Source organism: Lepus europaeus, chromosome 20 (genome assembly GCF_033115175.1).
Source record: "Lepus europaeus isolate LE1 chromosome 20, mLepTim1.pri, whole genome shotgun sequence".
NCBI lineage: Eukaryota > Metazoa > Chordata > Mammalia > Lagomorpha > Leporidae > Lepus > Lepus europaeus.
The window spans coordinates 31,270,851-31,847,566 of record NC_084846.1 but is presented as its reverse complement, the minus strand read 5'-3'; the positions used below and the strand labels follow the sequence as shown (position 1 = coordinate 31,847,566).

General features: G+C 46.1%; 2 protein-coding genes across 3 annotated transcripts; one reads left to right on the top strand and one right to left on the bottom strand.

The window, feature by feature from the left end:
* Positions 1 to 117,773: 117,773 nt before the first annotated feature.
* On the top strand, positions 117,774 to 449,459 carry JAZF1 (JAZF zinc finger 1). The gene is made up of 5 exons (XM_062179040.1): positions 117,774 to 118,086; positions 305,028 to 305,100; positions 401,794 to 401,990; positions 440,598 to 440,767; positions 447,085 to 449,459. Exons 1-5 carry the CDS (start codon positions 117,972 to 117,974, stop codon positions 447,259 to 447,261), a joined length of 732 nt encoding a protein of 243 aa, XP_062035024.1. The 5' UTR covers positions 117,774 to 117,971; the 3' UTR covers positions 447,262 to 449,459.
* A 752-nt stretch (positions 449,460 to 450,211) lies between these two features.
* Positions 450,212 to 541,634, bottom strand: TAX1BP1 (Tax1 binding protein 1). 2 transcript variants are annotated; one of them, XM_062178466.1, is made up of 18 exons: positions 541,519 to 541,634; positions 534,842 to 535,010; positions 522,794 to 522,896; positions 519,069 to 519,256; positions 515,600 to 515,758; positions 498,826 to 498,974; positions 498,659 to 498,749; positions 496,108 to 496,293; positions 494,044 to 494,268; positions 493,377 to 493,523; positions 492,209 to 492,332; positions 490,910 to 491,010; positions 485,879 to 486,004; positions 481,132 to 481,203; positions 471,832 to 472,015; positions 471,000 to 471,148; positions 451,724 to 451,806; positions 450,212 to 450,814 (listed from the first exon to the last, which is right to left on the bottom strand). In XM_062178466.1, the coding sequence occupies exons 2-18, from the start codon at positions 535,001 to 535,003 to the stop codon at positions 450,613 to 450,615; spliced, it is 2,451 nt and encodes an 816-aa protein (XP_062034450.1). In that variant the 5' UTR covers positions 535,004 to 535,010; positions 541,519 to 541,634; the 3' UTR covers positions 450,212 to 450,612. The 2 variants fall into 2 exon arrangements, with proteins under 2 accessions (XP_062034450.1, XP_062034451.1); XM_062178467.1 differs by lacking the exon at positions 481,132 to 481,203.
* Positions 541,635 to 576,716: the final 35,082 nt, after the last annotated feature.

Here is a 576,716-nt window from a genome sequence, read left to right as displayed (position 1 = left end):
ATTTAATCAATCTCAATTAATTTAAATTTAACCCAAAAGTCCCGCCCCACTGGGCCCCCAGGAATAAAGAATAATGCAGAATAAAGAATAATGCCAGAGCCTACAGGCTTTAAGCCACTTTTTCTATCCACAAGCTCGTAACCACGTCCCACATCTGCCTCTTGCTCCATTGCTTGCATTCGCCAGATCAAAAAGAAGGCAAAGCTAAAAGAATACTCCAGTTCATTTCATATAGAATAACAACACAAAGACTTCCAATGTGAAATCCACACGCTTTGAAAAGCCACAGACTTCCTCACTTTTATAAACAATCCCAATGCAAAGGCACTCACAATGGACGGCAGCGTCAGTGTTTATAAATCCTAGTTCTTTGGAGTCAGCCCGGACTTCCTTACAGACTTCCAATTGTGCCACCCAGTGGCGGTATGCTGGGTTGAATTTCTGACTAACAGGATCCTTTCTGGCCAAGTAAGAATCCCACCTCATAAAGACAATAAGGACAAGCAGAGTGGGTACAGAGGGGGTCATGTAACCTCTCTGTTCACGTTGGGATTTTGTCATGTTTATTTCCATCTTCAGTCAATCCATGCTTTGTAATGTTGCCTTTCTTAGAAGAAATACGAAACAGCAGTGATCATCCTGGAAGGGTAGTAATCATGTTGAAGATTCCAGAAGATTCTCTGAGAATTGCTCCAGCCCAATTGTGTTTACATGGCCAGAAATTTATCTCCCACTCTTCCAACTTTATAGGAAGGTGTTGGGTGGGTCTTTGCCTTTGATTAAGCATTTTTAAAAATAGAACATATAGTGAGCCAAAAGCATTTGGTAACATTATTTTCTGGGGATTTAAAAACATTTCAACATGAAATTGAAGACAGATGTATAATTTGAGAGTTCATGAATCATCAGTTATGTACATTTATAATTACACTAAACTGAAGTATTCCAAAAAGCCACATTAGTCTCTGGCTTTTGTAGCTATAACGCTCTGGTAAAAAATGTGTATGGCATTCTAGTATTGTGTTTTAGCTAGAATACACTGTTATAGTATTGTGTGTAGGATTCATTGATTTTTTTTTTCAATTTGGTATTTCCACTCATGGGGAAAAATGTTCCATATGACATACAGGTAAGCTTCTTATAGATGGAGATTCCAAATAACGTATGTCTAAGGCCAAAAGTTAGCAGTCACTGAAAACACAGCCTTCGTGCTCATTGTGAGAGAAGAGGTCACAGCCCTGGTTCCCATGGCGCGGGTGGCCCAAGTCCACTAAGTTTGGTAAAGGAACTCACTAGGGCTCAAGAGCTCATAGAACGTCACCGCTGGGGACATTTTGAAGTGACACGAGCGTCTTCCCTGGAACAGAGTTAGGGAGAGCAAGCATAGACATCCTAAAGCAACGGGGTTTCTGGTGGGCTTGGTTGGTGGAGTCACCTGCGGCAGTTCTGGGAAAACAATGGACATAGAGGCACGCAGGGCTGGGAGAGCTGCACTTTATGTGCCCAGGTTTGCCCTAGATGAATAACGCAAGCACACTTGTCACCTGCCAGGGACCCGAATCCTCCAGTGTCGTCCTCAGGGCCTGTTTTCAGGACACAGTGCCAGGCCTCCAAGGAAAGTACAAAGCTCTTTGGATCTTGGGGCAACACTGGGACAAGTAGCAGAGGCAGGTTTAGCCAGATGTGGGGCCACAGAGCAATTCTGAGTTTAGCTAAAGAAGTATCCACTGTAGAGAGTCCATCCCCTATATCCAGGGGTTCTGCATCTATGGATTCAACCAACCTGGATCCAAAATGTTACAGATAATTGCATCTCTACTGAACATGGCTGACTTTTTTCCTGGTCATGGTTCCCTAAATGACAAGAAGTGGTCATGAAGTTCACAGGAAAACTTGTGTTATGGTAAAACTATGCATGAAAACTTATCCCCACAAGCTTTTGGAAGTCCTTTTGTCCAGAGTAACAGCTGTTTACATAGCATGTACTTGGATTATGTATTAAATGCATTGCACAGATGGTGTAAAAGTATACATGGAGATGTATGTAAGTCACATGCAAATAGTACACCACTCTGTACAAAGGATTTGACCCCCTACAGATTTTGGTATTGATGGGGGTCCTGGAAATGATCGCCCCTCCCCTCCAGATTCTGAGTGATGACTGTGTTTCAAGAAACAAGTACTAAGGAGGATGCACCCTGAAGGCTTCCCCGGGACCCCCAGGTACCCCCTAGTGGTCACCTTGGGCATAGTTGGGTCAGAGCATTGACAGCCTGGTGATGGCTTATTTACTCATCTGTCTCCAGCAGACAAAAGCCTTATCTCAGTCATGTTCTTATCCCCCCTCTTCTTCTTCTTTTTTTTTTTTAAGATTTTATTTATTTGAGAGGTACAGTTACAGACAATGAGAAGGAGAGACAGAGAGAAAGATCTTCCGTCCGCTGGTTCACTCCAAATGGCGGCAACGGCCGGAGCTGTGCCAATCCGAAGCCAGGAGCCAGGAGCTGCTTCCAGGTCTCCCACACGGGTGCAGGGGACCAAGGACTTGGGCCATCTTCTACTGCTATCTCTGGCCATAGCAGAGAGCTGGATCAGGAAGTGGAGCAGCCGGGACTTGAACCGGCGCCCATATGGGATGCCAGCATTGTAGACGGCGGCTTTACCTACTACCCCACAGCGCCGGCCCCACTTATTCCCTTCTTCTAAGAGTCCCTGGCATATAGAAAGTGATCAATAAATGTTTATGAAATGCATCGATGTGAGATGAGGCCTGTCTTCTGTATTCACAGGTAGCCACACTCACTATCTGGCCTTAGGATAGATCCTTACTCGGAATGTATTACAAGGTAATTTATCTGCAGGGTAAAACACTAAGAATTTGGTGACAAAGTAGGAACATAGCTGGAATTGTCTAAGGATGTTGAAATTGCTGAGTCAGAGAAAAACATTACGGCTACAAAGGAGAATCGTGAAAAAAATTCTATCAGATCTGACACAGAAGGAAAGAAGGAAGAGGAGAAAGGTGGGGGGGGGGGGGGGAGAACAGTCTCACTTATTAACTTGTATTTCTTAAACACCTGAACACAAAATCAGTAAGCAGAATCTAATCATACTGTGAAAGAATGAAGCCGTACCTAAGAGGGGTTAATTTGCGAAATGCAAGGATGACTCGGTGTTGGACAGTCTGTGAGTATTAATTTAACTCACCAGATAGTTGGGCCCAAAGGGAAACTCAATCTTTTCCCTGGGTGCTGAAAAGATATTTAACAAAACTCATTCCCCGTCCTTCTTTCTTACTGTGGGAAAAAGTACACAAGATAAAGTCTACTGCTGTAGGAACAGAGTTCAGTGTCATTAGGTACGTTCCCACTGGGCAGCCATCACCACCACCCACCTCCAGATCCTTCCATCCCCCCACACCGAAACTCCACACCCATTAGACAACAACTCGCCCGTCACCAACTCCTCCCTTCAGTGCCTGAAAACCAGCATTCTGCTTTCTGTCTCTATGAATATGCTCTTTGTAGGTGCCTGCTACGAGTGGAGTCGTATGGTATTTGTCTTTCTTGTGATTGGTGTGTCAGCACATTGTCTTCAAGGCTCATCCATGGTACAGCGCGTGTTAGTTCCCTTCCTTTTAGTACTGAATAATATTGCTTTATATGTCTCTACCATATCGAGTGCATCCATCCATCTGGTGAGAGATGCTTGGGTTGCTCCTACTTTCTGGCTTTTGTGAATAATGTTGCCATGAACATGGGTGTACCAATATCTAATCAACTCCTTGCTTGTAGTTGTTTGGCATATATAGCCAGGCATGGAATTGCTAGATTATATGGTAATTCTCTGCTTATTTTTTTTAAGATTTTATTTATTTATTTGAGAGGCAGAGTCACAGACAGAGGGAGAGAGAGAGAGAGAGAGAAGAGAGGTCTTCCATTAGCTGGTTCACTACCCAAATGGCTACAACAGCAGGAGCTGAGCCAATCTGAAGTCAGAAACTTCTTCCAGTTCTCCCAAGTGGGTGCAGGGGCCCAAGTGCTTAGGCCATCTTCCATTGCCTTCCCAGGCCATTAGCAGAGAGCTGGATCAGAAGAGGAGCAGCTGGGACATGAACTGGAGCCCATACGGGATGCCAGTGCCACAGGTGGAAGCTTAGCCTGCTATGCCAAAGTGCTGGCCCCTCCTTGTGCTTAGTTTTTTAGGAATCAATATCTACCCTTGATTTTATTTTTTAAAATTCTTTTAATTAAAATAGATGGATATTTTTATAATATGACAAAATATTCCATCTCAGCTAGAAACTCAGCGTTATGATTAATGGGGAACGTGAGATGATTTGCGTCAATTCCAGAACCATTATATGTCACTGTCATATAATTCTGTTTGGAGCTATTATTTAACGCAAGAGAAAAGATTAAGGGGACAAGAGAAGGAATAAGAAGACCTGAAATAAGGAGATCAAATTACCATCATTTGCAGATGATACGTCTTGTGTGCCTGAAAAACTCAAGAGAATCAACTAAAGAAATATAAACGAATGTGTAAGTCAGCTGGGCACAGCTATCAATAGCTTTCACACACAAACAGCCATGAGCTGGGAAAATGTAAATGCACAGAAATAAAATGAAAGAAGAGATGAAGCTCAAAAACCTGAAGCCATGTTCAAGCATGGGTGTAACGAGAGACGGAAATGAAGACGCTAGGCAGTCCACCTCCATCAGGTTAGTCTCCACGCCTCTCCCCATTTGTCCGCTATAGGTTTCATGCACACTGTGTGGTGTTTGTGTACCCTCTGTGAGGTTCTGGGGAAAGAGTTTGGGACAGGAAGACAGGAGACCTGGATTTAACTCCGTCTTCTCTTGATCCACCTGCCTCCTGTTCCCCTCAAATCATTGAGATGCAATGTTCCCTTCCCAGATTGGCAAAAATCAAAAAGGCTGATCTAGTAATGTATTGTGGGCAGAAATGGAGAAGCAGGCATGTTCATATGTGGTTGAATCCTGTGAGGAACACCCAGCCCACAGGCCCTATAAGGTCCACAAAATCATTTGATCTGGCTCTGCCAAGGCAACCGCAGGCAGGACTCAAAATTCAATACGTCTATAGCAGGCTGATTTTCATGTGGATAACTTTGCATGAACCACGAATGATGTGATAATAGCCAAATGGCCATTGGCCAAAAAACAGGGGTGTCCCCACTCTTGCTAGAGTGACTTGTCAGTGTTTATCAAAATGTAATATGTATCTACCTTTTGACTCAGTTTTGGTCACTATTAGCCCATTCTAGTAATTATTTCTTTCAATATACCATTATATAACAAAGGTGATGCTTTTGCAAAATAATCCATTGCATACTGTAAAAACAAAAGCAAGAAACACATCCATCAGAGCTAACTGGTTAAATATATGATGATATATCTACAAGATAGAATGTTAGGGGACCTTAAAATGAATGGGGGATTTCTCTTTGTACTGATACCCAAGAATCTCCAAGAAATATTATTATTTAGAAGACACATTCGGAACAGTGTATTGCCATATAGGTTTAAAAACAAAAAGAGGCAACAAATGATATATATGCTTGTGCTCTTGTGTGAATTTATCTCTCTGAGGACCATGGGTGCCAGCAAGGACTGAACATAGTTCCTGAAGGCCAGAAGTGGGAAGGGACCTTTTGCCATGTTCCCTTTGTACTTTTCTGGTTTTTGCAACATCTGAGTATATTTTTAAAACATCATGTGTGTAAAAAAAAAATTTACCGAGATCCTGAGCCCTAAATCACCAGAAGAATTTTTATCCATATTCCATTGCAAAGACTGCAATTTTAGGTTAAATAAGTTCTTTGAGTTGACTTTTTCTGAACTGTTGTCAAGACAACCTTCCCTTTCTCCACAACATTGAGAGAATTAGGTGTCAGCTTGGCATCTAGACACACAGAGCTGCTTAAGTCCGGAGCTGGCCCCAGCATTCTTGTTCTTATAGATTCATGTAACACCTTGTAAATAGCTTCTTGCCCAGCGGGGGCGCAGGGCAATGCTGCTGACTCATCTGTCATGGAGAAGCAATATTAACTCAGAGGGAGGAATCCAAGTCATCTAATCAGAAAATCGATTTCATTTGCCTTGTCACGGAGAAAAGATTCCTGTTAAGTCGAGAGGAATGTAGGGGTAACTGCTTTGTATCGGGGTGCAACGGGGAAGCCAGGAGTTAAAGCAGTGTGAACAGAGCAGATGTAAATCCATTAGCTTTGCCTGACACTTGGTGGTGTTGGGCTCACTTTGCCACATATGGGAGTCACGTTTATGATTTACAGAATATCGTATCACTCTACAATGCTTAGTGTTCAAAGTCGGGCATGATATTGTGGGTTTTTTTTGTTGTTGTTGTCATTTTTTTTGTTTGTTTGACAGGCAGAGTGGACAGTGAGAGAGAGAGACAGAGACAGAGAGAAAGGTCTTCCTTTGCCGTTGGTTCACCCTCCAATGGCCGCTGCGGCCGGCGCACCACGCTGATCCGAAGCCAGGAGCCAGGTGCTTCTCCTGGTCTCCCTTGCGGGTGCAGGACCCAAGGACTTGGGCCATCCTCCACTGCACTCCCGGGCCACAGCAGAGAGCTGGACTGGAAGAGGGGCAACCGGGACAGAATCCGGTGCCCCGACGGGGACTAGAACCCTGTGTGCCGGCGCCATAAGGTGGAGGATTAGCCTGTTGAGCCACGGCGCCGGCCTGTTGTCATTTTTTGAGCAATTTCTGCACCAGTGTTTGGCATTAGGGTTACTAGAACCATACAGTAATTGCAAACTTGCCACCCTCCTCCTGCCCTTTACTTCTTGTGGTGCTAAGATCCTGATTGTTTCTGATGTTAATCTATGACCCCCCCCAACAAATGGACTTTATTGAAGCTGCTGTAATTCCACTGCCAGAAAACATGACAAATAGCCAACGCATCCCTGAAGATTTATGTTTGCTTTTGAAACCCATTATCTTTTAGGAAATATTGCATAGTATGGTTCACTGAGTGGTAGCGGTCTCATATAACCCAAGGTTTTCCTGGATTGATTGCACAGAGTGGTGAGTAAAAATCTCAGTGTGTGTGCTTCGCTGGGCTCACACGATTAAAACCTAAATCCGCTTCCGGGATCATTAGCAAGAAATGAATGCACCCTGCCACACTAGACTCTCCGACTGAGCTGCCTTCCTCGGGCTGGGAACAACGCAGCCTCCAGGGACCCCTCGTCTGTCGAAGGCAAATTCGAGAAGGGAGAGTGTGTGGCTTTGACGGAACAACTGCTAGGCACACTGCTGGGACACAGAAGGCAACAGCTTCAGAGCTACACAACATGGGAGTCGGAAGGGCCTTAGAGATCCACCAGTCGCAGCTTCTCCCTGAGTATGAACTGACGCTGCCGGGGGAGATGGCTGCGGCCCACGTCTTGCTCTTCAGCCACGTCTAGCAGCCCCCTCTTCATACCCCCTGTGGTCGGGGCGTGGTGTACAAGGGACCAGGAGCACAGGTTGAGTAAGGCCGTGGTGCTGTTCATTCTGCTGGGGGGAGTCCTCCAGACGCGGTAGGTAAAAGCATCACACCCTGGGAATAAGGGAACGCTCAGGCCTCTGCCGTTCAGGGTGAGACGGGGAGGGAAGAGGAAGACGGTCCCCCTTAGGGACCCTTTAAATAGATTGCCCTTAGTCCAGGCCCACACTCCACTTCCTGTTCCTTGCCCAGGTGAATCCTCCGAGTTTTGAAATCCAACCTTCACTCTCTGCTCTCGCTCACTAAGAGCTGTCTGGAGCATTAGATGCTGTGGACCAGTCCCTCCTCCTATTTTTTTTTTTTTAGACATTTTATTTATTTATTTGAGAGGTAGAGTTACAGACAGAGGTAGAGAGAGAGAAAGAGAGAGGGAGAGAGAGAGGGAGAGAGATCTTTCATCCGCTGGTTCACTCCCCAGATGGCCGCAATGGCTGGAGCTGCGCCGATTTGAAGCCAGGAGCCAGGTGCTTCCTCCTGGTCTCCCACGCGGGTGCAGGGGCCCAAGCACTTGGGCCATCCTCCACTGCCCTCCTGGGCCACAGCAGAGAGCTGGACTGGAAGAGGAGCAACCGGGACTAAAACCGGTGCCGATATGGGATGCCGGTGCTGCAGACAGAGGATTAACCCACTGCGCCACGGCGCCGGCCCCCAGTCCCTCCTCCTTAAACCCTCTCCCCTCTGTTTCCTTGACCCTCCCACCTGAGGGTTTCCTTCTACCTCCTGGGCAGCCTGTTCTCCATCGGGTTTCCGTCCCCACCCTGACCCCTGCCTTCTTCTCACCTGCTTCCTGCACTCACCAGTACGTACGTGTCTCACACTTCACTTTCCAAACAGGTGCTTACTGTTATTGATTCTCTCCCACTGCCCATGGTACCCTCACCTTACCCCAGATGAGAACCTTATAGGAAACTGGCATCTTTCATATTTTTGTATAGATTTATTGTATTTATTTAAAAGGCAGAGTGAGGTAGCGAGGGAGATGCAGAGAGAGAGAGTGAGAGAGAGAGAGAGAGAGAGATCTTCCATCTGCTTGTTCACTTCCCCAATGGCTGCAACGGCCAGGGCTGGGCCAGACCCAAGCCAGGAGCTTCATCCGGGCCTCCCACATGGGTGGCAGGGACCCAAACCCTTGAGCCATCTTCTGCTGCTTTTCTCAGGCTCTTAGCAGGGAGCTGGAGAAGAAGTGGGGCAGCCGGGACTTGAAACAGTGCACATATGGGACGCCAGTGTTGCAGGTGGTGGCTTAACCCGTTACACCATAACGCTGGCCCCGTGAACTGTCAGCTAAGCCACTAGATGTGTTTGTTTCCTGAACAAATGGGAGGAGGAGCATGGCCGCTGCCTGGCCCCCAGTGGGTGAACGCTTTAACTCACCAGGGAGTCAGCATTGGCCTGCAAGGACGTTATGCAGGGCCAGCTATCTGCTGAAATGTGGCACATATGGAACACAAACAGCCTGGCAGGATTTGGGTCAAGAAATCGCTCCAGTTCATGAGCACACAAGCCCTGCCTGTCTAAGCAAAGGAGTTATGTCTCAGTCCATGACAGATTCTGCCCCAAGAAGCAATAGGTAAGTGGGGTGACTACTGGGCTGGAGAGCAGGAGGGCAAAGCCTCATGGAAGAAACAGTCTCAATGAGAAGTGTGCCTCATGGCTTCCAGTGCTCTGTGATGCCATTGGCCACAAGGGCTGCGCAGGGGCCTTAAGACAGGAGGCATTTTCAGAACAAATTGGTATGAAGACTCTACAGACTGGGGCCAGCATTGTGGCACAGTGGTTTGTGCTGCAGTTTGAGACACCAGCATCCTGGATCAGAGCACTGGTTCAAGCCCCGGCTGCTCCACTTCTGATCCAGTTCCCTGCTAAGGTGCCTGGGAAAGCAGCAGAAGATGGCCCAAGTGTAGGACCCCTGCCACTCACATGGGAAATCCAGATGGAGTTTCAGGCTCCTGGCTTTGGGCTGGCTCAGCCCCAGCCACTGGGGCCATTTGGGGAGTGAACCAGCTAGTGGAATATTTCTTTCCATCTTTCCCTCTCTGTCACACCACCTTTCAAATAAATAAAATAGATCTTTGAAAAAAAAACCAGTGGGCATTTAGAAGAAATGAGGCTGAGTGGGAAGCTAGGGCTCTTGGTTGTGGGTGTTCTTCTTATGAACCATTTGGAGATCTGAATTACAGAACTTATTTTGCATCATTGCTGCTAAACTTTAAATAATGAACCATGCCCTCCATATTTCTAATCTGGGGTTTCTTGACCTCAGCACCATTTCACTGGGGGCTACATCATTCTTTGTTGTGAAGAGCCAGCCTGTGCTTTGTCGGCTATCCATCAGCATCCCTGGCCTCCCTCTGCCTCACAAATGCCAGCAACCCACTTGTGACAACCAAAAATGTCTCCAGACATGGCCTCATGTCCCCTGGTGCTGGGGGTGGGGACCACGGCTGTGGAGGTGGCAACCCTGTCAGAAGGCAGCCCAGTGAAGTGTCTCCTCAGCCAACGGGTTTATGGGGACAACACAAGCAGTGCCCGTAGGGAGTGAAGAAAGCAGGCTGGGCGAAGGGAACATTGAGGAGGCACAGCGGGTCCTTGGAGCAGCTCTGGAGACCTTCCGGGTTGCCCCAGATCCAGGCAGGAGGGCACGCTCCCCCTCCACCTGGGCATGAAGCAGCTCCCTTCCGCCCAGGGCCGTTCCCCAAGAGGAGCTCAGCTATGTGGGTGCTCCTGCCAGCTGGGGGAATGAGCACCCCAGTCCTGAAGCAGGGTGGGCGATCTGGGCCAAGCCCCACAGTGGCCACAGTCAGGAAAGTTTCACCTGCTTCACGGGCACAGCCATAGAGACTGAGTGTCTTTGGAACGAGCTCCTAGAAGGCTGTGATTTCACAACCACAGTTTTCTTTCATAATCCAGCGCCGCGGTGGGCCAAGGCAATCAGCAGAGCCACTTGTGACCCTGTTCATTTTTGAAACATATCTAACTCGAGTGTGGTTTTCATAGATTCCTAAGTTGGTGTTTTTAGGTTAAAGTGCAGATAAAATCTGTGTAAAAGTGCGTAACACCATGCCAAGCTCTTGCCCAGAAAGTGTTTAATGGCCCCCTTGGAAATAGGTCCATGGTTACTGATTATTATTAATCTTGTGAAAGAATATCTGACTCACTGAGATAAAGCAAGTGTTCCATGAGGGGATGACACAGGGTTAGACTCCTGGAAAAATGCCCTGGGGCTGCTGGTGATGGGCTAGAACTTTCTCCTATAGTGCTGTCCGCAGACACCGGGCCACCAGCACTGGGCCTTGCATTATCTCACTGCATTGTGAAGTAGCAGCCCAGTGACCATCAGAAGCACTGTGACCAGTCCCATCTCACAGAAGAGAAAGCTGAGGCTAAGAGAGTTTAGACGATGAACACCTGCCCAGTTAGTGGATCGGTGAGTGGCCGGACTGGGACAAGAACCCCGTTCTGTCTGTGGAGCACCAGCCTTTGTTTCTCTGTATAAAACTTCTGCATCACAGAATTGCTAGTTTCCTTCATGGCCAAATCGCTCGACTCCAGGAGGAGTGCCAGTCCAAGCACTGATTTCGTTCACCTCCCAGGCGTGGATTCTGAGCAGAGACCAGAGAGCTGGGAGCAGCTTTACAAAACGTTGTCCAGTGTGTTTCTCACTCCTTATGCCAATCCTCGAGAGGTAGGGAAAATAGTACGCGGACATCTCAAGTGACCAAAGGCTAGGGAAGCAGGGCCCCGGGGTGTGGCGTAGCAGGTTGGGCATCTGCTTGTGACGCCGGCATCCAAAGGCTGGTTCCAGTCCTGGCTGCTCTGCCTCTGCTGTAGCTCCCTGGTAATGTGCCTGGGAAGACAGCAGATGATGGCCCAAGTGCTTGGGATGCTGCCACCCAGGTGGGAGACCAGGATGATGTCCTTGGCCCCTGGCCACTTAAAGAATGAACAATGAGTGGAAGATCTCCCCCTCCCCCGTCCTCCCTCTCCCCTCCCTCCTCCCTCTTCATCTCCCTCTCCCTGTCTCTCACCTCCTTTCCCCTCCTCCTCCTTTCTTCTTCTCCTTCTATTTCTTTCTTCTCCCCCTTGTCTCTCTCCACCTACCTCTCACCTTTTAAGTGAATTAACCTTTAAAAAGGCAGGGGAGGGACTTGCTCAATCTCCTCTCTAAGTGTCATGTTTCCCTTCCCCACCCCTGTCTCTGGCTCTGTCCCTAGTCTTTCTTCTCCTAGCACCCCCAGCAGAAGTGCCTGGGCTGTGCTCATTTCCAGGGAGCCAGGGGGCATTGCTCCCTTCAGGAAAACGCTGCAAAATGGGTTTCAGTTTGGATGTTGGCTGGCACCCTCTTTACCACTGGCCCTGCGTGGGAGGCATGTTAGCAGGCTGGTCTGTGTGTTTCCATGGCACCAACAGCTAAATAAATACTGCATCAAACTAGCAGGGGGGTGGAAATGTTTACATTTGGCTTTGCCCTCCACTAATAGCATAAATTGTGCAACGGAAAGAAAGTATAGAGAAGGACTTTGTCTAAGGCCACACAGACCAGGTAATGGAGCGAAAAATAGAGCACAGGCCAATCCCTTGGGTGCTGTCCGCCCTCTGCCCTGACTGTTGAGCGTTCCAATGCACACTGCAGGCTAATGAGGGCATATGGCTTTTCCTGGAGAGTGTGCGGCACAGGGGTTAAGATGCTGCCTGGATGCCGGCATCCCATATTGCCTGGGTTCCAGTCCCAGCTCCACTCCTAATTCCAACTTCTTGCTAATGAGCACTCCAGGAGGCAATAGGCGGTGGTCTCGGACATCCGTGTAGGAGACCTGGATTGAGTTCCAGCTCTTGGCTTTGGCCTGGCCCAGCCCTGGCTGTTGTGAGCATTTAAGTCATGATCCAGTAGATGGAAGATCTCTCTGTCTCTTTCTCTCTCTCCATCTATCTGCTTTTCAAATAAATATTTTTTAGAAAGAGAGTACACATTATACAGGTTTACTCATCGCTTCAAATGCTTAGCAGTGAGGTAGAGGATAACTCTCAGCAGAACTTGATGCACACAGACACTGTTCCAATCAATAAAGGGAGAAAAGAGAAGATGGCGTAGCTTCGAACCCTGAAGATGTGAAAGCTACTGCTGCAACCAGGCAATGTAGGGCAGCACAAATACACACACACTGACACACACACACACACTCACGTACATACACACTCATGTGAATGCACACACACATGCTCACATACCATGCTAAGCGTAGTTCAAAGCACTCTAAACCTATTAGCTCATTAATGCTCACCATCCATCGCCAGTGGGTTTGACAATATTATTTTCCTCATGGCAAAGCCCAGAGGGTATAAATAATTTGCCCATGGCTAGCGCATAGCAAAGCAAGGAATTCTCCTGGCTCTCGAATCTATCTGCAGCCTTCCCCACCATTTTATCTGCAGAAAGCACTCTGCTTGCTAGGGAGAGGACCTGTTGCATGGACCCACTTCCTGGCACACGACCAGGTCTGGTGTGAATGACCCTGGCTCAGGAAGTCCTACCCACGGATTCATGTTCTGCCGTCACTGTCTTGCAAGTCTTCCAGTTTGAATGAAGGGACCTCGCATTTCCATTTTGCTCTATGCCCAGAATTTGTGTAGTCTGTCCTGGGTGCTGAGCAGAATCCCGCTGTGAGAACTCTACTTAATTTAAGATGATCTTCCTTTGTTATTTAGCATCTTACATAACTGAGTGCTTCGGCTTTTCTGTAGCACCCTTTGGACGTGCTTAAATTCCCACAAGTATCTTAGCATAACTTAAGTTTCCAAAGATTTGTCTTTCCCCCAAATTTGAATTCTAATGAACTAATTCAGGAGTCAGTCCCCCCAGCCCCAGACACCAGCCTGTATTCAGCCCTAGGCAATGACCCCTAATAGTCCCGAAGACAGGGACCAGACAACCTCTCCAGGTTCAAATTAGAGTATGCAGGAGGACCAAAGAGCAAAGGACTAGAGTGGCCCTCAGAGAACAGCCTGTGCGTGCTGCCAACATTCAGGGATAATTCAGCAGCCAGGAGGGCTTCCGGAAAAGCAGCCACTCGCAAGAAGGCCGAGATAGTAAGTGATGTTGTGCTGCCCAGATGAATTGGGCGTGTTGTGTCTGTGTGTTTGAAGGACTGTGTATGGTGGAGAATAAGCCATGTCGTTAAAGGCGAAAGCTGTTCCCAAAGAAGGCAGAGTGCGGGAAGCGGAGCCCAGTATGCCTCTCAGCCCGTTCCCTAGCCCAATCTCCGCCCCTTCCCTACTCGGGAGCCCAGTTACCTGCCTCTTGTGAATCTGCAGAGGTACTTAGGGCTTGCTGTGTCTTCATTTTAAGAGAGAGAAGAGGAGGAGGCAAGCAAAATAAAGTAAAACTAAATACTTAAAGCAGAAAATCTGAGACATAGTTGATATTATCATACAGAATCTGAGCTATTAGCTAACAGCTAAGGAGATGTAAGACTAAGGAAGGATTGAAGTCAAAAGGTACAAAATGTAGATGTTTTCCTGTGTTTAAAGGGAAAGAAAACGATGAAATAAACCATATTGAAAAGATAGCGGCTGTTAGTTATGTATTTTTCCATTCATCCATATCCCCCCAAAAATATCAGTGGTTGTAATTTCCTATAGAACCAGTCTGAATTACAATATGTTTTAGTGAAAAGAACCTTGGCACATTTATTTTTTTAATTTATACTTATTTTGAATTTTGATTTTTTTTTCTTTATTTCAAAGGCAGAGAGATAAGAGACCAGCAGAGAGAGAGAGAGAGAGAGAGAGAAAGAGAGAGAGAGAGAGAGAGATCCATCTTCCATTCTCTGGTTTACTCCCCAGATGGCTACAATAGCCAGAGCTGGGCCAGGCCAAAGCCAGGAGGCTGGAACTCAATCCAGGTCTCCCAAGTGGGTGGCAGGGACTCAAGTACTTGAGCCACCACCTGCTGCCTCCCAGGGTGCACTTGCAGGAAGCTGGAATCACAAGCGGAAGCATTACTCAAGCCCAGGCGCTCGGATCTGGGGTACAGGCAGTCCAAGTGCCACCTGAACCACTGTTTTAAACACCCACCCAAATGCATTGCTTTTTTTTTTTTTTGACAGGCAGAGTGGACAGTGAGAGAGAGAGACAGAGGAGAGAAAGGTCTTCCTTTACCGTTGTTTCACCCTCCAATGGCCGCTGCGGCCGGCGCACCGCGCTGATCCGAAGCCAGGAGCCAGGTGCTTCTCCTGGTCTCCCATGCAGGTGCAGGACCCAAGGACTTGGGCCATCCTCCATTGCACTCCCGGGCCACACAGCAGAGAGTTGGCCTGGAAGAGGGGCAACCGGGACAGAATCCGGCGCCCCGACAGGGACTAGAACCCGGGGTGCCGGTGCCGCAAGCCCAAGTGCATTTCTTTTAAATAGCACAGACACTTGCTGAGTTTCTACAGTGTTCTGATCCAAGATGCAGAGGAGTAGCCATGACCCCTGTTGAAGACAGACATAGAAGCATAAAATACAGTGTCAGAAATTTCATGGAAAACTTAAATTAAAAGACAATTTTTTGGTAGACAGAAATTTTGAAAGCCATGCATAGTTTCTCCATAATATCCATTTCCTGTGAATGTTTGTATACCTGTCATATTAACTGCCGTGTCACTATTGTGCCTTAGCGCTTTTAACTCCCTTGAAAGCTTCAATGAGGTTAGAAGCCACACAGGTACGAGTACTGGAGGGGGAGTTTGCCAGAGTCTGAAGGTGAAAAACAACTAAACATGGAGCGAGTGGTGTGAGAATACGGAAGAGGGGTTAAGCCATCAGGTGTGGCCTGGGGGAAGCGAATTTTTTTATTAATTTGGTTGGTTGGTTTGAACATGAGGTATCTATAAGGATTTTCTCCTTATTCCCATCCGTTTCCTCATTTCTGCTAAATCAATCCCCTCTTTCTACCCCCCCCCCCCCCGACCAAAAAATCACACCATTCCTGACATTGTGCAGGGAGAAAGAGGTGGAGTTCCGTGGAACAGACTGGCTCTAGATTTGGGTTCTAAACCCCTGTTTGTGGGGCAGGTGTTCAACACAGTGGCTAGCATGCTGCTTGGTCCACCTGCATGCCACATCGGAGTGCCTGGGCTCTGGGTTCCAGTCCTGGCTTTGCTTTTTATTTCAGCTTCCTGATAATGTGAACTCTGGGAAGCAACAGGTGACAACTTGAGAAATTGGGTCCCTGCCCTGACATTTGGGGAGTGAACTATAGACAGATGATCTGTCTCTCTGCCGTTTGAGTACATTTAATTTTTCTTAATTTTAGAAAGCATATTTTATGCTGTTTTTCTTCTTTTTCCAGTTTCATTATAGAACACTGATTAAAAGATGCCCCACCATTATGTTGTCATTGACTCATTCATATGTACATAGGTGTGTGTATTTAACTTGCTCTTTCTGGTGGAAAATAGCATAACATAGTCATCTCTGAAAACTGGAAAGAAATCAATATTGTGGTTGTCCATGACTTGGAAAGGGGTCCATCTGAATCTAATCCAGGAGCCGCGCCAATGGGAAAAGCAGAGAAGCCACCCAGCTCACTTCCGCCAATTTAGAGCAAGAGTCTAAAGGCCTCCAGAGGCCAAAGCAATCGTAACACTCATCTAATTACATCTGTAACATCCCTGTTTTCAAGTAAGATCACATCCTGGGGGAATGAGACTTAGGCTTTGATAGCTCTATTGGGGGGACACAATTCAGCCGATGGCAACTCATAAAAGATCATTTTTAAAAATGTATTTATTTATTTGAGAGGCAGAGCTACAAAGAGAGAGAGAGACAGAGACAAAGGTCCTCCATCCACTGGTTCATTCCCTAAATGGCCGTAACGGCTGGAGCTGGGCCAACCCGAAGCCAAGAATCAGGAGCTTCTTCCTGGTCTCCCATGGAGGTACAGAAGCCCAAGCACCCATGCCATCTTCCACTGCCTTTGAAAGCTAAAGCAGGGAGCTGGGTCAGAAGTGGAACAGCTAGGACACGAACCAGCGGCCACATGGGATGGCGGTGCTGTAGGCAGAAGCTTAGCATACTATGTCACAGTGCAAGCCCCATAAAAGATTTTAATACATTGCAAATACAGGGCACACCCTGGGAGGCAGCAGCTCATGTACCTGAGGTTCTGCCACCCCCACAGGAGACCCAAATGGAGTTCAGGCTCCTGGCTTCAGTCTGGCCCAGCTCTGCCTGTGCAGGCATTTGGGGAGTGAGCCAGCAGATGGAAGATCTTGGTGTGTGGGGAGGTGTGTGTGTGGGTGTGTGTGGGGGGTGTTTTTCAAATAAAATGAATATATATATATACATATATTATATATATTTTTCCATTTGCCTTTGTGTCTTGTTTGTGATGTTGCCCCATATGGATGTTTCTAATTGTTTGAGCCCATTTTTCTTCTATCAGTGAGTTTGTTGAGTGCCTCATGGTTTTTTTTTTGTTTTTTTTTTTTCCTGAGGCTACTTTAGATGCCCTGGGTCCCAGGAGGAGTGAGAGCCGTGCCCCTCACCCCTTGGTGCTCAGAGTGTAAGAGGCAGACATGTAAACCAATAGATACCCAACGTGAGGACTGCAGTCTTGAAGACCTACACTGCATTGCTATAGAGGACGGCAGAAGCGAGGGCAACGCTCAGCAACGTGCGCGGATCACAGACAGGGAGTCTGGGGCCGTGCTCAGGGAGCCCAGGCTTCACCCCTCATGCCTCTCCCAGACGTTTCCTGCCTGGCTGTACTCAGAGTGCAGTGTACGCACCACTCCGTCAGTGTCAGCTGAGAGTGTGCAAGAAATGCAGGTTCCCAGGCCTGCCCCAGCCCTGCAGAGCCAGAACCTGCCATCCCAGGGCATCGCTGGATGACGTGTATGCACGTGAAAATCTGAGAAGGGTTGCTTTCTTCTCTGGAAGTCATTTTTGCAGCCGTGGGTCTCGGCCCCTGCTTCTAGGGCGCGGTGAGAAACCTTGCAGAAGGAGGCAAGCTTGTCAGCTCTTCCTGTGTGTTGTGTCAGGACGCTGATGAGTCCATCAGACGGGCAGCCTTCACCGAATAGCTTCGTGACCCCTGGGAAAAGAGACGCTGCTGGTGAATTTCCGGGTAAGCTCAGTGGAAGCCAAGGGCCCATGTGCTCTCGGGGATGACCCTGGCATGAGCCTGTGATTCAGACTGGAGTTAAGCCTCCAAATCCCAGGCCTGGTCAGCTGTTCAGAGGGGATTTGTCTCCTGTGTTCTAATTGGTCTCCCGCTTGTCTTCTGAGCAGGTGGCTCAGGGGCCAGGGAAATGTTGCTTTATTCGTTTAAGCAGTCGGATAAAGGAAGCGTCTCTTTGGGAAAGGAGAAAGGCAGGACTCTTTGGCCTGATAACTGGGGAGAGGAGAAAGTGATGGGGTGAGAACATGGGCAACTCTCTCAGCAAAGAGTAACAGCTGCTGGCTCACGCACAACACAGTCGTGTGTACTTCAAAGCCAAGTTCAATCCTGCGTGGCGAAAAGGAAAGAGCCCCAGGAACACACTTGATGGGAACGAGGGTGTGTAACTAGGGACAAAGATGTCAGGCACCAAAGGCTCAAGATATAAAAGGTTCCTTAGGAAACAGTGCAACCTGGCTCCTACGGAGTGGGCGCCACCTGCCTGCACAGCCTCTGGCTGCCTTAACTCAGCCGTGGCTTTGGGTGAAACAGACTTCAGTCCATCTGAATGTATGCTGAAAGATATCTCAGGGAATTCAATGCAAGCATCAGTCAGAGCAGGTTTTACTACCTGCCTCATACGCCTCTTGCCCACCAAGAATCTGCCCCTAATTTTAGAGGGAAATTAAGGGAATGCATTTCAACTCAACAAATAAACAGTCAGACTTGCTTGCTAAAGTTTGTTTTGTAGGTCAGGGCTGCCTGGCACAGTTGGACTGATGCTCACTGCTCAACTCCAGGCACCCTGCAGAGCGATGCACAACCCAATCCCTACTGACACGCACAGCTGGCCTGCTGAGTGGGAAAAATATCAACAAAGACGCCTGTGTTCAAAAAGTTTTCATCAAAATTAGTGCCTAATAAAATACGCCTAGAAGAAACTCACATTCCTTATGATCTCTACAAATTGAAACTATAAAATTTCAAATCCACTCATCTCACATCATGTGCATAAAAGTGATTTTTCGGTTTGTGGTTCGTTTTTGAGTATGCTTTTACTGGGGGATTTTTCAAAGTTTTGTCCTCTTTGAGTTGCCTGCTTGTTTCAAATGTATCATGTAGCTCGTTATGATTGTCTTTAGTTTTCTTGCGAAGAAGTGAGATTTTATTGGCTGTGGAGAGACAGAAAGCACAGTTGATAGGCCTAGCAGGGGTGGAATGCTGTGTCATGCAAAATTCCGTGGCAGCAACCATCTGAAAACCCCATCACCGGATCTTTTTATAAGGGGGAAGCTCACTACCCACCCCACCCCGCATCTTTTTCTAATTCAGTCTAATGATCATCAGCCTAAATTTCTAGCCTAAGGACATACAAATTTGGAAGCCACAAATTTTCGGAGTTTGAAAGCTTAGTTCGTTGTCATTATAAACTTAATTTTAAATTCTTTGTTAATTTTATTTTTTTAAATACCATAAGCCTCTACCTCATGCCAAATACAAAAAGTTTGCTCAGCATGGATCAAAGACCTAAATGTTAGTTACAACTGTAAAACTTTCTGAGAATGAAACACAGGAGTCAATTTCCATCACCTTGGATTAGGCAGTGGTTAATTAGATAAGATCTGAAAAGCACAAGTGACAAAAGAAAAAAAAAAAAACCTGGGCTTTATTAAAATTAAGAACTTTTGGGCTTCCAAAGACAACATCAAGAAAATGAAAAGACAGCCCACAGAGTGGGAGAGGAGATTCCAAATCATGCAACTGACAAGGGGGCTCTCACAACTCAACAGGGCAAGGACAAAATGCGCGAGTGGACATCTCCCCGAAGATCCACAAACAGCCACCGAGCACATGAAGAAAGCCCAACCTCGTCTATCACAGGGAAATGCCAGTCAAAACCACACAGAAACTGCACATGCATTAGGATGCTCAGAACAGGGGCTGGTGCCTGTGGAGTAGTGGATCCAGCCCCTGCCTGTGTTGCTGGTATCCCACGTTGGTACCAGTTCGTGTCTTGGTTGCTCTACGTCTGACCCAGTTCCCTAGTTATGCACCTGGGAAAAGCAATGGAATATGGTCCTGGAAGATGCACCCATGTAGGAGACTTGGATGAAGCTCCTGGCTCCTGGCTTCTGCCTGTCTGAGCCCTGGCCATTGCGGCCATCTGGGCAATGAACCAGCAGTTGGAAGATCTCTCTCTCTCTCTCTCTCTCTCTAACTCTGCCTTTCAAATAAATAAAATAAATCTATATATAAAAAAACGCTGCCACACTAAACTTGCACACCAATGTCCACAGCTGGATTACTCATAATAGCCAAGGAGCAGAAACAACCCACCTGTCCACCGATTCATGAATGGATAAGCAAAATGTAATATAGTCATAGAGTGGAATATTATTTGGCTATAAAAATGAATAAAACATTGATAATGGGCTATAATATAGGTGAATCTTCTAAACATATGTAAAGTGCAAGAAGTTAGATATAAAAAATCACATGGTATATGATTCCATTTCTATGAAATGACCAAAATAGGTGATCCGTAGAAACAGAAACAAAGTGAGTGGCAGCCAGGGGCTAGAGAGAGGGGAGGAATGGGAAATTATTGTTAATGGGTACAGGTCTTTCTGGCATGATAAAAATCTTAATTAGGTGGTGGTGACAATTGCATAACATATGAATATACTAGAAACCACTGAATTGTACACTTTAAAAGGGTAAATTGTATTGTGAATATTATCTTAAAGGGGTTATTTTTAAAAAAATGCGCATCCACTCCAGGAGAAGAAACAACAGAATGGAAAAAAAATCACCCCAAATCCCAACAGTGAAAAAACATCCCACAGTGAATATTTTTCTTTCAGAAAAGTGAATGAAAATGAAGAGAATGTGTAATTTATCAGCTTAGAGTTCAAAACAGACTCCACCAGTGAATGCTATCTGGAAGTGACATGGCAGCAAGCAGACCCAGAGAGTCTTCCATGCGGCCTCCGTGCAGACCCTGAAATGGGCTTTACCAAAAAGTCCACTTGCTCACAGAGAGGTTTCGGGGAAAGGAGTCATGACATCTACAAGCTCTTCTCAAGTTCATGAGCAATAACACAGCCGTAAGCATAGGTAGACACACACGGCAGTAATTGCTGCGTTGAGGCGGAGTATATACAGTGGTTCATTACACTTTACATGCAACTTTTTTTCCAAATTTGAGTTTTTTCAAAGAAAACCGTGAAAAACTAGAGTGGATTACACGCAGTGAGCTTCAGTCTGGTAGAGTGGGGGCTAATGCAGCAGCTCCACACTCACCCCATGCATTCACCCGTGACCTGGGTGTTAATGGGGGGGATGGTAGCAAGGTGCAGTGAAAGGCACGTCCCTACCCCAGCTCCTACAGTCCTACTTTCTGATGCGAGTTTCTTGGCACCAGGCGAGCTTTGAAGAAGCCGCATCCTACCTTAGCCAACAGCCGAGCCCTCTCTGTTGGGTAGTGAGTTATCAGTTTGGAACGCTGCTATGTGTGCTTGTATTTGCGGTGTTTTTCTCCTGTTGTTCACTCTAAAAATTATTTTTCAGTAGTTGATCTAAGTTTTTTAAAAATGTACTTCTATACACAAGAAAATACCTGAAGGGACATCCACAAAGCTAGCAGGGAGTAGAGAGAGGTGAAAATGGGATTTTCAGTTTTCACTTTATATATTTATGTACATCTGTATTTATTTTCATATTCATCAAGAACATATATTCCTTTCATAATGAAAGAAAACATTGTTCAAGTGAGGTGAAATTACATAATCCCCATAATGTACTTCCAAATATTTCAGCAAAAAAAAAAATAAAAAGGAAAAAACTAAGTAGTGGCAAAATCTTGATAATTGTGGAATCTGAGAAATGGGTACATGGCAATATGTAGTCTCTACACTTTGGTGCATATTATCAATTTTTAATAATTTTTCATAGAAGACCATTGTTAAAAATATTTTACGAACAGAAGAATCAGAGAGAAGACAAGACTAGAATTCATCCTACAAAACTATATGAGCAATCATTTTTCTTATATTTGAAAAATATTTAAGGGTATTGGAGAAGGCTTACTGTCTACCAAGAGTTGATGAACATGTTCAGTAAAGGCCCAGAGAGTCAATATTTTATCCTTTACATTGCCACCAGCTCTGCTACAACTTCATCCCACCACTGTGGGTGCAAAAGCAGCCATGGGCGATACACAAACAATGCACATGCGGCATTCCAAGGAAGTTTTATTTATGGATACTGCTATTTGAATTTCATGTCATTTTCATGTATACCAAAGTGTTATTTTTGACTTTTCCCATTACCTAAAAATATAAAATTGTGCAGGATGGCGTAGGGGCGTGGCCCCTGGCTGCAGTTGGTCCAGGTTCTTGTCTCCACGTGAGGAAGAACTCAAGGAACAGACGTAGAGGGAGGGGGAGCAGAGAAGCAAGGTTTATTTACAGGCAAAGGGGAAGTGCACACAGGAGGGAGTGTGGGCAGCCTCAAGAGAGAGAGAAAGAAAGCTGCAATCAACAGAGCTCAGCCTGGCCCTCTTACAGGATCTGAGGCACAGGGCATGATGTCTGGGATGGTGCTTCATTGAATAAATAGGGGCGGAGTTTGGGGCAGATCATCTATGCCACCCATTTCCAAGCCCCTTCTGGAAACCTCAGAAGTGTCCTGGCGCCAGTGCATGATGGGAGTGGGTTTCAGTGGGGATAGGGGTGGGGGAGGTGATAGTGTCATGGAGGCAGTGAATGATGAGGGTGGGTGGTGCCAGCCACGGTAATTTTATGTAATGACCTTATAAGGACCTGAAGGTCATTGCAGGAACCCAGCCTGCAGCCGTATTGAATGTTTGGAGCCAGTGAAACCCCAGTGAGCTACCTTCCTGCTAACAGAAACATCTTAGCCCCCAGGCTACACAACGCAAAGGTGCATAACTTCTCTATCAAAAATCTCTAGGAAGAACTAAGTCAATGTGAACAGTCACTACCTCTGGGTGAAAAGATGTCAGGTGACTTTTATTTGTGATATTTTTCAGTATTTTCCAACAGACACAAAGGATCTTCAAAAAGTTCATGGAAAAATGCATATTATGAAAAAACTATGCATGGATTTCAAAATATGTTGCACCGAAATAAACTTTTTAAAATATGATTATTTGAAAGAGTTATAGAGAGGGAGACACACACACACAGAGCAAGTGTGAGAGAGAGAGGGAGGGAGAGAGAGAGAAAAAGAGAGAAAGGGAGATTTTCCTTATGTTCTTCATTCTCAAGATAGCCAAAATGGCCAGGGCTGGGCAAGGCTGAAGCCAGGAGCCAGGAGCTTCAACCCAGTCTCCCATGTGGGTGCAGGGGCCCAAGCACTTGGGCCATCTTCTACTGCTTTCCCAGGGATTGAAAGTGGAGCAGCCGGGACTCGAACCAGTGCCCATATGAGAGGCTGGTGCTGCAGATGGCAGCTTTACCCGCAAAGCCACAGCGCCAGCCCCCAAAATAAACATCTTCTAATTCCATTTTCCAAAGCTTTCTCAAGTACCCTCATATATTGCCGATCAATAACGTTTTTGAGAGAATCTTTTTCAAAGAGCTTAGGCTCCTGCCCATCTGCCCCGAATGTCTGCTGTAGTCCAGATTGGATGAAATCACCACGGAGGATTTCCTTCCTGTTCTGGGAGGCTGCCTCCTCACACAATCAAGTGCCTGTAACCTAATTCCCTGCCATTTGGAAAGCAACCCTCTCTCTTACTTCACTCTGGAAGTCAATTTCCAAAAGCAAGTCCTGGAGGCAGAGGGACCCCCCCACCCCTACCCTCCACTCCCCACCACCTCCCAAATGTGATGTACAATCCAGTCTGGTGTTCACAGCCAGCTCTCTATTCTCAAACCAGCCTCAAAAAGCAAAACAGTATTTAAAAAAAAAAAAAAAAACAGCTCCAGGAAGGCCACAAGGGGGCAGAGAATCTGCAACCCTGAGGAAAAGCTTTGGCCACAATGGACAGAACATACTCTTTTGTAAATTGCCCAATTATCTAAATCCCTTGCAGAAATCAAATTAAGAATATTAGAAAGACTTCATTTCGTTTACATAAAATGGTAATTCACAAAATTGAGCATGCCTTTTTCTTGGAGCCCAGATAACTAGGGTCTTTCAAAAAGCCTCAAGCAAAGCAAATTGTGTTTTGTGGTTTTTTTTTTTTTTTTTTTTTTTTTCCCTCACAGTCCAGGGTAAAAGTTCTGGACAATTTACACATTTTCCTTCTTAAACAGGGAGTTGTTTGTTTGTTTGTTTGTTTTCTAGCTCATAAGCAACCACTGCTTTAAAAATAGTATTTTCTTCATATACATAAAACAAAATACAACCAAATCAAATTTGAGAAGGAAAACCCCTCTTTATTACAGTATACCCCATGGAAGATTCAGGAATTAAGTGAGAAAGTGTTAAGATGTGGACTGGGGACGGCACTGTGGTACAGCAGGGTCAGCACCATTTGTTATGTCCATATCCTATACTGGAGTGCAAGCCTGAGCCCCCAATATTCTGCTTCCAATCCAGCTCCCTGCTAATGTGCTTGGGAAGCTGCAGACGATGGTGTAAGTACTTGAGTCCCTGCCACCCACATGTGAGACCTGGATGGAGCTCCTGGCTCCTGGCTCCCGGCTTCAGCCTGGACCAACACTGATTGTTATGGCCATTTGAGGAGTGAAGCAGTGGATGGAAGATATTTCTTCATCTCCCTTTCTGTGCCTTTCAAATAAATAAATCTTTTAAAAAAAAAAGGAATGTGTTAAAGCAATCACCACGAAACCTGTTAATCATGTAAGTCATTCTAATGAAGTAGCCTAATATGGTTTTCTAAGTAATTGACAAAACTAAAAACAATATAAAAATTAACCTTTGCTTTTTCCAAGTAACAAATAATAAGTACTAATTAATAATAATTATACCTAACATGTTTTCATCTCTAAGTACCAAAGAAAATAACTTCATGTTTTCTTAATAATAGGTATAGCTAATATTATGCCATTTTTAGAAGTGCAACATCTGTATTTCTCACCTGGACATCGTGACTCAGGCCTACAATGTATACACCCTACTCTCCTACAGTCTTCCAACTTAGAGGGCATCTATGCACACTTTCTTATGTTAATAAGCATAAATCTTGATAAATATGAATGACTCAGCAATGTAAGAACAAAACACCCTCTGGATGGGTATGTGGTAGAGTGGGTTAAGCCACCACTGGAAACACCCATATCCCATACCAGAGTGTCTAGATGTCTGGATTCATGTCCACCTAACTCCAGCCCCCTGCTAATGTGCACTCTCAAAAGCTACAGGTGATAGCTCAGGTAAGTGGGTCCCTGCCATCCACATGAGAGACCTAGATTGAGTTCTTTGGTTTCAGGTTTGGCCTGGACCGCCTTGGCTGTCAGAGGCATTTGGGGAGTGAGCCAGCAAATAGGAGATCTCCCCCACTCATTCTCTCTCCCTTCATTTCTCTCTCTCTGCCTCTGCTTTTCAGATAAGTACAATTAATTAATTTTAATAAAATGATCTTGCTTTGACTTCCATTTTTCTTCATTCCTTCATGGAAAAGCCCCCTTGAAATGTTCTATACATTCTGACTCCAATTATGATTCTCCAATTTTTTTAACTTTTTAATTTCTATTGTGACTAATATACATAACATATAATTTGCATCTTAACCATCTGTAAGTATAAGCTTCAGTTGTTTCAGGTACATTCCCATTAGTATGCATCCAATTTCTAGACCATAATGTCCCCAAGTTTCATCTATGTTGTAGCGTATGTCAGAATCGTTCCCTTTTAAGGCTGAATGCTATTTAATTGTAGATATGCACCACGTTCTGCTTATCCATTCACCCACTGGTTGACATTTGGGGTGTTCCCACTGTTTGGCTATTGTGAATAACGCTGTTATGAACATGGGTGTACCCAGTCTCTCTTGAAGCCACGCTGATAAGGTTTTCACCCTCCCTCCCCTGCCATCTCCCTGAGACTACTCTTAGTGTGGTCCCAGACGTCCTTCCTGATGCAAAGTCCACTCCGTGTGCTCTGGTCACCAAACTACTTGGCCTATCACCAGCATTGGACTTCTCTGAATAACTGCCCTACTTGGATTATAGGATGCCACAGTTTTCCTGGTTTTTAATTACTTCATTGGTTGTTTTCTGTTGGTCCTTCTGGTTCTTTCTTTTTTTTTAGATTTTATTTATTTATTTGAGAGGTAGAGTTACAGACAGTGCGAGGGAGAGACAGAGAGAAAGGTTTTCTTTCTGTTGCTTCACTCTCCAGAAGGCTGCAATGGCTGGAGCTGCACCAATCCGAAGCCAGGAGCCAGGAGCTTCTTCCGGGTCTTCCACATGGATGCAGGGGCCCAAGGACTTGGGCCATCTTCTACTGTTTTCCCAGGCCATAGCAGAGAGCTGGATCGGAAGAGGAGCAGCCGGGACTCAAACCGATGCCCATATGGGATGCCAGCACCACAGGCAGAGGACTAATCTACTGCGCTATGGAGCCGGCCCCTTGATTTCTAAATATTAGGGAACTCCTGGATTTAGTCTTTAGACCTCTTCTCACTATATACAATATCTATTTTATTTGCAAGGCAGAGAGACAAAGAGATCTTCCATCCACTGGTTTACCCCCCACAATAGTCAGGACTCCATGTGGGTGGCAGGGACACAACCACTTGGTCCATCTCTGCTTCCTCTCAGGTTGCACAGTAGAAGGAAGCTGGGTGGGAAGTGGACAAGCGTGGACTTGAAGGAGGCACTCTGGTATGAGATGCCGGTGTCCAAGTGATGACTTAACCACTGTGCCCAACACCCATCCCAAGTCTTTTAGATTTTCTTCCTAAATAATCTCATCCAGCTTGATGGCTTTAAATTCTGTTCCTATGCTGATGAAATCTCCCAGATTAACACCTCCACCCCAGGTCTCTGGCAGAACTGAGGCCCACATATTCAACCATGCACTGGCTGTCCTCAACTTCATAACTGATGGTATCAGCTACTGAACTTATCCAAAACTGAGCTCTAGATTTTTCTCTCTCTCTGCTGTCAGCCCCCCTCATCTTAGTTCATGGCGATTTCATCTATATGGTTGTTCAGGTCAAACAATTTGGGGTGTTTCTTAACTCCCCTCTTTCTCTCACAACCCCTGTCTAACCCTAAAAATCCCAGTGATCCTACCTTAAAATCTAGAAGTGTAGACATGGATGAGTTTGATCACTTCTCACCATCCCCAGTGCCACTACCATGGTCCAGGTCAACTCGGTCCAGCCCGTGTTACTGAAGTAGCTTCATGTTGACACTCTGAGTCCAGCTGCGCCTCCCTCTGGCCTCGTCTCAACACAGCCGTCAAAACAACTGTGTCAAGACCTGAGTTAAAGTGTGCTGCCCTTCTGAATCTTCCAGTGACTCCCCAACTCATTGAGCACAAAAGCCCAAGTCCTTGTGGTGCTCCCCAAGGCTCTCCATGACCTGGACCTCAACACCTTTCTGATCTCACCTCCTAACGCTTCCCCACAGATCACCATTGTAACCAAGTTGGCCTTTCCAATTCTCTCGCCCAGGGGTCAAGAGCCCTCTTCAGGGTTTTTTCACTTACTATTTTCTCTGTCTAGATCCTTTTCTGGAGATGTTAACTCAAAATTCATCTCCTAAAGGGAAGCTTCCCTGGCCATCCTACCCAACATTTCAAACAAACAAACAAAAGAAACCCTCACCCAAGAGTTCATACGTCACATCTACTTCCTTGGTGTATTTTTAGAATGTTTTACTATCTAAAGTATATTTGACTTATTTATCCTTTCTTTGTTTTATAGACGCATTGGAGAGGATTTTACCATCAAAAAATGTATTTATATGAAAGGCAGAATGACAGGGAGGAAGAGAAAAAAAAGAGAGGTATTGATTTTCCATCCATTGGCGGACTCCCCAAATGGCCACAAGTGCCTCAGCAGGCCAAGGCTGCAGCCAGAATCCCAGGACTCCAGGGGCCCAAGTATTTGTGCCAGAATTCCCACTGCCTCTGCAGGAGTGGAAGCAGGGAGCTGAACTGGAAGCAGAGCAATGGAGAGTCAAACCAGCAGAGAGACACAGGATACCACGGGCTGTAAGCAGCAGCTTAACTTGCTGCCTTCCAATGCCAAGCCCTTAGCAGAATTTTTTTTACTTCTACATACTCCATGTTTAAACAAAGCCTGGAGAGAATATGCACTCAAAGTCTATTTGTTGAATGGATCAATGATTGACCACATGAAATATGAATTCACAATCAGAGATCAACAAGCACACTAGAAAACAAAGCATCAGGAGTGAGTCCACAGAACTCTCACACACAAAAACGTATTTATTACGCAATCCTCAAAAGACTTTAGATGCTGGAATTATCAAAATATAATTATATAGGCTAGCGCCATGGCTCACTAGGCTAATCCTCCGCCTGTGGCGCCGGCAGCCCAGGTTCTAGTACTGGTCGGGGCACCAGGTACTGTCCTGGTTGCCCCTCTTCCAGTCCAGCTCTCTGCTATGGCCCGGGAGTGCAGTGGAGGATGGCCCAAGTCCTTGGGCCCTGCACCCACATGGGAGACCAGGAGGAAGCACCTGGCTCCTGGCTTCGGATCTGCGCAGCGCCGCTGCACGGCGCCAGCTGTAGCGGCCACTTGGGGGGTGAACCAACGGAAAAACGAAGACCTTTCTCTCTGTCTCTCTCTCTCTCTCACTGTCTAACTCTGCCTGTCAAATATATATATATATATATATATATATATATATATATATATAAATGTTTCTTTAAAAATAGAATTTTTATAAATATGCAAGCAAAAAAATGGCCAGGCTGATTAATAAAATAATCAAATTAAATTGTAATGAACAAAAGTGCAATTGTTGAAATTTTAAAACTCTGTAGCTGGGATAAACAGAAATTGGACATAGCTGAGAAGAGCCTAAAAGACTTAGCTTTATATACAAGAATTAACTCAAAATAAATAAAAAATCTAAACACAAGAGCTAACACTACAAAATTCTTGGGAAAAAATACATGGTGGAAGCACTTTATGACATTAGACTTGGTGATAATTTCTTGCATATAATACCAAAGCACAGGTAATGAAAGAAAAATGAAAAACTGTGCATTGAAGGACACATTCAACAGAATGAAAAGGCAGGGAGAAAGTATTTGCAAATTATGTATCTGATAAGGAGTTACTAACATCCAGGATTTATAAAGGATTACTACAACTCAGCGGCAACAAAACCCAAACAACTTGTTTATTTTTTTTAAATTTTATTTATTTATTTGAGAGGTAGAGTTACAGAGACAGGGAGAGACAGAAAGGTCTTCCATCTGCTGGTTCACTCACCACATAGCCTCAACAGCCAGAGCTGAGCTGATCTGAAGCCAGGAGCCAGGAGCTTCTTCCGGGTCCCCCACGCGATGCATGACACCAGGCACTTAGGCCCTCTTCTGCTGCTTTCCCAGGCCATAGCAGAGAGCTGCATCAGAAGAGGAGCAGCTGGGACTTGAACCAGCACCCACATGGGATACAGGCACCACAGACAGAGGCTTAGCCCACTACACCACTGCTGGCCCCAAATAACTTGATTTTATAATGGATACAGGACTTCAGAGTAGACATTTTTCCAAAGAATATCTACAAGTAACTGATAAGCATGTGAGAAGATGCTCAGTGTCACTAGTCATTAGGCAAATCCAAGTTAAAAGCACTAAGAGATACTGCTGACACCCACCAGGACAGCTATGATCAAAAAGTCAGAGAAGAACAAGTGTGGACAAGGAGGTGGGGAAATTGGAGTCTTTGCCGGTGGGAATGTAAAATGGTGTAACTATATGACAAAGAGTATGGCAACTCCTCAAAAAAATGGAAATAGAACTGCCTTATGATCCAGAAATTCCGCTTCTGGGTACATAACCACAAGAACAAGTCTCAAAGAAGTACTTGTATACCATCTTTATAGAAGAATTATTCACAAGAGCTTAAAGGTGGAAGCTACCCAAGAGTCCATCAATAGACAAATGGATAAACAAAATGTGATGTATGCATAAAATGGATAATTGAGCCTTCAGGCATGCCACAGCATTTATGCTAGGTGAAATAAGCCAGTCACAAAATTATAGGTGCGATATGATTTCACTCATAGGAGGTATGGAGAGCTGTCAAATTCCTAGTCCCAAAGTAGAGTGCTGATTTCCAGGGCCTGGGGGGAGAGGGCATTGGGAAGCTGTTGTTCAATGGATTTCAGTTTTGGAGCAGGTGTTTGGTACAGTGGTTAAGATTTATTGGCTGGTGCCACGGCTCACTTGGCTAATCCTCTGCCTGCGGCGCTGGCACCCCAGGTTCTAGTCCTGATTGGGGCGCCGGATTCTGTCCTGGTTGCTCATCTTCCAGTACAGCTCTCTGTTGTGGCCCGGGAGGGCAGTGGAGTATGGCCCAAGTGCTTAGGCCCTGCACCTGCATGGGAGACCAGGAGGAAGCACCTGGCTCCTGGCTTCGGATTGGCACAGTGCGCCGGCCGTAGCAGCCATTTCGGGGGTGAACCAACAGAAAAGGAAGACCTTTCTCTCTGTCTCTCTCTCACTGTCTAACTCTGCCTGTCAAAAAAAAAAAAAGATGTGTTTGGGGGCCGGCGCCACAGCTCACTTGGCTAATCCTCCGCCTGCGGCACCGGAATCCCATATGGGCACCAGGTTCTAGTCCCAGTTGCTCCTCTTCCAGTCCAGCTCTCTGCTGTGGCCCAGGAAGGCAGTGGAGGATGGCCCAGGAGACTGGGCGCCTGCACCCGCATGGGAGATCAGGAGGAAGCACCTGGCTCCTGGCTTTGGATCGATGCAGCGCTGGCCGTAGCAGCCATTTCGGGGATGAACCAACGGAAGGAACACCTTTCTCTCTGTCTCTCTCTCTCACTGTCTAACTCTACCTGTCAAATAAGTGAAAAAAAAAAAAAAAAAAAAAAGATGCACTTGGGATGCCCGCATCCCATGTGAGAGTGTTTGGGTTTGAGTGCCTGCTCTGCTCCTAATTCCAGCTTCCTGCTAATACATACACTAGGAGGCAGCAAGTGATGGCCCATATACCTAGGTCTCTGCAGTCCACAGCAGGGGCCTGGACTGAGTCCCTGGCTCTTGGTTTCAGCCCGGCCCAGCCTTGGCTGTTGCAGGCACGTGGGGAGTGAACCCACAGGTGGAAGATCTCTATGTGTGTGTGTGTGTGTCTGTCTCTGTCTTTGAAATAAAATGAAAACAAATATTTTCTTTTATAAAAGCCAATTTTGCAGGAAGATGATTCTGGAGATTGGTTGCCCAGCAGTGGGAGTACAGTGAACATAACTGCATAAAATCATTAAGATGCTAAATTCAATGTTATGGCTGTTTTACATTTTTGCAAAAAGCTGAGGGGTTGGGGAACATTGTCTGTTGTGGTTTCTTTCAGTGTCCCTGACCATGTGAAATATTTTTGCAGAGGACTTTTTTTTGTCCTTTAAGGGGAATAAATGAATTTCAACTTGACGATTTCATATAATAAAGTTGCAGTGAGAAACCTACATTAGCTCAGAAAACATTGGTCAGGTCTCCAAATCGCAAGTGCTCGTAGCACATCGGACCTTGTGTGCCTAGTACTTGCCACAGCTGTCATTTTATTTAAATTGATTTAGTTAAATTAAACTGAATTTGTCCTGAGGCTGCCTTTGTATCTTGAGTCCCTCCAGACGGAACAAACGGCAACCTAACTTGGCAAGTAAATAAACCGAAAGCCTAATTGAGGAGCATATTTTGTAACAAATTGCTGGGTGTCAGCCAATCACAGGCTGCCCACCGATCAAACCATGTCCACATAAGGCAAACACTGAGCTCCAACCAATCAGCTGTAGCAGCCTCTCACTTCTGTCTGTTAGTGCCGCCTGCCCATGCTGCCGAGCCCTGTTCTCTGAACCTTGTCAGGGTTTTTGTTTTGTTTTAAAGATTTATTTCTTTATTTGAGAGGCATAGTTACAGACAGAGAGAGGGAGAGACAGAGAGAAAGGTCTTCCATTCGCTGATTCACTCCCCAGATGGCTGCAATGGCCGGAGCCAGGCCAATCCAAAGCCAGGAGCCAGGAGCTTCTTCCGGGTCTTCCACATGGATGCAGGGGCCCAAGGACTTGAGCCATCTTCTACTGCTTTCCAGGCCATAGCAGAGAGCTGGATCGGAAGTGGAGCAGCCAGGACTAGAACCAGTGCACATATGGGATGCCAGCTCCACAGGTGGAGGCTTTACCTGCCACACCACAGCACCAGCTCCCCTCTTTAGGTTTGTGAGTGGTTCCTGGTTTGGGAATCATTCCTTCCCCAATAAATTATTGAATTTAGCTGGCAAGCTTTGTTTCCCTTTTATAAAACATTGGTTCTTGATTTTATTTGAGAGACAGAGGCAGGAATCTCCATCTGCTGATTGATTCCCCAATTGGAGCTGAATAGGGAGCCCAGAACCCAATCCTCCACATAGTTGGCAGGAACCTGATTCCTAGAGCCATCACCCTCTGCCTCCAAAGTTGTGCAGTAGCAAGAAGCTGGAAATGCAGGTGCAACCAGGACTCAAACCCAAGTACTCCCATGTGAAGTTCAAGCATCCTCAGCAGCATCCTATACGCTATACAAAATACCCACCCCAGTCTTTGTGTCTTTTTCCTTGTTGAAAAGCATTTATTTGTTTTGTTTGAAGCAGAGACAAAAAGAGAGAGAGAGAGAGAGATCTTCCTTTCATCACCTAGTTCACTCCCCAAATTCCCACAACAGCCAGGACTGGGCCAGGCTGAAGCTAGGATCCCAGAACTCCTTCGAGGTCTCCCACATAGGTAGCAGGGTTCCGAGGACTCGGTCCATCATCCACTGCCTTCCAGCAGCATTAACAAGAAGCTGGATCTGAAACACACAGCGGCCAGGACTCCAACCAGACACCTTACTATGGGATGCAGGCGTTCCAAGCTGCGGCTTAGCCCTCTGTGCCTCAACGCAGGCCCACTTTTTTGTTTTTAATACTTTATTACTATCAGACTGTGGACTCCATAAGAATGGGAACAAGCCTGGCATTCTAGATACCTAGCTACCTCTCAGTGTTGTTCATTGGCTTTTGAAAACAGAGGAACCCCTGAGTGACCCTAGGAGCAATAGCTACCATCCGTTAGACACCTTCGAAGTGCTTTATGCGTCAGCTGTCCTTTGGGCCTCCCACAACTCTGTAAGATAACCTCTATTATTATCTCCAGGATTTCCATAGCTAAGCAGGAGACTTAATCTGTAGCAAATCTTTTGCCTTCTTTCCCAGACTCTACAAGAGTATTTCACCGAGTTCATGGAAAATGGAATTAAAAGATAAGTTTATTGTGGTACAAAAGATTTCGATATCTCTGCATGGGGTGGGGGGGGGTCTTCAAATCATTCTTCCTTTGCATAGTATGACAAATGTATGCATAGGTTTCCTTTTTTCTGTGTGCCAAAATCAACTTATCTTTTACTTCCATTTTCCTTGAATTTTTTGAAGTACTTCTGTAATTCCATGGTGCTTAACACGGGGTCTCTGGGCCATCAACACCACCTGGGAAGTGGTTAGAACTGCAGATTTGTGTGTGTGAGAAACTCTGGGGTGAGCTTATCTATCTGCCCTTGAACAAGCCCTTGCGTGTGATCTTGGTGTGGCCACAGCTCGAAAATTACTGTTCTAAAGGATCCAACTGTATGTTTTTATTTATTTTTTGGACTCTCCTCCCCTTACCATTCCCCGCCCCACCCCACTCCCCAAATAATCCCATGAGCAGGGCACTGGTAGTAAAAATGTGAGGTTAGCTGTTTGACAGCTCCTTTGTAAGGGGGGGGGTGTGGCTGATTAGGAATTATCCATGCATACGCATTTCTGAGCTCACAGGGAAGGAGAAAGGCTTTGCACGAAGATCTTGCTACAAGACCAACATTTATTTTTGTGCTCATTTTATTGAACAAGTATGCTTTGGATTGCCTCACTGTAAAAGACAGGTTCTTACAGAAAATTTTCTCCATAAAAGTTTATCTTCCTCCAACTTCTCTTCCTTATAAGGGGCCTCCTGCCCAAAATAAAAGTAAATTGTCTTGCATCAACATGAATGCCAACATTAATGGTTTCTCTTGTTCAACATGGAAAGGAAGGGATTGGAGAATTGCTTAAAACTGCAGCACGTGTACCAAAGACCCGCTTTGGTAGACATACTGCCGGCGGCCAGTGCTGTCAGAAAGAGCACAGGGTCTCCATAAAAAGAACCAACTTCACCACCTCAGGGAAAAGGGAGCCCCACAATTTCCTCCAGTGTATCCTAGACCTTTGCAAAAGTGAGTTATGCTGTTGTGGTAACGTCTGCCAAACTCCGCCAAGTTGTGATTTGCTGAAATGTGGACTGTGCGCGCTCCAAGGAGATAGGCTAATTGAAAGAGAAAGTCTTGCCCTTGCAAAATGAATATAGGAAAGAGGAATTAGTTTCCTTTACCTAGAGTTATGTGTGGAGAGCACTATAAGAGAAAAAGGAAAGACTACAAGACGGCTCCACCATGTTGGTGGACCCCAGATACATGTTTCCAGTTTATCCCGATGAAACAAGTCAGAACAGACCAATCAATTGGTCCTAACGCATGTGTGATAGTGTCAGGGGCGAAAGTGAGAAACCTGGTAACGTGGCTTCCTGATCAGGTCAAAACTGAACCCCTGGCCGGCACCGCGGCTCACTAGGCTAATCTTCCCCCTGCGGCACCGGTACCCCGGGTTCTGTCCCGGTTGCTCCTCTTCCAGTCCAGCTCTCTGCTGTGGCCCGGGCGGGCAGTGGAGGATGGCCCAAGTGCTTGGGCCCTGCACCCGCATGAGACCAGGAGAAGCACCTGGCTCCTGGCTTTGGATCGGCACAGCGTGCCGGCAGTGGCGGCTATTTTGGGGGTGAACCAACAGAAGGAAGACCTTTCCCTCTCTCTCTCTCTCTCTCTCTCACTATCTGTAACTCTACCTGTCAAAAAAAAAAAAAAACTGAATCCCCTTCACCATCACTTTGTTTCACAGATGGTATCGCTTTCTTGTCAATTACTCTTTTTTTTTTAAAGATTTATTTGACAGGCAGAGTTACAGAGAGCGAGAGAGGAGGGAGAGAAAGAAAGATCTTCCATCCACTGGTTTACTCTCCAAATGGCCACAAGGGCCAGGGCTGGACTGGGCCAGGCAGAAGCCAGGAGCCAGGAGCTTCCTCTGGGTCTCCCATGTGGCTGCAGGGGTCCAAGCACTCGGACCATCCTTTGCTGCTTTTCCCAGGTGCATTAGCAGGGAGCTGAATCAGAAGTGGGGCAACAGGGACTCAAAAAGGCACCTGCATGGGATGCCAGCATCGCAGGCGGCAGCTTTACCTGCTACACCGCAACTCTGGCCCGTTACTTTGTTCTTTAAATCCAGGTCTCAGATTTACGTTTTGTTTATTGAGTACTAGTAGCTCCTGCTTCTTGGGCCATTGTTCAGGGCCAGGTCCCCCCAGTGCACGTGCGTGCACACACACACACACTAAGGGTTTTCTTTACCTTCCTCCCTTGCACTCCCACAACTCTGACAACACCCTTGTGAAGCAGGAGCTGCTGCGCTCTGCAGAATTGCAAACTGAAGGCTTATCAGGAAACTTGCCCAAGATCTTGCTATGGCAATTGGTGTACCCTCTCCGGGAAGCCAAAATACGATCTGTCTTAGGCAATGTGAATGTTCCTAACCAAATTTAAAGAGTGAAATAAGACCCGAAGCACCAGGGCTCTAGACCAGCCGTGAACCGTCTGGGAAGTAGTGTAGTAAATGGGAAACTTTAATTCAATGACAGGGATCACGATGTTTGTAAAGAACACAGTGGTTCCCAGGAAACCACGGGAGAGCTGTGTTCTCACAGGAGGAGAAAGGACGCAGGGAGTGCGTGGCCTCCGGGTCATCACCAGCATCAGCTTCCCGGTGGGTAGAGCAGCCCGTGGGCAACAGCACGTGTAGCACCTGCAAGTCTGCTGGAAGGGAGCAGCCAAGGGCTCTCCGGGACGGTCGCATCACAGACCTGGGGTGAGGTCAGCAGCACTCCACGCCCTTGTCCGTCCCCCAGATGATGCCCATGTACACTCAAGTTCCTGGCAAACAGGATCAGCGCCCCTCAGTCCTGTGTTTAAATCTCGGTCCTGCTTAGAGCCAACATTAATATTAACAAATTGAGGAGCCGCCACTGTGGTGTAGCAGGTAAAGCCGCTGCCTGCAGTGCCGGCATCCCATACGGTTGGGCGCCGGTTCAAGTTCCGGCTGCTCCCCTTCCCATCCAGCTCTCTGTTGCGGCCTAGCAAAGCAGTGGGAGATGGCCCAAGAGCTTGGGCCCCTGTGCCTGCATGAGAGACCCAGATGAAGCTCCTGGCTCCTGGCCTCGGACCAGCCCAGCTCAGTCCTTGCAGCCATTTGGGGAGTGAACCAGCAGATGGAAGACCTCTCTCTCTGCCTCTCAAATAAATCAATAAATCTTTTTAAAAATTAACAAATTTAAGACTATTAATCCAATTCAGTTAAGTGTTTTACCATCAACACTTAACAATACTTGGATTCCCCAGGCTTAAAGTATCAACAGCAAACACTTCAAAGACTTACTGTCTGCCCAGGGCTGTTGTGTGCACAGTGTTTAGCTCCTTTGGTCCTCATAGCAACCCATGCATGTCTGCTATTTTTACTCTCGTATCCTATATGAAAACTCCGAGGCCCAGAGCAGCAAAGTAATGTGCCCAGGTCACCGAGGAAATAGCAGCTGGGACTTGAATCCAGGGGACAGCTGAGCTTTGCGTTCAGACCACATGGGTCCAGAATCCTGGTTCCTAACTTTGGGACTCGCTTGGGGTCAAAACCATTCTTTTTTTTTTTTTTCAAAACCATTCTTATTGAAATCTATTTTAGGCAGATTTCAAGATGAAAGGCGCAAGAGGGAAGAGAAGCAGGAGAGAACAGTGATACCAGGGGACTTCCTAGAGTTCACGGGGAAATGGAATTAAAAGGTAAAACTAAAAGATAGAAACTTTACTTCTCAGCATGATGTCCATCAAGCTCAAGGCACTGTTCTAAGTGGTGATGCCTGCCTTTAGGGCCCGCCCTCAAGCACTGCGGGCCTGAGAAGTTAATCATGTCAATGCAGCCTTTTTTTGTATTATTAACTGAGTGAAAATGAGTGCCCTTTAAAGATTTTTTTAAAAAAATTTATTTTATTTATTTGAAAAGCAGAGACAGAGGAGAGAGATCTTCCATCTGTTGGTTTACTCCCCCAGTGGCTACAATAGCTGGAGCTGGGCCAAGCTAAAGCCAGGAGTCAGGAGCTTCTCCCAGGTCTCCCACATGGGTGCAGGGGCATAGGCACTTGGGCCATCTTTCACTGCTTTCCCAGGTCCATTAACAGGAAGCTGGATTGAAAGTGGAGCAGCTGGGACTTGAGCCGGCAACCAAATGGGAGGCTGGCACCGCATGCAGAGGCTTAAATTTCTGTTCCACAGTGCTGGCTCCACTTTAGAGATTCTTTTAACATTAGGAAATAAAATAAGTCGGAAAGAGCCCCATAAGGGCTGACAGGTGGATGCCTTATGACTTCCCATCGAAACTCTTGGAAAATTGCCCCTTTGACAAGGAGAACTAGCAGGAATGCTGTCACGAAGGAGGGGGATTCTCTGGAATTATTTTCCCAGCATTTTTCTGCTAAGGATTTTGCTAACAACACTCTCCTGAACTAATTTCTTACCTTTAGAAACAGGAAAGAGAGAAATTAAAGGGACCCACGTAGACACACCCAGGAATAAACCAATCAATCAAACTAATAAGGGAGAAGCATTTGCTTAATCCTCTCTAGTGCTTTTTTTTCTTCGTAGTAAGATTAAAATTTTTAATTATTTATTTGAGAGACAGAGAGAGAGAGAGAGAGAGAGAGAGATCCCATATGCTGGTTCACTCCCTAAAATTCCCACAATGGCCAGGGCTAGGCAGCTCTGAATCTGGGAGCCGGAAACGCAGTCCAGGTCTCCCACATGGGAAGCAGGAACCCAACTGCTGGAGCCATCACAGCTGCCTCCCAGGGTCTGCATCAGCAGGAAGCTGGGGTCAGGAGCTGAGCTGGGACTCAGACCCAGGTGTTCCAACAGGGTTGCAAGTCTCTAAACCAGGGCCTTCATCACAGTAACATCTAATGTTCATGTATTGACTCAATTCTACTAATTCACAGGGCTGAATGTCATGGAGTTTTTGAGGTCACTCTTTTTATGACTTTCCTGTCCCCAACCATTGTGGCAGGCCGACACGGGTGGGAGTGAGAGATGTCAGTGTCCCCATGTGTGACGCTTATTCTCTGTGGCTTTACAAAGAAGACATGGTTGAAAGAGAGCTGGGCTCCAAGCCAACATGGGATTATCTTGGGTTCTCTCCGCATCAGCACTCCAGTCCGTATGGGCTTTATCAGTCCTGTAAAGACTGATATTTTGCTGAATTCAGCAGATAGTCCTTGTAGATACTATGCTGGACATCCAATAACATCCCTCTGTCTCGCCTATGTGTGACCTTGACACTAGTCTCTTTTCAAGTCCAATATATAAGGGTAGAAAACATCACTTTTACATCAAAATGCTAGTTGTAGGACTCTGCAAAGACTGTGTTGACCTCTGCTTGCCACCTGCAAGTGTAATTTCAAGCTTTAAGCCATGCTGCACTTCGAAGAAACTTCCTTGGAAAGTCTGACTGGAGGGACCGGTCTAGCAGTGCTGCATGGAGATGCTGCACAGAGACTTCGGACCAGGTTGAGACCAACAGGCAAGAATACGATCAGCAAGAGGCCCTTAGACAGCAGCATCACGGGCTAACCACAGGGCTGCCTCTCCAGGTGCACAGAGCGGAAGAGCCCTTCCATTTCCAGTGAGTTTCTCTGGTCACGTGCAGGCAGATGCACCCCATAAATCTTGATGACCATCTTCAAAAGATGAAGGAAAAATTAAGGCCCGCCTATTCTGTCAACTGGCATTGCCATAAACAAATACTGAAGGGAAACCTTCCTCCAGAGTCTATACAAAATGAATCTTATTATAAAATAGCTCTCTGGGGGCTTTATTTTTTTTAATGTATCCATTGAGTTAATGGAAATGGAAAGAAAAAGGAAATTGTCCCGGTGGTATTTTCATTGCAATTTTTAAAACAAAGCAAATCTGTTAGATAGTTTTGAGATCCCTATTCTCATCTCAATAATATCACATTTTTATGTTTAGAGTCAAGATTTTTCCCTGCCTTTGGAAATATCCCACTTGACACTTTGCATACTACCAAAGTAATTGGTGAATTGCTTCATTTGAACTGTAGCATATGTCCTGATTAATGTATGCATAGCGCAAAGCATCACATAGCACCTCATAAATATATACAATTATTATTTAACTATTAAAAAATTGAAAAGACAAAACTAAAAAAGAATTTTAATTACATATCCTATGTAATTTGCTATAGAATATTCTAGAATGATATAATTGAAAAATTATTTGCTTGATCTCTTGCCATGTTAAAGGGTTAAGCTGTATTGAATCATAGATGTAAAATAAGAGCTAAGTTTATAAAACATTTAGAAGAAAATCTTTGTGAACTTAAGTAAGATGAGGCATTCTTAGAGAGGACACACAATGCATGATCCTTAGAAGAATAATAGCTAAGATTTATTAAAATTACAAATATTAAAAATAATATGATTAAGAAAGTGAAAAGACAAACCACAGATTAGGACAAAATATTTGCAAACCACTATCTCATATAGGAGTTATATAAAAATATATAATGAACTTTTAAATTCAATGATAATAACACAAACTATCCAATTTTTTTTGAAAAAAACAAATCTTCATCATAAAAAAAGAGCAAATACCAAATAAATGTGTGAATTAATCATTAATTCTAGGGAAATACAGATCACAACCACACATCCATTCAAATGCTTCGTAATACCTATCTTAGCTTTCTGATGGAAATTACCAAAAACTGAAACAACCCAAATATACTTCAGTGAATGAACAAGAGAGCTATTCTACAATCATATAATAGAATGTTATTCAGCAGGCCAGCACCGTGGCTCACTATGCTAATCCTCCGCCTGCGGCACCAGCACCCTGAGTTCTAGTCCCAGTCGGGGCGCTGGATTCTGTCCCAGCTGCTCCTCTTCCAGGCCAGCTCTCTGCTGTGGCCAGGGAGTGCAGTGGAGGATGGCCCAAGTGCTCGGGCCCTGCACCCGCATGGGAGACCAGGAGAAGCACCTGGCTCCTGGCTTCGGATTGGCACAGCCCACTGGCCGTAGTGGCCATTTTGGGGGGTGAACCAATGGAAGGAAGACCTTTCTCTCTGTCTCTCTCTCTCACTGTCTAACTCTGCCTGTCAAAAAAAATAATAATAATAATACTATTCAGCAAATAAAAAAAGAATGAGTGATTTGATTCATATAACATGGATGAGTCTCAAGTGCATTTTACAAAGAAGCAGCCAGACATTCAAAATGTCATATACAGATGGTTCTGACCCCTATAAGGCTTTATGCAAAAGACAAAACTACAGAGGCAAAACAAGAATCAGTGGTTTCCGGGGATTGGGTGTAAGGGAAGAGGTTGATAACAAAAGAGCGATAGACAACTTTTTGGGGTGAAGGAATGACTACATCTTCACAGTTTTGGTCATTACCCCAAAGCACCTGTGAAAACTCATAGTATTGTAAAAGGTGAATTTTACCATAAATAAATTATACCCCGACAAGAAAAATTAAATTGAATCCCTGTTTCATGTCATATTAAAAATGAATTTTAGGCACCTTAAAGATTAAAAGACAAAATCAAACATTTAATAGCCAATACAGGGGAATGTGGGTTGTTTTTTTTTTTTTAAAGATTTGCTTATTTATTTGAGAGCCAGAGTTAGAAAGAGGGATAAACAGAGAGAGAAGAGAGAGAGAGAGAGAGAGAGAGAGAGAGAGAAATTCCATCTGTTGGTTCACTCCCTAGATGGCTGCCATGACCAGGGCTGGGACAGGCTGAAGCCAGGAGCTTCATCCAGGTCTCCCACATGGATTCAGTGGCTCAAACACTTTCTGTTGGTGTTCGTAGGCCATTAGCAGGGACATGGATCAGTAGTGAAGCAGCCAGGACATGAACCGACACCCATTTGGGAAGCTGGCATCATAGATGGTGGCTTTACCCACTAGGCCACAATGCTGGCCATAGGAATGTGTTTTAAGATCATAGAGAAGGGAAGAATTTCTTGTAAGACAGATATACTCCTATTTAATTACTTCTGTTCATCTGTTTATCAAAAGATATCACAAAAAGTGTGAAAATCGAGCCCCAAATAAACGTTTTGCAACACATGTAATTAGCAAACTATTAGAATTCAGAATATATATTCAGGGTGAGCGCTTAGCCTGGTGGTCAAGATGCCAGTTGGGACGCCTGCATGCCGTATCAGCGTGTCTAGATTCAAGTCCTGGGCCACTCCTGATTCCAGCTTCTGGCTAGTGTGCACCTTGAGAGGCAAAACGATGATGACTCGATTACTTGTGAACTCAGTTCACAAGCCCCAGGCATTTAGGGAGTGAGCCCACAGATGGCAACTCCTCGGTCTCCGTCTCCCATTAATTAATTAATTAATTTTTTAAAAGAATATGTGACTAACAACCACAGAAGAATAAAAAGTCAAATAGAAATGTGGGCAAATATCAAGCCCATTGAGTTTAGTTTTAGTGCCCCCATCTGGAAGTTGTGTTGAGTGAGTAATGACATAAAGTCACAGAACACCTCAAGTAGAGTCTCAGGTGTATATGGTTCGAAAACGGACAAAATTAACAATGGTTTTTGCTAGGGAGGGAGGGAGGGAAGGGAGGAAAGAAGGAAGGAAGGAAAGCTCTTTGTTATAGAAGAATGCCATTTAATAAATGTAGAAGAAAAAATAAAATCAGGAAACATCATTTTCCAGTCCCCAGAATGTTGACTTAACACAAAGAGAAAAATGTGTGTTCCTACTACTAATCGAACAATACCCTATACCTTGTGCGGTTGTGTGAGTGCAGCCTGTTGAAATCCTTGCTTAGTATATACTAAGTTGATCTTCAGTATATGAAGGTAATTGAAAATGAAACTCGATAAAGGGCGGGATGGGAGAGGGAGAGGGGAGGGCCACGGGAGGGAGGGAGGTTGGTGGAGGAAGCCACAACAATACAAAAGTTGCACTTTGTAAATTCACATTTATGAAATTAAAAAAAAAAACTTAAAAAAAAAAGAAAATGTGTGTTCCTCATGGAGAGATGTAGCAGTAATGGCCTTAACCGTGTGCTCCAACCTGAGGGTGGCCTTGATGGGGAGACCTGAGTGCTTGTGTGTGAGCCCACCTCCCATTAATAGAGCCTGGGGCTCAGGAACACAAGGCAGCCAGTGACATGGCCTACACATGTAAAACTTGAACTTGAGCTACCAGCTTTCATAAAGTCAACTTTATTCTCTTACCTTGACACTATACCTGTATGCTATGTGTGAATGATATTTAAAATATATACAAAGCTTCAATATGTGTAGTATATATACATGTAAATATACATGTAATATACATGCACAGTTTAATATACAAGTAAAGTATTTACACAAGGTTTTTTAGATGGGTAAAGTCTGCAAAAGTATCAAAGGCAATTGAATTCATTTATTATTCTGCATAGGTGATATTGTGTTGATGTGCTGTGATATTGTAATGAAACAAACATACATAATTCTACCAATTATATATTTGGACAAAATTAATTTTTGTTACCTTTAGTAAAAGCACTAACTAGTTTTGCTGTAACTAATAATTTCACATACATTGTGTCTGGTGGATAATAACCATCCAAAAGCTTTAAAATCTAAGCTGTGGGAGTGGGTGTTTAGCCTGGTGGCTAAGGCGCCTGCACCCCACACCAGAGTGCCTGAGCTCAGTTCCTGCCTTCGGCTCTGACTCCAGCTTCCCACCAGTGCAAACCCAACAACTTAAGTGATGAGGTTCCTGCTACTCACATGATAACCATGGATGGAGTTCCTGTCTGGCGGCTCCAGGCCCAGCCATTCTGGGCATCTGGGGAGTGAGCCAGTGGATGGGAGTTCCTTCTGTCTGTCTGTCTCTCTGGCTTCTCAAAAAAGTTTTTGATAATTAAAAATTTTAATTTGATAATTAAAAATTTCCAAATTGAAAATGCATTTTATAAGTAAATGTAAATATAGAAATTTTATTTTATGCTTTCCAAAAATATTTTTCTTCTAAATATTTAAAAAGATCTATAAAAAGTAAATATATTTTATTATTAACAAGTATCAAAATTTCATATAGGGTTAAATGGAAAATAGTTGAAGAAAGATGCAATTATATTTAATTGTTTCAAAATTCAGTGAAAGCTTATTAAATTTTTATAGAAAGAAATTCTTTCTAGTGTTTAATATTCACCCAGTTTCCTCTATAAATATTCAGTGTCATACTTCATACTTCTAGATGAATTAGTTAATACTGCAAAATGTGCAACTGTTACAAAAATGCACAAATTCATGAAGATTTCCAGAACCTCAATTTCCAAGGGGAAGAAAGGCAAAAAAAGGGATGCTTGGCACTACTGGATGGCAATGCTTTCTCATGCAAGAAATGTTGCAGTCAAGCTGAGAAGAATGACTTGATGAGTTAATTTGCCCTTTCTCCTAAGCACTCCTCCACCCGGCCCCCAGCTTTCTCCAGCCACTTCAAAGCAATGTCCCTTCATCATTGGCCACAGGCACAACCCTAGCCTTGCAGGGCATTTGGTCACATGCACTTTGGCTTCTAAGGACACAGGTGTGGAGAAGCAGTTCCCTAAGGCCTGAACTGTATTAGTGACCCTTGCACCAAGAATGGTAGACTTCCTACAAGGTGGCTGGTTGGTCTTTTCGAAATGTTAACAGCATGGATAAGAACTCCAAAGGGAATAGGTTAAGAAACTAAGGACACATATTGGTCAAACATACCAGGAGAAGCTGATCTGTTCCTGGTTCCAAGAAGTAAAACATTAATAATATTTTAAGGAAAATTAGGGAAATTTGACACGAGATTATTAGATAATATTATGAAGTTGTTAAGGGTCTCAGTCTTTTATTGTTTTTAAATTTTTTAAATTATTTATTTGAGAGTCAAAAAGAGAGACAGAGAATGCTCCCATCCACTGGCAGATAGCTGCAACGTATTTACTGCTACACGTGCAAAACAATTCATATTCATCAGTAAGAAAACGATAAAAACCAATTCTGGTGCTCCCACACAGAGAAGTGGTACACAGGGGAAAATGGGTTTTAGAGTGGTGATATGGCAAGACCTCTAGCATTTAACACTAAGTGGGAGGTTGGGGGGTCCAAGGGGAAGCAAAGTGTGGACCAATATCATAATCTGCTCCATTTGATTAGAAGAGGAGGTGTGTGTATGCATAAACCCTTTTTCACAGGGTGCAGAGGAAGTTAATCTTAAGGGTTGCCTAGGAGGAGGAGTGTTAGGCAGCTGGGGCACTAGGGTAAGAACACTTTCCCCTGACCACTCTTTTATAATTTCTAAACTTTAAACATGGGAATGAAACACTAATTCACAACAATTTAACTAATTCATAACAATTTAAAAGCATCCGCAAGATGAGACAAAGAAATTTGAAACATGAATATCAGACACCGGTTTGGTAAGTGTAACACAGGAAGACTGTCAAGGCCAGTGAGGAAGAGGAGAGAAGGGGTAGAAGTGGTAAGTCCTGGCTGGGGGTGTGGGATGCAGGTCTCACCTTGGGCCATAGAGCTGTCATGTTTCCCTGCATTCTTTTTTTTTTTTGACAGGCGGAGTGGACAGTGAGAGAGAGAGACAGGGAGAAAGGTCTTCCTTCACCGTTGGTTCACCCTCCAATGGCCGCTGCGGCCGGCGCATCTCGCTGATCTAAAGCCAGGAGCCAGGCGCTTCTCCTGGCCTCCCATGCGGGTGCAGGGCCCAAGCACTTGGGCCATCCTCCACTGCACTCCCGGGCCACAGCAGAGAGCTGGACTGGAAGAGGAGCAACCAAGACAGAGTCTGGCGTCCCAACTGCTATTTTGCTACTTGTTTCCTAGTTTGACTGTAGTTTCTTGCTTTCTCCATCTCTTAGAATCTTCCTTTGTGGCTAAGTGGTTTTCTCTAGTAGTATGCTTTGATTCTTTGCTTATTATTTTTTGGGGGATGTCTATTATAAATTTTTGTTTGTGGTTAACTGGGGACTTTCAAAAACACATTGTGTTTATAATAAGCTATTTTTTAAAGATTTATTTATTTATTTACATGAAAGTCAGAGTTACAGAGAGAGAGAGAGAGAGAGAGGTCTTCCATCCGCTGGTTCACTCCCCAAATGGCTGCAACGGCTGAAGCTGCGCCGATCCAAAGCCAGGAGCCAGGAGTTTCTTCCGGGTCTCCCATGCAGGTGCAGGGGCCCAAGGACTTGGGACATCTTCTATTGCTTTCCCAGGCCATAGCAGAGAGCTGGATCGGAAGTAAAGCAGCTAGCTCTCAAACTGGCACCCATATGGGATGCTGGCGCTTCAGGCCAGGGCTTTAACCCACTGAGCCACAGCACTGGCCTTTATAATAAGCTATTTTTAAATGACAGAAACTTGGCATTATTTATAGAAAAGAAACAAAAAAGAAAGAGATAAGATATACAGAAAGAAAAGGAACAAACATAAGCAAAAAATACCAATTAATTTTGCCTTTACAATCCATTCTTTCCTACACTTAAAATTTTTGAAGTTTAATTTTACATCTTTCCATAACACCTGTCACTTATAATAATGTAGTTATTATTTTTAATTGCTTTGCTTTTAGTCTTCATGCTAAAGATGTGAAAGGCTTGTATACACAATATTTCTTAGATTAGAGGATTCTGAATTTGTCTGTATAGTTGCTCTTCCCAGTGAGTTTTCTACCCCGATATTTTCTTCCTACTCATTAGCGTTTCTTTCAGTTTGAAGAACTTCCATTAGCATTTCCTGTAGGACAGGTCTGGTAATATCTTTATCTCTACTTTATATCTGAAGAATAGCTTTTCTGGGCAGAGTATTCTGGCCTAGCAATTCTTTTTCTTCAGTACTATGGAGATATCGTCTTACCCTCCTTATCTGTGGGATTTCTGATGAGAAATCTTCAGTCTGGAGAATTGGGACCCCTATGTGTGTCATTTGTTTCTTTCTACTTGCAGCTTTGAGAATCCCCTCTCTGGAAATCTTCTTGAGAATCATTTCTTTGAAAGCTTGATGACACTATGTGTTGGGGCAGTCTTGGTTGAATTGAATCTGAGTGGTGACCTCTGACCTTCCTGAACCTGGATAGCTCTGTCTTTCTGCAGATTTCAGAAGTTCTCTGTAATTATCTCTTTGGATATACTTTCTATTCTTTTGGCATTGTCAAGTCTATCCTGAACCCCAATTATTCAGACATTGGCTCTTCTTTTTTAAAAGATTCATCTATTTATTTGGAAGGCAGAGAGAGAGAGAGAGAGAGAGAGGCAGAGAGATCCTCCATTATTCCCCAGATGGCTGCAATGACTGGGGCCAGACCAGGCCAAAACCAGGAGCCAAGAACTCCATCTTGGCCTCCCACAAGGATGCACAGGGACCTAAGCACTTGAACTATCCTCTGTTACTTTCCAAGGCAGACTAGCAGGGGGCTGGATCAGAAGCAGAGCAGCTGAGACTCAAACTAGCACCTCTATGGGATGCCAGTGTCAGAGGCAGCAGCCCAAGCCACTGCTCCGTGATGCTGGCCCCAAACTGCCTCTTTTCCTGCTGCTCACTGTTAGAGTATTAAAGTATTAAAGTGTTTATGTTCTGTTGAAGTTCATTGAGTTTCCTTAAAATAGCTATTTAAAAATTCTTCATCTGGGGCAGGCACTTAGCCTAGCACTTAAGATGTCAGTTTGGATGCCCACTTCCTGTTTCAGAGTACCTAGGTTCAATACGTGGCTACAGCTCCTGACTTTAGCTTCCTATGTTTCTGACCCTGACAGGCAGAGGTAATGGCTCAAGTAATTGAAGTCCTACCACTCATGTGGGAAACCTGTATTAAGTTCCATCTTCCAGCTCCAAACTGGCCAAATCCTGACTGTTCTGCGCATTTGAGAAGTAAAAAAGCAAATGGGAGTCCCCCGCCCCAACATATTAAAAAATTTAAAAAAAAAAACTGACTATGAAAAACATTACAAAAAAATCCTTCATCTGACTATTTGACAATATCAGATCCTGGGTGTTGTTTTCTGGCACCTTATTTTGTTCATGAAGTGAAGTCATAGTTCCCCGAGAGTTTTTGATGTTTGCTCACGTATTACATCAACTCTGTATTAAAGGATTGGCCCCCGTTTCCCAGCCTTTGTAATCTGGCTTCCTTCATGGCTGGCCCTCCAGAAACTCTAAGCAGTCTGTTTGTTTCCTCTAAGCCTGTGGACTCTTCCGCCACTTCAGCACTAGGTGGTGTCCTAAGTTGAGGTTTGCTTTAAGTCCACTTCCTGTATACGGTCACTGCCCCAGAGATGCCCCGAGCCCAGATGTGTCACAGTTAGCATGCTGCTCAGAAGGAACTGGGGAGATACCCACACAGCGGTAGCCTGGCCCTACCAGCTTTCCCCTGAGGCCAGGACAGGCCCAGGTGCTCAGGCCCATGGTGGAAAATCCACCCCACAACGTAGATCACACCTGGAGCCCCCAGCCCAAGCAGAGCAGTGCAGGGCAGTGCAGGCATGGGGCCACACTGCTACAACCTGTCTACTGCTGAGATGGACTCACAGCTCAGGCCCACTGCAGCTAGTGGCAGCTGATGCTGGCTGAAATGCAAACTCAATCCATTGGAACCACCTGCTCCAGGGAATTTAGTTAGGATTTGTCTAGTGCTGGAGCTTACTCCCAAGACACAACCCTGTGGTTTCTTGCTGTCGGCCCCTTGGCGATCCAAGCAGACACTAATTTGGGCCATGCCAGGGTCTCCCAGTTGCCATGTCCGACCTCAGGGACACTCCAGATCCATGTGGGGCAGTGGTGACACGTGCTGAAGCAAGTCTGCTCCTCTGGGGCACACATGTCACTGCCAGGGCAACTCTACAGGCTCTGTCTGTCGCAGCTGGTCTGGAGCTGGAGGCCTTGGGTTTTATTAGGTGCTGGGTCTCTAGCAGTGGTCCAGCTCTGGGCGCCAAGGCAAGCCCTAAGTTCTATTCCTTTCCCTGCTCTCCAGAACGAGGAGTCTTGCTTCCCTGTCTGCCAGAGGTTGAAGGTGGGGTGAAGGAGACAACTCCTTGGCCATCATGGGAAGGGTGTCCACAATTTCCATCTTCATGTGAAGGCCTGGGGCAGGGGCCAACAGGCCTGTTGAGCACTGGTTTTACCATGACGGGCCTGGTACTGGATTTCAAGTCCATAGTCTAGACCTAATTCCTTCTCATTCCCTCAAGTGGGAAGCATCTCTCTCCACGTTGGCTGCTGGAAGAGGGGCAATGTGGGCCTTCTGCAATGTGTTTTTTCTTATTGTCCTACTAAAACCAGACACCATGGCCTCTGTCTTGGCTTTAGTGGCATTTGTGAAGGTGACCTGGTGCATGAATAGCCCTTCTAATTGGTGTCTCTATGAGCAGATGATCACTGGAGTGTCTTGCTCTCCCCCTATCTGGCTCCAACTCCACCAAAGTATTTTTTACATTTCTAGTTTGTTTCACAGTTGGTGCGAGATATTTTTGTAATAAGAGAAAAAGTAACAAAGGCTTTTGATTCTGTTTTTTTTTACCCCCTGTAATGATGATCATTCAGGAATCCCAAAAGAAACTCCCAGGATTTAATAGTGGGAACAAAAGACTAAGAACACAACATGAAGGGCAGGTGTTGTTCAGTGAGTGAAGCTGCCACTCGGGACACCTACATCCCATATTGGAGTGCCTGGGATCAAGCCCCACCTCCACTTCTGATCCAGATTCCTGCTAATGCACACCCTGGAAGGCAGCAGGTGATCCCTGCCATCCACACGGGAGATCTGGATAGAGTTCCTGGCTCCTGGCTTTGGGTTGGCCCAGCCCTGGCCATTGTGGGCATTTGGGGAGTGAACCAGCAGATAGAGGATCTGTCTGTCCACATCTCCCTCTCTGTGTCACTCTGCCTTGCATAATATTATTTTAAAAAGTAAACTTAAAGAAAATGGATACAGTATCCTACTTTCCAAGTGGCTTTATTAAGGATGGGGGTGGGGATGAGTACTGACTACAAGTGGGCACTGAGTATATTTTTGGGGTATTAGATATGTCCTAAAACTAGATTCTGATTATTATACGACTCCATAAATTGACCAAAATTCATCAAACTTTAAAGAAACAGATTTTTTTTAGTTTCAATAACTGGTACCATAGATAACTCTCCCAATAAAACACAATAAACTATAAGGAAAACAAAACAAAACAAAAAAAAAACCTCTTATTGAAAAGGTAGAATAATTTAAAAGCAAACCCAAATAAAGCAATGATTTGGGAGTGGTGGGAGGTGCATATTTAACAGAAAAGATTCCTTTCACTGAGCAAGTTGTGGTCACATTCCCATCCTCCCAAAACAGTGACCCAGATATGAGGGGAGTTCAAAACGTTCCTGGACCAAGGAATTTAAAAGATAAGTTTCTTCTGATACAAAAAAAGAATTTTTTATGTCCCTACAGTTTTGCATAATAGGAAAACTTTTGGAAATCCATCAAGCAAGTAAGAGACAGGCTTGGGGGCAAAAGCTTACGGGATGGATTGGGGTTTCCGGAAGCCAGCACAACTTGAGGACAGGTTAAGCAACTGAGAAGCCGAAGTACAACAGCACCCACTTGCTGACCACACCTGCAATAGGCAGACAACTTTCCCTTCCTCCACATCTATGGACTAACTTGTCAACCACAAAAATATATGAATCCTGCAAAAATATAATGAATGAGTTGAGTGATTCTTTGTAGGAATCTGGGATGTAACCAAGTCTACCATGTTTGGTTCAGAGACCAACTCACTTGAACCAAATCGATTTGCAAATTATTTAAACTAGTTTAGAGAATATGAAAAGCCCTGTGCCCCAGTCCAAATATCCTAAATCCACCCCTCTGTCTGGAAGTCATCTGCTTGTCAAACCTCTAGGCTGACATCTAGTTCTTGCAATATGAAAGTTGCCATGACAACTGACGGGAAAGTTTTGGTCAACAGAATCCAATCCAAAAACAATTCTTCCAAAAAAAAAAAAAAATAGCAGCTTCTCTAAGCCAAAGGGGATTCAAATAATGCACACCCAAGAAGGAAAATATCTCATAGGTATAAAATCTGGGGATCAGAGGGCAAGAAAGTGAACAGGAGCAGAGTCTAAAAGAGAACAGGAAACACCACTGGCCTACCCACTTCTCTTTATCCCAAGCACCTTGCACTCAAGATACCCAAGGAGTGTTTGTTGATTTGTTCTCATTGGAAGAGCTCCAAATCCTTATTTCACATCCCAGAGAGGAACAAGCATGTCTCCTTTGAGCTGAGACCCAAGCACACTGAGTGGATGTGGGTTTCCAGCAACCCCTTTCCTGGTGATGAATGAAATTTTATTGCCGTGTTTCCTCAACCACCCTGGAGTTAGTATTTGGTTTGAAATCAGTTCAAGAAAGAACTATTTTTGCAGAAATTAAATTCAGTGAAGGGAAAGTAGAAACTAAAACATTTTGAAGCAGTTGATCTGCAGTGTAGTTCTGGGAAAATGCTTTCTCTGTGTACAGGGGGAATCTTCTTATTTTCCCATGGATCATCTCTTTTCAGTCTGATTTCCACCTCCCATTTTCAGCTCTGAGGTTCAGCTGGTTCTATCTCAAGCTTCAGGAGGAGACTGGGACTAGGTCTGGCCAATCAGATGTTTTGTACTTGGCACACAATGATTGGTTCAGGGTTGTAAACATGCGCCAATCAGAACCTTTGGATTCTGGACCACTCCCTGAAAGAACTGAAAGTGCTTACAATAGCATCATGTCTGTCTCTTGGGTTGCCAGGCACTGTGGCATAGTAAAAGACACTGTAATGACTACTAAAAGGTCTTGCATTTTAAATTTGGCCCTGCTTCCTATTTGCTGTGTGATCTCAGACAAATAACATTCTCTCTGGGTCTCATGCTCCTTGCTTGCAAAATCCCTTGGCTGTTCAGTGAAGCCTTTATAAAAGAGGCATATGTGAAGATACTTTTAACTTCTCAAGCCTAACGGAACCATGAGCTCTTGCCTCTTGCCTTCATAATAGCCTAAACTGGAATCATCATATGGGGAGTTGGGCTCATTCAATATTCTGGAACACACACACACACACACACGCACAACATTACCCAAGAAGAAGAGAATCTGCAGTCACAGAATGCCAGAGCCAAAAAGGACATGGAGGAGATCTGCTCCAACCCCTTAGTTCCCGGATGAGGAAACCTGCTCTGCCTCCCCCCAAAAGGGAGGAAAGAAGATAAGAGCAATTATTGCAACCATTCAGCCATCTCCCAGTATGAAATTAAAGCCATCAGATAATGAACTATGGCCTTTTAAGCCAGAGACCATGTCTGTGTTTGATTAATATAGCTCTCTTCTCTTGGTAAACAGTTCCACCTGCAGATAAATGACAGCTCAAAACAAAACAAAAAATGTATTTACTGGTCAGTTTGTCTCCCCTACCACAGCTCAGAGTTTTAAGATGGAAGGAAAAGAACTTTGCAGTTGGAAAAATTGCTGAGCCATGTGTCTGAAATGCTTAATAAATCACAATAGGATTTCATTTTTTTTTTTTCATTTTCCCTCTTGGTGAGAACCATTCCTGCCAAGAATTCATTCGCCAAATGGTGACTTCATTTATGATGCTGGCAATGTGATGTTTACCAGCTGATATTTGGCTGCATTAAAAAAAATATGTCCCTGAGCTTACATAGGGAAAGAAGTGTTGCAAAAACTTAGGGATACACATGGAATGTCTAAGAATTTTGTAAGGATAATACGTATCAAGAAAATCACATTTTATCAATATCTTAAACATCTTTAATGAAATGCCTAGTGTTCACTATGTACAAAAAAGCAGCTTATGTACATTAGGTAACTAAACCCTCAGGAAACCTCGATGAGGTTGGTGCTGTTTTATCATCCATGGCTTTGAAGGGAGGCTCAGAAAAGTTGAGTAACTTTCCCAGAGTCCCATGGCGAGGGAGCAGCAGAGCTGAGATTTGAACCAGCACAGCTTTGCTCTGTAGTCTGACTGCTTAACCACTCTTCTGACCTTCCTGTACCCATTTTTACATAGAATTACTTACACTGTCTCTAACAAATAGCTTTGGTATGAAGTTCAATTGACTTAAGACACCTACTAGGATGTATCTTTCTAGAATGCTATTTTGATGATGGTAGCAAGAGAAAACAGACTAAGAATGCAAGGATCAGAGCCAGGTGACTTGAACACAATTATTGGCTTTTAGTTGCTCTCACTCTGGGCACATTATGAAACCTGTCTATGCCTCAGTTTCTTCATCTATAAAATGGAGTCAATACTGGTACCTAAATCCTAGAGTGCTTGCTAGGACTAAGTGAGACAGTGTATGGAAGGTACAGAGCCCCGTGACTGACACATAAAGTGCGCTCAACAGATACTGCCTGTTGCTGAGACCTGATATGGTGATCGGTCCTCCAAAGGTTCATGTGCTGAAAGCTTGGTCCTCCATCCAGCAGTGTTGAGGTGGCAGAAACTTTAACAGGTGGAGTCCAGGAAGTGATTAGGTCCTAAGGACTCCACCACCAGAGAATGGGCTACAGGGAGCCTGGCACTCCTGCTGAAACACTTTTATTTTTAAGCTTTTATTTATTCATTTGAGAGGTAGAGTTACAGACAGTGAGAGGGAGAGACAGAGAGAAAGGTCTTCCTTTGGCTGGTTCACTCCCCAAATGGCCATCATGGCCAGAGCTGCGCCAATCCGAAGCCAGGAGCTTCTTAATGGTCTCCCATGCGGGTACAGGGCCCCTAGCACTTGGGCCATCCTCCACTGCCTTCTCAGGCCACAGCAGAGAGCTGGACTGGAAGAGGAGCAGCCGGGACTAGAACCTGGTTCCCATATGGGATGCCGGCGCCACAAGCAGAGGATTAACCTACTGCACCATGGCACCAGCTCCTGAAACACTTTTCTACACAAGCTGCTACCTCCCTTGTGATGCCATCAGCACAAGGCCCCACGCCACACTGTTGAACCTCCAGAACTGTGAGCTAAAGAAACCTCTTTTTTTTTTTTTTTTTTTTTTACAGGCAGAGTTAGACAGTGAGAGAGAGACAGAGAGAAAGGTCTTCCTTTTCCATTGGTTCACCCCTCAAATGGCTGCCATGGCCGGCACGCTACATTGATCCGAAGCCAGAAGCCGGGTGTTTTCTCCTAGTCTCCCTTGCGGGTGCAGGGCCCAAGCACTTGGGCCATCCTCCACTGCACTCCCGGGCCACAGCAGAGAGCTGGACTGAAAGAAGAGCAACTGGGACAGAATCCGGCGCCCCAACCGGGACTAGAACCCAGGGTGCCGGCGCCACAGGCGGAGGATTAGCCTAGTGAGCCGCCGCACCAGCCAAAACCTCTTCTTTTTTATCATTAGTTCATTTTCATTTATTCGAAAGGCAGAGGTACAGAGATAGACAGAGGTCTTCCATCTGCTTGTTCATTCCCCAGATGTCCAGAACAGCCAGGACTGGGCCAGACCAAAGCCAGGAGCCAGGAGCTCTCACATGGGTGGCAGAGACCCCGTTACTTGAGCCAGCACCTACTGCATCCCCAGGTGCCCATTAGCAGGAAATTGGAACAGAAGCAGAGCTGAGATTTGAATTCTGGCACTCCAATAGGGGATGTAGGCATCCCAAGTGGTGTCTCAACAGCAAACACCCTTAGAAACCTCTTTTCTTTCTAGATTGCCCAGCCTGGGTAATTTGCTGTAGCAACACCAACTGGAATAAGACCCTCATCGTGATTGTCCTCAACACCATTATGACGCTGTATGTCAGACACCTCTTCAGCTTGCTTTAGCTCCTCCCGGCTGTGCCTGTTTCTTATTCCAGGCCCCCTCTCCCCGCCTCTCACCCCTGAAACCCACAACTACACAGACTCCAATCTGCTTCTCCCAGCATCCATTCACTGGGGCCTCGCCTCAAACCCCATGGTACTCCTGTCACCTCCCACCCTTGACAGCTCTGTGGACCCAAGGCCTGAGACCCCAGGGGAAACTGCTTGTCATGCAAGCATAGGTCACCCAGAAGGGCTGGGCAGAGCCCTCCCAGAGCCTCAGTGCGGAGTCTTCCTGCTCCTTGATCAAAGGCTGTTTGGGGCTGCCGGGGCCATCACAAGCAAGCACCGTGGGCTGGATGGCTTGAACAGCACATGTTTATTTTGTCACAGTCCTGGAGACTGTGCACCTGAGACCAAGGTGTCAGCAGGATTGATTTCTTCCAAGGCTTGCTCCTCTCTCTCTCTCTCTCTGGCTTGCAGATGGCCACATTCTCAGTGTGTCTTCACGTGGCATTTCCTCTGTGCCCACACAGCCCTGGTGTCTCTGTGTGCCCAAGGACACACGTCAGATTAGATCAGGGCCCACCTTCTCAGGCTCCTTTTCATTCAGTCACCCCTGTGTTCGCCCTGTCTCCAAATGCAGTCACATTCTGACATACCGGGGACCACAGCGTCAATGTACAGGTCTTAAAGGGACCCAGTGACAGAGGGGCCCAAGGTGCATCTCTCTGGGCTCCCCATGAGGTCCTGTGGGATGGGGCACCCAGCTGCCCTTCAAGGCCTGCTCCCTCCTCTCTTCTTTGCGCCTCTGCCCTCCTTGAGATCATTCTCACCGATGATATCTTCAAGTCTTAGCCGTGGTCTTAGGCCTTTCTCTCTGGAGAGCTGGGGCTCAGTCACCTAATGGAAACTGTGTGTGGCCCTACTGCAAGGCCACCCAGCCCTGTCAAATGTGGCCCTCGTCTGTGCTTTCTGCTATCACTGACCAGCATGCCCTGGGTTCAGGTGCATGAGCCACACCGACCTGGTCATTCTCTTTGCCCCAGCATGGAAGCACCCTCACCTGCAAATGACAGGGCTGAGTCCCTTCTGTCCCTTCAAATTCTACGAGATTGTCACATTTTGCCTTCCTATGCATGCCTTTTTTTGAAAAACATTATTTTCACGAAATTCAAAGAGACATATGGAAAGAGATCTCTCATCTTCTGGTTCACTCCCCAGTTACCCACAGCAGCCAGCATTGGGGCAGGCTGAAATCAGCAGCCAGGGACTCAATCCCACGTGGGTGGCAGGGACCCAAGTACTTGAGCCACCGTTTGCTGGCTATCGGGTTGTGCACCAACAGAAAACTGGACTGGAAGTGAAGGAAGCAGCACTTGAACCAGGCACTCACTCTGCTACAGGATGCAGGTGCCCCAAGCAGTCACTCAACCACGGTGCCACACACCAGCCGCCACGTAAGTGACCTTTTAACCCTCTTGGAGTTGAGTTGTGTTCTTCAGAGAATCCTGGGACGACAAAAGTTCTGGGCAAATTGAGAAAGAAACAAATGTTTTGAATTTGTACAAAAAGGAGAGAGAAACCCCAGAGAGGAGTTTAAAAAATTATCTAAATTAGTGTTCCAGCTTTATATAGGGAAAGTTGGATGTATAGCAGTCCAATCCCAGAATTTAATTAAAATCCATCTTTTCTTGGTCAAAACATGTATGGCAGCCAAGTCAAAACTGAATTACCATCCTCATGCTCTCACACACGTACACACAAACACACACTTCTTAGCATTCTGTTATTTTGTACTATGTGAAACCAGCAGGATGTGGCTGCAAATGGATTTTTCATGTATTTCTCTTGGCATTGTGGCCATATCTAATGTAGCATCCAGTAAAGCAGAAATGTTAATTACGTTTATGGCCCGACCATCTGTATTTGTTTGGAATTTCTGTCTCTTCAAAGCAAAAATGTGAACCTGGCTTCAGACCTGGGAATATCTCAGGCAGCAACCAAATGCATTATCAACAGACAGTGAATTGTGGTCTGAAATATAAATAAGATTAAAAGAGGTCGAAAGCCCATTATCACAGGATCACAAAATAACTGGATATTAATTATGTGGCCACTAATTTATTCTGACAAGCTTCAGGGAAGGTAAAGGGGAAAATTTTAGATATTTCCAAGGGCAGACAAATTCTAAGCATTCATAATCAGCCGTAGAATCATTTGAATTGGTTTTACATATTTCTGGGATTTTGATGTTATTTTCCTTTATATCTTCAGTTCTTTGCATTTTACAAATGTATAAAGCCTATGCACAATCCTAATTGCAGAGACTGAATTTTTTAAAAACAGCAAAAATTCACTAATGTATGCCAAACAAGAATAGCTAACATGGCCAGTGTCGATTAGTAAAAAGTATTTGCGCGTACTTGGAAACCTGTGAAGTGTCCGTTAAGTCAATTAAAGGTATAAATAGTTGCCCAGTGGCAAATCTGGATGGAAACCCTGAATCAGCACTGCCCAAACTCCCAGTACAATTCTTACGAAGGCACTAGAGACAAATTTACAATACTGAAAACAAAGACAATCAACCCACCGCCAGGATCCAACAGCGCTTCCCAGATCTCGCCTCCAGAAAAAGACTGTCTACCTAAGTAGGAATGCGTTCATCCTCTCGCCATCATTTTGTTCCCCAAATCCAAGTCCAAATCCACATCGGAGTCCTAAGCCAACCAGAAAAATGGAACTCTGCCCTATTATACAACTGCTGCTTCTTTCTCTCCCACTAAACTCTCCCATTTCCAAACTAGCTTTATTTTCCAAACACGTCCATTATATACACTCATACATTTCTTCTACGATTATTTATTGCCTACCTTGTATGTGCTATGCCTGACACTATGCTGTAATAGGGAACAGTAAAACAGAAGCATAGACCACTCCTGGGGTATTACTTTCATACAGGACACACATCAGCTTTCCATCCATTTAGAGACCAGCACTTTAAGAGAACTTGGCCAGCACCGTGGCCCACTAGGCTAATCCCGGGTTCTAGTCCCGGTTGGGGTGCCAGATTCTGTCCCAGTTGCTCCTCTTTCAGTCCAGCTCTCTGCTGTGGCCCGGGAAGGCAGTGGAGGATGGCCCAAGTCCTTGGGCCCTGCACCCACATGGGAGACCAGGAAGAAGCATCTGGCTCCTGGCTTTGGATCAGCGCAGCGCACCAGCCGTGGCAGGCATCTGGGGGGGTGAACCAACAGAAGGAAGGACTTTCTCTCTCTCTCTCTCTCTCTCTCTCTCTCTGTCTAAATCTGCCTGTGGGGGGTGGGGAGAGAAGAACTTGGTAGGAGGCAGGAATGAGATGGGATAGGACATGGCGCCTTGGGAGTCATTGGCCCTAAAAAAAGTACTGTTGAGGCTGGCATTTGGCTCACTGGTTGAGACATCAGTTGGGATGTTCTTATCCCAGAGAGGAGAGCCTGAGTTTGATGCCCAGCTCTGCTCCTATTCCAGCTGTCGGCTATTGCGTATCCTTGGAGGCAGCAATGATGGCTCAAGTCACTGGTTTTCTGCCAACCACGTGGGAGACCTGGACTGAGTTCCAGGCTGTTGGCTTTAGCCGGATCTAGCCCTAGCCCTTGTGGACATTTGGGGAGTGAACCAGTGGATGGGATCTGTGTGTGTGTGAGCATGCATGCTATGGTAGGAACCTAGAAGTTTCCACTTTTTCATACACAGTGCAGAGAGACAGAGACCAAGAAATGCGTCTCAACAGAGGCCCAGAAAGCACAGCCAGATCAAGCAGGTGAGACAACAGACAAGTAAGCTGGTTCCACATCAGGTGAGCTAAGCGCTGCAGAGAAAACAAAAGTAGAGTGGGAGGGACAGGGAATGCAGTGGTGTGGCTGGAATGGGCACATGGGGTCAGGGAAGGCTGCCTGGAGGAGATGACACATGAGCAGCAACTTGAAGGAAGTGAGGGAGGGAGCACCATTCACACTTGTGTGTGTGCAGAAGTCGCCACCCAGAGGCCCTGCTCCTGGACTAACTCTTGGTTTGGCCTTTTCATCCAGGGAAGGCCCCGCTGTTTTTGCCGATGGCATCTCTACAGTATATCTTCCTCCTCTGTGTTCTAGAATCTTCTTTAACATTGGCCTTTGCACCCCTGAGCAATAGACATCCATAGCGGAAGAGAAAAGAACTGGATGACATAGAGGGAAAATATTTTGGGGGGTTTTACAAAAGTAGCATTCACATGGTACTTATTCTAGAAAAATTGCTATATTTTAAATCAAGAAAAACCCAAGCAAGCAGAGAGGACAAAAACTTGCCTACAGAAGTGTGCCAATCGGGTTTACTTCAGACTTGCCTTCTAGGACAGAAAATTCCAGAAGACAATGAAGGCTGATCCACAGACATTAGGAAAAGCGTCATGACACCCAAATACTTTACATGCACACAGACTCACAAACACACGTGTGTAACCATAAGCCATGCTCAATGTGTGACGTCTTAGAGAGAAGCAGGGGCGGGCAGTTGACCTAATGCTTAAGGCCCCATGCAGGACACACACATCCTGTGTCAGAGGGCCTGGGTTTGAGCCCCATCTCCACTCCCAACTCCAGTTTGCTGCTAATGAGCACCCTGGGAGGCAGCAGGGGATGGCTCAAGTACTTGGGCCCCTGCGACCCAAGTAGAAGACCCGGATTGAGTTCTTGGCTCCCTGGCTCCCTGATTCAACCTGTCCCAGCCCTGGCTGTTGTGGGCTTTTGGGGGAGTGAACCAGTGGATGGAAAATTGATCTCTCTCTCTCTATCTCTTAAAATTTTAAAATGAAATTAAATCATCCCTTTTTCCTACTTGAAGAAATATCTAGAAAATACATATAGATGATCAGAATCTAGATGAAAATTAAGAACTATGGAAAGAGAACATGGTCACTAAAAGGCTAGAGGAGTCCTCATTTCAGGGCGGAGACCTGAAGCTAGGGCTGCAGCCGAGACCTGGGTGAGGGGTGGAGCCCCGCCCTTCCCTCCACCACGGCCTTTGGCCTCTGGGGCTGCTCGCTCCTTTCCCGTGTCAGGAAGTGGACTTGTTGAGCCACATCCTTGAACCCTCAATGCGGAGGAAATCTTCTGCATGTTCAATGGCCACTTAACACACTCATGCAAAGGGTCCTCTTCCAGCACTGCTAGCAGGGGCCACACGGGTCACTCTGTAGGAAAGGAGGCAGGAGAACTGTTTTCCATGGGCGTTTTCCCTGCCCGGAAGCAGAGTGATGCAGTGCCACATGATGGCCCCATCTTCTGCCATGAGACCCAGAGAGGATGGTTTCCTGCACCTTTAAGAGCCACAGTGAGAGTCCTGAGTCACTGAGGTTTAACTGGGAAAGACGGCTGGCCCCTCAAGTAACACACGCGACCTGCCACTCGGCCTCTGCACACTCGCCCTCTTACAGCGGACAAAACTTGAATCCAGAATCATTGCGATTACATTTTCTAAAATCAGGAAGTATAAGGAAATGTACCTAATTAACAGAAGACTTAGTTCCTTTAGGCGGAGTACCCCTAAGTGATGTTTATCTGCCTCACAAAGTTAGAAGACATTTTTCAAATTTGTAAGACACCAGCATATGTAACTGCACGCACACCGTGTAATTGCAACTATGTAACAATGAATATATAGAACCTATCCGTAAGGGAAACTATTGATAATATTTTCTCTGTTTTTTATTCTTAGTTTTAAAATTCTCAATACGAGCATGTATTACATCTGTAATGGAAAGAAATTCTTCTTAAATCAAAATAAGATGGTGAGCGATTTGAGCTGGCTTAAGCAGCCTGCTGTGCGGATGCCAAAAAAGTAATTGCTAATTATAAACAATTCTCATTTTTCATCAAAACTGATCAGGCAGTTTCTACTTATACTTCTAGTGGAGGCCAAGGTTTTTAGCTGCAAGAACTGGATTTCTTTCATAATAGCTTCAAGTTCAAACTGCACATGTGTGTTCTCTGGGGCATTAGTGAAAATCTGCATGGGGTGAGCCCAAATTAAAAAGGATTTTTCTATAGGGGGAAGGTAACAGGCCGTGGACCCAGCGCCAGGTGGATTAGGCAGACAGCTCTTTCTGCAGCCCAGGCTCATGGCGCCAGGGGCTCCGGAGTGCTGGCCTGTTGCGCAGCCCAGCACACACAACCCGGTGCAGTTTTGGACTCCAGCGTCCTCCTGAATCCCCCTGGGAGCGCAGGCCGCTGGAGGCGGGGGCCTTCTCTGCCAAACTCCCCAGCGTGTTGGAGCTCGCAGCTCCACATCTGTGCAACTGAAAATCTCTCAATGTGCCCATCCATCCCCAGGGACCAGAAAGAACAGAAAGGAAACACGCACAAGACCACGTGGAGCCGAGGCCTTGCAGCTGGGTGTGGCCGCCCACCTTGTCGGACAGATAGCCCCTCCCAGGGGCCTGATCTCCCAGCCCGGCTCCCTTTTCCGTCTGGAAGCCGCCAGAGCCTGTCCCAATGAGGGCATCCCAGAGTCCAGGACCCCAGCCCACGGATGCCTGAATGACCTGCCAGTGGACAAGCCTCAGCGTGACCCGCATCCTCTCGCCAACAGTGGGCGTCAGAATCCCAGCCACCCACCAACAGTGGCTTCTGCAAATCACGGAGCACTTGGCCGGGAGCGACACCACGAGGGTGTGGTGCATAGAGCGGGGGCGCTGGGCTTTGGGCACCTCCAGGCCCCTCGTGCTGCCCTTCCCTGCACACAGAGAGCCCTCCTCTCGCTGCTGCGACCCACCTTGGCCCCGGGGTCTCCCGTGTGACTGCTCACTGCTGGGAAGGAAAGCAGATTCGTAGCGGTCTAAATTTATATTAAGAAAAAAAGAACATTTCCTTACAGAAACGCACTGGTGGGATTTCACCTCGCAGTGAAGGTGGCCTGGCATCCGACTTCGCACATCCCCTTAGGGAGCTGCTGGTTGTCTTCAGTCTTTCCACCTCCCAACGGGGTTTTGGTTTTCCTTTGCACTGCCCATGGCTCGTGAGAGAGACTTTCTCAAACCTTGTTCTCAAGGTGGAAATCAAGGCACATCCACTCTGCTTTTCAAAAATGCCGACTCCCTAGGACCTGCCTAAAGTCTCCTGAATCACAATTCTGTAGACATGGACCCAGAATTTGCGTTTATCCACAAGTTCCCTAAGGCAAATATGTGGCTTACATGATGTCTGCAGTCCATACATGATGGACACATGAACATGTAAGTTCATGGGGAAATGGAATTAGAAAATGAGTATATTCCCTTGCAAAAATTTTCCACCCATGCATATTTTTTTATTATATGCATTTTTCATGAACTTATTGAAGACCATTCCTTTAAGGGGAGGAAAAGTTCTGCTGAGTGATTCTGACACAAACTGAGGGACCTACTTTAGAAATACAAAGTAGGCCGGCGCCGTGGCTTAACAGGCTAATCCTCTGCCTTGTGGCGCCGGCACACACACCGGGTTCTAGACCCGGTCGGGGCGCCGGATTCTGTCCCGGTTGCCCTTCTTCCAGGCCAGCTCTCTGCTATGGCCCGGGAAGGCAGTGGAGGATGGCCCAAGTGCTTGGGCCCTGCACCCCATGGGAGACCAGGAGAAGCACCTGGCTCCTGGCTTCGGATCAGCGAGATGCGCCGGCCGCAGCGGCCATTGGAGGGTGAACCAACAGTAAAGGAAGACCTTTCTCTCTGTCTCTCTCTCTCACTATCCACTCTGCCTGTCAAAAAAAAAAAAAGAAATACAAAGTTGTTTTTTCTTTAAATGACTCTGCTCTTCCCACCCTCCATTCCATGTTCTTCATTAGTATCCTGAGTTATTGGGGTTCAGATTCCCCTCCAAAGCCTGTTGTATCCCATTTTACAGATAGGAGAAGAGGTTCAAGAAATGCTTCCAAGCAGAAGCCACAAGCACCTGTGCAAGTTGTCTTCCTGATGGCCTGGCAGCCAGAGCCACATTGCCCGCCACCGCACTCCACTACACGCTACTGTATCCATTGCCTTCCACCGCATACCACTGCACATCACTGCCCACCGCCCCTGTACCTCCCACACGTCATCTGTGCATCAACTCTCACATCCTAACCCAAAGTCCATCAGACCTTACACAATATATGTCACCAAATAGATGCCATGGTCCCCGTGTCATAGTTGAGGAAACTGAGTCTGGTTAAGACCTGGAGCCCAGGTTTGTCCTCTCCTCCAGGCCTGCGCTTTCCCTGCTGCACCACAGTGCCCGTCTCCCACCCCAGCACGGGTTGTTCCTAGTTTTCTCTTCTTTTATGAATTATTTTATATTTGGTCATTTCCCCTGCCCAAATATATTCTCTACGTTCACTAATACCTTCAATGGCCTATTTAGAGAGATCCCTTTAATTGAAAGCTTCATTTTCTGCTAAATTCACCCTGCTGGCTTCTGCTGAAGCTCACATCTTACTATTCTCTGGGTGTTAATACTAGATCAACTCCTGACAGCCTTTGGAGAAGGTGAGGATGGATGCAGAGCGTGGGAGGGAGGCTTCCCACCACCTGGGGAGAAAGGATACCAATGCTAAGGGGCTGTTACCCTCACAGTTGTACCCAGGACCCATCTGCCCTGGAAGCCCACACTGACTGCGTAGGTCCACGGTCACTGACAGTCCTGTTGTACCAGGAGCTGAGTTTTGGGAGAATCACTTTGTATGAAACGGAGGGCGGGTGTGAGCCACCTTGAAAGAGACTAAGAGTACTGGTGGCTTCCATTAAGGTAGGTATCTTTGTTATTCTCACTGCTTCTTCGTTGTCCTCTGCTATAAAAATGAGATGCATCTGGGTTGTGATTCAATCTGGCAAATCCATTTTGTGAGCTTGTCCTTCAAAATTATGCCTGTACCGCAGTCTTCATTGTTCTGGAAGGAAATGACAAAACGCGGTTGATTAACATCTGGAAGGCAACAGAGGTCTGGAAGATCTGGAAGTCTGGGCATCAACTTCTGTCTGTCTTGCTTTCTCTTGGAGTATGGGTTTCATTGTTAGCCCTGCGAGGCCAACTGTGCTAGCCTTGGTGTCTATACCACAACTGGAACAGAGAAGATACTCCATCGGCATCTGTAATGAAAGTTGAACTTGAAGCCTGCAAACGCCAGGTTGGCTATGTTAGAGATTTTGCATTTTCTAGTTCTTACAGAGCCACAGAATTGAATAATGTAACAATGGCTTCTATCTGAGCACATGTGCAAGATTTCAAACATTCCTTTTTGTCACTGAAGATCTGAATAGAAAAAATGAATCAAATAGAAAGTATGTTGGATGAGAACAGTGCAGAAGAATCAAATAAATCCAAATTCAAAATATTGCAACCATGTTTGTTACTATTTTTCTCTTTGCTTTTGTTCTGGAACAATATTAACCTGTTCCAGGAACAATGAATCATTTGTCTTCTGCATTATGCTCTTTTCCAAATGAAACAGCCATGTAGGATGGATTTACAGACAAATGTCTAAAGACTTGTGAGGATAATATGGGAAAGCAGGGATTAGTAGCTGTTCTAGGAATAATGTCTTATTGAAATGTTAAATTCTAAAAGACAATTTCTGATCTTTAGATCGCTACAAATTTGTTCATATATCATAAACATGAAAAATATATTTCTTTAGGCAGAGTTAGTAAAGCAAAATAAATGGGTTTATTTTATTTTCAAAAGTTTAGGCTATCTAGAAGTATTGGATATAGAGTCAAAACGATCTACTTATCGTGGCTTATACTAATTGTATGAGAATCATTGATACTTCTGTATTAGAATAGGAGAATTATGGAATGATAAGGTTAAAAAGGACTCCCAAAAATCACAACGAATGTATGGTTCTTGTTGATACATATATTATAGGCAAAACCATATGTTTAAAGTCTTAAAAATATGTACGCCCTCTGACTCAATAATTCCACTTCAAGAATTTATCAAAGATGTGTAGGAAGATATATAAACAAATCTGTACATCATAGCTCTATTAAATCAACATGAAACTGGAAATAGCCTTGGTGTGCAAGAGTGGAAGAATAGTAAACTACTATATATCCAATCATTTACAACCACCAAAGTCTTGTTGACATGGAAAACATTCACCATTTATTGTTCAGTAAGCTTAAAATGTGTGATTCATATGATGCTGTGTGGTATATTCAAAACTGTTCCTGTGTGCTTCTGTGCACACATGAATGTACTTCAAAAAGTTCATGGAAAATGGAATTAAAAGATAAGTTTATTTTGTTACAAAATATTTTAAAATCCATGAATAGTTTTTCATAATTTACATTTTCCATAAACTTTTGGAAGAACCTCCATATTCATAGGTTTGAAATTTCTGCTCTCATGGGTAGCTACATAGACATAGATGGGTATACATAGACACACACATACACATATAAGCATAGACACAAACACATGTGTACATATATGCATATGCTCATATGTACATACACATGTAACATAGATGCATATACATGTGTACATGCACACAAGTGTGTGCATACATATTCATGCAAGAGAGACATACACACATAGATACATATACACATGTATGCATACACACATACACAGACATACACACATAGATACATACACACATGTATGCATGCACACACATACACAGACATACACACATAGATACATACACATATGCATGTATACACGCATACATAGACATACACACATAGATACATACACATGTGTATGCATACACACATACACAGGCATACACACATAGATACATACACATATGCATGCATACACGCATACACAGGCATACACACATGGATACATACACACGTGTATGCATACACGCATACACAGACATACACACATAGATACATACACACATGTGTGCATACACACATACACAAACATACACACATAGATACATACACATATGCATGTATACACATACATAGACACACATATATGCATATATACAGATGGACATAAAGGCACACATACGTATAGACATACAGACATACAAACACATGCATACATATATACATGCATTCCAGTTATGTATCAATTAACAATGGGGATACATGCTAAGAAGTGTATGGTTGATCTCCTCATTGTGTGCATTTCAAAGAGCTACTTACAGGAACTAAGGTTGCTACAAAGTCACTAGGTTATATAATTTTATGTCACCACCATTGTATATATGAACCATTGTAATATGTATGGTCTATTGTTGATCAAAATGTCATTATGTAGTGCATGACAATCCAGACACAAATGCTTATGCACATGCACATATATGTGTACATAAATGTATACACACATATAAAATCATAACTATGGAAGAAATACACCTAAAGTTTAAAAAAACTCTACATACAGCATAAAGTTCCACTTTCTACAAGAAGACTGTATTATAGATTACTTATCTAATCAGAAAAGAAATATTTAAAATCAATTACATTTTATGGCATATGGATATTTTTAATCACAATAACACATTTTTTAAAATTTGGCTCAATGGGACACACATTTAAACCCAGATATTTATAGCTAAATTCTCCCATCAAGACTGTATTACCATCCACCTGGTGGCTGTCATCAAAATGCAGTCGTCTGAACGCAAGGTGCCTCTGGGACCAGCTCGATCAAGCCAGACTGTTCCAGCGACAGCACTTGTCACAACAGGGAGGCGTACAACCTGTGCTGGAATGAAAGCATGCCTTAGCAATCTCTGGGAGTGCAGGGGTGCTCAGACGGGGCTTCCCTGACAGGAAGTGCCAGCATCTTATATCAGAGTCCTTAGGTTCGAGTCCAAGTTCAGCTTCCAATCCAGCTTCCTGTTAATGCACATTTCAGGAGGCTGCCGGTGATGGCCTAGGTACTTGGGTCCCTGCCACTTATGTGGGAGAGGTTGGCCCAGCCCCTGCTGTTGTGAGCATTTGAGGAGTGAACTAGTAGATGATCTCTCTCTCTCTCTCTCTCTCTCTCTCTCTCTTTCGCTCTCACTCTCTCTCCCTGCTTTTAAAATAAAAAATTTTAAAATATAGTGATGGCTATAGGTTATTTCATTTGCATGGCAAAAAGTTGATACAGCGTAAATAGTCAAGTATATGGAACCAGGATAAGTAGTTCTCAAATGGAATCTGAACATTGTAATTAAGATGATATTGAAATGTGGAAAGGAATATATGTAATGGCATAATATTATTATAATATATTACATTATATTTTTATTATTATTTTTATATATTTTTATATATATTTATTTTTAATAAATATATATTTATTTATATATTTATAATATTTATTAAATATTAATTAAATTAATTAAATATATATTTATAATATATTTTAAATATATATTTATTTTTATATATATTTATTATTACATTATATTATTATTATTACATAATAATATATGTAATGTGCTTGTATTTTACTAAATTTAAATGTTTTACTGCACAGTAATTAAATGTACTGTAATTACACACTATATATACATTATAAGAAATTATATAGACAAAAATTTAAAAGGAGTACACAAAAATTTAAATAGGCTAGTTTGAAGTAGAATGTCATTCAATTTAAAAAAATTTTTTTGACAGGCTGAGTGGGCAGTGAGAGAGAGAGACAGAGAGAAAGGTCTTCCTTTACTGTTGGTTCACCCTCCAATGGCCACCGCGGCTGGCCCACTGCTGCCAGCACACCGCACTGATCCGAAGCCAGGAGCCAGGTGCTTCCTCCTGGTCTCCCATGCAGGTGCAGGGCCCAAGCACTTGGGCCATCCTCCACCACACTCCCGGGCCACAGCAGAGAGCTGGACTGGAAGAGGAGCAACTGGGCAGAACCGGCACCCCGACCGGGACTAGAACCCCATGTGCCAGCGCCGCAGGCTGAGGACTAGCCTAGTGAGCCATGGTGCCGGCCTAATTTTAAAATTTTAAACAATTTGGGGATATGACAGGTAGAAAAATTAAATGATCACTGCTGACACCAAATAATTAGCTGCTTTGAAACTTTAGGTTGAAAATGTTTAATCAATTTTTTAAAGATTTATTTATTCTATTTGAAAGTCAGAGTTACAGACAGGGAGAGGCAGAGGTAGGGATAGAGAGTCTTCCATCCGCTGGTTCACTCCCCAATTGGATGCAACGGCCAGGGGTGGGCCAGGCCAATGCCAGGAACTTCTTCCAGGTCCCCAACGTAGGTGCAGGGACCCAAGGATTTGGGCCATCTTCCGCTGCTTTTCCAGGCACATTAACAGGGAGCTGGATGGGACGTGGAGCAGCTGGGACTTGAACCAGCTCCCGTATGGGATGCCGGCCTCGCAGGCAGCAGCTTTAATTGCTATGCAACAGCACCAATCCCTTGAATTGATTTTAACTTATGCAGATAATAGAGCCCAAAAAGTTCAAACCATGATTTCAGGGCCAGCATTGTAGCATATAGTAGAGCTGCCTCCTGCAGGGGCAGCATCCCGTATGGGTGGTGGTTCGATTCCCAGTTGCTCCAATTCGCATCCAGCTCACTACTATGGCCTGGGAAGCAGTGGAAAATGGCCCAAGTCCTTGGGTCCCTGCACACACATGTGAGACCCAGAGGAAGCTCCAGGCTCCTGGCTTCAGCCTGGCCCAGCCTGGCTGTTGCAGTTATTTGGGGGAGTGAACCAGTGGATGGAAGACCTCTCTCTCTCTCTTTCTCTCTCTGTCTCTCTCTCTGCCTCTGTCTCTCTGTAACTCTGTCTTTCAAACAAATAAATAAATCTTTTTAAAAAGCATAATTTCTTCATCGCTGGATCTAGGAATGATTTCAGAAAATTTCAAGGTAATTTATTGGCTCGTGAAGGACTCTGGACAATTTCATCTACAGTTTTAACAATGTCAGTCTTATTTTGGCTTTAGCTAGACTAAGTTCTTTTCCAAGAGTTCATTTGCTTCTGATGCTTATCCTATACTGTAAGTCATAATTCTATGTTTGTGACAAAATAATCATCTCCATAGCAACCAACTGGGATATCTCAAGGAGAGGATTAAGTCTTCAGAAAAGCAATAAACAACAGAGCAGATGAATAATGAAAATCATCATGCTTCTTATTCATCATAAAGATAGAAAGAATAGCAGAGTGAAAATACACGTAGATCCTTCAGAATTGTTTGTCTGCACGTCTCTGTCTTTTTAAAAAACATTTGTTAGGACCAGCATTGTGGCAAAGCAGGTAAAGCTGCCGCCTACAATGCCAGCATCCCATGTGGGTGTTGGTTCGTGTCCCAGCTGCCCCACTTCCAACCCAGCTCCTGCGAATGGCCTGGGAAAAGAAGCAGAAGATAGCTCAAGTGCTTGTGCCCCTACCACCCATGAGAGAGATCTGGATGAAGCTCCTGGCTCCTGGTTTCAGCCTGACTCAGCCCTGGTGGTTACAGCCACCTGGGGAGGAGACTCTCTCTCTTTCTCACTCTTTCTGTAGCTCTTTCAAATAAATAAATAAATCTTTAAAAAAGTGTTTATTTGAAAGGCAGAAAGAGAGAGAAAAAGAGGAAGGAAGACGGACAGGGGCCGGTGTTGTGGTACAGCAGGTAAAGCTGCTGCCTGCAATGCCAGCGCCCCATTTAGGAACCAGTTCAATTCCCAGCTGCTCCACTTCTGATCTAGCTCCCTACTAATATACCTGGGAAAGCAGCAGATCACCCAACTGTTGTGACTCTGAACCTATGTGGGAGACCTGGAAGAAGCTCCTGGCTTGGACCTGGCCCAGCCCTGGCTATTGCAGACATTTGAAAAGGAAACCAATGGATGAAAGATTCTCTCTCTCTCTCTCTCTCTCTCTCTCTCTCTCTCTCTCTTCCTCTCTGCCTTTAAAATAAATAAATAAATCTTTAACCACAAAAAAAGAGAGACAGAGATCTTAATCCACTGGTTTACTTGCCCAATGCCCACAACAGCCAGGGCTGGGCCACGCTACAGGCTGAAGCCAGGAACTCTATCCAGGTCTTCCATGTGGGTGGCAGAGATCCTGTGCATTAGCAGGAAACTAGAATCAGAAGCAGAGCCAAGTCTCAAACCCAGGTGCTCCAATATGGTAAGTAGGTATCGCAAGCCACAACCGAGGGCTGTGCCAATGCACGCCCCTTCGTTCACTTTTCTAGGAGACTTCAGTTGCTCTAAGAGACAGTCATTCCTATCCTATAGATTGGTGTGTGCATTAAAGGGGCAAGGGGGAATATCGCCAAACCTCCTTAATACTCTGTTTACACCCAAGTGTACAGATGTACACTCCAAATTTGTATTGAAAACATATGTATAATATACTACAGAGGCATAATTGCATGATTTTAGTTGTATTAATATACTTGTTTTTTCTTAACACAAGGAGTTATGAAGAGTAGTTTAGAAAAGAGTAAGCCATTTGAAGAATTGATTTAAATGAAGCAGGAATTAATATGGTCCACACTTTTCCTATTAAAAAACACCCAGGAGAAGTAAAAAAAAAAATCCAAAAGAGTGTTGATGGGTTCTGTGTTGTTTGTAAAGAAAGTATTGCATAATAAAGTGATAAATAACATGGTGGTAAGCAACCCTAATGGAGATAAACAGATATAATATTATGATATTGTGTATTGTAATTATTACATGCAATTTGCATGTACAAATTAAAGCCATGTGCTTGCTGCACAATTCACCACAATGATTCTGCTAGCGACCTCAGACAGCAGGTCAACATGGAGTGAGCCAGGTCTGAGGAAATGTAGCTCCGTGGGAGACCAGAAAATGATTTTTGAACGTTTGCTCATTGTGGCACAATTTACACATGGTAGAATGCACAGATTCGGAATGTGCAGTTCTAGGAGTTTTGCCAAATGTCTCAGTCCCTGTCGTCTACTCACAAATCCAGACAGCGCTTCAGGGCAGGTGTTCAGTGCAGCACGTAAAGCCCTGCTTGGGCACTTGCCACCCATACCAGAGTGCCTGAGCTCCAGTTCTGCTCCCACTTCCAGCTCCCTGCTCACGCGCATCCTGGCAGGCAGCAGGTGAGGGCTCAAGTGCTTGGGTTCCTGCCACCCACGTGGGAGACCTGGAAGGAATTCCAGGCTCCTGGCTTCAACCTGGCCCAGCCCTGGCTGTTGCGCCAACAATGGAAGATTTCCTTGTTTATCTGTGTATCTCTGTCTCTCTTCATTTCAAATAAAAATGAAAATAACTGAAAGAATAAAATGTATTTAAAGGTAGACAGTGTTTCGGTCTCCCCGGATAGTTCCCTCACCCTCTGGCCTCTCTCACCCTCACCGAGGCAGCCCTACTCAAACTTTCCAACTTAGATGAGTTTTGCCTGTTTGAAACATTATATGAATGGACCGTACAATACATAGTCTTTTGTGCCTGACTTCTTTTGCTCAACATGTTTCTGAATCTCACCCATGTCAGTGCATAAGTCAGCAATTCCTGCCTGTTTTCTCGAGAAATAGTTTACCATATAAACAGGCTTTACAGCCATGCCCACTGATGGATCATTTGTGGCAGTCTGTGTAATACAAATGTTCAATCACAAGCCAGTCTGTCTCTGTGACCCACACCCCTTTTCTTGCCACATTATCAATAGTCTGCATTTCTCAGCATTTCAGTGAACCAAAAATCCCAAAAATCGGGCAGGTAGAAAAAGCCAAAGTGAGAGCGTTTTTGCCAACGTGATGGGTTTCACTGCTTTTACATTTGTTTCACAACTTCTGGCTATCCTCAGTGCGAAACAGAGATGTTCTCAGGGTTGCTGTAACGAGTCAGCAGGGGTTGTAATGAGCACATCAGTTATTCAGGGCGACCACAGGGCAGTTTGTGGAGCAGGAAGTTCCTCCTATCTACCTGGCTCTCCTTCTCTGAGCCCTCGCCAGGCCTGCGCTGCTAACTGTTCTCACGTGGCCTTGATGATCACAGCTGGCGCTGCCTGGAGGAAATAGTCCTAATTAGTTAATTGTAGGGATAGAGAATGAGAGCTGTAGGGGTTTCCTTGCCAGAGGAAATTTACATTTTGAGAAGGGACTCTCGGAAGCAGTGCCCAGTGTATGGAAGGGAATCTGTAAATGTCGTCTCCATTCTCTGGAAGCACCCGGGTTAGGAGACTTTCAAAGGAACATCAGACAAAGGGTAAGAAAGATGTTTTCAGAACTGGAAGGACGTGGTAGCGTCCCTTGAACTGATGATGTCGTGGAGGAGCTGCCGGCGTCTGTCCTGCTGTTGAGTAGAAAAGGCCCAAGAGCCACTGAAACACCGGGAGGAGCAGCCTGCAGCATCGTCCCATCACCTGGACCCGGATTCAGACGTCCCCTGGGCTTCCTTTCCTAAAGCTTTGTTACAGCCGTGCATAGTCCCTCGCAACTGGGGAGGAACAGGATTTTGCAAGACTCAGATTAGTCTACGCTTCTTTCTCAGTATTGCAAGCTATCCACCCCGACTCAGGGATCAGAAAGGCTGTGCACACAGTGTGTGTGTGTGTGTGCGCGCGGTCGCGCACTCAGAGTTGCCATGACAGAAATGCAGAGGTAGAAAAATGAGAAATCAGCCTTAGTCCATTCATGCTGCTATAACAAAATACCAGAGACTGAGTAATTTATGCAGAATAGACATTTATTTCTCCCAGTTCTGGAGTCTGCGATGTCCAGCATCAAGGTACCAGGATTCTTTGTCCGGTAACAGTCTCCTTGTGATGCCCTCACGTGACACAGAAGATGGAAAGGAAAAGGGGACCCAATTGGCTCCTCCTGCGCTTTCGTAAAGCACCAATCCATTCACGAGGGGGGATGCCTCGTGCTGTCAGTATTTCCCCAGGGCCCGCCTCTTCATGCTACCACAATGGGGATTCCGTTTCAGTACAGATTTGGGGAGACATTCAGATTGCAGCAGTTTCAAAACAGACTTTTGAAACCAAAGCAAACAGTTTAAGACAAAACATTTTTTCAGTTTCAAAAGCCTGCATTATCAAAACCAAAACTAAGTTTCTTGAAGAGTAGAGGCACAGAGTTTATCATACCAGCCAGAGATTTGGATACTAATGCTTCCCCGAAGGAGCTCCAGACCCTTCGCCCTGAGTGGAGAAGAGAAGGGAAGCTGTTCAGGCACGGCCAAGTCAGGCTGGGGAGAAGCCCCTGCTAAGTTTTCAGTCTGCAAGTAATGGGGAACTGGGGCTCACTCCTCAGTTGGCACTCCCAAACTGGCAAATCCTGCAACCGTCTCCCAAGCTGAAGTGATAGAACTCAGCAGTAGCCAGTGAGGATGGGCTGTATAGCCTGTCTAGGCAAAGACACCATAGGCCACTTCACTCCTGTCACTCTGCAGAATCTTTGAAAGTCTATGGTCTTCCCCCAGTGGCATGAGAGAGATGACCTTGGTGCCACAGTGGGCTTTATAGCTACCAGCGTGCTACCTGGCAAGCCAGCCAGAGGTGCTTGATCAAAAAGGCTCAGAGACCACATCAGATTTTCAAGTCACATGATGTATGAAATCGAAACACATAGCAAGAAGCAGGAAGAATGCGATGGGGTAACGTACTTAGGAAGGGTGCAAAAGATGTGACTTGAAACTTAGATTACTCGGTGCTTGTGGGTACCACCCTTCCTGAGCCACCAGCCTTCTCTGCTGGAGCTGTGGCTACAGGACCAACGATAATCAAAGAGACCCACAGGACAGAAGATGCTTGGGGCAACACAGACACTTATCTTACAGGAGACACACTGGCTTGTGTAGCCCTGGTTACAGTCTGACGAACAGCTGTAGAATGGGTGTCACTGATGAGTGGCCAGTTTCAGGCATTGTCACTCTACAGACGGCATGAAGATGAGATCCCTCTGGTACCCTGTGTATGTTTAGTGCTGCGTGACAATGAACTCTTCCATCTCTCCCTGTATGTTCAGTGTGCGTCAATCCCTCCTCACTTTATCGGTGCTTCATGGGTCTCACGTTTCTAACTTCCTTATCTATATTTAACACATTTAGGAGTGTCACATCTCGTTGGTGTTTTCTACAGCAGAATTAAACAGTCTCAAACAGTAGAGCAAACGCACATTCACATAGCACACCTGCACCCCGCACCTTAGCCTCCCCTCCACAACGAGATGACAGAATGTTTGTGGGATGAGGTCGACCAGTAAATCAGAAGACACAATCACCTGACAGATCCATGACCAGAGAGCAAACAAGGGTTCAGACATCTCAGCAGATGACAGTTGGAGGACTGAGAACCAGAGACCTGGCATAATTTAGATGTGCCCCAGGGATAAAGAGAGGAGCGGAACCTCTGAAGAAACAAAAATCTTTGCTTCCACTGAGTTTGCCCTGCACTGGTTATGTTTCCCAGGGTCTGTCTGTGTCAGCCAGGGGTTACATGGCTTCTCTAATTGACACTGTCGATACTGATCATCTCAATCATCTCAGAAAGTTCTACTGCACAGCACATTGCTCTAGGCATATCTTGAGTCATTGAGTCCTATCCTTGCAATACCAAAGCTTCTAGACTGCCACCGTTACCTGCTATCCATATAAACACCCAACATTTCTGGAGCATCTCCAGCTCTTTTGATCATTACCTTTTGCTTGTTTTTAGCAGAGAGGGATAATCTGATTCAGACCGTTGCTTTCACTTAGTTTTCTCTGTGTTCAGTGGCCTATGTTTTGAAGACAGCTAGCTACAGAAAAGGATTCACCCGGAATGGAGTGAAAACAGCACTGATTAGGGAAAGAGAACCACGGCTTCATCTGCTACCTAAGGCTGAGCCTCAGGGGGAAGTGTAAGGACTTTGGCTCTTTCTCTGGGTGACGTGGGGTCACCAAGGGGTTTAAGCAGGGGCATGCCATGAGCAGATGGATGTTTTAGGAAGCTCATTCTGCTTGCTATGGGAGAAATTAACTGTAAGGGTACAAGGGTAGACATGGACAGAACATTTATTGCAATAACCCATGCTGAAACAATGGCTTCTTGGCCTAGAGTTGTGATAACGAAGATGTTGGTCATCTTCTGAATGTACTTGTTGGCAGAACCATCTGAGCCACTGAGTTGTGAGAGGAAAACAAAGGAAGACAATGTGTACTTGGGCCTATGGCAACTGGAATAAGGACATTTCCATCTGTGGGGCAGGGAAAGCCTGTAAAAGAAGAAGCGTTGGCAGGGGAGTGTTTTGGATCATGCCACATTTGAAATGGTTATTTCATCACTCAAGTGGACACAATAAATAAACAGCTGGCAGAACAAGTCCATAGGGGATGGCTGGAGATAAGAAGTTGGGTCTTACCAGCATATAGATGGCATCATCTAAAGCCATGAGTACATAAGATCATTTGGGGGAGGAGTGAGTTAAGCTAGAGGTGAAAGGAGGTCTTCACCTAAACAGATGTTTTGAGATGGAACCAACACAGAAGGTTGAAAAGTTGCAATCAGGAAAATCTGAAAACCAAGATGATGGGGTCCTGGAAGCCAAATGAAAACAGAGAATTTATAAGTGATCAGATGGGGTAGATAGGTTATAAAAGATGTGCACCAATATTTAACCTTTGAGTCTGGAAACACAAAGGTCACTGGGGCCCCAAAGGGATAGGATTTGGAGAAATGATGGGGCTGCAAGACCGGTCAGAGTGTGTCACAGACTTCCTGGGAAGCCAGGCCACTTTAGTGAAGAACGAGCTCACTGGGGACTTAGCATGTTGAAGCAGACAACAGATGTTGTCGGGTTGGGTGAACCAACTGAAACAAAGCTACTGCAGGATGTGTCTCACACTTGGCACACAGGACAGAGTGACTCGAGCTCAAGCAGGAAAACTGATGAGAAACTAAGAATTTTGAGGTGCAAATGCATACTGGACGCATGTCAGCTGTAGTGGCTTTGGAAACAATATTATTCATGTTATTGTAGATGATGTCTTCCTTACATTAGATTTAATTGTCTGGCATTGCCTCTGATAACTTCTCTGTCTTTGGATTTACTCATAAACTGCAGCTGATGCTTTTAAGGGGTCAGTTAGTAAGGCTAATCATATAATCTGCCTTTCTAGAATCTTGTTAGGTTTCTTTTTAAAGAAACAGTTTTACTTTTGAACTTTTTTTTTTTTTTTAAGTACAGAAGAATATATAATTAGAAGCCCTATCCTGGCCACCTCATTACAAGAAACATCTGACTATTTCTGGGCTTACTTCTTCCTTATATAACAAATTTTAATTTCTTTCCAAACATGATTTGCTGGGACAGGCTTGTGGCTAACACACCCACATTCCACACCAGAATGTGTTCAATCCCCAGCTCTGGCTCCTGATTCCAGCTTCTGGCTAATGCAGACCCTGAGAGGCAGCAGGATGGCTCAAGTAGTTGGGTTCCTGCCACCTCTGCCTCCCAAATAAATACGTGATAATAATTTTTTAAAAGTAATAATTTTTACACTTGATCTTCACCAAAAGGCCGAGAAGCGATAAAAGTAATGATTTTTAAAAGCTCAATTTAAGAGATTATCACTCAACATATTCAAAATATGGTTGCCAAAAGGATGAAGTTTAATTCATCGTCATTGTTCTTTTCTTTCCCTCCTCCAAAAACATTAATGACTATCACTTTAATTCTTTTATAGTTTAGCTCCATAATATACTTCTGATTCCTTTTCATCAGCTTCATCCATTACCTCCTAGCTCCTCACTTCAACAGCTAAGAATATAAGGACCCCTGTAGAAGTGTTTCTCGGTGCATCCCATAACTCCCTACCTGCCTCTCCATCCCCCTTCCATTTCCTTACTGCAGCAAGGCTCTCCACCATTTCTGGCCTGCATTATCCATGCCTTCCTGCAGTCCTGCCTTATTCTTGAACCCAGTGGATCTCAAGGGTGAGTGAGCACCACAGTCGCCTGGTAGGCTTATCCAAATACAGGTCGCCGGGCCCCATCCTCAGCGATTCTGACTCAACAGACACGGAGTGAAGCCCTCGAATCTGCCTCCTTTCTATCAGATGTAGCACAGCAGGTTAGGGTGCCACCTGCTTTGACTGCCAACTGTTCTGCTTCGGATCCAGTTTCCTGCTGATGGGCCTGGGTCCTTGCTACCCACATGGGAGACCCAGATTGAGTTCCAGGCTCCTGACTTTTGGCTGGCCCAAACCCGGCTATTGTGGGCATTTGGGAAATGAGTCAACAGATCAAAGATCTTTCTATATGTATCTATTCCTCTCTCTCTGTGTCACTCTACCTTCAAATAAATAAATGCTTTTTTTTTCAATCTGCATTTCTACCAAGTTCACAAGCGAGGCCAATGCTGCTGTCCAGGGTCACACTGTGAGAACCCCTGTCCTCTCTGTCCTTTCTGCTGACACTGACACTAAACCCTAAGCATTGACTTACAGGACCCTTTGTAATCTGACACATGTGGCATCCTTTTAATTAACCAGCTTTATTGAGATATAATACACACCCATACAAATCACCATTTAAGTGTACAACTCAATCACTTTTTGTATATTCAGAGAAGTGTGTGTCTACCACCACAAGCAATTTTAGAATTGTGAAAGAAACCCACATCCACTAGCCATCATCCTCATTTTAAAAAAAATGATGTCTTGTTCACATTGTGTCTTATTTTTCTTTGTATCTCTAGCATTTAATACAGTGGTTGTCATATACTAGGCATCAGCCACTTTTTATTGAATGACTGCAAAATTACAAGCATCACTTAATGGGCTATAGCTAAGAATCTACCATATAACGGAGAAGCATTGGCTAGATTAGAACAAAGATTCCTAGTCACCTCCTGCTGTCCAGACTTCTCTTCTTAGCAACAGAACTTCAGTCTAAAAGAACACACTTTCTGCTCTTCCCTGTGGCTAGATCAGCCATGTAACTGAATTCTGCCCCATGAGATATAAGTGCAAGTATTAAGTAGGATACCTGGGAAGTCTTCCCAAAGGGAAGGAACTAAACCCCTTCTCCCATTCTACTGCCTAGAACTAGGATGTGACACCTGGAACTCCAGCAGCCATTATCAAACCATGAGAAAAAAGAAACAGAAAGCTGGAAGAAGCCTGTTGACCCTGAAGACCAAGCAATTGCACACTACATTTTACAAGGAAGATAAATATACTCCTAATTCTTAGGCCATTACTTTTGGGATTTTGATGACTTGGAGACTAATCTAATCCTCATTGACCTAATGAAGTCTACACTCTTTCCATCACCTCCCAGGACTCCTAGCATAAAAATGCCTGCGACTGTTATCATTGGATTTAGCACATTGGATTCATTGGCACCTGTTAGGGTTCCCATAGCCATCTATGGAGCCTGGGGTCAATGTCCAGGTTGCTGAGTCTCTTGAAGTAGCCCTGATCCCTGGAAAGAAAACGGATTCTGCAGTCAGCCTTGGAGTCCGTCCTGGCTCTGTCTCCTAATTATTCTTGCTGAGCCTCGTCTTTTTTTCCCATCAAAGCATCATAGCAAAACCCTTCCTGCAGGCTTCTCAGGAAGAAGAAAGGAGATGGGGTGTGGGACACATCCTGAGAGGCGTCTGGCACCTAGCATGTAAATGCTTCTTCCCAATTCTCAGGGGTCTGGCTAGGCAGCTCAGGTCTGAAATGGGTTAACTTGGAATATCTTTGATTATTGCATAGACTCAATGGGAAACACGAAGACCACTCTAAATTAGAAGAATCTGAGCCAGGTTATAAATTCCATGAGTGCAGGAACTCTCTTATTTACTGCTTTATCCCTACTGTCTAGAGGTGGTAAACACTGAAGAATTGTTGACCAAATTAGTGAGTAAAAGCACTGTAAATGCTATGGTCCACTGTCTCAATATCAGTACTCTGTTGAATATCAACTCAGGCTGAGAACCGCTGGTGTTAAGTGGTTGTTGTAAAGTGACCAGTCAGACCTATGTTAGGATCTCCTAAGGCCAGTGCCACACCTGCCTCAGAATAACCCCCTCCCACTGTTTCAGGTTCCTTGAACTTTGAAACCTGAGTGAGGGGACATGGGGCTGAATCATCATTAACAAGCAACAGGCAAAGGGATGCAAGTGACAGTGACAGCATGGCCCGACAGGAGGGATCTGCATAAAACCCTTCTCAACGCCAGGTGCTCAGGGGTCCCAGGTGCTTGTTCCTCTGGCTTGTCTTCCCTTCTTGGGGTAGTGAATGCTCCGTGCACACCTCGCTCTACCGACTCTGCTAAGATGAAGAACTCCTTCTCCCCTCCCGAAGCTCTTGTGAACTAACTACTGAAACCTGCCAGGGGCCCCTTTAGAAAACAGAGTATTCCTACAGAATTCTGGTGGCTGCCCCAGGAGAGAAGTGGCATTTCCCCTCCTGACTATTTTTAAATTGTCAAAGGTTTGACCGAAGAGCCACGCAGTCCCCCTGGAAATTCCCTCCTGGGGCTTCTGAAACAAGCAGGAAGCGAGCGCAGGCCTCTTGGCCCTCGAACGTTCATTTTGAGAAGCAGGTGCAAGCCTTGTGGCCCACACATCAAAGAAAAGCACGAGTGCTGAGCCATGGACAATTTTTGGGAAGCAGATTTTTGTGAAGGAGGCAGATTCAGTACAGACTAGGCAACTTCATGGGGAATGGAATGAAAAGATAACTTATTTTTGTGCAGAAAAAAACCTTTGAAATCCATGCTTCGTTTTTTTGACTATGCATTTTCCATGAACTTTTGAAGACACCATTGTATGCAGGCATTTCAAATTTTTTTTTCACCGCAACTTATCGTTCCATTTTCCATGAACTTTTTAAAATATCCTCTTAAAAACATATTTGGAGTCTAAGTCATAAGAAGACATGTAAAAAAGAAAAGAATATGGCTTCCTCTCATGGGGCATTTTCCTCTCTCTCTCTCTCTCCCTCTCTCTCTCTCTCTCTCTCAAGACTTATTTATTTATTTGACAGGCTGAGTAACAGAGAGACTGAGAGTTTTTTTTTTTTGACAGGCAGAGTGGACAGTGAGAGAGAGAGAGACAGAGAGAAAGGTCTTCCTTTGTCGTTGGTTCACCCTCCAATGGCCACCGAGGCCAGCGCACTGCGGCCGGTGCACCGCGCTGATCCGAAGCCAGGAGCCAGGTGCTTCTCTTGATCTCCTATGCGGGTGCAGGGCCCAAGGACTTGGGCCATCCTCCACTGCCTTCCTGGGCCACAGCAGTGAGCTGGCCTGGAAGAGGGGCAACCGGGACTAGAACCCGGTGTGCCGGCGCCGCAGGCAGAGGATTAGCCTATTGAGCTGCAGCGCCTGCCTAGGCATGGCATTTTCTAGCTGCTTGCACCGAGACCCCAGAAACAGAAAGCCCGGGTTTCCCTGAGTGACAGCTCAGCAGCCTGCCCTTTCTTACCTTCTTGCCTTCCTGTTCTTCCGTTGCTGAGGGAATGAAGTAATGATGCGTGCAGCAATGTGCGTGAACCTTGCAAACGCAGTGCTGAGAAGGAAACCAGGCACAAAAGGCCACTTACTGTATGATTCCATGTTCCACATCCCTGCAGCATCTGTAATTGGCCAATCTAGAGCTGCAGAAATGGATTAGTGGCCACTTAGCAAATGGGTGAAGGGTAGGCGGGATTGGGGATGATGGTGGAGGGGGGTTGGGTCTCTTCTGAAATGATGGTGATGTTCTAAGATGGGCTATGGTGATGCTTATGTAGCATCACCCATGGAGATACCCAAAACCTCCTAAGTGTACATGGCAGATGGGTGGATTCTATGGCCTGGGCATCATAGCTCAGGAAAACTCTCATCAAGAAAAGCTAAGATGAATTTTAAATTACATTATGCTTAATGCAAAAATTTACATAATTCTTATCACAACTCTCATCTAGAAAGGGCATTCCGTGGGTGAGCTGGGCAAGTGAATTTATTTAATCAACCTAATTCAGAGTTTCCTAGTGGGTCCCCAAGAGGACAACAGGGGTCCTAGCTACTAATGGGTATAATAATGATTCTTTGAAAAAAAAAAAAAAAGGAGGGTGGCACAGTCAAGGAAACTTGGGGAAGATAGAGTTAAGCACATTGAAGCAGGCTCTTTACTGTTGGAGAGCTCAGGGTTTAATGGGCTGGCATGCATTGTGAACCTCCGGGAAAGATCATGCATGGTTTACCAAACTGGTCTAATCTTGAGGCCTTTCATCACAGAGCGTCGCGCGGAGGCAGTCTTCCATGCCATGTGCGCTAGAAAATGCTGGTACCCGCCTCCCGCTGCACAGCGACCCCTGGGAGCCACTGTCGCTGTGCCAAAATTCACGGAGGCTTTCCCGCAACTACAATATTTTCACTTACATGTCTGCATCCCATTTTGAAAAGTCCAATCAGCAATGTTGTTTTTGCTTTCTAAATTCCTCTCATTCTGTACCTGGTATTTATAAACACAGAGATGAGTTAGAGTGGAGATTCTCTTTACGAAATAGTAAGTCATTCTCTGGGATAGCCCGGCTTGCTTCAGGGACATGGAATGTGTATTATTTCCCTCCTGAAATAGAAAGGCACTCTAAGAACATATAAAAATCCTCAGCAAACCCGCTGCTCCAGCCAGTAGATCAAATCAAATCTCAGAATTCCACTCTGCATTTCCCAGCAAAGCTGCATTGGCAGAGTAGACTGGAAAGGTTTCAAATGACTCAGACTTTGTTAATTTTACAAATTACACCTTGATGTGTTATAATCGATAACTAAAAGTAAATGGCACGTTTGAAAGGAGTGGGCAAGGGCTTGGGGCAGTCCTCTCTCCATGCTCCCGGTTCCTCTGCACCTGCCGCACTCCCGAGAACACAGCAGCCCTCGCCACGTCTTCCTCCCATTGCTGCCCCGCTGCTTGGCTTCTGTCCCCAGATTTATTTAGAATCAACAATTCAAGAGAGAAGGAAAGGAGGCTGATATTTACCGAGCAAAACATACGATAGACAGAATGTGAAGAAAAAGTACTCTTCGGGGAGGCAGGCTCCAAGTTGAGAAACTTTGGGTACTTGCCTGAGGTGTGACACCTGTCAGTAGCTCTGTCTGGCAACCCATAACAAGTATCATTGCATAGTGCTTTCCCATTCCCATAGCACTGTCATAGACAGTATCTAAACACCCTCCAGGTGGGCATTTGGCGTAGTGGTTGAGACATCACTTGGGACGCCCACATCCCATGTCAGAGTGCCTAGGTTTGAGTTCTGGCTCTACTTTAAAAAAAAAAAAAAGATGTATTTATTTATTTGAAAGGCAGAGTAACACAGAGGGGAAGGAGAGACAGAGAGCAAGAGTGAGAGTGAGATCTTCCATCTACTTGTCCACTTGCCAAATGGCCACAATATTCAGGGCTAGGCCAGGCCGAAGCCAGGAGCCTAGAATTCGTTCCAGTTCTCCCACGTGGGTGGCAGGGGTCCACGCAGGGGCTTGAACCGTAACTCCAATATGGGGTGGCAGTGTTGCAAGTGGTGGCTTAACCCGCTGCATCACAATGCCAGGCCCTACTTTTTTTTAATGTTTATTTATTTTTACTTTTATTTGAAAGGAAGAGCCACAGAAGGAGGGAGGAGGGATGAAGGGAGGGAGAAAGAGAGGGAGGGAGAGAGGCAGAGGGAGAAGGGAGGTTGGATTCCATCTGCTGCATCTATTGATTCATTCCCCTAAATGCTAGGCCAAAGCCACGGGCCAGCAACTCCATCCAAGCCTCCGGTGTGGGGTGGTGGAGACTCAAGTACTCGAGATGTCATCTGTTCCCTCCCAGGTTCATTGGCAGGAAGCTGGAGAAAAAGCGGAGGTAGATGTGGGACCTGATCCCAGGCATTCTGAAATGGCATGTGGGTGTCCTGGGGGTACCTCAGCCCATGATGCCAGAACACCCACCTCCCTCACCTGCACCCCTGCCCCCAGCTCTACTTCTGGTCCTCGTTTCCTGTTAGTGCACACACTGAGAGGAGCAGATCATGGTTCATATACTTGGGGCCCTGATACCCATGTGGGAGACCCAGAGTGAGTTCCAATCTTCTGGCTTGGCCTTGCCCAGCCCTGGATATTGGGGAGTGAACCAGAGGATGGAAAATCTCATCTCTCTCTCTCTCTCTCTCTCTCTCATCCACTCTTACTCTCTCTCTTTCAAATAAATAAGTAAAAACGTATAAACTACCTCTTCAAACAAACATAAGGAGTGGCTCTCCTTTCCCCACTTCATAGATGGAGATGTTGGGGCCCAGAGAAATTCAGAAACAGGCCCAAGATCTCAGATAGAAACTGTAGAACAGCAGGTGGACTGAATCCAAGACAGTATCACCTGCTCCCCATCTCCACACCACCAGGACAAGTTAGAGCAGCGGGTGGAGACAGGCCGTGAAGGTCTTTGAAGGACAAAATGTTTACACTATACTCCACGGGCTGTGTGATTACTTATTATCTTATCTAAAACCACACAGGCACAATATGCCTGGGAACAGAGATTAGCCATTTCAGATTCTCTTAAGAAAACCTCCCAGGGTGTCAAACCCTCAAATGAGTTAAAATAACCACAACATGCACGCAGTGGCACTTGCTGTTTTCACTCAGTCTTAAACATGTTCATGGTGCAATTAGATCAGGATTTTTTTTAAGAGACTCCCAAAAGATACAATTAAACCAATGTCCTAACTCCGAATCTATATTTTCAAGCTTTATGCTAGCACAGGAAGCAATACGAAAGCAAATCCTAAATCCAGCGGTGTGTATTAACATGTTAGCTTATTCAAAGCATGTTAACTGAGTGCCTGCTATGTGTTGGGCTGATGTTGTAGGCACTAGGCATTCGCTCAGTGAAGAAGCCATGTCCCTTCCTTTGTAGGGTTTACAGCTAAACATAGCACAGCATGATAAAGGACGAGAGAGAGACAAAATACAGAGGGGGCCGGCGTTGTGGTGCAGTACCTTAAACCATTGCCTGAAATGCCAGCATCCCATATGGTCGCAGGTTCAAGTCCCAGCTGCTCTATTTCCAATGCAGCTCCCTGATAATGCCCCGGGAAAGCAGTAGCAGATGGCCCAAGCTACCACCCACATGGGAGACCCGAATGGAGTTCCAAGCTCTTGGCTTCAGCTGGGCCCAGCCCCGACATTATGGCCATGTAGGGAGGGAACCAGCAGATGAGATGGAAGATTCTCTCTCTCTCTCTCTCTCTTAATCTGTGTGTCTCTTCCCCTTTCTGCATGACTCTGCTTTTCAAATAAATAAATCTTAAAAGAGAGAGAGAGAGGGAGGGAGAGAGAGAGAGAGAGAGAGAGAGAGAGAGAGAGAGAACAGAGGAGCATGGGATTCATCACCCATGAGTCCTAGGGTTAGGTGATGAGCAGGTACCAGGATGGGTGGGAGTACAATGACATCACTCCTTGAAGCAGGGCTTTCAGTCCTGGCTTTCCCTTAGCTCCCCCTGGAGTGTTCTCATCCAGAAGCCGCCACGGCCATTTCCACACCCATCTGAGAGGCAGCCCCAGCAGGGCAATGTTCTCATAGCTCTCCCGAGTGCCTCTAACGCACAGCCGGCTCCAAGCAGCGCTGGCTTCAATCACCACTAAAAAGCTTTCAGAATGCAAACCATAGGAATGCCCTGGAAACTCAGATTTATGTCTAGTGGATTCGAAGGAAATAATTTCTCAGTGATTTTCTTAGGGTTTGGGACATGAGCTTGATGTTTACGGCTATCAGGACATGAGTTTTCTTTACAAGGTGCATCTGAATAGCCTGAGGATTGCTTATTTTTCCTAACAGCTGGGGGAAATGCTTTTGTAGCTGTTCTCTGTGCTTGCCAGTCCTTGCTGTTCTCCTCTCGGGGGTGGGGGGGGGGGGCGGGCGGAGGATTATTCTCCCCTGCTCCTGGAAACAACGCCTGTGTCTTTGTTTCACCTCTAAGTGGGGAGAACTGATGTGCCTCCCTCCCATGAGGAAATCACTAAGAGGTGGTCTTCTTTGTTTTTTAAGATTTATTTATTCATTTGAGAGTCAGACTTACAGACAGTGAGAGGCAGAGACAGAGAGATCTTTCATCTGGTGGTTCATGCCGCAGATGGCCACACTGGCCAGAGCTGTGCAAGCAGAAACCCAAGGACTTGAGTTATCTTCCACTGTTTTCCCAGGCTATCAGCAGACAGCTGAATTGGAAGTGGAGAGACCAGGACTTGAACCAGTGCCCATATGGGATGCCAGCATTGCAGGTGGTGGCTTAACCCACCAGTCACAGATAGGAGAATTTTAAATGTGCAAAAGAGGAAGGACAGTATTTGAATTGAACTGGAAGTACTGCTTGGACTCGCTTATGTATTTCTCTAGACAAGAAGATTAAAAAAAAGTCAATCTAGATATTTCTATGATCTAGCAACATTCTGTTCACTGAGAGTTCCTGGAAGCAGCAATGGGACAATAGTAGCAAGCATGCTTGGCTTACAGCTATCTGGAAATCATTGCTACCAACAGAAAAGGCCTAGAGGAGATCACTGATCCCAGGGGCAGGGCAGCACCTTCTAGTCTGAAAGGCGATTTGATGCCAGGACATAAAGAACCACTCAATAAATGATGAAGGCCTAGCAAAAGGACCAAGAAGCCAGTTTGAAGGGCTAACCATTGAGCAAATCTGGGACAACTTGAGTGCTAAAATAAATAGTGACAGAAATGGATTATAACCCCCTGAAGAAAATATTGTTGGGTCCATGCAGATTTAAACAAACTCATAAGTAAATGGGGAGAAAAGAAAAAAAATCTTCCTTAGAGTGGATGCCAAGTATTAAATGTAGAAGAAATAATGTAAATAGAAAATCCCCATTTGGCAATGATTATAGGAATAATTAATTCAGGCAAGAAGCATAATGAATGCTAAAATTTGTGGGCAAAAGCTAGAAGATAAATGGGCTATTTACATCGTCTCACAGTACCTCTCCAAAAAAAGGACATTCATTATAATGGGAAAAGAATAACTTGCCAGTGGATTCGCTTGGCAAAAATCACCCTATTCAAGTGTAACACCATGAGCATGAGATCATGCACCATCTGATAAGGACGTAAGAAGAACTTAGCATTGCTTTTCTGATGCTCCTATAAAAATGCGTGCGTAAGCTGACTAATTAAGGAGTATCAGACTACGCTAAATTGAGGAACATTCTACCAAATAACTTGCCTATTATCTAGAAATGATGTGGTCATGAAAGTCAAGGAAGGACTATGAATTTCTGGGACTGAAAGAGGCTGAAGAGGTGTGACAACAAGAGGCAACATACAATACTGTCCTGGGTCATGTGGCCATGATGGACATTACCAGAAAAACTGGCAAAAGTTCAATGGGATCTCTGAGTACAGGAGTTCTTTGAACTTTTATGTAATGGTGAAACTATTTCAAAAATTTGAAATACTGTTGCAATTTACTGTTTAGGATTGTGACTCACATTTACATTATAAATTTTTGTCATCCATCAAATTATTTGCCTTCCATCATGGTTTTAATGGACTTCCTGAAGTTAGGGATCTAAATGCTTTAATGTTTATCCTTATCTGGGGAGGGCATTTGGCATAGCAGCTAAGCCCCTGCGTGGGAGGCTTGCATCTCACATCAGGTCACCTTGGTTTGAGTCCCAGCTCTGCTCCCCATCCCAGCTTCCTGAGCATGCACACCCTGGGACACAGCAGGTGATAGCTCAAGGAGTTGAGTCCCTGCCACCCACAGGTTAGTCTCAGATGGAGTTCAGGGCTGCTGGCTGTTAAGGGCATTTGCAGAGTGAACCAGCAGATGGGAGATCTTTCCTCTCTTTCTGCCTTTCAAATGTAATTAATGAATTAATTTTTAAGAAGCATATCCTTATGTAAGTTTCCCTTCTATATTTAAGTTCACATAATCACTTAGTACTCTCAGAAGAATGATGGGCTCCAGGGTAATATGGATTCTGCAATGAGGTAACTGTAGAATGGGAGTGATTTACTAAGAAGTCATTCACACCTCATTTGAATGGATAACTACAGCATAGTCCAGCAAAATATGACCCAGGAGGTGATTACACTCAAAATAATATGAAAGGAATAAAGACCCCATACATTGAGCTTTTTCCCACATTTAGCACAGGTAAATGCCTCTAGTCAGAAGAACATGAAATGAAAAATTTTGGAAATTATTCTCAAAGAATGCAAAATATTTTTTATCATAAGCGATCTGAAGATAAATAGAAAATTGTTTTAAGCAAATAAAATTTGTTTTTCTGTCTCAATAAACACATGTCAACACTCTGCAAATTGTGCCCAAAAGGACTGTTCTTGGACTTGCTAGGAGACAAGTATCCCATGGATAATCCCAGCATGCACGTCCTCATGCTGCCTTCTGGGCCAAATTCCACTCTCATCTACTGAAAGAGACACAGGGAGGAGTTCAAGATGTTGCCTTAGTAAGTCCAGGGGCTGGTCTCTGAGTGGACTTCAAGGATAGGACATGGGTCCCACAACAGCTTCCTGCCTTCCATTCCACTCTCATGGCCATTCTCACAGGGAATACAGGGAGCAATGGCCAATCTGGACTCCATTTCCCAGGACCAAGAGCACCATCCACAGGGAAGCATGTACTTCTGTCTCATTTAGAATCATACTGAAGTTCTAGTTCTCAATGTACTAATTGTATCAATTAATAGCAAACAATTAATAGCTTTCATAAGAAACAAAAGTGCGGTTCCGAAAGTTTCACAAAAGTTTTTTTCATTTATCCCATAACTGAACTATTTTGTGGACTCCTTAAGAACCATATTAAAATACGGACAGGCAAGTGCATTATCAAGTGGTTCCACTTACCATATTTTCTTTGTCTCAAAGCTTTATGCTATTTAAAATTGGATATTACCAACAATCTCTTGGCCAGCCCTAGCTGTTTGCCAAGGTCATCATAACAGAGTACTCTAGACTGGGTGCTTATTCAACAGAAATGTGTTTTCTCAAGGTTCTGGAGGCTGGGTATCAAGACCTAGATGTTGGCAGGGCTGATTTCTCCTCGGGCCTCGTGGGCAGATGGCTGCTCCATTTCCCCAGCATCTTGCCTCTCTGTGTGTCTGTGTCCTCATTGCTTCTTGTGAGGATAGCAGTCACATTGGATTAGGACTCATCCTAATAACATCTTTTAAGTACATCTTTGAAGACTGTCTCAAAACATAATCACATTCTAAGGTACTAGGGGTTAGGACTCTGGGGCCGGCGCGGTGGCTCACTTGGTTAATCCTCCGCCTGCGGCACCAGCATCCCATTTGGGCGCCGGGTTCTAGTCCTGGTTGCTCCTCTTCCAGTCCAGCTCTCTGCTGTGGCCCAGGAGGGCAGTGGAGGATGGCCCAAGTGCTTGGGCCCCTGCACCTGCATAAGATACCAGGAGGAAGCACGTGGCTCCTGACTTCGGATTGGTGTAGCTCCGGCCATCGCAGCCATTTGGGAGGTGAACCAATGGAAGGAAGACCTTTCTTTCTAACTTTATCATATAAATAAAAAACGGGGTGGAGTTAGGACTTCAACATATGAATTTTGGGGGATGAGGAGTTTATAATGCAGCCTTTAACACTAAAAATTGTTCCTGGGGCCAGTGTTGTCACATGGTGGTTTATGCTGTTACCTGTGATGCTGGCATCCCATATTGGCTCCACTTCAAATCCAGATCCCTGCTAAAAGCCTAGGAAAGCAACAGAAGATGGCCCAAGTGTTTGGACTTCTACCATCCATGTTGGAGACCCGGATGAAGCTCCTGGCTCCTGCCTCCTGGCTTCAGCGTGGACCAGCCCTGGCCATTGCAACCATCTGGGGAGTGAACCAGCAGATGGAAGATCTCTTCGCTTTGTCCCTCTCTATAACTCTGCCTTTCAAATAAATAAATGTTGTTCATGTTGCCTGGATTTCAGCCTTTTTTAATAGTAACATCCACACATTTTTAAAAGAGACAAAGTTCATTTCAGGATGAGACTTCCTAGAAAAATGTCAGAATTATGTGGACAACTTTCACATTGAATAAGTCATCTCCTAGACCCAGAATTCAGAGGCTAGTCAGCTCTCTCTGCACCAGATCCTTGAGAGATGAGCATGGTTATTAAATTCTAATTTAGTCTCTGTTCCCCCATGGGCTTATATATTTTGTAAGTCAGGACGCGATGGCATCTGAGACTGTGACCAAGCCTCAGTTAATGCTGATACGCAGCCAAGGTCCAACTCAGGGAGGTCCCTGCCTCCATCACAGCCTTACAGCTGCAATTTCTAGTCAAGCCAAGACAGCATTTGAGAAGTGCCTTCCCCAAAATAATACTGGAAGGCTACAGGGAAACTCAAATGCTCTTAGAGCATTGCAGGGTAACTTGGCGACAGCTCTCAAAAATAGAAAAGCAAAAAAAAATTATAATACATGTTGACGCAAAAAAATGTACTTCTAAGTGCTTATCACACATAAAAGTATATATGCCTAAATTATGCATATAATGTATAAATGGTAGCTGTAGATTCTTCATTGCAGTATTATTTATAACATCAGAAGATTAAAAAGTGACCTAAATGTCCTTTAGAAGAGAGTGACAAAGTGACACTTGTATATGCATATAATAGAAAAGTATGCAGCTGCTTAAAAAATTATGCTGCTATTTTTGGTCATGACAAGTTAGGTTATGCAGACCAACCCTTCCACTGAAAGCAGTTTAAAGAGCTGATGAAAACATAAAAATACATATCCCTTGAGACAAGAAGATCTGACAAATGAAAAATATACCTGAGTAAAAATAGGAACCCGGAGACTTAAGTGGCTGCAGCAGCCACATCTATCCTGAGATCATTTGTCAGCCCCCGTAATACTCGCACCAACTATTTGCTGGGTGAAAGGAAAGAAACTAAAGCCATGATGGATTCAGAAAATAATAGAAGACCTCCTCAATAAGAAGGTACCCCTAGAAACATGGAACCCGAAACATAAAACCATGGAACCCGAAACATAAAACCAACACTGACTCCAGCCCCAGAGGAATGTGAAGGAAGCTACCTTCATGCTGGGTTAAGCAGGTGGGGAAACCCCACCCTGAGATTTTGTTTTTGTAACCACAAAGTAGTCCTCCAATAGATTTTTACCCCAAATTTGCATCATGTGAGTGACCCAAAAGAACCTTAAGCCATCATAAGTTTAGTTGAATGCAATCCCAGATCAATTGTACAGTTTTTTATGCAGCCACAGCAAAGACTTTCTACAGGGGGCATCTTCATTCTTGGCCTCAAGGAACCCACTACAGATAATTTTTCAAAGGCGATGAGAAGCACACAACCAAAAATAGCCAAATACCCAAGGAAATTAAGCACCATCAGCAAGACCAGCAGAAGCAACAGAAAGTAGAAACAGACTCACAAATAATTGAGGTATTGAGATTATTAGACACAGCTTGACAAGTATACAGCTGTAGAAAATATAAAAAGTGACCTAGCATAGTTGAAAAAGAATGCATTGAATGTCTAGAAGTGAAACCAGTAACTCAAATTTAAGAACTCAGTAGGATTTAGGATCCCAGCTAAAAAGTCATTTTACTCTTCAGAGCTTTTTGCAAGAGTTCCTAGAGCAAATTTGCATTGAACCAGCAGCTGCAGATATTTCTTTTGGCCAAAGTGCATTAGGTTATCTCAAAGTTTGCAGCATTCAGTAAATAATTGCAAGGCAGAGCTGTCACAAATACACACTTGATTTCCATGACAAATACAGATTTGCTGTATTAAGTAGTGGAGCCACTTTCCATGGTGCTGTATGGGCATAGACAGCCACACAATTGGAATAGAAGGGAACATGAACTCTTGTTGGCAGTCACCCCAAAGGAATGGAGAGATCAACAACCATCCCAGCTGGCGTGACACCGAACTGGTTCAAAACCAACTCATAACTGATACCAAGTAAAATGTGTACCCATTAAGATACATTATTGAAGAAATAAATCTTCCAAAAACTTTACATTTAATAGAAATGGTAATTTCAATCTGCTGAAAGAAGATAGATGCCAATGTAGAATTTTACATATTTCTCAGTGACAATAACTTTCAGTAAGGAGGACATTAAGATATTAGTATAGCAAAAACAACAGATATTTGTTACCAGCCAATGCTTTTCAAATAAATTCTAAAGAATTTACTACTGTCAGAATTCAGAATATAAGTGAACTCGCAAGGTCTGAGATGTAAAAAGCAGTTGCACATAAAAAGAGAGAGAAGATAAGAATAGCAAGTAGGGAGAGGGATGATTGGTCAGGGAGGTGAAGGCAGAGATTGGACAAAATGTTTGGGAAAACCCAGCTCCCCCCTACACCTCTTCTTCCCCTGCTCCACACAACTCTGAGCGGGCGTGACGAGTGCCTAAATGTAGAACTAGTCATTGCAAAACTAAAACCGCTTAGAGGCCGGTGCTGTGGCTCACTTGGTTAATCTTCCACCTGCGGCGCCAGTATCCCATATGGGCACTGGGTTCTAGTCCTGGTTGCTCCTCTCCCAGTCCAGCTCTCTGCCCAGGAAGGCAGTGGAGGATGGCCCAAGTCCTTGGGCCCTGCACCTGCCTGGAAGACCAGGAGAAGCACCTGGCTCCTGGCTTCAGATCGCCCAGTTCCAACTGTAGCGGCCATCTGGGGAGTGAACCAATGGAAGCAAGACCTTTCTGTCTCTCTCTCTCTCACTGTCTAACTCTACCTGTCAAATAAAAAAAAACCGCTTAGGACTTAGGAACTGAGATAACGGGGGACAATGATGTCAGTTTGTAGGCTTGTGGGGAGATAGGTATCAAACATCTTGAATGGGTAATAGGACAAAGGGCATAAAAGTAAGTGGCTGTGGACAATTCTACACAAAACTGTTCGTGAATTTGACCACGAATGAGTAGGCAAGTGCAATCCTCATGTGTAAATAAGAGAGACTAGAGGTGAAGATGGCATCTATGAAGGCTGGCTGGCCATACAGCTGGACCTCAAGAGCTGGCATGGCCCTGATGCAGTCACACCTCTCAGGAGCTTGACCTTAATGAGGCCAAGTGAACTCAGAAGTGAACAGAGTGAGAGATTGACTCTGGGCTGCCATTAGCACCAACGATCAGATGCATGCATCCGCCTTGAAGGTCTCTGATGCCAGAATCAAGGTGACATAAGAATGTGTGCACACACATCCATGCATGTGGCTAAAATAACTCTGCAAAGATGACTTCTGTGGGTTTAAAGCTGGCTGGCCAGAGGACAGGAATGGAGGAAGACTTTTCAGTATACACAGGGTTCTTCAAAAAATTCATGGAACACACATGTTACGAAAAACTATGCATGGATTGCAAGGGTTGGTTTTTTATGGCACCAAAATGAACTTATCTGCATGCATTTTCCATGAGCTTTTTGAAGACCACTCACATTTCACAATGCCCTTAAGTCTTAAGAAGTATTTAATGCTTTGTTTCATTCCAAACTGTGTGGTGGCAGTAGTTCATGTGTCTGAAAGATGGCTCTGTCTCTCTCCAACACTAAAAGATCCTGCAGTGGTCTTTATTCTCTGCGGCCCTCTGGGGCACCTCAGTCTGGGAAGTGTGGGCATCGTGGTTAATGTTCAGCTCCAGGGCTCAGCTGTTTGGGTTTGGATCTGCCCCGTCCATTACAGTGCGAGCTTAGGCATGTATTAAAGCCCCTCTGAGCTTGAGCTCCCCTTGCTGTATGGGAATTCTAAGTTAACTAACTCACAAAGTGTGGCAAGAAGGTCATGAGTGTGTAAAGGGAAAAGGGTTGGCATTCAGCCAGCAGAACTGAGTGTAGGTCCCACAGGGGTGGGGATTCAGGTCTCTAGTGCAGCATCTTAGTGCCCAGAACTGTGCCTGGCACTCTTCTTCTATCTGTTTCTTTTTTAAAAATAAACCACAAAAGGACCAGTCCTGAATCACATGTAATCAACAGGGAGTAAATCTCAAAAATAGTACATGTGTACAAGAGGTAAGAAGTAGGGGCAAGACCTGGATCCAGTTCCAGGATGGAAACCTTGTCTTTGTGATGGGAATGAGGGAGGCACAGGCGCCCTGGCACCCGTGCCCCTGGACTTGTATCATAATTTGCAAGCAAGAGCTTTCTCTCTGGGCCTGTGCCTGTGGGTTTTATCAGCGACTCCCTTCTGTGCTATCTTTGTGGCATCAGACTGAGCCCAGACAGTGGCAGGAGGGAGAAAAGGGTGGGTCCTCTAGCAGTGCCACTCCCCGTGGTCACTGGGTGCGGATGCCCTTGTCAGGTGCTAGGGCGTGCCTCTGACCCTCACCACGGTGCTGTGTTAGTGTCATCCCTATCTTCCCATTCCCCAGAAGGCCCTCTCTGATGAAGTTTCTGGTTCTTCTCTCCCAATGATTGGCTCTTTCCTTTTTTTTTTTCCCCTGGAATTCCAACTGCTTTGTGATTTTTCTACTTTATTTTTTAAGTATACATTTGAGTGGCGTTTAGTACATTCAAAAGGTGTGCAACCACCACCACTAACTATGTCCAGAACACTTTCATCATTCCCAAGAGAAACCCTGTGTTCAGTGGCAGTCATTCCCCATGGTCGCCTCCCATAGTCATTGGCAACCAGTAGCCCCCTTTCTGTCTCTATAGATTTGCTCTATCTGGACATGTTGTTGAATGGAAACACACAGTATGTGGTCATTTGTATCTTAGCTTCTTTCACTTAACATAATGTTGCCAAGATTCATCCATGTTGTAGCATACATCAGTGTTGCATTGCTTTATGTCTTTGAATACTGTTCCACTCTGTGGACATATCTCATTGTATTAACCAATTCATAAGTTGATAGACATTATGGTTGTGGCTTTTTTTGGTCTGTTATGAAGAATGCTGCTGTGAACATGTGTAAGTTTTTATGTTCACATGCATTTTCAATTCTCACCTGTATTTCTCATGTTTCAACTCAATAACTAGAAATGGAGCTGCTGGATCATTGTAACTCTGACGAATGGGGGAACTAACAAACTGTTTTCCAAAGTGGCTGCACCACTCTACATTCCCACCAGCAGCATATGTGTATTTCAGTTTCTCTACATCCTTATCAACATTTATTATTGTCAATTCTTTGTTTTTTAGATTATGCCATTCTAGGGACTGTGAAGTGATATTTGATTTGCATTTAAGGTGATTTTTATTTGTGTTTTTCTGATAACTAATTATATTAAATATTCTTTTTTTTTGTCATTTGTGTATCTTCTGTGGAGATGTGTATTCAAATTCTTTGCTCTCCTTAAAATGAAATTGTCTTTCTGTTGTTGAATTGTCAGAGTTCTTTAATATTCCAGATAGAAGTCGATTATAAGGGCCCCAAGCACTTGGGCCATCCTCTGCTGCCTTCCTAGGTGCACATTAGCAGGGAGCTGAACTGGAAGAGGAGCAACCAGGACTCAAATCAGTGGGATGTATGTCTGGACTCCAGTGATCTGTATGTTTTTCCTTCCCTATACCACACTGGCTTGGTTATTGTAATTTTTAACATTAATTCATTTATTTGGAAGCAGAGTTAGAGAAAGAGAGAGGAAGAGAGAGAGAGACATCTTGCATCTGCTGGTTGACTCCCCAAATGACCACAACAGCTGGGGCTGAAGACAGGAGCCAGGGGCTTCATCAGGGTCTTTCAAGTGGATGGCATGGACCCAAGTACTTGGATCATCTTCCACTGCTTTCTCAGTCACGTTAACATGGAACCAGATTGGAAGTGGAGCAGCCAGAACACGAACCCATGCTCTTCTGGGATGCAGGTGGCAGTTTAACACACTGTGCCACAATGCCAGCCCCAATTATTGTAATTTTGTAGTAAATTTTAAAATTGGCAAGTGTGAGTTCCCGAACTTTGTTCTTTTTCAAGGTTGTTTTGATTATTATGGGCCCTTTGAATTTCTATACAAGTTCTTGTCAATTCCTGCTCAAAAAAAATGGCAGGTGTGATTTTGATGAAGATCATGCTGATAGATTTAGGAAGTATTGCCATCTTACCAGTATTAACTCTTTTAATGGAATGTCTTTCCATTTAATTAAGTCTTCTTTACTTTATTGCAATGTTTTATTTAATAGTTTTTTATCTCCAAGCCTTGCACTTCTTTTATTAAATGTATTCCTAAACATCCTGTTCCTTTTGATACTATTATAAATGGAATTTTTTTCTTAATTTCATTTTAAATTATTTGTTACCGGTATATAGAAACACAATTGATCTTGCATACTGAAATACTTTGAAATCTTGCTTAGCTCATTTATTAGTTTTAATAATAAACAAAGGTTAGTCATTAAATCCTAGGGTTTAGGACTTTCTGTATAAAATATCCTGTCATCTGTGAATAAGCAAGTGGCTTTTGAATGTTGGATTTGCCCATCAAAGGGCCTGCCTTCCTGGGAGAGGTGGACGTCTTCCCTGTGGGTAACAAGAAGCCATGTAGGCATCTTCTTACTCAGGAGAAAGGGAGGGTTTGCACCTCAGGGTATTTGTTGAGCTAACTGCCCACCCCTAAGTATTGGTTCTTGAACAGTGGCTTTGCCCCATGGAACAATAGGTAATGTTTGAAAACATTTTTGGTCCTCACAGCTTCAGGTGTGGGGGTGGGGGCAGGGCAGCACAAGCATCTGGTGCTTAGATACCAGGGATGCTGCTCAGTATCCCACAGTATCCCCCCAACTAACGCGCTGGCCCCAAGTATCAAGAGTGCTGAGGCTGAGAAATGCTGAATGAAAGCAGCCGCTGCCAAAAGATGTCCCCTGCTCTCGCTGGCACCTGAGCCTCTCTCATCTGAAACCTGCAGGATTCTGAAGAAGTGCAGAGTGATGAGATTGAAGGAATAATTTCTCAGTCCACAGGGGCTGCCTGAGGAGGGCAGAGACAAAGTCCTGGGCCAGGTCAGTAACTCCTGGAACAACTGGACACAGCTGAGATCAACATTCAGCACAGTACACACGGTCCCTCTGCAGCTGTCTCCAGGGCCAGTGGCCATGCATGATAATTCCAGTGGTACCAACAGAGGGCATCAGGTTTTGTGAAGCATGATGCATATTAATCTGTAGGGACAGCACTTTAAGGAAAAGAAGATAGCATGAGAACACAAGACTCTGGTAGGGACTCATGCAAGGTAGGGTTGCAAATGGAAATGTCCTTACCTGGGGGTGAACCTGCCTCCGAGCTGCCATGGTACAGCATGCGGTGGGCTCCCCTATCAATGGCTTCCCCTTCCCTGCTTTTCTAAGACCACTGTGGCCAAGTTACATTAAGGAAAATATGAGACACCTTCACAAAGCTGGAGGAAAATGTAGATTATAGAAAAACAAAACAAAACTGGATTTCAAAAAAAAAAAAATTTGCACCAAAACAAACTTATGTTTTCATTTCATCAAATTTGTTTTCCTTTAGTGAAGGTAATCTAAAATTCTGCAGTTTGGCTTTTAAGGTCCAAGGTGACAGCTGTAGAGATCAGCAATAGCCCTAGACACTTAAAAGCAGGTGCACAGCGGTTGGTTGTACACTTCCAAATATTGCGTGCTGGACCTACTACTTAAGAAGCAGACTTTGCAGTGCAGAACAGTCCAGTAACTCAGACTGCAATAAATTCAATGAAATATACATTTTTGTAGTGTTAAACATTATTTCATTTTTCTATAGCACTTTGTTGAAATTTAAAAAAAAAAATTATTTATTTATTAGGAGGATAGAATGGCAGAGAGAAATCTCTTCCATTTACTAGTTCACACCCCCCAATGGCTAAAATCGCTGGTGCTAAGCCAGACCAAAGCCAGGAACTTGGAACTCCATCCAGGTCTCCCATGTGGATGGAAGGGGCCCACGTACTTGGGCTTTTCCAGGCACATCAGCAGGGAGCAGGACTGGAAGCAGAGCAGCCAGGACTCAAGCTGGTGTTCTGATATGGGAAGCTGGCATTGTAGACAGCAGTTTAATCCACTGTGCTACAACACCAATCTGAGCTGAATGTTTTCTTTTTTTTTCTTTTTTTTTTTTTTTTTTTTTTTTTAGATTCTTATTTATTTATTTGACAGGTAGAGTTATAGACAGTGAGAGACAGAAAGGTCTTCCTTCCGCTGGTCCACCCCCGAAATGGCTGCCACAGCTGGCGCTGCGCCGATCCAAAGCCAGGAGCCAGGTACTTTTTCCTTGTCTTTCACGCAGGCGCAGGGGCCCAAGCACTTGGGCCATCCTCCGCTGCCTTCCTGGGCCACAGCTGAGAGCTGGACTGGAAGAGGAGCAGTCAAGACTAGAACCCGGTGCCCATATGGGATGCCAGCTCCGCAGGAGGAGGATTAACCAAGTGAGCCACGCGCTGGGCCCCAAGATGAATGTTCTCTAATCTCTATACTTATTATGGATGGTGATCTGATGAAGCCAGTCCTGATAAGCAGTAGCATCATTTCAGAAATGGGGGAAATGGTCAGGCATTTGGCCCAGCAGTGAAGAGGCCTTCATCCACACTGCAGGGTCCGACCTTGAACCCAGCTCTGACTCCTGACTCGAGCTTCCTGAAAGCACAGACCCTGGGAGGCAGCGGTGACAGCTCAAGTAATTGAGTTCCTGCCACCCCCATGCGAGTCCTGGGTTGAGTTCCCGGCTCCTGGCTCCCACCTTGGGCCCAGTCCCAGGCATTGCAGGCATTTGGAGAGGAGTTTTTAAAAATTTTACAAACTGGATAGGGGCCTGCTTTGTTGTGTAGCTGTTTAAGTTGCCACCTGAAACAATGGCATCCGGTACCAGAGTTCTAGTTCAAATCCTGGCTGCTTCACTTCTGATCCCACTGTCTGCTAATGAGCTTGGGAAAGCAGTGGAAGACGGCCCAAGTACGTGGGTCCCTGCCACACACTTGGAAGACCTAGATGGCATTCTAGGCTCCTGGCCAGGCATTTCGGGGAGAGAACTTCCAGTGGATGGAAGGTGTGTGTGTGTGTGTGTGTGTGTCCCCATCACTCTGCTTTTCAAATAAATAAATCTGCCCACAACGTAGAGATGACATTTTTAAAATGGGAAAATAGGAAGAAGCTACCAAAAATGGTCCAAAGGCCAGCCTCAGAGGAGGGAGAGTACTGGAGAACTGGAAAGGAAGCGATGTCTGAAGTGTCTGCAGTTGGGAGTTTCACAGGAACCTGCACGTCCAGGCTGTGCTGAGGGTGACCACGGGTCAGGAGCTGGAGAGGAAGAACCATGACAAGGACATATCATCGCCTCACTTAGCATTCAGCCCGTGGGACGGGGGATGGAGGCGGGGGACTCCATATTCAGCCATATACACAGATGACAAGGAGAAGAGAGTGCGAACTTTCCTCTGTCAACCTCAGAGAGGAAACCCAGGCCCTCTGCTCGCACATTCCCTTCATGCCATTGTCCCACAGGGAGTCCAGGGAGGGCGGCCCGCAGACCTGAGGCTGGACAGCCATGAGGGCCTCTCAGCCGCCTCCCCGACCTGTCAGATGCAAGTGGGGTCCTGCAAAACCCAGACCTCCTCCATGGCCAACGCAGAGCCGACGGAGACATTCAGACCGCTTCTGTGCGGCTGAAATCCCAGCACGACCGCTACTCCTGTTTTAAAAAGAATAAGGGTTAGCGCCCCACACCCACGAACTCCCAGGCACTGACAGGTATGAACTCATTCGGTTCTCACAGCAGACCCATGAGATAGGTGCTTATTTGATAGATGAGGAAACTGAGGCCATGGGAGTTCAGTGACCCATCCAAGGTCACACGGCTAGCAGATTCCAGAATCCGGATTTGAACCCTGGGCAGCCTGGTGGAACAATCGATGCTGTAATCTCTTCTCCATAACGCTTAGTCAAAACCTTCCAAGTGCTTGCTCATTTTATTGTTTGCACATAGCATATCCATGAGCATTTCAGGGCCATTAGAAAAATGGACGACGAACTAGCTAGTCTTTAAACATTTATTTACTTACTTACTTACTTGAAAGGCAGGGTGTCAGAGAGGGAGGAGGGAGAGAGGGAGTGAGTGAGAGAGAGAGGGAAAGAGAGAATCTTCCATCTGCTGTTTCACTCCCAAACAGCCATAACTCTATGCGGGTCAGACTCAAGCACTTGGACCATCTTTTGCCACTTTCTCAGGTGCATTAGCAGGGAATTGGATCAAAAGTGGAGTAGCCCTGACTCCAACAGGCACTTCAACATGGGATGTTGGTGTCACAGCAGTGGTTTAAGCTACTTCACCAGATCCCACTGTGCCGTGATGTCAGCCCGGAACATGCTCTTTTTAAAGATGGGAGAAGAGCATCTATTTTCTTGTTTCTAGCACCACATACTGTTTATGCTTCATTTGTGCTCCTAAATTGCTGTTGGACTTAAATGTATTTGTTATTTTCTCAACTATAGTTCATTGGCACTCCCTGGGGAAGTTCAAGAAACTTCTGCTTTCCTTCATTGATCTTTGACCTACCTGAGTCAGGGGCCTTTAAAAACCCATCTCCTTTTAAAAAAAAAAAGTTTTATTTATTTATTTATTTGAGAGGCAGCATTAAAGAGAGAATCTTCCATCCACTGGTTCACTCCCCAAATGGCCGCAACAGCTGGAGCTGGGCCTATCTGAAGCCAGGAGCCAGGAGCTTCTTCCAGGTCTCCCATGCAGGCAGAGGGGCCCAAGCACTTGAGCCATCTTCCACTGCTTGGCCAGGCCTTAAGCAGAGAGCTGGATTAGAAAAGGAACAGCTGGGATTTGAACTGGCGCCATTATGGGATGCTGATGCCACAGGCGGAGGCTTAGCCTACTATGCCACAGCCCTGGCCCCAAAAACCCATTTTGTATCCCCTACAAGGCCTAACTCAATGCCTTGCACAAATCAGACATTTAAGAAATGTTCACTGAGTTACCGGCTGGTGCCTTACAACAGAAACTGGGTGGCTTATCAACAACAGAAACGGATTCCTGTGGTTTGGGAGGGTGGGACATGCAAGGCCTGGCACCAGCAGGATCAGTGTCTTCAGGGCCCGCTTGCTGGTCTGTGGCTTGTTCCTTCTCACTGTGTCCTCACCAGGCAGCAGGAAGGACAAGGAAGCTCTCTGGGGTCTCTCTTATGAGGTCAGGAATCCCACTTCGGAGGATCCCGCCTCTCATGGAGGCAGACATCCAAGTGCCGTCAGCTAGGGGATTAGGTTTCCACATAGACCCTGGGGAACACACACACACTCAGTCCATAACAAACGAAAGCCAGTCAAACACAGTCCAGGCAGTGGGCGGGTTTGCATTTGCTAGGGGATTGAAAGATTGCTCTGTAGCTACACTCTCCTGCACAATTTTCTGCAATTCTGCACGAACTCATATATCTGCACTACCCAAGAGGGTAGCCACCAATCACACCTGACTACTGGTTACTCGAAATGTGGCTAGTGGGGCCAGCACTGTGGCACAGTGGGTAAAGCCACCGCATACAGCACTGGCATCCCCTGTGTACATCAGTTCAAGTCCCAGCTGCTCCACTTCTGATCCAGCTCCCTGCTAATACATCTGGGAAAGCAGCAGAAGACCGCCCAAGTGTTTGGGCCCCTGCACCCGCATAGGAGACACAGATGAAGCTCTTGGCTCTTGGCTTTGGCCTGTTATTTGCTAGCTGTTGTGGCCATTTGGGATGGAAGATCCATCTCTGTCTTCCTCTCCCTCTGTGTAACAATGCCTTTCAAATAAATAAATAAATCTTTAAAATAAAAGTGGCTAGTATGACCAAAAAGCTAAATACCTAATTTTATTTAGTTTAGATTAATTTAAATAGATGTAGGCTTATGGTATTGGGTTTCTAACACAACGCTAAATTAATAAAACATAAATTTAAGTTCATGTTTCTAAAACCTTTCTCTTAGATGCAAAGTCTTTGTTAACGTCAAGGACCCAGTCCTAGTAATCATGGAAAAGAGGCAAAGAAGAGTAAAATTATGTAAAATTATTACCTCCTAAGTGCTTTTAGGGTGTTGTGCATTCAGAATTTCGCATATAAAATGCGGTCTCTTAATCATCATGACAAAGATCTATCAAGTTTTAAAATGTGTGCACTCTATGGTGTTGCAGTTCATCTTCTAGGCATTTCTTCTACCCTGACATAATCTAAAAGGCATATTTACAAAAATAGTCATAGAAGCCCTGTTTATAGTAATGATAAGTACAACAACCTTAGCAGATGCAGTGTTAGACAGAACAATGCCCCTGCTGCTGAAGAGGCCCACAGCTGATCCCTGAGGCCTGTGCCCAGGTGACCTTGCACAGCAAGTGGGGCTTCCCTGCGTGACTTTGCGAGGGCTGAGGAGATGGGGGGATTATCTCGGGTTACTCGGGCAGGCCCAGTGGAATCCCAAGGCAGTCATGTAAGAGTCAGACACTGACTGTGGTGACGGATACGGAAGGCAGCATGATGCGATGGCTGGCTGGGAGTCCTGAGCCATGGCGAGGGGCAACCTCGAGAAGATGGGAGAGCAGGAAGACGGCTTCTGCCCGAGACCTACAGCAGGACCCCAGCCCTGAGGACACTGCGCTCTGAGCCCAGTGAGGCCGGTTTGGGACATGTGACCTGCAGGACTGTGCTGTGGGAAGCCAGGACATCTGTAGTAACTTGCTACAGCAGCAATAGGCAGCTAACACGGATGCTTTCACACATGATAGAGGGCCACGTACCCATTTACAAGAAGGACAAGCACATAGGAGGGTTTGTATGGAGCGATCCACAAGGTGTATTATTGAATGAAAAAACATCAAGGTTCAGGATAATGAGTATATCGTGGTACCCTAGGGACCCTCTGTCCTCCCCCTTGGGACCCTTTCCTGTGGATTTCTGGAAGGCAAGAGAACAGATAACGATTGTGTTTGAGAAAGGGCTCCCAGGGGAGGTGGTCGTCGTGCTGGGAGGGAGACTGACTTTTTACAATGTACTTTTACCAACCATAATACATTTTGAGAGCTGTCACATGATAGAAAGCCAGTTTCCGCACCAGTTCTTTGGAGGACAAGATAAAGACAGGACAGGATCTGAGCCCTATTGGCATTTTGCAGGTGTGTGGTGCAGGATGTCAGGGGAGAGAAGATAAACAGCTTTCCCTGACACGAGCAATTAGCCACTGGGTGTGCGAGCGGCTCATGCACGCCCGGAGCAGACAGACTTGAAGGTCAGAGGGAGGCTAAGAGCAGAAGCCCCAAGGTCACTGTGGAGAAAACAGACACTGACTCCAGGTCCTGAATCAGACCATTGAGAATGAAAAGGGAGATGTCTGCAGCTTTGGGAGCCAGGAACCTAGAACGGGAAGCCTAAGAGGCGATGAGGCGAGGGGCAGGCAGGAAGTGGGGACTGCCGAAGGGCAGTGTGCACCACTCCTGCACACTGATGCACTTCTCACTCGGGCCCGAGGGCAGCGTCCACTGCCCTGCCCTCTCTTTGCTGAGGCCACCAGCGACCCCCGGGAGGAGCCTGATCAATGGGAGCCTAATCCTAGTGCAATGTTCAGAGTTAGCATTGAGAAAAGGTGAGGCTATGTCTTTTCCATTAAGCTTTGAAGTATGGAGAAGCAACTTGTAAATCAACATCAAATTTGGGACCTAGGAGTGATGACCTATGAGATACAGGGCTTCTCAAAGCAAAGGAGACAAACCCAGGTTTCTCACAAGCATGCCGAAGCACAGTCGCTTAACGTCTGAACCACTTACTCCTTCTAAGCCTCAGTTTATGTATCTGTAAGATGGGGATAAATAACAGAAGTTACCTCTGTGGTGAGGGTGAACAAAGCTTGCCCCAATGCCTGGCAGGCACTGGGGCCCTCACGATCTTACTTAGGGCTGTCGTGGGCTTGGCACTGATTATCTTACTTGCCATGGGCTTCTCTAAGTTCTCTATTGCCCTGAGTGACAGCCCTGCGCAGTAGGTTTGTTATTGTCCCATTTGACAGATGCAGAAACAAAGGTACAGAGCACTCAAGGCAGGCTGCCGTGTTGATGCAGGGAGGCAGCAGCAGAGGCAGGACTTGACCCCAGACCATTTGGCATGGCAGGCCCTGTGTTTAACCACCAAGTCTTATGCCTCTTGAAGTAAATGGGGAAGAGATGGTAGCTGTGCTTGGGGGAGAACTGATTGCGTCCATCAGACGATGCATACAGATGTCAAAGGCCATCTGCCTCAACCACAGCTCCTGCATGGCTGCGGAGGGACCCCTGAGCTTGCCTGAAAAGATGGCAAGTCCAAGGGCAGCCTGGGGTGCCTTGTGCTGTTGGGACTCCTCACCCAGTACTCAGGTTGCAGGAGCCTCCAGGACAGGGCTCAGAGCAGAGTGACACCACCAAAGCACAGAGACCCTACCTGAGTGCCTGATTCTCCAGGTGGGGCTGCGAGGGACACTGGCTGGCAGGAATGGAAGCCGGTATCCGGTCCTCAGCAGTTCCAGTTCCCCGTCTTGTCTGGATCAGAAGGAGGTCACAGAATCAGAGCGTCATCCCTGGGGTCCAGAAAGCCCACGCTGTAGCTCTCACTGAAGTCTTCAGCACACTAAGGCAGCTTGTTGGGTCAAGTTGGGTTTGAAAAGCCGGCTCCAGCTCCTTACGAAACCACAGGAGAGTTCAAAGTTTGTAAGCTACACCATCACTCAAAGATGGTGTTGAGGGATATTAACAACTGGTAGAGCACAGGAAATGTTCTTGTCTGGGAAATGGGCTCATTTATTTGCCCAGCAGATAGTCCAGACCTGCTTAAGTTCGAACTCCTTTCTTCCTTCTGCTTGTTTCTTGGTCTCCCACCCACCGCCCACCTTACTCTTGCGTTGGTTTAGTTTTGTGCATCTATAAAGCGCTTTGGGGAAATTGTGCTTGACAAAGCTGTTTGAGCATGCAGTTGCCCTGTTTTGGCTTCTGTGCTCATTTTCTGTTAGCAAATACTTTACTGCCATTGATCAAGGGAAGGAAAACGGAGTCAGAAGAGAGAAATGGAGTGGGGGACAGAGATGGGGTGGGGATGAGTGCGTTTGTTGCTGCTTTCTCAAGTGCAGAGGTATCTCCACCGGTGAGGGTGTTGGAGTGGGGTACAGCGGGGCTGAGTATAGGATATTGTACACCTGCCCAAAGATGGTGACATTTGAAGTCTGGAGGCTTGATCCATCCCGCAGGGAGGCCCGCCAAGACTCCAGCAGAGAAGGTCTGGAAGTCTCACATCTGTCCAGTATGCATGATGGATCGCTCCCTCCTCCCATGACGGCCAGCTGAGAGCTCTGCCATGGTGCCCTCACTCTCTGATCCTACCCTGTGGACTTCCTGATACCACCCAGGAGTAGAAGGACTGGCCCTGCCACCCAGCTCCCGGGTCATTCAGTTTGGTGGAGCTTTTCAAGCTTAATCTTTCATAATCCAGGTCAGGGAACTTGAATGAGTCAGTGAACACGTCTCTGCTGTTTAGGTTTCTGTTTAAGCACAATTACAAAGTGTTGAACACACCAAATAGAGGATTATACCGAATGAATATTTAGAATACCAGAATTGCATTCAACTATGAGTAATAGAAACCTGAGAGGCAGTGGTTTAAATGAACAGGAACATATTTTTCTCACATAGAGTGTGCAGTCCAAGGGTGATCTGGCAGTTCCAGAACATCATTGGAGAGTATGGCGATAGTCCTCATGTTCATAAAATAGCTACTATGGCTCCAGCTATCACATCATGCTCTTGGAGCCAGAAAGGAAGAAGAGCCAATTAGAAATGGTGCCCAGTGAGGGCCAGCAAGGCAGTATAGTGGGTGAGGCTGCCACTTGCAATGCCAGCATTCTATTTGTGTGCCAGTTCACGTCTTGACTGCTCCACTTCCTATCCAGCACCTTGCTTGCAGTCTGGGAAAGATAACAGAAAATGGTCCGAGTGTTTGGGCCCCTGCCACCCACGTGGGAGACCTGGATGGGGCCCTGGCTCAGCTGTGGCCATTGTGGCCATCTGTGGAGTGAACCAGCAGATGAAGGATCTCTCTCTCTCTCTCCCTCCCCTTAACTCTTTCAAAATAATTAAATTAATTATTAATGATAATATATATTATATAATATATTATATATGATATATAATATAATAATTATAATTAATATTATTAATTAAATTAAATATACTGTTGAATCGGTATATTTTAAAGATATATTTATTTATTTGAAAGTCAGAATTACACAGAGAGAGAAGAGGCAGAGAGAGAGAGAGAGAGAGAGAGGTCTTCCATCCAATGGTTCACTCCCCAATTGGCCGCAACGACTGGAGCTGCGCTGATCTGAAGCCAGGAGCCAGGAACTTCTTCCAAGTCTCCCACGTGGGTACAGGGGTCCAAGGACTTGGGCCATCTTGTACTGCTTTCCCAGGCCATAGCAGAGAGCTGGATCGGAAGTGGAGCAGCCGGGACTCAAACCAGCGCCCATATGGGATGCTGGTGCTTCAGTCCAGGGTGTTAACTCGCTGTGCCACATCGCCGGCCTGAAATCAGTATTTTTTTTTAAGAAGCTCTCCTAGGAGCTCTGTTCAAGAATTTTCACTTACATCCCACTGGCTAGACCTGAGACATTTTGCTACCCTCTCTGCAAGGAAGCCTGGGAAGTATGGGGCTTCCTTTGGACACATTGCTCCTGTGACATAATCTGTCACAAAGGGAGAATAGATATTAGATAGGCCTAGAGGTGTCAGCCATAAGACGTCTGTGAATGGATGACACCATGGGACACTAAGAATGACCAAACGTACGATGGCAGGAAGAAGGCTATAGAAGAAGCCAGAACTCCCTGCAGTCGGTGTCATAGCTCCCAGAGGCTAGCAGCAAACCCTGGCCGACAGCACCGTGAGCTAGCCATGTGACAGATCTGCACAATAGAAGGACATTGCCACTGGGAGCTCAGAAACCAGTTCCTGAGGCTGCCACCCCCTGCTCCGGGAAGAAAGGCTGCACAGGCGTGTAGACGGTGCTGTGCGGAGGAACACGCGTGGCTTTGCTGGTCTGAATATTTCACAACTGGATAAATAACATATTGAAATGAGATCATTATGTCGATTAAATTGATATCAATTCTCTCCTCCACCTTCAGGTCAATCCTTCATGCTCAACCAGTTGGCGCCACTGGTAACTCAGCCCCGTGTAAAGGGATTTTTAAGATAATTGAAAACATTCTTTTAAGCAACAATGAATAGCAAATTAACCAGCAATAGTGGAAAACCATACTAAATCTGAACTGCTTGTTTCCTCACCATATATTGAATAATGGAATAGAATGGAATGCTTTTGACTGGCTGCTCTTTGTCTAGCAAACACCCTTTCTCATCACGCCCCACCCCTCCACTGTCTGCCATGCACCACGCACTCCTCCACCTTTCTGACTTTACCACTGAAGAAGGGAGGGAAATGCGATGGGAATGTCTGCACGGAGAACGGCTGAGTTCCAGCAGGTGCTCAGACGCCTGGATGATGCGTCCCTTTTTAAAGTAACTTCATTAAGGTCACTGAACTTTCCTTCCACAGCATCACCCCAGATGGCTATGCAACGTGAACTCACACACGTGTGACTGTGAGTGTGCATGCATGCGTGTGTGTGTGCATGCGTGTGCTACCTTCTTTGGTATGTCTCATTCTAGCAGCAGCATTTTCAACCACAGTTTGTAAACTGATGTGCTCTGGTAAAACCCAAACCCCTCATTTATTAGCCTGCGGGCAAAGTAAGCTGGGAGCTGTCAAACCCTGGTGGTGAGTATGTAAATTGGTAAACTCATTTTGGAAAATGGTTTGGCAGCGTCTACTGAAGCTGAACACAGGCTTATTCATGGGCCACGCTCACATCCACTAACCCGGAGACTCCCATTCCCATGCTAGGACCTGTCCCGCCTCCCTTCCCTTATTTAGCTCATGCTTTTGGAGGTTCAGGTCCAAGGTCAGATGGCCCCATTGCTTTGGCAGCTGGTGAGGGGCACAGATGCAATGGCAGGACCTTTGTGAGGAAGGATCACACGATGAGCTAGGCTGCAGAGGCAGAGCTGGACCCAACTCCAGCTTTTGTTACAAGTTTGTCTCACAAGAACTACCCGCCAAGGGTATGTCCCCAGGGACCTACGGACCTCTCTCCTGACCCACCAACTAAGACTGCTGCCACTCTCCCAATAGCACTACCACCCCACAGCAGTACCATGGAAGGCGCCAGGCCTTTAGCACATAGGCCTTTGAGGCACAAGCAACATCTGAACTAATATGCAAACCCTGGCAACCAGCATCAGCTGGCCTAGGCACGCCCCTGTATGAGTGAGAACAGAGCAGGCCTCTACCTGGGTAACTGCTGAATGAGCGCTCCGAGCATTCATTGTCACAGAACCACCTAAAGCAAACTAAACCAAAACAACTTCTGTTGTAATTCCCCTTGCTACATCGACATAACAAAAAAAAGGATTTATTAGATGGCTCATCTCAGAAGAGAAAAGGTACACTACTGAGTGATTTCACCGCCTCTTGATGTCTTAGAACTAGCAATGTTGGGGCCGGCACTGTGGCATACCTGCTAAAGCCACTGCCTGCAGTGCCGGCATCCCATATGGGCACCAGTTCGAGTCCCGGCTGCTCCACTTCCAATCCCACTCTCTGCTGGCCTGGGAAAGCAGTAGAAGATTGCCCAAGTCCTTGGGTCCCTGCACTCACTTGGGAGACCCAGAAGAGACTCCTGGCTCCTGGCTTTGGACTGGCACAGCTCCAGCCATTGTGGCCAAATGGGGAGTGAACCAGCGAAGGAAGACCTCTCTGTCTCTGCCTCTCCTTCTCTCTCTGTGTAACTCTGACTTTCAAGTAAATAAATAAATCTTTTAAAAAAAAAAAGAGCTAGCAATGGTTGGTGATTTTAACTGCTAACTTCCCTCCTACAACTTAAAGAAAACTGGGTTAGAAGCGATGATCTATCACAGCATTTGTAGCACTAGATTCAGAGGTAGTAATGTCTCATCTTTTTTAAAGATTAATTTATTTGAAGAGCAGGGTGACAAAGAGAGAGAGAGAGAGAGAGAGAGAGAGAGAGAGAGAGAGGTCTTCAATCTGTTGGTTTGCTCCCTAACTGTCCATGAAAATCATAGCCTGGACAGGCCAAAGCCAGGAGCCCAGAACTCCATTCAGGTCTCCTGCATGACTGTCAGGAACCCAACTACTTGGGCCATCTCCCACCACCTTCTCAGGCATTTAGCAGGGAGCTGGACAGAAGTGTGGAGTACCTGGGACTTGAATGTCGCATGCAGTGGCTTAACCCTCTCTGCTAAAATGCCGGCCCCTAATGTCTCATCTTTGATGAATGCTTTATTTGGTTTCCAGAGAATCTGAGCAGCATCCCACACAGCATCTCAATTCATGCCCTGGATTTGGGTAGGATCTGCACTCTTATATACAGTTTGGAGATAAGGAAATCTGAGAGAGATTGAGTGACTGACCCAATGTCAATAGCATGTATGTGACAGAGCTGGGTCAGGAGCCAGGTCTTTTCATGCTGAACTTGTGTGAAGACTTTTCCTTTGATTCGCCTTTTGGATCGGGGTACAGAATAAGTAAGATAAGGCGAAAATTTGATTGTGGTTCAGAGGGGTGAGAACTGAAGCAGGATTAGGTCTCCTTCATTTCACAGGATGACTCCTCTGGTCCAAGACTTGGGAGTACAGAGGAGGAAAGACAGGCTGATCCTCTCCAGTTCTGTTTTTTCCTTTCCCGATTCCCTTCCTTTTTTAATAACTTTTTCAAATTCTCTTCTCTGATGCTGCTTTCTCAAATGCAACAGCAAACACTTGTCATGCCCAGGTGCCCTTCAGTTTTCAATCCTGAAAAGGTGTGGGAGGAGGGGCAAGGGATAAAGAGGAGGGGGTGGCATAGGAAAAGGTAGGGGTGAGAATGGGATGATGGATGAAAGAGAAAAGACAGAGACATTGGAGTCACACATGGGCTCCGACACCAAAAATTGACAGTCATCTAAAATGTTGCATGACTACATATATTTTTACAAAGAAGTGACATTTCCAGGCGATCTGACTTTGAACTGAAGATCCAAAAGATACTCAAAGACTGGGAAGCCCACTACCCCTCGAAAGGTAGTGTTGATTATTGTAAAGTATACCTGGAGAGTGGCCATGCACTAGAAGACACTCTCTCTTGCAGCATTCACTTTAGATAAATTTGGAGTAGTCATCTACTCAACTTGTTGAAAATTTGTTTTCTTATGACTCTGGCATGCATTGGGGAACATGGAAAGACACTGAGAACCAGCACATGTCAGAGCCTGGAAGACAGTCCTTACTGGTTATGTCATCTCTCTGATACAATCATAATTTGAATAGCACTGACACCATCCTAGGGATCTGTGTAAGGTGCAAAGAACCTATCGTCAATTGTTTTCACCAAGAATTAGATTGCATACAATCTCATGGTGATGAGACATTGAGGCAGAATTAATCTGTATATTCTTGGGCTCTTCTGACAATGTGAGACATCTAATCGGTGCACTCTGGCTTGGAAGGAAAAATAAAGGTGGGGTCATGGTCCACCTGGGGGCCATAGGTGGACTTGTTCAGCTCTCAGTATTTGTTGTTGTTTTTTTATAAGTGAGAATTTCATTTTTAAGAGAAAGAAACATATTTTAAGCATTTATTTTTATTTATTTGAAAGGCAGAGCGAGAGAGAGAAAGAGAGAATGTCTCCCATTTACTGGTTCACTTCCCAGATGCCCACAACAAAAGCCAAAGCCAGGGGCTTACAACGTCACCTGGGTCTTCCGTGCGAGTGGCAGGGACTCAAGTCCTTGAGCCCTCACCTGCTGCCTCCCAGGATGCCCATCAGCAGGAAGCTGGATCAGAAGCAGAGTAGCTAGGACTTGAACCAGGCACTCTGATATGGGATGCTGCTGTCCCACTGTGCCACAATGCCAGCCCCCCTTTTCCCAGTGTTAACAGTCCTCTCCAGTCCACCTCTGGTCCCCACCATTCACGCAACACATACATGCGTGCTTGGGCTTCTCGCTTCCTTTTCCCAGGCTGGCTCCTAAGGCTCCCAAATTTGAGGCCTCTTGGATAAGAAAAGTCATTAAACATATGAGGCAAAACAGAAAATAAAGAACCATTTATCTTGGCAGACACAATGAGATGAAAATTATAGGAAAGCAAATTAAGTTATAAAACCAAGGGGGGAAAAATCTTGCCTGGAGAAACTGCTGGAATCTGAGCCTGTTTCTGAAGGCCAAAGTTGCCTCCCCATGGGTGCAGCTCTGGGGAAGAAGGGCTCTGTGGCACAGCTCAGCGCTCAGGGGTGGCATTCAGTGGACTGCTTGTCCTGCGACTCTGGGAACTAAAACTGCAACAGCAAATACGATGACACCGAACAGATGTCAGTAATTACAGGACAGGGGACGAGGACAAAGAGCATGATCAAAGCAAAAGGGGTTACCTCTCTGCCATTTGGTGATGTCTATCTTTTCCACCCCACCCCAAAATCAATGGTAGGAAGGTACACAGTTGTTAAGTCAAGCACTGACCGAAGAACGAAACGAGAGTAGCTTTTTTAAAGGATCTATTTGTTTAAAAGGCTGAGAGACAGAGAGAGAGGGAGAGACGGGGCGGGGTGGAGGGGTGGAGAGAGGACCTCTTGTTTCTGCTGGCTCTTTGCCCAAATGGCCCCAGAAGTCAGGGCTGGGCCAGGATGAAGCGCAGAGCCAGGAACTCGATGCAGGTCTCCCATGCAGGTGGCAAGGGTCCAAGTACCTAGGCCATCTTCTGCTGCTTTCCCAGGTGCGTTAGCAGGGAGCTAGATCAGAAGTGGAACAGTCAGAACGTGAACTGGCACCCACATGGGATGCTGGCATCACAGTCAGGGGCCTGTGTTGTGGCACGGCACAGGCCCCAAGGGTATCTTTTTAAAATCTTGTTTCTCTATAGAGTTCAATTGTTTTCATAATGTTTATTTTCATTTATTTGAAAGAGAGAAACAGAAAGACAGAGATCTTTTATTTGCTGGTTCACTCTCCCAATTCTCTTATTAGCTGGTGCTGGGACAGGCAGAAGCCAGGAGCCAAGATCTCAGTCTGGGTTTCCCAAGGGGGTAGGACCCAAGTACTGGGGCCATTATCTGCTACCTCCCAGGGTGTGCATTCACAGAGGCTGGATTAGAGAGAAGACCTGGGACTCAAACGCAGGCACTTGCTTTAGAGGATGCTTCTGTATCAAGCAGTGGCATAAATGTGCCAAATGCCTGCCCCTAAAGTTTTTCTTTAAAGTAAGGTATTTAAGAAGATGGCTCAAGGCCCATTTTACCAATGTGAAAAGCAAGATAGAGCTCTAGGCTCCTGGGTTAAACTACCACCTACAATGCAGGCATCCCTTATGAGTGCCAGTTCAAGTCCCGGCTGCTCTACTTCAGATCCAGCTCCCCGCTAATGCTCCTGGGAAAGCAGTAGAAGATGGCCCAAGTTGTTGGGCCCCTGCACCCACGTGGGAGACCCAGAGGAAGCTCCTGGCTCCTGGCTTCCGATCAGCACAGCTCTGGCCATTGTGGCCATCAGCAGATGGAAGACCTCTTTCTCTGTCTCTACCTCTCTCTGTAACTCTTTCAAATAAATAAAATTTAAAAAAGAAAGAAAGAAAACAAGCTTGGGAACAGTGATAAGAAGATCTCTCATAGGGGAAGGGAAAAAAAAACAAGAATCTCCGTGACCGGTGGAGGCCTCGTGACCTCTCCTCACAGATGTCCAATCCTGAGCCTCTCCACTGAAGTACGTCTGGCATTGTAGAATGCTTGGCCCCTCTATCCTAGTGCCGATGACAGGTGTGAGTACCGTCCTGCCTGGGCAAAGAGCCCACCTTCACCTGCAAAGTCAAGGGGAGAGGAGGAAAATGCTCTGTAATCCACAATTTCTAACGTGGATTTTGTGTTAACTGCCAGGACTCGGGAGTCTAATAGATCTGAGCTCACATTGGAGTTCCAGCACTTATTAGCTTTAAGGATATCAACAAGTTACCTTATTTCCTGGGGTCTTATTTTTGTTCCATCCACAGTTTAGGCCTAGGAGCATCTGTCTACCCAAGAGTGTTTAAAAAAAAAACCACTCTATGTTAAGGCATCTAGTGCAACACCCGACACAGTAGGCACTCAATGGATGGTGGTAATGAACTTGAACATCTGTGAAAGGGAAAAGCATCTGAGTCAGTCTGTAGAAGGGGAGCTCATGTCAGATCTCATGTCATGGCTGAATGCCTGCCCGCTTATCTCTGTGCAGTTGAACAGCTTTGTCTGCATCAACAGAGACTAGGAAGTGAGCACCATCAGAACAAACGAGACGAACGTCGTGTAAGTGCCTGTTGGAGACGCAACAGTGACACTATACTAGACCTTCAAAGAGGTCTCGGGCAAGGCTGGGCTGTGACCCTGGGAAGGAATAACTGTTGTAATTTATCCAGGCTAAGTGATGATTGAAGACTGTCTTTCATTGAAGCTACATAAGAGAAGAATAGGAACAAATTGTTAGAAATTGCTTGAGCATTGAAAAGGAAATCTTAGCACATGGCCTTATCACAGAGCTGGGCTCCATATACAGGCAAGGCTTATTGGGCCTGCGCAGACACAGTGGAAGACAGGCTCCTTTCTCAAGGAGACCATCATCAGCTGCAGTAACCTGCCAGGAAGAGTACATTCACCCCAGGGTACTGTGGGCTAGGCGATACTCTGCAGTGTGGGACAAAAATACTAGATCTTCAATTTCTGTGTTTAACCAGTCAACTTTTTTTTCAAACATTTATTTATTTACATGTATTTATTTGGAAGGCAGAGTGACAAAGACAGAGGGAGTGATAGAGACCTCCCATCTGCTCGTTCACTCCCAAAATGCCAGAAACAGCCAGGGCCAGGCCAAAGCCAGGAGCCTGGAACTACATCTAGATTTCTAGCATGGGTGGCAGCAGCGCAATTACTTGGGCCAAGTTCTGCTGCCTTCCCAGGCATGTTAGCAGGCAGCTGGGTTAGAAGTGGAGCAGGGGCCAGCGCTGTGGCTCAGCCGGTTAAAGCCTCAACCTGCAATGCCAGCATCCAATAAAGGTATCGGTTCAAGTCCTGGCTGCTCCACTTCCAATCCAGCTCTCTGCTATGAGCTGGGAAAGCAGTAGAAGATGGCCCAACTCCTTGGGCCTCTGTACCCTCGTGAGAGACCCTGAGGAAGCTCCTGGCCCCTGGCTTCGGATCAGCTCAGCTCTGGCCATTGTGGTCATTTGGGGACCGAACCAGCAGAATGGAAGACCTCTCTCTCTCTCTCTCTCTCTCTGGCTCTACTTCTCTCTGTAACTCTGCCTTTCAAATAAATAAAATAATCTTAAAAAATGAAGTGGAGCAGCCAGGACTCAAACCAGTGCTCATATGGGATGCTGGCATTGCAGATGGCAGCTTAACCCACTGTGCCATAGTGTCAGCTTCCCTGATTTGTATGTGCTATATTTGAAAAGTAATGCCTGTACAAAAAATACTCATGAGATAGAAGTTCAAATTTTTTGTTGTTGAGATTCTTTTTTTTTAAAGATTTATTTATTTATTTGAAAGTCAGAGTGAGAGGTCTTCTACCCACTGGTTCACTCCCCAGTTGGCCGCAATGGCTGGAGCTGTGCCCATCCAAAGCCAGGAGCCTCTTCCGGGTCTTCCATGTGGGTTCATGGGCCCAAGGACTTGGGCCATCTTCTACTACTATCCCAGCCACAGTAGAGAGCGGGATCAGAAGTGGAGCAGCCGGGTCTCAAACCTGTGCCCATATAGGATGCCAGTACTGCAGACGGTGGCTTTACCCTCTACGCCACAGTGCAGGCTGTTTTTGGGCTTCTTAATGGAAAAAGTTTGGGAAGCTGTGGCCTAGAGAAGGAAGAATAGTAAACCAATGGTCTGAATCTACTGCAGAGCAAATCTGGTTGGACTACAGATCTGGTTTAGCAGTGTAGGAAGAGGAGGTAGGAAAATACAGAGAAAGCTTCTTGGAAGAGATGACAGGACAAGTTGCGGGAGTCTGGTGGAGGGAAAGACAAAGAGAAAATAACAATGTACCAGGCTACACAGAATGTGCAAAGACAAGGTGTCCTGGGCAGGAATGGGGCGTGAGTTTTGAAACATGATTTGGTACATCTTGAACTGTCAGTGGGGGCAGGGAACTGCGGGAGGTCTGGCTGGGAGGCTTCTGCAGAGAGCTGATCAGGGAGGTCACTAAAAGGAAATAGTTATTCTGATGGTAGAGGTTACTCTACTGGAGAAGATCAAACAGGAGCAGTGAGATCATGGAGCAGTGGTCCCAACTCAGTGCTCGAGCCCATTCTGCATCTACATTTATCTGAGCCCTAGTGCAGATTGCAACAGTGGGAGCTAGAGAGACCTCAAAAAGGGAGGATTAAAGCCCTCAACATGGTGCATTGCTGGGTGAGCATGCATGCTGCCTATGGAACCATCTTTGGGCTGCGAGACTGTGTGTTTTTCTTTTTAATAATCATTAGTGCCTTAGTACAGTCAGCAGAAACAGGAATTAACCAACTGAGTGAGCTAGAGCTGGAAAGGATGGAAACAGCAGACAGCAGATCAACCAAGAGAACAGTACATGGAGTCCCTCTGAGCCACCTGGCATGCTCCTAGAACTGATTCAGGAAGGCCCCCAGTGCACCTGGTGCTCTGCCCTGTGAGGAGAGCCTATATCTTGCACAGTGTAGCAGCGCTGCAGGGTTGCATAAATCCTGGAGTCACTAAACATGCCTTTGCCTACATGACTAGAGCCTTCAGGAGTTGTGCAATAGGAGCTTTGCAGAACTATTCACACGAGATATGTTAAGGGATCCAGTGACACAGTGGTTGTGTGGCTGCCCTTAAGAACTTTTATTTCAAGTCCCAGTTTGGGCTGGCCTGAGAAGCAGTGGTTCCCATTGGATTTGGGTTTGGAGCTAGCAGCTGGGTGGCAGTGGGGCAGATGGCAGAAGGGAAGTGGACCTGGGACTCTCAACCTTTGCAACACTGGCTGGGGATTTTGCTAAGGTGGTTCTGGAGCTCTGGGTATGTCACTAAGTTAGTTCCAGAATGCCATCACCATATAGACAAGGGTACTCCAAAGAGCTGGTGGAGAATTCGAGCTCAAAGGTAATGCATTTTTCTGTGAACCTTTTGAAGACCCCTTATCCATGGTCAGGAAGGTAAAAGCAGCCAGGGAGAGAGCTAGGGGTAATATCCACAAGGATTGGTCATTGGTGACTGCCAGCAAAGGAACCCCTTCCCTCATTCTAAGGCCAACCCAAGAGTGGGGGACAAAAATGAGAATTAATCACCAAGGGACAGATAAAGCCATTTCCTATCTGAGCTGCAATAAAATCGATAAAGAAACTTGAGAAGTTGGTTGCATAATATTACACAAGAAAATCTGGAATGGACATCATTCTCCCTAGACAAAGGCGGAGCTAAAAGAAGGCAATGGCTGCTACTGGTGAAAGTGGAACCCCACTTTCATGAGGTTCACAATCTGCTTATTCTACAAAGTGTGACGATACATGGAATCTTCCAAGCCACTTAGGGGTCTTTTGATATCTCACAAACCTAAATGAGTGCCTTAATTCAGGGGATCAGGGAAGTGACCCACAAAACTAGAGAAAGCTAGAGCTGAAGGCAGTTTGATGCAAAATAGAACCCGCTGTTCACACAGATCTTCTCGAAGCACTAACAGATGTCCAGTGCAGGGCACAGGAAGCGCACGGTTTTGATTATCAGAGTATCCCAAAATTAACCAAATCCTGTATGCAGAGGCTGGACAGCTGCATGAAGCAAGATCCACTGGTGGCTTGAGTTGGCTCCGTTGAGACTGATGGATTCATTGCTCCTTGGACACCACCCCCACCAGGGCACTGGAGTTGCTGGTGGTGATGATACTCCTGCTACATACAAGGCCATTACACTGTCATGCTTTGTCTGGGCTTACCCACTGGGAGGGACAGCACTGCAGAGAGAGGCAAGTGGTCTCTCAGAAAGGAGAATACTTCTAGGCCACAGCCACTGTCATAGCCTCCAGTGTTCTCACTGTCCCCTTTCCTTGGAAATACTGTTACTCTCCGAATGAGATTTTTTTTTTTTTTGGCAAGTATATTGTTTATCAGTCATCATGTTCTCTTGAATGCAATAAGTTGTATTTTTATAGCCTAGATGTTGACTTTACCTATAGGGACACTTTCGAAACACATATTTTTAAGTGCAAGTACATAAAGGTAAGCACACAAGTGTGAAGCAGTTTATTAAAATCTGCCTGTGGTTACTATATCTTTGTCCTTTTATTATCTATCAATGTCTTACTGAATGCACTATAAGCACACACAGAAAACTGGCTGTGAGAATTTGCTTAAAACTCCTGCCCTCAGTTTACCACATGGAGAAAATTAGTAGGTCTGACAGACAGAATGTCTTCCAGATAAAAAAGATCACGCACATGTATCTCATAGAATGACCAGAAATGCTCACGAGTAAGCAGTTAAGAACATGAGCTGGGGCTAGCTTTGTGGCGTAGCTGCTTAAGCTGCCACTTGCAATGCAGGTAACCATATCAGAGTGCCAGTGCCAGTTCCCAGATACTCCACTTCTGATTCAGCTCTCTGTTTATATGCCTGGGAATGCAGCAGAGGATGGCTCAAGTGCTTGGGCCCCTGCCACCCATGTGAGAGACCCAGGTGGAGTTCCTGACTCCTGGTCTTCACCTGGCCCAGCCCTGGCATTTTGGGAGTGAGCTATCAGATAGAAGATGTCTCTCTCTCTCTCTCTCTCTCTCTCTCTCTCTCTCTCTCTCTCTCCCTCCCTTTTTCTCTCTCTGTGTCTTTCCCTACTCCCTCTGTCACTCTTTTGAGTAATTAAGTAAATAATTAAATAAGTCTTGAAAAAAAAAAAACCTATGAGCAGAGTGTCACAAAAGCAAAGATTTCATTCTATATGGAAAAGTAGTAAGTTAGGGTATTTCAGGCAAAGTAAGCTGATACAAAATAATAACTGTCTAAGATAGAGAAAATAGCTTTAAGTCTTAAGGGTAAAAACCTTGATCCATTTTCCAAGTGATTTAGGCTCATATCATTAAAAGAAAATCCCTTTGTTCAGTTTGGCCCACCAAGGTTTTATTTCAGGAATGGTAAAGCTGGCAGGAGACAGCAGAGAGCAATGCATTACTGGAATCCAGGCTCCTCCCTTCCCTCACCTTTCACCTGCCCATCTCCAGCACTTTCCATGTCTGAGCTCTCTTGCCTCAATCATGCTCTTTCTGGAGCTACTAATTCCATTCAGACAGTTTTTCCTCCGGGGGACAAAGCTGCCACTTCTCCAAAGCTCTGGGTGCTCCTCAGATGACGCCTAGTGGGGGGGCCTAGCACCCATCTCTAGGGGAGGCTGCTTTGGCACCGGTTTTGGCTGATATTTCTGCCTTGCATTTCCACGCCACTCAGTGTGGTGTGTGTCTGCCAGATACTCTGCCTGCTCTCAGCGGAAGGCCTTCCCAGACGGGGCAGCTCAATGTGCTGCACAGCTGCCAAAATTCTAATTCAAGATCAAGAATTCTAACTCCAGCTCTTCAGACCCTTGTCTGGCCTTGGCCCTCATCTCCTGCCAACTGGGCCTCTGGCTCATTATCAGGCCCACCAAGGCCCCACCCCCAGCCTCACTTGGGCCCAGGAAACCGTTCTTGGCACCAAACTGAAGGCCAATGACACACTTGCCCCAGCCCCATCCGACTCTACTGCTATCGTAGAGCCGGTCTGTCACCTTGTGAGCTGGAAGACACATGTGCTGGGCACAGGAGGAAATGCCAGGGGTGAAGAAACAGCCCCCGTGGCTGATGGCCATGGTCAGACTGAGAAACTCTGCAGGGACAGCATTGCCACCCGTGTCTTCATTCAAACACTCACATGAAATGCCTCAACAACCCCTTGATTAGATATAACACTGGAGATATATACATGGTTCGCGAGGGGGATCCTGTTTCCCTGTGCATCTCACCAGAGGGTAAGTGAAATCCATCCTCAAACAAAGTGCTAAATTCAGAGTGCATGTATCAAAAAATGCACCTGTTGGATCATCAGCTGCTGCTGTTGCACCTTGTTTCTTAGGCACCTGGACCAGTGCTACTGGAGAACACACATTTGTCAGGTAAAAAATTCTACTGCAACTGGCAGTGGGGACTAGAAGGTAACAGCTGCTTAGCAAAAGGCTGGTGTCGGGGAAGCTACTAAATTCAGCCGAGGGTTTAAGCAGTCAACATCAGGGTTTCAATGTTCACAAGACTGGCGTCTTGATTGGAGGAGTCTCTTCACCTGTAAGTGAGGAGCAAACATGACCCTTGACCCTGCGTGCACTCCGATGGCTCAATCACGGGACTTGGGGCAGGGTGGTGGGCGCAGTGTGGTGCTGGAGTCGGGGATAATGACATTATTTCAGCTCTTGTTTTCATCCAAAGGGGCAGGCAGCCTTGGTACATAGGTAAAACCCAGTCAAATACACTTGACAACCAAGCACTCTATTTTGAAATTTAAATAAAGCTAAGATTTTCTTCTGGCCTAGAGGGAAGGTTCATTAAAATCAATTAGTCGGTACAAACCTCCAGAGAATACGGACTTTTTTTTTTTTTTTTAAAGAAGGTTTAAAGACTAAGGTGCACACAATTACCTTTCTCGGGGTCCCCTGTGACTGTCAGGGTCGCACCTAGACAGGTGGCCCCAAGCCCAGGTCCCTGAGAGCTAGCTCCCAGCCGGGCACGAGGTGCAATTAACAGCTGGGTGTGTGTGCGTGTGCGTGTGTGTCTCGGGCGCCGGGCTCCCGACAGCCCGAGCCCCGCAGGCCGGCGCGGCACAGTCGGCGGCGGGCGCTGCCAGGTGAGGCCGCGGCCCCGGGCGGAGGTCGGGGCCGCACAGCTGTGGCCGCGCGCCCGGCTCCCTCCTCCCAGCGGCCGCGGCCTCTCCCCTCCCCCCGCCGCTCCCGACGCCGCCGCCGCCGCCGCCGCCGCTCCCCTCCGCCTCCCGGTGGCTCGGCGCTCTCCTGCCATCGCTCTCGCCCCCTCTCCCTCCGTCCCGTCCTCTCCGCTCCCCTCTGCCCGCCTCTCTCCCCCTCCCCCAGCCCCTCCTCTCCTCACCCCACCCGGCCTCCTCCCTCCCTCAGCCCGCCCGCCCGGCGCTCGCAGAGCCGACACCAGGGGGGCTCTCGATGTAGCACCATGACAGGCATCGCCGCCGCCTCCTTCTTCTCCAATACCTGCCGCTTCGGGGGCTGCGGACTCCACTTCCCCACCCTGGCCGACCTCATCGAGCACATCGAGGACAACCACATCGGTAAATGGCTCGGGGGTGCCGGGCGCGCGGAAACTCCTGCCCGGGGCGAGAAGCCCCGGAATGGCCAGGGCTGGCCGGGAGGGGGGAGGCGGCAGCGGCGGCGGCGGCGGCGGCGGGGCGGGGAAGGGGTGTGCGAGCCCCGGGGCGGGGGCGGCGGGATGCGGAGGCGCGGGTGGGGGAGGGGGGCGGGCGCCCTGAGGTGCCGCCGGGCGGGCCGGAGAGCCGGCGGGGCGTGCGCGGCGGCGGGGATGCGGCGGGGCCGGGCGCCGGGGAGGGCGCGCGGGCGGCCGGCGCTGGGCTGGGGCGCCGAGTTAGTTGGCCCGGGGGGCGGGCGCTGCACGCCGCCTGCCGCTTCCGCCCCGGCTCGAGCTGTCAGGGCTCGGCGGCGGCGGCGGCGGCGGCTGCAGCGGCCGGGAGGTGGGAGCGGGGCGGGCGGGGGTGGCTCCACCGCGGCAGCCATTCCGCTTCCTCCTCCCACCGCCGCCGCCACTGCGTCCTGTCAGCGCCGGTTGCTAGGTGTGGTGCTGCGGGCGGGGGGCGGACCGGGCGCTCGTCCTCGCCTCGGGGCGGCCGCCGAGCTGTCCCGGCCGGGTCCCGAGTCGCGGGGCCGCTGGGCGCCCACCCCTGCCCTGGCCTGGCCGCGGACGCCGGGGCGCTGCGGGCTGAGGTTCCGGGTGTGCCCGCGGGCCGCGCCCAGCGCCGCGGGGCCGGGTCGCCGCGGAGGCCCCTGCGGCTGCGTCCGCTGGAGAGCGGGCCCCCCTCCCCGGGGCCGGCCAGCGGGCTTGTCGATGCGCCCCGGCTCTGCGGTCTGCCCTTCCCAGGGCGCTAGGCCCGAGGTGCGCCGGCTGCGCCCGGGGATCGGCGGCGGCCTGCGCGGCGCCCCGGACGCGGGGGACGCGTGGTGGGGGCGCCCCGCGGGGCGGCTGCACGCCCGGGACCCCGGGGCCTTCCAACAAGTCCTCGAACACCTTGACACGTTTCTGTCCCGAGCCGCTGCGAAGGGAGATGGGTTGGGTTGGTGTGGCCCGGGCGTTCCTGCCACCTGCGAAGGTGTGGCCAGCGCCTGGGAGTTGTCCTGCGAGGGCCGGAAGGTGAAGGGGCCGCAGGGTGCCTCGTGGGGCTGTCACATCCCGAGGACCGGTGATGGCCCCCGGACGTCCAAATGAACGCCATAGATTCATCCATGTGGATGCAGCTCACGTTTCTACAAAGTTGAGAGGGTAAATCATGACCACTGTGTATTTATGCACGAATGAAAGGAGGCAGAGTCCCAGGTTCCATAGCTTAGTATAATGCTGTCTGTACACACAGTGGGTGCCTAATAAACGTTGAATGCGATTAGGTGGGCCATCAGCAATAGGAAACATGTCTGTAAAGATGGTTCTTCGAGAGAGAATTCTGATGAGTAATTGTCCAGGCGTTGAAACTTTCAAAGTTTAAGGCAGGGCCCTGCAATAGTTCTTCCATCTCTATAAGGTGTGATGGTGGGGGTAGGCAGGTTCTGGTAGTATAGAGTAACAAATTTGCTGATTCATATCATGATTGAATAGTCATAACTGAAAGTGCTTGTATGGATAAATCGTTTTCACGATGCCTGGTTTAAAATAAAGCCAAAACTCCAGTAAAATGCAGAGTTCCAGTAGAAATTTTTTGAGTTCAAGCCTTCCCCTATATCTAGTAATAAAATAATAAGTCTAAATAAATATATATTAAAATAAATGTACCTGAAAAGTACACAAACATCTCTTAGGTTGGAGAAAGCTGTCATAGCATATCCCATTCATTCTCATTAACAGTTATTTCAGGATAAACTATAGTTTATGTAAGTTGAGTTATAATTTTACCTCATTGACTGCCTGGTTGGACTAGCTGGTTAAAAGAAAATAGAAATTAGATTTATTAACATATTTCAAAAACAGTTATCCTTCTTAAGGGTTTAGTTCATCATCAGTTAGATGATTTAAAACCAAAAAGAGGGTTTCTTTTTTAAGTTTGCAGACATTGTCTTTTTATTGTGCAATTTTTAAGAGGGTTAAGGGTTCCGTAAATTTTCTAAAACTCGGCTTTTAAGTACTAGTATCTCACTCCCAAAGGGCTAGTGTTTTTCTTTTAATAGAGAAAACATTAGGAAACTTAAATTTATAGCGATAGCTGTGGCTTAGGAGAACTGTATGACAGGGCTAACAATGACTACACCTCCAAATAGTTTGAATCAGCAAACTTTATGACGAGTGAATGTTCCGGTGAACAAGCACTTGACGTTCTCAGGATGAAGAGGCTCACCTGAACTGCGCACCCTGGCAGGGAAGCGGCCCCTTGTTGTCCGAGGCAGCCCTGCCAACAGAACACACGGAGGAGCTGCAGGAACTGGGGTCAGGAGCCTGCAGGCCCCAGGCAGGCAGGAAGGCTCAGGAGCAGGGAAGGCTGGTGGCTGGGATGGATGTGCAAGTCATCAGAAGTTTAAAAAATTGAAAAAGTTATTTCTCTGCCAAAGAAAGAAAAGAAAAAAAAGAAATGAGCAGGAAGAGATAAAAACACATCCTGATTAGGAGGTGGTGTTGGGAGTTTGATGAAGAGGTATGAGTGAAAGATAAAGCATTCAGAGAAAGTTTTGTGCATACACAATGGTACTGCAAACATAGAAAAATGGAATTGTATGCATGAGTTTATTTTGGTGCAGAATTTTTTTGAAGTCCATGCATTGTTTTTCTGTAAGGTGCATTTTCCACATAATATGGAAGCAAGTTGTTTTGCACCATAATAAACTCGCACTTTTGATTCCATTTTCCATGAACTTTTGAAGTACCCTCATATTGTTAGATGGCAATATTTCTTGTTATTCAGTCTGTACATTTTTGCAGCTAACTGGACAGTTATTATTATTTTTCCCTTTAAAAGATTTACCTATTTGTTTAAAAGACAGAATTACAGAGAGAGCGAGAGAAGGAGAGACAGAGAGATCCTCTATCTGCTGGTTCACTCCCAAAAGGGCCGTAACACCTGGGGCTAGGCCAGGCCAAAGCCTGGAGCTAAGAACTGTTTCTGGGTCTCCCATGTGGGTACAAGGGCCCAAGGACTTGGGCAATTCTCCAGTCTTTCCCAGGTGCATCAGCAGGGAACTGATTGGAAGTGGAACACCCAGGGAGCTGTATTGGAAGTGGAACACCCAGGACTGGAACTGGCACCCATGCAGGCCACAACCCAACCTGCTGCAACACAATGCCAGCCCTTGGATGGTTAGTTTTAATGATTTACTTACTGATTTCATGCATCGTAGCAAGTGGCTGCATTAAAAATGTTAACTATTTCAAAAAAATGGAGGCTGGCATTATGGCATAGTGGAGTGGATTGAACCACCACCTGTGACACCAGCATCCCACATGGGTGCCACTTCCAGTTCTGGCTGCTCTACCTCCAACCTAGCTCCCTGCTAGTGGCCTGGGAAAGCAGCAGAGGGTGACCCAAGTGCTTGGGCCCCTTCTGCACCTGTGGGAAACCCAGAAGAAGCTCCTGGCTCCTGGCTTCTGGCTCCGGCCCAGTCCCAGTTCTTGTGGCCATCTGGGGAGTAAACCAGTGGGTGGAAGATATTCTCTCTCTCTCTCTCTGGCTCTGCCTTTCAGGTAAATAAATAAAAAAGATTAATGAAAAGTCTATTAAGAGATGTGTGTTATCTTTGCCTTTAATTTATTCAAAGATCATGTTTCTTAGCACCCATGAGAACGTTAGCAGTGTGCTTAGGGCACAGTACTACCATAGGGGCCTTTTGGGGTTATTACCATGCAACCCCTGGTTGACATCCTTAAACAGTGATGAAATGAAGGGTTTGGGGAATGTGCTGTGTTTTTTTCTTGACAGATTTTTCAAGGCCTGTCGTTTTTATTATAGCTATATTGTGTTTAATTCAGATTAATTAAGTGCATCAAGTTGTCTCAGTCTCTTATAATACACACTTAGCTCTTGTTTTTAACCATTTTCCTCTTCCTATAAGGAACAAGGATTTGGGACTTCAGGTTCAAGGGAAGTGTGATTTTCCCCATCCTCTTTTTAGCTCCTTACCCTCCTCTGAGAAGGAAGTGTGCCGTGTTCCTGTTTGCCTCTGTGCATTTCACTGCTGGTTCAGTACTGGCCTCCTGTCTCAGTGGACAAGCCAAGCACCCAGCTGAGGCCCTGCCCTGCTCTCAGCCTAAACTTCATAGAATTCCCCTGCTGCTCTGTGACTTTGCTATCACTTCATTCACAACCCTGGTCCTGGTTCCCGGAAACAGGAAAAGCCGACGTGAGTTTGTTTGCTTCTGATTGTTAGTAGGTACTTGAGTTTGTGGAAGCACTCTTGGCATGGACATCCTCCGTAGGTGAGGTTACACTGGTGACTGTGACTTTTAGAACACCGAGCACACTACATTTAGCGCTGAAGGTCACGCCTTAGACCCATGAAATTCCTGGCCAGTCCTTGCATCCTGGTGCTGGGAAATTGCTGGGCATTTGGTCTCAGAGGGACAGCTGTCGAGTCGTTCATACCTGTCATGATTACTGGGGACTTTCGCAAAAGGACCTCTGCACTTTCAATGTGCTCATGTGTTAGTGCATGCTGAGCACCTGCTGTGTGCCAGGCTCAGTCTCAGGCACTTGATATTTTTTTTGGTGAAGGAAATACAGCACCAAGCATTTGAGGATCTGACATTCTACAGGAAACTGACATAAAGGTGCAGTGTCTTTTGAAAGGGGATTTGAAAGTTAGAGCACAGTCAAGCGGGTTGGGAGGAAGAGGTGCTGGAATGTTAAATAGGTGTTCAGGATGGACTTCACGAGAAGCTGATGTGAGAGCCAAGGCGTCCAGAGGGGTGGGAGAATTAACTGTGGACATTTCTGGGCAGCTGTGAGGGCCAAGCCAGGGGAGCAGACAGGGCAAAGGCCCCAGGGCCCGAGTGTACCTGCTGACCCCGTTCAGTAATTCTTGTGAGGGGACTGAAGCAGCAGGTCATCTAGAGTCTTCCCCAGGTGGTAGAGGCCTCAGCTTTGCTGTCCATGCAGATTTCCTGCAAGGGCCTGGTAGGGGTGTGGAGTCTCATTTTCCAAGAGTGGTTTGCATTCGTTCTGACCCTGAATGCCAGCACTTTTCTTGTGGTTAGTCTTGTTGATTTTCTCATCTCTAAAACCTAGGTAGTAAGTTGATGGCACTTCATTTCATGTGGTGGGTTTATAAACAATCTGGTTACTAAAGGTCAAAGTTTCTGGAAAGATGAATAACAGTAAGGTAAAATTTGGCGCCAATGCTGGTTTAGCAAATCTTTGCATTATCTTCTCAAAGATGCATCACAATGTAGTAAATACACTTACAGTCGTACACCACATAATGACGTTTTGATTAGTGACAGACTGCATACAAGACAGTGGTTTCAGGGTCAGTGTTGTGGCGTTAAGCTGCTGCCTGCAATGCTGGCATCTCTTATGGGCACCAATTTGAGTCTCAGCTGCTCTGCTTCTAATCCAGCTCCCTACTAATGCACCTGAGAAAGCAGTAGAAGATGGCCCAAGTACTTGGGCCCCTGCACCCCCATGGGGGACCCGGATGAAGCTTCTGGCTTCGGCTTGGCCCAGCCCCAGGCCATTGCAGCCACTTGGGGAGTGAATCAGTGGATGGAAGAGCTCTTCTCTGTATTTCCCTCTCTGTGTGTAAATCTGCCTTTCAAATAAATAAAATAAATTTTTTAAAAAAAGAAGACAATGGTCCCTTAAGATTATATTGGCTGATGACATTGTAGCTGTCTTTATGTCCTACAGTGTTCATGCTTCAACAATGAAATCCCTTAATAGTGAAGCGATGCGTGACTATGGATGAGTTGTGCAGTATTTGGTAGGCCCTTATTCTTCCCACTTTAGAGATGAGCACACTGAGGCACAGGAAGTTTATGTAACTTGCCTCAGTGTCTGTGACTGGTGAGTATGGACTGGGGGTTGAATTCCAGAGAGGTATGCAGAGCTGGGCCTGTGCCAGATTGCCAAAGAGGTGAAGAGCTTGACAGTTTCTCCCCTCCTCTGCACTCAGTTGGTCTATGTTTCTTCCTTGGAAACTAACTGAACTGTTGTGGGGGGGGGGGGTGGCAGTCAGCTGAGAAGCCATGTAGTGACCCACCGTGGTTGGGACTGAGCATCCGCTTCTGCTGCTGGTCAGCCATGTGGCCGTGGACAGCTTCTCCACCTCTGTACAGGGAGCATAATAACAGCCATACTCAGGCAGTGGCGAGTGAGGGTTAAGGGAGCTCTGCAAAGCACTCATCTGCAACATGACATCATGCAACTCCCTGACACTGGTGTGTTTACTAAATAAGTATGTTTGTCATCCTGCTGTAACAGTCTGACAGATCATGACCAGCAGCTTCCAGCATGGCCTTACCTCGTGGCCTGAGCTTTTTTGGAAAGACTCAGGATTAGAGAGGTACGATGCCTTGAGCATGTCGGGACATTCCTCCAAGGCCCCTTTCCGTGGGAAGAAGGAGTGGCTGAATGAGTAAATGAATGAATGAAAGGCTTGTCCTGTCTGCCCTGCTCTGCCTGCACCCTGTGTGCCTGTTCCTCCCTCCCATGGTTTCCAAAAAGGCCGCAGGAGCAGAGCCCGGGGAGGTTTAAACGCGTGCCCAGGCACACAGCATAGGCAGCACGGGGGAACCCTCCACCCAAAACCTTGTGGCTTCCTCCAGAATGGTGGCCTCAGTAGTTTCTCCTTTTTCCTACTTTTTGCCTGCAAACAGTCACATCACCCTTTTATAGAACATCTCTGTCAGTTTGCAAAAACCCCTACTTCTTTTTCTTTGGTGTACTCCACCCCACCCCACTCCCCACCCTTTTTTGACATATGACTGAAATGTGCAGACAGACACCCAACTCTGCTTGCAACCAACTGGGTTGACAGATGCCTCTGTATTCTTCAGAAAATGGTTTCTGTTAGAGTTCACATTCTTTGGAGACGACTCCCATCTTGACAGTTCTAGAAATGCAGGCTGACGGCTGTTTTCAGAAAGCCCGATTCTCCCCATTGGTGATGGTGAGGAAGCCTTGAGGCTGGAGCGGGCTAGGGACACTTGGTGAGAGAGGCTTCCCTGGGGCCATTTGGAAGCCAGCGTCCTAGTGTTGTAGCCTGAGGTCTGGGGGCGGGGAGGGGGGGCAACGCTACTGAGTCCCTTACGACTCTTCTCTTTTCTAGTTTTTGCTTCATGCCCCACATCTCCTTGTGTTTCTCTCTCCCCTCCATCCTTGCCCCTGCCTTCAAAACTTGACCTGCCCTGGGTACTGAAGAAATACATTTTGTCTCATGACAGGTAAATAGATTTGTTCTGTGCTGACATGGTGAATGTGTTCAGTTGCAAATATTTATCTAGAATCTGAAAATCAGAAGCTGTGTCAGAAACTGATTATAATATGTGTGTTTTAAAAAATGCCTTTCATTTCATATGCTCCATCAGTTAAAGAAAATTCCGTTTTTCCCATGCAATAAGCACTGGAATGTTGCAGTGGTTTTCACTTACTTTTTTTTTTTTTCATTTTTATTTGAAAGGCAGAGAGAAACAGAATATTCCATCCACTTTTCGCTCCCTAAATGCCTGCAACATCTAAGGCTGGACCAAGCCAAAGCCAGGAGACCAGAATTCCATCCAGGTCTCCTGCATGGGTGGCAAGGACCCAAGTACCTGGGGCATCATTTGCTATCTCCCAGGATGTGCCTCAACAGGAAGCTGAATTAAAAGTGGAGTAGGGACTCTGATATGGGATGCAGGTGCCAAATGTAGGCCACTACTTTTTTGGGGGGGGGAGGGGCTAAGCTGCAAGCAGGGCACAGATGAATGGGCATTCACTTAAAAGATAACTCTCTTTCCTCTTTGGCAGGAGTCAGAGTGCCTTTTCTTGGGTCACTAACTATAGATAGTCTCCTGCTGGTCAGCCCTTGTCTGGCTTACCCATTGGCTGCTAAAGGCAGCCCTGTTCACTGTCTGCCAGGCTGCAGTAGTGACTGTCTCCTGAGGTCTGGCTACCATATTATTAGCATCGAGAAACTCACTGCTGCTCTGGGGGTAAATGAGTATATGCAGCTGACACAAATATGTGTACACACAGAATACATCAATAGAAAATCAAAAACTTGTGCCTGGATTCCCAAGTTTTCCCCACTGAAATAAACTTATTTTTTGATTCTACTTTCCACAAAGTGTTGGCAGTACCTTTATATGTATATACTTTTAAATGACATATATGGTCATTCCCCTGTGTCTATGAAGGATATGTTCCTAGACCCCAAGTTGATACCAGAAACCTCACATAGTATCAATCATATAAATATAAAACTGTATACATATGAAAATGTTTATATATATATATATATATATATATATATATATGTTTTTTCCAGGCAGAGTTAGACAGTGAGAGAGACAGAAAGGAAGGTCTTCCTTCCATTGGTTCACCCCTCAAATGGCCACTACGGCCGGTGCTCTGCGTCGATCCGAAGCCAGGAGCCAGGTGCTTCCCCTCCCCTGCCCGGTCTCCCATGCAGGTGCAGGGGTCCAAGCGCCTGGGCAATCCTCCACTGCCTTCCCGGGCCACAGCAGAGAGCTGGACTGGAAAATGAGCAACCAGGACCAGAACCCGTGCTCATATGCTCATATGGGATGCTGGCACCACAGGCAGAGGATTAACCAAGTGAGCCACAGCACTGGCCCCACATTTTTTTCCATTCACATCTTCAACCTATAAATTTAATGCCTTCTTCACCTTAAGTATTACACTTATTTTACAATGTGGGCACAACTTTAGCAGTTGAGGTGCCACAGCAAAACTAGAATGAATCTTTTTTCTTGTTCACAATGTCATTGCTGGGAGATTTGTTCTCACTGTAGCTCCTTAGCAACCTCAGCATACGTTTCCTCTTAAGGTTGTGGACTTTCATCTTTTCACTTAAAGGAAGTGCTCTGTAGCTACTCTGTGACACGTGCTTTGGGGCCATGGTTGAATAAAATAAGAGTGAGCTGAGTGCCAGCACTGTGATGCTGCAGCAGCCTGTGTGATGACTGGGCAGGTAGCATATAAAGCGTGGCTGTGCCGAAGGGCTAAGTCACATACTTAGAGATGAGACAGCCTCAGATTTCATCTCAGTACTCAGAGCCATGCTCAGTTTGAAACTTCTGAATAGTTTGTTTCTGGAATTGTCCATTTAATAGATTTGAACTACGGTTAGTACACATAACTAAAGCCACAGAGAGTGAAACCATGGATAAGGTGAATGGACTGTGGAGTGTGTGTATACATGTGTTCCTATATCCTTATGTGTATTAGTGTGTATATACATGCATACATTTGTAGACCTGTATTGTACATGTGTTCTCTTGCTAAGATCACCATGGACATTGAAGACTTCTACACACATTTTTGACTATTTCTGGTATGCAGAGTTGAAATTTATTTGGACAAACCAGACACGTACACTGAGATAAATGATGAATCATGATAGAGACCATAGGAGTAAATTTATCCTGGCACTAACCAAACTCAAGCCCTAGGGCCCCTCACCTGTACAACATGGATTTTGCCGGTTTTGAATCTCTCGCTGCCTCTGCCCTCTCCACAGCACCCAGCACTTTCCAAGCAACTCACTCATGGGATAATATAACATCTGAAAAGGTAACCTTTTCCTTTTGCCCTTGTGACTTCCCTTCTGTCCCATTTCTCCTTGGGTTTGATGACATTGGAGCTGAGCTAGAGCTAAGGGGAAGTCTATTTGGGTTTGGTGGGTTGTGCTTCTACGTTCACAGTCTTCTCTGTGCAGTAGAGTTGCCCCTTACCATTGTCGTGTAGGAGCTGCTTCCCAGGCGCCCCTGCTGCCGTGCCAGCTCTGCTACGCTCCTCACACAAAGGAGCAGGGGCAGAGGCAGTATCCTAGCATGTGACATCTGCCGCTGGGAATGTGGTTTGAAATGTGTGGAGCCAGGGGGGCCGGTGCTGTGGCACAACAGGTTAACACCCTGGCTCGAAGCACCTGCATCCCATATGGGCGCCTGTTCAAGACCCCGCTGCTCCACTTCCCATACAGCTCTCTGCTATGGCCTGGGAAAGCAGTAGAAGATGGCCCAAGGCCTTGGGCCCCTGCACCCTCATGGGAGACCCGGAAAAAGCTCCTGGCTCCTGGCTTCGGGTGGGTGCAGCTCCAGCTGTTGTGGCCATCTGGGGAGTGAACCAGCGGATGGAAGGCCTCTCTCTCTGTCTCTACCTCTTTCTGTAACTCTTTCAAATAAATAAAATAAATCTTAAAAAAAAAAAAGAAATGTGTGGCATCAAAGTCTGTGGGAAATCAGTCCACTTGTTACGCGTGTAAAGTGCTAGGAAGAATTGCATTCTCAAATGAATTCTCTTCTGTTAGGAATGTGCTCGAGTGTGCAGACACATCACAGAGGCACCACTTACAATGTGCATTGTGGGTGTAGGATTCATGCTTATTTCACATGACTTTCCACGACAGGAAAAACACTAACAAATTGGTTAATGAATGTCAATGCAAAGAACACTTGTCATTATCAATGCACAAAAATACTTGGAAAATCCTGAATTTTTATGGCTTATGTGTGAAAGAAAATTAGAACTATTTACAAATTTGGCAACAATCTTAAAAATTCATATGACATTGCCAAAAAAGAGCCATGAGACCAAAAATAACTTTCCTGAATTAGCAGCAATTAAAACTAAATTTTAGGAGTGGGCATTTAGCCCAGCAGGTAAGACACCAGGTAAGACCCCTACATCTGGGGCTGGCTTTGTGGTGCAGTGGGTTAGGCTACCCCTTGCGATGCTGGTATCCCATATTGGAGCACTGGTTTGAGTCCTGGCTGCTCTGCTTCTGATCCAGCTCCCTGCTGGTGCACTTAGAAAAGCAACTGGTGATAGCCCAGAAACTCAGGTTCCTGCCACCTTCATGGGAAACCAGATGGAATTCAGGGTTCCTGGTTTGTGGGCATTTGGAGAGTGAACCAGCAACTGGAAGATAACTTTCTATCTCTCTCCATCTCTGTCTCTGTCCCTGTCTGTCTCTCCCTCTCTCTGTCATTCTGCCTTTCAAATAAATAAATCTTTAAAACAAAAAAAAAAAAAAAAAAAGGGAGGGGCAGCACTGTGGTGCAGTGGGTTAAGCTGCTGCTGCTGTCTACAGTGGCTGCTTCCCAAATGGGCGCCTGTTCAAGTCCTAGCTGCTCCACTTCTGATCCAGCACCCAGCTGATGTACCTGGGAAAGCCATGGAAGATGGCCCAAGTACTTGAGTTCCTTCCACCGACATGGGAGACCTGGATGAAGCTCCTGGCTGCCAGCCTGGTCTATCTGGCCATTGGACCATCTGGGGAGTGAACCAGTAGAAGATCTCTCTCTCTCTCCTTTTCTCTCTATGTCTGTCTCTCCCTCTGTCTCTGTAACTCTGCCTTTCAAATAAATTAATCTTTATTTTTAAAAGACACCCACATCTTACATTGGAATGCCCAAGTTTAATTCCTGACTCCTAAGTTCTGACTTCTAGCTTCCAGTTACTGCAGACTGTGGGAGGCAACAGTGATGGCTGAAGTAACTGAGCTCCTACCACCCACCTGAGAGACCTGGATTGAGTTCCTAGCCCCTGGCTTCAGCTCTAGCCTAGCCTAGGCTAGCCTAGCCCAGCCCCAGCCATTGCAGATATTTGGCAAGTGCACCAGTAAGTGGGAGGTCTCTCTCTTTTTCTCTCTGCTTCCCAACTAAATACAAATTTAAATTCAGTCACTCATGCTTAAAGGAAGACTGATTTATCTTTTTACCCTATAGAAACTGATATTAATATGTAACCTTGTCATATGAGAATTCATCAGGGTGTGCAGCCCAAAAGCAGTATTTACAGCAGTGTGTGAGGCACTCTATATTCAGGATTCTTTTCTTGGATTTTAATTTTGTGATGTATCTCCAGCTTATACAATTTTGTGTTATAATTTTTAGCCTGAATAAATAATCACTTTCATGAATACTTTATAACATTGCATTCTTTTTTTCCATAAAGAGGGTCGAGAGCCGCAGGCCTCATCAAACTCGTGTCCCAGTCAGGGAGTCACCACTGTGTGCTGGAGGCGGTGCAAAAACGCTTTCCGTACAGTGTTTAATTTACCTTCGCAGCAAGCTGATGAGGCAGACGCCACCTGCATCACGTGGAGCTAAGCATGCTACCACAGTGGTGAAATACTGTAGCTTGTAAAATGTGAACTGGGGAGAATCTGTTTTGGTAAAATTAGAAAAAAGAAGCATTTCCCTGCAAGACAGCCTCTTCAACCTCCGTCAGCATCAGTGCTGTGCTTGGCCCTTCCCCATAGTCCTGGGACCCTGTACTTGAAGTTCACCATCTGTGTGCTGTGCCCCCCACCCCAGAAACCCAGCTCCTATCTGGAGGACAGGGTCTCCTCCTGTTCCACTTCCTCAAGAAGTGTTTTCAGAGGTGGAGTGAGGGTTAAAATTGAGGAGTGCTTTGGGCTCTGAAAAGAATTGGTTACTGGGGCAGGCGTTGTGACCCAGGGAGCCACTGCTTGGGACATCACATCCCATATCAGAGTGACTGGTTTGAGAGCTGGCTACTCCGCACTTGCCATCCAGCTTCCTGCTCATGCATCCTGGGAGGCAGCAGCTGATGGCTCAAGTCCCTGGGTTCCTGCCACCTGCATTGGAGACCTAGGTGGAGTTCTTGGCTCCTGGTTTCAGTGTGGCCCAGCTCTGGCTTTTGTGAGCTTTGGAGAGTATACCGGTGGATGGAAGCTGGGTCTCTGTCTTCGTGTCTCTCTCCTTCTCTCTGTCACTCTGTCTTTTAAATAATAAATAAATAGATCTTTAAAAAAAGAATAATTACCATAAGGTAACTGTGGGCTGTGAAAAATTTATTCCTGGTTTTTGGAGGTGTGTGTATGTGTGTATGTGAGGGGTGTGTATTGGTGTGTCTCTGTGAGAGTGGTGTGTACAGTACCAGCTGCGCAATTAGTCCAGGGTAGTTTATATTAAGGAAATTTGAGGAAGACCTTTTTTAAAAGGAAATCCATGTATTTTTGTGCTTGGGAATAGAACTTGTTCCTTTTCTAGATTGGGGATATTTTGATGCTTAGTTGGATCATTTCTTGCTTTACCTACAGTGCACGGTTAGAATATTCCAGGTGGCAGGAGGGCTGGGGTGGGAAAAACTTGAACTCTGGAACTAGGCAGAACTGGATTTTGAATCCTGGTCCCACTACCTTTTATTTTTTCAAACACAGACACCTCTGCCAGTTGTGAGCATGGGAACAGTAACTGTGTATAGCACCCGCTAGCTCGTGGCTTTAGTGTGCATTGTACAGTATGAGTCCCATGTGTTCCTGGAGGAAACCAGGACAGAGCCTGAAGTACATAAACAGTGCTGTGTGTAGCCAGGGTTTACACTTAATGGTTGGGGCCTGGCTGGGCTGAAGCTGGAAACTGGGAACTCATTCCAGGTCCCCTATGTGGGTGGCAGAGAGACCCAAGTACTGGAGCCATCACCTGTTGCCTCCCAGGGATTGCATTAGCAGGAAGACTGGAATCCAGAGCAGAGCCAAGACTCTCAAACCCATGCACTTTGATATGGAATCCCAAGCAGCATCTTAACCACTAGGCCACTTGCTGAGCCCAGAGATGGGGTTTTGAAGAATCTTAGTGAACCCAAGCTAAGTATGTAGTTTGGGAAGCCTGCACCCCAGCAATTCCAGGTTAACTTGGTCTAGGCTTCTCCCTTTCCTCCTGGAGCTTGGACTGTGGACCCAGACTCATCTGCAGGACTCTTAGCAAGTGTCACACAGGTATGTCCCAGCCCCCACATAACCTATAGATAACTAGATTTCAGAGATAGGCTCAGTGCATCGTTTCATGGGATCTTTCAACACCAGACATCTGGAGTTTGGCAACCAGCTCAGCTGAGTGGTTGAGACGTGTGATTTAAACTCTTGTGTACCGGTGTTCTCCCTGGGTTAGAAACTCCCTGTTACATGTCTGCCTCCCGTCAGCGCTTCCAGGGGCCCACTGTGACAAACACATCAGACATCAGACAAACACTTTGCTCCAGCGATGCTGAGTTACAAACACACTTTGCTTCAGATGTTAGAATGAAAGAAACTCATTTTGTCAATTCCTAGAAAGATGATGGCTTCTTAGGTGTTACCTGGCATGTGTGGTAAAGGAATATGAGTGGTTCTCATCCTTGGCTTGTGGAAATCAGCTTTGCTGGGTTGTAAGTCACACCCTCTGTGTTATTAGCACTCACACCAGGAGTTTTCTATAGGGCCTGCCGTCAGAATCACTTGGGTGAACCTGGGGAAAGTAAAGGTGCTAGGGCTGCACCCCTAGAGCTTCTGTCTTAGTGACGTGGGGTGCTGCGGTCTGGGCAGCTGTGTTTTAACACTGCACAGGTTGCCAACACTCCCCTAGGTTGCCAAGGCTGGAGCTCATTGCTCATAGTAGCATTAAGATGAGGATAATGGCATTTTTCAAAAAGCCATCAGAAAATGGATACAGCCTTTTTTGGGTTTCAGTTCTGTAGGTTTTAGTTTTAGCGGGAGAACACTAATAGAAGGTTTGGAGATGTGCTGCTGCCCCAGACCTGGGGTGAGAGGAGAAATGCTCAACATGGGAAGACAGCGGCCCCAGAGTCTCAGACTCGCATGCCTCCCGCACACAATGTGTGAGTATGTGGTGAAGTCCATGTCATTGGGAGAGGCCTGGCTTTCCGGAAAAGGTGGCTGGCTGTAGCTCGGCGCCAGCCATGTCACCGGGTAGCAGAGTAGGCCCTTCGCTGACAGACAGTTTTCATCTTCCTTGACGGGGAGAAACTGGGAATGAAGATTTTCGTGTGAGATCTATCTTTATTGGCACCAACTATCAATATGTCTAAACCATTGACCAAAACGAGAACTCCACCCACCTACTGTATTTCATAAGAGATATTAATGGTGGGCCGTGTGTTTTGATGAAACACATGTGAACGGTGGGATGCAGCTTTAACCTTGAGGACCATTGCTTCCAGCAAGGAGGCCTTTGCACTATAAATGTGGTAATGCAGAGTCGTCAGTTATAGATTACTTTTTCTTTTTTAATGTCAGTCCTTTTTGTAAAATGGCTACTAACCATTTTTTAATATGAAAACTTGGTGACTTGAAATTTTTTTTATACTAAATTCTAAAAAGATGAGCATTAATCCTAGAAGTGTTCACATGGCTCCTGACTTGCACTTCACCATAGTTTGACTTTGCGATAGTGCAAAAGCAATATGCACTCCAGAGACTGCCCTTGGGATTTTGAATTTTGGTCTTTTCCTGGGCTGGCGCTGTGGGCTTCAGTCCTCTCTCTGGATGCTGGGCAACAGCAGGGAGTAGGACTTCAGGTCAGCCCCATGGTCATTGTGGCCAACGGCTGACCCTCCACATAGTGCGGCTTTGCCAGGGTGTCCAGCAGGTGAGGTGGATTAAATGGATTTTCCCCCACGAGACGTTCAGCTTACAGTGGGCTTGTCAGGATGTAACTTTTCATGTGTCCGGGAGCACCTGTAGTGAGATCAGTACCAGGCGCATCTCCCTCCCCTGGGAAAAAAGCAGAACCTCCCAGAAACTCTCCCCCTGTGTTCTCATCATGGAAAACAACTTTCATAGATGAATTAAGCTAGTGCAGCTGGCTAATTCTACAGGCGAACAAGCTTCAGGGATATAAAGCTGTGAGCTCAGCGCAGCGATCAGTGGTTTAGTGTGTGGCTCCTGGAGCCAGCCTACCAAACTTGGAGTCCTGGCGTTGCTCCTTCTGTCAAGCTACAGAACCTTTCTGTGCCTCGTTTTCTCCGTCTCTAAAATGGGGTAATAGTACATGATCCATGTGTTTCTGGTGAATTTTCTAGTTGGAGCTCTTGGTCATCTCGTGCAGGAAGCTGTGCTGGTGGCTTGACTGGAAGGTTATGGGTCAATTCCTCCGGGTCACATGGGGATGGGAATAGGACTTATTTCAGAGTGTTGATATAAGGGTTGAATAAAAACATTTGTAATTGGGAAGCCCCTCATGAATGTTAGCACCAGTCTGTGACAACGCTCCCAGGGCCACAAAATCCTCAGATTCTTCTGTCCTCCTCATGTTTCCATAATGTGATGGGAGAAAATAATCAAAACAACCTTATAGGTTTCTGGTTTTTGTTAAGCATTTCGACTTGGAGATATTTGATAAACTCTGATTTCCCTGGTAGAGTTTTGGCTTGTGTTTGTGTAAGTCATTCTGAGTGGTCCTAGGAATCCATGGAATACATTCCACACGCAAATTCTTGCTGTTTCAAAATATACCAGCCTTAATTTAGTGCTGTTTATGTAGATTTAAGTTTTTGAGATGTTAGGTCATGGTGGTTAGAAAAGTGACTCCCACATTTAAAAAATAAAATTTTTTATTTAGGAGAAAATACATTTCAGGAGTCTAGACAGTTTTTTAAAACTATATGAACAGAGGCTGGTGTTGTGCCACAGGCTAAGCTGCCATTTGGGACACTCACATCCCATCTTGGAGTACTGGTTTGAGTTCCAGCTCCTCTGCTTTCAAACTGGCTTCCTGCTGAGGTACCTGGGAAGTACTTCGGCCCCTGCCATCCATGTGGGAGAACTGGGTAGAATTCCTGGCTCCTGACTTTGGACTGGCCCAGCCTGCGACCATTTGGATAGTAAACCATTAGATAGATGGAAGATCTCTCTCTTTGCCTATCTCTCCCTCTCTCTCTCTCCACTCTGCCTTTAAGTAAATTAAAGAAAATGATATAAGCAGAAGACAATTTGTTTTCAGGTTACAACAACTGAATAATGGAAAAACAGGAGATGCATATATATATATATATATATATATATATATATATATATATGGCTGGGTGCTGCTGAAGCTGGAAGCCTGGAATTCCATCTGATCTCCCACATGGGTGGCAGGGACCCCAGTACTTGGGGCTTATTCTGCTGCTTCCCAGGTGCATTAGCAGAGAGCTGGATTGGAAGCAGAGCAGCTGGGACTTGAACCGAAGCTCTGAAATGGGATGCTGGTGTTGCCAACAATAGCTTAGCCTGCTGCACCACAACACCAGCTCCATGTTCGCTTGTTTTTCAATCCTAAAAGCGTTACTGATGCTTTGAACTTTACATTGAAATAAAATTTTTTGACTAACACATTCATTTTGCTGATGTAATTTGGTGTTAGCTATTTTATTGTAAACCAGACCTAAAAAGTAAGGATTATCTATAATCACGACATACTAAAAATAATGTTTATCACAGTTTATAGACTCAGGGAACCTATAGATTTCTTTCAGAAGTTTCTTCAGTAGCTTTGTGAAGTCCTGCCTGGATTTTGGTGGTCGTGAGCATGGGGCAGAAACATGACGGGTGGGAGTGGAGAAGGAGCCAGTGTTCTCCTGAGAGTGTGTGCACCTGTTCTCTGTATTTTCATCTTTGTTCAAGCACCTGAAAAGTGGGGTGTGTGTTTGGGTGATAGGAGGCCCACGCAGTCCTTGAAATTCAAGGGAGAAGAGTGCAAGATCTGCTCAAATATACATTTGTATGGTGATTTGGCCTCTCAATGAACATAAAGTGACAAGGCATTTGTCAGTGACTGCCACAGTGACACAGCATGGGCAGCCACCCCCTGACTCGGTGGCTTCCCACCAAGAGCGCTGGAGGCAACTGAGGTTTGGCTGCTGGAGGGCTGGGTGCAGCTGGGTGGTTCTGCTTTAGGCTGTGGGCTGGGCTCAAGGATGCCACTCCCCTGCCACCCCCCCACCCCCGGGTCATTCTGGAACCTGGGCTAATGCGGCAGCAGCTGCAAGGGGCATGCTCATCGTGTAATAGACCAGCAAGGCTCACTTCAGTCCTCCATTCAGGTCATGCCTGTAGCATTCCTTTGGCCAGAAGGAGTCAGCACAAGCCAGCCCGGAGATGGCAGGCAAGGAAGCAGACAGATTGCGGGAGCCTTTGTGTCCTACGTGGGAAAAGGCTGAAAGGATCTGATATTTAGTGTAGAGACGTAAAAAGTGTCTACAAGCAGGAGGTCGCTGTCCCTATATTACAGCACCCAGAGGGATTGAGAGGCAAACAGTGTGACTCCCCAGGGAGGGCTGAGTCTGTGTTTCAGACAGGGAAATTGCGACTTGACAGAGGGGGAGAAAGTAGTTATATGATTTCTGCTTGGCCACCAAGAACAGGTTAGGGATGACTCCTTTTCCATTCTGAGGTTACTTAAGCATCCCAAGGCTTCAATTTGGGTTGCCCAGTGTTCTGGGCTTGTGTTCTAAATTCCTGAGCTGCTTGGCGGAGCTGAGAAGTAGGGGTGCTGCCTGGGATGCGCTGTCTGGCACCAGGCACATCAGGAGAACCCTGGGCCTGCTTCACTGCTGGGTCCTGTGCCCCTTGTCTTCCCCAGTTCAGAGCCAGTGTCACAGGGAAGGGTAAAGGGTACCCAGCCAGTCGGGAACCTCCTTTCCCCTTCCTCCCACCGTTTCCCCTACCTTTTGGTGGCTGTCGCTGGTGGCAGGTGACCTTGCACAATTTTCTAGTGGATGATTTTCTCATGAGGGAAAGGAGGGATATGAGATCAACCATATAGAGCTGGTGTGAGATTGAGTGAACATGTGACAAACCCTAGCAGTGCCTGGCAGGTATTCAGTATTTAATGAACATGAGCTGACAGTGCCTTTGTTATTATCTGCTGTCACTGACACTGCAGACAGCATTCCATTACTGCTGTTTCAGGATTTTGTGCCTTCTGACTTAGTGCCTCATTGTTGTGTCTCTTCTCGGCATGAGCACCGCATTTATGATGTAGGAACTCAAACCAGTATCCCTTGGATTACACCCAGCTGTGTCTCCTCCACTGTGAAGCCTTCATCTTCAAGGACAAGATTAGATTGCTCCTAAAAACAGTCGGTCTTTTTTTGACGTTCACATTTTGCTTGACGTAAAGACACTTGAAGCGATAGAGACTTCAAGGCTTTGAGTTAGCCTGGGCTTTGCCTTTGAGAAGACGCTTTTACACCCAGGGAGGCCCTGGCTTCCTTGTGCTGTGTCAGAAGGGTTGAAAGAGGGCAGAGGATAATTTTCATAATGGGTGTTAAAGGAATATCTTGTTCTAATACTCTTCCAACTCCTGTCCTTTGAATTTCCTTTCAGGTTGTGGCTGTGGTCTTACCATTTGGCTTGTTTAAAGGTATTGTCAGTGTTCAACGAAGTCACAGTTCCCAGGGAGTGGTCACTCTAGGAGAAAAGATTCAGCTGTTTTAACAACAGAAAGGGCCCAGCTTTGCATGGATGAAAGGTGCAAGGGCGTTATCTGTCTTTCCTGTAAGGATCCAGGGTGGGAAGGAGGCTCCTTGGCACCGTGGAGTCCCCCTGTCTGAGTGCTCTGCTCTGCCGGGCTGTTGGCTTGGCGCTCTCAGGTCCTTTCCCTAGGGTGAACCTCTCTGTTCTTCTCGTGGAAAGGAAAGGAGTGTAGAGAAGTGCACCTACACTGTGCCAGGGCCTAGGCCTTCGCTGGTAGCTTGTCACTGCCACTCTCACTCTGGTGGGGAACTTAATGCCTGGCTCCCTGGGGCTGCAAAGGCGCTGGCACGTGGAGCCCCCAGCAGGTCCCAGGTGCAGTTCTGTTAACTGTGGAGGAAGGGAGGGCCTGCTTTGGGTGCTCAGCTAGCAAGTTCCTGGCCTGGAGCAACACCTGAGAACTTGGCCTTTCTATTGAATAGCTAACATATAGCCCAGTGGTTTAATGGAGAGAGTGGGTGGTTATAATTGGAGTTAATAGCAATTGCTGATTTTGAGATCCAACGATGTGCTCGGGACTGTTCAACTCAATTGAATGAACTGCTGCATGGACACTCTCAGAAGAGCTACACAGGAGGTGTGGCTGTTATCTGCATTTTCTAGACAAGATACTAAGCCTTTAGTAGTGATCTCAATTCAAGATTATCCAGCCAGGCCTGCTGGACTCCAGAACCTTCCCCCAAACTGCCCTGGGAATCAAGGGTAGCCATATACTACCTTTGATTCTGGCTTTTGTAGCCAGTCGGCAGCCCAGGCTGTCAGGAAGAGCAGCGGGCCCTCTGGAACGAGTCAAGCAGAGGTTGCAGAACTGGGGGGCCACCGTGAGCTCCCCAGTTCTCTGGGAAGGTCACATGCACTGCTTTTAGAATGTCATTCGTGACCCTTCATTCCTGTGACAGCAGGGTTCCCCACGAGCACAGACAGGGTACTTCAAAACTGGAATTAAAAGGGAAACTTGTCTTAGTGCAAAAACATATTAAAATCTATGTATGGGTTTTACAGCATTCATTTTCCATGAACTTTTTGGCGACTGTTCCTGCTTTCTTGGTAAGGGGTCGGCACCTGGTATCAGGGCACATGGGGGCCGGTAGTTGAGGCTGGAGCTCTCTCAGTGATGTGAAGGGTTACTTTGGCCTGCAGTCTTTACTCTCTGGGAATATACGTGCACTGGGCCTTGTCACAGGTTTTCCAGAGTGTCTTGGGGCCTCTGGGTTTCTACAGGACTCCCTCATCATTTTCATCCCCGGCAGAACTTTTGAATAAATTTTTCTTGGATTGAAATAATTTCAAGTTTAAAAGGAGTACAAGCCAAGTGACTGATGAAAATGAATAATATTTGTTGTGTCTGCAGCACGCTAGGCATTATCATTTATCTAACTGCTTTGCATAAGTGAAATAACCTCTGGGCTGCACCACTTAGTCCCAGTTTACAGATAAGGGAGCTGAGCCACAGGGTGGTTCATAACTTGCCCAGCATAGCTCACTAAAAGTAACCAGAATTCACACAGGCACCTAAAAGATCCAGAGGTGATCTCTTAGGTTTTCCTAGGTCTAGAAAATTCTGTGCTGCTCTACCTGTTGTGTATAAGCAAGCTCAGCAACTTTTCAGAAACACAAACCCAAGCTGCCACATAATCCACTACCTCCACCTGACAGTCGGCAGTAAGTGCAGTTATAAAGGTTCATTATCCTGCTGATAATTTTAGAAAGCCTGTAATCTTTTCCTTATCACCCGATGCAGCAGTTGGCTCTGTCCCTCTGACGTTTTTGACCACAGAGCTGCTTTGATACATGGATTGAGGTCTTCCTCAAACACAGCTGGTGCTGGGGGTGGGGGTCATGGACAGGGGGCTACTTTCAGAGGAGATGCTTTTGGTATGCCAGGAATGGCCTCCTGGGTAGATCTCAAAGGCTGCTCTGGGGCTAACAGTGTCCCAAGGACATCTTAGAATCATAGAATTTTACAGCACAAGAAGCTTTTGATGATATTTGTTCCAACAGTGTCCTCTCACCCCACAAGCCTCACCTCCCATGTGCCAGGCAGTGCTGCTGGTGCTGGGGTTACAGCAGCAGAGACCCTACCCATGAGTGCTAAGCCCAGTGAGGGACGCCTGCCTGCCACATCTGAGAGCCTGGGTTCCAGTCCCACCTGCACTTCTGATCCAGCTTCCTGCTGATGCATCCTGGGAAGCGGCAGGTGATGGCCCAATCACCTGGGCCTCTGCCACCCATATGGGAGACCTAGGTGCAGTACCTGGTTCCTGGCTTTGGCCTGGCCAATCCCTTGCTGTTGTAGGCATTTGGGGAGTGAACCTCTGCATGGAAGATCACTCTCAAATAAAAAAGTGAATTATTAAAAAAAAAAAAAAAACTGAAAACCCCTGCTGTCATGGAGCCTACATTATAGATGAGGAAAAGGGAATAAATTATAGCAGCAGTTAAAAAACAGAGATCATGGGGCCGGCGCTGTGGCACAGTGGGTTGGTCCTCTGCCTGCAGCGCCAGCATTCCATATGGGCGCTGGTTCTAGTCCCGGCTGCTCCTCTTCCAGTCCAGCTCTCTGGTGTGGCCTGGGAAAGCAGTGGAAGATGGTCCAAGTCCTTGGGCCCCTGCACCTGCATGGGAGTCCCAGAAGAAACTACTGGCTCCTGGCTTCGGATCAGCACAGCTCCAGTTATTATAGCCATTTGGGGAGTGAACCAACAGAAGGAAGACCTTTCTCTCTGTCTCTCCCTCTCACTTTCTGTAACTCTACCTCTCAAGTAAATATATATATATATATATATATATATATATATATATAAAAGAAATCACATTAGGTAGTGGAAAGTGACAGTGGGCTTATATATATATTATGTATATAGTACAACTACATTGCTTTATATACAGGTGTTTATGCACATCACAAACCTTTCTCAATCCATTTTTCATTATGCCTCTTGAACCTCTTGTAGCATTTTTTCCATTCCAAACCCTCCCATGAAATTGTAATGCCATGGAAATACTGTGTACCTGCTTAAGTGCTATATGTGCATATCTGAGTTTCTCTTTTGATTCCATTTCCACAAGTTTTTTGAAGTGCCCACTTTAAAAGAGATTCTCCACCCTAGAACCACTTCTCACAACCTTGGAGGCAAGATTACCTGGTCATTCTGCTAAGTTCTGCTTGTTGCCCCTGGGAGCAAAACTAAATCCATGAAGTAGCTGTTTTTAAAATACCACAATCACCACATTGTGGTACAGCAGGTTAACCCACCTCTTCCAATGCTAGCATCTGATACCTGAGTGCCAGTTCGAGTCCTGGCTACTCCAGTTCTGATCCAGATCCCTGCTAATGCTGATGGGCAAGCAGCAGATAATGGCCCAAGTGTGTAGGCCCTGCCACCCACGTGGGAAACTCTGATGGCTCCTGGCTCCAGCTTGGCCCAGCCTGGATTTTATGGCCATTTGAGGAATGAACCAGCTAATGGAAGATATCTCTGTCACCTTCTCTGTTATTCTCCCTTTGAAATGAATACATCTTTTTTAAAAAATATCACAATCTAACCTCAAATAACTTTTTAATTAAAAATACTTTATTTCTTAATTATGTTTTGATCTGAGTGAAAATTTTTAAAAATTGTTTTAATTATTAGGCACAAAGTCCGAGACTCTAAACTCCCAACTTTAATGCATTGTGCAGTAGGAGAAGACTTTAGCAGGTTAATGGAAAATATGTGGCATGAAAAAACTATGTATGAGCTCCAAAATTTCTTTGCACTAAAGATACATTCATCTTTTAATTTCATTTTTCTGTAAGCTTTCCAAAGTGCCCTCATCCAGGCTGTATGTACACTAAGAAGAATGAAATCCTTTAGGGACAAATCTGACTTCCTGTAAGAGGTGAGGTGGGGGCCAGCGCTGTGGCACAGCAGATTAAAACCCTGGCCTGAAGTGCTGGCATCCCATATGGGCGCCGGCTCTAGTCCCAGCTACTCCACTTCCGATCCAGCTCTCTGCTGTGGCCTGGGATAGCAGTGGAAGATGGGCCCCTGCACCCACATGGGAGACCCGGAAGAAGCTACTGGCTCCTGGCTTCGGATCTGCACAGTTCAGCCATTGCGGCCATTTGGGGAGTGAACCAGCAGATGGAAGACCTCTCTCTCTGTCTCTACCTCTCTCTGTAACTCTTTCAAATAAATAAAAAATAAATCTTTAAAAAAAAAAAAAGAGGTGAGACTGCTGAAGACAGAGACTGTCAAGGCACCACCCATCAATGCTACTACCCTGTAACTGATCTCCTGGCCTCTGCGTCACTTCCTCCACCACCCTAAAATGTGTCTTCCTAGGCAGCAGGTGTTATCCTTCCAAAGTGGCTGTCATGTCCAGCTACTCTCCAAAAGAACTTCCACAGGCCTCACGACTGCTTAGCAGTCTCAGTGCCTCTGAAGGCTGCCGCCTGTCAAACCCCACACCCTGCTCCTGGGCCTGGTGCTGCAGCCGCGCTCACTGTCCTCGTGCCGGGACATGCCAGTCAAGCTTATGTGTCAAGGTCTCTGCTCTTTGTCCTTTTCTGGGATTTTTCTTCTTTATGTTTAGTTTTGTTAAATACATTCTAATTTTATAAACTTTTTTTATTTATTTGAGAGACACACAAAAAAGAGAAGGGAGAGAGAGAGAGAGAGAGAGAGATGACTCACTCCTCAAATGCCCTTCACAGCTGGTGCTGGACCAGCCAAAGCCAAGAGCTGGGAAATCAGTCCAGGTCTCCCACTTGGGTGCAGGAACCCAACAACTTGAACCTCACTGCTTCCTCCCAGGGTCTGTATAGGAAGCTAGAGTCAGAAGCCCAGGTACTCCCATGTGAGATGCAGCTTAACCAGCATTTTATCTGCTAATCTAAATGCCCTCCCCAAAATATTTTAATTTTTAGAATAATTTCAGATTTTCAGAGAGTTCTCATTCCCCCATCACCACCACCCTCAGTTGCTGCGCTGAATTTTCCCATGATGTTTCCTTGTCATTCAGGTCTCTACCTAGAGGCTGTCTCCCTCCTCCTGTGCTGCTGCAGGTACCCGCCTTTCCTGCTCATTCTGTCTCACTGCCTAGCTAGGTCTTTTCCCAGGACTAAACCATTACTGAACTCACCTGACTCATGTGTTCGTTCTTTCAGTGTGCTCCACACCAAGTGGGAGCTCCTTTAGACCGGAGAATTCTCTCCACCTCTGAGCTACGTGCTGTATGGGTACAGGGGTTACTCAGTTGTGCACACAGGGTGGAATCTGGAGCCTCTGGGAGCTGGAAAGACACCTGACACTGTAACTGGGGTGATCGGACTCTGGATTTAGCCTGTTGCTCTTCTTATGCAGTGGCCCAGATGTTTGTGCCAACTGAGGTCTCTGCCATTGTCTGCGTCTTTACTTCATCATCCCAAGCACTCAAGTTCACAGTCCTGCTTTCCTTTTCCAGAATAAAAGGGCAGGAAGGCCTGCCTGACAACTGCTCCTTATGTTCCGCTGGCCATCCCTGTTGGCATGAGAGGCATGTTTACTTCCTCCCAGTCTCTTAGAGGCTCTGGTTTTAGGGCAAGGCCTGTGCGGCAATAGGACATGGCTCTCTGTGTGTGTGTGTGTGTGTGCACCTGCGCATGTTTTTGTGAGCTGCTTGTCTCTCTAAGCCCAGAGTAACTGCTCCCACCCAAGCTTAGGGAGGCAAGAAGTGTTGTTCTGCTGCTGGGCGTGGTGCCCTGAGCTCTGCTGTGAGGGTACGGGGAAGAAGAGACGCTGGGCAACATCTGAGAGCACAGGAACAGTGGGTGTTTCTTCCTATCAGTTCTGCAGCCTGAGCTTAGGAGATCACATGGAGTCTAAGTGAGTTTATGTCAGGAATGTTTTTTAAAAAAGGAACTCTTCCTTTCTTTTTTTTAAAATAGAAAACTTATTTAGTAAATATACATTTCGAAAGTACAACTTTTGGATTATAGCAATTAAGGAACTCTTCTTTTCAATGTTCATTTTCAACAGCCCCTAATATCTCAGACCATCTCCTACCAAAATGTGATTTTGTGTATGCAGGTGCACGGTTGATAGTTAAATGCTAGGCTTCACTAATAGGGACCCCAAGACGCAGTTGCTCAGAGAAGACAGAAGCCCCTTGTTTCTCGCTAACAGAAATCGAGTGTGGTCGGGGGGTGGGGTGCCTCTGCTCTGCAAAGCTCAGCATGGCTTCTCTCTCTCTTGGTGCTTCATCATCCTCTACAGCAAAGGTTGACAAATGATGGCCCATGGTCCATGTTTGGCCTGTCCTTGACTTTTGGGTGGCCCACATACTAAGAGTGGATATTGTGGGGCTAAGTATTTAGCCTAGAGCAGTTAAGATGCCCCAGTCCCACATCGGATAACTGCTGACTCAAGTTTCTCTTAAATGCAGACCTAGGATACAGCCATGATGGCGCAAGTGACCCAGGTGCATGGCGTTTATTGAGTTCTTGCCTCCTGGCCTTGGCCTCAACACGGACCCAACTGGGGTCTCTCCCTCTCCCTACCTGTTTCTTTCTCTGTGTCTCTCAAATAAATAAGTAAATTGATGAGTTAATTAATTTTTAAATGGTTTTTATATTTTCAGAGATTGTGGAAGAGTTTCTGATGTGAAAATACAATGCGACTCAGACTTGATTCCATAAATAAAGTTTTATTGGAGCACAGTCACGCTCCTTTCATCTCCTATTGTCTGCGTCCAACGTTGCACTGCAGTGGCAGAGCTGGACGGTTGCTTCAGAGAGATGAGGCCCACAGAGCCAGAAGCAGTCAATGTCTGGCCCCTTACAGAGGCACTCGCCAGCCCTGCTCCAGGATGTGGTTCTGACGTCAGGCTGGAGGCTGGCCTGCTCTCACCTTGTCTGCTGCTCAGCCTGTGGGAAGAGGGACTTGTCAGGGACACAGCTGCCTGGCACTGGGAGATACAGCCTTCACTGTGCAGCTGTCTGCCTGGCTGAAACTCCAGATGTTCTGTTAGTCAAAACAGAATGGATGTTGGGGTACATTTAGCAGACTTCTGCAGGTATGTGTGTGTGTGCGTGTGTGTACGTTAGTCTTTTTCTGTTTTAAAATCCATTGTAGTGATGGAAGTGTAAAATCCGAGATAAAGAAATATGGGGAATGTGATGACGATGGAGGCAGACTTACTGCCTCTTCATTCATGCATTCATCCAACAAATGTCTAATGAGAATGATCACCCCCTCTTTGCCTGGTGATGTGCTGGGTTCTGGGATTGGAACTTAGTTTGTACCTACCAAGCACTGATTCTCGCAGCATGGGCTTCAGCCCAGCAGCACCAGTGTCTCGTGGCACTGATTAGAGTGCAGATCTCTCCGCAGACCACCCAGCCCTGATTACGGTTGGGAGACTCAGACGTTTGTGTTTTAACACGCTCCCAGGTAATCCTGACACACCCTTGGGAACCACTGCTAAGGAAGATGTAGCGTGGATTTATGATTATAATAATGGTTCCTTCTCTTCATTCAGTGAACATTTTGAGCTTGCAGGGAAATCAGCAAACATTTGATCCTCTTACCTGGATTCCTTATCAGTGGTCTCCTGTGCTCGGGAAATGCACACAAGTCAAAGTGGACTAACTGTAGCTTGGCTCCAGATTATTCCAGCAGACAGTGGTGGCCTCTGCCAGCGCCACAAGATGACTTCCCATGAAATTGCCCAGGCAGCCACCAGCACCACACAGAGGTTCTCAGTCCCTGATGGGCTCGTCTGTGGGAAAACAGGCCTCGACAGCCTTGACTGCACGACTTTCAGATTCTGAGAAAAACACGCACGATGCCTGTCCAAACCAAACAGAGCCAAGAGAACGTCACAGGCGCGGGCTCGGCTGCAGACCTGTGCTCCAGCTGAATGCCTTAGGTGATGCATCGCTGCACCGCTCTTGGAAGCCACAGAGCTCCAGCCAGAGGGGATTTGGATGGAACGAATAGACTATCTGCCAAGGGTGTGTCTGTACAGACCAGAGGCCCGCACCTAGCGAGTCACCTGTCACTGTGTAGCGCCTCGTGGCCACTCAATGAGTTAAGAACTGTTTGAGATCAAAAAGCTGAGGTGTAGTGCAGCTAATTTGCATGAGATCTTGTACCCAGGAAGAGGCAGGGTTGGTTAGTATTTGAAGCCAGTAGTTGGTTTTTATAGTTCCTTATGCTTGCACACACACACACAGCCATCACAGTGAGGTGTGGTTGTTTCTGGGACTCTCTGCCTTGGTCATTTCTCAGTGTGTTAATTCAGCAGTTAGGTGGAAGTTCTACCAGTGTGTGGAACTGGCCACGAGTGACCAGGCCCTCCGTTCTGTGTCCAGCACCTTTGCTGACTAACACTGAAAGGGGAAGAAAGGATTACTGAGTCCAGGCCAGGAAGCTGTAAGAGGTTCCCAAATTACTCATTTCCCGTTTGAGTTTGTCCTCTCGCATCAAAAACTAAAATGCTCTGTAGAGGAAGAATGGAGTCCGTGTCACTCAGTTAACAGACTTCTATCAGCAGAGGGCTGTATCATCCCAGAGCCCCGCTCAGTGAGTTAAACCGAGAGGGCACACTTGGGTTTGACTGATGTGTACGTACAGTAACAGAAGACAGCTTGGTACGTGAGTCTCCTTGTATTCTGCTGAGCTGCCGCAGTCTCTGGAATGGGCCTGAAATGGAGGAAAATGAGTAGGCGCTAAAGTAGTTGAAGCAAGAAGTGAAACATTTTGTTTCATTACACATTCCAGAAAATATACAGTATATTTTGATTACAGTCTCCCTTCCCTGCCCCTCCCAATCATTTTTATTAGTGATTGATGTGATTGCACAGTGGTTTGGTGGGAAAAGCACTTTGCAACCAAATTTAGTAAACCACAGGCCAACTTTATTTTTAGTTTTGGTGAATAAGGGCAGATAGCAGTTGCAAAGAGATCACTGTATCCACTTCTAAACTTTTTATTTATCTTTGAATGCTTTGCCTCTTACTTTCTCTACTGCATTTTGTCTGTTTGGAGTATAAGCACTTCAAGGAGAAATGGCCATTGCTCAGTCATAGGAACGCTGTTTTTTATCAATGTATAGGCTTCACCTTAGTAAAAAAAAATTGCGCCGGTGCCATGGTTTAACAGGCTAATCCTCTGCCTTGCGGCACCAGCACACCGGGTTCTAGTCCCAGTCGGGGCGCCGGATTCTATCCCGGTTGCCCCTCTTCCAGGCCAGCTCTCTGCTATGGCCCGGGAAGGCAGTGGAGGATGGCCCAAGTCCTTGGGCCCTGCACCTGCATGGGAGACCAGGAGAAGCACCTGGCTCCTGGCTTCGGATCAGCGTGATGAGCCAGCCGCAGTGGCCATTGGAGGGTGAACCAATGGCAAAAAGGAAGACCTTTCTCTCTGTCTCTCTCTCTCACTATCCACTCTGCCTGTCAAAAAAAAAATTACATATATGTATAGTCATGTCACAGACATTTTGAAGCTGAGAAATTAAAGTACCACAATTAATCAATGATAGGTAGGAATGAGGAATCAAATGAGGAATCATAAATAACGGTTGAATATTAATGGCTAACAACATATTAAAGTTGCTCCGTGATGCATTATTAAGAAATAAGTAGGATGATGAAGGATGCAGTTTGACAGGTGCTGTGGTTTTACTGTGTCTCCAAAAGCCCATCTGTTGGACACTTAATCCCCAGTGCAACCATCGTGGGAGGTGGGACCTGTATGAGGTGAATTAGGTTGTGAGAAACCTATGAATAGATCCATCTCATTATCAAGGGAGTGGGTTTGTTGTAATAGCAAGTCCAGCCCCTTCTTGCTCTCTGGTGTTCTCTTCCCCTTCTGCCCTCTGCCTTCTGCCATGGGATGCTGCAGTGCAAAGGCCTTTGCGAAATGCAGCCTCTCGGTCTCAGACTTCCAAACCCCCAGACCTCTGTGAAGCAAATCTCTGCTCTTTATAGATCACCCAGTCTCTGGCATACTGTCGTAGATGCACAAAATGGATTAGGACAACAGAGATTGGCAATGGGGTCAGTTTTCCATCTGAATGGTGCAATGGCAGGCTTTCAGAGACACTGAGTAGATGTGGTTTTGCTTCTTCGGTAGAGGATGGTTGGTTGTTGAGTGAGTGAGTCCTGTGCCTACTCCAGGGCACTAGAATATGGGGAGTGAGGTTCAGTTTGCCCAGAGAATCTTGAAGGAGCTGTATAATGATGACACACAAGTGCTAGACGCATCACTGAGACTTCTGTGAGGACCCTGGCAGATGGCTGCCTGCCATACTTGAACACTGTCACAGCAAAGGGCTCGTCCCTCTTGCCAGGTCCATTCTGTTGCTGGAAAGCTCTCAGTGTGGGATGTTTGTGGGATTGTAGCAAACTCTCAGCTGTGCTTTGTAGATAACAGAGCAGTTACCCCAGGCCAGGGTGGGGCCCCAGGGGTTGAGCTGTCATTCTTGCATTCCCTTCAGCTCATGACGTGAACTCAGGGCGATTCCCAGTTTCCATTGTGAAGTTTGGATGAGGACTTCTAGGCTTAGAGTCTCATAATGATGTTTCCGGGGTAAGTGATGGCATGGAGCGAGGCAGGTGGGGGGAAGGAAAGGGTATGTGGTTTGCAGAAGTGCTGGGCTTTCAACTCTTCACATACTCAGCCTGAGCCCACATACTTGCAGGCCTCCTAAAGCTCCCTTAATTGAAGCATGGGGTCCTGGCTGTGGTGAGTGGCAGCCCCACCGTGGTCAGTGCCAAACCACATCAGTTTTCGTTGTCACATTCAGAAACTGAGCGAGTCTGCGTGGGGGGCTGTGAAGAAGTGATGACTCTGGAAGCCTTGAGCGAGGAAGAGATGAGAGACTGGTGGTAGCTAAATTGAGAACTCAGTTGCAGATACAAGAGGCTTGTAGATATAGATTCCTTCAGTGTGGCTGCAGAGGGAGCAGACAGGGTCAGAGGGAAGGGTCTGTTTTCATCTAGAACTGACTAGAACATTCATACACATTCATAGGTATGCGTGTGTTATATATATTGCCTCCTTATAATTCCTTTTTTTAAAAGCCGCAATCTGGATATTAATAATGGAAATTTCTGCAGTAGAAAAGTTAGTCCTTGTTGTAGACTTCTTTTTGTTAGTGAAGTATTGCTTTTCATTGTTTGTGAACACGCACATACTTCCATATAATTAATTTTATGTTGGCAAACATTTCCTGAGAACCCACTTCCTGCTTGACAGTGTTGGGAACTGTGTTGTCCGGGAGAGTCCTGGGGGTGCTGAAGAGTGCAGCTTCGCTCAAAGGGATGCCGCAGACAAAGGTGTGCGAGCTGGAAGCTGGGAAGGGGGTGGGCAAGGCCACTGGGCAGGGTCTGCAAGGAAGGCTGAGTCTGAAGGTAGAGAAGGTGACATTTGCAGCACTGATGATTGTGTGTGCAAAAGCGTGGGCTCAGGGCAAGAGAGGCTGCGTGTGGCTTCCAGGGCCTCCGGGAGAGAGCCCAGCAGGTGAGTGCGTCATGAGAGGGAGAGGAAGCTAAGGCTGGGCCATGGCCCGTTTTTCTTCTTTTCATTGAGGGGCCAGCGCGGGCGGTGCAGTTTGGTTGGAAGATACTGTTCTCTGCCCAGTTTCTCCATCCTTGCATCTGAATCAAAGAGGAAAATTGTAATGAACTGGAAATTGGCTTCTGGAATTTGGAAATTACACACACAGCTCAACAAACCATTTATGTGATTTATAAATTTTTAAAGCCCTTCCTAGAAAATACATAATACTGTTCTGTGCCTGTTCTTGTACAAGTAGATCATGGATTTTTAGAAATGCAATTGCAATAGCTATGAAAAATGTTCTTTATTCAGATGTGCCTCTGTATATCTGTATCTGTTTCTCTTTGTGTCATTTACTGGCTTTTTCATTCTGTCATTGTTCTCACTCCTCCCACCCCTTTAAAAAAAGAGATTTATTATTTATTTGAAAGGCAGAATTACAGAGAAAGAGGGAGAGACAGAGAGAAACATCTTCCATCTACTGGTTTACTCCCCAAATGACTGCAATGGCCATGGCTTGAGCAGGCTGAAGCCAGGAACCTGGAACTCCATCCAGGTCTCCCACTTGGGTGTCAAAGACCCAAATACTTGGGCCACCGTCCTCTGCCTTCCCAGGTGCCTTAGTGTGGAGCTGGATTGGAAATGAAGACAAGATACCAACTGGCACTCCTATGGGATGCTGGTATTGTAGGTGGTGGCTTAACTCACACCACAATGCTGGCCTGTCTCTCCCCTTCTCAAGTCTTTTGCTATCTTCCTTTGCCCTGTATCTGCAACCCTGTCTCCCACTATTCCCTCTCTGTTCTCATTAACGTACCATGCTTACACTCATTCTTCCTACATTTCCTGAGTAGAACTTTTTATTTCTCTTTTACAAAGAAACGGTAAGTAAATCAATATCCATTTGTCACTCATGTGTCCTTTGATCTCTCCGATTCCCCCAGTTAGTGGGAGAAAAAGCTAATACATTGTCTTTTTCTTTTTTAAAAAAAAATATTTTTATTTGAAAGGTAGTTGCAGAGAGAGGGAGAGAGAGAGAGAAAGAGATCTTCTATCCACTGGTTCACTCCACCAAATGGTGTAAAGGCCAGGCTTAGTCCAGGCTGAAGCCAGGAGCCTGAAACTCTATCCAGATCCCCCACGTGAGTACCATAGCCCAAGCACTTGGGTCATCTGCTGCTGCTTTCCTAGGCACACAGGCAGGAGTTGAATTGGAAGCATGCCATCTAGGACTTGAATCAGCACTCTGATATGGGATGCCAATAGCAGCTTACCCCACTGCACCACAAAACCAACCCTTAATGCAATGCCATGCATAGAGGAAACATTTAATGAGGGTTCGAAGAAACCCAGTAAGGTTTGGGAGAGAAAGGGTGTGCTGACAGGTCGTTAGTGTGGTGGGGTAACTGGTGAATGGGATGTAGTGGGTCAGAGGGCCAACTTGGTTAGACTAGGAAGTAGAACCAAGATTTCACAAGCAGTAAATCAAAATGGGTGTTTTGGGGGAGTTCCTACTGTTATCACTTTATTCTACATATTGGATTTTTAGGTGTTCAGATGAGTCTTTGTGAGATTGTTGGAGAGATGCAGTAAAGTATGAGAAAATCCTCTGTAAGAGGTGTAGCAACCCTGTCATGCAACTGTCAAACCCAATTCATTTTCTTCTAAACCTGTGTGTACCATTTGTTGACCTGTAGCTTTTGTTGTTGTTAAGTGTAATGAAACATACAGATATGACTCATCGGCAGCTCTGGCTGTGTTTCACCTCTACGTGATGGAATGATTAAATCAGATTGAGCTCCAACTTCATCATGTCAGAAACTGCTTAAGGATATGAACATGCTGGCTTGTTTTGGAAAATCTAAAAATAACATGATAATGTGATAGATACACTAAAACAGAAAGAAAAATAATTAGGCAGTATACACCAACATGAGCCACAATTACTGTTCTCAGTTCTTTTTACTAGCAAAGAGCATTGTAGATCTTTACTGAAATGTCGCAGTCTCAAAATTTGCTTTAAATTTTTATTTAAGAGGCAGAGATGGTGGAGGGAGAGAGAGAGAGAGGGAGGGAGGGAAGGAGGGAGGGAGGGAGGAAGCTCTCCATTTGCTAATGTACCCCCAAATGCCTGTAATAGCCTATGCTAGGCCGGAGCCAAAGCTGGGAGCCAGGATCAAAATCCAGGTCTCCCATATGAGTGACAGGAACTCAGTTACTTGAGCCATCCCCATTGCTTCTCAGGGTCTGCATTAGCAAGAAGCTGGAGACAGGAGCCAGAGCCAGAAATTGATTACAGGGACTCCCATGCAAGACATGGACATGTTAACTGCTAGGCTAATCATCTGTTCCCAAAATGCATTTTTTTTTAGTTTTTATTTATTTATTTGAGAGGTAGAGTTACAGACAGAGAGAGGGAGAGACAGAAAAGTCTTCCTTCCATTGGTTCACTCCCAAATGGCCACAATGGCTGGAGCAGGGCTGATCTGAAGCCAGGAGCCAGGAGCTTCTTCTAGGTCTCCTACGTGGGTTCAGGGGCCCGAACACTTGGGCCATCTTCTGCTGCTTTCCTAGGCCATAGCAGAGAGCTGGATCAGAAGAGAAGCAACCAGGACATGAATGGGCATCCAAATGGGATGCTGATGCCACAGGTGGAGGCTAAGCCCACTGTACCACAGCACTGGCCCCAGGGCATTTGTTTTTGACCCTAAAACTTCTATAAATAAAAAGATTTTATCCTCTGGTTTTGGAAATAATGTAGAGATACAGAAAAACCTCAGAATAAATTTCAGAAAATTTCGAGGACATAGAAAAACATTCATACTTCTTTCTCCCAAGGGTTATTGTCATTCGCATTTGGCCACATTTTCTTTTATCCTTACATTATTTATACTATTATTGTTTTACATTTTTATTTGTCTACATTTTATTTTAAAGGCAGAGACAGTCAGACAGAGATCTCCCAACTAGTGGCTCACTTCTCAGATGCGGACAGCAGCTGGCTCTGCCAGCCTGAGGCTGGGAGCCCAGAACTCCATCCAGCTCTCCCAGGTGGGAGACAGGGACCCAAGTTCTTGAACCATTGCCTGCTGCCTCCCAGGGTGCACATTAGCAGGAAACTGGAATCTGAAGCAAAGTCAGAACTTGAGCACAGGTACTCCCATAGGGGTCGTGGACATCCCTTAGCCTCTAGGCAGAACTCCTGCTCCAAGATTATTACATACAGTTTATATCACCATTTTTCTTTTAACCTTATAGCTTAAAATATTTTTAACTTCTCCTACAAATTCTTTGTACGTGAAACGTTTAAAGGCTCTCTTATATTGTGTCTGCACACTTTACTTTTAAATGATTTGTGTGTATTCCTCACATTCAGCCTGCAGACCCTAAATGACTAGTGGGTATGGCCCTCAGTGGCTGCTCTTCATCAGGAGTCAGACCGTGGCAAGCTCTGGAGGCCACGGGGCCTGTAGCAGCGGAAGCTGTGGACTTGGCGGCCGCAGCAGCCTCTGTGCAGACCCACCTGAGTGTTTGCTAGTTCCTCTATTGTAAATCCCGGGGGGAGTTGGTCAGAGGCCTTTCCTGGGCTCTGTGGTAGTCATGCCCACACATACCGACCACTGCACCTGCCTTTACCAAGATGAGAAAACTCAGACTCTGTGCCAGTGTTTCTTCAAGTGAGACTGTGCCATCTGTGCCCTTTATTCTGAGATGGTGCCTTTTGATGAGTGTGTATGCTACACTGTTTTCTTTCATCAAATGATGATGATAGTAGATATCTTTTTTTTCCTGGCTTCTTCCTTGGGATATTACTTTCCTTTACTGTCCTGCTTTGTGAAATCCAGAAGTCCAGGTCAGCTATATCAAATTCTTGGCAGCTCCCCAGGTGTCTTTGCTTGCTGTTCTCCATCCCTGGGATACTCCTCCCCACCCACTGACAGGATGACAGGTGCTGTGAAGATTCCTATAGGACACACACACACACACACGTGCACACACACGTTTTCTGGACCTGCTTCCCCACCAGAGGGCGTGATCCTTTTCCCTTTTGGGCAGACCTCATTCCACTGACCCCATTCCCTGACTGCATTCCCCTAAAGAGCCTAGGAAGTTGCTTGAGGACGTGGAGGCCTCTTCAGAGGAGCTTTCCCCAAAGGAGCCCGGGAATGCTTCTCACGGTGCCCCTGGCAACAGCACAGAGAAAGGTAACGCCTTCTCACAGGTCACACGGGTGCTGTGTTTGCTTTTGCGGTCACGGCTGAGGTTGCTGCCAGAAGGGACTTTTCCAATCAATATGGTAAGACTTTCACAAACAGCAGAAGACAGTGGAGTGAGAAAATGGACAGTGAGAGGGAACATATGCACTATCTGGAACCTGTTCAGCTCATCGCAGAGCACGTGCTTCGTCTCCGTTTGGACAGATCTCAGGTTCAGAGGAGGCTGTGCTTGTGTGGAAACTCGTTCCTTTGCTGCTCTAATTCTGTTCTCTTATCAGTTAGGTCCTTCTCCACCTTTCTCCTTTTTAAAAGAAATATTTATTTCAGAGAGAGAGAGAGAAATCTCTCTCTCAGAGAGAATCTCCCATCCACTGGTTCACTCCTCAAATACCTGCAGCAGCTGGGACTGGGCCAGGGCTGAAGTTGGGAGCCAGGAACTCTGCGCCTCCCATTTGGGTGTTGGGAACCCAATCACTTGGGCCATCGCCACTGCCTCCCATGGTTCACATTAGCAGGAGGCTGGGCTGAGGAGCCAGAGTTGGGGATTGAACCCAGGTCCTCCACGTGGGATGCCAGCATCCTGACCGTCGTAACTACCAGGCTAAATGCCAGCATTCCAACTGACCTCCCTTGAGAAATTCACTAATGAGGGAGGCCTGCCAAGACTTGCAGTAGCCTGAAAAGACAAGGCCCCATATAGGACGTACTTCTGAGTTCCTGGAAAATGCAATGAAAAGCTAAGTTATTTTGTTGCAAAAACTTTTTTGAAATCCCTGCATCTGAGAGACTATGGGTTGGGTAGGGCCCTGCGAGTTAACACAGACCCTTCTGCCTGCCTATTCATGTTTTGATCTTCCAATACAACAGAAACAGATGAACTGCTGCCCTGTCTTTCTCCACGACCGTCTTTCTTGATGCCAAACTTCTTCGACACTTTTTCCAGCCTGACAGCTGTAAGGAGAAAACAGAAAGTTTTCATGCATTTGTTGACAGAGCAGCAAGTGTTACAGTGTTCTGGTTCAGGTGCTAAGTGGAAGAACTTGGGCCACTTGAAGAGAGGAGGGTGGTTATTGGGTGCGAGCAGCTCAGGGGTCAGAGTTCCCTCATGTCAAGAGAAAGGTGGCCAGCATGCTTGTTCCTTCCCCAACAATGACAGTGGCAGCACTTAATGCCAGCAAAGAAAAAGTTACCATTTTGCTATACCTCACCCTGGATTAAGAGAAAAGATTTAGGTAATAGCTCTTTTTTTAATGTCAGAGCAGTATAATAGGTAGAAGCAGCCAATATAAATGGGTGGGACACACCTTACCCCCGCCCATCTCTGCATAAGTGACTGCGTTGCTGGCTTAGCAGTGGACTAGTGGGACTCCTTGTTCCTTAGTTGCTATCTTATTGTTTCTAGTACAGCAAGTCTGCTTCCTCATCTACTTTCTGTGCTTGTTAATGACAGGAACCATCTTTTTCATTTGTTTAACAAACATCTCTTACATAAGTAAAAATTTGATAAATGTTTTAAGTGAATGATGGACAGATGAGTGAATGAATGAATGGAACCTGTCCCTAGATTTCACTCTTCTGATGCCGAGGAGTCGCCCTCCTTGGTAAAGAGGTAATGGGTGCCCTGGAACACTGAAATACGCCTTCTGAGTAGATTAAAAGGCAGGACATTGGGCTGTATACATACAGGTACTCTTTGACATCTGTCCAATAGCAAAGACTGGAAATATCCTAGAATAGTGATGAGAGGGGTTGGTTAGATAAGCTGGTTCATTTCCTTGCTCTACTACGAGAGTCTCTTAAAAACTGTTGGTTATGCAGTAGCCTAAAGAACTGCTTGTGAGAAGATGTTGTTATGGAAGTGGCATTCCAAATTGTGTGCTCACAAAGCTTTGGGAAACCCAGTTGTGTGGAATAAAAGGAAAGAAAGACATCTACAAAGTGCCAGTAGTGGTTGTGGGTAGTTATGAGTGATTTCTTCTCTTTTCCCAGTGGCCTGGGAAGCTGGCTAAGTTTCTTTCATAATATAGAACGTTGTTCCTATTAACAGAGAAAAAGTGATCTGAAACAACTATGTCAAATTTGAATGTTGCTAAACTGGAGGATCATTCATTTGGATACTTATTCATTGGATTTTTCTATATGATGAAAACATTTTAAAATTAAAATTTTTTCTAAAATGGAAACTAGTAATAGGTTGAAAGCAAGGATGTGACGAGAATATGAAGAGCAATAGTTAATGTTATAGGAAGAAGGTGAGAGCTTCTATTTTAAAATGACAGGAGGCTCTGCCAGTGCTGTGGTGTAGCGGGTTAAGCCTATGAGCAATGGTTTGAGTCCTGGCCTGGCTGCTCCACTACCCAATCCAGTTTCTTGCTGTGCTCTGGGAAGGAGCCAGTGCTTGGGCCGCTGCACCCATGTGGGAGACTTGAATGGAGTTACAGGCACCTGGCTTTGGCCTGGCCTAGCCATAGCCATTGTGGCCATCTGGGGAGTATATCAGCGGATGGAAGATACCTCTCCCCTCTCTCTCCCTCTGTCTCTCCTTCCCTCCCTGTCACTCTGCCTTTCAAATAAATAAGTATATTTTACAAACGGCAGAGAGATGCTGGTCTGCAAAGCATGGTAGCCCCTGGGACATCTCAGGGCGATCTCAGCCTGGGAGTGAGACTGTTGATAATGATTCTGCATCATCAAGTAAGTGTTTAATTATGTTCAGTAGGCTCAGTTCAATAAGGCATAGAATTAGCACCTTTTTAGTACTAATTAGTACTCACAGCACTTAATAAGATAAATTTAAATTCTCTGGAGATTCACTCATGTGAAATACCTGAAGATCGTGAACCGCCAACTGCTGTGGAGTGGTTTGTGCACCCCTGAGAGTGGACAGGTGATAAACTGTCAGGTGTATCACTGTTTCCTGTTGCAGAAATATTTGCTGATCAGTCAGTCAATGGACAAATGACTAGATTAACTTAGTGTTAAATATTTTACAGTTAAGCTATCTCTTCAAGATACTGGCCTCTCGTATGCTGACAGGTCTTCTTCCTTAGTATGTCTGGTCATTTCCAAGTCTCTAAGTTCTCATTGGCTTGCGTAGCTCAGTCATCCTGACAGTTGGTTTTTGTTTTTGTGTTTGTTTGTTTTAATACCTGGTCAATTAACTACAGCTATGCTGACATTTTCATACAGGACAAAATCAATGAAAGTCAAGAAATAGAATTTAAGATGTTAGCATAGGTCTTGTGTTAGGGCTTCTAGGGGTGATGTGAAATTGGAATACTACTCAACAATGAAAAGGAACAAACTCACCCATGCAGCAATATGTATGACTCTGAAAACTATCATAGTGAGTGAAAACAGCTAGGCATGAAGGTTGTACAACACTTGTTGTTCCCTGCAAAAGTCTGCCTCTCAGGGCCTGGAAGTTGATGGCTGAATAATGTGGTATACACACGCTGAGAACTTAGGGATCCAGATGCAACAGTCAGTTCCTCTTCACACATGGCATGCTGGGAACTCTCTTGCTCCCATGCCCTCAACTCTTATTCCTCTAAAATTTCAGCCTTTTTGGGAATCATCAGTGTCTTACCTCTTATTGCCAGTTAGGGGCTGAGTGTTGGATTTTAAGCTGACTTGTTATGTGACCTTGGTCTTGAGTTCCCTTATATTACGACTGGGAGGCGAGCACTGCCTGCAGCTAAGGGAATTGGTTTTAAAAAGTTGATTAATGGTCATGGAGCAGTTAATAGACATGCTTACCAGTACAGAACCTGCTTCAAGTTCTTTCCCTTCTTTTAATTCCCCCACCCAGCAACCTTACCCCTCATTCCTTCATTCAACAGGTACTTCTTTAGGTACTGGGGATTTAGCAGTGAATGAAATCAACCCTGCCCTCCTGGAGCTCACATTGCAGCAGGAGAGATAATCAAATAACAGGGGTGGGCACTCAGCCTTGTGGTTAAGATGCCTGTGGCCCGCATCCCAGCGCCTGGCACAGATTCCCAGCAGGTCCTACTCCAGCTCCCTGCTGCTGTGAACCCTGCAATGGGGGCAGAGGTGACGGCTCACATACTTAGGTTCTTGTTGTCCACATGGCAGACCTGTGTTGAGTTCTGATCTCCAAGCTTTGGCCTGACCCAGCCATGGCCATTGCAGGCATTTGGAGAGTAAACCAGTAGATGGGAGCTCTCTCTGCTTCTCTCAAATAAATAAAACCTTTTAAAGAATTATAAAATAGTAAACACATTTTTAAAGGTCAGTTTGAGTGCACTGATGGGAACAGATTCCTTCGGTAGATAATGCTGTTTTCCCTTTTGCCTAAAGGTTTTGTGTAGTTTTTTTTGTTTTTTGTTTTGGACAGGCAGAGTTAGACAGTGAGAGAGAGAGACAGAGAGAAAGGTCTTCCTTCCGTTGGTTCATCCCCCAAATGACCACTACGGTCTGCGTGCTGTGCCTATCCGGAACCAGGAGCCAGGTGCCTCTCCTGGTCTCCCATGCGGGTGCAGGGTCCTAGCACTTGGGCCATCTTCCACTGCACTCCTGGACCACAGCAGAGAGCTGGACTGGAAGAGGAGAAACCGGGATAGAATCCGGCGCCCCCAACCAGAACTAGAACCCGGGGGTACCAGCGCTTCAGGTGGAGGATTAGCCTAGTGAGCCGTGGCACTGGCCTTTGTGTAGTACTGAAAATGGCCGTAAATAAAATTCCTCCTCAGCGATCCACAGTGACCCTTCGGCCACCGCTAGAGGGTAGAGACCTCCATTTAGTGATTCCTTCAGTGCACGCCATGCGTGTCATATACATGATGCTGAGTGGCCAGCGGGACATCATTTCCAAAGGTTTGGGTACTCAGCTGTCATCAGGAGGCCACCGCCTACAGCGGCGTGTGACCCTTGCTCCAAGGAGGGTGTGTGTGTGGCCCAGCTGTGCTGCTAGAAGCAGTGAGGGAGTGAGGGAAGGCTAGACCAGAAATAAATCATCTTGAACTGAGGCTTGAAGGACAGGGAGAGTCAGCAAGATGCACAAGTGTCTGCAGGGCCGTGCCGAGCTGGGAACAGCCCCCAAACACCAGAAGTGTAGCAGAGAAATCCTGGTAACTCCTGGAAGCGAAGTGCTGCAGGCTGTCCAGGGCATGGGGAAGGAGAGTGGCATTGTTGAAGATGAGGCTAGACACAGAGGCGTGGACCGAGGGTAGACAGAGCTCTTCATTCTGTCTCTCGAGAGATCATAGGCAAGGCCAGCCCAGTGACTGTGCCTGCAGCTGGCTAGGGACTGAAAGCTCATCTGAGCCACAGCACCATGCTCCTACCCCAGGACAGTGCCTGTGAAATGTATCCCTGGTATACAGAGAAAACCCTAAGCTTAGGTTGATCAGTGTAGTGAACTGGGCTGCAGTGGATCTGGTCCTGTGCGTGGGTGCCTGGAAGTGGCTGGGGTTGCTGGCTGTGCCCCACATCCTATCGCTGAATTGGAATACCCAGCAAAGGAGCATATCCTCTGAGGGCCCCACAGGACTGGGTGAGCCATCAGGGCCCTGGGTGGCCTGCTGAGCTGTGCCCTTGCTCTGCCCACTGACAGACACAGCGAGTGGCTGCAGTTCAACACATGGCCCTCTGTGGCTGGCATCTTACTGCAGTGCCTCTGTGCCAGGAGCTGATATGGATGGAGGAGGACAGGGGCTGACCTTGGAGATGCCCTGAGTGTTTGGGAGGCCCTGGTGTGCAAGCACTTCTTCCTCCTCTGGGAGGTTGCTGCTCCCGATGGCTTCATTTTAAGTGGAGGTCCCTGATCGAGCCTCAGGGAATGTGCTCCTCACCTGCCTCTGGAAACCTGTTTGTGACATTCTGAGCAGGTGGGCATTGCTCTGAACAAAGTGTGGTCCAGCCCCTGTCTGGCAGTGAAGTGGTTCTCAGGTGTGGTCTGCATACCACCTGTGTTGGAATGACTGCAAGCTGTGTGTGTGTGTATGTGTGTGTTGGGGGGGGGTGTGCATATGAAAAATCTTGGGTTTCCAACTTTTTTCTAAACCTGCCACAGTAGCACCTGTGGGGATGAGGCTCAGCAATGTCACCACACTTCCCACATAATGTTTATGACCAGTAACATGTATGAAATTCTCTTCTCATGATTTTTCCCATTGACAACGAAGAGGGAAAAATGTTTGAACATCATTAGGAAGGTAATCCTAATGTTTCAAAGTGAATTTTCTTTCTGTATCTTGAAGATCATTCCTATCACTAGGAGCAGAGCTACCTCATCCTTTTTGATGACAACATAGTATTTCACCCTGCAGTTTACTATAACCTAGAAGACTAGTATTTTTGACTGCATTTTTTCCAACTGTAAACCAAATAATAGGTTGTAAGTCAATTTATAATCAGTATTGATTTTTCAGCATTACTATTATTAAATATTTATGTTGTTTTTGAAAAGCAGAGTTACACAGAGAGAGGGAGAGACAGAGAAAGAGAGACCTTCCATCTGCTGGTTTACTCTCCAAATGGCTACAACATCAAGGACTGGGCCAGGCTGAAGTTGGGAATTATAAATTCTATCTGGATCTCCCACATGAGTGGCAGACGCTGAAGCACTTGGGCCATTTTCCACTGCTTTCTGATCCCAGCAGGGAGCTGGATGTGAAGTGGAGCAGCCAAGACTCAACCTGCTCATATGGGATGCTGGTGTCATAGATGACAGCTTAGCCCACTACACCACAACACCGGCCACTTCAGTATTATTTTTTAAAGGAAATAAATCAGAAAAGAGTATTTTATGAAACTTTCTTTCCAGTTTATATGTGTAGGTATACTGACTTGGGTAGTAAAAATCTTATTTAAAAGATTTATTTATTTATTTATTTGAAAGAGTTATAGAGAAAGAGAGGGAGCGAAAAAGAAAAAGACAGAATTTCATCCACTGATTCACACCCCAAATGGCTGCAACAATTGGGGCAGGGCCAGGCTGAAGCAAGGAGCCAGTAGCTTCTTCCATATCTCCCACGTGGATGCAGGGGCTCAAGCACGTGGGCCATCCTCCACTGCTTTCCTGGGTGCGTTAGCAGGGAGCTGGATTGGAAATGGAGCAACTAGGACTCAAAATGGCACCCAAATGGGATGTCGGCATCTCATGTGGCAGCTTTACCTGCTCTGCCACAACACTGGCTCCAACAATTATTTTTTACTGCAGGCTGTGGTCAAAAATCTGAAAGCCATAGACTGAGAAACTGAATATGTACAGTGTGTGTTGAGCACTTCACACCAGACCCTTGTGCTTACTTCCTGAGAGCAGAGGTGTGGTCACGGGTGACCTTACTTTATATGAGCCTTTGTACCAAAAACCAGGATTTAAAAACAGATTGTCTTTAGGTTGGTCTGTGCTCGATAATAATGAAACCTTCTAGTTCTTAAGGAATGCTTTATTGACAAAGTCTAGTGAGATCTTAGGACTGTAGATAGTGCAGTAATATGAAAGATGAATTGCTAGTCTTGTTGGCGTCAGCTTACCATTGCTGCTCTAAATACAACCTTTTTTTTTTACTGAGGCAGCTGGCTGGTACGAGAAGCGTGGCTTCTTCCCAGCACCTTACTGGAATTTTCTGGCAATCGTCTGTGTACCTGGAGAACCCAGAGCAAGTTCTGGGACTCCACCTCTCCGGCTGAGAGAGCAGAGCCTTTGAGAAGCTCTGTTTTGATACCCGCCCTCTGGGTGTCAGGCTCTCCCTGTAGGAGCTGCTTGTTCATTTGTTTGTTAACTTAAACTTTCCAGAAGTCACATGTCCCTGACTTGTGTCCAGATCAACTCTCTAGTCAACATTTGGCCTGGGATTTTGCTGTAAGAGGATGCAGGCTGCAGCTGCATCTTTGGAGCCTGTGAATTTTTGTTGTCCCCCAAATTAAAAGCTGGGAAAGCCTAACGTAACCGAGAGCTTCCCTAACTACGTGCCGTGAATGGGTTTCACATGTGCCAGCAGATATTGGTGGCTGTGACTTTTTTCCTGCATGAAGACATTTAACATTTCTCGCAGCTGTTCAAAAAACCGCAGCAGTGCAGAATGTTTGGACATCACTTGTGTGGCTCCTTTTGTAGACTTCTTGAATTCAGTGATTTCAAAAGATTGTACTTGGAGTAATTATGAGGATTCCTTGCTGAGTATCTTTCCCAGCTTTTTGTTTTTCTTATAATAATGTAATATAAATAATGAAAAAAATTTTTTGACACCAATCCCCACATGGATACAGCCAATTTACTTCTACTTGAATTTAGCGTGTTGTACACGTTATTATTTACCTTATGTGTCTCCACGAGAAGCACAATGGTAAGCACCAGTGGCTGGATGTTACTATCCCCTGGAGATCATTTTAAAGGCCTGTGTGTTTTCTACTCATGCCAGATCTCCTGAATCACCTTCAGTGGGGTCTGAAGTTCTGGAGTGAGGGTTGGCAGATACGTGTCTTCTGGACCAACTGTAATGAGTCTTTTTGATCCTGTTTGCTTTCCTCACATTCTTGATACAGCCCACACCTTTCTCCTGCCTATTTTCTGGGCAACTTGTGACTTCATCCATAGGAGCGGGAGGCCCTGAAGGGCTCATCTTGCCCGAGTCAGCACTGTGTCTGCAGCCTGTCCAGTCTTCCTCCCCCAGCTCCTTTCCTTCCCAGAAAGAGCCATGTCCTCACCCCCAACCCCTGCCCACCTTCCCTGGCACCACTGCATCATGACTGTCCCGGGGCTGTTGCTGCCTGCTCAACTCCGAGCTCCGAGCTGTGTGCAGGGCCCACTCCTGTAGGGGTGCTCAGTAAGTATGGTTGAATGAAGATTTACCAAGTGCAGGGCAGCAGGAAATGCAAACGCTAGGGTAGTTTCCTGGGGCTGCCATGACAACGTACCGTAAGTGGAGAGGTTTAGAGCAACAGAGATGCATGGATCTGAAGACTGAAGTGTAGGCTTCAAGGACTGGGGGTGGGGCCGTGCTCACCCTGCTGGGGCTAGGGAAGATCCCTTCCAGGTCACTCCCGGATTCTGCCAGTTCTCTGACTTGTGACATTGTAACTGCAGTCCTCATAGGGCATTCTCCTCTCTGTGTGCCCAAATGCCTCCTTTCTGTATGGCCACAAGGTGTATTGGGGTCTACCTAGTGACCTCATCTTAACTAATTGTGCACGCAACAGCTCTGTTTCCAAATACAGTGCATTCTGGGGCAAAGGGGGATTAAGACTTTGGCATATGGATGTCAGCGAGGGACACAGTCCCACTCATGACACTAACTCTCCCCTCCTCTCCAGCTGCTACAGGGGAAGGAGTGGGCCCCCCCTGCAAAGTTTCCTGTGGTCTTTGCCTTAAAAGCCCCAGCCAACTTTGTGGATGGGAGGGGCCGATGGCTCCTCAGGTCCTCCAACATGGACAAGAGCATCTGTCCGTGGCTGAATATAAACCAGGGTCATGCCTGATTCTGTGCACCTGCACTCGGCCTCTGCAGTATCCTGCAGGGCAGCCAGTCTTTGCAGGTGCACACCCAGCATGGCAGTGAGAGCCGGGGCGCTCCAGGAAAGACGGGAGGAAGGTACTCCTCAAGGACCGAGCTCAGAGCAGGAGCCTACTAGGATTGACAACTTGGATTTCCTTTTCCCTTTGTAAAGGGTCTTTAGTCTCATCTGAAAAGCTTGTCATGCCTGTCAAAAGAAGCTAGCGACAGGTGAATGGCACAGCTTTCTGAGAACATGAATAAAGGGTTTTCTGTTATAGAAGGAAGGCACAGCAACTTAATAATTACTGTTGAAATAGTCACAGCAATGGTGACGCGGCTCCATAATTTAATCTAACTTGATACTGACTGCCACCTCCCTAGTGGCAATACATAAATTAATTAATAGTGGGTTGGATTTGAAACTCTGTCTGTATATTTAGACCATCATTAGCATGTTCTCCGCACCTTTCTTCCTGGCTGGGTTTGTTGGTGGAGTTGTGTGGAACTGAGGGTGGTTTCTGGCTCCTGCTTCCATCACGACTTCTGCCCGTGTCAGGATTTTGAGAACATGTGCTGTTTTTTCTGCATTTTACTCTCTTCCTGTACTGAACTCCTGGGTCCCACAGACAGGTTACACCTACTCGCTCTGTAGCAGGTGGTCGGGATGGCTGTGGATCATGGAGCTCTCCTTTTTTGCTTTGTTTTGTTCTGTTTTCCTGAGAGACAGTTTAGCAGAGGATAGTAGTTAAGACTGTGGGCTCTGAGAGGACATGGAATTGAATCCTGGCTCTGCCACATATCTTCTCCTGCATGACCTTGGGAGAGGTGCATGACCTGCCCCTGCCTCAGTCTCTCCATCAGGAAAATGGGTAATTATTGTGTCCACCTTCATGACAATTGAGTGAATTAATACAGGAAAGGTCTTACGGGAGTGTCTGGTGTGTGGGTTAGCATGATAGTAGTGCCCCTTTGGACCTGGATTTGCCCCTCACTCTCAAGGTACTGACATACTATTCTCTTGATTGTCACCAAGCCACTACCACCTGCCAGTTGGTCTCCAAGGACCCAACCTGGCCATCCTGAGTTCCTGGCTGCACAAGCAGACAGCACTTGGGCTGTGACCAGTAAGAAACAGCAGCTGTCGGGGCGGGGAGAGGCACATTCAGGAAGCATGGCCATCTGAATCCCTGGGGTACACCAGTGAGCTGAGCACAGCTCATCCCAGAGCCCCACTGTTCAGGGGGAGAAATGACCCAGTGGGGAAAGGCCTTCCGCTTTGCACCAATAGACTTCACCTTGGCAGCAGGAGAGGGGGTGTCAGCGCAAGAGAGACGCTGCTGCCTTTCAGCAGTCGGAGGGCCTCTGTGCCTCGAGCCCACTGCCCCTGCTTGCTCCTCAGAGGGCTACGGGGGTTCTAGACACACATTGGGTTGCTTCCCTGCCCTACGTAAAACCCTGCAGAAAGTGCTGCTGCTTGCCTTGGGGAATTGGCTGAGCGCATGAGGTCCCACAGCACAGGGGTTCATGGGGCTCTGGAGTGGGATGTCCTGAGCCTCCCTCCATCCCAGCCTGCTAACTGCTCACAGCCTCACGCACCCACTGGCTTTCCACAGTGGCAGTCAGGATGCCAGCTCTGTGGGCCATTGGGCTGTAATGTGCTTTTGCACAGGGCCTGGTGTGGAGTTAGAGACAGATTTCAGAGTCTGATATTTTGGTGCAGGTAAAGCCACCCGCCTATGATGCCAGTATCCCACTGAGCACCTGTTCAAGTCCCAGCTGCCCCACTTCTGATCCAGCTCCCTATTAATGCACCTGGAAAGGCAATACAAGATGGCCCAAGTGCTTAGGCCCCTGAAACCCACCTGGGAGACCTGGATGCAGTACCAGGGTCCTGGCTTTGCCCTGGCCCAGACCTGGCCATTGTGGCCATTTGGGAAGTAAACCTGTGGATGGAAGATCTCTCTCTCTCTCTCCTTCTCTCTCTGTAACTCTGGCTTTCAAATAAATCTTAAAAACAACCAAAACATGGATTTGAATCCCAGGCTTTTCGCTTATTTTGAGCTGTACTACCTTACACAAGTAACTTAAACTCTCTGTTGCAGGCTTTTCATCTGTAAAACAGGGGGACTCCACTTGCTTTATAGAGCCGGTTGCAAGGGTTGTGTGGGTAAGCACAGGAAGCCCAGCACAGTACCTAACACGTGGTGGGCACTCAGCAGCTCGCACTGCAGCCCTCACACTCCCTCTTGCTGTTAGGGTTTTGGCTTCCATAGGAACATTGCAGATTGGCAGCGCCATCACACATTTTTGGAAAAATGACATTTTTTCCTGAGCTGAAACAGAGAGAATGGAAAACGACATTTGTGTAGCTGTAAACCTCAGCGGCTTGCAGATGCTCGAGTACACAGAGTTGCTTACCAGAGCCAGTACATGAGCACAGGACGTTAATACAGGAAGAGGACTGGAGATGCGTCCGCTGATAGCCCCTCCACCTAGACAGGCAGCTACAGACACGAGAATTTTATGTCAATACCACCTGCTTAGCTGGAGCACCATAAGCTGTTTCTAAGTGTTTTGTTCTCGATGTTGCTGTAAATGTCACCACACCTCACCCTGAAATGAGGTTTTAAGAGGCATTTTATAGTTCATGCTCGTTGGGACTGATCGGACTTAAAAAGTAACTGCCTCTTTTGAAGCTCTCTCATGCCCTTGACAACATCCCCTCCACATTCCTGCAAAGCTGTGCCTCAGATGCCGTCCCCAGATGTCCATGTGTGGGGGCCGTCCATCAGATAAGGCTTTGGCAGAGAGTCCTGAGTCAAGTTATTTTGCTATAAATCCAGGCCAGTTCTTATTAAAACAGCCAACGAACATGTGGTTGTGAGCACGTGGCAGAGTGCTGTTTGCTCTTATAGGCAATTAACTGACATAAGAACTATTGTAAAACTTGTAAAAACTGTAACATATAGCAGTTCCCCCCGCCCCCGCCATGAAACAGTATATGTTGGGCTGCTTCAAAAGCTGTGTCTCCTGGCTGCCTTGGAGCTGATAGGCATAGTGGCAACGTGGTTCTGCAGTTGGGTTGGGAGCCTGCTGAGGAGAAAGGGCTCCTCGTTTTGGGTGGTGCAAACATCGAGACTAGAACTTCTCATGTCTAAATTTCCGTGTTTAGTTTTCATTGAAACCTGTGTTTCTATTTGGATATAGCATAACATTGGCAAGTTTGTGTTTCAGACAGTCCGTATTTCTCCCTAGGAATTTAAGATGTTGCTATATAAGGAAAACGCTGCTCCCCGAGTTCTACTCAGTCATCACTTAGGAAAATCGCCACTTGCCAATAGGACAGCTCATGGGCTGGAGTCATTGCAAGTAACAGTGGGTGTCATTCAGGCCCTCAGGATGTTTCTTTAGCAGCTGTGTAACAAAGCACAGTGCTAGGCATTTGGAAGACAGGAGGCATCACGCAAATCCCACCCGCCAAGGAGCTTATAACCCCAAAGAAATAATAAGTTTATTAAAAACCCCAACACCAAAAAGAGAATCATAACTGATGGTATGGAACAAGGTTGGGCTCTATCGTAGGAAGGAAAAACCTACGTGCAGATAGTTTTCTGTCTTCTCATATCCTTGAAAGAAGTCCTCTCCCTTGCTTGCATGGCCACTCCAGGGTCCCATTAGCTCACTAAAATGAGCTCATCTGGGTGTAAAAAAATAAAAATATAACTTCACTGGGCTCTCACTGGTGCTTCAGGAACAAGGATCCTGGTATATTTCTTCAGCAGAAGACAAATGCTGGCAAATTGAAAACAGTGGTAGAGCCCCAACTCTGGCTATTGGAACCATGCATGTTTAGTCGGGACTTTTATTGGCTGGAGCTTAGAAGCTTATATAACAGAGAAGTCACTGAATGAGCCCCCCCCCGCCCCCCACTGTTAGAATTCTCTAACAAGCAGCATTTCTTGAGCGCTGCTTATGCCAGGCACCGTTCAGTGCTCCGGGTTGCCAGCAACCATCAAGAGACTACACCCCTGTTTTCACGAAATTTGAGTGATACACAGGTAGACAGTAAATAAAGGAGCCAGATGATGTTTCTGCTAGGCCTACATGCTACAGAGGACATAAAGTAGATCAGGGCATTGATGGCGGCAGGGGCTTCTGTGTGAGTTTTGGGGTGGCAGGTGGATGAACATAAATGGCATCAGGGAAGCCCCTCTGCAGAGGTGAGATGTGTTCTGAGACCAGATGACATGCTGGCTCTCAGGAAGACACTGTTCTTGGTGGAGGGAGCAGCAAGTAGCCTGTTACACAGGAACGGAGGGCAGGCCCTGGCGCTGGAACAGCGGGAGCAAGGACATGATGAGGCAGGTGGAGGTGCAGCTGGGCCCTCAGAGCTACTACGCAGGATGGCTTCCCAGCCTCCTGCACAAAAGACCATTCATGTCCAGTTGAAACCCAGCTGTAATACCATATGAGAATACCTCAAAAAGTTCATGAAAAAAAAATGTGGAACTAAAAAAATAAGTTTGGGGGCCGGCACTGTGGTATAGCCGGTAAGGCCATTGTCTGTAGTGCTGGCATCCCGTATGGGTGCCAGTTCGAGTCCTGGCTGTTCTACTTCCGATCCAGCTCTCTGCTATGGCCTAGGAAAGCAGTAAAAGATGGTCCAAGTGCTTGGACCCCTGCAGCTGTGTGGGAGACCTGGAAGAAGCTCTTGGCTTTGGATCAGCGTAGCTCCAGCCGTTGTAGCCATCTAGGGAGTGAACCAGCAGATGGAAGATCTCTCTCTTTCTCTCAGCCTCTGCCTCTCTGTAATTCTACCTTTCAAATAAATAAATAAATAAATCTTTTTTTTTAAATAAATAAGTTTGTTTTGGTGCAAAGAATTTGAAACTCATGTATAATTTTTTCATAAAAATGTTCATGGAAAATGTGCATGAGAAAAGAACTAGGCATGAATTTCAAAATGTTTTGCACCACAATGAGCTTATTTTTATTTCTGTTTTACCACTTTTTTGAAGTACCCTCTTAGAAATACTAGGTTCCTTGGGGCCAGCGCCGTGGCTCACTTGGTTAATCCTCCACCTGTGGCGCTGGCATCCCATATGGGCACCAGGTTCTAGTCCCGGTTGCTCCTCCTCCAGTCCAGCTCTCTGCTGTGACCCTGGAAGGCAGTGGAGAATGGTCCAAGTGCTTGGGCCCTGCACCCGCATGGGAGACCAGGAAGAAGCACCTGGCTCCTGGCTTCAGATCGGCTCGGCACAGCACGCCAGCTATGGCGGCCATTTGGGGGATGAACCAACAGAAGGAAGACATTTCTCTCTGTCTCTGTCTCTCTCACTGTCTAACTCTGTCAAATAAATTTTAAAAAAATTATAAAAAAAAGAAATGCTAGGTTCCATTCTGGGTTCTGAAGGCAAGTTGCTATTACATAAAGAAGAGGAACAGAGAAAAATTCTGTTTTCCCTCCTGGGTCCCTCTGTCAGGTTTTAAAGATTAAACCCACTCTGTGCCATTATCTTTCTTTATCTGTACCCCTTCATGCAGGCAGTGCACAGGCTGTGACTCTATGGTTTCCTTTCTCTATCGTGGAAGCCCTTCTCTGCCATATCCCTGTAGCATTCCATTTTCCGAATGTAATTTTTACCTCTCTTCCTTCTGTTTTTAATCACTCTCGATCAAAACTCTTGTTTCTTCAGGCAGCCAAGTGTGGCTGGTGGTAGCAGAGTAACTGATTCACTCCGTGAATAGCTGGCATGGGCTGGTCCACTTATAAAGTGATTCACATTGTTAAAGTTGTTCAGCCAAATGAATCTTCTGTTTTAATGAAGAAGATGGAGGCAGGGAGGATAGGCTTTTTTTGGGAAAGAGGGAGGCACCCTTGCATGCTTGGGAGTTCGCCTCTATGTTAAGAGCGGGGTCTGCTCTTATGATTCCTTCCCCCCCCAATCCTCCACTCTCACGTTTCTCTCTCCAGCCCCCTATATCACATCAAGGTTCCTCTGCTGCTATAGCTACAGCGTTCCCGAGTCAGGGGAGTGGGCAGGGTCAGGCAGTGTTGAGGCAGGGAGGGTGGGAGACCATGCTGGCTCTCTGGATTCGTCACTTGTTTGTACATTGAATACACACCAATTGAGAGCTGATTAGAGTTGGGCATCTTATTTGGAAAATTTCACCTGCAGCTGGAGAATGAGAAAACTGATTGTGGTTGACCTTTCTTCCGTGCCTATGTTTAATTCCCCTCCCTCTCCCCCTGATGTTTATGCGTGTGGACGCAGGGGACCTCTGAATAGTGGTCGTGATGAAGGGTCATCATCCCACAGAAGATCATTCTGCTCTCCTAATTACAATTATAGCTGGAAATTGCTTCCTTATGCGCAGCTCAAATTGCCTCTGCAGTAATTTCACTTTATAACTTCTAGTTAATCCTCTCCTTACCACCCTTAAGAATCCCTCCCGGTCCTTGAAGTTGACTCCTTTGAAATCTTTACAGGCAGTCCTGGTTTCCCCTAAACTATGGGTGTCCTGAGACTTCGCTCCCACAAGTCTTTAAGCTTCTAAGCAAAACAGTGTTTTGGTCTCTTGTCTCCCACTGCACTTTTTAATGAGTTCTGGTTCTGGAACATGAGTTGATTTCATGTTGTGGTCAATATTATCATGTGGCTGAGCCCTGCCTAATGAATTCATTGCTAGCTGTCTTTTGGGCCAAGACTGCCACATATTGCTTGCCCTAATTAGTATTCTCTAATGGTAATCAAGTGACCAATAACTTGCATGTTTTCAAAATGAGCACTTATTACATTCCATTTCATCAGCTATCGCAAGAAAATTACATATAATGATATTCTCAGTGGGGCTCCAAGTAAGAAATGTTTTAGCCAAGAAACATCTGATCATGGGGGCAGGATGATCAAAGAGCTTCTTTTTTTTAAATCAAGACTTCACATGCTTAGTCTCTGTCCCATGTGTTCCAGGTGACACTGTTTAAGTACAGTAAATTTGAAGAATTATGCAGTGACATTTTCAGTTCCATCAAATTTCAAGAATCACACCTAACAATATGTTGAGAAAAACATCCTGTTGATTTTCCCAGATCAGAGGAAACTTTTGGAAAAGAACACCCAAAGCAAAGTTACAGCCCAGTTTTCCAACTCAGAGGTTAGAAAAATCAGGCAATATTTGATTCTGTAAAAGAAAGTGGTCACAGAACTCTAGGCAAATTGTAGGATCATCCTCTGGGATAAGCCCTGAAGATCTGTGGTTGTGTTGAGAAATGCTTGTTTTAATCCTTGGTTGACTGAATAAGAGAATGTTTCACACAGAACTTTCTCAGCATGTTCAAAGGCAAGGTTGTAGAGGCCAAATGTCTCTCTGTGTTGCTTGCCACTTACAGGAAAGAGGAAAAAGACCTATAGTTTTAAACCTATTTTTAAAGATGCTAATTGAGTAGTACACATTGTGGTTTTACTTATACAAGGAGAGAAGGTGTAGGGAAATAAAAAGTGTTTGGGAAAGGGATTGGGAACCCTTTGTTATTTCACCAACCTTGTTGCTGTGTGGGTTCCAGTGAACTCCTGCAGGTGGGTGTTTTTGCTGACGTGGTATAGAGCACTTCCTTCAAGGGCCTCTGTGTTTCTGAATAGACAGGTCTTGACGTGCAGTTCAGTCCTGTGGTGCTGAGCGCTCCCAGTCTGAAACTAATGAACAGTTTTCATGTCAAGATTAATTTGGCTTAGAAACTACTGTGATAGATTACAGCATCTTAAAATTTCAAAGGTGATTCGGTTAAAAACTTACCCAAAATCCCTGACATGGGGCCTGGAAATCCCTGTTTCCTCAAAATTCCCCTGGTCCTGGTGGTGATAAGCACAATTGAGACCACGCCCATTGCCCCCAGGGAATAGGGCTCTGCCAGGAACTTCCCCAGACTATGTAACTCCTTTTCCCATGGGGACACCAAGGTATTCATGGATCCAATTCAATTGTAAAGCAATTATCAGGCCAAATATTGAAATTCAGTTAATCTCTCTTCTTCAGCCTGACTATCCAGTCTCTTGTTGTGTTTTGGAAAGTGAGAGGTGTGTTATTGTGGTGGACAATAACCTGAGAAATGAGGAGTGGGCTCCATTTCCAGAGAGACAGAACCTTTTAGATCTTGATAACTCTGGAATACTACTTTAGAGAACTTCATGTGTCATCCCACTTGGCTCTCAGAAAACCCTTAGTAATCAGCACAGATAATATTTGTTAGCATCCTTGTTTTCCAGATGAGGAAACAGAAGTAGAGTTAAGTGGCTTGCTTATGTCCACTTGACTTCTGAGGAGTGAAGCTATTGTAGGCTTTCTGATACTGGCCTTATAGAGGGGTGTGAATGTAGGTAGTTTTGTTAGTCATTCCTTTTAACTGTTCATCACTTTAATTAAAATACCCAAGAGGAGCAGATTCTTTGGGCTTACTATTTAGAGGTTCTCAGTCCAAAATCAGGCAGCTGCATTGGTTCAGGCATCTGGTGAAGCCAGTGGGTGGCAGAGGGCCCAGGCCATGGGGAACCTGGAAGCAGAGTGAGACAGGAAACACGCTACTCATCTTCCCCTGTGCACTCTCCTTCCACCCCAGCAACCAAATCCAATTGGATCAAGCCCCGGCCCTTAATCCATTAGCCATTAACATAGGACTGCAGGAGTCTGGGCAAGCCATAGTGGTAGTCAGATCAACTCAGCATTCCTTGTGTCTCGCTTATAAACACACAAGAATTTAGCTCTCAGGCCGTTGGGAACGCATTCTGTGAAATGCACTTATTTTTTTACCACTTCCTGGTTGAATAGAGTTAGTTTATAGACTTTCAGAGCATGTTTAGGAAAAAAAAATGTTTTTAATCTCAGTTTTGTTCCAGTGGAGTCTTTGGGCTCTTTGGATTTAATGAGAAAAACCTTGGCCTAATAGGTTTCATTAGGCTGAATATTTGTGGCATTAATATATTGTGTGTGTGTCTGAAGGCCCAAGTGGCATGCGTGCATTCACTAAAATGAGCTAATGAGCCAGTAAAAGTTACTAATAAACTCTGCATCAACGCTAAATCACTTTAATACAAATAGTAAGATTTTTAGCATAGTTGTACAAATGACACAAGTATTTCTATTTATACATACATGGAATTTTAATTTCTTTGAAAAACTCTTGCCAACAGGGAGTTAATGTTTAGGCATTTTATCATTTTATACCTCAAAGAATGGAGAATCAGCAAGAAGGTGTGCACAGTGTCAGAGGTAGAAAGTGCCTAACTGTAGATACTCTGACTCCTCCATTTACAAAGCATGTGTGTGGAAAGAGGCAGCCACACACACTCTGGAAGAGTGCATATACCAAGTTATCACTGGCTGATAGGATTGTGGGTTTTTTTTAAATTTTATTTTAATTTTTTGCTTTTCTGAGTTTTTAAGTAATGGCTATAACTTTTATAATAAGAAAAAATACTTTTTAAAAAAAGAAAAAAGGATTTGTTTATTTGAAAGGGGGAGTCACAGGAAGAGGGAGCCAGAGAGTATGATTGAATCTGCCCTCTGATATTGAATGCTGTGTCCCAAGCAGTGGCTTAACCCACTGCACCACAGCACTGGCTCCCCAAAAGTTACTTATTAAATGTTACTTTAATGAAAGGCAAGATACGATTTTTTCTCAACAGCTTTAGTAGGTGTCTAGAGAAGAAAGAGCTTAACAGTTCTTTTACTGTGATATTGTTTTATTTCCTTGAGAACAGAAAATCCCGTCTCCTTACCCCTTAGAAACTGGAGAAGTGCTCATATTGGCAATTTAATACAAATCCCTGTGGCACAGTGACAGGGCAGGAGACTATAAAGGTAGATTCTAGGACTACAACCCAATCAAAATGCTTGCTGGTGGGGCCAGAAACCTGCATTGTTATTGGCTGGTGGGCTAGAAGCCTATGTTGGTATTAGCCATCACAAGTGATTCTGATGTGCAGTTGAGTTTGAGAGTCACCCTTTTGGTGGGAGATCTCCCCGTGGGTGGGTATCTTGCAATGGTCACGGCTTCATCTAGATTCTTTTTCTGTTGTCACTGTTTTTATTAACTGAGCATCCACTTAACATCCATTTTATTCCCAGAAACATCAAAGATCAAAGGATTCTCTCTAAAATCTCAGAAGCAGAGAGTGTTCGGCTCAGCAGGTGTTTGGGGAGTGTTCACAGTGACTCCCTCCATGAGTAAGGTCCTCTGTGCCCCAAGGGGAGCTCCTGTTTGAGGGCGGACCCCGATGCTGTTGCCCAGCAGCTCAGGAACAGGTCAGCCTCAGGACAGAACGCTTTGCCCAGAAGGCTGCCCCAAACTTCCATTTCCTAAAGAATAACTCACTTTTCTTTCTTTACTTTCTCTTAGAACAATTGGTTATCATAAGGAATCAGTAAACTAAGCCTCTCGTATTCTGAGTGGGTGCATTCTTTTGAACAAGCCAGTGTGTCAGGGTGTGTTTATGTTGAATGCGTGCCATTGTGTGGAAGGTACAGTGCCGCTATCCTTGGTTTCCTGTTGATGTAAATAATTCTCAGCAAGCTGGTATTAAGTGTAAATCCAGAGACACACCGTATTGCTGGATTGCCCTAGAATTTAATGTGCATCAGAAGAACCTGGAGTGCTTGTTAAAACACAGATTGCTGCACCGCCCCCCAGATTTCTGTTAAAAAATTATTTCTTTGGAAGCCAGAGCAACAGAGAGAGGGTTGACGGAGATATCTTCCACTGATGCACTCCCTAAATGGCCCCAACAGCTGGGAGTGGGCCAGGCTGAAGCCAAGAGCCAGGAACTCCATTCAGGTCTCCCATATGGTGTCATAATGAGGCATCATCTGCTGCCTTACCAGGTGCAATATCAGGAAAGTCGATCAGAAGCAGTGTAGCTGGGAACCCTGCACTTAACCTGCCGCACCACCATGCAAGTCCCCTGTTGCCAGTTGTCTAAATTCATTGAGTGTGGGGCCAGGCCTGTGAAGATGCATTTCTAGTGAGTTCCTGGGCATTGCTGATGCTGTTGTTCCAGGAACCACACTTCAAGAACCAGTGGCCAGGGCCCGTGCTGTGGCGTAGCAGGGAAAGCTGCCATCTGCAGTGTTGGCATCCCACATGGATGCCGGTTCTCTACCTGGCTGCTGAACTTCCGATCCAGCTCTCTGCTATGGCCTGAGGAAGCAGTAGAAGATGGCCCAAGTCCTTGGACCCCTGTACCTGCATGGGAGACCCAGAAGAAGCTTCAGGCTCCTGGCTGTGGATCAGCCCAGCTCCAACTGTTGTGGACAATTGGAGAGTGAACCAGCGGATGGAAGACCTCTCTCTCTCTGCCTCTCCTTCTCTCTGTGTGTAATTCTGACTTTCAAATAAATAAATAAATCTTAAAAAAAAAAAAGAACCAGTGGCCTGTAGGGGCCAGCGTTGTGGCATACCAAGTTAAAGCCGCTGTTTGTATTACCAGCAGCCTGTATTAGAGCAGCTGTTGGAGTTCTGGGTATTCTGCTTCCGTTCTAGCTTCCTGCTAATGTGCCTGAGAAGGCAGCAGAAGATGCCCCAACTGCTTGGTCCCCTGCCACCCATGTGGGAGACCTCAACAGATTTTCTGGCTCCTGCTTTTGGCTCAGCCCAGCACTGGCTGTTGCTATCATTTGGTGTGTGAACCAGCAGATGGGAGATCTCTCTCTGTCTCTGTCTCTCTCTCTTCTCTGAGATTCTGCCTTTCAAATAAATTATGATAATAGTACATCACCACTGGCTTACAGGACACACCTCCTGGACCAGGACTGCAGTCACATATGCAGCCTGTTAGGTTTGTAACTCAAAATTCAATATAATAAAAAAGAGTGAAGTCCTGACATTTGGAAATAGAAACTGTTTTGCTAAGTGAACTGTGCCATACCCAGAAAAACAAATGTCACATGTTTTCTCATTTTTCTGGAAGTTAATGAGGAGAATTAAAACTGTGTGGTTGTCATATCACTTGGCATAGTTATAAATATTACTTCACTGAATTTTACCATGTGTATGACAACATGCCTTTCTTTCTCCTGTGTCATGATCATTGTCATGATTCTCTCATTTTGTGATATTATATCCTTATTTTCAAGAAAAAATAGTATATGTAAAAAAAGTTAAAAAAATTTAACACATAGCCCGCTGGCACACTGATGTTCCTAAGAGGGCTGTCTGCCTTCTCATTGAGTGGTGGGCTGGTTTTCCTTTCTTTTTGGCATTTGCCTTCTCCTTGATGAAGCTAAACTCCTGTACTGTTAAATGGTCTCTAGAGCCCCAGGCTACAGGGAATGACAGTGGTGGTGTTCTCTAAGGCTTAGCATGAATGTGTCATCCAGTCAGGCATTGTAGGGCCCCTTGCAAACCCTGCCATTGTCACTGCCCCCAAACCAGGTCCATTCCAGGCTAGCAGATGGACTGAAAGTCCCATCCTGTCTCTACAGGTTCCCCAGACTAAGCCAGTATCCACACTGCCCCCAGGTTGGGCCACATACAAGGTTAGCAGTGTGTCTGTAAAGCCCTTTGCATTGCATGGTGACTCTTGCTGCCTTCAGAGACTTGCAGAGTGACTTAGGGCACCGCATGACTCACCCCAGGCGAGAGTGAGCTGCTCTGCAGGAAGCACCTGCCCATTTCCCACTTGGCCCAAGACTCAGACCCTTAGTCTGGATCCATGACCTCCCATGCAACTGTCTGTAGACTGTTCCTCAATTCTACTCACAAGCAAGCTTCAGAACCTTCTAGATTCCCTGAGGTGTTGCCCACTGCCTGGAGTGGAGACTGGCTAACCACTACCTGTGCCAGGCTTGCTCCTTTTCACCTAGGTCTGCACAAAGGAGACCCCCAGAGAGGCCTTATCTATTGTGTTCCTCTAGCCCTTTGTCCTCTACAGGCTACATTAAAAAAAAAAAAAAAAAAAAAAAGATTTTCTTAATTTTTTTTTCAAAGAGTTACACAGAGAGAGAGAGAAACAGAGAAAGAGAGAGATTGAGTTCTTACATCCACTGGTTCACTCCCCCAGATGGCAGCAACAGCCAGGGCTGGGCCAGGCTGGAACTCCATCCAGGTTTCCCATGTGGATGACAGGAGTCCAAATACTTGGGCCATCCTCCACAGCTCACCCAGGGGCATTAGCAGGGAGCTGGATCAGAAGCAGGGCAGCCTGGACTTGAATTGGTGCTCATATGGGATGCAGTCATTGCAGGCAGCAGCTTAGCCTACTGGGCCACAAAGTTAGCCCTTCTTAGGCTACATTTCTACTTCCTTGATAGCATCCCTACCTGAAATGGTGTTGTTTATGTGTTTTCTTATTTGTCCCCTAACTAGGGAAGGTAAGAATAGAGACTTTCTTTCTGCTATCTCTGGCTCCTAAATCATCCTTTGCACGTAGAACAGTGCGCTGTGTATTTGCAGCCTGAGGGCAAATGTGGCAAGCACACGGCCTCTGCCTGGAGTGGTGTGCTATTAGGCTGCTTTCCGGGGCTAACAGTGCTTATTAAGGAGCTATACTTCCCACTCCCACCCCTGCAGCCCCTTCTTGGTGCCTCCATTGCCTGTGGAACATGTTATTCTTGAACCAGAGGATACAGCCAAAGCACAGCTGAGGAAGACTGCCTTATTTGGTGGTCTGGAAGGGCCTTGGTCTGTCTGGGCTCCACCCGGAGGCCCGTCTGCACAGACACTGGAGGCCAAACTCGGTGCTGGGCTGGAGAGCCCCCCGCATTATCAGAGTGGACCCCAGGCCGAAGCATCACCCATCTGTCATGGAGCCCTGCACTGTGGCTGCGTTGTCAGCCCTCTCTCCTGCTTGTCCTGGAGAGAGGCAGGTGGGGGGAGGGGTGGGGGCACAGGTAAAGGAAGGTGGCAGCCCTGGCAGCCTGCAGTGACTCTGGGGGAAGATCCTCAACTGGTGCTTTGAACACCAGAATGATGTTAATCAGGGGATTTTTGTATCAGCATTGTCAACATTTACATTCAGGGTACACACTGGATTTGCATCTGAAAAGACCAACTATAATCAACATTTAAGGGATAACACTCAAATTTGCATCTGATTGAGCAGACATGTTAAGTAATTTTAGCCTGGCTGTTGCTAAGAAACCAATTAATAATGCTCCACATTTCATTAAAAACTGGATTCTGTCTTTGCTTTCATTTAATTTCACAATTCAGCTGCTTGTGTTGCACTTTTTCTCTCTTGGTAAATTGTGACAGATAAATTATCATTTTACTAAATTTATTTCTGTGATTACGATTGCTAGTCATATCTTTCAATACAACTTCAAAGCTTTTTTTAATGCTTTTGGAAGAAAAACTGAATTTTAACTGTTAATCATTTTTTTCCTCTATAGCTTATAAGAATTTAAATCATACTTTTGTGAAGGCTTTCTAAATTGTGGTTAATAACAACAACAACAACAACAAAATTAAAGCAGTCTTCCATGTTCCATGATTGCACCTTTTCAGAGCAGTGACTAATAATTAGAATATTAGGCACTATTCAGACAGTGACAGACAGCTCATTATGCATTCAGCTGTTTTGCCTCTCTGCCTTTCCGTGCTGTGTAGGCTAGGCCAGGTTCTGTCCTTTATGCAATGCAATTAAAATCTTTATGACTTTCTTTTACGTGATGGGCTCTGCTGGCTTTGAAGAGAAAATACATTTTAGCTACTACTTTGCCTCTGAGCCAATCAAGTGGGCAGTTGCATTTAAAGAGTAGTGGCATTGTACAGTTTAGCATTTTGTAGTATTGATCTGGTCCCCATGCTCATTCCCAATCATTTCTGTGTTGCAGCCCTTCAGTCCCTTTATTTGAGTGATGGGGACAAACCAATCTGGTTCTTCAACTCAGTTCACCCCGGTGACCTCACCCACTTCCCAAGAGCGAGAAATGCCAAGTGGGCTCTGCTTTCCTCCTCTAGACCGCTTGGGTCTCTTGGTTCTGGAGGCACAGTGGCAGAGGACCTGGCGTTTGGAAGCAGATAGCCCTGGAGTTCAATTCCAGCCCAGCCCCTCTGTGGTGCTGTTCCCTGTTGTCCTTATTGATCAGATAATGAGGGAAGGACACCCTGGGGAGCAGAGACCCCTGAGACTGAAGTCACGTGTCCTTCCTTTTCCCTGGGGACTGCAGGATGCTGTGTTAGCCCATGAGGGCCGTGAGAGCACAGTACCACAGTCTGTTGGCCTAGCGGTCTGGATGCTTTGCCTCACAGGTCGCAAGTCAGAGGCCAAGGTGCTGGCAGGGTTGGTTTCCTCTGAGGCTGTTCTCCCCCGTTTGCAGAGTACCTACCACCCTCTCACTGTGTCTTCTGCATGCCTGTGTGTCACACACACACACATACACAAACACCACGTCTCTATGAGTTAGGATAGTTAAAATAGGTTCTTCTCTTCTCATGAATTGGACTGGGTCAGGCCCACTCTAATGGCCTCACTTATACCTAAGTGCCTCTTTGAAGTCCCTTTCTCCAAATAGAGTCCCATTCAGAGGTTCTGGGGATAGGACTTCAGCCTGTGAATTGTGAGGAATGTCACAGATACCATCGAAAAGCTACACATCACCTGGAGCTGAATCTGTTTCCTTGTCGAAACAGCTGAAACAGTGACTGAAAAAGCAACAGGAAATGGGCTTCTTTGGTTATGACTTTTCTGGTTCTGTTGGGAGTTGATCAGAAACATTCAATACGACCCTCCCCAGCCCTTTTAACATTTGGTAATTACTTCAGCCTTTTTGCATATAGTCTAAGGCCACTTTCCCTGACCTTTGTGGTGTAAGAGGGCCGCCAATCTTAGGGTCTTCAGGTCCTTATTTTTACCCTCTATTATTACATAGACACGGCTACTCCAGATGTAGGCAATAGAGATAAACGTCCATTTCCCTTGTTAGATGAATTGTGGAGAAGTGTTTGACTCTTATGTGGTTGGCAGGGGCCAGTAAACAAATTAGCAATTAGATACAGTGACACAAAACACTGTAGAAAAGGTCGTTCATTCATCTCATGCTTACTGAGTGCCTACTGTGTGCCTTACTGAGTGCCCACTGTGTGCTACTGTGCTAGTTGCTGTGCTTAAAGTGATTCAGAAAAGTAGTCATTGTCCTTGCTCTTACAGAGCTCACAGTTCAGTGAAACAGACTTCAGTCTAATATGGTTCTACCAGCACAGCTCTGATGAGGGCAGGGGAGCAGAGGCATGGGAGGCGATGAGGGTGAGTAATGGCAGGGACCAGGAAGGTGGAGCTGTGGCCTCAAGGAAGTGAGACTTCCTTCCAGGAAAGGGTGAGCAGCTGGGGCTGTGGTGCTAGGGTCAGTCAGAGCTGGAGTATAGGCAGGAGCATTTCACATGAGCAAACTGCACATGCAAAGGTCCTGAGACAGAGAGAAAGCAAACGTGGAAGAAACCGAGAAAAGGGCAGTATTGCTAGGGAAGAGTGTGAAGGCAGCTGCTGAGGGAAGCAGAGCGAGGTCTTCTGGGAAGGCAGGGGAGTTGGAGAAGGCTTCCCAGGGAAGTGGCATCTGTGTCTTTTAGGATGAAGACAGCCAGTTTCATCCAGGAGGGAAGTGGGAGGGGTGTTTCTGCATAGAATCTCAGCAGCTTGGCGTGTTCAGGAATAATGAAAAGCTCAGAGTGGCTGCAGTGTCACATCCCTGAAGGAGCCCATCACTCCAGTTGGTGAGTTCAACCTTGATTGCGTCCCAGCTGAACAGTTTACTAGATTTGCCACATCAAGCTGCATCTGCTTACATCCATGTGGGGACTTTCTAACTAGAGTGTGAATGGATGAACAGATGGGTGCCCTGGTGGTGTTCTGGTTGGTGCCCAGGCCTGACCTGGGCCTAGAAGCCCTGGTGGGTCAGTATCTGCATGTTCAGGTCTGGGGTGCAGGTGCAAGGGCAGGCTGCACTGGCGTCACAGGCCCACGTGGTTCCTGGGCCTCTGTTCCCTCCTCCTCTGCAGATCCTGGAGGTGTGGCAGGGGGGGTTAAATCCTGGTTGCTGGCCCAGGCTCACCAGAAAGGGCTCCAGTCCCATGTTAGGCTGACCCGGGTCACTGTGGCCGAGTTGTGATAAGCCAGGTTCGGATGACCCCATGAGCTAAGCTGCAGAGCATGATTCAGACAGGGTGGCAGCTCAGAGTGGGGGAAGAGGTCCTGTGTGCGTGGGAGGAAGAGAGGAGCAGCTGGAGTCATAAGCAGACACCACGCGAGAGGGGCCTCTGGCAGTTTTGGCCCTCTGATGGGAAGACATGTATGTCATTTGTTCTGGGCGCAGGCACACTGCTTTCTTTCCCCAAGGAAGCTCACCCAAGTTCATCAGACAGAAGATTTAAAACAGAGCTTAGGAGTGTTTTTTCTCCTGCTTTGAACAATTCATTCGATTAGATATTACAACAAGGCCACTTGCTGGCTGCTGCTAGGTAGAAAGTCTCTTTGTTTCAAAGGTTTTCCTAAATGCAAGGAATATTCTTTGATCTTTGAAACTTTTCTTCCCAGGTGAATGTTGCCACTAAACCATCCTCTAGGTCCAAAGGTAGCTTGGGAGAGGGCTTCTGACAGCTCCCAAGGTTGTGAGGTTCAGTGACAAGACACGGGACAGCCATGTGAAACAACACCCAGGGGGCGTCTGTGACCATGTAGGCTTCGCAGGTTGCCCCGTTCAGTACTTCAGTTCTCCCCAGCCCCACAGAGAAACAAACACTAGACCACGAGACGCGTTATCTACCCCAGCCACCTGTGCTTGACCATGCCTCTGTTAAACACAACTTCCTCAGTGCTAACAAAGCATAACTTAGCTTTTCATTCACAGGAGATTCAAGACAGATTATTGAGCACCCCTTGTTATTTCACTGAGTACAAAGGGTGGGGGAAAACTACCCACATGCCTCCCCCCAGGCTGTGTGCATGAATTTCAGGAGAAATAAGCCCATTCTCACGTCCTCTTCCCCCTCCCGGGGTGTCCATCACTCATACTGTCATTCACTTCTTTTTCGCACTTGCTAGCACGTTCCCTCTCTGTGCCTCAAGTTCCTGCAGCAGTAAGATGGGTCTGGAGAACCGGGAGCAGAGGGTTCCTTTGGCTGTAGTGTTCTGTGATTATGGAACTTGAGAGAGTGCAAGGAAGACAACAGGTGCCCAGTCCTCAAAGGTTGTGGGAAACTCACAAAAATTATCAGATAGCCAAACAGGCAAAAACGATAAGTACTTCTATTAAATAAGCATTGTTGCAAGACAAAGAAGGACCGGTAGCCACTGCTGTGGGCTTGGGTACCCACAGGTGTCTTTGTGGAGGTCACAGGCTTTGGAGCGTATATCTCAGAATGGCTGGGAGGAGAGGACGAGGACAGGAGAAGGCACTCAGAGAAGGAGGGACAGGAAGAGGCACAATAGACACAAAAGGCTACGTGTGTCTTGCTAACTGCTAGATCCAGCACATGGGAGAGCTTTGTTAGGCATCACTGAATGTACAAACTACAACAGTGTGTATACATAGATGTGTTGGAGGTCATCTTACAGTTACATGGGGGCCTATGTAGGTGACAGCAGGAAAAATCAGGTTAAGACAAGATTACACCAGAGCTTGTGTTTCCTGAGGTTTCCCCAGTGTCTGGCACATAGCAGATCTTCAATAAATATTTGCCAAATGAATGCAATGATTAATGGCCTAATTTCAGGCAGTCATGTAAGTAATAGGGGAAACCACTGGGTGTTTTTGAGAAAATGCCATTTAGGGAAGGGACCCAACAGCCACGCATAGAATGGATTGGAGATGGAGAGCCAAGAAACAGGAAGGCAGTTAAGAGATTATGAAGGAGGCCCGGGACACTAGCAGGCTCTGATGTAGGAAGAGTGGCATCGGAAACAGCAGGGAAGGCAGGATGAAGGATGTCCCAAAGACAGATCCGGAGCTGTCCTTGGAGGGTGCTAAGGGCAGGTGAGTCAGAGTCAAGTCTGACGCTGAGGAGTCTGGGAGAGTTGGAAGGTGCTAACCCTGTTGGCTGAGGCAGGGGAAGCAGCATCAGGTTCTGTTGGAGGAGCCGTGACGTCCATGGTCAGTTTAAGTGTTTTGGTCTGATGCAGGGTAAATGGGCTCCACCAGGGAGAATCAACTCAGTGCTGGAGAATGGCTTTGTGAGTGGTTGTCAGCAGGTTGCCTCGTGGAGGTGAGAGTAGCCCCAGGAGTCACGTGGCTACTCCCTTGTGGTTCACAGGGCTGGGGACTTCGATCGAACTCTGCCTCTTCTAGAAACCTCAGTGGTCTTAGAAGCTGTGCTTCGTTCACGTCTGGGGAGCCTTTTCTCCCCAGAATTCCCCCTTTTCCCCAGCATTTCCCTTACTCCTGTAGGATCGTTTTTTTTTTTTTTTTTTTCAGTGTTTCTATTTATCTGGTGTTATTGACCTCCTAGACAAAACTTTCTCATCTGAGCCTTTCTATGAGCATCTGCCGTAGAAAAAACTGACCCCTGGCTATTTCTGAAGGAGATGTAGCTCAAGACTCGTGTGTGTGCGTGCACATGTGTGTGTGTGTGTGTGTATTTACCTCTGTTAGAAACTGATCTAGAATGACCAATTCTGCAACTGCAAATGACAGGATAATGTGTATTCTATGAATGAAAGTTGAAAGATACGCAGAATTAACAATTAGTATGGGTGTTAGCGGGCATTTGCTGTAAAATACCATAGGTTTCACATTTTTACCTTAAAATTCCAGTTTATGAGAACATTTTGAATACAAGTAATTTGAAATATGAAATTCTTATTCTAAATATCATTCTTTCTGCTTGCTTTGGCAACACATACACTAAACACAGAATGATTCAGAGGTTAGTTTGCCCCCACTCAGGAATGACACACAAATTCTTAAGTGTTCCATATTTTTATTTATCTTCATGAAAAGTGTCATAAATGAGACATTTTTAGACATACTTTTCTGTTTTCCCCTCCGTTCTTTCTTTGTCCTAATTCTTTTGAACACTGCAGTGGTTATCATATTGAACCTGGATGAACCAGAATTCTGTAACTAGTAAGAGTTTCGCCAAATTTTAATAGTATTGTAGGCCTTGGCATTTTAAACAAATTTATTATGAAAATTATTTTTTTAAAAATTTGCTTTAGGGACTGGTGCTGTGGCATAGTGGGCTAAGCCTCCATCTGTGGCGCAGGCATTCCATATGGGTGCCAATTTGTGTCCCGGCTGCTCCTCTTCCAATCCAGCTCTCTGCTTATGGCCTGAGAAAGCAGTGGAAAATTGTCCAAGTACTTGGGCCTCTACACCTGCGTGGAAGGCCTGGAAGAAGCTTCTAGCTCCTGGCTTTGGATTGGCCCAGCTCCAGCTGTTGTGGCCATTTGGGGAGTAAACCAATGGATGGAAAACCTCTCTCTGTCTGTAACTCCTCCTCTCAAATAAATAAATAAATATTTTTAAAAATTATTTTAGAGGCAAACAAGGAGAGATCAATCTTCTACCTGATTATTCATTCCCTAAATGTCCATGATGGCAGAGCCAGAGCTGGAAGCCAGGAACAGCAACCCTGGTCTTCCATGTGTGTGGTTAGAAACTCAATTACTTGAGCTGTTACTACTGCTTCCCAGAGTGTGCATTAGTAGGAAGTTGGAGTCAGCCACCAGGTGCAGAAATCAAACACAGTTAAGTCTGATTTTGGATGTGGGCTATGTGTTGTTATTATTTAAGTTCTTATTTTTTTAAAAAAAACTTTGAAATGCAGAATGAGGGGGGAAAGGTGTGTGCGTGTGGTGGGGGGACCAAGAACTCCATCTGGGTCTCTCATGTCTGTGGCAGCGACTCAAGTACTTGGGCCATTATCTGATTCTGCCCAGTCACGTTGGCAGGAAGCTGAATAGGAGGCAGAGGTGAAACTTAGCCCCAGGCACTCCTGAGATGCAAGTGTCTCACGTGGTGACTTAACCCACTGTACCACAGTGCCACCCCAGTGTAGGCATCTCAAATACCAGGCTAACTGCCTACCCCCTGACCTCCTAATTGTAAACTTCTGAATGTCAGCTTGTGTCTGTATATCACTTAAGAGTCAAGCATCTGCTTAAAAGATATTCCTGAGGGGTGGGTGTTTGGTCTAGCAGCTAAGGTGCCGCTTAGTATACAGCTGCTTGCCATGTTGAGTGCCTGAGTTTCAGCTCTGCTCCTCTGATTCCATTTTCCTATTAATTTACATTGAGTTTTGGTCAACCGTATGGGAAACCTAAATTGCTGTTTCTGGCTCCTGGCATTAGTCCTGGCCATTGTGAGCATTTGGGGAGTGAACCAACAGAAGGGCATTCTGTGTGTGTGTGTGTGTGTGTCTATCTGCCTCTCAGAAAGAACAAACAAAATCCCCTTAAATATAAAAGTTATTGATGAGGGGCCAGCATTGTGGTACAGCAGGTAAAGCTGTCGCCTGTTATGCCAGCACCCTATATAAGCTGGTTTATATCTCAGCTGCTCCACTTCCAATCCAGCGCCCTATTAATGGCCTGGGAAAAGCAGTGGAAGATGACCCAAATGCTTGGGCCCTTGCTATCCACATGGGAGACCTGGAAGAAGCTCTTGGCTCCTGGCTTCAGCCTGGCCCAGTCCTGGCTATTGCTGCCATTTGGGAGTGAACCAACAGATGGAAGGTTTCCCTCTGCCTCTCCCTCTCTCTCTGTAATTCTGACTTTAAAATAAATAAATACATCTTTAAAAAAGTTATTGATGATAATGTGATGAGTGCAGTTTCACAGAACTTGGCAGCTGAATGACATACATTGTATTTACCTCCATAGTGTTTAGATATTTTGAATGGTGAGTTTCTAAAAATCCAGGTTGTTGGATACACAAATAGAGTAGTATAAAAAATTGTGTTTCCAGTAGGAAAACAATGACATTTTTAGTATACAATATTGGGCCAAGCAGATAGTTAGCCAGAGAAAGATGAAGTTGGTTCCATATCTCAAACCATACAAATGACCTCCAACTTGGCCAGTTAACTTCATGTGATGACCAGTGTGCTAGTCCAAGGCAGAAAAAGGGTGTGGGGATATCAGGAGGATGATTTGGGGAAAAGTGAAAAATGGTACCTGTCAAAGATATTTTATTATTTTCATTGATTTGAAAGGCAGAGACAAAGAAAAAGATCTTGCAGCCTCTGGCTCATTCCCCAAATGCCCACAGTAGCTGAGACTGGAGCAGGTCAAAGCCAAGAGCCAGGAATTCAGTTCAGCTCTTCCACGTGGTGATAGTGATCTAGGTGTGTTAGCTGTTGCCTGCTGCCTCCTAGGGTGGAGCCAGGACTCACATTCAGGCATTCTGATACGGATGTGGCATCCCAAGTGTCATCGTAACTGCCAAACACCTGAAAAATGATATTTTTAATAAGAATTTCAAGTTGTAAGTATATATTTATATCTACTTAGACAGAAACATGGGTGAATTCCTTCATAACGTTAGAGGAAGAAGGTTGTTAATTATAACTCAAAATCGAAAAACCATTTAAAGAGATAAGATTGCTAAATTAGACAAAATTCAGATAAAGCACTTTCACATGACACAAACAACATAAGCAAATAAAGAAGACAAATGACAATGAGGAATTAAACTATTTGCAATGGGCCAAGAGTAAATCTCTCTATTAAAAAGAGTTACAAATTAGTAGGAAAAATACTCAATAGAGCAATGAAAAATAGTTAAAACACACGGACAGATCATTCACAGAATAAGAAATGGCATTTGTGTACTTAAACCCATGACAAGGTCTTCAGCTTCACACATAATGAGAGCAATGCAAATTTAAACGGTGTGCAGGTGCAACCTTTGACTTGAGCTGATTGGCAAAAATCCTTAGGTGTGAGAATTGGACTTTGTTGGCCAGGTGTGGAAAAATCAATGCTGTACTTCTGAGGATACAAAATGGCACCACCCTCAGGAAGGCCAGTGGGGCAGTGTTTACCAAGATTATATGTGCAGTTACCTTCTGGTCAGCAGCCTGACCTGGGCAGGGTTTGCTGCTAATGCATCTGAACACGTATGAAGTGACATGCACAGGGGATTTTCCATTAGACCATTGTATGTAATGGAAAAGGCTGGAAACAACTCAAGTATCCATTAGTACTAGACAGGTTAAACAAACTGAGCCCTCCATGCAAGAGAATGTGTGTGGCATTTTAAAGACAGCATGGAACCTCTTCATACAGAAGTCCCACAAGTGTTAAGTGAAGAAAGCCCAGTGTGGAACAGAATATGTAGCATGCTACCTTTTGTGCAGCAAGGAGACAGAATATGAGTCTACATTCCTATATGTTTGTATCTGCATGAAGAAATGTTGAAAGAATAAACAAAAGGAAGCCGGTAGAAGTGGTTACCTCTGGTGGGTGGAGGGTGGCAGGCGTAGGGCATGGGTGGGAGATACAGGGTGGCAGCAACACTATTCTGTGATGTTTTTGTTTTTGAACCGTGTGAACTATTACCTATCCAAAACAACAACAACAACAAAAATGTTGCCAGGGTTCAAAATTGCAATTCAGTGGCAATTCACATGTCCAGTGACTGGGAATGAACTGTCCAGGGCTTGACCATCTTTTGTTTGCCACCGCCTCCCAAGTGGGTCTTAATCTGGTTTATTTACAGCTGTGCTATCCAGTGTGGGACCCTCTGGCCACATCTGGCTTTCCATCACTTGAAATGTGGCCAGTTCAAATTGAGATGTGCTATAAGCCATGCCTGCTTTAGAAGACTTGGTACTAAGTCTTTATATGTTTGTATAAACCACATCATTCATAATTTTTAAAAGTATTGATTAGATGTTGAATCTAGGTGTTGGATTTGGGGAATTGAGATATATTATTAGGGGCAGGAATTGTGGCATAGCCGGTAAAGCCACTGCCTGTGATGCCGGCATCCCATATGGGCACTGATTCATATGCTGGCTACTCCACTTCAGATCCAGCTCCCTGCTAATGGCCTGGGAAAAGCAGCAGAGGATGGACTTTGTGTCTGGGCCCCTGCACCCACATGGGAGACCCGGGTGAAGCTCCTGGCTACTGCTTCAACCTGGCCCAACCCTGGCCATTTCTGCCATCGAAGGAGTGAACCAGAAAGGTCTGTCTCTTACAATCTCTCCCCCCCCCTCTCTCTAATCCTTTCAAATTAATAAATCTTAAAATATATATAATTAATTTCACTTATTTTTTCTTAAATGTGGCTGTAAGAAAATTTAAAATTACATATGTGGCCTGACTCTCTGGCTCAGATTTTGTTTCTTTTACATAGCACTGGCCTGGACTCCTGCTCACAAGCAGCTGTTTACCAGAATTACTTTACAGGAAAACATAGTAGTTCAACCTGTCACTTCCTTGCTCTCAAACCTCCTTTGACCCCAAGATGCCTCCAGAGCCCCTTTGTAACGTCAGAGACCCTTCCTGTGCCATCCCTTCCTCCTGTCACTGCAGCCACTGCTCCTGGCCCCTCCCGGGACCCACACCCCTTCACAAATGTGAGCGTTGGAACGCTTATTCCTTTCATTCCATCCCATTGCCTGGAGAACTCCTGCTCATCTTCCAAGCCAGTCACTTCCTGTGGCCCTTTCCTTTGATGAAGCTCCCCGTGCCCTCTCCCATGAGCGTCTGCTGCACCCCTGTGTTCTCACACTTCCCACCTGAAACCAGTGTTCCTCTTAGGGGATTGTGATTTCCAGATTCCAGAACTACCAGCAAATCAATTGTAATAAGTCATTAGGAAGAGGAAGTTGATCGAACTTTGTTGAGAATGGACCATGCCCCATTTTCATGACTGTACTTCTGTTTGTCTAGTCGCAACATTGAGGAGAGCAGGTGTGAACCTGTAGGTATTCCTTGGTGAAGAACGGGCCTCTTTGGGTTCTGCTAGCTTTAAAGAGACCAGCCACCCTCCAAGTAGATTACACCACATTCTCAGGCAGTCCTGGTTTTCAGGGCTATGTTCAGACTAGAACAGGAGAGGTATTTGTGTTCAGTGCACGGAGCAGTTCTCCAGGCTGGCCGGCTGCCTGGGTTTCCAGAAGGTAAAGGTGGCAGGTGGTTGCCAGAAGGTGAAGGCGTTGGTGGAGGCTGGCCAGCTACCAGGAGGCCGCAAGCTGGAATAACCAAGTTCTCCCCGGGCTCAGCTGGGGCATCTTCCCTTGGTTCTATCTTTGGGGGAAGTTGTTCCTGCTTGCTGGTGTTCCCATCATCCTTTGCTTCTGATGATGAAGATGTAGCCTTGTGCTCAAAAGAGAAAAAAGGGGACATAGAATATCAGAGATGTGTGGAGCAGAGATTTCTGGAAAGAGAAATTGGAATTTTCCAAGAAACTCGGGACTCTCAGTCACACCCAGATTTTAAGGGTCTCATTGCCTTTGTTCAGGATCTGCTTATTTCTTGTGTAATGATCCAATTCTTTCCACCCCTTAAAGCTTTTTGTGTGGCTCTCAGCTGAATAAGGAACTCTTTTTTATTGTTAAACTCTGGGAGGTAGGTAGTGGTATACTAGAAAGTGCCATGTCCTCACTGGCTAGAAAAATCTGATCTGGGGGCAGGCATTATGGCTCAGTGAGTTATATCATCACTTTGGATGGCTCGTGTTCCCTACCTGAGAGTCTGGGATTGACTCCCACCTCTGTTTCTGATCCAGCTCCCTGTTAATGAGTCTAGGAGGCAGCAGATGATGGCCCAAGTGCTTAGGTCCCTGCCATCCACATGGACTTTGTGGCTCCTGGATTAGCAGGCATTTGGGGAATGAAGATGGATCTCTCTCTCTCTCTCTCTCTCTCTCTCTCTTTTTCTTCTTCTTCTTCTTCTTCTCTTTCTGTCATTCTGCCTTTCAAATGAAGGAACAAATAAATCTCACTAAAGGAAAAAAAACCCACTGTCTGAGCTTAGGACTGCCAGGGACCTGGTGATGTGAGTGTAACCCAGTGACTTCCCCCTGGCAGCCTCATTCTTCAGTAGACTGAGCCGAAGCACATGCCAGGCTGTATGCACTACCAGAGGTAAATGACCTGGGTGCCGAGCGCAGTGCCTGGCCTGAAGGTGGTTTGGACACATGGTGTTGTAGCCCCCTAGGAATGTGGGTTCCTTCTGAGCTGGCTGGCGGTGAATCACGGGACGTGCACACTGAGGACCAAACAGGAACAGGTGCACGATGACAGGGACTGCAGTACTTGTCTGCCCTTCGGCAGCAGCTGCTGGTGACTTTGCTGCAGAGCCTCAGGCCCATCCGAGGCAGGGGAGGGGAACGGAGAGCTGGTGGTGGAAGAGTCAGGACACGCAGGCTTTGCTCGGTTCTGGTTGTAAAAGAAGGTGCTGTTGATCTTTTCCATCTCTGAAATGCTATAGCTCTACCTCCATGAAGCCACAGAAACTGGCCCCAGGGCACTGAGCCAGACCCTGAGAGCCTGAAACTGCGGAAGAAGGCCCCATCACTCGCAAACAGCCCTGAAGCCAGCGCAGGGACCCTGTGGCCCCTCGGGATTATGCCCAGAAGCCAACGTCACCCTTCTGGGCTCCCTTCCCTGTGTTCTGCTCTCACAGTCTCCCAGCATCCACAGGGTTCCGTGTCCCACCAGAGCTGCTCCCTTCTGTCCAGGGGTTGAGGTCTGCTCCTCATCGTTCTTTGGACAAGAGAGAGAATGATCATTTTTAAGAGGGAGATTGTCAGTAGGCCTCTTTTTTTTTTTTTTTTTTTTTTTTTTGAGTTAATATGACTGTTCATGAGCTCATGAGCACCATGCTTTGCCTAAGCCCTTGAGGCCTTTGTGGTCCACCTTCTCTGCCCTGTCCCTCTGATTCTTCCCTGCCTCCTGTCTCATCTCACTGTGGGCCACACGTGCGCCCTTCCTTGACTCGATTCATGGAAACAGACACTGCGCTTGGTAGGCCCTCGGCGCCCAGCTCCTCTGAACTGGCAGTGATCGAGATCTGGGACTAATTATCATTAAACAGTCATTTCATTGCTGCCCATAATTGATCTTGTCTTAAGCCTTGCATAGCATTTCTTCTGTCACATGATTAAAAAAGAACAAAAAAGCAATAAACTTTTGAAAATAGGTTTCCTACACTCACTCATTTTTCAAACCCACTTTGCAAACTTCAAGTGTGCCCTTATTAATGTGGTGATTTGCCTGCCCTATAGTATTGCACGTTCAAAATAAAAGAAAATTGAAACAGCTCATCACTGAAGTAAATATTACAAAAGCAGCATCTGGTTTAAATAATGAGGTTTTTCTGGGTCCAAGTTTTGCTTCGGTGAATGAAGCTCATGAAACTGCCCTCCTTATTGTGTCAGTGACTTCCTCTTGCTAACTTTTGGGTCCCAATTTGGAAGCCACTAAGGATTCTTTCAGAAAGTTCTTTCCCAATAATATTCATTTTAAGTAATTCAGATGACTACCTACCTGCCACCAGCACTGGTGAGGCAAAGCACCGTATGATCATACATGTCCTTCTCCACCAGGCAAGCTCTTGCAACAAGAGCAAGGTTGGGGGCGAGCTCTGGAGTTGGAATAACTGAACATGCAGTGTTGCCGTAGGACCTTGATAGCCACACAATTCAAGGTCAGGTCTCTAGGCAGCTGTCCCAGTTTTATTTCTACTTGAACCTGATGCTGACAGAGGTGAGGCTGGACCTGGGTGACGATGCTGCTACCTGCCGGCCACAGAGCTGTTTCTGCTGCTCTCGCTGATGACGCAAACACACCTGCATGTACCGTTGGGAGGTCTATTGAAGGTAACTACATTTTAAAATGTATTTTATTTTTTATTATTAGATTCCTTGATCCATAGATATCTATACTAATGATCCATAAAAATACCCCCCTAATACTTACAAAGGACCTCCAGATGCAACATTTGATTTGGCTTTCAAAAAGTCACTTCCAGATGGATAGGGTAGATTTTATCATCCTGCTTCTGCTAGCAAGGAACCTTCTCAAGGCAGCACTGTGACTCCAAGACATAGCTGTCACATGGTAGGGGGCAGTGAGATTTTATAAAGGCCTACTTTTATATTTTAGCATAAAAATCAAAGAAAAATCCTGCATTGCATGTTCTGCCTCAATTTAAAAAAAAAAAAACTTGCTCAAAGAATGAATGATTGAACAGATAAAGAAGCAAATGAAATGAAACAAAGCCCTAACAAACAAGACCCTAAAGGGGAGCGTCTGCAGGAAAAATGCAGAGACGTGAAAGCAAACGAGTGTGTTCTGTTTCATACTTCCGTGCCTGAAATCAGATCTGGCAAGGGTGCAGGCAGGCCTGTGGCAGATTTGCAAGAAATATTTATTGAATTGGATTAGCATTATACCACCAAAAAGAAAGCAGAATATAAGTTTATCTCTGTAGACCTCGGTCCATGGAGGGTATCCACAGGAGATGGGCCAAGCTTCACAACAGTGTTCCTTTCCCTCAGCCAGAGCTGGGTGTCGCTGCGCTGGGGTCCTCAGGATGTGTCAACCGCAAAATCGGGGTGCTGTGTTCATCTGGTCCACCAGGAAGCTGTAAGTGATTGAACTCACTGGTTTGTCTAAAAGTCTTGAGGAGGAATCCTCACACCACTCCCCACCCCACCCGTTTGCTGTCTTTGCAAGAATCAGGGGAAAGCCTTTGGATGGAATGGAAATTGCCTCTCGGGAGAGGCTCATAGGTTAAAAGGGTGATTTAATATGAGTGGGGTATCGGGCTGCTGTGTGGCCAGCCGCGTGGGCACAGCCTGCATCATAATCTCTCAGCACCAGGGCAGAAGGCACACCTCGTTAGCTATATTCTGCCATCTTGGTCTGAGAACTCTGGAATTCTTGCTCTCTTGTTTTTTTTAAATTCTGATTATATGTCTTTTCAGTCAACTTTTTCCTCTTGACCATGCTTCTTCTTATGTTCTAACTCAGCAGGAACCAAACGGATGTTTTCTGTTTTATGAGTAATGTGTGCAAGTGCTCTTAAAAAAAAAAAAAACACCTATTGCAGTTTGTGAGTTAATTCTTGCAGCTTCATCTAGGTTCTTTCCTGATGGCGTCTCATTAGATTCTACTCTGAAATTCACATAGGTCCATTTCCAGCCCCAGTCTTCAAAGCCCTGTCCTGCGGGCTTGGCTGTTTCTCTGCCCACTTTGGAGCCCAGTTTGGACTTCAGCAGATCAGAGGAGCACGATTTGGCACTCTCTGTCCTGCCTGTTTCTCACAGCCAATTCCTGCTCGCAGTGCTGATCCCAGTCGAGCCACTCACTCTGTTTTCCAGGACAAGTTAGTTCATTTGTGCAAACCGTGATTTCCTTGTGTGCACAGTGAATTAAATAATGGCTGCTTCACCATGCTGAGGATTGATTGGAGTGGTGTCATTGGCAGTGCTTTGTAGTGCTGAAGGCTGTTTTTACTGCAGATGCTTTTCCGGGGAGGCAGCTGATGCCCACTGAGGGGATCCTGCCATTATCATCAGGTGAAATACATAGGAAAAGTGCCGTTAGGGTTGCCTAATAAAGAAAGAGATTACTCTTTTAAAAATGTATTAAATTTTTTTAATTCTTCCCCAGCTTTACTGAAGTATAATTGATAAATAAAAATTCTTTCTATCATTTACAACATGGTGTTTTGATATGTGCATACATTCTAAAATGATTGCCACAAACCAGCTAATTGAGCTGTCCATCACCTCCTGTAGTTGTGTGTGTGTGGTGAAAGTGTTTAGGATTAGTTCTTTTAGCAGATTTCAAGAGCCAGTACAGTGTTGTTCATTATATTCATCATGTTACACATTAGAATCCCCAGAATTAATTTTATAATTGGGAACTTGTATACTTTTTTTTTTTTCAATTTCATGTTTTTGAAAGGCAGAGAAAGAGAAAGAGAGGGAGAGAGAGAGATCTTCCATCTGTTGATTCACTCCCCACATACCTGCAACACCCAGGGCTGGGCTAGGCAAAATCCGTGAACCTGGAACAGCATCCAGGTCTCCCGCGTGGGTGGCAGGGACCCAAGTACTTGAGCCACCTGCTGCCTTCTAGGATGTGCACTAGCAGGAAGCTAGACCGGAAGCAGAGGCGGGACTCAGCCCAAGCTTCCTCTTATGGGGTTTGGGCATTCCAGGCAGCTTCTTAACCTGCTGCACCACAATACCCACTGCAGAATTTGTACCCTGGGCCAGCAGTTTTCCTTTCCTCCCTGCCAGTCTCAGCCCGTCAGCACCATTCTAATTCTGTTCTCTGTTCCTGTGAGTTTAGCTGTCTTAGATTCCACGTGTCAACGGAATCACGCACTTGTTCGATGTCTGACTTACTACATTTACTGTAATGCTTTCAAGTTCCATCCATGTTGTTGCAAATGGCAGGATTTCCTTCCTTTTATGGCTAAATAGTATCCACTGGGTATGTACTCCACTGTTTCTTTCTCCTCTCATCTGTTGATGGATGCTTGGATTATTTCCACGTCTTGACTATTACAAATAGTGGGGCAGTAAAGGTGAGAGTGAAGATGTCTTTTCAAGATAATGACTTCATTTTCTTTGAATATGCTCATATACCCAGAAGCGTGGTTGCTGGATCATATGGTAGTTTTGCTTTTAATCTTTTGAGGAACTTCCATGCTGTTTTCCAGAGTGGCTGTACTAACTTACATCCCTGCCAACAGTATGCAAGGGTTCTTTTTCCTCCAGAAGAAAACAGGCCATTCCTTTCAAACAAAGATTTATTTATTTAAAGGCAGCACTGGGGGAGGGGGATACTGTGCTGGTCTGAAACCGGTAGCCTGGGACCTCATCTTGGTCTCCCACATGGGTGCAGGGGCCCAAGTACTTGAGCCATCCTTGGCTGCTTTCCAAAGTGCATTAGCAGAGAGCTGGATTGGACCTGGAGCAGCTGGATCTTGAAGCAGTGCTCACATGGGATGCTGGCATCACAGGCTGCAGCTTAATCCAGGGCACCACAACCCTCGCCCCAGGAACAGTCCATTCTTGATGGAGGAGCCTCGTGGGATGATCAGATCAGTGAGTCTTGAGTGAGTGAGTGTTAAAAGGAACCAAGAGAACTGGCAGAGAGGCGTGAAGACTGAGGACCTGAGTTGACTTGATTCTATGGAGAGACGAGCCTGGAAACCAAGGTTGTCAGCGCTCCTGCCAGGAGAGTAAATAAAAAGAGCATCATGAGGATGTTCCTAGTTTGAAATTAGCATGTGGTGACCTTGGGGACAAATGAATTTGGCACCACTGGAGATGTAAATGTGAACAGAATTTGGAAAGCTAATGCAGTCAAGAAATTAACTAGGCCTGGGATGAATGCATCCACTAGGAAAAAAACAATGCTGGGCGCAGTACCTGGCGTGAATAACTGTGCCATAAAGATGGTATAGAAGGGGTGAGCATCTAGCTCAGTGGTTAAGTTGCCCACACAGAGTACCCAGTTCTGATACCCAGCTCTCTTCCTGCTAATGCAGACCCTGGGAGGCAGTGGGGATGGCTCAAGTGAGCAGGTTCCTGCCAGCCACATGGGAGACCTGGACTGAGTTCCTGTCTTCAGTCCTGGTCATCGCAGGCCTTTGGAGAGTGACCCAGGGAATGGAAGCTCTCTCTCTCAGCCTCTCAGGTAGATAATTATTTTTAAATAAAAAGAGAGAACCAGTAGCAGATGGAGGCTGCACCCTCAGGTTGGCCAAAGCCCGTGCTCTTTAGACAGCCGTGACTGCATGCTGCCCACCCGGTGCCTTCACTGGGTGTCCGCTGCCCAGGAAGTTGTTCCGGCCCTTACGAGTATGTTCTTCCCCGGCTCAGGGCAGTGAGACGTGCCACAGCGAGATGCTGTGTGTATTCCCAGGAAGGCCTCCGAGAGTTTAATAAGTCATCCCCATGAAAATGTTTGACGATCTGAAGCTGTAGCGCTGTATATATTCTCTGACAGTAAACTAAGATGTGTGTGTGTCCAGTGATGGAACGATGACTGCTCATTCTTTCCTCTGAACTGCTATAGAAAGGTGTTTCTGATAACCAGCATGTCCTTTATACTGATTTATGTACCTGGGGTCAACTACATGTCACTGAATCTGGTGGTTGGCCTTGTGGTCTGTGGCTTAGATGACTACGGTATAATTTTTGACTTCATAAGCCAACCGAGGGACAAGTGTTTGGCCTAGCAGTTAAGACACCTGTGTCTCACAGCGCAGTGCCTGGGTTCAATATCCACCTCCTGTTCCTGACTCCAGCTTCCTGCCAGTGCAGACCCTGGGAGGCAGTGGTGATGGCTCAAGTGATCGGCTGGTTTCCTGCCACATGCAAGGGAGACCTGGTTCTCAGGCTGTTGAGGCATTTGGGGAGTGAACTGGTGGATGAGATCTTGAACTGCATCTGCATCTTGGTATCTCTCTCCTCCTCTCCCCTCCCCTCCCCACTCCTCCCCTCCCCTCCCTTCCCCTCTCCTCTTCTCCTCTCTCCCCCCTCCCGCCTCTCTCCTTGCTCCCTCCTTTCCTCTCAAATAAATGAGTAAAATTCAGAAGCCAGTTGAGACACCAGCCCCATACTCCTGGCTGCTTTGCATAGGACATGATAAAGCTCATCTTGAGTTTAGGAGTCAGTTCGGTGGAGAAGCACAGTGAGACAGGTTCTCAGAGCATCCCGTCCCTCGGAAGCACATGCCCTGGTCACCAGCACTATTTCTGATCGTGTTCTGCACAGGTGGCTTGGCTTGGCTACTGTGTGGTTTAATATTTGCATAGTATAAGGTTACTTCAAGGAGCTCATGGGAAATTTAGTTGAAATGTATGTTTATTTTGGTATAATTTTTTTAGTTTTTTTTTCCATAACATGCATTTTCCATGAACTTGTTGAATGTGCCTGTCTTATGTGCCTGGTTTCAGAAATAGGCAGAGTGCTTGGAGAGCTCCACACATGCTGAGTGCCTTCAGAGACTTCCAGGAGCTGGAAATGTAACTCCAGCAGAGGTTTGTGCTTGGTTGGTGTTTGAGAGACAAGTTAGAAAGCACACCTGTACGACCAGGAGATGGTGGGGATATTTGCAGCGTGAGTCATTTGGAATTGCTCAGTCTTTAGATGCTTGTGTTGTAGTTACAAATGTGTAGTCACCTTGTTTCCCTCCCCCAGAGATAAAGCCAAGGACGTATAATTTAAATAACTCCACTCAACTGAAAACCTGCCAGGAACTGAGGGGAGCCCTGTAGCAGCTCAGACGCCTTCAGGGCCAGCCTGGTGCTGGCGCAGTGGACCGTGGGGCCTGCATGGAACGTGGTACTCCACATCTCTTGCTCATATATAGCACGGTATTTCCTGCTGGTGCATACGGTGCTCAGAGCTGAAAGGTGTATTTATACACAGCCTGTCAGAGGTATGCGTGGTATGAAAACCAGAAGTGGTCTGCCTCACCGGCTTGTTTAACATTCTCAAGCACACTGCTATAGGAACATAGCTTGCCCTCACTGCATCGCCCAGGGAACAGGGGGAAAGGACCATGTGGTGAATGAAGTAACTGCACTGGGCTCAACCCTGCTGGCCAGAAAGGCGTGTGATGTTTATGCTACAGGGCGATCTTGTGCTCCATCGGCATGGCAGAGGACTACATGTGTAACACAGGATCAGCGCGTGGCATGGCCTCTGTCTCCGCAGACCCAGGTGTTGCCATGAAACCCCTGAGTTCTGCTTACTGACACAATGCCAGGCTGGAATCAGCAGGCCAGGTGCGCATGTGCAAGAGAGGTTGCTGGTCAGAATCAGCCCTTAAGGCATTCGAATCTGGCTGAAGAGCCCATGAGAGTATTTTAGGCATGGAAAGCCAAGACACTCTGGCAAAAAAAAAGGAAGACCTAAATGAAAGATCTCTGCGAGTGAGATCCCAGTAGAAAGAACGGGGCCATCAAAGAAGGAGGTACCTTTCTCTGAAGGGAGGAGAGAACTTCCACTTTGACTATGACCTTGTCTAAATAAGATCGAAGTTGGCAAACTCAAAAGGCTTCCATAGCCTTGGCAACTCATGACAAGAGCCTAAGGAGATTACTGATGCCATAAACAAGAGTGTCAGTTTGTTAAGTCAACAACAGGAGTCACTGTGCACTTACTCCTCATGTAGGATCTCTGTCCTTAATGTGCTGTACGTTGTGATTTAATGCTATAACTAGTACACAAACAGTATTTTACACTTTATGTTCTGTGTGGGTGCAAACTGTTGAAATCTTTACTTAATATATACTAAATTGATCTTCTGTATATAAAGATAATTGAAAATGAACCTTGATGTGAATGGAATGGGAGAGGGAGCGGGTGATGGGAGGGTTGTGGGTGGGAGGGAAGATATGGGGGGAAAAAAGCCATTGTAATCCATAAGCTGTACTTTGGAAATTTATATTTGCTAAATAAAAGTTAAAAAAAAAAAGAACACAGTAAAGATAAGAACCTAAATCAGTCAAATAAAAACAAAATCACTGGGAAAAAAAGAGAGGTTGCTGGAAGAGAGGCTGTTGACCAAGAGCTCCAGATTCCCTGAGCTGTGTGTGATGAACGTGTGAAGCCCAGAGTAGAGGTGAACCCCTTTCCGAAGGGATCGAGACAGACAGATCAACAGGCAAGAGCCATTGCTTTTCAGAGGACCACAAGTCATGTCAGCCATACTCGGGGATTTCTTCATTTGTAACCCCGCTAAGGACTCGCTCATTTTCTCTAGTTCCTCTATCTGGAACAAAGCGTGTCCTGTGCAGAAGTAAACTGGAAGGCAGCGTCCATGGCCAAGACGGCCCTCGGCTCCTCAGAAGACCTCCACGCGTGCCTAGAGTGGGGCCCTTGCCGGCCTCAGTGTCAGCCTTGACTCTGTCTCCCGTTGCACCGAATCCCTCCCGGGAGTGTGCTGTCACTCCTGAGGAGAGGCCCAGTGCAGAGTAACTGCGTGCTCGCTCTGTTTTCAGTGCAGAAGAAAGAAGCCAGGATATATGAGGATGAGGGCCACGCTCGCATGCCGTCACTGACCCCCTGAGAGCTTTTTCTCAGACACTTGTGTCGCCCTTCCCAGTCCTCTCACTTCTTGGGTAGCGCAGGCTCAGTGTAAGGACTTGAGAGGAGTGAAAATCTGATAGGCTGATGAAGCCTTAAACCGGTCAGTTTTCCAACTTTGATGTTTGAGTCTGAGTTGCTTCTTTCTAAGGGAGCAGGAAGGCCATGCTGGACAGCTGCGAGGCGAGCGCAGTACAGCAGCCTCCCCGTGGGCCACGCATCCCTGAACGCGGCAGCCTGGCCGCTGGGCTCAGCTGTCCCAAGACATGGTTGTATCCACTTGAGAACCCTATGTGCTCGTCTTAGTGTGATTGATCAGCTTCCTCACTGGCATGCCCAATGTGCAGCAGTTTCTCTGCTGTAACTAAATGTTCGTTTTGCAAGTAAAAGGTAGCTTGATTGGCCTCTGAAAGGGCTGTGGGTTTTTGAACGCATGAAGAGTTTAACCAGCCATTTCTAATGAAGTTGATATGGGTTAGCAAAGACTTGTCTTCAGGCTGAGTGCCCCATTGGCTGGGCAACCTGTGCATTGAGAAGATAGGTCTCCTTTGACTTCTCACTCCTTGTCCTTCTGGTTGGTGTCTGGGTGTGTCGTGATGTAACGCACTCTCTCTGTGTCTCCTAGAGTTAATCGTGTAATGGTGTTTTTAAAGATTCCTTTATTTATTTGAAAGAGTTACAGAGAGAAGGAGAGACAGAGAGAGGTATCTTCTGTCTGCTGTTCATTCCCCAAATGGCCATAATGCCCATGGCTGGGCCAGGCCAATGCCAGGAGCCAGGAATTTCATCTGGGTCTCCCATGTAGGTACCAGGCCCAAGCACTTGGGCCATCCTCTCTTGCTTTCCCAGGCGCATACGCAGGGAGCTGGATGGGAAGTGAAGCAGTCGGGACTCCACCCTGCACTCGTATGGAATGCTGGTATAGCAGGTGGTGGCTTTACCTGCCACGGCAGAACACCGGCCCCTGATCATGTATTTTATACACTCTTGGATTCCAAAGGGGATCACTGAACCGAACCCACTCTATTGTCTGTTGAGGGTTTGCACAGGAGTCTCCCCTGGATGAGACATGGAGAGCCGAGGTCAGAGTGCTCCCTTGAGTGCTTGAAGGTGAAGCCCAGTAAAGGGAGATGAGGCGCTCTTGCACTCTGACAGTGCTCACGCTTAATCTTTTAATCTCATCTCCCTGTCTCCTTATCCATCCCCGGAAGAAGACAAAAAACCCAACTTGTGATTAAGATATTTCCTGATAGGGTTAGATGCTGACAGTCTATGAACCTGATGCTTTCCAGAATCCCAGTGTCGCAGGAATTCTTTCACCAACCTGTCTCTGAACTAAAGCTAGAGGGAGGTGAGGAATCACAGGTTAAACATCACCAATTCAGGCCACCCGTGGCAGGAGGGACACAAGTCTTCGTTGTAACAATGACGACGGTACCCATGCGTTGTCTAAGTGTCAAATCACTGACTACTTACTTTCACTTTCCTTATTTCGTGTATGCCTTATGACTCTGAGAAAGGCCAGAGCAGGTTAGTAAATCCAATTGATTTATCCAATAAATTATTCATTGCCCACGATCTGCCAGGCTGTGTTCCAGGCACGAGGGATGTAGTTGGGAACAAAACAGTGAAAATTCCTGCTTTTGTGGAGTTCGTGTGTTAGCCAGGAGGAGACACTGCAGATAAAGGGAGTGAGTGCAATGCGAGTTAAGTTGGGAAACAAAACAGCTATGGGGAAAAGTAAGATAAGGAAAGGGGAGAGGTTTGAGGGTTTGGGTAGAAGAGTGACGTGATGGATGGATACTTGAATGGTACAGTGTGGCTGCTATGTTCGAGTAAACCAAAAGGGAGGCAGGTAGAAGCTGGGAGACGGACTCAGAGCTTACTCCGGTATTGAGATGGAGGCTGGTGCTGGGAGTTTGGGGCATATGTTAGGGTCAACATGTTTGGGGTTGGAGGGAGGCCTTGATTATCGTTCACAGTGGTGAGAGTGACCAGAAGAAGCAGGTTTGAGGAGTAGAGATCGGGGTCTCGGCTGTGGTCCTGAGAGGTTTGAGTAGCCTGTTAGACTTGAGGTGGTTCTCTCTAGTGGGCAGTTGTTGATGTTTGAGTCTGGAGTTCAGGGAGAGGTCAGGACTCAAGACAGACATTTGGGGGTAGGTGGTTTGGGTATAGGTGGCAATAAAGGAGTAGACTGGGCAAGATCCGGGAACCAGGAAGGGAGACCCAGGAGGAGGAAGGGCAAAGCAGAAGCCAAAGTCACAGTGTTGCAAAGCAGGAGAGTGGCCCAAGATGTTGCCAACTGGGTCAGAAACATCCTCTCCTAAGGGGAGGCCGTAATAATGTGACTCACTAAACTCCTTGGCTGGGAAAGAGCCAGGCTAGGGCCCAAGGTCACGTCCACTTTCCTTCTGCCAGAGAGCCCTCCTGAGGTCACTGCGCTGTGTCACGTGTTGTCAGGCACTGCTTGAAGCAGAGGTGGTTGCTTCTGTGACTGTTAGCACCAGTTGTACTATTTCAACAGCTTGTTTCAAAATTGTGGTTTCCCTTATGTTTTCTGTAAATGTGGGGTGTATGTTCATTATAGAGAAATTAGAAAAACAGCTAAGGAAAAGAGAAAAATCGAAGCCATTAACAGCTGTCACACCACTCAGAAATGGACATGCTCACAAATTTATATATGTCCTTTCAGAATTTGTTCCAGGCCGGTGCTGCGGCTCAATAGACTAATCCTCTGCCTGTGGCGCTGGCACACCGGGTTCTAGTCCTGGTCGGGGTGCCGGATTCTGTCCCAGTCGATCCTCTTCCAGTCCAGCTCTCTGCTGTGGCCAGGGAGTGCAGTGGAGGATGGCCCAAGTCCTTGAGCCCTGCACCCGCATGGGAGACCAGGAAAAGCACCTGGCTCCTGGCTTCAGATCAGCGCGGTGTGCCGGCCACAGCGCACAGGCCATTGGAGGGTGAACCAACGGAAAAGGAAGACCTTTCTCTCTGTCTCTCTCTCTCACTGTCCACTCTGCCTGTCAAAACAAACAAACAAACAAAAGAATTTGTTCCAGCCATATGTGTGCATGGGTAATTATTTTTCCAGAAAAAGATGATTTTGTACTATTTAGCAATCTTTTCTACCAACAGTATATCATGAATATTTGTCATGGTGTACGTATTACTTTATCTTAAAAAAATAAAAAGAAAAAAAGAAAACGCAGTGCGTGGATACCTGTAATGGAGCTTGCCAAGGACTTGCTGATCGGAAGTAACCCAGTGATCACAACCAGAATTAACCCAGGAATAGGAGAGTGGGAATAATCTGTATCCCTTGAGCCTTGCTCTGTGCTGGACACTGCGCCATGCATTTTGCATGCAGTGTGCCATTGGGTTCTCACCACAGTCCTGTGGACCATTCTTATTACCAGGTCTGTGGCTGAGACCCTCAGAGAAGAAGACACCTGCTGTGGCTAGGAAGCAGCAATGCTGCAGCTGGCCCCCATCAGTCCTGCCACAGGGTGCACAGTGTTCTTTCTCCGTTGTCCATCTCTTATCTCTTAATGCATCTTCATTTTTTTAAAGACTTATTTTATTTATTTTGATAGACTGAGTTACAGAGAGAGAGAGAGAGAGAGAGAGAGAGAGAGAGGTATTGCATTCAATGGTTCACTCCCCAAATGGCTACAATAGCCATGGCTGGGCCAGGCCGAAGCCAGGAGCTTTATCCGGGTCTCCCACATGGGTGGCAGGGACCCAAGCACTTGGGCCATCCTCCACTGCTTTTCCCAGATACACTAGCAGGGAGCTGGATTGGAGGTAGAGCAGCCAGAACTTGAAATGGCATCTATATGGGATGCCGGCATTGAAGGTGGCGGCTTTACCTGCTATGCCACAGTACTGGCAAACAGTGTCTTCATGTTTGACCACAGGCCAAGCTGTCCCACCAGCTGCCTACCTCCACATCACCCTGACAGCAGGTACCGGGCAGGTGGAGTGGTGGCACATGCTGGGAGCTAGGTCATTGGCACTCTGCATCCCACCCCAGATGGGGCCACTTAATGAGGTACCATTTATTTATTCACTGGTGGTTCGTAAAACAGCACCTGGAATATTAGAGTTTTATCCCTCTGGGTTGACTCTGTTAAAAACCTAGAAAGGTCCCAAGTAATATTGATCCCTTTTGAGATTAAAAAAAAAAGGTGACATTCCCTCCAAGCAGTTAAACATATATTTGTTTTCTACAGAGTCCCAAATACACGAAAAGGCAATACTTTAGGTGGCCTTAAACTTCAAGTGTGTGAATATGTTTTGTATCCCTTTTTAGACGTTCTTGTTATATACTCTTTGGGTGGAATAAACATACAACATAATGTATTATAGTATATGTACGTAAGGTGGAATGTGACAGTGTCACTGGTGTCTCTGTTGCTAGGTCTGTGGTATACAGCAGGAGTTCAAGGTGTGAAAAGCCACAATGGTGGTGTTATTTGTAAAATTACTTCGCAGTTTTTGCAAAATTTACCTGGCACAGAGAAGACATGAAGGGACTCCTGTATTTCCAGTGCGCCTGTTGTTTGTTTGTGAAGTTGGAGAACTGTCGGATTCATCCACTAAGCCCCTACACGCGATGCTGCCAGACAGAACTGCAGACATGCGTGCCCCTCGCTGTAGTGCTCCTGTCTTCTCAGATGCTGAGCTCACGAAGCCCGCAGTTAACCACTACCACAGCTTTATCTTCAGCCGAGAGGAGGCACAGCTGCTTCGGGTTTGGGTTTGTGTGTGTCAGCCCCTAATCCGCGCAGGATACGGTGCTCCCATGTGGCTGCCTGGCCCCTGTTTCTCCATGGCCCCATATCACTTTCAAATTCCATTCAGCTGTTGGCCCGATTGTTGTCCCCCACACAGCCCCTTGCTTCCAGAACATTGGCAGTGCACCATGGTGAGGATCTTGTGATTCCATTTGCTTTCTACTCGGTTATGTCTCAGCTGACCAGGGTACAATCGCAGACGGTCTGTGCTGGGTGAAATTAAACTGGCCCCTTTCTTAGAAAACCGATTGTTTTGCTTACAGAGTTTTCCCACGTGAGGACAGTAAGTTCAGTTTGTGGGGTTGTCCGTAGCGTCCTTTCTGAAGTTGTCTGAGACCTAACCGTGCATCTGAAGGTGCCCATTCCTGTCTATCAGTGCAGACCTCCTCATTCAGTAGCATCATATCTCATTAGCTCTGTGCAAATCAGGCCTCTTAGCAGTCAATGGCTTTGGAAAACAAAACCCTTTTTTCAAGTGGATTTGGAGTGGTTTACTTTACAGAGGTTTCCACGAGCTCAGAGATGCTAATCTCCATCCCAAGGTTTCCATAGGGATCATGATTCGTAGAAGTGCTCTTCTGTATTGTTTCAGAAATCCCGGTTTATGGTTTATTTTGAACTCCATTTCTGAGCAGACGTCATGAGAGCAGATGGGTTTCTCCCCTCACTCCCTCTTCAGAACTTGCTTCTTTCTCCCTTTTGCTACGCTGGGAGTGTGGAACACACTGTCCATTGCTCTTCCTTCCAACGTTGGGTCCGGGGCTAATTAACGAAAGGCAGCCAGCAGCCCTCATGAGCCTGACTGGAAGTACTTGGAGATGACCATCGGGCCATTAAAAAGAACGCGATGTTTAGTGCAGCTCCTCTCAAGCACAGGAACTTCTTTGGCTGCTCCTCCTACTGAGACAGCCCAAGCAGAGCTCCGAGCGCTGAGAGCTTGGAGGCTGAAAGGCCGTATCTCTTTGTAGGAAACCGAGGCCCTCCTCTTGTTCTTCAGTCCTGTTTTTGTCACAGAGTAGCTTTTAAAAATATGTTTAAAAGCTGTTCCATGTTGCATACTCCCTCTCCCCCGTTTTGGTGAGGTTCCAAAGGCTGGAAGATTTGAACTTTCTAAACTGGAATTTATTAGCTGTAAAAAATGCTTTTTAGTCTTGCTGGAAGTTGTGAATAGATAGTGAAAATTTCATAGAATTATTTTCAGTCAGCCTGAATACCAGTTAACCCAAAAAACAGGCCCCAAATCCATTAGCACTGAAATTTGGGGCTGGGGGTAGGGTTGTGATTCTAGGGAGAGACAGGTGATTGGGCATCTGGACAAAATGCTTTGAAAAGAAGAGGAACGTTTCCATCCCACGATGCAAATGACTCCCACTTTAATCTAAGTCACGTTGGCCAAGAAGTCAGCAGTAACAGAAAGTTCCCAGACAGAGGGGCTGGCAGCCCTCAAGTGCTGGTCCCTCCCTTTGCCCAGCTGCACAGTGAGAGGAGGGAGAGGAGCTCATGGCTGCCTATTGTGGCCCCAGAGAGAGAGGACATTTAGTGAGGAACATTGTGCTTTGTCTTGTGAGTGATTCTAGAACAGGAATCTGGACGTGGTTTAGCGGACTTTCCTGTCACGCTGGAGAATGGCCATCATTCCAGTCCTCTTCCTGATGATCGGATGACGTGCTTGTGACACGCCTAGCACAGAGTCTGTGAACACGCTGTCAGTGCACAAGTGCTGCCATTATCATCAGCCGTAGGCGCCTGTCACCCTCCCCCATCCCCAGTGCGACCCCTTGCCGAGGCATCTCAGAGGTCAGAGAACTACTGTGAGCAGAGAGCAGCTGCCACATTGCATGATGTTCAAGGACAAGGTTTGCAGTGGTGCCAGCTGGGGGCATTTACCCCGCTCTGTAGAAGAAGGGACGCTGAAGCTGGGGCCCTAGGAGGGAGCAGGAGTGAGGCAGGAGAGTGGAGGAACGTTCCAGCAGTGGGGCGGGCTGAGCGGTAGAACTTCGTGATGGCTGGAGCGTGGGGTCAGGCTTGGGGGAGGGGGACAGGAGGGAAGCAGGCACCTGTGAGCCTTGCTGAGGAGACGGGAAAGGGAACAGATCTAAGCAGGGTAGGGACAAGATGAGCTCTGCATTTTGGCCAGGGCACCTGGCCCTGGAGGAAGGCGCAAGGAGACAGGAAGACCACCAGCAGCGGGGTTTGATAGTCTAGGTGAAAGGCGACGAGCACCTGCACCAGGTCTGTAAGGTTTCTCAGGAGCGCCATGGAGATAGCATCTACCTGCACATAGCACTGTGTGAGCCAGGCATTCCCCCAGTGCCTTGCCTGTATCAACTCGTGTCAGCCTCAAACTGGTTCGAGGGGTAGGTGCTGTTACAATAGGGCATCAAATGCTCATGGAAAACCCATGATATCTTTAAATCCCATTCGTCTGTGAACTTTTGGAGGCCTTCCCCTGTGTATTCCCCTTGGACAAATGTGGACTCCTCGGGCTAGGAAAGTGTCCCCCCATGGGGGTTGAAGTGGGAGAGACAGGTTTTGAGCCCAGGTAAACCAGTTCCCGACCCTACACTTAGTGACCTAACTCAAGACTAAGGAAGAAAGGGTAGGAAGCTGCTGACCTTGACTTGCAAGGGTTGCTGATGAGCCAGGCGATACCTGGTTTCCTGTTTCCTGCTTGGGTGTCCAGGTGGATCCAGGTGGTGGCTGTGACTGAGATGGGGACTCATGTCCGGGAGTAAACTGGGTTTGAAGATGATGAGACATGGCTTGTGGACATGGCTGACTAGTGACAGTTCAGTGGACATGCACAGGACTGGGAAACACACAAGAGAGAGAGCACCAAGTGGGATATAGATAAAGGCAGCGTCACCCCAGTAACAAACTGTAGGAGCAGATGAGGTTGCCCAAAGGGAGAATCCATACTCGGAAGAGAAGGGGGCCCCGGAGAGAGTCACACAAATCCCTGAGAACCAGGCAGACGTGGAGCAGAGGGGCCTAGGAGCAGGGAGCTGGTGACAGAGCAGCAGAGCAGATGCGTGGAAGTCCCCTGCGGGCTGGCGAGGTCAAGGCCTGCACTCTGCCAAGATCGAGGGGAGCCCATCAGATTTAGTGAAAGGGAGGCCATTTGGTGACTTCAGCTGAGCCGTTTCGTTAGACTGGGGAGTGTGAAGTGGAAAGTGCAGTGGGTGCAGGAAAGGCTGGGGGGCTCCAGCATCGGGGCTGGGAAGCGGAGTGAGAGGGAAGGCTGCCGCTTCGTGCGTCTGAAGACAGGCAGGAGGCAGGTTTCAGTTCTGGTGGGAAGAGATGGGCTGGAAGGGCCAGGGAGGCCCTGAGGAGGTGAGGAAAGTGAGAGAGGAAAGGAAGTCGGGAAGGCCGGGCCTGCTGCAGCTGGAGATGCCAGGGAGCAGGGAATGTGACGCCATGGTTGCTGGGAGGCAGCGTCGTCGGCTGACGATGAGGAGGGGGTGGCAGTCAGATATCTGGGCATGGGAGAGCTACCCAGGGAGGGAGAGCCGCCTAGGAGCACGTGCAGGGGTGTGGGCTGACAGAGCCAGCTGCCGCCAGGGTGGACTTGATGGATCTGTCAACCCTTTGAAACTCCAGGATTCTTATCAGCCAACGCGCTACCATTGGGTTTTACTCCCCATACTTGGTATTGCTAAAAGTACAGCAAGCCGAAACATCCAGATTCATTGAAAATGCTGCCGCTTCCCTGGGGATTCTTAAACAGCCTTGTGAGAAAGCTCCCCTATCCATGTGGCTGCAAGTCACAGAGGGCGAGGAAGGTACTACCAGTGTGTAGGGGGTCTGCTCCCCACCTGCAGGAGCGGTCTGTAGGGGTGGGAGCCCCTGCCTTGTGTGGAGGCTGCCATCCCTGCCTCAACCTGTGGCTGCATGCCCAATATGTGGTTAAAAGCCAACCCTGTCTCCCCCATGTACCCATGACTGTGGCTTGGAGCCAGCCCTTCCCCTTGGGTGCTCATCACAGCCCTGTCTCCTCACCTTGGCCTTAGCCTTGGCCTTTGCTCACGAGTGCTACCCCCCAGCTCATCCCAGGTGGCCTCTCATTTATTTGGTCCTGACTCCATCCCCTCCAGGGTAGAAGTCCAAGACACTGTTGGTCTGCCCAGGGCCCCTCTCCAGCCTCAGAGGATTGTCAGCGAAAACAGAGTTAGAAGGGCCAGCACCACATGTGCATCTCCCAAGCCTCACTCCGTCCTTTTTCAGCTTGCTTGCTCATCAAAGCTGGTGTTTCGCTTAAGTGGCAATAAAAAAAAAAAAAAAAAAAAAAAACAGAAGAAGTAGTGGCTCATGGCCTGGTTATCTTAAGCAAAGGCTAAAAATTAAGTCTTTGCATCTCACAAATGAAAATACAGCCCAAATATATATTTTATTTCATTTAGAAAAAAAAAAATACTGGTTGTGACCTGCTAGCTTGGTTTCACGGTAAAAAGGCAGAAAAGTTCCTCCTTCACCCATGTATGTGTGTATGTATGTGTTTGGTTTTTTATTTGAAAGGCAGAGATATAGAGAGAAGCAGAGACAGAAATCCTCCATCCACTGATTCACCCCCAAATGGCCAAAACAACTGGGGCTGGGCCAGGCCAAACCCAGGAGCCAGGAGCTTCCTCCGGTTCTCCCACGTGGGTGCAGGGGACCAAACAGTGGGGCCATCCTCCACCGCTTTCCCAGGCGCATTAGCAGGGAGCTGGATCAGAAGTGGAGCAGCCAGGGCCTAAACCGGCAAGGCATTGTAGGTGGAGGCTTAGCCGACTACAGCACAGCCAGTGCACCTCTAACCGTGTTTGTTAATGCAGTTGTTGGACAATGTCATGGGGCATTTCACCTTTGTGTTTGGTAAAGATGTAAGGGGATTTGGAATAGAAGAAATACAGTAGCCCCCTTCCTGCTCAGATATAAAATCGAGGTTTGTCAGCATTTTGTTGCTCCACGTACCTGATGTTTGTTAACCATCATGCAGTTGCTGCCATGGACACCCCGGCCCCTGCTCAGCCTCACCCCCCCCATAGCCGCACAGTGGGAGGGGAGCCAGGGCAGTCCCAGTTGGGGCCGCATCAGCTGTGCGGCCCTGAGTAGGGGGCCCTACCACTCTGTATCTCACATTCTTGCTGTAAAATGTCGTTCCTTGACTAGATTGTTGATCTCTTTTTAGTTCTCAGACTCTTTAATTTATAAAGGAGCTTAGGGACTTCACATCCAGAATGTCTAGGAACCTGACCCTGCTCAGATTTAGGTGTTTTTCCAAAACCTGAACCTTCCAGTGTGTGCTCTTTCCCACTACTTTTTGTAGTTTAAAATTTAAATTTCACATTGAACTTGCAGAAGGAAGCAGAGGAAAAAGAATGACTGTTTTCTGACAATGCCACTGTATTTTACAGTCAAGTTCTCACCCTTCTTGGTAGGTCCACAAGATGTTTTTGGAAGTTGGGGCAGCACACTGTTGCATTTCACTGATAAGTTATTCTCATGAAAATTAAGAAGGTTGGGGTTATGCCTAACCCTACTTTGTTTTTCTAAATTTTTATTTGTTTGTGAGAAAGAGCACTTTCATCCTCTGGTTCACACCCCAGATGCCTATAACAGCTGAGGTTGGGCCAGGCGAAAGGCAGGAGCCAGGAGCTCCACTCAGGTCTCCCACTATGGTTGACGAAGACCTAACCATTTGAGCCATCACCGGCTGCCTCCTGAGTGTGCATTAGCAGGAAGCTAGAATCAGGGGCAGAGCTGAGACTTGAACCCAGGCACTCTGATATGACATGTAGGTTTCCTAAGGGGCTTCTTAGCTGCCAGGCCAAATGCCCATCCCTTGATGCTGTTATTAATGCAGTCTTTGTAACATGCAGTGGGTGAGATGTGGCCCTGGTAGCAGCCTCCACACTGGTGCTGTCACGTCCCAGCCCCAGGACACCTGTCTATGCAGCTCTGTCTAGGGAAGGCTTCTGCTCTCTACCCCCACTCAGCCCAGCTGCCCGTGGTGTAGGGCTCTCATCAGACTGTCCCTGTGCTTAAAAACCACATACAGATTTTATTTCCCTCAATATGCATGCCACTTCTTGTCTTGCTAACACTTCCCAGGCCACATGCCTCCCCATCTTCAGTGTTGCACCATTATCTCTCTGCCCATCACTGTTATCAGCTGTCTTGCACATGTGTGTTTGTGGACCTCCCCAGACCGACCAGCTCTTTGCAAATCATTACTACAGCGGGGAGCACAACTCAGCACATGTGCACCCGGCAGAGTGGGCCAGTGATTGTCAGAAGTGGCGGCCGTGTGATTGTAACTGTCACCGTGTGAGTTTGTGCGCTAGTCTTTGGTGGTGGTTTGCCCGGTATTTCCATTCTCCTTCCTTCTGGGCACACAGTAGGAACACACTTCCTAGCCCCTATGATCACTGATCCAGGGGGCTGGGTCCGTGTGACTGGCTCTGGCCAGTGGACATTTGCTGCCGTGGGGATCTCTGCGGTCCCCTTGTCCCTATGGCATGGTGACCGACAACAGCGGTGGATGTCAGCCTGGCTCTCTAAGGTGGTGCAGTAAATAAGGCCCTTGGTCCCCAGCAACCCTGGACGGAAGGGTCATGTGTTTGCTTGGCAGAACATAGCCTGTCCTGTCTTCCACTCAGGGCTGGTAACAGGTGTTTTGTTCCATACTCAGCATGGTGGTTCAGAGCCCAGATCCAGACACAGAGAGCCTGGCTCTGCTGCTTCCTGGGTGTGTGGCCTCGGGCAGAGCAGACTTCCTTCACCTCGTCTGTAAGTCCGGGGTTGGCTCAGAGCACCTGTGCTAGGGAATGCTGTTGAGGACTTCAGGAGTTGATTCTTGTAAGGAGGCCCAGGCTGCGGCTCAGTGTTAGCTGAGTGAAATACAGCAACGTTCAAAAGAGCCACGGGTGAACTTCAGGCCTTGCTGTCTGCAGGCAGGACGCTGGCCGGCCAGCACTCGGAGTAGACTTCCTCCCTGCATCTGGACTTCTTCACCAGCCCAGACCGGGAGCCCCAGGCCAAGCACATGTGTGCAGATGCTCACCGTGGTCAGGGCTTGGCCAGGGAAAGTTGCTGCATGGACACTGGGTGTGCTGGGCGTCTCTGTCCCTCTGCTGTGTGCAGATGACCTGCTGGCCTCCAGAGAGGCCTGTGGCTGCCTCCACCTTTCCCTGCATTGGTATTCCTGGAGTCCACCTCCTCCCAGAGGCATCCGTGCCCCCTTATGAGAAAGCTGGTGTCGCCTGGCCTGCCCCTCACCGCCACCCCACGCACAGACGAGACCCAGGTGCACTCACTGCGGTTCAGGTTCACGTTGCTGTGCTGTTTGCTGCACTGTGTCAGCGTGTGTTGCTTCGTCTATTTTGGGAAACAGGCTTGGAGGCAGGGATTTGGCTTCACTCACTTACACAGCACTTGGTACAATGCTGTGTGGAATTAGAGAGACACCTAATAAATACTTTCGGCTTTTGAATGATGCTGTAATCATTTTAATGGAGGCTGATGTTGTGTGTGTTTAAACAAATGGCTTGTTTTCCAGCAACATTCTGGCAAATTAGCAGCTTCTAAATTAAAACAGAAAAGAAAGATGGATTCTGTAAACTGCGGTAACTCACGCACAGCTATTTATTGCTGAGCTGGCTTTAGCAGAGGCTGAGATGCAAGGATGGAAGCCAAGATTTAACTTTTTAATGTATTTGTTTGCTTTCTGAAAAGTTGGTTGGCATGGCAGGGGTTGGGTGGGTGAGTGGGGCCCATTTAAAGGCGTTATTGTGAGTTTAATGCATATTTTTACAGAGTTAGTGGAACCCTCTGTATTGGGTTAGCAGCTGTGACTTGGCACCACCTTTTCCCGCACATGTGCCCTTTTCATTAGGAATGTGTGCCTGATGTGGTGCAGATGGCATCTCAGCCAGTTGGTAATATTTTCCACAACCTGTTTTTAGTAATTAGGCTTGAATTCGCTGGTTCAAAATACTGATGTTTTAGCAACTTTGTCAACTGAAGAACTTGAAGTGTGGTCCTTACACCAGCAGAGGGCAGTGTAAGCCAGCATTTTACTCAGTCTCCTGCAGAAAGAGCCTGCAAAATGTTTTCAGTGCTTTGCAGATGTGATTAAAAAAAAAAAAAAATTTTTAAAAAAGCTTAAAATGGCAGAATTTTAAATATAGTTTTGTCTAGCCGTGTTCTTGTAAGGAGATCACTTTTTCCATAACAGATCTGACTGCAGTTTTATTGCGTGCATTTATTTTTTCTTGACTCCATCGATAGTAATAGGTGTGTTTCTCATGTCAAACATTTCACTAATGCAAAGGATGTAATAGCTAATCTGATGATAGATGCTTTTCCTTAGCTCAGGAGAGAGCAGTCATGTTTTTCCACATAATGTAGGTGAGGGTTTCAATTATTTTTCTGACACGGGAGTAAAGTAAGGGTTGTTTATGAGTAATTTACATTTATTTAAGAGAGAGGGAGAGAGAAGAGAGAGATCATCCATCCACTGGTCCAGGCGAGCATCCGTGAGCCCCTCAGTGTGGCCCCTAGGACGCCTCTTGTGTAGGCCTGTACTGCTGACTGGCTCCTCGTCACACAGCCTGTGAGCCAGCCCAGCCCCAGGGTCCTCCTATCCCCCTTATTCCTGTTGAGGCCCTGCCTTCCCCCTTCTCTCTCAAGAGCTGCCTTGCCTTCCACTCCCCTGTCAGTATGTCACCTCTCTCCCCGTTCTCACTGCTAGGGCTGAGTGTGTGCTCCCAATCCGAATGTGAAGCCCCGGGCCCTGCATGGTGGTGAGTGGAGCCCCTGAGGAAGTGGCACAGGTTAAATGCCGCCAGCAGGGGCGGTGCCCTTATGAGAAAGGGGGAGAGGTGCCCTCACATGCTCTTGAGACCATAACAGCAGGAGAGCCACCTGCAGAAGTGGTGGGGGGGGGGGTAGCAGCTGCACCAGCATCAGTCCCATGGCACCTGGTCTGGGGCTGGCAGCCCACAGAGCTGACACAAGTACGTAGGTCTGGCTGCCATGTTTTGTATGAGAAGCTCGGGCGTCTTGTGGGAATTCAAGGCTCGGAGAAGGAGCTGTGAGTGTGGGGAGAGATGCTGGGCAGTGGCAGGGGTTCTGCTGGGAGGACAGGTCAACTGGGGACTGAGCAGCCAGAGCCTTGCACAGCAGGTCTGGGAGGAGGAACGAATGCATCAGAGAGCTGTGGTGCAGTGGGCGGAGGAGGGAGACATGGACTCGAAGAAAGCTGCAGAAGGGCGAGAATAAGGGGAGTGGTCAGACAAAGCCTGAGTGGTCATGGCCATGGCCATGGTACACTGGAGCTTTTCAGGTCAGCAGTGGCCGAGTGGCTGAATGTTGGGAACACGTGAGGTCAGAGGTCACCCAGAGCTCAGTACATCCCCGGGGGCCCCTGGGTGCCAGTACTCTGGGTGGCTTTTTGCTTGCTTTCCTCTCTGCCATAGCAAGGGGCTGTGGTGGGAAAGGCGCGAGTGGAGGGGAGGGGGCTTTGTCACAGGCCACGCACACAAACACGAAGCAGAGGTGGTGGAGCCAGTGGGGGAAGGAGAGGCTCTGGGTCTGCTTGCCCAAACAAAACTTCCTTCTTCCAGGAGCTTCCAAATGCCGCGCACCTGCTGGGCCACTCTTCCCTAATGGTACCCCTCATGGTACCCCTTCTCAGCGCTAGGTGGCCCGGACATGGAGCTTATTCCCGCTGGTGTTTTGGGGCGGGAGCCTGGGCCAGGGGAGCCAAGCCTGCCTCTCACGCCACACAGTGGGGGCTTTGCAGGTGTCCAGCAGGAGGGGGCAGCCCTGAGGATGGTCGGGGCCTTGAAAGGGGGAGCCCGTGCTTCTGGCTCTGTTCCGCCACTTGCCAGCTGTGGGACCTTGAGGTTAGTACCAGGTGAACAGCTAGGGTCTGTGGGGATAAAAAATGAGTTACAGAGGGAGAGAAAGAGACAGAGAGATCATCCATCTCCCCAGATACCTGCAACATCCAGGGCTGGGCCACGCTGAAGCAGGAACCAGGAACTCCAGCCAGGTCTCCCATGTGGTGGCAGGTCCCAGAAACTTGGGCCATCTGCTACTGCTTTTCCCAGGCCATTATCAGGGAGCTGGGTCAGAAGTGGAGCAGCTGGGGCTATGGGATGCCAGCATGGTAGGCTTCACCTGCTACGCCACAGTGCTGGCCCCCTCGATTTTTTTTTAAATTATTTAACTTATTTGAAAGGCAGATATCCAGACAGAGAAAGAGAGAGACAGTTCTTCCACCTACTGGTTCATTCCCCAGACATCCACAAGGCCAGGCTGACTCCAGGAGCCAGGAACTCCAGGTCTCCCACGTGGGTGCAGAGCCATCACCTGCTGCCTCCCAGGAAGCTGGGATGAAAGCAGAGGCAGGACTTGAACCCAAGCACTCCGAAATGGGAGGCAGGTGTCTCAAACTGCAGCTTAACTCCTGTGCCAATTACCCAGGCCAGAGATTCTTTGTTGATTAGAAAACAAAACAAAACGAGACAAAACAAGAACAAAGGTCGATTGTCACTGAGCAGATAGAACTTTGACTCCTAGTTTAAAAGATGACTTGATGACTTGGGTGTGTGACCACATTCTGACTGTTCATACCTCCTCCTGTTGTTCCTTTGTTTACGTGGTTACTGGTCTGTCTTTTGCTCAGGACCTTGGTCAGTCTTGCGAGTGTCCCTACATGCATGATGTGCTGGCGTCATAAATCTCCATGAATGAATGTGTGGGATACAGAAGGGGCAGGAACATCCTTCCCTCCCTGAAGTCCACTGTACACCCAGCTCCTCTAAAAGACGTCCATGTGGTTGGTGCTCTTGCATGCATTGCCACAGGGGGGCGCTATAGCATTTGGAAAGAGGGGAGACTTAGGGTGGCACCATCTGTACGTAGGCACCTGTCTGATGAGAGAGCTCTGGGCTGCCTGCATTCCCCCCTGAACAGGCTGTTTCCTGCTATCTTAGTAACACATCTGCAAACAACCCAGTGAGCATACTGCCCAGTAAACCCCACTGAATTTTAGCAAGGCAAAATGGTCATTTCCCCAGAAATTTTTAGCAAATTGAAAAGAGGATATTGTAGGTAGTGTCTGATCAAGAATCAAGTTTGTTAAAGAATTAAGTTTAAAATTAATCAAATTCAGTAACTTTCATTTGCAACACCAGATTTGCTGATTTTAATGGTGGGCATTGGGGGAGGTATGTCAGAGTGAGGTATTCGAAGAGCAGAGTAAGATGTGCCCTTTTATGTTCTTTAAATGCTTATGGTAGCTGGGGCTAGGACACCCGCAGCAACCCCTGCAGGGGTGTATTTAATATAGAGACTGAATTATATGCAGCAATGTACTGATTCCTCATCTAGTTCTGGAGAGGGATTTCTAAGAGCAGTCCTGTGCTGGGGTTAAGCAGTCCCCTTTCCTACCTCCGTGGTGACAGTTTTTACATTTTGCAGTTTCTGAAGGGGAAATATAATAGTGGTGTTTTCTAACAACACGGAAGCCAAAATAAGGAGACACCATCCCTGAAAATGAGATAATTTTATTTCCTTCTCATTCTACCTTGTCATAGGTAGACTAGGTCTACCCTCTTTCTGAACTGTGATGTTAGAATGTAGATCATTGCTGCCAGGTTTTTACAGGTTTTTAAGAAATGATCTGAGACTACAGTTGGTGGTTAAAATATTAATTTCTATCCATTGAGTTTCCCCACCGTGTGTGTGTGTGTGTGTATTAGTACAATATTTCCAAATAAACACAAAGTCATCTACAATTCTCCAAGAATGCTCTCAATGGAAAGAAAAAAATATATCTAAAACATTCCCCAGATCTGAACCTCTTCTACCTACAAGCTGGATGTTGGGATTACATGTGGAGTTAAGCTACTGTAGCAAGAAAAAACAATTCTATCACAATAACACACTTGGACCACATGAAATGTTATTGTTATGTTTTTACGCAGTTTTGACCACATGGCATGTCGTGTGTCCTTTAAGATCCATCCAGTGGGATTCAAGGGACTGTTACTTAAAACAAGAATATTTTCCCATGGGGCCATACCCACACTGATGATTCTGACAGAGATGCAGATGTTGAAGTATATTTCTGAATTTTAAAACCCACGAGTAATATATTTCATTGAAGCAGATTTCCCTTCGATCTCATTATATAAATATATTTGAACTTACATTGGTATCTTCATTCAGGATTCTTTTTTACAGATTAGAATTAAGTGGATTTTCAGAGCACGCAAGGAAGTAAAGCACTAGTGTCTTTTCTCTGGAAGTGGATTCAATGGGACTAGTACCTAAACAAAAACACCTAAACTATTTTAAGAATGTTCTTAGTGGTGAAAATTGTTATGGTAGCATATCGGGAGTAAGGGAAAATGCCAGAATGCCTCATAAATACCTCGTTTAACAACGAGGCTTTTAATAATCATGAAAAATTTAATTGCTGTTAGAGTAAGTTTAAATATTCCTGAAGGTATGGAGTTCGATCTGCGACAGGATGAAAAATCCAAGTTCAGGTAAAAATGCATTCAGTGTATGGTGAGTTAGGTGTCCTGGAAGAAGGTGGGCGTTTCATTTATCTGCACCCTGTGCTGCCTGGGCCCTCCCCAAATCACCTTGCACAAATCCTTTGCTAGGCTGCTGACCTGCCCCATGCACACCTCCCTGCTTGTACCAGGTCCCCAGTTCCTGCGCTGCTTGCACACCCTCAGGGCTTCTCAGCACCTGCTCTGTCCACGTCAGTTTGGGCTTCTACAGCGAAATACCACAGAATTCTATTTATTTCTCTCTTCCCAATTCCGGGTGCCAGCGCAGTCAGGTTCCGGTGAGGGCTCTCTCCCTGGTTTGCAAATGGCTGTTTCCGCTGGTCCTCAGGTGGTGGGGGAGGGAGGAAGCCAGCTGCCCGGGTCTCTTAGGAAGGTATGAAGGCTCCCCCCTCACTAGCTAGTCATCTCCTACCCCTCACCGCCAGATACCATCTCACTGAGATAACAGTTTCAATCTCTGTCTTTTTTAATTTTTAAGATTTATTTATTTATTTATTTGAGAATTACAGAGAAAGAGGGATAGACAGAGAGAGTGCTCTTCTACATGCTGGGTCACTCCCCAAACCATGAACCAGGAGCTTCCTCCAGGTCTCCCATGTGGGTGCAGGGACCCAAGTGCTTGAGCCATATCCTGCCGCTTTTCCCAGGCCATCATCAGGGAGCTGCATGGGAAGAGGAGCAGCTGGACATGAACTGGCACCCACATGGGATGCCAGCACCACAGGTGGAGGTTTAGTCTCCTATCACAGGGCCAACCCCGGGGCTGTTCTTTAAAAATCAGAGTAGTTGGGACCAGCGCTATGGCAGGAGAAAAACTGCTGCCTGCAGTGCCAGCATCCCATATGGGCATGAGTTCAAGTCCCGGCTGCTCCACTTCCAATCCAGCTCTCTGCTATGGCCTAGGATAGCAGTAGAAGATGGCCCAAGTGCTTGGGCCCCTGCACCCACATGGGAGACCCGGACGAAGCTCCTGGCTCCGGATCGATGCTGCTCTGGCTTTTGCGGCCAATTAGGGAGTGAACCAGCAGATGGAAAACCTTTCTGTCTGCCTTCCCTCTATCCATATAACTCTGACTTTCAAATAAATATATAAATCTTTTAAAAAAATCAAGTAGCCATTGATCCAGGAACCCAAAGGAGCACGACCGAGACAGCCGATTTCTGCGCCCCTTTCTGTGAGTTATTGGTGCGATGCCAGCGGTGCTGTTCTCTGAAATGGCCCCGCCCCACACCGCACCATACCACCTGGAACTGCTCTTTCTGTCCTGTGACGGTTAACGCTTCCCTCCACAAGAGAAGCAAACAAAAAGGAAAGTCTTCAGACAGCCAAGAAAGAAAATGAGGGTCCGCATCTGGGGCCTGTTCTCCTACAAAAGCGAATCTATTTTGCCCTAGAAATTAGGTGGACTGTTCAGTACCACACACTGCGGCCTTTGCAGCAAGCCGTGCCCGACGCTTACTTCCCAGGGCGGGACTGGCGAGCACGATCTCAACTCAGAGTGCCAGCCTATCTCACTGCCAGCAGGATGCCTTCTCCGGCTCTCACTTGTCCGTGCGAGGGTTCATGCATCAAGTATCCACGTAACTTGTTGGAAAGCCAAAGCCTAGGTGAATCTGTCATTGGTAGCAGAAAGCTGACCGTGTGGAACATTCTCCTATAGATGTGCAAGCAGCATGAAGTCAGAGTGAGCAGTGTGAGTTACAGAGTGAAGAGGAGAAAAACACAGTTGGTTCAATAAAAGGGGCCATGTTTCCTGGATGGGAGGAGACTTCCTAGGGCTACATCCCCCTTAAGATGCCACGGTGAGGGGTGGGTAGGTTACCTCTGCAGCATTCCCCTCCCAAGGGCATTTGTCGTCATCAGAGGTCACCTTTTCTCTTGCTTCTGAGGTGTTAAGTCTTTGCACTTATTAATTCTTTTATGCAGGGTTTGTAGTTTGTAGAAGGAAATTGATTTTCTTGTAATGGGAAAATCATCGCTCTTATAATGACATAAAACTTTAATTTGATGTCTCCTTCCCTGACCCAAACTAATTACAACGAAAACAGGTTAACAAAGTGAGGAAAGTTCTTCCTTTCATGCAGCCACTTTACTACTCAGGGCTGCCTCGGAAAGGATGAAGGTGCAGCTCTGTTACCTCGGCTCTGAGTGTGTGTGTGTGTGTGTAGTGACCACGGGACAGGCAGATACCCATGCTGAAAACTGAAATCCTCAGATCATGGGGTTTTCAGGGGTAGAGAAACATGAAAGGGATTTATCAGCGTGGCCAGAACACACAACAGCTGAAAACATACGCATAGCTTCCTCTTTAATTTGGGCAGATTGGAATGCACCTCCCCAAATCAAACGGAAATAGTAAAATTTAAAAACTTTTATGAGTACTCAGTTCAGCTGCACCTGGCTGGCCTAATTGCCTTCCACCGAGTCGTTACTGGAGAGGCAAGATGCTTAGCCACCAACAGCCCTTATTAATGTCTAATAGGAATTTACTTGTAAAACCGAATCCTTGGGATGGCATGATGTCATTAAAGACGGTGCTGATATTTGAGACCGTTTTATGTGGGGATGTTGAATTATAATTTAGGAGTGGAATTTTTTTTTTTTTTTTTTTTTGTAATTCATCATAAGGATGCCGAGGGCTCCTGACTGCACTGCTCCTGCCCTAGGGCTGCGTGCGGGCGGATGCACATCATTCCCATGAATTATCTATGGAAAGAAAAAGCTCAGCCTGTAGTTAGAAGACGTGCAAACACTGACCGCGGCAGGTGCACAGAGGTATACCATTTCAGCAAGGCCGCCTTCTTACCCTCTGTAAACAGCAGAGAGCCTGACAATTGTTAGAACGCCTGCACACTTTCCTCTTGGTATCAACGATGCGAGAAATGGGACACATTAATTTGGCTGGACTTCAAACCTAGAATCTGTACGTATGGCTGCGTGATGAAAGCGCACAGACTTTCACCTGCCTCATCAGCGTGATGGCCCTTGAGCACCCGGCTCCTCCTGCGGAGCGGTAGTCAGCGCGCTATCAGCACTTCAGTTGTCAGCCCTGTTTGTGAAGGGCTTTATAACTGGATCATAAAAAGTCACTCCGGATGACATTGTGGATTGAGGTCTGAGTCTCAGGGAGCCAGGGCATTTGAAGGAGTAGATGTAAGGGGGTCATTTACCTCTTTTTACGTTTATGAAAACCCATGCTGCATATAAAAAATTCAACTTTTATATACACTAGAGAGTAACGTTTTAAATAATAAATGGGTTTTCTTATCACTCATTTTTTCTGAGGAAGTACGGTGTAGTTCAATGTTAGATCATTTATTTTAAGCCAGAAGGGAACATTTTAAACATGGTTATGGTATACATCAGGAGAAATGTTGAAAATCCTTCAGTTTTAATGTCTTTAGGATTTAATGCCATTTAGCCACATAAAATCACACATTTTGGGTCCTTATCAATAAGGATTCCAGGACAGGGGTGGGTACTGTGATGTAGCAGGTTCAGCCACCACTAGGGATGCCCACATCCCATAGCCAAGTGCTGGCTTGAATGCTGGCTGCGCTGTGTCCAATCCAGCTTCCTGATATCGCATCCTGGAAGAAAGTAGATGATGGCTCAAGTGCTCAGCCCCTGCCACCCATCTGGGAGACCCAGATGAGTTCCAGGCTCCTGACCTTGTCCTGGCTCTTGCAGCCATTTGGGGAATGAACTAATGGATGGGAAATTTCTCTGTCTTGCTCTCCCTTGTGCTTGTGCACTCTCTCACTCCCTCTCTCTCTCTTCCTTTCTCTCTCTTTCCCTCTCTCTCTTTCTTTCCCTCTCTCTCTCCCTCTCTTTCTGCCTTTCAATTGAAAATAAATGTGAAAATAAACAAACATTAAAAGAACAATTGCAGGACAAACTTGTTACATGCAAGCCTTGGAAAGTGTTGTATGAAGTAGGCCACCTTGGAAAAGATGACAAACATCCTTTCTGGATTTGAACATAGATTTCCCATTTTGAATCGAGATTGAGTCGCCTCAGACCTGCTCCAAGGCCAGCCCTTACTCATCTCCTGAGGCATCCCAGTTGCATGATGAGCTTGCCCAACCTGGGGGCGTCATCCTCAGAAGCTTGGGGTTTCTGGATCCTTCCTGACCATGGCGGGGAGGGGCCGTCAGTTGTGCCTGGCAGTGCTCTCCAGGTGTGTGAAAGCACTCAGTGGGGGCCAGGTTGGCTGCCGCAGTTAGTAAGAGGGTGGCAGAGAGGCTGTGGTCACGTGCAGACTTTGGAAGCTTTGTTCAGCTGCCCCCGTTTATGTGGCTTGTTGGAACAACTGAGAGAGCCCCTTTAAGAAGTCATCTTACGAACTTCATGCCGGGCTCCAGTCACCCACTGGCTCACCGAAAGGGCTCCTTTTTCTTGGTGGGGAGGGGTGTGTGTTTCTGTCTCTTGAGGGTCCGTGAAGCCATTGAAGTGGGGCTCTGTTAGTCCCCAGTGGCACTGGGCAACGCTAGGGTGTCCCTCCCGCCTCCCTCCCCCGCGTCTCTGCCGTCTGCCTCCTCCTTCCCCTCCATTTTTGCAGTTGGGAAACTGGCGCACATTTCAGACGGCTTGCAGTGCCTGCAATGTTAGCAAAATGCCCCGTGACCGCTGTCTGCTCTCCTTCAGGAACCCTGGGACGGAGCAAACTCAACAGCTGGACGTGCTGTGGGGAAATGTAGAGCGTGGCTGACAGGTGGCACTAGCGCTGCCCAGGGGCTTGAGCGGATTGCAGGCCCCAGGGCACCGCAGGCCAGCGGCCAGCCCCCAGTGCCTGCTCCCTTCCAGAACTCCCGGGCACCTGTGATGGCCTGGAGGAGAAGGCAGGGCTGAAACAAGCTTGTAGCCCGGGTTGTGACGCAAACCACACAGGCAGTGCTTCGGCCCTTCCCTGGCAGGTGTACTTTCGTTTCCTTGGTGACCCTCTGAAGTAGATGGCCTGTTGAGCTCCTACTGCCGCGGTGGGGAATGTCCAGCCTGTGGGCCTCGAGCTATTTGGTCTGGCCCTGCCAAGGCAGCCGCAGGTGAGAATTGAAATTCAGTGAATCTGTAGTAGGCAATTTTTTTAATAAAAGATTTATTATTTGAAATGTAGAGTTACACACACACACACACACACAGAGAGAGAGAGAGAGAGAGAGAGAGAGATCTTTCATTGCTGGTTCACTCCCACGATGGTCAGGCCTGGGCAAGGCCAAAGCCAGGAGCCAGGAACTCTATCTGGGTCTCCCACATGGGTGCAGGAGCCCAAGTACTTGGACCATCTTCTGCTGCCTTTCCAGGCACATTAGCAGGGAGCTGGATCAGAAGTGGGGCAGCTGGAACACGGAATGCTGGTATTGCAGGCAGTATCTTACCCACTGTGCAACACACTGGCTCCGGCAAGCTAACTTTCCAGCTGATAACTCTGTATGGCTCATGAAGCCTTAGAAAGTCCCCACTGTGTTTTCTAAGCAGCACAGCTGTGAGCTGTCACTGGGGTGAGAACCCAGGTCTGTCTCGACCTAAAACCCCGGTGTCCCCGTAACTCAGAGGCCGAGTTCTCAACAACAGTTCATAGTCATTCACTCATTCATTCATTCAGTGTTCACTGAGTACCCACATGTGGCAAGCCCCGTGCAGATTCTGCAGTTACAACAGAACATGACAGGTGGAAGGAGGCTATAGGCCAGTGGGGCCACAGACTCAGGAGTAACGGAATCACTGGGCAGGAAGACGAAACAGGAAGACGTGAAGAGACAGGCAGCGGATCTGGATTCCTGGGTGCAGGCAGAACTTCGTGGAAGCTGGCAAGTGGGAGGGGATTGACCTCAGGCAGGTGCAGGGGCTGGGGTGGGGTGGACCGTGCGGAAGTCAGGAAGGCTAAAAGGGCCATGGGGACCGAGCTGGAGGAGTTTCCACTTGCCCAGGGCTGTGGGAAGGGTTGGGAGGGTTTTGAGCTGGGATGGAGGTGATTGGCATTTGAGAAGCGGACCCTGGCTGCCCTGTGGAGCGTGCAGTAGTGATGGGGGCACAAGAGGCAAAGGCTGCAGGTGCTGTTGCGAGACTGTGGTCAGGAACGCACCCTGGCCAGGTTCTGCAGAGGCAGTCAGAGGACACAGTGATCTGGGGGTGGGGGGAAGGCAGGCCCGAGGAGCAGCGAGGATGGCCGCTGGGTGGCTGGGTGAATGTGTGCCCCCAGGACAGGACTCAAGGCACGGATCAGGTGCAGGAGACTGAAACATCCTGGATCCCGGGAGCCAGCAGAGTCTGACAGGCAGTTGGACTGTAAAGCCAAGGAAAGGAAAGAAGGGAAGACCCCCAGGCCAAGGACACTCCAAGGTCGGACAGAGCAAAGGGAGCAGACTGCCAGGGCATGGAGGATAAGGGCAAGGCAGGGGAGAGGGCTCAGGGAGGAGCGTGGGCAATCTGGCCCCATTTCCAGAGGAGCCAGATAGGTGATGGACACCAGGGCGCCAAGGTGCGCAGTGGTGAGGGACACCCAGGGCCCCACGGTGTGCGCAGTGGTGAGGGACACCCAGGGCCCACGGTGGGCAGTGGTGAGGGACACCAGGGCCCCACAGTGTGCAGTGGTGAGGACACCCAGGGCCCCACGGTGTGCAGTGGTGAGGACACCCAGGGCCCACGGTGTGCAGTGGTGAGGACACCCAGGCCCCACGGTGTGCAGTGGTGAGGACACCCAGGCCCCACGGTGTGCAGTGGTGAGGGACACCCAGGGCCCACGGTGTGCAGTGGTGAGGGACACCCAGGCCCCACGGTGCGCAGTAGTGAGGACACCCAGGCCCCACGGTGCGCAGTGGTGAGGACACCCAGGGCCCCACGGTGCACAGTGGTGAGGGACACCCAGGGCCCCATGGTGTACAGTGGTGAGGACACCCAGGGCCCCATGGCGTGCAGTGGTGAGGGACACCAGGGCCCCACGGTGTGCAGTGGTGAGGACACCCAGGCCCCACGGCGTGCAGTGGTGAGGGACACCAGGGCCCCACAGTGCGCAGTGGTGAGGGACACCCAGGCCCCACAGTGTGCAGTGGTGAGGACACCCAGGCCTCATGGTGTGCAGTGGGGAGGGACACCCAGGGCCCCACAGTGTGCAGTGGTGAGGGACACCCAGAGTACCACGTGTGCACAGTGGTTACGGACACCCATGCCTCTCCCCACGTGCTTTTTCTGGAAGGAAGTGATCCTATGGTGTGAGTTTTCTGAAAGATTCCACCAAATCTTCATGGTGTCAGAAGGGACCTGTCTAAGGAACACTTCACAGCAGCCAGAGCTCTAAGTCTGCATGCACCTTTTCACAGGGACCAGATACACTGTCCTGAAATAGCCTAGGGATTTGTAAATCATGAGCGTGCTTGCTGTCTCAAAGCACAGCATTTTTAGATTGAAGGTGATTTTTGAAAGCAACTTGTTAAGCCCCTTGATATTGCCTTCAGTCATTGACTTATTCCGCACTCGTTTACAAAGCCCTGTTGTCAGCCAGGTGCCGAGGCCTTTACTGCATCACTGTTGTTAACAGTGTAAGCGTGCACAATCCTACTGTTTTGAGAGTGTCACAGTGTGTCAGCGACTAGATGTGAGCTTTTCTCCTAACTGGGCAGATGGAAAAACAGAGGTTCTGACTTTCCTGAACCCTGTGGCCTTTGCCTCTTTCTGAGTTCCCATTGGCCAGTGTTACCTGGGGTTTGGGCCTGGCCTGGCGTCTGGGCTCCTGGTCAAGGGCAAGGGTAGGTAGAGCAGAGGCCACAGCAAGTGCTCCAGGGCCCCCCGGCTTGTCCAAGGGCGCGGCTGCTGTATCCTGTAGCCGTGGGTGCCTTCTAAGCCCCTGAACCCCTGGCCCAGCAGTGGATGAGCACAGTAATTAGTGGATATGGCAGTGGCTTCCCTTATTGGTGCTGGTACTCACCAAACCTGAAAAGAACGCCTTGTCCCCGGAGGTCCTTGATTCTCCCCTTCGTGCTCATCTTCTGCAGGTGCGGACCCCTCCCACACCTTCCTCCAGACTGGAGCTGGTTCCTCACAGTCAGTGGTACCGCCTTCCTCATACTGTTTACCTGCATGCCTTTTCCCCATCCTAGTATGAGTGTCATAGGGGACGCTGTGCCAGGCATCCCGAGGCATGGACACACAGTCTCATCTGCCCCCAAACCCTCACCCGGCTTTGTGCCATCCCCGCTGTGCGTCAGAGCACAGAGCACCTCTGGCTCTGCCAGCTGCCTCTCCCTGAGCCATTCTCCATGGATTTCCCTCATCTCTCCCCAAACTGACCGACTTACTCAGTTTCTCCTAAGGAACCTGGTACTTTCTTCTCCTTAGCAGATTACCCCTCTGATCCGTGGTGCTGGCTGAGCTGTCAGTGCCACAGTCAGTGAGTTTATTAGCAACACATTGCATTTTGTGCTCAGATTATAAGAATCAACACACTTCAGACAGGGCCTGAGCATAGCAAATGTGTGTTAATTACAGATGTTAGGGGGAAGCCATGTTCTTGAGCTCCTACTCAATCCACCAATGAGCATTTATTGATTGGCTTGTGGTTGTCATCCTCAGTGTTATTTCATTTCCTATCCAACAGGTAAATTCCCAAGTCATTTTTGTTGTTGTTTAGGAGACATATCTCCACGATTTTTTTAAACAAAGTCTTTTAAGTGACAATGTTGATATTTCATTTCACTCTCCCACTTGGTTTTCTAATATTTTTCATTATTTTCTTATCTTGTCTACCAGTGTCTAAGAGAAACAGAAATGAGTGTATGTTCTGAGCCACGAGTTAGGATGTGATAAAAGTGGAGGCAGGCAGCAGATCAGGGTGCTGGTGGGTGCTGGGGATTCTGGGGTTCAAGTTAGACAAAGCTTAACTTATCAGAGCTTAGATTTCTCAGCCATGAAAGAAGGAGGTGGAGCACCGTGGTGTCTCAGGTCCCTGCCAGTATGTTGATCTGGTTCTAAGTACAGATAAATCTGGCTTTGTTCCTACAGTTCATGAGCAAGTTCACTGCTTTTAAAGTGGAGGCAGGGTGAGACTCAGCTGATCTGCTTCTGTTCTCGTCCAGTTCTTTCCATTTTCCAAAATTTTTTAATCATTGTCTAATGGTATAAGAAAACAGACAAAAGTATAGTGTCTCAATTCATTGTTCACTAATTTAGGATTTTTCCCTCTTAAACGTATTTTATGTTCTGTTCCTGAAATTCAGACTCCGGCATAGCATCAAGGAGAAATACAACCCAAGTAGATCCTTTGCATTGTCTACTTCCTGTCACGTAGCCTTCTCCATCTATTAGCCTAGCAATCAAGAGTTGGTTCCACAGTAGCAATAGGAACTCAAAGAGTCACAAAATAATTTTCTTTGCTGTTTGAGTAGCACTGCAGCTTGCTTACCACAAGAGGGCAGCACAGGGGACTGCGTGAAGCAGAGGGCTTCTGTAAGATGACCCTTGACGTTTGTGACACCAGTTTGCAGCTTATAAAGCGTTTTCACACACAAGTGATGGTCTCGGCGGTTCTCTGTAATGGGTAAAGCAGGCATACTTGTCCCCACTTTATACATGGAGAAACTAATGCTAGAAAGGATTAAAGATGACTTGCGTACAGTTGCACAGCTTATAAGTGGCATGCATGTTTGAATCCAGGTCTCTTTCCACTGTTGCACGTGGCACATAAACAGTGCATTATCATCACCTCAGTGGCTCTCTAAAGTGCAGCTGCGAGGCTGCACAAAGCTAGGGAACTGTGTGTGCTAGGGAGGCAGTGGCAGGATGTTTCATTGGACACAGCATCTTGGGAAACCTTTTTCTCCTGTCCTAAGCTGGCAGTTGCTTGTCCTGTGAGCACCACTGTGCACAGCCATCACTGCAGTGCCCGTTGTGCTGAGCTAGATTTCATAGTTAGGAGGGAGCGGGGTAGTGGTGGTAAGAGGGAAACTAGGACCCTCCAGAATTCAAACGGCCACGTCTCCAGCCTCTAAGGTGAATTTGGTAATGCCTTGTGGACGCTCAGAGTGCCAGCCCTTTATTTAAATGGTCTCCTAGGAGGCTGTAAAACAAGGTAGAGTCACCAGCAAGGCAAAATCACAACACGAAACACCCAGGCCGAGCTCTTGCAGCTTCACAAATTCTAAGGCCCAGCACTGGGCAGCCTGCAGGCAGCAGACAAATGGTGACTCTGCTGGCGACTTGCATGCAGAGTTTATTCTAATGAGATCTCTGCTACTCGGCTTGCGTAAGGTGATTCTATTAGGTAATTAATTTTAAGTGCTTTTATTCATTTGTTGCACAAAAGAGGAAAAGTTCAAATAACAGCCCATGGTTATACCAGTTACCTGATTCAGGAATTCAAGTCTAAAACTGGAATAGGAACAATCAATATGTGAAAAATAGGTGCTGCATAATTGCCTTTTTAAATCAGTAAAATAATTAAAACTTGTACAGTCTGGCCAATTAATGCAGTGCACAGCTGCATGGTCGGCTTAAGGAGGAAAATGCTTGGGAAAGATAAAACTACCAGATGAAAAGCGGCTAATAGCTGAAAAATGTCCTGGTGTGTTTGATTAATTGTCCTATTCTTGTGAGAGACTGAGCATGTGGTGCATTCTCGAGGCAGAGTTAGTGTAGTCAGCAGTAGTCAGCATTCCCATTGTAAAGGGCCGGGGTTCGAATTTTTCATTCATCATTTTCTTAGATTCCAGCGTGTGCATCGTTGTTGTGTGTAGCGAACGTAGACAAATATTTATTTTAAACGTTTTCTTTAAACAAATTCTTAGCGGAGGGTGGGGCGCGCTCAGGCACCGCACCTCGGTTGCAGGGGCCTTGGAGCTGGTGGTCAGCCGCATCCTGGCTCCTGGCAGAGCCTCAGCGGTGGCACGAAATCCACCCCCATAGGAGTCTGCAGATACAGATTCAGGCGATGGGCCGGGGTGTTTATTTTGGATCCACTGTGAGCTGCCTGGGAAAATGTCCCCGTTAACACATTTAGTAAAAAGTCTGCTTCTTAGGGAAACGTCTGGGAAAGGACTCCATCGTCAGCGCGTTCATTTCCACAAGGGCATTTTTCAAAGGTGAGAAAGACAGCAATTGTGTAAGCGAAACCAGAGGAAAGGCGTGGGCGTGCCCCATGGAGAACGAATGCGTGGCACCAAGGGACGGCAACGGTGATCCTGGCCAGCATGAGGACCCCCATCCCCACCCCACCCTCGTCCTGATTTGCTCCCACATTCTGTGAGCAGCCCCTGCCGCCGGGCTCTGGCGTTCTCCTCCTTTTCCTTTCTCCTTAGCCTTTCTTGAACCTTCAGCCTTACCTCGAGTGTATGGGTGGTATATGCTTTAAAATTGATATATTAATGTTGAATTTTTATTGTCACAGTTTCTGTTCGTGCTCCTTTCAAACCTTTCCTTTATTTGTTTCTGAACCTCGGATATCTCATAAAAATGTCACCATTGTGGTTGAACATTAAGCACCTTCCCGTTTTGCTCTGGGCCGTTGAAATAAATTTGGACCAGGTGCTCCACTCATAATGGATTCCCTTGAAGTGCTCTGATAATGAGCCGGGAGCGGAAGCTGGCAGCCTTCAGCTGGCATGAAGAATGCAATTAGAGCTGTCGGAATAGAGCAGGGGGACCACATCCAATCAAAGCCATTGCCTTCAACCCCAGCTAGAATCCTACCTCTGGACGGTCAAGAGTGTCGGCCCTGTCCCTGCACCAGGCTCGGGGAGAAGTCATTCCCAGCCACTGGATCCATCCCGAGTCCACAGGGGAAAAACTGCTCTCAGTGTCCATGGAGGCTGGCCATCTCCTCTCTCCTGGTGATGTCATTAGGATCCGAGGTCACGTTGACCAACATCACCAAAGTCATGTTTCAGATCAAAGACTTAGCAAGTTCATTTCTCGAAACCCACCTACAGAAACAGTAGCACAACTTTGTTATTATTATTACTAGCGAAAAATCAGATTCACCTAAATACCTATTAAGATGGAGAGTGCTCGCATGAGGCACATGTCAGGGCCAGTGTACAGCCACAGAAGAGAGGCTGTTGTCTGTTTGGGGTTGTTGGGAACAGCAAGTCATTTCCAGAACAGTTTGCACAACGTGGTGCGTGTTTTGGGGACACCGACGAACCACAACAGAGGTTTGTGGGGACAGAGGAAAGGATTTGGAAGAAATCATACCAAATTATTAATGCTAAAAATAGGAAGTGGGGGTAGGGGGAGGTTCCATTCTCTACCACCTCTATGTGCACTGTGAAATTATTTTCTTACATTTATCTACCCCGTAATTTGTATGTTCCTGGCATGTTGTTGGATCTCTGTGGGTACACGCATGCCCTGCGGTGTGCACCAGGGTGAGCGGGATATGGTGAACTCACTGCAGCTGTGTCTCTCCGCACATGCTGCTGGGCACACACAGGCCTGGGGCCGCGAGGTAATTTGGCAGGTCACAAGTGTGGAGTGCAACGCCGGGATTTGAACCCAGGACAGCTGGGCTCCAAGGCTGCGCCCTCGCTCCCACCCCTGCTTTGCTTCTGAGTGTAGTCCTTTGAATGCAGGTTTCATGTCCGGGGCAGCACTCCCTTTTGTCCTGATTTTCCCTCCGGAATCCCAAGACGGTGGCTGTTGGTGTCCATGGCCGCCAGTTTAGATCCGTGCTGGACCATATGCGGGGAAGCCTTGCTGGTGCCCACAGGGTGCCCAGGGCCTCTCCAGGAGTGGAAGCCACATCCCAGCACCAGGCTTCACGAAACAAGGTCAGCATGGTTTCACCTGCAGTGCAGCTGACAAATGCAGTAGTCAGGTGTGAAATGTGACAAGCAGAATAAAGAGGATGGTTATCAAAGCATTCTTTTATAAACGCTCAAGGCTGAATGGCAGCTTATGTGGCTCGTGAGTTGATCGATTAGCTAATAATTCATGAATCTTTTCATTCCATAAGAAGTAGCTTATCTCACAGAAGTCAGATACTCTCTGTGTATATTGTGTGTGTGTGTTTGTGTACACATATGCATCTGTTTCTTATTTCTTAAAAGTCTGTACAGATTTCATTGTTTGCCAGATCGTCTTTACCTTGGAGTTCTGTTTCCTGTGGGATACTGCCTTCCTGTTATTAAAGTCCCATTTCTATCCCACAGCTCATACCCTGGAAGGTGTTCCTATGAAAGTTACTAAGTGTAGCCCTAAGTGAGCTTCTGGGGTTCCCTGAGCTAGCATCTCCTGGCTCTTCTGATACCGTGACACTGACCTATTGACTCCCCAGACAAAGCAATGAGTTTAAGCCAAATAACTTAGACATCCTTGCCCAGGGGCTTGGAAAAATAGCAACGCACAGGTGAGCACAAGGCACTTTGAACATTCTACACTGGCTCCTGTGTGGTACTGCTGCTCATTTGTAGTTTTAACCAAAGCATAAGAAAGCAATAGAATATGTTGCAGGGGAAGAGCCTGGCTTCTGTTTTTGCTTTTAAAGAAACCAAACTTTCTTTTCAAGCATGTACTCCAACTTAAATGAACTCACTTGGCATTGGGTTCCTTTTTCTTACAGTTTTCCTCCAATTATGATTATTTTGTTATGCTTTGCTTCTTATCCACCTCTTTGGCCTGGTCCTCCTGAGGCTCCCAGAGCCTTCGCTCTCTCAGAAGTCACACAGCCAGAGCCTTCTGTACTTGGGGGTTGGTGTCTCTGAAAGCAGTCAGGGCAGCATGGTTGTCCCCACCCCTCACCTGCAGAGTTGCCAGCCGCCCTCCCTGGGGGGATGAATGATACAGATATGCAGCCATGGACAGAGGCAGGTGTATCCACCGTTCTGGGGTGGAAGGGACCGCCTCACTGGGCTCAGGTGCACCCTGTGCGACTGTCTGAACAGGGAACACTTGAGGCCGAGTCATTACGGGGCTCAGCCTTGCAAACTGCTTTGATTGAAAGTGAAAAATAAAGCAAAATGCAGCGATTGCAGTCCAGAGAGTCAGGTTGGGAGTAGTGAGGTCTTGTACCCCCTCAACACTGCCTGAAGAAGGGGAGGCAGCCTGCAGCCCCCATGGTTTCCACCCCCAAAGGGAAGTGGCAGACAGGAAAGAGCTCACGGAGTTGTGGGCTGGGAGGGGAAGGTCTGATGTTGCTCTTGCGGCCTGGCGGGCACCACGTGGCCCCTTTGCACAGTGGTTGCTGTCTAAACCGTTTGAGAACTTGTGCAGTGTGTTCTGTGTGCAAGAAGAAGTGCAGGCCGCATGTTCACTGCCCGCGACTCACACTGTTCACGGCCTGTGTCTCCCTCCGGAGCCCGTGCCAGGGTTTGTGCTTCTGAGACTGGGCGGAGAGAGGGCACAGTGAGAGTCCTAGTCTTTGTGTTTTCCCAAAAGAGATTTTTCGGGGTCATGCACACAATGCAATCACGGTTTTAACTTTTAAGCATATATACCTAGAGGAAAGTGTGGAAGGTATATAAACGAGTTATTTTAAAAATTAAATTAAATTAAAATACATGCAAACAATAAAAAGCAATGTAAGTAGTACAAATAAAGATAAATTTACTCTCCTCACTCCCCTAACCCCATTCCAACCTTTTGAACCACCTGTTAAGTGCTGTATCTTTTTGTTGAAAGTGTTAGCCATGGAAGATTTTTTTTTTGTCAGGGGTGGGGTTGGGGGTACAAGAGGGCTGAAACATGGGTTATTTATATATAATTTGGTATATTTTCTAATTTTACAGTTTATAGCTTTCATTTTTGTAAGTTTTATATAAGAATTCATGTGTCTGGGTTATTTTTGTCACTGTGGGTTTACATTAAAGGCCTGACCTTGGGAATTGTTTCGTGATCCATAAGCCTGGCATTGCATCCAGGCACATCCACAGTAAATGTGCTGACAGGTACTCTCCGAGAGTGGTATTCTTCCACCTGAACAGATTTAATTCTGTAGCAGGCTCATGCCTCTTTAATTGCATTACTGATGCAGTTCAGCGGGTTGGGGGCGCATTGATTACATCAGTTTGTTTCGAGTCGGTTGTACACCCTGGATTGGTGACGGTCACCAGTCAGACTTCCTCGCTGGAAGGGGGCGGTGCTCGGGGCAGGTGCAGCTGACTCTGCAGCTGTGTTCAAAGCCGGCCCACTGATGGGTTGCGAGACGCGGTCCGTGCAGGCAGCACTCGGGTGCGTTTCCTCTCCCATCTCCTGGGAAGCCCTTCATTCTGGCAGATTTTAGAGTGGAGGATGGTTTAACTCGGGCTTCGTTCTCTCCCAGACTTCAGACGGGAATATTAAACTTGCAGCATCACAAATGTCTGCATTCACATCCCCTTGACTTCTGATGACAAAAGAAGTTGAAATCAACTTCTTTTTACTGTGAGGAGTTTTATTCCGCATTTTGGGACTAAGAAAGGCCTGTTACCCATGTGAGCCCCTGAGAGCTGGGCCACGTGAACGCCTGGCACAGGCTCTCTCTTGCTCGCTCGCTCACTCTCTGGTCCCGGGCAAGAATACAGCAAATCAAAAGCAGCCTCCTCCTCCGCAGATCTGCAGTTTCTCTGGTCACAGATGTGCCCTTCCCTTCTGTGCTGCCTGTTCTTGTAAACCAAGCACATTTCTGCCATGACCCGCAAGCCCTTTAATCAGCTGTAAGGGCCGTCCTGCAGGGAGGCCGGGCCCTGGCGCTGTCTGTGGGTGGCACACAGTGAGGGAGTGCAAGGCGGCCCTGAAATCTTGGCAGGTTAGGAGCCGGGTTAAAAATACTTTGTGGAAAGTATTAACTTGTGTGTATTTGTACATTTATTGAAAACCCCAGCCCTTTCCAACTCGGTTCTATTAGAAAGAAAGGAAAGGGGAATGGAATGGTAAAAGTTTGAGAGGAGGATTAGTTTGGTTTGTTTTGGTTTTTGAGGGTGGTTGATTTTTGGAAGAATTTGAGATTAGCCGTTAAATTGGAGGCTCTTACTGGTATTCTGGTTGACAGAGGTACAGTCACTGGCATCTTATTTATTTATTTATTTGAAAGAGTTACAGAGAGAGCAGGAGAGACACAGAGAGACAGATCTTGCATCCACTGGTCCACTCTCCAGGTGGCCACAACAGCCAAGGCTGGGCCAGGCCAAAGCCAGGAGCCAGGAGCTTCATCTGGGTCTTCCATGTGGGTGCAGGGACCCAAGCACTTGGGCTGTCCTCCGCTGCTTTCTCAGGCTATTAGCAAGGAGCTGGATCTGAAGTGGAGCAGCTGGGACAGGAACCAGTGCCCATGTGGGATGCCAATGTTGCAGGCAGAAGCTTTGCCAGCTACATCACAGCACCAGCCCCTAGTCACTGACCTCTTAGTCCTACTGGCTGAAAATGGAGAACAAATATGCTGTGGTCTACACCCTTTTCATGACACTTTGAGACCTCATCTGCAACTTGTAAACCTCTAAAGCGTCGACTATGGTGCCAGACCCTCATGAGGCACTCCCGGGGAGCCCCCTGAGCCTGGAGCTCTACGCCACACCGCTTGCTGGCATGCACAGTGCTTTGCTGCACACGGCGATGCCGGCTGTCCAGATCCAGCTCTACATTAGGCAGCACACAGCGATGCTGGCTGTCCACACCTGGCTCCACGTTAGGCAGCGGCCTCAGCCCCATGGCAAGTGCTCTGTTTATCCTGCTTTTACCTGGCAGCCAGGGCTAGTGAGAATGCCTGCCATGGTGGCCCAGTTCCCACAAGGGGATCCAGGGCCTTCATTCTAGTCAGTCAGCTGAGTGTGGGTTGCGTGTGCAGGATGCTAGGGCTGGGAGGCAAAGATGAGTGAAAACACAGTCTGCACCCTCAAGGAGCTCACGTTTTCAGAGGGGATTTTGGATGACCCTAATGCTTCAGGATGTACTAAGAAGTAAGCCTTGTATATGAGGAATTTGGGGCTCTGTGGATGGTGACTGGGAGGAGGAGGGAGGGACTTGCTGCCTTCCTGCTGCCTTCCCTCTTTGCCCCATCCTCTGTGCTCTTCAAATGCCAGAACTTCCTATTCGCAGCCATCCTGCTACGGTGTCTACCCTGGGAACATGTTGTGGGGCTCGGGGCAGGGTCACAGGGCTTGCTCTGAAGTCTAAAAGGAGCTGAGTGACTTGAGGCACTGCCATCAGACCAACTGTCCCCCACAGCCTGCCCGGGAGCACTGGGCACGGTCAGTCTGGGGACTGCGGTGACGGCTGGTGGAAACTTTTGCAAAAACATCTGTTCTATTTGGATGGTCCAAGTATTTTCAAAAACATTGGCTTTGCCAAAGCTCATATTTCATAAAACCTTTGCAAAGATCTAGGAGTTTTTCTTCTTCTTTTCCATGTGGACATGGGAGCAAAGGAGAGGAAAATGTGGCCACATGGATGTTTTCAGCTTCTTATTTCCAAGTGTTGGGCTTCGTTAGGCATGAAAAACAATCAGGTCACTTTGGTGAGGTTTGCAGTGGCTCTCGGCTGTTACTGCCTGGGGACAGCTATACAAAGTCCGGCATGGAGAGCTCTCACACTGTGTGTATTTTAATTACTAGAAAAGAAATGAAGACAGAGGTGCAAGGCTGTGGGAGAGTGAGGATCAGTCCGGGGCAGAGCCAGGAGACAGCTCGAGCTCCCTGGGATGGCTTCCAGGACTCAGCCCTCTGCCTCTGAAGAGCCTTTTTACAAAGCACACTTTGCAGTGGGCAGGGAATGGAAGGCATTCAGAAAAGGCTCGGGGGGGTAACCCTAAGTGAGAAGCCTCGCTTCTGGCTTTATTCCAGTGGTAGACCTCAAGGTCCGGTGTATAGCAGCTCCTGGCAAGACAGACTGATACATGGGGACTTAAAAAAATTTTTTTAATTTATTTATTTATTTGAAAGGCAGAGTAGCAGAGAGAGAGAGAATCTTCCATTTGTTGGTTCACTCCCCAAAAATGGCCACAACAGCCAAGGCTGGGCCAGGCTGAAGCCAGGAACCAGGAACTCGATTTGGGTCTCTTACATGGGTGGCAGGAGCCCAAGCACTTGAACCATCTTTTGCTGCTCTCCAGGGTGCATTAGCGGAGACCTAGATCAGAACTGGAACAGCCAGGACTGCAGCCAGGACTGGAAGCAGCATCCATATGGGATGCCTGTATCACAGGCAGCTGCATAACCTGCTGCACCACAATGCTGGCCCCAGTGGGGGCTTTTTTGGCCATTCATAGGAGTTTGTTGAAATGGGAGAGGATGAAATTTTGAGAAACCTGCTCAACACTCAGCATGGTGAGTGCTGTGAACTGAGAATGGCATGCACCAGGAGAAAGAAAGAGACCCAAACCCAATGCCAAGGGCCTCTGCCTGGGATTGTGGACCCTGGAGGGTGGGATGTCAGGGGCAGTGCAAGTCAGTTCATTTCTCCCATATTTGTGCAGAGATGTACAGAAGATAGAAACAACAATTGGTACAAGGCCCCAGGATTTAGATTAGAAGTTAATTGTAGAAGCACTTAGTTTTGGTTCCACCAACTGTTGTGAGTCTAAATGTGATCCAGACACCACACCTTTGACCCCTGCCTGGCAGTGTCATCGAAGACTGTTGGGCCATCTTCCAGGTGAACCACGTTGTTCACAGTCTGTGAATGCAGGGCTGGACTTCCAGAGCCCTGGGAACGTCCTAGAAATGCAGTGAATTCCGTGGGGGTTCCCCAGCAGAGGCCTTGCTCACATGGGGTGTGACATTCATCCTGGGGTACCAGGCCGCACTGTGGACCTGTACTCAGGATGTCTTAGCCAATGGCCCGGGCTACCCGTCTTTACCATCACAGCCAGCTTTTCTGCAATTGTAGGGGAGTTTGGGCAACTGCTAATGCCCCAAAAACTTTGTATCATTTTAAAACAGTGTTGTCAACAGATTGATTATCAGATATGGTTTCCTTTTCTTCTCCTCCTCCTCATCGTTTTTTAAAATACCATGTCCCAGGCCTGTTACTTCTCTATTCTACATCGCGTCTGTGAAGAGCTATGTAGAAGCCTGAAACTTGAACCTCTGCGTTGTCCATACTTATCTTGCTCATGACATTTTCAGGTGACCCTGGTTAAAATTCTAACTTATTGGTAGAGTCAAATCCTATTAGCATTCCAACAACTGGGCACTGGGAACATTGGCAGGTCTACAGAGGACTTGGCCTTTGCACAATTCAGAGATTTTAATTAGATGAGTAGTTTAATTAATATGCTGAGGGGAATGTGTAACTTCCCTCCAGACAGCACTAATGGGACAGGGAAAGGTTTTTGCAAGGATTATATTTATCCTAATTTAATTTTGTTCAAGCCCATGTTTTCCTGCTCCATCTGCTGTGGGCCTAGAAGATGACAAACTCCATTGTTTGCTGGAGAGGACACAGGCTCCAGCATTGTCTTCTCTGGTTTCTACCCAGGAGCTCTGGTAGCCAAGGGTGGATAGCAGCGGCTTGTAGGAGACACTCAGGTTCAAGGGCAAGGCAGGTGCACAGGATTTAATGAGGAGGAGCATCAGTCTGTAGAATAAGGCCAGGCCCTGGGCAAATTATTCCACAGGTGCTTGCAAGTTCTCTTTCGTTCCAGATGAGCAGAGGCCATCTGTAGGTGGATTTCATAGAGTTTCTTGGACAACCTTTCTTTAAAAGTCCAGGCAGCTCTTCCAAAGTCGTAAAACAGAATCACAAACTGAACTTCCCAAGCAGAGACTTAAAACAACCACCAAATCAGCAACAGTAGCCATCCTTTGGAGTTCTGTGTTGTGTTGATAGCTAGTGACGGAGTGCCCCACGCAAGCTCAGGTCCTGTGTTCCCAGCAGAGACCCTGCTATCCTTTGGATGAGCATCAGCATGTGGTTCCATGGCTCCCATCACTTCCCAGCTGCCAGCCCTGAGCTGGCCTATGCCAGAGCCTTCCCACTGTTCCTTTACAAAGCATCCTGCAATGTTTAAAATACCTCTGTGAAATTCTATAGCCCTAGGGGTTTGTTCCCATAATTGTTCGCATTCAGCACGTCTGAGGTGTTAAGGCTTAGGGAATGTGCTAAGCAAAGAGGGAACCTTAGCTGCCTGGGGATGATTTCCTGAGCGCTGCAAACTCTCAGTGTTTGGTGGAAGAACAGCAAAAGCAGAGAAAGAAGGAGCGAGTGCCATGATCACATTAGTGGTCCTCCTGTGAACATTTAACCGTGCTCTTGGCAAGTTGGGCAATCCATCTGGTCCAGTGTTTTTGTCACAAGCAAAAATGTGCCTGATGGAGCTCAGCATTCTTCCCATCACTCTCCCGGCCCTCCCTTTTTTGTCAGACCTAAAAGGATCCTGTTTGGGGAAGAAAGGGAAAGGAAACATAGCCCCGGGCTGTAGAGCCAGCTTGCAAATAAAACCTTCTGTAGCTTTATTTTCTCTGCTCTTTCCCATTTAAAAAGAAGGACAAATATAGGACCTATATAACTTGCCATTTCCCTGGGAAAGACAGACAAAGGCCTGAGATGGTCTGTTGATTTTTCTTTTTCTGTAGCTATCACATTAATCCCTGTGAGTCTATTGTCTAGCTAATAAGATTTTAAGAAGGACGAAAACATTGTAGGTAATTTTTCAAGATAGTTGCAAAGCTTCTGCGCTGACCTACAACATGTGTCAGGGCAGGAGAGTGACATTTACATCTGCTCATTGGCAGGGCAGGGTCTGTGCTCCTTCCATTCCTTCGCCTCACCTTCCGAATGTTCTTTTGAGGTCCTTCCCTCTGTCTCACACCCTCCTGTCTACCCACACCTTCAGGCCTTACTTTAAGCCTCTCTGACCCAGCTCTTGTGGCTGGTCCTGCTCAACACTTCACCCCCAGGTTCTTGTTCCCCTGTGAGCTCACAGAGACCACAACACTGTGAGAGGCAGAGTGAGCCAGCTTGGGGCTGTGGACATAAGGGAGACCCAGTCAGTTTCTTTCAAGAACTTGACCGACATGTAATTCAGATGTGCACATCATTCAGATGTGAGTTTGGACTGCTGACCTGTTAAGTGCTCTTCTGGCCTTCAGATTCTTAGGTACATGGGTAATGCTCACTCCAGTGGAATGAATCTCTAATGGTGGAACTTGAGATCTATTAGGCTGGCCAAGAAATTCTAAAGGCAGAATGATCTTCTGGTGCCTCTAACATTGTGTCCTGTGTATTCTACCTGATCACAAGACCAGTAGCAGAGCAGTTTTTAGAGAAAAAGGGAACTTCTTTGGTCCTCAGTTTCCTAAGCTGGAAAAGGAGACGGGGTTACATAGCGAGCCGCCTTACTGCTTGATTCTATGTGGATGGTGTTTCATCTGGCAGCAACAGGTTTAGCAAAGCTGCTCCCCTGAATGTTGCAGAAAACTTCCTCAGCTGTCATTAGATGGGGCTGAACATTTATGGAGCTTTCTTTACAGTCAGTGCTAGCGTGCATTGCTTAATCTTTTAAGAACTAGTTCTGCGGTGGGTGTTTGGACTGACAGTTAGGATGCCGGCTGGATGCCTGCATCCCATATTGAATCCCAGCTTCGCAGCCAATTCCAGCTTCCTGCTAACACACACCCTGGGAGGCTGCGGGTGACAGACATCTCAGTTTCTTGGGTTCCTGCCTTCCACGTGAAAGGCCTGCACTGAGGTCCCAGCTCCTGGCCCCTGGTTTCAGCCCTGGGCAAGCTCTGGCTGTTGTAGGCATTTGAGAAGTAAACCAGCAGATGGAAAATCCCGTTCTGTCTCTGTCCCTCTGGCTCTGTCTCTCTCTCAAAGAAAACTTAAAAATAAAAAATAAATTAGTTCTTTGCTGAATGTGTGATAAGTAGGACTGCATCTTTTTTTGTTCTTTTCTAGTTAATAATCAATTTCCAGAAATATTGCCTTCTGCTCCCATGGCAGAATAAGAATTGAAAAAGCATTTGCTTATATAAGATTTTTACATAATTTCCTTCTTTTAAATGCTATGTTGGTTTCCTGCTGGCTGATTAAAGTAGAAAGTGCTGAGGTTTGAAATGTATTTCTATTTTTGTAGGAAATTAGTGTACTTAAAATTAAAAGGTAGCAGTAGGTGAATATATGGCCAGTTTTTTTGCTCCTTGAGAGTTGTTACTTACATATCTCTGGTTTGTCTTGATGCATATAAATTTTGCCTACCTCAGTCATTTATATTTTTTTTAAAAAATTATAATTTACAAGATACCCAATTTTTTAAAAACTCTTAGCAGTTACTTATCATCATTAGACTGGTGTGACCTTTACAATAATTTTGAGGAAGAATGAAGAGAATATTTTCTTATGGCCTTGCTGGAGCTTTCTGCTTGAGTGTAATATGCAGCTCATTAAAAATTCCATTGTGATAACTTTCAAACTCTGGCATTTCTTGAAATCTCCCTCACATGTCAAAGACACGCATATAGATTGGAAACTATTTACTCAGAGAATCTCAAGTGTTACTGAAAGTACGGTTGTAAAATGTCAAGTTATTTGCATGCTGGTGAATTGGATGTCCTAAAAAAAATTTGTAATCTGATATTTGCTTATTTCCATTGCAAGGAATATGGGAAAATACTACAAATGAAACTCACTGGATATTCTCCTTTTTTCAGTTTGTATATAGTAACTGCTATGTTATAAGTGATTTTCTTTTAAATATTAATACATTTTTATATTTTAATAAAAAATTCTACATTTAAGAACCTAAGTTCAAATACAGATAATATGAAACTCTTTAACTTTTTTTTAAAGATTTTATTTATTTATTTGACAGATAGTGTTACAGACAGTGAGAAGGAGAGACAGAGAGAGAGGTCTTCCATCTGTTGGTTCACTCCCCAAATGTCCACAACAGCCAGAACTGGGCTGATCTGAGGCCAGAAGCCAGGAGCCTCCTCCAGGTCTCCCATGAGGATGCAGGGCTCAAGCACTTGGGCCATCTTCCACTGCTTTCCCAGGCCATCAGCAGAGAGCTGGGTCAGAAGATGAGCAGCCAGGACCCAAACCAGTGCCCATATGGGGTGCCGGTGCCATAGGTGGAGGATTAACCTACTGTGCCACAGCACTGGCCCCGAAACTCTTTAATATCTATTCTTGAAGATACTTGATCCTTTTTCTTCTCTGAATTTCTAGGTTATACGTTTAGATAATGTTGATCAGTGACTATAAGGATGATGCATTTGAATAATTTTTAAAAATCTTTTTCTGCCAAGTTTCCTTTCTTTCTTTCACCTGTGTTTCAGTCTTACAGCAGTGAGAAGGGAGGGTACCTCATTCAGCTTTCCATGCCACACTTCTTCATCTAGGGGTATTCGAATGCTGGATCCGCAAAGACAGCTAAAGAAACGGGCAAAATCATCCGCAGTGCTACCTGCGCTTTGGTGTCTCAGTGACGAGGTATTGCCCTGCGAGTAACTAGGATCTGCAGATTCCTATACAATACAATAGTTTAGAAATAAGCATGGGGAAATCTTCTATTCATTATTTTGAAATTATGGGCAAAAGACAAGCACTTCTTTATAGAAGGAAGAAAGAAGTAGGTGTAAAAACAGGATGGAAATAATTGACTTGACTTTTAGTTTCCAGATAGGCAATTGTGTTGAGTTTGGAATTCTTTTTATGCTGTAAAAAAAAAAAAAAAAAAAAAAAAAAAGAATAAAACATGCTGGGAAGATACTCTGTGGCATCATTCAGAGTTTTTCAAAGCATATGAGGAATGTGGTCAATGGTAGCGTTTCAGCTGAAATGTACAAAAATAGCAACATTTTTATTTTATTTATTTGAAAGGCAGAGAAGAGGGAGACAGAGAGAGATATCAAGAGAAATTAAGAAAAATTGGGGAGGGGGTTGGAGAGAAAGATCTTCTATCTGCTGGTTCACTCCCCAAATGCCTGCACCAGCTGAGACTGGGCCATGCTAAGCCAGAAGCCTGGATCTCAGCCCATGTCTCCCATGTGAGTGGCAGGAACCCAAGTACTTAGGCTTTCATTTGCTGCTGCTCAGGGTGTGCGGGAGCAGGATGCTGGCCTCAGAAGCAAATCCAGGACTCAAACCCAAGCACTCTGACACAGGATGTGGATGTGCATCTTAAGTGCTATGCCAAACGCCCACCCCAAGACCCCATTTTCTGAGCCAGTAGGGTAAGTGGTATATGATGAAGAGTACATAACTGTACGAATTTGGAAATCAAGAGTTGACTACTGTCTGGGCGGAGAGGAGACAGAAACGAGCAAGGGGCATTGGTGTAGTTAAGATAGGAGAGCAATGGTGAAGATGCCGAGGGTGCTGACTTTAAAGGATGCAGGAGGGCTGAAGAGGAGAACCCAAGGAAGGGTGGACTTGGGAGGGGCCCTCCCCAAGGCTGGTTGCAAATCATTTGAAAAGGCTGTGGGCATGGCTCATGGGGGATACCAGGGAAGATTACCAGGTTGCCTGGGTCACAGCTGCCTGCATCGGCCCACAGGGAGCAACCCCACAGGCAAGCCAAGGCTAGTGAGGAGTTGGGGTACTGCAGTGGGCACAGGGCCTGGAGCACACAGGGTCTATGGGGGAGGCCCATGGACAGGTGGTAACAGGCCCTGGACAAGGCTGTGTGGTCACCGAGGGACTGAGTGCTCTGGATACATGGCTGGAGCACAGCCCAATGGGTGTCCTCAGACACTTGCACCACTAAGGGACCATGATGCAGAAGCAAGAACATGTGACGACAAGGACGCTGCCAGAGTGCATCCTGGGAGTCAGCAGGTAGCAGCTCAAGTACTTGGGTCCCTGCTCTCTACTTGGGAGACCCGGATTGATTTCCTGGCTCCCGACTTTGGGCTTGCCCAACCCTGGATGTTGCAGGCGTTTGAGGAGTGAACCAGCAGATGGAAGATCTCTGTCTGTTCCTATGTCTTTCAAATAGATAAAAATAAAAAGTTTTTGTTAAATGTGGAAACAGTGCAGGCTATGGAACTAGTGTGTTGTCCCTGCAGCGCCCTCTACTGACAAAACCTAACATTGAGCTCACAGTAAAGAAAAATGGAGCCCAGAGCACCGTTAAAGAGTAGGTTTGGAACTGGGCAGTGATGATTGCCCACACCTGGCACAACCCCAAATCCAGGTTTATCCAAAGGTGTGTTGATGGGAACTCATCTCTCTTTCAAGGCTCACTCTCCACCTTATAAGTGAAGAATCCGTTAATACTGGCCGTCTATACTGAGTACTCAATAAAAAAATTGTGTTCATAGTAGTGAGATTGATTTTGATACTTTATTTTTTAAATGTGCAATATTAGTATCAAGAAATACCTAACTTGTATTACTGAAGCTATCTTTGCTTATGCTTTTTTTTTTTTTTAGCTTTTGCAGAAAATGTGATTATGACAAAACTTGGATTTCAAAAAATGTTTGCACCAAAGAAAACTTGTCCACAAACTTTCTGGGGTACCCACATTGTGCGTAGTACGTGCTTTTTTACGTTATTTGTAATTTATTGGCTTTTCATTTCTCTAAATACTTTCACTTTGGACCCAAAAACTCTGTGCTGCTTCTTTGTATGTTTGCATCTTGTGAGGCTTAGTAACAGCACAGGACAGTCACACTGAGCAAACCTCAGGCCTGCTATCCACAGAGATGCCACATATTGGGTTGTTTTGATTCATCTTTTAAATTCCATTGTGCCCCCTCCTGGAGTGGGTAAATGGGAGTGTTCAGTAAAGGGTGACTGTTAGGCATATTTACTCAGTTTGTGCCCTTTCTTAGAGATTTAATAAAAATGAATCGGCAGAAATGTTAAGTAAAATTACATTTGCCAGAGCTTCATTTTATAAGCAGCTGAACCAGGGAGCAATATTAGGAGTAGAAAGTCAGCATTGCTGGTTTCTATAGTGGCACCGCGGTCTAACAGTAATCATAATCACGGGTTTTTCTGGAGCGATGACTATGGCCAGGCATCTTCTAAGTGCTCTACGCGTGTGTTAACTCAGTTCATCTTCACAATAAAGAGTATTGTTTTTTGAGTCCTATTCTCAATACTGAAGCAGAGTTTAAGTAACTTCCCAAGGCTGCCTAGCTAGTGAAGTACCCTGCAGGGATTTGAACCCAGGCCATTGGGTTTCAAAGCTGTCATTCTGAGATCTTGCAGGACCTATGGAAGGCACTTCACTTCAGGGCACTGCCTATCTACTAGACAGGAGGAAAGGCTCAGAGGCTAAATAACAAGTGAAATGCGGAAACCCAGAGAGAGAAGCTGCACACCCAGGACGACTTTGCTTGCTCCTGTTAGGTTTTTACAACCTCCTGAGCCTCAGAAGGCAAAAGACCTGAGCCCACCCAAGTTGGGCTGTGTAATTAGCAAGGCTCCGCCCTCCTGTCCAGGAATTCTTGCCTGTGCGCTGCCTTCTTCTGGTAAGGGGGGAACGTGAGGCTCCTCCAAGGAAAATCTCATCTTAATCCTTGGAGCTGCACAGAGGAGCAGAAAAGTAAATCTCAGAATATGTGTAACCTCGAAGCAGCTCGTGGATTTGCAGCTAGAGTTCACACTAGCTGACTGGTTAGAAAAACATTCCACCGAGAATCTAATTAAGGTTGGCACAGCGCTGGAGCAAATGCAGATTCTCTGTGGGGAGACCCACCTGCCCTTGATCCTAAAGAACTCTCGGACAGAGCTTCTGAACTATATCAAGTCTCATTTAGAAATCTCACAGCACAAGCGAACAAGTAAGCATGAAAGATTTGGGAGAGTCAGCCTGCAAACACGTCACACAGTGAGTTGATCAAACATAATATACAAAATGTGTCTCATACGTTTGAAAAATGGAAGAGATTGGAAATGTCTAAGGAGCAAGACTATTAGAATGACAAAGAAAATTTGAAAAAGAGGCACATATAACAAATAAGGAATACCAAAATTGAAATTAAAACTTGACAGGTAGTTAGTGATATATTATACAGACTTGAGGAAAGAATGAACTGGAAGATAGAATTGGGTAAATTACTCAGAATGCAGTACCATCAGGCCAAAAAGATGGGAAATGTGGAAGGAAGGCTGAGAGACAAGGAGACTAGTGAATCTTCTAGAAAAGATGCAAGGTGACAGTCTACAGATTCAGAATACCCAGTACATCCCAAACAAGATCAAACGTGTAGAAGAGATTCAGGCCTAGATACGGATAGGACAGAGTAACACCACAGAGCATCATGATGATGGGGGCAGCATTTTTTTTTTTTTTTTTTTTAAGATTTATTTATTTGAAAAGCAGAGTTACACAGAGAGAGATATCTTTCATCTACTGTCTCACTCCCCAGATGGTTGTATCCAGGAGCCAGGCACTCTATCAGGGCTTCTCACGTGGGTGACAGGTACTGAGGCACTTGGGCCATCTTCCGCTGCTTTCCCACGCACATTAGCAGGGAACTGGGTTGGAAGCAGAGCAGCTGGGACTGGAACCAGTGCTCATATGGGATGCCAGCTTAACCTGCTGTGCCAGAATTCTGACCCCTGATGGGAGATCGTAAGCAGTCAGGGAGAAAAGGAACAGTTAAACTAACAAGGACTAGTAGAAAATACTGGGAAAATGTCTTCTGTTTGGCGAGAGAAATCAGTCAGCTTATGAGGGTGCATTCAGCTAAATCTGTCTCTCACAAATTAGACTGAGATAAATCAATTTCCAGACCAGAAGGACAATAGATCCTCACAAACGGTATTCCAAAGTATGTACATTAGGAAGAAAGAATGAGATCTGAAAAAAAGCCAGAGTTAAAAAGAAGGAATGAAAATAAAATGGTAATGGCGCCTGGCTCAATAGGCTAATCCTCCGCCTTGCGACGCCGGCACACCGGGTTCTAGTCCCGGTTGGGGCACCAGATTCTGTCCCAGTTGCCCCTCTTCCAGGCCAGCTCTCTGCTGTGGCCAGGGAGTGCAGTGGTGGATGGCCCAAGTCCTTGGGCCCTGCACCCCATGGGAGACCAGGAGAAGCACCTGGCTCCTGGCTTCGGATCAGTGCGGTGCGCCGGCCACAGCGCGCCACCCACAGTGGCCATTGGAGGGTGAACCAACGGCAAAGGAAGACCTTTCTCTCTGTCTCTCTCTCTCACTGTCCACTCTGCCTGTCAAACAAAAAAGGTAAATATGTGGGTAAATCTGAACTGTTATTCAGTCTCTGATGAGCTTAAAAAATCAAAATTATATCAGTCCTAGCATGCCACTGTTAGTCTGGGAGTTTTCAGGGTTTTAAGAAGGTGAGGAAGCTGCCAGTTAAAGCAGAAAAGACTTTTCTTGTGGAGAAGACAGTGTAGAGGCCGCCCAGAGAACCAGAGGGGAGGCTGAAAGGAGTGTTCAGCCCTGAGGGCTGTTTATGGGGAGGGGTCCTGTGGATGTGCAGAAAAGCTCGCTGGCAAAGTCACATATTTACAATGACAGTCTTAGCAGTTTGGAATATCCCAGGTGAGGGGCAGTAAACATTCCACTGCCTTCAGACTTTGTGCATCCAGTTTCATCAGGTTTGGGGTTAACTATCCATGACTCCGTGGTTTAGAAGATCCTAACAATCACATAGGAGGGAATTCAATATAATGTTATTTGGGAGGAAGGTAAAGAAATTTTAAAAAATGTAGACTGATACATTTCATATTTCAATATTTCTAAAATAGTCATCAAGTTAAATTAAATGTAAATGGCCAAATTATTCCAGTTAAGAGGCAAAGATTATTGGACTGGATTTTTTTAATTCTAGCAATGTGCTGCTTATATGAATCATCTCTATACCATAAAGATAGAGAAAAGTTAAAATTAAAAGCATTTAACATTATATATTAGTCAGTTTCCGCCAAAAGAAAGTTGGTATATTTATAATGGAATTTAAGGTTGAAGGTATTGTTACTGATAAAGAATCTATTTGCCAGAAGCATAAAACAAGACCCTTATATACTTACTACACTAATACCATGATTTCAAACCATATAAAATAAAAAGTACTGAAATCACAGGAAGAATAAAATAACTTATTATCATGGAAAGATTTTATACACAGCCATATACACTTCAGAAAATAATGTTGGGTCAGTCAGGCCAAAAAAAAAAAAAATCAGTAACACAGCACATTAATGTTGAGCTTGGTGCAAAAGGTGTATAAAAGATCTTCTGAAGAATACATACTTTGAAAGAACATGTGAAATATTTAAGGAAATTGTACCGTCAGGCAGTTTTCAACAGATTGAAAGCACTGGCATCATACAGACCCAAATTCTTTGCAGTTCAATTGAGTAACAAAAACTAGGGAAAAAACTCCTGTTGGAAATTGTGCAGCGTATATTCAAGTAAATCCCAAAACGAGACATATATTACAGGGATTATAAGATACTTTAAATAATACCGAAAATCCTACATATCAAAACTTATGGGACACAGCCAGCTGGCATTTACAAATGTGTACTCCTAGTGCTTATTTTACAATTGAAGAAAGCCTGGAAAATGCGATGAAAGTATCTGTGCTAGATTGTTCTCTTGTCAGCTTTATTAATCAAACTGGGGACTGTCTTTCCCAGAATCTCCTAGCTTGCATAGTTCTGGGTTAGAGTTGGCCCAAAGAGGAACCGTCAGGCTTTGTGAAGCAAGGGGCTCTTTTGAGAAAAGACTTCGGGGTGAGTTATAGTGATGGACAGAAGCAGAGACAAGTGCTGGCAGGTACAGCCTTGTCTTCATTTTCCTCCAGTCAGCACCAGGCTCCCCCTCTTGGCTGGCCATCCTCATGTTCTTTGCTGTGGAGCCACAGAGGGTGCAGCCCTCCACAGACCTCTCCTTGTAGGTCGGCTGTGGTGCCCTGGGAGCCTGGGGCTTCTGACTTCTCTGTAGGCCTACTCTGTCCTCTGTCGCAGAGCTGAGAAGGAATGACTGCGTCCCCTTCAGGTCCCCACTCATATCATCATAGCAAGTTCTAACTCCTGGGAGTGTGCCTTGTTCCTTCTCTCATTCTCATTCATAGTGGCCCTACCTCCCCAGCCAGCACAGCATCCAATCCAAGTTAGAGAAAGAATCACATAGCAAACTCTCAGAAAATGGGAAGGGGGGATAGAGAAGGATAAGAGATGCAATTAAGGGGTGAAATTAAAAATATTACAGTAGACAGGACCAAGAAAATAAAGTTGGATTAAATAGAGTTGGTAAACCTCTCTTAAGACTGATCCAAGAAAAGAAAAAAAAGAAAAATGAACAGTTAGTAAGACAACAGTAAATTTGCATATCTGCAGTCACAGCAGAAATTTAAGTTTAATAAGAGAATGTTTTGAACAGATTTAAGGCCAATGCATTTAAATCTTAGATGAAATGCACAAATCCTAAATTATTAAAACTGACTCAATCCTGCTGCTCTGTGGTCTTTTAACTTTTTATTTGTTGACCTCTTTCAGTAGAGCCATTAAGCCTTTGACTATAATGTAAATTAAAAGTAGGTTATCTCTATCTCGGGGTCAGTTTGAGTCCTGGCTGCTCCACTTCCAATCCAGCTCTCTGCTGTGGGAAAGCAGTAGAAGATGGCCCAAGTCCTGGGACCACTGCACCAGTGTGGGAGACCTGGAGGAAGCTCTAGGCTCCTGACTTTAGATTGGCCCAGCTCTAGCCATTATGGCCATTTGCGGAGTGAACCAGCAGATGGAAGAACTCTCTCTCTCTCTCTCTCTCTCTCTCTCTGCCTCTGCTTCTCTTTAACTCTTCCTTTCAAATGAATAAATAAATCTTTTTTTTAAAAAAGCATTACTATATAAAATAGGTTATCTCAAAAAATAATTAATATTAAGTTGGAAAAAGAATGAAAGCGACTCACGAAGCTACAAGAGACCTGAGAGGAGTCTAGCGAACAACAGAGCCAAGATCTCTTCGCTGAGAGCACACCAGGCCCAGGGGTTTTTAGCGCACAGGATGGTTGCAGATTGAAGGAGAGCACACGTGTCAGGTGGTGCTTTGCACAGTAGCAAGTGCTTACTCAGCGTTAGCTGTTGTCATCATTATCCTTCCTTGGGCTTCCCACAGCGTCTCTCCTTAGTCTCTATTGAAGTGTAAAGATAAGGTTTAACGTTGAAAACAATCTCTGAAAACCTCTCAGAGGCAGAAACATAGGTTAAGGTCAGGAGAACATTTTTCTTCGCTGTACCTTTACAGTAATCAGGCCAGAATCTTCCTTCTACCACCAGTCCATTTATTTAGCAATTTTTATAACCAAGACAACGCCAAAAGTCCAAAATTCTAGCCCCTATTAGTAGAAAACCCTCGTCAGTGCACTGTAATTATTGGACCTTAAAATCACAAGGTGAGAAGGGTCCTAGCAGGATGGCCTTAGTCTCAGTTTCTGTGGTTGAAAAATTGAGAAAAATACCCAAATTAGTGTCATTTTTCAAGTGTTCCAGAACAAATGCAGTGAATTAACATTTTAGCATGCTCTAGAGTAGCAGCTCCAAGTCTGATTCCCTAAAGGCAAACAACAACCTTTGCTAAGTTTATGCAGCGAGAGAGAGGAAGGGTGTAGGCAGTCCCCACCCTGCAGATGGCCGCATTCGGAACTGCAGGTGAGTTTTTGAGTCTTAGAGGGCAGGGGCTAAGACCTGGGAAGGGATTTTCAGCTCAGGGGACAAGAGTGAGCCCAGGAGTTGTTAAGATAAGGAAGACAGAGAAGGGCAGTGCTCCGCCACCATGGCTGTTGCCACACAGTAACGTGAGCCTCTTGTGATGCTGGAGCGAGAGAGCTTTCCTGATTTCCCAAGTTGCGCTTGCTTTTACAGTAATCCACCAGGTTAGCACTTGGGATATGGTGGACGTGATTCTTACGGAGGAAAATGTTTGGGATCATTTCTTCTGTGGAATTGGAGGCTCACATGCAGAGAATACATTCAGTCCCCACCCCCACTCCCCACCACCAGGCAGTTGGGGAAACTCAGCTGCCTTCAGTGTGGTGTTGCCCTCTGCTTCTGCAGTTCATTTTTGTACGTTAAAGCCTTCTCTCCCAGGAGTCCCACCTGACGCCAGGCCTTCTCCACTGTCCCATTTGTGCGGCGTGAACTGCCACCTTTGACTAATTAACTCGCTTCCTTTTATTAATTAGTGCTTACTTCTGCTTTAGATTATGGCATGATCCAGATTTCCTTTGCAAAGAGATACTCTCTGAGCCCCAAGGTCCTACCCTTTATTTCTGCCCTTTGGAGTCTCACTGGGTGTGCATGGAAGCAGTGAGCAGAGAGCATCCAAGGACACTGTGGTGAGCAGGACGCTCTGTCTGCTCACATAGCGTGCAGAGCAGGAGAGGGTGGCGGCTGTGCACTGCAGTGTCAGGCAGAGCGTAAGCGCCACCCTGGCAGCACGTGTCCTGAGAATGCCAAGGAAGAGAAGGTTGAATCTTGGCTGCCCCAGCTGGGAGGCCTTCGACAGGTTGCTTAACACCTCTGAGCTTCAGTTTCTCTCTCTGACTCTGTGGGTTCTGTTATACCTGGGTACTTCAAAATGTGGAAGAATGAACTAAAAGATACTTTTATTTTGGTGCAAAAATTTTTTTAAATCTGGGCATCTGAAGGGTCTTCAAAAAATTCATGGAAAATACATGTTATGAAAAAAAAACTACGACTGAATTTACAGGTTTACTGGGGCCAACATCGTAGTGTGGTGAGTTCAACCACCACCTGTGATACTGGCATCCCATATGGGTGCCAGGGCAATTCCTGGCTGTTCCACTTCCAATCCAGCTCTCTGCTGGTGTACCTGGGAAGGCAGCAGAAGAGAGCCCAACTGCTTGGACCCCTGCACCCACATGGGAGACCTGGATGAAGTTCCTGACAGCTGCTGGGGTGGATGGGGAGGTATGTGAGGCCACAGAGACCCTGAGCAGGGAATTTATGCACAGTGACACACCACAGGAAGCCAGCAGGGCTTTCTCCTCCGATGTAGCTTGATGAAAGCTAGACCATGGGGAATTTATAGGGATTTTATTGTCTTAGTGATGCCGAAGGGGGTGGCAGGGAGACTGAGAGGCTGGGTCATTTTCAAAGGTTAGGGAAGGAAAACTCCAAAGGGAGCAAATGGGAGCCTTTTCTGTTCTCTGCTAAGTCTGGACCGAGAACTTTTACAGTTTGGTTTTTCCAGGCCTTGCCGACATAAAATATACAAGTTCTCAGTGTATTCAGCTACTCCCACAATTGTAGGTTCCACGCGTAGCCCTGGGTGAGCGCCAATGGGGACACAGAACTTTGGTGGTGCCTGTACTGAGGTTTTTAGCTCAGAGAACACTGGAAGCTGCTTTTACGGTGGCTGGTGCTGGACAAGGACTGGACCAGTCCTGGAGGAAATCCCGCCCAGGGCCCATCTGCCTCCCCTCACTTCCTGAGCACCAGGTGTTACATTAACCAGACAGCAGGAAGAAAGGCAGACTGTGGCAGGAGTCTGTGCCTCTTCCTGTCTTAGCTTTTAAGTGGGATACACCCAGCACCGCTACCCTAATGGCCTCCAGCATGAACGAATCACATTCACGCCACACTCTGGGTTTCCTAAGCGGCTCGGGAAGAATATTTACAAGTAGCTTTAGTGTGGCCCAAACCCACCACAGAGGGGTCCTGGCAGCTGATGCAGTGTTTAGCAGGGTGTCCTTGGGCCTGGGGGGCCACTAGCGAGTGGGGAGGGTGAGCTGAGCATAGTGCCTTCTGCCGTTCTGCTTCTAAAGTAATTGTACCATATTCTCTTTCTACACAGAGAAGGACCACTTTTATTCCATTGCCGATAGTTGTAGTGCCATGCACTAATGAAATATGTGTATCTGGTGTTAGAAAGACTGCAGGGTTTGGTGAATTGAAAAGGGGCTGATTCTTTAAGTTGTTTCTTTTGTCCAACCTCTGTTTTTAAAATTTTCTATTTATCTTCATGTTACATGATATATATCTATAGATATAGCTTATATAAGATATATATATATCATATATATCAGCTATATCTATAGATATATATCTCTATCTATAGATATATATATAAGATATATAGAGAGATATATAGATATATATCTATAACTATAGATATATAAATCTTATATATAGATATATATCACGTATATATATATAGGTATATATCTATATATTATCTATATCTATATCTTCACTGGTTTCTCCCCAAATACCTACAGCAGCTGGCACTGGGCCAGATCAAAACCAGGAGCTGCAAATTCAATCCAGGTCTCCCACCTGGGTAGCAGGGTCACACGAACTTCAGCTGTGGCCTGCTGCTTCCAGGGTGTGCATTAGCAGGAAGCTGAAATCAGAAGCCGAGCTGGAACTTGAACCCATGCCCTCCAATAAGGGACGGGAGCATCCCAAGCAGCATCTTAACCACTGCCACGCATGCCCACCCCTCCTTAACTTCTCTAACTACTGTGGGGTCAGTTTTATGCCAGAGCAAACAGGAAAGGCATTCTAGAAAAAAAAAAAAAAAAAAACAGCATTGATTGAGCAAGACAGAGGACTGAAAGTATCTGGAAAGGATCCATGCTTACAGGGGTCCTGAAAACATTCGTGGGAAATGTGTGTATCGGGATGAAAGGATGCCTGGACTTCAAATGCTTTGCATAAAGTCAGCTTATCTTTTAATTCCATCGTTCCACAGTCCTTTTGTGGTATTACTCTATGTGGCAATACTCATACATACTCTGTGGAAAACAGAATTTAAAGCTTTTGTTCTCCTGAGCTAATTGGTTTGTAGCATGTTTACTTTTGGAAATGAAGTTGGGAAATATGTTTGGAGAGGCATTGATGCGAAGTTACAGAGAAACAAAGAATTACACTGATGTCTACCCTGACTGAAAAAGTTGGATTTCAGTTCAGGGAGGGGCTTATAGAAGACTGGTTTTCCTTTTCCTTTTCCTTTTTATTTTTCTTTATTCAACAGATAGGGGGGAAAGATCAATGGAGAGTGCACAGGTTGTGGGATGGGGAGGGAGAGATGAGGATGAGGAGGTCTCAAACGCCTGGCATCTTCCAAGCATGAAAGGATCCAGCCTGCACACAGAGATCTTCAATGTGCTGGTTCACTCCCTAAACGCCATCACAGCCAGGGCTGGGAAAGGCCAAGTCAAGAGCCTGGAAGTCAGTCTAGGTCTCCGACAGGTGTGGCAGTGAGCCAACTGCTTAAGCCATCCACTGCTGCCTTGCATAGTGCACATTAGCAGGAAGCTAGAATCAGGAGTAGGGCTGGAACTTGAACCTGGAACTCCAGTACGGGATGCAAGCATCCCAAGTGGCATTCCAGCTGCTATGCCAAAGTTTGATTCCTGTGTACATGTATTGAAGTGTTGCCCTGTAGCCTATAGATACATACAGATATTGTTAATTTAAAACAAATTTTAAAAATGTGGTATGATGGAATTTCATGCAACATGGAGAGACCTCTAGGAACATCATGCTAAAAGAAATAAGCCACTCTCAATGGGGCAGATCCCGTGTGACTCCACACGCATAAGCATCTGTAGTAGTCAAGATCCGAGAAACAGGAAATACACAGGTTATTGCCCAGGGCTGGGGGGAGGGGAATTAGTATTTGCTGGGCATGGAGTTTTAGTTTTGCAAGATGGAAAATCCTAAAGCTCTTCTACACAACAGTATAAACATATGTACCCATGCTGAACAGCACTCTTAACTACTAAGAAGGTTAAAAACTGTAATTTTAAAAGAAGGTAAAGATTATAATTTTACAAAGACACTGTTAATCTCCCCACTTGTCACTGTTTCGGGCATGAAGGTGATCTCTCACCCTTGTGAGTCTCCTGTATTCCAAAAGTGGATTTCTTAGCCGAATGATTATGTCGCTGCCCGAGCTGATCCACACGTCCAGCAGTTCCGAGTAACATAAAGATGCTGGAGAGGCTGTTTGCTGCTTGCTTCAGCTTGTGAAATGCTGCCACGTTGCTGTTGTGCCTGATGGCTTCCTTTTTCATCTGTGGCGTGAGAGGCCTCTTGCTGGTGAGAGCTTGAAGTGTAGATTACAAATCTGTGTGCAACATTCACATCTCCTCTGCACCAACATTAAAATCAGAGTCAGTAGGGACCACCTTCTCCCAAGAGGTTTTAGAGTAGATTTTTAATGTCTGAATATCAGTGATCATAGTACAAAAGTGATTCTAGAAGCTGAAATGAAATGCAGGTACCACAAAGACAGAGAGGTGTGTTGCTTCCTTGGTGCTATTCCGCTTAGAAACAAGAGCACCCAGTTCTTAATACGAGCAGTTTACAACCACTCATGGTTAAATGGTTTATAGGATTCTTTGGTAACAAAAGGTGGTCTAATTACCAGGGAGGAGAGAATAATGTAGCCAGGTTATTTACAACGTGTGACTCTCTTAAATTATGGTCTTGTTAACTATACAAAAATGACAGAAAGCAGAAACATCAGAGCAAATTAAACATTTTGGCTTTTCATTAATGATCTTGAATATAGGAGGTGTGCACAAGGTTAATTTTTTTTCCCTTTAAACATCACATGAGGCCTGCCCTCAGAGTGAACCTTCCCTTTCAAAGACCCAGTGCATCGGCTCCTAGACAGAAAAAAAGGACGGTATTTTTCTTTCCCACGAGGCCACACGAGAGTGTTTAGTTTCTGTCCGTAAATCACATGGGCAGGTTTCAAATGCCCGTCTAAATCAATTTTAGGTGTGATTTCTTGCCCTGTGATTTTTGTTTTACTCCAAGTTACTAGTTGATTTTAATTGTTCTTATTTGCAGGCTTTAAACATTGATGGACTGTGTCATTTGCAGCACTCCTTGGTGGCACTCACCTTTCTGGAGGGAGTTTGCATGGCGACCCCAGGACATTTTCTCAGCTGGGGAGGAAGGGAAGGCAAGACTCAGAGAGATACGCTGTTTCTTGGTGAAAGAGATGATGAGTATACAAAGGAGATGGAAAAATTACACCCCAAAGCCAGTTTGCAGGAGAAAATGCAGAGTTTTACTTGATTATAAACATTATTTATAATAAAGATAAAATATTCATTTAAAATATAATGGTAGCTTTAAAAAAATTATCATGGTAGACTTTAATATGTATCTTGCAGAGACTGAAAGGAGAATCAATAGCAAAAGAAAGCATATAGAAAAATATCAGTAACTCGTGATAAGCATGACTTAATAGAATACTAGAACTTGTTATGTTAACCCAGCTGTGAAAAAACACATTTCCTTTTCAACTTGACACATACACAAAAATTGATTATGGACCAGGCCACAAAGAAAAGCTGTGTGCGTTTCAAAAGTCAGAGACACAGGCATTGCTCAGGCTCCCCAAGGAAGCTACACTATAGCTAGATGTTAGCAACAGGTAGGGATAGCTTTCTCTTAGTCTGACTCGGAACTTTTAGAAAACTCTTCTTTTTAACTGCTGTCACAGTTTGAGATCCAATTTGTAAAATACAGAATTCATGTATTTGAAGTGTACAATTCAGTGATTGTTCTGTATATTCAGAGTTATACAACTGTCATCCCCTAAAGAAACTTCTGTACCCATCAGCAGTCACTCCTCAACTACTCTCTCCCTAGCCCTTGGCACTCACTAACCTGCCTTCTGCCTCTGTGTATTTACCTTATGACATATATACACATATACATACACACATATATATGTGCACACATGCACAAATACACACATGCATGCATATACACAGATGCATGTACACACACACACATACACACACGTATACCCCTGGCCCTGGCACCTTTGTAATTTTCTGATAGTAGGGGTGCTAGGTGCAGCTTTGTTCCAGTATTTGGTCTTTGACCCCAATTCTTGACCCAGAGCTCCCAAATCTCTTGGAATTTCCTGGGTGGTAGGAGGGGACTCTTGGTGGACTCCTAGACAGGGGGATGGCCACCAGAAAGACCCAGCTGTGATTAGAAGCTTGGGATTTACAGCCTTACCCCCATTCTCAGGGCAGGGGAGAGGAGTGGGAGACTGAGTTATTCTTGGACCTTGCCTTTTGTGATGAAGCCTCTATAAAAATTACCACAGTGCAGGGCTCAGAGAGCTTCATGGAGGTGCTGGGGGTATGGCAGTCCTGGGGAGGGCATGGGAGTCCACGCCAGCATCCCCAGGCCTTGTCGGTGCGTCTCTTCCCTCTGGCTGTTCCTGGGTTGTAATCTTTATAATGAGTAGGAAAGTGTAAGTGAAGTGCTTGCCTGAGTCCTGTCATTCTAGCAAATCATCAGGAGGTGCCATGAGACCTTCAGCTTAAAGCTGGTCTGTCAAAGCAGCGTCAGCCCCTGAAGTAGGGACAGTCTTGGAGGACCAGGGCCTGCACCTGTGCAAGCTGATGTTGGCTCTGATTGGTGAAACCATGGGGTGGAGTTACAGGACCCCCAGTTAGTATGTGCTGAGAACTGGAGAATTGCTTGGTGTGGGAAGAAAGCCCAGACATTGGGAATCAGGAAGAAAAGACTGAGACAGGGTCACTGTTGCATCATGGCAGGTTAAGCTGCCACTTGCAACACTGGCATTCTATATTGGAGAGCCGGTTCAAGTCCCAGCTGCCTCACTTCCCATCTTGCCCCTAAGTCGTGCACCTGGGAGAACACTTGAGGATGCCCTCAGCCCTTGGGCCCCTGCCACCCATGTGGGAAACCCAGCTGGAGTTCCAGGCTCCTGGCTTCAGCCTGGCCCAACCCTGCTGTTGTGACAATTTGGAAAATGAACCTGAGGATGGAAGTCGATTCTCTCTCTCTCTCTCTCTTTCTCTCTCCGCCTTCCACTCTGTCTTTCAAATAAACAGATCTTTGAAAAAAAAACACTAAAATAACCACAGAGGAAAGTTACTCTTCTATCCTCCTGTCCATCCATCATTCATCCTGAGCAGCCATACAAATCTTTGTAAAAAGTAGCCAGATTTCCTCCTTCCTGAATGACACCAGGCACTGATTTTGTTACTGACAATTTGTATGCCTCCAACACATGGAGAAAAATAGGAACATTCAGGCTTCTACAGACCAACTTAACTCCCTAAACCAGGTAAGAACCTGACCAAGAAAACCTGGCACCATTTCACTTATCACTGTGGGTCCAAATCAAGTTCAGGAAAATATCACAAGAATAATAGGCCATGATATTGTAAGCTTAATCTGGGAAGGCAAAGCTACCCCAACTTAAGCAAATGAGTATGATTCACTAAGTTCATAGCATACACAGGCCAATCCCATGTGTTCATCTCTGCACATGGTAAATGTAAGATGCAATGAATTGGAAGCAGTGAAGCTTCAGTCAGGTTAACTGATCAGTAGAATTTGAGTCCACAAAATTTTTCAATTTGATAGCACTAATTGCATATATGCATGGCCTAAGGAAGTTTATTAAAGATATATATTATGGGGTGGGTATTGTGGTGCAGTGGGTTAAGCCGCCACTTGAAACACCACCACCCATAGTAGAGCACTGATTCCAGTCCCAGCTGCTCAGCTCCAATCCAGCTTCCTGCTGATGCATTTGGGAAGCAATGGATGATGACTCGCATACCTGAGTACCTGTCACCCAAGTGGGCGACCCAGATGGCTCCAGCCTCGCTCAGCCCCCCAGCCATTGGGGTCATTTGGAGAGTAAACTAGTGAATGGAAGATTTCTCTCTCTCTCTCTCTCTCTCTCTCTCTCTCTCTCTGTTGCTCTGCCTTTCAATACATAAACAATCTTTTAAGCATTCTGTGCTATGACAAGACTGTGCATGAATTTCAAAATGTTGTACACCAACATGAACTTGTCTTCTAATCTCTTTTTCCCATGATCTTTTGGAAGTTTGTTCATAATATTATGGGAAAAAGAATCAGTTTGCATAATTGCATCACAAGTATAAAATATACAAGTAAAATTAACCAAAAATGTGTATGAAACATGTGAGGGAACTGGTATGTACTGAAAAGAGATATTGATAGCAGAGATACGTCCCACTCTTGTCTAGACACTCAGTATTATATAGCAATTTCTGCCACATTAATACAACACATGTGTACAATTTTAATAAAATCCTTGTAGAACTTTTTTTTAACTTGAAATATTCTTTATGAAATTCACAGAGAAACAGATAAGCAAAAGTAGTAAAGAAGTATTTTTAAGGACAGAAATAATTAGGGAGGGTTTGCCTTACCAGATATTAAAACATGCTGTAGAGAATCTGTAAATAGATCCATGTGTACATGGGAATTTAATCTGTGATTAAGGTGACTTTCAGATCAGTAGAAAAGATGGGCTCTTTAATATATATTGTTGAGTCAACTGGTAATCTCTTCGGGAAAATATGTACTTATATCTCTAATTCATACCACACACTACATTTCAGATCTATAAAATTCTAGGAGAAAATAAAGCAATATATTTTTATAGTCATAGAGAGGGCCTTTTAAAGCATGACAAGAAGCCCTGAAGTCTTAAAGTGTTCAACAAATTCAGTTTCATGGAGTTATGGTGAAAGAAACTATAAACAAAATTAAAGTATGACGGCCAACTGGGAGAAAATATGTGAAACACATGTAACAGATAAAGGGTTAATATTCAAAATCCATAGAGAGCTCCCACAAATCAGTAAGGGAAAGATGAAGGAATAGGAAAAGGTGGGAAGGATATGAGCCACCGCAGAGAAATACAAAAAGCTAATAAACACATCAGAATGCTTCAACTTCAATTACAGTCAGGGCAAAGAACCATCGAATTCGGCTTTCATCTATTGCCAAAAATGAAAATGATTGATAATGTCTTGTGCTTAGGAACATGTAGCAAGAAGGGCATCCTCACACACTGTTGCTGAAAGTTACATTTGCATATAGGCTGTTTCGGAGGGGAGCATTCCATCCAAATTTAAAACATACTACTGGCAGTTCCGATGCCCATGTCCCACTTCCGAGAGCCTGGCTTCCAGTCCCAGCTCTGGCTCCCGATTCCAGCTTCTTGCTCATGCAGATTCTGGGGGGTAGTGGTGATGGCTAAGGGAACTGGGTTCCTGCCACCACCCCTGTGGAAGACCTGGATTGAGTTTCTGGCTTCCAGCTTTGGTCCAGACCTGGCTATGGGTAGGCATCTGGAGAGCGAGCCGGCAGATGGGAGCCCTCGCTTTCTCTCCATCTATCAAACTACTTTTGACCTAATAGTCCTGCTGTGCTGTGCCAATTCATCATAGTAACATTTATATTAGTAATATGAATAGTAGCATTTATATTAGAGACAAATGGGGACAGCCTAAATGTCCCTCAGTGCAGAAACAGGTAAATAAAATGTGGAGTATTCATTATATGTAATAAATACCATGCAGCCTTAAAAAGGAGCAAGCTGCTTTTCTGTGACGACCGGGCAGATGCCCGTGTGTTAGCATAATGATTAACAGCTAGCATCTGGAGCCAGGCTTGTCCTCTACAAGCTGGATGACCCTGGGGATTTATTTAACTTCTCTAAGCCTCAGTGTGCTCATCTCTCGAAATGGGACTACTTGTAGTACTCACCTCCTAAGGACTGTACAGGAATTAAGTGGAAAAATTCCTGCATAGTGCTAGGATCACCCCAGTAGGACGTACTCAGTAAGGAGATATAAAATGCAGCACATGCAGTCGTGTATTTTCCTGTCCCAGTGCTCGTGGTCATTAACCTTGGGGCCGCAGTGGGGTTTCAGGGGTACTCACCTTTTAACTTCATGCTTCTTTATGATTGTGTTAAGTTGCTGAATGATTTCCCACTTTCTAAAAATTAGTAAATGCTGTTTTGAACATTTTAAAGCTAATAAAATGCTTAAAAAAAAAAAAAACACTTAGTGGGAAATGTTTCTAACAGCATCCTTGTCACCACCATGCTTGCGGCTCCCTCTGCTTAGCAAAGCCGTCTACACCAGAGTTACCCAACTAAGAGCTGTGTCTTGCACTGAATGCATTCAGTGTGCCGCACTGGGCTTTGAATAATGCAGAATACGGGTACAGAGCTTTTCCTGCAACTTCCTGTAGAAGCTTCCCCCATCCTTCGGGGTGGCCTGTGTGAGGCTGGTCCCTATGAGCCAGGGAGGAAGCAGCCCAGGTACTTTGAGCAGAAAGTGTATGAAGGATTTTAGGGGCACGCAGGCAGCATCTCTGAACACACACTCCTGCCGCCTCACCCCACCCCACCCCAGCCCCTCACCTTCTTTGAGGAAGCAAAGCAAAGGAATTTCTTTATGTGTCACTCATTTTCACCTCCCTCCCTCCCACCCTCCCTCCTTCCTTCCTTCCCCTTAGGCTAGGTACTGGTCTCATCTCATTCAGAGCTTGGTGTCAAAATTTCATCTCTTCCAGCATTAAACACCTTCCCCCCTGCTTTTCCAGTTGCCAGAGGCATTAAAGGAAAAGCTGAGGATGAATTCCCAAGAGCATGCTACTGCAGATGGCTTTCAATGGAGCTGGGGCACGCCCACGCTCAGGTGTGTCTCCCCGCCTTGCTCATCCCCACAGTCGGGTGGGGTGGTGGTTATCGCCTCCTTCATGGTGCTGTCACACTGTTAGTGTCACCAGCAAACGACCTCGTTTCTCATTACGAGAGCCGCCTCTAGCCAGAGCTTCAGAAAGGTCAATTTTAATTAAAAACTAAAGAAAAATACATTTTGTGGATCTTTTTTTTTTTTTTTTTTTTTTTTTTTCTTAGAAGAGTAGGTCGTTAGCTTTGTGATTCTCAGTTTCTGGTAGAACTTTCAGAGGAGGAGGTCAGGCCCACACAGTTCTCCGGCTCATCACCTCGGGACCTGGGCCCTGTGAACCCCTGGGAGGAAGGCGAACGCTCATCCCCGGCCCACTCGCTGCCACGGGACGTATTGTCACCCCAGTGCACCATCCAGCGTCTGAGCGAAAACATGCTAAGACGGTCCTCCCAGCGTAGCTCCCATCTGGCACAGCAAGCTCTGAAGCGTTCGCCTGGCTTTGCCTGGGGTCTTGAGAAGGTGGGAACGGAGGGAGGGATGAGGAAGAGGGGAGAGGAGGAGGAGGTGGAGGAGGAGGAAGGAAAGACGTGGGCACTCGCCCTGGCTAAGATGAGGTCTGCTTACCTTGTCTTGAGTGAGGTTAGAATGACAAAGGTGTGTTTTTTAAATTGAAGTAAAATCAAACAATATTCACCATTTTATGCACTTTAACATGTACAGTTCAGTGATTTTTGGCCATCACCACTGTCTAACTCCAGGATATTTCCAACACCCCAAAGGAAACCCAATGGCCAGGAAGAAGTCACTTCCCCACCCCCTCCCCCAGCTCCTGGGGACCACCAATCAGCTTTCTGCCTCTGTGGACCTGCTGCTTTGGGATGCTTCAGCAGGGATGGATGTGTGGGTTCTTTCCCTGTCTGGGCAGTTGTGGACTGTGCTGCTTGCAGTGTCTGTGGCAAGTCTTGGAACAGATATCTTCCATTCTCTTGGGCATCTACAACACAGGCGTGGAATTCTGTCCTGTGGTAATTCTGTGTTTAGCTTTTTGAGCCTCTTCCAAGCTGCTTTCCAAAATGGATCTGTAATATTTTTTTTTGGCATATCATGGGTCACTTTTATTAAAAGCATCATTACTACAGTTGGCAGCAATTTACAGTTTATCTTACATGATAGCAGTTTTCAAAGAAAAAATAAAAGGACATCACAACAAAGAAAAACAATACATTTACAAAGTCATGTCTATAAACTTCAAGGCTAGTTCAGAGCTGAGGTAATGCTGTTTTAGCTTTGTGGCTAAAGTAACAAAGTCCTTTAATTTAAAAAAATAAAGGTACCTGATTCTCTCTTCTCTCACTCTTTTATTTATTCTTCTACTTATTTTTGTTTTACACCAGTTCATAGATCTGTAATATTTTTAAAGCTACATGTAACTCTTAGTGTCTCTTAAAATGAACACCAAGTTTTGGGCCAGGCACTTGGCTAGGCTGGGAGTTGGGCAGGTGCAAGACACAGGGGAGGACAGGTCACACTCAGGCTCTTGCAGGAGGCGGAGGAGGTGAGCCTTGAGCTCACACAAGGAGGCAGTGGGTCACATGGCAAGAGACAGCCTCAACACAGGATTCCTGCATCCAGCGAGCATGCATTCTAGGGCCCAGAGGACTAACGTTCTGTCCTTAACAGGCAAGCATCTTTTGTGTAAAGCCACCTGCTAGCCAGTTTGCTGGTTTCCTGGTTTTACCGTCCATTGCCTTCATTACACACTTGATTTTCCCTGTTCACCCCAGGCAATATTTCAGCAACTTCCCAGCACTCGGTTCTTTCACATCTTCCGCAGCAGCCTGTGTTTCTGCTTTTGTGTATGCTGGCAGGTGCACAAAGCACACACACCCAACAGCAGAGTTTGCTGTAATGCATAGGAAACAACCAAGACACCAGTGCTGAATAAGTGACCCCTCCTACAAAGCAGCAGGTTAAAGGTGCGCATTGTCTTGTTTTTAACGTGAGTGGCATTATCTTTGCGGTCTTGGCGCCTCCCTGGGCTCACTGCATACCTGCGCCATTTCCAGTGCTACTGCTACAAGGCAAATGGGATCACGTTGGAGCCCCACTCCCCGGACCTCCCTCCCAGACTCAGAATTCTTATGGGCTTCTCTTAGATCCTTCTTGGTAACTGCCACACCCCTTAGCAAGAACTCTAAGGCTCTACTAAATGGAGCTGAAAACAACCCCGCCCCCTCCATCATCGCTTGGGCTGCCCATTCTCCAGAGACCACACTCTGCCTTGCCTGCCATGCCACACTGTGGGCTCTTTCTCTGGGATACCATCTCCCTCTCCTAGTCTAACTCCTATTCATCCTTCAAAACCCACATTCTTCCTCTGCATTGTACTTGTTTACCACCTTGCTTCCCCAGGAAGAGGGTCTCTGTCAGTCCCTGGGCCTGCCTGTTGCCATGGTGACCCCACCACCTTGGACTGAACTGGAGGGCAGCACTTTGTAGCATGGCACCCCCGTGGGTCTCCCCAGTTACACAGGCTTTACTTGGCCATTCCTTAAAGGTCAGTCGTTGCAAGGACACGTTCCAGCTTCCCCGGGAGCGTGGTCTCCAGTAGCACTTACAGGTGTGTGGGGTCTGAGCTGTTTCTGGAACACTCCATACACGTTTGAGGCCATGGCTGTGGTCAGGCATCTTCGTCCCCCAGGGGAGTTCTCCTCTGAAGATCTATGAGGCCACCCTTTCCCACATGTTGGCCGAGAAACTCAGACATGAGAGCCCAGGCCCTGGTATGCACCACAGTCATCTAGAAATACAAGTCATCTCAAGTATGGAGGGCCTGTCCATGGTAGAGGCCGCTCTGACACAGAAACAGCCTGGAGTGGAGAGGCACATGCAGTCGTGGGGTTTCAGTGGCTTCTGGAGGGCTGGGTGCAGGGCAGTCGATGTGGTCCTGGGATTATGTGCCACCTCAGAGTCTTGGACTTCCATTGGAGGCCTGGTTTCATTTTTCCCACACCTGGTTATCCCCAGTCCGTCTGAATGCAAGCTCAAAGAAACCTAAATCAAGGAGTGTAGTGATGTGGGGCTGAGTGACTAGGCAAGAAAGCAAACTCTGTCCCTCCACGGTCAGCTGGCATCTGCCATCACGGGCTGGCCCACTTACACACACATCCATCCGTGCACGTGTGTGCACACACACACACAGACGCTTGGACATGCACCAGCCAGTGTTCTTTGGGTTGGGAATCACAAGTAAAAGTTTACTTCCCTCAAACTTCTATGTTGCACGTTATGATTTTTAAAAATAAATTTACGCCACAAACGTGGAGGGCACTCGTCGATTTGCATTCCGTCAACGAATCTGGGTCATTGAGAGCGTGCTGTTAGCTGTACAATAGAAATAATCGGTGTGGTTCCCAGAAGAGTTTTCTTTCCTTAGTAGAGTGTTTTATGATATGCTGAGTGCCCTGAACTGGGGACGTAGTATGTCAAATACAGCCGGATTCGATGAATACCTGGGGCTCGTGGCACGCAGCTAGGAGAGTCACAGGGCCCAGCCGGTGCTGCGGCCACGGCCCTACCCCTGCTCTCTGCACTGCATCCTGAACCCCTCCCCCGCTCTGCTTCCTTATGTCATTGCTGTGATTTGTTGTCTTATTGCACCAGTCTTGAGTGAGCACCTAAAACTCCACATGTCCAAAACACACGTCTCGATCCCCACTCTCACCACCAGGCCCACACCCCCACACTCTCCTGCTGCTGGGCCAGGCTGGCCAGTGGTTCAGGCAATGCCGCCTTCTTGCTCCCCAAACCCTTCCAGCCCCTTCTCCCTCCTTCTCTGGCACCATCCTCTGCGTGAGATGTTTACCCCCAGCTCCTTGTCAGTGACACAGATTCCTCCTGATTGCATCACTCTTGTACTTCCTTCCTTGTCCTCTTCCCTCCTGGCTAGTTTGTTGTCCCACTGGAACTGTAAGCCACACAACCACAGGACCCTGCTTGCTCTGTTCAGAACAGTACCTGCGTGGCATCTAGTTCACACTCAGCAGGTATTTGAATGAGTGAATGAATGAATGAATGAATGAGTGGTGTTTCTTAGGTGGACTTCGAGTAGCCCAAGTATTATATACAGCTGAAGTCTTCCTACCCGCTGAATTCATCTTTAATGAAATTAAGGGGTTTTTTTCTTATGTAAAGAATACCCTTTAATAATACTTTAGATTTGCATTATCTGGACCCTCAGCATTTTTTAATGTGTTGGAGTCTTCAGTTTGAGGACTCTCTGAAAGGCTAACTTTAATAACATCAGACCTGCCATTTCCACAGGGCTTGGAATAGATTCCAAAATGCCAGAGAAAATTAAATGCAAAAAAGCTGCAGCTAATTAATGTTTTAGAATAAATTAACGCTTTAGCTCTGACTAACTGACAAGGATAGTGAGTTTCAGAGTTAGAATTGCCACCCTCTGCCCATGTCGGGATTTTGCACTGTGTTCAGTCCTTCCAGTTGCTTATCTCCTCGGGGTGGGGGTGGGGGTGGGGTGGGAGAGGAGATACACACAGTCTAAATCTTAAAGTGAAATGAAGAACACAGTTATTATTTTTGAGGAACGTATTTTTAGCAATCCTCTCAACTCTTCATTAGGTGAGAATTCCTGAATTTTCAGAGTTACGAGCAGATCCTAAATACCGGCGTCTGTCCCTGGGATTCTGCAGTGCCATCAGAAGTAAGGAAGCTTCCGTTTGCGTGTCTGTGTCCCAGGAACCGTCTTGCCTGACTGTGTGTCGCAGTAAATCGGTGACAGGATATTGGTGTGTGCATTGCAGCAGGAGAGGGGAGGTGCATTTCCATGTCACTGGACTAATTCCTTGGTTATCCTCAGAGCAAAGACTATAGTAGAAAAGAGTCGACAAGAACCGTGATGCTCTTTCTCTTTTCTCGCGTTCTCTGTCACTTTCCGAGGCTAGGTTTCCCACAGTTGTACAAGGAGGGTGCTTACCTCAGAGGACTGCTGCAAGGCCATGATTGTGTGTGTTCCCAGTACACACCCGATACCACACACTTCTGCAAACATTAGAATGTTCTTGCAGGGTTCTCCTTACAATGGAAGGTTCTATGACGTAACGTTCCATGGACTGAACAATCCCAAATCTCTTAAAATTAAGCATGTTCTACACTCGTTTTCTACAACTAACTTGTTACCACAGTACATATCTCAGCCAGGCAGTGGAGTCAGAGAGGAAAGATACTACTTATGGTGGGCTTTGTTCCACAGAAGCGTTTGAGGTTGGGAGGTATAGCCCTCTCCCCTCACCACGAGCATTTTGTGTGTTTTTGTAGTACTTTAACTGCGCCAAGGAAAGGACATTACATGAATATACACTGACCTAACTGTAGGTGTGTTTTGCTTTAAGTAAGTACATGAATTTGTGTGGTTTCCTCCTTTCACGACAGTCATGTGGGAAAGACAAGCTCCAGGTCACCTGGATCCAAGAATTCACTGGACTTATGGGTGTGTGTGTGTGTGGTGTGTGTGTTTCTGTTTTGGATATTTGTTGTAATTCTTGGGAACGAGAGTTTCAAACACAGCATTCTCAAGAAATAACAATATTATAGAAAGCAGATGTTAAGCAGTTTCATTTAAAAAAAAAGATGATCTCCATTATTTATAAATACTTAGAACAACAAATTCTTTAGTAGGATTTTCATATTTTCCCCTCATTCTGTTTTGATATACTCCACTTACGTAAACAAAATTGAATCATTTGCTTAGCACATCCTTGTCTGTATTGCAGTGATAGTGTCACAAGCGTGAAAGCCTGGAAAGGTAGGTGCCGGGATGTTTGGAAGGACAGCTGTAAAAGCCAGATGAGTAAACCAGGGACGCAAACAACCCCAGAGCGGCTCAGCTGAAGGAAGGCATACTACGTGTCAACCTGCTGGGAAACGGCGGCCTTGGACTGAGAGATGGACCATCTCTGCATGGAAAATCCCCACTCTCCCCTGTTGTACTTGTCATGTTGAATTAGCATCGTGAGTTCTGCTTCCACTTCCCTCCCATTGAGCAGTGCCCTTGGTAAGAATTGGCCACCTGCTTGCACGCTGCTTCTCCTGGAAGAAGACAAGCTTTTGATCTTTCCCACTTGAAATCATGAGGTCACAGGTGAACATGTCCAGATGCCTCCACCCGTGCCTAGCAAAGCATTTATCTGCACATGTAACCCGAGGATCTTGAGGTAGAGTCATGGGGAGGCCTGTGGTCAGGAGACACCTGTGAGCGCCCATGCGGGCCAGACAGAAGCTTCTGCCCAGCAGCAGGCTGCACGATGCCGGAGGCAACCTGGATGGTTTGGGATTTGCTTATAAGACTTGAATTAGATGATCTCTCTGGTCCCTTGTAACTCTGGATACAGCATGAGCCTGTGAATTGAAATTTAGAAAGAGGGTTTTATTTTTTTAACATTTATTTATTTGAAAGGCAGAGCAAGAGAGAGAGAGAGGTCTTCCATCCCCTCATTCACTCCCCAAATGGCCGGAAAAAGTCTAGGCCAGGTGGAGGCCAGGAGTCAAGAACTCCATCTGGGTCTTCCATGTGGGTAGCAGAGGGCCCAGCACTTGAACCATCATCATCCAGTGCTTTCTCGGGCCCTTAGCGAGGAGCTGGATGGGAAGCAAAGCAGCTGGGACTCCAGCTGACACTCTGATAGGGGATGCTGGCCTTGCATCACAACACTGGCCCCAGAGGGTTTGTTTTGACCAAGTTGGTTCATGGCTGGGCCCAGTTTTTAGTGAAATTAAGATGAAAGGAAGGGATATGTAAATAAAACTGGAAAATTCCTTCCCCTTCTTCCAGCTGAGGCTGTGAGAAGTGAAGTGATCCGTCCACAGCCACACAGGCAATACTGAATTTGGGGATAAGAACTCTGCCCTCATGACTGCCCCCTGCACTTGGACCTCACTGCGTCCCCTCTCCTTCCCTGGTCGGCTCAGGGGAAGCAGAACTCAGCCCAGGCTCACGTGGGGCCTGCTGAGCTCTTGCGACAACACACAGAGCAGCCACGAGGGGACTGCTTGGGGATTTATTCAAATAGGCTTGGTATTTTAATACTAACATTAAAAATAGGGATAATCGGCCCTGTCTTGAAAAACTGAAAAATAAGCAAAGTATCTGATTTTTCTGACTATGAGATCTTTGGCTGTAGCCTGTACATTCCTCTGCTTCGGCTTCTCTTTGCCATGGGCCAAGCAGGAAAATACTAACGTTTGTTGTGTTTGAGGACATATATCTGCTCTGTTCTTTCCTCTCCTGCTGGCCTAATTGTCTGTTCTCAACCAGAGGTTCACAAAGACTAAAAATCTGCATGTGCCCAAATAAACTCCGAACAGATTGATTCTCTCTGCAGCCTGGTGAGGATTTGTTCACCTGCCTGCCCTTGACTGACAGGTCTAAACTCTTCTCAAGTAACCTGGGCCACCGAAGCGTGCCCACTGGAGAGTTGCAAGGTAGCCATGTGTGTTGTGGACCCCCGTGGTCCCAGTCTAGAGTTTGTCTGTAGGTGCAGAGGCACTCACGCTCCTCTCCCAGATACTTCTCTGCATCCTCCGCCAGCCCCCACATCCATGCCCCAGAGTACCAAGATAGGGTTAGAAAGTTCTAGATGTTTAGGAGAAGGGGTTAAAAGCCTCTCATCCACACTGGGAAGACAGCTGTCCCTCTTCCTGCTGTGCTGCACAAGGCGTCCCCAGAGTAGCCCTAGGGCCTCGCATAGATGATCCCAGCTGACAGCATCCCCTCCCACGGCAGAGCCGTGGCAGGGTGCAGGGTGGGGTCACACTAACCTACCCTTACATTCCTTATCTTCCCAATCTGGTCGTTCCCCTGGAATGAGAGCGGACTATGACACCAGGCTCAGAATGTGGAAGAAAGAGAACTTCACGTTGGCAATCGCCTTGAATGACACAGATGACCCTGTAACAGCGTGCACATGAGAAAAGCCCCCTGGCAGGAGTCAGCTAGGTGGAAGTTTTCTGTGCCGGGGGCTGCCTAATGTGTGTTTCCCAAGCTGAGTGTCACCTGAAGTTCACTGCAGGCAGGGCTGCGTCCCCATGGACTTGACTGTGTAATGGAGTCCTAGTTGTTGGGAAGAGCTGCATGCTCAAAGGACTGGTTTGGGAAAGGTGTTATTTACCTCTGCTCCCCCACAGTTACTTCACGTGAGTGCACCAAGACAGAGAAACAATCACAATTTACGGAGTCGGGTTACATGGTTCCCAGTGGTCGGCCCATACACATTTCCTCAGAAGCAAGGACACCTTCCTGCTGCACTGTCACCAGTGCGCCCTCTCCCAGGGAGGGGCTGTGTGTCTAGCAGTCCAGCGGTACATCTGATCTCTCCCAGGGAAGGGCTGTGTGTCCACCAGTACATCTGATCTCTCCCAGGGAAGGGCTGTGTGTCCACCGGTACATCTGATCTCTCCCAGGGAAGGGCTGTGTGTCCACCAGTACATCTGATCTCTCCCAGGGAAGGGCTGTGTGTCCACCAGTACATCTGATCTCTCCCAGGGAGGGGCTGTGTGTCTAGCAGTCCAGCGGTACATCTGATCTCTCCCAGGGAGGGGCTGTGTGTCCACCGGTACATCTGATCTCTCCCAGGGAAGGGCTGTGTGTCCACCAGTACATCTGATCTCTCCCAGGGAAGGGCTGTGTGTCCACCAGTACATCTGATCTCTCCCAGGGAAGGGCTGTGTGTCCACCAGTACATCTGATCTCTCCCAGAGAAGGGATGTGTGTCCACCGGTACGTCTAATTTCCTCTCTTTGCTTTCCTTTCCTGTGTTTATTACCACACACGTCCATGTTCTACCCTCCAGATTTCCATTACTCTTGCTTTAGAACTGGAACTGGCAATTGTTCAAGACCATCGTTAAAGCTTTGGTGGGTTTTGAAAACCGAGAAGGGAAATTTATCTGGTATGAATTCTCTGATTGACATCTGTCATCCCATGTGCTCACTGGTGGGTACCTGATGACATTGTTACAGCTTTTCTCTCTGGGCCTCATCCTCCAGCTTGTACTACCCACTACTTCCTGCCCCCAGATAAAGCAAGGAACAAAAACCATCTCTCCTGCAAACAGGAGGGGGAAACTCTGCACCTTATTTGTGTGGCACATGTGCTGTTCCTTCAGTCTGTTTCCTCAACAAGTTACCGTGATGGTGCTCTTTTTAATCCCTTAAATATCTCAAGTTTCTCGTGTCTCTCTGCTTTCTCATCTACTTGAGATTCTTGCTTCTCTGATGTTTTGACTCTTCAATGGGCCTGTCTCATCTATGTGTGAGAGAGCTTCCAAAAGTTACCAGGAAAAGGAATTAAAAGTTCAGTTTAGTTTGGTGCAAAAAAAAAATTTTTAATCCACACATAACTTTTTCCTAAAAGACATTTTCCATGAAAATTTTGAAGACTATATATTAAAGTCTGTAGACTACACACACACACACACACACACATGGGGTCTTCAAAATACTGTAGTTTGAGGACAGTAATTGTTCAGCTTCTTGTTGTAAGTTCTCCTACCTTGCCAGCTGAGACGATATTTCACTAATACACAAGCCAGTAAAAAAAAATCACACTCTGTTTGCAAAGGCCCTGGCATGTTTACCTTCTTATTCAATAACAAATTCCTTTCTGAGTGAGTGGGGAAGCGAGGTTTCTCTTCTGATAGTTCATCAGGAGTTCCCTGTTTCTTTTAGGGAGGATGGTGGTGTCATTACTGTGTATTTGAGAAAGATTGTGGCATTTGAATCCAAAGAGCCTGAGATTCTACGTGGCCACACACCTGGGCGAGTGTGTGTGTAGGGAATCACTTGTGCTGGTTGGTCTCCATTTTCTCGTTTGTGAGTTTGTTTGTTGTTGTTGTTGTTTGTAAATCCTTATGGGAGGAGGCAGGATTAGGTGTAACGAGAGCATCTTCCGTACAAGGATGCTGTGACTATTAAATGCTACATTATATAAACTGTGACTCTGTGTGTGTGTGTGCGTGCGTGCGTTATCTGCTTTCAAACTGCATGTTTCAGTGGTAGATGAGCACCCTCCAGGGCTGCCTACTAACACCCAGAAGAGCAAGGGCTAGGATCCGCTGCCTACTAACACCCAGAAGAGCAAGGGCTAGGATCCGCTGCCCCCAGCAAACAGAGCTGGGAGGGATTTCCCCGAGTGTCACCTTTTTCTCTCCCTCTTGTTGGTCATGTGGGCAGGGGGGTCCAGTGGACACTCGTCCAGGTCTTGCAGTAGGGGAGCAAAACCCACCTTAACCTAGCACATTCTCAGCTTCATTGAATCGAGTCACTGCAGTAAGGTTCCTTATACGCACGTGTGTGGCGACAGTAGAACACAAAACCATTTGAAGTTTACGTTTTAATGTTTTATTTCAAGTCAATGTCAAGTAAAAGAGAATCTTTTTTTTGGGGGGGGGGGGTATTGGTATTCTTAATGTGCCAGAACTAGCTGATTGTAAAAAGAATTATAGGGTCTTGTGTGTGTTATAATTGTAGCTGTAAATGGTCGCAGCAGGGCCTGTGAAAGAGAGGGGCGCGTCTGGTAACATTGCCACAGCCGGCAGGCATGTTCTCACGTCCATCCATTGGCTGTGGTGGGGGCCTGTGGTCACATCACATCTCAGTGTCCCCAGCCCTCAGCGCTTGTGGACAGGATGTCCTCTCTCCTCTGGGGGACTTCCCCTGCACACCCAGCTCTAGAGCAGCAGAGGCTCCTGTGTGCACCCCTGGCCTCCCCCAGGCTGCACATCACATGCCCCATGTCTGCCACCCTCCCAGCCCTGTTGGCCCTGCCCCCTGCACCTTGGTTAGTCTCCAGCTGTTATAAACACTGCACTCAGGGCCGCATGTGTCTGGCCTTCCCCCCTCTACTGTTTGGCAGTGCCATCACTTTTGTGACAGATGACCTGTGCCCATCACTGAGCAGTGCCTTTATTCTCATGGAAGTCGGTCCTTGACCACTGGGCACCAGCCCTGTGCCAGGGGTCGGGATGGGAAAGAGAAGTTCGTCACCTTGGTTGCTCAGGGCGTGTCCTCCATGCCTACAGAGGCTGCTCTGTGAAGTGAGTGTGCAGTGTGCTCTGGGAACACCTTTAGAAAAGAAAGATGGGGTCCGGGACCAGGAGGAAATGCTTGGGCGCACACCTGTGCCTGTGCCTGGGGATGCCTTGGTGTCCTTGCGGAAAGCTCTGGGAAAGGAGTGAGGCATGGGGTTGGGAGGTGAGAGACGTACAAGGGGGGACAGCAGAGCAAATGTGTGGGGTGCGGGTGGGTTGGGGTCGATGAACGAGCCCTTTGTGGTCATGTGCATCTTTCCCTGGCCGTGGAGTTTCTGCTCAGCCAGACGTCCCCAAAAGCCTTCCATCTTCCCGCGTGGACTTGCATGAAGTGTAGAGGCAGTGGGTTTGCCCCACACTGCACTCACACTGGGCAGACTCTCCTTCAGGAAGACCACGATTCGCTGATCACAAACAGAAGAGGCTCCCTGAGCTACAGAATGAGGAGTGGGCCTGACTCCTTGGAGCTGTCACTCCTGCTAGCAAAGACCAGAGCAGAGACAGCCTTCAGCAAGGCACAGCAGAGCCTCCGTTTTGCCTTCTTTTCCTTAGTGGCAAAACCGGAAGACATATTGATTTCCCGTACTGCTTATAAAGAATGCCCACTGGTTTATTTTTATTATGAATTTCCAAATCACATCCTACTTATTTAGTTTGTACCTAGTTCTTTCAGAGAATATACACTTCCTCTCTTTGGGTTATATCTCAAAGATGACAACTGTAGTGATTCCTAGAGCCCACTTGCAGGTTCAAGTAGAGGCCAGGAAAGTGAACAAGGCAGGGTGGGTGGGGGTTGTGCTGTAGGTGACACGTGCAAAATGAGTTATGTTGACACATCCAGGAGAAACCTGGGCTAGCATAGGCCATCCTGCTTTCAATTTGTTGTAAAGATTAGAAAAAGAGCCAGCCCTTGGGGGTATAGGAGACTCTCCAAGTGTCCTCTGGCAGGCCGAGCTTCCCGCATCCGGAAAGGAAACCTCCTTGCCTCCCCCTGCAGGCTCTCCCACGACAAAGCTGGGGTGCCTGGCCCCCACCAGCGAGTCCTCAGTGGAGGGAAGCAGCCCATCCTCCAAGTGAGAGACCACACCTGCACCAGCACACAGAGCAGACCGTGCAGGGCTGTGCCTGTGACCGCATCCGGTGTCACTGCGTCCCTGTGTTGGCCCCGCTTTCTGCTTCCTGTCCTTGGAAGCCATCTGGGACTCAGGGGTAGGGAGTAGGGAGCTGGCGCTGGGCCACCAAATGCCTTCTCTGCCTTCTCCCTATCGTCCCCTCAACCTCTGGCCTCCCTGCGTGCCAGTGTTTGCTGTTTGTGGGCCACAGGCAAAAGTGGGGGTCACAAGGGGACTCCCTGGCTTGCTGTTCCCCTCATCAACTAATGGAGAGCCGCCCACCCCCCAGCCTTCTTTTCCAGGTGCTCCTGTGGGCTCCACCTGGGGGGGGGGGGTTTATATTAAGTTGATATAGATAAGACTTCACGTAGGGCAAACGTGCTTTGCCGAGATTCGGTTGTCTGGGTAATTAACGAGGACACATGAACTCCGGCTGCTTTTAATGACAGCTGTACCCCTGTTGGGTGAATTGTAACACAGGAGTGACAAAGAGGACTGTGTTCACCAGACGCGTTCATAAGAAGGTCCATGTCTTCATCATAGGGGCAGTTAGGTTAGGCTTGACAATCTTCTTACTAAATGTTTATGAAATACTTTTGGTCAAGCCCAAAATAGAAATCAAAACTTTTATTATCCTCTCCCCCTAAACTAAGAGACATTATTTAAAGTTTTAAGTTTTAAACCAACATACAAAGATAAATATAAACTATTTTAAAGTCAAGATGATAACTGATGACCTGTACTTTACATTATAAATAGAAGAGTCTCCTTGTAACTCATGCACTTTTTTTTAGGGGTGCTAGTCTCAGTCTGACAAATAGATACAGCAAAGTTTATAAGAGCTTCCCTACCCTCTTCCAAAAGGAACAGAGCCCAGGCTGGGCACGTGAACAGCTCTTCCTTCTACGGCATTACAGGCAAGGGGTCCTGCTCACCTCGGGGCTTCACCTGCACACAGCGCCCTTACTGTTCTGGGGAAGGCACCGTGGGACCTGTGTGGTTCCATGCAGCCCCTCCATAGGAGTAGCCAGCGTGCGAGTTTCCAAATCTACCCTCTTGGCAGCACCCCTGGCTGCAGAAACGCCTCAGCCACACACGTCTCCCACTGTTTATCTCTCGCTCCTGTCCACGTTGATGTGTTTGTATTCCATGCCTGCCTCCCACAAGCCTGTAAAACTCGGCTGCACTGCGGCCAGGCCCCAGGCTGCGCTCTGTATCTGTGCGCTTAAACGGAACACTCCTGTGCAGTTCTTTAACAATCCTTTTCCTTCCCGCGGCTGCCCCTCAAAGGAGCCCCTTGTTGCTGCTTCTGGCCTGCTCCGAGCTGCATCCCGAGGCCCCCACGAGCACAGCCCCGTCCTCACCGCCGAATCTCAACAGCCCACATGCTTTTGCACTCTGGCTTAATGAAGTCAAGCTGTATTATAAACTCTTGCCGTTGTTTTTATATTGCAAGTGACGGTGCTTTAAATCAGGTATACCAGAGGCCAGTGCTTCCTCTAGTGAGTCACCACTCAGCTCAGCCCCCTGATCTCAAGGGGCACGTCCCACTCCTCTCAATCCCGACTTCCCACCCTACCCCTCCGTCTGCTGCACTTTCCGCCTAAAGTGAACACCCGCCAGTGCCTGGGTCCTGGCTCTGTCATTTTCTTCTGGCCAACAAATTTTGTTCTGGCGATTTCAAATGAAAATGACAAACAGAACATTGCCTTTTTTTTTTTTTTTCCCTCTTGAAGCTTTTCATGTTTAGCTCCTAAAATTTAAGAAAAGACCTAAACAAGTTGAAAAAAAAATTTATCTCCGTTACCTCAGCTGTTTAAAATGGTTCTCATTTTCTGGATGACATTATTTGCTCAGCGCTCTGCAGATGTCGCCACTGTAGCCCTGCAATCTTGACTTGGGTCTCACCATGTTCTGCAGCCATTTTTATCAACTCGACATCTGCTTAGGACAATGCAAGTCTGCAGTTGCTTTGTAGTGACTTCCTGTATGATCCCAATGTGCTCTGTGGCCTGTGTTTGATAGCTGATCCTTCCAGAAGGGATCCTGAGCAGACTGACTTTTCATCTGTTAGCGATTCCCTACAACAAATGAGGTGTGATATATCACATATGCAGCCCCTGATTCCATTCTGTCATCCTCACTTTTTCCCTTTCATTCTTCCGATATTTCAAAAGCTTCTGCCCACGTTCTCTTAATAAAATATTGCTGTATTATTTAATGGCCCAATATTAAAGGGAATTGTTACTTTTTTTTTTTAGGAAGTGACTTTGATTTGGCAGAGTGTTGCAGCAGTGAGTCCTGAGCTGGGAACCACCTTCCTCCCTGGGGCCCCATCTGCCAGACAGGATTAGAAGGGGGCGTTTGGCACAGCCGTTCAGATGCCTCTTCGGATGCCCGCATCCCGTGTTGGAGAGCCTAGCTCCCAACTGGGCTCCTCGCTCCAGCTTCCTGCTAATGCACACTCTGGGAGGCAGCAGGTGATAGCTCAGTTGCTTGCATTCCTGCCACCCATGGGACCTGGATTGAGTGTCAGGCTCTTCCTGGCTTTGCCATGGTGGTTTCTGGCCATTGAAGGCATTTCCAAAGTGAACCAGAGGATGTGAGATCTCTGTCTGTGTCACTCTTTCTCTGCTTTTCCAATACATAAAAACAAAACAAAAATAGGAATTCAGCACAGCCTCTTGGAAAGTTAGGTTTGTTGTGTTAGATCTTTTGCAGACTAATTTTTTTTTCTGCTGATATGAAGAAATAAAGAATTTTGAGGGGCCAGTGCTGTGGTGTAGTGGGTAGTCGCCGCTTGCAGTGCCAGCATCCCATATGGGTGCTGGTTCAAGTCCCAGCTGCTCCACTTCTGATCCAGTTCTCTGCTAAGGCCTGGGAAAACAGTAGAAGATGGCCCCGGTCCTTGGGCCTCTGCACCGACATAGGAGACCTGGAAGAAGCTCCTGGTTCCTGGCTTCAGAACAGCCCAGCTCTGGCCATTGTGGCCATCTGGGAAGTGAACCAGCCGATGGATGATGGAAGACTTCTCTCTTCTCTGCCTCTGCCTCTCTGTAACTCTGCCTCTCAAATAAATACATCTTTTTTTTAAAAAAAAAAAGGAATTTTGAGACACTTGCATGGATTTCTACCTACTATAAGAAACATCTAGAAACAAAATTATTCTTTTCAAATTTGAATTTTCCATTTTTATTTTAATCAGTAAGCTTTTACTGTTTATCAGTCTCATCCCAACAGGTGGGAGAGTCCATCAAGGCAAGGTTTTTTCAGTCTGGTTTTAATTCACTGCTGTATCTCTCTTACCCTGAATGCTGGCTGGCATTTCACAGTCACTCAGGACATGTTTGTTGAGTGAATGAACAATTATCTAATGTTATACACCAACACTCATGTAGTTGCCAAGGCAAAGGAGACTTCCCAAGTGAGACGCTGAAGCCTGCCATTGTTCATTACAATCCCATACACTGATGCCTGGGCTCTTTAATCTGTGTTGTATGTATTCACGAGTGGATGCGTTGTTGACACCTGCGGCAGGGGGCGGAGGTGGTGGTGGTGGCTTGCTTTGCATCCAAAAGTTGGAATGAGACAGAATGGAAAGGTGTTAGAGAAGAATTCTGCAACACCTGTAAACGTATTCAGTAAATTCAGTGGATACAGAGACCGGATTTACTACTGAAGTCAAAGGGACGGGTACTTAGCGCAACAGTTAAGACACCCGCCTGCCACATCACAGGATTGGGGTTGGGCTCCCAGCTGTGACTAGTGCAGCCCCTGGGAGGCAGCAGTGACAGCTCGAGTGACTGGGTTCTTGCCACCTGCATGGAAGACCCAGACTGCATTCCTGGCTACTGGCTTCAGCCACTACCCAGACCCATCCATTTCAGGTATTTTGAGAGTGAGCTCACAGATGGAAGCTGGTTTTCTTTCTGTCTGCAAAGTAAATGAAGAAAGTTTTGAAAACCAAAACAGAACACAGCCATGGTGTGGTTTGTGCCATCTTGGGAAGTGGCAACAACATCCACAGATAATCTCCAGGTGCACTCCTGGGTGTTGATATTTTTCAAAATCCTACCCGCCACCCCCCCCCAGTTAAACTCTTTGATCATTTTAGTGAGCAGCTATTGTCGCCTATCCTAACCTTTTGTGGAGCTCTAGCAAGCAATGAAAACCCCAGGGAGGAGGCAGGTGCGCCGGGGACTACCTGGGTCACTTAGATTCTGCTGAATGGTGTTGCTTTGCGGAGGGCAGTGGCAGCTTCATAGTGGATTAGGCCTGTTGCAATGAAGCCTTTGCAATTTCACAGACCAGGTTTTCAAATGAACCATGAGAAAAGAGGGAACACAGAATTCCATTATAGTGCCTCTGTGCTCACCTGGATCTTACGATGTGACAGTCTCGCTTCAGAAAGAGGCCAGGAGCAGGCATTCGGCACAGCACTTAGACGCTGTTTGGGGAACCTGCATCCCATATCTGAGTGCCTGGGTCCTCGTCTCGGCTTCATTTCCAATTCCAGCCTCCTGCTAATGCACACCCTGGGACGTAGCAGGTGATGGCTCAAATACCTGGATCCCTGCCGCTCACCTGGGAGATCCAGATTGAGTTCTGGCTCCTAAAAAAAAATTTTTTTTTAATTTTAAAAGAAGAAAAATGAAAAAAGAAAGGGAAGAAACCAGTGACTTCTTCCCAATGTGATTAACCCGGCAGCTTTGTGTGTGCTACCCCTGCCTGCCCTCCTCACAGCCCAAACCCTCAAGGAAAGCAAACAGGTTTTGCTGAGTGCAGCCTTCCACCAGCTGCCTGCATTAGTTTGGGCCAGTCATCTGCATGGCTGCACCCTTTATTTTTCACTTGTAAAATGGAAACTATAGTACCTACTTTGCAGAGTGGTTACCAAGATAGGCTGAGAGGGTGCAAGCATGGAGCCTGGCGTGGACAGAGTGCTGAGGTCACCCCCATTGCTCCCCCGCCCGCCAAACACACCGAGGTTCGAGAGTAGACTGCCACCCCAACTCGCGCTGCCTACTTCCTGCTTCTCTGTCCTGGCTCTGTGTCTGAGCGTGTCTCCCGCAGGCTTTAGCATTTCAGGGCACACTGCAGTTACGCCAGACAGCTTTCTCGACACTCTGATGCCATCTCTTTTTTTTGCCCACTTAGAAAAAAAAATGGCCACCCAGTGTCAGACTCTACTTGGTAAAAGAAAGGCTGCTTGCATGCATGACCAGGAGAATGTCACCTGTCAATTAGGACCGCCCTTAGCGACACCTCACCTCTAGTCAGAGGTCATGCAAGCCCGGGGACCCCACATGGAGGAGCCAGTCTGTCCTAACACAGGACACAAAGCAATGGGATGTCCTTCTTCCCCCTGGGAGCAAGAATCCCCCTCCCCCTGCGAGTCCCTTCTGGGCAGCCCATGAGGTGGGTCGGGAGCCCGTGCCTGCAGGCTGCTTTTCCGGGACTGGCGAAGGGGGCCTCACCCCTCCCGCCAGGCCGGCTCAGCTGTTACCATTTAGGGGCCTGAGTCTGTGGTGAGCCTCGAGCTTGGAGACTTTCACCAGCCCTAAATGCCCATAAATTAAAGAGTCTGTTTTTAAACATGGGTAATGGAAAAAGACACCCTGGCCAATGGGAGGGAAGGTGTGAGCCCACTCGGGGCAGCAAATCAAACCAGGTCCTGACCTGATGCAGTGGAAAACCGAGGTAAGCCGTGCCCTGAGCGCTGTGGCTTAAGCCACCCTGCAGATGTCCCTCTGGCCTTTTTTTTTTTTTTTTTCTTTTTGGAGAGGCAGAGAAACAGAGATCTCCTCCCATTCCCTGGTGAGCCAGTGCCAAATGCCCACAGTGGCCGCACTGGGCCAGTTAACTGAGTGGTCACTTCTGCTTCCCAGGGTCTGTGTTAGCAGGAAGCTGACGTCACGAACAGGAGCAGGGCCACCAACCTGAGCACTCTAACGTGGGACGTGGGTGTGTTAACTTCCAGGCCAAACGACCATCCTGGCCTGGCGTTTGTAGCAGTCATTGAAAGGCCACTTGGGGTGCCCAGGTCCCATCCCAGACTGCTTGGGTTTGCGTCCCAGCTGCGCTCTTGACTCCAGCTTCCCACTTATGCATACCCTGGGAGCAGCAGGGGATTGTGCAAGTGCTTGGGTCCCGGCTCCCCCCAGGAGAGACCTAGAATGAGTTCCTCGTTCCTGGCTTTAACCAGACTCGGGCTGTACAGGTAGTCTGAAACAAGTCATTCTTACAGAGAGACAGAGTCAGGGGCAGAGAGAGAGGTCTTCCACCCATTGGTTCACTCCCCAGGTGGCCGCAATGGGGAGCTGGGAGCTAGGAGCTTCTTCTGGGTCTCCCATGTGGTTGCAGGGACCCAAGGACTTGGGCCATCTTCCACTGCTTTCCCAGGCCATAGCAGGGAGCTGGATCAGAAGTGGAGCAGCCAGGACCTGAACCAGCGCCCATATGGGATGTTGGCACTGCAGGTTGGGGTTTTGACCTGCTGCGCCACAGCGCTGGACCCCCTATTCCCCCCACCTTCCCTTACTCTTGTACTCCTCTTCAGGGGAAGGTATTTTCTTGGCCCAGGCCTAAATGTAGGACTGAAAATAGGCTGTCTCCCCTACAACCCACCTTGCTCCGAGGATACAGCAGGTGGTAGAGGCTTGCTCTGGCCTTTAGAGAATAATTTTGTGTAGTTTTTCTTCCCTTGGAGGATTTTCCCTTAGATTCATCTTTAGAAGCCACTTGTGGCTGTTAGCAACAAGATAAGGTTGTCAATTCCAGACCCAGCATTTGCTGGAACCCAGGTCTTGAGGATAAGGAGACTCCTGGTGACCACGGTGACCTTGGTTCTGATTTGCCCTGGCTGGTTACCGTTTGTCCTGGTGTAATTTTTCATAGCACCCCTGTCACTCTCAGAGGTGTCCCACCTGTTTGAACAATAAATTACCTAATCACCTTACCTATGATTCAGTGACTGACTCCCCACTTGGATTCCCCAGAACCTTGGCGAAGTTTGGTGCCAGCACTCTGAGTGATAACAGTGTGCATTTAGCACACTCATTGGTCTCTTGATCAATTTCTGCAGCAAACACATTATCTTCCAGCTGGAGAAGGAGAGTGTGTTTCTCGGTGACCTGCTTTTCTTTATGAATAATTGAAGGACAAAGAAGAAAAAGGCTAGATGTGAAGTCAGAATTGGATTCGAAGTTTAGCCGCATGGACTACGCAGTTTACCTCTTCCACTTCCAGTATTTGCCTCTATTTTCCCAGGAAGTGCATGTTTTTTGGTGGTGGTTATTAACGAGGATCTAGACATGATTTTATGTGCAGCCTGCTGGATGCAATGAAAAGTTAAATCTCTCTTCCTTACTCATAGATCTAAAGAAAAGAGTACCAGGTTGACTGGATTAATGTCAAGAATGGGAACAGGGGCAGGCATTTGGCTTAGTGGGAAAGACACCAGTTAAAATGTCCCTGTCCCACATCAGAGTGCCTGGATTCGAGTCCTGGCTCTGGCTCCTGACCCCAAGCTTCCTACTAATGCAGACCCTGGGAGGCAGCAGTGATGGCTCAAGCAGTTGGGTCCCTGACACCCATAGGGAACACCTGCATTGAGTTCCCAGCTCTTGGCTTCAAACCCAACCCAATCCCAGACATTGCAGCATTTGGGGAATGAACCATCCGGTGAGAGTTCTGTCTTTCTGACCATTGGTAGATTCTCTCCCTCTCCCTCTCCCTCTCCCTCTCCCCCTCCCCCTCCCCCTCCCCCTCCCCCTCCCCCTTCCCCTCCCCCTCCCCTCTCCCTCCCCTCAAATAAATAAATAAAACTTTTAGGGGGCTGCATTTGGCACAGTGGTTAAGTTGCTGCTTGGGATGCTTATATTCCATATTGGAGTGCCTGGTTCAGGTCCTCACTACTCTGCTTCCAATCCAGCTTCCTGCTAATGCACACTGTGGGAGGCAGCAGGTGAGGGCTCAAGTGCTTGGGTCCCTGCCACCCATGTGCGAGACCAGAGTTGAATTCCAGGCACCTGATTTTGCTCTGGTCCTGCAACCAGTGGATAGAAGATCTCTCCCTTTGTCTCTCAGCCTTTCAAACAGAAAATGAATATTAAATTAAAAAGAGCAGAAATAGTCTCCTTTTCATAAAGTACCATAGTAAGTGGCCTTTCTTCAGCAATGAGGTAAGAAAGTGACAGACGCCAGGAGGTAGGGAGTGGGGTTAAGCCAGGAAGATCCCTGCACAGCTGCAGCGGGCAGCCCTTGTGGAACCTCAGGGTGGTGGTTATGGAGCCATGATACGGGATGGCCCTGTCTTTTCCTGTGTTTTCCCAGTCCAAGGACATGCTGGGGCCAAGGTCAAGGTGTTCTCTTCCTGGGAGAAGCTGAGCCATGCTCCCGGGGAGGAGCCCCACCCTGTGGTTTGGCAGAACCTGGTGGCTGTCCCTTGGAATTTTTGCTTAGTGCCACAGAAGGCTTCTGGCACCCCAGGGTGCATGCTGCCCGGCAGACCAGAACCGCCCTGGGGGCAGACACTTTCCTAAGCCTTTTGTCTTCCGTAGCTGCAAGCTCGGGGCCTTGTACAGGAGGCAGAAGCCAGGGTGCCCTTTAATCTTTCCAGGAAGCGGGGTAAGGATTTTATTATCCCTTTCCACAGACCCCCTTAACGTCCACTGCAGGCCCCTCCAAAGCACTCTCTACCCGGCACCAACAGTATTCTTCCAAGTGGTCATGTCCCTCTCCTGTTCAGGGGCCTTTGCCTCCTGTGTGTCAGCGGCTTCTATAAGACGGGGTGATCATGGCAGAGCAGGGCAGTGGTGTGGCTGTGTGCATCACAAATCCCCCTTTCCCACTGTCCACCCAGCCTCTCAGAACCTGTCTCTTCCACTCCTTCTCTGGAGCTTGAAGTTCCCCAAACCTGGAGGGTGCACAGTGTCCCCTCTGGGTGCTCACTCCGTACTGGGACTTTGACTTCATCCATGGTGTTCATCAGTTGTCTGTTTACTCCTCAGTCTCTGTCCTTCTCACCTGCCCACCCCGTGGGGCTGGGAACACCACCCCTCTGGCTCAGCCCCTTTTGTGTCCCCAGTGCCTAGCCAGTCCCACGCGCGCCTGCATAGGCGTGAATCAGCAGTGGGAGATGTCCCCAGGACTTAGACCCGGTTATGAGGAGTTCAAAGCTTCAAGACTGGATGAGGAGTAATAAACCCTTGCTTTCAATGTTACCTACCAGGAACCCACGTCTCAGGTTTTTCCCATAAACCAAAACATGCTTGGCAAATTGCTTTGGGTGACTTTTAGGGTCCTTTGGGTCTTCATCCCAAAGATGGCCATCATCAGTGTGCAGGATCATTCATAGAAGTCTCATGCTTCGTGGTTGGGCTCACCATCTCCTTCCTTTGTGAAGCTCCCTCAAGGCCACTGTAGACCTGGTGACCTCCCTTCGACCCTGCAGGCGTCCTTGGACTCTGTCTGTCGATATTGTGGAGCATTGCTTGTTGTTCCTGTGTCTTCCTCATGAAGTTTCAGCCAAGGCAGACGTCTGGCAAGTAGGGACTTCATCCCACAGGGTTTTCAGTTTCTTTTGGCATCAAATGCAGATTTTTTAAAAAGTATTTATTTATTTATTTGTGGAACAGAGAGTGGGGGGGGGGCGGTATTGATCTTCTGTCCACTGGTTCACTCTCCAAATGCCCTCAAAAGCTGGGTCAGGCCAAAGCTAGAAAATGTCAGGAACATGGGCGGCAGGAACCCAGGGACTTGAGCCAGCATCTGCTGACTCCCAAGAGTGCATTGGCAGGAAGCTGGATGGGAAGCAGAGGTGAGACCCGATCCCAGGCACTCAGGATAGAGTGCAGGCACCCCAGGCAGCAGCCCGACCTGCTGTGCCACAACGCCCACCCCAAAGGGAAGCTGTATGGACTAAATGGATGTTCTGGAATTTTTATGACTAGTGAAATATTAAAATCTTTAGGCTATAAAAAGTGAAAAGATAAAGACTAGTTAAAAATATGTGCAAAGAAGACCAGACTATGTTTCGATGGTTGATTACGAGTGACATGTTTTCCAAAACTTTCTAGATTTTGTTATTTTTCCAGTGCTCACCTGGTTTTTTTATTATGAACAAAAAAACATGATTTATTTTTAAAAAGGGGGCGGATATTTCGGAGTGCTGTTCAGTGGCAGAACCCGTGACTGTGCCCCGTTGGCGGGTTGGAGCCGTCTCCTGCAGCACCCTTTGTCCGTCTGTCAGCGTGGTCAGGATGAGGTGGCGCCGACTGCATTCTTTTGGAGGAAATTTAAAAAGACTTTGTCTGGAAAAGAAGTTAAGGGCAGCTCAGCCATGGTGTGCTTTTGGAAGGTACATTTAAGAACTGGGTGCTTATATAATATTGAGAAATTAAGATCATAATCCAGTTTTCTTTATAAATCTCTTGGAACGTATTTTTGCGGGACTACTGTGCAGGTCTTCCTGATTTATCCTAAGCGTATCCTTTGGCCTTTGAGACTGGGTTTATAGCAGCTATTCCCTGGTATCCTCTCTGAAGCTGGCCATTGAGAATGTGAGCAGGTGCCGTCCCCTGTCATTTGTCACTTCACGAGTATCACCTTCTTGAATGTTTTTAGCAACCAGAGAAGCAGGTGTTGGTGTTTATTTGGACTTTACTGAAGAGGACCCCAGTGATTAGCAGAAGTTACTTAATTTGCCCAAAATGACCCAGCACAGTAAGGAGCCAGGCCAAAGGCCTGCTGAGTGCCTTCTGCTGGGCACGTAGGAAGCCACAGTGACGTCCCTGGGGAGAGAGGCTATGCAGAGGTGAAAACCCTAAGTGACCACACAGAGGTCACAGAGGCGTGGGGAGCACCAAGGAAGCCAGCAGCCTGGGGTGCAGCGGCCCCTGCTGTCTGACTCCAGCCCCTGGCCGCCATGTGCCCATTGTCCTCTGCCTTATGACACTGGGGTCCTGCCCACCTCCTGTTGGCCCAGGACCCTCAGGGGTGCACCAGCTCCCCGCAGGCAGCTCTGGGTGGGGTTGTGAAGAGAGGTTTAATTTTGAAATTCCCGGGAGCCAGGTTCTTTTTCTTCACCAGGGGGAGGGTTGGTTGGTATCTGCAAGCTCCAGCTGCCGTTTTCATTTCCCTTATTTCCCTTTACAAGGAGCCAATACCTTTGAGCCACTCTGCTAACCCCAGGCTGGAAAAATGCTCAGCCGGGAGCTGCACCTGCTTGAGAAACGGGACATTTCTCAGAGGCACTAGCACGGATGCGGCTGGAGAATCAGGGCCAGCCTCACGGTGAAGCCCTCGCCGCTGGTCCTCCCCCTGCTTTCATGGCGTGCAAACACTGAACCGGTGATGGAGAAAACCTCCGAAGCTTTCTAAATGCTGCAAAACCGAGGTGTGCGCGTGGGCGCCCATGTGCCACGAGGCTTGCGGCCACCAGGTGGCAGTGCAGCACCAGCCGTGCGAGTCACAGGCCTTCCCGCGCTCGGTGCTGCCGCGCCGCCCGGAGGCTGCCTTTCCCATGGCTTTTGCGCGGGCCGGTTTTTGGGGCCTCGCGCGTCATCCGCGGGCTTTCCTTAGTATTCTGTCTGAATTTGAACACTTTCCTAACCCTGACACAAATTACCTCAGGAATTCCCCGCTTTGGGTGTTAGCTCATCCCTAACAATTCACAAAGGGACCTAAGTTCCAGCCTGGTTCCACCTCTATCTGAGAAGATAGAGTAGCATCTGTGGTAGGAGCAGTACTATGAGAGTCTTTTCTTTTTTTTTCTCTTTGTAAAAGCTTTACCTATGGGGAAGAAAACTCTGGAACCTCCATTAGCTAAGCAACGCAAGCCACAGAGGGAAGATGGCACCAGGAGAAGCCCGGGTCCGTGGGGGCGTTTGTGGGGACACCCAGCCGTTCTCTTACTCCTCAGAGAGGAGGAGGTGTGTATTCCACCCATTTCTCATGAAAAGTGAGTTCTCTTTCCCACAGCCCCTTAGCTGGTGGCTAGTGTCGAGGCACAGAGCCTGGACGTTGGGCGTGGGTCTGTCCCCACAGCCTGGGATCACCCAAAGCCTGGTTAGGGCTACTCGTGCTTGAACATCCTTATCATAAAACAAAGCAATCCCTGCCGGCTATGTGAGAGGCGCCATGTTGTGAATAAGAATTTTTGGAAAAGGCTAAAAGGAGGCTAGGAGGGGGAACGGAGCTGGTAATGTAGCCCCGGCTCCGGGTGTTTCACGCGGAGCCGGTGGCTTCGGCCTGGAGTGGCTGGAGCGCAGGACTCCAGGGCAGGTCACGTTCCAGCCCTTGCCGCCATTCGTCAGACCAGCCCTCAATAAATCTACTAAATGGAAGTAGTGCCAAGGTCACTTGTGTCCCGACATTCTGTGATCGCAAGATGGAATATGAGAAGGGGGCGTAATCCAGGCCAGCAGAGGTTGCCACCCTGATGCCTTTGTAGCCCAGCTGTGGCTAAGATCTTGCTTAATCCTCTCTTTAGGTGGTCTGGCCGGGGTGGGGGGCACAGGTGGAAGCAAGATGGGAGGTGGAGCGCGGTTGTCCGCACCGTTTCCAGTTTCCTGGGCCCCGGCTTAGAGGAGAGCAGGTTGGAAGCTTCTGGAAAGATGTGGTAGGGAAAAGAGGAGAGGCCTCTGGAATAGAACATTAAAAGTCCAGTGTGAAGAACTTGGCGAGGCCAAGCTGGGGGAGCCGCGAGGATGACTGGACCTTTGAGAAAGAAGACCTGAGAGGAGAGGTTAGAGCAACAGCAGTTATGTAACCTGCAGCGCCTCCTGCCAGCACCTTGGCTCGGCCCGCAAGGCCTGGCCCCTTTCTCTCGGTACCAGGGGAGGACAGACTGCGGCGGCTCCAGGAGAACTTTAGATCAGGCTGCAGCAAAGTCCACCCCCTGCCGCAGAATTCTCTGGAATTCTCTGGCTTAAGAAAAACTGCAGTGAACCTGCTTGTGATCCTGATGCTGGGGGACAGGTTTCCTGTCGCACGGCAGGCGAGGTCGCATGTGGACCAGGGGCACGGCTGGTCCAGCCACCAGCAGGTTCATACTCCTCACGCTGACAGGGTCCAGCGAGGGGGACTGTGTCGTTCTTCCCGTGTGCGACATGTTGGAGAGCGGAACAGGGTGCCCCTTCCATGTATGCTGGGGCAGCTGACATAGGAACGACAAGTTCAAGGATGTATGATTTGTGTAGCTTGAAAATTTACAAAATATTTTAACCATAAAGCACTAGAATACCTACTGTATATCTAACATTTTGCTCTGATAAGTGTTTCAGAGCACTGGTGCCTGAACTTTCTACTTTAGAATAGTCCTATAGTAACAGAAGAATTACACAGATGGTACAGTTCTCAGATCCCCGTGTCTGCCTTTCCGGAGTATTAATGTATTAGTATTAGTGTGGTATGTTTGTTATAGTTGGCTAACCAAATTGATACTTTATTAACTGAAGTCCCCACTTTATTCGAATTCCCTTCTCTTTTACCCAGAGTCCTTTCTGTGCTCCTGGATCGCACATCAGATGTAGCTATTACGCCTCCTTTAGTTTCTCCTGGCTATTTCAGTTCAGTTCCCTAATTTTAAAAATGGGATGATACTGTCTTCCACCACGACTGTTGGAACTGCCCAGAAAAGCTGGGCCAAGCTTTGTGGATTCCAGAGCTCTCAAACTTCAGCTGCATCAGGATTTCAAAAATACAACTTGTTAAAATATAGGTTACAATAATTCCCACACACACACTCACACACACATGTACGCATACACTCACACATTCACACTGACACAGTCACATACACACACTTAACACACGTACATACACTCGCATATTCACACACACACTGTTACATTCACATACACACTCACATATACTCACACATTTACTCGCATACTGTCACACAGTCACAACACATTCTCACACTCATACATGCACACACAGTCACACACACATACTCACACTCTGTTACACTCACACATTCACTCATACACCCTTACACACAGCCACACATTCACAGTCAGACTCATGCACACACCCTCACATACAGTCACATTCACCCCCACACAGTTACACACGCTCACATATACTCACACACTCATGCACATAGTCATGCATTCACATACACTCTTGCACACACCCAGTCACACATTCACACCCACACACTCAGCCTCTGCTGTTGATAGGTCTGAGGGTGGGGGGCTGAGCATCTGCCAAGCTCCTGGAATGCCCCCTGCCAGCCCAGGGCCACGCCTTCCTGCGGCTGCTCTGAGCAGATTAGGGTTTTGCATGGTGGAGTGGGTAGGTCGCCATGCCCCTGCCACTCACTCCTAATAACAGAGAACTTTTTCAGAGGCCACGGTTCCCTGTTTACTTCTGCTCCAGAAAGTCCACCAACATTAACTGTATCACCACCCAAAGGTATTCCATCTTCTGACACCCACTTTTATTAGCTCTGTCCCAGCTCCATTTGTGTCGCTGCTTGGTGGCTGGTGTCCCGGGACCAGTCGTGAAAACCCAAGGCACTGGGCTTTGTCCTAACCGCCCCCCTTGCCAGAAAGGGCACTTTGCGGAAGGGGACCGTTCTCCCCCAGGCACTCCTAGCACAGCGTCTCTGGGCGGCTACGAGTAGCTTGGGTTGTTAACCACGGTATTTTCACAGCTGTGGATCGAGCTCTGGAGCTGGTGCAGCAAGCAGCCATGGGTTTGTTTTCTGGCCGAGGGCGGCCACTGCTTGCTTTGGGAAAAAAGGATCTGGCGCCTATTTCTAAGAAAGTGCACTGTAACCTGTGGTGCAAGGTGACAGCAGGCTGCCGTGCCTGCGGCTGCACCCTCACTGGCCCCGCAGTGGACACGCGATGGGTGACTCAGGCTACAAAAGTGCAGGCGTGCCGACCAAACTAGAGTCACGGAGTGAAGGGCAGGTTGCGTCAGCCCTGGTCTCTCTGTGGCTGGCAATCGGGTCGGATTAAAGACCTGTGCTGTCTCAGCCTCCTCGGAGTCACTGCCGCCCCAGCTGTCTAGCGTATGGCATGTGCTGTCTGGTCTGAGCCGACCAGGCCACGGTAGTTCTGGGATCAGCAGCTCCAGCTGGGAACTCGTTAGAGATGCAGAGTCTCGGGCCCTTCCCCAGGGCGGCGGGCTCAGCCGTGCTGAGGGGTGGGCCCCGGGGCCGGGCTGCAGCAGGCACTACAGGTGACTCTGATGCACGCCCATGTTTACCAAGTTCTTCCACGCCCTGCTAGGGCCTGAGCCATGCTGAATCGCCGCCCCTCCCCGTACATACCTTCTTTCCCCAAACACAAGAGAATCTGCTGCTTGTTCAATGGATGCTGGGTACGTGAGGAACCACGGGCTTGTCCTAACCCAGCGCTCGCAGCTTGGCTGCACATTAGGACCACCTGGGGGCAGCGCAGGTGCCTCACTTCTATCTCACTTCCATCCATGCCCTCTCATCCCAGTTAATGCAAAATGGCCCTGGGCTGTGCTGAAGCGTAACTACTTTATAAAGCAGCCCAGGGTGAGGCGCACTGGCCTTGGGAGAGTGAACGCCGGGCAGGAGGCGCAGGCACCCTTGGGAGGCCCACGTTCCCCAGGCTGGGGCTGGGGCTGGCAGAGGGCAGAGGTGATGGAGAGGAAGCCCCCGAAGTGCTTTTCTCAAAGCTCTACTCCAAGGAAGATCAAAGGCAAGTTAAAGTGCAAGTTCTGCGTGGGTCCACAGGGAATTTCCAGAGAAGCGGAGCATCTCGGGACAGGCCGCTTTGTTCTCGTGTGCACATCCTGCACCCTCGGCCTGCGTCCCAGGCCTGGGGCCCCCTCCAAAGGGGCTGCAGGGCTCTGATGACCCCTTGGAAACGCCCTCCTGGCTCTGTCCTGGGCCCCGTGGAGCCCCCTGGGCGCCCCCTTCCTCCCTTGAATCCCCTCTGGGGGAGCTCAGGACACAGCCCCTGCCCCTTGTGGGCCGTCCTGTCAGCCACAGCTTTTCTCCCCCACACGTCAGTGCTTAGCTTCCCCCTGTGCTTCAACTAAGAGGGCTTTGGTTTTGTTTTTTTAAAGAAGAAAAGGGAATGTTTCCATAATAAATAATTCCTTATTCGTGAGTCTGTCCATGTCTGATTCAGAAGGTCAGGTGGGGAGATTTAATGTGAAATATTAGCTGTCTTTGCCAATTGCTGCACCCTGTTACCATGCCATAAGCCAGGAATAGAAGTGACCTGTTTGCAGTGACAGATCAAAATTTAGTGCCGTGCTGATGGTCCAGAATGAAGATTTTTTGACACAGTAAATGAAATACGTACCCGTGCATTTCTGGTTGGGATTTAGCTGACCAAGTAGTTCAGTTATAATTATATTATTTTTACTCCTGGAGATCATTACTCTGGATGAAAAATGCCTCAGCATTCAGACTGTTAAGATGTGGATGGTGAACATTATTTAAAACAAAATTATTTTTTTCTGGACTATGAAATGGCTTTATGGGCATGTAGAAGCTAGAATATGGTTGTTAGCATTTAAAATTAAATTAAAACATGGAAAGTGACTTTTTTTTGTTTAAAAAGTAAGCCCTACCGTCCGTCACTGCAGGCTGCCTCCTGTGATCCATCTCCTGTCCCTTAAGCCCCTTATAATGCAGTGAGGAGCCCCGTCTAGCAGCTACGTCTAGCAGCTACGTAGTGAACGTAAATCTGAGGATCTGAATTTTATAAAAGGGCATTGAGGGAGGGCTGTGGGGTTTCTTTATCATGTTTTTATGAGGCGGCAATGCTTTGGAGGATTGAAACTTTTTTTTTTTTTTAAAGATTCACTTATTTGAAAGGTTAGAGGGAGAGAGAGAGATCTTCATCTGCTGGTTCACTCCCCAGATGGCTGCAGTGGCCAGGGCTGGGCCAGGCTGAAGCCAGGAGCCCAGAGCTGCTTCGGGGTCTCCCACGTGGATGCGGGGGCCCAAGCACTTGAATATCTTCCGCTGCTTTTCCCAGGCCATTATCGGGGAGCTGGATCAGAAATGGAGTAGCAGAGACTCGAACAGGCATCCATATGGGATGCCAGCGCTGTAGGCAGAGGCTTTACCTGCTACGCAACAGTGCCGGCCCCTGAAAGATCTTAAAAGAAGGTATAAGTCTGATCTGACCTCTGGATCACTGCGTGTTTTTTTCTTTCTTTTTTTTTTTTTTTTCAATCTTTTTTTTTTTTTTTTGGTCAACATCTCCCTGGGCTCTGATTACCCAGGTGTTAGAAGGACTTCAAATGTGCTGTCAACCGCGGCTTTGAAAGGCTGTGTGTTAACAAGGCACAGAGGTGCTGCTGCCAGCCGCAACACCCGACCATGTTTGCCTTACGCCAGCTTCCTCCCCGCCCTCTGTACTGTGGCACCTGCGCTGTCTGGTGCTGGGAGAAGACGCCTTTCACAGAGAACACGTGTGAGATTTAAGGTGGTCTCCCTCTGACCACTACCTTTTTTGTGATATGATGTCTTCCTTCTCTACAATGCATTTTAAAACCCAGAAGTTTAAACCTAGACTTCCTGGGGAGTCGTTGTTCTAAATCTGAAAGGTGAGTTTTAAGGAGGCTGTAATCAGAGTTAACCTGTGTTTATGAAAAGGAGAAATCCCTAGGTGATTACCTTTCTTCCAACTCTCCAAAGACCTTTCTTCTAAACTCCGCAGGTCTCTTCTCCGTTGACTTGATTAATGAATATTTTACCCACTAAAATTGGCCATTAATTCTTTCCTTGGGTTGCAGCAATAATTGCATCTTTCAAGTAAGATCTAATTAGCATAATAAGCAGGTGATGCGGGGACAGTCGGGAGCTAGCTGCTTAGCACTACCCAGTTCACTGCCCGGCGAGCAGCAGTGGCCATCTCTCGGTGGATTCCAGCAGCCACATTTGGGGAAAACTGACCAGATCACCCCAGGAAAGGAATTTAGATGAAGTAGCTCTGTTGATATTGTTAGGAAATATTACCTAACAACTTAAAGTTATGGTGTCATTTAATAATTAAGAGTGCTGTTACCTTCCAGCCATTTATAGGTTCTTTGATCATAAAGACTTCCCAGGCCCTATGCCTAGTACTGGGGACAGAAGAGACACGGGATGCTGGCTCTGGAGCAGCTGAGTCTGTCGGGAACATGAATACGTGGCCACATAGCTCATCCTTTTGGTAGACCCGTGTACCGAGGCAGGTTCTACCAGGCAGGCCCCTGGAACGCTCTGCAGAGCAGATGAGCTTTGTAGTGGGCTGAGGATGACTGTGCCGGAGTGGGCGAGGAGGTATCCCAGGGTAGCAGGAACTGCATGTGTAACCAAAGTATGGCAGCCCGGAGCCAAGGAGCAGAAGAGAGGCCAAGAGAGGGGCTGTTCATGGAGGGCTGGGGTGGGGGAGGTTGCAGGGTACAGGATGTTGAGGTACCTATGAGCTAGCCAGAGCCTGGAGAGAGTGGCAGCTCTAGAAGAGGGGTTGCTTTCTAGAGCCATGGCCACTACTTTGCCAAACCCAGCCTGGCTGGGAAGGAGCAGAACAAAGTCCTGACCTTCCACTCCCTCCACCCTCTGCTCCCCTGCTGGTGCTTCCTGGTAGCTGAACCCAAGCAGAAACCAGAAGTGAGCGTCTTGGTGAAAGAGCCTGGCTTTAGAGCAAGACCGAGAAAGGTGAGCAGGATAGAGAGAGGGTGTGTACGCAGGCCAGGTTCGTGTGCAGAGCGCAGGAGGCAGGTAGCACTGCAGGAGGAAGACACATTGGGGAATTTGCTTGATGGAGCCCAGCTGTGAGTGCTCTGCAGTGTGTGTTTGGTTTTTTGTTTTTTCTTTAGAAAGCTTTTATTTAATGAATACAAATTTCATAGGTACAGTTTTAGGAATATAGCGGTCCTCCCACCCCTACTCCCGTCCCCCCTCCTACTCCTTCTCACATCCCATTCTTCAAGATTTGTCATTGTCCTGCAAGTGGAAGGAAGAGTCAAGTGTAGACTTGACTTGCCACTTCTCAAAAGTTGAATTTTTTGGCCGGCGCCGTGGCTCAATAGGATAATCGTCCGCCTTGCGGCACCAGCACACCAGGTTCTAGTCCCGGTCGAGGTGCTGGATTCTGTCCCGGTTGCCCCTCTTCCAGGCCAGCTCTCTCCTATGGCCCGGGAGTGCAGTGGAAGATGGCCCAAGTCCTTGGGCCCTGCACCCCATGGGAGACCAGGAGAAGCACCTGGTTCCTGGCTTCGGATCAGCATGATGAGCCAGCCGCAGCGGCCATTGGAGGGTGAACCAACGGCAAAAGGAAGACCTTTCTCTCTGTCTGTCTCTCTCTCACTGTCCACTCTGCCTGTCAAAAATTTAAAAAAAAAAAAGTTGAATTTTTTTAAATCGTTACTTGGGACTCGGTGGGTCCTAAAATCGATTGAATGGGTGGTCCCAACATTTTTTAAACCTTGAAATGTATTGTCAGTTTCCCTACACCTCAAGTGAAGGAAAGGAACGTTCTGTGAGACTTCGGTGTATTTGTGAATGGGGAGGGAGAAGGTTTACCAGTTGCCGTTTAAAATGTGGGATGCAATGAAAATGTTGAAGAAAAAAACTGAGCTAGATCATCGGATGAAGGCGGCCAGGAGAGCGGGGCAATGACGGCATTGTAGACACTCAGCAACTTTATTTTTTTAAGTATATGTCATCTCTGCGTTCCATTGCAAAGCCAAGCCACAAAGAAGTGGAGTGTAGGTGGTAAACCTCGCTGCGCGTAAGCTGAGAAAAATCCGTCAGCATCTCTTGCCTTCCATTTTCTGAAACTGAAGCGATAGTAACCTCCATCACGTCCCAAAAGTCTCCTGAATCCCCCCGGCGGCACCTGAGGTTATATAGTTGGCCATGTCTGTGTCACTCGGCTATGGTGGAGGGCTTTGCATTCGGTTTGAATGTGTGATAAAAATCACTTGAATGTGGCTTGGCTTATAAATTAAAAAGCTTTCCTTTCATATGTAAAGCAAGCTGTGAACACAGTTTCTAGTGGCACTGAATAAACTCGGCTGAAAGCTGGCCAGAAAGTTTTCTACCAGCGCTGAAAAGCCGTGTGGGGCTCTTTGAGGGAACTTGAGGAGAGCTTGCTGATGGAAGCCCCAACTCTTCCAAGAGAAAAACCATAATCGGGGTCAAGTGCATGGTCTGTCTGAGCTCCAGGGATGGCCAAATGAAAATGCAATCTAAGTTCTTGATGCAGAAGGCTCAGGTCTCCAACATAGAGTTGAAGCCTTCCCTGCTCCGTGCATTTTCTGTTTGCCAGAGAGTCTACCGAGTGCATACACGGCTGTACCGGGCTGTGAGGCCACCTTGTCTTAGCTGGCATTGGGGCCTTGGAGCTGTCACCACAATCTATGTATATGTGAGATTCTCTCCTCGAGCTTGTGAAGGGGGCCTGGTGCGTGTGTCACCTTCATTTCACAGGTAAGCAAGCTGACTTGCAGGAAGCTGTTGTTAGCAGTTGTCAGTGCCAGCACTGGGATCTCTGGTTAAAGTCAGTCACCCAAAGGAGAGGTGGAATGAGAAATGAACGTATGAGGGGACCTCAAGATGGTCACAATGGGGCCAGCACTGTGGTGAAGCGGGTAAAGCCACCATCTGCAACGCCAGCATCCCATATGGGCATTGGTTCATGTTCCAGCTGTTCACCCGGTATTCTAGCTCTGTGCTAGTGGCCTGGGAAAAACAGTGGAAGGTGGTCCAAGTGCTTGAACCCCTGCCACCCATGGGAGACCTAGATGGAGTTCCTGGCTTCAGCTTGACCCAGCCCTGACTGTTGTGACCATCTGGGGAGTGAGGTAGTGGATGGAAGAGATCTCTAACTCTGACTTTCAAATGAATAAATCTTTTTTTCAAAGAAACATTCATGGAAAAATGGAATTAAAAGTTTATTTTGATACCAAAAAGTGTTTGAACTCCACGCATAGTTCTTAATAACATTTTCCCTGAACTTTTTGAAGACCACTCTTAGGCATAAAGTTCAACATCTTTTGTGCCAGAATGAACATCTAACTATTTTCCATGAACTTTCAGAAGTCCCCTTGTGTAGTGACTGTGTCTAATGCTCCGTCATGGGTTTGATTCTCATCACAGCTTGTGTTTCATCCCAAAGCACTGCTGCTGCCCAGGGAGGAGAGAGAGGAACGATGGGTGCCAGGGTGCTTCCCCATCCAGCTTGGATAGCTTCCGGACCCCACGGCAGCGAGGCCAAAACCAAGCACTGAATCCAGACAGGCTGCTCGCCAGCCCCAAGAGCAGCCTCAGGGGCCAGAGATAATCCTATACCTAGAGTATGATGCTGACATTCAGATATTTAAGATATTGTTAGAAAGATCGGGGATCCCGTTCTCACTGCTCCCAAGCCTGGAGGGCTGCTGAAGTCCCCTCTCTGCGGCTGGAGGGCACTTAGGCTGTGTGCAGGGCAGGTGTTGCCTGTAAGGTGCTTAGTGTACTGCTGGAGTGCATGGGGGGAGGCTGGGCCATACAACAGGTGTTTTTTCCCAATGTGTCATTATGATCATGGTAATTTAAATCTTGTTATAAAAATACCCACATCCACTTGTGGACGGGAGAGAATGAAACCACCTTTAGAAGAAGAAACACTGGGAATTCAGTTTGCAAGCGTTGATCCTGCAGCGTGTCATGGGCTGGTCCTGTGAACCATGTAGGTGGCTTCTGCCTGGCGGACAGAGCCGGCACCGTCAGTGCTCTGAAGCTGGCAAACCTGGACATGAGGCCTCGCCCCCAGCTGTGTGATTAAGGCCTGGGGGGGGGGGGGCAGGGGTGGTGCAGGGACTGGGTCTCCAACAGGAGGACTGCCCATGTGCTGACCCAGGCAGTGCTCAGTGGCAGCCACCAAGTCTTGATTGTCAGTCATCCTGGCTACTTGATGGGGGTCCTACAACGTCAGTACTCCCTGCTGCCTGCAGCAGTAATGGCTGCGAATGATCAGGTGTTTACGCTGCACCGGCTGCTGTGCTCTGCGCCCTGTGTGGCTTCTCTCTCCTAAGCCCCTCGGTAACCCCATGCCGTGCCGGGGCTGGGAGCCGCCATCCTCCCTACCAGGGAGCTGAGTCTTGTGCTGGGAACCGCACTCCAGTCACATGATTAGAAGGTAGCAGACAGCGCCAGTCACTGCCCTATTCCATTGCCATTGCCAGAAGGCTTGTTTAGAAACAGGACAACAGACAGCCCAGAGGTCCTTCCCCAGGAGCTGTCTGCCAGGGGCCAAGGACTGTGAACAGCAGGGACTTCCCAAATGCTGCATTCGCGCCATCTGTAGCCCAGTGTCGCCTGACTCCTCAGTGAGTAGGATGAACACACAGGAAAAATAACTCTGCAAGCAGCGCTGGTTTCTGTGGGTTGCACTCCTGCGCACAGGCAGCCGCTGTGATCCCCTGGCTGGCCCTGGGAGGTGCCCTGGAGCAGACCTGGACAAGGAAGCTGTAGCCAGGGTGCACCTAGGTCTTAGCACTGAGGCAGAGCCACTGGGGCAGCCTGCATCCAGGTGTTCAGCTGTGTGTGTGTGTGTTTTCAAAGAGTTGGCTTCGACGTAGGGAAGGAGGTTCCTGTTGCCAAAGCCTTGACAGCACTGGCTTCCAAGTTGCAAAATCAAATAGACTTGGCCATAGCCGGACTTGTTCCTGAGGTGAATAATAACAGCACTGGGAGAACCACAGTGGTGCAGGCCGACCTGGTGTAGAGGAAAACAGCCTCAGAACAGCTCAGGTGATGCAGCCTTACTAGTTTCAGGTGCACTGTGATGCCGGTAAGCGAACGAAGAAACAAATCCTTCTTCATCAGGGGCTTCGTCAGAAGATTGATACCGAGCACGTAGATCCTGCTCCCAATTCCAGGGCGGTTTGTGAATCGCTTTAAAAACACAGGAGCACTAACTTGTCTACTTCATTACTAAGCTTAGCACTTTGTATGGAGAAAGAAAAGGCAGGGAAGGGAGCCCCTAAGCACCCAATGAAATTCTACATTTGCAAGATTTCTCCAGTTAGAATAAATTTATTAAAGTTGAATTTACTTCTGAATCCACTAAATCACATTTAACAATCCACTTCCAATTTCACGATGACCTTTTCCATGCGGTGGGTGTGGGAAAGCCAAGTGCTGGGTTGAACACCTGTCCTAAGCGGTTCTCCAGCCCTCACCCAGTTCCTGAGCCATCCAGGAGTCTGTAGGAGGAGCTGTCAATCCAGGTTGCCTGTTAGGATCTTTCGGGGCTTGTCCCAGGCATTGGAATTTTTCTTCTGAGTTACCCAACTGATACTGACATGCTGTGTCTGGTTGAGACCAGAACTAGAAACTTTGTTTAGAAATGGGTGAACGGGCCAGTGTTGAGGTAAGGTGGATTAAGCCACCAACCAGGATCCCACGTTCCATGTTGGAGTTCCCAGTGAATCTTGGCTACTCCATGCTTCCAAGGGCATCCTGGGAAGCAGTGAATGATGGCCCAAGTGCTTAGGTTTCTACCATCTATGTGGGAGACTCAAGTGGAGTTCCTGGCTCCTGGCTTCAGCCTGGCCCAGCTGTTCTGGACATTTGGGGAGTCAATAAGTGGATAGAAGATATCTCTCTCTCTCCCTCCCTCCCCTTCTCTCTCCCGCCTCCCCTTCTGCCCGCCACTCTGTCACTATGCTTTAACAATAAATAAATCTTGAAAAAAATAAGGAAGTGGCTGGAGCCCAGTGGTGCAGCATTGCTGATGGATCCGTAGGCAGCAGGATTAGGCCTCCAGTACAGGAGTTTCTTCTCCTGGGGAGAGGGATCTGTTCCCACTGGCTGACCAGGACGCGCTCTCCATAGCTATCCCTGCCACTTTGCTAAAGTGCTCCAAGGTTGGGGCTGGCACTGGGGTGCAGCGGGTAAAGCCACCACTTGCAATGCCAACATCTCATGCAGGTGCTGGTCCATGTCCTGGCTGTTACACTTCTGGTCCAGTTCTCTGCCAGTAGCCGGGAGAGTAGTGGAAGATGGCCCCGTACCTATGTGGGAGACACACAAGAAGCTCCTGGCTTTGGCCTGGCCCAGCCCTGGCCATTGAGGCCATTTGGGGAGTGACCTAGCTAATGGAAGACCAATCCCTCTCTCGCTTTCAAATAAATCTTTAAAGTTCTCTTGGGGCCGGTGCCATGGCTTACTTGGCTAATCCTCTGCCTGTGGTGCTGGCACCCCGGGTTCTAGTCCCAGTTGGGGTGCCGGATTCTGTCCCGGTTGCTCCTCTTCCAGTCCAGCTCTCCGCTGTGGCCCGGAAAGGCAGTAGAGGATGGCCCAAGTGCTTGGGCCCTGCACCCACATGGGAGACCAGGAGGAGGTACCTGGCTTCAGATCGGCACAGCATGCTGGCCATAGCAGCCATTTGGGGTGTGAACCAGCGGAAGGAAGACCTTTCTCTCTGTCTCTCTCTGTCTTAACTCTGCCTGTCAAGAAAATAAAAATAAATAGACCTTTAAAGTCCTCTCAGGTGCTTCAGTCCTTATGGCATTGTTAGTACAGACCCATGTAAGCCTGCAGCCTCCGGACCTGCTGAGACCTGGGCCTCTGGTGGGGGCGGGGGGGTCTTCAGGGTTTGGCACCCAGGTCATGACCTACACCTCTGCTGCTCTGTGTGTATGAGTGCCAGTTTTTATTTTCATCTTGATTACTTTGTGACTTCCTTTTTTTATCAACTTCTGCTCCTCTAGAATTCAGGCTTGTCCTAAATTTACATTTCAGTCGGGGGAAAGAAGAGATACCACAGTGTGTGCAGGTTTCTGGTACATTCAATCCGTGGTGTCAGAGCTGCCCTTTACAAATAACTTTTTTTGGCAGGTGGGGATGGGATGGGTTAGAGGAACAAATGGAAACAGATCTGCATTAATAAATATGCAGAGTGAGTCCCACTCCGGTGTCACTGTTTGTAGGTGGTGTTATTACATGTAGTAAGGGGGTGATGGAAGTTGTGCACACTCTCATTTTTCACTTTAATTGCCTGCCTGAAAAGATCGTGACAGCCCCAAAGGTTACTGCTGGTTGCATTGTTCATAGCTCAGAAGTAATATGCATGTGTGATTTGCTTCATTATTGCCCACTAATAACCAATTCTGCAGGAAGTCTTAAAGCAACCCATGGCGCCATAGTCTGATAGGATCATTTTCTCTACCTTCTCCCATTCTGTAATCAAGCTGGTGTAGAGTTCGCCACAGCTGCTGTGGTAGTGCTGGGATGACTGTATTGTGCTTTTCATAAACTCAGAATGATAAATTCTTAAAGAATTTTACTGTTTCAGAAAAATAAGGGAAGATGTAAAATATTCCATGTTTCTGATTAGAGCTTCAACCCAGCCAAACCATCATTCTGGTTATTTTGTGTTTCAGTTAAGATTTGGGTTGATGTTGCGCAACCGAGAAACCCTCCCGTAACCATGGCTTTGTCACCCTCAGGATGTCTGGAGCTGGGCACTCCCACGAGGTGTGGGGCCTGGGAAGGACATGTCCCCAAAGCCTCCGTCCTCCCGGCTAGGACCTAGCCATGTGGATGCACCTGGCTCATGGTGACTGGGGGATGTGGCCTCTGCCAGGCAGCCGTGTTGCCGAGTGATGCAGAGGGACAAGGGGATGGTAACTTAGCAGCCAGCCGTCCCTGCCATGCTCACGTGGCTGAACCGAGTTCTCAGCTCTTCTGTGCATCGTTATGCCACTGACTATAAAATGGAGATAAGCCCTAAAAGTGCAGATTTTAATCTCAAAACACTGTAGGGACACTGAGCTGTAACTGCACCTGACACGTGGCTGATTTCAATCCCCCTTGCAACCCAAGAGGGAAAGTCCTATCATAACCAACATCTTATGCATGAAAGCATGCGTGAAAATAATGACTGGAAGGTGTTGCATTGGCACATGTTGACTGAGGCAGGGGGCGTGTGTAGAGTCGAGTGTACCCCGGCAGCCACAGCAGGGAGCAGGAGCAGGCTCCGACAAGGGGGTGATCACAGTTCCAGATCTACTGAAACACTGTACTCGGGGTGACTTGCAGTCTGTTCTCTCCCCAGCCCACCAGTCTTATACCCCCCCCTCGTGGAATTAACCATTGGCTTTGTTGGTGTGCATGTGGCCCCAGGCTTTCCTGGAACACTGCGGAGGTTCTAGTGGGCCTAGTTCTCGGTGGATGTGTGGCTGAGTTACAGGATAACCAGGGTCTTGCCAAGGGTTTTCCTGTCTGTGGCTGTTCGTGGGCCATGCAGTGGGCCTGTCAGGATGTGTGTTGTGGGGCTGGGGCCTTCAGCTCTGCTCATCCAGTCTGTGCCATGAGTCTGTTATCTCTCCCTTCCCTGGGTCTGCAAAGCATCTTCCCACACATCCAAAGCAGAGCTCATGTTCTGGTCTCTCAATCCCCCTGCACTTTCTCATTACGTCTTTACTTTGGGTCAGGAGACGCTTGCTTGCTTCTCGTTAGAAGCATCTTAGATTTCTATTTCTGCTTTGGCTGAAGCTTAAGTTGTCTGCAGCCCGGTTTTGCCCCCATCTCCTAAACCCAGTGTTGGTTATTTTTTCTGAAGTGGGAGCATGACCAGGGTGAACCTCCTGTGTTTCTGCATTGCCTGCAGAATCCATCCAGCCTAAGTTCCCGGAGCCCCTTCCAAGCCTGCCAGGCAGTGGCCCTGTCGGCACATGCAGCCTCGAGCAGTCTTGCCACACAGGACTTCTTGCCCAGCCCTGCTCTTCCCTACTTTGGCTCAGCTGCTCAACCCCTGTTCTCTTCCCACTCACCTTCTGCTCACTGCAGGATTTATTCAAGCTTCTTGTGAACGTTTCTTTCGTGAAGTTTCCCTGGTTCTTGCCAAGAATCCTGTTTCTAGCAGCAGGTAGTGCTTTCCTCCGTATTGGCCACACGTCATTGCCCTGTGCTGAGTTGTGTTTGTCGCTCATGCTCCCCTGTGAGCCTTCGTGCCCCTGAGCGATGGGCACATGGCAAGTGTTCAGTATGTTGTGTATTTTTTTTTAATGAACTCAATTTCTTTGTTTTCATTAAGAAAGCCAGACTCTTATCTAGGTTCAAACAAACTCTGTGCCACTCTGCTTTTATATATAAATATATGTAGAGTTAGAGAGAGAGAGAGAGAGAGAGAGAGAGAGAGAGAGAAAGGTCTTCCTTCCACTGGTTCACCCCCCAAATGACCACTACGGCCGGCGCTGCGCCGATCCAAAGCCAGGAGCCAGGTGCTTCCTCCTGGTCTCCCATGCGGGTGCAGGGCCCAAGCACTTGGGCCATCCTCCACTGCCTTCCTGGGCCACAGCAGAGAGCTGGACTGGAAGAGGAGCAACTGGGACTAGAACCAAATGCCCATATGGGATGCCAGTGCCACAGGCGGAGGATTAACCAAGTGAACCACAGCACCGGCCCCATTCTGCTTTTGCAACTTCCTGCAGCCAGCCTTTAGAGCATGCGCGTGCGGAGACGAGGTGGGTGGTGGCTCTAAGCAGAGCAGCTCAGCCTCGGTGCGCTGAGACCAGGCGGTCCCAGCAGGGCTGTCCTTTGTGTGCAGGAAGGTGCTCAGCAGCATCTCTCCAGGTTGCTCAGCATCTTGCCTCCAGCTGTTTCCAGGCATTGTCAAATGTCCCTAAGGGCTGGGGACAAAATTGCCCAGGGTCCAGAACCACTCTCCCAAAGCCTCCATCAATATTCCGTAATGAACATTGGCTCTCAGTTGCCTGCCCGCAGAACCCACACGCTTGGGCCCTGTCCTGGCTGCCCCAAACTCACTGCCCTCTGAGGTTTGCTGCACCTGCTACCGATGACTGCCGGTGCCCACTCTCCTCAGAGCGGGCGTGGTTCCTCCATAAAGCCTTCCCAGATCTGTGCTCGCCTCCCACCCTCCCCTGTCCTTCTGAATCCTGTGTCCTTTTGCAGTCCTCTGACCACGTGTGGTTGACCATGTGTTCCTCTCGTGTCAGCATTTACACAGTCTCTCCTAGACAGGGCTCTCTAGCCGGATGCTTCCCTTGGTGACGATGTTGTCGCTGCACGCCCCGGACACTCCTTAGGTCATTCTGTGTCCATCATCAGGGATGCAGTCATTTACAGAGCTCTGGGTTTAGGACTGTGGCTCTGTGATGGGATTGAGGAGCTCCCATGATGGGGACACCCCATCATCTGCGGGGTGATGAGATGGATTCACAAAGGTGCAGTGCGAGGGCGTGGTTGAGGCAACCAAGGCCAGAGCCTCAGGACAGCTGGGTGAGACGGAAGGTCTTCTCACAAACATAGTTCCCTTCGAGCCTGGAGCGGAAACCCAGGGCCTCCTTGCCTTTGCCTGTTTTCTTATTGCTTAGCCTCGCTCACCAGCAGCCATCTTTGCCACCAGACGCCTGCCTGTCACTCTGTCCCTGAGCAGGGGTGACATAGATGCCCCTTGATGACCAGTTGCTGTGTTTCTTGCGGCTTGGACCCATCATGAGGTTCGTTTCCGGGGAAAACAACACATATATTTGTGTGTGTGTGCACATGTGTATGTGTACAGCTATGGGTGCGTTTAAGCAGGCCTATTTAAAGTCAGGTTGAAAGAACCTGATTGATGTTTAGACCCAATATCCCCCCTGCCCCCGTAACCAGGGCTGCTGTATGCACCTGTCCAGGTGATGCCCGCACAAGAACACCTGGCAGCCACGTGGGTCTGTCACGGGCTCTTTTGTCAGAGGTAACAAGGCAGGAACTCGGGAGGACCAGAAGGGACCCCACCACTGAGGATTACCGACTGATGGGGTCATTTCACACACACACAATACTCCAAAACATTTGTGGAAACAGGGAATCAAAGATAAGTTTATTTTGGTTACCAAAAAAAGAATCGGCCATCAATGAACATAGGTGTTTGATGAACTGGTAAATAATTAGAATGTATGCAAGCCAGAAATGTCTCTTTCTGACAACTTTAACCCTTTGGCTTTGCCAGAAATAGGGCTGCAACGTGCTGTGTGTGTCAGTCAGCCCCCTGGAGTGCTGGCTGAACAGTGTTTACTCATTCATTTGTGGCCACAAACGTGAACACCAATGCCTTTTTAAATAGATGGTGTTAGTGTGCCTGCCGCACGGTGCCCCTGACTTCTAGATATTTAACTCATAAAGTTTACGGCGACACTCAGCTGCATCTGGATTTCACATTGAATTTGGGAAAGCAAGAATCTCACTGTAATTTGCACTGACTTCCCTGTAATGGAAATTATGTCTTGGGAAAAGTTTCAAATGACGTGTCTATAAACTCAGGAAAAGTTGATCCATTCAAAGGCTGGTAATGTGCAATTGTATGATTTCTTTCTTTTTTTTTTTTTAAGTCCGTTGCCAACAAGAAATATTTATTTCAGCAGCTGAAGTAAACTAGCCATGAATTAAAAGTTAGTCTTTGTAAACTGTTGGTTCAACAGATGCAGTCTTAAAAGTAGAGTGGAAGTCTTAGCAGAACTGTGCTGGGCTTTCAAGGAAGCTATAAAGATGGTCTGTGTGGAGTTAGCTCAGTGTTACAGCTGCATGCCAGCAATGACCTGACTCGGAGCGTGGGTAGCCTTTGTGCTGATAAGAACCCTGGCCCAGCCGGACTTAAGACAATGGGGCTTCTGGCCCTGGCCCTGCCTGTGTAAAAGCTAACGAGGACCTAAGACCTGAGCTCCCAGCACTTGATTTATTTGCCCCTTTGCTCCTATCTACTTGCCTTCTTCCTCCTGCTCTTCCTCCCTCTCCTCCTCCCTACCTGTCTTTGCTGCCACCATCCCTCATTCGTTTTGGAATCTTTCCATCCTGTTCAGGACCTTTCCCTCCAGTGTCTAGTGCTCATTCCTTGACTGTCCTCAGCTCCTACGTAAGACCCAAGCAGTGGAAAGCTTACAGAAGGCTCTGGATAGAGGCACTCACCTTGAAAGCAGTTGTTCCACGTGTATTTTTAATTCCCTATGTGCCAGGCACTGAGCAAGTGTGGGAGAGAGGAAAGTTTGAGACAAGTTCTTCATCTGGAAAGAGTGCAGGGGAAGAGGCTGCCCCCAGGAGATGGCCCTTCTTAGGCACAGGTGCAGGGTAAGGAGGCAGCCTAGAACGTTGTGCATGGCTATGCTGAAGGAACTCTGAAGTCTTGTGGCTTTGCAAGTTCAACAACTGGGGGCAGGCCGAGAACAGACAGCACCCATTAATTGTGGCTGAGTGATTCTGAAGAAAAGTTTTGAATCCAGCCCAGATCTCCAAATCACTCATCTGCCCAGGTGGGCGTTGTCTCTCCATGGTCTTCCAGTGCTGCAAAGCCTCCCCTGTCTCCCACCACGGCCGTACACACGTGGAGGAACCTGGCATTCTGGGTTACAGGGTTTGAAGAAGGCCTTCTTGAGCTGCCTTAGGTCCTCATTAGCTTGGCTGCAAGGCAGTGTAGCTGGCTTTGGCTTCAAGTTGTGAATAGTTCCAAGTGTAGGCGAGCTCAGGCGTGGTCAGAGCCTGTTAATGAGTCTGAGCTGACTCAGCAGAGAACCCCGAGTTTTCTTGTAGGGCTGAGGATGGCACCACAAAAGGCTGTGTGTCAGAAATGTCTCAAGTGCAGACACCTGGTGGCCATCGGTTCCATTGTTGGAAACAGCAAAACAGGTGAACAGAGGCTTTAGAGACCCAACAGAACGGGATCCGTGGTGTTGGCCTTGCTTGGTTACATCGCACTTGACTTGCTGGTAAGAAACCTGCCCTTGTTCCTGCCTTCTGCCTTGCATTTTTCTTGTCCCTTACATAGCACGGGGAGCTAATGTTGTGACAATCCCTTTGCAGCTTACTTGAGCCCATAAACCCGTGATCATGAGGACACCCGAGCTACCCGTGGCGTCCACTCTGGGCCCATGTGCGGTGCTGCACGAGTCCTGTTATGGAGACGTGTGTTCACAATGTTACCCTGAGGTAGTCACGAAGGAAGAGGCACGTCCCAGTCAGCTTTGAGGATGCTGGGCTTCAGATACGGTGAAGTGCGCTGAGTGTCGAGTACATTTCAGAGCGTGTTAATATTTGACTGTATTTAGCTTTCAGTCACCTGGACCTCTGTGCGAGGGGGAGAGTGTGAAAGCAGAAAACAGGGTCCTAAACTCCGCCATTCCTGTGTGTGGCTCTTCCCAGCCCTGGGGGGGAGAAGCTGAGGTTTGTCTTCCTGTAGTTCCTCCCTGATACAAAAGAGGTAGAGTGTCGGATCAAGAGCCAGTTTCCAGGTTTCCCAATTGCCGGCTTAAGGAGCATTGCATGGCCATAACAACTGTGAGTGTTTCTGTCCCACAGACCACATACTGAAGTGGGTTATACCTCACAGCGGTCGTAGCCATCACTGCACTCCTACGGTTTTAATCAGTGTCGCAGACAGACAAGCTGGGGAGACATCTGGGAGAGCGGATGCTCTGCCCATCACCTCTCATCTTGCGTTCCTGGATGGAGCTGCTCACCACATGTATGCATTCCTGGCTGCGTGGTGCATGGGATGGGCACTTCATTCTGTTGAACTCGGTGTTGGGCAGATAGTGTCGCTGTCTCCAGTCCACTGCTGCCGTCCTCTTGTCTTCATCCTGCTGAGGAGTGCACCACTGTGCAGCACCTGGGGGAACCAGAGAGCCCGCCTGCAAGCCCCTCCTCATTTGTCTCTCTAGCCCTTTCCTGTAGAGAGCTGTCAGCACCAGTCAACTGGGTCGGAGAGGGAGAAACAGTCAAGGCAGCTACTGGGTACCTCACGGTCAAAGTGCAACGGTGTCATGCAATCTGAAAAGTGATGAGTCCTGCTCAGCATGCTGCAGCCGGCAGGAAGCGGTGCCCGGGCTGCTGGTCACTGGTGCCCAGCGCCTGAGGCTGTGCTCCCATGGTGCTTGGCAGATAACTCCTCATGTGTGGACATCGCGTGCCTCATTTTGCTTTAAGAACTCTGAAGTGTTAAGAGGTTTTTTAAAAGAAGCATTTTGTCCAAGGAAACATGTTGTCCAAGGAAACATTTCACCTAAAAAAAAGATTTTTTTTTTCCCAAGGGAAAGATAGCCTTTATTTGCAAAGTTTCATATATTTTTCACGTTAAGTATGTGGAAAAAACAGAAACCAAGGTTATCATCCAAAAAGAACATAAACTCTGATTGGAGACATAAAATATACATATGTAGTAAAATAATGTTAAAATTGCTTATTTTCATGGAATGGGAAGTTGCACAAATATTTATTTTTTATTTAATAAATGTGAATTTACAAAGTGCAACTTTTTTTTTGTTTGTTTCTTTTTTTGTTTAACTTTTATTTAATGAATATAAATTTCCAGTGTACAGCTCATGGATTACAATGGCTTCTCCCTCCCATAGCTTCCTCCCACCCGCAACCCTCCCCTCTCCCGCTCCCTCTCCCCTTCCATTTGCATCAAGATTAATTTTCAATTCTCTTTATATACAGAAGATCAATTAGTATAAAGATTTCAACAGTTTGCACCCACATAGAAACACAAAGTGAAACATACTGTTTGAATACTAGTTATAGCATTAAATCAAAATGTACAGCACATTAAGGACAGAGATCCCACATGAGGAGCAAGTGCACAGTATAGTTGACCAGAAGTCCTGCTGTCTTGGTGGACACAAGAGTGTGCATTCTAGAAAAAGGAAGATCCCACCAAGTTAGGTCCAAATGATTTTTTTGTTGTTGTTGTTATGAGCAAGGGGACATTTGGAAGCCACCAGCAGTCTGTTTACCTCTCAGAATTTGTGGATATGTGAGCGAATGTCCAGCACAGGTTATGAAATGTTGAGGGGCACAGTAAAGAATTTCAAAAGCTTACTTTGTAAAGGGAATGCTGGGCATTTGCCTCTGTGACCCCAGATTACGATACACGGTTGGTGCGAGTGCCATGGGCCAGCACCTTTACTTCAAGCATCGAACACTGTGGGATGTTATCCAAGGTACTTTCTTCCCACAGAGAGACAGCAGAGCTTAATGAAGAAAATAATAGAAATATGTGTGTGTGGGGTGTGTGTATAAATGTGTATACTAATAAAAAGGAAAAAATAAAACTCTGGGTAGTCTGGAGAAGTAACTTATTTTTGTGTGATTTAAAGATTGATTGATTTATTTGAGAGGCATAGTTACGGACAGAGAGACAGAAAGGTCTTCCATCCACTGGTTCACTTCCCAAATTACCACAATGGCCAGGGCTGGGCTGATCCAAAGCCAGGAACCAGAAGTTTCTTCCGGGTCTCCCATGTGGGAGTGGGGCTCAAGCACTTGGGCCATCTTCCACTGCCTTCCCAGGCCATCAGCAGGGAGCTGGATCAGAAGTGGAGCAGCCGGGACTTGAACTGGCATTCATATGGGATGCTGGTGCCTCCAGCAAAGAATTAACCTACTACGCCACAGTGCTGGCCCCTGGAGAAGTAATTTCTCACTATATTTTATAACTTTGATAATTTGAGTATAAAGGAAGCCTGTAGGAGATGGTTTGAGGGAATGACATTAGGTTTCCAGCAGGTTACAGGAATAAAGAAATAGAGACCAAAGTGAAAATACAAGAATGTTCATGGGCCTCTTAACTATTCTCCTTTTTATACAAAGTTTAGACTCAGAAGGGTGCTTTCCCACCCCTCCCCCCAAACATACTTATGTCATCATGCACCAGATGTCTCTTTTAAGGAATGATTTTAAGTGAATCGAGCTCAGGCCCCTCAACGGTCAGTTCCTGAACTAGAGCTGAAACCATTTTGAGTGCTGGAGGGATTTCCCAGTGACCTTTGCAGTGGTCAGTTTGTTCTTCCTTATCTTCCTCCGTCATCCCGTTTTCATGGCTTTTGTCTCCAACATGGTTTCTTAGCTGGTTAAGCTCCCGGCAAGCCCTCGCGGGCCAGGTGTGTCCAGGTCCAGCTGCACCCCAGCCTGCCCAGCATGGCACACGCCAGCCTACCATGCTTTGGACAGAGCACCCGTGGCTTCTGGGCACTGCTCTACCGCCTCCTTACCGTCGCCTCGGCCCCCCGTCTCTACATCAGGACTGTGGCAAATGTGGATGGGTGTGAAGTTGTGTTGGAAAAGGATGCGTCCCCATGGAGAGTGTCTCCTTGCGTTTAGAGATGGCCTTGTTTTGTCTGAGAGCCCCGGCTGCTTGTGCAGGAGGGGAGGAAGTGCTGGGCCATTGCTCTGTTCTCCTTCGCTCTGCCAGCACTGCGAGCCCCGACTCTTTGTCTCTTATTTCAAAATCTGGCTTTCGAGGACCTACAGTGGCAAAGACCCAGGAAGCAGGATTTCTGAATAATGGCTCCCTGGAATTTTTGGTATAAACACAACAAATAAAGGGAACAGGAGGTTCTTTGACATGGAGAATACAACTGGCACTGATGTCCAGTTTGAGTCTGGGATTTGAAAGCATTGCAAACGGGCTTTTATGCTATCGTTTTTTTTTTGCCACCCAGGTTCTCTGCCACCGTGTCGCTCCCCTTGCCCCAACACCTGTTAATGCACTTGGGAGTTAGTGCGTGTACGTTACATCTCCAGCGTGCAGTAAACACTTCCTGTGTGGAGGTGCTTGAAACAACACCTGTCATTACATCAAAGAAGGTGTGACCCGCCAAGCGCAGCTGGGAAGACTTCTAATAAGGAGATGGTTTTAAACAAGGCTGCAATGAAAAGAGATCTGGGTGAAGTGTGTGAACCTTGTTCTGAGAGAACAAAAGGTGCCCTCACACTGCTTCCCTCGGATGATTGTCTAAGCGTTGTTTTTGCACACGCTCATGCGGGTTTTTGCACATTGTCTGTGTGAGAAGCTTGAGGACATGTTTGGAGGCTGTGTGAAAAGGAGATTTTGGTGCCGAGCTGGGGGCGCACCATTCAGGAGCGGGAGCCTTGCTTGGGAGGTGGAGGCTGTCCCTGGGAGGGGGCAGCCCCTCTAGTGAATGTGGGGCTTGTTGACTCCTGACCCATTGTGAGTGTAGGGAAGTTAGAATGAACTCATTATGCATTTAAAAAGGAGAAGAGCTGCCCTCCAGAATATGAATTCAAACACAGAAAAGTGTTCAGTGAACAGGAACAATACTCAGTAGATTTCCAAATTGATGGAGCTTTCCAATGGAAACTAATTTGTTCCAGCATTGAAGTGAGCATAATTAACAGAGACTTTCTTTCTTAGGCCGATTAACCACCGAAAACCATGCCAACATTGTAACTGTAAGCAGTGAGAACCAATATTTATGAGGGGGATTGTGCAGGAGTTTGTGTGACAGATGGGCATTTTATCACTGTTGATGTTTGGAATTCCCTCGAAAAGTAATGCAATATCTTGTTATTTATGAATGAATGAACAAATGATTGTGCTCTGCTGGCCGAGTTTTCTCTAAAAAAGAGGGGCATGAAACTAATCTCTCTTTCTGTTTAGCCTCTGTTACTTTGCATTGGGGAGCCTCGTGTGTTCCGAAGCAAAATCTGAAAAAAAAAAAATCATAATTGTGTTTTCATTACAGATACCGATCCACGTGTTTTAGAGAAACAAGAACTGCAGCAGCCAACCTATGTCGCCCTCAGTTACATCAATAGGTAAGCCATTTTTGGAACTGATAGCAGTCTCATCTGCCGCCACACACTCGTTGAACGGGTCTTTTGAACAGAGTGGGAAACAAGCCGGGTTTTCAGCCTCAAGACGCTTGCATGAGATGATTTCAAAGCAGCCTCTATGTGCAATTTTCTGCTCTCCCCGTTGGGGAGCTGCAAAATCGTGGTTCTCTGTGCATGTGGCTAGAACCTGACTGATTTATAAGCTCGTTCTGGAAGTATTTTGTATGTAAAGTTGGAATATGCTCTTTGGACTCGGTAGGGCAGTTTGGAAAATTAATGGATTTATGTTGCAGTGAACCTTTTAAATCCCGGGGTGAAGAGGTGCTTTATGAACTCAAAACATGGTTGGAATATCAGAATGTAACAAATTGAAATAATTTAATATCAGAAAGTTACTTAGTAGCAACTCATCTCTTAGTAAAAACATTCTCGGCAATGGACTCCATTTGTGTAGCATTAACATGAGTTTTTACTTAAAATGAGCATGTGAGCCCAGCCTTAGAGGGCCGTTTCCAACTTGATAGATCAGGTCTGAAAGAGGACTTAGTGTTTCAGCCAGCTCCACTAATTAAGGAGACAGTAATTTTTGGAGAGAACCCGAAATCGACTTAGGTTAAGAAAACACACGGCCTTGAACGTGAAAAAGACGAAATGAAAGCAAGGCTAGTTTTTAATGAGAATGAAAAACTCTCTGCTCGTAATTCAGGGAGTGTATTTCCCCAACTGTCCCTTTCTCGGCAGGCAGGCGAGGAGTGTCTGAGTCTCAGTACCTGAGGGTGCGTTCACGGTCTGAGGTGGAAAGCTGGGAATGAATTATCTGCACTGTTTCATTTTAGAGCCTTTTGAGAAAACTCATTTAATTCCCGCCCAGATAGAGTTGTGAATGGAGTCGCCTGTGCTCAGTTTCGAGTTCTTACGTGAAACATGTTTTTAAAAGGATTTCATAACATAAACGTCAATTCACATATCTCCTTGGGATTTCCTGCTTATCAGACCTTCCTGAGAAGTGTGAGAATTCTACATTTTCTGTTGCCCATAATTTTTGACTTATATTAAATAGGATGCATTCAGAATCACATCAGATACTAATAAAGCTGTATGGACTTATTTGGGTTTGTCATAGAACTTGAATTGTTTCCAGCAATTAGCCAAGCTTTATGAAAAAATCTTTAGAGTTACATAAATTAATAAAAGTTTAGTCTACTGATATTGGAGAATGGGGTAAATAGGCTTATAGATTAGCTGTGGTATTGAATAGGACTTTTAATAGTGTGGCTATTATGTTTTGGATAAAACATTATCACCTATGTATTCCCCAGTCTGTGGAATACTAAGCCTTGTTCTTGTTGGAGTCTCTGAAGCTTTCAATTGTCACATTGTTGGCCCATGTGAGCGTTTGGCACAGCAGTTAGTACTCTACTTGGGATGCCCGCATCCTGTATTGGAGTGCCTGGGTTCAAGTCCCAGCCCTGGATCAGATCCAGCTTCTTGTTACTGCGCCCCCTGGGAGGCAACAGGGAAAGGCACAGGCACTTACATCCCTGCCAGCCACCCACGTGGAAAACCAGTAGGAGTTCCTGGCATTCGACTTTGACCTAGCCCCCACTGGCTATTGTGGGCATTTGGAGAGTGAACCAGTAGCTGAAAAATTGATATCCCTCTGACTCAATCTTTCTCTCTGCTTTTCAAAATGAATAAAATTTAAAATAGGTTGTCAGCTGTGTTAGACAGCAGGTGCTGGCTAATGACACTCGTTAAGTGACAAATACATTCTGTTAGGCGTGACTCAGTACTGTAAGACAAGCCAGAATAGTGACAGGGGCCACACACAAAATAACCCACCAGAGAACTTGCAACAAGGGCCACAGCTGAGCACAAAGTCTGCAGTAGGATGTGCTGGAACCCCGGAGACTCGGGGCATGAGCTGTGGACATGGAATTTCTTGGATAAGCCTTCTGGGAGAAAGTGAGTCATGTTTAAAGTAAGCGTTTATTATTACAGCTGTATATAGGCATTGTAGAAAATTGGAAAATATCGTCAGACAGAAATGTAAAAAAAAATATTAAAACAACATAGTCCTACCACCCAGATATCACTGCTGGTAACACTTTGACACATATTTTCAGATCATTTTCTAAGAGTACATATATATAATTTTTAACCAAGAACTGGGCATACTGTTTTACAACCTGCCCTTCTTAGACATTGATCTCTAGTTTTCCATTTTAATACATATGGGTTAGTTGATTGGTTTTTTGTTTCTGTTTTTCTTTTAGCTGCATGGTTTCTGTATAAGTGAAGGTAGAGTGCCCCCCTCCCCTTGTAAACTCTGACATGGGATGAGAAGAGCCATGTAAAGTGGCCAGCTCCACGGGGACATGAGAAAGAGGCCCAGGCCCCTGGTTTGTTCTTCGTTTTTGTTTTTTCTTTTTCAAAACAGTGATTTTTGTCACTTTCCTTTTTTTTTTTTTTTTTGGACAGGCAGAGTGGACAGTGAGAGAGACAGAGAGAAAGGTCTTCCTTTTTCTGTTGTTTCACCCCCCAATGGCCGCTGTGGCCGACACGCTGCAGCCGGCGCACCGCGCTGATCTGAAACCAGGAGCCAAGTGCTTTTCCTGGTCTCCCATGCAGGTGCAGGGCCCAAGCACTTGGGCCATCCTCCATTACACTCCCGGGCCACAGCAGAGAGTTGGACTGGAAGAGGAGCAACCGGGACAGAATCCGGCGCTCCGACCGGGACTAGAACCCGGTGTGCCAGTGCCGCAGGCGGAGGATTAGCCTATTGAGCCGCGGCGCCGACCGATTTTTGTCACTTTCAAACAACAGAATAGCATATGTGGGGGAATCAAAAACATTAGGCTCCTCAAAACTCTGCAGTGTCTAGTGCGATAACGTGAAGTGGCACGCACGTCACCTCCATCCAGCGACAGCCCTGCGCTCCAGAGCAGGGCCCTGGGAAGACTTGGTGCTCCAGCGTGGCCTCCTCGCTGCCCTTGGTCTTCCACGATGTCTTCAGCGGACCCTTCCTGGAGGGTGCATCACTCTCCTCGCCCAGCTGCAAGTCGACCCGTGGTTCTGCCAAAGCCTCTAAGTATCCTTCCGTCTCGAAACAGGCCCAGGTGCTTTATACCCATGCCCTGTCAGGCTGCAGGTGCTGGGCGGAGTATCCGTTTTGAGCTGAGACATGGCTGTGACAGTGACAGGGGGCCATTGCATCCAATACCTCCGTCTTACTACAATCCCTGCCTCAGCTGGCCTGGGACATGAATTGGGCCTGGCCCTGTGCCCCAGCTGGAAACCCCTTCACCAGTACCTTTGAATCTTAATCTAACACTCAGATCAGATGCAGACCTCCGCCAGTGCTTTAAACACGTCCTTTGCCTTTGGTTCCTCTAGGCCAGACCTTCGTGCGACACGTAACTGTTTTGTCTTTCAAGTGTCCTTTAGTCTGGCACAGCCTGTTTCACTGATGATGACTTGTTAGAGAGGCCAGTTGTTGCACAGGAAGTGCCCACCCTCTGGATTTTCCCTCGGTTGTCATTTGCTGGGTTCCTCCGGTATTTGCTGTGAACTGGAAGTTGGGTCTGGAGTGGGTGAATCTAGAACCAGACCCCTTGTGTTCAGAGGCCTGAGCAGCCACAGCATTCGCCAGCTGAATGCAAACTGGTAGAAGTGCACGTGGGTAGAGGACCGGTGAGATCACTGATGATCTTTACATGGAAGGTTGCCCGAGTTACGGCACTGCTCACGTGGGACCCCTTTGAAGGGGTGCCACGTGCCTGGTGTCCCTACACACAGAAGACACTGTGTGTTTGTGTCCATAGGTGGCAAACAAAAGCCTAGGAAATGAGCGGGCCGGGCAGTGGACCACCTGCAAGCATGGCCACGGTGGAAGATGTGCTGAAGGGAGTCTTGGGGGACCTTTGGGGGAAAGAAGCACACGGTATCCAAATTGAGATGAAGCCAGTGTGGACCCAAGAAAGGAGCTATGGGGTTAGGGAATGTGAGAAAGCTTGACAGCAGTGTGCTGCACGGAGTAGAAAAGAGTAGCATTTCTAAAAACAGACACGAACAAAAATGTTTTCCTTAAACCTCAGAGGGAAATAAACCTTAATTCTGCTGAGCAGTGGAAACAGGAAAAGAATGACTATTTCTCTGCTCAAGGTCTGTTTATCCAATCCTGACAGACATTGGGGCATCTCCTGATTGAGATGAAACTTTCTTTGTGACAACACCAACTAACCAGTCCACAGAGGGCTTGGGTCCTTGCAGTGGAGCCAACTTTTAGATTATTTTTTTTTAAAGGAGAAAATAAGTAGAAATTGATGCCTTCATTTCACCTATTGTAAACTGCTCTACACTCTTCAAGATAACATGTGCAACGTATTACATGTTTTTAGGTATCAAATTCCTTTTAAAGCAGGTCTGTGTAATGAGTAGCTTCATGGAAGTCAGCTGGATTTTGCATTCGGTCGGCTGCAACTGTGTGTGTTGTGCAGCCTCTGAAGACTCCACTGACCTCTTGGGAGGAAATCAGAGTGGAACGGGCAGGTGTGAGTGTATGGGGAGGAAGAACCCTGGCTTCAAACTCATACCTTGGGACCCAGAATCTAACCACTGTGTAGCCTGACATCTTGTTGAGAACAGGAAGGAAAGAATTTGGAAGACTAATACTGAAAAATAAGATAGGTGAGCTGGGCAGAGGGGACATATGTACAAGAGTAATACAGAATAATTGCTGTGCCACAGTTAATTGGAGGGTAGCAACCTACTAAGATGAACTGGTAGGAGCCAGCAGGAAATAAAAATGCTGAGATGCCCAGCAGTGCCTGTGCTGCTGTGGAACAGGAGTTGAGCGCAAGATGAATTCTGGTGTAGCAGGACTCGGCTGTCCTGGGAAGGACAGCTCGGCACCTCCAGTTCACAGGAGAGAGCAGGCAGACTACAATGAACGCACAGGAAACCAAGCTCCTCACTCGCCTACGAGGCAGAGGCTAGGTGAGCCGCAGAGAGGTCGGGTGCGTCTCTGTGGAAGGGTACTGGGCTGCCTCTGGGAATTCTTGCTTCTCGGATTCTTGTCTGAATAGTTAGGGTAACTGCCTTGAGTTGATACAGTAGCTTATGAATAACTTGTGAGTCCCCAGAAACGGATAACTGAGATGGCGCAAAGATGTGGTGATGGACATGGCACTCTTCATTACACTGTGTTCTCTACGAAGTGTATTTTTATTAAAATGGAGCTTACAAATTATCTTTGTTTTTTTAAGGGTATATACATATATGGCATTTGGGGTAGGATATGAAGAACGATGTACCTATGCATAAGTTTTTACCTTCTTATTCTCAATCCTTCTAATAAAATGTCTTCCTGTAACTAACTACTACAGTTTCTACAATACTTGGTGCAGTAGCTGTAGGTTTGACCTCAAAAACTCCTTTTTTAGCTTAGAATTTGCTCTTAAACAGCAAATTGAATGTGTTTTGTAGAACAGTAGTTCCAAGAGTCATTCACCATGCTCGCTCGCTGTCTCCTCTTTCTCTCTTCACTCACGTTAGGATACTGCAGTCATTAAGTTTGGATAATCATGTGTTAAATAAGGTAGGATCCTTTACTACAGGACATATTGGCCCCTCTCTGATGTGTGTTTTGCGTCTCCAGCAGGGACATGCATATCTCATCTGTATCTGGTCCCAGGAAGCATCCACAAGATTAGTGCTCTAAAAATTCCAGCTGGGAGTTGCTAGAGCAATATCACTTCTGTCCTCCTCCGCTTCCCCAAGGAACCCTCGAGCCCTGTATTGAGAATGGCCTTCCATTCTTTCTCTGATTCTAAATGCAAAACGTTGTCTTTATGCTTTCGAGCAAGTGGTAGAGGAAAAGAAAGCTGTGCCTAACATGCTCACTCGGTCACCTTCTCCTCTTGGGCATTTTTCTGACAGCGATCCCACCACTTCTCAGAACCTGCTCTGACACTGACCCAGCTTACACAAACAGCAAGGCTCTTAATGTTTCTGTTCAGAAATCTCAGACCATTCTGCCGCTCCTGAGTTGTGTGACTGAGTGGGCTAGGCTCTGCCTGTTTCCTTGTCTCTAATACTGCCTGCCTTGTTGTGGGTATTAAGTTAATGAGTGCATACCAGGGTTCCTTTAATAAGCTGGAAGGGAAAAAATAAAAGGTAACATATTTTGTTGTAAACTCTTGGAAATCTGCACATAGATTTTTATAATTCACATTATTTTTCTGTGAACTCTTTGAAGACCCATTGTATAAAGTGCCTATAACAGTGCCTATGACATAGTGTTATGTAAGTGAGAGGGCATCTAATTCTCCATGGATGTTCCATTCTCTGTCTGGTCTTAGAGGAGGTCCAGAGCAGCACTCCACTAGGAAATGAGGGCCACGGTTTTGTGTCTCCACAGTGTCTGGCATGTCACAGATGCTCAGTACTGGTTGAATGGGTGGATGAATTTGCTTAAGAGTCAGTGAGAGAATGAATGGGTGATTCCAGGAACCCCAGGGAAACAAGCAATCAGGAGCCTCTAGTGTCCAAATGCATTGAGATAGCTGTGGACAAATATGGAGTGTTGTGTACTTTCATTCAGCACTCATGTGACTGGCAGCATAAAAATGTACTAAATGGTGGACCAGCCCTGCCATGTGCAACTGGACAAACATGTAGGGTAATAGTTTTCAGCTCTGCAACACATGATACAAGACCTCAATCCATCCCTGAGAGAAAGGAAGCTTAGGCCGTGAGTCCCGTGATCACCTGGCTCTTGGTGTTGGTTGACAATGTCCTTAGTGGAGTGGAGTGAGCTGGACCACAAGCAGAGCACAGCAGGAGAGGAGACCAGACATGAAGGAACGGTGACAGCTTTCCAGAAGTTTGTATGAGGTTCCCCCGTGAGCCCATGGCTGTGAGTGGGCTGCACATGTCCAGGGTGAGGCTGGGAGTCTCATGAAAGAGCAGCTGCTCCATGGTGGGAAAGGAAGAGACAAGGTTGCACTGCAGCCCAGCCAACATGAAACTACTTGTTAACTCAGCCATCCAACCAAGACCCCAGGAAGTCCTCAAGTCACAAACGAGGACTTTGCCACCCCTGCAAACCTCCACAAGATCCCCAGAGGAAAGACAATAGGGAGCTGAGTCCTGACAAGTAAGATGCTCTCAGAAGACATTCTAGGCTTTCCAGAAAGTTACTCCCCTAAAGTATAAATCTAGGCCTACACTGATCTGCCTGAATCAGACAACACAATGTCTAGTACGTAACAAAAAATTACCAGACGTGAAAGAAAAGGGAAAAGCTTTCCTTGGATGAGGGAAACAAAGCAGCCGATGAGGCCTCCCAGAGAGAGCCCAGATTTTGGATTCAGGAAACTAAGATTTGGAAGCAACCATTATAAACATCTTCCAGGACTTAAAGTAGAACTATACGAAATAAGAAGTCATTTCATATGGAAATAAAATCAGTCTGGATGCTTTTTTTTTCTTCTTCTTCTACCAGAATGTGAACTGCTTAATGAAAGCCTTCTTCCTCCTTCCTGCTTCTCACTCCAAAACCTCACCTAATCCACCCAAACCCTCACTCTTGCTATTTCAGTTGGACTCACTTTTGCCAAATTGTAGTCAGTCATAGCCTCATAAAAAATGCTGCAATTAGCTGAGTGTGCACTGGCCTTCTATTTATTTTATACAAATAAGCCTGAAGCATTTGAATTTTTTTTATGAAACCACCTGTTTATGGCCTTCCGAAAGCAGTCATATTTATTACAGAACAAGCCATGCTGTCCCATCCCCTCTGTCTACCTGATCTGAAGTTGTGGGCGCGCCAGCCCCAGACTGAGTATTGTGGCCTGATGAGGTTCTATAAACACAATGCATGTATTTCGGTTTCAAATAGCAGATTTGGTGCTGCCATTATCTTAGTCTATATCTTTATGGATATCGGCAGAAACACTTGACATGGCTGCCTGCCAGGTTTTCCTTGCACTATCTCTAACCTGATTTTGCCTGCTCATGGAGTTCTGCAAAGACCCTACACCCACAAGGGACACTGGGAAGCTGGAATGAGCACCCTTATATGACATTTTTTCTTATTCTAGTGGAATTGGGTTCTGTTGCTGCAGACTCACTGTGAGTGGATCTTGGGAGAGCCAGGGGATTTGATTCACTTGTTAGGTCCTGGGCCTCCGATGGTCTTTGAAGTCTGTGGTTTGTTCCTGGAACCATCAGTGTCCTAAGCAGGTTACTTATGCAACTCAAATCACCTTGCACCTTTTTTTTTCTTTATTAAGTGCATTCATCAGTATTTAGGACTGAGCTTCATTTTCTGCATCTTTGAGCCCAACTCAAAGCTGTACTGAACCAGATTTTTACAGACTCTTTTTTTTTTTTTTAAATTTTTGACAGGCAGAGTGGACAGTGAGAGAGAGACGGAGAGAAAGGTCTTCCTTTTGCCGTTGGTTCACCCTCCAATGGCCGCCGCGGTAGCGCGCTGCGGCCGGTGCACCGCGCTGATCCGATGGCAGGAGCCAGGTGCTTATCCTGGTCTCCCATGGGGTGCAGGGCCCAAGGACTTGGGCCATCCTCCACTGCACTCGCAGGCCACAGCAGAGAGCTGGCCTGGAAGAGGGGCAACCGGGACAGGATCGGTGCCCCGACCGGGACTAGAACCCGGTGTGCCGGCGCCACAAGGCAGAGGATTAGCCTAGTGAGCCGCGGCGCCGGCTAGACTCTTCAAACTTATTGTAGGCCACTAGAGGTTGAGTGATCTTGAAATCATCTAGAGATAGCCTGGGATTTTTTTTTTACCCTCTGCAGAGACCCATTTCCTGGACTTTGTTTTCAGCAAGAGCTGCTATACTTTGCTTAACTCAGATGGTGAAGTTTCCCCATTGACCAGAGCCTACAGAGCTCCCCCTGCCTGTGTCTCCTCCCCGGTGCCACCTTGCCTTGAGATCTCAAAGGCCCCAGTGCCTCCTGCCTTGCCTGGGCTCCCCACTCAGACTGCTGGTGGGTATCAGTTTGCAATTTACCAATCAGATTGATTCCCTTGTCCCCATGACCCTACCTGTTCATCATCCGCCATCCTTAGCCTAAGTCTAAAAGACACCTGTCTTGCAGGCACCTGCTGCGAACTGCTCCCGTAGCGTACAGAGCACTAGAGGCACAACCTTTCCAACTTGGAAAGGCACTCAGTTGAGAGGCACTCAATTCCTGCACTGAGAAAACAGAAGCCATGTCTGCATCGGGTCTTGGCTTCCCTCTTTCACATCGCCAAGTTCACCCGTGTTCTTTACACTCTCTCTTTCCTTTGTTCAAAGCCTGCACACCACAGCCGTCTCTCATCTTTGCAACTTCAAACCCCACTCCCCTGGCTTGCTGAAGTCATGCCCCAGGTGCTGTAGGCTCATCTAGTCCCAGCTCATGTGGTTCTGTTGTCTTGGACACTGCACTTCTGTCCTGCACACCTTGCCCTACTAAGCCTTCCTGCCTTTGCAGCTCTCAGACTTCCTATTTTTGAAGCCCTTTCTCCACTTGCTCTGTCCTGGGTCTCCTACTTCTTTGCTATGTAAACTGTGGATTCTCCCTAAGTTTGGTCCTCTCTCATCTGTGTTGGCTCCATTCCATGACCCTAGCTGTCCTGTTTGTGGAGAGGACTCCTTGACCCCCAGTCCCATGCCACCTCCAGTCCCCTTTCTGACTGTGGGTTCATGAATGCTCAGTACCTATTCAACTGTCCCTATTTTTTTTATTTATTTGTTTGAAAGGCAGAATTAGAGAAGGAGAGACAGGGAGAAAGAGAGATGTTTTCCATCTGTTGTTTGCCTCCTCAGATGGCTGCAACAACCAGGACTGGGCCAGGCTGAAGCCAGGAGCTTCTTCTGGGTCTCCCATGTGGGCACAGGGGCTCAAATATTTTGAGGCATCCTCTGCTGCTTTCCCAGGTGCGTTAGCAGGGAGCTGGATCAGAAGTGGAGCAGCCAGGACTCAAACCAGCGCCCAAACAGGATGCCAGCATTGCAGCCCATGACTTATTTGGCTATGCCATACTGCCCCCTCCCCCACAAAAAAAAAGCTCCTCTTTGATGCCTAATGTTGTTTAGTGGTACCCTCCCATTGGTTAGTCAAGGAGGCTTGGAGTGAGTTATCTTCAATTTTTCTTATCTCCATTTCCAACTGTAATCTGTAATACTAGCATCTTCATAGCCTCTCAAGTGCTTCCCTTCTGGTGTCCTTGCTTGAGGTTCTAATTTCTTGTTCTGGGTCATCCCATCCTGCCTCAGTTCTCTCCACTGCAACCCTGTGTACCAGCTGCTGCCAGGAAGTCTTGGGGGAGACATTCCACACACAGTGCCACGCACAAAACTCCGCACAGTTGGCCCTTGGCTGGCCGTGTCCCTCCTCTTGTCTCTGCCGGGACTCTGCCTCCCTCGGGGTCAACGTGCAACTCTTCCAGTTTTGTGAAGTTTCCTCAGCTTCCTGGAGTGAATTGTTCCAATATTTCAGTTCCTTCCCAGAAAGCACAGCATTTAGCACATTTTGCTACACCATTGAATAATATAAATTTTTTAAAAGATTTATTTATTTAAAAGTCAGAGTTCGGCCGGCACCGTGGCTTAACAGGATAATCCTCCGCCTTGCGGCGCCGGCACACCGGGTTCTAGTCCCTGTTGGGGCCACTGGATTCTATCCCGGTTGCTCCTCTTCCAGGCCAGCTCTCTGCTATGGCCTGGGAAGGCAGTGGAGGATGGCCCAAGTGCTTGGGCCCTGCACCCCATGGGAGACCAGGAGAAGCACCTGGCTCCTGGCTTCAGATCAGCAAGATACGCCAGCCACAGCGGCCATTGGAGGGTAAACCAACGGCAAAAAGGAAGACCTTTCTCTCTATCTCTCTCTCTCTCACTATCCACTCTGCCTGTCAAAAAAAAAAAAAAGTTACACAGAGAGAAGAGAAGCAGAGAGAGAGGTCTTCCATCCAATGGTTCACTCCCCAGTTGGCTGCAGTGGCCAGAGCTGCGCTGATCCAAAGCCAGGAGCTTCTTCTGGGTCTCCCACATGGGTACAGGGGCCCAAGGACTTGGGCCATCTTCTGCTTTCCCAGGCCACAGCAGAGAGCTGGATCGGAAGTGGAGCAGCCGGGTCTCAAACCAGCGCCCATATGGGACGCCGGTGTTCCAGGCCAGGACATTAACCTACTACACCACAGAGCCGGCCCCTAAATTTTTAAATTGCATACAAATGTATATAAGATGCACACAATGTATATAAAAATGTATATATTTTCCTTTCCCCATTCCCTCACCAAGCCTTGTGCCCCAAGTTAACAAATTTTGGCATCGTGCTGGGTGTCTGTCCATGCTCTTCCCGTGGTCAGACATTACATGGGGGTCTGAATGGTTGTGTCACTTGTTTTTATAAAAAGAGCTTGAAATAAACATGACACATATATTAGACACATGTACACACATTTTTTCTTGTTTTTCACTTAACTTCCTTCCAAGTCAATAGAGTGAGAGCTAAATCATTTTTTTTTAGTGGCTACATAAAATTCTGAGCTAAGGCTATTATACTGATTAACGCCACTGTTGATGAGTTGCCATTCTTACTGGATCCAGGTGTGTGTGTGTGTGTGTGTGTGTGTGTGAGAGAGAGAGAGAGAGAGAGAGAGAGAGCGCGCTAGAGAGAGAGAGTGAGCATGAGAGAGAGATGAATCCTGATGTACACAGGCCTCGGTGCCTTGTCTTGAATTATGATTCTGATAGAACGTAAGCCCGAGTGCCTCCTCTCCTACCATTTCTCCAGCCTCGCCCCTTTGTCTTCACCCCTGGAGAGCCACGGCTTATGTGTCCAGAGCACCCAGAGCTCATGCCTGCCCCAAGGCTCTTGTCTTGGGTGGTCCCTCTGGTGAGGTGCTCTCCCTCCAGCCAGAGCCTCACACAGTCCATGTCCTGCTCTCGTTTCTCTCTGATCAGTGGCTCCTCCTGCTTGGCAGGCCTGGTCTGATTTGGGTCCTGTTCTTCCCTCTCTGTGCCCGTCCCTTGCACCATTATTCTGTACAGCACTTACCAATGCCTGAAATCACACAAGCATTTTATTCCAAAGGGTGAGCTCCACGGGTCCAGGGTCTCTGTGACTTTGTCTTGGTCATCACCATTACATAGTAGGTGCTTAGTAAACATGTTTTTGGATGAAAGCATGAAGAACGGTCACAGTTTCATGTGCTTGTGCATGGTGTTGTCTTCCTATTATGTATTTTAGCTGTCTGACTACTACTTGCCTTTTCACACCTGACTGTAGGGCAAGTACTTTTTGCACATGGTATGAAATTAAATCACAAGGTGGCAAATTATAACCTAAGAGATGACCTTGGAGATCTCCCCTCCACCCCCACCACACACATTTACAAAATGACTCAAGGCACTATACCTCTCTTATTTCATTTGGAAATTCAGATCGCTGGCAGTAATCTACTTGATTTATCGTTTTCCCCTTATGTGCAGCACCTCGGAGTTAATTAAGAAGACCATGAATCTTTCCTCTGTAGCCCTCGTGAGTTCCCATTTGCAGAATATTCTCATATTGCTGAGACTGTTGATTTGGGACTCGAGTTGAAACATTACTTAATTTTCTCACATTGAAGTTCATTATGCTGAGCCTAAAGACTAGTCTGCCTTTGAAGGCCCTCTCGCTGGCAAGCTGTAAAATAGCTCCGTGTTCCCAGGTTCTAAATAACTTGTTCTCATTTCCTCCACCACGGCCAAGACCTTGGTCCCTGGCTAACAGCGGTGCAGTGAAGTCGGCCACGCGGCTGCTGAGACTTCCCCATCCTTCCCCCAGAGCCGTGCTGCTGGCCTGCGGCGTAGCCTGTTTCTAGCTGCGGTTGTCTGGGCTTGGAAAGGAAGGACATCATCCATGTCGCCATCGCCACAAAAATGAAGTCAAGTCAGAAGAATGCTTCAAACTAGAATCCTTGAAAGGCAAAAAATTTTATCAAGATGTTCATGTTAAGGAAGAATGAAATGCATAGACGAAAAATGTGCCTCCTTTTCAGCCAAGATTGGTTTCCGTTCATGGAGCACCTGCTGAGTGGTGTGGGGTGGGGGTAGAGTGGCAGAGACCAGGCCAGGCACTTGATTTGTCCTGTTATAAAGTTGCTGCGTGCTTGACAGTGGCTCTGCATCATAGCTCCGTCTGCCTTATCCACCTAAGGAAATGGGTTTTGGGGGAGGCCATGTGCTTTTTGATAATTTAGACTCTTTTGTCGAGCTGAGGAAGCCTGTGGATGACTTCTCAAAACCTAGGTTTTTGAAATCATGAACCCAAATACGTAAGATGATAAAGAAAGCCAGTATATGAAAAGGCAGTTGTCGAGATACCCAAACAACCAACTTGGAATTTAGTGACATTTGCTGCTTTGTGAAAGCCTGGAATCAGAAAGCTGAGGTGCTGGGTTCATGGCTTCCATCATTTCATGTTCGTGATGTGTGTTAAGACCTGCTATAGGGGGCCAGTACCGTGGCTCATTTGGTTAATCCTCCGCCTATGGCACTGGCATCCCATATGGGCGTCGGGTTCTAGTCCCAGTTGCTCCTCTTCCAGGCCAGCTCTCTGCTGTGGCCCAGGAAGGCAGTGGAGGATGTCCCAGGTGCTTGGGCCCCTGCACCCATATGGGAGACTAGGAGGAAGCACCTGGCTCCTGGCTTCAGATCAACGCAGCACCGGCTGTAGCGGCCATTTGGGGAGTGAACCAACAGAAGGAAGACGTATCTTTCTGTCTCTCTCTCACCATCTATAACTCTACCTGTCAAATAAATTTAAAAAAAAAAAAAAAAAAACTGCTACAGTTGTACCGGAATTAGTATCAGAGGACTGTTGACTTGTACAGGTGCGCGTGGATGATTACAAAATTACTGTGTTCATCTCACGTATTCATAATTGGAAGAAATGCGATGTTTGAGTTACAGATTAGGAACACCCAAGTTAGGGGTCTCAGGTTCAAAGTAGTCTGGCTTTTAGAGGTAGGATCTTACCCCAAAGTCATATGAGTCGAAAGCCTTCATTTCTGCTTGGAAGTCACCGTGCCTCCCCTATACAGATGCCTTACCTTCTGTAAGATATCACATATTTTATACATCATCACACCGCCCTGTGAGCATGGACAGCAGAAGCAAAAAAGGCTAAGAAGATGTGCGATCCTCGCTGGTTTCACGGATACTTCTTTGTGTCTGCTCTCCCATGAAATCACATTTTCCCAAGCAAGCCATATCTCTCCTTTGAAAGATGGCTCTTACCCCATTTCTTATGAGAATTGGAGAAATGCAGTGACTTGCCCAAGTTCATGCCACTAGGGAATGCCAGCCTTGGGCTTGGAACCCACACATCTCTTCATTGTGTATTCCCGCCCTTCTCATTGTGGATGGCACAGGAACTCCGATGAGAAGACACCGGGGGTTTCCCTCACTACGACGTGGAATCGAGGTACGGCCAAGGTAAGGCCTGTGCCTCCTAATCTCCAGCTCCATTGTCCTGCCTCTTATGCACTGCCCCTCAAAAGCAGCCGCTCAGAATTTACATGTTCATAGTTTTCCTATGGGCCTGCAGACCATGTGGAATTACCAGCCTTGAATCATTTAAGCGCTGGGTTGTATTTTATGTCATTGCCTCCACTTGCTGATAAAACCAAACGGCGAAAGGAGGGCCTTTCACTCCAGCCTAAGCAGGTGGTAATGTAGTCGCTGGTCATTGCACTCATGTCAGCCTCGTCCCGGGGGCTTTCTCCCCTGGCTTGATTCAAGAGAGTGCATTTCCTTAACGATCAATTCCCTCGACTCCCTCCGTTGCTAAGGCCATAAACGTGACGTTCAACAAGCAGAGAGGCCTTCCCAGCAGCTTCCACCTTCCGTGATCACTGAAATTTCCCTGCAGATCCAGGTGACAACGTGGGCTCGTGTAATTTACAGATGCTGGGCCCAGAAAGCATTCAGTTCCTGCCAATTCCCTCTCGTCCCTAACGAGATGGGGTTCTGCATGCCAAGACCAGAGACTGGATCCGGCTCTCAAGAGCCATCCCTGCCTGGCTGGCAGTATCTGGTGCCTCTTTTCTTGGCTGTGCCAGCCTCAGCCTACTCAATCTTTTATCTCAAGTTACCAGAGCACAGCGACGGTCAACAGTGCTCCTCTCGGGAAGCACAGAATCACTTGGGCGGATTGTGTGCTTTGCCTCTTGATGTCATACTGCCCAAGGCTGCCTTTAGCCCAGACGGAGGGACAAGTGGTGTTGTCAGCCTTACTCCAAGACAAAGAGCTGAGGAATGGCGGGCCATCAACAGACACTCGGTAATGTAGGTGACCAGAAGGCGCAGAGGGCGTTGTTGCTGCAAACTTGGTTGGCTTCCTTCCTGATAACTATTGGGATGGATGCATTTGGTGCAAATTAGCAAGGAAGTTATTTAGACTTGTTCTTCGCTGTGCCTGTGCATACATGCCTGCCTGCTTTTATTGCCCATTTTATCATTGTGTGCTGCACCAACCAGACCCAGTGATGTACAGTCCTCCTGAGCCAAATAAGCATGATGAAAAGCTGGCTTCTACATGGCATTAATCTTTGTTAGACAGCAGACATATTTTTGAAAACTCAAAGCGAGAATGCTTTTAATAATAAAGGCACATTGTACTGTTAGCTCATTTGCCCTTTATTTTGAGAATGCTTTCTGATCTTTGACACAGATTTATCTTAAAGGCTAAGGCGTGAAAGCCTTATTTTTCTAGTCTTAAAGGGGCACGTGCCTAATTGTGTATAATATCAAAGGCAAAGAAATCTTAATTCAAATTATTGAAAAAGCATTGTAAGCCCTGCAGTATCTAATTCCCTAAGCACAACACACCCCTGTAGGTGCTGGAAGCTGCAAATTCCCAAAACACCTAGTTCTGGCTCTGGAATTCCACCTGAACGAAGCTTTTTTCCATCTCACAGTAACAGCCCCTCAGTCACCACAGCCCCCTCTCCCATCCATCTGTTAGTTTATTGGGTGAACTGTGAATTAAATGGTAATACTTCGGTTGCATATAGGATGATAGTACCATTTAATTGTGTCAGATTGCTTTTGCTCAAAGTATTTTTAAGATCCATCCACATTATTACATGTATGAGTACCTGCTCTATTTGTTGTAAAATATCCTGTTATATGAATTACCTCAATTTATGTTGGTCATCTTTGGCTACTGCTGATAAAGTGGCCACGAACGTCCTTGTGCCAGTCATCTTGTGCACGAAGCATTCATTTCTAGTGTAACACTAGAAGTAAAATTGCTGCTGCTGCTTCATAGAGCTGTGTGCTTAATGATTAGAAACAGCCAAGCAGGTCTGCGAAGTGGTTCAATCATATTACACTCCAGCTAGCAAGGCATGGGGCTTCTGTTGTTTTGTGTGCTCATCAATGATTTCTATTGCCAGTCGTTCAATTCTCATCAATCTGGTGGTTCCGTAGTGGCATATAAAGCAATTTCCTTTGATATATCTTACCTCTTTAATTTTTTACGTAAAAATACTAAAACGATAGTAATAGGAATAGAAAATTGTAAGAAAGAGCATTCATAGTTCATCAACAAATGTTTATATTTTCCTTCAAGTGTTTACCCACACATGTGAAAAATTGCAATGAACTTTTTAAAATCTTGCTTCTTCATCTGTGGAAGGAGAAGGAGCGGGCAGGCAGAAAGCTGTGCGCTGCCTCTGTTCTGTGTTCTCCTCCTGTACCCAATCATAGGTCCCCCAGGGGTCCCTGAACCATTCTTGCCCATGGACCCAGGGGAGCGAGCAGGGTACAGGTGGGCCAGCAGCATCTCCTGCACAGCTGTTCAGATGACTCTGTATCTTGGTTTGCTCTTGGCCTCCAGCACTGCCCAAGGCCATCTGGAGGAGGGTGCAGCCCAGTCAGATCGTGTTTTCCAAAAAACAACTTAAAAAATCAAAACAGCTTTATTTATTTTTTTTCTGATGAGAGCAGCGTGCCTGCAGATACATATATGTACCATAACAATGTGAAGAAGTAGACATGTATGTGATGGAGAACTGCTAAAGCCAGGGGTCAGTGGTCCCTGAGGACGGAGGCAGTGGGAGAGGGGTGCAGAAGGGACTTACCTGTGTGGGCAGCACTTTGTTCCTTAAGCTGCTCGTAGGTGTACAAGTTTCTGTTGCAGGATTCTATAAACCATTTTGAAAATCTGAAATATGGCAGAGAATATATTCTCATTATTAACGATTCAAGAATCAGTGAAAGATAAAAGAGAAATGAAGATTACTTGCATTTCCAATCCCATGCATGGGAAATACCACTGTTAACATTTTGATTTCTTATGTATATGTAAACTTTATATATATATATAATATTATACATATAACATTATTATAACATATTTTATACATTTAGAATATATATATTCCACAAATATAGGAAAATATATATAAAATTATTATACATAATTTTATTATATATAGTGGACTATGCTCTGTAGCCCATTTTTAAAATTTTCCCCCTTTTAAAATTTCATTGCAGAAATATTTACGTTTTACCAAATATATATTGTCATTGTAGGTTTACATATATTGTCATATGCAGGTTTACTAAAAATTTTTGAAAACAACCCTTTCTCGGTAAATGTTTAGATAGTTTTCATTTTCTTAGCCAATCAGTGTATCAACAGTATAACACTTGGGGCTGGCACTGTGTCAGTAGTAGGTAAAGCCGCCTCCTGTGCCACCAGCATCCCATATCGGCACCAGTTCAAGGCCTGGCTCCTTGACTTCTGATCCAGCTCCCTGTTACTCAGAAAGCAGAAGATGGCCCAAGTGCTTGGGCCCCTGCACCCATGTGGGAGACCCAGAAGAAACTCCTAGCTTTGGCCTGGTCCAGTGTCAGCCATACCGCCATCTGGAGAGTGAACTAGTGGATAGAAGACCTCTCTTGTTCACTCACTCACTCTAACTCTGACTTTCAAAATAAATAAATATTAAAAGTAACACTCAACAACCATTATTTCCATCTTTTGCACCCTTGGTCTGTCATTCCCTTAGGATGAGTTTCCATTGGGACAATTGCAGCATCTAAAGATGTGCACAAGTGGAAGAAAGTGGAAGGTGTGTGGATGTTGCCGAAGTCTCCCAGAAATAGCCCCGGGTAGGGGAATGAGGGTCTTTCCTGCCTCTCCTCACCCACAATGGGAATTCAAATGCATTCCAACCTTTGCCAATTTGACAAACTCAACAACCAAAATCATATTCCACTGGTATTTTTGTCTGATCCAATATCTTACAGAAATAACTTGTTTCATTACAAAGGCAATATCTCATTATGAAAATCTGGTAAGATAAGAGAATGAAAATACTTGAATCTTTATATCCAGATGGCTGATATTTGATTTTTCTTGTACATATTTTCCCACAAAGTGAGGCTTGGGCCCTACGTAGAATTTTGTTCTTCTGTTTTACTCAACTATGTTATGAGCATTTTTTCTCTCTAAATTTCCTTTGGCAGCACTGATATCTATAATATATTTAGCCATTTCCTGTTACTTCCTCAGATCATTTCCTGTTTCTCATTGTTATAGACGACACCAGGATTCTCTTTAACATGTGTCTAGAACTAGGCTGCAATATGAATATTTACCACTGTTTGGGACAGCTTGCCAACTTATTTCTGTAAAGGATGTGGTCACCCTGATGCTTACCCACAGTGAATAACAAATGTCTCACGTTTCCTTGCCAATATTCAGGATTATCATTTAAACTTTTTTTTTTTTTTTTTGCCAACTTAATATTAACGGAAAGCCTGAGTTCCTAGCATCTGTGAAGAACTGGTGTGCTGGACCACGGATTGTGCCTAGCAGGACCATGGCATGGTCTGAAAGGTCCCCGATCTTTCCAGCCATCTTCTGGAATTCCTTCCCAAGGGAACTGACCATGAGATCTGGTTGAAGCCAAGGTTTATATCCCCTGTTCCCTTAGAACACCGTCAGTCATTCCTTTAAAACCATCGGGGCCCTTGTTTGAATGATTAGATGAATGTTTGCATGATTCTTGAAGAACAGAGATCATGTATGTTCATATTTGTCCTTCCGTTTCACTGTTTTTGATCTGTCTGTGAAAATCACAAAGGCTCTGTAAGAGTAGGGAACCAGATGGAAGAGAGAGAGAGAACACGCGAGCTGTTGCTGTGTCTTTTCAGTGCCCCAGTCCAACGCCGCACTTCCCTCTCCTGATCCCAAAAGGAGCAGAGACCTAAGGTGAGAGAACATAAGAAATGGTAGTTGGGTCTCTTCAGGTGTCTTGGGTTGGAACAGATACAGCCCTTGCGTAGCAGGCAGCTCCTTAGAGCCGTGAAATCCGCAGTGTCTCACCGGTTAACCTGGGTGCCCCGTCAGTCTCCTCTCCTGCTCTGAACTCGAGCAGCGGAAAGGGTATGCGCTACCTAATCTTTATGGCTTGTACTGCTTCACTGCAGGTTACCGGATCAGAATCCCAGATCTCTAAAGGATTAAGAAAGAACTTCCCAGGCAGGGTACCCTGGGAAGGTCAGACAGACAGGATCATCCCTTGAGAGTTTCCTAAGAATGTTGTTTATTCAAAAGCTCCAGCTAATATCGCAGTGTGAAAATAAACCTGCCTTTCCCACCAGAGATCAGGCCCCAGGAGTGATCCCTGAAAACTGTCACTCTGATTCTCTGCATTTATGGAGGCTTAGAAAGGGGAAGTACAGTCCCTGTGCGCCTTCTCGGTGCAGCCTGGCCTTTTACGCCCTCAGCACTCTTCCTTCCAAGAGTACCTGGTGAACTTGCCTGCAGCCAGGGTCAACTTTGAATTGTGCTTTTCTCACTTGCAGCAGGAATAGGGTTTTGCATCTCACTCTCCACCTCCGTCCCTTGCCAAACCACCCCTGTTCCCTCATCACCGCCTCAAGCTGCACAAAGTGAGGTTTCATTACCGTATTTGTAATAAAAATACTATAAATCACGTAGGGCTGGTGTAAGAAAGAGTGGGTGAGGATAAAAGGAAAACAGCCCTCTCTTCCCAAGTCACACTCAAAGCCAGTCCCTGGGCAAGGCGCCTTTCCAGAGACCCTGCTGTGGTGCCGGCTGGAGAGCCGTGCCCTGCGGGTAGAGTTGCTGAATGCCTTGTGTAGCGTTAATGTGTCGGATACTCGTGCTTTTAGGGAATCTTCTAGAACTGAGAAGCGATGCCAACATGCTGCTCACGGAGCATTAACATCTCCTGATTGCATTACCAGGTTTTGCAATCGCCAGGCAAGGAGAATCCAGATACTAACAGTAGCTTTCAGGCTAAACATTCACGACAAAGCACAGAAACATATGTAGCCAAGCGACACGGCACTTGACGGTTAATATTTTGCTGTCCCGTCTTGTCTCATGTGTGTGTCGCTCACGTGTTTTTATTCATGTAGTTGTATCTCGCTACCCTGCTGCCCGACTTGTTCTAGAGATGGAACAAGACAAACCTCAGAAGTTAAATTCAAACAAGATGTGCGGGAATGAATTTCTTTCAGGGATAAGGGAGGAATGCCTTCTAGTCAGGAAGAATTTATGATTATTTTGGCTTTGTATTTCTCTTTCATTTTTTTTCATTAGTTTTTAACTCCAACATGCTCAAGATTTATAAAATGCAAAGATCTTTCATTTCTTGTTGGGAGTAGATGCCAAGCAGGATTAACCAGCACTTTACCAAGTACGCTGAGATGTACACCAGAAAGGGGGCACAGAAATAGAACACTTTTTAAACAGGAGGGCGTTCACCAGCTTGCTTCATGTAGTCAGGTTTGGGGAAATTTCAGAATGTTGGGATCCACAGCTCTTTTCATCGTTAGCAGTGTTGAGGATGTTAGAAGACTCAGGTAACAGACATGTATGTGTTTCAATAGTAGCCATAAGAAAAGCAGGTGTATCTGTGCTTTGGGAGACATCTCCATTTGACTATAAAAATTAACACGTTCAAGTCTTCCTGGAAGACTTGTCACCAGGTCTACTTTATCTTGGACTTTGCTTATAGAATGGATCCATATTTATTAGATGCCTGATTTTTTCTTTTTTTTTTTCTGCTATAAAAAATATCAAGGAACAAAGTTATGTTGGCTGTACAGTGACTTGAAAAATAAATGCAAGATTTCAGAGCTGTCAAGAGTTATGATCTTTGGTGAGATTTCATGCTGAAGAACAATATGTACATATTTTAACCTTTGTGTGTGATGCGTAGTGAAGTGTGCAGCGTCGGTGTCTGTAAATGAAACCCTGTAGCTGTCGCAGCTGTCTTAACTTCTGGAAAATCTACAGCACATTTCCAGCGGTTCTCAGGCTGATAGCGTTAGAAAAAAGAAACACATGCAAACATACACACTCACAGACACAGATACCACGATAAATTCCAGACCACAAGATATCCTGGGAACGCCTGCCTGTCTATCTGTCTCTCTCTCTAATGGCTTTTCTAGAGATTAGCGTGGCCATTTTAGCCAATATTTTAAGAACCTGGGTTCATGCTTTTCTCTAGCCAACCTTTGTTAAGATTCACGACTACCCAAAGTACTTCCATTGGTTCTTTTTTTTTTTTTTTTTCATTTCATTTCATTTCCACACTCACCTTCTGATTGGCTTTCTTTCCTGAACATTCCTAGATTGTGTATTTTTTATAATATTTCCAAATTACCAGGGAGATAGTAAAGTAAGCATTTTGAAAATGTGGCATAAGGGGGATGGTTCACATTTTTCCATTCATACAAGTGGGCTGTGTGTCCCCTTCAAGGTTTTGAATCCCATTCAGACTTTATCAGCGTTGTGAAAGGTTATAACTAGGACATCCCTTTGACTGTTTCAAGGGCATTTTCCATGTTGTTATGTCTTCAAAATTGTTATTTTTACTGGCCACTTAATATTCCGTTAGTGTTCACTGCAGGGCTCTTCATTTTGCCGTGATGGTTGCTTACAGGCGTCCGTTATTACCAATCCCTCTGAAGCAAGCATCTTTCATGGTGCCATGGTGTTTTCTGTTGAGGTTGTTTTCATAGGACCACTTCTCAGAAGTCATTAGAGGGGGAAAAGAATGTGCATGGGTTGATGTTATTTCCGGGGAGCCCTAAACTTCCGCCACAATGTGCACTTGGATGGCAATATTTATTATGCTCTTCCAAGGGAAAGCAGATCTCCACTGAATCCTGGGACATCTGGGGAGGGGGACGTAGGCGAGGTCCTCGAGAAATCCACAGTTGCCGTCCCTCTACCACAGGTGCACAAGTAGTAGGTTCAGGTGTTGGCGTCATTCTCCATTTAGGAAATTATGTGAAAATAAGAGCAAGCACTGCTCAGGTGTAGCGAACCTTCTGTCTACGTCACTTTGTCAAACACTGAGCCATTTCATTGGCCCGTTTCCTGTCATTTGTGCAATTATTTGACACATTACCCCAGTATGCAGGACTTGGAGTGGCAGCTGTCCGCACTGTATCACTTTACCTTGATAGCTGCAGGGAACAGGAACCACAAGGCAGAATTGGGAGTGCAATCAACAGTAGGGTTTTCCCTCCTCCAGGAAGTAGCTGCAGGCCTCTTAACAGGTTACAAGTGGGCCCCAAAGCTACAAGGTTTCCAATGAAGTGTGATGAGGGAGGAGGTGATTGTTACCTGTGGTGCTAAAGGGGTCATTGACACGCATAGAAAATAAGTTTGCAGAATGCTGTGAGCCAGACTGCTCAGTCTGCAGGAGACCGGATCGCCAAAAAACCCTAATCTTATTACCTGTGCTCACCTTGGCTCACAGAAAATCAATCCCAGAACACTCCAGGTGGGAGCAAAATAGACTTTGGAATTTGGAGTTCTTGGCCAGCGCAGCGGCTCAATAGGCTTATCCTCCGACTGTGGCGCCAGCACATCAGGTTCTAGTGCTGGGCTGGGCACCAGATTCTGTCCCGGTTGCTCCTCTTCCAGTCCAGCTCTCTGCTGTGGCCCGGGAAGGCAGTGGAGGATGGCCCAAGTGCTTGGGCCCTGCACCCACATGGGAGACCAGGAGAAGCACCTGGCTCCTGGCTTCAGATCACACAGTGCGCTGGCCGCAGCGGCCACTGGAGGGTGAACCAATGGCAAAAGGAAGACCTTTCTCTCTGTCTGTCTCTCACACTGTCCACTCTGCCTGTCAAAAAAAAAAAAAAAAAAAAAAAAAAAAAAAAAAAAAGACTGGGATTTGGAGTTCTTAATTGTGAAGACTTGCTGAGTTCAGTTTGCTTGGCTTATTCAAGAGGCGAATACGAACCCCGTATGGTGTTAGTGTCATTTTCAAGGGAAGAATCATTCCTGTTCACCTGTGGAGGACTTCAGCCTCCTGAGTTAAAGGGCACAAAACAGATAGGCATAGGAAGGGTTATTCCACAGCAAGGGCCAAAGTTCAAATTCCCTAGACTCTGAATCGGGAAGTGAGCCCATCAGCATGTTACTGTTTCAAAAACAACTGCCTTTCTTGCTGATTAGCAGCGATTTTAACTCCAGCCCAAAATACCAGAATGAAAGCAGCAGATAGGGGAGCGCTTGCCTGTCTACTTGATTTCACCCTAAGCCTGACCATTAAAGGTAATTAATTTATGGCCCAGCAAAGCCCACTGCCTTTCCTCTGTGGGTCTGTCAGTTGTGCATTGAGTAAGGGATTCCAAGTATCACTTGGGTCCACCGTTTAATAAATACAGGGATCTGCTCCCTTTGGCTTCCCGGGTCCCTCAAAGATTCCAGGATTATCACAAAAGCCTTCTGTTTGTAGAAAAGCAAATCTTGCCTCTGGATGGACTGGGGAAGACTGTGAATCATGCAGTGGTTGGAGCCAGTTGGGTAAACTCCTCATATAAGTGATTTATGTGAAAGTGAGGCTGTGCTGTCCTGAGCCTGAAAGCTGTGGACTTGGGACCACTTTTATCCTTCTCTAGGATAAGGTCAACAAGCTAGGCACGTTACAGCCAGAAAATGTTTAAGAAAAGTGATTTAATACATATTCTTTCCTTTTCTGTGCAACGAGTCTCGTGTATGATAAACTCTCAGCAAGTTGATTCTGAATATCCATCTTGGGTGAATTGTATGATTGCATACAATGATGACTGCTGGGAACTCACTGTAGCCAAAAGCCGACCAGAAGCAAGCAGGAGAGTTTTTACTTACTGTCGAAATAACCTGTGATTGGGTCTGGAATGCCACATTCACTTGATAGATGAAGAAACTGAAGCTAAAACAAGTAACTCGCCAGTGTGGAAGCTGGGATTTGAACTTGGGTCTTCTGGATTCCAAAGTACTGGGCCAGAATAATCCCCTGTCTCTCAGTGGTGCCAGCAGTGCCTTGCCATTCATGATGGAATGATTCTGAGAGCTCCCTGAATCTGGATTCTCCTGTGCTGTGACATGGGCTTGGGGTCGCCCCCTCAAACGCAGCACTCCCCTGGTTGGAGCTCCTTGTCTTAGGCAGAAGGTCCGGCTGACGAGCTCAGTGAGCAAACAAATGCAACCTTCCATTCTTCACCCAGAAGTCAATGCTTCTGTAATCTGCCAGAACCAGTCACTTTTTCCTTCCTAGCCCTGCCATTAGCTTTCTTTGGGGGAGAATTTGTTTTTTTCTGAAAAGTCTGCTCTTTAATGTGTTCAGCAGAGTTCCTAGGCATATGCGTGGTGCCAGAAACCAGCCTCTCCCAGGTTTGATGCAGGCTGCTGCAGTGCGTGGGACTGAGTCACCTCCTGGGCTGCTCACCCACATGCTGCAGCCTCAGGTAGCAGGTGTCCTGAGAACCCTGCCCTGGGCAATGATATGTCCTATGTAAGTCGTAGCTTCTATGACACACGGCTCAGGGTCTGTGGGAGATTGTGTAGCTTCATGGCTGTGAACACAGACTCTGGTGTCAGTCTACCATGCTTGGGTTCAAGTCTCTCCCTCCGATTAGCTGTGTGGCGTTGGACAAGTTACTTAACCCCCTTGTGCCTCAGTTTCCCCCATCTGTAAGTTGGGGGTAACAGCTACCCTGTAGATGACTCTAAGTACCAGATAAAGTACTTAGACTGTGAAGCCTTCTGCTCTGAACGGTGCCTGGCACATGGCTAGTGCCGTGTGAGTATAGCTGTTGTTGCCTTCAGGGTTTCTGGAGAAGGAAGCTCAAACAGCGAGTCCTCAATACCATGGTTCCATTTTGGTTTTCTGTTGTTTATTTTGAAAGAGAAAGAGTGAGAGCGCTCCCTTCTGTTTTACTCCCCAAATGGCTGCAAGAGTTGAGGCTGGGACTGGCTGAAGGTGGGAGCTGAGAATTCAATCCAGGTCTCCCATGTGGGTAGCAGGAACCCAATCACTTGAGCCTTCACAGCATTGTCCCAGGATCTGCATAGCAGGAAGCTGGAACTGGGGCTAGAGGCAGGCATCAAACCCAGGTCCTCTGAGGTGGGACGTGGGCATCTTAACTGCAAGGCCAGATGGCACCCCCAGGTTTCTGTTTTGGTGATGAGACTGGCTCACACTGTCGGCTGCTCCGTTGCCTTCTCTCTCCCTTGCTCCCTGTGTGATACCTAGGGTTCAGTCTGTGGTCTTGAATCTGTCCTGCTTCTGTGGGACTCCAATGGTTCTTTGCTGTGTCTTGTCTTCTATTTTACCCACACTCAGAGTCTCCCCTTGGCTGCTGTGCTGCAATTTTTTTTTTTTTTTGGACAGGCAGAGAGGACAGAGAGAGAGAGAGACAGAGAGAAAGGTCTTCCTTTTGCCGTTGGTTCACCCTCCAATGGCTGCCGCGGCCAGCACACTGAGGCTGGCGCACCGCACTGATCCGATGGCAGGAGCCAGGTACTTAATCTGGTCTCCCATGGGGTGCAGAGCCCAAGCACTTGGGCCATCCTCCACTGCACTCCCTGGCCACAGCAGAGAGCTGGCCTGGAAGAGGGGCAACCGGGACTAGAACCCGGGGTGCCGGCACCGCAAGGTGGAGGATTAGCCTAGTTAGCCGCGGCGCCGGCCGCAATTTTTTCTTTTCTGCTTTTTGGGCTTTCCTGTCTGGCCCAAAGCAAAAGGGGCAGTTGGAGTTGGAGAGGCCACCCCGAGCCTCCTGGGTGGCTGAGGAAGCCGAGCCTTCTGCCTGCAGATCTGCCCTCCTGTGGCTCCCCTTTCTACCAGATTTGTCCCATCCTCACTCCATTGGTAGGCCAAGTCCACGGTGGTCAGGGCAGGCCCGGTAGCCTCCGCCCCCGCTGCCACTCAGAATCTGTCCACAGCCAGCCTGCAGTACAGCTCCCACCCCAACAGAGCTGCCTGTGTGGACTGAAGAGTACACCAGCAAGGATGCTCAGGGTCTGGCAGAGCTGATCCGTGTCTGTCCCCTGTTTGCACCACGTCTGTGAAGTCTGCCTGCAAGGTTCGTATAGCACGGCTCAACCCTAAATAAATGTAACCTAAAGAAATGCACTGTCCCCAGGAAGAAAGATACATGGAGTAAAAATTGGCACTGAGAAACCAGACACTTTTCTCCGAAGGAGCAAATTCTCACTGGCTGGCTTCTTTGGGCCCTTTCAGGTTTGTGGTTTAGAGACATGTGAATTGGTTAACTCCATAAGATTTTCCAATGAAAAGCCTGTTCTGTTAAATAAGCACAAGAAATCTAATAAATGAGGAAGAGTTCTTATTTCAAATTTGGCCTTATGTGAGGGCGTAGCTTGCAGACCTTTTCCAAGGGAGACTTTGGGTGATTCAGATGCATTTATTTGCGGAATAAAGGAGGTGTGGGGTTACCGTGTTTCTCCCCAGCCCCTCCGTGGACTCTTCTCTACACCTCGCTACAGTGACTGATGTGAGCTGACCTTGCCACCTGTGAAAGGGCATCATGTGTCATTCATTCATTTATAGCACACCTGCTAGATACTGCACTGCATTCTCTGTCTAGAGAGTGACCACCCTGTACTCACTAATGCCAGGTTGCACTCATAGAAACTCAAAGAACAGTGCAAAGTATGTCAGTGTGTCAGATTAGTAGCTCCAGTGGCCAGTGCCGTGACTTCATAGGAGTTGAAATCAAAAAAGCTTCACGGAGCGGGGAGGAAATGGGTTGGGCTTCACCATAGGAATGCAAGGTTGACTGAGCAGAGGAGAGTGGCATTTTATGGAGATGTGTCCTGAGGCTTGTCCAGAGGGCCCTGAGAATGGCCAAAAGGATCAGGGATACCTGACTTCAGACCTCAGGCCCGCTGTTTGCTGTCTCTGTGGCCTCAGGCAGGCCGTCTAACCACAGGGCTACAGTTTGCTTGTCTGTAAAGTGAAGACAATGAAGAAAAAGTAATAGAATGTTGGCATAGTTCTTAATACTTGGTGTGCATTTTCCACGTGGTTGCTGCCAGTGATAATACTACTGTCGCCATTCCACCACTGCCACCATTGCTAATCTTGTCATTACTGCTGTACTCCTGCCGTGTCTACTGTTGCAACCGCTGTTACCATGACTAGTGCTGCTCTAATTTCCGTTAGCAGGTCACATCCCAGCTCTGACCCTGGCTGTCTCCTTCCTCCCCAGTCCCCCGTGGTTCCACTGCGGTCCATTCTTCTTTCCAAAAATGCTTTGTAAGCAGACCTGACTTGGGCAGGACGGGATGAGTCTGGTGCAATCTTGACTGAAAAATCACATCTGAAAGGCTGCACTCAAAGTGAAAACATTTGACCTTATATACTCCCAAAATACCATGACTAAGAACGACTCACACGGACCTGGAGCCTTGAGTTCATAACAAGAATGAATCAAAGAACCTGAACTGGGCTTTGGAATGTCCATAGAGTCATTTTTTTTTTTTTAAGATTTATTTATTTGAAAGGCAGGGTTAGAGGGAGAGAGAGTGAGAGCGAGAGTGAGAGCTCTTACGTCCACTAGTTCACTCCCCATATGGCCAAAACAGCCAGGGCTGGGCCAGGCCAAAGCCGGGAGCCGGGAGCTTTATGCAGGTCTCCACATGGCTGGCAGGGACCCAAATACTTGGGCCACCTTCCACTGCTTTTCCCAGACTGTTGGCAGAGAGCTGGATCAGAAGGGGAGCAGCGGGGACAGGAACCGTTACCACTATGGGATTCCAGCATTGCAGACAGAGGCTGTACCCACTATACACAGTACCAGCTCCCACAGGGTCATTTTGCATATCTCTGGGGATGCTCCGGGTGATCTGTGAAATCTGGCTTGCCTGTGGAGCAGCAGCCACATGCCCAACACGCAGTAACCAGGTGGGCCCACTGAGTGTGGCTGGCTCCTCTAGCTCCAGTGTACAGATTATGAGCTTTCCCCTCACAAGTAGTGGGCATTTTTTTCAAGTTTGATCTATATACTGTAGAAGGCAACCCTTCCTTATAATATTGAACCTGCTCTTCCATAGAAATTTGCAATAACAACCTTAATGATGCATAGTTTGAGTGTTTTCTTGCAGAACTATGCTGAACATTAAGTGCATCTTTTAAGTTAAAAAAAAAAAAAAGGAAAGATGTAGAAAATGTACAAAACTGTTAAGACCCATGCAATGTTTCTTAAATATGCCTTTATGCCTATAGGAGTAGCGGGAGTAAGACATGTATGAGTAAATTAATAAAGGTGACCCCTACTCCTCACACCTGCTCTCCTTGTGATAAATAATAATTTCCATCTCACTCCTGATGTATTAGACCATTCCCAAGGTTTCTATGGAATGACCTATTCTCTCCTCTCTGATTTTGCTCTCCGAGTTCTCCTCTTGCATAGATATGGTGAGCATGTCTGGTGGACATGTTAGATATGTATTTTATTGCTGTATCTGGAGGTCTGGAATATTTTACATGCTATTCTTAGAATTTTTCAATTAGCAAATTTTAATTAACTAATTGAGGTTTCTTATTAAGAAGCTTTTATGATTTGTCATAGTAGCCTAGCTGTGTGTGCACCCCATTCTATTAAGAAGCCATTAAATCCTTAGAAAGAGCCTGCAAATGCATTAATCTTACAGCATAATTGCCGCAGGCTTGGTGTGGAACAGGGGCATTTGTAAGGTAGGGTCTTAAAATATGAGGATCTTGCAGCTGATAAAATGTAGCAACAGTGGAGCTGGGCAGGAGAGGAAAACACAGCACTCAAATAAGGCAAAGCACCCCAGTTGGGATTATTTTTGAGTTGTTTTCTTTCATCCATTTCTGTTTGCAGCTGTGTCTGGTGTCCTGGAAGTTGACACTACTATAATCCAGCTGCACCCCTTAATCCTGTAGAAACAGCCCCCTACAGTCTCGCCCTTATGTCACCACATCCTAGAAACGCAAAAGCACGAAATAGCCATCTGTGTTCTATAAATAAAAAGAATGAGCCCTGGAAGCAGTTTGTAAGTGCCAGGTACGGCCTGATACCTAGGGCGCACAAGGAGGAATCGCGGGAGTAGATGCGGCTGTCTGATGGAGTAAATGCGGCTGTCTGACGGGCAGGGCCGAGCTGCTGCTGCCAAAGGCCACAGGACACAGAGTGCTTGGTGGAGCTGGAGGTGCCGTGCTCACCCAGGGGAGGCCAGAGAGATTCGTTGTCAGATGCAAAGGGGCCTTTGTCGCAGGGAGTCTCACAGGCTGGAGGCGGAGCAGATCTGAGTCAGCAGCACAAACTTGTCTTCCAGGAACGGCTGCGTGAGCTTCTGCACTCGCTTTTTCAATCCATTTGTGGCCTCACCCTCCCTATGATCGCAGATTCTTTTTTGGGGGGAGCACTCCCAGGCTTTACTCTCCCAGGGCCCAAGAGGTTGAATTTATGGTTTGCTCCCTTTGCTTATTGCACTAGCCCTGCGTGCCAGGCAGGTGTCTGTAGCAGCCAAGTGTGGCTTGAGACAAAGCAGTGGTGCCACCATATATTCACCCTATCCTCCTTTTGGGCCATCGTGTGACTTAGCTGGTGTCCCCTGGCCTTCTACTCTGTAGCCCTTCCACAAAGGCTCTTCTCCCAAAAATTGGCCCATGGCATCAGTAGTTTCTGGAGTCCTGGTTAGGGGCGATTCCTGGGGGGGCAGCAAATGAAGATTCTGAGTAGAGGGCATATTTAGGAATATAATTTGCTGTTGATAAGGGTCAAGGGCATTGATAGGGGCCGGCGCTGTGGCGCAGTGGGTTAATGCCCTGGCCTGAAGTGCCGGCATCCCATATGGGCTCCAGTTCGAGATCTGGCTGCTCTACTTTCTGTCCAGCTCTCTGCCATGGCCTGGGAAAGCAGTAGAAGATGGCCCAAGTTCTTAGGCCCCTGCATCTTCACATTGGAGACCCAGAAGAAGCTCCTGGCTCCTGGCTTCAGATCAGCACAGATCTGACCGCTGCGGCCATCTGGGGGGTGAACCATCGGATGGAAGACCTCTCTCTCTCTCTCTCTCTCTCTCTCTCTCTCTCTCTGCCTCTCATCTCTCTGTGTAATGCTGACTTTCAAATAAATAATTTTTTTTTTAAAAAAAGGGCATTGATGATCACAGCCAAGTACCTTATCCTCCTGGATAGCATTGCTTCCCACTTAAAGTCTGTGCCTGGATCACAACTCCAAAAAGCATGATCCCATTAGGGGTCTCTGGACGCATGGCAGATTCAGTGAGTGAAGCAGTGGAGGCCGTGGACCATAACTTTCATAGGACTAGGGGGAAGCACGAGGGGTAACAGAGAAATCCAAAATCAGAGGTCCCATTTTCTTCTGTGCACCAGGCTCTGCCTGTCCTCCATGGTCAGTTCTCAGCTGAGTGGAGATTCTGGTCCTTGTGAAATACCTTTGTGATCTTCTGCACCCACACCAGGACACAGCAAGGTCACCTGCTCCTTCCTCTGACCTCTTTTTTTTTTTTAACTATTTTTTATTTATTTCTTTTTATTTTTATTTTTTGACAGGCAGAGTGGACAGTGAGAGAGAGAGACAGAGAGAAAGGTCTTCCTTTGCCGTTGGTTCACCCTCCAATGGCCGCGGCAGTAGGCGTGCTGCGGCAGGTGCACCACGCTGATCCGATGGCAGGAGCCAGGTGCTTCTCCTGGTCTCCCATGGGGTGCAGGGCCCAAGGACTTGGGCCATCCTCCACTGCACTCCCTGGCCACAGCAGAGAGCTGGCCTGGAAGAGGGGCAACCGGGACAGGATTGGTGCCCCGACCAGGCCTAGAACCCAGTGTGCCGGCGCCGCAAGGCGGAGGATTAGCCTAGTGAGCCGCGGCGCCGGCCCTCCTCTGACCTCTCTTAACTCAGCAAATGAGGGCCAGCACCCCCTCCCAAAGTGGGCTCCTGAGGACGCGCATTCCCAGGGAAGCAGGGTTCTGGGGTTCAGTAGCTTTGGGAAGTGCTGAGAGTCCTAGGTACCAGTTCATGATGCAGATTAAGGAGAGTGCCAGGGGCCAGCATTGTGGTGCAGCGGGTAAAGCTGCTGCTTGGGGCGCCTGCTTCTATATCAGAGTGCCAATTCAAGTCCCAGCTACTCTGCTTGCAATTCACGTTCCTGCTGATGCTCCTGGGAGGCAGTGATGATGGCCCAAGGTCTTGCGTTCCTGCCCCACCCCATGTGGGAAACCCAAATGGAGTTCCTGATTCCTGGCTTCTGCCTGGCCCTTGAAGGCATCTGGGAAGTGAACCAGAGGATGAAAGATACCTTCCTTCCCCTAGCGCCCTCTCTTCCCCCACCCCCACCTTTCAAATAAAACTTGAAAACATATTGACAATGCAAATCCAATCCTCTGGGAACATATTTTTCCACTAAAGATAATCTCAGTAACATCGGGACTCCTACAAGAGCATCCGAGAGTCACCCAATGTCCTGCAGGTGGTGTGCTACAGTAAGTCAAGGTTGTGTCTGATTGTGGCCTCCTGTGTGGTTCGCACTCCAGCTGACATTCTGGGGTAAAATGCCTTTTAGGGACACCCACACTGTCAGCCACAAAATGAAGAGCACAGTGAGAGCACCAGGTGGACCAAGACAGGCAAGGACAAGTGTCTCCATGATTCCTGGGCCCCTGTCCCTGGCCGGCTTTGTGCCTGACCCCGAGAGCCTATAAGGCAAAAAGACCCAGTGAGCTGCTTGTTTTTAGAAGCCAGGAACCTTGCAGGGCTTCCTGGAGGTGAGGCCGTCAGGGGAAGCTCTCTCGAGAAAGCTAATTAAAAGTGCTTCAGGGAGACGCATCGCTGCAGGCCGGCTGGAGAGGCCTCTGTCCAGAGCAGCCGAGAGCCTTAACTTTGGCACTGGTGTAAATGAAACGATAAGTTACACCTCTTTCTCTAAAAATGCCCTGAGTCCAGGGAGGGCACGCTGGCATCCTGTTGCTGGGGGCTGCAAAGGGTGTATTGCACTCATGAGCTGTTTTTTTCTGTGACTTCACAGGCCTGGCAGACACCTGTATAGCAGGCTAATGTATATATCATGGGAAGTGTCTGGGGGCCAAGCCACAGGAAGGTGTTGGCAGGCGCCTTAATTGTCATTAAGTTAGAAGAAGTCATTCAGGAGGCCTGTTGGCAGTCCTGAGAGCCCAGTGTGATGCTGAGGGAGCTGCAGTGTTCCCAGGGTGCAGCGAGAGGCTGCCTTGTCCCGTACCCCCAGCCCTCAACGCCCATATGTCTGATTGTCCCAGAGTAAACCCATTCACCAACCACATTCCTCCCAGGGCCCTGAGCCACCCTACTTCGAGTTGCTGACATTGCCATGTATAGGTGGGTTCACCAGTCCTGACAGGGAAGAGTTGCTGGGGTATAAGGCTGGACTTCCTCTTAGGGGGTACAGAACAGGATTGATATTGCAAGTGGACAAAGGAAGCCCCACCAAACCTGCCCTCCCAAATTAGCATCCCCAGACTCAGTGGTCACAGTCCAGTCGCTGCCCACCACACCCCATTCCATAACCCGACTCCTTGTACAGGTGGCAGGCAGGCACCCAGCTCCCTGAGGGCCATTAGTCCATGGGCCCTCACTAACCCCAGCCAAGGTAGGCGGAGCTCTTGGGGAGAACATCCCATGACAGGAAGCTGGACAAGGAAGCAGCATGGCCCCCATGCACTGGGGCGTTTACCTGGTGGGCTGTGATGGCTTGGCTCACTGAGGTGGGCCACACAGCGACAAATAGTGTCTGGAGTGGTGTCTCCAGGTAGCAGTGCAAAGCCTCCTCTTTGCTAGTTCCCAGACCATCTGGGAAGAGCTGGCTGTGGGATTAGTGTGTGCGTGTTACCAAGGGAGGGGCCTGGCAGGACACGTTGGGGAGGAGGGCTGCAGGCCCAGTGCCCCACCCCGTGGTATGCATCTGCATTCACCACGCTGGGCCGTGTTCTGATGACCATCACTGCGGTTTCCCCAGGGAGAAGCTGAAGGTGCTTGTGCCCACTTGTGCCCCAGATGTGTGAGCAGCGTTCTTGGCCTTCAGCCTGTGACTTAGAACCCGTGGATGTTTTACAGATCCATGGTTTGATCTGTCAAGAGGCTTAAACTTCGATTTCAGTCTATTTATTTTTCCAGTTGTTCAAGTGAAATTTGTCCCCCCCCCCTTTACAACTCCCCCTGCCCCCAGAGAATGTGAGTATGCATGTGCCACCCATTAGAGCCCTGTTTAGAGTCTCCGAGGACCCAGGCCTCTCTGAGGTCAGGTACCCCAGGTTAGCCAGAGGACTTTGGGGAGCCAGCCTCCCCCTCACTCTCTCAAAGCTGAGCTTGCCGTAAACTGCAGGCACTTTAGCTAAGCGCAGTGTCAAAGGGTCGGATTTGTCATTTGCCGTGGTGACTAAAATGGCACATTTTGGGTTCAGCATTAAGTCTGTAAATCCTTTTTATACACATAAATTTTCATCTCAAATGTTAGCCTTTCAAGTGAACACCAGAATTGGATTTGGGTAACTTTTTTTTTTCCTCTTGGCTATAGTTTCCACAAAAGCCCACACCTTAAAATGTTATTGTTCTAGCTTAAAATTTATCCAGCTACATGTAGGATTAGAGCCGCTTTTGAAAACTTACCCACTGGCCAGGAATATTTTTAGTACCCAGGACCGTAGAGCCTTACTCATCTTAACATTTCAGCCCGTGGTCTGCCAGCTGGAAAAACTTGAGTTTGGTAAAATTTGAGGCATCATCAAATATTTGTTCGATGCTGTTAAAATAAAGTAAGCTTAGGGTTGTGCTAATGCTGATCCCAGTATCTGTGCTACTGCCTTTGGAACACCAGAAGGGAACTGAGCTTTTCTGTCTGTGCTAAGGATGATTTTATTTAATATAACAGAGCTGTTTGTTGATCAGGATGTGCTTCCATTTGGTAACATTTAAGGGATCAAATAGGTAAGACTTTTCATACTGAATATTGATAGCAGGTGCCTTCAAATCCCAACCATGCTTGTCCTCTCCTAAGAATAAAAATATCTTAATGTGTTTTTTCCTGAACATGTTTCAAACATGTTTTAAGTGCATTTCTGTGTCCGTGCTTATAAAAAGAAGAAAACAGACTAAAGCTGATAACATCTGATTTTAATCGAAAAGGAACACGCTTGTTGTCGAGTTCCCCCAGCCTGGAGCTGGTTACACTTTGCTGCAGTCTCTTTTCTCTCAATGATTCATAGCCCAGAGAGACTGCTCCACTCAGCCACTTGGGGAAGGCCTATCGGGGTTTGCTGTCTTTGGGTCAGATCTGTTATTCAGCTGTTGGTGTACTTGTGGAACCTTGGGAAGAATGTCAGACGGAATCGGTGGATTAGGATGCAATTTTGTCCTGCTGGGCTGTGTCTACATTGGCAAAGCTTCTCGTGGAATGTGAGTGAGAAAGGGCCCCCTGGTCGGAGTTGGTGGCACAGGCAAAGAAACCAGTTAATGGTGCCAGGATCAACCCCCTAAACCCTTTTTCAGCTGATAAATGCCCTCAAAACCTACCTCCTCCAAACAAACTTCCCCAACCCTCCCACCTCTTATAGTCAGTTCCTCCCTCCATGCTGTGCACCCATCCACTTTGTGTGAAGTAGCTAGGCTTCCGTGTATATCAGCGAACCTGCCTTCCTGCCGGTCTCTGGGCTCCTTGGAGGCAGGAGCTGTTGCTTTCTCATATTTAAGTCCCCCAAACTAAACACAAACGCATTGCTCTGTTGAATCTAATTGCTGGCAACACGGCTGCTTTGAGTGCCCAGCCTACCTGCCTAGTCACTCACCGGTTTTTCATGTTGTAAATATTTACTCAGCACCTGCTGTATGCAAGGAACATTGTGCGTGGGGTCTGTTCTCCGAAAGTAGTAAGGGAGTGAGCATGGAAGGAGACAGAAGCTGCAGCTCAGCTCGGCAGTTCCATCTGAGGAAGAACAGGAGGGAGCAGGCTTAGAATACCAGCAGCATGGATCACAAACCTTCGATCTTTCCTTTCTTACATCGGGTATCTTTCCTGATGCTGATTCATATTAATTCTAGTGCTTGGCAGTATTTCATTTCTTCCTCCAATAGTGTGTGGCCAGTGCTCCACCCTCCTTCTAAATCGGTTTTCTGCCTTTTGGAAGAAATGCCAGGTGTGGGCAGCAGCATCAGGACTTCCAGACTCTAACAATAAACTTATCAAAGGGTTCAGAATCCTGCACACTTGCTGAATGGACTAAGTCCTTTTGTAAGTGTGGGCGCATACAGACTCTTGCAGCTATACAGAAGATAGGATTGCTCAGGAACGATGGCCAGAGTCAGGAAAGTGAGCATGGGCTAATGTTTTTTTTTTTTTTTTTTTTTTTTTTTTTTTTTTGACAGGCAGAGTGGACAGTGAGAGAGAGACAGAGAGAAAGGTCTTCCTTTTGCCGTTGGTTCACCCTCCAATGGCTGCCGCGGTAGCGCGCTGCGACCAGCGCACCGCGCTGTTCCGATGACAGGAGCCGGGTACTTATCCTGGTCTCCCATGGGGTGCAGAGCCCAAGCACTTGGGCCATCCACCACTGCACTCCCTGGCCACAGCAGAGAGCTGGCCTGGAAGAGGGGCAACCGGGACAGGATCAGTGCCCCGACCAGGACAAGAACCCGGTGTGCCGGCGCCGCAAGGCGGAGGATTAGCCTGTTGAGCCACGGCGCCGGCCAGGCTAATGTTTTAACATCTCTGATGCATGCTCTTGTTTTTTATTTATACAATAAATGTGGACACAAATGCCTTTCCTGTCCCGGTTGCCCCTCTTCCAGGCCAGCTCTCTGCTATGGCCCGGGAGTGCAGTGGAGGATGGCCCAAGTGCTTGGGCCCTGCACCCGCATGGGAGACCAGGAGAAGCACCTGGCTCCTGGCTTCGGATCAGTGTGATGTGCCGGCTGCAGCACGCTGGCCCAGGCGGCCACTGGAGGGTGAACCAACGGAAAAGGAAGACCTTTCTCTCTGTCTCTCTCTCTCACTGTCCACTCTGCCTGTCAAAAAAATAAATAAATAAAATGAAATAAAAAGAGACAATGGGAGACCATTGTGGCCTGAGCCTGAGAGTGAACATGAGGCTCCTGACATCAGTTCTTTGAGGCTGCAGAGCAGTGAGAGGCAGCTGCACACAGCCTGGCCTTAGCAGGGATGTAGAGTTTTAAATGACCACAAAGCCTGTTATGTGGGTCTGGACCCCACAGTGAAAGTGGACATCACGCTGTGAGCGGGCAGCCCTTGCCTACCCGTGGTTTGGGATCTGAAGGCTGCAGTGGGGGCTGGGGTGCTGTAAAGGAAGCACTGTGGCGACAGGTGTGGGGGAGGGGGGGAAGGAGAGGGCCTCTGGGAAGGATCCCGGAGTCTAGTGGAGCCCCAGAAGCAAAGTCAGCCAGGGCGCTCCTGTCAAGAGCTGCTTGGGATCTCAAACCTTCCCCTTCCCCACTCTCCTTTCTCCCTCCCTAGCTCTTTAGGCCTCCTGCAGTCCAAGAATGGTGGACTTTTGTTCTACACAACTTACTTGAACCATTGCTGAATCGGAGAATTCCAGAAAATGCCATCTAGATAGTGATGCCAAGCATGCGACTGTTAAGGGGCATGTGTGTGGCTGCTAAGGGGGCCTGCTGCACTCAGCCTCTCAGCCTTGTAAATCGGCCCTGTGCCAGGCCCTCCTGGGCATTCAGAACATGGTGTCTTCCGAGGGCAGGTGTTTCCCAGCTTTCTAATTGCTGGCCTAGGGGAGGGTAGCACACTGACACAGCGCAGTGTGGGTCCATGTGAGAAAGCTCCAAAACCCAGCCACTACCTTCAAGAACAAGGGTGCGTCAAAAAAAGGTTCTAGAGAAATGGAACTTAGAAAAATAAGTGAATTTTGTTGCAAAACAAAATTGAAATCTTTGCATATAAGGGATCTTCAAAAGTTCATGGAAAATAGACTTTTAATTCCACTTCCCATGAACTTTTTGAAGTACCTTTGTGTGCTATTTTGAACTTAGGAGTCCCCATTCTCTCTTTAATCTCCAAAAGAGTGGGATAAAAATCCATCTGTAAGCCCTTGTAGATTATCAACACACAGAATCTCGCTGTGTTTCTGGTCCTCATACCTCTATGCTAAGTGCACCCCCATGCCTATAGTTCATCTTCAGAAAAGGGGACTGTGGGTGCTGTCACAACGACTTACAAAGGACAGAGTGCGCCAATGCTGAGTCACCACCAGTCAAGGTAATTGGAAACTATTAGTAAGGTTTTGATGTGGTTTCTTTTCCATAGGTAATGTGGTATAGTAGGAAAAGGTAATGATAGAAAAGAAATACCTCCTTTGGACTTTAAGGTCTGTTATATTTATTGCCAGTTTTCCTCATTAGATTACACTCAGGTGGGGTGGGGAAATCACTCTACTGCTCCTCTGTGTCAGTTTTACCCAGTAGCTTTGTGACGTTTGTATTTGAGCCTCTTGGTGGCAGGCAGTGAGCTGAGCAGAGAGGTAAGCACCTCTCGATTATAACTCCTCCAGGGTAGAGCCCCTCAGAGGGTTTCTTTCTGCCCAGCTTCTGGTTGTCGGCTTCTTGGGGTCTTCCAGTGTCTGACTACCCCTGTGAGTGACCTCAGGGTCAGCAGCCACATGGCACCATCATCCACCCTCGTGTGACACAAAAGACACCTGCTGCACACTGTCCCCTTTGCCCCAACAAGCTGACCAAAGACCTCGGTAAGACAGCTAAGAGAAAGGCAGGTGGAGGCCCACCCTGAAAGTCAGAGGCAGAATAGTCCTTAGTGGTCTCTCTCCTGTGGCCTGGGGCCGAATGGCCCAGGGGCTGTGAGCAGCCAAGTGGGAGGTGATGGACAGAGCCTCATACATTTCCATCAGACATCCAAGGCTTTGATCTACACTGAGCAGTGGATGGTGATCGTGTTTTTTTAAACCTTGCATTACTAAGATATAAATAACCAAAGAGAAGGAAAGGGGAGAGAAGGAGAGCCAATTGGCCACATTTAGAACTTCATTGTTGTTTGGTTGGTGTACAGATCATCATGGATCAAAGGGAAAAAGTTAAGGGGTATTGACTAAAACATGTGAAATGTCAAGAAATTAGTGCTGTAGAAAAGCTGAGTTATTTGAAAGGAATTACAGAAACACTCATGGGCCACAAATACCAAAAGTAGAAAATAGAGCAATGGTGGGTAGTAGATCCTTAGTAAACTAATTATTCCTATTTTATTGTCCTTTATGGACAGCTACTATTACAGAGTGGTTATAAATCCATAAGAGAAAGAGCACATCCAGTATCTAAATGAAATTGAACTGTCAACACAGAGCAAAATAACTCAAGAGAGTTATTTTAATCATGGAGGCATTTGAAAGCATTTAAAACTACTTTGCAAGCACGATATTATGAGCATCCTTAGGCAGAATAATTAATCTACTCTGTTAGCAACAAAAACAGATTCTCTGAAGATAATCAAAATGCATAATATTGCCTGCTTATTAGGTAACACAGCAGACGCAGGAGACACACAGTCTTTCATTGTTGCCACAGGGAAGGAAAACAGCTGTGTGTTGACTCCACTTAAATGATGCAGAACTTTAACCAAGTTTGCTTGGAAGCAAGGAGTACAGACCCATCTCTAACTGAAGGCAGTGGGCCCAGCATAGCTACCCCAAACACTTCACATTCTTCTATGTCCTTAGGGCCGTGGCATTTGGTTGGTGGCACGTTGTTTGAATTAAGTGGTATTCTGTCCCCAGGTAATGAATAGACTCACCTATTTTATGAAACTTCTGGGCATGATCTCAAAAGACTGACGCATAGACAACAAACCTCTCTTCGCTTTTGGATTCACAACTCTACTTAGTGTAACCCTCTGTGTGTGTATAAATCTGTATTTGTAGTTGAAATTAAACAGAAAGAACATAGACTCCAACCCCATGTAGAGCCACTCAGTGGCCTAGAGTAATGGCTCCCATTCATGACCCTGCCATAGAATCACCCAGGGAGAAATTAAAGCCATAAATCCCTAACCCAACACCTAGAGATTCTGCTCTGTTGGGGATGACGTGCCGCCCAGGAATCAACTTTAATCTTCCAAGTTGACTTTTGGAAGCCACATACAACCTTGTGAATATGAGGCTATTTTCAAAAAGGTCACAGAAAACAGAACTGAAAGATAAGTTTGTTTTGGTACAAAAAATTTTGAAATCCACACAATTCAAGGAGTCTTCAAAAAGCTTATGGAAAATGTGCATTATGAAAAACCTGTGCATGGAGTTCAAAAAAAAAAAATTTGCACCAAAAAATAAACTATCTTTCAATTCCGTTTTCCATGAACTTAAAAAAAAATCCTGGTATTGATTACTCTGTGACCTCAAAGAGACTTAATTGGTCATCGGGGCATCGTGGGAACTCTTGGGCTCCTTTTCCAGTAGAACCTCTCTCTAGCCCTGTCACCTAGTGCTGAGCCTGAGGCCCTACAGTATCTCAAGGCGCCTTTGGAATAGCACGTTAGGAGGATCGCCTCTTTTTTGTAATGGACACATCCCTCGTCCAGCACAGCAGGGTGTTGGAGTGTGGAGTAGATTAAGGAAGCAGACTTGGATTAAAGGTTTTAATGTGGGGTAACCAGGGGACACTTTGTCTACTGCCAAGGTGGAGGCAGAAGCAGAGGCCCAGATGTCTGGTTGCTCCAAGTATTTATTATCAACAGTGATGTAATCGATTAATCATAAAAAATGTGCAGTTTCGTAGAAACAGGATTTCGTAATGAAGGAGTTTAAACATAGTGAACCAGGGAACAATGGGGAGTTTTGATGTTTATAGGAAGGACTTGTTTGCTTGGAAGCTGTGATTAAGAGAACAACCACAGGAGCTTGAAGGGAACTAATTATTAACAGGGGTGAATGTCCCACTTGTGGCTTTCTGGAGCCCACACTGTTTCCTTCGCTGCTTCAGCAATAAGTTAAGTGACCTTTGCCGTTGACATAACTTCACCGATCACCTTTGCAATCCAGCCATGCGTGCCTTGAGCAGAATTCAGGCCGTGTGCTGGTCTTCGAGATCTGGGCCTTTATTCAGGCCATGTGGTGGTCTCCAGCAGGCATATACTGATTTTATGTGTATATTGTGTTCAGCATGATGTTTTGAAATACATCAGTTGAGCTAATTAACATGTGTATTTTACCTCAATGTTTGTGGCAAGAACAGTTAACTCTCAGTGACTGTTAAGACAGAATCCATTTTTATAACTATAGTCACCATGCTGTACAATAAATACACAGGATTCATTCACACTCACATTTTGTGTCCTCTGACCATGTTGTCCATCCCCCACCTACCCAGCTCCTGGTGACCACCCTTCTACTCTGCTTCTGTGAGTTCCACTTCTTCAGATTTCATGTGTAAGTGAAATCAAAATAGTATCTGTCTTTTTGTGCCTGGCTTGGGTCACATGATGTACTCTGGGTTTACCCACTTTGTCTCCAATGACAGGAATTCCTTCTTTTTTAGGACTGAATAGTATTCCATCAATACCATTGTTAAATAGACTTAAATTCTATCCATTCTGGAACTAGTAACAGCTGGTCTTGATGGTGGCTCACTAAGATGCTGTCTTGGGTCTTCATCAGTTATGCCCCTGTTTATTGCATATGCATCATTTTTCTGGTTGGAGTGTTTGATTCAGTGGTTTTCTTATGCAGGTCTTTGATTTTTCAGTTCCTTCTCCAGTAACTGCAGAGATGGGGAGGATTGGACTGCCATAGTTTTCTCTGGAATTATGTCTCTTTTGAGTGAACGCGGGAAATGTCGAGGATTCTGGGGTTGGGTCACCAGGTCACGTGATGGAGCCTCAGCGTCTGGCATGTCCATTTTATGAACTGCCAGGTTTTGTCTGAAGTGCCTCTTGGTGCAACTCCAGCTCTTTTGTAAGCCCCGTTGTACTTTGAGAGGCAGTTTTGTATTGGGTTTGGGAATGAAAGCTGAAATCAGAGTATGAACAACAGAAGCAGGTGTCAGGTTCTTCCTGAGCGCCTGAGGCATTGGGGGCCCATTCCTGGGCTCCCATGTGTTTCTTCCATGAAACCCAGAAGATCAGCAACAATACCTGTTTGAAATCACTACACCTGATCTCACCAAGGACAGGGAATCTCTCCAAAATCAACGTGAATGCAGAAGCCGCAGCAACAGATTTCATGGCAAACCCAGCTTAAAGGATTTTCCAGCATTTGGGACATCTGGGAGCCCTGCGAGGCTCATATCAGCTCTAGGTTTTAGTTCAAGATGAATTACTCAGTGTGGTCCTTTCAGTAGTAAGAAATTTGTAAGTAATTTACCACCAAGACCACCTCCAGTTACCACAATTCTGTCATCCTCCTTATTGAGCTCTTCTGTAATTTTCATCATTTTGGGGACTGGCATTGTGGCGTCATGGGTTAAGCTGCCACCTGCCATCCTGGCCCTGTGAGATGTTGGAAGGCCATTGTGGTTTTCAGTATTCTAAGGCTGACTCGGATTTCTAGAACACTCATGAATTCTCAGAGATCAGTTACTTTCAAGGAAGGCCACTCACTTACAGACCAGCTCTTAAACTAAAGTGCACACAGACCCCAGAGGTCTGGGTAGAATGCAGAAGCCTGCATTGCTAGCAAGTGCCCATGCGGATGTGATGCCGCCAGTCCCAGAGAACCCTCAGCAAGGGACAGGGCTAGACCATACCCCTCGATGCGTGTGGGTTCCTGGCCCAGGGAGGATTGAATAACCTCAAAAGACTGACAGGTACAGCCGGACCTTGTGGGGAAGGGGAGCATGGTGGTAACCTTTGGAGATACAGAGGAGGAAGAACTGCAAAGATCCCACTTGTAGGTCCCTACGAGGCCTGGGGCTGAGCGGGGAGGTGTAGAGGACCACTGCTGGGAGGCCAGGAGCTGGAAGGTGCAGCGCAGGACCACCAGGGGTGACCAGGGGAGCTTTCACAGTGCAGAAAACAGCACTGGGAAGGCTGGCCGGGGCAGCATCGAGGACTCCATCAGAGTCTGTGTAAATTCGGGCCCCACCCGCCCTCAGTCCTGTTGGGAATCACGTCTTCTGGTTTCACTTTGTTTTCTGATGGTGTGGCCGACAGCTGTATGTTTAGGCTGTGGCCCTGAGACAGGATTTTTAAGCTTTTTCTTTTTCCCAGTTTAGTATCCTGAGAAGCAGCAAGTGGGTTCTCAAACACTTCTGAGATCCCACGTAGAAGGACCAGTTTCCTGTGGGACTTGTGTGAGGTTTAAGAAGATAATGCGCAGTTGGGAGGTGACACAGGCTGTTTTTCTAAATCCAAAATTTATCAAGGGTCGTACCGTGGCTGATGATAGGGCTCCAAAATGGGTGTGGCTTAGAGAAACAGAAATTAAGCAAGGACTTTCCTACAGAGCCAAATGATGTGAATTCTTTTGTCTTTTCTTTTCTTTTCTTTTCTTTTTTTTTTTTTTTTTTTTTGCCCCTCGGAAGGCCAGGGAGGCCCCAAAATAGAAACGAAGCTGGCTGGGGCTGGCTTTCCTCATCCTGCTGCGGAGCTAACTGATGACATGTGTTTTTATGAATCTCGTTGCTAATGGAAACAGCTTCAGGCAAGTGGCAGCACCCAAGATTCTCATGTGACCCCTTGCACCATTTTCAGAAGAACGTGACTTTACCAAAAACACTAAATGAAATCCCGCGTCCATATGTTTCAGTCAAGTTTGAGGAACAATTTTGTTGGCCTGAGACCAGGTCTGTGAAATAACTAGCAGGCGTAATTAATGCCTAAGATGTGGTCAACATTATAAAATGAAAAGAGAGTAGATAATAGCCACTCAAATCTGGCATCCACATACCAAACAAATTATAGTCCACCACCTAAGTCCCAGTTTGTATTTCAGATTACTTGATTTTTCAGTGGAAATGTGTCAACAGCCATATTCTTCAAAATCCAAAGCCAAATGGCAAATGGGTTAGATAACCAGAAAATTAAGGGATCGGTCTGCAAGCCAGCAGAGGCCCATTAAAACCTTATGCACAGTAGACACAGCCTTACAGCTACCCTCTTTGTTGCGCCGGACTCAATGTGTAGAGCAGCTTGGAACACGGGGAACACAAGTATGAGTTGTTCAGCACACAGGGCACATGCGTGGCATTCCTTATTGCTGGAGTGTTTGGGAAGATGTAATCCCCTTTGTAGAGTTCACAGGGAGTTAAATAGTATCAGAGCACTGGGCTCTTCCCAGCGGGGCAATAACTTTCATGGTAAACTTGTCTGGAGAGGTTGTGTTTCCATAGTTCCTGCGAAACCTTATGAGGAATTCAATGGATGTTAAAGGAGGGGAGAAGGTACGCAGTATTTTCCACATCGACAGCACGTTGTACTGCAGGAATCAAAGCAAGCGTGAGACTCAGGAGACTGAAATCCAGGTTCACCTTGACCTTGACACACAGCAAGGTGCTGGGGAGCTTCAGGATGTTGGAACCCCGGGGCCCCTGGATGCCTCTGTGCGGTGCATTAACTCTGCTCATTCGCTGCAGAAAGAGCTTGGCCGCTCACCCCAAGTGAAGAGGAGCAGTCCTCAGTGAGAGGACGCAGGCCGGCCGGGGAGGGGGGCGATGGCTGCCCCGAGTACCCCAGAGGAGGATGGGCCCACACAATGCCTGTGATCCACACCCTCGTGGCACTACCTTAGCATTGTATGGAGGGGGAGGGAGGGAACGGCTTCCTAACTGGAGATCATCTGCAGTGGAAGTAAGGAGGTGCAGCCCAGGTGTCAGGGAAGACGGAAACGATCACATTCCTTTCTCCCCGGATCTGTCGCCCAGAGCCCCACATCTGGGCCTCATTAGCCACCCAGCCACGCTGCCTCCAGCCAGCATAGGCGGCGTCTACACCACTCACCTCTCTGCTGCATCATTTCCCACAACTTGAAATCTTTACCGTGAGTCCTCCTGGGTGTGGCCGCCAGGGACCGGTCATTGCCACCTCACAGAACAAGATGGCTCCTGTGTCCTCTGCGTGGGCCGGGCAGCCCCGATGTAGGGGCTCCCCTCCGGTGTGTGGTGGTGAGGAGGCCGCAGCAGTTCATGCCAGTAACCCTGCTCCACTCGAGCTTCTTGGCAGCGCCCTGGGTATGAGGCAGGATGGTGGCGCTCACGCAGCGACGGAGTTAACCAGCAGTCGGGTTGCAGTGGACAAAGCAAGCCTCTTTGGACTCTGAAAAGCCAGAGGACACTCGTGCCCTGGCATCACTGCTGGCGACCGAGGACACTTGAAGCCATGTCGCCAAAGGACCGGGGCTCGTGCCAGACTTGCTTCCTGCCCAGCTGCTGTGTGCGCTGCCACAGCCAAGAGCCAAAAGGCACCGATAGATGACACAGGAGCCATGTAACTGTCACAGCGAGGTCTGTCCAGACCACTTCCTCCCCTCCTGCCCACTCTCTTACAGGGGAAGTGGCTGCCTTGATGTCCGCTGTCCACTCAGGCCTGGGCTCAGAAACTGACCAGCTGTGGGTACTGGGCCAGTCACATCTCGTCTCCAGCGGGAGGTGGAGAAGAGGGGCCGCTTCACAGGGACTTGGGTTAAACAAGCAAAGCCCTGACCGTGGCGACTGGCACACAGCAAGCGCTCAGTGAGCTGGTGTGGCGTGGCGGGTGATGGCAGCACTGAAGACACCAGCATCTTGTGTGAACCCCAGTTCCAGTCCCAGCTGCTCCACTTCCATTTCACCTCCCTGCTGCTGCACCTAGGGAAGCAGGAGAGGGTGGCCCAGTGCTTGGCCCCTGCCACCCAGTGGGAGACCTGGGTGAAGCTCCTGGCTTTGGCCTTGGACCAGTCCTGGCCTTCTCAGTCATTTGAGGAGTGGACCAGCAGACGGAAGATCTTGCACAAGCTTGCTTGCTCTTTGTAACTCTGCCTTTCAAGTCAATCAGGACCAGCCTTTTGGCTGTTGTCAATGTTGCAAAACGTTGGACTTTAAGAAGAGAGTCAGTTTAAGGCACCTAGACCTACAGAGAGGAGGCTGTGCTGAGCATCCAGCTCGGCTGCTCTCTCGGGGTCAGACTGCAGTGAGAGAGGAAGGCTGAATGGCAGCCACGTGTGCAGGGCCCACACCAGAGCTTGGTACGTGACCCCGTGGCTGCTGCTGTCGTCTGGTGCCTTGATCGCTGGGAAGGGACACGCAGCAGCTGCTCAGCACCCCCGGGGGAGGGCACCGTGCTTGCTGCCGCTCGGTCCCTGCTGGCTCCAGTCCCCGGCGAGGGGGATGGGATCAGCTTCATTTCTCATAGGAAGTGATTTAATCAGAGCCACGCAGGAAGTAAGTGATAGAGCTGGAACTTGAACTCCAATCTGATCCCAGATTCCCTGAAAAATTGTAGGAATCTGCAATTCCTTGCCTCCACTCCCCCAGCCCCCACCCCCCTGTTTTCCAGTAGCTTTCCTCCTGCGGGCCATGCCCAAGCTGGCATAAATTTCAAAGCCAGCTAATTCCTCCTGCTGGACAGGCCATAAGTAAGATGCATCATAATTAGCTGTGTCTGATCGCCCTCCTGTTGTCCTGAGCTGTAGCCCCTAATTGTCTGGTGCGGGGGTGGGTTCTGCTGTGGCTAGTTTTATCATTTTGACAGTTTGCTAATAAAAGGTCAGCACAGGTATAGAAGCGCTCTGATTTACATATGGCAAGTAAAAGGGCATTCTGGGAAGTGGCCATCTAAGGTAGGCCTGTGCAAGTGTTGCTATTGACACCCATGCTGAGAGTCTGTGATTGACAAGAAATGCTATTATTAAGCAGGTCTGTTGAGATAATTAGCACTCAGGGTTGCATTTTTAATCGGACTTGAGTCAGATAATTTATCACAGCAGTAGCAAGCTGTCAGGGTCACAATAAATACTCATTAAGGCTGAATAAAGATTAACTGCAGGCTGAAAGAAAATTAGGCCAAGTAGTAACATTTGATTTCAATATTTACAGTGCTAATTTGGACTGATATTGGCAAAAAGATCAGATCCCCAAATTGAACTCATTTATGAAGGAAAAAGAGGGAACACTCTGCTGGGATATGTGAGTGGGAGTCTTTGTAAAGCTTGCAATCTTATTTCTAATTGATTGCCACAAATATTAATTTTGAAAGGCTCATCTGGCAAGACCGCCCTAGGAACCCCAGGCAGCTCTGCATTAATAAGATGACAACTCCAAACGGAGAAATTGTGCATCTCGAAGGCACGCCTAATTTGTTAACATTAGTCAGATACTGCACTTTTAATTTAATGCAACTCACTTGTCTTTGGTTCATACATGGGCAGTTTATGGCACTTCAAGTTAATTAAAAACACCTACCATTAAGACAGGCAACATCTTTAAAGGAAAGAGGAAGTCATTGCAGGCCACTATATTACCAGGCTAAGACATTTATGTACTTGCTTATAATTTACAGTATACCAAAGATAGGGAACCAAATGAGAACATTAGTATTTATGAATACAGTAAATTTTGTTGACAAAACCAGTGTAAAAGGTCAGATAAAGAATCCACAGTAGATGGGCAGTTTGTTTATAAGAATGAGAGGCTTAGATTTTAATAGAAAATTAATTTCAAGGGCCACTGCATTGGTATAAAACCCAAGGCCCCCACGCACCCAGGGTCCCGCAGTCGGCGGCTCTGCTGGACTGCTCTCAGCACCTCGGTGCTATCGTCAGGGTGGAGGGGTTTCAGCCAAATGGTCACCCTCAGAGAGCTTTTGTTAGCCTGATGGTGGTTGTGTAGGTCAGGCCATGGGGTACACATGTGCCACATGTTGGAAAGGAAGTGAATTACCACGAGGCGAAGGGCTTGGAGGTGGGTCTGGGTCACAGAGGGGTATGTGAAGGCACGGGGGCCAGCTGGGAGTGGTTTAGATGGCAGGGATCAGGAGCCAGGAGGTGGAGTGTGCACCCTGCACCCAACCCCAGCTCAGCCCCATGGAAGGCATGGCCTTTGCCACCAGCCTGTCCAAGGAAAGTATCAGAAAGAGACATGGAGAGCCCTTTGTATTCTAGACTCGCCTTGTATGGCTCAGGGGAACAGGTGGAAGGAGCCAGGTTTCTTCTGCCCAAGAGACAGACCTACTGCTGTGTGGTCCTGGGCCACAGCTGCCGTCCAACCCACTGCCCACCTAAGTGCTTGGACCCCTCCCGCCTGACCACGGAACGGCTTTCAACCACAGCTGGAAAGTGGCAGGCAGGTTGTGTGCAGGTAAGAAAGCAGAGTCCTCATCTCTAATGCATTCGCCCCAATAACGTGTAGACCCCACGATGGGAACCCCAGGATGAAAGGTGAGCTGAATCCTCAGGGGACTTCTCTGGAAGCTGGGAGCGAGAACCATGAGTGAGTAACGTGTAAAGCCCACCTCCCTGCAGCGAGGCCTGTGTGCAGGCCAGCAAGGGACAGCAAGGTGGCACGTGGCCTGTGGTCTCACCCACTGGGCCATTCCACTCACCAGAGGCCATGATTGTGTCTCGCCTAAACCTGCTCAGTGCTGAAGGTGGTTACGGGGGCTGTGGAGGAGGAAACAAGTCCTAGGCCCTGGTTAACTGGCGGGTGGGACAGGGCACAAGGTCACCTCACCCCAGGGGCACCCATCTCCTCCCTGTCCCTGCAGACCTGAGACCTCTGACCCTGGCCAGGTGCTCTCTGAGCACTGGGGACTAAGGACCTATGATCCTGTCCTTGTATTGCGTTTCCTGTCTTCACCCCCTCACCCCTCCCAGTGCAGTTTTTCACCCTAGGGGTCAGGCCTCCCCCTCCGCCCCGACCCCATGCCACACTCATATCCATCTTGACACAGTTCCTTGTCAGCACACCTTTGCCGAGCTGCAAACTAAAGATTTCCTTCCTCTCCGGGAACCTTGGCATGTTAGTGCCTGAGATCCGTAGCTCCCGAGGCCCCAGTCCACAAACCACTCCCTGAAGCATTCTCTGAGTGTGGCTTGGGATGGCAAGGGCTGCTCCGTGGCCCCACCACCACCTTGCGTGGCCAGGTGCCCCTTGGCTGTGCCGTATGAGGCCTGTTTGAGAGACGTGGCCCAAGCCTCTCACTGGTTTCCAGCTAAAGAGCAGTGGCGGTGAAAGAGGCAGAATGCAGTCAGGGAAACGAGTGTGGACCCCTCTCCGCGAGCAAAGCCTGTGTTTTCTCTTTTCTTTGTGTAAGTAAGGTCCTCTGGAGGGATTTCCTAGTATATTGATGATCTTCTAAAATTTTTATATAAAGAGAACAGATTTCATGTACTCAATAGGTATAATTATAAGATAACCATGCTTCCCTCCTTCAATCCTGCTCCATCTCTCTTTTTTTAATTTTTGCAAAAACATAATTTCAGTCTGCTCTATGATCACAGGTTTAATACACCACTAACCATTACATTCAACAAGTAAAAAGTAGAAAGACCACAGTTTCATAGGAGTATAAACAAGGGCTAAAAACAAATCATAAGATGTCTATTTCATTCCAATGCATTTTTTTTATATTCTATATGAACTACCACAGATCAGAGAAAACATAGGATATTTGTCTTTGGGGACTGGCTTATTTCTACTAAGCATAAGAGTTTCCAGTTGCATCTATTTTGTGGCAGAAGACAAGATTTTATTCTGTTTGTGGCTGAATAGTATTCCATTGTGTGTGTATCAATCACATGTTCTTTAGTCATCAGTTGATGAACATCTGGGTTGATTCCATATCTTAACTGTTGCAAATTGAGCTACAATAAATATAGGGGTACAAATAACTTTTTTATATGCTGACTTCATTTCATTTGAGCAATTCCCAGCAGTAGGTTGGCTGGGTTATATGGTAGACCTATTTTCGGATCTCTGAGGAATCTTCTTACTGTCTTCCACAATGGCTGTACTAGTTTACATTCCCACCAGCAGTGGATTAGGGTACCTTTTTCTACACATCCTTACCAGGAATTTATTATTTTTTGAGTTTTGAATGATAGCCTCATTGTGGTTTTTATTTGCATTTCCCTGATGTCAAGTGATCCTGAGCATTTTTTCATGTGTCTGTTGGTATTTAAGTTTGAATGATGCCTCTTTGCGTCCTTTGCCCATTTCTTTCTCTCTTTTTTTTTTTTTAAGATTTATTTATTTATTTGAAAGTCAGAGTTACACATAGAGGAAAGGAGAGGCAGAGAGGTCTTCCATCCGCTGGTTCACTCCCCAGTTGGCTGCAATGGCCAGAGCTGCGCCAATCCAGAGCCAGGAGCTTCTTCCAGGTCTCCCACTCCGGTGCAGGGGCCCAATGATTTGGGCCATCTTCTACTGCTTTCCCAGGCCATTGCAGGGAGCTGGCTAGGAAGTGGAGCAGCCGGGACGCAAACCAGTGCCCATATGGGATGCCAGCACTGCAGGTGGCGGCCTTACCCTCTATACCACAGGGCCGACCCCCTGCCCATTTCTTAACTGGATTGTTTGTTTTGTTGTTGAGTTTCTTGAGCTCTTTATAGATCCTAGATATTAATCCTTTATCAGTTGCATAGTTTGCAAGTATTTTCTTCCATTCTGTTGGATATTCTTTGTTGTGTAGAAACTTCTTAGTTTGGTACAATCCTGTTTGTCTATTTTTGTTTCTATTTCTTAGGCTTCTAGGGTCTTTTCCAAGAAGTCTGCCTATGCCAGAGTCTTGCAGAGCTTCCCCGATGTTTTCTTCCAGTAACCTGATGGTATCAGGTCATAGATTCAGTTCCTTGATCCACTGTGAGTTGATTTTTGTGTAAGGTATAAGATAGGGCTCTAGTTTCATACTTCTGCATGCGTAGGTCCCATTTTCTCAACACTTTGTTGAAGAGACTGTCAGGGATTGATTTTACTGCATTTATCAAAGGTTATTTGGTCACAAGGTAATTTTTTTTAAGATTTATTTATTTGAAAGTCAGAGGGAGAGAAGAGAGAGAGAGAGCACATGCTTCAATCCAGAGAGAGAAAGAGCACACACGGCAGAGCAAGAGCGCTTCAATCTGCTGGTTCATTCCCCAGAAGTCTGAAATGGCCAGGGCTGAGCCAGGCCAAAGCCAGGAATCAGAGCTTTATCTGGGTTTCCCACATGGGTGGCAGGGCCCCAAGTACTTGAGCCACCACCTGCTGCTTTCCCAGGCACATTAACAGGGAGATGAATCAGAAGTGGAACAGCCCAGACTTGAACCGGTACTCAAATGGGACGCTGACATCATAGGCAGACGCTGAACCATTGCACCATGATGCTCACCCCCAAAAAATCCTTATTTTCACGTCTTTATTAAGGAATAGTTAACAGGAACCACGCAAGTGTTCTCAACAGTAGCTACTGTTTATTGAATACTTGCTATTGCCAGACACTGTTTGAAGCACTTTGTGTCATTTTAACTCATGTAATCCTCACCACTACTTTATCCCCGCCTCACAGATGAGACAAGTGAGTCACGGCAAGAATAAGTATCTGCCCAAAGCCGTGGCACCAGTGAGTGCTGCAGCTGAGATTACTGCAGAGCAAAGAACTAGTGCGTGAATGACCAGGCTGGGATCGGGAAGTGGGTTCTCGGAGGATTTTTTTTTTTTTTTTGAGACTTATTTATTCATTTGAAAGGCAGAGCTACAGAGAGGCAGAAGGAGGGAGGGGAGTGAGAGAGACAGACATACAGACAGACACCTGGATTGAGCTGCTACCTCCTGGCTTCAGCCTGGTCCAGTCTCACCTATTGCAGGCATTTGCGGACTGAAGCAGTGGGTGAGAGCTGTCCATATGCCTGTGAGTCTGTCTATTTCTCTGCTTTTCAAATAAATAAGTTTCTTTCAAAAGATATAATGCTAAAATTAAGGAGGAAAAACTATTTAAAAAATTGGAAAAGAAAATGCACAAAAATGCAATCCATAGTTTTCTGTAGTAAATGATGGTGACTGGAATGAAATTGTCAGAACCTTCCTTTTATGTAAGTATTTCTGTCAAGTTTAGATTGTTGGGAACAGATAGGTTACTTTCAAATTCCAAAGCAAAGAGAGACAGAAAATAAGTTTTAATATATGTTCCTATTCAGTGAGGTAGATGGGACTTCCTAATGGGACATCAAGCTTTTTTCATGGCATATGCTGTTGTTACACATCCATAAAAACAGGAAAGAACACTGATCGCTTAATTTTTAGTCTATAAGCAAAAAACCTATTCTACAGATGCTTGGGTGTCTTCAGGTCTGTATGATATTTATCTTCTAGTTGTTGCGTATGTTTTTAGATGGAAGGAATCGTACTTTGTTTGCCCCTGAGCAAACCAGAATGAGAAAATGTCACGGGACAGCATACAGGCGAAAGCGCAGTGGTAACAGCAGCGGGGACCTCTCCTGAGTAACTTCTGTGCCCTTCGTCTGCTCTCCATGACAGCCCGCTGGAGGAGGCGATCAGTTGGTCCCCAGTTTTCAGTTCAGGGCGATAGGCAGAGCAGCGTCAGAAACATGTACAGAGTTATTAAGTTGGAGTGGGTTTCAGACTTTCTCTGGAAGTCACTGGGTGGATTTCTTGTTAACTCCCACGCGTAGCTGCCTCCCTATGGGTATGAGAGCTTTCTCCCTAGTGCCCAAACCTCTCTTAGCTCTCTAAGGGGGCATACCCAGACTGTAAAGTTGGCAAAGCTTGAGCAGCTCTAGCTGACACCTGGCAGGACAAGTCCACAAAGACAACGTAATGCTTAGCAGAGCCTCTCCTGAAGATTCAGGAATGAGGGAAACCAACAAAGCAAAACTGCATGCCAGTGCCATAAAGCCCTAGCCCCTATTTAACTTGCTGTGTAACAAGATACTGAAACTGGAAGTTGCCAAGCATGTCCATGAGGCCAAATATTTGGCTGTGATTAAAGCAGGAAATGGTATGAAAACTGTGGCCTTCATTCTGCAGGGGATAATAAATCAGAACGTGTAAATACAAACGCTGGCCTCACCAACCGTTTTGCACCATCGACCAGCAGGGCCAGTAACCTGGATAGACAAGGGACAGCCTTATGCGTGTCCACCACCACCATCATCGGCCGGCAGAATCTGGGTAGAAGCAAACTCGCAGACAAAGCGAAACTCAATGCTCACGTGCCCTTTCTTTTTTTCTTTTCTTTTTTTTTTTTTTTTTTTTTTTTTTTTTTGACAGGCAGAGTGGACAATGAGAGAGAGAGACAGAGAGAAAGGTCTTCCTTTGCCATTGGTTCACCCTCCAATGGCCGCCGCGGCTGGCGTGCTGCAGCCGGCACACCGTGCTGATCCCAAGCCAGGAGCCAGGTGCTTATCCAGGTCTCCCATGGGGTGCAGGGCCCAAGGACTTGGGCCATCCTCCACTGCACTCCCGGGCCGTAGCAGAGAGCTGGACTGGAAGGGGGGCAACCGGGACAGAATCTGGCGCCCCGACCAGGACTAGAACCCGGTGTGCCAGCGCCACAAGGCAGAGGATTAGCCTGTTGAGCCACGGCACCGGCTTCACGTGCCCCTTCAGGATTACCTTGTCCCAGAGTTTGTGCAGTAGATACGAGCTACGTAACACAGAGAGAATTTGTGCTGAGCTTCCCTCAAGGAGAATGCATGGATGTGTCAATAAAACATAAAGGTTGTTGAGAAGCAGCAAGTCAGCATTTTGACTGTTGCAGTTCTACTGTGTCCACTGTGCTCAGAGAAACTCGCCAGCGGAAGTGAAGCATGTCGCTGGGGACGCACAGGAAGAGAGGGCGGGCAGATCCTGCTGGAACTGGTGACTGGTGGACGCAGTGCCAGAGACCACGCTAGACGCAACGGTCAAAACAAGCAGTGCTGTTGTCGCTGGCCACCACGGGAAACATAGCTTCTTGGCAAGCGTGTAGTTTTTCTCACTTGGTTTTCCTTCCGAGCTCTGCCTAACCTCTCATTCTTTGGGTCATCTCTCTTTTCCCTAAAGTAAAGGGGAAGGAAAAAAAAAAAAACAAACTTTTTCTTTAATGACATTTTTAGGAAAAACAAATGAGGAATCATGGCTGAAACTTGAGCGATCATGTTTGGACTGCAGATGTTCTGAACTCCTGGGGAGGTGATGCGGAAGGAGGGACCAGGCCTGGGACCATAAAGCCAGCAGGATCCTGGGCGTGAGCACCTCCTTCATTGGTGCCCCAGTGGAGCTCGGGCAACCGGCTCCTGTGTGACCTGGCCAAGTAGTAACTGCTCCCACTTCCGCTACCAGACCACGGTGCAAGGCACTTTGCATGGGCTCACTGGCCTTCTGTGTGTCTTCTTCGGAGAAATGGCCATGTAAATGCTTTGCCCTTTGTTCAATTGTTTTTTTTTTTTTTAATGTTGTGTTTTAGGGGTTCTTTATGTGTTTGCTATGTGATGTCTCCATCACTTCATGAAATTGCTTGTAACACAAAGGTTTTACGTTTAATGAAGTCCAATTATCTGTTTGTTTCTTGGGCCTTAGGTGTCGTATCTTGGGCCTTGGGTGTCGTATCTAGAGAACCACTGTGTAACCCAAGCTGAGGAGGATTTATGCCCTTCGTTTTCTTCTTTTTTTTTTTGACAGGCAGAGTGGACAGTGAGAGAGAGAGACAGAGAGAAAGGTCTTCCTTTGCCGTCGGTTCACCCTCCAATGGCCGCCGCGGCCGGCGTGCTGTGACCGGCGCACCACGCTGATCTGAAGCCAGGAGCCAGGTGCTTCTCCTGGTCTCCCATGGGGTGCAGGGCCCAAGCACATGGGCCATCCTCCACTACACTCCCTGGCCACAGCAGAGAGCTGGACTGGAAGGGGGGCAACCGGGACAGAATCCGGCACCCTGACCGGGACTAGAACCCGGTGTGCCGGCGCTGCAAGGCGGAGGATTAGCCTAGTGAGCCGCGGCGCCGGCTCTTCGTTTTCTTCTTCTTTTTTTAAAAATATTTATTTATTAATTGAAATTCAGAGTTACGCAGAGAGAGAAAGAGAGAGATAGGTCTTCCATACGCTGGTTCACTCCCCAGATGGCAGCAATGGCCAGAGCTGCACCAATCTGAAGCCAGGGGCTTCTTCCAGGTCTCCCATGTGGGTGCAGGGGCCCAAAGACTTGGGCCATTTTCTATTGCTTGCCCAGGCCACAACAGAGAGCTGGATCAGAAGTGGAGCAGCCGAGACGCGAACCAGCACCTATATGGGATGCCAACACTGCAGGCGGCAGCTTTGCCAGCTACTCCACAGCACTGGCCCTTTATTTTCTTCTAAGAGAAAACAAAATTGCCACGTTGAGATGACCTTTCCTTGCTACACCATATCCCGTCGAGATCCTTGGACTTCAGCCAGTGACCAGGCAGGGCCTGCAGAGACCCAAGTCAGCAGTGACCCAAGTCAGCAGTGCTGGTCCCTGGGGTCTGCCACCAGGTTGCCGAAGCTCACGTGTGCTCCTCCACCTCGCTGGGGTTGGATACGTGCCCCTCTATCAAATGAGCGCTCCGGTTTCTGAGAACGGTCCGCCCAACTGGCTAGACCTCTATGTGGAATTAATGACAGTTTCAGCTCGTGCTCTTTCAACTCGCATGCACCTAATTAAAAAGTAAAACTTTCAAGTGGTTGACTGCCTAAAGAGAAACGCGTTCTTTATGTTGGTTGTTTGCAAAATGCCACCTGTGTACAGGTTTTACATCTCATTTCCTGGATTATCCTTCCTGTGCCAGCTCACAGTGTGGGGCGTTAGGAGCCAGTATGCCTTTTTTTTTTTAAACCACTTAAAAAATTCCCAGGAAGGTTTTTTTCCACTCCAACTGCCTTCCCATTATGTTCTGCAGTCTGCCAAGCTTGCCAGAACTCAGCAGGTAGTCCACATGGTATGCGTGTCTGTGTGAGAACGCTCCGCTGATGTGGACAAGATGTTGGTTGTAAAGTGAAGCCAACATCTTGTCCACAAGTGTGCAGAAAATACAGTGTATCCATAAGCATCAAGGCCATAAAGAATATTTAGCTAAATATAGCTCACTAACATGACTCTGTTGTTGTAAATGTGATTCAGACATCCAAGCTTCTAAATCCAAGGGAGAAAATCTATAGCCAGATTATGTGTTCTTGTTTGTACTTTTCTCCTAAACACAAAACATCAGAATACCTGTGTGTGTGTGTGTGTGTTTGTGTTATAAACTGGAGAGTCCCAAAAGAGACTCGGGGAATGCTTTTTGCTGCACATTGCCTGCTGCAGAAGCAGATCTGCTTGCTTCCTGGACCTTCCATTTCTGCTGGTTCTCGATGTCTCCGTGCTTGCAGTTTGTTTTGGAAAAATGTCTGCTTAGTGGTGACCAGTCAGCTGATGATTGTCCCTGTTCCCACTCTCTGCACAGAGTTACTGTGGGATGTCGCATGTCTGTGTCAACCGGAAGTGGAGTATTATCTTTATTAAACATCAGCCTTTGGCCTCCTTTTACCAGGAACGTTTTGGGCCCCATGTGAAGACAGATCTTAACAGTGAGAATTCAACTAGTGTGTACTTTAAAAAAACACCAACTTGGACATTTCAAAAACGGAAGTGTTTGAAGGGAGCAGTTAATAGCCTAGCTATATGTATTTATTTATGCCCTGAATGGTATTCAGTTGTGACTGTAAACGCTAGAGGCAAGAGATCTCGGTGTGTTACAGTATCTCACCTGCGATTAGCCTGGAGCCGGCCAGCCGCAAGTAGAGAGTCAGCCTTTGTGGAATTAGGTTGTATTCATAGCTCCTAAAACAGAAGCCAGCGCTGAGAGCATATAGACCAGAAAAGACTGACAGCGCTTCATCTAGTATGCTCAGGAGCCTGCATGCTAACGTTTTGCATTGAATTTGTTCTTCAAACTAAGGGCCTTGTCTGGAATTACCCCCAGATCATCAACAGCCGCCACCAGCCAGTCCAAACGAAGGCGTGACGTGAAAGGAAGGAGGTGGAGTTTGGAGGATGGAGATTGTGGTTTGTTTTTTTTTTTTTTTTTTTGGGTTTTGTTTTTTTAAGGCAATTACTTTGCCTCTGTTCTGCTTCTGTATTCCCACTTTCAGCCAACTTGAAATGAAAGTATGGATTTCTCTTGGCCCATTTACCATGCCTGGGAATGCACTTCCTAGCCCCGAGGCTCACAGCCATGGGCAGAGCTCTTCATTGGCACTTGGGAACTGTGCCAGGGCTGCACTTCTGACTTACCAGTGGCCTTGTGAAAGTCTTTTCATCAACACAAGCACACAATGCTAAACCAGTCCACAGCGCCACCTTCTACATCACACACTTCCAGTTTACAAATGGGCTGGATTCCAAAAGTCTGTTGATAAATCAGTTGGTTGAAAAATAATGTGCTTTGCATGTGTCATGCACGGCGGCAACCAGGGTCCAGGGTAGCCCACAGAAGCTCTTCTAGCCAGAACATAGCTGGAGCTTTGTACAGGCTGATAAACAAATGAGGAAAATGATGCTGTGTAACGAGTGGCATGGTACGGCCGTGTAACATAATAAATAGTTTAGAGTTCATTGAATATTATTGTTGGTCCAAAAACATTTGAATGGGAAAGGGTCAGGAAGTAAGGAGAAATGTTTGTGGAGGTTTGTAAGATAAACTCGAGAGATATTAATGGAGAGGAAGAAGAGGAGAAATTCCAAGTAGTGCAACCTGGGAAACAAGGAGAAGAGTAAGCACGGGCATGAATGTAAACAGGGAGAAAAAGACAGGGGAGTTGTCCCAGCTGCTGCAAGGAGCAAGAGGCAGCACAGGGAAGAGGTTCTGAACCCTGGTGCTAAGTGAATCGGGACATTTTTCTTTCTGTGTATTCAAATACACCTGCAGTGTTGTTTTGTTTTGTTTTTTCCTTTAGTGAGCGTGAGAGTCTTTGGAGGCTTCTGTGTGTGAATAGTACAGTATTCAGAAGAAATAATCGTATTGGAAGACTGGGTGTTGATGGTAGGTGTGTGTCTGATATTCACGTGCTTTGGACTGGATCATCTTTGTAGTTAGAGGCAGTGTGGCTCAGTGGGTTTTCATGTCAGGCCCAGGTTTGACTCTGAGATCCCTGCACAGGACTGGGTCACCGCGGACTCCATCACAGAGCCCACTTTCCTTTGTAATAATCCCCCATCACAGAGTTGTTGATGGAGCCATTCTGGTAACTTTTTTTTTTTTTTTTTTTTTTTGCTAAGTGCCTCCCCACCAGCCTGGTAATGTGCTCAGTGAATGACAGGTGTCATGTCACCAGCTCTTACATAGTTTGATCAGATTTGCAACCCTTGCGTGTTTATATGTAATGTCAAAAACACCAGCTTGGAGATACGTACAAATTTTTAACGTATGGGAATGTATAAACTTCAAGGCTTAAGAAGAGAATCCTTGTTTTTAGTAGCCTACCTGATCACCACACATTAAACAGTTCTTAATCCATTTGGCATATGGGTTTGCAGGAGCGTGAGTTGAGGAATTGTTGTTACATTGTCATGAAGTTCATTTTCACATCTTGAAAGACTTCATTTTTGGCTTTGGTCTCAATTCATTTCTAGCTGTAGTTATTTAAAGAAAGGATGAGTTTTCAGCAAATGGATCCACATTAAAATGGTTTGGTGTAGACCATATGTAACTAAAACCATCATTTAAAGTCTCTGCTTTTCAAAAGTCTATATTTCACGCTGGGAACCGCACGTTTGACTTAGCGTTTCCAGCTGACTAGGAACATAAGCTGTGTCCTCTCTCCCACCTGCACTTGCACTGCACACGGCCGTGTCTGGGATTGCACTTGGCAGTCGTCTCCATAAGGCACTGCATTGTGATGTGGGAACACTTGTCAAACACCAGTGGTTTTCTCAACTGACTGGCTATAAAGCCACGATTGTGCTACTTCAAACAGCATTCTAATTATGCATGGACTGATACCACCCATGCATCGTTTTTGTCCAGGATTGGATTTGAGAACCATTGGGAGAAATGCATCAGGTAACTCAATGCCGTGGTCCCGTCCAGCTGCAGACAGCCCTCCCAAACCTTGGGCTCCTCTTTCTTTTGCTTCCTCACTCTTCATCCACACAACACTCTGCTCCGTTCTTGGCCCCCTCTTCCTTTACCTTACTTCTTCCCTCTTCCTCTCGTTAAAAAACAACAACAAATGACAACAGCCCATGCTAATCGCACATCAGATGAATTTCTCTTCAGGACTCAGCCCACGGTGAACCAGGACAAATGCCTCCAAGTCACATCTGTGAAATCAGCCAAAGCTGCTTTTCACTGTCATGTGCAAACACATAGATTGGCAGGCTACACGGGGCACCCCTGGTCCCCACACGGAGTTTGTTCTTTTAATGTGATAGCCGTGCAGTCATCCTTTTTAGAACAGATTTTGAAGTATGGGTTTTGAATCTGGCAGTTCGGTTCCTCTGTACCAGCGGCTGGCGAGGTGTCCATTGGTGAGCCAAACACAGCCCGGTGTCGGTTCGTGTGGGACAGAGCCACGCCTGCTGTTTACAAATTGTCTACGGCAGAGTGAAATCATCGCAACAGAGACCATTTGGCCCGCAAAGCCAAACGGGGTGGAGCAAAGTGATCGTCCGACCCTTTACAGACACATTTGCCAACCATGCCTGGCGTCCGACCTCATCGTCCAAGCCTTCCAGGGCCCAGGGCCGTGGCACCGCACAGAGTCTCCTTTGCCACAGTCACACGGAAGGAACCCAGACCGGTCATTCGATCTCCATAGATCTGGTTTCACATTCTGCGAACATGGGGTTGTTAACACCTGCTTTGTTTTCCTGGGAGCTCAGAGATGGGAGAACTTCCAGTTACGGTTCCTGTGGTGCTGGAGGGTGTGGAGGAGCTGGTGTTGGGGGTGAGGCCACCGCCCTGGTCAGGGCTGTGTCTGTGTCCAGTGTGTTTTTTCCCTTTTTAATTTTCATTTGCTGTCGATTTATAAGCGAAAATCTGTTGAGATATTTGTGGTAAGATGTAGCTACATTTTCTTTAAAGGATAAATACAGAATGTAGATGGTAAGAATGTTTTCTTGATTCATCTACAATCAAGTTCTTATGCAACAGGCATCTGAAATTGTTTAAACCACTGCTTTTTTCAAAGTTTGATCTTTCCTTTTTGCTTAAATATATCTCAAAACCAGCAGATTATGAGAAAGTTGGACATTGGTTATATTGGCAGTTTTGTGTAGCTATAAATGTGCTTTCTTTGCTGTAACCTCGGTGTGACCATCTGCAGTGTTTTCTTGGGAGAAAAGAGAGACCACGGTGGAATGTTCCACTCATACTGCCTGGAAGGACCAAGTCAGGCTCATAATAACCTTTTCTCAGAGTCCTGTTGTTCATATTTTCATGTAAGATAGATTTTAGTATAACCACTCTGTGCTCATCAAAAAGCAATGCACATTCATCACAGAAAATGCAGGAAATACTGAAATACAGAGGAAAAAAAACAAAAGGAAAACAAATCTATAATCTCACCTCCCAGTGATGACCACTGTTGGTATTTCAGTGTATATGGGCAACTTCAGTAAGTTTGTGGAAAATGGAATTAAAAGATATGAGGGGGTCTTCCAAAAGTTCATGGAAAATGTGTATAATAAAAAGACTGTCACGAATTTCAAAAAGTCTTCCACCAAAATGTAATTCCATTTTTTCCAAGAACTTCTTGAGGTACTACCCTCACATTTTTCCAGATTTTTTTCATATACAGCATATGTACTTTTTTAAACTGCTATTATATTGTCTTAGGAATAATAATACTGCTGCCATTCACTAGTTGATTTGCCACTATACTTTGCTGACAGCTGTGTACCCAGGATCTGATGTAATCTTACAGCCTCCCTCATGTCCAGGCGTTACAAACTCATTTCATCCAAGGCAAGCTGAGACACGAGAGTTTAAATCATTTGCCCTAGGTCATACCAGCGCATGCGTGAACTCACGCTCTTAGGCACTCTCCTACCCAGAATCTGTGCTTATGGTCAAGAAGCTGGAGTGTTATAAACCAGCCAGCTAAGTAACCTCTTTGTGGTTGGAGTACTATTTAGCAGAAGTGGTTCTCCTGCAGGGCACCTTGTACAGTGTTTTCATTAAAGATTCCAGGCTGACCCTGGTTTCTGCTCCCCCACGGTCGCTGGACACACACAGCTTTCAGGATGGCTGCCACTTCCGCTCCCTCCCCCTGCTGGCCACAGCACGCAATGCTGGCCATGCCATAGGCCACTGGGCAGGCCTGGCTGCCCCCTGGAACCGCCTACCCTGAATCACAGGGAAATAATCACAACCACTAAATAAACCCTGAAGTGGGAGGGATGGCGCGGCCCCTGTGCAGGCGCTGGCTCCCCGAAGACTGCTGTCTTTGTAAGCTCTGAAGAGGCGTCCAGAGGGGCCCGCTGCTTAGAGCACGGCCAGTTCTGAGGAAGCCAAGGTGCCAGTTTCAGTCCTGCATGTGGCCCTGTCATGGCCATGCTCAGCCTTGGAGCCTGCAGGATGCTTGGTCCCGCCCGGCCCGCTGCTCCTCCCCGTGTTCCCCCCGGGAATGGCTGTCGCTTAAGAAAGGTAGCTGCACCCGCCTCCTGGAAAGGGCACCTCTGCCGAGAGCAGAGGGAAGAATTAGTGTCCTTTGGAGCATATTGAGTTAGAGCTCCACAAAAGCAGGCCTCCGACAATTCAGTGTTCTTCTTTGTTAGAAAGTAAACCTGAGATTGACTGCAACATCCTAGAGTGAAAGTCATAAAAGACCTTGCCTGCCACTGGCTTTCCATTGGGAAATTAATAAACTTTGTTAATGCAACGCGATTCAAAATTACTACAAAAGTTAAGACTGTTAAAGCTGAGCCTAGACAAAGTGCTATTAAATGTGTTTATATCTGCATTAGGCTTAAGCTATGCTGGCAATGAAAGGTTTTTACTTCTCATTGTTCAACAGTTTCAAATGTACCAGAAAATGCTGGCTGAAGACTGTTGGCCTAACTGAAACCAGACAGGTGCTGACTTCCAAAACCTCTGAGAAGAAAATAAATCCCTCTGTTCAAAATGATCTGAACATTTTAAGTGTAGCAGTCACATGTCATTTGGCATGATGTAGCACAAATCCGTGTTGCTTTTCAGTAAACATATGCTTATATAAATACAAATGAGCTCTTCAGATAATACACAAACATTTGTCTCAACGTTCTATGACCTCACATTGCATATGGGCCTCACAGATTCAATTATTATTTCATTTTATCAAGAACTTGTAACATGAGACATTTTCATAGTGGGATCCCTGAAAATTCATTCAGGGAAAGAAATCGTTACTTCTAGAATTGGTTCTGACCCTCTCATGGAATACCAATTAGCATTTGGAATGATTTAAGTGGTGCTGAGACCCTCTCACCCAAATAATGTTCCCAAACCCACCAGCATGAATCTCTCCTATTTGTAATTTATCTCCATAATTCTTTGTTCAAATAAAGTGAAAAGTTGTTTTTTTTTTTAAAGGCTGAGGGGCAGATGAAGAAAGATGTTCTATCTACTGGTTCATCTCCCAAATGCCCACAGCAGCTGGGGCTGGGCAGGCTGAAGCCTGTGGGCGGTAGGAACCCAGGTACTTGAGTCATGAGGTGCTGACTCCAGGGTACACATTAGCAAGCAGCTGGAAATGGGAGCAGAACCAGGACTTGGACGAAAGACTCTAGTATGGGCTGAGGGCATCTCAAGTAGTGCATTAACCCTGCAGCAAGTGCCCACCCCCTTAATTCTTTTTTAAATACAGATATTCTTGTGTGATGCTATCCAAACAAGCATGGATTGATGGCTTATAGTTATTTTAGAGAGAAAGAGGGCCTGGTGCTGTGGGCCTGGTGAGTTGAGCTGCTGCCTACAGCACTGATATCCTATGTGGGCACCAGTTTGAGTCCCAGCCACTATACTTCCAGTCCAGCTCTCTGCTAATGCACCTGGGAAAGCAGCAGAAGGTGGCCCAAGTGCTTGAGCCTCTAAACCAACATGTGAGACCCAGATGAAGCTCCTGGCTTCCGATCACCCCAACCTTGGCTATTGTTGCCATTTGGGGTGAGAATCAGCGGATGAAAGACTTGCTCTTTCTCGCCCTCTCTCCCTCTGCCTCTCCTCCCTCTTCCTTTATCTCTCCTTCTCTGTGACTCTGCCTTTCAAATAAATAAATACATATTTTTTAAATAAAAGAGAAAAAACAAAAACACTGAAACTTCCCTCCCATGGAAAGCAATGTAGAGAGCTGTAATAATACTGTAGTACAGTTGTTGAGAACTGTGTACCAGACATTGTTGTAAGTACTTTGTTAGTTCAGACCATGCTTAACAACAATCCTATAAGAAAGATAACTTATTTTACAGGTGAAGATTTGGAGGCACAGAGAAAACTTGAGAAATTTGTCCATGGTCACACAGAGTAGAGAGATGTGCAAGGTGGGACCCCAAACACAGCCAAATGCTCCACAGCTCATCCTTGTACACACATCTCTGAAGGCCCTCCCAGAAGTGACAGCGTCTTTGTTCATTTCTGCAGTAAACACTGCAAATAGAAGTTCAGGGGAGGAATTGGGATAGGTACCCCAAAGGGGATTCTCGGCAGAGCAGGAGGGAGCCTTGGCCACTGCTTCTGGGACTCCTGGACACTCTGGAGAAGGGGTCAGGTGGTCTTGTCCTCTTGCGTGTCCTTGGTTACTCACCAGAGACTCGGGCCCCTTGGACTATAGGGGGTGGACTAGTTGTTCCTTTCCCTCTGCCACCTTCAGCTTCTACCTCACGCACAGCACAGGAGGTTGCCCCTGTGACTGGATGCCAGCCACCTCCCTGTTGCCTCCTGCCACTAGCCCTGGACCTCAGGGTGTCTCCACTCCCCAGCGGGGAAGGATTCTGGAACTCCATGTCCCTTTAGTGCCTACGTTCCTCATTGTGCTTATCTGTGAAATGGGTCTTGCAATGCTTTTCCCAATTGCATCCCTGACTTCATTGTGAAGATCCCGAGATTTTCGTCCGTAAGGACCAACTTGGTAGAAAGCGTAATAAAGGTAATGAACAGGAGAGGACAATAAAACATGGGGTGCGGTTTGTGGACTGGTAAGGTGATAGCTCCCAACTTGTCTAGTTTGTGGAGCACTGTGTATTCTTAGCAAAAAGCCTGGTATCATCTCCTTGATAAACAGATTATCCAAGAAGGAGAGGCCCCTCAGTCTGGAAGGTTGGTCTCCTTTCCAGAGCAAGTGGAGGGAACCAGCCATGAGCTGAGCTGTTCTCTTGGCCGTCTTCCCTGCTCAGTGTGGCTGGGCAAGGCAGGCCTGGCCAGTCCCCAGGGTTAGCAGCTATTCAGGTGAGCTTACAGCCTGGCCGTGGCCCACCCTGGGCTAGAGCCCCATGTGGGACCCTGATCACAGCTCTGTCTCCTTATCATCCTCTCAGCCATCATTCCCCCAAAACCCCAGAGCTGCATTCAGGAAGCTGTGTTCATGGACCTTGTAACATATCACACACAGTTTCCAAACCCACCTTCCTCTCCGCTGGGAGCCTGGGTTGCCTGCCTTGGTGGTGGCATCAGTCTCCTTAGATAACTCTTACCACACATCGGAGAGGCTCACTTCCTCCCCATGTGTACCACAAGGGACTGGCCTGGCTGGCCCTGGTGAGGGTGAGGCGTCCGAGGGTTTAGGATACCCTTCCTCCTCACAGGGTTGTGTCCCTCATGCATCTACTCAGGACAATGACCTGCAACCCAGGGGACCTCGGCAGGGGCTCCTAGAGGCTGGGCGGCTGCCATGTGTTTTAGGGTTTCTCTGATGGGCATTGTGCTTACTCTCTGCAAATGACACAGAGCACACAAGCGCCGGAATGTGTACTCCACAAGGGTGTGGTTCTTTCAAGGTGTCTCCTTGGGAAATGTTGACAGCGCACATGCGTGAGTCTGCACCTGCTCCCAACCTGTTTGCAGTGGCTCATTTGGGTTGACCTTCGGAGGCAGTTCCCAGTCCATGTGACAGCATGGGCTCACATGTAGCCTCACCTTATTCGTTTTGGAAGAGTTTTGCTCGCTCTCTCTCTGTGTGTGTGTGCGTGTGTGTGTGTGTGTGGTTCTACGGGCCAAACTGCCCACTTTTTCCTCCCAACCTGGCTACAGATGGCCTTTGGTTCCTTGCTGGCACAGTTACCACCCTTGGTGAACTTCACAGGGTTCCAGGCTTTTCCAAAGTTGTTTTCAAGAGAAAGTCTCTATTTTGGCATCTTTCAGTTCATCTGATGGCCGTATGTAGAGGTCCTGTGTTGATAAAGTGCTGTGCTCGTGGTGTTGGTGTGTGTGCTAAGCGATCCTTGGGTTTGCTTACACATCAGATCAGCATTGTCTTAGCAAAAAGCAAAGCAGGTTTGCCCAGAGAACGCACGCAGCAACTTACAGACTCATAAACATGAGAAGAAACCTGTGATGCCGTCCGTGTTGCTAATACCTTCGCATGTCAGCTAAGTGGGAAAACATGAGCTCCCAGCCTGCCTGCTGCAGATTATAGAGGAAGACACGGTTGTCTAAATCATCATTGGAGAAATCGGCTCCCTGCCCGGCTTCCCCAAGGAAGCAGCTTTAGAACAGATGAAAATACCATCCTCGGGGGGCTATTCCATTCTTTTCTGATCGACTGAACTTTGGTGAGAGATTCTGGAAAGGTCTTTATGTTCCACTTCTGTCCGAAACTGGCTGCAGGCGTGATCGCGCTTCATGGGGACAGAGAATGACCCAGCAGGTCCCCGCTGCCAGCCCAGCCAACAAGAATAAGGTGAAGCGGGCATTGCTGCCGCCCAAGCCCAGGGCCCACTGGTGGTTCGCGGCCGCTGTCAGCGCTCTGTGCCCACACTTGCTCCTAGGGTTCTGTTTCTTCCATTAACCCCGGCCCCGCCCCTTGTGCCAGATGTGCTCCATTTTACATCTCCTGGTGCTCAGGACGTGGTCCAGGGCTTCCCTGGGTTCAGGTTTAGCCACTAAATCACGTCGCTGTGGTGTTCATTTCCTTCCCTGTATGCAAATACACCGGGCCTAATCCCGTCACCTGTCCTCTCTTCGGGACCCAGGCTGCAGCCGGCCTGGGGGGCCTAGGGGGCCTGGGGGGCCGGGGGCGTGGGGTCTGCGGCGGGGAGCCGGTGGCGCCAGGCCCTGCCGCGCTCCGGGTCCTGGGCAGGGCGGTTCCGTCCAGGCAGCCGCAGCCCCCCAGCAGGAGATAAGCCAGCCGCAGGAGGCAAGTCTGGCAGCCGGATTCCAGGCCTGGTGGAAGGGTGTCTGGCACCAAACTCGGCGACAGGCTGGGGGCGGGCTGTGTAGACGGGATTCTGCGGGAGCCCTCGGCTCCTGTTGTAACTTAGGCTGTTGACAGTTCATGCTGAGAACGGTTGTTTCCGAATTCAACAAATCTGGAAGCCCACATTTGAATCTCGAGCCTTGCCTGCCCGAGTAGAGAGGACTGGAAAACCCTCCAACGCCCAGGGGCCGTTTGGGAGAAGTGGCAGGGAGGTGGCCAGTCAGATCGTCCCAGGCCACCACTTCCTCTGAACAAGTCCACTTCGACATGCACAGTCTCAGATCCTGTCCACATCAGATCAATCCCCTAGTGTGTTGTGGGTGCCCTGGGTGTGGGCCGTTGTGACCGAGGAGACAAGGGCACCTGGAGCTGTCAGAAGCTTGCACCCCTGACGGCCCCGGGAGCTTTCTGAGCTACCTGGCACAGATTAAACGCAATCAAAGGGAGTATTTTGGGCAAATGCTTCCTCTCAAATATTCTTGTTATAAGGAAAAAAAAATACCATAATTAAAAATTCATTTTTTTGCTGACTTGAAAATAGTGTGAAAAAATTTCCTGTTCAAAGTTGTTGGTTATTTTGCTGACTTTCAGAATATTTTATGGCCAACATAAAATGTGGCTCAAAGAGTACTGTCTCAATGTACTTGCTCCTTTATCTTTATGTATGGACTTCTTTCAGTAATGATTTATATCCATCTCATCTAAAAAGTTTAAGACAATGTAAAATGCCCTATAAAAAATGTATACATAGTTCCCTACAACACTCGAGAAATTCACTGAATTTTCTTAGGCATCCTTTTTATTCATTAGAACAAAAACTCGGCTGAGAAAATCATGGAGTTTGTGTCAATAACTCATTTCTTCCTACCCATCTCCACTCATCGAAAGCCCAGAAGTGGTAGGAACTGCATGTTCAAGTGCACCGTGCAGGGCTCCGAATTCTGCAGGGGTAATCTGGAGGAGGAAGATGTGGTGCCTGACACACTGTGGTTATTTAGAACTCCTGGGGACCAGCAGAAGAGTTGGTCTCAAGGCCACACGTCCTCCACGAGTTAGGAAAGCTTTTCTTTTGGTAGCAAGTCCTGTGCAAGAATCGGTCAGCCTGCACTTGTGACAGACAGACCTCTTCCCCCTGAAATCTGATGTACACAATTTTGACACAGGATTTCCTCCTGCAACTGCCACTAGAAAAAGAAAAAAAAAAGGCAGGTAAGAGACCCTCCGAGTTCTGGCCTGCAGAGGGCGCTGTAATACCATATTTTCCCAGACATTTGTAAAATCCCAAGAAAAAAGGGGGTGGAGGGTGTATGCTCTGGAGGGGGAAGGGGAAGCCCGGAGGTTTTATAATGCTTCCAGCAGTCAGTCTGGGCTCAGTCTGGTAAACAGACTAGGAATTGTGGGCAAAGTCCTTTTCCTTGAGTTTTGCACCAAGCATGAGATCAGATGACTGTCCGGACTCATTACTTTAATAGCCTAGAGCTAGTTCACATAGCAGCAGGAGTCCACCGAAAAGGCATTTAATTATTGAAACTGAAACTGGTGCTTGCAACCGCTGAGGAGGAGTAGTCCGGTTTTCTGAGTATCGCGAATAATTTATAAAACACCTACATACATAAATAGAAAGCTCCAAATGCTGATATTCCATAAAAAAAGTAAATAAAATATATTTTTGTGCATTAAGGCTTAATTAAGTGGCATGATTTCACGTCACAAATTTAAAACGGGCAGGCGAGACTTGCCAACATGACTACAGCTGTGTTTTACATTAGGAAATTAATTAAAATGGTCGTTTATGCTTTTTTCCACTTAGAGGTATTGGGACCTCTCTGTACAACTCCAGCGTATTTTCCCTTCAGTCGTTACGCCATTACATAATGTTCATCTATCTTAGCATGCAAAATCTTACCCTGTTCCGGGGGGAAATGTTAATCAAGTGAGAACTTTGTCCTGTGCCACCGAGGCAGGGCGTGTGGAGCTGTAGGGGCTTCCTGTTGGCCACAGAAAAGGGAACGTCTGCCCATTTGCTCACATGCTCCCTCCTCTTTTCCCATCTTTGCAGAATTTCATTTTCTATTTCACTAGAACTGTGTGTGTGCGTGTTTGTGTGTGTGTGTGCGTGTGTTTCTGGTGTCAGGAGGGAAAATAGAAAAATATTTGACCCACCGTGTGACACCTCATTGCTTAGACTTAGCTGTTATGTGAGATCCTATTTTTTGAAGCCAATCTGCTTATATAATTCAGTTGTGGAATGCACTAAACCTAAAGCCAATTAAATTACAGCATGCCCAAGCGAGTGGTTGATATGCAGTTTGCGATACAAATAAATAGTGCCCTGATTTTATAGATCAAAGCTCGGCACTGACTCCCTTGAGATATCAAGAGCAAATCGATCACTCTGTACTTATTTACTGTGGTTATTTATGTTAACGATTATAATAAAATGATTACTTGATGAAGTTTTAACGATGTAACTAATTTTGCTCCCCAAGAGGCATCAGTTGTCAAATGAGGCTGAAGTTTTGAAAAAAGCCAGGGTCTCAACATACAGTCTATTATTGGATATGATGTTTAATAACAGGGATTGGTTCTGGGTCAGGGCCAGGGGCCTTTGGTTCCTCTGGCATCCAACATCCTCCCCTTAAGACATTCACATCTTGAGACAGTTCCGTGGAGGATTCCAAGGCGCAGCAGGTACACGCCTTGCACGTGGAGCTGAATGCCACAGTTCTTTTATTAATCACCTACTGAAAACAAGGAGTGCGCTCCCCTCTCCGTTCGTTGTCAGCTGTGGAGTTCAGAGCTCGAGCCTCTCCCCGGCTGGTACTGGGTGATGTGATTAGGTTGCTACTTTAATTACTTAATAAACAGCGTGAGTAACACAGGACAGGAGCAGTCCTGACCCCCTTAGCCCTCCAGAGTGTGTCATCCTCGCAAGCACTTCTGTAATCGCACAGCACAAAACTGAGCCCGCCCCTTCCTTTTGTCACCTTAAGTTGCCCCTCTGCTGAGACTTCAACCTAAGCCTATTGCATGCTTTTCAGTACCTGCAGCATTACCGTTGTTATTATAAAGCTGCTCTTTCCTACTGCCTTTCAAAGAACGCGTCCCGGTGCTTGCTCCGGCCTGCCTAACGTGGATAGTACTCTCGGCAACAAAACGTGCTGCTAAGGTGTCTTAAGGCCTTGTTGACCTGCTTGCGTTTTCCATTTACCTTTGAACTCTGACATGATAGACTTTAACTTTTTATTTATTTATTTGAAAGATAGATCTTCAGTCCACTTGCTCACTCCCCAGAATGCCCACAACAGCCAGAGCTGGGCCAGGCCAGGTGCATGTCCCTGGTGTGTAGCAGGGTCCTCACCTGATACCGCCCGGGGTGTGCACTAGCAGGAAGCTGGATCAGAAGCAGAGCTGGGATTCAAACCCAGGCGCTCAGATGTGAAATGTGGGTGTCCCAAGAAGCATCTTCAGTGTTGCGCCAGATGCCCGCCCCATGCTTTAACTCTTTCTTATCACAGGTTTGGTCATCAGCGACTTCATCTTTAGTGGTTCCTGGCCTTATCTCCCCCCCAGTTGCCCCATTTTTGCACGTCTGAAATATTTCCCTCTCCTGAACATTCAAGTTGGAATTCTGGACAGGCATTTGGCAACAGCTATGGCTCAAATAGTTGGATTAATGCCACCCGTGGCGGGACCTGGATTGAGTTCCTGGTTCACCCTGGGCCAGCTTCAGCTAAAGCCAGCATTTGGGGTCGAGGCAGAGTGAATGGAAGTATATGAAAGGGGTGTGTGTGTACATGTGTGCACACATGCTGTCAATTCTTTTAAACTTAAAGTTGTAATTCTGCAAAATACAATTTATACCCATCCTGACGAGCATATAAAGTTGCCTGGGACTAGCTACCTCAATCACATTGTTCAGAGAGAAATTTGCACCAGTTGGTGGAGCAGCCACATGACTGCTTGAGCTCCCTTGGCCAGAATAGCCCTGTGCGGGCAACACACGCTGAATGACTGGCCATGTGTGCATAATACCTGGAAAAGTTCGCGTGCTAGAAAACACCGAGCATTCCACTCCCGACCTAGAAGCTATCTGTAAGCCGCTGTGTTCCCAGCTTTGCCTAAGACAGTGCAAAGATGCCTGCAGCGTGATCCGCACCCTCCAAACCCCTCTGAGGTGATGCTGATCTACCTGGGCGATTCTAAGATCACCAACTGAGGAGTCTCATGACTTCCTTACAGCTGGAACTGGCATTCACCCAGGGACAAATACTGCCTGGTGTGATGATGAAGATGTGAATTAAGCCAGAGCTAAAAATGCGTTTTAGTGTTTTGCTGATTTGGGAGGAAGAAAGCTCTCCCGTTTGACATTCCACTCAGATGCCTGCAATGGTCAAGGCCAAAGCCAGAAGCCAGGGACTTAATCCAGGTTTCCTGTGTGGAGAGCAGGTACCTGAGCCATCCCCACTGCCTCCCTAGGTCTGCCTTAGCAGGAGGCTCAGTCGGGAGCCATAGCTTGTTGGAGTCACTGGTGTGAAAGAGGCTTTCTCTTGACTCCCATCTTGCAGTCACTGCAGCTGGAGCAAGTGCCCCTGTGAAGCTGCCAAATCACACCACACACCACAGCTAACCTCAAGGGAAACAAGGAACAGTCCTATCGTGTGCCCCGACACTGGACAGCCAGGAATGCTTGGAAAACAGCACCAGTGACCGCCACGCCTGTCAGTGCACCATTTAGAAGAACGCGATGCTTGGTGGACCAGGAAGTAAGGCTCTTGCACAAGTTGATCATAGCTTGAACATCTCCCGGTTAACTTCTAGGGATCTGAAGATAGTTTGGGTAGTTTTCTTGGCTTCAGCTTCCATCTAGAAAGCTAGAAATACTCGTTGTCAGCTGTCTTGGAGCTCCCTACTGTCAAGTACCTCGACCAGCATCTCAGCAGACGTCCCGTGTCTGTAAGGAGCATGGGGAAAGCCCCACTGCTAGTTGTCACCCCAAATTCTCCCCCCTCTTATATGCAGGAAGGGCCATAGTGTGGTCAGAGAGCAAATCCTAGTAGTCTAAACACAGGGCTTCTCAAACCGGCATCATCTGAGAATTGGTTAGAAGTGCACATTCTCAGGTGCTGTTCTAGACCTCCTAAGTCAGAGCTCTGTGTGACCTGATGTTGGCAAGTCATTCTCCATGCCGTGATGGATACAAACATGCGTTTCTAGCATCTGCTGGGGTGCAGGGGGCGAGGAGGCCCTCTGGAAAAGAGCCGCATTATCTTCAGCAAAGATAGTGCCTCCAGGACGAGATGTGATGCTGGAGATGCTGCAGCTGGCTTGTAACTAAGAGGCGAGCATCCAACCTGCTGGGAATAGGAATACCAAACAGTGGGATCTGAGCCTTGGATACTCCTGAACTGTGGAGCTATCCTTTAGCCATCATTTTCTGTATCAATAAGGCTACCTGCAACAAAAAAACATGGCAGCTATGGAACGAAAATTCTGTTGTTCTCCTTGCTTTGCCATGATTCTCGGGGGAGGTGTCATCCTCTTTGGGGGAGTGCAGCCTTCCGAATTGCTGCCCCCTTGCTAGTTCCCTCTCCACTACCCCTTTGGCTGCGCAAGCTGCCCTTTCTCTTACCGCATTGATTCTCTAGCTCTGTATGGTTCATGGATGAAAATCCTTACTTGGAAGTTTCCTCTGCATCACTTCAATGTTGGGGAAAGCGTCAGATTGGACAAAGAATACTTAGCAAGCTCAAGCTTCTTGTCTGGGTTCCACTGTCTCAAATCCAGGCCCTCAAAGGGTGGGGCTTTTCCCACAGCCCCACGTATCCAGGCCCCCTTACAGCAGGATTATGATTTTGTAAGCTAGGTTTTGGTCTTCACTGGGTGGAGTCAACTGTGGATCCTAGAACACCAACATACAGTCCTTAACTCCCAGATCTACCCGTCCATGGATAGATACGTACATGCTTTCAGGGATAAACAAGCCTTGAGGGGCCAGGTACAGCCTTTCCAAACCCAGCCTAGGCTCTGAGTGTATTTTCAAAGAGATGTGTGACAGAGCACTGAATTCCTCAATATCCAACTTAAAATTAATGAAGGGAAACCACTCCCAAAGTGAATTTACTTCTCCCTATCCAAGTAAAGAAAACTTCTCGCAGCCAGTACATCCTAAAAATATCATGTAATTTCATGACTCAACCCCCCCAACACATTCAATTCCCTGTTGCTCAGCTCTCCTATGGGAGGAGCCAGTTTTTATCATGCCTTGCCAAGCAGAATCATCCCGGCACATTTTATGACCTCATTCCCTCCATCTCCGGGTTAAGAATCACTTATCTATCAGTTACTTTTTTCTCTGTGTTCTGATTTTTCTGCCAAATTCTCCAGATTGGATGGGGGCCTATTTGGCGATTCTCAGGGAGCCAGAGTGTCTGGCACACAGTGGGCATCTGAAAAATATTTGGATGAAAAATACTTGTTCAAGTGTTGTACATCTGGGCTAGAGACAGATAATTCAGTGCTTGGGAGTTTCCAGCAAATCACAAATGAGTGGGTGGGTACTGGGAAAATCCAGAGTGAATGTGGGTGCTCATGACCCTTTTGTGGGGAACAGGGGACTCCTGAGCTTTCAGTCCGCTACTGCTGGCTAGGAGTTTGGGCCCAACGATACCAGAACTTGCTGGTTCTCCAAGAGAACCCAGAAGTTGGGTGAACTTGCAGTGTTTCCTTCTTGGGCCAGCACACTGTGGGCCATCAGTGTGTGATCCCTGGCCCTCGTAGAGACTCTAAATAACTTTAATTAACTCTCAGCCTCCATAGACAGAAGAGCTCCACACGACTGGTAAGGTTCTGTCATGAACATCCTTTCCTCGGAGGGAATTGGGCAAGGAGTCTTCTAGGTCACAAACATCACCGTTAACCATGATTACACAAACCCAAGGCAGAACTTAGCACCCCGCCCTGAAAAAATGCAGATGAAGAAGAAAATGTTTGACAAGCCCTTGAAATATCCCTGAAATGCCTGTGACCCGAAGCTTCAGTGACTCTTGCAGTTCTTGTAGAAGGTAGTCATTGTCAGAAATTAGTCTCGGGCTTTCCTATGTGATGGTGTGTGTGTGCTGACCCTTACCAGTGCGTGAAGGGCCTGTGATAGGGCCAAGATTGTCCAAGAGTAGATGACCAGACACAGCAAACCATGGGTGCATGCGCAGTAAGAGCCTGCAGTGTATGGTATAATCGGTCCTCATTATCAGCAGATTAGGTACTTGCAAGCTTGCCTTCCCCCACAAGTTATTTGTAGCCCCGAATTCAATCCTGGGGTGCTCTCAGGGTCTCACTGATGTCCACGCTCAGAGCAGTGCACTGTTCACTTTCCCTTTGTGCGTTCCCAGCTGAAATGGAACAGGGGGGCTCCCTGTTTAGACTGTAAACAAGTGTCCTCTTCCCGGTCTTTTTGAGGCCTTTCTTTTTTTCCCCCATTTTTGTGCCTTTCGTTGGCTGTGTAGAATGGCTCCCAAGCATAGCCCTGAAGTGCTGGTCAGTGTGAGGTTTATTGGACAGGCTTCCTGCAGACGGCGAGTTCCGTGAATCGGCACCCTGCACCAAGGAAGCAGGCTTTAAGCAGAAGCACACGTCAGACAGGTGCTGCAGCAGTCCGCTGACGGAAGTGCGTGACCAGACACTCACGCAGAGCTCTCCTGTGCTCCCCTGGGAGCCACGGCCCAGTGTGCACCAATCCACCATCTGCAGCACCCTCTGTGAATGACACTGGCTCTCATCCTGTTTGAAGGAGAACCAGTTTTCCATTAATCCCCCAAACACTTAATGAGTTCTTTTTCTTCAAGAACTGCCATGCAGATACAGTATTTAATTTATTTATTTTGAGACTTAAGCGTTTTTGGTATTTTATTATGAACTACTGTTGAATGCAATGTAAGCATGATCAAATCAGTACTTACGCTCAGAGAATTCCAGTTCACTAGTGTGCAGAGTGATGTGGCATAAGGCACACTTAAATATCCCCCCACACACACACAGAATGCACACACAATTTAAATGCTCAAAAGGAGTATGCAGGGTACAGGGCTAAGCAATTTAAGGTTGAATTGTTCTAAACACGATCCGAAATTTCAATTGAATTCTAGTTAATTCTTCAGAACCAGTTCTTCTAAGGATGCACTATATTTACTAGGTGATATTTCACTGTTATCTTGAATGAGTCCATAAATCAGGTCCATCATGTTTCAAATTTAATAGCTGCCTTATTAACCAAAATTGAGTATTAATAATAAAGTCAACATATTTACTGCCCTTTTCAGTGGGACGATTTTCATTATTCATTACTCAATTACTTTTGCCGTAAAAAGAAATGAGTTATGATTTGTTTTAGATGAGCATGTTATTAAATTAATGGCTTGTTTCAAATGCTTTAACCTAAATGTTGTAGTCGGAAAGCGTCAGTAAAACTTCACACTTCACCTTACCCCAGCGTCATAAACCTGTTCTAATCAAAACCAGTAAAACTCACTCTGGTTTTAATTACTCTACAACAACCTCATATTGTTCTGTACCTGGGATATGAAATTTTTTGAAACGTGGCCCTAATCAAATTATGCACCTCAATTAATTAGGCAGTAACCCATGGAAGATCTATTGTTACCAGCACTGTAGGCTGGCTCACTGTTTAATGACCCACGCGGAAGTCAGGCTGAGCTAAGCTGAAAGAAGACACTCGTTAACCATGGGAAGGATGAATTTTGCAAATTATAATGACCGTATTAAATGGAATTCGGTGGCTCACTATGGCCCCTTTTGAAACACAGCGTTATAAAGGAACTTCATACCCTTCCCTGTTTATTTTATAATTACTCCATAAAATCCAGACGAAATTAGTTGTTACTCGTAATTAATGACCAGTTTAATAAAAAAAAAAAAAAAAAAAAAAAGCTGGGGGAGGGAGTCTACCAGATGGTGATTATTTTTTTAATAGGGCCTGCTTGAAGGAATCATCCTAATAGTAAACTCGTAACAGTAATTTGTAGCTAAAACAGCTGGTATTTGCCATCTTACTGGTTATTGAGGCCAAGTCTAATCCTGGCCTAAGCACTAGGGCTCATTTCTTCACCAGCTGAAATTCTTTACATAAAGTAAATGGCGTTCTGGTTACTACCACAAATAAAACAGGTTCCATTAGCGCACCAGAGAGGGACCCTAGCAGACAGAGGAGCCTGCTGATGCTCGCCTTGGGAAATGCAAAGGCCCCTTTTCAGGAGGGATGCTGAGCGTGACTGGAAGGCGAGGATGAAGAACTGCACAAGGGCACTTTGAAAAGTTCCTGGAAAAGCGCAATCGCAAGATCCCTTCAGCGTGGGCTTCAGCCTAGTGATCTAGATGCCCACATCCCACATGGGAGAACCTGGGTTCAGCCCTTGGCCCTGGCTCCTGACTCTGGCTTCCTGCTAATGCATTCCCCCGAGTCAGCAGTGATGGCTGAAGTAACTGGGCTCCTGACACCCACGTGGGAGAACTGGATTGAGTTCCTGATGCCCAGCTCCAGCCACTGGGGTCATTTAGGGAGCAGAACAGTGGGTAGCGCTCTTGTACTTTGGCCCACCCGCTCGCTCAATCCCTCTCTTCTCTCTGCTTCTAAAATTAAAAAATAGTTTATTTTGTTGGGGGGAAAAAAAAGTTCATGCAAAACGTGTATTATTTAAAAACTATGTGTAGATTTCAATCATTTCTTGCACCAAAATCATTTTTTGTTAAAGGTCCCCCATGTAAGATGTGATAGCAGCCCGTGCACCCGATTATCACCCTGTCCTGATCCTTGCCGGAGCCTGCACTGGGGTGGCGGGGTAACTGTGGGCACACCCTCTGGGCCTGGGCTGCTGAGCAGGATTTTCTGCTTTCAGTAAGGGATGTGTGAGAAAGTTAAAAATGTAGTCTGATCACGATGCCAAGCAGAAGAATTCACGAGGGCAGAAAGACCCCAGACGCTGAGGCTGTCCATGTGCAGTTGCTCATGTCCCCTGCTGTCGTCTTGTGCGCGGAGCCTGGTGCTGTTCACAACAGTCCTGGTGATCGGCTGCAGCACTGTGTGTGCCCCCAGTGGGATTCCCTGCCCTGCTCACACCCACGTCCCCTCGACCCATGGGCAACAAACCCCTCTCTGGCCTCTTGATGAGCGGGCAGCAGGCCTCCTGCACTCAGTAGCATCCTAGTGGCTGCTGAAAATGTGCAAGGAGCAGTTCCTTCCATGTGTTCAGAATGATCTGATTTTTCTAGAATGTTCAGTCCATGTAGCAAATTGAGTATAATAGAATGACAAGATGTTTATTTTGGTGCAAAAAATTTTGAAAGTCATGGATAGTTTTTCATGACACGCATTTTCCATGACCATTCTGAAGACCCCTCATGTGCATTGAGTTTGCAGATTCCTTTGGTCCAAAATAAACTTTTAATTCCAGTTGTGAGCTCTTTGAAGGCCCCTGTGTAACAGATGGTTCTCACACTTATCAGCCCCTGTGCACTCTCTCCAGCCTTTTGCCACCTATCTGCTCCTGCCACTCTTACTGTTAAAGAACAGTAAAGATATTATACAATAAAGAAATTTTATCACATGTACTGGATCCTGAAAAGCTATCGTATGTTCTTTCAGAGCTGGTGAAAGTAAATCAATCAATGAACCTCCCCACCCCTCATTTTAAAGATAAGAAGACTGAGGCCCAGAGAGAGAAAAATCGACCCCAGGAAGCCACTGACTGGGACCAGTGTTGCAGGTGGTGAGAGCAATTCGCCAAAGCACTGGGACTCGGAGAGGAGTGAGCAGAGGCAGTGGGCACACAGGTTGGGTGTTCGCCGACAACAGTGCAGCATGGGTTATAATATGGAGGTATTTATCTCGGGCAGATTGCCACCTGCAAGGGGGCTTTTCCCATCGTTCATTGCTAAGCATTTTTCACCAGTGATGTCCTTGTTGCTGGGAAGAAGAAGGTCGGTCAGAAAGGAGATGGCCCAGCATCTGCTTGCTTGTTGAATACAACAGAGATGAGGCTCTGGCCAGGCGTCCGCGGTGGGGCTGGATTTCCTTCTTCTGAAATGTTCAGCAGGCAAGTGATGGAGGGAGAGTGGTTGTGTGCCAGGCTGAGACCCAGCCTGAGAGCGTGAGTGCCATCCGTACAGGGCACGCTGAGCACACAGCATGGTGCGGGCCAGCCCACCCAGCTCTATACTCTCCCTGGTCCAAGCCCCATCTGCCTGCAGTAAGCCAGGCCTGCTACAAGTCCTCGCCCTCTGCCTTCCTTGTCCACAAAGAGTGCCTTCCTCTGTGTGGGACGCAAGCCAGATCTGACTTGTCCAAAAAGTGGGGGGTTCTTTCTATCCCCTTCCCTTAATACAGTGTATCGTTAGCATCAATTTGGTTACCGAGAGAGAATCCTGCAAGCTCCTGGGTACTGACCTCCCTTTGGAGCCCCTGGGCATGAGAAGGAGGCAGCTTCTCGAGGCCCCAGGAGGTGAATTAGCTTTTAGAGATGCTGAGGCTCCGCTCCTTGCATTATCCACCCAGGTGTCCTGACGATGGCACGCCTCCTCCCAGATTCCTTGTGTTCTTCCAGGGAGTGATATACATGTATACATTTTGGCCTTGTGCGGCCTTTTCCCAGTTTTAGTAGGCAACGCTGGCACTCTATTTCTTTGCATGCATCTTGCATTTTAAATCTTGGAATTCCTCTTCCCCAAACCCTGCAGTATGTGTTTTAGGATCACATGGGCCGTAAATGGCCACAAAGTCCTGTTGTAAGTTATTTGGGGAAATATTTGGAAAGGTCTTGACTGGCTTTTCCTAACTCTAAATTTCACAGTAACCTGAATCTTGGCACGCACAGCCCGTTCAGCTGCCTGCTAATGCTATTCCGACTACCCTACCCCCTCCTCCCTCTCCCATCACCTGCCTCCATTTGCAGGGTCGGAGGGAATTCCAGACCCCCTCATCCCATAAGGTGTAGACCCTGGAAGTGAATTAGCCCAGGATTGTTCTCGCCCCGTCCAGGGGAACCCAGACTTTGGTGTTGGGTCTGACCAAGGGTTCGTTTCTTAGTGCAAAGGCATGCAGTGAGCAGACTCTCCTGTCCCAGGAAGGCAAAAGCTGAGACTTTCTGAGTTGCTTCGGTGGCACAGTAAGAGAGAGGATGCAAGGGCACAGACCCTGAGACGCTTGAGGGTAGGTGTACTTGGAAGCCTTCATGAAGTACCTTCCCCCAGGGGCCTGGGCCAGAGTTCCAGTTCAGAAAGTTGAAGGAGGTGTGAGGACGGTTTGAAATTGAATGTGAGCTTCTGCTCATTGCATCGAAGCCCCGCCCTCTTGTGTCCTGGATGAACATCTTCTCCCTGTGTGTACCCACTCTGAGCCAGAAGCCATAAAAGGAGGAAAAACGTTAAGTTTAAAAACAACTCAGGGGCTGGCACTCTGGCATAGCACGTAAAGCTGCCACCTGCAGTGCCAGTTCAAGTCCTGCCTGCTGAACTTCCGATCCAGCTCTCTGCTGCAGCCTGGGAAAGCAGCAGAAGATGGCCCAAGTCCTTGGGCCCCTGCACCTGCATGGGAGACCTGGAAGAAGCTCCAGGCTCCTGGCTTCAAACTGGCCCAGCTCTGGCTATTGAAGCCATTTGAGGAGTGAACTAGTGGATGGAAGACCTCTCTCTCTCTCTCTCTCTCTCTCTCTCCATCTGCCTCTCTATAACTCTGCCTTTCAAATATTTTTTTAAAAAAACTAGCTCAAGTCTTCAGAAACTTGGGAGCTCCCCTCTCTCCTTCCCTGCCCCGCCTTCTGAAAGGTGAGTTGCCTCGGCTTCTCCTCTGACCCCTTCTTCTCCTTTGGTGCTTGTTCTTCTTGGTTTCCTCTGAGGGCTGGGGCAGGGGTGACCCCGAATCTCCATTGATTGACAGCCCATTTGTTTACAAACATTTTTGTTTCTCTTCCCTGGAGCTTTTGTGAGCTGTGGATCCTTGGGCAAACTGCCTTATGTCTGGGAAGCTCAGTGCTCCCATCCATAAATGCAACTGACTGTATCCCCTTACAAATCTGTGAGGATTAAATAAGGAACTAGTGAGTGATCCGGTGCCTAGCATCATATACAGTGAAAGGACTTTTTTAAAAATGATTTTATTTATTTGAAAGGCAGAGTTATAAAGAGGGAAAGGGAGAGACAGATCTTCTATCCATTGGTTCACTCCCAAAATGGCCACAACAGCCAGGGCTGGCCCAGACAGAGCCAGGAGCCCCAACCCGTTCTCCCATGTGAGTGCAGGGGCCCAAGTACTTGGGCTATCTTCCGCTGCTTTCCCAGGCACATTAGCAGGAAGTTGGATTGGAAATGGAGCAGCCAGGACTTGAACCAGTGCCCATATGGGATGCTGGAACTGCAGGTGCTGGCCCCTGTGAAAGGACATTTTTAAGATCAGAAATCTTTCCAGTCACTTTCAAATACATGTCCAACGGGAGCTCAAGTTACTTGGGCACTCTAGGGCCAATTTAAGAACTGCTCGGTTTGTGGACTGTAGAAAGAAAACTGGATTAAGGTGCACACTCTGGGCTGTGGTTATCTGAAGAGTCCTAGGTGCTTCTGTGCAGCAGGGGTCCTATAAGGGCGCACACTGCAGGGCCTACCATCGTTCTCCAGTTGCTTGCACTGACTTCAGTTGGGGCAGGGGTCTTGTTTCCCAGGGTGTGGCAGGCAGAAAATCCCCACAGGCTGGCAGCTGTGAAGGGATTGAGAGGCGTCCTCCTCTGAAAATGCCCATTGCATCAGCGGACCTGCAGGGGCTGGGGCAGGCAGCCTGGTGTGAATGCGTGAACCTGGGGGAAGAGACTCCCGGGTCACCAGAAGCGGCATGCGTGCTGGGCACAGAGGTGTCCTGGGCCTGCCACCACTAGCAGGAAGCCCTCTGGCAGTGACCGTTCCTGCACACCCAACAAGCCAGAGATTTTAAGGGGCTTTGCATTGTTTATATCCAGGCTGCAATCCATTAAAGCTTTAATTACACTAATTAGGGATTTGGGGTAATCAGGTTGGCTGGCCTGCAGTGGGGGCCTGTCCTCCCCATGAAGAAAAGCTCTGCTAAATAAAGCAGCAGGACCAGCAGGTTTGTGGGGGCCCAGGCGGATCTGGGAGCCAGCTGATGCCCAGGGTTGCTGTGTGCCTTTGGCATGCAAATGACGCTGCCGCTGTAAATCTGAAGAGCCCGAGGCCTCTCCAAGAAACACTTCATTAGCCGCTCAGTACAGTGACATTCCTGAAAAGTTTAAGCACACATCCTGATTTTTTTTCCCCAAATACCCTGTAAATTGCTGGTTTGTGGGAGCTGTGCATGGAGTGGAGCATTTGGGGGAGAGGTAGCAGGGGGCCTCGTAAAATACAAATTAATTTCAAAGCTTTACTGAATAGGGGTTTTGTGGCATTCCTTTGTGTACCCTAACTCAAAGAACACCAAAAGAGCCACGGTGATGGGCAGAGCAGCCGTTGGACATTGCAGCTTGGGTCACCAGGCCTGGAGGAGTCGGGGGGCCTGGGGTCAGTCAGTAGTGCTCTGTGTGACACTCACGCTTGATGGCACTGTCATGTAGCTCTGTGCTGTCCCCACAGTTGCCCCATTCACCGTCTCACTCTGGTAATTTCCCGGGGACTTTCTTCTCCCTTTGTTCCCTTTGCCCTGCCTGCTTCTCATTTTTGTTGTTGTTGTGTTTTGTTTTATATTTTTTCTCATCTGCTCGAAAGTCAAAGCAACAGAGAGAGAAAAAAATCTTTCATCCTCTGGTTCACTCGTCCAAACGCCTGCAACGTGGGTGTCTCATGGGTGGCAGAGCTGTCACCTGCTGCCTCCCAGGATGCGACTTAGCAGGAAGCCGGGTCACAGTGGGGTGGGAGTCCCTGCTTCAAGACCCCAGGCATGGGTGGGGATGTCCCAGGCGGCAGCGTAACCCACGGCACCACACTCGCAACACTCACCAAGTTTCTTTTTAAATCTATATGTGTTTTCCAAGTGATTACGTTCACACAAGATAAAATATGTAAATTATCAACAATGCTGGCCCAAAAACAGAAGAAGAGGGAAGAAAATTGGCAAAAATGCTGGGAATTCATATGAATTTCTGAGTTTTTCTGAGTTTTTTCAATCATCTGTGATACAGTTTAAATGACGACCATTCTCAATACCCTCGTTCTCTCCATATTCAACATTTACTCACGGTTTACAGTTTACAAGAGGATTTTAGCATTCACAAACTTATTGGGTTGACTGTTAACAGGACAAAGAGGAGATTCAGACTTCTTTGGTTTTTAAGTAATGGGCACACATGGGCCGGCGCTGCGGCTCACTAGGCTAATCCTCTACCTGCAGCGCCAGCACACTGGGTTCTAGTCCCGGTCGGGGCGCCGGATTCTGTCCCACTTGCCCCTCTTCCAGGCCAGCTCTCTGCTATGGCCCGGGAGTGCAGTGGAGGATGGCCCAAGTGCTTGGGCCCTGCACCCGCATGGGAGACCAGGAGAAGCACCTGGCTCCTGGCTTCGGATCAGCGCGGTGCGCCAGCCATTGGAGGGTGGACCAACAGCAAAAAGGAAGACCTTTCTCTCTGTCTCTCTCTCTCACTGTCCACTCTGCCTGTGAAAGAAAGAGAGAGAGAGAGAGATGGGCAGGCTTGTGATGCAGTGAATTAAGCCACTGTTTGGGATTCCTGCATCCCACATCAGAGTGCCTGGGACCTCCACTTCCAGTACAGCTTCCTGTTAATTCACCTGGGAAGCAGCAGACATAGCTTGTTCTCTGTTGCTCTGCCTTTCAGATAAATATGAATATAAACACTTTCTTGAAAATAATTATTAAAGTATATACTTGATTAAATATATGAGCTTATTTATCACATGCTGTCTTTCTTAAAAACAGAGGAAACCAACTCTTATCAAAAATCAGAACAACAGGATCTAGACATTTGGTTCAAGGGTTAAGACCCAGCTTGGGCCGGCGCCATGGCTCACTAGGCTAATCCTCCACCTGCGGCGCTGGCACCCCAAGTTCTAGTCCCCGTTGGGGTGCCGGATTCTGTCCCGGTTGCTCCTCTTCCTGTCCAGCTCTCTGCTGTGGCCCGGGAAGGCACTAGAGGATGGCCCAAGTGCTTGGGCCCTGCACCCGCATGGAAGACCAGGAGGAAGTACCTGGCTCCTGGCTTCGGATCGGCGCAGCGTGCTGGCCGTAGCAGCCATTTGGGGGGGTGAACCAACGGAAGGAAGACCTTTCTCTCTGTCTCTCTCTCTCACTGTCTAACTCTGCCTGTCAAAAAAAAAAAAAAAAAAAAAAAAAAAACCACCAGCTTGGGACTCACATCCCAAACTGAATGTTTGGGTTCAAGTTCCCACTCCACTCCCAATCCAGTTTCCTGCTAATGCATATCCTAGAAGGCAGAAAGTAGTGACTCAAGTACTTATGCCTCTACCACCCACATGGGAGACCAGATGGATTTCCAAGCTCCTGGCTTTGGCTCAGCCCAGCCATGGCTATTGCTTACATTTGGGGAGTAAACCAGGGAGCTCTCTCTCCCTCTGTCTCTCTCCCTGCCCCCTTCAAATAAATAAATACAAATTTGTAAAGCCCTAAAACAAACTTAAAGATCTAGTTGGCTTTCATAGTGGCTCTAGAAGCTGGCAATTTCTCTTTCTGTAGTAGTACAGTGAATGCTTCAATGAGCTGAGCAGAGAGGGTTGGCTGAAGAAAGCTGAAATGGGACAAAAAGTAGAATTGTCATCTCCAAGTCATTTTTTAAATAGGATTAACATGGAAATTCCTTAACTGACTCAGATAAACAGGGTCCCCCCCCCCTTTTTTTCCCAATTTTTATTTATCAGAGAGTCCTTGCATCTGCTGGTTCACTCCCTCAAATGCCTGCAAACAGCTGGGGCTGGGCCAGGTCAAAGCCAGGAGCCAGAAATCTCATTCAGGTTTCCCATGTGAGTGGCAGGGGCCTAAGTACTTGAGCCATTTTCCACTGCTTACCCAGGGTGCTCATTAGCAGGGAGCCAGAATCAGTAGCAGCCGGGACTTGAACCCAGGTACTATGATATGGGATGCAAGTATCTTAACCACTAGGCCAAATGCCTACCCCAAAGGTCCCTTCTGATGGTTGTTGTGAATCTCCTGTTTTTTTGTGACACTGCCCCTTTCAAAGTTTGTTTGATTCCATGACACCTAGCATGCCTGGCTCCATTCTGGTCTGGTCTGGTCTGCTGGAGCCTGCTGCAGGAGCTTAGTCTAAATCATTGACCTCCCGTAAATTTGCATCAACATTCATGAGTCTAGAAACAGTCTTACTGAACTCTTGCATCAAAAGGGGGGAAGATCACTTAAATCAGCCCCAAAGCCCATGAAACTTAAAGGCTATAAACTGGAGATTCCCACTTACATATGCTATTTCAAGGAGAAGTTCTATAGAGAACTGACTTTGCCCCCAAAACAGTTTCACAACCCAAGTGGATAAACCCATTTAGGAAGAAAATGCTGTTAACATTGTATTCCTGAATGAGGCTTATCTGGCAACTGCTATATAAAAATAGACCTAAATAAGATGTTGACCTTATAATTGCATTCTTGGACGTTTGCTGTTAGCAGAATTTAGGCTTAGTATTTACTAACAAGTGACTCCCAATGAACTCTGGGGACAGCTCTTGTCATAATGCATACTCAGGTTTCTGTCTTGAATATTGTATTTCCAGTCTATCATCTTTGTCTCCTGACTCTCTGAGGATGGGTGAAGTGGGTACCAATGGAGGAAGGCCAAGGCTATCTGTGGACGTAACCTGGGTGGAAGGGGAGTTGTGCAAGTTGTGTAAGTCCGAGATGGCACAGACTTCCAGCTTAGGCATCTGTATTGAGAGGAGGAGTCTCAGGATGAATCTAGAAGAATAGGCAAGAGTGCTGTAGTGAGTCAGCAGTGCCTCTGTTGGCACAGTGCATTGTAAGTGATACTAGGACCACTGCACACACAAATCCCAGCTGCGAGAGACCTGGAACACTGAGTCCTCCACCATCTCACTCGCTGCCCCTCCCCTTTCTGAGCCCCGCCTTCTGTTAACTGCATGTATGGTGCTAGGTTCACTGGGAGGCGCTTGCTCTTAGCTTAACGCCAACTGTCACCCATCCCACCTTGTCAGAAGACAAGAGGAGCTCGGCTAAGTGCAAGATTGGGCAATGTCAAAGAAGTACTTGACTTTGGAAGAGGAGACTTTGAGTCCCAGACCTAGATGCCTGGGACACCAAGCTCCCCTCCAGAAGTGACCTCTGCTGTAGGAATTCTCCAGGCAGGTGGCTGTTCCATTCATGAACAGTTTCTCTTAAGTCTTGGGCGAGGGCCAGGAGCACAGGGCCCACACACACCGTGGCCATACCAAGACTCCAGGTGTCCTCCTGGCACGTGTGGAGCATTTGGTGTTTTTCTAAGGAGCTCTCAACAATAATCCCCATGACACAGATGTTGGGGTGACCTCTGTTTTCTATAAGGTGCTCAAGACTAGAAAGGATAAGTCATTGGTCCCCACTACAGCACCGCATCAATTAGACGAGGAGTGTTTCTCCAGAGCCAACGTTCCCCGCCTCCAGGCTGTATTTGCAGCCATAGACTGGAACTGAAACTCCCAGAAACCCTGAATCCAGTTTATTCTCTCTAGTTTTTAAGCTGCTTCCAGTTTGTGGAGAGAATTACGCATCATCTCATTAGCAGTTTACACTGAGGGCTCCGTGAGTCGTTGACTTTGCTTTCAGAGGAGGCAAAACAAGAGCACTCAGAAGCTATTTGCAGTTTTATGCCACAAAACCTCATAAAATGCAGCTTCTTTGTTTTGTTCATTGGTTTTTACACGGATGTCAAATTAGCAATGAAAACCATGTGTAGGAAACAGCCACGGTTACTCACAGCCCAGGGAAGGTAGGAGAGGTCTGGAGAGGACGGCAGAGCGCCGCCAAGCCAGGGTTTGGCTTCCAAGCCAGAGAGCTGCGGTGTACGTTTCAGAAGTGCTTTTTATTCTTGGCATTGACGATGAAAAAGACCATGGTTTACTTTATTCAGTCGAAAATAAATCAAAATTAATTGCTTCACTGATAATTTATGCTGACCCGTGGCTGGAAAGAGTGGTGGCTGGACCCTGAGCCAGGGCTTTCATTAAGGCAGGTTGACTATATTATTCCACCGTTGTAAGGAAAACACTCAATATTTATTTATTTGGAATACACAAAGCAATAGTCAAGTATTCAGGAATGGAACTCTGTTTTTCCAGTTACTCCGCTTGGGCACGTGGATTGCCCCGACTGCTACAGTTCAGGAAATGATGCTTTGGATTTTGTCGTTGTGAGCGTGGCTCCTAAGTCCTGTCTGCAGAGCAGCGGCTGGTCTGTGAACAGTCCTGTGGCTGGTCAGCATCGTGGCTCCTCTGCGTGTGCAGTCCTGGAAGGACTCAGCTCTGGCTTACTGGGTTTGGGTGCCCTTGGATTTGTTGTCTTTCAGTTTGACGTATTTCAAGAAACTCTGCCTATGTGTGAGAATTCCACGTGGTCAGCATTCCTTAAAGCTGAATGTTTAGCAATGACAATGATAGAAAACACAGTTTGATATGTAATTTTTTAAGGTTTATTTATTTGAAAGGCAGAGTTACTGAGAGGCAGAGGCAGTGAGTGAGAGAGAGAGGGCTTCCATCCACTGGTTTATTCCCCAGATGGCCCCAATAGCCAGAGCTGTGCTGATCTGGAGCCAGGAGCTTCTTTTGGGTCTCCCATGTGGGCCCAAGGACTTGGGCCATCTTCTGCTTTCCCAGGCCATAGCAGAGAGCTGGATCAGAAGTGGAGCAGCCAGGACACGAACTGGCGCCCATATGGGATGCCGGCACTGCAAACGGCAGCTTTATCTGCTACGCCACAGCGCTGGCCCTTGTATGTATTTTTAAGTTTAATTATTTATTTAAAAGACAGTGTGACAGAAAAGGAGGGAGATATCTTCCAAACAACTGGTCCACTCCCCAAACGCTTGCAACTGCTGAGGCTGGGCCAGGTTGAAGCCAAGAACCAATATTTCACATCCAGGTATCCCACGTGAGTGTCAGAAACCCAAATACCTGAGCCATCACCTGCTGTCTCCCAGGCTCATTCAATCCATGAAGCTGGATTGAAACAGAGGCAGAACTTGATGATAGTCACTCCAGCATGGGATGTAAGGGTCCCAAGATTGGCATAACCCACTGTGCCACAGCACATGCCCAAAGCTGGATGTTTTTAATACCTTGTAATTAGAAAATAATTATATTATAAAAAATTATTGCATTTATTTTATGCATATGTGTTTATAAAATAACAATAAAATTTAATATCATGGTAAAGCTTCTCTGCATCAAAACTTAATTAAGCCGGCGCCATGGCTCAACAGGCTAATCCTCCGCCTAGCAGCACTGGCACACCGGGTTCTAGTCTCGGTCCGGGTGCCAGATTCTGTCCCAGTTGCCCCTCTTCCAGGCCAGCTCTCTGCTGTGGCCCAAGTGCTTGGGTCCTGCACCCCATGGGAGACCAGGAGAAGCATCTGGCTCCTGCCTTCGGATCAACACGGTGTGCCGGCCACAGCGCACCAGCCGCGGTGGCCACTGGAGGGTGAACCAACGGCAAAAGGAAGACCTTTCTCTCTGTCTCTCTTTCTCTCACTGTCCACTCTGCCTGTCAAAAATTAAAAAATTTTTTTAAAAAACTTAATTAAGAGGCCAGCATTGTGGTACAGCAGGCTAAGCCATCACCTGTGCCACCAGAATCCCATATTGGAGTGCCAATTCGTCCCCGCTGCTCCATTTACGACCTTGCTCCCTGCTGACGTGCCTGAAAAAGCAGCACAAGATGGCTCAGGTACGTGGGCCCCTACCCCAATGTGGGAGTCTGAGATGGAGTTCCAGGCTCCTGGATTCCCAGCTGTTACAGTCATTTGGGGAGTGAACCAGCAGGTGGAAGATCGATCTCTCTCTAACTCTGCCTTTCAAATAAAACACTTTTTTAATTTAATTATTTGCACATCATCATCTTCTGAGACTAAAGAACAAAACAGGATCTTCAAGAAAGGGTTCTTTTTTTTTTTTTTAATTTCATGCCCTTCCTGTGTTTTGTGTTAACTGGATTTTTTTTGCAATGAGAAGCTGGTAATGGTTCATGTGATCATAAAAGTCAACAACCCAGTAGTGTTTGTTATTATTTAAATATTTTAGAAACTTTTCAGAATATTTAAACTATAGAATACCATAGAGAACATAAAATAGCTGTAGCTGCCTTTAAGAATAAAGAGGGGCAGGCGCAGTGGGTCAAGTACTGCTCAGGGCGCCAAACCTGGCTATTGTAGCCATTTGGGGAGTGAACCAGTGGATGGAAGATCCCCCTGGCGCGCGCACACTTGCTCTCTAGCTCTCGCTCTCTCTCGCTCTAGCTCTGCCTTTCAAAGAAATTTTAAAATAAAAAAGTATACAAGTAAACAAATGATAGAAGAAAATAGAAATGAATAAAGAAAATATGATTGCCGAGACAGTGACTCAGTGACCAGTAGATCAGTGAAAGAGCATGTTTCTTGGTCTTTTTTGGCTTTACCTGCTCCTCCCCTCTGCCCTACCTGTTCCTAAATAAATAAAACAGTTCTAAGTACAATAAACTACAGGGCCTGCCATGAAATTGGCTTGCCCCCTTGTTCATTCTTTAATGCAAATTAGATCAGAATTCCCCAAACACCAGGAATAATATTCTTCCATATATATGCGTACTTAAAAAAATTCATCAAAAATGTGTATTTTGAAAAAACTACATGGATTTCAAATTTTTTTTATGTTAAACATCTTTTTTGAGGCTATCTTTCAAGAATGTTTTAAAATACTCTCAGATGTCAGATATAAACTTCCTAAAGAAAAGCAAAAAGAAAGAAAATAACATCTTTCTTGACTCACAGATCTGTCCCCTTTGGTTCCGTGTGCAAGAACAGAATCTGGCTCACAGGCTGAGCACTTCACAGCTTATGCCCACAGCAGGTGCGAATGCCCAGTGCAAATCACAAAGCAGAGTGAACAAACAGAAACCTCTCCCATGTTAAGTGTCAAACTGATCAGTTGGAGTGGAATTTTTTTTTTAAACCTAGTGCTGCTTTTAGTTGTATTATTTCACACTAAAATGTCGATAGCAGTGTGTTTCAAAGGGGGTCTGAGTTTGGGTGATACTGCAAAAACTTTTGCAAACCTTCAAAATCTACATCTCGGGCATGATGTCATGAAGTCAAGAATAGCTCTTGGTTGAGACGTGAACCCCAAGATTATTTGAAACATTGCTAGGAAGTTTTTGAAATTAGTGTCTTGAGCGGGCCCCCATTTTTTTGTCCACAGCAGAGAACAACGTGTGCATGACATTCCCAGACCCCTAGGAAAGGCCACTCTGTTCACAACGTCACTCCACTGGCCACTTCCAAGGTCATGTTGCACTGGCCAATTGCCAAATACCCCTGCAACTTCAGCATGGATTCAACTGCTACTAAAATAAGAAGCCCCGTCCTGGGAAGTTATTAGCGGATGTGTGTTCTGACAGCTGTCAGGACACCGAGACCCAGAGCAGCCAGGTCCTTGGACATGTGGGCCACACATGACCGAGTGCCACTTCCCACGGCCTCAAATAGGATGTCCCTGGGCTATTAGGTTTCTTGCTAGATACATCCATCCTTGACTGGGGTTACCATGGAAAAGAAAACCCCACAAACTCCAGGTAGAACTCTCCACTAGAAGTTTAGGCGCCGGCATCCTGGTTTTCTCACAAATCTCGCTGGCCAGGGAGCTGAATCACTGGAGTTAAGGGTGCTTGGAACCTCCTGGTCGGCCTGCCAGCTCCCTGCAGCTTCTCTCAAAGGCCTTCTGGGCTTCACAAACTCGTTTTCATTGAAAAATGGCATTGCAAGAGCAGAACTACAAATGGTGCATAGTGGCATGTGGTGCTCTCTGCAGAGGGCCTGGGGGCTGCCCGCAATAGAGCCGTGTGCCACTTGGCCAGTGTCCCAGGAGGACAACAGCCTGTGGCCGGCTGAAGGAGATGTCTTTCCGTCACCGATCTGTGAGGAGGGTCGCCTGTGGCCTGCCCTGCTGGGAGAGCCCCCTTCAATTTTGTTCTCCAGAAGTCCAGAGGGGGAGGCAAAGAAGAGAAAGAGATGTTTCAGATGGCCCCCAGCATGCAGTGCCTCTACTTCAAGAGACCTCCTCTTTGTATCCTAACTGCTGTAGCTATCTTTTGGAATTTTCCTAGGATTGTGACAGTAGTTTGTAATGTTCTGTAAAGATCTATCTATTGGGGCCGGTGCTGTGGCGCAGTAGGTTAATCCTCCGCCTGCAGTGCTGACATCCCATATGGGTGCTGGTTCTAGTCCTGGCTGCTCCTCTTCTGATCCAGCTCTCTCCTGTGGCCTGGGAAAGCAATGGAAGATGGCCCAAGTCCTTGAGCCCCTGCAGCCTCATGGGAGACTCGGAAGAATCTCTTAGCTCCTGGCTCCTGGCTTCGGATCAACTCAGCTCTGGCTGTTGCAGCCATTTGGGGATGAACCAGTGGATGGAAGATTTCTCTCTCTCTCTCTGTAACTCTACCTCTCAAATAAATAAGGAAAATATTTTTAAAAATCTATCTATTTATTTGACAGGCAGAGTGAGAGAGTTGAGAGATATTCATCTGCTGGTTCACTCCCTAAATGGCCACAATGGCCATGGCTGGGCCAGGCCAAAGCTAGCAGTCTGGAGCTCCATCTGGATCTCCCACGTGAGTGATGGGGGCCCAAGTTCTTGGACCATTTTCTTCTCCTTTCAAAGGCACATTGGCAAGGAGCTGGATTGGAAATGGAGCAGCTGGGACTTGAACCGGCACTCATGGGATGTTGGCATATCAGGTGGTGGCTTAACCTGCTGTGCCACAGTGCTGGCCCCACAGCTATAGCTTAACAAATGCCTGCTGAGTCAGGAAGGTGGCTCCTGGATTTCAAGGTGTATCCTAGTATTCAATACCTTAGCTCAGAAGTCAGCACGGTGCTGGTGCAGACATCAGGGATCAGTGATACACAAGTTAAGGTTTTCAGTGCAACTGTTCACACCCATTACAAACCAGGAGCCTGCCATTTGTCAAGCACAGAGCGTCAGGCCCTGTGCTGAGTGCCTCGTATGCATTAACTCATTCCATCCTTATGACAGTCCAGAGAGGTGGCCCTGATATCATCACCATTTACAGATGAGGAAACTGAGGCAGAGATTAGGTAATTGGCTCAAGGTCACACAGCTGGAGAGAACAGATCCAGTCTAGACAGACTGCTTCCAGAGACCACCCTCCTAACTGCTCTAATTCGAGGCCAGGGCCTCTAGCCAGGGTAAGAAATGAGGGGCCAGCATTGTGACACAGCAGGTTGAGCCAACTGTGATGCTGGCATCCCATGTTCCATTCCAGTCCTGGCTACTCCGCTCTGATCCAGTTTCCTACTAATGCACCTGGGAAGGCAGCCAGGATATGGCCCAAGTACTTGGGCCCCTGCCACCCACGTGGCAGACCCACATCGAGTTCCTGGCTCCTAGCTTCAGCCTAACCCAGACCCAGCTGCTGTGGCCATTTGGGGAGTGAACCAGTGGATGGATCATCTCCCTTCCCCTCCCCCAGTATACTTTGCTAAAATGATATATAGTAGAAAAATATTAGGATATATCATATAGTCATGAACATTTTCAGGTATTTACATAAAAACTCCATCCCTTGAATCTAGATGTTTCCTGATTCATAATTTTTAATATTTCATAAATACAAATAATATGTATTACATAAAACACCCTGTGGGGTCAAAGCAGCCTCAGGTGAGCAAGCATATTAGTGTTTATCCATGGATACATATGAACATTTATGTTAAATACAATAAAGTAGTGAGTAGCCTTTCAACCATTCAGGTTAGAGTTTGTCTTCCATTGTGTTTTGATACCAAACTTGTAGAAATATTTCCAATATTCAGATCTTTGTAGATTTAAAAAAAAAAAAAAGTCCTTGCATAGTTGTTTCTGTTATGCATCCAGACTTTGTGAAGATCCATGTATGCATGCATTTCAAAACTTTTTGCAGCAAAATAAACTCACCTTTTAATTCCACTTTCCATGAACTTTTGGACATGCTCTCATATTTATACATACATGTTTACTGAGCTGTAGTATGAGATTCCTTCCAGAGAGCTTCCAGAGGCTAGGTTACTCCCCAGATGTTCACAGCACCTGGGGCTGGGCCAGGGCAGGAGCCAGGAGCACAGTCCAGGTCTCCCGTGTGGCTATCAGGAACTGAATTACTTAGGCCATTACCACTGCCTCCCGTGGTCTGTATTAGCAGGAAGGTAGAATGGGAGCCGACCCAGGAGCCAAACCCAGGCACTCTGGTGTTGGACGTAGGCGTCTGAAACACCAGGCTAGAAGGCGCACTTCATAGGATCTGGTTGAGTTGAGATCAAACCAAATGTGGAAAGCACTACATTATAACACTACGTGTTATGCTCGCAATCATTCACTGTTAGATCCGAGGAGGATCCTAGCAGGAGTATATTGCAAATATCCATAAAACCAAAACTTGTTCATGTTAACAAGTAGCAAAACCCAGGCCACAGAGGAGAATGCCGTGACTTCCCGAGGCCACCCGCATCTTTTCTCCATGACACAGGGCTCAGCCCTCCGCCCACACTCCCTCCACAGAAACCACCCGTGCATCTCGGAGCTGACACTCCGTTCCGTGTTCACCGAGAGACACTGAGGTCTCAAGCAGTCCTGTCCACCTCCGTGTCCTCTGGTGCTGGGAAAGCCCAGCAGGACCGGCGACTCGGGGGTGGCAGCCGTCGAGTGAGGCTGCAGCCAGTGCTGTAAATTTCCCGAGTCTGTGGCTGCCCATGGTCTCCCTGGGCCTGCACTCGACATTTCCCACTGCGGTGTTACATTCTCGTTTCCAGGTCGGACATGTCAGCTGGAGTGAACGTTGTGGTCTAAGGCTTTAAAAGATTTACAATGGAGTCTTGAAGATTTACTTAAGGAATATGTACTTCCCCTAGCAATAACAAATATTACTACAAATGACCATATTAAATTAAAATAACTGAGGCATTTCTGATTTGTAGGAAAGTTAAAATTAATCTTACGGCAGTTTCGGTTTCAAAATGAAAACAGTGCTCTGTCTGACCGCAGATTTCCAGGCTGTTAGTCAACAGTGCAGTCACAAGTGACTGGTGGGGCGGTTCACTTTATTTTTTTTTTATTTTCTTCATGAAACATTCAGTTTTCTCCATGTGTAGAAAAATAACAGTAGAAGGAAAAACTCTGAAAAACCAACGAGAGTTGTATTTGGGTAATAATTTCTCTTGAGAAAAAGATGTTTTCATACAGGAAGCTTCAAAAGTTGGCATTTTTTTTTTCCACAAGCTGCTTGGATTACCATTCATTCTTTTAACTATGCTGGTGAAATATACTCATTTGCATATATAGTCTAGCCTACAGTTTAAAAAATGTTTTAAAATGCGGACACATAAAGGCTTCCTCTGTCTTTCAGCGAGATGTGTTAGTGTTGCTCACTTTTAGAAAGCCAAGGGTGCTTTCGTATCCGATCTTCACGCCTTCACTGAGTCGCTCCCCTGGAAAGGCCAGGGGACCCAATCAACGGGCCTTTTCCCCTTCAAAACCAACCAACCACAGGTTCTCTGCGGAAACAGCCTGATCTCTAGCATTCGCGGGTGTCCGTGGTGTAAGTGCTTCAGCTGTGGCCCATTTCGAGCCGTGGCATCACGAAGCCCCGTACTGGCACGCCATGGTACTGGGACCAGATGGTATCATCGAATGTGAATAACCTCAAGAACCAGAGGGGATAGTAAAATAACTAGGAAGTGGTGAGCTTTGAGGTAAATGCCTTTATTTGTACCAAACTTGACTGAATTAGCTGTGGACTCGGTTCTTGGTAATAACACTCACACCTGGCTCACGCAATCTCGGAAACTTTAGCAGTTGGCTCTCCCAAGCCTGTGGGAGCTTGCTGCAGCCCACTGCTGCTGCCAGCCCGTCATCGCCAAGCAGAGAGAGTGGGGCAGGAGGTGCGGGTGCCTCCCCCAGCTCCACCCCCACCCCGCAGCAGGACCTGGCTGAGGCTTTGGGGGGGAGCCCCCACCCCACTCACAGCATGGAGCCCCAGGAGCAGGATGGGCTGCATGGGCTGGTGCAGGCAGGGCTTCTTCCAGCTCTGCAGCCGCTCAGTGGCCGTGGTCCCCAAGGGCTTCAGCAGAGATGGGGAAGGGGTGTGGACCTCCTTGGAGGACAGGATTTCCTAGGCCCGGCACACGGGGGAGCCCTTGCAGCCGTCATGATGGGAACTCCAGGCCAAGGGCTTTCAAAGATGTGTTGGGGGCACCTCTCCTGGAGATGGAAAATGGTTGCACCCAGCATTCTGGTCAGGACCAGCTGGCTCCAGTCTTCAATTCTTGGCATCAAATCCTCTGTAACTCGTCTTCTCCGATGGTCCCTTGCCACTGGGAATCTGCCTGCCTTGTGACAGACAGCTATATTGATGGGGAATTGCATACGGACTTCAGAGTTCAGCACCTCACGAAAAAGAAGTGAAGTCGTGGTTATCAAGGGAAGGGGGAAGAGGAACCACACGGCAGTGCCGGGAGGCGCATTTTAACCAGGACCTTTAGGCGCGTGTCTGTGTGGCATTGCCAGGAAGGAGTGGTGCCTCTGTGTGTCTTGGCCTGCCCAGGTTGCTGTGATGTGCAGGTTGTGTGTCCAAGTTCACAGCCACCAGTCCAAGGGAGGAGGGCTGGTGGCAGTGCTTTATGAGTGTGTCTCAAGTTTAATGCTTTTAACACGGATGCCTCCTCCTTACTTCCCGAACACTCTTAGGAAACACAAGCCAAGAGCAGACTGCTGTCTGTGGCGGGGTGTGCATGAGGGTTGTGTGGCTGATGGTCGTTTTACATCTGAGCTATAGGAGAGTGTTTCTTTCATGGTAAGCAGAGCGCATTATTGATGCTGTTAGCCAGAGAGAAGTGGTCTTTTGGTCAAGTTTCTGACGCTAGATATGTGCCCTCTGGGCCAAGTTCCAGTCGGCCAGTGCCACAAAGAGGGTTTCAGCGCTTCGTGAGGCATGCACAGAGAACCTACAGGCAGCAGCCTACGGGACCTAACCACACTGTAATGCTTTGGATGGGAACACTTTGGCATTCTGAGCCTCTTGGTATATGGCAGGCACGTTAACCCGGTCCTCTCGGCTGTCCTAGTATCATCATCTTAGGTTGTGAACTTTCACACTCACAAGGTAACCAGGGGCCACACAGGGCACTGGGTCCCTTCCTCCAAACATCCTGCAGCAGCCTGTGCGGGTGCAGAGAGGAAGGGGTGGGGCTCTCCTGGCATAAGAGGCCTCATACCCCACCAGAGTCCAAGCTTTTGTAGCACTCTGTGGCAGGGGTCCCTGGTGCCCTGCAAGGGACCTGTCCGGGTACAAGATCATGGCTCTCAGGAGGCCCCCATCAGGATAGCTGGCTCCCTGTCAGGTGTGTTCCCATCATTCCTAGTTCTTTCCAGCCCCTGCAAGTTAGCAGTCAGTGGTCATTCCATGTAACTAGTGTTGCCTAAGATAGTTGCTAAAGGCCATCGGAGATCAAATTCTCATGCAGAAAGGGAGGAGAACGTATGTTAGTTCCTTTCCTTCCATTATTACAGGTGCAGCATCCCTAAACCAGAAATCTGAACTGTTGGAACATTTTGGATTTTCAGATTAGGGATGCCCAATGGGTACAGTTTATAAATATTCCAAAATCTGAAATATTTCTGGTCTCAAGCATTTTGGATGAGGGGTGCTCAACCGGAATCCTCATTTTACAGAGCTGGGGTTTATCAAAATGTCTGAAATCACGTAATGAAAGTAACGCAGCCAGAATTTGAACTCCACATACCATGCTTTTAACTAAAATGCAAGATGTGTTTTTTTTTTTTTTCCTACCCCACAGGATACCTCTGATTATTTTGCTATTTGGAAAACTGGTCTCATTATCTATCACTGGGAACAGTTGGTCTTCCTGGAAGACATCACATGTTTAACCCAAGCTTTTGCCCACTCTAGGGACACTGCATACCTGAGAAGCTCAGTGCCATGCTAGTTAGCAGTTGCACTTGGAGTAATAAAAGAAGGCACTAGCTCCTTGCTTTTCTCCAGAAGTCAGTATTTTCAGTAGAGGTTTATGATGAGGAAAAAAAACTTTAAGAGTGGTGGAACCGATTTTGCCTCTGAAAATAAATGAGTACCTGGGCACCAGGTGCAAACAATTCTCTCTTGCATTCATGGTCCTTTTTTCCTTTTAAATCATCACCATCTTGTAGCACAAAACTTAAGAGCTCAAGGCAAAGCATATAGCTTTATTACAGTTCAGTTCACTTATAAAACCCAGTTTATATATCTGGATTGTATTGCAGGAGCCATTTGAGAAGCGTGCCATCCATGTCCCAAGTATAAAAGTAGAAATTTTAAGACACTGTAACAATATTACCGTTGTTTCATTGGGTGCTTGATCCACTCTAAGCTTACGCCAGACATTATAACTATTTGTTGACTTGCAAAACCTCCTAGTGTAGTTGAAGGAAAATACTAAGGAACCTCAAAGGCAGAATATGAAACAGTTGGGAGAAAGACCATGTTTATGTCTAATGGGATTAGGTTATGATGCATGGTATGGAAATAGGCCAAATACAATAGCTGGGGGAGCGGTCTGGCATGGTTTGGTTTCTTAGTCCAGTCGATGGGCACAGGTGTTGGTTTTATTACTTAAACGCTTTTGTGCATCCCACTCACCAGGCTTTACGTGGCAGTTTCCAGAAATGCAGCTGACGAAGTCTGCCTGCCAGTAATGCAAAAGGCGTGTGCTCATTTGGAGGAGATGCCACTTCTTGGGGTTTGTTCTGAGTCTCATATGACGTGAACTTACAGAATGTTAGATTACACAGCAAACACAGAACAAAGCTGGAATGTTGCTAACACTGAGAGAAGTGTTGCAAGAGTCATTCTGAAGTTTCCAAAGTGAGACTGTTAGGAAAAGTGGCCTTTCTCCCGATGAGTGACCAAATCGAAGCACACACAGCTCCTTAGCTGCTGTCCCCACTGGTGCTTCTTGAATCAGCCAGGGCAGATTGGTGCAGTCATCCCATGATCCTCTGCTGAGCCGGGCTGGGCAGTATTCTCGGTGACAGTAGGCACAAGAGTCCTTGCCAACACCACAGGGAGGCACACCCACCATTAGCCACAAACATCTGTAAAACCCATGCAACAGTGTGATAATCTAGAATGATTCAAAAAAAAAAAAAATCAGACTTTGCGTGCAGCCTTCTCTGAAGCAGTGGCTAACTGCTACAAGCCATACCTGCTACCAACCCACAGATAAAGAAGGAGGACTCCGCCCTTGGACGGGATCCTTAGGATGGGTGGGCAAAAAGGAGAGCGGACCTTGGGCGCAGCATTGTGGTGCAGCTGGGTAGGCCACTGTCTGCAGTGCCGGCATCCCATACGCATGTTGGTTTGAGTCTTGGCTGTTCTGCTTCCAATCCAGCTCCCTGCCTAGAAAAGCAGTGAAAGATGACCCAAATACTTGGGCGCCTGCACCCACGTGAGAGACCTCTTACTACTAAACCTTTAATAATAAATCTTATAGAGACTGGACCTTCCAGGAGGTGAGATCTGGAGCCTGGATACGTGGTCTGCATGCAGATCTATTCTATGCATTTACGCCTAGGGAGATAATGGGTCCGACTTTGGAACCTTAAAAGCCACAAGTCTGAATATCATTCCACGGGCTGGCCAAGGGGGAGCTGTTGTGAGTTTGTGAGGCTGACACTGCCCTGCAACCCAGCTGCTTTCCTGGGCTCCGGCGTCTGCAGGTTGGGGCAAGGGGTAAGCGTCAGGAATCCTCGCAGGCTATAAACGGCCCAGGTCACTTACTTTCCACACTTGTTTCAGATTCATGACAGACGCTGCCCGCCGAGAGCAGGAGTCCCTCAAGAAGAAGATCCAGCCGAAGCTCTCGCTGACCCTGTCCAGCTCAGTGTCCCGAGGGAATGTGTCCACGCCGCCACGCCACAGCAGTGGCAGCCTTACTCCGCCCGTGACCCCGCCCATCACCCCCTCCTCTTCCTTCCGCAGCAGCACTCCGACAGGTGAGTGGCGAGGCCCAGCACTTGAGAGGTGCGTGGGTGCGCGTGTGCATGTGCTCACACGGGTGATGTGGCGGGGGTGGGAGGGAGCTGGGGCGTGGATGACGGACGCCTCTGACCCAGCGCTTCCTGGACCCCTCGCCTGGTCTCTGGAGCTTGCTGATTGGCTCTGTTGATAAGCTAGTGTTAACGTGGTGCTGGTTGCACGGGCGTTTACAAAGTGTCTGCTGTGCGCTGTGTGCGGATGAAGCGAAGGAACAGGTGAACAGGTGCCCGTGCTGGTGCTGCTGAAGCAGAGTAATGGCTACATGGAGGCTCACTGTGCCCTTCCCCTGTTTGTTCTGCTTTGAAATTTCCCATGATATGATGGTCAGGGGAAAAAAATGCATTTAGAATCGTCCCAGGTGCCAGATCCTGAGCCGTACAGGTGAGCCGAGGGAGGCCCCTCTCCATCCTCCACAAGCCCATGCCTGGTGGAAGATGCTGGCATTGTAGGGGGTCCCCAAGCACACCCTTGTCTTTCCCCCTCAAATGTGAAAGTGACTACAAAATAAAACGGGAGTCGGGGGTGGGGATCGGAGTATCATCTCTGCTGCTGGAGGACCACCAGGCTTCCTAACTCTGCTGATGTCCCCAGCACCTTCCAAGCTCGTCCCAGGGTGAGCAGCCAGCCTGCTCAGCGCTTCCTCCCGGAGCCTCCGGTCCACAGGCAGGAGTTAGGATGGTAGGAGAGGTGGGGGAGGTCCCTCTTTGTCGCATCTACGAAGCAGGGAGCAGATTTCCCGTGCCCCAGGCAGGAGGAGGGGAAGGTAACCAGATTAATAGCACCTTGTCTGCACAAGTGCCATCTAGAAGACCTCAGTGATGGGAGAACACCCAGAGAGTGGCTCGACAAAGTCCAGACACGCTTCCCTTGAAAGACAAATAGGAGCCAAGAATGAGGGCACTTAAACTCTGTGCAGAAAATGGAATTAAAAGTTTATTTTAGCGCAAAAATGTTTTGAACTCCATGCATTTTTTTTTTCCAAAATACACATTTTCCATGAGCTTTTTTGCAAACCCTGTGTAATTAAAAAGGGAGGGGAAGAAGTTATGTCCCAAGGGGAGTGGAGTTTTGCAAAGGCTGCGTGTGTCAGAGCAGAGCCCAGTGAGTCCCAGGTAGCCCACGCAGGCAGGTGGCCAGGGTTCAGAGGAGGCAGGGCGCTGTGGCTTGCTGTGAGTTTAGTGGACACTAAGAGGACTTGGAACCACAGCATTATCTCCCTAGCATCCACCTGACTGTGAGTAACTTTATTTTCTCTTACAGTTTGTACTTTCTCTTTTAATGTCTCCCACCGCAAGAGGTGACCACAATAGTCGTGCTCGCAGCGAGTTTGAGAATTGGGGAAAAGGTAGCCCTTCTAAGTGTGGGAGATGAGGAGTTAAAGGTCGGCGGCTGCCTTAACACCAGGCCCTCATAGTGACAGTTACTCTCCAAGTTTCCCCAGCTGAGTCGCGCTGAGTAGGGAACTGCTTAGGCTGTGAGCGTTTCGGGAGACCCCCGGGGTGGCAAACACCCTGTGCGTTCCATCGGGATTGAGCCTCTCTGAGGTTGCAGGAGGCAGGTGGGTCGGCATTCCTGCCTCAACTTCCTTCACCAGTGCTGTGACCAGAGGTGTCACAAACGACAGCTGTGCTGTAGGCCGCGCTGTGAGAGTTCAGTGTGGAGAGCGGGGAAATGCAGCCAGCACTCGGTGGATGCTCACCCTCGGGTCCAGGGTTGACTTTGGGAACGGAGAGGCTGCATTGGTTCGTTTGTGTTGGCATTTGTCCGTCTCCTTAGACTGGCCACCACGCTCCCCACAGTTCATCTCCAAAGCCTGACTTTGTTCTTTGTGTAGCATGTGCTACATAACTCTAAGGAACAAAAGAGATTATGACGTTGGGACTGGGGTAACTCTGCTATCCTCTGACTTTCTGGATATTTTCATACTGTTTTCTCATTTTATACAAATTATGAAAGTAGCACCCAACTTTGGGTGTGTTGTATACCCAAGGTAATACGGACTGACTCATGTCCAACACCAGATAACCATTGCTGCCCCAATTAGTGACGGGTACCTTGAAACTCTCAAAGTAGAGGCAGTTTAAAAGCGAGAGTTTATTATTTTTCATGTATGAATGTTTGGAAGAAATGGAATCATTTCCTTTCCTTCAGACATAAAGAAATATTTCTGACACCCTGCCTATTTTAGCCATTTCCCACTGAGAGGATTAATTTATGTTGTGGTAGAGATGTATCATTTTCAATCTGTCAGGATCATTGGTAAGTTATTTGCTGCTTGAAGAACATTCCATGTAAACACTAAAAATCAGCAGGGGAAATGGTTTCTTAAATCCCCACCCTGTCCTGCTTTGACTATGTACATTTGTCAGTGTTCAGCATGTTATTTTACCTGCAGTTAGAGAGAGCAGATTATTTTGCCTGACTAATGTGGGTTCAGTCACTCTCGTTGCCAAGTTATAAATAATATTCCACCTCTCTACCTCCTAAATCCACTCTTCCCAGCTCCATATTCAAAATGCATTTCTGGTTCAGAAGTTAACAGCCATCTTGCAGGAAACTTCATTTGTAAAGTGTTCTTTAAGTCCTGGTGTTTTGTGGCACAGTGGGGTGACTATGGCTCATGATGATGTAAAAAGTCCTGTATAAAGAACTGGAGAGAGGAGCTGGTAGGCTGCATAAAAGACCAGGAAATGGAAAGGCTGGTGGCCTGGTACCGTCTGTTGAAGCTGTGTGTATGCTTTGTACAGATGGGCAAGTACTACCTGCTAATCTAAAACTTAAATTTTTTTATTTTAAAAGAAACTATTTTATGGAAATATAAAAATACATGTATTAATAAAAAGTTCCCTCCGCCCTCAGAGTCATTAAGATGTACTTTCGTGAGCAGACTGAATTGTAATTCAGCTTAATCCTAGAATTTCAGGTGTTACTTAGATATCCTCAAAATGAACACTGTTGAGCAACTTCTGAATCCTAGGGGAATCTTCAATTTCCATCGTTTTCCTGTCTTATCCTTGTTTGGTTTGTTTTCTTTCAATAGATAGGGGGAAATTTTTTTAGTCACTTAAAAGCTTAGAACAGTTTAAATCGTGGGTTAGCAAACTTCTCTGTGAAGGACCCAGTGGTAAACACCACAGGCTTCGTGGGCCAGCAGATCCCTGTTCAGGTCCTCAGCTCTGCTGGAATAGTGGACAGTACAACAGATAAACCAGGGAGCCTGGTGCATTCCCCCAAAAGTAAAAGTTTGTGTAGGACAGCTCACAGGGCTACACTGCTGCTTGCCACACCGCAATCCCATGTGGGTGCCAGTTCAAGACCCGGCTGCTACACTTCCAGTTCAGCTCCCTGCTAACGCGCCTCAGAAAGTAGTGGAGGGTGGCCCAAGTGCTTCGGCCCCTGCACCCACGTGGGAGACCTGGAGGAAGCTCCAGACTCCTGGCTTCAACCTGGTCATTTTAGAGTTTGGGGACTGAATCAGCAGATAGAAGATAACTCCCTCTCTCTGTCTCACTGTGTGTCACTTAAAAAACAAGTCACAATTTGCCAACCTCTAGCTTAAATCATAGAGACATAGAATTTTAAGACAAATGTGTTTAAGTTCTTCAAAAATAAAATGTTAAGGCCGTGCGCCGCGGCTCACTAGGCTAATCCTCCGCCTTGCGGCGCCGGCACACCGGGTTCTAGTCCCGGTCAGGGCGCCGGATTCTGTCCCGGTTGCCCCTCTTCCAGGCCAGCTCTCTGCTGTGGCCAGGGAGTGCAGTGGAGGATGGCCCAAGTGCTTGGGCCCTGCACCCCATGGGAGACCATCGGATCAGCGCGGTGCGCCGGCCGCAGCACGCCAACCGTGGCGGCCATTGGAGGGTGAACCAACGGCAAAAGGAAGACCTTTCTTTCTGTCTCTCTCTCTCACTGTCCACTCTGCCTGTCAAAAAAATTAAAAAAAAAAATTAAAATAAAATAAAATGTTAAAGCAATTCATACCCAGCTGGTTTAAAAGTAATGATAAGTGTGGGCTTGAAAAAGCCTGTGCAGTAGTGGAATGAAAAGATCACACCTGTGTCTCTGAACACACCTGTGTCTCCACCTGTGCGTGGAGTGTGATTAGCAAGGGAGGAAGGCCACTCACGTTTGCAGAACATTTGCTCTGTGCACTGTGTTCTTCACGTGTGATGCTGTACTTAACCCTAACACCGGCCCCGTGACACAACCTTACTTTCATGTACAGATAAAGAAACAGAAGCTTAAGAAGGCTGACTTGACACATCTCTGTGTGTGCTGGAAGAACAGAGCAACACTTTTCGGCCACATTCCTTTCACATTCACCCCTTTCCAAAAGCTCTTGTTAGAGCTTCAGGCATCTGGGTGCCCAGTTGCTATTCACTTGACACCTGCAAACTTACTGCGACTGAGGTTCCCCGTCCCTCACTGCAGCTCGTGCGTGCGTGCTCTCCACCAGTCCATCCGTCGAACAGCACATCAGAGCTGAAGGCCTTGCCGGTTTAGTATAGCCAAAGTTTACTCTGAAGGTCAGCTGACTTCACAGAGCCAGTTGTTTAAATACTCAGGTTTGCAAGCTAATTGTTGAAACTGTTACTTTGAGGGGACAGTGCTATGGTGCAGTGGGTTAAAGCCCTGGCCTGAAGCGCCGGAATCCCATATGGGTGCCGGTTCTAGTCCCGGCTGCTCCTCTTCCGATCCAGCTCTCTGCTGTGGCCTGGGAAAGCAGTAGAAGATAGTCCAAGTCCTTGGGCCCCTGCACCCTTGTGGGAGACTGGATAGGGCTCCTGGCTTCGGCCACTGGAGAGTGAACCAGCAGATAGAAGATCTCTCTCTCTCTCTCTCTCTCTCTCTCATTCTGACTTTCAAATAAATAAATAAATCTTTAAAGTTAAAAAAAAAGTCACCAATAGTGACCATTATAAAGATTGGTGGTTTTGCAGCAACTCACAACTGTGTAACGCTGTGGAAGTTTTCACAGCAAATTAAGTGAGGAGATCAGATTACAAAACTGTGTGCAGTATAAACTCACTTTTACATTTTTTTAAAAAATGTACATCTTTTTGCAATCTCTTGCTTTTTTAAAGATTTATTTATGTAAAAGGCAGAGTGATAAAGGGGGTGACAAGAAAGACAGATCTTCCACCCGCTGCTTCACTCTCCAAATGGCCATAACGGCTGAAGCTGGGCCAAGCTGGAAACAGAAGCCTCTTCCAGTATCCAACCTGGGTGCAGGGGCCCAAGCACTTGGGCCATCTTCCCGTTTCCCCAGTCCATTAGTAGGGAGCCGCATCAGAAGTGGAGTAGCAAGGACACTAGCTAGTATCCATACGGGAAGCCAGCATTGCAGATAGCAGCTTAGCCACTACACCACAATGCTGGCCCCTCTATTTTTTTTTTTTTACTCCCTAAAAGTTAACCATGCTTACTTTTTAAAAGAGATTTGTTTATCTGTTTATTTATTTGAAAGTCAGATGAATAGAGAGGGAGAGACAGAGAGAGTGAGATCTTCTATCTGCTGGCTCACTCCCCAGATGGCTGCCACAGCCATCTGGGGAGCTGGGCCAGGCTGAAGCCAGGGGTCCCATCTGGGTCTCCCACATGAGTACAGGGACCCTAGCACTTGACCCATCTTTCCCCCTTGCTTTCCCAGGCACATTAGCAGGGAGCGGCATCATATGTGGGGCAGCCAGGACTGGAATCAGCGCCCATATGGGATTCCAGCACTGCAGATGGCAGCTTTACCCACTACGCCACAGCGCTAGCCCCCAACCACAGTTCCCTTAATAGAATACAAAGATGAATGTTATTTATTTTCTTCTTTCTCTTTCTCTACATGTTCTATATTACTTTCAAAATTAATACAATTTAGTGTATATAATCAAAAGATATAGATATATAAATATAACTGTTGACCAAAAAATTTAATGGATTTCGCCATCAAATTAATTGAGCATTTTACAGGGGAAAGCCTAAGATAACATATACATCCATCACTAGCAGGTTATCCTAGTTATCAGTACCTACAGCCTAGTTAAGGAAATAGTTTATCCCAGTCCCCCACTCCCCAGCATTTACCCACTGAGCCTACTAAAAAGTGACTTGCCATCAGGCTGAATGTTGAAATCACCTGGAAAATTTTTGCAGCTATGTGCATGCCTGGGCTCCACCCAGAGCTTTTGATTCAGCCAGTGGATGGGGCTGGGCATTGGGAGTCTTTTTTTTTTTTTTTTTAAAAAGCTCTCTCAGGTTAGTAAATCTGACCTGCAGCCAGAGATGAGAAACCACAGCTGTGGAAATGTGGCCTGTCCGGTGGCACTGTGTTTTCACGCAGGGGGTAACCTGTTCCCACGTTGCTGCGCTCCACATTCCTGGGCTCAGCGAGGAAGTCAGTGGGAGGGAGCAGATGCTCCTGAGCTGGCAATGGGGCCGCCACAGAGGGCGCTGGCCAGGTTTCTGGTTATAACCGCACTGCAGAGTCTCTCCTGGAAAATTTCTGTGTATGTATTTTGGCCCACTTGGGGGAAAAAAGTTCAAATATTAAACCAGAGGAGGGCACCCAAGGAAGTTAAGCCAACTTTTTCAGTTCTCTTTTTCGACCTAACAATGCAGAATGCAAGTTTCTGTGTTGTTTTATTTTACTCCATTTTACTGTGTTTCCTGCTGTCTGACCTTCTAGCACTCTTAACTGTTTCTTTATGGCTTTTGTAATAAAGTATTCAAATTTAAAAGATGTTTACATTTTCAGAAGTCACTAAATACACATCAAATCATTTTAAAAAGGCAAGTGATCATTTCTCTCTCAGAGTGGAAATGATTGTGTGACCCAAACTCGGAGGACTGCCTGGGCTTCCAAACGCCAAGGAGAGTCTCTCTGGAGCTGTTAGGCTCTTCCCCTGCGCCTTTATTTTTAGGTAGCAAGATACGCTGAAGTAGGCTTCACACGGAGATAGACTCGGAGACGCCAAGACAGGGTCTCTGCTAACCTACCTCCTCCCACCCACCCAAGCAAAGGCACTGAGATAGAAGGAAAGCAGGGAGAACTCGTGTCCCGTGTAACACAGCGCGAACGGAGCAAAGTGAAGCGAGATGTTCCCACCTGACGGGATTCTGTGATCTGACAAATTCCTGAGGCCAAGGTGGGATTTTTTTTCTCACAGGTTCTGCCCTCAGGATTTGAATGTCTAGGTGATGCCTAAGAAACCGTCCCCCAGATCTTCTGTGAAGAAAACGGTCTTGATTTCTGTCTTCCTTTTCTTGTAAACGTGCGGTCCCGTAGCTGGAGGCGGCCCCGGCGCTGCTCTGTTACCCGTCTGGGGCTCCATCCGGGTCTGCGACAGACCCCGCGTCCCTCCCTGCTGTGTTTACTTTGCCCTAATCCTTGTCCTCTCATCTACCTTTTTTGATGGAGCAGTAAAGCTTTTTTCCTGCTGCCTGAGTGTCCCAGCGGAGACATGCAGTTAATTCTCTTCCTTTCCATCTCCTATGGCTACTTATAGAAACAAAAAAATCCCCTCTTGCTGTTCAAAATGTGGGTGGAGTGAGGATGGCAGGAAGGAAAGGGCCTGTCATTGATTTTCCCACAACCAAACGTCCCAAACAAAAGATTTTCGTGACTTGAAGACAACCATGCAAAGCAAGGGCGGTTTGTAACAGTACTAGATTATGTCTGTAGTGGACAAAAGCATTCCCGTGCTCCATCTCGTCTGGTCCATGCCAACACTCGAGGACACACTTTGCAAAGAAGCCGAGGTTGGGCTGCTCCTCAGGTGCCACCAAGATCTCTTCCTTTGGCCGAACTGCGCACCTGCTTTGTTGTAAGGCACTGTGGCGGAGTATTGGAGATACAGGAAAAGCATCAGGCATAGACTTGGTGGGGGTGGAACTTTCTTCTTCCAGTCCTCTAAGGGAGACAGCGAACACGTGACACACACACACGTGTGCTAACTCATGAGCCCCCGGGCTGTCAGGAAGACAGGTAGAGAGAGACAGCTGGGGTTACTCTCCGTGTGCTCAGTGCAGTTACCAGAGGATGGCTCAGATGTTTGCAAGGAGATGTAAGTCATGACAAAGCTGGAATAAGGTGAGGCCAGAGGGGGAGTGACCAGGGCCATGACCGCTATGGAATGGCAGCATAGTGACAGACCTGCGAGGCTGTGTGTCTAGAGTGTTCTGGTGCAGGTGGGGGGGGGGGTGTCTTCCAGATCCAGGAGCACAAAGGAAAAGTGCTAAGGAGCCCTGACATCAGGGCAACTGAGTTCAAACCTTGGTTGTGCAGCTTGCAAGGTAGATGGCCCCTTCCAAGCCTCCGTTCCCCCGACTGTGTGATGCAGGGGAAGCCTACTTCCCCATGCAGGCTGATGAGTGAAGGACAGGGTCGGGGACAACGCTGGGTCAACACCCTCTCTGCTCCCACTGCCGGCTGAGAAAGAACAGCAGCCCAGGAAGGGCCCTGCTCTGCCTGCCGACAGCCTGCCCTGGCAAACAAGCCCCCTGCGCCGAGGCACCGCGGAACAAAGAAGACATGTTTTGCCTTTAGCTGAATCCCGTCTTCTTGGGCAGAAGGAGCTTGGGCAGCCTGGGCCAGGGCTGCTCGTGCGTGTTTAATTTTGGTCCGCAGCAGCCTCAGAAGGCAGGTTCCAGGGAGGTGTGTTACAGGGGGTGTCTCTGGACGACCCGCACCGGGCACAGGTTCAAGGGGAAAGGGGCTCTCGTCCCCTCTTCAGTGTGGTTATGAACGCTGTGTCTAAAGGAACCAGAAAAAATACAGATACGCTGGAGTTGGTCAAAACTAAAAAGTTTGTATTTTAAAGGACATTATCAAAAAGACATTGAGAAGGTAGCCAGCAGATGAGTAGAAAATATTTGCAAGTCACAGCTGCTAAGAGTCTCATACCGAGAATATATAAAGAGCTCTTGTTTAAAATGATCTGTTTATTTATTTGAAAGGTAGAGTTATAGAGGGAGAGAGAGAGAGTTTCAATCTGCTGGTTCACTTCCCAAAGGGCCACAATGGCCAGAGCTGGACTAGCCAGAAGCCAGGAGCCAGAAGCTTCTTCCAGGTCTCCCACGCAGGTGCTGGGGCCCAAGCACTTGGGCCATCTTCCGCTTCTTTCCCTGGCATGTTGGCAGGGAGCTGGATCAGAAGTGGAGCAGCCAGGACTGGAACTGGCACCCATATGGGATGCCGGTGCTGCTGATGGGGGCTTAACCCGCTACACCACAGTGCTGGCCCCTATAAAGAACTCTTAAAAGTCAACCAGAAAAAGACAGCTCAATTTAAAAATGGAGGGAAGATGGCGCCAATTATGAATACAAGCATAATCAAAGTAACTTACGTTGGTAGTTTACAGACTTTTGCATCCTGTTTTGTTTCAGTAGAGATACCGTGGTGCTGTTAGCTGTGGAAATTCAGAGCACAGAGATGCGATGCTGGGTGTGTCTGACAGATGCACACACATGCTCAACTAACGAGCTGTGTCCCTGCAGGCTGGAGAGAGAGGCCCCACCACCACCACCACAGGTGCAGCTACAGGTGCCCAGTTACAGGTCAGGTTCCCTGTAAGGTGGGGAAGGACATCTCACTGGTGAGATTTATGTCAAGGTCAGAGGGCCGCACAAAGGGCATCTCAGGTCTTCAGGGCTAAGGGAGTTGTGAGTTCAGCATCTCAAACTCCTTGCCTTCCTGTGAAGAGCAGAGAACGTGCTCAGAGCTGCCCTGAGGGGAGAGGGTAACCAAGGTCATTGTCCCTCTACCTAGCACAGGAGGGCAAGGACGGCAGAGGGCTTGTAGCTTCTTCAGGGCTGCAACTGCGTGATGTTGACCGGGATATTCCACCCTAGGTGTTTACCCAAGAGAAATGTAAATCTGTGTCCGCAAAAGGCAGGTGCAAGGATGTGCCTGCAGAGCAGCTTTATTCATAATAGCCCCAAACCATGAAGTCGTCCATCGCAGGGCTGTTGTGATAACAGAATACTGTGGAGCCGCTATGGGAACAAAGCAGTGACTCACAGAAAACCCCGGATGACTCTCACACATGGTGAGAAAGGAAACCAGACACAGAAGAATGCAAGGAGACTCGAGGCGAGGCACAGTGAGCTGCTGCGGGGTGGGAATCGGACCAGCGGCTCACTCAGGGGAGACACCGGCAAGAGAGCCTTCTGGACTGACGAATGTGTCCTGTGTCTTGACTGAGATGTTGGTTACACACGTGTATGCTTTCATCCAACTGATCCAATCCTACTTCAGACCTGGGCGTTTCACTGTTGTGAATTTTACCTCAGTTAAAAAAGCAACAACAACAACAATGGCCCAAGCAGAAGAAGAGGAACAGGAGCCCAGAGCTCCCACTCCCTGCTTGAACCAGCAAATGCCATTTCCTGTGCGATAAACAATCCACTTAGGAACAAAGGACGCAAACATACGCAGCAGCAGCGTGAGCAGGGAAATCTCTGGCATTTCCTGCGGGGTGGAGAGACAGTAAGCAGGACCCTTTGGTCCCAGCTTCGGGACACTAAGGAAGCAGTGGCATGATGAGATCAGCCAGTCAACCGATTGCAGTGCGTGTTCCATCAGCGGAGAGGGGAGGAGGACAGGAAGGCCGCCGGCCAGACTCAGCCTTGCCACGCAGTTGAGAGCTGACAATGACTGAGTGCGTTTCTGGTAGAAAACTAGAGGACCTGGGCCTTCCAGGAACCAAAAGATGTTGCTTCCCATGTGGGAAAGAGCCCTTCGTTGTGTTGAGCGTTTTACAAGCGAGAAAACCAAGGCCGCCCACTTCCAGCGTTGAATCCGACTCAGTCAAAAGAACAGGTCTCCTGTGCAGAATTCCCACCAGAAATCTGGAAAGCCATGTTTGACCTGATGCTGCAGAGACAGTCAGTGGACTCCCCTGCCCCTGGATCCTAGTTATTTTGCCTTTGTCTCAGCAGGGGTCTCCGTGCTAGCCAAAAAAATATCAAGAAAGATCCCAAGGTGAAGTTGTTTCAAAGGGCACACATTAAGACTGCTGTCTACACCCCCCACCCCAAAAAAGAATGCCATCTTTCTTTTTTTTTCTATTCTTTTTTTTTTAACTTTTATTTAATGAATATAAATTTCCAGTGTACACCTTATGGATTACAATGGCTTCCCCCTCCCATAACTTCCCTCCCACCCGCAAACCTCCCCTCTCCCGCTCCCTCTCCCCTTCCATTTGCATCAAGATTCATTTTCGATTCTCTTTATATACAGAAGATCAATTTAGTATAAAGATTTCAACAGTTTGCACCCACATAGAAACACAAAGTGAAACATACTATTTGAGTACTAGTTATAGCATTAAATCAAAATGGACAGCACATTAAGGACAGAGATCCCACATGAGGAGCAAGTGCACAGTGGCTCCTGTTGTTGACCCAACACATTGACACTCTAGTTTATGTCACCAGTAACCACCCTAGGCTGTCGTCATGAGTTGCCAAGGCTATGGAAGCCTTCCAAGTTTGCCGACTCTGATCATATTTAGACAAGGTCATAAAAGACAGGGTGAGGATAGTAACCAATGATCCTAAGAGTGGTATTTACCAGGTTTGAACAATTATACAGCATTAAGTGGGGAAGAGGACCATCAGTACACACAGGTTGGCAGTAGAGCCATTGGAGGTAGAGTAGAGGTTATGATTACAAAGGAATGAGGCCCAAGTACGCTAGACAGGGTCTAGAACAAAGGACAGAGTCATTATTAGAGGAGCTAAGAAAGGTGCTGTCTAAGCTACAATTAAGTTTTCTGATTGAGAGGCAAATAGAACCTGACAGAAGGGGCTTGATAATAATCTGTTGGGCTTTAGGCCTTGTAAGTTAAGAGGCCCAGACCTATCTATCTCTTCACATGGGGTATATCCTAAGGGAGGTGTGAACCTCCTAGGGGAAGGCACTCTGTTGACTTTCATGACTTAGCTGGCCTGGGAGGAGAGCTGGCCAGGTAAAGGCAGGTGGCATCTCTAACAAGAAATTTACAGTTCTGCCTGCAATGTTGCTGACCCTACTTGGCTGTCCCCTCAGCTGCAGTGGTCACTTTGGAAGTTGGGCTGAGTGAAGGGCTTTTCAGCTTAGAGCCAATAAGATCTGTGGCTCTGACCTGGGCATCCTTCGACTCCAGGGCAGGTCCATTTCCAGTGATCCAACTCTTGGCAGAGCTGCCAGGGCTCTTCACAAGCTGACTTCTGCTGAAGCCCAGGCTTACCACATTGAAAGTCACTGCAGTGGACTGGCCTGTTGGGTCTCCTTGAGGGCAGATCACTGTACAGATCAGCCATTAATAGGCCTGCCACCCATTGCTTCTGATGCCTAGCTTTCTTTTCCTCCTGGTTTGTGTTCAAGCAGACCAGAATATGCAAGTCAAGGGAGTGCCCGTGTCCCATCTCTAATCTTCGGTGGCCTGAACTACAAGTCTATAGTCACAGGCACGTTCTGTAGTAGTTTTTCTAAGGGAGACAATGCCCATGAGGAAAATTATAAGAATGCCATCTTTCAAAGCCAAGGTCCAGAGCCCAGTCACAGGCCAGCATCCATCAGTGCACACTTCCCAGTAGTTTTCCTTTGGAAGTGAGTACCAGAACCGAAACATGACTGCTAAAGACAGTGGCATGCTGGCAACATGGAAAGTGACATGGATTCCGCTGAAAACATGGACAAACAAGCCTGCATTCGATGCCCCCATGTACCTCTAGGGTGACAGTGATGCAGGTCTCACACCTGATGAATTCATGAACCTGCCAAATGTGTGTGCATCCAAAGCTCTCCATTCTGCCTGCTCCCTCGCCCAGTAGCCTCAAGCACAGCATACTAAAATCAAAGACAGCCTTTCATCTTTGCAGGTATCAGGGAAGCAAATGTATTTTAATGTCTTTTCCATATGGCTCTAGTTTGAACAATAAAATAAACCCCAGACACACCCAGCCACACAGCAGTAAAGAAGGAGAAAGCTTTAGCTAAGTTAATTTGGTCCTGCTAAGACGAAGATCAGGGTCCAGGATCTCACAGCTTCTCTACCAGGCCTTTGTTCAGAATTCTTGGGAGTATACTAAAAAGACTGTGGTATCTGACAGGAACGAGGAAGCTTAGGTTCCCGGGACTGCTGCAGTGCCAGGGGGACGAGGGGGCTGTGGGTCGTGCACTATGGGCACCTTACAAACTCAACCCGCTCCATCTTATTGGAAACTGGCTGATGCTGTGAATCAATATCCATCAGTAACAAGGTGGCTTGATCTTATCAAAGATGTATCTCATACTCTGCTGAGCTGAGTAACTTCTCTAAAAAAAAATGATCTTATTTATTGAGAAATAGTTGCAGACAGACGGAGAGACAGAGGAGTTCTTCCATCTGCTGGTTCACTTCCTGGATGGCTACAGCAGCCAGAGCTGGGCCCATCTGAAGCCAGGAGCTTCTTCTGGGTCTCCCACATGGGTGCAGGGGCCCAAGCACTTGAGCCATCTTCCACTGCTTTCCCAGGCCATAGCAGAGAGTTGAATCAAAAGAGGAGCAGCCACGACATGAACTGGTGCCCAAATGGGATGCCAGCACTGCAGGCGGCAGCTTAGCCTACTACTCCACAGCACCGACCCCCTGAATAACTTCTTAAAAATGGAGCCAATGCAGGTTCTATTTGGGATGGAAATACATGCCAAATCTAGCAAGAGAAACTAGAGTTGGTTAGAGGACAACTGCCTATGACACTAACAATTACACATATCATGATGTGCTGTTCACTATCTTGATACCTCAGTGACAGAGTAGTATTTTTACAACACAAAAACAAAAGCAGCCACCATATTCCAAATAGCTCTAAGCCCAAGGACACTTCCCCACTTCCCTTGCGAAGGCGCTGAGTGGCTCTGAACAAAGCAGCTGGCCAGACCCTACCCCTGTCTGCCAGCGAGGAGGTCTCCTTGCAGCCTGAGGCTGGGTGGATTTTTAGTTTTCAAATAGACGCACATTTCAGAATTACCATAAAGCAAGAAAACATGAATGCAAAGCAGATGCCCTTTCTGGCAGATGGTGACCGTTGTCCATGGGAGACGACTCGGGCCATCTAAGACATGGAATTAAGATTCTCGCTGGAATCTTGCGCGTAGAGTGGGCGTGCATCTCTGTTGCCATGCAAGAGCCCATCTTTCAGGGGTCTCTTCCTCCAGGCAGCACTGCTGGGCACCATCCAGCGCTCTAACAGCTCTGGGGGACTGCTCTGCACTGTCCTGTTAGGGTTCTGGGACCTGATCATGACCCCGTGTCTTGAGCAGGGCTCACGCCATCCCTTTAAATGGTTCCTTCCTAATATTCCATCAGGTTCAGAGCATGACTGTGTTGAAAGTCCTCTTAAATTCACCTTATGAAGCTGGTTTTGGCAAAGCACTTAGATGCTCTACACAGCATTTCACTGCCATGAAAAGGAAGCAGTCTTTGGGGGAGAAAATGTTTAATTAAAGCCACTTGGTTTCTGTAATGTCAGTGTATGTAATTTAGGACATGCTATGTTGTGCGTCAAAGAAACGCATTTTCTTAAGACTAGCAAAACTTGAGAAATTGTTAACATTAAAAAGCATAAAGTCACCGTGTCACAGCCTAGCAGTGAGAGCGGCCAGCCAAGGGGCCTTCACCTGCCATTACTTACAAGGGCCAGGTGGCTGCTGCCACCCACCCTGGGCACTGCCCCTCAGCCAGGGGAATTCTCCCCTGGGAGGACGTGGTTATGTTCCTCTTGCAAATGGAAACCACACAGTTAGGACGATGAAGTAACTGCAAATATAGAAATAGAGATTCTTTTACTCAGAGAAAATATGAAACCATTTCTAGAATAGCTCTTAGTATGTGCTACAGACATATAAACACACCACTGGTAACTGAGACGCGGTATTTTCCAAGTAAATGGTAAATTAAAAGTATAGTAGCGCATGTGTAAATACAGTCGGCCCTCTGTGGCTGTGGATCCCGCATCTGTGATCCAACCAACCATGAATCGAATATTCAGGGAGAAAAAAAATCGTGTCTGCTCTGGGCACGTGCAGACATTTTTCTTGTCATAGTCCACTAAAGAATACAGCCATGACCATTTACGTAGCATTTACGTTGTACTGGGTACTATAAGTAAAGGAGAGATATAAACTATACAGGGAGGTGTGCACAGGCTCCGTGCCAATGGGTCATTTTCTGTCGGGGACCTGAGCACAGAGGAGCTTGGTACCCACAGGGCTCCTGGGATGCCCAGGAGTGGCCATAATGTTTCCTGAAATGAGTTGGGAATAAATAGTCCGCGAGGGAGCTTCCGCCCTCCCTGTCCTCCATCTCCACAAAGATCTTTTTCCTGGTGTGGTCAGCAGAGGAGGGGCTGCCGAGACGAGAGACCAAGCTGGCCGTCAGCCGGGAGGGAGGCCCTTCACGAAGGCTGTGAACGCAGCCACAATGAGCAGTGTCATCTGAGTCCTGCCGAGCAAGGAGGGTCCACGGGAGAAGGAATTACGCCGTGTCCACACTTGAAAGGAGCTCTGCCTCTTAGACACCGCACGGTTCTGTTCACTTTGTGTTTTCTGTTCTGTGATGGAATGTTCTGGAAGAACGGCAGGGCTGAGAGGTGAATGGATATTTTCTTGCCACCTTGCCCCTCTTATCTTCCTCCAGGAGATGGCGATTTGCAGCCCCTGTGGAGTGAAATCGGGTTCTTGTCTGGAAAGTGGTCTGATTGGCCTGAATTTATGAACCTCATAAACCATGGTGTTACTTAGATGCCCAATTAATACTTGTCACTGATTCATTTACAGGGAAGGATACAAAGCAGAATCGGTTATATGTACCAGTTCTTGATGGCTGTGCAATACGTCACACTCCCCTCCCTCCGTGCCGTTTGCCCATTGTGCTCCCTGACTTGAAGGCAGCTCACATTAGCGCCATGTTGATAAGTCTGAGGTCACGGGTTTGATTCTCACGTGTGCCGGTTAACGTGGCTCCATGCTGGGGCCGTGAACCAGACCCTGGATGCTGGGGAACCATCCCACAGCAGGTAGCGTGGCCCTTCGAAGTGGCTCTGCAGAGAGATGACACCTGAGACAGGCAAGCGGTGCTCACACTCAGCCCAGCCCCAGCTCTCCAGGGCTTGTTTGGCCCTTGGCTTGGCTTGGCTTAGGGGGTCACAGGGTGAAAGTACAGTGGTTGTGAAGAAACCCAAGCCATGCCTGAATTGCGTATGCTTTGGAAGCAAGAGAGCCGCAGTCTCGGGAGCTCTGAGTGCTCATCTGTAAGGACTCTGAACGGCCTGATTTATTCAGGGCCACAGAGGAGGGCTGGAACCCCTTGCCTAGAAAGGACAGGGATCCCAGCGACCCCAACGGAGGGGCCACTTGTCCTTGCTGCTCAGAGACCAGAGGGGGACTCCCCGAGCATTTGCCACACTGCTAAAGATTCCCCGGAGAAGGCTGGCAAGGCAGAAGGAACCACTCCCCACTGCCCCAAACTCCTCCCAGTTAAAGCAAAGAAGGAAAAACTGTGTGGCCCAAATAGCACTGGTTCTTCACACATTTGGAGTGGTTTTGTTTGTTTTTTACTTGAGAGGCAAAGACTTTGCAGGGTGGGGCAGGGGAGTTCCCCATGCACTGGCTTACTCCCCAGATGTCTGCAAAAACTAGAGCTGGCCAGGCTGAGGATGAAGGCAAAAACCAAGAACTTAATTCAGGTCCCCCACATGGGTGGCAGAAACCCAACTGCTTGGGCCATCACTGATGCCTCCTGGGGTCTGTGGTAGCAGGAAGCTGGAATCAGCAGTGGGAACCAGGGATCTAACCCAGGTGCCCCTGTGTGGTGTGCGGGTATCTTAGCCACTAGCTTAAAATGTCAACTTCCCTGCTGTAGCACAGCAGATGAAGCTGCCGCCTGCAATGCCGGCATCCCATATGGACACTGGTTTGAGGCCCAGCTGCTCCACTTCCGATCCAGCTCTCTGCTATGACCTGGGAAAGCAGAAGATAGCCCAAGTCCTTGGGCCCCTGCACCCAGGTGGGAGACCCGGAAGAAGCTCCTGGCTTCAGATCAGTGCAACTCTGGCCATTGCAGCCAATTGGTGAGTGAACCAATGGATGGAAGACCTCCTTTTTTCTCTGCCTCTCCTCTCTCTGTGTAACTCTGACTTTCAAATAAATAAGTAAATCTTTAAAAAAAAAAAAAAAACACTCCCCACATTTGAATTCAGAACCAGAAATCTATGTGGAGATCATCTTGGCTACTGTTTTCAAACCAATGTCATACATATCTCATCGGTAGCTCAAACAATGGATTTGTAAGTTATGAGCAGCATTTCAGAAAGAAAACCAAGGAAAAAAAGTGCCTCACCCTGAGGATAAGTATTGTTTCTGGGAACTTTGAGGCGTGCATGTGTAGGGGTGTGAGATTTTGCTGGGTTGCAGTTAAAATGTATTTTTCATTGGATCATGGTCACAAAATCTAAAGGCCAGGAGTGGTCAAGGCTCACCCCTTCTTAAAGGACGCTGCCCAGCCTAGGGACACAGGGCTCAGGCGGGGAAGCTGCAGCACCAGAGGCCAGGTTTTTGAGTGTGATGTCCCAGGTCCTTATCCCAAGCCCCCTCCCCATATAGCCATCCAGTTCCTACTGGGCCGGAAGGACCTGGAACTCTCCCAGATTCGTGGATGCAAAGTCTTCCGGTAGGGCTGGACCTCAGAGAGCACACTGCTATTGCTCCTTGCCTCTTGTTGGTAGATCTCCCCCTCTCACTGTTTTGCTGTCTCTCCATCTCTACCACTCCTGAGCAAAAGACCCTCATGAGAGTTTGAGGGGGCAGCACAGGAGGAAGCAGCAGCAGCCCACATCCTAAGAAGCTCAGAGGAGAAACTGGGGCACAGCCAACGGGTGCCAGTGGGGCCACTGGGCGCGGGTGTGTGTGGTCAGGGGCATGTGCATGGCAGGGGTTCCAGGGCTGCTTGGAGGTGTTGAACCCCTGCCAGGGCTCATTTTGCACCTGGAGGAGCGACTGGACAGGGCCAGTCTTGGGCCTGGGGTTAGCTGCCAGGAGCCCAAGGCTGAAGGCTTCCCCAATGGGGGCAGGTGTTTGCTCTGCACTCAGTCTGGCCCAGGGTAGGTGAAAATTATTTTTGCCAGTATGGAAGGAACACCTTCAGTCCCTACCTGTGAAAACAGTCGCGAGTTCCCCGGGTTCACGCCTATTGACCCTCACACGGCTGGAAACGCCGAAGCGCTCTCAGTGGAAAACGCACAGAGGAGAAGCGACTGGGCCCCGCATCTAAGCAGCCGCGCCCTCCCGTGTTCATGTGGGTGGGGGGTGTTCTCCTGCCCGGCCACGCAGTGACGAGAAAGGAAGCATGCAGGGACGTGGCGCCAGGAGCGCCGTCCGTCCACCCGGCCTCCCAGTGCCCAGCTCCCTCTCCCTCTCCTTCTGCATGGCAATTAGCTGGATGGGAATTTCACAGTCGCCTCCCCGAGGAGCCGTTCACCCCTCTCGTCTAGACCGTACAAGCCCATAAAAGCCCTTGCTAGCCAGGGTTTGCAAGCTACAAAGCTGCAGTGGAAACGGCTGCCTCTGGTCTTTAAGGGGGGCAAGTGTAGAGGCCACTGTGGAACCAGCCCCCAAAGGGGACAGCAGCTCTGGCTTCTGCTTGGTTTGCACTAAAACCAAGCAGTCTCACGGTGGACTGCAGTCCCAGCCTCGTTCCCTAGCTGGGATTTTCTTTTTAACTATGAATTTTTGAGAAAGATCCAGCCCTGCCTTTTACTTTCTTGTTTGCCCAGCCCAATCATTAATGAGATAGAAGCGGCTGAGTACTTGCCATTTTAAGAAACTAGTCTGGCAAAAGAAGAGAGAGAGGACTTCTAACCCGGTGCTGTTTCCTTTTTCAAGGACTCGGCCAAGTCCCACCCACTAGCGTGGTGACAATTTTTGCCATGGCACAGGAGGCTGGAAGCTTGTGCCCTCCTGGTGGGGTGGAGAGGGCGATGTGACCCTCAAGGCCCCACTGGATGACCAGAGCTGGGTGGAGTTGACTTTGAGAAAGGATGTGGGAAACCAGACCGCCTGGGGGCCGTGGAAGACAGCTGGGCTTGGGGCTTGTTGGTCAGCCCGGTTCTGGCGGCAGTTTGAAGGGACACCCTTGGCCCCTTCCACCCACATGGGCAAGAGGTATTAGAGTCCCTCCCACCTACTGGAAGTGAAAGAACAACCATGTTGGTGTATATAAGGCACCCCCAGATGCGACCCCATGACCCACATCCCCGGTTCTATAGAGATGGAGACTGGCGGCAAGGACAGGGATGACCAGTCATGGCACAGGGATTGGTACCCGTCTGCGTGCCCCTCTGGAGCCCTCAGTCCCTCCTGGTCACTGAGGAAAATTGGTTTCCAGGTGTATCTAGGAGAGGTTTGCTTGTTCACGCACAGAACAGATGCTTGAGGGCCTCCCGTGTGCCCCGCCCTCCCCCCACAATGTGTGCAGAGATGAAAGACCTAACCCCCAGTAGCCCAGACCTGGGGGTTGAGCATGGGGTGAGGTCTGCCAGAGACAAGCCCGGCGCGTACCTGGGAGGAGGATGCTTTTGAGGACAGTGGTAGCCACGTGGAGCTTTGAGAGCAGCACCTGCTCATCAGATGCAGAGGGGATGTGCGAGGTTTGGGGGAGGAACCCTTCTTCCACGAGTGATGGGAAGCCGTGGGGGACTTTCTCCAGGGAGCGACTGGCTTTGCCTTTGTGAAAGGTGACTCTGACCAGTGACTGCTGGGCAGGGGGAGGAGGAGGACAGCAGACGCAGGCTCAGCGCTACTATCCGGAGGGGAGAAGACAGGAGATGCCAGGCCTCGGTTGAGGGAGTGGAGATTGGGGGTGCACGTGGAGGTGCTGGATGAGGCGGGGGTAGGATGGCCAGGCCTGGGTCTTCTGGGGAAGGGGCAGCTCTTGGGAGTGCAGCTAAATCTGAGTCTTTTGTTTGTATCCATTTATTGAGTTTTGTTCTTAAATCGTTGCCCCTATCTGTCATGATAGTGTTTCAGTAGTGCAGAAACTATGGGAAAACCCAGGCTCCCTGAGGACCCCCAGTTACCTTGAGTCAGATCTTGGGGGAGCTGAGTGGGAGCCTCCACGTCCACCTGCCCCAATAGCCTGGGTGGTGCATGCCTCTGTCCACTGGTTCAGGCTCCCCAGGCCAGTCTTACTGACCTAGGCCAGTGTCCCGCCCACCACCTCTTCCCCTTGCCACTGCCCATCAGCAGCAGTCAAGTTCGCTGGCCTGGCAGGTTTGGGCCAGGCCACACAGATGCTTGCCCTCCAATCAGGCAGGTCCTAAGGAGTGGGGAACCTAGGAGGGGCAATGTCCTTCAGAGCGACAGCACTGTTCCCATGTGGCACTGGTTTGCAAAAGGACCCAAGGCTTGGAGAGCCTCGCCAGCCAGCAGGTTCATCCTGGACATCATGGGAGTCCAGGCCTCCTTGAGAGATTCCGGGAATAGCATGGCTGGGCCCTCGGCACTGCAGGGTTTTGTTCCTGAGCGGGTGGCAAGGGAGGGGAGGTGTGCTCAGCCCATCGCACCGTGAAGGCCAACTGTGCAGACCCATTTTCCAAAGCCTCAGGAGAAGCCTCACGTTCTGCTAAGGGTATCACAGTTCTCGCCTCACCTCACCTCCCTGGGGGTGGAGGGTCTCCCAGCCCCAGCCTCTTCCCCCTGGCGGAGTATGGGAACCGGGCCAGAGCTGGCTGGAGCTCAGGGACACGGCCCAGGGTGGACCCAGCCGCCTCGGATGGCGGCCTTGGACCTCCCACCAGGCAGCCCTGTGCCGAGCCCTAGGCGAGATTTCTCCAAAGCAGTGCTAACGAGTAGCAAATTAATTCCCTCTTGTCCTGACCAAGAAATGAAAAAGAAAAAAAGACAAAGGACGGTGAGGCCACTTAGAACCCCGCCTGGCACGTCTGTCTGAGCAGCTGATAAGTACCTCGGTGGACCTGAACAAGATGGCTTTCAGTGCATGGGATAACTACATCCAGGCACTGGCGGTTACCTTAGCAGAGCTATCAAGAGGCAGAAAATGTCATGCCAGCTGTTAGAAGCGTGACCAGCAAGCAGCTGGCCTGCCTGTCACCAGAAAGCCCCATGCTGAGTGCTGCTGGGCCGCAGAGGAGACCCTAACCCAAGAACCTAAAGGCGGGGCCATCCTGGTCACAGGAAGTGGTCTCGTCCACTGGGGAGGTCACAGCAGTGAGCAGTCCCCTAGGGCACATTACAGAGAGATCTTCCAGGATGAGCACACGGCCTAGTCGAGGGCGAGGTGGGCCTCTTACTTTCCAAGCCACAAAACCTAGCCCTGTAAAAGCACACAGATGGCGTGGGATCCATGGCAGTGCACCTCCTGCGGATTTGTGTATTGGACTCATCAAGCATACGCGTAGACCCAAGAACCTAAATGCCAGGCTGTGGGATTGGCAGTGGGGAACCAGAGTAGAGCAAGGTGACGGGTTGCAGCCACTCAGGGGGAATGTTACAGCGTCGGCCAGCTGCGGATGAGTTGGAGGGACCGGGCCTGGGGTCTCTGTCAGGAGGTAGTTTCACTGGCCGGGCCGAAAGCTTGAAGACCCTGTAGGAGACAGATTTGGTGCTTGGTGGACAGGAAATGACCCGAGGGGGAAGGCTCGTCAGTGCTGTTAGGCCAAACACACAGCTCCCTCCCAGTTGATAGAAACCTGCCCGGTTGCTTAATATAAGTCAACCTTGTAGACATTGGAATGTTTATGTTTGGCCCAAAATGGCTCTGGTTTTTTACGCAGCTGTAAAGTGTATTTAACTCCCAAATATAAAACACTTCTTGACTACTGTTTCATAGCTTCATAAAACAAGGCGCAATTACGTAGCTACTTTTTGTTGTCATCCCCTATCTTTTTACGCAGATCTGTTTCCTGATATTGTTGTTGCAGCAGAGAGGGGAAGAAAAATCCAACCCAACATAAACTACCTTTTTTTTTTCTTTCTCTTTTTTTTTTTTTTTTTTACAAGCAGGCAGGAGAAGAAAGCCCCAAAGACAATTAGGAGCCTCCGCAGTTATATTTTTAACCCAAGATTACAGATCTAACTAGCAGGGAAGCAAAATCGCTTTAATTATGAATGTTTCTCATTGTGGTCGTGAGTGTAAGTCAGTAACAGATGTTCATTTTCCCCCAGCTCAAGTGTTTTTAATTCTTTCTCGAACATGAAGAGAGAGAAATCTTTAAACATTTGCCAAAGTTCAATTAACATCCCCTGGCTGAAGGTGGAAAATGCCCTACTTTGTTTTCTCTCAGCCGTATACCTGCTTGGGCTGCCCGTGCCACAGAGCACAGTGGAGAGATTCCAGCTGGCATGGGTTTTATTACCGCAAAGTTAATTTGCAGCAAAAGCTTGTGGCGGGAGGGGTCTGTTGGGCCTTTTATATATTTATTTATTTTCTTTTTCAGTTATAAATAAAATCGCACTATAAAACATTGCAGCTTAATTGCAGGAAACCCAGTGCATTTTTGGGGTGGTTGTTCTGCAAGTGGTTAATAGCTTGTTTTTTGTTTTTGCCCAGTTGTAGAAACCTCGTGTAAGAATATGTTTACAGCCGAGGCAGTGTGACTCGGTTTATCATGTTTTTCCTGTGCCGCATGGAACAGACGGCTGTTCATTATTGAAAGGCCTTTCTTTGCAGAGGACAAGGTTGTCTTGGGGGGAAGGGTTTACTTAAGAATACAGAACGACTTCCAGAGACCGTGGCCGGCTGCGGCTGTAAACTCCCCCAGCCCCGGGGCAAGGGCGATGGACGGTTCGCACCTCGGAGGTATTTCAGCTGCATTTTCTGGAGGGAATCCTGCCGCACTAAGCATGTGCAGGAGACGGCGCCAGCCAACACTTCCCTCCACCTTCCACAAGCAAGTCTGTGCCACCCGTTCCCATGGGGCACGCGGCCAAGACAGAAGAAATCCCGCACACTTGAGCCACACACTCTGGACACGCTTATTCCAAAAACCCGCCCCCCGAAGATCGGGGTCTGGCTTTCTCAGCCTTCCCTTTGTAGAAAAACACAGTCACACACGACGTTTCTCTTGGGTGCCGGGACTTGGAGGTGATGCCTCTTTGGCGGTCCAAGTGGTCACTCACAGTCGCACGCCACGCGCAGCCTGGGTTTGGACACCAGCCCCCTCCTGGCGCCGCCTGTCTCCGTAAAGATCTGCCGAGTATCTGTTCATCACCCCGCATTTGGCTGGCTGCAAAATACTTCCCTGGGAGTCTGTGACGCAGGGATTTGTCCCACCAGGAAATCCGTGGATGACATTGACATGCAACTTACAGGACTCACAAAAAGTCATCAGCTTAAGATTTAAAAAAAAAAAAAAAAAAAAGCGTTGTCCTTAGAGCACAGAACAAAGCAGGAGGAAGCGGTGGGAGCGGCGCGGACAGTGGGCAGGTGGCCGTGCACTGTGGTATCACTGGGCGGATCTCGTTGGCACGCAGGCTGACCTCCCTCCCTAAGGTCAACCTGCTAAGACTCCGGGCCAGGACTGATGGGAAAAATGAGCCCTCTGGCTTTCCCGCGGGTCCCAGGTCAAACTCGAAGCTGCAGTTGAGGAGGAAGAGGGAACAGTGAGGGGACTGGTGCTGGGAGAACAGAGTGGCCGTTTTCACCTGACTCCCAGGGACCAGCCTCTGCCCCCACGTTACAGCCTCTCACTCTGTGTGCATGCCAGGAGGGGGCACTTAGAAACTCCCTGGGAAGCAGTGCTGACTGCTCTGTTGTTCCCCAAACATCTTGCTGCCGAGCCTCACTCTTGGGAGGAGAGCAAAGGAGCGAGAGGCTCGTGCTGGAGACACAGCGGGGGTGCCCCAGGACCAAGCCCGGAGGGCAGCAAGCTTGGCAGTTAAGCCACTGTACCAGACACCCACCCCCACCGGATGATTTTGGGGTCCTGCTGTCAGCGTGTCACCCCTGCATTTCCTCACAGGGCTTGGGGCAGTGTGGTCCGCCTTCCCTCTTTCTAGTACCACTTGTTTGGGAACCCGTAGATATGGTTTATTAACCACGACTGCACCTGTCTGCATTTTCCGCAGATGTCTAAGGATCAGCACTGAGACTCCTTGTCAAACCGCGGAGCCTCGCCCAGGCCCCGTGTGGCACCATTCCGCTTGGTTGGGTGTTTTGTGAACACACTGAGAAGTTTGCAGCCTGTGAGTGCAGAGACCCTGAAGGTGCATGAAGAGGGGCCAGGTGCTCCTGGAAGGCAGGAAGGAAGTTGCCCAGGGTCCCACGAGCAGTGTTTGAATGTTGGCAGTTTGACTCCTAGGGCCCACGGGGCAAACTTTGACCAGAGTGACTGGGAGACACCACAAGAGCAAGCTTTCCCACTCCAAGAGATGGTTTCCAAATCAAAGCACCAGGACGACTGTCTTCAGCGCTCTGAGGTCACTGACAAGGCCCTAGGAGCTTGGAGGGAGGGGGCGGGTCCAGCAGTCCACCGACTCCCCTGCCCACTGTCCCTCATGGGGCCGCTGGGTACAGGTTCTGCAGGACTTGGGCCGAGTGTCCTGCTCCACAGATGTGAGAAATGGCCATGGTGTGTTTTCATACAAGATTTAGCCTTAGTGTGGCCTTGATACTAGGCCTCAGTAGCATGTAGGATAGAGAGTTGCAAAAACCTCAAAGCAGGTCACTTGGGCAAAGGGTGTACCACTTGTTGTCTTTGTAACCTCCAGCAATTCTGTAACCACCGGATGCAGATGCTCGTTACAAAGTGCTCTCCGCCTCTCAGTTCCTGGAATTGTATCGGCCTTGCTGATAGCAAAGTGTAATTCCCCTCCCGCCCTGTGTGCAAATCCCAGCCTGGGTGGGTGAACCACAAGTGTTGCGCGGGTCCCAGCATTCCTACGAGGGCTGTGGGTTTCATAACAGCGCAGCTCCCGAAAGCTAGCGACATCTTCAGGACAAGCACCACAGTCCAGGCTGGCTTCAGACTCTCGGGTCATCCCGAGATTCTAGGGCCCAAGCACTTGGGCCATCTTCTGGTGCTTTAGCAGGGAGCTGGCTCAGAAGTGGAGCGGCCAGATCTCGAACCAGTGCCCATAGGGGAGGCCAGTGTCACAGGTGGCGGCCTGACATGCTGTACCACAACGCTGGCCCCAACACCCACCTGGAGGTTGCAGCATTTTCCCCCTCCCCTTCCCGACCCTCCTCCTGAGCTTCCCTTGGATAAAAACCACCTCCCTGTTGAAGGCACGTGCTCTATAAATACAGCGAGGTCTGTGCCCTCATGCGAGGCAAAGCTCCAGCCAGTAACACGCTGCGGTGAGTGCCTGGGCACCGCAGAGAGAACACACAGTCCTGCAATCAGCACGAATGAGCTGTGTTTCCAGTTTCCAGCATTCCTGTCATTAAAAGTAGGGCACACCCTCAAGTCAGGGCCACCTCTGGCCTCACCTTCCACTGTGGCCGTGGTGTAGTAACCAGTGTCTGGGTGCCCGGTTCCTGTGTTGCACACCCAGAGGCGAGAGGGACAGCGCGTCCTGCTCCCCTGCAGGTCCCCGGTATTGGGAGGAAACGACACCTCGGTGGTATGATCCCGAATCGGCATCCCTGCTGTTTCTCCAGTAGCAGCAGGAACCAGTACCCTGAGCCTCAGTGTTCAAATGGAAACTGGGGGGCTGGCATCATGGCACAGCCAGTTCAGCTGCCACCTGAGACACCAGCATCCCATATGGGCACCAGTTCAAGTCCTGACTGCTCTGCTTCCATCCAGCTCCCTGCTGTTGTGCCTGGGAGGCAGCAGAAGAGGGCCCAAGTGCTTAGGCCCCTGCCACCCCTATGGGAGACCAAAAAAAGATGGAGTTTCAGGCCCTTGGCTTCAGCCTGGCTCCAGCTGTTGAAGTCATTTGGGGGATGAACCAGGAGATGAAAAAATCAGTCTCCCTGTCTCTCCCCCTCCCCCCCTTTTCCTCATCTCCCTACCCTTCCCCCATCCCCAACTCTACCTTTCAAATAAGGCATGTAGCTTAGCAGGTCAGATACCCACATCCCACATCCGAGTGCCTGGGTTCAATTCCTGGCTCCTGCTCCTGACTCCAGCCTCCTGCTAGCGCACACCCTGGGAGGCAGCAGTATTGGCTCAAGCAATTCTGTCCCAGGCGGCCACCTTTGGCCCTGGCCCAGCCCTCATTCTCTCTGCCTCTCAATTTTTTATAAACGTTCTTAAAAATAGAATATTAGAGGGCTAGCACTGCAGCTATAATGTTGGAATAAAAAAGCCCTCAGAAAGAGAAAAGAGGTCAGGGGAGTTACCAGGAAGACGCTCAGAGCTGCAGGGCCTGGGTTCACAGGTGAACGAGACCCAGCCCAATGGTGCTGATGGCAGGGAGGGAGGGCGCCGAGGAGACAGCGCACGGGCACTACAAGGCCCGGGCCGCACTGGAGCTGCTTTCTAAGGCCTCAGGGGATGGGAGGTCAGCCGTGGTGGCTCCACACTACCTGTGGTGCGGGGCAGGTGCCAGGATGCCAAGTGTTGCCTCCCAGGATCCAAGCATAAGGAAAGCAGAAAGGGGAAGGTGTGGAATCGAATAGGGCTCAGTCCCACGTGGGGAGAGGCAGTGGGGACCCCCGGCCTGGGGGTGAGCAGAGACCCCAGGCTGCCAGCAGTCTGGATGACAGGCTAAAGAGCAGCCGGCTGGTGGGACATGAACTGGCGCCTACATGAGATGTCAGTGTTGCAAGCAATGGCTCTACCTGCTATGCCACAACAGTGGCCCCATACTCTAGTCTTATGGCCGTATTACTACTAATTGATGATTTATGTAACTAGAACCTGAAAAGTAGTGAGAGTTAGAAGTTAATGGCTTTAAAAATAGGGGTATACTAAAATTTATTGCACAATAATTTGCCACTTATTTCTTAAGTTATGATTGCAAGTTATGTATGTCTAGGAGGTTTATGTCAGCTAAAAGGTAGGTACTGTACCTCACTGCTTCAGTCCACTCACCGACTCCTGTTGTAACTCACTTTAACCAGAATCAAAGATAAAAACATTTAAAATCTTGTTTGAGTAAATTCTGTTCTTATAATAAGATCAAACACTCTTAAAGCCTAGTACTAACGTTTATATTTGTTGAGTTCAATAATTGTATGTGGGCTATTACGTAGTATATTTCCTTTGATCTGAGTACTTAGATTGATTAGATGAAGAATAAATACATTGTTTTTTCTCAAAAAAAAAAAAAAAAAAGCAGGTGGTCAGGATGAAGGCAGGAGGGTGGAGGAAGCGGGGAGAGTGTCCCCCAGGGCAGCAGGGGGTGAGAGATGAGGAGGGGTGAGGGGCCCAGGACACCTGGTGCACTCAAACTGTGGTGAGGACTTTGGAGGGAGCTCAGCAGGCCCTGTGTGTAGCCATGCGGAGTGCGGGCTCTGAGCCACGTGGCCAGGCTGGGACTCTGCGGCAGAAGAGCTCTGTGACCTCAGGCAGGTCGCTGTGCCTCCATGACCCTCTGGTTTATGTGGAATGAAGCTGTGTGATTTAAGTGAGCTCTTGGCTGACCGGTGCCGAGAACCGTGCCTGGCTCCCAGCAAGCCGAGCCCCAGCCATGTGTCAGGTGCTCCAGTGAGGCTGTTGATGTGAGGTTGGGGGAGGGGAGGTAGTAAGGTCAGAGGGTTAGCCCAGGAGCTGTGACACGGTGACATTTGAATCCAAAGGGACCAGGACATGGGCTGTGGAAATGGTGTTGACTGACTCCAAGGAAAGTGAAATGCAGGCACGCTAGGTGCCATCATCTTGATGCCAATGATGGAGGATGCAGGAGGTGGGAATTCTTACCTGACCCTGACAGCCACCAGCAGGGACCCAAACCCAGCATCCCAGAGTAGCAGCAGGTGCGTCTCCTAGCCACGGGGAGCTCACGTGCCGGCTGCGGACAGGCACGTGTTGCCGCAGGGAGCAGCACTGCTCTCCTCATTGGAAGCCTCACAGAACTATCTGACTTTTCACTGTGCACAGTTAGAACTGTGATTCAAGAGAGGAACATTTACGGTTAAAAAAAAGGTAGTAAAAGAGAAAAGGAGGCCGCCGAAGGAGGCCAAGATAATCAAAAGATGGAGAAGTGTGACAGAGACGGGTAACCAATTAGTAATTAACTGATGCCATGAAAAATGCATGGGTCTGAAATGGTACCCAAGATGGGGAGGCTAACATAGGGCAAGCCCCACGGTGGTTATGATGTGAGAACAGTGACAGTGTGGCTGCAGGGGCTATGTTGGCATAGGTGGGGCACGGTTATGTGTATAAAACGTAGGCGCTGATTTCTCCAACTCCTTTAGCCAGATAGTCGGGCAACTGTGAGGAAGCCCCCACAGTTCCAGGAAAAGGGGGAACTGGGCCAAGAGGAGGAAGGAAAACCAGCACCCTTGGTCTCAACAGGTGGAACGAGAACCTGAGACCAGGGACGGCTGTGTGCCCCGAGAGCAAGGCTGGCAGTGCTGAGCAGAGCCCAGTCCCTGGGCAAGTGCTGTCTTAGATGACCTTGGTGATCACACTGAGGGTGGTCAGGCAGCAAGAGACACTTGAGCGTCAAAGTTCCCATTAAGGAGCCAGCCCTTCACGGTGCTTTTGGGATCCTCTTCTCCGGCTGTGTCCTGAGCGAGACTCAGCCATTGAGGAACTCTGACTTCCACCTTGCTGCACGAGAGCAGCTCCCCTCTCTCTCAGGTCTCGCCAGATTCTTGTCAAAGCTTGGAATGGAAATAATGAAATAGCGAATCAGATTCCTAGAGCCGACTTGCGTAATGGGTTGGATAGAGGTTTTGTAATCATTGTGATCATTTGCATGACGTGGCTGTTCTGTTGTGAAGTTTTTCATTGTTTTGAGAGGCAGAGAGAGAGCTGCCATCTGCTGCTGTAGTCCTCAAAGGCCCACAACAGCCAGGACTAGAGCGGGCCAAGCCAGGAACCAGAAAGTCAATCCAGTTCTTTCCCGTGTGGCAGGGACTCAACTGTTTGAGCCGTCACTGCTGCCTCCTGCGGTCTGTGTTAGCAGGAAGCTGGGGTCAGGAGGCCGAGCGGGGTATTGAACCCAGGCACTCAGAGAGAACCCCTCACTGCTACACTAGACAGCGGCCCCTAATTTGGCTTTAGGATACTTTGTTTTTAAAATACTTTAAAGCTTAAAGACTTAAATAGCAAATTTGATATAATTTTGTCATAATCTGTAGGATTTGACTAAGTTTTTAATCAATACTTAAATATATAAGAGCATTTAAAGATATTTTGATTTATTAATAGTATCTGAATATTTATAAATATTTGTTAGATTTATGGATTTAAAAATCAAGCATTAAGTCAAGTACAAATAGTTCTTAATTTTGTTGTTTTGTTATTTAAAAAAAAAAAATAGTCCTTCAGGGACAGCCGTCTGGCCTAGCATTTAAGTCGCCAGTGGAGCTGCCCCCGTGCTATATCTGAGTGCCTGGGTTCAATGCCCGGCTCTGGCTCCTGACTCCAGCTTCCTGCTAGCACAGACCGCGGGAGGCAGCGGCGGTGGCTCCAGTGAGGGGGTCCCTGTCACTCGTGGGGGAGACATGGGCTGAGTTCCCAGCTCCCAGCTTTGGTGCAGCCCTGCCCTGGCCATTGCAGGCATTAGTGAGCCAGTGGATAGGAGCTCTCTTCTGTCCTTCAAATACATAAATGTTTAAATTCTTCAGATAGTAAAGCCCCGGGCATCTGCGACACGGAGTCCAGTTGCAGTGCAGTGCTGGGTTGCCCCTTGCTTAGGAAAGCACTGGATGGTTTGAGGCAGGCAAGTGACATTTTTCAGAAGATTGTAGAGAGAGAAGAGTGGAGGCTGTCTAATTTTGGGCCCGCTTTCACCTGTAAAGTCGTGAAATGAATTCGCTCATTCATTCCACAACCACGGATTCGTTGACTCTGTACGTGCAGGCACTCGTGAGATCCTCAGAGATAACTGAGAGCAATCCACTTCCCGCCGGTGAAACGCCAGCTGGACCAGAGATGCCGAGCAAGTGTGAAGTCCCAGGGCGGGCATTCGGCGTAGCACTTGGCCACTGCGTGGGAGACCTGCAGGCCCATGCCAGAGGGCCTGGGTTCAAGTCCCAGCTCAGCTTCCTACTCGTGCATAACCTTGGGTACTGGGGTCCCTGCCAGTACAAGTCACAGCCCCTACTGTGGTGGGCAGTTAGGGAGTGAACTGGCTGATGGAAGACCCCTCTCCCTCTCCCTCCTTCCCGCCATCCCTTTGGGCCCACTGCCATGAGCATCACTGCCACTTCACTCCGGGTCTTGTTCCTTCAGGAGCCGTCGGGCGGATCCGTGCCGGGGAGAGCTGACGTCTAATGATGGGTCTATAAGGCAGAAGGGCAGCTCTTTGCTATTGTACTTGCCAGAACTTGACATTCAGGAGGGTTTTAGTTTGCTGTCACTGCAGTTACCGTGTTTGCACGAATATTAATGATGTACATTACGAGTATGACGGAATATGACATGCTGGAGTTCTGGAAAGGTGATTTATTTATGTCTGTCTGTGTGTCACTACCGTACGCTTATGACTACAAAGAGTGAGAACCCGACAGGTGGGCCCTCTGCAAGGAAGAGGTCAGCAAAGGTGCATGGAGGGAGTGAGGAGGCTGGAGGGAGGAGGAGAGACAGGTTGGACTCCAGGCGAGTGAGCGCCAGCTTGGCAGAAGCAGTCGGGAGCACTCCTGGCTCGGGCCGGTGGGCCCTGTGCTTGTGTGTGGATGTGGGGACAGGGGTTCCACGCCTCCTTGTTCATGGGACTCGTGAGATGAACTCTCATGTTCACCTTCTCTGCACAACCAACAGGACTCCTGTGGCAGTCCTGGGGAAGCAGGGTGTTGTCCCTGTTGCACTGTGGCCAGAGGTATAGTTGTACAAACTTGTTCCGTCATTTCCCAAACTGAAACACTAAAATGAGCTATCAGGATGACCCAAAGGTGCCCCTCTCGGCTCCCTTCTCCTGCCCCCACCTCAGACCCCCACTGAGGATCATGCAGCTGGAGGTGTGAAAAAGAAAAGTTCAAACCAAGAAAGAGGAGCGACAGTGCTGGGGCAAAGCACATTGTCTTGCAGAAACTCTACCACCAGCGAGTATCATTTTAAAACTGATTGTGGTCCAGCAGGTTAAGCCAACACATGGGATGCCCGTATCCCAGTTTGGAGTGCCTGTTACAGTCTCCACTACTCTGTGCCCCCAATCCAGCTTCCTGCTAATGCACTTGGCAGGCAACAGATCATGGCCCAAATACTTGGGCACCTGCCACCCACATGGAGTTCCTGGGCCTACTCCCAGCCGTTGATCCCCTTTGGGGAGTGAACCAGCAGATGAGATATTCTCTCTCCCTCTCTCCCTCCCTCCCTGTCCCTCTTTGTCACTCTGCCTTTCAAATAAAATAAGTCTTTAAAAATATAGACTTAAAAGAGCCTTTAAACAAATCCAAGTAGTTCTTTGAAAGGCTGGACTGCAGCCGCCCTGGGATGGCAAGGCCCCATCAAGTGGCTGGCACGAGACGCAGCCCACTGCCACCCATATTTGCAAAGATAAGCAAATGGAACTACATCAAACTAGAAGGTTTCTGCACAGCAAAGGAGACAATGAAATGAGACAGCAGCCTACAGAGTGGGAAAGCTTGTGAAGAATTCCATACAACTCCACAGCAGAAAAATAAATAACCTGATTGAAAAGTGGATAAAGAACTTGGATAGACATTCATCTACGGAAGACCTAAAACTGACTGGCAGATATGTGACACGTCATTCGTCATCAGGAAAATGCAAATCAAAAGCTACACGAGATGCAACCTCACAAGTGGCGGGCAGGCTGTTAGAAATGCCAAGACAGCAAATGGTGGCGTGGAGAGAAGGGAACCCTAGCAGCCTGTGGGTGGGTATGTGGATGGGTGCAGCCTTAATGGACATCAGCACGAAGGTTCTTAAAGAAACTAACAGTGGAACTGACCCAGCAATCCCTCTTCTGGGTGTACACTCAGAGGAAATCAAATCCCCACTCCTGAAAGACACCCACACTCCATGTTCACCGCAGTAGAAATCATAATACCCAAGACATGGAAACAACACATGTGTCCCTCGGTGGATGAATGAGTAAAGAACTTATTCTCTCTCTCTCTCTCTCTCTCTCTCTCTCTCTCTCTCTCTCTCTCTCTTCCTCTCTCTCTCTCTCTCTCTCTCTCTCTCTCTCTCTCTCTCTCACACACACACACACACACACACACACACAGTCTCAGTGGAGTATTATTCAGCCCTTAAAAGGATAGCTTGCTGTTTGCCACAACATGGAAGAACCTGGAGAACTTTATGCTGAGACAAGCCAGACACAGGAAGAAAAATGCTGCACGATCTCACATGTGGAATTGGGAAAAAATGAATCCCGTGTGCAGAGTAGAGGCAGGAAATGGGGAGGTGGCCGGCAAAGGCTGTCCAACAGCGTAAATGTAGGCAGAGCAAGTCTTAGATCCAAGCTACGACGCGAGGGGCACACCCCACGTACATTTTATTGGCAGGAGAGCTGTACTATATTTAGGATTTCTGTGAAATGGGTAGATTTCTGGCTGCTCTTGCCACACACACACACACACAGACACACACACATGAGTAACTGAGATAACAGGTGTGTTAATTTGCTTCACTAAAGCAACCATTCTACTGTCCAAATATATCCTATAACCTCATGGTGGATAACTTAAATACATACAATAAAATTTATTAATAAAAATTAATTAATTAAATGAAATGCAAGGGGGAACAAGCTTGGTGGTTTGTTCCGCAGTTAGCAAGGCTGGGGGGAGGTATGACCCACAGTTACCACTGGGTGGCGCTTCTTGAACCTACTGAACAGCTGCCTTTGCTCTCAGAGGTCACTTCCATGGGCTTCTGGGTTTGGTAATCGAGTTCCTCAGGCAGTGAGAACACTTCCGGGCCCTTCCAGACCTTAAAGTACAGGATGAGTGGTGGTACAAGGGTATGTAAACACGTTCATGAAAAATTACATTAAAATACCCATTTAGTGCACAAAGCTTCTGAAAAATACGCACACGAGAAGTCTTAGAAAAGCTTTGCATAGGTTTCAGAATTTTTTTTCCCAAACTAAGCATCTCTCCTATTGCATTCTCCCGCAGAAGTTTGGAAGCACAGTTGCACAGGGCAGGCTTGTCTCTCCCTTCCCTCTGTGCTCACTGGCTCACACCCAGGAGAGGGAGGGCTGAAGGGACAGGATGAAGACGGACAGGCCCAGGACACAACAGCATCTCGTCCTGCGGAGAGGCTGCGTTGGGTGATGCCCCGGCGTGGGCTGCTCTGCCCGTGTGATCACGAGCCCCTCACCGATTTCTGAGACACTGAGATGTGTGGGATTCAGGGGTCCATAGGTTCCTTCCAGCTGCAGGCTTGACCACACAGCCCAGGCTCCCCAGCAGAGCTTGCGAAAGGGTGGCCTTGGAGCACACCCGCCGCCGTCCCGAGAGGCCGCTCTGCGCCCCAGAGGGGTGGATTCTTCCCGTGACTCACACGCCTCAGCTACTTGTAACTACCCACAGGGAGGTGGGGTTTTCTCCTTTGGAGAAATTACTTCTTTGAAAGATAGGCAGTGACAGAGAATCTTCCAGCTGCTGGTTCACTCCCCAGTGGCTAGGGCCAGATAAGACCAATGCCAGGACCCTTGGTCTCCCACATGGGTGGCAGGAACCCAAGTACTACAACCAGCATCTGCTGCCTCCCCAGGGGCACGCTAGCAGGAAGTCAAAGTGGAGCGGAGCCAGGACTCAGGACTCTGACGCGAGATATGGCGTCCTAATTGCTGTGCCATCCCTTCGCTCCCCTTCCACACAAGGAAATGCTTTCTATCACTGTGTTCCCCAAAGTTGTGCAGAAATTAGTATCTGTGGGCTCTGGATGTTGAGCAAGGGGTGCAGAACAAGAGTTTCCCCACCCGCCCTCTTTGTCCATCTCCTGGCCTGGAGCCCAGCACGCCCACTGGACTCACAGGGAGGTCTAGACAGGAGCTTCGCAAGCGCCCTCTCTGCTCGTCTTTGCTCCCTGGCGCCCTCTCTCCTCCTGCCCCAGAGGCCACCCTTTCACAAGCTCTGCTGGGGAGCCCGGGCTGTGTGGCCAAGCCTGCCTCCCTGTGGGCTGGGGTGTGCCCCCTGGGCCCCTGCAGCGGGCCTGGAGGGCCTCAGGCTCCGGGCAGGTGTAGGAAGCAGAACCTAAGCCCTTGCCCCCATGCGTGAGAATTATTAACACACACATTAAGTGATGGGTACTTACTTCAGCCTCGCCCTTTTCCTTGTATACATTTGTCTTATAGAGCAAGCTGTCACTGTATACACATATAGCATTTATTATGTTCACACACACATGTTCTCAGGAACATGGCAACTTTATTGGCTGAAGTGCAGGATCAAAAAGTTGGGAGACCTGGGCTGGCATTTTGAAAAACAGTTCTGCCACTGCTTGCGATACCTACATCCCGTCACAGAGTGCCTGGGTTCGAGTCTCGGCTCCTCCATGCTGCATTCCAGCCTCCTGCTAATACGCCCTAGGAGGCAGCAGATGATGGCCTGCGTACTTGGGCCCCTGGCACCCACGCGGGAGATCTAGATGGAGTGTCTGGCTCCTGACTTTGGCCTGGCCCGGCTCTGGCTGTTGCAAACATTTAGGGAGTGAACCAGCAGGTGGGAAAATCTCTCTCTTCCTCTCTCCCCCTTCCCCCCGTGTCTCCCCTCCTCCCCCTCCACTTTTAGAAGACCAGAGGACATGAACGAGGCAGAGAGGGTAGCCCACAAGTTTCTGTCACTCCGGGTGCAGCTGCCTTTCGGGTTAGCTCTTTCAGGCTCCAAGCAGTTTGGCAGGTGTCTCTGTGGCCACAGACGTGTTCCACGGAGCACCAGGGGCAAACGTTGCCGGTGGGGCCATGGAGGGACGCGGGGTCCCAGAGTGAGCCCTAGGAGCCACCGCGGCCTCTGGGCCCGCGCGGGCCCTCTGGCTGCTGGAGGGGAGTCAGCCCCTGAGGACCCTGGCAGCTGTGCCTGATGAAAGGGCAGCCTTTGGGGTGCAGTGGGCAGGCGGTGAGACCTCACCCACACACTCCTGTGGTTTACAAGACCACATGTCCTGCAGAGAGCGCGGGAAGAGGGGGCGGGATGAACAAGCTGCTCATGTGGCATTGCTTTTCTTTTCTTTTTATTTGAAAGGCAGGAAGAGAGAGCTTCTATCTGCTGGCTCAGTCCCAGATGCTGCCACAGCCAGGGCTGGGCCTGGAATTGGATCTGAGTCTCCCACGTGGGTGGCAGGGTGTACCCATCACCTTCTGCCTCCAGGGTGTGGATTAGCGGGAAGCTGGATTGGAAGCGGAGTAGCAGGACTCAAACCACGCATGCCCATGCGGAATGTGTGTGGCTCAGTGGCTGTGCCCAACGTCCGCCCCTCGGTGGCGTTCTGTTTGCTTCTTTACAGAAACTTCTTCAGCACTCACCACATGCACGTGTTCTCAGTTCTGCACAGGGGGCCCGAGTACTCTTCACAGCAGTCTCTAGGGATGGGGGCCAGCGTCAGTCCCAGTCACCGACGAGGCTGAGGCTCAGAGAGGTGGCATCACTCTCCTGGGGTCACTCAGCCTCCCAGTGGGCTCCCAGAGGCACCTGGACTGCTGCCATGCTCTCAGCCTGGTCTCTCTGGTCTCACTGCAGGGGTGGAGGGGGTGTGCTCCGAGCCACCTGCACAGCAGAGCCCGGAGCACACACGGCTGTCGGGCCTCACAGGGCTGGGGTCTCACGGGGGTCTCACAGGGGTCTCACAGGAGGGTCTCACAGGGGTCTTCAAAGGGGGGGGCCTCACGGGGGTCTCACAGGGGGTCTCGGGGGGGGGCCTCACAGGGGGCCTCACGGGGGGTCTCACAGGAGGGTCTCACAGGGGGCCTCACGGGGGGTCTCACAGGGGGTCTCACAGGGGGGGCTCACAGGGTCTTCACAGGGGGTCTCACAGGGGGCCTCACGGCGGGCGGTGGGGGGTGTCTCACAGGGGGTCCCTCCTGCAAGTCAAGCATTTCCCATTCCTTCAGAACTACCTGATTTTTTGTTTGTTTTCCTCTCTCTCATTGTTGTTATCACAATGTTATTATTACTTTTAGTCTTCCCGGCCTTCCAGTTCTCGGGCACTCAGCACAGGCAGCCGGCCTGTGCCAGGCATTCCACACACACGAATTCTAATCTCCAAAGCACTCTGGCCACACGTAGATTCACACCCATTTGATGGAAGAGAAAATGAAAGCCGAGGAGCCAGGCCGTCTCCTAATGAGAACCAAGACGTGGCCCCAGGGCTGTGGCGCCTTCTCGTTGCTAACACAGGAGGGCTGGCCTGAGTGCCGTGCGTGGGAGACGCTGAGTGCCACCTAGGATCTCGGGGTGCACTGTGACAGGGTGGGGGGTGTCTGCCTGGGCTCAGAACGGGGCTGCGTTGTGCCTTTGTCCCCAGGCGTGGATGAGGCTCTGTGGTCCCTGCTGCCTGTCTGGGGCTGGACGCCATGTGGTTTCCAGCGTCGACCCCAGCGCCTGTTCCTTTTGATCCGGGGGTTTTGAAGTTTTATCTTCTGCTGAGCTTCGTTAAGCCCTCAGTCGGCCTGAGGATCCCAGCCCCCTGCGCTGGAAATGCTGTGTGCCTCTTGGCTTTAGGTTAACAAATTGGCCCCATTAGATGGGTAAATGAGCCACTCTAGCTTTCTGGAGCCCTGGTGAAGAGCTTTGCAAAATAGCATTTCTAGTTTTCTAGCAAGCAGTTTGCAGGAGAGCAGCACGTGGCGTCTGTTGCAAAGTGAGCGCCTCAAGCCATGCCCTGCTTAAAAGCAGACTTTGAGATCTCCCCGACGACAGACAGGGCGGGAGACCCACGGCCCAGGGTCCTGCCCCCGAGGCCGGGCTGCACGAGCGTTCCCAGGCTGGCACTGGCTTTCTGGGGGAGCTGTAGCCAAGAACGGTGGGGTGTCCCAACGGCCACGTTCGGATGGTTTTATTCTGCACTGCCCGAGAGCGCCTAGCAAGTGGGCTCCGCATAGCCGGCCGGCGTGGGAAGCAGTGAGGAGACAGCAACTCCCAGGAGAGGGCAGCCAGCACCAGGGGCCGGGCAGCTTGGGACAGGCGGCGTCCCCTGAGGATTGAGGACACACACGTGCTCGAACCCCCCACCGGGGCTGTTTCCTGTGTGTATAAAAGTGACAGTAATCCGCACCTCATAGGGTTACGCCAGGGAGGATTAAATGAGATAATTCGTGTAACGTGCTTGAAACATAATAGGCACTCAATAAACTCACGGGCCCTTCCTTCCTCCCCAGAGCCTTTCAACTCGGCCTCCCGCACAGGCAGCCCTCTCGCCGGCTCAGCTGGCTCTTCAAACAATCTTATTAATGCCCATTAAACTGAAACCCAATAAAAGTGCCAATAGTCGGTGTTGAAATAATTGATGTCGCCGACCGAGCCCGGAGAGCACCCAGGCAGCCCCCCACCCCACCCCCCTCACACCTGGGGGATGAATTTCACAACTGTAATTGCTGCCATATAATTCTTATTAATGTTGTGCTATAATTCCTATTTATTCCACGGGGCTTGTAAATGCATTAGGACTTGTCAACATATTATCGTCCGCCGTTTATGATCTGTGGAATTATGTCCTTTAGGGCCGCATTGTGCAGAAAGCTCGGGATCGATGCTTCGGGCCTCGTTAAGGGAGCGCCGGGAGGGGCTGCTGGCCGCCCCTGCCCCGAACTCAAGTCCACAGTGCAGATTCTCAGTTCAGTTCTCAGCATGGCCCTCCATCTTCCGGAGTAGGAGAGAACACCTTCCCCACCCCCACCACCGGCCCCTACCCCGCTGCACCCTGTAACTGTGAGGGAAGGTGGTGGCTCGGGCCAAGGGCCGAGTGTGTAGCTGTGGCTCGGCCGCCCAGAAGCCAGACCTGCACTCACTTTCTGTGCCTGGCACTTCTGCCCTTTGCTCCCGAGCGTGCCCAGGAACCTCCTTGCAGCTGCAAATGGCTTCCGGGTCTTCCCAGATCCAATTTATTTAAAAAAAAAAAAAATGCATTCCCACTGGAACCACCTACTAAGTGCAAAACGCACTGCCTTCCCGGAGCTGCTGTCACGCGCTAGGACGGTGAGCTGTGGCCTGGGTCTGGAGTCCACCCACCGGCATGGCAGGCAGTGCCTGCGTGGGGAGAGAGGAGGCGCTGCCATGGCCACCACTGCTCACCGGCGTTGCCCGCAGAGCCTGCTGCAAGCCTCTGCCTGGCTGGCCTGCCACAGAATCAAGTTCAGGCCCTTGCTCTGCCACCTCTCAGCCGTGTATGGGGGGGGGGGGGGGCGTTCCCCTCCTCCCTCCCAGGGCTGTCAGGGAGTCCCTGTGCCTGGAGTCCCCCAGGGCAGCCAGAGTGCTGCTGACCGTGTCCGGGTGGCCAGGCCGGCCTGAGCGGAGCTGCCCGCCCCTGATTGCCGCGCGGCTCTTGTGCTCCCGCAGGCAGCGAGTACGACGAGGAGGAGGTAGACTACGAGCAGTCAGACAGCGACGAGTCCTGGACCACAGAGAGCGCCATCAGCTCCGAGGCCATCCTCAGCTCCATGTGCATGAACGGCGGCGAAGAGAAGCCTTTCGCCTGCCCGGTGCCTGGGTGCAAGAAGAGATACAAGGTACACAGGGGGCGCTGGGCACTGGGCACCCCCGCGGGGAGCGGGCGGGCCTTGGGGAGGCAGCGCGGCCCTGCTACAGATGGTGGGGGGTGAGGGCCCTCACGCACTTGCACATGCGTGTGCACCTGCGGCCAAGCAGGAGGTCGGAGAACTGGTGGGGGATGGAGCCCGGGACGTGCCTCGATCCGGCCGTAGGAGCATGGGCCCGAGGGAGGGTCGGGATAGCAAGAGCTGCGACCTCTGTATTTGCCCAACACCTCGCCCCGTGGCTTCTCAGCAGGGGCTCAGGGAAGACCCTGGCCCCCCTGGGAGACCCGGAAGCCTGAGAGGGGATCCCGAGTGAACAGAACGGAGCTTCGAATTTTTTTTCTCCCCGTCACCAAACCGTGCCAGTCAGCTCCAACCTCTGCTGTGCAGGCCTGACCCTGAGGGTCGTGGGCAGCTGGGGGCCCAAGACCCACCCCCCTCCAGTTCAGAAAACTCACGGAGGCGGAACACTGGGAGACACCCCAGCGTGGAGTGGGGCACCCAGGGGTGTCTTATAGAATGGAATCGTGAACTTTGCCAGAAGGCGTTCGCAGCTCTTGCAAATCCAAGTGCGAGGTGGGAATGGGAGGAGCAGGAACGGGGCCGGGGGCTTCACGCCACTGAGGCTCACGCAGAGCACGGCGGCCTGGGAGCCGCAGCCAGCCTGAGCACGTGTGCGGTCGCTCCGGCTTCTCCACGCGTCTCCGAACGCCGGGAGGGGCAGCTTCAGCGCCTTCTCTGCCTGCCCCCATCAGGAAAGCAGGAACGCAGACAGATGGCAAAGGTAAGTGGGCCGGGGCCTCGCCGCTCCGGGGACCGCGGTGTCCTCGACAAGGCCCCGGCGCTCTTCCCTGAGCGAGCCCACAGCGAGAGCCCAGGACGGAGACGTGAGAGTGCCGGCGCGGGGCTGGGGTGCGCTGGAGTCCTGCGTCCCCGCCGCCTGCCCAACGCCTCGGGGACCGGCGGACGAGCTCACGTCCCCACAGGGCAGCTCGGTCCTGCAGGCAGAGACCTGGCCTTCTCAGGTCACGCTGGGAAGTCTGCTCTGGATGCCAGCTCTGCTGCCTCCTGCCTTCTCTTGCAAAAAGGGGGTAACTAGGCCACGCCCCTTGCTGGGTCTGGCAGGGCGAGGCAGTCGCCCCCCCCCCCCCCAGCTTCATTCTTCTCTTGCTCGTCCCTTCTCCTGGCCATTTCTATTTCCCTCCGTTTTCTCGGCCTCCCAGCATTTCCCACGTCTAGGTTGGTGGGACCTTTCTGAATGTTCTCGCTCCACCCGGGAGCCTGCTGGCTTCAGCGTGCCGTTAGCCTGGTGGCGCTGCTCTCCACTCAGTTACTCATTATTTAACATTTGAGACAGGTGGACAGCAAGCTCCCATTCACGGGAGCCTGCCACCGCTGGGGTAGCCCAGGATGAAGCCAGAGCCAGGACCCCAATCCAGGTCTCCCCTGGGAGTGGTAGGGACCTGCGTGCCTGAGCTGTCGCCTGCTGCCTCCGAAGCGACACATGCACAGGCAGCTGGATCAGAAGCAGAGGAGCCAGAACTCCAGCCCGGGCACTCTGCTGCAGGCCGCAGGTTTCCCAAGCAGAATCTGCCTTGCCAGACCCCACCCCTTTCACTCTTGTCTCTCCTTCCTCGCTGCGTGGCTGCTGGAGCAAGGGCGTCAGGAGAGGGACACTGTGGGGCCGGGCGGAACCAGCACTTCGCCCTCTTGTAGATGCCAAGGCAAGGCAGACTTCCCCTGCTCCTGCTGCGGAACACTCCCTCCCCCACAAACTAGCTGGAGGCGCTGCTGCGGAACCCCCAAACCTGGGTCCGCTCACCCAAGCCAATCACTGACATCAGGGTGAGGGAAAAAGCAGGACTTGGCTGCGAGGCGCAGAGCCAGGGGCCGGGCAGCCATCGCTAGTTCCTGGGCTCCCGGGGTCGGGGGTGCAGGTTCTTAGACTGCAGCTGGGGCTGAGGGGCGCGTGCTCAGCTCCTGTCCAGGCCCCTGGTTGGTCGGTGGCACTCGCCATCTGCCTGGGATCGATCCGTGCTGCCGAGCTCCTGTGCTCTCTCGGAAATTTCTGTCGGCCAGGTGGGCTGCAGGTGGCCTGGAGGTTACAGGCAGGTGGTCGTCACCCTCTGCCCCGGACCTGGAATTCCCCTGCACAAGCCCCTCCGGAGGACGCTGGCCAATGGGGTTTTCTCTTCAAGAAACGGTAACTGCTGTGTGCAGTGGGGAGACCCTTGTAGGGCCAGCTGTGCAACTCCCTCTGTTCCCTGCGTTCTCTTTGATAAAGGACAGGCGAGGACGCCTTGGGCTCGGGGAGACAGCAGGGGTCTCTGTCCAGCAGGTCTCCGGGTGGACTCAGAATCAGCTGTGCTCCCCGTCTCACTGGCATTTACCGCGCACCGGGAGAGGACGGGACGGGACAGGGACGTGGCTGTAGAGCTGTCTCCACACGCTCCCCCATGTTAATCCCTTTGCCTCGGAAGCCCTCTCCTCTCTGTAGGGGAAGAGGACTTGGCTCTGTAGCCCTCAGCAGGGCTGAGTTGTAACAAGACGGGTTAAGAAGAGAAAGGTGCGAGTTCACTGCCAAGGGCGTCCTGCAGATAGGCGGGAGAGGCCCTGCACGGAGCTGTCAAGGCCCTGCGCTCAGGCTCGGGCGGCGTCTTCAGCACAGGGCAGCCGGTCTGCAGAAGGTGACCAGTGAAGGCAGCCCCGAGGGCAGCGGGCAGGAAGGCCATGAGCACCAGTGCGGACGCCGGAGGGCCTGAGTCTGAAGTTGCCCCAGCAGTCACCCCGTGTCCTCCCCCGGGGACAGCTTGTGTGCTTGCGCCTCTGTGTCTTGTTTTCAGGAGAAAGGGCGGGCAGAGGGCCCCCTGGCCTGCTGCTTCTCTGGCCATCCGCTCAGCGAGACTCTGGCAAAGCGCCTGTTTGCTCCCCACCTCTCCTCCTCCTCCTCTCCCCCCCCCCCCCCGGCAGTGCCACCTCCTCCCGAAGCCCCCGCAGACTGAGGCTGCTCCGCCCTCCCCAGTGCCACGTGGTGCCGCTGCTGGCGGACACTGGCCACGGGGGCACCAGCTGCCCCAGCACCTCGCAGCACCCGCTCCTCTCCGCGGGTCTGGCACGTGGTGGATGCTCTGACGACACGGGCGGGGCCGCCTACCCCTTCCTTGATTCCTCCCTTGGGATCCGGGAACACCCATCCGCCGCCTCCTGGGAGGCACCTGGCTTTTTCCTCACTTCCGGGCCAGAGAGCGCAGACCCTGCCCCCTTCCTAATCCCTGCTAGGGGCACATGCTGGGAGCTTTTCTCCTTTGATGGTGTCTGTGTCGCAGCAGTGAGAATCAAAGACCTTTGGTATCTTTGAGAAAGATAGAACAGGCAGCCACCCCGGCGCGGCCCCCAGCCATGGCTCTGGGGGGAGCAGCAGCCGGTGCTGTAGACGGGCACAAGGGTCCCAGCAGAAGCCCTTGACTTGGGAGGGGGGCGCCCGGGACACCTGCTTTCAGGATGGCAGGGGGCACAAAACATCCAGGGCTTCCAGAAGTGTTACTGGGCGGGCGTCTGGCCTTGTGGTTCACACGCTGCTTAGGACGCCCACATCAGGGTTCCCCAGTTCGAGACCCGGCTCCAGCTCCCAATGCCTGCTTCTGGCGGATGTGCACCCTGGAGGTAGCAGTGATGGCCCAAGCAGTTGGGTTCCGGCCACCCTTGGGGGACACCTCGACTGAGTTCCTGGCTCCTGGCATCAGGGGAATGACCCGGGCTGGGTGCTCGCTCGCTTGCTCTCTCTCCCATTGACCCTGGTGAACACTTGAAATCAGTGCGACAGAGGAGGAGGAGCCGGCTGGCAGGTTCCCGCGGCCCCCAGCCACACACACAGTGCATACTTCCGAGCCTGGCGCGCCGCCTCCACTCTGGCTCAGCATCCATCTTGCGTGGACTGGCTTCCCGTGGCTGCAGAGAAGTCTGCTTACAAACCTGCCCTCGCTATTCCTTAAAAAACTCAGGCCGCAGGGAGAAGCTGCCCGGCCGCTGCTGGCGTTGCTGTGCCTTTTTGTTTCTTGGTTGGGGCTTCTGTTTCTCGTTTCCTCTGCTTTCCGACAAGGTGTGTGTGGCGCTGGACACAGGTCTCCAGATTTCCAGTGGTGCATCCTTGGACAGGCTCCCTGTCAACACAAGGACGTGAGATGTCCTAGGAACCCTTCTTCCACAGGATAGGGTCCCAGCAGGTGCTCCAGGGCTGTGTGTTGAGCTGTGAAGTGGACCGTTGGTGAGCAGGCTAAAAAATGCACATTTCTAGCATTTGGGAGTCTTTGTGCCGGCCCTCAAAGTCTCATTCTTTCGTTCTCTCTCGCACACATAGATGCGGTGTAGGATGGCCATTATCCACAGTTCTGGGCGCTGCCTGGGGCCTCGCTTCCCATCTGCCACTTGGGAGGTTCAGCTGGGTGGATGTACAGCTGGCCTCTCCACTCGTGGGCCTGGGCGCCAGCTGCGATGGCGGGAGCTGTGTGGGAGGGTGGGGCCTAGCTCTCCATCCCCTCGCAGGTTGTGTCCTGTCCCAACAAGTGCTGTTCCCCTAGCATGGCTTTCACCAAGTGCTGGTTAAGGTTCTCCCTGGCTCTGCATGAGAGGATTGCTAAGAGGGGGCCCAGGGCCCAGGCCAGGCGTTCACAGCAGAGGTCTGTCCTGCTGGAAGACTGAGCACAGCTGGCTGGGGCTATTTGGCATCTCTGTGGCCCACAAGGTCAAGCAGGGGTCTCTGCATACGACTTTCTAAACATCCGAGTGCCCTGCAAATCTGAGAGGAAAACGCGACAGTGCTAACGAACCGAATACTTCTGTTTTTATTGCAACCGTCTCAGCATCTCCCACTGGACGTGGGGTGGGAAACAGTCTTGTAACACATTCATTCACTCAGAGATAGGCACTGAGCTGCTACGTGCCAGGCATTGTGCTATTCAGGGAACAGAGAAACAGCCGGTTTCCTGGAGCTGGTTAAGGGCACCCTATCTTCATAGAGTGGGGAGACTTGGAATCCTGAGGTGTGGGGCTGGCCCCAGCAGGTGATTTTAGGAAACACTCTAACTCGTACTCAACTTCAGCCGCAGGCCCTCTTCTCTGTTCCTGGGCTATGTAGTCTAGCACTAGCTGACTTGGAAGTCAAGCCCTGTGCTCAGGTCCCGCCCCAGCATTCAATTGGGATGAGCAGTATTAACCGTGTAACTTGTAGAGTGTGGATGCAGAAATGGAGTCTTACATAGAATATGCCAGTGACCGCGCAAACCCAACTAACAGAAACCCAGCAAGCATTCTGATAACCTTAGCGTCCTGATTCTCAACATCTGGATGTTAAGAAATGCTCTTAGCCTTTTGTTGCCAAGATGAAGATGACACAAAATAACCTAAATTCTGTTAAGATCTGTGTTTGGACTGCAGTACATCAGTGGCGGCAGGGCTAGACCGTACACAGGGGCTGGTGCACACCATGCTGGGGCGGGGCCAGCAGCTCCAGGTGACCTGAGACACTGCCTTAAGGCACAGAAAATGGGCCTGCGCGACAGCCAGGTGTGGGAGGGAGCTAGGATGTTATCTAGACCAGGAGGCAAACTGAGTTTCCAAATCGGGAATTCATACAAGTCTCTCTGATTTGCCAACACCTGTGGTTTTGTTTTTAATGCTGAGAGAGATCTTCAATCCTCTGGTTCACTCCCCAAATGCCCACAACAGCCAGGGTGAAGTCAGGAGCCAGGAACTCCATCCAGGTCTCTCAGGTGCATGCACGGGCCCAAGCACTTGGGCCATCACTGCTGCCTCCCAGCAGCAGAGCTGGGACTTCCACAGCATGCCGACGGGGACTGGGTGCCCGAGCCGCGGCTTCCCTGGCTGCACCAGCACGCCTGCCCATGGTTTTCTTTGTGGAGAACTCTGTTGGGCATACTGAGGATATTGTCACAGGATGGCTCACTATTAACTCTCTTCAAAGAGGCAGAGGGAACAAACGGCCTTATTTTTCTTCCTCTCTCTGTACTTCAGGTAAAACTCTGTGCTTCAGGTAAACCTTGGAGAAACCAGTACTTTTTCAGAGTGACTGAGGCAATCCCTGTCAGCCGTATAACCCACCTGTCCCATCCACAATTCACACACACGCCTTGAAGGGTCACCACTGGACTCCAGGCTAACGGCTGCTCTCCAAACAGCTGCCATCGGGAGCTAATTGCAATTGGACCTGCGCGTTCCCATGTGACAGCCATTCTGTGACTATCTAATGGGTGCTATTTTTGTCTTCTCCGTAGAATGTGAATGGCATAAAGTACCACGCTAAGAATGGTCACAGAACACAGATTCGTGTCCGCAAACCATTCAAATGTCGATGCGGGAAGAGTTACAAGACAGCTCAGGGCCTGCGGCACCACACAATCAACTTCCACCCCCCCGTGTCGGCCGAGATCATCAGGAAGATGCAGCAATAACCCGCTGGTTGTAACTGTGCCAAGAAATCCTCACCAGCAGTTGCTGATTTTGAAAACAGCCACCTTTTTTCAGGGGAAGCACTCAGCAACCCTTTAAAGAGTTAAATGCATGCTTTAAACCTTTTCTGTAATTTTGGAATGATGTATCTTTGTAGCGTTCATGATTTTGTACATTTGCACATGGAATCATCTACCCACTTTCATTACTTTGATGTAAGGTGCTAAACAAACAAGCTCCAGGTTCTTCAGCACATTTCCCCCAAAACAAAATAAAACGGAGGGCATGTTGCATATTGTTCAGTTGTACTGCAGTGGTGTCGACTGGGGGGAGGAGGGGCTGGCACTTAGATTTTTTTCCCCAAGATTGTAATGTGATTGAAGTTTTTCAACACATCAACTCACGTATGTTCAAAACCAAAACAATACCTTCATTATCAAGCTGGTTACCATGCCTTACATAATGCAGTTAGTATTTGTGAGTAGAAAGACTTTAGGTCATGGAAATATAAAGAAGAATGTTTAACATATGCTAAAAATATTTTCATATTTAAATAACATACATAAAAGGTGTGCTTTGTGTTTTATATTATCTTGCAAATCCTTTTGCCCTTTCAAAGCTGAAAATCTTGCCATCTGACGTACCAATAATTTTAGTGTTATAATATGGCATTTTTCTTTCTTATCAGATAGTCTGTTCAGTTCACTCATTAACACACATTCGAGTGCCTGCTGGGTGCGAGAGATTCAACTGATGCCTATTGTGATCTGCGGACCAAGATACCAGTTTAGTGAAATACTTTTCCCTGAAATCTGTTAGCGTGAACACTTTGAAATACGTAAGTGCAAATTTTGTGTGTGAAATGTAGTGACATCTTCATCTCCAGGTGAAGTTTTAAAGCACTTTGTAGTTCTCGATTGCCAACAGTTTACTGTTTGTGTGTTGCCAATTCATGCAACCCCTGCCCCGAACAAACCTGTGGGTTGCAAATCAGAATTCTAAGCACGTTGCAGAGGCGCGTTTCTGTGACGGCCCTGGCGCCGCCTCCTCACACTCACCGTGTCGAGACTTTCTTTAAGGCACTTTTCCCATCACATTGTTCGTGTCTACATCCTCGTTGGAGATGTCTGTTTAGCTTTATAAAACATTTTGCTGAAATATGAAAATGAGCCTTACTGACAATTAAGTGCTTCTTGCAGCAGGTGGTCAAAGAAAAGAGTGACTAATATGACCTGTTAGAGTAACCTACATCTGGACCATTCCTGAAGTTTTTCTCACCGACAGTACCATCATGCCTTGAGTGTTTTCTCCCAAGTGCTATTCCTTAAGAGAGTTTACCAGTTGCCTACTTATGCAATAAAAATTGCTTGAGACAGCGAACCACCCACAAAACGGCTGAAAAGCAGTCTCGCCTTGCTTACCACTTTCTTCCCATGTTCCCATTGGACGGAAAGTTCTACACATCGCTGGGAAGCAGGGGTCCCTCCTCAGCTTTTCATTTTTGAGATGACATCTCTACTAACCAGATGAGTAAGCTTCTATATTCGTAAGTTTAGAATCCCTCATAATGAGGGATTTTAAAGTATTTATAAAGACACTGCCCTCTAAAAATTTCCTCAAATTTCTAAGAGTGGTCTTGGTCCTGAACATAGTGCTATCCTGTTTGTTTAAAAGGGTGATCCAGACAGAGAAGCAACTAGTTGGTGCATAAGAAGGCCCTACTTGGCTGGTTCATATCTACCTATAATTGACCAAAAAGAAAAGAAAAAAAAGGTTTATAGGCCAGCAATTTTCTTTTAGCTTTGCTCCTTCTAGTGCAAAAACCTGCAGGCTGGATCAATAGTTCAAACGGCTAAACAGTCATAAAGTAGTCATTGTGCATGTTCAATTTCGTTCAATGATAAAACAAATTCCAATCTGTATTTACTTATTCATTGTGACAGTATTACTGAACAGGTAAGGATGGAATATTTTGTTATACCGTGTATAGTGAATGTACTGTACTGTGTCTGTGACAACTGTGCTTTAAATTATATTTTCGTATGTTTTGTTGGGGACAGAGCACATTAAGTTTGAAAGCAACAGAGGTTTTAGAACTGAAGGCAACTTAATCAAAATTCCTGTCAAGAAAAGCTGCTTATAAATGTAAACAAAATCACATTTAAAATAAACTGCCTCTGACCCAAAATATACACGGTTCTTTGTTTTCATTTGTGGCTATTATGCAAACCAGTGTTGGTTCACAGTAGGAACCAATGTATCCACATTCAGTGCCTTTTTCTCAGCTTCCTATTGTTTTGCACCATTTAGGGAACTTTATTCCTTTATATATGTATGTGTGTGTGTGTGTGTGTATTAAACTGCCTTACTTTTCTATCAGTAACAAATTACCTATCAAAAGCTTGGAGCCAAAAACTATTTTTTAAAATAAATTCTACGTTACTAGGATGAATAGTGTCATTTCACTAATGACAGTACTGTCATGTTGAAAGGATACTTTAGGTCAGCACAGTGTGTATTACTATCAAAGCTCGGCGTGCGGAACAGCAAACCTTTCAGTGCTGTACAGCAAACAGGTCACTAGAGAAACAGGTTGAGTTTACCCACTGTATTTTTAATCATTTACTAAATGTTATTTATATTCTCACCAGGAAAATGTGAAAAAGATACTGATACACATTATGTGATTTTATGCCAACACCAATGTTATATTAATAACAATAAAAACAATTATACTTACACATCTTGTTCCATTTTCCTGTTAAGTATTAAATACAACTTCAAGATGATTTAAAAATCATTATCATTGTCATAAAATTAGTAAAATATGCTTTCCAGTAATTCCTTTCATATATAAGAGGATATCTGCGAGTATGTCCTCTCAGTCCACGTGCAGTTCCACTTAAGACTGTCATTTCATGGGCTGAATTACAAAGAATTACTTCACAGAACTTATGATCAATGCTCTTTATTACATAATATTCAGTAGTCATGCTCAATCAACAAGGCCAACAAACTTGTAAATATTCTTCTAAATAATCTAGCTTACTAGTAACATTTTTCAGTGCAATAACATTAAAAGAATTCCTGTATTTTTTACTCATACAGTTTTGCAAACGGGAATAAATATATAAACACACAAGAACTTGTTTTCTTAAAGCAGGTAAGATTAACAGAGGTTAAAATTAAGTTTATTGATAAGCCAAAGATTGACCCTGACACTAATATCACCAAACTTAAAGTAGCTCTTGGTCAGAAAAGTACAGTAGAGGGTATGTGGTCTCCCTAGTGGTCTATTATTTGAGGTGATTTTTTTTTCAATTTCTAAACTGTTAACTCATAATAAAATGTTTCTAATCAAAATTTAGAACATTCTGATCAAAATGAGTCTGAACATGCCTTTCAAACCCCTGCTGGTCGTAGTCGGGAGGGAACTGCTCGCTGCACATTGGGCACACTTTCCAGTGACTTTCAACATGCTCTTCAAATTTGCTCTGATCATAGTTGGGAGGGAACATTAATTCACAGAGGGGGCACTTCTTATGAACATCAAAGCTTGAAGAAAGAGGAAAATGAAAATTATATATAACAGTAATATATGACATGGTTATATTTATTGTTAGCAGATATTCATACTAAACAATCTACCATGAAAGTACCTATTCCGGAAACCACCCTGCTGCAATAGATAATTGTGTTCCCCATTTATAAAACCTCTAAATTCAGTTTTACTACATTAACAAAATGCTTTTTTTCATGGAAAAACCCCCAAATCCAATTGCATTATGTGAAACGAGTCTTAGTGCTGAGAATTCAGTCCCTAACTAAAAGCAGCACTCCTGTAAAACAGAGGAGGCCTGCAGCTCACAGTTCCCCCGCAGCCCCCATGGCCTGACAGCTGCAAGTTTCCATGGTATGCACTCTCCAATGGCTGCAGGCATCGGAATCAGCCAGAGGCCTGCTACACACACTCTCGGCACTTTATCCGGACCTTCTGGTTCAGCTGACTGGGCCCTAAGGATTTGCAGCTTGTAACAAGGACCAGGGGACTGGCACTGTGGCACAGCGGGCAAAGCCACCACCTGCAGTCCCGGCATCCTATATGGGCGCTGGTTTAAGATCCAGCTGCTGTACTTCCCATCCAGCTCTCTGCTATGGCCTGGGAAAGCAGTGTTAGATGGCCTAAGTGCTTGGGCCCCTGCACCCATGTGGGAGACCCAGAAGAAGCTCCTGGCTTCAGATTGGTGCAGCTCTGGCCTTTGCGGCCAATTGGGGAGAGAACCAGTGGATGGAAGACTTCTCTCTCTGTCTCTGCCTCTCCTCCTCTCTGTGTGTGTTACTCTTTCAAAGTAAATAAATAAATCTTAAAAAAAAAAAAAAAAAAAAAAAAGGACCAGGAACCACACTTTGACAGCCATTGGCCTACATAAACTACTTAAATTCTACAAAGGAAAAAAAATTTACCTGGAATCAAAACAAAAGCCCGCTGCGTGCCCACGTACATGCTGACTTGAAGGATCAGGAGCACTGGGCATATTCTCATCTTCCTAGGCAAAGAACAATTTTGAAACTTTTGAGAAAAGTGAAACCAAACACAGAGTCCTTAATTCAATCCCTTTAGAAAGATTACAATTGCAGATACTTTCTATTATTTAATTAAACTTTCACATAGACATGTTTGAAAATGAGTTTTACAGAGTATTTCTCTAGGCCAAACCAAGGCTCTGACCATGTGAAATACAGGAGCCCCCCACCTTATTCACAGGGGATATATTCCAAGAATTTCAGAAAACTGCTATGATTTTTCTTATATATACATACCAAGGATAAAATTTATAAAACAGGCAGAGATAGAGATTAACCATACCTAATAATAAAACAGAACGATTTTAATGTCCTATAAAGAAGTGTACGTAAATGTCTAGTATTCTAGAGGTGTCAAAGTATCTTTGGTACCTTCACCTTTTCACTTCAAGGAAGCACTTTGCAGCTTCTCTTTTGAATGCCTGCACTGCCAGAATCACTCCTGTGGCTCTTTAGGGCTGTTACTCAGTAAATAAGGGTTCCTTGAACACAAGCACTGCATCAGTGCAACAGTCAATCATGGGCCACACACAGTGTGGATATGATGGATAAGGTTTCATCACACTCTTCAGAACAGCATGCAAACTAAAACCTAGGAATCATTTCTGGAATCTTCAATATTTTCAAGCTTTGGCTAACAGAGTTATGAAACTATGGAAAGCAGGGGCCGGCTCCATGGCTCACTTGGTTAATCCTCTGCCCGAGGCGCAGGCATCCCCTGTGGGCTCTGGGTTCTAGTCCCGATTGCTCCTCTTCCAATCCAGCTCTCTGCTGTGGCCCAGGAGGGCAGTGGAGGATGGCCCAAGTGCTTGAGCCCCTGCACCCGCATGGGAGACCAGGAGGAAGCTCCTGGCTCCTGGCTTCGGATTGGTGCAGCGCCGGCCATAGCGGCCATTTGGGAGGTAAACCAACAGAAGGAAGACGTTTCTCTCTGTCTCTCTCTCACTGTCTATAACTCTACCTGTCAAATAAAAAAAAATTTTTTTTTAAAAAGACCTCTCTGTCTCTACCTCTCTCTGTAATTCTTTCAAAAAAAAAAAAAAAATCTTAAAAAAAAAAAAAACCTATGGAAAGCAAAAACTTGGATAAGGACAGATGACTAAAAAGTTCTGAGTGGAATACTTTTCAAACTTCTATGTGTAAGTAACTGAGTTTTTATCATTCCATACACTGAGTGACGGCTTCCACAGACATCTTAAGGCTGCAGTTATTCCAATTATTCTCAGCTATAATTTGTAATAAAATCCCTTTGACAAGATACCTCTACTACACAATCACAAATAAAACACATGTTAAAGCAAAGCAATGTGCCAAACCACAAGCTTCAAAACCCTGTTGTAGAATAAAGCTCAAAATTGAATATCTGACTAACAGGTCGTCAAGTGAGACTTCTAAAAAGCTGGGGATCTGAGTTTTAATCAGAAAACAGTGATTTAGATTCCTGTACCTGCATTCTGGTGGGCAATTCTTAAGAAATCTGTACAAGTTACATCCACAGCCAAACAATCTCATTGAATGCCAAAGGCAGCCACATCATTAAAACTGGTCCTTTATTTTCATCTCAGGGCAGTTAGTAGCTACTTTCATGTCATGAAGTAACAGCACATGAGAACAATAGGCGGTGATGAAAACCCTGATGATGGTGGGTGCTTGGGCTCACCCCAGAGTTGCTATTAATGCAGTAGTCAATTGGGTCATGGGCAGAGATACCAAAAGAGTATACCAAGTAATCCAACAACAAATCAAGATGGGTTTGGTTTTGGGTGGGTGGGTGGATATCGGGGAGGGACTAAGGTATCACTGTCAATTTTCTCTTGAAAAAGAAGAGATGGGGCTGTTGCTGTGGTGTAGCAGGTTAAAGCCCTGGCCTGCAGCACTGGCATCCCATATGGTTACCAGTTCGAGTCCCGGCTGCTCCTCTTCTGATCCAGCTCCCTGCTATGGCCTAGGAAAGCAGTCAAAGATAGCCTAAGTCCTTGGGCCCTACACCCACGTGGGAGACCTGAAGACACTCCTGGCTCTGAATCAGCCCATTTGTGGAGTGAACCAGCAGATGGAAGATCTTTTTCTCTCTGGTTCTACCTTGATCTGTAACTCTCTCAAATAAAGTAAATCTTAAAAAAAGAGAGAGATGAGAGGCTTTAAAAGGAAAACAGGACTCAATACCTAATGGGGGTGGGGGGTAGCCAGCTCTGTGGCATAGCAGGTAGAGCAGCAGCCTGAAATGCCAGCATCCCATATGGGCTCTGGTTTGAGTCCTGGCTGCTCTACTTCCAATCCAGCTCTCTGCTATGGCCTGGGAATGCAGTGGAAGATGGCTCAAATCCTTGGGCCCCTGCACCCATGTGGAAGACCCGGAAGAAGTTCCTGACTCCTGGCTTCAGAACAACGCAGCTCCGGCTGTAGCAGTCAATTGGGGAGTGAACCAGCGGATGAAGACCCCCCCCCCCTTTGTAACTCTTTCATATAAATAAATAAATCTTAAAAAAAAAACCTAATGGGGGACTGAGAAGTTGGGAAATAACATAGAAGTCCTTGACACATTTCAAAGATGAACTCTTCAAGTACTTAAAATCCAGACAGCTTTTCAGTGTGTGGATACAGGACAGAAGCTGTCACAGTGCTCACGACTGACGTGAGAGCTCAGCACTGGGTGTGACACAGGACAATCTGATTCTGTATCAGGTTAACCAAACTCCCAGACTATGCCTTCCAGCAACAATGTCTGACATACTCAAAATGACAAATTATGTAATAGTGATAATGATCAAAATTTTCCCATTCATCAAAAAATTTTAAATTTTGAAATACTGAATAATGAGAAAAAATTAAAAAGCCACATCTTGATAAAATCATACTTTTTAGAATTTTGGATAACCGAAACTTAAAACAGAATTAAAATGTTCCTTTGAGGCCAAAAGACATAATGAAATTAAAAAATCTCCAAGTTTCCTTATATCAGCTTCTGCTTCCATGAATTTGCTAAAAGTAGAGTTTGCTACAGGCTAAAATGCCATACTCAAACAACCACTTAGATAATGTTCATTAAGTACTTGAAGCAGAGGAAACAATAAAAATTTATGCTTGCTAAGCCACATACAACTTGGCAGTGATAGTCCTATTATTTGTTAGGTTCTACCACCTATTACCTAGTAAAAGGGAAAAGAAACTCAAGTAGAATTATATATGTTATGAAAAATAAATTATCATGAAATCACCTATTCAGAATAGTTCAAATCCATAAAATATGCAGTAAATCCTTTAAATAGCCCATTTATATAATAAAGTCTCTCATGATACTATTATGTCAAATGATCTAGCAAATCTTCATTCAAGAATACATTTACGGGCCCTGCGTTGTAGCATAACTGGTTAAGCCACAGCCAGCAATGCAGGCATCTCATATGGGTGCCAGTTCAAGTCCTGGCTGCTCTATTTCTGATCCAGTTCCCTGCTAATATGCCTGAGAAAGTAGCAGAGGATGGCCCAAGTCCTTGGGCCCCTATACTCACGTGGGAGACCTAGATGAAGCTCCTGGCTTTGGCCTGGCCCCACCCTAGCCACTGCGGCCATTTGGGGAGTGGACCAGCAGAAGGAAGATCTCTCTCTCTCTTCCCCTCTAACTCTGCCTTTTAAAAAAGAATTAAAAAAAAAAAAAAATTTATTCTATTTAACTCATTAAGCGTGGTCAGTTTCCAAAACCACAGATTTAAAACAAATTAGATTGGGAAGTGAGGCTTTTTTAAGAAAAGCAGTACAAGAACTCAAATATCCAGGGAGTATTCAGCAGATCACAGTTATACACCTTAAAAGAACAAAACATCACTGAATGTTACTTTTATTCATGGAATTTTAATTCCTTCAAAGACCTAAACCCCTTTTAGTCGTGTACCTTTATGCCTATCAATATAATACTGTTTATATTACAAATGGCTTTAAAACAAAGATAACAATATAAAGCTCTACATGAGGGGCTGGCACTGTGGCACAGTGGGTTAAAGCCCTGGCCTGCAGTGCAAGCATCCCATATGCGCACCAGTTCGAGTCCCAGCTGTTCCACTTCCCATCCAGCTCCCTGCTAATGCATCTGGGAAAGCAGTGGAAGATGGTCCAAGTCCTTGGACCCCTGCACCTGCATGGGAGACCAGGAAGAAGCTCCAGACTCCTGGTTTTGCATTAGCTCAGCTGTGGCGGTTGCAGCCATTTGGGGAGTGAACCAGCAGATGGAACACCTCTATCTCTACCTCTTTCAAATAAATAAATCTTAAAAAAAAAAAAAAATACAGCTCTATCTGAAGCCTAAAATCTTCTGATATGCTTAACTCAAAATATCCTCTATGCTAAAATATGCTTCTTTTCTTATATTAAAGTATATAACCAGCTTGGACATTTGAAATACTATTAAAATAGGTTAACCTCTCAGACAATAAAATAGGGTTAGATCACAAAATTTCAAATGCAATCATGATTATATGGTATTTCCTCAAAGAATTAAAAATGGAATTACCATATGATCCAGCAATTCCACTTCTGAGTAGATATCCAAAAACACTGACAGCAGGGACTTGAACAGATATTTGCACACAAATGTTCAAAGCTGCACTATTCACCATAGCCACAAGTCTATCGATGGATGTATGGATAAATAAAATGGGGCACATATCTATAAAATGGAGTATTTTTTAGCCTTATTCAAAAGGATGGAATTTCTAACACATGCTTACATCATAAAGCTTGAAGATATTATGCTAAGGGGAAACAAACCAATCACAAAAAGGCAAATGCTGTTTCCATGAGGTGACCTCGAGCAGTCACCTTCAGAGTGCCTGAGAAGGAAGGTTCTGGGCGACAAGGGTGAGAGTTGTTTAATGGATAAGAGGTTCCAGTTTTGCAAGATGCAAAGAGTTTCTGGAGACTGGTCGCACAACAATATGAATATGCTTAATACTACAGAACTGAACATTTTAAAAGTTAAGATGGTAAGTTTTATATGTATTCTACCACAAATTTAAAAAATGTTATCATGACCAAATTCTGGCAATGGATGTTTTGGGTTAACGACACCATCTGAATCATTAGTATACCGACTGTAGACTATCCAAGTTGGGAATTATTATTTTACTTTGAGAGCATTCATTGTTCAAGAACTTCAATATCTGCTAAGGCCAAAGCCCATACTCCAGAGTCCCTTTTTTCCTGCCTCACTGCTCGACTTCCCTCACCTTCTCCTGCCCTCAGCCTGGGACTTACAGCATTTGCTCCCTGGTTCTCAGTCCTTTAGACCCAGACTCAACTACACCACTGGCTTTCCTGGGTCTCTAGCTTGCAGACAGCAGATCATGGGATTTCTCGGCCATCGTAATCACAAACATCTAGATTAATGTTCCATCAAATACCCAGGTCCCAGAGTAACATCTCCATGATAATGGATTAGAGATTCCTAGTGCATTTTCCTCCAACAAAGAGCCAAAACAATGAAAAAAAAATAGCTATGTCACTAGAGTGTCTGACACAGAGCATCAGAGTGTAGTAGGGATGTGGTAGACTTTGTACAGAAACATACACAATAGCCTTAAAAAGGGAACTAAATACAAATATTTGCCATTCCATCTTTTTCTTTTACTTTAGAGATGTATTTATTTATTTAAAAGAGAGGTCTTCCACCTGCTGGCTCACTCCCCAAAAGGCTGCAATGGCAAGGATGAAGCCAAGAGCTTCATCCAGGTCTCCCACATGGGTGGCAGACCCCCAAGTATTTGAGTCATTTTCCACTGTTTTCCCAGGAACATTAGCAGAGAGCTGGATTGGATGTGGAGCTGGCACCTATATGGGATGTTGGCACTGCAGGTGGAGGCTTAACCCTCTAAGCCACAACACCAGCCCTGCATTCCATGTCTTAAAATCAGCCCTGAGCCAAGAGGCTCAGGCAGGAAAAGAATAAAGACTCTGAAAAACCCTACTAAACATTTACCACTGGAGAACCTTGCAGCCCTGAGGCCCTGAGCCCAGTTTGGGGAGCTGCTGGGTTATACCACTACACCACCCTGGTGAAAACAGCATGGCCCCCATTTTACCCTCCCCTACCCAGGCTCCTGCTTCACGAGCCACTTTTCAAGCCTGCCCAGGATGCAATCCCACAACTCGCCTTGTGTAGCTCAGCCAACTGGAGCTCCTGGGAAACAGTCAGGTGGCCCCACTACTCTCCTGCAGCCCTGCCAAGCAGTTCAGCAACCTCTTCTCAGAAGCTCTACCATTCAGGGCCCTGAAAAGCAGACTCAAGCCTGGCTCATCTACCTCTGATGCAACTGGGCACACCTCCCGCAGAAGATTGACTATGGAGGCCCCAAAACGTCAATCCTGCAGCCCTTGGACACACTAACAGGCATCCCACATTGCTCCTGGACGCACAGTGCCATAGCTAGCTGGCACTGGTTGGGGTGGCCACTCCCTTGCATGGGATTAATAAATGTACTGCACCACCAGCTAGGCACACTATGCTAAGCTGCCAACAAACTCAACTGCCTAAAGGAGCTGCATCCCAGCTAACAGCTCAATGCTACAATCCCTGTAGCCCAGGCACTTGCAGACACCGTCAATATAGATTACAGCTGAAGAAGCTACACAGATACTACACTGAACCACCCACATGGAACAAAGTCAATGCAGCATATGCAACAAACATCCTAGGCACAGTCTTTAAATAAAAAGTCACCCTATAGAACTGGTAAAAGCAAGTGACATACCAGATGTGTAAATAACAGAAGGACATAAGCAATAAAAAAAAAAAAGTTACTATAATGCCTTCAAAGGAACCCAACAACTCTCTAGCAATGCACCCCAAAGAAAAGGAAACTGATGAATTGCCTAACAAAGAATTCAGAAAAATGATTTTAAAGAAACTTAGTAAGATATAAGAAAGTGTAGACAAACAATCCAACCTAATTAGGAAAACAATTCATGATATGAATGAGAAATTCAGCAAAGAGGTTAAAAAGGAGCCAATCTGAAATCTTAGAGCTGAAAACTCAATAAATGGAAATTTAAAATACAATTGAAAGTCTCAATAGAATTTGTCAGGCAGAAAAAATGATTTGACCTTTAGATAGTTCCTTTGAAGCAACCCATATTTAAAAAGAAGAAAATTTGGGGCTGGCATTGTGACACAGAGGGTAAAGCTGCCTCCTGGAATACTGGCATGCTATATGGGTGCCAATCTGTATCCCAGCTGCTCTACTTCCAACCCAACTCCCTGCTAATAAGGCCTGGGAAAAGCAGTGGAAGATGGCCCAAGTGCTAGCCATTACAGCCATCTGGGAAGTGAACCAATGGACTGAGGCTCACTCTCTCCATCTCTTCCTCCCTCTCTGTAACTCTTTCAAAATAAATAAATCTTTAGAAACACGGAGGACAGCACTCTTGTGTAGTGAGTAGAGCCACCACCTGCAGCGCTGGCAGCCCACATGGCCACTGGTCCGAGTCCCAGCTGCTCCACTTCTGATCCAGCTCCCTGCTAAAGTGTCTAGGAAGAGGGCAGAAGACGGCCCAAATACTTCCACACATGGAAGACCTGGAAGAAGCTCCTGGCTGCGGATCATCCCAGCTCCAGCCACTGAGGCCATTTGGGGAGTAAACATGAAGATAGAAGCTCTCGTAACTCTGCCTTTCAAAAAATAATTTTTTAAAAAGGTAATTTCTTCCTACCTAATCAAGAGATTTACACATTATTAAGATTTAAAAAAGAAAAAGCCTAGCAGTTCCCAAAGTCTGATGTAATAACAAAAATATCTCATTAATTATGGAATTTTCAAAAGAATATTCTCTATTTAAAAAAAGAAGAAAAAAAGAAAGTCTTTGAGACTTAGGAGACACTATTAAGTGAGCAAACATTCACACTTTGAGTGTTCAAGGAGAACAGAAGTGGAAAGGCACACAAAAGGAATTCAACTAAGTAACTGCTGAAAACTTTCCAAACTTAGGAAACGATAATGACATCCAGGACAAGGAAGTTCTCAAAGGTTTCCTAATAGATTTGATCAAAAATTATCCTGAGACATAAGTGTCCAAAGTACAAGGCAGAATACCTAGAAAGGCAGGAGAAAAGTGCCCAGTCACTTAGAAGAGAAACCTCATTAGACCTCTCGGCAGAAACCTTACAGGCCAGAAGAGAATGAAATGACACAAAGTCCTAGGGGGGAAAAAGACTGCCAACTAAGAACACTATGAGACCCAGCAAAGCTATCCTTCAGAAATGTCACTTTCCATAACAAGAAAAACCCAAGGGAATTAATCACCATCAGTCATGTCCTACAAGAAATGTTTAAGGGATTCTTAACCCTAGCAGCAAAATAACTACCATCATGATGGAGAAGTATAAAATTCAAGTCAAGCAGATACACAAAGAATAAGCGAATAAAATTATACAGGAAAACATCAAACCACAAAGATGAACGACAGGAAGAGAAGATACACAAAATAACCAGAAAAAAAGTTAAAAGAATGACAATAATAAATTTTTACTTACCAATATTAACCTTGAATGTAAATGGATTACATTCCTCCATTAAAAGATACAGACTGGCTGAATGGATTTAAAGAGAAAAACCAAACTACAGCCTACAGGAAACGCACTTCATCAGTAAAAACACACACAGACTGAAAGCAAAGTGACAGAAAAAGATATACCATGCAAATTAACATGAAAAGCAAGCAGGCATATGCCTATATCAGATAAAATAGATTAACATACAACGATAAAGGTTTCAATTCAACAAAAGGAAATATTGCCAGATAATAAGCAACAAATTCAACAACAGGAAATAAATATGTAAATGGGGTCAGCATTGCAGCATACCAGCTTAGGCTGTCGCTTCCAACACTGGCATCCCATATCAGAGTGCCAGTTCAAGTCTCTTTTCAGGAGATATTATTAAGCTTTGCCAGATATTCACTTCTAGTAACGTATCAGTCCACGAAAGAATAATATTGAATATGGTTAACCTTGAAAACATTATGCTAAGTGAAGGCAGCCAGTCACAAAAGTCTACATATTATATCATCTGATTTTTATGAGTGGAAGTCTATAATAGGCCAAAATATAAAGAAAGAAAGTAGATGAAGGGTATCTTGGACTGGAGAGATAGAAAGGAGAGATGACTGTTAAAGGGTACTGGGTTTCTTTAGGTAGTGAGGAAAAAATTCTAAAATTGGTGTGGGTGATGGTAAATATATTAAAAATCATTAAATTGTACTACTTAAAATGACAAATTATATAGCAAGTAAATTACATCTCAATAAAGCTGTCAACAAAAATCAACTACTTTAAGATGACCTAGGGGTCCGGCACTGTGATGTAGCAGGTAAAGCCACTGCCTACAGTACCGGCATCCCATATGGGCACTGGTTCAAGTGCTCCACTTCTCATCCAGCTCTCTGCTAAAGCCTGGGAAAGCAGAAGATGGTCCAAGTTCTTGGGCCCCTGCACCTGCGTGGGAGACCAGGAAGAAGCTCCTGGCTTTGAATGGGCATAGCTCCAGCTGCTGCGGCCATCTGGGGAGTGAACCAGTGGATGGAAGCTCACTCTCTCACTCTCTCTCTCTGCCTCTCCTTCTCTTTCTGTGTAACTCTGCCTTTCAAATAAATAAATCTTTAAAAAAAAAAAAAAGAGGATGACCTAAAATTCAAACAGTTTATTAGGCAAAAAATAGAAGCAAAAGCATTTCTTTAAACTAAAACCATTAATCACAAACATTTAAACAGCCCCTACTATATGAAGGAGTATATGTTATAGAAAAGGGAAAATTCAGCATTAAGAGATGCAAATTAGGCATATAGGACCAATTAGAAATAATTATGTAGAAACGTATTTCAAAAGAAACATCACAGGATTCATTTAATCCTTTGATGATGTCCAATTATCATTTTTCCTTGCTGTTTATGCTTTTGATGTAATATCTAAGAAATCTCCGGGAAAGGACCAAGAGGGCGGAATAGGAAGGGAGCACACTGATAGTCCGGGGAGAGATAGTTTAATAAAAGTGGAGTTACTGCAGGTTCAAGGAAGAGTAGGGGAAGAAACAGCAGAGGAAACTCTTCTGGAACTAGTGATTCACAGTGGACCTGCGTGGAGAGCGTGGGAGCCCAAGTTTGGGACACCAGCGGCAGACTCAACACACCAGCGCTGGAATGTGAGGTGAGCCGAACCTCAATAGCCCAAGACACCAGCGGGCAAGCGGAAAGAGGAGACTAGAGGGAATGAGGATTAAAACCCCGTGGGGAAAAGTTCATCAGGCTAACTAGAAGAGAGAGAGGAAAAAAAAAGTGACCGATTCGGACACGAGTTTCTCTCTCTATGCTCACCTCTCAAAGGCGAGCAAGACAAAGGACAGGCGCCATTTTGGACATACGTCATAAGCAGGGCGACCTCAGGTCTGCACCAGCCCTGAGCCTAGCAGAAAAACCTGGCTCTGGGTGTGTGTGTGTGTGTGTATGAAATAACAGGAGATTAGGATCTAATGAATGTGTGGTGCTAATGAACTGAGACTGAGAAAAAAAGAGACAGTGAGGGAGAGAACTCACGGAATTTACATGAGTACTCTCCAGAGATGCTACAATTAGGTAACCTTGGCAACCCAGTGGGAGACTGCAAGAGAACTGGAGTCCACACTGAGGGCAGCACAGAGTCCCCGTGTAGTCCTTGGGAAAGAGCTTCCGATCTCTGGCTCCTGTGGGTGTATCATTCGCCTGCTAACTACCTCCAATTACGTTCAGCTGTGCGGAATTACTTCCCTTTTGAATCAAAAAAAAAAAAAAAAAGAGAGAGAGAGATTTACCATGCCTAACCTGGGAGTGTCACCTTTGGCACACCCTCAACCCTGAGGAACCAGAGCTCTCAGGCCACACCCATCTCAAGCCTCTAAGGCTCCATCAAAAGCAGACAGTCACTTAATCTAGACTCATAGTATAAAAAGACAAAACACCACAGTGAACAAACCAAAGAATATCTCCAACATGCCAAACGATAAACACAAAAACCAAGGTAACAAGAACAAGGAAGACACTATGACGCCCCCAAATGAAAAAGACACCACAATTCAAGATTATGAAGATGATGAGATAGAAGAAATGCAAGAAGCGGATCTCAAAAAATTGATAAGAACATTAAGAAGTTCTCAAAAACAAATTCTTGAACTACAGAAATCCTTAATGGACAAGATAGAAAATCTCTCTCGTGAAAATGAAATATTAAGGAGGAATCAAAATGAAATGAAACAACTAGTAGAACAAGAAACTGTGATAGTGAGGAGAAATCACAATGAAATGAAAAATTCAATAGATCAAATGACGAAAACATTAGAGAGCCTTAAAAACAGAATGGGGGAAGCAGAAGACAGAATATCGGACTTAGAAGACAGAGAACAGGAAAGGAAACAGGCAAACCAAAGAAAAGAAGAGGAAATCAGAAATCTAAAAAATATGGTTGGGAATCTATAGGAAAAAAAAAAAAACAACATTCGGGTTCTAGGAGTTCCTGAAGGCATGGAGAGAGAGAAAGGATTAGAAGGCCTTTTTAGTGAGATACTTGCAGAGAACTTCCCGGGTTTGGAGAAGGACAGAGACATCCTAGTACAGGAAGCCCATAGAACCCCTAGTAAACATGACCAAAAGAGATCCTCACCACGGCACATTGTAATCAAACTCACCACAGTGAAACATAAAGAAAAGATCCTAAAATGTGCAAGAGAGAAACGTCAGATTACTCTCAGAGGATCTCCAATTAGACTCACAGCAGACGTCTCATCAGAAACCCTACAAGCTAGAAGGGAATGGCAAGACATAGCCCAGGTACTAAGAGAGAAAAACTGCCAGCCCAGAATACTATATCCTGCAAAGCTCTCATTTGTGAATGAAGGTGAAATAAAGACTTTTCATAGCAAACAGAAATTGAAAGAATTTGTTGCCACTCGTCCTGCCCTGCAAAAGATGCTTAAAGATGTGTTACACACAGAAACACAGAAACATGGTCACCAATATGAAAGAAGGTAAAGAAAGGAAACCTCACAGCAAAAGATCATAGGAAGCTCAATTTCTCTTTGACATAGAATTAAAATCTGATTCTCTGTTAAAGCAATGTGTAAAAGTAATCTATTATGTTCTCTTGATGTCTGTTAAATTCTAATTGCTCAAAAACAGCAGAATTTTTATTAAGAGCTATGGGTTATTTAAATATGTGCTTATTTTCAAAGATTTGAATAATCACCTTGTAACAATGATCAGATTTGGTCTATGTTATGTCATGATTTTAAGGAATCTTATTTCAAACAGATATTTTGGATTTTGAGCCTCCTTGGCATTCTTGACAGGCATTCAAAAATCAAAGTTTCAAACAATCTGGACTCTAAAATTTCCAGTAAATCTTGGACTTTGGTTTTTCCAGTTTGGGCCCAACTGAAAAAATCGAAGGACCTATGTCTCTCGTCATATAGACACACCAGCTAATCGGGCTATTTGGATTATATTAGAAGTACTGTCAAGATGTGACGTGGTACTAAATTTTAAGTTTCTATAATGGAAAATGCTATTAATACAAATGTTTGAGAATTAAAAGGCTAATGATCTTGTGTTACTAGACATGATAGTTATCTTAATCAGAAAGCCCCAGAGACCTAAAAGGGTTAAATACTTGTAAAATCCTACAGGGGCTTTCAAAAATACTGTGAAGTAAGCAAGTGCCTCTTGTTGGTTGATGAGCTTATAACTTTAAACATGGCAACTTAAAGTCTTTTGTCATCCACAGTCATATATGATTTGCTGCTCATAAAACTAAAGCGTTGTTGGTTCTGTGTTTAGCTGTCCTCCTATAGGTTCCTATGGACTTTTTCCAGCCACTTCTATTGTATTCAGTACTTTGGGATGGCTCTGTAAACAGATGAAGCCAATAATGTATTAACAGTGCCAACTGAGAGAAAGTATGGTTAACTGAGGTTACTAAAAACAAAAAGCAATTCAAATCAACTGGCAATTTACAAAAAGAGTTAAAGATTTTAAAAGCTATTATTAAAATTGCTATATTGGTCTATTATGTTATGTTATATGTGTGTATATATTGTATGGGAAAATATTAAGAATTTTATTTTAATTGGCTTATAGATTGTCCATAAATTTAAGGTGCTAAAAATCAATCAAAGATACATTTTAATTCGTGTGACCTGAATCTGTGTATCATGTTTTAAACTTGTTGGCAGAAAGAAACTAAAAACACTTTATATGTTTGTGCTCAAGTTTACTGGTTAAACAAACTACACCATGTTAGATATTTAAGAGGTGTTTTCAAATACATGATTCTTAAAATTTATAGAAGGCATTGGACCTTCTGGTAAATGTTTTCTTAAGCTGTTATCTAATGGTTGAAACTGTTTGCTAAGTATTCATGTGATATTGCTATTGTCAGCAAGCGATCTAGGACTTGCTCCCCCTCATTTCTCTATCCTAAGCCCAACTTGTTCTTTCATTTCTCTATTCTCTTCAAGGTAGGAAACTAATTCTATTATGAAGGAATCTGTAGGATGCACAATTTAATCTTTAGACCTTATAAAAGAGATGGCTAACATTTTTCTGTAATAGCATAGCTAAAATAAGAGCTTAAATTATAATCTCATAGCTAGATTTACTTCACCATCAGCGAAGTATACAGTAAGTAGAAAAAACCTCCCTTTCAGACCAAAGGGAAAGAAAGTTTTTAAGTGAGAATATAATTTTCCCCATGGGAATTGTCTACCTTAGAAAAACTACTACAGAACATGCCTGTGACTATAGACTTGTAGTTCAGGCCACTGAAGATTAGAGATGGGACGTGGGCACTCCCTTGACTTGCATCCTCTGGTCTGCTTTAACACAAACCCAGGAGGAAAAGAAAGCTAGGCATCAGAAGCAATGGGTGGCAGGCCTATTAATGGCTGATCTGTACAGTGATCTGCCCTCAAGGAGACCCAACAGGCCAGTGTACTGCAGTGGCTTTCAATGTGGTAAGCCTGGGCTTCAGCAGAAGTCAGCTTGTGAAGAGCCCTGGCAGCTCTGCCAAGAGTTGGATCACTGGAAATGGACCTGCCCTGGAGTCGAAGGATGCCCAGGTCAGAGCCACAGATCTTATTGGCTCTAAGCTGAAAAGCCCTTCACTCAGCCAAACTTCCAAAGTGACCCCTGCAGCTGAGGGGATGGCCAACAACATTGCAGGCAGAACTGTAAATTTCTTATTAGAGATGCCACCTGCCTTTACCTGGCCAGCTCTCCTCCCAGGCCAGCTAAGTCATGAAAATCAACAGGGTGCCTTCCCCTAGGAGGTTCACACCTCCCTTAGGATGTACGCCATGTGAAGAGATAGATAGGTCTGGGCCTCTTAACTTACAAGGCCTAAAGCCCAACAGATTATTATCAAGCCCCTTTTGTCAGGTTCTATTTGCCTCTCAATCAGAAAACTTAATTGTAGCTTAGACAGCACCTTTCTTAGCTCCTCTAATAATGATTCTGTCCTTTGTTCTAGACCCTGTCTAGTGCACTTGGGCCTCATTCCTTTGTAATCATAACCTCTACTCTACCTCCAATGGCTCTACTCCCAACCTGTGTGTACTGATGGTCCTCTTCCCCACTTAATGCTGTATAATTGTTCAGACCTGGTTAATGCCACTCTTAGGATCACTGGTTACTATCCTCACCCTGTCTTTTATGACCTTGTCTAAATATGATCAGAGTCGGCAAACTTGGAAGGCTTCCATAGCCTTGGCAACTCATGACGACAGCCTAGGGTGGTTACTGGTGACATAAACTAGAGTGTCAATGTGTTGGGTCAACAACAGGAGCCACTGTGCACTTGCTCCTCATGTGGGATCTCTGTCCTTAATGTGCTGTCCATTTTGATTTAATGCTATAACTAGTACTCAAATAGTATGTTTCACTTTGTGTTTCTATGTGGGTGCAAACTGTTGAAATCTTTACTTAATATATACTAAATTGATCTTCTGTATATAAAGAGAATTGAAAATGAACCTTGATGTGAATGGAAGAGAGGGAGCGGGAGATGGGAGGGTTGCAGGTGGGAGGGAAATTATGGGAGGGGGAAGCCACTGTAATCCATAAGCTGTACTTTGGAAATTTATATTCATTAAATAAAAGTTTAAAAAATGTAATGATTTGGAGTGAAACTGACATTTTGAGATCTGATGATTATTTACAGCCCTTGTCTCCAGTGTTGAATAAAACTGCTTTTTTTCTTCAAAAAAAAAAAGAAAGAAAGAAAGAAAGAAAGAAAAAGAAATCTCCAATCACAAAGATTCATCTCTTTCTTCTTGAGCTTTACAGTTTTAGCTCTTACACTGAGGTTCAAATGCGATTGATTTTTTTTTTTTTTTTTTTTTTTTTGGACAGTGAGAGACAGACAGAGAGAAAGGTCTTCCTTTTGCCGTTGGTTCACCCTCCAATGGCCGCCGTGGTAGGCGCACTGCGGCCGGCGCACCGCGCTGATCCAATGGCAGGAACCAGGTGCTTCTCCTGGTCTCCCATGGGGTGCAGGGCCCAAGGACTTGGGCCATCCTCCACTGCACTCCCTGGCCACAGCAGAGAGCTGGCCTGGAAGAGGGGCAACCGGGACAGGATCAGTGCCCCGCCGGGACTAGAACCCGGTGTGCCGGCACCGCAAGGCGGAGGATTAGCCTAGTGAGCCGCGGCGCTGGCCAAATGCAATTGATTTTTGTAGACAATGGGGGGTAGCAGTTTAAATTTGTTCTCTCATCAAAACGGGTGTGCACCATTTGTTGCAAAGGCTATTCTTTTTTCAATGAATTGTCCTGGGATCCTTGATAAAAATGAATTGACTCTAAGTATATACTACTTTTGTAAACAGCAAGCACATTAAAATTAAACTTTTAAAATTAGACAACAAATGAAAAATGACAATACTTCAGAAAGGCAAACAAATGATGCCATGTGACAAATGCAAACAAACCCTGATTCTTTCAAACAGTGGGTTTCAACAATTTTGGAGTCATAGACCCTTTGAGAAGTCACAAACCCTTCTGAGAATGAAAGCTAAAAACTCATGAGAAAAACAAAATCCATATCGGCAAAAACTGTCTTAGTTTGGGGGTTCAGAGTGAAGTTATTCATGAGGAAAGCTACAAACTGCAGCAACAGAATGTGCGAGTCTCAGTCATTCAGACAGAGGGAGGGCAAGAAACAAAGGTGGGAAGGAAACACTGAAGAAATGCATGAAATAAAGTTGAAAGTGGGTTGTGCATTAAGGGAAGAAAAGTCATCCACCCTTGAATGATGGGGTTAGGAAATTTAGACCAGGGCATACCAAACTTAACTGAGCATATGATCATCTCAGTATTTTGTTAAACACAGGCTATTCTCAGTCTGGAGTGCCTCAGGAGGTTCTGCATTTCCAACAAAATCCTAAGAGATAATACTACTGCTCACATACACACCAATTTTTTTGAGTAGCAAGGATTAAGACTCCTGGTTCTAAAAACTGGATACAAAAGTGCCTAGCACACTATAGCAAATGGAGCACTATGAGATGAATTTTAATTGTCTAGTGATATTAAATATTCAGAAATATTCAATGGTTTTCAGATACAACATGAATAACTAGTTCAAGAGAGCTCACAGGTCCAACTTTAAATGAGGCTACTTTCCTTTCAATGATATCCATCTTTGAGAAGTCGGGTTTTTGGCAGTTGCTATGATATATGAGGGTCTTCCAAAACGTTCATGGAAAAATGAAATTAAAAGACAAAGTGGGAGCCAGCGCTGTGGTGCAGGGGGTTAACACCCTGGCCTGAAGCACCGGCATCTCATATGGGCGCCAGTTCTAGTCCCAGCTGCTCCTCTTCCGATCCAGCTCTCTGCTATGGCCTGGGAAAGCAGAAGAAGATGGCCCAACTCCTTGGGCCCCTGCACCCGTGTGGGAGACCTGGAGGAAGCTCCTGGCTCCTGGCTTCGGATTGGCCCCGCTCCTGCCGTTGCAGCCATCTGGGGAATGAACCAGCGGATGGAAGATTCTCTCTCTCTCTGCCTCTCCTCTCTCTGTGTAACTCTTTCAAATAAATAAATAAATCTTTAAAAAGGAAAAAAAAAAAAAAAAAAAGGTGGATCATCCATGAATTTTTTGAAGCCCCCAAGTCAATGCCATGCCAAAGTGGAAATGAGGTGGGCTTGTCCAATCTGACTGCAAGGCCTAAGAAGCTATACACAAGCCTACAGTCACATCCATTCCTGTGTCTATTTAAGAATAAAATTAAAATGCTTTATTTTCAATTTCCGTATCATTTGTTCAAATAGTTACTAAATTTGTTAGGTATTTCTTTTGGCCTAGGATAGGTACTCTGAAAAAATTTCTGAGCGGATACAGAGTACCATGAACTGAGAAAAGCATGTGAACTTCTGGTTTAGTCTAATAGGTGGTTACAATCATCACTCCTACATGCAAACTGATGAGGTTCAATTTCCACCTTGATCCTCCCCAGCTGTGTGACTTGGGGCAAGCCATTTAATCTATTGGTTTCCTCAACTATAAAACAGTGATATTAATACTTCCTACCTCAATGGACTGCTAGAACAAAGAAATGAGTTACTGTTTCCACAGTGCTTAGCATTTGCTTGCAGATTAACCTACAGAAATGTTTACCGTTGTCACCATCATCATAATTATTTTACAGTCACTGCAGTGATGAAGTAAAGGGAGTCAATAAAAGGCTTTCAGTCTGACAGCTGGCCACAGTTGCTAGGACAGAGGAGAGGCAATATGGTAGGAACAGGCATCGGGGCAGGATGAAATGGGCAGCTGCCTCAACCAGACTTTGAAGTGCCACAGCCTGCGGCTGGTAATCACTCTCACGGCAGAGAAACAGAGAAGGAAGAGGTCAACTCATATTTGCTTCCCCTATTCTTACTGTAACCACTTACCAAAACACTTCATTTGGAAGTGATCTCTGTTGTAATAAGAAAAAATTTAAAGTTCTTAATGTACATAAAAATTACTAGTATGAAAAATCTGATTGCAAAATATTATTACTTAAGGTATGCACATTAGGAGTCTTCCTTCCATTTCATTACCAAATCTAAGCATGTCAGCAAATGAGCACAAGACTCTAACACCACTTCTCATGGGTTTGCAGGAGGGCAAAGCACACAGATCAGAAAGAACATTCTGCTAATTAAACTGAAGCAGATGACTACAGAAGAGAAGAGCTTGTCACATGCAACATCTGTGCCAAGCATGATCAGATTAAATATGCAAAACGTGAAGTAAAGGTGTGAAAAAGCACTAAGACGATACTCTAGACCTTAAATAGGCTACAAAAGTTCTGACAGTTTTCCTAATTATCCCCAGTAATGGACACAGGAGGCCAAAAGGCAGTAGGGAGAAATACATTTTTCTCCATTATGGGTGTTGAACACTAGGCTAAAATCATGCCTGTCTGAACACTGATCAGTTTCTGCAAAGGTTAATAGCAATTAAATGCAGCAAACTAGATTAAATGAGAAACAGGTCATGATACCACTGTACTTGCAAAGAGCACGATAAAGCATTTCTTTTAAATTCATCTTAATGTATGAGAAATCCAAAAGGAGCTGTTTGAAGAACCCAATTTCCAAAAAGAGTTACTCCGAAGAAATGAACCTATTTATTAAATTCATTAAAGAAATCTCTTAAATAAAAAATGACATGCTGCAAACTAACTCAACTATCATTAGTATTATATTGCTTCTAGTGAATAAAAAATGCTACATAAATACCTAATGTCTATAAGAGTATTCCTCCCAAAAAGAAAACTATTGCCATGAATACTTCATTCCTTCCAGCCTGGTACATCTACAATCCAGGCTGTAGTAAGCTATGGAGTAAGTGATGACCAAGAACAAGTATGTCACGGTTATAGTCTTCTGAGCTCATTCTCTCAACTTAATCTTTTACTTTAGTATATGAGTCCTAAAGTGTAAGTCTGCAGCAATTATTGATTTTTCATTCCAAAAACCATGCACACTGAAGAGCATATTCTCTTCCTACATGCATACACAGACACACAGACACACATACTCTTAACTCTCCACACAACAGAAAATGAAAGGGACATGCTCAGACAATGGAAATTCAATTTACTTTGCTATCCTCAGGGTCTTCTAAACCATCGGGCCGACTAAGGTTTCGAGCAGGCTGGCTACAGACAACATTGTCCTCCAGTCCCCAAGAAGGGACTCTCATAGGTGGCCTTTGGATTTCATCTGGGTAAAAAGCACCATCTGCTCCATCTGTAATAAAAATTTTGGAAAGGTAGGTGAAACCAGTTACTAAAAGCAGCATCTCCATGTGTAAATATGATGAAAGATACAAAAAAAAAATGTTGGTGCATGAAAACATATATTTTACTTTTTTTTTTTTTTTTGACAGAGTGGACAGTGAGAGAGAGAGACAGAGAGAAAGGTCTTTCTTTGCCATTGGTTCACCCTCCAATGGCCGGCGCGCTGTGGCCGGCGCACCACACTGATCCGAAGGCAGGAGCCAGGTGCTTCTCCTGGTCTCCCATGGGGTGCAGGGCCCAAGCACTTGGGCCATCCTCCACTGCACTCCCTGGCCACAGCAGAGAGCTGGCCTGGAAGAGGGGCAACTGGGACAGAATCCGGCGCCCCGACCGGGACTAGAACCCGGGGGTGCCGGCGCCGCAAGGCGGAGGATTAGCCTGTTGAGCCATGGCGCCAGCCCCATATATTTTACTTTTAACCTAGCCAAAAACTACATATAAGAATAAGACTATTCTTTCATGGTGCTTCATGTCTAGAAGAGGCTGGTATCAGTGCTAAACATTAAAACTGCTAAATATACAAATAATGTTTCTATTTAAGTACCAGCAGTTCTATAATCCCATGAAAATATATGAAAAAAACAAAAAACCCTCCAGACTCAGTTAACCCCAAATGAAAAGCACTTTACTAACCTCTTGTTTCCTGTGTGACATAAGGATTACCATACTGCAGAACTGGCTGTGCATTTGGCAGTGCAGGAACATGGCCATTCTGCTCTGAGCATGTGCTGAGACACTGTGAGACCTGCTGGGAACTCTGAGAATTTGGATCTTCCATTTTCCTTTCTGTTTTATTGTCTAGACTCCTTTTAAGTTCCTAAAATTAACAAAAGCAAAGATGAATAACTAAAGCAATCCAGTATGAGAAGGGAAGATTTAATTTTTAGGTACAACACAATAGCACAACAATAAAATTATTTCCCTCTACCATACATAATTACAACATGAATGGCACGGTCATATGCTAATAAACCTTTACAAAACCAGTTCACAAACCACAATTTATTCACGGACTTTAGTTTACTGACCACTGATAAGAATAGAACAGAATACAGTCCAAAAACCAACAACAGAATCATTTTCAACAAAGATGCAGCAGATATAATTCAAATAGGAAAAAGGTTTTTCAGACTAAGATACTAAAAAGCTGAGTATTCACATACAAATACATAAATTCTGAATACATAACATACCACAAAAAAATTAAATAGATCATAAATTTAAAGTAAAACTATAAAACTTCTAGGGAAAAAAATTAAGAGAAAGTGTGTGTAGCTTATTACTCAAAAGTTTCTTAAGATAGGACATAATAGCACAAACAAGCTGATGCTGATAAACTGGACTACTTCAATATTAAAAGCTTTTATCTTCAACAGATAATATATTTTTTTTTTTTTTGACAGGCAGAGTGGATAGTGAGAGAGAGACAGAGAGAAAGGTCTTCCTTTTTGCCGTTGGTTCACCCTCCAATGGCCGCCGCGGTAGCGCGCTGCGGCCGGCGCACTGCGCTGATCCGATGGCAGGAGCCAGGTGCTTCTCCTGGTCTCCCATGGGGTGCAGGGCCCAAGGACTTGGGCCATCCTCCACTGCACTCCCTGGCCACAGCAGAGAGCTGGCCTGGAAGAGGGGCAACCGGGACAGGATCGGTGCCCCAACCGGGACTAGAACCCGGTGTGCCGGCGCCGCAAGGCGGAGGATTAGCCTAGTGAGCCGCGGCGCCGGCTAACAGATAATATTTTTAAATATGAAAAGGCAAGCCACAGATTGAGAGAAAAAAATTGCAATATATATGGCAAGGCAGTTATATGCCAGAAATAACTCTGGAATACTTAAGGGAACAATTACAACCAAATACAATCAAAGATGACAACAACAAAATAGAAAAATAGGTAAACAATCTGAACAGACACCTCACAATGGAATAAAAAAAAGCTTAAAAGCACAAGAAAGATCCTTAGCATCACAATTTATTAGGGAAATTAAAGTCACAGTGAGATAATACTATACACCACCAATTAAAAGACAAACAACAGGTGCTGACGAGGATATCCATTTACTGCTGGCAGAAATGAAAAAATGCAAATGGTATAGCCACCGTGAGAAACAACGTGTTTGGAGCCGGAGCTCTGGCGTAGCAGTGCCAGCATCTCATATGGGCGCTGGTTAGAGACCCGTCTGCTCCACTTCCCATCCAGCTCTCTGCTATGGCCTGGGAAAGCAGTAGAAGATGGCCCAACGCCTTGGGCCCCTGCACCCTCATGGGAGATCCGGAAAGCTCCTGGCTCCTGCCTTCAGATCAACACAGCTCCAGCCATTGCAGCCAATTCGAGAATGAACCAACAGATGGAAGACTCTCTCTCTCTCTCTCTCTCTACCTCTACCTCTCCTTCTCTGTGTAACTCTTTCAAATAAATAAATAAATCTTAAAAAAAAAGAAAAAGAAAGGCCGGCGCCGTGGCTCACTTGGCTAATCCTCCACCTGCGGTGCCAGCACCCTGGGTACTAGTCCCGGTTGCTCCTCTTCCAGTCCAGCTATCTGCTGTGGCCCAAGTGCTTGGGTCCCTGCAACCACATGGGAGACCGGGAGGAAGTACCCAGCTCCTGGCTTCAGATCTGTGCAGCGCCAGCCGTAGTGGCCATTAGGGGAGTGAACCAATGGAAGAAGACCTTTCTCTCTCTCTCTCTGTCTATAACTCTGTCAAATAAAAAAAAAAAAAGGAAAAAGAAAAACAATGTGACTGTTCTTAAAAACATAGAACCCTACAAGTCAGCATGCCTACTCCTTGGTATCTACCCCCATAAAGGAAAATGTATCCATGAAAAGCCTGCTATGACAAAGCTGCAACGTATGTGGGCACACGCATAAACACACACACACTGAAGTGGCAAGAATTAAATACAAAAAGTATTTCAAACATGATACAGGAGAAGGCAAAAGAGGACACAGAAGGAGAAAAAAAGATAAAATACTTCTATACAAGTTTAAGCAAATTAAAGAAGTATGACTAAATTCTTCTGTAAACAGCCTATCAAAATAGAATAAGAAGTTTCATAAAAAGATTTCTGAACGCATTGGTCCAGTCAAGCAACTTTGTAGAGAATTGCAAGGTACAGAATTTATTCTAATACTCTTCCTCCATCAAATAAAATGCAGGAAAAGAAAAATGACTAATTATAAGCAGCTTTGATTCTTCATTGGAGTAAACAGAATATGGGGATTTGCAAATCATAAACAAACACAGTATTTGGACTAAGACAAGATTCTTAAGCATGCATTCATAAAGCCTCTCAAAAGGGCCCATGTTTCAATGTTTCCAATTCAGAAGGTCTATGCACTTACATGGGAGAAAAAATGTGTATCTTTTCACTAACTTCTAATTGAAATTCAGTTATTCATTCAATTATAAACAAGGCAAAAACAACCATAAAAATCCACATACAAAAACCACAGTAGGTACATCTCTATTACCTAGTAACTGACAGAAATCATAGGTAGATTCATTTCACAGGATAGCTGTTGCAAACATCTCAAAATAGACTTTATATTCATTACAACTTTTAAATTATGGTAATCATTAGAAATGCTGCTAATTTTTTTTTTTTTTGGAAGGTGCAGAAAGGGATATTGAGAGAGATTCTTCCACCCACTGGTTCCCTTACTAAATGGCCGTAATGGCCCAGGCTGGGCCAGGCCAAAACCAGGAGCTTCAACTGGGCCTCCCACGTGAGAGCAGGGGCTCAAACACTTGAGCCATTTTCTGCTGCTTTCCCAGGTGCATTAGCAGGGAGTAGCTTCAGAAGTGGAGCAGCCAGGAATCAAACCAGCACCCAATATAGGATTCCGGCATCACACACAGTGGCTTAAACCACTACACCAAAATGCTGACCCCATGCTGCTAAATCTTACTTAACATTTTTAGTAAATAACCATACTACTGTCACAGATATAATAATCTGTCTTAATATTGATAGCTATTTATAATACTTTGTTTCCTTTGTGATTCTATGTATTTTGCTTTCTTAATTTTAAAACAATTCTTGAAACAGACTTCACAAGACTATCAAAGAATTGTAGGCACAAAAATCTAGGTCAAGAATTCCGGGAGAACTCTTCTACCTATGAAGCTATGCATAAAATGGACATAGATATCACACCTCAGCAAGATAATTTAACTGTCGACTCAGAATTTTCCTAAAATCTTATCATAATTAAAGAAACAGATTTTAATAGTCATTATTTACAGTTCCAGCTTCAGGGCACACGTTTGTTTAACTGGTTGCCTTTGCTAGGGTGTCCAAATTTCTTCTAAGGCTTCAAATGGCTCATGGTCACTCTGGTTTTCCAAACTACTTGACAGGTTAAGGATGTGTCTGATATGCCATGTGTTAAATAGGAGGAAAAGTATATGTCTTTTATTACCCACATGGGAATGATATCAGAATACAGAATCAGACATTAAATGCTTTCAATTTCTTAAAACTATATTGCTCAATGTATTGTTCTCATACTCATTAATCTTTTATTACTTTGAGATATCTAAGTGATAGGTGAAAAAAGTAAACAGTAGTCTATATGATTTTTATAAAATCAACTGTCCTGAGTCATTGTTATTTAACTAATGTGCTAGCATTCCAGTATCTTGTTAGAAACATCTCTGGGCCTGCTGCTGTGGCGTAGTAGGCTAAGACTCTGCCTACAGCGCTGGCATCCCATATGGGTGCCAGGTGAAGTCCTGGCTACTTCTCTCTAATCCAACTCTCTGCTTTTGGCTTGGGAAAGCAGTGGAAGATGGCCCAAGTGCTCAGGCCTTGAATCCACGTGGGAGACCTGGAAAAAGCACCTGGTTCTTGGCTTTGGATCAACTCAGCTCCAGCCATTGTAGCCATTTGGGGAATGAACCAGCAGATGGAAGACTTTTATCTCTCTCTCTCCCTTCTCTGTAACTCTACCTCTCAAATAAACAAAATCTAAAAAAAAAAAAGAAAAAAACATCTCCATTAGTCATTTATAAATAGTACATGACCTGAAAATATAGCAATGATGATTCAGCAGTATCTTTAGTCAGCTTATTTTTTCAGTAAGCTAAAGTATCTGATGGTAGAGAATATTGTTTAATAGTTTTTATTTTCTCTAGTGATAATAAAGCATTCCCACAATCTTGCTTTTATCATTATTTGCTATACTGACTTTTGCTTTAATATTTTTTTTCTTTAGTCTTTTTTCAAATGTTTAGTAAAAATATTCAATGCATATGAAGAAAATGATGACTCTAAATGGTGGTTTTAGTGTGTTATTAAAACATCAGAAACTTCAAGCTATCAAGTCTCCAAATAAACTGAAGGCGGTTAAGATACTGCTTCAGATGCCGCATCCCACATTCAAGTGCCTGGATTCCAATCTTAGCCCTGCTTATGATTCAGATTCCAGCTTCCTGCTAATGAGCAACCTGGGAAGCAGTAAGTAATGGCTCAGATACTTGGGTCCCTGCCACCCAAGTAGGAGACTCAGATTGGGTTCCTGGCTCCTGGCTTCAGCCTGATCCAACTCAAGCTATTGCAGGTATTTGGAGAGTGAATCAGAGGATGGCTACTCTTTCTTTACCTTTCAAATCAGAAAATGAAAATACAAATTTCATAACAAGTTGAAATTGGTAGGGGTTTAATGCTAACATGTCATTACTTCATTCTAATAAATGTTATTTTTAAAATAACCCATTTTTTAAATGAGGGAGCTACTTATTTTAATAATTTGAAAGGCAGAGTAAAAGAGACAGAGATAGCTCTTCCATCCACTGGCTCACTCCCAAATGACTGTAATGCTCAGAGCTGGGCCAGGCCAAACCCAAGAGCCCAGAACTCCATTCAGGTAACACAAGTGCATGAGCCCAAATACTTGGGCTCTGAAACAGGATGCCCCTGCATTGCAGGTGGCAGCTTAGCTCACTGTGCCAAAATGCTGGCCCTATAGTTACCTTTTTTTAAAAGACTGCAGTAAACCCTGTTATTTACTCGTTTAGTCAATAAATATTGAGTATTTACTATATACCAGGCAATATGTAGGCACTAGAGATTTTAGGAACAGCCAAAACAGATAAAAATCCTTGCCTATATGGAGCTTACATTCTAGAGAGAAGATACACAATAAATAAAATATATATTCTTAGTGATAAATCCTGCAGAGAAAACAGGCACAGTGTGTAGGAAGGGACTGCAAATTTAAACAGAACGTAGCCAGCACTGTGGCACAGTGGGTTAAGCTGCCATCTGCAGTGCCAGCACCCCATATGACCATGGGTTCAAGTCCTGGCTGCTCCATCTCCAATCTAGCTCCCTGCTAATATGCCTGGGAAAGCAGCTGGACCCCTGCACCCACATGGGAGACCCAGATGAAGTTCCTGGCTCCTGGCTTCAGCCTGGCCCAGCCCTGGCCATTCCGGCCATTTGGGAAGTGAGCTAGCGGATGGAAGATATCTTTCTCTGTCTCTCCCTAAGTCTTTCAAATAAATCTTTAAAAATATATATAAAAATAAAAAAGAATGTTCTCTTAAAAACGAAATCTTAAAGACCTGAAAGTGGTGAGGGAGTGAATCACAGGAATATCTGGGCTAAAAAAGTTCCTGGTAGACAAGAAGTCAGAACAAGGTAGTGAGAAGAGTGCGCACGTGGTCAACCCAGACTCAGGTTTCAAGGACCTTGGGCAAGTCACTCATCTCTGAATCAGAGTTTTCTTTTCTATAGAAAGTATGCAGACATATTTATTAGGTATCCACTTATTTCATTTACCAGTGACTCAAAACTAACAGTTTTGAGTTTTGAAGCACCTACCATCAACAAAATATTACATGTAATCTGAATTTGAGCCTTAACAAAACTATAAAATTATTTATCTTTTTTTCCATTACAGAAAGGACTTTTTGTCACTATTAAAGTCTAAATTTTAAACAGATTCTTGGACTAGTGGTTGATATTCATCAGCTCCTTTGACTTAGCACTTGTCTCATCCCCAGTGGCATTTCCAGAACTACTACCTTCAACATGAAGCTCCATGAGTTTTCCCAATTCAAACTTGGGATCTTTAGCATTTTTATTTTCTTTTTTTTTTAAGATTTATTTATTTATTTGAAAGTCAGAGTTACACAGAGAGGAGAGAGGCAGAGAGAGAGAGGTCTTCCATCTGATGGTTCACTCCCCAACTGACCCCAATGGCCGGAGCTGCGCCGATTTGAAGCCAGGATTTTCCTCCAGGTCTCCCACATGGGTGCAGAGGCCCAAGGACTTGGGCCATCCTCTACTGCTTTCCCAGGCCACAGCAGAGAGCTGGATCAGAAGTGGAGCAGCCGGGTCTCAAACCGGTGCCCATATGGGATGTTGGCAATTCAGGCCAGGGCATTAACTCACTGCGCCACAGCGCTGGCCCAAACATTTTTACTTTTTTAACAAAGACATCACAGAGAGGATAAATAGGCTGGCAAGACTTTTCTATGTCTTTTCCAGTGCTATCTGGAATCAATTTACTGACCACTTCTTTCAAGTCATTTGTTTGCATCTCCTGTGTCTAAATTTTCATCATCTTCTGGATTTGGCGGACCAGTTGATATTGAACACAGGAAGTCTGCTGTATCTGATTGTTGAATTTTTTGTAAAATCAACACAGAACAGAAGAAGCAAATAACCATCAGTTGTCCTGACACCAACATGAGCCTCAATCATGGTCTGCCATTTTTTGACCATGGTCACATTTTGTCATGGGTTAAGATCCATGCCGAGGAAGCTAGTCATGCAGTTGTTGCCCTGAACATCCTCAGTAATCAGCAAGAATTTTCTAAATGCAATTTCTTTTTCTTGTTCTTTTGTTGTTGTTGTTGTTGACAGAGTGGACAGTGAGAAAGAAAGAGAAAGGTCTTCCTTTTTCCGTTGGTTCACCCCCTAGTGGCCGCTGCGGCCGGCGCACTGCGGCCAGCGCATCGTGCTGATCCGAAGCCAGGAGCCAGGTGCTTCTCCCGGTCTCCCATGCGGGTGCAGGGCCCAAGCACTTGGGCCATCCTCCACTGCCTTCCCGAGCCACAACAGAGAGCTGGACCAGAAGAGGGGCAACCAGGACAGAATTCGGCACCAGGACTAGAACCCAGGGTGCCGGCGCCATAGGCGGAGGATTAGCCTATTGAACCACGGCGCCGGCCTCTAAATGCATTTCATCATTCTGCAGGGCAGCAAGACTCATTTCACCCTTGAGACAATCAGATGCAACCTGGTTCCTTTAGTCTTCATGACTAATATTTTCCAATATTTCTTAGATTGAACATATCAGGTGCTTTCACATTATACCAATCTTTCTTAGAAAATGTATCAACCGGGGCTGGCACTGTGGCTCACTTGGTTAATCCTCTGCCTGCAGCGCCAGCATCCCATATGGGTGCCGGGTTCTAGTCCCAATTGCTCCTCTTCCAGTCCAGCTCTCTGTTGTGGCCCAGGAAGGCAGTGGAGGATGGCCCAAGTGCTTGGGCGCCTGCACCCACATGGGAGACCAGGAGGAAGCACCTGGCTCCTGGCTTCAGATCAGCGTAGTTCTGGCCATAGTGGCCTTTTGGGAGGTGAACCAATGGAAGGAAGACCTTTCTGTCTGGCTCTCTCACTGTCTAACTCTAGCTGTCAAATAAAAAAAAAAGAAAATGTATCAACCACTTTCTTCTTAGCACCCTTTATGCCTCCTTGGGAAGATGCTTGTTCTTGCCAAGTACCCTGGTGGTATTCAGGGAGCCCAAAGGAAATTGTCTTAAAAATAGAATTGTTTTCACTTATGAACTCAATCAAATATCATGAGACTTTTAAAGCAATATGAAACTATGATCACACAGAAAAATGAAGACTAACTAAAGGAGGTGGGAAGTAGAGAGCAACTAGCCTACATTGCAATCCTGACTAGGCTGGGAATTTTAACTGACAATAAAACTGCTGATTCCAATATATTTCTTTTACCAGATATTTTTATAAGCATATATTATAAGTTTGCCTCATTAACTTGCTTATCCCACAAACATTTTTTTAACATTTATTTTATTTATTTACATCTTATATGAAAAGCAGAGAGAGAGAAAATATCTTCTATTTACTGATTCACTCTCCAAACAGCCACACTGGCCAGGGCTGGGCCAGGCTGAAGTCAAGAGTTTCACCCATATCTCCCACACAGGTGCAAGAGCCCAAGGACTTGGGTCATCTGCTGCTCTGCCAAGCCATTAGCAGGGAATTGGATCAGAAGCAGAGCAGCCAGGAGCAAATCGGCACTCGCATGGGATGCTGGCACTGCAGGCAGCAATTGAACCCTCTGCATCATAGCACTAGCCCCATGCCTTCTTTTTTCTTTTCTGGATCTGCATAGTGGTGCTGAATATAATAAGTTACTAACGCAACTGGTACTGCTGCCTTAAATCTTAACACACAAACAGTATTCCCATATGGCTTTCAAACCAACAGTGAAAATGTAAAAACAAATTAATATAGTAGTAGTATTATGAAAATATTTTTAATCTTTGCAGATCCCTGATGGGAGACTGTGGGATTCACATCTTGAGAAATGCTGCACTACAGCATCTCTTACATTTCAATCTATAAAAATGTTTCCTATTACAAAAGAAAACCAGACAAACACATTATATGTAACTTAAAAATCTCACCATTTTTCTTGAATTTTTAAAAGATTGTAGAATCTGTTTACCGTTAAATACAAAACATGGAGCAAAGACTACTTTTCAACACTTAAGCATTGTTGTCACTGTTTAAAATACTTAATAAAATTAACTAGAAACATTTTTATTCAGAAGTCTTAACATCTGCTTCAGTCTTTTCTTAAAAGACTTCCTTCAAAAGAACTACCAAGTTCATTAAGCTATATTAACATTCAATATCATTTTTTTAAAGTACATTGTTCAATACCTTTTCCCTGGAGAGGTTTTCCAAATGTGAAGTCAGACCACTTATTTCTTTATCTTTCTCTGCCAACTGAAGCTGAATAAAAAATCATTAGTACTTTCATTAGAAATTATCATTAGTACTCCCTTCTTATATTTTGAGACCTATTTTACCCTATTTTATCAATACCTATTATCAATTTAATGTATTTTCCTCCAGTCTTATTCTTTGAATTCTAATTATCTGTCATTATTTTTTTAAAAAGATTTATTTGAAATGCAGAGTAGGGGAGAGGGGAGGCAAGGGTGATTTTCTCTGCTGGTTCACTCCTCGAATGGCCACAGCAGCCAAGGCTAGGCCAGGCCACAGCCGGGAGCCAGGAATTCCATCATCTAGGTCTCTCACATGGGTGGCAGGAGACCAAGTAGCCAGGACTCAAATTGGCACTTCAATACAGGGATATGGAATGACAGTGTCTCAAGCAGTAGCTTAACCTACTATGCTTCAAGGCTGGTCCCTATAATTTGTCACCATTGGTCAACTTCCTTTATATATTCTTAAAACTATTCTCTAGGTTTATGTGAAAACTTAGCTGTGTTGGCATATTCCAAGCCCTTTGTGTTTACTTTCTCCTCCCAATCACAAATATGGGTATTTGTCAAAGTTTTTTTGTTTGGCTTCTTCTCTATTCTCTCTCCAAACATACTTTTTCCATACCTTCAGTTATCATCTCCAAAGAAATAAATTGAAGTATTAACTCACATACTATTCTTTCTTACCCAAGTTCTAAATTTGTTTTTTAAAAGTGACTGTTAGACATGGTTTGTTTTTTTTTTTTTTTTTTTTTTTTGACAGGCAGAGTGGACAGTGAGAGAGAGAGAGAGACAGAGAGAAAGGTCTTCCTTTGCCGTTGGTTCACCCTCTAATGGCCGCCGCGGTAGCGCGCTGCGGCCGGCGCACCGCGCTGTTCCGATGGCAGGAGCCAGGTGCTTCTCCTGGTCTCCCATGGGGTGCAGGGCCCAAGCACTTGGGCCATCCTCCACTGCACTCCCTGGCCACAGCAGAGAGCTGGCCTGGAAGAGGGGCAACCGGGACAGGATCGGTGCCCTGACCGGGACTAGAACCCGGTGTGCCGGCGCCGCAAGGCAGAGGATTAGCCTGTTGAGCCACGGCGCCAGCCAAGACATGTTTTCACTGTGGTCTTTCCTGCACTCTAACAGCAAAATATCTAATCATACTTTTCTGCTTTTGTTAACAGTCCCTGATCTCAGAGCACATCATGATTTGAACCTTAGAAAACTATAACCCTTCTTCAGTCTTCTCCTCCTCCTCCTCCTCAATACTTTCAGTCTCTAAGTCATTCATTCATTCAACCACCCATTAATTATCAATTGTTACAGCATGAACATTAATGAATACAAATGCAGATGTCGGCACTGTGGCACCACAGCTTAAGCCATCAAACTGCAACACTGACATTCCATATCAGAGCACTAGTTCGAGTCCTGACTGCTACAATTCTAATCCAGGGTCCTGCTAATGTACTGTGGAAAACAGCAGAAGACAGCCTAAATGTTTGGGTCTAAGTTACCTGTGTGGGAGACCTGGATGGAATTCCAGGATCTTAGGGGCCAACTGGGAAGTGAACCAGAAGATCTCTCTCGATCTGTCACTCTGCCTTTCAAATAAATAAATAAAATCTTTTATAAAAAATTTCTAAAGATGTATTTCAAATCTTTTTTTCTGAACCAAGGTCCTATCCAGTGGTAGGTGATCAGGTAATGTACCCAAAAAGAGGTGGCCTTTATCAATTCAGTCTAGAATATTTCTGTCTGATATTCTTACCCTGAAACTCTTCCCACCCAGAAATTCTCTTCAGTGGTACCAAATTATTTCCAAAAAGACACTGTAGTTGGGTCCCTTTCCTCCTAGCAAATTCTAGAGCAATTAGCACCCAAATTTTATTTTAGACAATTCAAAATCTGTCATTCAAGTTATCATTCAAGTTCAATATACTCTATCACAGATATTAAACTGTTATTCCTCGGCCGGAGTCACAGCTCAATAGGCTAATCCTCCGCCTTGTGGCACCGGCACACCGGGTTCTAGTCCCGGTCGGGGCGCTGGATTCTGTCCCAGTTGCCCCTCTTCCAGGCCAGCTCTCTGCTATGGCCCGGGAGTGCAGAGGAGGATGGCCCAAGTGCTTGGGCCCTGCATCCACATGGGAGACCAGGAGAAACACCTGGCTCCTGCCTTCGGATCAGCGCAGTGCGCTGGCCGCAGCACACCGGCCGCGGCGGCCATTGGAGGGTGAAACAGCGGCAAAAAGGAAGACCTTTCCTTCTCTCTGTCTCTCTCTCTATCCACTCTGTCAAAAAAAAAAAAAAAAAAAAAACAAAACTGTTATTCCTCAAGCCTGCTCACATTACCCAGATTATGTTTTGTTTTGTTTTTTAAGTTATTTTACGTATTTGAAAGGCAGAGTTACAGAGAGAGGAAGAGAGGGATAAAGATCTTCTATCCACTGATTCACTCCCCAAATGGCCATAACGGCCGGGGCTAGGCCAGATCAGAGCCAGGAGCCAGGAGCTTCATATAGGTCTTCCACATGAGCGCAGAAGTCCAAGGGCTTGGGCCATGTTCCATTGCTTTCTCAGGTACATTAGCAAGGAGCTGGATTCGAAGTGGAACAGCTGGGACTCAAACTGGCTCCCATTTGGGATACTGGCATTGCAGGCAGCAGCTTTACCCGCTGCGCCCCAACACTGGCCTCTACTCTCTACTTCTGACCTTCAAGCCCATGTTGTTTCTCTGGTATCCCCCAGAAAGCCACTTCTTCCTTTTTCCAAGCTTTGTTTCTACTGTCCTCGGTTTGGTCTTTCAAAGGTCTAGGTTTTCCAACTAATTATTCTATTGGAAACAACCTCAAGGTACTTGAACTTAGCATTCACATGAAGCTGTATCATATTGTGGCTTTTTCTGGTCAGTGTTAGTCTGTGTCAAAGCAGTGCAAAACAGGAAGAAGTACACTAAAAAAATAAAAAAGCAAGCACTTTTACCAAGTACATAATCTTAAACACGCTTAATATCAATGCTCACTTTTATCATTAGTGAAATAACAGTATTATCTGTTTAACTTCTCATAGGTTTGACAGATGATTGCCTAGGGTGGTAAATGTGAACGTTTTGTGAATATTACTATTATATATGCTGAAATCCCTAAAAGATTACATATTCCTGAAATACAGCATTGTTCCTTATACGATCACCTACATAATACCTAACATGCTGTTGGCTTCAACAAACATTTATTAAAACATTTTTTTTGTCTATATATACAAAAGTTTTCATATAAACTCATTATCATACTTTCCAAATAAGAAAAGTTGCCAGCCACTGGAAACAATATTCATATGGATCCCAGAAATAGTAAGCTCATAAAATATCATTCTGACAGTAGATGAAAGTAAAAAGATCTCCCACTAAAAATTATCTTGGCCTGTAATGTGCCACCTTCTCCAACACCCATGGAAAAACCTGAAGTCATTCTAATTTAAAAATTAGGGGACCGGCATAGTGGTGTATAGGGTTAAGCCATCCCTGCAACGCCAGCATCCCACATGGGTACCAGTTTGAGTCCTGGCTGCTCCAGTTCCAATCCAGCTCCTTGCTAATGCACCTGGGAAAGCAACAAAAGATGGCCCAAGTAGTTGAGCCCCTTCACCCACATGAGAGATCCAGATGAAGCTCCTAACTTCGGCCTGGCCATTGGGGCCATTTTGGGGAGTGAACCAATGTATAGAAAATCAATCTCTCTCTCTCTCTGGCTTTCAAATAAATAAATCTTCTTTTAAAAAAATATTACAGGTACAACTAACTTTTACATAGCAAAGTTATAAATCATTTAGAACTTATTCTTCAGTCATAAAAAGGATATAAATACACGTATCTTTTTAAAAATACTTACTGATTTTCATCTATCTGAAAAGCAAAGAAAGAGAAAGAGAGAACTCCCCAAATGCCTGTAACAGTCAGGGCTGCACCAGGCAGAAGCCAGTCCCTCTATCGGTGTATCCCATGTGGGCTGTAGAGGCCCAACCACTTCAGCCATTATCTGCTATCTCCTAGGATGCATTAGCAGGAAGCTGTATGGGAAGGGGAGGTGCCTGACTCCAATTAGCACTCCAAAATGGGATGTAGGCATTCCAAGAAATGATTTAACCCACTGTCACATGCCTACCCTCCTAAAATATATATTATACTTTATTCCCTAAAAGGAAAATATCTTTCTACCTATTGATTAGCTTGCTAAGTTTTTATCATTCTGACAGACATCACTTATCTTTTGGGTTTGTCTGTTGCTTAGTGTTAGGCAAAAATAATTTTCAATATATATATAACATTTAATTTGCAATCTCCCATTTAGGATTATAGTAATACACTTGCATGCATTTTTAAAACTCTAACAAAAACTTTTTAAAAAATATTGATATGTTACTAGATTTCCAAAAAAAAAAAAAGCCAAGGCCCTAAAATCATTTATATACACACTCATGTTTGTTTTAACATGAACAGATAATTAAATGACTGGTTTGGGGGATTTAAAAATAAACACAATTTAAAAATTTTAATAGATATCTGAATCTATAGAATTAAAGCCAAATGAGTTCCATTTTTAGTTCATAATGAACCATATTCAGTGTAACTAAATACATAGTAAATACTTAGCATCAGGTACACTATACTTCAATTTTATGAGTAGTAAACTTACTTTATAATTGTCCTTTACTTCAGCCAGTTCAAGTTTTACATTTTCAGCAATTTTTACTTGTTCCTTCCATTTCAACTCCATTTTCGCAAGTTCATCAGCATATTTATTGCATTTTATTTTCTCATCCTAAATGAAATTAGTATAATTACTACAAGATTTTAAATCCATGTAAATATCCACACAAATATACTTAAGTATGTGTTACATTTAATAATAAAATCGTTCTAACACTTTAATAGAAATAACCAAATATCCACAATAGAAGACTAGATAAATCATCTCATAGTTACACAATGCAATAGTGTATCTATTTAAAAAGAATGATTTAGAAATACAAGATAACAAGGAAAAAATGTCAGCATACATTAACTGAAAATATTAAGTTGGAATATAAACAGTATAAAATAACCCCATTTTTGTTTATGAGTTATTTTATACAGTTATACATGATATCTGTATCAGTGTTACCTACAAAAATATAAACCAAAATATTAGTAGCTCTTATATCTGGAAATCAGGATCATTGAGATGCTTTTCATCAAATCCATTCTTTATTTCTGTAATGCCATAACATTTCACTAAAAGTATATATAACTTATCCAAGGAGAGGAAATAAAAATCAGCTATTTATAATGCTGCAGTTTCCAGGCATCGATAAATACAACTTTGGGCACTGCTGATCAAGACAACTTCTAGGTTTACTTCCTATACATCACTCTTTCCTATGAAACTAATCATAAGGAGTTACAAATCATGACTAAAAGATAAATAGGTCGATTAAACAGGTAAAGTTTTAAAAATATGTTTTGGGCAAGCAGATAAAGATTTTTTAAAAAGCAATGCTAGAATAACTGAATATCCATACCATATACTCTATACCTCATACCAGATGCAAAAATTAACTCAAAATGATTTTATAGATCTCAATGTAAAACCTGATTATAAAAGATCTGTAAAATTTAGAAGAATTAGGGGCCGGTGCTGTGGTGCAGTGGGTTAAAGCCCTGGCCTGAAGCACCGGCATCTCATATGGGTGCCGATTCTAGTCCTGGTTGCTCCTCTTCCGATCCAGCTCTCTGCTGTGGCCTGGGATAGCAGTGGAGGATGGCCCAGGTCTTTGGGCCCATGCACCTGCGTGGGAGACCCGGAGGAAGCTCCTGGCTCCTGACTGTTGTGGCCATCTGGGGAGTGAACCTACAGATGGAAGACCTCTCTCCATGTCTCTACCTCTCTCAGTAACTCTGTCTTTCAAATAAATAAAATAAATCTTTAAAAAAAAAAATTAGAAGAATTAGGTAATCCTTAGGAGGATTAGGTAATCTCTTAGAACATTAAAAAAAGAAAAAAAATGAATACATTTATATACTGTACTTATCAAAATTAAAATTTTGCTTTTCTAAAAATACCATTAAGGCAGTAAGCCAGATTTGGGGACAATATTCACCATATACATATCAGGTAAAAGATTTGTATCTGGAAAAAAGAACACTCATAATTCAAGATAAATAACCTACTTTTTTAAATTGTAAAAGTTGTGAATTCTCTAACAGAGAGAGAGAGAGAGAGAGAGAAAGAGAAATAAACGGCCTTAAGCATAAGGAAAAAGCTCAACATCAAGTCATTGCAGAAATGCAAATTAAAACTACAATGAGCTATCATTACATACATTAGATTGGCTACGTGAAATGATACAACTATCTTGGAAAACAATTTGATAATTTCATTTAAACATTCAGATACCACATTACACATTTACCCAAGACAAACAAAAAACCCATTTTCACAAAAGGTTTATGTACAAATGTTTATAGCAACTTTATTTGTAGGAACTGCACCCCTTAAAACCTATCACAACCAGTGAATGAACAAATTATGATGATATATCCTTATCATAAGTCACTATCTCAGTAGAAAAAAGAAAATGAACTAAAAATCAACAATATGGATAAAACTCAATTATGCTGATAACAGAGAAGCAAACATACCTACTACATGGATCCATCTTAGAAACCTGTACAAAAAAACAGGCTAATTGGTGGAAACAGAAGGCAAAGACCTATAGTTTCTAGGGATAAGGATAGAGGAAGAAATTGCAAATGGGTACAAAAAAGATGGGTAATCATTGAAGTGTTCATTATCTTCGACACTGTTGTGAAAATTTCACAATAGCATGTGTCAAAGTTGATCAACTGTACTGTCAAAGTATGTACAGTTTATCGAATTTCAAATATTCAATATAGTTGTAAAAAATGCACCCAGAGGTAGTTTTTCACTAAAAGTAATAGTCTATCTTCCTTTAAGTTATATTAACATACATAAACAATATTTTTTAAATATCCACCAAGACTTGTATCCTCCATAATGAAATTAGCCCCTTATAAACAACTACAATCACTTATCACGTAGTAGGCACACTTTCTAAGAAATTCACTGACAGGTGATTTCATCCATGTGAGAACAGTTTTCATCCACTTTGAAGATTTGCTCTGGCAAGTGATTTTCTTCCACAATCAGCTTTCTAAAATATCTTCAACTGACTTTATATCAGCAGCCCTCTAAAAATTAGCACTCTTTTTAAGAAAAAAAAAAAAAAAGATTTATTTATTTGAAAGGCAGAGTTACAAAGAGGCAGAGGCAGAGAGAGGGGTCTTCTATCCACTGGTTCACTCCCCATATGGCCACAATGGCTGGAGCTGTGCTGATCCAAAGCCAGGAGCCTGGAGTATTTTTCAGGTCTCCCACATGGGTGCAGGGACCCAAGGACTTGGGTCATTTTCCACTGACTTCCCAGGCCACACTTACCATTTTCCAGGCCTGGGTGGTTTAAATGCTTCAAAAATTGTTACTTACTATAAAATATGAAAGTGAGTGGATGGGGCTGGCACTGTGGTACAGCAGGTAAAACTACTGCCATCCCATATGGGTGCTGGTTCGAGTGCAGGCTGCAATCCAGCTCTCTGCTATGGCCTGGGAAAGCAGTAGAAGATGGCCCAAGTCCTTGGGCCCCTGCACCCATGTCGGGGATCCAGAAGAAGCTCCTGGCTCCTGACTTTGGATTGGCGTAGCTCCAGCCATTGCAGTCATGTGGGGAGTGAACCAGCGGATGGAAGATCTCTCTTTCTCTCTGCCTCTGTCTCTCTATAACTCTGCCTTTCAAATAAATGAATAAATCTTAAAAAAAAAAAAAAAATTAGCTTGCATTGTGATCCTGGCCTCCCATATGAGCACTGGTTTTTGTCACAGCTGCTCCATTCCAATTTAGCTCCCTGTTAATGTGCCTGAGAAAGCAGTGGAACCCAAGCATGTGGACTTCTGCCACCGACACGTGAGACCTGGATGGAGTTCCAAGATCCTGGCTTCAGCCTGGCCTAGTCTTGGCCATTGCAGCCATTTGGGGGAGTGAACCAAGAGATGGAAGACCTCTCTTCTGTCTCCCCTCCTCTCTAACTCTGCCTTTCAAAATAAATAAAACTATAAAAAGAAATCAGCCTGCTATAAATTTACTGAATTTTAAGTCCTGCCTGGCAGAGCCAGACCAAATGATTTCAAGGGCCTTACAAGGCCTTATAAAGCCCACAGGCCAGACATTCCCAACTCCTTAATGAAGCAGATCTTTAACAGTTTTCACTTTGTTCTTGTTCTTCAAGATTAGCTGTGGTAAAATGGGACACGTGACTGGTCAGCAAGAACCACCATTGATTTCCACCACTGTAATGGTTAATCATTAAGCATAGCCTCTTACCAGCAACATTAGCAGTGGATTTTGTATGCTTAGGGGCCATGCTGAACAAAGATTATTAAATCAGCAAGGGAAACGCTGCATTCAAGAGACAAGGTAAGTTCAAGATGCTTAAGGCTACTGTTGGTGTAATGTGGCACAGTGCTTTATAGTCAACTTTTTATTTCTAAGTAGGAGGAGCTTTTTTTTTTTTTTTTTTTTTACAAAAAGTACAGTATACTAAATACATAAACCAATAAACAGAGCTGTAATTATCAAGCATTGTGTACTCTACATTCAAGGGTACTCCAAAAAGTTTGTGAAAAATGGAATCAGAAGATACATTTTGGTGCAAAACATTTTGAAATTCATGCAGATTTGTTTCCTAATACATACTTGCCCACGAATTTCCTGAGGCCATTCGTGATTGTGCTACATTTTTGTTTGACAACACAGGCCTATTTACACCAGCACCATTGCAAACACTGGAGTAATGAACTCATTGGGATATGACATCACTAGGCAATTCAGTTCCACTACATCCTTCCATGGAACTCATCAACTCTTCCACAGAAAATCCTCTCAAACAAAAAAGTTCAGTTCAATGTTTCACTAAAAAGATGTTACTATTTGTAACTAAATATTCTAATTACTATTTTAACACTGAGATAACCTGTGAACTGTTGCTCTAAAAACTACCCTTTCCTTCCCCACATACAAAAATACTCAGCAAAACAATTAAGCAAGCAAAAATCACATACACAAACACAAAACACTTTTTCCTCTCTACTCCAAAACAGGTATTAAAAAAAAAGCACTAGTCCTTGTCCCATAAAAATCTCAGGAATGGATACAACCAATAATGTCGAAAAACAGAAATGTGAATGATGCTATTTAAAATAATAAGAGAAAACTCATCTGATTAATGTTACTTCTTTCCATGTGCAAATATGCCACATAAAGCTGTGATAGAATTCTTTGCTATTACAGCAAATTTAGAGTATTTCCCTTTTATAAAGTTCAAATAATAACTTTATTATAACTTTTTAATAATTTCCATTCTGAATTCACTACTTGCCCACTACTCTAACAAGGACATTTTATTGGTTGAACTGAAAATAATGACTTTAGGATCATGATTTTACACATAGGCCTTTACAGATACACAAACATCGTCCTCATCATCCCAATAATCAGAAATACCAAGATATAGGGAGGAAAATATAAAACCAGTTCAGGCTACTAATCACACAAAATAATAAACTAAGTCACTTAATTGGAAAAATCTTTCAATGAAAAAGGACCTAACTTACCTGCAAGAGTTGTTTACATTTATTGTACTTTTCTGTTTTGTCAGCAATTTCTTTGGTCATTTCACAGACTTGTCCCTTTGTTAGCACATCAAAATCTGTCTCTGTTGTTACAAGGCAGAAAATAAGTGTGTTAAAAAGTATTCTGCCCCTTATATTATCTTCTTCATCAATTAACTTAAGGGTAAGTAGATTGTAAAATACAGTAAATGAAATACTGTTGGAGAAAAACAGATGTTTTTCTATTCATATCCTAAAGATGGCTATGTAAACTCCAGGTGAGAATTATTAAATGTCAGTTTGATCAGAACAAAGCTCATAGTCAATAATGACAGAATCACTTTTCTTAGTTTGCTAAAAACAGATCCAAAATTAGATAAAAATTGTTCTTAGATAACTGAATAGACATGGTAAGAAAAAAGCCATATTCTCAAAGTATATTTTTAAGTCATTTTTCTAAGTCCTTCACTACCATTCACCAAGTCTTTATAAAGTAACATTCTACAAGCATACTTCAAAAGTTCATGGAAAATGGAATTAAAAGTTTTGTTGAAAAATTTTTTTGAAATTCATGCATAGTTTTTCAGGACCTGCAACATAATTCTAGGTACTAAAGAGAACAAACAGAAATAGAAGATTGGATCCTGTCCTACAGGAGCAGAATCTTTAATAGTCTAGGATATTTAAAACATCAATTACCACACACCCTAAACAAGAAAATGTATTTAAGTACTTGTTATTTTCCTAGCTTTGATTTATATAAAGATGAAAAAACTGTTGAAAGCTTGTTAATTCAAATTTTTATATTATTCATTTCTTCACTATGTCTAGACAAGTTAATAAAGTAATAAAAATTTAAGTTACCAGCCAACAAGGGACACTAACGAGAGAAGTGCCCTATAGATCCAAAAAAAGTAGTATGCCTCTCCTCTAAGAGGAACAGGTGTTATTTCCCCCCCACACATAGAATTATAAAATTAAAATGAATATGAAATACTAATTCAATTTTTGGCATCTGCCCTATATATAGTCCAAAAGAGTACTTTCAAGCACCAATTCATTTTTTAACACTGTGAATATTCTCATGAACAGAAATAGTAGTTTATTATTATTTATGTTCATAATAGAATGACCTTATCTTACCTTTATATCCTTCTTGTCTTTTTGCCTCAATTCCCTCACTGATAACAAGGATTTTTACAAGTGCTCCAAAGTACTTATCCATGAAAGGTGGCAATATAAATCAGTATAAATATTTTTCAAGGCGAGACATCTTATACAGAAAGTCTAAAAGTTTTTTACCTGCAGAAGGTGGTGATTTCATATCTATAACAGAAGCAGAAGTAGCTGGTTCTGTGTTTATTGAAGCATCATTCACTTTCTGCTGATTCCCAATTTTCTTTGTGAAGACACTATTATTATTGGCCTATTCAAAATGTTAACAACAAATGATTATATGGGTCACTGATTATCCTATCACCTTTCTTCAGTGACTATATAAATAATCATCAAATCCTAAAATTCACAAAGCTCCTCTTGTCTTAAAATCCAAGAACTAAAGTTGCCATACACATCATTTTCCTGATTTTAATATTCTAGAAGATAAATATTTATTTTGCTTTTTCCTGTGAAATCAACAAAACTTGTCATTTGCAGAAATTTCTTTCTACTATAGAGCCATAATGTGTTCAAAAGGCCCCAAACCAAATCTATACATGTAGTCATACTTAAACTAAAAGTATGTTTTTCACAAAAGCCTTCCTACTTTATGACATGCATTCCTTATTCCTTTCAGACTTAATTCTTTTTTTTTTCTCCTTTCAGACTTTAAAAAGACCAGGAAATTATCATCTGTATCATATAGTGTAACAGAACTGCGGTACCACTCTCAATTTCAGGACTCTCTCACAGAACAAGCCTAATATTCAAGTACAGTTTAAGAACCCAAAATAAAACATACACACCCCAGAACGAAAACACTTATCTTTGCTATATTAAAAATCTACCTACGTGCTTTCAAATGGAATACAAAAGAATGAGCTAACACTTTAACTGTTCCTCATCCAGTCAACATGGGCAGGATGGAAGAACTCATAGTGTGAACCGAAAAGCCATCTGAGATCCATGGAGACTCAATAATATGAACTAAATTTTAAGTACCAAAGATATTCATAAAGACATTAGAGGGAAATGGTTTAGGAAAGAGGGCTCTCTCTCCTGTTTTTCTTACTATTGCCCTTGCTTCTTTTGTTGGTTCTCTAGTAAATATGAATTTCAGATATTTTAAAAAAGAATTACCATTAGAATACATAGGTCAGTAACTTGAAATCAATCAATTTCAAGTAACTTGAAATCAATTAAAGATAAATTATATTGAAAGGCCGATATTTAGACTATTATAAATTTGATTTGCAAACATAAATATTAGTAAAAGGGATACTTCACTATGGATGAATTCACTGATACTTACTGATTGGTCTGAAAGTTTGTTTATTTGTTTTTGAAGTCTCTGACATTCCTTAAATTTTTCTTTGTAATGATCTGCAGCCATCTGGAGACGAAGTTTCAGATCTTCAACTTCTCTTCTCAGTTCATGTTCCAGTGTATCATTCTTTTCCTAGGAAACACACACACACACTTCCTCTAAGATAAAAAATCTTATTACTTCATAAAGTAACAGTAGATCCCAACTTCATTTTCACTTTTTTTCTTTTTGGGTCTTAATTTTGTTGGAGTTTTGGTTACATAACCACATTAGCTCTTCCAATATATCTTAGAACTAAGGTTCAATTAAAAACTAGAGAAAAATAACTCACCTTTTGAGGAGTAATTATATCTCTCTTAAATAACCATAATAACATTTTATGTAGCTAGTAAATAAGCAAAGTCCACACGAAACATGAAACATCAAAATAATTCATTTAATAGAATAGTTTTACTCACCACTACAAATCAGTTATAGAAGTTTTCTTAAAGCATACATAAAATTCAACCCAAGAGGTTACAATGATTAAACAAAATGAATGGAAGTCTAAATTCTCTAATCAAATAGTTGAGTTGACTTAGTTTAAAACTAATGTATTCTTTTGTGCTCTGATAGTTTATCAACAAGAAAATTCAGAATTAATGTGTTTTACCTGATCTTTTTTAACAGCATTTAGTTTAAGTTCCGCCACTGCATCAGCTAACTGCTTTTTCACTTTCTCATTCTCCAAGCGTGCAGTATGTAGATCTGCCATTGTTTTATCTCGTACATTTACAGCATCACTAAGTTCTTTAGCCAGAAAGACAACTTCTTGCCGAGTTGCCTGAACCTGTTCCTCTGCTTTACGAAGTTGCTCCTTTAAAAAAAATGTATCTTCCTGAAGGCAGATAAATATATTTGTAAATAAACCATTCAAGTATATAATTTTATATATATTTCAACAGATTTAAATTAAACATTGCTTGCTACACATGACTTTGATGACATATATGTCTAGAAAATACCAAAAATTTTAATTTAAATGTTTCCTACTTCCTAATCTTACAGACATCCAATATATCAATACACCATTCAATACCATCATGAAAACACTGAATAGATTTAGAACCTAGTTTTAAAAACATCATTCACTGTTACATAAATAGTGCAGATAAAGCACTGGAAAAAATCTTTCAAAAATTAAAACTGCCATGATATAAAATTAATTCCTTTAATACTAACTAGATATTATAAGCACAATAAATCTTCTATATTCAACTTTGCTGTTTTTAATCTCCATACTAAAAATAATGTAAAAATAAAAAAAAGCAACCCAATGTTTCCTTTTAAATTGTTAGCCCCTTAAAAGGACATGTAAATGATTACATACAAAAGCTTTGTACACATAACACTAATAGATCTAACTAAAAATACTATCAACTTCTAGGTACTTTTCTCTTGACAACAAGAAAATTATTTGTAAATTATTCATGAAACAAAAAAATACTCTGATCTAAACAACTTTTCTAATCAGTAAGGAAAACCTCAAAAAATTGATAAAACTATAAATACAAAAAAATTTTTAAAGCATAAGTGAATACAATGCATAAAAATGTAAATACCACTCAACTCCTTTCAAACTGACAGTCTCTAAAAATTTTTAAAAAGGAACATCCCAGTATCTGGATGATTTGAGAAATTGTATACTGACAAATAATGGGCTTCTAGAAGCTGTAATTGCTATAAACTTTCTGATCAGAATCTCACAACATTCATCAACATCTTAAAAAAAAAACTGTCAATGCTTTTGATCTAACAATTCTGTTTTCATATGCTTCTAAGCCATTTAAAGAGTATGGACACAGGTTTAGCTTTACAGGAATTCAATAAAATAAAATAATGAAAAATCGAGCACAGGCATCTGACAGAGTGGTTAGCATGCTGCTTGGGATGCCCACATCACTGGCATCCCTGTGTTCCAGTCCCATGTCCACTTCTGACCAGGGTTCCTGTCAATGGGCCTCCCTGTGAGATACCACGTGATGGCTCACATACTTGAGTCCCTGCCACCCACATGGTAGATTCAGACAGTGTTCCAGGCTACTTGCTTCAGCCTGTCCCAGCCCTGTCTATCACAGGCATTTGGGGAGTGAAGCAGCACTCCAACAGAACACCTGTTTCCCTCCTTTCTGCCATTAGCAGAGAGCTAGATCAGAAGTGGAACAGGCAAGATATGAACCAATGTCCATATGGGGTGCTAGCGTTGCAGGCAGCAGCTATGTTGCTATGCCACAACATCAGCTCCAAGTTTTAACATTTTCAAAAGAAAATATTAGGGGTGGGCTTCAGCACAGTAGTTAAGATGGCATTTGGGACATCCATATCCCTGGTTGGAGTGCCTAAGTTAGTGTCCTGGCATCATTCCCAATTCCAGCTTCTTGATAATGCACACCAGGGAAGCAGCAGGTTACAACTCTGGTGCTAGGGTCCCTTGCCACCTATGTAGGAGACTCAGATTCAGCCCCCAGCTCTTGACTTTGGTCTGGAACAGTCCCAACTTTTGTGGACATTTGAGGAAAGAACCAAATAGGTGGGAGATCTTTATCTCGCTCTCTGCTCTTCAAATAAAATAAATGAAAAAAAGTTCAGAGGAATTAAAAATAACCGTTATCACGTATATTTAGTAGACACATTTTGTCTCTATCACTCTTCAAATACATATAGCAAAAATACTTACTTTATTTGAGGTTGTAAGCAGGAAAGCCCTTTGCAAATTTTCCTTCTCAGCCAAACACAACTGCAGTCTTCCAATCTCTTCTTTGAAATGAGTAATCACACTTTCTTTGTTCCCATCTAAATTCTTTAAAGTCTGGACCTCTGACACTAGCTTGGTATTTTCAATTTCTGTATTCTTCAGGTGTACCTAGTAACAGTATTTGAAAATGAAGAGGATATTCTAACACTGTGGACTAAGCTACGTCAAAATTTAAGATTCCATTGTTTATCTCTAGCCCGAAGATGATCAAAGGAAGAGACTCAGAGCCAGGAGACCCGAGGAACAGAACACAGCTTTCCTCTTTTCTACAGAGGTTAATTCTAAGGTCTAACTAACTATATTACCTGATCTCTAATGTCTATTCCTCTTACGTAATGATTTTAGGTTCTCCGTAGAAATGCAATTTGACTTGGTTGCTCTCTTCGGAAAACAGGCATATTCAGATATGAGAGCATGACCAAATTCTGGAAAACTAGAAGGGGCACATTCAAAACCAGTATCTCAAGTAATTCAACTTTTTAATCTGCGAAAAGTATGTCATTTTTTTCCAATGTGCTTTAAAATATATTTGTTAATTAGCTCAACTTTTTAATTTTCTGTCATGCTTATTTATTCACAGATATATAAATCAGTTTCCATAACTAATTATAGGGAGTAAATTTTAATTATAGAGTCTGCTACCAAGAGTATCATGCTTTGGTTCACAGCAGAGAAAATTAATTACATCCTGCAACTCACTCTTTAAATGCATACAATGCTGAAGGATTAGTTCATATTCACCTTCTCCAAAGATGACAGAAGCCAACATCCTTGCAGCATCACTTTTAAAAATTACCAAATTTTCGGGGCCGGCACTGTGATGCAGTAGCTTAATGCCCTTGCCTGAAGCGCCGGCATCCCATGTGGGCACCAGTTCAAGACACGGCTGCTCCACTTCCGATCCAGCTCTCTGCTATGGCCTGCAAAAGCAGTACAAGATGGCCCAAGTCCTTGGGCCCGTGCACCCTCGTGGGAGACCAGGAGGAGGCTCCTGGCTTCGGATTGGCGCAGCTCCAGCAGTTCCGGTCAATTGGGGAGTGAACCAGTGGATGGAAGACCTCTCTCTCTGCCTCTCCTCTGTGTAACTCTGACTTTCAAATAAATAAATAAATCTTAAAAAAAATTACCAAATTTTCATAATCGTCTCATCAAAGTGACTTAACATGAATCTGACAACTCAATGTTAATAAACCCCTTATCTGGCACTGCCTTCAGGAAATGCTTATCAGCCACTTGAGAAAAAGTTTCTCCATTTGCATCTGTATTGATACTTTAAGGACTCCTTAATTCAGGACTGCTCAGGAGACAGTGCTGTGGTGCAGTGGTTTATGCGGCAGCCTGCAAAGCTGGCATCCCATATGGGCATGGGTTGGAGTCCTAGCTGCACTTCTTCAGATCTAGCCTGGAGTTCCAGGCTCCTGGCTTTGGCCTGGCCCAGCCCTGGCTGTTACAGCCATTTGGGAAGTGAACCAACAGACTGAAGATCTCTCTTCCCTTCTAACTCAGATTAAAAAAAAAAATTACTTAAAAAAATTTCAAACAGCAAATATTCGGTTAGCAGTAAGGATAGTTCTATAAAATGAGTCTCTTAAAGATTATTTCCAAAAAATCAAATTTTAAAACATGACCATTTTAATAAATTTTTCTCCATAATATTTATTCTTAAAAGGAGAAAATACTTGGTTATATACATGCTGATAAAGAAGTATTTTGTTACCATTCTACCTCTGACTTATTACACAGTACTTGCCAACTATCTGAAATACAGCAAATTAATTCCCCACAAACTAAGTTTTAGGGGCAATATACAATACAACTGTGACTTCTTTCTTGCTCTCTTGGATGCTCACAATGAGGGAAGTTAGCTACTTCACTGTGGGGACATCCAAGCAGCTTGGGCAGAAGCAATGTAAAGATGAGCTAGCCGGCGCCGCAGCTCACTAAGCTAATCCTCTGCCTGAGGTGCCAATACTCCGGGTTCTAGTCCCAGTTGGGGCACCGGTTCTGTCCCGGTTGCTCCTCTTCCAGTCCAGCTCTCTGCTGTGGCCTGGGAAGGCAGTGGAGGATAGCCCAAGTTCTTGGGCCCCTGCACTCGCATGGGAAACCAGGAGGAAGCACCTGGCTCCTGGCTTTGGATTGGCGCAGTGCCCGCCGTAGCGGCCATTTGGGGGGTGAACCAATGGAAGGAAGACCCTTCTCTCTCTAACTCTGCCTGTCAAAAAAAAAAAAAAAAAAAGATGAGCTAAAGGGCTTCTTTCTCTCCAACAATGTGAGTCATAAGAGAAAAGATCCTCCAAGCCCAAAGCCATTAGCCACCTACAGCTCCTGCCAACATCCTGACAGCAATCCTATAAAATACAGGTAGCAATAACCACTCAGCCAAGCTGTTCTAAATTCCTGACCCCTAAGTTTAGGAGTGATTTGTTACAAAGCTATAGATAACCCAAAGAAACAGAAATAACCAATTACCTACCTTATAAAGTTCCTTCTCATCTTTTTCTGTCTTCAACTGACTTTCAAGTTGTTCTCTTTCATGCTGTGCTTTCCTGAGTTTGTCCTTTAAACTGGGTTAAGATAATGCAATGTTAATAAACCAAAAAAGCTGTTAAAATATTTGTTATTTTTAAAAAACAGAAATACCTGTCTAGTTCAGTTTCTTTTTCAATTGCTTTATGTGTAACTGACACAATATCTTCCTCAAGCTGGAGGGCTTTGGATGCAGCATCATTGTATTTCTTCTTAAACTCCTCATTTTCCATTTTTAAACTTTGTGACACTTCTATAAAATCCTTAAAAGAGATCACAGGGCATTGTGAGAAATAGAAACATAATCAGCAAGTCAAATGTGCATATATTTTTAAACAATTTATTATTTTATTTTATATTTTATTTATTTGAATATTTTAAAATAGTTTATATTTTATTTATTTCTTAGAGAAAGAAAGGGAGAGAGGGGGAGGGAGGGAGGAAGGGAGGGAAAACTTCCATTTGCTAATTTGCTCCCCAAATGGCAGCAGCTGGGACTGGGTCAGGCCAAAGCCAGGAACTCTGACATGGGTGCAGGAGCCTAAGGACTTAGGCCATCTTTCATTGCTTTCCCAGGAGCATCAGCAGGGAGCAAGATTAGAAGTGGAGCCCGCCAGGACTAAAACAGGCAGCCATGTGGGATAATGGCATTGTGGACAGCAGCTTAACCCATCACACCCACAACATAGGCCCTAAATGTGCTTATCTCTAGGAAACTTCTGCAGTTCTTTAACGTTTAATACCACATTTATCGCCTCCAATATTTAGAGGCTATAAACCTGAAATTTTAACACATACTTTAATTTCATATACAATCAATTAACTTTTATATATTTGTATATATTTTCCACTCAGTTTTCATACACCATGTCTATTGATTTCACAAACTTCTCCACCAGAGGGCAGGCAACAAAAATGAGAAAAAAGTTCGTTATTTTTCACATCTTGCTTTTCAATGTTACTCCCGTGACAAATGAGATCTCACATAATACTATCCAATTTTAACATCCATTTTTGCATAGATCACTAAGTACCACCAATGCACTGCACTGAATGTCTAAAAGCAGTGTCACTACTGTTCCTGCCAGTTTGACTCAAAGGCCTAGAAAAAAATATTCAGTGATACTGAAACAAGTATAAAAGCAGCAAATGAAGTACACTTCTATTAAAATACAATATCCTACTTTTAACAGATAATTTACAAGTTTAAAATATTTTATCACACCAAGACTTAACAACTCATAAGAACTCGATCAAACTTCTAAGTCTGTTTTGAATTCTATAAAATAAGGAAAAGGTTTCTCTGCCCAGTTTATTAAATTTTAAGATTCAAACGTATAATGTATATGGAGGTATACTAAAAAAAACTACACATCAAAACAATCTAATCATTTGTATTAAAAGTACTTTGAAGGCAGGTATTATAGCAGAGAAAGTCAAGGACCCCTCAGGACACTTGCATTCAACATCATAGTGCCAGCTGGAGTCCCAGCTACTCTGCTTCCAATCCAGCTTCCTACTAATACATCTTGGAGAAAAGTAGACAATGGCTAAGCACTTGGGCCCTGCCACCCATGTGGGATACCCAGATGGAGTTCTAGATTCCTGGCTTCAGCCTAACTGAGCCCAGACTATTGAGGCATTTGAGGAGTGAACCAACTGAGGGACGATCTCCCTTTGTCTCCCTATGGTCTCCCTTTCAAGTAGCTGAAAACAGCTCTTTTTACTTTAAAACAATACTTTCCTATTCAATCATAACTTTAAAAAAATGTACCATTCTGAAAAATCAAAAGTATCAAATGTATACAGTATTTACAAACTACTTTAATTTACCTAATATTTTACTTACAGGTGGAATATAATTTTAAAGATCTTGCTAAGATAAGAAAATTATCATACTACATTTATACTTCATTAATAAGTTTATCACAACTTATTATGACAGACACAATCTATTATATTATATTTGTTCAAAGTAATGTTTAACTGAATTTGCAACCCTAATCAAAACTTGCAATATTAAAAAAAAGTCCTTCCTTCCTCAATCCCGCAAGAATTAATAGTTATTTCCTCTATTACAACTATTGTAATTACACAATGATTCCTGTAAAATTTAATACATTTGCAGTACTTGTCTTAATGATTTATAAGGTTAGCCATTGAGGTTTTAAATAGCTTCTCATTTTTTTTTTATTTTTACCAAAAGCACTCTTGGCATTTAAATAGGCTGCAAATTTAATCCAGGTATTTCGTGCTAAGGCAAAGACTAGTCTGTCCAGAAGCAAAGACTAGTTCCTAACTCTGTAAGTAACCAAGTTCTATGTTGAGTAAACTATTCTAAAAAAAAAATGCATAGGGAGGAGTTAGAATGCAAAACATGAACTGCTTTATCTGATTCAGTTAACTTCACAATGAACTGCAATTTAATTCTGACTAACTTGACAGCCTCTTTCTTTGATGGTCATAGCTTCTCAGCATCTAAGCCTGCTTTTAAAAGGTATAAAAACAATAAAGCAGGAATTATTCTCTGGTCAATAGTTTTCATGCACTAATTAATAAGCATCTTCAATGTAGCTAAGTCTTCCTTAACATGGAAACAGCATCAAAGCACTAACCTAATCATCATTCTTTAAGAAAAGTGACGAAGAATAAATCTACAAAATCTTTGAAAAACATCTGACATTTGTGATAAATATTTAGTTGCCGTTTATAAATCATGTCAAAAGGACATCACAATTCTGACAACACAAAAAAAGAGTTTTAGAAAATTTACTCCAATACACTGTACACAAAGATAATAATCCCAACATGGGGTCAAAGGAGGATGATGAAATATGAGCATTTCATATTCACGCAGGAGACTTCTTCCTCATCCTCCTAAGTTGAAAATCACTATTACCATGAACCTCTACCACCAATTTCCCCAAGTCATAACTATCTAACTCTCAGATATGATTGACCAGGGGAAAAAATGATAAATTACTCATCCATTATGCTAAAAACAAACTGAAAGTACTTAAAACAGAAAAAGAATAAAACATAAATAACAGAGCACGTGTATTTTCATGTTTAAAAAAAAAAAGACAAAATCAAGTCTAATTATTGGGCCAGTGTATGGCAAAGCTAGTTAAGCTGGCACTAAAATACCAGCATCCCATACAAAAGCGATGCCTGAGGCCTGGTTGTTCCTCTACCGATACAGTTTCCTGCTAATGGGTCTAGGAAGGCTAGACAATGGCTCTGGTATTTTGGTCCCTGGAGTGACCATGAGTGATGCTCCTGGCTCCTGGCTTGAGCCTGGCCCAGTCTTGGGTGTTGCAGGCATTTGGGAATGAACCAGTAGATAGACAAGCTCTGTCTCTCTGTCACTCTGTCTTTTGAATAACAAATAATCTTTAAAAGAAAAATGAAGTCTGACTATAACTGAACACATATGAAAAAATGAGATAGACTGACAATTACCTGGAAAAACCACAGTATTCTGGATCTATAATGTACACTGGGCAAAATTAAGTCAATTAGTATCTAAATATTTTAAACAGCAAAGTACTGGCAAAAGAATTGTTATATAAATTCCTAGTTGGACTTCCAATTAATTCTTACTCATTTGACTTAATCCAGCTTTATTCCAACATCTTATTTCTTGAAATTAAAAACAAGCCACGGCCAGTGCCGCGGCTTACCAGGCTAATCCTCCACCTGCGGCCCCGGCACTCCGGGTTCTAGTCCCGGTTGGGGCGCCGGATTCTGTCCTGGTTGCTCCTCTTCCAGTCCAGCTCTCTGCTGTGGCCTGGGAAGGCAGTGGAGGATAGCCCAAGTCCTTGGGCCCTGCACCTGCATGGGAGACCAGGAGGAAGCACCTGGCTGTTGGCTTATGATCAACGCAGTGCGCCAGCCGCGGCAGCCATTTAGGGGTGAACCAACGGAAGGAAGACCTTTCTCTCTAACTCTTCCTGTCCAAAAAAAAAAAAAAAAGCCACACCACGCAGCCAGTTACATAGAATATAAATGGATCTGGTTTCTAGAAATCCACACAAAAATACAGTATACAATAATAAACTATCTTCATGGCATTAATATAATGAGCAGTATAAATACATAAATAAATACAGCCTAAAGAAAATAGTAATTAGGCAAATTACACAAACATTACCACACAAAAGCACTACCTGTTTAAGTTGCTGTTGGGTGTCTTCACTTCTTTAAACTATTTAAACTAGCCTAGTTGAAAATAATTATTTATTTTAGTTATCCAAGAGTTCTGAATCTAAAGATCTTTGAAGATCAAATACTCATATCACCTCTTTAGCTAAAATTCTAATTCATCTTGAGAAAACCTTCAATTTTTATTCAAACAAAGAATAACATGAGTAGCAACAGCAAGAAAGTCACCAAGAATTTTAGTCATGAAGAGTAACTACTGGCCATACTCAAAAGGCAAAATTAAAACATTCTGAAATGTGAAGAGGACTGCTTCCTACTCATTAACTGTCGAAAAGGGGACGGGGAAGGGGAGGGGAAACCCTAATACAAACACACTTAAATTCTACTTCTGTAAGAAAATAACAAACCCAAAGCATCAAACTTTGTGGCTGGAGAATACAGGAGAAAAAAGACTGGCTACAAATATCTAATATCAAAATTATTTTCTGAACACAGCAAGTGTTTCCATAACTTTGGGTTTTACAAACATTTGCAAAGAGGTAGGAAGCTGGGGTCAGCATTGTGGTGTTGCGGGTTAAGCCAAGCCTTTGTCCCCAGCATCCCATTTGGGCTCCAGTTCAGGTTCTCCACTTCTGATCCAGCTCCCTGATAATGTGCTTGGAAAAGCAGAGGAAGATGGTCCAGGTCACCTGGCTCCTGCGCCCAGGTAGGAGACCCAGATGGAAGCTTTTGGCTCCTGCCTTCAGCCTGGCTCAGCCCTGAATATTGCAGCCATTTGGCAAATTAACCACTGGGTGAAGATTCCTCTCTTTCTGTGTCTATTCCTTTCTCTGTAACTCTGCCTTTCAAATAAATAAGTCTTTAAGGAAAAACAAACAGGTAGGAAGCAAGTAGAAAAAGACTAATATGTTATCCCAATGTATTAAAAATGGCTTTCTCATCTTTTTTCTACGACAATTGGCGAAAGAGAAACAAATTCTATGAGATAATTTTAAAACTAATTTTTGGCAATTCTATGTATTTGATTCTAAATATCTAATATACCTCTGTCCAAAACCACATACTTCATACTGTTGCTATCTTAAGAACTACTATGTAGAAGATACTATGCCAGTGTTTTGTGTACATGCTCATTTAATCTGCAGAAGACCCAAGAATTAGGAACAATTATGCTCATCCACATGAGAAACCTGAGGCACAGAAAGTTTAAAAAAAAATTTACCAAAAGTTACACAGCTAGTAAACAGTAGAGCTAAGAAGGACTTCAACTTTCCAACATCTTGAGATGCTGTTTCTGAAACAGCTAAGTAAATATTTACTTTTACAATCAAGCTATTGAAATTCTGGTAATTTGTTCCTATGCTTGATATGACCATTCTTAATACTGGTATTAATAAATTGATGAACTTTTTAAGTTATATTAACAAAGATTTTTCCCAGATCTAATTCACAACTGTTATAGGATTCGAAAAATTATTACATCAGTGTTATAGCAGGGTCTGCTGGTTGTCTGCCAAATTATGATCTCCTTTTGGCCCTAATAATACATACAGCCTCCCAACTACACTGTACTTCCCAGTTTCTCTTGCAGTTAATTATAACCATCTAAATTCTCATCAATAGAATATAAACCCAACAACATATACTACTTCTACATCTGTAACTTTCTAAAGTATGTATTCATTCAAAAGGCAGAGAAACAAATAAGGGGGGGGGGGGCAGGAGAAAGAGGCAGAGGGAGGGAAGTAAGGGAGGAGAGGAGGGGAGAGAGAGAAACAAGAGGGAGAGAATATGAATGGGACCTCCATCCACTGGTTCACAGTGGCCACAATAGACAGGACTTGGATCCAAAGCCAGGAGCCAGGAAGTCCATCCTGGGCTCCCACAAGAGGGGCAGGGTCACAAATACTCTGGCTATCTTCTGCTGCTTATCAAGGAAGGTCAGCAAGGAGTTGGATCTGAAAAAACAGAGTAGCAGGTCTTGAAACAATAATCTGACACGGGATGCGAAGGTAGCTTAACTTGCTGTGCCACCTGGCTCCTATAACTTATTTAACACACTTTGTCTTAAAATCTCCTTCCCTTTTGAGATGGCTGGAACCAGATTATGCCAGTGATGAAGTTTTTAATCACAAAGATGTATAATCTCTAAGAGTTTTGGGACCAGAGCAGTGGCACAGCGGGTTAAAGCCCTGGCCTGAAGTGCCGGCATCCCATATAGGCACCAGTTCTATTCCCAGCTGCTCCTCTTCTGATCCAACTCTCTGCTATGGCCTGGGAAAGCAGTGGAAGATGGCCCAAGTCCTCGGTCCCCTGCACCACGTGGGAGACCCGGAGGAAGCTCCTGGCTTCAGATTGGCACAGCTCCGGCCGTTGCAGCCACCTGGGGAGTGAACCAGCAGATGGAAGACCTCTCTCTTTCTCTACCTCTCTCTGTAAGTCTTTAAAAACATAAATAAATAAATAAATCTTTTTTAAAAAAAAGTCTAAGGGTGACAGTAGAATGATATGAGAGGTAACTGGAAACTGGAATCATCATGGGAAGATAATACACTCCACAGACTTTCATGTTTGTTACAATACCACTAAGATAAATATGTGTTCTGTAGAATAATGGATAAAATATGCATCAATGATCATACTCAAATTCAACAACTATTTTGAGCTACTTGAAATATTTGATTCACAAACAGAAAATGTATCAACTAATAGTGAACCAAAGAAATATGGAAATTAAGAATTTAGTTCGGGGCCAGCGCTGTGGCATAGCAGGTTAACACCCTGGCCTGAAGTGCCAGCATCCCATATGGGTGCCGGTTCAAGTCCCAGCTGCTCCACTTCTGATCCAGCTCTCTGCTATGGCCTGGGAAAGCAGTGGAAGATGGCCCAAGTCCTTGGGCCCCTGCACCCATGTGGGAGACCTGGAAGAAGCTCCTGGCTCCTGGCTTCAGATCAGCGCAGCTCCGGCCATTGCAGCCAACTGGGGAGTGAACCATCAGATGGAAGTTTTCTCTCTCTCTCTCTCTCTCCCTCTCTTCTCTCTGTGTAACTCTTTCAAATAAATAATTAAAAAAAAAAATTTAGTTCAAGGGTGGACTTGTGGCACAGAGAGTTAAGCTGCCACTTGGCACATCACATTTTGGAGAATAGGTTCAAGTCCTGGCAATTCTGCTTCTGAGCCAATTCCCTGCTATTACCCCTGGGAAGAAGATGATGGCTCTATAACTTGGACCCCTGCCATCCACAGGGGAGACCTGGGTAGCATTCTTAACTCCTGGCTTCACCTGGCTCAGCCTGAGCTTTTATGGTCATCTGGGGGTTTGGGGGATAACAGGGTTAACAGCTCACCCCCTGGCCCCATGCCACTCTGCCTTTTAAATAAACAAATAAATGGAGCAAGTTAAAACACTGATATGATACTTACAATCCAAAAAATTCAAAGGACAACTAACGATGGTAGATGACCTTAAACACAGGTTTAAAAAAAATTGTCAGAAAAATACCTGCTTCAAATATCAAGATATGGAATACTATTAGAGGAATAAAAAGAAACAAAATACTGTTCCATACTAAAGCACAGACGAATCCTAAAACTATTTTGCCAAGTAAAAGAAACCAGATGCAAAAGACCACATTTTATATAATCCCATTTATATGAAATATCCAGAAAAGGCATAAAGGGATAGAAAGCAGATTAGTGGTTGCCTGGGGGCTGGAAGCATGGGTGTGAGGAGTGAACTCTAACAGACTCAGGATTTCTCTAACGGGACAATGAAAATATGCTAAAATTGTACTGTAGTGATGGTAGCATAACTCTATAAACACACTAAAATCTATCTAATAGTAGACTTCAGATGCTTCTTTCTTTGGTACCTCCAACTGAGTAATCCTGAAGATAATGTTAGGGAAACAATCTGTATTCCTTAGCCCAATTAAAGTATTTTCCATAAGCGAAGTCCATATTTGTTAAATAATACACACACAAATATAACTCAGAGCCAGGGGACTAGTGCCAGACTACCAACAATTTTTTACCCAGCTATATCAAGGTAAGGAGCTTGCATAAAATGCAAATCAACTACACCTCTAAGCAAACTGTTGGACTAACCAAAGAGCTTTTCACAGTGATACTATCTCAATGAAGGAAGCAATGTATTTTTATACACACACATACGTATATATTCTGGTATATGTTCTCATCCTAACCTAACCAGTAACCTAACCGCTACTGGAATAGAAAACAAGAAATAATGTCATATAGGTGCAGAAAAACCATACAGGCTTTCAAACCTTAGAACTTAAGACTACTGAATTATTCCAATCAACTAAGAAAAATTATCCTGACTTTCCTGACTTTAAAACACACAATTAAATGCAAATTAAGATGAAGCAACAATGACCAGATTAGCCCTGCCATCTGAAAAAAACAAAATACTGGGAAAAAATAAGAATACAACAGAGAATGGCTCTCAAGTCAGTGACCAACAGGAAAAAAAGTCAGTGATTCTTATGAAAAAGAGGAAACAAGTGAGGTCAGCCTTACAAACTGCTCTAGCATATTACTGTCTAGAGAACTATTTATTTATTTATTTGAAAGACAAGGTTACAGAGTGAGGTAGAAACAGAAAGAGAGGTCTTCCATCCACTGGCTCACTCCCCAGATGGCCACAATGGCCGGAGCTGCACTGATCAGAAGCCAGGAGCCAGAAGCCTCCTCCATGTCTCCCACACGGGTGCAGGGACCCAAGTATGTGGACCATCTTGTATTGCTTTTCCGGGTCATAGCAGAGAGCTGGATCAGGAGAGGAACAGCTAGGACTAGAACTGGTACCCAAATGGGATGCCGGTGCCACAGGCCAGGGCTCTAACTGCTGCACCATAGTGCCAGCCCCTAGAGACTTTTAAGCCGTGATTCAAGGAGGGCCAACATAGATGACCTTACAACATTTTAAGTGAAAGAATATGACATAAAAAGACACATATTATATGATTTCATTTATATAAAAAGGTGGTTGTATGGGACTGAGGGAAAAGGATGAGGAGAGTGGCCACAATAGGTGCCAACTGTTTTTTTAGGGTAATGAATATGTTCTACAATTAGATGATGTCAGTAATTGCACAATTTTGTAAATATACTAAAAATCACTAACTATAAAGTGTTTGGGTTTTTTAATCAATTAGATCTACTCACAACTCCAGGCTTCAGATGTAGAAATACAGAGTAATGGTTAACAGCACTGACTAGGGCCAGGCTGCCAGCATCTAAAATCTATTAACACTACAATCTTGGTCAAATTAAACAGCTTCTCTGTGCTACCTCTGTAAAATGCAGATAATAGTGCCTTCTTCATGGGATTAAGTGAATTTACATAGAAGAACACGGACAGTAACTCTACCTCTCAAATAAAATCTTAAAAGGGGATGGGGAGGAGGGTCGGCGCTATGGCATAGCAGGTAAAGCCGCAGCCTGCAGTGCCTGCATCCCATAATGGGTATCAGTTTGAATCCTGGCTGCTCCACTCTCGATCCAGCTCTCTGTAATGGCCTGAGAAAGCAGTAGAAAATGGCCCAAGTCCTTGGGCCCCTGCACCAGGAAGGCGCTCCTAGCTCCTGACTTCGGATAGGCCCAGCTAAAGCTATTGTAGCCAACTAGCGATTAGACCAGTGGATGGAAAACCTCTCTCTGCCTCTCCTCTGTGTAACTCTGACTTTCAAATAAATAAATAAATCTTTAAAGGGGGATGGGAGCACGAGGTGCTTGGTGCAGTAAGCTAAGCCTCCACCTGTGGTGCTGGCATCCCATGTGGGCACCAGTTTGTGTACTGGCTGTTCCTCTTCTGATCCAGCTGTCTGCTTATGGCCTGGGAAAGCACTGGACAATTGCCCAAGTGCTTGGGCCCCTGCATCCATGTGGGAGACCTGGAAGAAGCCCCTGGCTCCTGGCTATGGATCCGCTCAGCTCCGGCCATTGTGGTCATTTGGGGAGTGAACTCTACTTCTCAAATAAAATCTTAAAAAAAAAAAAACAAAACTGAGATTAACTAGCTTCTATGAAGTGTTATTTTTACTAATCAGCCTTTTCCAAGAGAAGAGAAAAATCCACACTTACTGTTGGACTAGAAACAAATGGAAAATGGAAAAATCGTCCTTATTAATCCTTATTTTTAATGATTTATTTAGTTATATGAAAGGCAAAGAGACAAGGATAGACAGCGATCCATCTTCCATCTGCTGGTTCACTCCCCAAATAATTTGGGTCAGGCTAAGCCCAGCAACCAAGAATTTCATCTTGTTCTCCCTCGTGGTGGCAGGGACCCAGGTACTTGGGCTATTGTCCACTGCCTTCCCAGTTGTCAATAGCAGGAAAGCTGGATCAGAAGTGGAACATCCTGCAGTTGAGTTGGCACTCCTATAAGGCATGTTTAACCCACTGCATCACACTGAAAGCTCCTAAAGTTACTTTTTAAATCTAGGGTAAACATAAATAATGGAACAAATATCACAATCATCCAGAGAAAAATCAATTCTCAATTTAAAAACATTATTTGGTTTTAGTTTTAATCTATTTTGTAATCCCAGTTTATTCCTTCAGGATCAAGTTATATATAATATTGAGACTCCACCCGTGGTGTCTGCAACCCAAATGGGCACCGGTTCTAGTCCCAGCTGCTCCTCTTCCAATCCAACTCTCTGCTATGGCCTGGGAAAGCAGTGGAAGATGGCCCAAGTGCTTGGGCCCCTGCACCCACTTGGGAGACCTGGTAAAACCTCCCAGCTCCTGGCTTCGGATTGCCTCAGCTTCAGCAATTGCAGCCATTTGGGGAGTGAACTAGGGGATGGAAGACCTTTCTCTCTCCCTTGTTCTAACTCCACCTCTCAAATAAATTAATTTTTAAAAAAGTCAGTTTATGATGGACATTCATTGCAAAAAAGAAAAAAGGATCAGAGAAGAAATAAATGAAAAAAAATGAACGTTTTCATTTATAAACAATTACAAATATTTAATTCAGTGGTACTGTCAAGCATTAAGTGGGTAATAAGCTAAGCATACTATTTTATAAACAATGAAAACACAATGAATGTCTATCATAAAGAAACAAGCATATACTGATCACATTCGTACTATACTGCCCATTGTAAAATTTTAAACAAATTAGAAGGTGATATATCATAATACTCAGATATTCTAAATTAAATGCTCTTGGCCGGCGCCATGGCTCACTTGGCTAATCCTCCGTCTGTGGCGCCAGCACTCCAGGTTCTAGTCCCGGTTGGGGCGCCGGGTACTAGTTCCAGTTGCTCCTCTTCCAGTCCAGCTCTCTGCTGTGGCCTGGGAGGGCAGCGGAGAATGGCCCAAGTGCTTGGATCCCTGCACCCACATGGGAGACCGGGAGGAAGTACCCAGCTCCTGGCTTCGGATCGGCGCAGTACCGGCCGTAGCAGCCATTAGGGGAGTTAACCAACAGAAGGAAGACCTTTCTCTCTGTCTCTCTCTGTCACTGTCTATAACTCACTATCTGTCTCTGCCTGGCCAAAAAAAAAAAAAAATTATATGCTCAGTTCCTTAAACAAAAGGCCTCTACAACTACATTTACTAAGACTGTTAGAATCTGGGACTCACATTGTGTCACAGCTGGTTAAACCACCACCTGTGACACTAGCATCCCATATGGGCACCTGTTTGAGTCCTTGATGCTCCACTTCTGTTTCAGCTCCCTGCTAATGCACAGTAAAAGGCAGCTCCTGACACCCACGTGGGAGATCCAGATGAAATTCCAGGCTCCTGGCTTTGGCCAGGCCCAGCCCTAGCCACTGCAGCCATTTGGGGAGTGAACTAGAGGATGGAAGATCCCCCCCCCCCAACCCCCTCTCTCTCTGAAACTCTGCCTTTCAAATAAATAAATCTTTTTTTAGAAGATTATTCCAATTCACAGGATAAAATGGATTTAAAACAAATGTCAACAAATGGTATGGGGAACAGCGCTGTGGCTTAGCAAGTAAAGCCACCGCCTGCAGTGCAGGCATCCCATAGGGGCGCCGGTTCGAGTCCCAGCTGCTCCACTTCCAACCCAGCTCTCTGCTGTGGTCTGGGAAAGCAGTAGAAGAAGGCCCAAGTCCTTGGGCCCCTGCTCCCACATGGGAGACCCTGAAGAAGCTCCTGGCTCCTGGCTCCAGATCAGCACAGCTCCAGTCGTTGCGGACATCTGGGGAATGAACCATCGGATGGAAGACCTCTCTCTCTCTCTCTCTCTCTCTGCCTCTCCTTCTCTCTGTGTAACTCTTTCAAATAAATAAATCTTAAAAAAAAAAAAAGAAAGAAAGAAAGAAAGAAAGAAATGGTATGGACTTTTTAAGCCACCAACCAAGACAAGTTTGAAAGTTTCTAAGTTATAGTTGCCCAACAAGCCTACTTGATGAAGACAGAGTATCATTCTGGAGGTAAAAAGCTCGAATCCTTAAAAACCTGATGTCACAGAATGGGCATTTGGAACAGTGATTAAGATGCTGCTTGGGACACCTGCATTCCATACCAGAATGCCTGATTTCAAGTCTCAGTTCCCAATTCCAGCTTCCTGTTAATGCACACCCTGGGAGGCAACAGATGATGGCTCAAGCAGTTGGGTCCCTTCCACCCACATGGGAGACCTGGTTTGAGCTGAACCAGCAGATGGGCTATCTCTGTCTCTTTCTCCCTTTCTCCTCCCCAACACCCATCCTTCAAATAAATAAATTTATTACAAAAAACAAGTATCTTGCTGTGACAGTCTCTTAACAGCAAAGAGAACTCTCTCCTGGCAAGCAAATTATTTTATCCTCACAAAAAAGCAATTTTAACACGTTTCTATAACCTAGTTTTTTTTTTTTTTTTAAAGATTTATTTTATTTGAAGTCAAGAGTTACAGAGAGAAGAGAGGCAGAGAGAGAGAGAGAGAGAGAGAGAGAGAGAGAGAGTGTCTTCCATTCGCTGGTTCACTCTCCAGATGGCCGCAACGGCTGGAGCTGTGCCAATCCGAAGTCAGGAGCCAGGAGCCTCTTCCGGGTCTCCCACGCAGGTATAGGGGCCCAAGCACTTGGGCTATCTTATACTGCTTTCCCAGGCCATAGCAGAGAGCTAGATCAGAAGAGGAGCAGCCGGGACTAGAACCGGCACCCATATGAGATGCAGGCACTTGAGACCAGGACGTTAACCCGCTGCACCACAGTGTTGGCACCATAGTTGTTTTTTGTTTTTGTTTTTTTTAAATGCATTATGCTTTTAGAATCTGGGATAAATGCTATGACCCTCCATTCCTGTTGGATGACACTGTTAATATTTTAGTCCTTTCTGGATATCTAGCTCACCACTACAAAAAACAGTAAAATAACAACAGTGACTTATGTTTAGGGAGAAAGTTAGTATGTCTCAAACACCATTTGAGATCTTTCTACCATCATTTTCTATAATACAGAGTATCAATAAAATATCACTTCCAAATACTTCCCAGAGAATATGCCCCAATGCATATTCTCTTCCAAGATTACAGACTATCATTAAGATTTAAGAGTTGGCATAAAAATTTCCATGAAGACTTCTTCTGGCCACAGCCTCCAAGATTAGCTTCATTGTGGTCACTGACATCAAAAATAAGAGTGTCAATTGTTAAATCAACAATTTAAATTGTTAAATGTTAAATCAACTGGGGAGTCACTGCATACTTACTCCCCATGTAGGACCTCTGTCCTTAATGAGGTGTACTGTGAGAAATAATGGTAAAACTTGCCTACAAACTATACTTTATACTTTGTGTGTCTGTGTGGGTGCAAACTGTTGAAATCTCTACTTAGTATAGAGTTGCTTGGCGGCTCACTAGGCTAATCCTCCGCCTGCGGCGCCGGCATCCCGGGTTCTAGTCCCGGTCGGGGCACCGGATTCTGTTCCAGTTATTCCTCTTCCAGGCCAGCTCTCTGCTGTGGCCCGGGAGTGTAGTGGAGGATGGCCCAAGGGCTTGGGCCCTGCACCCGCATGGGAGACCAGGAGAAGCACCTGGTTCCTGGCTTCGGAACGGCGCAGTGTGCCGGCCACAGCGGCCATTGAGGGATGAACCAACGGAAAAAGGAAGACCTTTCTCTCTCTCTCTCTCACTGTCCACTCTGTCAAAAAAATAAAAAATAAAAAAAAAGTATAGAGTTGCTCTTCTGTATATAAAGTCAATTAAAAATGAATCTTAATGAAGAATGGAATAGGAGAGGGAGTAGGAGGTGGGATGGGAGTGGGGGTTGGAGGGTAGGAGTGGGGGGAAGAACCACTGTATTCCTAAAAGCTGTACATATGAAATTTGTATTCATTAAATAAAATCCTGCTTAAAAAAAAAAAAAAAAAAAGATGTGCTTCATTAATCTTGTGACCTCAGTCTGTTACAATAAGCTTTGGACTTGTATGAAGTGCTTAGCACCTTATCCCCTGACACAGCAGAGAGAACCTGTAACTGTTTAAATCTCACTAATACTCAACTGAAGCAAAGACATGGCCTGAAGTGTATGAGTAAATTCACACAAACAAAGGCCTACCATTCTGCCATTCCTATTCTCCTAAGCATTCATTCTTTCCTTGGACATCAAGGTGATCAGAATCAAAACCTCAAAGGCCACATTAGCATATTTTGATCTCATGGATTTAGGACATGCTGAGTTTGGCTTTTTCATGAATCATCTTCTACCTAAGTTCCAAGCATCTGGAGTTGATAGAGTGAAAGAAAAAAGACCAACATTCCACCTCAGGAAGAACAAATCAAAGTACAACTACAGAAAGAAACAAAGAATAAAGAAAACAGAATAACTAGAAAAAAGTTATTGCAAATGAGAGAAAAACATAGCTGAATGTTCTAACAGTCAAGATAGATACATATAAGTTTTTACTATATTTTAGTATTTTGTATAACTAGAAGTTTAAATGAAAAAAAGTAGTACCTTAAACAGAAAATCCTAATCCTGGGGTTGGCATTGTGGTATAGCTGGTAAAGCCACCGCCTGTGACACTGGCATCCTATATGGGCACCAATTTAAGTCCTAGCTGTTCCACTTTGATCCAGCTCCCTGCTATTGGCCTGGGAAAAGCAGCAGAGGATGGCCCAAGTGCTGGGCCCCTGCCACTCGTGTGGGAGATGCAGATGAAGCTCCTGGCTCTTGACTTCAGCCTGGATCAGCCCTGGCTCTTGTGGCCACCTGGGGAGTTAACCAGCAGATGGAAGATCTGTCTCTCCCTCTCTATTTATAACTCTTTCAAATAAATAAATTTACAAATCACATTGAATCTGATAAAAACTAAAAATTAAAAAAAAAAGAAAACCCTAATCCTGTAGTCTACTGTAGGATACCAAATGTTTCCCAAGAAAAACTGGGGAATACCTGAATATTTTTTGAAAGGTAATTAGAAAGGGGCCGGCATTAGGGCACAGCGAGTTAACGCCCTGGCATGAAGTGCCGGCATCCCATACGGGCGCCAGTGCTGCTCCAATTCCAATCCAGCTCTCTGCTGTGGCCTGGGAAAGCAATAGAGGAAGGCCCAAGTCCTTGGGCCCCTGCTCCCTCATGGGAGACCTGGATGGGCACAGCTCCAACTGCTGCAGCCAATTGGGGAGTGAACCATCGGAGGGAAGACCTCTCTCTCTCTCTCTCTCTCTCTGCCTCTCCTCTCTCTGTGTAACTCTTTCAAATAAATAAATAAATCTTAAAAAAAAAAGTAATTAGAAGGCCATTTAAATATTTATAAGGAAACTTACAAATGTACACATTACTTGATATTATGCTTACTCTTTATCCAAAAGACCAATCGTCAAATACAACAAAGCAAGAGAAATTGTCTCAGAATGTTAAGCCCTACTTGTGTATTAGGTATGTAAAATGTAACTGCTCCACTGGAATATAAAAATGCTGAGAATCACTGTACTAACAGTTCAATGAATAATTATTAATTGCTCTAGACCCTGTTTGGCAAAACAATAAAAAAAAAAAAAAAACTGTGCCCTCAGGGAACAATAGCTTAATCCTGTCAACAGATATAAGTAAATTCAACTACCTTTTAGACTGTGCAACTTAAAATCACAATCTATATATATAGTCAGAACAAATTACTTTCCTTGTGAAAATGGGTGACTTTTCATTGTTCTCAGTTTCTTAAATCTATTTGTATCTATAATGAAGTCACACAGTTTTCTGCTTATACTTATTCTGTGCTCAAAAAACAGTGCCAGTTCCAAGCAGGTGTTTTTTAGGGTAATCTGTACCATTTCTCACATCATTAGATGTGAAACAAAATTTCAAAATTTTGCCTAATACTACATACCGCTTCCTTGAATTCTGAATTTTTTGAAAATAATTTATTCTAGCACCCTTTAAGTGTTTATCATTTTCAATATTTTATTTCTAATTATATCTATAAACAAACAAAAAAAAAACTATTCAGTAATCTACAATGCAATGTAAAACATCTGGAAATAGTTGTCAGGGACTACCTAATCAAGCCTGGTACCAATAGTCTAAAAGTATTTTAACCATCTTAAAACATGAAAGAAGCTGCAGGAGAAGGTTAATAGGAACTGACCTATTCTTGTATAAATGTCTACTTAAAGGCTACTTTTTTTCCAATACCTAGTTCTCTCTCACTTTAATTGCTTCAGTTCTTGGAAAAGGTGGGCTCCAGACAACACACTACCAATTCCAACCAGTCACACAGGACACAACTAACCTTTTGCTCCGCCTGCAGTTGCTCACATCTTTCTTTTTCATGGTTAAGTTCTCTCTCCATTCTCCCAACTTGTTCTCGAAGCTGAGTTGTTTCTTTCTCCAGAACAGCAATTAATTTTAACAGTTCTTCTTTCTCTTTCATGATTTTCTCAATTTTCAACTGTAAAACAAAACGAGTCATTTTTAAGTCTAAATTTTGTTACTACAAATTTACTTCTCCATTTCAAAAACAAATGAGGAAATCAGACAAAGAATTTTTACGTTTTGTCTACTTCCTACCAATCAGGCTCTTATTCTGTTAGAAAAATTCATGAATCATAAACTTAAGGTACCTCTGATTAGGGTTGAAAATATTATAAGAAGGCATTAAAGTAAAATAAGCAGCTGGCACCGTGGCTCAACAGGCTAATCCTCCACCTAGCGGCGCCAGCACACCGGGTTCTAGTCCCGGTCGGGGCGCCGGATTCTGTCCCGGTTGCCCCTCTTCCAGGCCAGCTCTCTGCTATGGCCCAGGAGTGCAGTGGAGGATGGCCCAGGTCCTTGGGCCCTGCACCCGCATGGGAGACCAGGAGAAGCACCTGGCTCCTGCCTTAGTATCAACGCGGTGCGCTGGCAGCAGCACGGCGGCCATTGGAGGGTGAACCAACAGCAAAGGAAGACCTTTCTCTCTCTCTCTCTCTCACTGTCCACTCTGCCTGTCAAAAGTAAAAAAATAAAAAATAAAAGTAAAATAAGAAGTTATCTGCTTGATTACTTTTTAAATCAGTGCTAAAAATGAGGCACATTAAGTTTCATAAATGACTTAAGTACTGGGCTATCTTATCTGGAGTAATCAAACACATCAAGAAGAAAATCGCTCTCTTCTTGAAGGCACTCCCATAGGAAATCTTTGCATCTATTAAGAATGTATCTGTTGAAATGTTCATTTAAGAGATTACCATAGAAAGTCTTGGTTCTTTAAGGTATCAAGGAATAAATAGTTCCTATGTACAAGGGTATTTTAAAAAGTTCATGGTAAATGAAAAACAGAGGTTTATTTTGGTGTGAAAAATTCTGAAATCCATGCATACAAGGGGACTTTCAGAATGTTCATGTTAAATTAAAATTATGAAAAAAACTATGTATGGTTGGCCCCAAAATAAACTGAGGTTTTAATTCATCTTTCCATGAATCTTTTGATGCACCCTCATATATAAAGGCCTTCATTTAGCTAAATTAAAACATCTGTGTAAATAAATTTACAAATTTGAAGACTGCAATAATTTATTAATACAAGTGATCCTTACAGGAATACTAATAGGTCAGGAAAATCAAACACCAATATTCTAAAAACTAATAAAGGGACCTAAAACAATAGTAAATAAAATTAAGTAAATATTTCTCTTACAGAAAAGTATCTTTTATTCTAATCAGAAAGAATGGAGACTGAGAGGCAAGATTTTTGCAAAGGAGGAATTGTACATTAGCCGGAAAAATAAAATGCTTTCCTGTAGTATCCATCAAATTAGTCTCCCAGGTTCATGAAATCAGAGTGGTTAAACACTAAAATGGTTGAAAACTTTTAGAATCATGCTTTTACCTCTTCCAACAAACCAAATCAAAATGTTAGGATTAAACACTCTGAAAAAGGAAAAGTTTATTCAATCAATTAATTTTTTCATGCCTGATTTATTTTTTAAAAGTTTACTTATGTGATGTTTTTTTTTTAAACTAAATCATTTCAAATGAAATTAGACATTTCACCAATAAACACTTCAGAGCAAGCATCTCCTAATAAGGATAGTCTCTTTTTAATCACTACTATTATTGTAGGTAAGAAAATTAAGAATAATTTTATATCATCCAATAGATAGATCATAAACATCCTACATTACCCTCAAAATACTTCTTTTCTAAATCTGCTATCTAATCAAGGATCACACTGCAGGACTACGTCTCATTAATCACTTTTAACACCAACAGGGACTCAGATAATGTCTCACATTTCTATTAATTTTGTGCATTAGATAAAAACATTAAAATTTTAATGAACGTGGAAACATAAAAGACTTGTCAAAAATAAAAAGTTTATCTCAGAAATATTTACCCAAGAGACTGCAACTTAAATTTTCTTTATAAAGTACCCTTTGTGGATTGAAAGAAATGAAATAGATCATGCTATGAACTGGAGAAAAGCAGAAGATAAACATGGATGTCAAAATGCCCATAATTTGTTGGAGGCCCTGAGATCAGGGTGGTCTATTAAGTATTCCAAAAACTGCAATATAAATACTAACTACACTCTTCTTAAGAGCTAGGCCTGTTTCTGCATAGCCAACATTCAAATACCAGGCTAAAAACCTTGATCATCAGGCAGTTGTCACCACAAAATGCTTTAGTCACCCCATAAAAGTTACATTTCTGTATTAGAGATAAGAGAGGAATTTCTGGAAAGAGGAAGGAAAGATATGAAAAAATTCACGATAAAAAATGACTGATTCCTTCTAATCTTTAAGATTGTCTAATAAGAGTATTTGTATCTGTAATTGTTTTTCCTCTAATTTCCATTCTTCAAGGTAAATAAAGTAAAATCAAAGGCATAAAATATTTTACTTGAAAAAAAGTCAGCCATCTGGTTATAAATAAAAAGTAATGACCTATAATATACAAAATATGTACACTACCCAAAGTGTATACTGAATCAACTTTAAAACAATTTTTCTTTTATTACAGTAAAAAACACTATACACAGTTACAGTAACTCAAATACAGTATTCTAGTTTTTTTGGTATAAAGATGTTGGGAAATATTGTGAAATGACAAAAAAAAGTTCTATATTTTCTTTCAATGACTACTAAAACTTAAGAAATGCAGTACTATTAGATCATCTATCTACATGGTAAATTTATACTACAGCAAGTCTCATAACTCCACAATATGCAATTTTTAAAACAGTGAAAAGCTTGTTACCTTTTCTTTGTAAATTATGGTTAATCTAAGCTTATTCATTTGATAAGATGAGCAACAAAAAGAATTATTCTAAAAATGTTCAATCTAAATTAAGAAACTAGTATTCACTTGACACACTTGAGAAAGCAGACTCATAGCTCATAAAGCAAAGCTCACATCCAATTAGATTTCTCACTTTTATCCTCTCCCAACCAGCTTGAGGTCCCAGTCTATCCTATTTCACAATCAACGAATCACACTACCAAAGAAGAAAGGTAAGGGTAAGGGAACATAAGGATGCTTAATGTCTAATTTCTCTCAGTAGGTGTTTCCTGCATCATCTACTATGCACAAAATACCCTTAGGCTCTAAGGACAAAGTCCCTGCCATATAATTGTAACGAAAAGACTTTTAGGTCTTTCAAAAAAGACAGTATACGTTTACTACTTTAGTGAAAAGCATTTGATTTTTGCAGATACTCTTAACCTGAAAATTCTTAAAATGCCAGCCAATATGAGCTCTGACTCATTGTTAATACCAACCTCCAGCAGGCCAGCTTTTGTGGTCACCACCAGCATGTCAGAATTCCCTTCATCTTCCATCGTAAGTAACTCTTCAACCGGAGAAGAAGCTCGAAACTGGAAAGGTGTACTTGCTCCACGAATTTCACCCTTATGGGTAACATAACAGAACTGATAAAATTCGCCATCATCATTTGGAAGGTAGTACCCTAAGAGGTAGTAAACAAATATTAAAACTTTCTATTATAAAATTAACGTTATTTCAATGTAATTGAGCAACACTTGCCATCTCATTCCACACACTGTTTCTGGCACCTATGTTCAGTATGTCTTTCCTACGGATATTCACAAATTATACCAACTGACCGCCTCCTTTCTTCTCAAACATACCCAAACTTTTCATATTTTAGATGTAAAATTATTCTATCAGAAGATCCTTTCCTTCTGTATCTTCACTAGAGCAAAACCAACTCATATGGAGGAGGTGAGAATGTATTCTACAATGGGAGAAGGACTTCAGAATACTGGAGAATGACCAGTATAAAAATCTAGGAACTAGGAATGGAGGTGAGAATACGTCATTTAATGAACTTTTTAACCAATACTAAATTTAATACATTTAAAAGACAATTATTAACTAAAAAACATGCTGCATACGTGAATTGGGTAAAGGCTGGATATAGGGTGAGGTCTGTTCATGCAGCCATTTGGGGAGTGAACCAGCAGATGGAAGCTCTCTCTGACTCTACCTCTAACTCTTTCAAATAAACAAACAAATCTTTAAGTGCACACACACACACATACAGCCCATTAGAGTACACTCTGCATTACTATTTCTTACACACATGTCTTTTATCTCCTACATCAGATCTCAAAAACATGAGGGTAGATACAGAGATTGAAGGCAGATGCATACTTATTTTTATTATATATTTGTGCATATAACATATATTCCAGAATACCCCACAATGATTTATGAAAAAGACGCATTCAACAATTGTGAAATGAATATACAACAATATATATTACTGAATATGAATATATTCACCTTAGAATATCCACTCAAAAATCTATAATCAATATACCTGCTATTCTTTTATGTCTTGAAACTTTCAGCTTCATTGTTGTGATATCTACTTCATCTGATTTCAATGTTTAAAAAATAGCTAGCTTTTCTTCTTAGAAACAGAGTAGCAGCAGAGCATACATAAGAATGATTCAAAAATGTTCACGGGGCCAGCCTTGTAACATTAACAGATTAAATCATCACCTGCAATGTCAGCATCTGATATGGAGGCCGGTTGGTGTCCCAGCTGCTCTACTTCCCATCCAGCTCCCTGCTAATACACCTGGGAAAAGCAGCAGACCATGTCCAAATCTTTGGACCCCTGCACCCATGTGGGAGAACCAGAAGAAACTCTTGGCTTGGGCCTGTCCATCCCTGGCTGTTGCTGTCATTTGAGGAGTGAATTAGCAGATGGAAGACCACTCTCTCTCTCTGCCTCTCAGATAAATAAATAAATCTCTTTTTAAAAAAAACTAAATAAATCCTTTCAAAAAATACTAGAAATATTTACCTGAAAATTAAACTGTTTTCTGCTTCCTTAAGTATGCATTTGTATGCTAAGTACTTACATTTAAAAAACTTTTTCAGTACAGTTTCATTTTTTACGTATCTTTTTTAAAGATTTTATTTTTATTTACTTGAAAGGCAGAGTTATAGACAGAGGGAGAGAGAAAGACAAAGGTCTTCCATCAGCTGGTTCACTCTCTAAATGGCCACAATGGCCAGAGCAGGGCCAATCCAAAGTCAGGAGTCAGGAACTTCCCCCGAAGTCTTCCACATGGCTGCAGAAGCCCAAGTATTTGGGCCATATTTCACCACTTTCCCAGGCCATAAGCAGAGAGCTGGATAGGAAGAGGTGCTGCCGGGATATGAACCGGTACTCATTTGGGATGCTGGCACCAAAGGCAGAGGCCTAACATACTATGCCACAGTGCCAGCCCCTAGGTATCTTCTTTAAGCTTGGGTGCTATAACGTAAACTTAATTTTCAACATTTTGAACAAGGCAACCCAAATCAGGTAATAGGTAATTTGGGGAGAAAGCAAGCTTCTTAATAGGGGCCGGTGCTGTGGTGTAGTGGGTAAAGCTGTGGCCTGCAGTGCCAGCATCCCATATGAGCACCGGTTCAAGTCCCAGCTGCTCCACTTCTGATCCAGCTCTCTGCCAAGGCCTGGGAAAGCAGTAAGATGGCCCAAGTCCTTGGCTCCTGCACCCACATGGGAGACTAGGAAGAAGCTCCTGACTCTTGGCTTCAGATGGGCACAGCTCTGGCCATTGCTGCCATCTGGGGAATGAACCAGCGGATGAAAGATGGCTGTTTCTCCCTCTCATTGTAACTTTACCTCTCAAACAAATATTTTTTTAAAAAAGCATATATAAATACATAACAATATTTACTGTAATAACTTAAGAACAATTTCAATAGGTTCTTCACAATTCTATACACATTTTATATACATTAATATATTATGTTTACAGCCCATTAACTTCTCAAGACAAAATAGAATCTATGGCATAAAACAAAACATACTACCTTAACCATTTTTTTAAAGATTTATTTATTTATATGAAAGGCAGAGTTACTCAGAGTGAAGGAGAGGCGGGGGGGGGGGGGGGTTCTCCTATCCGCTGGTTCACTCCCCGACTGGCTGCCAAGAGCTGGAGCTGCACTGATCCAAAGCCAGGAGCCAGAAGCTTTCTCCAGGTCTCCCACATGGGTGCAGGGGCCCAAGGACTTGAGCCATCTTCCACTGTTTTCCCAGGCCATAGCAGAAGCTGGCTCAGAAGTGGAGCAGCCAGGACTCAAACTGGCAACCATATGGGTTACCGGTACTGCCTGCAGCAGCTTTACCCACTATGCCACAGTGCCGGCCCCAACCTTAACCATTTTAAAGCATACAGATAAGTGCTAATGCATACTCATATTGCTGTGTAACTATCACTGCCATTCATCTCCAAAATTCATTCTAGAAAACAGAAATCCTGTACTCCTTAAACAGTAACTCCTCATTCTTCTTTCCCCTAGATCCTGGCAATCACCTCTCCATTTATCTCTGAATTTGTCTACTCAAAGCATCCTCATGTAAATCAAGGCCTTTTGTATTTGTCTGACTTAGCATCATGTCTCTAACTTCATTCATGTGGTAGCGTGCATCAGAATTAGCTGAATGAGTATTTTTAACACATATGCAACATCAAGCTATAGCAAGAATAACTTTTATACTACTCACTTAGATCCATCTTATATAAACTTTTACCTGACAGAATGAATGTAACTATTCTGTAAATCCTGCTAATAGTCCTTGTGGTTTTCATCTAGATTACTTTCCTCACTTCCAACTTGTTACAGTATTCTAGTATCAGAAATACTACTGTTCTTATTTGAAGAAAAAACACCACAGGGTGAAGATTTAGAAAGAAATCCATTCTCATTTTCAATGAAAGAAAATAAAAAGACATTTCAATGTCTACATAAAATATCATGTGGCCTACAGTAGCCAGAAATATCTAGTATAAATGTAACATAAATAGACATTCTTACACATTTTTCTAAACAAAGATACTAATTCAACTTTGGCACCTTGGACATGTTTAACAGATAATTAAAATGGAGTACAAATATTTTTAAAGGCAATAAAAAACATCTAGAGTCACTCAGTTCTGTAGTTTCAAGCCCTTACCTTGAAATTCTAGTACACAATTGACCGTTGATCTTTCTACATAATGTTCAGGCAAAGGAGACCATAAAAAAGTGTAATAATCACGAGCAGTACTCCAGCCAACCTACAGGAAAATAACCAAAAAGTGCGAAGTGGGGGGCAGTTCTGAGTAAATAGTTTAACATAAGCCTGATACTATATAGCATACTATTTCATACTATAATCTCAAGTTAAAACACACATTTAATACTCATGTGTCTACAAGTCAGTATTTTAACAAGACTATCTAATTAAGATTTATTAAGCTATAGTCTAATGTTATAAAGACCTACAGACTGAACACCAGAGTTGCTGCTGCGCATTAAAATACAATGTCATCCAATTTCTCCCAGATATGAACACACATGCTCAAACATAAAAGCTATTCTGCTTAAAATTTGATTTCACTGAACAGAGTTTTTAAAGCTTTTTATTTTATACCTCAAATTTAAGGATTTTTCAGTTTTGCTTAGGCATCCCTTCCCCTTAAATTCACTAATCTTTCATTGTAGTCATCTTATTGTAGGAATCTGCATAAATTTCACATAAAGACCTTTCACACCAAGATGTTTATAAATACAAGAAAACCCCTATGCTTCATCTCTTACTAAAACATCTTCAAATAACATGAATATATACTTTACAAATCTATTTCTGTATTTTCCAGAAGGACTATACCATGTTAAATAACTCAATATTAGAGACATTTAAAACAAGTACTAGCTATCCATTCGCTAATTACATTATAAGAAATTATGCTTCAGCCACAGAGGTAGGCTCTCCATGGTTTTATGATTACAACTGGCTTAGAGAAAACAACAGAATACTGAAGCTGGGGGAATCTCAGTCACCTTCATCTCTAAACGCTGGCTAAACCATAGGCTACTACCCAGCAGGAGTGATAAAATCAATTCATTGGTTCATGACCACCATTTAATTTTTAATTGCATATAGTAAGTGTTGCTTCATGAAGATGTTTTCTCAGGTGTAGCTGCATGCAACTTCACTGGGCAGTCTGTCTCTGTCTCTTTCTGTCTCCCTCTTCCTCATCTCCTTCTCTTCCTCCCTTCCTCCTTAATGCTCTTTCAAATCATAGAATTGATTTCTGGGTGTCATGGCCAAAAATACTTGACACTTTCATTTCTTTATATCTGATTCAAGTACAGTCAAAGATATTGTTTGCCTTTTTTTTATTTTTTTACAAATTAGGAAATAAATAAAAGGCTAGTTAGTACATGGCAGTCAGAATTTGAACTCAAAATTCACGTTTTAATCATCCAGACATTACTCAGTCCTCCCATAGAATACAAAACACTCTTCATACTTCCTGAAACTACCTCCCCTTCCAATGCTGATTTCATGATTATATAATTCCTAAAAGTAGTACAGTTGAGAACAGGAAAGAGTAAGAAAAAAGGAAAAGCTCTATTCCTTGGTTGCCTTCCATGAGAGAAAAAAAAAACAAAAAGTGGATAAAAATGAGATTTTTTTTGCCAGATAAGAAAAAGATGTAAAAGGGAGGGGACGTCAGCATGGGGATGACAATTTATCAACAAAGTACAGTCTGAAAGGCATTTCAAAAACCAGTTATACAGTTGCAGTACTCCAGGCAAGCTCAAAATCAAGAACAAGCTATCTTAAAAAGGTTTAACCAAGAAAATGGGGCTGGTGTTTTGGCACATCCACTTATGATGCCATTTCATATGGCATCCAATCCAATTACACTTATGATGTCATTTCATATGACATCCAATCCAGTTCCACTTCCAATCCAGCTCCAAATGCTTGAGCCCCTCTCATCCATGGGAGACCCAGATGGAGTTCCTGGCCCAGGGCTGGCCCAGGGCTGGCCCAGGGCTGGCCCAGACCTGGCTGATGCAACCATATGAAGTGAACCAATAGTTGGAAGATGTCTGTCTCCATGTTCGTCTGTGTGTCTCTCTCGCTCTTTTCCATCTCCTCCTTCTCTTCCTCCTTCCCTCCCTGATGCTCTGCCTTTCAAATAAATAAACCTTTTTTAAAAAGAAAGAAAAGCAAAGCTATCTCATTACAACCACAACAGCCTCTCCTCCCATGCCAGCACAATTCAGAAGGAATAGGAAGAAGAGCCCCATTTGATGTTTCTCCCTTGGGAGAGAAATGAAGAGAATATGTATCCAACATTCTGGCTTTTCGGTGGTCCACCTGAGGCACAGGGGAACCAGCACAGGTGGGTCACCTAGGGACCACTGAAGATCAAAGTACTGCCATATATCTTGTTGCCTGCAGTACCTCACACACACACCAGAGGGAGGAAGAAATACAAGTTCCTGAAAGGGGAAATGAGCAAATCTTAATTGGGAAGTTACCCGCAAAAGCCCAAAAACACATTCTCCCTAAAAAGCTCAAGAGGTCCCAGAATCTCCAGCCAAGCTGGCAAAGTCATTCTGTAAACAAAGCAATTTCATAAAGGCTGAGAGTGTTTTATCAAAGGCACGAAACAGCAAAAACTAACAAGGCAAATGAAGAAACAGGGAGATAGGGCCCAATCAAAGTAACAAAACAAATCTGGACAAACTGATTATCTAACAAATAATTTACGATAATCATCTTGAAGTTCAATGCACTACCAGAAAACACAGATAAACAAGCAAGAAAGATCAGGTAAACACATGACTAAAGTGAGAATATCAACAAGGAAACAAACTAAAAAGAGCCAAACAAAAACTCTGAAACTGAAGAATTCAATAACTTATTTGAAAAGCCCACAAGAGGGGTTCAACATCTGCCTTAATTAAACAGATCAAAGGATCAGCAAACAATACTTCTTTTGAAATTACTGCTAGAGGTACAAAAATTTTAAAAAATAAATAATCAAGAAAAGTAAGGATTAAGAACTTAGGGAAAATGACCAGACAGGCAACAATTGTGTGTATGTGTGTGTGTATGAAATGAGAATTCTAGAAAGAAAGGATAAAATGAGAAAGGAACAGAGAATACATATAGAAACAATAGCTAAAATCTCCCAAATTTGAGGAAGGAAATGGACAAACTCAAGAAGCTCAAAGTACTCCAACTAGTATAAATCCAAAAAGACATTACACATAAAAACAAAGGCATAGTACAAACTGCCAAGTCAAAGAGAGAATATTGAAAGTAGCAAGAGAAATGTGATTCATCACATAAAAGGGGATCCCACAAGATGACCATGGATTTCTAAGCAGAAAAATCACAGTACAGAGGAAATCCTGTAATAACGTAAAGGTGGTACCTAAATCAGTTTTAATTCTGGTATAGAACATAAACGCATAAAAAATTTATAACTATAAACTATGTTAAAGGATACAAATTATATCTTTCTGTATTTTTTAACATCAATAAAGTAGACAGGAGATGTAAAATAAAATTTTCTCATGGAATTGAATTTACCAACTTGAAATAATTATAGCACATATTTCATGTAATTCCCAAGGTAACCACAAATAGAAAATACCTATGTTAAGATGCACAGAAGAAAATGAGAAGGGAATCAAAGCATGTCACTATAAAAACAACAAATCAACAGGATGGCTGTTTGGCCCAGCATTGGGCATATTCCATGTCAGAGGACCTGAGTGCAAGTACCAACTTCACTCCCAATTCTAGCTTGCACTAATGCAAACCCTGGAAGGCAATAGGTAATGACTCAAGTAGTTGGCACCTTGCCACCCACATAGAGACTCAGATTAAGTTCCTGGCTCCTGCCTTTGGTCTGGTCCATCCCCAGCAGTTCTGGACATTTGAGGGGTAAACTCATGGATGGGAGATCTCTGTTTACCTCTCTGCCTTTCAAATAAATTTTTTTAAAAATATTTATTTACTTCAAAGGCAGAATTAGAGATGCAGAGAGAGAGAGAGAGAGAAAGTCTTTCATCTCTTATTCACTCCCCAAATGGCCGCAACGGCCAGAACTGGGCCAATCCAACCTTAGGAGCCTGGAGCTTCTTCCAGGTCTCCCACAAGAGTGCAGGGACCCAAGGACTTAGGCCATCTTCTACTGCTTTCCCAGACCATTGCAGAGAGCTGGATTGGAAGTGGAGCAGCAGGGACTAGAACTGGTACCCTCTCCTCTCTCTGTATAACTGACTTAAAAAAAAAGAGAGAGAGAGAAGAAACAGTCATTAACAATTATATACCAGCAAATTGGATAACACAAAAAGAAAGGCATTATGCCTATTGATAATGAAGAAATAAAAAAACCTGAACAGACCTATAGTCAGTAATTTAAAACTTCCCAAAAAAACAGAAGCCCAGGAACACACAACATCACTAGATTATTCTACTAAATATTTAAATTCTTCTCAACTCCTCAAAAAAGCTGAAGAGGAAAGAATACTTCGAAAGCCATTTTAGGAGGCCAACATTATCCCTACCCCAAACTGAGATAAAGCCACAACAAGAATACTACAGAACAATATCCCTGAAGCATACTAATATAAAAATACTCAACAAAATACTAGCAAACCAAATTCAATAATTACATATCATCACTAAGTAGCAGGGAAAAAAGATGATCATCTCAAATGATGTATTCAAGGCATCTGACAAAATTCAACATTCTTTCATAATTTAAAAAAAAAAGTTAGAAATAGGAAGAAATTATCTCAATAATAAAGGCCACATACAAAAAGCCCACAACTAACATCACACTTGATGAAAAACTGAAGGATTTCTATAAGACCAAGAACAAGGCAACAAAGTCCCTCTCACCAATTCAACATAGTGCTGAAATGTCCTAACCTGTGCACTTAGGCAGGAAAAATAAATACACAGCATTCAAACTGGAAATGACGGAATAAAATTATCTGTCCATAGATGAAAATATTTTATATATAGAAAACTCTAAAGATTACTTACATACATAAACAAATGAATTCAGCAAAGTTGCAAAGCATAAAACCAATACACAAGTCAATGGCACTTCTATATATACACCAGCAATCAACAATCCAGTAATAACATTAAGAAAATGGTTTTATTTACAATAGCATTAAAGAGAATAAAACACTCAGAAATAAATTTAATGAGATCAAAAACTTCCACACTGAAAGCTATAAAATAAGAAATTAAAGAAAATACCAATAATGTGGAAAGACATCCAATGTCCATGGATTAGAAGACGTAATACTGTTGAAATATCAACAGGCCAGCACTGTGGCTTAACAGGCTAATCCTCCGCCTTGCGGCGCCAGCACACCGGGTTCTAGTCCCGGTTGGGGCGCTGGATTCTATCCCGGTTGCCTCTCTTCCAGGCCAGCTCTCTGCTATGGCCCGGGAGTGCAGTGGAGGATGGCCCAAGTGATTGGGCCCTGCACCTGCATGGGAGACCAGGAGAAGCACCTGGCTCCTGGCTTCGGATCAGCACAATGAGCCGGCCACAGCGGCCATTGGAGGGTGAACCAACAGCAAAAAAAAGGAAGACCTTTCTCTCTGTCTCTCTCTCTCTCACTATCCACTCTGCCTGTCCAAAAAAAAAAAAAAAAGAAATATGAACAGTACCCAATGTATCTGCATTGACGTTCATATGGAACCTCAAAGGACCTCAAATAAACAAAATAATTTTGAAAAAGAAAAATGTAAGTAGAGGCCTTATGTATCCCAACATCAAAACATATTATAAAGTTATAGTAATAAAAACAGTTTGGGAGCCAGCACTATGGTGTAGTAGGTAAAGCTGCCTCCTGCAGTACCAGCATTCTATATGGGTGCCAGTTCAAGAACCAAGTGCTCTACTTCCAATCCAGCTCTCTGCTATGGCCTGGGAAAGCAGTAGAAGATGGCTCAAGTCCTTGGGTCCCTGCATACACATGGGAGAGCCGGAAGAAGCTCCTGCCTTCAGATCAGCTCAGCTACAGCCATTGCAGCCATTTGGGAAGTGAACCAGCAGATAGAAGATCTCTTTCTCTTTTCTCTCTCTGCAACTCTGCCTTTCAAATAAATAAATAAATGTTTAAAAAAAAAAAAAAGGGAAGGAAGAAATAAAACAGTATGGTACTAGCTTACAAGTGGATGTATAGAACAATGGGACAGAAGAGAGGGCTCAAAAATTAACTATAAATACATAGTCAAATGGTCTTTGACAAGGGTGCCAAAGCTACACAAGGGAGAAAAGAAAGGCTCTTCACAAGCGGTGTTGGGAAAACTGCATATCTACATACAAAATAATGAAGTTGGACCTTTACCCTATACGCAAAAATTAACTCAAAATGGATTAAAAACCTAAATATAGGGCCAGCACCATGGCTCACTAGGCTAATCCTAGTTTTACTAATAAAGATATGGCCTCAGGTGCAGTTCTTCCCCTGCATTTTTACTAATTATAGAAAATGCCTCCTGAACTGATTAAGCAACTCTGTTGTCCACTTTTTATATTCCTATCTCCCTTAACCAAACAGGCAGAGAATACTCGAATGCCTGTTCACATGAGGCTTAAATCTCACTTTAATGGATAACCTCTGAACAAATCCCTTTTCTCTCTAGACCTGTTATACCACATCTGTAAGATGGGAAGTGTAACAGACAAAAAAATCTTCATGAAATATAAAGTAATAGAAATGTTACATGCTTATTTTGTTATAATTAAAATTAATCAGGGGCTGGCGCTGTGGTATAGTGGATAAAGCCTCCACCTAAGGTGCCAGCACTCCATAAGATCCAGTCCCACCTATTCCACTTCTAATCCAGCTCCCTGCTAATGTGCCTGAGAAAGCAGCAGAGGACGGTCCAAGTCCTTGTGTCCCTGCACCCATGAGGGAGACCCAGAAGAAGATAATGGCTTCAGCTGGGCAGTTGCAGCCATTTGAGGAGTGAACCAGCTGATGGAAGATCTCTGTCTACTCTCCAACTCTGCCTTTCAAATAAATCAATCAATCTTTATTTACAAAAATAATCAGGCCGGCACCACAGCTCACTTGGCTAATCCTCTACCTGCGGCGCTGGCACCCCAGGTTCTAGTCCCGGTTGGGGTGCCGGTTCTGTCCCTGGTGCTCCTCTTCCAATCCAGCTTTCTGCTGTGGCCCAGGAAGGCAGTGGAGGATGGCCCAAGTGCTTGGGCCCTGCACCCGCATGGGAGACCAGGAGGAAGCACCTGGCTCCTGGCTTCTGATCGGCGCAGAGCGACGGCCGTAGCTGCCATTTGTGGGGTGAACCAACATAAAAGGAAGACCTGTCTAACTCTGCCTGTCAAAAAAATTAATTAATTAAAAAATAATAATCAGTACAGGAAAAGAGAAGTATAAAAACTATAAGAAAAAAAATTCAAAACCTGCCAACCAGTCTATGATACTTGTCTGGCTTCACTTACTTCCTCAACCAGCTTGGACTTCACAGCCAGTTAGGATTTCAATAATGCACTCAAAACCACCACAGGGGGCCAACACTGTGGCATAGTGGGTTGGGCTTCTGTCTGCGGGGCTGGAATCCTATATGGGTGCCAGTTCATGTCCTGGCTGTTCCTCTTCCAATCCAGCTCCCTGCTGTGGCCTGGGAAAGCAGTGGGAGATGGTCCAAGTGTTTGGGCCCTGCACCCACATGGGAGACTTAAAAGAGGCTCCTGGCTCCTAACTTCAGCTCAGCTCAGCTTAGCTCTGGCCATTGAGGCCATCTGGGGAATGAATGAACCTGTGGATGGAAGACTTCTCTCCCTCTCTCCGACTCTGCTTCTCTAACTCTACCTCTCAAATAAAAAAAAATCTTTAAAACAAATAAAATCCCTGGAGTGCTCTTTATCCCCTCAACTTCCCTTCCCATTACAGTCTGAATGATACCTACTTTTGGCACTCTTCACACACAAAATCTGGGTGGTGATCCTCTCTGAAGAAAGTCATAAAACTGCTGCTTACCAATCTCCTAGTTACCTACTCCAATTTCCTGAAACAGTCTTCTAACAGTTTAAGACCGAACCTTTTTCATATTTAAGCCCTTCCAAATTTTTAGCATATGTCCTTCTTTCTCCCAACTGAGGTGCCATGGAATGAGTTCCAGTCCCAATCCAACTGACTGGTGACATATCCTACAAATCTACTTTTGGACTAGTACCTGAAATTGATCCCCTCCTCCACTTTAGGCCTTCATTCTCTCACAAAGAAAATTAGGAGAGTCTAAATGTTTTCTGTATCTCCATTTTCTTCAAATCCCAAGGCATCTTACTCTGTATTACAAGATTAAAGTTCACTTCCAAACTTTATTACTCCTTACTGAAAACCTATTCCTCAAACATTAAAACAATCCATAATGTGATCTAAGCTAACCTTTCCCATTCATCTTCTAAAGCTGGTATCTGCTCCAGGCAAATCAAATTCCTTAACACTTTCTCAAGCATATCGCACACTTACCCATCTTTATTCCTTCCTAAAATTTTATTCCTAAAATTACCTGCCAGAGCGTACCCTTCCTGCCTAACTGCTAATATGCTACCCAACATAATCATTCTGGAGGGCAACTTGTAGTACACATAAAATGTTTAAATGATTCAATGCCATAAACATGGCAATTTCACTTCTAAGAATTTACCCAATGCAGTAAGTAGACAAAGGAACAAAATATAGTTACAGATCTTATTAAGCATTATTTAATGATAAGCATTTAGCAATATAAATGTCCAATAGTAAAGAATTAGTTCAACGAATTCACTGAACTAATGCAATGCACACACTGGAAGATAGCAGGCGATAGCTCAAATATTTGGATCCCCACCACCTACCTAGAACACCTGAATTAAGTTTCTGGTTCCTGGCTCCAGCCTGGCACAGGCTTAGCTGTGGCTGGCATTCAGTGAATGAACCAGAGGATTCCTCTACCTATCTCTTGATCTGTTACTCTTTCACTTTTTCAAATAAAATTAAAAAAAAAAAAAAAAAAAACACCAGGGCCAGCACTGTGGCGTAGCGGGTAAAGCTGCCACCTGAAGTGCCAGCATCCCACATGGGCACCAATTCAAGTTCTGGCTCTCCACTTCCAATCCAGCTCTCTGCAATGGCCTAGGAAAGCAGTGGAAGATGGCCCAAGTCCTTGGGCCTCTGCACCTGCGTGGGAGATCCGGAAAAAGCTCCTGGCTTCAGATTGGCACAGCTCTAGCCATTGCGGCCAACTGGGGAATGATTCAGGGGTCGGAAGACCTCTCTCTGCCTCTCTTTCTCTCTCTGTGTAACTCTGACTTTCAAATACATAAATAAAATCTTAAAAGAAAAAAAAAAAAAAGGGGGGGGGGGGGGGCTGGAGCTATAGTGTAGCAAGTTAAAGCCCTGGCTTGAAGCACCAGCATCCCACATGGGTGCTGGTTCAAGTTCTGGCTGCTCCTCTTCTGATCTCTCTGCTACGGCCTGGGAAAGCAGAAGATGGCCCAAGTCCTTGGGCCCCTACACCCACGTGGGAGACTCAGAAGAAGCTCCTGGCTTCAGATCGGCACAGCTCTGGCCGTTGCAGCCACCTGGGGAGTGAACCAGTGGATGGAAGACCTCTCTGTCTCTACCTCTCTCTAACTCTTTCAAATAAAAATAAAAATTAAAAAAAAGAATCAGAATGCCTGTTCACTCTTAAAAACACTCTCACTTCTGTGCCTTTGATTACACCATTTTCCTACTGGAAAAATGTCCTTTCTTTCCCTTCTTTTCTCACTCCCATTCTTACAGAAAAACCAGTTCTCCACTAGTGTCGGTAATTTGATATTAATATTTCACATAAAACTAATAGTGATTTCATGAGGCTAATAATGAATTTTTCCCCAACATGGAATCCAGCAAGCACTCACACAAAAAGTTAACAGAAATTCATCTATTCAGAAGTATCAAATAATAAGAGATTCAAAAAGGGGAACTAAAATGTCATTAAAAGTTGAAATACTGTTTAATCCAAATCTAGTTTTTCTGTCCTGTATCAGGCTAGACTTTCACCTTTAGATACTTTTTAAAAAAAATATTTATTTATTTGAAAGGCAGAGTTACAGAGAGGCAGAGAGAGAGAGAGAGATTGATCCTCCATACACTAGTTCATTCCCCAGATGGCCACAATAGCCAGAGCTGTGCAGACCCAAAGCCAGGAGCTTTTTCCGAGCTTTTTCCGGGTCTCCCGTGCAGGCTCAGGGACCCAATGACTTGGGCCATCTTCCACTGCTTTTCCAGGCCACAGCAGAAAGCTTGATCAGAAGTGGAGCAGCTAGGATTCAAACCGGCGCCCATATGGGATGCTGACACTGCAGGTGGCAGCTTTACCCGCTACACCACAGCACTGGCCCATACTTTCAATGTGCCCAATTAAAGCAGCTAGAATTCTTTCTGCTTTACTATTTAACTTGTATACAGGCTAGACAAAAAAAATTTCAAGCCTCTGAAACCACATCTACGGGGCCAGCGCTGTGGCGCAGCAGGTTAAAGCCCCAGCCTGCAGCACCAGCATCACATAATGGCGCCTGTTCATGTCCCAGCTGCTCCTCTTCCAATCCAATTCTCTGCTATGGCCTGGGAAAGCATTAGAAGATGGCCCAACTCCTTGGGCCCCTGCACTGGCGTGGGAGACCTAGAAGAAGCTCCTAACTCCTAGCTTCAGATCAGATCAGCTCTGGCCATTGCGGTCATTTGGGGAGTGGAAAGGAAGACCTCTCTCTCTCTCTCTCTGGCTCTACCTCTCTCTGTAACTCTTTCAAATAAATAAATTAATTCTAAAATAAAATAAATAAATCACATCTAGAATACAAGATTCTGAAGGAGATTCGAGTGATCCAGGAGAAAGTAACTTTTAATGGTTGCATATTCATGACATTAGTCTGACTGCTCAAAAGACACTTACATTTTAGTTCCCCCACTACATTGTGAAGAGTTAAAACTGCCATAAAGCCCCAGCACAAGGCACCACTAATTATCACCCAAACACAATTTTCAACCAAATAATACACAAAGTGATTGGTAAAATATAAGAATTGGGACCCTAGCCAACAAAGAATTTACTATTCAGTCAAGTAAAATACTCTCCTAAAACAGGGTAAGAAAATATGAGCAATATTTAAGCAATGCAAAACAAGGGGAAAGCTAACATGACAAGAGCTGTATAAAATTAATTACAGCCAGGCCGGCACTGTGGCTCACTTGGCTAATCCTCTGCCTGCAGCACCAGCACCCCAGGTTCTAGTCCCGGTTGCTCCTTTTCCAGTCCAGCTCTCTGCTGTGGCCCGAGAGGGCAGTGGAGCATGGCCCAAGTACTTGGGTCCCTGCACCCTCATGGGAGACTGGGAGGAAGCAACCAGCTCCTGGCTTCAGATCAGCGCAGCACTGGCTGTGGTGGCCATTTGGGGAGTAAACCAACGGAAGAAAGACCTTTCTCTGTCTCTGTCTATAACTCTACCTATCAAATAAAAAAAATTAATTAATTACAGCCAGCGCTATGGTGTAGCCGGTAAAAACTGCCAACTGCACTGTTGGTATCCCATATGGGCACCAGTTCAAGACCCAGCTGTTCCACTTCCAATCCAGCTCTCTGCTATGTATGGCCTGGGAAAGCAGTAAAAGATGGCCCAAGGCCTTGGCCCCTGCACCTGCATGGGAGACTCGGAAGAAGCTACTGGTTCTTGGCTTCCAATCAGCACAGCTTCGGCTGCTGCAGCCAATTGGAAAGTGAACCAACAGATGGACGTATCTCTCTCTCTCTCTGCCTCTCCTTCTCTCGGTTTAACTCCTTCAAATAAATAAATCTTTAAAAAATTAATTACAAATTACTGGAAGAGACATAATGATGTGAGTCTAAAGATTTTTTTTTTCCAGGTAAAGAATGGAAAAGACAGATTCTTAAAAAAAAATTTTCACAAAACTGAAGGAGCATGAACCTTTTGATCAGAGAGGAAAATCTGATGAATATTCCCAACATTTGCTTTTTACTAGTGAGCACTGTTAAATTATTTTACAGTGTTTACAAAAATGATCCTTAATGTAGAGTCAAGAAAAGGCCAGTATAAGCTATTCAATCCATTTAAAAAGAAAATTAAAAATTGCCTACATAGAAGACATATCTGAAAAAATTTCTTACCTTGAATATACCAACCCAATCTTTTGGATGTGGATGGATATACGGAGTTAAGGTGTAATGACATTCCAGGTGTGCATTAGGAAGATAACTCTTGGCCACATTTTGAAAGATGACATGTGCAAAGTTGGAAGTCTGCAATGGGACTTCTTGAAAGGATGTCATTGTGAATCTGGAACAAGTAATTCATACAAATTAAATAATACCATCCAAGAATAAACTTGAACTTCAGAAAATGCCTTACATTTAACACAAATTTCATAGATATTTACATAACATTAATTATTGAAAAGATACACACTTTTAATATTGCAACTTTTCCTTAAAATATAAAACAGAAAAATAGAAAAATAACTAAAGCCAATACAGCTCAGAAAGTTATATGAGTGTTAAAACATTATACCAAAAAAGCTCTCAAATTTCCTGGAAAGCCTAGCCCTCTGCTTCTGTTTCAACCAAAATCAAATGAACTAGAGATGTTTTAGTGCACACATTGCCAATATAAACCTGTTGGCCTCTAGCAACAGACACTAAAAAACAGAAACAAAGACAGTTAAAAGTCAGGGTTTTATCGGTTACTGGTCAGTTAACTTTTCCTTTTAACATAGAACCTATGAACTTCTTCATTTTCCTCCCACACCCAGTCCATTCCATCCTTCTCTGCTTTCCCATGTTCTAGGTCCTATAACTGAACCTAATGCCAACCTCTCTGTGTCTGGATCCCCATCCCATGTTGTGACCCCATAGGCCAGCATCTCTCAACATTGTTACCTATTAGAACCATTAGGGGCCTAAAAACAGAAAACAGAAATAAACAAAAAACCTTCTGGAAGTGGGGGCCTAAGTACATTGCATATACATATACAAGGGTACTTCAAAAAGGTCATGGAAATTTGAATTAAAAGATATTTATTTTGGCATAAAAAATTTAAAAACCCACGCATACCAGAATCTTCAAAATGATCATGGACAATTGGATATTATAAAAAAGCTACGAATGGATTTCAAATTTTTTGCACCACAATACTTATCTTTTAATTCTGTTTTCCCATGAACTTTTTGAATCACCCTTGTACATACTGTTGAAAATCTTTTAGAAAGATTTTAATTTTATAATCTATAAGAGATTCGGTGGATTCTCACTGGCTTAGTAAACACCAAACACTGGAAAGCAGATGCATGGTCCAAGTGGATTATAATAAGACTCAAGTGTTGTATATATTGTGTTCTACTTCTGAGAAAAAATGAAATGACTAGGAATTTATTTTTTAAAAATTTACAAGTATGTTACAGACTCAGTACAATCACTGATTCTACAGTACACATAAGAAACTATGACTAATCTTAAGGCCCTTGCTTCTGAGTCATTAAAACAGATATCCCTGTAGGGGAAAAGTGGGGCAAGATTTTTGCTAACCAAATTAATCTAATTTACTTCACAAATCAATGAACTTTGTACAGTGCAAGCACAACAGTAAGACTCAACTCATATTTTAGCAATTACGAAGAAGCCTTACTGCTAAGACCTAAAATAGTTTACTTTTACAAATGTTTCTTTTGCTGACATGTTTGAAATATTAAGGAAAATTTTAAGTTTTAAAATAAACACTTTAGAAAATACCAAATTTTCTTATAGTGTCCTCTCTGCTTCTGTTATGGTCAATGTACTGCTTAACTGAACAATATAGTAGACATCTCATAAAGAGACCATTAAAATGAACCTGGAAGCCATTGTATGTCCTTGCAAGGACTTCAGCGTGAAGGGTAATCTTCCTTCACTTCTGCACTAACACATGAGCTTTACTGCCAACAATTCTACCTCACAGAGGGACAACAGTGAATACTCCCCTCCTGGTAACCAAAGCCTTCAGGAAAATGAAAAGGTAGCACTTAAAACACTGGGGAACTCCACTTAAAACAACTGCACACTTTTATTACTTTGGTTTGTTTCTTCCAGAGTTGCGTGTGCTAATCTGGGCTCCAGGAGGTCATGATACTAATAGTCAGGATAACCTCTTCTCAAGTGAATGGCTTCACAAAAATGGGGGGAAAGTCCACCCATTCCAGTTCTTTCAAAAACACTCACCATAGTAAGATACCAATAAGAGAAACTAGCTCAATCAGTTCTATGAACCTCTATCAGTTACAGCTTCCAAAACTAATATTTTTCTATGAAGAATGTGCTTGGGTTTCTCGGAGAAAAACATTCAGCAAGGAGAAAATAAGCTAGTTTAGGATAAGTTTCCCATGTTTTTAATTAAAAGCTGTTTAAAGTTGAAATCTTTCTCAAAATTTAACAAGCTAATTCCTAAAGCAAACTAAATCAACAAAGCTGTAACTATTTGCTTATAAAACAAGGCAATGGAGTTTGAACTTTTATTTAATCAGTTAAAATTTTCCCAAAAATTCATAACCCAGTTATACAGATATGCATTTGTTTATGAGTAGATGTTTATAAATCCATCAAAAGGGTCTCAGATAAAGTACACACCAGTCTTTACTTAATAAGGGACATGTGTAAAAACAGGACTTAACAGAACTTTGATTTTTAACTCATTGTTTGAAAATTTCTACAAACATATTTTAACTGTTTTAAATGATGTTAAAATGAAATTTCATTTTTAAATCCTCTTCCCAAAATTTAAGTATTTAATAAAAAACACCAACATTACACTTTAAATATATTCAAGTTTGTAAGATAATTTGTAATCTTCCTAGTAATAGCCCTCATTAATCTCTAACATTCTAACTTTTTAAAAAATGTCAGTTACTTTAAATACAGAAATATTTGTAAAACTCATCCCACCATCCTTATCATTTGATTTTATTACTTAAGTTATAACATAGCTTCAAGTTATTTTTAAAAAGTTAACATGGATGTAATCTGCGTATTACATCATTAATCCAATTTAAATAGGAAATGAAAATTTCCAATTCCCAGAGTTCCTCAGGTTCACTATTCCCACTGATAAATACAATAAAGAGCTGAGCCAGCTTATGAAAATGTCAGAATTCCCTAAGAATGCCAAGGCCAAGAGCATTCACATTCAAAGTCCCATGGAGAACTAATATGCAAAGTCACTGCATCACCTTGTGGTAATGCCTGGGAAGTGTAGCTTCACATCATGAGAGAAAAAAAAAAATACAAACTTTGTTCAGTTGGGGAGGAAATATAGCTCCTACACATAAAGGGAAGCAGAAGCAAGCAACTTTACCATGCCAAGTTCTACTTCCCATTCTCCAAAGTGCACCTCCAGAGAAAAGAATTCAAAGACTAGCAAGCCAAAGATTAGCAAACTTTTTTCCAGTCAACAGTTAAAGGGCCAGCCAGATGTGGCTGGGAAACATCTTACGTACAAGCTGGCTACAGTGCCTCCTGTTCCAGGTGCCTACTACATTCTCTAAAGCTCTAAACCTCTTAAATTATGAAGACTTTTGTAATAATCCAATTCTCTTATTTGGGGAATTTGTTAATGTCTTAAAAAAAGATAAATAACATGTAGTGGAAACTCAGTTAAAAATACAGCTAAAATAAGTTTGGGAAAGAAAAAAAGTATTTTAACGCTATCTTTAGTTCCTCCTCTTAGAACTTTTCAAGTCCAACAGAGATCTGGCTTTCACTGTAATATTTTTTCAGTGGTTCCTGATACTTGTTTTACTCAACCAGCCCAAAAATGTAAGCCTTAATCAACTTAGTAGAAAATAGACTACATGGGGGCCAACGTCGTGGCACACTGGGTTGGTTAATCCTCTGCCTGCAGCACCAGCATCCCATATGGGCGCCAGGTTCTAGTCCCGGTTGCTCCTCTTCCAGTCCAGCTCTCTGCTGTGGCCCGGGAGGGCAGTGGAGGATGGCCCAGGTGCTTGGGCCCTGCACCCGCATGGGAGATCAGGAAGAAGCACCTGGCTCCTGGCTTCGGATTGGTGCAGTGCCAGCTGGAGTGGCCATTTGGGGAGTGAACCAACAGAAGGAAGACCTTTCTCTCTGTCTCTCCCTCTCACTGTCTGTAAGTCTACCTGTCAAATAAATAAAATCTTTTAAAAAATAAGAAAACAGACTACATGAAGAACTTCAATGCACTTAATACAGAAAGTCAAATTAATCTTTTTAATTTAGATAATTACTTCAGTCCTAACAATTAAAACTGAACAAGAAATAAGCAATTTTGTTTTACAGGATAATATGGTTATGGTGATTCTATTTTTTAAAGTCTTGATCAGTTAGAGTACACGATGCTACTACTAAGTGAAATGTCAAGGTCTGGGACTCTACTCCAAGGGAGGGGCAGACATTTGGCACAGCAGTTAAAGGGCCAATGAATTTCAGTCTGATTCCATTTTCCACTTCAGCTTCCTGCTGATGGGTGAGGGAGCTGGTGAAACACTTGCCTTCCTGCCACCCATGTGGGAGACCTGGATTGAGTTCCTGGCTCCTGAGTTGAGCCTGGCCCAGTCCCATCTGTCACAGGAATTTAAGGACTCACTTTTGGTCTCACTCTGACATTAGAGAGAGAGAGAGCACGCACAACTTCAAGGGAAAAAACAAAAGTGCTGGAGGAGGTAATGAAACAAATTAGCAAAATGTGACTCCTTTTACTGTTCATTCTCCTTTCACATGTTTGAAAATTTCCAAAATAAAGTTAGTAAAAGCAAAGCAAATAAGCAAATCAAACAGACTAGTAATAAAAACTCCAAAGATGACTTACTGCAATACATTGCATTTTAAAATATGAACACTTTGTGCCTTTAAAAATGCTGGAATTCATCTAGTGGTTGAGAGAGTTTTTGGAAAGAGTTTTTATGGAAAGTTTTTAAAACTCCCATTTAAACAAATAATGAATCTTTAAAATCATCTCCAAACTTCGTCCTATAGGACAAACATCTGAAGGGGAAAAAATGCCTGGCATACTTAAAGATTATCAACTGGTTTATAGACTTCTCCTTCAGAGATGATGTTAACAACAAACTTCTGGAGACAGAAGCGGTGTCTCCAGTCTATCAATCTGCACTCTCACTAGGACCCTGTCTCCAGAATCCTTTACAGCTAAGTGCTCCCAGGCTCTGCCTGGCCTCACCCATACCATTTTTACTTAACTTTCAAGTTTATGTAATAAACTGGTTTCTAAAATGCTGTGATATTTGCTTATATATATTAGGGAATTTTTATGTTCTTCTAAAAGCTTATTTGGGGCAAAATATTTAAAAATCAGAGTGCATAAAGCCCAAATTTTACATAGTATCCGTTCCAAAAGAATACAACTCCAGTAAACTAAGCATGTGAAGTAAGTCCTCCAAAGAAGTACAGGAACAAAGTTACAATCTTTCGTTAATATTTAACATCCTATTAAAAGGCTGCAAGTTAGAACTCCAAAATGTTTGTTAGGAAAAAGGTATTTACTGGTTAATTCTACACACCTGCTGCAATCCCAGCTGTAAACAGAGAACGCGATGACTAGAAAAACAAGAACTGCAATAGGATGTTTTTTAAATTTTAACGATCAAGTTGCAAAAAAAACCGGGAAGTGTAATAAGAAGTCCGTCCTAGCATAACCAAATAATCCTTCAAGAAAGCACAAAGGAGAGCGCCTGACCTCAGCCCTGTACCTTGGAAGGGCACTTTGAGGACGAAAGGCCCACGTTTAGACTAACACGTTATTCAAAGCATCTTTTTAAAGGCTTCTGGAACTGAAAGCCAAAACGATAATTAGTAACTGTCCTAGCACAGTTCACGGGAATTTTCCCATCAGCGGAAAGCAGACTTGAAAAAGGACGGTTTCTTTTCCCCATCTACATCCTTAGCATAAGAGCAATTCGCAACTACTTCATGAAACCAAAAATCCGTCTGCAACGCCACAGCGTCTCCCAGCAACTTTCACCAGGAAGGCGAACACACACAGGCTCGAACAGGTTCACGAACGCCTGCCGGGACTTGTGCGCAACCTGCGGACCCGCAGCGGCTGGGAGTGGGCAAGCCAAGGTGACTAAGCAGAGACAGACGCGCCTCCCCGCTGGATCCTGGAGAATTCCTCCGGGCACCAAGGCGCGGGGGTGCAGAGCGGGCCGATCCCGCAGCCCAGGTGAGCCGCCGACCTGGCCCGGACAGCTAGCTCCGCCCGGCCCGCAAAAGTAGGCGGCGCAGCGAGTCTCCGCCTCCTCCTCCACGGGCGACTCAAACCAAAACAGCTGGGTTTCTCTCCGCAGTGGCGAACCCGGCCGTCCTTTCGGGACGCGACCAAGCTCACCTACGCCGCGGGCGCGCGCGCACACACTGCCCTCAGGACACGCGCCCCGGGGCTGTGCCTCGGACCCCAGAGGTTCCGCCCGTCTCCCCCGACACCCCGCGGGTCGCCCCCGTCCCACACGCGCCCCCCAGGTCCGCCAAGGCCTGTCCCACGGGCCTGCCCGCCCCCGTGGGGGCGGCCGCCCGTCGCTTTCCCAACCCCCCGGCTGGCCCGAGTCGCCGACACCGCCGTCACAATCGTAGTCCGGGAGGGAAGGGGTGACTGCAGGAAGGGAAAGCATCGTCATTTGGCAGCAGCGTCACCACGGAAACCATTGCCGACACCGGCCGGGCCCGTAGACGCGAGTCTGAGGGGCGTAGCACGAGCCCCCCCGGAGCGCTCCCGTTGGGGTCCGCCCCTCAACGAGGCGCTGAGGCGGACCGGGAAAAGGCGCCTTACCTCCGGAAAGCCTGCGGACCGACGGACAACGTCAGACAGGCTTCCGACCCAGAGCCGCCATCAGCCACCCAACCTCTTCCGCCACCACCGCCTCCTTCCACAGACCGGCTCACCTCCCCTCAGAGCCCAGCTCCGGCCGACGTCACTTCCGCCCGTGGGGCGGGCCCTTCCGCCGCCGCGCGGGTTAGGCCCGCCCCTCCACGTCAGCTCACCGCCCACCCGGCCTGCGGCGACCCTGGAGCGAGCGGGTCGCGGAGGGTCTTTTTGCCGTCGCCGGGCTACACCCACCCTAGTTGCGTTCCGTCTCGTTGTTTTCGCTCGGCGGCTTAGTCGCCATAAGACCGGGTCCGCTTCGATGTACGTTTTTAATTTTTAGAGTTGTTACTTTAACATAGGAAATGGGGAAACACACTGGAGGTTTAAGTAACTTCCCGGCAAAGTGGAAAAGTGTAGCCTGGAGGTCTATGAGCCGTTACCAAGCGGATCCTAACCTGTCTGAATGAATCCACCTGTCTTCTAGAGGAGGCAGCAGAGAACCGGAAATGGGAAGGGAGCGACCCCAGGGCCAGGGCTGCAGTTCTAGAACGCGGAGGCCGTCTCCCGGCTGCCCGTGTGGACCAGTGCTTTTTTTTTTTTTTTTACCAAGTTTTTGCCCCATACCAGCTCGCCTCCCTCAAGGAGCTTTGCGGTTCTGAAGCTCTCGGAGTCCATTTGCTCTCGCTCCAGCAGTTCCTCTTTCACTCGCATTTCTGTCTGTCGTGAAGTGCTTTTGTTAGTTGTACTGTTCTGTGCGTGTGAACTTCTACTGTGCTGACTTCAGTTACACTTCTTACCTTCCTGTAGCAAGCTTGGCTTTGAATCCTAACTCCGCGAAAGCAGGTGTGTTCTGCTCCAAGGCATCAAATTCCTGCGCTGACATAAAACCCTGGTAAAATGTGCAATGTCACCCGTGAAGAAAGGGTAAGAAATTAGGTCACATTCAACATGGAAGCACCTTATAAATATAAAGTATAAATATAAGTATAAAGTATAAATATAAAGTATAAAAATATCCTCTTTCAGCTTTGCTTCCCCTTGTTGAAGATGTCATTGGCTTCCTTAGCACCTCAGTGTTTGCTAATTTGTTCCCTATATATTGAAATCTTTAAACCAGGTTTTGTACTGTATATTGTACATGATCGTAGAATTTCAGAAGAATCACAACAGGTCATTTAGTCCCAACCTCCTTATTTTATGAATGAAAAAAAAGTTGACACACTCAATATAAGTGATCGCTAGCACTGCAAGTACTGACCTTTAAGTAATGGAAATAACCATGTGCCTAAAGAAATGTAAACAGAGCAGTGAACTCTATAAACACAATTTTTCAGAGATGTCATCCTGTGTTTTTAAATCACATGACTTATTTACATGTAATAAATTTCTAATTACCACTAATTTCAGTTAATGAAACCAGAAAAACAATATGCTTCATAAAAACCATCATAAGAAAACATTTTGCATAGATGTTTTCTTTTTTTATTTCTAATAATATCTTGAACTTTTAGACATATTCCTCAACCATGAAGGTATTAGTTTCAGAATTTTAGCTTGCTTTATTCTTTTTAATGATGACCCCTTGACATTTTTTAATTTTAATTTTATTCATTTCTATTTGAATGGCAGAAAGAGATCTCCTATCTGCTGGTTGACGCCCCAAATGCTGGCAACAGCCAGTGCTAGGCCAGGCTGAAGCCAGAAACCTGGCTGTCAATCCAGGGTCTCCCATGTGGGTTGCAGGGACTCAACTTCTTGAGTTGTCAGCTGATATCTGCTGGGGTACTCATCAACAGGAAGCTAGAATCTGGAGCAGAGCTGAGGTTCAAACCCAGGGGCTCAGATGTGGGATGTAGGTGTCACTAGTGACATCTTAACAAGTTGGCCAAATGCTTACCCAGGATCCCTTGAGTTTTTAGGCCATGTTTCTCCCAGCAAGATCAAGATACATCTTCTCTGTATTTAACTGAATTTTTTTTTACCATAGCCTATTACATGTATGGCAGTATGCTACAGCTATAAGAGATACAAGTCTACAGTACCTTCTCCATTCAGCCAGCTGGATTTCAGAATTCAGAATTCTGGAAGGTTTAGAAAGTTGTAATTTATGTAATGGAACATCCCAGAGGGTCTGGAGGAGCCCTGGCGTCAGTGTTCTGTCAGGAAACATGAGCATCACACTAAGTAGGATAAACAAACTGTGCATCTTCTGGCTTCAGCTGAGGTCAGGTCAGACGTGGCCACTTTGCCTAAAGCTCAGGTGAAATCAATTTCTATTACCAAATGCTAAACAAGATAAATGTTAAGCATTTGATTTTCAGAGCTTTATGGATTGTAAAATGGTGAATAAGGGATCACCAACGTATTACCATATTACTGAAAAATAAATCATTGAGCCTACAGTTTTTCTGAAGTAATTACAATTTCAAGTAGTTTCTATAGGCCGTAGTCCTGACCTACCGCACACCAGCTGTCCTGTGTTTTGACAGGGAAATTTTGCTATGCCTAAAAGGCGCTGTGCCTTTAATAGAACATAGGATAGCAAAGGGAAGGGAAAACGTGAGTCCATGAAAATTCAAGTGACTCAAGTGTTAGATTAGTGAGACGGTAGAGTCAGTATAGGTGTTCCACTTTTCGTGGTAGAGGCAGGCCTGGGCTGTTGATGTGAGCTGGGCTTTTGAGAGAGGCAGAAGTGGACGTTTCAGTCAGGGTGTAAAGAGCTTGGGCAAAGAAGAAAAGTAGGAAGAAGTTGTTAATCAAAAATAATTTCCAGGCCGGTGCTGTGGCTCACTAGGGTAATCCTCCACCTGCGGCGCCGGCACCCGGGTTCTAGTCCCGGTCGGGGCGCCGGATTCTGTCCTCGTTGCTCCTCTTCCAGTCCAGCTCTCTGCTGTGGCCCAGGAAGGCAGTGGAGGATGGCCCAAGTGCTTGAGCCCTGCACCTGCTTGAGAGACCAGGAGGAAGTACCTGGTTCCTGGCTTCGGATCGGCGCAGCGCACCAGCCCGTAGCGGCCATTTGGGGGTGAACCAATGGAAGGAAGACCTTTCTCTCTGTATCTCTCACTAACTCTGCCTGTCAAAAAAAAATAATAATAATTCCCATTTATGAGATACACCACGCTTTCCAGCACTGTACTGGATCTTAGTTTGTCTCCATTCCTAACAACAACCCTATAAAGAATTATCCCCATTGGGTAAGGGAATGTGGGCTCAGGAATAAGTTGCCTGTGATCACACACACACACACACACACACAAAAGATTGAAACTCAAGTCTGACTCCAAAGTTTTCTTCATTTCCCATCACGTTATGTTGCTTCCTGGAAAGTGCCTTTTGGTCATTTTCTACGTGCTCCAGGGAAAACCAAGAATAAAGTATGGTTTCTCCCCTGAAGCTGTTTAAGATCTAGTTAAGATATTTATTACAAGATGGTGTAGATACGTGTCAGATTTGTAGGATACAGAGGCTGAGAAGTAAAGTGGGGGGAAAAAACTGATACAAAAAAGGTTTGAAACCAGCAACATTTTGTGAATGAGACTGGTTTCTAAACTTTGAAAGATTAACAGGATTTCAAGAGGTGGGGAAAGACTTCCACAGAGATTAATATAATTTAAAAGGCCACAAATGGGACAATGAAGTGGCAAACATGGAATGAAAGTTAACAATTAAGTAAGTCCAAATAGACCTGCTTTATTAGCAACATCTTTACAGAATTTAAAAGCAAGGCAAATGAATTCTTCTAACCTGTTAGAACAGTGGTTTTTTGGTAGAGTTATTATAAAAGATTCCTTTGCTATAAATGTTTCTTTTTAAAAAGCTACATTTGTAAATCTTTGTTTTGAAGAGAGCCTTTGAAGATGGGATTTGAATAATGGTAGACTTTGGATAGACAAAAAAAAAAAAAAAAGAGAGAGAGAGAAGATTCCAAATATCCTAAAACATGGAGTTATTTTCTCTGACCCCATTAGATATTACTGATGTACCCCTTGCTCCTTATTGCTCTCCAACCATTACCCACTCAGGTGCTTGTAGAAACCAAGGCCCCACAGAGACACAAACCACGCAATGTGCCCGTGACTTTCCCTCCTTACAGCTGTCATCTGCTCATCTCCAAATTGCTCATCCTCTTCTGTAAGGCCCTCCCCTGGTGCAGTCTTCGGAGTCTTTTTGCTTGAGATTAAAAGTAAAAGGCCAACACCCTAGCCTTTCAATTCCATGATTCCCCCCTGTCCAATAAGCTCTTCCACTCTATTCCAAATACTTGTTTCTTTGGTCTTACCGTGGACCTTGTCATCACCTTCATAATCAAGCATCCTACTGTCTGACACAATCTCCTATTCTCACTCATTTTCTCAAGTATGCGCACTATAACTGCTCTTCATATTCATCAGGATCTCCAGTCCACCATATGTTCTTTTTTTTTACAGGTAGAGTTATAGACAATGAGAGAGAGAGACAGAGAGAAAGATCTTCCTTCCGTTAATTCACTCCTCAAATGGCCGCTACGGCCGGCACTGCACCTATCCGAAGCCAGGAGCCAGATACTTCTTTCTGGTCTCCCGCACGGGTGCAGGAGCCCAAGCACTTGGGCCATCCTCCACTGCCCTCCAGGGCCACAGCAGAGAGCTGGACTGGAAGGGGAGCAACCGGAATTAGAACCCAGTGCCCATATGGCATGCTGGCGCCACAGACGGAGGATTAACCAAGTGAGCCACGGCGCCGGCCCCCCACCGTATGTTCTTTTAATATTTCCCTCATTACCCAGATTAGAGACCATGGGCCATCATTTCATTCACGTTCCTTCTGATACCCTAAATTTCCTTGACTTCCTATCTTGCACAGTAACTGCAGTGTACTATAACATGTTACAGACTCCCTGTCATCATGTTTTACCACTAAAGGTTAGGTCTGGGAATACTAAGCAAAAACCTTGAAGTTAAAGTTGAGAGTCTTGGGAAGTTTCTTGTACTATCAAAGAAAGAAACTATAATTTATGATATTCAGAAACAAACCCTACAGAGGTTTATACTTTAGTAAGACCTTTGCCCCACCTGGCTCCTAAAAGTGTTCTTTGTTCCTTGTGCAACCAAAAAGGTCACTGGAATGTAAATATTCTCTAACCTTTCTTCCTTATCTTCCTGAGAAGAGTAATAGCTGGTGTAGTACTTGGAATTCTTAAGGTACTTATGTCAACAAGTGTCTTCCCTCTCAGTGTTTCTTATTAAATGCCTTCACTTTGTGAGTCACTTGCATACCAACAGTAATTCAAGTTATTTAAAAATATCTTAAGGAAATGTTATTAAGATAATCTTCTAGAGGCTTAACTGTAACAAAGGCTGAATCAAAGTTTTACACTGAAATGTGTTTTCATTGCTACAGATCCCAACCCTTCCCACCTTCTCAGGAACCCTACATGATCTCTTCTTTATACTCAAGCCTTCTGTCTCTATTGTCCTCTAAGCATACTCAAGTCTCTTTCCTTTAGTTGTTCAAAAGTTCTCCAGCTTCGTATTTCCCTGCAGGTACTACTGTCTTTCAGTCTTTACTTTCATGCCCAAACATCTTCTAGAAAGAAGTGTCTAGATTGCACTCCATCACTTCCCATCCATCTCACCCCACTTCATTCTGGATGCTGCCCTGCTCATACCAAAACAGTTTGCATTAGCATCATAAGATCCTCTGGACAGGCAAATTCATCTTAATACTGGCACACTTCCTGAGGATGCAAGCCCCATGTCTGAGGATGCAAGCCCGTGCAAGCCACATGCCATGATTTGCTAGGATCCAAGAGATCCCTGAAAAGGAATTTGAGTTTCATCCATGATTGCAGAGCTCAGCCATTTACATGGTGGTCAGCCAGTCTACGTCACAACGCATTCTTGAGGGACTTAGCAATTAAGAGGTGTCAGGGATTTAGGAGGAGGGTGGGGGCTGCCATGCCATTGATTAATGTAGTGCCTCTCAGTTTCAAATTCACCCTTCTGCTTGCTCTGTGAAAATCTATTTGGGTTCTTTACATATTTTTCCTTTCAAATAAATAAAAAGAAAGAAAAATTTCTAAAAAACCAAAAAGTCATCTGATGCTTTAAAAAAAAAAGTTTTCTTTTACCAGCTGGCACATTATTAAGTTTTGTCTTGTCAATAGAAGTGTTGGAAAAATATTGAATGAGGAAAAGATTCTGCTTCCTGGATCCTGTGTGCTCACTCAACAGACTCCTTTTCTTTTCTTTCCTTTCCTTTTTTTTTTTTCTTTTCTTTCTTTCTTTTTTTTTTTTTTTTTTTTTTTCACAGGCAGAGTTAGACACAGAGACAGAGAGAAAGGTCTTCCTTTTCGGTTGGTTCACCCCCTAAATGGCTGCTACAGCCAGCATGCTGCGCCGATCCAAAGCCAGGAGCCAGGTGCTTCCTCCTGGTCTCCCTTGAGGGTGCAGGGCCCAAGCACTTGGGCCATCCTCCACTGCACTCTGGGGCCACAGCAGAGAGCTGGACTGGAAGAGGAGCAACCGGGATGGAATCCGACGCCCAAATGGGACTAGAACCCAGGGTGCCGGCGCTGCAGGCAGAGGATTAGCCAAGTGAGCCGCGGTGCCGGCCTCAACAGACTCCTGTAGCACATGTCCAGCTCCTGCAGAAGAATACCCAGCCCCTATATTCTTCCTGGGGTAGTGGTGGAGTAGAATACCTTCAGGGCAGTATCACTCCACAAACAACTTTCCCCAGAACCATGGGGGCATGTTTCTAGCAAGTGCCAGCTAGTGGGTATCCAGCCAGTTCCAGAAGGTGGACTTCCAGTAGGTGCATGAGTTTGTTTTATTCAGTGACCCAAAGCTGTGCCTTTCCAAGTCCTAAATCTCAGCCCTGGGAGGAACTCTTGCTTGGGCAATCTATCTCAGCCCTGGAGGGAGTGCCTCCTCCTGCACCTGCCAGGCTCCTGTTCTTCAGAGTTCTTCCCACTCCTACTAGCCTGCAGCTCCAATCCTCTGCTACTGTTAATAATTCTTTAAGCTCTCCCTCTACAAGTCACTGTGTGGTTTTTCTTTAATAGTCCACAGATTGATACAAACACTCTACCCTTCCTTTAGCTTCATAGATAGAATCGGTCTTGTTTATTTTTCTTTCTTTCCCTTAAGTAATTGCTTAGTGAGTTAATTTAGTTCTGATCTGCTTGGGTTATTGCCATGTAGCTCTTGTTGTACTGCAATTTTGTGCTGCTATTTGATGTTAATTATGATGCATTGGGGTTACAATTTCTTTGGTAGTATATACTTTAAGTTGTAGAATTCAATGAATGATGATTTATTGCTATTTAGCATTAGGTTTAGAGGATGAAAGAAATGCCTGTATTCCCAGAAGAGACCATGGCTATACTGATCCTGAGATGAGGGCAAAAGAAAACACAAAATTCTTACTCAGTGCTTATATTGAGCATCTTCAGAAAGCAATTTATGATCCATTTTATTAGCTAATTGTAAAAATTGACTTTTGAGATTGGTCAGTGTGAGGTAGCAATTTCTAAGACAAGCTATGAGTATGTGAAATTCCCTTTCTTGCATCTTTTCTACACTTTTCCCTCTGTTTCAGGCATGCTTTCCCAGTCTCAGCAGCCCCTATCCCTCAGACACCAAGCAGTCTACTCTGGATTAAAGAAAACGGATTTTCAGGGCCGCTGTTGTTGAGTCACCACCTACATCTTGGGCATCCCTTATATGGGTGCCAGTTCAAGTCCTGGCCATTACTCTTCCAGTCCAGCTCTCTGCTGATACGCCTTGGAGGGCAACAGAAAAATGGCCCAAGTCCTTAGGCCCCTACCACCCACATGGGACACTCAGATGGAGTTCCATTTTCCTGGCTTCAGCCTGGTCCAGCCCTGGCCATTTGGGGAGTGAGTGAGCCAGTGGATGGAAGCTTACCCTCTCTCTCTCTCTCTCTCTCTCCTCTCTCTCTCTCTCCCTCTCTCCGTTTCAAATAAATAGATAAATCTTTATTTAAACGTTTTTTAAAAAGGAAACTGGTTCTCATTAGTCACCTGTGTGATTACAAGGGACTTAACACAAGTATGAAGATCACAAAGTAAGATTTACAAGCATAAAGCAATGAGTCAGTCTCTCATTCTACGCTCCCTTACACGTACAGGAGAATCTCTTTAGGTAAGGGTGCGGTGCTTTTTGGTGCTTTTTAAACAACCACAGTTACTGTCATTCCAGGAGAACTTTATTTATCTCCTTTTAAAAAAATTATTTATTTATTTGAAAAAGTGATGGAGAGTGAGTGACATCTTCCATTCACTGATTCACTCCCTAAATGCCCACAACAGCTGAGGCTGGGCCACGCTGAAACCAGGAATTAGGAACTCCATCCGGGGCTCCCACATGGGTGGTAGGAGCCCAAGTACTTGAGCCAGCATCCATTATCTCCCAGGCTGCATTAGCAAGAACCTAGATAAGAAACAGAGTAGCTGGGACTCCAACAGGCTCTCCAATATGGGATGCAGGCATCACAGGCAGTGGACTAACCCACTGCACCACAACATCCACTCCAAAATCTGAAAGTTTTGATACCAGAGTGATGACCCAAATAGAAAATTCTACATCTAATCTTATGTGATGGGTTACCGTCAAAAAGCAAGGGCACTAAAATTACTATGTACGCTTACCCTCAGGCTATGTGTACAAGGTTTATAGGAAACAATAAATGAGTTTCATGTTTAAATCTGAGTCCTATCCCCCAAGATATTTTATTATATGTATATAAATATTCCAAAATCCAAAACACGTCCTGTCCCAAGCATTTCACATAAGGGATACTCAATGAACTGCACTAACCTCTATCCCGGGCTTCTCCCCTGACAGCAGCACCCATGAACATCACCACTTTAGCTCTCACACCAACATCTTAAACTCAGTATTCTTAAAAAAAAAAAAATTATTGATTTATTGATTTGAAACTCAGAGTTACAGAGACAGAGGAAGAGACAGAGAGAGACAAAGAGATCTTCCATCCACTAGTTCACTCCCCAGGCCAGGCCAGGCCAAAGTCAGGCAGGAGCCAGGAGCTTCATCCAGGTCTCCCACAGGAGTGCAGGGACCCAAGCACTTGAGCCATCCTTCACTGCTTTTCCTAGGCCTGGATTGGGAGTGGAGCAGAAAGGACTCGAACTGGTGCCCATTTTGGGTGCCAGTGTTGCAAGCGGTGGTTTTCCCCGCTATGCCACATCTCAGTATTTCTTACAGTAAATGTGCTGTCCTTCTCCGCCTCACACCCCTCCCCTCACATGATTCACCTTCTAGCCCAAGTTGATCCTGGCAGGAAACAAGCAACAGAGTCAAGTCATTGTTACAGGGTAGTGTTGGGACTGTTTCAGGGATCCAGGAGAGAGGTAGCTTCTGTCCCTGATAGGCCTAAAGGGGTCAGGGAAAGACTTGTGACCTGCATGCAGGGAGGAGCTGCCTCCCAGGAGCTGTGGTCACAACCCTGGCTGAATTGTGCTCCGTGAAGTCTTGCTCATGCCACCCACTGGACAAACCCAACCTGAAACCAGAGAGCAACAGAGTCCAGGGACTCAGTCCACAAAGTGCAGCTTCCTGGGGCAGAAAGCAGTGAGGTCAGGTGGAGAATAGTTCTGGTGTACTAAATGGTGAGCCAGCAACCATATAAAATATAAATAGGTAATTAATAGAAAGAAAAATGTAAGTGCCAATGAATACATGACAAGATGCTAAACTGAATTAAAAATCAGAGAACTATAAATTGAAATAAAGTGAAATATGAAGTAGCTGTTTGGCTTAGAGGTTAAGACACTTAGTTGGGATGACCACATCCCACCTCAGAGTGCCTGGATTTAAGTCCTGGTTCTGTCCCTGATTCCAGCCTCCTGCTAATATGCACCCTGGGAGGCAGCAGGTATGGCTCAAGTAGCTGGGTCCCTGCCACCCATGTGGGAGACCTGGATTGAATTCTTAGTCCCTAGCTTCAGCCTGACCCGGCCTCAGATATTGCAGGCTTTAGGGGGAATGAACCAGCAGATGGGAGCTTTATTTCTCTCTGGGTTTTTCTGTCTCTCAAATAAACAACACAAATCAATACATGTTTAAAAATCTCAAACAGTTTTATCATTAAGCTGATACAAATAAGGAGACAGATCAGAAAGAAATACTCATTCTGTTATACAAGGTAGAATATAAATTGGTGCAAAATTTTTAGAAGACAATTTATCAATATATGTGAAATTTTCAGATGCTTGTATGATTTGAGCCAGCAAGTGCACTTCTAGGCATGTTGGATATTCTTACGCATGTGCAGAAAAGTAGTGTTTAAGAGGATGAAATGCTTCAAGTGGGGAAAAATTGGACAAGTAAAGTGTTGATCAATAAGGAGTTAGATAAATTAATTGTGATATGCCCTTATTATGCAACCATTAAAAGAAAGTACTAGATAATATTATTATTATGAATTAATGTTACTGTGAGTCATGTATTATTATGATTAAAGATCATAATAGAACAATAGATACTAAGCAGTGTTTCAGGAACACAGGTTCTACCTGGACTCAATCCTGCCTCCACCACTTGCTAGCCCTGGGAACTCGGATGGCTGAAATATTTACTTAGCCCTTGGAACTCCAGTTTGCTCAGAGGAAACTGAGAATGGTAATAATAGTATCCACCTCCTAGAGCTGTCATCGGAGTTAAATGAGTTCATTCAAGTAAGAATATTTTAAAGTGGTATCTGATGCACAGCTATCATTCAGTAAACATTAGCTACTCTTACCATTATTGTTTATGTAAAAAACAATATATTTAGCCAGCACTTGATACATCAATTTATATTATCTTTTTTCTATATATAAGACAATAGAATTGAGGGGGGTCTTCAAAAAATTCATAGAAAATTCATTTATGAAAATTATGCTAGAATTCAAAACTTTTCTCACTGAAATAAGCTTATCTTTTTTTTTCTTTTCTTTTCTTTTTTTTTTTTTTTTTGACAGGCAGAGTGGACAGTGAGAGAGAGACAGAGAGAAAGGTCTTCCTTTTTGCCATTGGTTCACCCTCCAATGGCCGCCGTGGTAGCGCGCTGCGGCCAGTGCACCGCGCTGATCCGATGGCAGGAGCCAGGTACTTCTCCTGGTCTCCCGTGGGTGCAGGGCCCAAGGACTTGGGCCATCCTCCACTGCACTCCCTGGCCACAGCAGAGAGCTGGCCTGGAAGAGGGGCAACCGGGACAGGATCGGTGCCCCGACCGGGACTAGAACCCGGTGTGCCGGCGCCGCAAGGCGGAGGATTAGCCTAGTGAGCCGCGGCGCCGGCCATAAGCTTATCTTTTAACTCCATTTTCACATGAACTTTGTGAAGTACCTTCGTGTATGCATATCAAATTGCGATGTCCTCTGGAAAAAACAGAACTTTCATCTTCAATAATACAGACTTCTAGCAGGTGCAGGACTATTTGACCCTTGTGACTGCTTTTGGCTGATTAGCATCTGAGCGACCTGTCTATGCCTGGGAATCTCTCACCTAAGGAAGCAGCTCGTATATTCCACCATAGAAACCGAAAATGCAATGTACGTCTTCTCTCCTACTCACGTGTCATCAGGGCATGGGCTTCACCAGCCAAATGCTTACAGAATCCATTCTGGTCCATGGAGACCACTAAGAGACACAGCGGTAATTACATTATCAGTGGTGTTAGCAGAATCAGTTGTGTGGTCAGTGGGAGCAGGGTAATTCTTCAGTGGACTCATCCCACGCGATGATTTGCAAGTGAGTTATCCACTTTTTTTTTTTTTTTTTTTTTTTAATTTGAGAGGCAGAGAGGGAGAGAGCACCAGTGCACACACCCACCTGGTGATTCACTTCCCAAATGCACACAATGGCTGGGGCTGAGCCAGGCCAGAAGCTGTGGAGCTAGGCATTCAATCCAGGTTTCCCCCAAGGGTGGCAGGATCCTAATTACTAAAGCCAGCATTTGCTACCTCACAGGGTGTGCATTGTAGGAAGCTAGAGCCAGGACCCAGAGCCAGGAATTAAAATGAGGCAGGTATCTTAACGAGCATCTCAACCACTAGACTATACGCCCACTCCATCACAGCCTCTTTAATGAAGGCCTATATCCTTAATTATCCAGAACTGCTTTCTTCACTAGACATTGGGAACATTGACTGAGAGTAGATTTAGAAATGAAAATCCTCTCCAACTTTCTTTCTCTCTCTCTCTTCCTTCCTTCTTTCTTTTTTCTTTTTTCTTTTTCTTTTTCTTTTTCTTTTTTTTTTGAAAGGCAGAGTTACAGAGAGGCAGAGGCAGAGAGAGAGGTCTTCCATCTGCTGGTTCACTCCCTAGATGGTTGCAATTGCCAGAAGTGCACCAATCCAAAACCAGGAGCGAGGAGTTTCTTCCAGGTCTCCCACATGGGTGCAGGGACCCAAGGACCCGGGCCATCCTCCACTGCTTTCCCAGGCCATAGCAGAAAACTGGATCAGAAGTGGAGCAACTGGGACCTGAACTGGTGCCCAGATGGGATGCCGGCACTTCAGGCACCAGCATTACCCGCTTTGCCACAGCACCAGCCTCATTCAACTTTTATTAAGAACAATTTCAAACTCACAGAAAATTAAAAGAATAATATAAATGAATACCTGCATATCATCCATCCAGATTCAACAACTAGAAATGTTTGATGTTTACTTTTACATGTATGTTCATATTTTCCTGCATATTTGAAAATTGATGGCAAACACCTCAGAAAACAAATGATAATTCTGAAATAGTTTCATACATACTGATCATTTTTAAACTTCCTCCAGCATCCCAAAAACACCTTTTGCACCTTTTTTTTTTTTTTTGGTAAGCCAAAGTCCAATAAAACATGTTGTGTCTAGTTATTTCTGTCCTTTGGTTTTTTGTATTGTAAAAAAAAATATTTTTTGAAAGGGAAGAGATGGGCTTTGGAATTTCTTTTACTGGCTTTTATCTAGTGATGGACAAGATAATTATGAAAACTGACAGTTATTGAGTTTACAGGAAGTGTGGGGCATATCAGTGTGAACAGGGCGGCACCCTAACCTCAAGGAGGCAGTCACTCCGTGATTCTGCAAATGCACGTAATTCGCTGGTCTCACTTTTCACTAGCTTATGGGACAGATAGGGACAGGGGATGTGGGAGGTAACTAGTTCCTGACTGGGAGAGCTGAGCAGGGCTGCATGTGAGGATCTAAGACCTCATCAGCCACTATTTTCAGAAGCCACTGCAAATGTCTCAACTCGGTGGTCAAGGCCTCTCACAGCCTGATCGCAAGCTAACGGTTCAGCTTCAGCTCTCACTCCCTACTTCCTCTACAGAACTCGAACTAGATCCACACTTTCTAGAATGCTGCATGTTTTCCCATACACGCATTCTACTGACATGCTTTACCCTTGATGTCTATCATCAAACTCCCTCCATACTGCAAGGCCCAACACAGAGGCCCAGCTTTCAGAATCTTCCAGAATCTTCTTGAATCTCCTTCTAATAGAAGAAAGCTTTCCTTCTTTGGTGCTACAGTATGCACGCCTCTTTAACTTGCTTACCAAGGTTTTTCTGTATTATCTTTTATGCTTTTTCTCCTGATAAGTAATCTCTATTAAATAAACTCATTTAAGGCAAAAATTTGAATTGTTTTAGTTCTTTCCCACACAACCCATCCCTCAATCAAATTTTGTGAATTTGGTTATAATTGATCATGCAGATGTGAGAGTAATTACAGAATAATTTTAGCAAAACATCAGGCATTAAAAGGTAAGGACAGGCCAGCGCCGCAGCTCAATAGGCTACTCCTCCACCTTGCGGTGCCGGCACACCAGGTTCTAGTCCCGGTCTGGGCGCCGGATTCTGTCCCGGTTGCCCCTCTTCCAGGTCAGCTCTCTGCTGTGGCCAGGGAGTGCAGTGGAGGATGGCCCAAGTGCTTGGGCCCTGCTCCACATGGGAGACCAGGATAAGCACCTGTCTCCTGCCATCGGATCAGCGTGATGCGCCGGCCACAGCGCACCGGCCGCGGCGGCCATTGGAGGGTGAACCAACGGCAAAGGGAAGACCTTTCTCTCTGTCTCTCTCTCTCTCACTGTTCACTCTGCCTGTCTGAAAAAATAAACATAAAAAAATAAAAATAAAAAAAAAAGGTAAGGACAGGTGTTGCGGCATAGCATGTTAGGCTACTGCTTAGGACACCTGCATCCGGAATCAGATTGCCTGAAATGAAGACCTGTTTCTTGCAAAGGTGCCCGGGAGACAGCCAGTGGCCTGAGTACTTGGGTTCCTGCCACCAACATGGGAGATCCCTTTAGCCTGGCCCAGCTATTCTGGGTAATTGGGGTGTGAATCAGCAGATGAAAGATCTCTCTCTTTCTTTCTGTCTCTCTCTCTTTCTCCATTGATTTGGCTTTCAACTAAATGAAAATAAATAAACACACGTTAAAAAAAAAAAAAAAGACACCACCGGCCACGGCTCAATAGGCTAATCCTCCGCCTTGCAGCGCCGGCACACTGGGTTCTAGTCCCGGGCGGGGTGCCGGATTCTGTCCCGGTTGCCCCTCTTCCAGTCCAGCTCTCTGCTGTGGCCCGGGAAGGCAGTGGAGGATGGCCCAAGTCCTTGGGCCCTGCACCGCATGGGAGACCAGGAGAAGCACCTGGCTCCTGGCTTCGGACCGGTGCAGCGTGCCAGCCACAGCAGCCATTGGAGGGTGAACCAACGGAAAAAGGAAGACCTTTCTCTCTCTCTCTATCTCTCTCTCTCTCTCTCTTTCTCTCTCTCTCTCCCTCTCTCACTATCCACTCTGCCTGTCAAAAAAACAAAAAACAAACAAAAAAACACCGCATAATATTCTTTGAAGATGTAGCGTGGGTTTAGAAAAATAGATTAAAGGGGTTGGTGCTGTGGTATAGCAGGTAAAGCCGCTACCTGTAGCGCTGGCATCTCATATAGGCGCTGGTTTGAGTCCCAGCTGCTTCACTTCCAATCCAGTTCTCTGTTATGGTCTGGGAAAGCAGTACAAGATGGCCCAAGTGCTTGGGTCCCTGTGCAGGAGAGTCCCAGAAGAAGCTCATGGCTCCTGGCTACAGATAGGCCCAGCTCTGGCTGTTTTGACCATTTGGGGAGTGAACCAGCGACTAGAAGTTTTCTCTCTCTCTCTCTCTGCCTCTGCCTCTCTGTAACTCTGCCTTTCAAATAAATAAATAAATCTTTAAAAATTAATTAAAATGAATTTCCATTGTTTTATAAGTAATTTTCAAAGATTATGATCATCATCCAAGTATGGTTCATTGCACAAAACATGATGTACATGTGTCATTTTCTAGCTTAAGGGTCTTGCCTCTCTTCTGTGACTATTTCTTTTGGAGTTATTAGTATTTTCCTTTGCAAATTTTTGATTCTTAGGCGTTGTGATAACACGATAGCCACCCATGTATTCATTAGTTTGTTTAACAGATGTATAGAATGGATCAGAAGCAGAGCAACCGGGACTTGAATCAGCACGCTAATATAAGACACAGGTGTCCCAAATGGAGGCTTAATCTGCTGTGCCACACAGCCTGCTCCAGGTGGAGTTCTAAAAGCACATTTTCTTGCATATGTGTTCATGTAATACATACACACAGCCCTCCTTGTTACTTCACTAAAAACTCTTATAATTTGCAAGAAAATTACTTTGTAACCTCAATGAACAATTGATACTATGGCTAATCTGAAGATAGTAAAGTGAAAATACAGCAATTATCAGATTCACATGATAAAAACATGCAACTGACAATACAAACCAAAAACTTAAGGGGTACACAGTAAAAGCTCATTTACCTTGATCATATTTTGAGTAGTTTATAAATCTTTATTTTCATTGTGAGGGTAGCTGCATAGATTTTGTTTGTTTGTTTAAAACGTATTTTAAAAATGAAAACAGGGCTGGCACTGTGGTGTAACAGGTAAAGCTGCCACCTGCAACAACCAACAGGCGCTGGTTTGTGTCCTGGCTGCTCCACTTGGGATCCAGCTCCTGGTAATGGCCCGGAGAAACAGTGGAAGATGGCCCAGTGCTTGCTTGGGCCCCTGCTACCCACGTGGGAGACAGAGATGAAGCTCCTGGCTCCAGGTTTTGGCTTGGCCTATTCCTGGCCATTGCAGTCTTCAGGGGACATGAACTAGTGGATGGAAGATCTCTGTCTCTCCCTCTTTCTTTCTCTGACTTTCAAATAAATAAATACATCTTTAAAAAAATAAATGAGAATAGTTCCTTTTCAGAGTGCTTCAATACTGTCTGAAAGAGTCCTACACCTTGGACACCAGTACAAGTAGGCGCTGTCCTCAGCACACAACAAAGATCACATGTTGCTAACCTTCCTTAGCAAGAAAGAAAAGCCTCTCTGTGTTCTCAATGCTCATTTTGGACACTTAATTAAAATTAATGAAGCTACCCCATTTTCAGTTGGCGAGAGCTGCCAGGACTTCTGAAACTGCACTAGAAAAATGGATGGAATTTGCGACTTTTTTCCCTGGGACTGGGGAGATCAGGCCCCTGCATGCTCTATGCGTGGTTAAGAATGTGCTTCTGTGTGTACAGAGAGGGAGACTAAGTGAACCCAAGGCGTGATTTTGGCAGCTTTATGAAGCAGGATGGGCATGAAGAAAAATGTTTAGAAAAGAATGCATTCGGATCCCAGGTACCTCTCGGTGGGATCACTACATTGTCAAACAGTACAGGAATGTTTAAATACAAATAAATTATGCTTGCCCTGAATGGAGTCTAGTCGCTAGCATGTAATTACTGCATGTGTACTTGGGAGGTTCAGGTTTCAGTATTTCATTTCTCACTTACGAGATTCAGTTCACCTCTTGGCACCCATAATGCCATAAACAACAGCTTCCAGATGCCAAAGTACGTGCCTGCCAGCAGCTAGCAGATGGCTGCACCCATGGCCAACCGGATGGCTTCCCACACAGCTCCATCCTGGGCTGTCTGGCCTGTTTTATTTACTAATTTGGTATTTGATACACACAAAGAAAGTCATGTGATTTATATGTGGGCTTTGAAACACAATAAAATAGGCAGCCATGAACACACCACTTAAACTTGCACAGAGCTAGAGCATTGTCAGGATTTCTGCATTTGCCGCAAATTTCTTCTCGAACCTCAGCCTTCTGCCTCTGTTTCAGTGGTAACGGCAACCCTGAACTTTTTGTGATCACTTTTCCTATGCTTTAAGAAAAAGTTTTGCCGGCGCCACGGCTCAATAGGCTAATCATCCGCCTTGCGGCGCTGGCACACCGGGTTCTAGTCCCGGTCGGGGCTCCAGAGTCTGTCCTGGTTGCCCCTCTTCCAGGCCAGCTCTCTGCTATGGCCCGGGAGTGCAGTGGAGGATGGCCCAGGTGCTTGGGCCCTGCTCCGCATGGGAGACCAGGATAAGCACCTGGCTCCTGCCATTGGATCAGCACGGTGCGCCAGCCGCAGCGGCCACTGGGGGGTGAACCAATGGAAAAGGAAGACCTTTCTCTCTGTCTCTCTCTCTCACTGTCCACTCTGCCTGTCAAAAAAAAGAAAAAAAGAAAAACAAATAGAAAGTTTTAACATATTTTGACATTACAACATTTTAGCACGTGTGTATATATCCTTAATCTTTATATTGCTCCATTTTTGTTTCATGCTCTACTAAAATGATATCATATTTAATGTAGTCTTCCGCAATTTGATTTTTTTTTCATTCAAGGTAAATTCCCTAAGATTCATCTATGTTGTTGCTTGTAGCTGTGGTTCATACATCCATTTTCCCTGCCGTATAAAATATTCCATCGTGTAACAATAGCATAGTTTATGAGTTCATCTGATTGTCTCTAGACATATCGGTTGCTTACAGAGTTGGATTTTTCGGTTGCCTTTTCCCCCCATTATAAATGATGTTGCTGTAAGAATAGCTCCTGATCAACAGGTGCAAAAATTCTCTAGCAATAAGGCCTTGGAATGAAATTGTTGTGTCTTAGAGTATGTAGAAGTTCAACTTTACAAGATAGCACCAGAGTTTTCCAAAGCAATTACATCAATTCACATTCTCTCATTGGTATGCAGGAGTTCCTGTTAATCCACACCCTCACCAACACTTCACATTATCAGACATTACATTTCTCTAATCTAGTATATGTGAAATGGTATCTCATCTGGTGTCATTCCTGCGCTATCTCCTTCTTGCCCAGCCCTGAGAACATCGAAAGCCATCCCAGAGATGTGGATCTAGAAACAGGAGGTGGAGAGTTCTATAATGAGCCATTTGTAGTGTCAGTCCCTGCCGAGGCATTTCCTGCAAGATACAAGGCTCTGTAACACCTACATTCATTCCTTTAGTTGATATTTTTAGTTTCTGCTATATGCTGGTCATTTTTTTAGGCCAGGACCATCACAGCAAACGAAATAGACAAGATCCTTGATCTCACCATGGGAGAGGAACCAGACAACAAGTGAATATGAGATACAGTTATTAGAAAATGAAGGCCATTTGGGGACCAGATAGATCAGTGCTCAAATCCATTCTCCATGCCAGACATTTGACTTCTCTGAGCCTGTTTCACTTTTTATAAATGACAGTTACGATCTTGTGAGGATTAGGCATCAGTATTCCAAGATTGGCTTTCTCTCCCATCTGACCACTTTAAAGAGTGTCTTGAGACAGGAAGATTCCAGGATCTCAAGGGTGGAATGTTCTCATCTCCTTGATTGCTCCTTCTGAGGCTGGGCCAGGGGGACACCACTGCTCTGTGTACCTCTACCAGCCACGGGCCTGTTGTTTACGTCCTGAGAACCACTGCTCACCTTCTTCCACTTCCTTTAATGGGCATCTTCGTTCTAGTCCTACTTTTGACTTTCTCCATGAGGCTGTGTGCCCTGGTATTGAGCTCTGTTCTTTCCAGCCACACAACCCCTTGATATTTTTCAGGCATTGCAGATAAACTTACCTACAAGTCAGCTACCAAAAATACACAATCATCTCTCAGTCTACATGAGGGGTAGGTCCAGAACCTCTTCAGGATCCCAGAATCTATGGGTACTGAAGTCTTTGATATAAAACAGCATAGTATTTGCATATAACCTACACTATCCTCCCATATACTTTCCATCATTTCTAGGTGGCTAATAAAACCAACTCATATAAATGCGATGTAAATGTTGTTATACTGAATTGTTTAGGAATAATGGCAAGGCAAACATCTACATACATAAGTTCAGTAAAGACAAAATTTTCCCTAATACTCTTGAATATTGATTGAATCCATGGATGTGGAATCCACAGAGGGCCAACTGTATATAAACCAATCTGGGAAAATTGAATACCCATGAATATTGAATGATCTGAAGGAATTATTGATAATTTTTAAAGTATGGTAGTGCTATTGTGGCATGTCAAAGAAAAGTGTACTTATCTTTAAAAATACATAATAAATTTTTGTATGATATTATATCAAGTCCTGATTGATTTGTTTTAAAATAATACATTGGTGGGGGTGGCAGGTGGGGCCACCGCCTGCAGTGCCAGCATCCTATGTGGGCACCAGTTTGAGTCCCGGCTATTCCACTTCTGATCCAGCTCTCTGCTGTGGCCTGAGAAGGTAGTGGAAGATGGCCCAAGTCCTTGGGCCCCTGCACCCACGTGGGAGACCCGAGGAAGCTCCTGGCTCCTCGCTTTGGATCGGCGCAGCTCTGGCTGTTGCAGCCAGCTGGGGAGTGAACCAGTGGATGGAAGACCCTTCTCTCTCTCTGCCTCTTTTTCTCTCTCTGTGTAACTCTGACTCTTAAATAAATAAATAAAATATTTCAAGAATAAAATAATACATTGATAAGGGAAGGAACTGTGGCACATGGGTTGAACTGCCACTTGGGATGCCACATCCCCTATCAAGTTCCTAGTACAAATCATAAGTATTCTGCTTCTAACCCAGCTCTCTGCTAATGCACCTGAGACACAAGCAGGTGATAGCTCCAGGGTTGAGTCCCTGCTACCTGTGTGAGAGACTCAGAGTTCCTAACTCCTGCCTTTGGCCTGGCCCTGCACCAGTTGTTGTGTGCATTTAGGAACTAAATCAGTGGATGGAAGATCTCTCTGTCTCTCTCTGTCACTCTGCCTTTCAAATAAATAAATAAATAAGTCTTTTAAAAAATACAATCTGAAATCAGAGTTGTGGCACAGCAGGGTAAGCCACCACTTCTTCTTCTTCTTCTTCTTCTTCTTCTTCTTTTTTTTTTCTTTATTTGACAGGTAGAGTTATAGACACAGAGGGAGAGAAACAGAGAGAAAGGTCTTCCCTCCGTTGGTTCACTCCCCAAATGGCTGCTACGGCCGGCGCTGCGCTGACCTGAGGCCAGGAGCCAGGTGCTTTTTCCTGGTCTCCCATGTGGGTACAGGGGCCCAAGAACTTGGGCCATCCTCCACTGCCTTCCCGGACCACAGCAAAGAGCTGGACCGGAAGAGGAGCAACCGGGACTAGAACCCGGTGCCCGCCACCACTTCTGACACTGAAAGCTCCACTTCTAAGCCAGGTTCCTGCTGATGCACCTGGGAAGTTAGGAGATTACGGTTCAATTACTTGGGCCCTGGTCAACCATGTAGGAGACCTGGATGAAATTCTTCATTGCTGGCTTTACCTGGTCCAGATCTAGCCATTGCAATATTTGAGGAGTGAGCCAGTGAATGAAAGATCTTACTTTCTCTGTCTCTGTCTCTCTGTCTCTAAAATAAATAAGCAGCTGGAACTAGAACCGGCACCCATATGGAATGCCGGCACTTCAGGCCAGAGCTTTAACCCGCTGCACCACAGTGCCGGCCCTTGAATTCTCATGCCTTGAACAGCTCTTGGAACAGAAGCAAAGCTCAAAAATATAGGTTGAATGAATGAATGTACATGTTATACAGCCAATGGGTGAACGCACATGTTCTACAGCTCAGAGTCCTCATCAAAGCCAGAGCAGTAACCCTGCAATATTGAGCGCCTTTATCCACCCTTTGATTCCCTGTCCAGAGTCCTCCTCCAGCATTTAAGGAAGGGATAAAGCACTTTGTAAACGCTAAGGCCCAGTACAGGTTAGTTATGCAGGTTAGGAGGGGTTGAAAGCGTAGTGTCAGGTTACTTACTACAGGAAAGTCCCCAGGATGGCAATATCTTAGAAAAGCTTTCACTTTAGAATCAGTTCCTCTAAGGCCATCTCCTAGAAGCAAACACACTTTGCTAATCTAACCATTAGAAACACAGACCCTCACGGTATTCCGCAATGGAACACCGTCTTTTTTTCCTAGAGACAGTGTAACTGCCCCAGCCTCTGAAGAACCAGATTTTGGATGCTTTTCTGATAGCAGTGAATTTACTCTGCCTCCTTAAAGCTGTAGACTGGTTCTTCTCCAGACCAACCATGAGTATCCTTATGAAACTGAGCAGGCCTCTGCCCATGGAACCAAGGAAACCAGAGTCCTGGCTACCTTCACTGAACTACAGTGCCTTGGAGGACACAGGCCTTCCTCTTCATGTAGGCATATGAAGGAAAACGTATTAGGGGCCTTGGCTCACCTGATTGTGGCAGCTGAGGAGTCCCACCGTGGGTCATCTGCAGGCCGGGATGCCGGAGGCATGGCTCAGTCCAAGTCCAAGGGCCTCTGTACCCGACAAGTTGAACATGTGTTTTGGTTTGAGGTAGAAAAGCCAAGTTCCAGCAAGGGTGCTGTGGGTGTTGTCCTGGGGTCAAAATGCCAGCAACTGACACCCAAGACAGGAGTCTGTGTGTCCCAGCTCCCTCCCAGCGACAGCCCCAAGTCATCTTCCCATTTTGTCCTTCCGGTCCCCCGGGGCCCACCCACATCCAGGCCGGGTCCTCCTGGTCTGGTGAGCTCAGGTTCGCAAGCACCCTCCCAACACAGCCAAAATCACGCTTCTCCATGTTTCTAGGTATTCCTTAATCCAGTCAGGTTGACAGCGTAAAATCAACCATCACACCTGCTTCGCCCTGTCTAAGGTAACAACAGTGATTTCTAGACATTCTTGCCAACCTTGACTTCCTGGACCCTGGTTCTGTTCCCAGTGTCGCCACAGCTCTTTTAAGGGCCTCCTAGCAGAGATGCCTCCTGAGCCAGAGGCTCAGCTGAGAGCCTGGCTGCACCTTTCCCAAAGACTGGGCCACAGGCAGAGGGTAAATAACTCCACACAGAACCTCAGTGTTCTCTCTATGAAGCAACACATTTGAAAAGCACAAGTTTATCTGGGGATTTCCAATGTAGCCTATTTTACTTTAAAGAAATGAACACATCTGGGCCTCTCCATGGCATAGCTGTTGGCGTGTGGGCATTTAATAAATGTTTGTTAAATTAAAAAAAAAATGAAATGAACATACTTCTCTAAGAGTCTGTAAACAATTATGTTGTAAGCATTACACATCAAACATACAGAGTATGTATGCATGATATCAAAGGCCCTTCATATCTTAATAATGAAATGTTCCATAATCACTATAATGACATCTAGAGGAAGGACAAAATTTTTATATGAGAAACTGTTAAATGTACCACCGCTATTGTCAACAGTGCTAAATAAGCACTTTCATACTGTTTGTTGTAACATGTGCCTTCAAGGAGATTTTTCTGCCTAGAGAAAAGACCAAACAGACCCATGATGGGTTTTCACATCTTGTAAAGGCTGACTGATGTGGACTCTGGATCTTTCCACATATAGATTTTATGGGAAAGAGGCTGGGAGGGCCACTCCATATGGTAATGATGTCCTATTTTCCATAGCATCCACAAGAAAGGAAGCACAGGACAAAAACAAAAGGCAAGTAGCACGGCTGATTCCTGCTTCTTGCAATGGTAAGGCTAGGAGGAGACATGCAATGCTGACCAAGGCGACGGAACTAGTAACCACATTAGGCCTTGTGGAAAGCCAGGAGTTCCCACAGTGCTTTCAAACTCCTTCTAAAAATAAAATGTCACATGTCACATTACAACAAAATCACTATTCACAGGGTTCACGTGGAAAGACCTTTCCTTTGTCTGACAGCTAATTGCTATCAAGAATTCTGAGCAAGGGGGAAAGCCACTGCTCATGAAACAGTGGAGGATATAAGAAGCCAATGGGTGGAAGCACAGTTGATGAGTAAGTTCATTCTCATCAAGATATAAGGTATAGGGGCTGGCGCCATGCTGCAGTGGGTTAAGCTGCCAGTGGCATCCCATATAAGCCCCCAGTCAAATCCTGGATTTTCTACTTCCCACCTGGCTCCCTGTTAACATGCCTGGGAAAGAAGTGGAAGATGGCCCGAGAGACTTGGCTGAAGTTCTTGCCTTAGTGAAACCCAGATGGACAATCTCTCTCTCTTTCTCTTTCTCTCTCTCTCTCGTCTCCTTTCTCTCTATAACTCTGCCTTTCAAATAAACAAATAAATCTTTAAAAAAAAAAAGATGTAAGATACAAAAGTGTATTTTGTGTTTCAGTTGCCCTGGCCTAATGAAATTTCTGGAAATTATATGTATTTAAGAGAGTACTACAAAATGTTCACCGAAAGATGGAATTGAGGGATAAGTTGAAATGAGTGGGCATTTAGTCTAGCGATAATGACACCCACCTCCCTATGGAAGTAACTGGGTTCAAGTCCCAGCTCCAACTCCTCACTCTACTTCCTGCCACTGTGAGCCCTGGGAGGCAGCAGTGATGATTTAAGTGGGAGAGTCCCTGCTACCCGCTTAGAAGGCCTGGAGAGCATTCGTCTCCTGGCAGCTCCCACCATTGCAAGCATTTGGGAAGTGAATCAGCAAATGAGTGCTCCGTCTCTCCACTTTTCAAATGAACACATTTAAAAAAAAAAATTTGAAAGTTTACTCTGTTGCAAAAAATGTTGAAATCCTTGCACAAGTCAGAAATTTTCCATGAACTTTGTATGCATGGGATTCAAAGATGTTTGCACCAGAATAAATTTAACCCTTTACTTCCATTTTCCACAAACTTTCAAAAGTATGTTCATATTCAATTCATCATGAAATATTTCTGAATTCAAAAATAATAATAATTCAAAAATAATAATAAATGAGAATAAATTAGAGTATAAAGAATGCACTTAATCCAGATCAAAGAATAAACCTTTATCAATAAAATTGAAGTCTCTTTTGTATACCCCCAGAGGTTGCATTCCCTTTCATTTAGAAGCAGCTACCATGCTAAATTGAGTTTTTATCATCCCTCATATATTTCTTGAAAACTGTATTTCATGCCAACACTGTGGGAATTAAGAACATACTCTTTCAATTCTAAAGCACTAGGGTACTTTTTAAATGATACTAAGAATATCTCTCTTATTGCTCTAATATGTTAATATTAAAAATATTTTTAGCATACCAACAACTTTTCTAGAGTACATTCTTTTAAATGAGTCAACTAATTGGTAGTAAATACCCCCAGCTAAGTAATAATTGCTAGTAATCTAGGGACTCTGTGGCTTACATTTATGGTTTTTATTTTACCTTTTTTAAACTGAAAAGAAACAAGTCAGCAGTTCAAAAGTGGAAGGAACCGTTGATTACCTGGAGCTTGGCCAATGCCCACGGCATGGATAATCAACTGACAGTAGCCAGAATGAAGCACGCCAGGGGAGTTAATGACTAAGGAGTGTACTCTGGTCCCTTTTAGGTGGGCAGAAATCCCAATGAACTCAGCCCATGCCTGACCCTCCCGGGTTATAATTTAAGCATATTTCTGAGTTGTATGAATGCTTATTAACCGACCAGCAGGGCACCATTTAATCACTCTCTGTGCAGTCACCCAGGAGGCCTTGTCTGCCAGACTGTGCTCCTTTTGCCTGAGTGGTACAATAGATGCACTTAGAAAGGGCATTGTGTGAGGCTGGCTCAGGAAAACATGAATGAGTTGAATGAAGCACAGTTTATTTTGTGAAGGGCTGGATCAACAATGCATTGATGGAGAGCGGCAGTGAGGGTAGCTATCATCTAATGGTTCGGTTAGTTGGCTTCTAGTTCCTGGGACAAAGGTCTTTTATTACTAATACAAGTCCAGAATTTTTCATCTGAAATTTTGAAATCCAAAGAACTCTGAACATTGACAGTTTGTTCGCAACTCATTTGATACCGAACTTTGTATTGATCTGAATACATTTCGAGGTAAATCATCTCCTGAGCTGATGTTAGGCTATTTAAAAATCTACTTAAACCACTTCCTAGGGACAGGTGTTGTGGCACAGTGGGTTACCTTGCCACTTGGGTTGCTCGCATCCTGTATTTGAACACCTGGGATTGAGTCCTGCCTCTCTTTCTGATCCAGCTTCCTACTAAGGTGCACCCTAGGAGGCAGCAAAATGATGGCTCAAGTGCTTGGATTCCTACCACTCATGTGGGAGACTCAGATGGAGTTTCTGGCTCCTGGTTTCAGCCTTGCCCAGCCCTGGCTATTGCAGGCATTTGAGGAGTAAGCCAGCAGATGTAACATCTCTGTCTCTCCCTCTCTCTGTTGCTCTGCCTTTCAAAGACATAAATAAGTTTCAAAGGAAACCATACTGTGACTATTGATATGTTTCCCTGAAGAAATAGTACTGTAATTGATCAGAGGGCTTTGCTCCAGATTCCCTGGGGATGCTACATAAAACACAGAAATTACTATCCTGAATTTCAAAAAGTTCTGAATTACACCGTGGTCCACCCTCCAGGCATTGAATTAAGGATTATGGAACCACAATAGCTACCACTGGCTGGGGCCATTTGCCCTTCACCCTGACATCAGCCCTATGATTGAGATAAGTGTATTTTTGCACCTTTGTTCTTGTGTTAATATTCATACTATTGAGTGCTGAATAATACTTTGTCCTGTCACTTCCAAATTGCTGGGAGAACCCCAAGGTTGAGAATATGAAGTACTAAAACAGAAAAATAGGTATCTGTACTTCCCACCTTCAAATCACAAGAAAGCCTTTAGTTGCTGCCCTTGGACTTGCTAAAAACAAACCCAGCATCACTCTCATCGCTAGCAACTTATGTACAAGAACCAACATGCTTAAAGAAATACCAGGGTTAGGGCCAGCATTGTGGCACAACCAGTTAAGCCAACACCAGCATCCCATATGGGAGTGGTGAGTCCCAGTGAGTCCTGACTGCTCTGCTTCCACTCCAGCTCCCAGCTAATGACCCTGGGATGGCAGCAGAAGATGGCCCAAGTGCTCGGGGCCCTGCCACCATATGGGAAACTCATGTGGAGTTCCAGGCTCCTGGCTTCAGTCTGACCCAGCTCTGGCTGTTGTGGCCATTTACCACATGAACTAGTAGATAGAAGATCTCTCTCTCCGTGCCCCCCACCCCAGTCACTCTGCCTTTGAAATAAATAAAATAAATTGTAACAGAGAAGAAATATCAGCGTTGTGGGTTTTCCCCTATCCCCGACCTAAGCCAAGTGAGGAGGAGGGGAAGAAAACCGCCTGTAAATTGGTGAGTTTGCAAGGACCAGCAACAGCGAGAGTCATTGCCCAGCTAAAGCCCCAGTTACGATCCTCTGTGTCCATTCAAGCAGACAGAAAAGGAACTTGGGAAGCAACACCAAAGAGGACAGAGTGGGTGCCAAGGAGCAGCCCGAGGTAGAAGAGCAGTGACACTCAGAAAGTTTAGCTGGTAAAACATACATGTGTCCAACAAAATGTGCTTCTGTGTGCTTTGGATTAGGGTTTTTGGTATGTGTGTCACTGGTCATACTACTTTGCGCATGGCTAAGATCTGAAGTCCTTTCTCAATTAGACACTGGGAAAAAAGTTACAGGCTTGAGGCCTCTTGGGGCTCTGGCTCCCCAACTGGAGGCCGGCCTTTGGGACAAGAGGACCCAGGATTAAGGGGCATCAGGAGGGAAACGAGAGGGAGTGGGTGGATTTTAAAAGATGTCAGGATAGCTCCTGCCTAGCAGAGAACTGAACAGTGGGGAGGTTCCCACTAGGGGTCCCTGAAGAGCCCACAAGTGCTCCATACAGGGCCTGTTTCATAGAAACAGGCAAGAAAGGACAGCCATGCGTGCTAAGCAAAGTAGGTTTCCCCTTTTCCCTGGCCTCTTCTTTGCCACAATCCACTGTGGAGAGAAGGACCAGGAGCGTGTGGGTATGGGTCCCTCTTTGAGACGTCTCACTGCTACCCTAGTTTTCATCTCCATCCCAACCCACTCTTTCCTCTACCTTCGACAGAGAAATTGTTGTTCCTCTCTGGTTTAAGCATGAACAAAAGAGCATTGTTTCCCTCAGCACAGCAAAGCAAGCTGGAATTTTCCACGAGGGTTTGATGGAAGACAAAGAGACATACACACAGAACACAGAATTTGCAAGTACAGGGAAGGCAACAGAGTGCAGGTTCCCAACTCAACAAGAATCAAACACCAGCAGGCTCTTCACGGTGGTGTCCACACCCTTGCTGGGAATCCTGACAGGTGAAACTCGATTCCACATCATACACAAACTTTCTCTCCATGCCTCTCCTTGTCTCCACCTTCATATCGTCCTGGAGGGGGGTTGAAAGGCCATATGGGGGCCGGCACTGTGACACAGTGGGTTAATGCCTTGGCCTGAAGTGCCAGCTTCCCATATGGGCTCCGGTTCAAGTCCTGGCTGTTCCACTTCCAATCCAGCTCTCTGGTGTGGCCTGGGAAAGCAGTAGAACATGGGCCAAGGCCTTGGGCCCCTGCACCTGTGTGGGAGACCCAGAAGAAGCTCCTGGCTCCTAGCTTTGGATCGGCACAGCTCTGGCCGTTGTGGCCAATTGGGGAGTGAACTAGTGGATGGAAGACCTCTCTCTCTCTCTGCCTTTCCTCTGTGTAACTCTGACTTTCAAATAAACAAATCTTAAAAAAAAAAAAAAAAAGCCATCTGGCTGGACAGTAGGTGATAACAAATATGAATAAGAAACAGTACACTTCCTTGGTTTTTTGCGTCCTTTCAAAGTGCTTAACCTCTAATTTTATTCCTCTATATGGCATCTATTTCGTAGAGTCAAGACATACATAAGTTCCTGCATGTGGCAGGTGCTCAAAACATGTTTGCTATCTGCAAAGGACTGACTGTTTATTTTTCCCCTCCACACCAAGTCTTGTATTAAAATCCCAGCCCCCAGTGGGGCGGAATCAGGAGTGAGCAGGTCATGAGGCTAGAGCCCTCACCGTGTGACTCACCCCCAGGGAACTTTTGTCCTCTTTTGTGCTGTGGGAAAGCCAGCCAAGAAGTCAGCAGGAAGGGCCCTTAACAGAGCCCAGCCACGCTGGCACCCTGGTCCCAGACTCGCAGCCTCCAGAGCTGTTCAGAATGAATGCCTGTGTCCACAGCCATCCAGTGTGTTACACCTTGCGATAGCAGCGTGGCCCAGACTCCATCATGACGGGTGTCAATATTGCAGGAAGATATCACCTGGCGCTGGCTTCCACTTTCTATCTCTATGCTCCCCTCTCCCCATTCTTCCTCACATGCCTAGGAGTGGGAAAAGGTTATTTTCTCACACCTGGATGTGGCTAACAAGTTATCTGTCCTATTGATGTGAATAAACCAAGTCCTAGGCTTGTTGAAATAAGCCATATCAGCTCATCAATGTACTCATAGGTAACGCTTGACTTCTCGACTTAAACTTTAGCCTGGCATCTGGACCATGGGTCCTTAGTCCCATGGCACAATTTTACATGCCAGGATCAGGTGAACATTTCTGTTTGTTTCATCTCTCAAGGACGTCTTTATTTCCAAAACCCAGGTAGTGCACCTGCTCAAGTTCAGCCACTCACCATGCTTTCCCCCACCCAAATGGCTCATGTTGGAGACAGGTAAACTGTATCATTCCCACCCCCGTGCTGACATCAGACAAATCCAGGCTCAGGCTTAGGCTTAGTACTAAATTACTAACAAAATGTATTTAATCCTTCTAAGCTTCAGTTCATTCTTTGTGGAATGGCACTCAAGATATGTTGCTAAAGGTTTTTGTAAAGGTTAAATGAAAAATTGATGGGCAGGTGCTTCAAGCAGAGGCTTGCCCATAGGTCCACAGGCCCAACAAGTGGTGACCAACATCATTACTGCATGCTTATCATATCGTGATTACATTATTAGAAGGATTAAGTGGATAATTTTAAAAAAAGGAAAATAAATACTCTTTACCAAAATTTCTCATCCACATTGAATCTATTCAGTTTCTGGCTTCAGTCACCTGTTTCCTGCCGACTCTTGATAAATTCCCGCCTGCCCTAAGACTGGAGCACAAGTAGCACAGTTATGGAACCAGGTGCTCTTGCTTTACTACTTACAGTCTGTCATTATTGCCTATTCCCCTGCATTTCTGTTATTCCTGGAAGCCAGTTGGTTAAAGGTAAAGAATCTGATTGGTTACTAATGTACTTCCTTTTATTTATTTATTTTTTTTTTCAGATTTATTTATTCATTTGAAAGTCAGAGTTACAGAGAGACAGAGAGATAGAATCTTCCATCCACTGGTTCACTCCCCAAATGGCTGCAACAGCCAGAGCTAGGCCAACCCGAAGCCAGGAGCCAGGAGCTTCTTCTGGGTCTCCCAAGTGGGTGCAGGGACCCAGGGGCTTGCACCATCCTTTACTGCTTTTCCAGGCACATTAGCAGGGAGCTGGATCAGAAATGGAGCAACCGGGACGCCACCCGGTGACCATATGGAATGCCGGTACTGCACATGGCAGCTTTGCCATAGTGGCAGCCCCACATGCTTCCTTTTCATGCTTGGGCCTCATGCTCCTTTGGTTTCTGCCCCAAATCCCTCTTGCAAAGTGCAGCCACTTCTGCCTCATAGTAGGAGATTAAATGTTTGTTAAATAAATAATTCCATAGCCAAAGAATTGCTCAAGGCACCTTATGTTGCAATCTTGGATGAATAATGAGGGGTTCATAGCTAGGAGACATGATATACTTTCTTCAAAATACATTAGCAAGAGGCCATGCAGTGAGCTTTTGCGTCATATAAACGTGGATTGGAGGTTTGATGCTTCGTGGGAAAATCGGTTAACATTTCTGAGCCTCCGTAAAGATGGAGATAATGACAACAACCACCTTCTTGGGTGGTCAGAAGGATTAAATGAGTCAATCAGTCAGAAGTGCACAACTTTTAAGAAACTCACGGGGCCGGTGCTGTGATGCAGCGGGTCAATCCTCTGCCTGCAGCGCCGGCATCCCATATGGGCACCAGTTCTAGTCCTTGCTGCTTCACTTCCAGTCCAGCTCTCTGCTATGGCCTGGGAAAGCAGCAGAAGTTGGCCCAAGTGCTTGGGTCCCTGCGCCCCGCATGGGAGACCTGGAAGAAGCTCCTGGCTCCTGGCTTCAGATCAGCGCAGCTCTGGCTCTGGTGGCCATTTGGGGAGTGAACCAGCAGATAGAAGACCTCTCTGTCTCTCCTTCTTATTGTCTATAACTCTACCTCTCAAATAAATAAATAAATAAAACCTTTGGGGAAAAAAAAAGAAATTCACATCACATCAACCTTTTCATTCACTTTCTAGTTTCTTACCAAGAATTTGCCCTTACCAGGTCACATCTGGAGAATCCTGTTTATATACAAGCACTTAAAGGTTTTGACCAGGATTATAAAGGCTAGAAAACTGTCAGATGAGCAATGTAATCTTAGATATTAGGTAAAAACAACAAAAATATGAACAAAGTATGGAATTTAGTTAATTATACTGATACACAAGCTGTGAAAAATATAGCATAATCATGTAAGTAATTTACATGATTATACAAATAATAGCAGTGAGGTCTCTGGGAACTCTAATGTTATTGCAGCTTTTCTACCAATTTAATACTGTTCTAAAATTTTAAAATGTATTATCTGTCAAAAATATCTACCCGAAGTGAGCATTTGGTGCAGCAGTTAAGTGGCCACTTGTGGTGACTACATCCCACCTCAGAGTGCCTTGTTGGAGTCCCAGAAACTCCAGCTAACGCACTCCCTGGGAGGCAGCATCGATGGCTCAAGTACCTGGGTTCCTGCCACCCATGTGGGAGACCTGGATGAAGTTCCTGGCTCCTAGCTTTGGCTTGGCACAGCCCTAGCTGTTGCAGGCACTTGGGGAGTGAAGATTGAGCTCTGTCTCTTTGCCTATCTTTCAAATTAAAAAAATGAAAGTAAATTTAAGATTTTTAAATAAGAATATTAATATCAAAACTATAAGTCAAAATTTATATGTATACTTACGATTTATTTCTACATGTGTATAATAATAAACCATCAGGAAAGAATAAAATTTTAGGGGCCAGCACTGTGGCATAGCAGGTAAAATTGCCGCCGTTAGTGCCAGCATCCCATATAGGCACCAGTTTGAGTCCCTGCTGCTCCACTTCTGATCCAGCTCCCTGTTGATGTTCCTGGGAAAGCAGTGGAGGATGGCCCAAGTGCTTGGGCCCCCGCACCCATGTGGGAGACCTGGGAAGAAGCTCCAGGCTCTTGGCTTCAGATTGGCCCAGCTTTGGCTATTGCAGCCATTTGAGGAGTGGATCAGCAGATGAAAGATCTCATTCTCTCTCTCTCTTTAACTCTTCCTCTCTGTAACTCTGCCTTCCAAATAAATGAATAAACCTTTATAAAAATGAGATAAAATGTTTTGAAAAAGTTTTATTTTTTTAAGACACAGATTGAAATACCTATGTATCTATTTATCTAAAGAAAGGGGGTGGGGAGCTCCTATCTGCTGATTCTCTCCCCAAATGCCTACAACAGCCAGGGGCGAATGCTAGGAGCCAGGAACTTAACCTTGGTTTCCCACATGGGTATCTGGAACCCAGTTGCCCAGTCAGGGTGTGCACTAGCAGAGAGGTGGAATTAGGAACTGGAGCTGGAACTCAAAGCCAGGCACTCCACTGTCAGATGTGCCCATCCCAAGAAAATTTTTAAATGGATCTTTAATCAGCTATAAGGAACACTTTGGGAAGATTTTCTTAAAATATTTGCAGAGCTCTTTTGTTGTAGAAGATATGCTATCTAGTTCCCAAGGCAGAAATAATGACTAGAAATGACCATGAATAACAGTTAAAGCTGCACAGCTACTCACACAGGTACATTAGAAAGGAGTGCGAGGCTTGATCAGAAGTTGCCCTTGACCACCTGCCGTGAGTGAATAGAGTCTGCACTTTCTGACCATTTGGTTATCCTTTTGGACATCTGCTCTCGCGTGGCCTTTTCTGCCTTCCTCTTTTTGAAACATAGGATTGCAGATTTGGAAGGGACTTTAGCCATTTGCCTGCTGGGTGGATGGGCTGACCCTCTTCCTGGCTTCTGATATTTATGCAAACAAATCTCTAGGAATCCCACCTGTTCAACTTAAACTACTCTTCTTTGTCCCTTCTCTCTCTGGCTCAAGAGCCTCCTCTCAAGCGACCCTGCTCTGGTAATGTCAACTGTGACATTAAAACGCTGTCAGCGGGTGCTGGCATTGCCGCGTAGTTGCTTAAGCTGCCACCTGGGATGCTGGCAACCCATATTGGTATGCTGCTCCGCTGTGATACAGTCTCCCACTAACGCACCTGGGAAACCAGTGGAAGATGGCACAAGTGTTTGGGCCCTTACCAACCATATGGGAGACCTGGATGGAGTTCCTGGCTCCTGGTTCCTGGCTTTGGCCTGGCCGAGACTTGGCGGTTGCAGGCTTTTGGGTAGTGAACCAGCACATGGAAGATCTCTGTCCATCTGTCTCTCTGTTTATCTCTCCCTCTCTCTGTCTGTCATTCTTCTTTCAAATAAATAAACAAATCTTTATTTAACAAAACATGTGTGCAGGGGCTGGCATTGTGGCATAGTGGGTTAAGCTACTGCTAGCAACATAAGCATCCCAAATGCATCCCAAATTCTTTTATTTGAAAGTGTGTGTGTGTGTGTGTGTGTGAGAGAGAGAGAGAGAGAGAGAGAGAGAGAAAGAGAGAGAGAGAGAGATTGAGATCTTCCATCAGCAGGTTCACTCCCCAAATGGCTGCAACCACTGACTCTGGGCCAAGCTGAAGCTAGGAGCCATGAACTCTATTTAGGTCTCCCATGAGAGTGGCAGGGACCCAGGTACTTGGGCCATCTTGCCCTGCTTTCACAGGAACATTAGCAGGGAGCTGGATCAGAAGCAGTTCAGTAGAACTTGAACTGGTGCTACAGTATGGGATGCTGGCATCTTAAGCCATGGCTTAACTCACTGCACCAGTGTGCCAGCCCCCAAGAGGGAATTTAAGCAAGAGGGGGACATAGGAACTCCCAGTAGAGAATCTGGAAGTTTATTTACGTCAGCTTGCTTTTCAGAGGATGTTCTGGGAATGGTGACCTTGCAACATTGTGCTCCCAGCCGGCCAGACCACCACAAACAGGAAAGCCAGTGTCAGGGTTTCACACACGTGCTGGAGGCAGATGGGTGTTGCTTGGGCAGCAGGGGCCCACCTGCTTCCCCTTCTCTACTTCTTGGATGCTCCACTCCCCCTGGCTATAAAAGCTTAGTGAAATACTTCTTGGGAGGCAGTTTCTTTTGGGACCTACACGTTTTCCTTTATTTGTTGCAAGTAAATGAAGCTTTCATCTGAGCAACTCCCGCTTGAGGCTGATTGTTTGGTAGCACCCTAAAGCACTGTCTTGTGTCTGCTAAAAGTGAGGCTACATCACCATGTATGAAGTGGTCAGGGTCCCCAGTGTGACAGAGAATTACAGGGACCCAGAGGATGCGCATGACAAACACCATTTGCAATTCTATCTTGCAAAGATGAAAAGCACCCAGACCTGGCTGTTGTGGTCATTTGGAGGATGAATCAGCAGATGGGAGTACTGTTTCTATCTTGCTCGCTTGCTTTCTCTGCCTTTCAAATAAATAAATCTTTTTAAAAACAGAGGAACACCAGCCTCATTAAAAATTATTTTAATTGGTAAAACAATATGAGGGTGCTTAAAAAATTTTTTTGAGAAATAAAATTAAAAGATAAATATATTTGGTGCAAAAAATTCTGAAATTCAGGTTTTTTTAAATTTTTTAATTTTTATTTTTTTTGACAGGCAGAGTGGACAGTGAGAGAGAGAGACAGAGAGAAAGGTCTTCCTTTGCCATTGGTTCACCCTCCAATGGCCGCCGCAGCTGGCGCGCTGCGGCCGGCGCATCACGCTGATCCGATGGCAGGAGCCAGGTGCTTATCCTGGTCTCCCATGGGGTGCAGGGCCCAAGCACTTGGGCCATCCTCCACTGCACTCCCTGGCCACAGCAGAGAGCTGGCCTGGAAGAGGGGCAACCGGGACAGAATCCGGCGCCCCGACAGGGACTAGAACCCGGTGTGCCGGCGCCGCAAGGCGGAGGATTAGCCTAGTGAGCCGCGGCGCTGGCCGAAATTCAGTTTTTTATATCATGAATTTTCCACAAACTTTTTGAAGACCTCTGGTATATGATTTTAAAATATTTGTAAAATATATAGATCATAGATAAAGTTAAAGTCCTCTTAGAACACTACCTCCATCCTGATCCCAGCACCGATGTTCCAAAAGTGTTCACCTTGATTGGCTAACTATGTATCCTTCATGTTTATTGTCATGCATTTACATACACTGACTAAAGAAACAGTGCTGTTCTGCATATGTGTTTAATATAAATGTAACCATCAGTGTCTTTAGACCTTCATAAATACAGTTTTGCATATGCAATATCAATGGAAAAGACTGCATAAAGGACATTTATTTACTTGGCGCTGTTACTTAACCCGTGTCTAAGTAAAAAATTGTTAATTCAGCTTACCAATAATATGGGTATATTATATACATAATATACAAATACTTACGTTAACATATATATATATATATTGCACTGACCTATGTTCCCCAAAAGTTATAATTGATTTTCAATTTAGCTCGGGGAGAGTTGTAAAGATTAATGAGATAATTCATTAAGCTATTTCACCTCTTTAGAATGCAAATGCTAAAAATAAAGCACTAACCTGCAAGTGATCAAAAACACCTAAATGCCAAAAGCCATATACTTTCTTAAGTGGAAAAATAATTATCACCTTATATTCAGAAGTTCTGTATACAGTGGTCTCCCTTATCCACAGTTTTACCTTCTGTGGTTTCAGTTGCCCGCGGTCAACCACAGTCTGAAAAATATTACATGGAAAATTCCAGAAATAATTACTTCATGCCTTTTAAAT

What these genes read in the sequence shown, in the direction of transcription:
- TAX1BP1 (XM_062178466.1), bottom strand. Translation starts at nt 535,003, where the DNA reads ATGACATCCTTTCAAGAAGTCCCATTGCAGACTTCCAACTTTGCACAT. An exon ending in ATTGGGTTGGTATATTCAAG is followed by an intron (nt 522,897 to 534,841) that starts GTAAGAAATTTT and finishes ATTTTCCTGTAG; the next exon opens with GTTGGCTGGAGTACTGCTCG. An exon ending in TTGTGTACTAGAATTTCAAG is followed by an intron (nt 519,257 to 522,793) that starts GTAAGGGCTTGA and finishes ACTACCTCTTAG; the next exon opens with GGTACTACCTTCCAAATGAT.
- JAZF1 (XM_062179040.1), top strand. Translation starts at nt 117,972, where the DNA reads ATGACAGGCATCGCCGCCGCCTCCTTCTTCTCCAATACCTGCCGCTTC. An exon ending in CATCGAGGACAACCACATCG is followed by an intron (nt 118,087 to 305,027) that starts GTAAATGGCTCG and finishes TTTTCATTACAG; the next exon opens with ATACCGATCCACGTGTTTTA. An exon ending in GCCCTCAGTTACATCAATAG is followed by an intron (nt 305,101 to 401,793) that starts GTAAGCCATTTT and finishes CACTTGTTTCAG; the next exon opens with ATTCATGACAGACGCTGCCC.